Here is a 536,210-nt window from a genome sequence, read left to right as displayed (position 1 = left end):
GTACATGAATTTTTGTGAGACCTAATCCTTTTTTATTTTTTAAAAAGCTTTTATTTTAGGTTCAGGAATACACGTGCAGGTTTTTTATATAGGTAAACTTGTGTCATGAGGGTTTGATGTACAGATTATTTTGACACCCAGGTACTAAGCCTATTACCCAATAGTTATTTTTTCTGGTTCTCTCTCTCCTCCCACTCTCCAGTAGGCCTCAGTGTCTGCTGTTCCCCTCTATGTGTCCATGTGTTCTCATCATTTAGCTCCCACTTATAAGTGAGAACATGCGGTATTTGGTTTTCTGTTCCTGCTTTAGCTTGCTGAGAATAATGGTCTCCAGCTCCCTCCATGTTCCTGCAAAGGACACAATGTCATTCTTTTTTATGGCTGCATAGTATTCCATGGTGTATATGTTCCAGATTTTCTTTATCCAGTCTTCCATTTATGGGCAATCAGGTTGATTCCATGTCTTTGCTATTGTGAATATAGTGCTGCAATGAACATTCGCGTGCATGTGTCTTTATGATGGAATAATTTATATTCCTTTGGGTATGTATGAGTAATAGGATGGCTAGGTTGACTGGTAGCTCTGTTTTTAGCTCTTTGAGGAATTATCGCTCTGCTTTCCACCCTGGTTGAACGAGTTTACACTCCCACCAAAAGTGTATAAGTGTTCCCTTTTCTCTGCAACCTCACCAGCAACTTTTAACTTTTTAGTAATAGCCATTCTGACTGTTGTGAGATGGCGTCTCATTGTGGTTTTGATTTGCATTTCTTTTCATATTCTTATTGGCTGCATGTATGTCTTCTTTTGAAAAGTGTTTGTTCATGTCCTTTGCCCACTTTTTAATGGGGATGGGTTTGTCTATTGCAAATTTGTTTAAGTTCCTTATGGATGCTGGATATTAGACCTTTATCAGATGCATAGTTTGCAAATACTTTTGCCCATTTTGTAGGTTGTCTGTTTACTCTGTTGATGGTTTCTTTTGGTGTGCAGAAGCTCTTTAGATCCCATTTGTCAATTTTTGCTTTTGTTGCAATTGCTTTTGCCATCTTAATCATGAAATCTTTGCCCATTCCTATGTTCAGAATGGCATTGCCTAGGTTGTCTTTCAGGGGTTTCATGGTTTTGGGTTTTACATTTAAGTCTTTAATCCATCTTGAGCTGATTTTTGCATATGGTGTAAGGAACGGGTGCAGTTTCAATTTTCTGCATATGGCTACCCAGTTATCCTAGTACCATTTATTGAATAGACAGTCCTTTCCCCATAGCTTGTTTTTGTCAGCTGTGTCAAAGATCAGATGGTTGTAGGTGTGCAGCCTTACTTCTGGGCTCTCTATTCTGTTCCATTGGTCTATGCGTCTGTTTTTGAACCACTCCTATGCTGTTTTGGTTACTGTAGCCCTGTAGTATAGTTTGAAGTCTGGTAGTGTGCTATCTCCTGCTTTTTTTCATTTTGCTTAGGATTGCCTTGACTATTTGGGCCTTTTTTAAGTTCCATATAATTTTTTTTTTTTTCGAGACAGAGTCTTGTGCTGTTGCCCAGGCTGGAATGCAGTGGCATGATCTCGGCTCACTGCAACTTCCGCCTCCCAGGTTCAAGCAATTCTCCTGTCTCAGCCTCCCAAATAGTTGGGACTGCAGGTGCCTGCCATCACGCCTGGCTAATTTTTTTGTATTTTTAGTAGAGAAGGGGTTTCACCATATTGGTCAGGCTGGTCTCAAACTCCTGACCTTAGGTGATCCACCCACCTTGGCCTCCCAAAGTGCTGGGATTACAGGTGTGAGCCACCACGCCCAGCCGGTCCCATATAAATTTTAAAATAGTTTTTCTAGTTCTGTGAAGAATGTCATTGGTAGTTTGACAGGAACAGCATTGAATCTGTAAATTGCTTTGGGCAGTATGGCAGTTTTAATGATATTGATTCTTCCTATCCATGAGCATGGAATGATTTTCAATATGTTTGTGTCTTCTCTTCTTTGAGCGGTGTTTTGTAGTTCTCATTGTAGAGATATTTCACCTCCCTGATTATTCTCCCTGTATTCCTAGGTATTTTATTCCTTTTGTAGTAACTGTGAATGGAAGTCCATTCCTGATTTGGCCTTCAGTTTGTCTCTTTTCGGTGTATAGGATTGCTAGTAATTTTTGTACATTGATTTTGTATCCTGAAACCTTGCTGAAAATTGTTTATCAGCCTAAGGAGATTTGGGGCTGTGAATATGGGGTTTTCTAGATACAGGATCATGTCATCTGCAAACAGGGATAATTTGACTTCCTCTCTTCCTATTTGGATGCCCTTTATTTCTTTTTCTTGCGACTGCTCTGGCCAGCACTTCTAATACTATGTTGAATAGGAGTGGTGAGAGAGGGCATCCTTGTCTTGCGCTGGTTTTCAAGGGGAATGCTTCCAGCTTTGGCCCATTCAGTATAGTATGATATTGGCTGTGGGTTTATCATAGATGGCTCTTATTATTTTCAGCTATGTTCCTTCAATACCTAGTTTGCTGAGAGTTTTTAACATGAAAGGATGTTGAATTTTATCAAAAGTCTTTTCTGCATCTATTGAGATGATAATGTGGTTTTGTCTTTAGTTCTGTTTATGTGATGAATCATGTTTATTGATTTGCATAACCAACCTTGCATCCCAGGGATAAAGTCTACTTGATTGTGGTGAATTAGCTTTTTGATATGGTGCTGGATTAAGTTTGCTAGTATTTTGTTGAGGATTTTTGCATCAATGTTCATCAAGGATATTGGCCTGTTTTCTTTCATTGTTGTGTCTTTGTCAGGTTTGAGTATCAGGATGATGCTAGCCTCATAGAATGAGTTGGGGAGGAATTCCTCCTCCCCAATTTTTGGAATAGTTTCAGTAGGAATGGTACTAGCTCTTCTTTGTACATTTGGCAAATTCAGCTGTGAATCCATCTGGTCCAAGGCTTTTTTTGGTTGGTAGACTATTACTGTTTCATTTCAAAGCTCGTTATTAGTCTGTTCAGGAATTCAGTTTCTTCCTGGCTCAGTTTTGGGAGAGTGTATGTTTACAGGAATATGTCCATTTCTTCAAAATTTTCTAGTTTGTGTGCATAGAGGTGTTCATAATATTCTCTGATGGTTATTCCTATTTTTGTGGGGTCAGTGGTAATATCCCCTTTGTCATTTCTGATTGCTTATTTGGATCTTCTCTCTTTTCTTCTTTATTAATATAGTTAGTGGTCTAGCTATCTTATTAATTTTTTCAAAAAATCAGCTCCTGGCTTCACTGTTTTGAATGGCTTTTCATGTCTTAATCTCCTTCACTTCAGCTCTGATTTTTGTTATTTCTTGCCTTCTGTTAGCATTGGGGTTGGCTTGCTCTTGCTTCTGTAGTTCTTTTTGATATGATATTAGGTTGTTAATTTGAGATCTTTCTAACTTTTTGATGTGGGCATTTAGTGCTATAAATTTCCTTCTTAATGCTGCATAAGCTGTGTCCCAGAGATTCTGGTTTGTTGTATTTTTGTTCTCACTAGTTTCAAGGAACTTCTTGATTTCTGCCTTAATTTCATTATTTACCCAAAAGTCATTCAGGAGTGGGTTAATTTCCATATAATTTTATGGTTTTGGGCAATTTTCTTAGTCTTGAATTCTATTTTTATTGTGCTGTGGTCCAGGAGAGTGGTTAGTATGATTTCTGTTCTTCTGCATTTGCTGAGGATTGGTTTATGTCCAATTGTGTGGTTGATTTTAGAGTATGTGCCATGTGCACATCAGAAGAATGTATATTCTGTTGCTTCTGGGTGGAGAGTTCTGTAGATATCTACCAGATCCATTTGGTCCAGTGTTGAGTTAGGTCCTGAATATCTTTGTTAATTTTCTGCCTTGATGATCTAGTACTGTCTATGGGGTGTTGAAGTCTCCTACTATTATTGTGTGGGAGTCTAAGTCTCTTTGAAGGTCTCTAAGAATTTGCTTTACGAATCTCAGTGCCCCTCTGTTGGGTGCATATATATTTAGGATAGTTAGGTCTTCTTGCTGAATTGAACCCTTTACCATTATGTAATGCCCTTGTCTTTTTTTTAATCGTTGTTGGTTTAAAGTCTGTTTTGTCTGAAATTAGGATTGCAACCCCTGCTTTTTTGTTTTCCATTTGTTTGGTAGATTTTTCTCCATTCCTTTATTTTGAGCCCATGAGTGTCACTGCATGTGAGATGGGTCTCTTGAAGATAGCATACCATTGGGTCTTGCTTCTTTACCCAGCTTGCCACTCTGTGCCTTTTAATTGGGGTATTTAGCCCATTTACATTCACAGTTAGTATTGATATGTGTGTATTTGATCCAGTCATCATGTTGTTAGCTGTTCATTATGCTGACTTGTTTGTGTGATTGCTTTATAGTGTCATTGGTCTGTATACTTAAGTGTGTTTTTGTAGTGGCTGGTAACAGTCTTTCCTTTCCATATTTAGTGATTCTTTCAGGAGCTCTTGTAAGGCAGGCCTAGTGGTAACAAATTCCCTCAACATTTGCTTGTCTGAAAAGGACTTCATTTCCCCTTTGCCTATGAAGCTTAGTTTGGCTGGATATGAAACTCTTGGTTGAAATTTCTTTTCTTTAAGAATGTTAAACATAGGCCCCCAGTCGCTTCTGGCTGGTAGGGTTTCTGCTGAGAGGTCCACTGTTAGTCTGATGGGCTTCCCTTTGTAGGTGACTTGTCCTTTCTCTCTAGCTGCCTTTAACTTTTTTTTTCATTTTGACCTTGGAGAATCTGAAGATTATGTGTCTTGGGGATTATCTTCTTGTGAAGTATTTTGCAGGGGTTCTCTGCATTTCCTGAATTTGAATGTTGGCCTGTCTAGCTAGATTGGGGAAGTTTTCATGGATGACATCCTGAAATATGTTTTCCAAGTTGCTTCCATTTTCTCCATGTCTTTCAGAGATGCCAATCAATCATAGATTTAGTCTCTATATAATCCCATATTTCTCAGGGGTTTTGTTGGTTCCTTTTCATTCTTTTTTCTTTATTCTTCACTGACTGTCTTATTTCAGAAAGCCAGTCTTAAAGCTCTGAGATTCTTTCCTCAGCTTGGTCTATTCTTCTGTTAATACTTGTGATTGCATTACAAAATTCTTGAGGAGTGTTTTTTAGCTCTATCAGGTCAGTTACATTCTTTTCTATATTGGCTATTTTGTCTGTCAGCTCCTGTATCATCTTATTATGATTCTTAGCTTCCTTAGATTATGTTTCAATGTTCTCCTGAATCTTGATGATCTTCATTCCTACCCATATTCTGAATTCTATGTGTCATTTCAGCCATCTTAGCTCAGTTAAGAATCCTTGCTGGAGAACTAGTGCAGTTATTTGAAGGAAAGAAGAAACTCTGGCTTTTTGAGTTATCAGAGTTCTTGAGCTGGTTCTTTCTCATCTTTGAGGGCTGACGCTCCTTCAGTCTTTGAAGTTGCTGTTGTTTGGATGGGTTGTTTTTTTTTTTAAATCTTATTTGATGACCTTGGGGGTTTGATCATCATATAAGGTGAGTTCAGTCTACTGGCTTTGTTATTAGAAGACTTTAGGGGACCAAGGCTTAGCTAAGGACTTCTGGACTGTGTGCTCTAACTCTGGGGGACTGGTATTAGGCCTTGGCTCTGATTTCTGGCTCCTTGAGGTTAGGAACATGCTGTGCTGGAGAGGCAGAGGTGCTCCCAGATGGCTGGTCACGACACTACAATGGCTGGTGCCAGCCAAAGTACTTCACAGGGCAGTGGCAGCAGGATCTGCCCTCATGTGCATGTGCCAGCAGCAGTGGCAGCAGCAGCACACTGGGTGCATGCTCATCAGCTGCAGCAGGGTGCTAGTGGGTGCTGGGGTGCTGGCCTCTGTGCAGGCATTTGCAGCAGTGATAGTGCTAGTATGGCTCAGGAGGATGGGAGCCCCCGCCAGCAATTGTGTGCACATTTGCACTGATCGTGGTGTTAGCATGGGGACTGAGTGCTGGTGGGCACAGGACTATGTATGCCTTCCGTGCATGTTCACTCTGGTGGCAGTGGCTGCTCAGAGCAGGGATCAGGTCTGCTGTTTTCTGTGCCTAGTTTTGTGCCAGCCTCCCTGGTGCAGGGCTGGGGTGCTGGTGGGCTGGGACTGGTGGATTCCATGCCCACCAATGCTTCCATAACAATGATGATGTGGTGGGGTGCACTCACACCAGCAGCAGTGGCATGGCATGGTGCACGCACACAGGTGCACTGGCAGGTAAGGGAAGGCTAGGTCCATCTGTGCACACACGCACCAGCAAAGCAATATGGTGGGTGGCTGTGTGTGAGTACCTAAAGGCAAAGGTGGCAATGGCAAGGCTGCAGGGGAGGGAGGGTACAGGCAGGTTGCCTGATCATTTTGACTCCTCATCAGCAGCCTGTTCTCACCATTATTAGATTTATCTCTTTTTTTTGTTGGTGATGATTATATGGGATATTTCTTTTTGGTATCTGACATTTTTTATTGATATATAATAATTGTACATATTTATGGGGGCACATGTGATACTTTGATACATGCATATAACGTGCAATGATCAAATTAAGGGAAATTAGTATATCCAACATGTCAAACATTTATCATTTCATGATGTTGGGAACATTCCAAATCTTCTTCTCTAGCTATTTTGAGATATACCAGAAATTATTGTTAATTATAATCACTCTGCTACGCTATTAAACACTATAACTTGTTCCTTCTATTTAATTGTGTTTTTGTACTCACTAACCAACCTCTCTTCATTCCCTCTTGCCCTGTACCATTCCCAGCCTCTGGTAACTGCCATTCTACTCTCTACTTTGATGAGATCAACTTTTTTAGTTTCTACATAAGTGAGAATATGTGACATTTGTCTTTTGGTGTCTGGCTTGTTTCACTTAACATGTCTTCTAGTTCCATCCATGCTGCTACTGCAAATGACAGAATTTCATCACTTTTTATGCCTGAATAATATTTCACTGTGTATAAGCACTGCACTTTCTTTATCCATTCATCTGCTGATGGACACTTAATGTTGATTCCATATCTTGGCTACTTTGAATAATGCTGCAATAAACAAGGGATATCTCTTCCACATAGTGATTTCTTTTCTTTTGAATATATACCCAGTAGTGGGACTGCTGGATCATATGGTAGAGCTATTTTTTTTTCTTCATTTTTTTGAGGAGCCTCCATATTGTTTTCCATAGTGGCCATACTAATTTATATTCCTACTAACAGTATGTTAAAGCAAACTAAATATGGCCTGAGAAGGACTATGTACTTCTATATTTGAGTCCTTGTGGATGAACTGTAATGTAATTTAGCAGGTAGACAAGATTGAAAACCCAACTTAGGAGTATGTGCCTGTAACTTGTAGCTGAGTCCTGGCCAATCCTAGCAGCCATACTTCAACCACTCATATACTGCTCAGTGTTCAAACTGTGTTCAAATAAGACAAACACCAACTGGTAACCAATCGAGCTGTTTCTGTACTTCACTTCTAACTTCTGTACATCATGTTCCTTTTATTGTCTATAAATTTGTTCTGACCATGAGGCATCCCTGGAGTGCCTCTGAATCTGCTGTGATTCTGGGGGCTGCCTGATTTGTAAATCATTTTTTTTCTTGCTCAATTAAACTCTGTTAAATTTGAAGTTTTTTATTTTTTATCAAGTGTATAAGAGTTTCCCTTTCTCCATATCCTCACCGGCATATTTTTTGTCTTTTTGATAATAGCCAGTTTAACTGAAGTGAGATGATATCTCATTGTGGTTTCAGTTTGCATTTGCCTGATGATTAGAGATGAACATTTTTTCCTGTCGCTGTTGGTCATTTGTAGGTCTTCTTGGTGAAGGTCTTCTTGTATTCAGATCATTTGCTCATTTTTTAATCAATTTTTTTTGCTAATGAGTTGAGTTCCCTATATATTCTGGTTATTAATCCCTTATCAGATGAATAGTTTGCAAATATTTTCTCCCATTTTGTAGGTTGTCTCTTCACTCTGCTGATTGTTTCCTTTGCTGTGTAAAAGCTTTGTAACTTGATGTGATGCCATTTGTCTATTTGTACTTTCACACTTTTGTGTTATATTTTATAAGACCTTTTGAAGTCTTAATAAAATATTTGCCCAGACCAATGACCTGAAGTGTTTCTCCAGTGTTTTCTCCTAGTAGTTTCAGGTCTTACATTTAAGTCTTTAATTCACTTTAATTCATTTTTGTATACAGTGAGAGACAGAGGTCTAGTTTCATTCTTCTGCATATGAATATCCAGTTTTCCCAGCACCATTTATTGAAGAGATTGTCTTTTCCCCAGTGTATGTTTTTGGTGTCTTTGTTGAAAATAAGTTGGCTGTAAATGCACAGATTTATTTCTGGGTTCTCTATTCCATTCCATTGTTCTATGTGTCTGTTTTTATGCCAATACCATGCTGTTTTGGTTATTATAGCTTTGTAGTATATCTTGAAGTACAGTATTTTGATGCCCCCGGCTTTGTTATTTTTGCTCGGGATTGTTTTGGCTATTTGGGGTCTTTTGTGGTTCCATACTAATTTTAGAATTGCTTTTTCTAGTTCTGTGAAGAATGTCATTGGTACTTTGATAGAGGTTGCGCTGAATCTGTAGATCACTATGGGTAGTACAGACATTTTAACAATATTAATTTTTCCAATTGATGACCATGAAATATTTTTCCATTTTTTGTGTCCTCTTTAATTTCTTTCATCAGTGTTTTATAGTTTTCATTGTATAAATTTTTCACTTCTTTGGTTAAGTATATTTCTAGTTTTTTTTTTCCCTTTACAAGCTATTATAAATGGGATTGCTTTCTTCATTTCTACTTCAGGTTATTTGCTGTTGGTGTAAAGAAATGCTACTAATTTTTGTATGTTGATTTTGTATCCTGAAACTTTACTGAATTTATCAGATCTAACAGTTTTTTTATGGAGTCTTTAGTTTTTTCTAAATATATGATCATGTCATCTGTGAACAAGGATAATGTGACTTCTTATTTTCCAATTTGGATGCCTTTATTTCTATCTCTTGCATAATTGTTCTAGCTAGAACTTCCAAAAATGTGTCAAATAAAGTTGGTGAAAGTGGGCATCCTTGTGTTGTTCCAGATCTTACAGGAAAGGCTTTCAATTTCTCCCAATTCAGTATGATGTTAGCTGTGAGTTTGTCATATATGACCTCTATTGTTCTGATGTATGTACCTTCTATAGTCAGTTTGTTGCAGAATTTTTTTTATCATAAAGGGATGTTGAATTTTATCAAATGGTTTTTCAGCGTCTATTGAAATGGTCATTTGTTTTTGTTCTTGATTCTGTTAATATGATGTATCATGTTTATTGATTTGTGTATTTGGAACCATCCTTGCATCCCTGGGATGAATCCCACTTGATCACAATGAATGACCTTTTTAATGTGTTGTTGAATTTGACTTGCTAGTATTTTGTTGGGGATTTTTGCATCTATGTTTATCATGGATATAAGCCTGTAGTTTTCTTTGTATGTGTGTGTCCTTGTCTGGTTTTGATACCATAGTAATGCGGGTCTTGTAGAATGAGTTTGGAAGTATTCTCTCCTCTTCAATTTTTTGAGATATTTTGAGTAGAAATGATATTAGTTCTTTAAATGTTTTGGGGAATTCAGCAGTGAAGCTGTCAGATCCTGGGCTTTTCTTTGGTAGGATACATTTTATTACTGTTTCAGTCTTGTTACTTATTATTGGTCTGTTCTGGTTTTCTATTTCTTCATGGTTCAATCTTGGTAGGTTGTATGTGTACAGGAATTTATCTGTTTATTCTAGGCTTGCCAATTTGTTGGCAGGTAATTGTTCAGAATAGTCTCTAGTGATCCTTTGTGTTATCTGTGTTATCAGTTTTAATGTCTCCTTTTTCATCTCTCATTTTATTTATTTGGGCCTTCTCTCTTTTTTTCTTAGTCTTGCTAAAGTTTTGTCAATTTTATTTTTCAAAAAATAACTTTCTTTTAATTGATCTTTTGTATTGTTTTTAGTTTTATTTCTGCTGTAGTTTTTATTATTTCTTTCCTTCTACTACTTTTGGGTTGGGTTTGTTCTTGTTTCTCTAGTTCCTTGAGGTGTATCACTAAGTTGTTTATTTGAGATCTTCCTACTTTTTTGACACAGGCATTTATTTTTATAAAATTCCCTCTTAGAGCTACTTTTGCTGTATCCCATAGGTTTTGGTATATTGTGTTTCCGTTTTCATTTGTTTCAAGGAATTTTTAAATTTCCTTTTAATTTCTCCATTGACCCATTTGTTGTTCAGCAGTATGTTAAGATACCTGATATGATTTCAATTTTTAAAAATTTATTAAGACTTGTTTCATGACATAACATATGGTCTATCCTGGAGACTGTTTTATGTGCTGATGAGAAGAATGTGTATTCTGCAGCTGTTGAATGGAATGTTCTGTAAGCATCTGTTAGGTTCATTTGATCTACGGTGCAGTTTAATGTCTCTTCGTCGATTTTTTGTTTGGATGATCTGTTCATTGTTGAAGGTGGGATGTTAAAGACCCCTTCTATTACTGTATTCCAGACAATATCTCCCTTTAGGTCTGTTAATATTTGCTTTATATATTTGGGTGCTCTGGTGTTGAGTGCATATATATTTACAATTGTTATATCCTTTTTCTGTATTGTCCTCTTTATCATTATACACTTGCCTTCTTTGTCTTTGCAAAACTGTTCTTGACTTAAAGTCCATTTTATGTGATATATGTATAGCTACTCCTGATCTTTTTTGGTTTCTATTTGCATGGGGTATCCTTGTTACATATTTCTGTATTGCCTATCTCTTAACCAATTATATTAGTTACTGTTTTTAATAGTTTTAAGTCCACATACTTAATATATAAATTGTTTACTTACAGTATTAGAGTATTCTGAATTTGCCTATTTTCTTTCTTTTACCAGTGAGTTTAATACCTTCAGATATGTTCTTGTTACATGTTAGCATTCTTTTTTTTCAGATTGATTGAAGAAATCCTTTTAGCATTTCCTTTAATACAGGGCTGGTGTTGATGAATTCTCAGAAGCAGAGTCTATTGCTCCTTCATGTTTAAAGGATTGCTTTGCTGAGTACAGTAATCTTGGCTAGCAGTCCTTTTTTCCTTCAGCACTTTTAATATAGCATCCCATTTTCTCCTGGCCTGCAGGGTTTCCACTGAGAAATCTGTTGAAAGCTGTATTAGGGCTCCATTGAATGTGATATGTTTCTCTTCTCTTGCTGGTTTGAGTATTATTTGTCTTTTATTTTTTGCGAATTTGATTATAATATGTCTTGGAGATTTCCTCTTTGGGTTGAATTTTATTGGTGATCTCTGAGCTTCCTATACCTAAATGGCATCATTTTTCTCCAGATTTAGGAAATTTTCATCCTTCACTTCCTTAAATACGCTTCCTAGGCATTTTTCTCTCTCACTGCCTTCAGAAATTCCTATTAGGTGGACATTAGTTTGCTTGGTAGTGCATCATAATTCTTGTAGGCCTTGTTTACTCTTTTTTATTTGTATTTTTGCTCCTCTGATTGGGTAATAAAGCTCACTAATTCTTTCCTCTGTTTGATCAAGTCTGCTGTTGAAGCTTTCTACTGAGTTTTTCAGTTTAGTTATTGCATTCTTTATTTCTAGGATTTCTATTTGGCTTTTAAATTGTTTCCATTTTGTTGTCAAATTTCTCATTTTGTTCCTGGATTGTTTTGCAAATTTCATTTAGTTTTCTTCTCATATTTGCTTGTGATTCCCTTAACTTCTTTAGGGGATTATTCTGAATTCTCTGACATTTCACAGATCTTCAAATCTTCTGGGTCCATTTGTGGAGCTTTGTTGGTTTCTTTTGGTCATATTTCCCTGAGTTTTCAAAATCTTTCTGTCTTGATGCCTTCAAAATCTTTCTTGATGCCTTCAAAATCTTTCTTGATGCCTGCACATTTGAGAAGACATCCACCTCTTCCAGCTTTTGCAGGTGTTCTTTGGTAGTGTCAGACCTTTCCTAATTAGTATCAGAACTTAAATACCAGCCTGTTGTTTCTTCAGATTCTGGGGAGGACTTATAATGAGCCCCAGAACTAAAACACTGCCCTAGAACTAACCCATTGCCCTGCCATTGTTTCCTGGTCTGAGGAAGACTTACAGTGAATGCCAGAAGTTAAACATTATCCGGGAACTATATTGCTGCCTTGCCATTGTTTCAGTCTGGGGGCAGATGTAAGTGGGCATGAGAAGTTAATCCTCACATTTTAGTTGTTTCCAGGTCAGTGAGAAACTCTACATGAGCACCTGAGCTTTCTGGAAAAATCTGGCCAGCTATTCAAGACTTCCCACAGATTGTACCCCTTGCAGCTCTATGACATCAGCCTATCTCTTCAATGTGGCATCCCTGCTGATCAAAGCACATAGTAGCTGCCAAGATCAATGCCCCAGCCACTGTAGTCAGTGCCCCACTCTGTGTTCCTAATTCACCCCAGGTGGCTCAGCCCTTCTGACACTTCCAATGGTTCCTTCGGAATGAGACCAGAATGGGTTTCCTTTGAAGATTCCCAGACTGATGGGGATAGTGAATGTTCACCTTCAATTCCCTCCTCTTATCTCAGAAACTGTGAGTCTAGGGCAATTATCTGTGAGTGGCACTGTGCCTGTTTGGGGGAGGAGGTGGCACAGTCTGAAATGACTATTTCTCTTGCTGATCATGGTTTCTCTAGATTTTGAAGGCCTAGGGGGTTTCTCTACTTCTCCCCTAAGTTTTGGTGAATTCACAGTGTCATTCTTATCTTTGAATAGTTTCTAATTGTACTTTTGTAAGGGTAATGATGCCAGGAATCTTCTATTCTGCCATCTTGCTACCATTAAAAAAAAACTGCAACAAACGAACAACCCCCCCCCACACACACACACTTCCATCAGTAGTTGTAGCAAAAAAAAAAAAAAAAAAATACAATCCTTTTCTTAAAAAAGAGGAAAATCTACTTTGATGTATTCTGGGAGTTTATTAAATCCAAGTCCTAAAAAGTGGTGACTTTTAAAAACCAATTAAAAAAATAATTGGGGCAGGACTTCCAGAATGAAGTGTGAGGAGCTTGACCATTTCATGGGGGTAGGGAGAGCAGGAAATAAGACAGCTTTTTAGGGTTCCTAGATGTTGGACTTAGAAAACAAAGACTTCAAAGCAGCTATTGAAAATATGTTCAAAGAACTAAACGAAATCATGTTTAAAGAATTTACATAAGGTATGATGATGTCTCATAAAATAAAGAATATCAACAATATGTAGAAGTCGTATTTTTTAAAAAAGAACTAATTGAAAATTCCGGTGTTGAAAAGTACAATAATCACAATGAAAAACTGCTAGAGGGACTCAATGGTAGATTTGAGCTGGCAGAAGAAAGAATCAGCAAACATAAAGAGATCAATAGAGTATGCAATCTGAAGAGTAGGGTGAATAAAGAATGAAGAAAAGTGAGCAGAACCTCAGAGAAATGTGGGACACCATTAATCTCAAAAACATATGTGTAAGGGGACTGTCAAGAAAGGAGAGAAAGAAGAAGCAGAAAATATATCTGAAGAAATAATAGCTGAAAAGTAAAAACTTTGATGGAAAACATTAATCTATATATATCCAATAATGTCAACCAACTACAAGATAAGCACAAAGAGATACATACCCAGACACAACATAGAATATTCAAGCTAAATACAAAAAGAAAAACTTGAAAGAAGCAAAAGAAAAATTACTCATTACATACTCTGATAAGATTAACAGTTGACTCCTAGGCCATTATAGGAAGCCCCAAAAGACTAATGGCTTATTTCTCATCAGAAGTAATGGAGGCCAGAAGGCAGTGAGACGAAAAATTCAAAATGCTGAAAAAAAATCCTGACAAATGAGATTCCCATATCCAGGAAAACTATCTCTCAAAAATGAAAGAGAAATAAATACATTTTAGCTACCCCAAAATGAAGAGAATTTGTTGGTGGCAAACCAGCTTTAAAAGAGCTACTATAGGAAGTTCTTTACCCTGAAAAATTGTGATGCCAGACAGTAATTTAAATCCACACAGAATAACAAAGAGTTCCAGTAAAAGTAATTATGTAAGTAATTAATTACAAAATGTGGTATAACTGTAGAGTCCTTCTCCTTCCTTCTCTGAACTGATTTATAAAGCAATTATATAGAACAATATGTGTATAATTACATTATTCAGTTTATAACATACAGAAATAAAATATATTTGAAAAAACAGTAGTCCCTCCATATCAGAAGGGAGGGGATACATTCCAAGACTACCAGTGGATGCCTGAAATCAGACACAGTACCAAACCACATATACCACATTTTTTTTGATGTGATAACCAAGATGCCTACTAAGTGACTAATGGGTGGGTTGCCTATATAGCATGGATATGCTAGACAAAGGGATGATGTGAGTTTTCATTACACTATTCAGAATGGCATGCAACTTAAAGCTTATGAATTGTTTATTTCTGGAATTTTCCATTTAATATTTTCAGATCGTGTTGGACCATGGGTAACCATGGGTAACTGAAACCACAGAAAGCAAAACTGCAGATATCAAGAGACTACTGTAATATCACAAAGGAGGTGCGTGAGAACAGAACTTCATTGGAATAAGGAAAGAATACTAGTTGGTAATTTGAAGTCAAAAGAAGAAATAAGGAGAATTGAAAATAAAAAATAAGAAGGTTAATTTTTAAAAACCCTCTATAAGACTTGTGCTTTTCTTTTTTCCTTGAGCTTATTTGAAAGACATAAAATTATCAGAAGTAAGCATTATAACTGTGTATTACTGGGTTTGTAATATATAAATACTACATATACACATATATACACAGATGGAAGGGCAAAGAGTTATATGGGGTAACACTTCTATAAGTCATTAGAATTAAGTTAGTAAAAACATGAAGTAGATTCTAATAAGTTAAAATGTATACTGTAAGTCCTAGGGCAATCACTAAGGAAATAACTTTTAAAATATCACATAAAAATTAGGTCAATTAACATGTTAACTAGAAAGTATTCACTTAATGCAAAAAAATACTAAAGGAACAACACAGGGAAAACAAAACATGAGATATACAGAAAACAAAACATTAAATAGCAGAGGTAAATCTAACAATATCAATAATAATATTAAGTGTGAATATAAATAAAAAAATTCAATCAAAAGACAGATAGACTGAATGTGAAAAAGTGATCCAACTATATGCTATCTATTGATAGATTAAAAAATATAATAGATTAGGCCAAGGCAGGTGGCTTACCTGAGGCCAGGAGTTTAAAACCAGCCTGGTCAACATGGCGAAATCCCATCTCTACTAAAAATACAAAAAATTAGCTGGGTGTGGTGGCAGACACCTGTAATCTCAGCTACTCAGGAGGTTGAGGCAGGAGAATTGCTTGAACCCAGGAGGCGGAGGCTGCAGTGAGCTGAGACTGTGACACTGCACTCCAGCCTGGGCAACAAGAGCAAAACTCCATCTCAAAACAAGACAAAACAAAACAAAATATATATAATATATATATATATTCAATCTTATATATATATTATATATATTCAATCTAACATATATATATTAAATTGAAGGCAAAAAGACTGAAAAAATATATTATGTAAACAGCAACCATAAGATAACTTGAATGGCTATAAAGTATCAGACAACATATAAATTAAAACAAAAAATGCTACCAGAGGCAAAGAGAGAAATTTTATAATTATGAAAGAATCAATACATCAGGGAGACATAACAATTATAAACATATATGCACCACCTAACAATGGAGCCCTAAAATACATAAGGCAAAAACTGATGGAGTTGGAGTGAGAAATACACAATTCAATAATAATAGTTGAAGACCAATATTCCACTTTCAATAATGGATAAAACAGTTGGCAGTAGACCAGGAAACACAAAAATATGAATAACACTATAAATCAAGACATAACTGACATCTACAGAACACTCCACACAAAAACAGTTTAGTACACAGTGTTCTCAAGTGCACATGGAAGATTATTCAGGACAGACAAAATGTTGGGCCATGACACAAACCTCAATAGATTTTTAAAAGATTTAAATTGTATAAAGTATGTTCTTTAGCCACAGTGAAAATAAATGAGAAATTGGTAACAGAAGGAAATTTAGGAAATTCAAAACTATGTGAAAATTAAATAAGATTATTTATTGATTACTCCTGAATAATCAATAGGGCAAAGAAGAAATCACAAAGGAAATTAGAAAATGTTTTGAGATAAAGGTAAGAGAAAAACACAACATTAAAATATGTGGTATGCAGCTAAAGCAATACAGGGAATTTTAAAAGTTTATTTAGTAGAGGAAAATTTATAGCTACAGGTATTTAAGTAAAAAAAAATCTTAAATAACATAACATTTCATTTTAAGAAACTGTAAAAAGAAAGAGAAAATTAAATCCAAACAGGAATAACTCCAGTCTACAGCTCCCAGCATGAGCAATGCAGAAGATGGGTGATTTCTGCATTTCCAACTGAGGTACCAGGTTCATCTCACTGGGGAGTGGCAGACAGTGAGTGCAGGACAGTGGGTGCAGTGCACCAAACGTAAGCCAAAGCAGGTCGAGGCATCACCTCACCCAGGAAGTGCAAGGGGTCAGGGAATTCACTTTCCTAGTCAAAGAAAGGGGTGACAGATGGCACCTGGAAAATTGGGTCACTCCCACCCTAACACTGTGCTTTTCCAAGGGTCTGCACACCAGGGGATTATATCCCGTGCCTGGCTGGGAGGGTCCTACGCCCACGGAGCCTCGCTTGTTGCTAGCACAGCAGTCTGAGATCAAACTGCAAGGTGGCAGCGAGGCTGGGGGAGGGGCGCCCGCCATTGCTGAGGCTTGAGTAGGTAAACAAAGTGGTCGGGAAGCTTGAACTGGGTGGAGCCCACCGCAGCTCAAGGAGGCCTGCCTGCCTCTGTAGACTCCACCTCTGGGGGCAGGGCATAGCCAAACAAAAGGCAGCAGAAACCTCTGCAGACTTAAATGTCCCTGTCTGACAGCCTTGAAGAGAGTAGTGGTTCTCCCAGCACGCAGCTTGAGATCTGAGAACGTGCAGACTGCCTCCTCAAGTGGGTCCCTGACCCCCGAGTAGCCTAACTGGGAGGCACCCCCAAGTAGGGGCAGACTGACACCTCCCACAGCCGGGTACTCCTCTGAGACAAAACTTCCAGAGGAATGATCAGGCAGCAACATTTGCTGTTCACGAATATCCGCTGTTCTGCAACCTCTGCTGCTGATACCCAGGCAAACAGGGTCTGGAGTGGACCTCAAGCAAACTCCAACAGACCTGCAGCTGAGGGTCCTGACTGGTAGAAGGAAAACTAACAAACAGAAAGCACATCCACACCAAAACCCCATTTGTACGTCACCATCATCGAAGACCAAAGGTAGATACAACCACAAAGATGGGGAAAAAACAGAGCAGAAAAACTGGAAACTCTAAAAATCAGAGCACCTCTCCTCCTCCAAAGGAACGCAGCTCCTCACCACCAATGGAACAAAGCTGGACTGAGAATGACTTTGACGAGTTGAGAGAAAAAGGCTTCAGACGATCAAACTACTCCGAGATTAAGGAGGAAGTTCGAACCCATGGCAAAGAAGTTAAAACCTTGGAAAAAATTAGACAAATGGTGAACTAGAATAACCAATGCAGAGAAGTTCTTAAAGGACCTGATGGAGCTGAAAACCATGGCACGAGAACTACGTGACGAATGCACAAGCCTCAGTAGCCAATTCGATCAACTGGAAGAAAGGGTATCAGTGATGGAAGATCAAATGAATGAAATGAAGCAAGAAGAGAAGTTTAGAGAAAAAAGAATAAAAAGAAATGAACAAAGCCTCCAAGAAATATGGGACTATGTGAAAAGACCTTATCTATGTCTGATTGGTGTACCTGAAAGTGATGGGGAAAATGGAACCAAGTTGGAAAACACTCTGCGGGATATTATCCAGAACTTCCCCAATCTAGAAAGGCAGGCCAGCATTCAAATTCAGGAAATACAGAGAACGCTACAAAGATACTCCTCGAGAAGAGCAACTCCAAGACACATAATTGTCAGATTCACCAAAGTTGAAATGAAGGGAAAATGTTAAGGGCAGCCAGAGAGAAAGGTCGGGTTACCTACAAGGGGAAGCCCATCAGACTAACAGCTGATCTCTCAGCAGAAACTCTACAAGCCAGAAGACGGTGGGGGCCAATATTCAACATTCTTAAAGAAAAGAATTTTCAACCCAGAATTTCACATCCAGCCAAACTAAGCTTCATAAGTGAAGGAGAAATAAAATACTTTGCAGACAAACAAATGCTGAGAGATTTTGTCACCACCAGGCCTGCCCTAAAAGAGCTCCTGAAGGAAGCACTAAACATGGAAAGGAACAACTGGTACCAGCCACTGCAAAAACATGCCAAATTGTAAAGACCATTGAGGCTAGGAAGAAACCGCATCAACTAACGAGCAAAATAACCAGCTAACATCATAATGACAGGATCAAATTCACACATAACAATATTAACCTTAAATGTAAATGGACTAAATGCTCCAATTAAAAGACACAGACTGGCAAATTTGATAAAGAGTCAAGACCCATCAGTGTGCTGTATTCAGGAAACCCATGTCACATGCAGAGACACGCATAGGCTCAAAATAAAGGGATGGAGAAAGATCTACCAAGCAAATGGAAAACAAAAAAAGGCAGGGGTTGCAATCCTAGTCTCTGATAAAACAGACTTTAACCAACAAAGATCAAAAGAGACAAAGAAGGCCATTACATAATGGTAAAGGGATCAATTCAACAAGAAGAGCTAACTATCCTAAATATATATATGCACCCAATACAGGAGCACCCAGATTCATAAAGCAAGTCCTTAGAGACCTACAAAGAGACTTAGACTCCCACAAAATAATATTGGGAGACTTTAACACCCCACTGTCAACATTAGACAGATCAACAAGACAGAAAGTTAACAAGGATATCCAGGAATTGAACTCAGCTCTGCACCAAGCAGACCTAATTAGACATCTACAGAACTCTTCACTCCAAATCAAGAGAATATACATTCTTTTCAGCACCACACCACACCTATTCCAAAATTGACCACATAGTTGGAAGTAAAGCACTCCTCAGCAAATGTAAAAGAACAGAAATTATAACAAACTGTCTCTCAGACCACAGTGCAATCAAACTAGAACTCAGGATTAAGAAACTCACTCAAAACCGCTCAACTACAGGGAAACTGAACAACCTGCTCCTGAATGACTACTGGGTACATAATGAAATGAAGGCAGAAATAAAGATGTTCTTTGAAACCAATGAGAACAAAGACACAACATACCAGAATCTCTGGGACACATTCAAAGCAGTGTGTACAGGGAAATACATAGAACTAAATGCCCACAAGAGAAAGCAAGAAAGATCTAAAACTGACACCCTAACATCACAATTGAAAGAACTAGAGAAGCAAGAGCAAAGGCATTCAAAAGCTAGCAGAAGGCAAGAAATAACTAAGATTAGAGCGGAAATGAAGGAAATAGAGACACAAAAAACCCTTCAAAAAACCAATGAATCCAGGAGCTGGTTTTTTGAAAAGATCAACAAAATTGATAGACTGCTAGCAAGACTAATAAAGAAGAAAACAGAGAAGAATCAAATAGATGCAATAAGAAGTGATAAAGGGGATATCACCACTGATCCCACAGAAATACAAACTATCATCAGAGAATACTATAAACACCTCTATGCAAATAAACTAGAAAATCTAGAAGAAATGGATAAATTCCTCGACACATACACCCTCCTAAGACTAAACCAGGAAGAAGCTGAATCTCTGAATAGACCAATAACAGGCTCTGAAATTGAGGCAATAATCAATAGCTTACCAACCAAAAGAAGTCCAGGACCAGACGGATTCACAGCCAAATTCTACCAGAGGTACAAGGAGGAGCTGGTACCAGTCCTTCTGAAACTATTCCAATCAATAGAAAAAGAGGGAATCCTCCCTAACTCATTTTATGAGGCCAGCATCATCCTGATACCAAAGGCTGGCAGAGACACAACAAAAAAAGAGAATTTTAGACCAATATCCTTGATGAACATCGATGCAAAAGTCCTCAATAAAATACTGGCAAACCGAATCCAGCAGCACATCAAAAAGCTTATCCACCATGATCAAGTGGGCTTCATCCCTGGGATGCAAGGCTGGTTCAACATATGCAAATCAATAAAACGTAATCCAGCATATAAACAGAACCAACGACAAAAATCACATGATTATCTCAATAGATGCAGAAAAGGCCTTTGACAAAATTCAACAACGCTTCATGCTAAAAACTCTCAATAAATTAGGTATTGATGGGACATATCTCAAAATAATAAGAGCTATCTATGACAAACCCACAGCCAATATCATACTGAATGGGCAAAAACTGGAAGCATTCCCTTTGAAAACTGGCACAAGACAGGGACGCCCTCTCTCACCACTCCTATTCAAAATAGTGTTGGAAGTTCTGGCCAGGGCAATCAGGCAGGAGAAGTAAGTAAAGGGTATTCAATTAGGAAAAGAGGAAGTCAAATTGTCCCTGTTTGCAGATGACATGATTGCATATCTAGAAAACCCCATCGTCTCAGTCCAAAATCTCCTTAAGCTGATAGGCAACTTCAGCAAAGTCTCAGGATACAAAATCAATGTGCAAAAATCACAAGCATTCTTATACACTGATAACAGACAAACAGCCAAATCATGAATGAACTCCCATTCACAATTGCTTCAAAGAGAATAAAATACCTAGGAATCCAACTTACAAGGGATGTGAAGGACCTCTTCAAGGAGAACTACAAACCACTGCTCAATGAAATAAAAGAGGATACAAACAAATGGAAGAACATTCCATGCTCATGGGTAGGAAGAATCAATATCGTGAAAATGGCCATACTGCCCAAGGTAATTTATAGATTCAATGCCATCCCCATCAAGCTACCAGTGACTTTCTTCACAGAATTGGAGAAAACTACTTTAAAGTTCATATGGAACCAAAAAAGAGCCCGCATTGCCAAAGCAATCCTAAGCCAAAAGAACAAAGCTGGAGGCATCATGCTACGTGACTTCAAACTACACTACAAGGCTACAGTAACCAAAACAGCATGGTACTGGTACCAAAACAGAGATATAGACCAATGGAACAGAACAGAGCCCTCAGAAATAATGCCGCATATCTACAAGTATCTGATCTTTGACAAACCTGAGAAAAACAAGCAATGGGGAAAGGATTCCCTATTTAATAAATGGTGCTGCAAAAACTGGCTAGCCATATGTAGAAAGGTGAAACTGGATCCCTTCCTTACACCTTATACAAAAATTAATTCAAGATGGATTAAGGACTTAAATGTTTGACCTAAAACCATAAAAACCTTAGAAGAAAACCTAGGCAATACCGTTCAGGACATAGGCATGGGCAAGGACTTCATGTCTAAAACACCAAAAGCAATGGCAACAAAAGCCAAAATTGACAAATGGGATCTAATTAAACTAAAGAGCTTCTGCATAGCAAAAGAAACTACCTTCAGAGTGAACAGGCAACCAACAGAATGGGAGAATATTTTTGCAATCTACTCATCTGACAAAGGGCTAATATCCAGAATCTACAATGAACTCAAACGAATTTACAAGAAAAAAAAAACAACCCCATCAAAAAGTGGGTGAAGGATATGAACAGACACTTCTCAAAAGAAGACATTTATGCAGCCAAAAGACACATGAAAAAATGCTCATCATCACTGGCCATCAGAGAAATGCAAATCAAAACTACAATGAGATACCATCTCACACCAGTTATAATGGCGATCATTAAAGAGTCAGGAAACAACAGGTGCTGGAGAGGATGTGGAGAAATAGGAACACTTTTACACTGTTGGTGGGACTGTAAACTAGTTCAACCATTGTGGAAGTCAGTGTGGCAATTCCTCAGGGATCTAGAACTAGAAATACCATTTGACCCAGCCATCCCATTACTGGGTATATACCCAAAGGATTATAAAACATGCTGCTATAAAGACACATGCACACGTATGTTTATTGTGGCACTATTCACAATAGCAAAGGCTTGGAACCAACCCAAATGTCCATCAATGATAGACTGGATTAAGAAAATGTCGCACATATACACCATGGAATACTATGCAGCCATAAAAAATGATGAGTTCATGTCCTTTGTAGGGACATGGATGAAGCTGGAAACCATCAATCTCAGCAAACTATCGCAAGGACAAAAAACCAAACACCGCATGTTCTCACTCATAGATGGGAATTGAACAATGAGAACACATGGACACAGGAAGGGGAACATCACACCAGGGCCTGTTGTGGGGTGGGGGGAGGGGGGAGGGATAGCATTAGGAGATACACCTAATGTTAAATGACGAGTTAATGGGTGCAGCACACCAACATGGCACATGTATACATATGCAACAAACCTGCACGTTGTGCACATGTACCCTAAAACTTAAAGTATAATAAAAAAATAAAAATAAAAAAAAGTAATGTCAAAACCGCAAAAAAAAAAGTTACTTGAACTTGTTTTGCACTGTTATTTTATGAGGCCCTGTAAACTTTCTTCTCTTTTGATGTTTATTCCTGTGTGAGATAGCACTGCTTTAAATTTTCACTACCTGCTAACTAAAACAGTCTCAAAATGAAGCTGAAGATGTGATGTACATAGACTCACCCTAGTTTTCTTCTCAAGAATAGTTAAACTGACTTGAACATTTTTGATTCCAGTAGAATCATGAGTGGTTTGAAAGTTGTCCCTTGCCAAGAATCCTTAAAACTAGTATATTAAAAAGCTCAGGATCCTAAACCACCAGAGAATTGTAAGTGACTGTCATTCACCAAAAATACCTCACATATGATATTAATAACACAGTCCAGGTCTTCTGAATATTTTTTCCAGGTGAAGATAATAGTTTAAGATGTAATATTTACAAATCTTCATGTACACCCAAGTCAGTTCGAAATATATTTGCCTAATTTGCTTCATGTACGTATCAGTCTGTGGCTGCTTTTAACTTTTGTGTTTAATGTCAAATATTTAAATTTCTTGAAATGAGTTTGCAGCTTCTAAATCCAAGTGCTTAGAATGGTGCTAAGCACATAGTAAGTTTTCAATATATGCTAACATCCTTATGGTATCATTCCCTTACTTATCCCATAGAGAAATTGAAAAGGACACAAAGAAGACCCATGCCCCTTTTCATTAGTACTTTCTGATATTAAGACTACTTAAGGCCGGGCACAGTGGCTCATGCCTATAATCCCAGCACTTTGGGAGGCTGAGGCAGGTGGATCACTTGAGGTCAGGAGTTTGAGACCAGCCTGGCCAACATGGTGAAACCCCGTCTCTACTAAAAAAACAAAAAATTAGCCGAGCATAGTGGCAGGCACCGGTAATCCCAGCTACTCGAAAGGCTGAGGCAGGAGAATCGCTTGAACCCGGGATGCGGAGGTTGCAGTGAGCTGAGATGGCACCACTGCACTCCAGACTGGGCAATAGAGCAAGAATCAATCTCAAAAAAAAGACTATTTAAATTTCTTAAAATAATTAATTTACCAAGCACAGCAGGGCTGCAAATTCACTACTGTTAAGAATTCTAATATGTCTTAAACGGTATATTTTAAATAAGTTTAAATGTTTATGTGTGCTAAAATATAAATGCCTTCTCTTTATTTTCAGTGGACAGTTGAACACCAGATTTTATTTTATTTTTTTCAACTTAACTTTAGGGGTATATGTGCAGGATGTGTAGGTTGGTTACATAGGTAAACATGTGCCATGGTGATTTACTACACAGGTCATCCCATCACCCAAGTATTAAGCCCAGTGTCCATTGGCTATTCTTCCTGATGCTCTCCCTCCACCCCCAACAGGTGCCCAGTGTGTACTATTCCTCCCCATGTGTCCAAGTATTCTCATCAATCAACTCCCACTTATAAGTGAGAAAATGCAGCGTTTGGTTTTCTGTTCCTGCGTTAGTTTGCTGAAGATAGTGGCTTCCAACTCCATCCATGTCCCTGCAAAGGACAGGATCTCATTTCTTGTTATGGCTGCATAGTATTCTATGGTGTATATGTACCATATTTTCTTTATCCAATCTATCATTGACAGACATTTAGGTTGATTCCTTTAGGTTGATGACTTTGCTATTGTCAATAGTGCTGCAATGAACTTATGCATGCCTGTATCTTTATAACAGACGGATTTATATTCCTTTGAATATATACCCAGTATTGGGATTGCTGGGCCAAATGGTATTTCTGCCTCTAGGTCTCTGAGGAATCACCACACTGTCTTTCACAATGGTTGAACTCATTTACACTCCCACCAGCAGTGTAAAAGTTGAACATCATATTTTTTAAAACCCTCAAATCTCTCACAGTAGAAAAGGCAATGATTTTGAGCAAAATTCTTATATATTAGTATTATCTCTTTACTGTGCTTGTCCATATTTCTTGGCTCAGTACCAAAGCATTTGTTAAGTGAGGGAGGTTTAGCCAGATTGATACTTGTAAGCACAACATGTGAAATATTATTTCCTGAAATGATATCATCATGAATGACATAATGCTGAAACTCAGACATTCTGAGAGGTAAGTCAGACTGTAGTGTGCTGTTTTAATATGGATTGACATTTTCTTCATGGCCCTACTTTTTTAATAGTCTACTCATCATTTCCTTCAATGCATTTTCTTATGGTGGAATGGTTTGGTCTATTATTACTGAATCTGCACTTATTCTTCTGTATAAATTAAATAACTAAATAAATTATACCATGTAATGAACGTGTCCCTCTCAAAATCAGTACCATGCTCTCTCCAGATTGGAAGCATTTTGTTTAACATTTTCAGATACAATCCAGGAGCTTTGAGGTCAACTGAGAAGAATAGGGGAACTGTGTCCCAGTTGAAGCCCAGAATCCTTTGCATTTGCACCTTGTGAACGCGGAGAGTATAAGAGGCTGGTTAGAGGAACCTGAAGAGAGGTTCCCCATGCATATGAGATAAGGAGCTTTTGGAGGACAAAGATGACTAATAATTATAGCTAACAGCAGAAATACATATATAATTATATTCACACACAATGTGTATTTGTATGTACATATATACACACATCTATAAATATACATAAATATTCATTTTTGCTTTAAAGATACAGTATTTAAACTTATTTTTGTTTAGATATTTGCTCATCCTCAAATAGTTAACAGAGGTTAACATTCAAAGGGAAAAATGACCTAGACATTCCAATAGATGACAAGTTAATAAAAGCCAATACAAATGTGACTCCTTAAAAATTAATGCCAAAAAAGTTAATGCTATGGCTTATTAAAGTAGAAGTAAAATGCTCAGTTCAAGAGTGGTTATAACTATGCTATGATCAGTTAATTTCTCTGAAGACAATGGGCTCAAGCTACAATTTTGCCAATTTTGTTGATATTTTGTAAGAACCGACTTTTGATTTTGTTGCTTTTCTCTACTGTTGTTCTGTTCTCTATTTCATTTATTTCCACTGTGATCTATATTAGTTCCTTCATTCTGCTTGCTTTGGATTTAATTTTCTTTTATTATACTTTAAATTTTAGGGTACATGTGCACAGCGTGCAGGTTTGTTGCATATGTATACATGTGCCATGTTGGTGTGCTGCACCCATTAACTCATCATTTAGCATTAGGTATATCTCCTAATGCTATCCCTCCCCCTGCCCCCCACCCCACAACAGGCCCGAGGGTGTGATGTTCCCCTTCCTGTGTCCATGTGTTCTCATTGTTCAATTCCCATCTATGAGTGAGAACATGCAGTGTTTGGTTTTTTGTCCTTGCGATAGTTTGCTGAGAATTATGGTTTTCAGCTTCATCCATGTCCCTACAAAGGACATGAACTCATCATTTTTTATGGCTGCATAGTATTCCATGGTGTGTATATGCCACATTTTCTTAATCCAGCCTATTGTTGTTGGACATTTGGGTTGGTTCCAAGTCTTTGCTATTGTGAATAGTGCCACGATAAACATACGTGTGCATGTGTCTTTATAGCAGCATGTTTTATAATCCTTTGGATATATACCCAGTAATGGGATGGCTGGGTCAAATGGTATTTCTAGTTCTAGATCCCTGAGGAATCGCCACACTGACTTCCACAGTGGTTGAACTAGTTTACAGTCCCACCAACAGTGTAAAAGTGTTCCTATTTCTCCACATCCTCTCCAGCACCTGTTGTTTCCTGACTTTTTAATGATCGCCATTGTAACTGGTGTGAGATGGTATCTCATTGTGGTTTTGATTTGCATTTCTCTGATGGCCAGTGATGATGAGCATTTTTTCATGTGTCTTTTGGCTGCAAAAATCTCTTCTTTTGAGAAGTGTCTGTTCATATCCTTCGCCCACTTGTTGATGGAGTTGTTTGTTTTTTTCTTGTAAATTCGTTTGAGTTCATTGTAGATCCTGGATATTAGCTCTTTGTCAGATGAGTAGATTGCAAAAATGTTCTCCAATTCTGTTGGTTGCCTGTTCACTCTGATGGTAGTTTCTTTTGCTGTGCAGAAGCTCTTTAGTTTAATTAGATCCCATTTGTCAATTTTGGCTTTTGTTGCCATTGCTTTTGGTGTTTTATTTATTTATTTTTTTGTAAGAATTTATTTATTTATTTTTATTGATCATTCTTGGGTGTTTCTCTCAGAGGGGGATTTGGCAGGGTCATAGGACAATAGTGGAGGGAAGGTCAGCAGATAAACAAGTGAACAAAGGTCTCTGGTTTTCCTAGGCAGACGACCCTGCAGCCTTCCGCAGTGTTTGTGTCCCTGGGTACTTGAGATTAGGGAGTGGTGATGACTCTTAACGAGTCTGCTGCCTTCAAGCATCTGTTTAACAAAGCACATCTTGCACCGCCCTTAATCCATTTAACCCTGAATGGACACAGCACATGTTTCAGAGAGCACAGGGTTGGGGGTAAGGTCATAGATCAACAGCATCCCAAGGCAGAAGAATTTTTCTTAGTACAGAACAAAATGAAGTCTCCCATGTCTACTTCTTTTTACACAGACACAGCAACAATCTGATTTCTCTATCTTTTCCCCACCTTTCCCCCTTTGCTATTCCACAAAACCGCCATCGTCATCATGGCCCGTTCTCAATGAGCTGTTGGGTACACCTCCCAGATGGGGTGGTGGCTGGGCAGAGGGGCTCCTCACTTCCCAGAAGGGGCAGCCAGGCAGAGGCACCCCCCACCTTCCAGACGGGGCGGCGGCCAGGTGAGGGCTGCCCCCCACCTCCCTCCCAGATGGGGCGGCTGGCCGGGCGGGGACTGACCCCCCTTCTCCCTCCCAGACGGGGCGGCTGGCCGGGCGGGGGCTGACCCCCCACCTCCCTCCCGGACGGGGTGGCTGGCTGGGCGGGGGCTGCCCCCCACCTCCCTCCTGGACAGGGTGGCTGCCGGGCGGAGATGCTCATCACTTCCCACATGGGGTGGCTGCCGGGCAGAGGGGCTCCTCACTTCTCAGACGGGGCGGCCAGGCAGAGACACTCCTCACCTCCCAGACAGGGTCGTGGCCGGGCAGAGATGCTCCTCACCTCCCAGATGGGATGACGGCTGGGAAGAGGCGCTCCTCACTTCCCAGACCAGGCAGCCGGGCAGAGGGGCTCCTCACATCCCAGACGATGGGCGGCCAGGCAGAGACGCTCCCCACTTCCCAGATGGGGTGGCGGCCGGGCAGAGGCTGCAATCTCGGCACTTTGGGAGGCCAAGACAGGTGGCTGGGAGGTGGAGGTTGTAGCTAGCCGAGATCACGCCACTGCACTCCAGCCTGGGCAACATCGAGCACTGAGTGAACGAGACTCCGTCTGCAATCCCGGCACCTCGGGAGGACGAGGCTGGCAGATCACTTGCGGTTAGGAGCTGGAGACCAGCCCGGCCAACACAGCGAAACTCCGTCTCCACCAAAAAAATACGAAAACCAGTCAGGCATGGCAGTGCGCGCCTGCAATCGCAGGCACTCGGCAGGCTGAGGCAGGACAATCAGGCAGGGAGGTTGCAGTGAGCCGAGATGGCAGCAGTACAGTCCAGCTTTGGCTCGGCATCAGAGGGAGACCGTGGAAAGAGAGGGAGAGGGAGACCGTGGAGAGGGGAGAGGGAGAGGGAGAGGGAGAGGGAGAGGAAGAGGGAGAGGGAGAGGGAGAGGGGTGTCAGGCTGGTCTTGAACTCCCAATCTCGCTTTTGGTGTTTTAGACATGAAGTCCTTGCCCATGCCTATGTCCTGAATGGTATTGCCTAGGTTTTCATCTAAGGTTTTTATGGTTTTAGGTCAAACATGTAAGTCTTTAATCCATCTTGAATTAATTTTTGTATAAGGTGTAAGGAAGGGATCCAGTTTCAGCTTTCTACATATGGCTAGCCAGTTTTTGCAGCACCATTTATTAAATAGGGAATCCTTTCCCCATTGCTTGTTTTTGTCAGGTTTGTCAAAGATCAGATAATTGTAGATATGTGGCATTATTTCTGAGGGCTCTGTTCTGTTCCATTGATCTATATCTCTGTTTTGGTACCAGTACCATGCTTCTTTGGTTACTGTAGCCTTGTAGTATAGTTCGAAGTCACGTAGCATGATGCCTCCAGCTTTGTTCTTTTGGCTTAGGATTGCCTTGGCAATGAGGGCTCTTTTTTCATTCCATATGAACTTTAAAGTAGTTTTCTCCAATTCTGTGAAGAAAGTCACTGGTAGCTTGATGGGGATGGCATTGAATCTATAAATTACCTTGGGCAGTATGGCCATTTTCACGATATTGATTCTTCCTACCCATGAGCATGGAATGTTCTTCCATTTGTTTGTATCGTCTTTTATTTCGTTGAGCAGCGGTTTGTAGTTCTCCTTGAAGAGGTCCTTCACATCCCTTGTAAGTTGGATTCCTAGGTATTTTATTCTCTTTGAAGCAATTGTGAATGGGAGCTCACTCATTATTTGGCTCTCTGTTTGTCTGTTATTGGTGTATAAGAATGCTTGTGATTTTTGCACATTGATTTTGTATCCTGAGACTTTGCTGAAGTTGCCTATCAGCTTAAGGAGATTTGGGGCTGAGACGATGGGGTTTTCTAGATATGCAATCATGTCATCTGCAAACAAGGACAATTTGACTTCCTCTTTTCCTAGTTGAATACCCTTTATTTCCTTCTCCTGCCTGATTACACATAATTGTCAGATCCACCAAAGCTGAAATGAAGGAAAAAATGTTAAGGGCAGCCAGAGAGAAAGGTCGGGTTACCCACAAGGGGAAGCCCATCAGACTAACAGCTGATCTCTCGGCAGAAACTCTACAAGCCAGAAGACAGAAACTCTACAAGCCAATATTCAACATTCTTAAAGAAAAGAATTTTCAACCCAGAATTTCATATCCAGCCAACCTAAGCTTCGTAAGTGAAGGAGAAATAAAATACTTTACAGACAAACAAATGCTGAGGGTTTTGTCACCACCAGGCCTGCCCTAAAAGAGCTCCTGAAGGAAGCACTAAACATGGAAAGGAACAACTGGTACCAGCCACTGCAAAAACATGCCAAATTGTAAAGACCATTGAGGCTAGGAAGAAACTGCATCAACTAACGAGCAAAATAACCAGCTAACATCATAATGACAGGATCAAATTCACACATAACAATATTAACCTTAAATGTAAATGGACTAAATGCTCCAATTAAAAGACACAGACTGGCAAATTGGATAAAGAGTCAAGACCCATCAGTGTGCTGTATTCAGGAGACCCATCTCATGTGCAGAGACACACATAGGCTCAAAATAAAGGGATAGAGGAAGGTCTACCAAGCAAATCGAAAACAAAAAAAGGCAGGAGTTGCAATTCTAGTCTCTGATAAAACAGAGTTTAAACCAACAAAGATCAAAAGAGACAAAGAAGGCCATTAAATAATGGTAAAGGGATCAATTCAACAAGAAGAGCTAACTATCCTAAATATATATATGCACCCAATACAGGAGCACCCAGATTCACAAAGCAAGTCCTTAGAGACCTACAAAGAGACTTAGACTCCTACACAATAATAATGGGAGACTTTAACACCCCACTGTCAACATTAGACAGATCAACAAGACAGAAAGTTAACAAGGATATCCAGGAACTGAACTCAGCCCTGCACCAAGCGGACCTAATAGACATTTACAAAACTCCCCACCCCAAATCAACAGAATATACATTCTTCTCAGCACCACATCATACCTATTCCAAAATTGACCACATAGTTGGAAGTAAAGCACTCCTCAGCAAATGTAAAAGAACAGAAATTATAACAAACTGTCTCTCAGACCACAGTGCAATCAAACTAGAACTCAGGATTAAGAAACTCACTCAAAACCGCTCAACTACATGGAAACTGAACAACCTGCTCCTGAATGACTACTGGGTACATAACAAAATGAAGGCAGAAATAAAGATGTTCTTTGAAACCAACGAGAACAAAGACACAACATACCAGAATCTCTGGGACACATTCAAAGCAGTGTGTAGAGGGAAATTCATAGCACTAAATGCCCACAGGAGAAAGCAAGAAAGATCTAAAACTGACACCCTAACATCACAATCGAAAGAACTAGAGAAGCAAGAGCAAACGCATTCAAAAGCTAGCAGAAGGCAAGAAATAACTAAGATCAGAGCAGAACTGAAGGAAATAGAGACAAAAAAAAAAACCCTTCAAAAAATCAATGAATCCAGGAGCTTTTTTTTTTGAAAAGATCAACAAAATTGATAGACTGCTAGCAAGACTAATAAAGAAGAAAACAGAGAAGAATCAAATAGATGCAATAAGAAAGATAAAGGGCATATCACCACCGATCCCACAGAAATACAAAATATCATCAGAGAATACTATAAACACCTCTACGCAAATAAACTAGAAAATCTAGAAGAAATGCATAAACTCCTCGATACATACACCCTCCTAAGACTAAACCAGGAAGAAGCTGAATCTCTGAACAGACCAATAACAGGCTCTGAAATTGAGGCAATAATTAATAGCTTACCAACCAAAAGAAGTCCAGGACCAGACGGATTCACAGCCAAATTCTACCAGAGGTACAAGGAGGAGATGGTACCAGTCCTTCTGAAACTATTCCAATCAATAGAAAAAGAGGGAATCCTCCCTAACTCATTTTATGAGGCCAGCATCATCCTGATACCAAAGCCTGGCAGAGACACAACAAAAAAAGAGAATTTTAGACCAATATCCCTGATGAACATCGATGCAAAACTCCTCAATAAAATACTGGCAAACCGAATCCAGCAGCACATCAAAAAGCTTATCCACCATGATCAAGTGGGCTTCATCCCTGGGATGCAAGGCTGGTTCAACATATGCAAATCAATAAAACGTAATCCAGCATATAAACAGAACCAACGACAAAAACCACATGATTATCTCAATAGATGCAGAAAAGGCCTTTGACAAAATTCAACAACCTTCATGCTAAAAACTCTCAATAAATTAGGTATTGATGAGACGTATCTCAAAATAATAAGAGCTACTTATGACAAACCCACAGCCAATATCATACTGAATGGGCAAAAACTGGAAGCATTCCCTTTGAAAACTGGTAGAAGACAGGGATGCCCTCTCTCTCACCACTCCTATTCAACACAGTGTTGGAAGTTCAAGTAACTTTTCAAGTAATCTGGATACCTTTCACTCCCAATCAAAACATCAAGCAAACAATGGAGAATTAAAAAAAAAATCTATACTGTTAGAAAATACAAAATTACCATCTTCTTTTTTTTTTTTTTTGAGATGGAGTCTTGTTCTGTCGCCCAGGCTGGAGTGCAGTGGCATGATCTCACCTCACTGCAACCTTCACCTCTTGGGTTCAAGTGATTCTCCTGCCTCAGCCTCCCAAGTAGCTGGGATTACAGGCACCCGCCACCATGCCTGGCTGATTTTTGTATTTTTAGTAGAGATGGGGTTTCACCATGTTGACCAGGCTGGTCTTGAACTCCTGACCTCAAATCCGCCTGCCTGGGGCTCCCGAAGTGCTGGGATTACAGGTGTGAACCACTGCGTCCAGCCCACAAAATAACCACCTTATATCCTTAAAGGGTTGAATTTTATTTTGTAAGAACTAGACCCTATCAATAATGGATTATGATACTACATGGTCAGATTAAACACTAACCTCTAAGACCTAATTCAGAAAATAGCTTGAGTACATGAGGACTGAGCATCTCATGCTCCAATGTTTTTGTCACATGAAGTACTTTATTACTATGGGATCACACCACTCTCAGTGATTTGCTATTTCAGCTAACCTATGATGGTAATATATATTGCCTTATTCAAAAATTTTCACACTTTTTTAGTTAAATTAAAAGAGGAACAACTAAAATTGCATGAATTAAAGTGGTTAGAGCAACAATCACATACAAGGTACTTCATGTTTAGTTGCTATTCAAAATTTTAAGTGCATTAGTGTAGTAAAAAGACTAGGCAACATTGTTTTCTGGAATGCCATGGTTTATAAGACAAAAAATGTGACCTTTTAATTGAAAACAGCTTCATAAATAACAGATATATCATGTAAACATTCTGAGTATCTGTTACTCTGAAGAATTACACCCATACTTGAATAAAATCTTGGTAAATCCAAGAAGCAACAAAGAAGCCTCAAAGTGAAAGTTCTTCAGAAAGCACAAAGAGATGATGAAGATTCATTGCTTACTGGCAAATACTCCAGTTAGTGAAAACACTATGATTGGCAGGCAATGATCATAAAAATCACAGCCAAAGATAAATGAGGCAGAAGAGCAAGGTGGTTAACAGCATGGTCATTGGCATAAGACAGACACATGTGTTCAAAGACCATGACTCAGATACTTATTTGCTTTGTGATTATATACAGGACAATCATATAACTTCTTTGAGATTCCATTCTCCTCTCTTTATACCCATAATATGGAAAAAATCATATCTATGTCACTGGCTGTTTGGGGAACCAATTACTTTCGTTCTCCAAAACTTAGTGATGAACTAAGAATAACTATATTTATTATTAAAGAAGAAAAGTTAAAATAAGAAAGAAGATGGCAGAGTAAAAACAGTGTGATGAAAGGTCATCAGTTTACAACAAAAACAGATCGGCAGTGATATAGCTGATGGGGTGGACCCTGCAGGGACATGATAAACAACATGCAAACAGCCCAATAACCTCACAGATGCCCCTAAACTATGCAAAGGTATAACAATCAAAAGAATGCTCAAGTAGGCTGCATGCCTTATGAAAGAGCAAACCAAGATTCACTCACTTAAGTTGTTTCTGAAGTTACCACCATAGGTAGCACACAAAGGTACATAATTCACTTCAGTAACAGACTAGAAAAGACCATTTACAGTAACGTGTAAAACATAAGGAATGTTACAAAACCAGAAAATAGATGAGTGTATTTGAGGAGCCATCCTATGATCCTAGAGAATCAAAGCAAGCAACATAATAAAAATGCACAAACTCTACGGGGGTGGGGGCGGGGAACAGCTGGGTGCAGTGGCTCACACCTGTAATCCCAGCACTTTGGGAGGCTGAGGTGGGAGGATTGCTTGAACCCAGGAGCTCGTGACCAGCCTGGGTGACATAGTAAGACCCCATCTGTACAAAAAGTTTTTAAAAATTACCTGAGCATGATGGCATGCAACTATGGTCCTCACTACTGACCTGAGGCTGAGGAGGGAAGATAGCTTTATAGCCCCAAAGGTTTGGATTTTATTTTGTAAGAACTAGACCCTATCAATAATGGATTATGATACTATATGGTCAGATTAAACACTAACCTCTAAGATCTAATTCAGAAAATAGATTGAGTACATGAGGACTGAGCATCTCATGCTCGAATGCCATGATTGCACCACTGCACTCCAGCCTGGGTGACACAGCAAGACCCTGCCTCAAAAACATAAAATAAAAATAAATAAAAAAATAATTAGAAAGAACATTTAAATGCATTTGAAAGAGACAAGTATAAAATAATTTGATTGAGTAGTATAATAATCATATATTTAAGTTAGGTCCACAAAACTCAGAAAGGTGATTGGTTAGTCTTCAGAATTGGGTCACAAACTAATACTTATTACACAAGAAATGCAACTTTGAGCATAGCCTTTGGGAAGCTAAGGCGACTGTATTAAAGATGACAGCAAGGATTTATGAGAAAATGAGTAGGAAGACAGAAAAGAGAAAAGTAGCAGATTCTTATGATAGTGTTGTTTTAAAATATTAATATATTTCAAGTATCTGAATTCATAATTTCAAACAATTTTTGAAGCAATAACTATTTAGGAATCATAATTGACTTCAAATCCAGTGGCTTCCACTTATAGTCTTTTTTTCTTCTTTTATTGCTCCAGGGTGAATGACTTATAATCATTGTGGCCAATATTTGTACAGAGTGTCAGCTAGAAATTTTCTTTACATCATTTACACTTTTAGTTGATTCAAATCTAAGCTTTTAGTAGCTGATATTATTATCAGAACATGTTTAATTAATTCATTGTGCCCACTGGTTGCTAAACTGTAATAAGGGAGATGAACTCTAATAGTAATAATATACTAAAGATCAAAAAGATAACACCTGCTCCTTTTGAAACTATAGCTTATGAACTTCAGAATGGAGCCTCGTGTGAATGCCTTGCTCCTACTTCCAACAGAAAGTTGCATGATGTCTCAGATAAACCAAAGAAAAGACAGAGTTCCGGTGGTGCCTGGAATTTCAAAATAGGGTTTATATACAACAAATTTTAGATTTAAATTACTCAGAGGGTTAACAATTCTTTTTTCACAAACACCCTTACTTTAGCAGGAGTAGGTGTTTTATATTGAACATGATATTTGAAAGCTGAGAACTCTTTTTCAGGAGACTTCCTTGTCATCCAAGGAAGAATATGTTTGGTATAGTTTCATATATTGTGTTTACATTAGGCAGTTTCTACCATAGCAACAGGCTATTAAATATTTATATCAAGCAATTAGAATCTCATTTAAAATAACAAATGTTCTTGAATATTACCAAAACAAAAATCTTTTCTTTGGAATTTTAACATAGAATGCAGATGAATTTTCTCCTTCCTTTAGATAATGATGGTCCCTTTATACTTACTATATAATTGTCCCATATAAATGTTCTATAATTAATGGCACAAGGCAAGTAAAGCATACTTTCAAACATGGAAATATTTTCTTACATACTTCATTCCTGCTTCCCTCATGCTCCCTTCCCACATACTGCCCTCCATACATAACATGTATTAAGTGCATATGACAGTAACATTCAGCTCTTTATCAGCTCTTCTAGGTGGATAGATTAAAGTTAATGTGATGATCTAGTGCTAAGGTCATTGAGTCACCCAATAAAGGTGAGTTTTTCATGTTTATCAACATCTTATTTAATAATAGCAAGGACAACTTTTTGCATATTATTTTTAAAAATGCTTATAAAAGGGCATTTTACTTTAAATTATTAATTCTTTAACCAATCTGTAATTAATGTCTTAAACCAGATGACTGAACCCAAAGGTTTTAAAAAAGCAAACCACAGTGAATATGTAGCATGAAATTATAGTAAAATATCAGCATGCTAGTGATTAAACAAAACCTAAATCAGAGCACTTTCCTACATCACTATAGTCATATTGAATAGTAACTACATAAAATGAGAAATTGTCTACATCATATGAATACTATTAATGACAAGCCTTTTTTTATTAAAATGGCAAGAATACAAATAGTTTATATCAGTAAAATACAGTAGCATTCAGGCTCTAATATGAACATTACATCAAAGCCTATGGATAGATAAGGTAAGAGATTTAGGAAATTGGGGGAGGAAGGAAACATCACTTATCTTGTTACTCCAGATTACAGACAGCTGCCACAGACAATAAAGTAAAATGGCAATTAAGTTGATTGCAGTACTTGAAAGAAAACTTATTAAAAATAAAGATTTTTAATAAAATCTTACATTCTTGACAGATATATCATCACCTACCTTTCTAAAAGCAGTAGTAGTAAACACAATTGTAGAATATGTATGTTACTTAGTCTTTGAGTGGTACAATACTATCGGTTTTAAAACCCTGACAACACTCCTACTTTCTGCTGCTTCAATATCAGATTATGGCATGGAATTTATGTAAGGTTGGTTCCAAAATGGAATATCAGATCCCAGACCAGTATCAGTAAGTTGTACCCATTTTGGCACAGATTTTCCAGCCATGAAAACACAAATCACAAAGAAAAAAAATTAACCAACCAATTATTTGAGATACCAAGAAAGGAAAGGAAAGCAGTTTTGTAAAAACACTTTTCCCTGTTTTAATAAGCTTCTTTATTTACTCCAGATAGTGAACATAATAGTGTTCAATAGTGAAGTAAGCAGATTTTACACTCACTATTACTGCATGGATAGAAAGAGCCATATACATTTTTGTTTTCATAAGTCATCTCAGATCACTGCAACATGGCACATTAGAACAGAGATTCAGAGACACAAAGTTAATAAATACATTTAACATTGCCAAGCATTTAAAAGATAAATGCACTCATGTAGCAAAAAAAAAAAAAAAAATCAGTTTGTAACTTTGACCTTTCTCAGGGATGTGAAGAATCATTTCAGGTGTCAGAAATCTCTGTAGCAAAGATTCCTATAAGAGAAAAAATCATGCTGATTAATATTTTTAATTCAACTTTTTCAACATGTGTAACAAATTTATTCTAGTAAGTGTATCACTTCAGCAAAACGTAAGATTTTTTTTCGTTTCTATGAAGGAAAACAAAAAACAATATATTTTTTCACTCAGTTTTCACAAACTGTGGTACATTCATACCATGGAATACTATTCAACAATAAATAGGAATGAACTATTGATACTTACAGCAGCTTGGATGGATCTCACGGGCATTATGCTGAATGAGAAAAGTTAATCTGAAAAGGTTATCTCAAAACGACAGAATTATAGAGATGGAGAAGAAAGTAGTGTTTCCCAGGAGACAGGGAGATGAAGAAGGGCAGGGCTACAACTATAAATAGGCATAATGAGGGAGTGAATTCTTTGGTGCTGATGGAACAACTTTGCATCTTGATCATAGTTGTGCTGTGTGTGGATTGTAAAAAATATATATATACACATACAAACAAATGAGTGCATCTAAAAACTAGTGAAATCTGAATAAGGCCTTTAGACTAGTTAATCACACTGTGCTCATGTCAACATCCCAGTTTGTAAGATACTACATTATAGAAGCTGGGGTAAGGATATGTGGGATTGTCTGTGGTATTTTTGCAACTACTTGTGAGACTATAATCATCTTATTTTTTAATTACTATTTTTTGGAGACAGAGTCTCACTCTGTCACCCAGGCTGAAGTGCAGTGACACAATCTCAGCTTACTGCAACCTCTGCCCCCAGGTTCAAGCAAATCTCATGCCTCAGCCGCCTGAGTAGCTGGGATTACAGACATGCGCCACCATGCCCAGCTAACGTTTGTATTTTTAGTAGAGATGGGGTTTTGCCACGTTGGCCAGGCTGGTCTCAAACTCCTGGCCTCAAATTATCCTCCCACCTCAGCCTCCTAAAGTTCTGGGATTATAGTCAGGAGCCACTGCGTATGGCCAGGACTATAATCATTAAAAAAAAGTACCTGTGGTACATCTATACTATGGAATACTACTCAGCAGTTAAAAGGAATATGTGACAACTACTAATACATGCAACAACCTGGATAAATCTGAAATATATTATGCTGGGTGAAAGTCAACCACTAGAGGCTGCATACTGTATGATTCCATTTACATGACAACCTGGGAAAGGCAAAACTAGAGAAGCAGGAAACAGAGCAGTGGTTAGAGGAAAGTAAATTCAGTGTGATGTCTGTTGTCTAGATAATAGGTGTCAGTCAAAGGACACCATTTGAAACTGAGAGAAAAAGGTTAAGTGAGAAAAAAGGTGATTAAGGGCATTGTTAATCATATTAATAGAAAGGTAACAACTAAAATAAAATAAACTCTTCACAAAAGCCAAAAGAAATTTGTTAAAAAGCAAAGAAGACGATCAAATGAAGAAATACAACAAATATCACATAGTACAGAAAGTAATTATAACTATTGATGTGACATAACAGTCATATCAATAATGTAAAAGATTTTAACTCATCTATTTTATTTATACTGTTCTATTCTATTTTTGAGACAGGGTCTCATTCTGTTGCCCAGGCTAGAATGCAGTGGCATGATTATGGCTTACTGCAGCCATGACCTTCCAGGCTCAGTTGATCCTCTCACCTCAGCCTACCAAGTAACTGGAAATACAGGCACGTGCCACCATATCTGGCTAATTTTTTTTGTGTGTGTATTTTTTGTAGAGATGGGGTTTCACCATTGCCCAGGCTGGTCTGTAACTCCTGGGCTCAAGCAATCCATCTGCCTCAGTCTCCCAAAGTGCTAGGATTACACGTGTGAGCAACCACGCCCAGTGTAACTCACCTATTTTTTAAAAAGATTTTCAAAATGGCAGGGTGTGGTGGCTCATGCCTGTAATCCTAGCACTTTGGGAGGCTGAGGCAAGTGGATTACCTGAGGTCAGGAGTTTGAGACCAGCCTGGTCAATATGGTGAAACCCTGTCTCTACTAAAAATACAAAAACTAGGCCAGGTGTGGTGGCTCGTGCCTGTAATCCCAGCACTTTGGGAGGCCAAGGCAGGTGGATCACCTGAGGTCAGGAGTTCGAGACCACCCTGCCCAACATGGCAAAACCCCGTCTCTACTAAAAAAAAAAATGAGCTGGATGTAGTGATGGACACCTGTAATCTCAGCTACTCAGGGAGGCTGAGGCAGGAGAATCACTTGAACCTGGGAGGTGGAGGTTGCAGGGAGCTGAGATCCTGCCATTGCACTCCAGTCTGGGGGACAAGAGTGAAACTCTGACTTAAAAAAAAAAAAAAAGAAAAAAAAAAAAGGGGGATTGTTCCAAGATGGTCAAATAGGAAGAGCTCCGGTCCACAGCTCCCAGCGTAAGCGACACAGAAGATGGGTGATTTCTGCATTTCCAAGTGAGGTACCAGGTTCATCTCACTGGGACTTGTTGGACAGTGGGTGCAGCCCACAGAGTGTGAACCAAAGCAGGGCAGGGCATCGCCTCACCTGGGAAGCGCAAGGGGTCGGGGAATTCCCTTTCCTAGCGCTCGGGACACTCCCGCTCTACTACTGCGCTTTTCCAGTGGTCTTTGCAAACAGCACACCAGGAGATTATATCCCATGCCTGGCTTGGTGGGTCCCACACCCATGGACCCTGCTCACTGCCAGCACAGCAGTCCGAGATCGAACCGTGAGGCGGCAGCAAGGCTGGGAGAGGGGCGTCCACCATTGCTGAGGCTTGACTTGGTAAACAAGGCAGCCTGGAAGCTCGAACCAGGTGGAGCCCACCGCAGCTCAATGAGGCCTGCCTACCTCTGTAGACTTCACCTCTGGGGACAGGGCATAGCTGAACAAAAGGCAGCAGAAACTTCTGCAGACTTAAACGTCCCTGTCTGACAGCTCTGAAGAGAGCAGTGGTTCTCCCAGCACGGAGTTTGAGATCTGAGAACAGACAGACTGCCTCCTCAAGTGAGTCCCTGACCCCCTAGTAGCCTAACTCAGGGACACCTCCCAGTAGGGGCAAGCTGACACCTCATACAGCCAGGTGCCCCTCTGAGATGAAGCTTCCAGAGGAAGGATCAGGCAGCAATATTTGCTGTTCTGCAGCCTCCGCTGGTGATACCCAGGCAAACAGGATCTGGAGTGGACCTCCAGCAAACTCCAACAGACCTGCAGCTGAGGGTCCTGACTGGTAGAAGGAAAACTAACAAACAGAAAGGAATAGCATCAACATCAACAAAAAGGACACCCACACCAAAACCCCATCTGTAGGTCACCAACATCAAAGACCAAAGGTAGATTAAAACCACAAAGATGGGGAGAAACCAGAGCAGAAAAGCTGAAAATTCCAAAAATCAGAGCATCTCTTCTCCTCCAAAGGAACACAGCTCCCCACCAGCAACAGAACAAAACTGGACAGAGAATGACTTTAACGAGTTGACAGAAGTAGACTTCAGAGGATCAGTAATAACAAACTTCTCCAAGCTAAAGGAGGATGTTTGAACCCATTGGAAAGAAGCTAAAAACCTTGGAAAAAGATTAGACAAATGGCTAACTAGAATAAACAGCATAGAGAAAACCTTAAATGACCTGATGGAGCTAAAAACCATGGCGCGAAAACTACAGGACGCATGCACAAGCTTCAGTAGCCAATTCGATCAAGTGGAAGAAAAGGTATCAGTGATTGAAGATCAAATGAATGAAATGAAGCAAGAAGAGAAGTTTAGAGAAAAAAGCATAAAAAGAAACGAACAAAGCCTCCAAGAAATATGGGACTATGTGAAAAGACCATATCTACATCTGATTGGTGTACCTGAAAGTGACGGGGAGAATGGAACCAAGTTGGAAAACACTCTGCAGGATATTATCCAGGAGAACTTCCCCAATCTAGCAAGGCAGGCCAACATTCAAATTCAGGAAATACAGAGAGCGCTACAAAGATACTCCTCGAGAAGAGCAACTCCAAGACACATAATTGTCAGATTCACCGAAGTTGAAATGAAGGGAAAATGTTAAGGGCAGCCAGAGAGAAAGGTCGGGTTACCCACAAGGGGAAGCCCATCAGACTAACAGCAGATCTCTTAGCAGAAACTCCACAAGCCAGAAGACAGTGGGGGCCAATATTCAACATTCTTAAAGAAAAGAATTTTCAACCCAGAATTTCATATCCAGCCAAACTAAGCTTCGTAAGTGAAGGAGAAATAAAATACTTTACAGACAAACAAATGCTGAGAGATTTTGTCACCACCAGGCCTGCCCTAAAAGAGCTCCTGAAGGAAGCACTAAACATGGAAAGGAACAACTGGTACCAGCCACTGCAAAAACATGCCAAATTGTAAAGACCATCGAGGCTAGGAAGAAACTGCATCAACTAACGAGCAAAATAACCAGCTAACATCATAATGACAGGATCAAATTCACACATAACAATATTAACCTTAAATGTAAATGGGCTAAATACTCCAATTAAAAGACACAGACTGGCAAATTGGATAAAGAGTCAAGACCCATCAGTGTGCTGTATTCAGGAGACCCACCTCACATGCAGAGACACACATAGGCTCAAAATAAAGGGATGGAGGAAGGTCTAACAAGCAAATGGAAAACAACAACAACAAAAAGCAGGGGTTACAATCCTAGTCTCTGAGAAAACAAACTTTTTTTTTTTTTTTTTGAGAAAGAGTCTCACTCTGTCGCCCAGGCTGGAGTGCAGTGGTGCGATCTTGGCTCACTGCAACCTCCACCTCCCAGGTTCAAGCAATTCTCTGCCTCAGCCTTCTGAGTAGCTGAGATTATAGGCAAGTGCCACCATGCCTGGCTAATTTTTGTATTTTTAGTAGAGACAGGGTTTCACCATCTTGGCCAGGCTGGTCTTGAACTCCTGACCTCGTGATCCACCTGCCTCGGCCTCCCAAAGTGCTGGGATTATAGGCGTAAGCTACTGCACCTGGCCTAAAACAGACTTTAAACCAACAAAGATCAAAAGAGACAAAGAAGGCCATTACATAATGGTAAAGGGATCAATTCAACAAGAAGAGCTAACTATCCTAAATATCAATGCACCCAATCAATACAGGAGCACCCAGATTCATAAAGCAAGTCCTTAGAGATGTACAAAGAGACTTAGACTCCCACAAAATAATAATGGGAGACTTTAACACCCCACTGTCAACATTAGACAGATCAACGAGAAAGAAACTTAACAAGGATATCCAGGACTTGAACTCAGCTCTGCACCAAGTGGACCTAATAGACATCTACAGAACTCTCCAACCCAAATAAAAAGAATATACATTCTTCTCAGCACCACATCACACTTATTCCAAAATTGACCACATAGTTGGAAGTAAAGCACTCCTTAGCAAATGTGAAAGAACATAAATTATAACAAACTGTCTCTCTGACCATAGTGCAAACAATCAAATTAGAACTCAGGATTAAGAAACTGACTCAGAACTGCACAACTACATGGAAAGTGAACAACCTGCTCCTGAATGACTGCTGGGTAAATAACGAGATGAAGGCAGAAAGATGATCTTTGAAACTAATGAGAACAAAGACACAACATACCAGAATATCTGGGACACATTTAAAGCAGTGTGTAGAGGGAAATTTATAGCATTAAATGCCCACAAGAGAAAGCAGGAAAGATCTAAAATCGACACTTTAACATCACAATTAAAAGAACTATAGAAGCAAGAGCAAACACATTCAAAAGCTAGCAGAAGACAAGAAATAACTAAGATCAGAGCAGAACTGAAGGAAATAGAGACATAAAAAACCCTTCAAAAAATCAATGAATCCAGGAGCTGGTTTTGTGAAAAGATCAACAAAATTGATAGACCGCTAGCAAGACTAATAAAGAAGAAAAGAGAGAAGAGTCAAATAGATGCAATAAAAAATGATAAAGGGGATATCACCACTGATCCCACGGAAATGCAAACTACCATCAGAGAATACTTTAAACATCTCTATGCAAATAAACTAGAAAATCTAGAAGAAATGGATAAATTCCTGGACACATACACCCTCCCAAGACTAAACCAGGAAGAAGTTGAATCTCTGAATAGACCAATAACAGGCTCTGAAATTGAGGCAATAATTAACAGCTTACCAACCAAAAAAAGTCCAGTACTAGACAGATTCACAGCCGAATTCTACCAGAGGTACAAAGAGGAGCTGGTACCATTCCTTCTGAAACTATTCCAATCAACAGAAAAAGAGGGAATCCAGATGCAATAAAAAATGATAAAGGGGATATCACCACCGATCCCACAGAAATACAAACTACCATCAGAGAATACTACAAACACCTCTACGAAAATAAACTAGAAAATCTAGAAGAAATGGATAAATTCCTCAACACATACACGCTCCCAAGACTAAACGAGGAAGACGTTCAATCTCTGAATAGAGCAATAACAGGCTCTGAAACTGTGGCAATAATCAATAGCTTACCAACCAAAAAAGTCCAGGACCAGATGGATTCACAGCCGAATTCTACCAGAGGTACAAGAAGGAGCTGGTACCATTCCTTCTGAAACTATTCCAATCAATAGAAAAAAGAGGGAATCCTCCCTAACTCATTTTATGAGGCCAGCATCATCCTGATACCAAAGGCTGGCAGAGACACAACAAAAAAAGAGAATTTTAGACCAATATCCTTGATGAACACTGATGCAAAACTCCTCAATAAAATACTGGCAAACCGAATCCAGCAGCACATCAAAAAGCTTATCCACCATGATCAAGTGGGCTTCATCCCTGGGATGCAAGGCTGGTTCAACATATGGAAATCAATAAATGTAATCCAGCATATAAACAGAACCAAAGACAAAAACCACATGATTATCTCAATAGATGCAGAAAAGGCCTTTGACAAAATTCAACAACCCTTCATGCTAAAAACTCTCAATAAATTAGGTATTGATGAGACGTATCTCAAAATAATAAGAGCTATTTATGACAAACCCACAGCCAATATCATACTGAATGGGCAAAAACTGGAAGCATTCCCTTTGAAGACTGGCACAAGACAGGGATGCCCTTTCTCACCACTCCTATTCAACATTCTGTTGGAAGTGCTGACCAGGGCAATTAGGCAGGAGAAAGAAATAAAGGGTATTCAAATAGGAAAAGAGGAAGTCAAATTGGCCCTGTTTGCAGAAGACATGATTGTATATCTAGAAAACCCCATTGTCTCAGCCCAAAATCTCCTTAAGCTGATAGGCAACTTCAGCAAAGTCTCAGGATACAAAATCAATGTGCAAAAATCACAAGCATTCTTATACACCAACAATAGGCAAACAGAGAGCCAAATCATGACTGAACTCCCATTCACAACTGCTTCAAAGAGAATAAAATACCTAGGAATCCAACTTACAAGGGATGTGAAGGACCTCTTCAAGGAGAACTACAAACCACTGCTCAAGGAAATAAAAGAGGATACAAACAAATGGAAGAACATTCCATGCTCATGGGTAGGAAGAATCAATATCGTGAAAATGGCCATACTGCCCAAGGTAATTTATAGATTTAATGCCATCCCCATCAAGCTACCAATGACTTTCTTTACAGAATTGGAAAAAACTACTTTAAAGTTCATATGGAACCAAAAAAGAGCCCGCATTGCCAAGGCAATCCTAAGTCAAAAGAACAAAGCTGGAGGCATCACGTTACCTGACTTCAAACTATACTACAAGGCTACAGTAACCAAAACAGCATGGTACTGGTACCAAAACAGAGATATAGATCAATGGAACAGAACAGAGCCCTCAGAAATAATATCACACATCCACAACCATCTGATCTTTGACAAGCCTGACAAAAACAAGAAATGGGGAAAGGATTCTCAATTTAATAAATGATGCTGGGAAAACTGGCTAGCCATATGTAGAAAGCTGAAACTGGATCCCTTCCTTACACCTTATACAAAAATTAATTCAAGATGGATTAAAGATTTAAATGTTTGACCTAAAACCATAAAAACCCTAGAAGAAAATCTAGGCAATACCATTCAGGACATAGGCATGGGCAAGGACTTCATGTCTAAAACACCAAAAGCAATGGTAACAAAAGCCAAAATTGACAAATAAGATCTAATTAAACTCAAGAGCTTCTGCACAGCAAAAGAAACTACCATCAGAGTGAACAGGCAATCTACAGAATGGGAGATAATTTTTGCAATCTACCCATCTGACAAAGGGCTAATATCCAGAATCTACAAAGAACTTCAACAAATTTACAAGAAAAAAACAAACAACCCCATCAAAAAGTGGGCAAAGGATATGAACAGACACTTCTCAAAAGAAGACATTTATGCAGCCAAAAGACACATGAAAGAATACTCATCATCACTGGCCATTAGAGAAATGCAAATCAAAACCACAATGAGATACCATCTCACACCAGTTAGAATGGCGATAATTAAAAAGTCAGGAAACAACAGGTACTGCAGAGGATGTGGAGAAATAGGGACACTTTTACACTGTTGGTGGGAGTGTAAACTAGTTCAACCATTGTAGAAGACAGTGTGGTGATTCCTCAGGGATCTAGAACTAGAAATACCATTTGACCCAGCCATCCCATTACTAGGCCTATATACCCAAAGGATTATAAATCATGCTATTACAAAGACACATGCACACGTATGTTTATTGTGGCACTATTCACAATAGCAAAGACTTGGAACCAACACAAATGTCCATCAATGATAGACTGGATTAAGAAAACCTGGCACATATACACCATGGAATACTATGCAGCCATAAAAAATGAGCTTATGTCCTTTGTGGGGACATGGATGAAGCTGGAAACCATCATTCTGAGCAAACTATCACAATGACAGAAAACCAAACGCCGCATGTTCTCACTCACAGGTGGGAATTGAACAATGAGAACATTTGGACACAGGAAGGGGAGCATCATACACTGGGGCCTGTTGTGGGGTGGGAGGAGGGGGGAGGGATAGCATTAGGAGGAATACCTAATGTAAATGACGAGTTAATGGGTGCAGCACAGCAACATGGCACATGTATACATATGTAACAAACCTGCACATTGTGCACATGCACCCTAGATCTTAAAGTATAAGAATAAATAATAAAAAAGAGTGTAAATTTCTCAAAAAAATTCACAATGACTCATAAAGCAAAACTCAAATCCATACTGTATATAAGAGATATATTTAAAATGCAGTTACTCAAAAAAGTTAAAAATATTTACCATGTAAATAGAAACAAGAAAATAGGAGTGGCAACACTAATACCAGACGAAGTAGAGTTCAGCAAAAGAAAAAAATCTAAATGCATCAGAAAAGGACACTTTATAAAAGCCACATTCCATGATGAAGAATGACAGTTCGGAATATCAATGCAACAAATAAAACAGCAAACCACCTATATAAAGCGAAATTTAGAGGATATGGAAAAAGCAATTAAAACATACTAATAATAGGAGACTTTAGAACACCACTCTTGATATAAAACAGGTCAGATGAACAAATATTAAACAGTGACATAAAAGATCTGCAAAAAATGAAAAAGTGGAGGTATTTACACCACAGAAATTGGCAAGTGCTACAGATCAGGGCCTCCCCCTCCTCTCCTTTGGAAAGCCAGTTTATCAGCACACCACTGAGCTATCCCTACAGAATTAAAAATACCACATAGCCTCTATAATTAAATAGTGTGGGACTGCACATGAATAGGCAGATCAATGGAATAGAAATAGAAAGTCCAAAAAGAGATCTGAATGACTGGGACAAAGAGTCTTTTAAATCAATGATCTTGCAACTTGATAGTCAGTTGGAAAAAGATAAAATTAGATCCATTTCTCAAACCATACATAAAATAAACTCCAAATGAATCAGATATCTAAATGTAAAAAGTAAAAATATACAAGTACTAAAAGAAAACATTCCTCTACTATCTGGGGAGAGAGAAAGATTTGCTAACTATGAATAGAAATCCAGATGCATTAAAGGAAAAGGTTTAAAATCTGACTACACAAAAATAAAAACTCTTTATAGAGAAAAAGGCAATACAGTAAGATTAAAAGACAAACGACAAAAAAGTGAGAAAATATTTGTAGCATATAACACCAATAAAGAGATAATTTCTGAAATGTACTAAAAATTTTTTTAACAAAAAGATCTAAAGTCCATTAGAAAAATAGGTGAAGAAAGGAATAGCTAATTCCCAAAAAGAGATATAATAATAGCCCTTAAACCTATGAAAAGATATTCAACTTCACTCACAATAAGAGAAATGCAAATTAAAGCTACACTGAAATACCATTTCTCATCCACCACAGTGGCACAAATTCAAAAGCTTGACAGTGTGTTCTATTAGTGACACTGTGGGGAAACAGTACTTTCACACATTGCTGAAGGGACTGCAAAATGGAGGGGAATGTGGCACTGTCTAACAAAACTATATGTGTATTTACCCATTGACCCAGCAATCCCACTTCTAGGAATTTATTCTGAAGATACTGCAACAACATGAAAATACATATGTACAAGATTATTCATTACAGCCTTGTATGTAATTGCAAATTATTGGAAACTACCTAAATGTCCAAGTTTAGGAGGTGGGTTGCATAACTATGGTACATCCATACACTGGAGTAGTGTGCACCTGAAAAAAAGGACTAAGGAGAATCTCTATGAATCAATATGGAGAGATTTCCAGGAGATAGTGTTAAGTGAGAAAAGCAAAGTGCAAAGAAGCATGCTACTTTTTGCATAAACAAAGAAAGATATGTATCTGTGTATCATTAGCACAAAACCACAAAGAAAGGGGGTGGAGGCATGGCTGATGGGATGGAAGGCATAAAGAGAAAGTGACACTTCTCTTAGTATTATTTTTTGCAGAGTGTTGACCTTTAAAAGCATGCTAATCTACATATTCAAAAATAAAATTAAGTTGAGGAAAAAACTAGGAAGTGGAAATATGAAAAATGAAAGCAAATTGAAACAAATGAATCCAATGTTACTTACAATGAATACCATGACCAAAATAAAAGATGGAAAAAAATTAATCCAAGTAAGTTACAAACTCAGTATTTAACTAAATGCTCTCAAGACTTGGGCAAGGTAGCATACAGGCATAAGAAGGAAGAACTGCAAACAGATTCTGAGCTTTTAAAAAGTTGGCCTGTTCAGGAGATCGAGACCATCCTGGCTAACATGGTGAAAACCCCATCTCTACTAAAAATACAAAAAATTAGCCAGGCATTGTGGCAGGTGCTTGTAGTCCCAGCTACTCAGGAGGCTGAGGCAGGAGAATGGCGTGAACCTGGGAGGTGGAGCTTGCAGTGAGCCGAGATCGCGCCACCGCACTCCAGCCTGGGTGACAGAGCGAGACCCTGTCTCAAAAAAAAGTTGGCCTGTTTATTGTGGTGACATCAGTGAAGAAATTTTGAAACTATTGTAGATGCATTCTGGGATTGAGTAAATTAGTAACTACATTGATATTGTTGAGTAAACATGTTAATGTTGAGCCAAGGTTCTCACTGTAGAAGAAAGAACATATATATAAGTAATGGAAGAAAGCAAGGATGAAACCTGTGGGCATGGTTTGGAGTTTTGTTTATATTTTTAAATGAGCCTCTGTGAGTGTGTGTGCAAGTGTGTGTGTCTGTGAAGAAACATGCAAGCATGTGAGCACATGAGCCACCACATGTGTATATAAGAAAACAAATGGGGTAAAATTTTTTAAATAATGAGTATGGGTAAAGGGTTTGGAGATCTAGACCTCCAAACACAAGAAGCTCAAAGAACACCTGGGAAATTCATTGCAAAAAGATCATCACCTAGGCACAAAGTCATCAGGATACCCAAAGTCAAGACAAAGGAAAGAATCTTAAGACCTGTGAGACAAAAGCATCAAGATAAACTATAAAGGAAAACCTATCACATTAACACCAGATTTCTCAGCAGAAACCCTGCAAGCCAGAAGGGATTAGGGTCCCATCTTTAGCCTTATGAAACAGCCAAGAATTTTGTATCCAGCAAAACTAAGCTACATAATGAAGGAAAGATAAAGTCATTTTCAGACATGCTGAGAGAATTTGCCACTACTAAACCAGCACTACAAGAACTGTTTAAAGGAGTTCTAAATCTTGAAACAAAACCTCAAAATACATCAAAATAGAAGCTCCTTATGACATAAATCTCACAGGGCCCATAAAACAATAACACGATGGGGGAAAAAAACACCAAAACAAGGTATTAAGGCAACAACTAATGTGATGAATAGAACAGTACCTAACATCTTAATACTAATGTTGAATGTAAAGAGCCTAAATAGTCCACTTAAAAGATACGGAATGGCAGAATGGATAAAAATTCACTGACTAAGTATCTGCTATCTTCAAGAGACTCACCTAACACATAAGGACTCACATAAACTTAAGGTTAAGGGATGGAAAAAGATATTCCACGCAAACGGAAAGTGAGCAAGAGTAGCTATTCTTATATCAGACAAAACAGACTTTAAAGCAACATCAGTAAAAAAAAAAGAAAAAGAGGGACATTATATAATGATAAAAAGAATAGTCCAAAAGGAAAATATTGCAATTCTAAATGTATATGCACCTAACACTGGAGCTCCCAAATTTAGAAAACAATTACTATTAGACCTAGGAAATGAGATGCACAGCAACACAATAATAGTGGGAGACTTCAATACTACACTGACAGCACTAGACAGGTCATCAATACAGAAAGTCAAAGAAACAATGAACTTAAACTATACCCTAGAACAAACGGACTTAACAGGTATTTACAGAACATTCTACCCAACAACTGCAGAATATAAATTCTTTTCTTTGGCACATGGAACAATCTCCAAGATTGAACATATGATAGGACACAAAGCAAGTCTCAATAAATTTAAGAAAATCAGATTTATATAAAGTATCTTCTTCTTTAACTTATCTTTTGTAATTTTTTTGTCTCATTTTCGTTGAGTTCTGCTCTGATCTTTGTTATTTCTTTTCTTCTGCTGGGTTTAGGTTTGGTTTGTTCTTGTTTCTCTAGTTCCTTCAGGTGTGACCTTAGAGTGTCTATTTGTGCTCTTTCAAACTTTCTGATGTAGGCACTAAATGCTATGAACTTTTCTTAGTACTACTTTTGGTGTATCCCAGAGGTTTTGATAAGTTGTGTTTCACTATTACCTCTCAGTTCAAAGAAGTTTTAAATTTCCATCTTGATTTCATTGTTGACCCAAAGATCATTTAAGATCAGATGATGATGATGATGATGACAATAATAATAATAATTATTAATTTTTTTGAGATGAAATCTTGCTCTGTTGCTCAGGCTGGAGTGCTGTGGCGCAATCTCGGCTCACTGCAAGCTCCACCCACTGGGTTCACACCATTCTCCTGCCTCAGCCTCCCGAGTGGCTGGGACTACAGGTGCCCGCCACCACGCCTGGCTAATTTTTTGTATTTTTAGTAGAGACGGGTTTTACCATGTTAGCCAGGATGGTCTCAATCTCCTGATGTCGTGATCCGCCTGCCTCTGCCCCCCAAAGTGCTGGGATTACAGGCGTGAGCCATCGCGCGCAGCCTGAAGTATCTTCTTAAACCACAGTGGAATACAAGTGGAAATTACCTCCAAAAGGAACCCTCAAAACTATAAAAATACATGGACATTAAATAATCTGCTCTTGATGGTGGGTGCAGGGGCTCATGCCTGTAATCCCAGCATTTTGGGAGGCGAAGACAGGCGGATCACTTGAGGTCAGGAGTTCAAAATCAGCCTGGCCAACATGGAGAAACCCTGTCTCTACTAAAAATACAAAAATTAAGGCTGGGCACAGTGCCTCATGCCTGTAATCCCAGCACTTTGGGAGACTGAGGCAGGCAGATCACCTGAGGCCAGGAGTTCAAGACCAGCCTGGCCAACATGGTGAAACCCTGACTCTACTAAAAACACACAAAAAAATTAGCCAGGCATGGTAGCAGACGTCTGTAATCTCAGCTACTTGGGAGTCTGAGGCACAAGAATCGCTTGAACCTGGGAGATGGAGGTTGCAGTGAGCCGAGATTGTGCCATTGCACTCCAGCCTGGGCAACAGAGCGAGACTCTGTCTCAAAAAAAAAATAAATAAATAAAAATAAAAATAAGCCCGGCATTGTGGCGCATGCCTGTATTCCCAGCTACTTGGGAGGTTGAGGCAGGAGAACTGCTTGAACCTGGGGAGCAGAGGTTGCAGTGAGCTGAGATCATGCCACTGCACTCCAGCCTGAGCAACAGAGCAAGATTCCATCTCAAAAAAATTAATAATTATCATCATCATCATCATCATCTGATCTTGAGTGATCTTTGGGTCAACAATGAAATCAAGATGGAAATTAAAAACTTCTTTGAACTGAGAGATAACAGTGAAAAAACTTATGAAAACCTCTGGGATACACCAAAAGTAGTACTAAGAGAAAAGTTCATAGCATTTAGTGCCTACATCAGAAAGTTTGAAAGAGCACAAATAGACACTCTAAGGTCACACCTGAAGGAACTAGAGAAACAAGAACAAACCAAACCTAAACCCAGCAGAAGAAAAGAAATAACAAAGATCAGAGCAGAATTAAATGAAAATGAGACAAAAAAATTACAAAAGATAAATCAAACAAAAAGCTGGTTCTTTGAAAAGATAAACAAAATTGATAGACCACTAGCGAGATTAACCAAGAAAAGAAGAGAGAAGATCCAAATTAGCTCAATGAGAAATGAAACGGGAGATATTACAACCAATACCACAGAAATACAAAAGATCATTCGAGGCTACTATGAACACCTTTACACACACAAACTAGAAAATCTAGAGGAGATGGATAAATTCCTGGAGATATACAACTCTCCCAGATTAAATCAGGAAGACATAGAAACTCTGAACAGACCAGTAACAAGTAGAGAGATTAAAACAGTAATAAAAAATTGCCAATAAAAAAAGTCCAGGACCAGATGGATTCACAGCTGAATTCCATCAGACAGTCAAAGAAGAATTGGTACCAATCCTATAGAACACTCCTGCACAAGATAGAGAAAGAGGGAATCCTCCCTAAATCATCCTATGAAGCCAGTATCACCCTAATTCCAAAGCTAGGAAAGGACATAACAAAAAGTGAAAACTATAGACCAATATCCCTGATGAACATAGATGCAGAAGTCCTAAACATCAAATTTGCTAACTGAATCCAACAGCATATCAAAAAGATAATACACCATGACCAAGTGAGTTGCATACCAGGTATGCAGCAATGGTTTAACATATGCAAGTCAATAAATGTGACAGATCACATAAACAAACTTAAAAACAGAAATCATGTGATCATCTTAATAGATGCAGAAAAAGCATTTGACAAAATCCAGCATCCCTTTATGGTTAAAACCCTCAGCAAAATTGGTATAGGAGGGACACACACTTCACATAGATAGGTAATAAAAGCTATCTATGACACACACACAGCCAACATTATACTGAATGGGGACAGTTGAAAGCATTCCCCCTGAGAACTGGAACAAGACAAGGATGCCCACTTTCATCGCTTCTATTCAACATAGTATCTGAAGTCCTAGACAGAGCGATCACACAAGAGAAACAAATAAAGGGCACCTACATCAGTAGAGTCAAACTATCACTGTTCACTGACGATATGATCATATACCTAGAAAACCCTACAGACTCATCCAAAAAGCTCCCAGATCTGATAAATGAATTCAGTAAAGTTTCAGGATACAAAATTAATGTGCACAAATCAGTAGCACTGCTATACACCAACAGCAATCAAGCTGAGAAACGAATCAATAACTCAACTCCTTTTACAATGGCAGCAAAAAACAAACAAACAAACAAAAACACCAACTTAGGAATATACCTAATCAAGGTGGTGAAAGAATTCTACAAGGAAAACTACAAAACACTGCTGAAAGAAGTCACTGATGACACAAACAAATGGAAACACATCCCATGCTCGTGGAGAATCAATATTGTAAAAACGACCGTACTGCCAAAAGCAATATGCAAATTCAGTGCAGTTCCAATCAAAGTACCATAATCATTCTTCACAGAACTAGGAAAACAATCCTAAAATTCATATGGAACCTCAAAAGACCCCACATAGCAAGACTAAGCAAAAAGAACAAATCTGGAGGCATCACATTACCTGACTTCAAACTATACTACAAGACTATAGTTATCAAAACAGCATGGTACTGATATAAAAATAGGCACATAGACCAATGAAACAGAATAGAGAACCCAGAAATGAAGCCAAATACTTACAGCCAACTGATTTTTGACAAAGCAAACAAAAACATAAAGTGGGGAAAGGACATCTTATTCAACAAATGGTGCTGGGATAATTGGGAAGCCACATGTAGAGGAATGAAACTGGATCCTCATCTCTCACCTTATAAAAAATCAACTCAAGATGATCAAAGACCTAAATCTAACATCTGAAACCATAAAAATTCTAGAAGATAACATTGGTAAAGGTCTTCTGAACTTTGGCTTAGGCAAAGATTTCATGACCAAGAACCCAAAAGCAAATGAAACAAAAACAAATATAAATAGATGGGACTTAATTAAACTAAAAAGCTTCTGCACAGCAAAAGAAATAATCAGCAGAGTAAACAGACAACCCACAGAGTGGGAGAAAATCTTCCCAAACGTGCATCCAGCAAAGGACTAATATCTGGAATCTACAAGGAAGTCAAACAATCAGCAAGAAAAAACAAAACAAAACATAATCCCATCAAAAAGTGGGCTAAGGACATGAATAAACAATTCTCAAAAGAATATATACAAATGCCCAACAAACATATGAAAAGATGCTCATCAACACTAATTATCAGGGAAATGCAAATTAATACCACAATGAGATACCTACCTTACTCCTTCAAGAATGGCCATAATTAAAAAATCAAAAAGCATAGATGTTGGCATAGATGTGGTGAAAAGGGAATGTTTTCATTTACACTGCTGGTGGAAATGGAAACTAGTACAACCACTAAGGAAAACAGTACAGAGATTCCATTTAGAACTAAAAGTATAACTACCATTTGATCCATCTATCCAACTACTGGGTATCTATTCAGAGGAAAAAAAGTCATTATATGAAAAAGATACTTGCACACGCATGTTTGTAGCAGCATAATTTGCAATTGCAAAAATATGGAACCAGCCTAAATGCCCATTGACCAACAAGTGGATAAAGAAAATGTGGTATAAATACACCAGGGAATACTACTCAGCCATAAAAAGGAACGAAATAATGGCATTCACAGCAACCTGGATGGAGTTGGAGACCATTATTCTAAGGGAAGTAACTCAGGAATGGAAAACCAAATATCATATGTTCTCACTTTAAGTGAGAGTTAAGCTATGAGGGTGAAAGTTATAAGAATGATACATTGGACTTTGGGGATTCAGGGGGAAGGATGGGAGAAGAGTGAGGAATAAAGGAGTACACAATGGGTACAGTGCACACTGTTTGGGTGTTGGATGCACCAAAATCTCAAAAATTACTGCTAAGGAACTTATCCGTGTAACAAAAAACCACCTGTTCCCCCAAAACCATGGAAATAAAAAAATATATAATTTATGCAAACAGATAAAATATTAGACCTTTGACTTTAGTATAATATATATAATTCTAATTTAATTATCAAAATCCTGTATTTTATATCAATATATCTTGGTAATCATGTTTAAATATCACTATTAAAGATAGACTATTGAGTTTCCTTATTACCCCAAATGTTCACTATACTAGATACTGCTATTTGATCTCAAGAGAATGGATCCTTAAACAGACTCACTCTTCTAATGATCGATCTAGGCCTCGGTCAGGAGATCGATGGTGAGCACGTTCTGGTGAATGACATTTTGTATTTGGCTTCATTGTAGAACTCATATGATAAGCATTACTTGAATAATTTTGGCGGCGAAGTTCTTGTACGGCCCTCTCCCTAAAGCAAAATAGTGATGCTTTAAATTTTATATCCAGCAAAATTATTAAAACTATCATAAAACTAGCTCAATTCATACTTGAAAATCTAACCATCATGAAGGAACTAAAACCTCTTGTTACCTAAGAAACAATGCTTTCCATGCTGAAAAGCATTGTTTTTGAGCTTGCATAGAGATAAACTTACCTTTCAAAGCGCTCTGTTCCTAGTTGTCTTTTGGTAATGTCTAAATCAGCTTCCAATTGTGTGACAACATTTCTGAACTGGGCCACATCTCTACTCTGGATGGCCCTGTTTAAAAGAAGATAAGCGTTATAGTTGACTAAACTTAAAATATGGCTATGATTCTGGGGTACATGAAACCATATTGATAGTGGTTTCTCAGCTGGATCCAAATCACATTGTGATTTTCATGGCCAGATTTATTAGTACATCTAAAATACGCCCATATTAGACAAAGTAAGTATGCAGAGTAGCCTACTTGAAAAGCCTAAGCAATCCCAGTCCCATTTAATTAGTTAATCCTTCTCTGTTTCAGCTTCCCTGTGGGAACATATTATACATCATCTGTCTATACTACTTACTATAAATTGTTTTTTATGTAAGTACTTAGAGGTATTCTATAAAGTAGTGGTATGATCAAATAATTAACACCGGAATTCACTAGCTCCATGATTAATATGGTCTGTTTTATATATATCTATTCAACCAAGTGCCTTATAATGAAATTTGACATACACAATCTTCAATTTAATAGAATCTTCCTTAAGGCTAAAAAATGCCTCAAAAAACCTGTAATAAGGCACAATATCATAGGGAAGATAAACATTGATGAATGCCACTCACACAGAACATTCTATCCTCTTCACTTGCTTTCAGGATAGTATCATAGACTGCTGAAATCTAAACTTTAGAGACTAATAACAAACACTTCTCATGCTAATTCTAAGTGTTAGTATTTACCAGCCAGCCTAAAACAGAGTATAGCCCTTAGGGTGGAAGTTTTGGCGTATTTCACGAAGGTAGATTTCCACCTACCATCCTGAGAAAGTGATCCTGCAAAACCTGTTGAAGGAATCATAATAGGCTAGCTACAGTAATGGAAAAGAAGGACTCAGTCACCGCCACTATAACCTGAAAACAGTTTCTGAAGGAAACTGGCCCTGGCTCTGAAGCCCTTGCCTAGTCAGGGGCTCCTAGGAGTGACTGATTGCTGAGACCATGCTTCTTATCCTTCCCCATGTCCTGACCTCAGATGTGAGGACAGAGTGTTACACACTCTGGATGAAAAGTGTTACAGATGGGACAGGTAAGAACAGGGGTTAAGGGTCCCCCATCAGTTTTTATGAGAGGTGATCAAGTTTAATAGAAAAAAAATTCACTATACAGGGAGGCAATTCCACCCAATTCTCCAGCCAAATGTCTTTTAATAAGGTGCTAGGAGTGCTAGAGATCCTAAAAAAAAGAAAAAAAAAAAGAAAAGAAAAAGAAAGAAAAGAAGCCAAAATCAATGTCCTGGGAAGTCTTCTGTATTTTGTGAATGCAGGTGTTCTTCTAGGTATCCAGTACATGCAATAGGTACAAAAGAAAATATGATGTGGCAAATGCAAACACTAGGTTGCAATATATTGGTCTAAATATGAAAATTCTTCTGGTTTCAAACTGGTTAATTTTTTTTCTCATTTTATTATATTTCCTAAAGGCAGTATTTTAGATCAGACATTCTATTATACTCAAAACTCTGTTGGAAAGAATCAGTAGAGATCATTAAACTTAAATTTAGATAAGAAAAACATAATAGAAAAAGTACCACCTATTAGGCAAATCACAGTATTTCTGATCCTTAGGCAAATTATAGAAGGCAAATTCTCTAAATTCTAGCTTAAAAATTCTACTAAAGTACCAAAAAATTAAGATGTATGACTTTACTTTATATTGCTAAACAACTCACATTTTATTTTCTGCCAAACAAAGGTGTTCTTTAAGAAGCTGAATTTCAGATTCTTTTTCTTGAAGTGCTATCTGAGACTGATATTCTTTGTCTCGATTGGCCACCAGCAAAGCTTCTAGATTCTGCATGGAGATTCTCTCATTTGCCATCTGACTCCTCAGGAGTTCAATTTCAGAATGAGCAGAATCTAACTCATTCTCCCTCTGTTCAATAACAAGAAGATATCTACACTTATTCCCATTAATTCACTTAACCATTATATTATCAGGGACTCACAAAATTTTCATAATCTGTTATAAACTGGCAACTACTTTTAATGTGATTTGAAATTGTGTCCCTCCTTCTTACCAAATAAACACACCACACATGTATGTATAGTATCACTTTCTCCATCTCTCTGATCATATCAGAAAATTCATTAATTTAAGAAAAGGCTTATTAATTTCAAACTGCAACCAGTTTCTACTACCAGCTTTGATATTTCTTTATATACTCCTGCAAGACTGACAGGATGATATCTGTGAGCACTGCTTTGTCCTGAGTTAGGTGAGCTACATGCTTATAGAATGTCATTGGACTCCATAATTAAGGAATATAAGGAGTAATCTCTTATATTCTTATATAAAGAGTAATCTCTTATAGTCTCTTAATATAATTAATAATTATATTTAATAATGTAATTAAATATAATTATAATTAATATAAGGAGTAATCTCTTATATTCTCTTGCATAAACTTGTGGAAAGCTTCCTTTTGAAAATTATCTTGAGCCTTAAAATATGCTCAGTGAGACAAATGCTTTTTAAAAAGGAGGAAGAACAGTCACTAGTATTTAGAAAACAATTATTCCTTATCTTGTAATATGCATAACAAATTCTATATGCATTTAAAAGTTAAATTTGAAAAGGTAAGCTTTAAATTCCAGTGAAAAGAAATAAAAATGAAATTACATGGAAGGGAGATAGGTAGGTAGGGAAATTTTCTAAGCTAGATACAATGCAAAAAAAAGTTTCATCACATTAAAAAAATAAACATTTTGATAGTCAATATAAACTTAACCAAAATTTGAAAGGAAGCAACTGGAAGACAAATAAACTTAGTAAATCAAATTAATAGCTTATATCTCTACTAACATAAAGAACGCATATAAACTGATGAGAAATATGAGCTAAATGATAATGATCAGAAAATTTACAAAAGGAGAAATACGAGTAAATTATAAACGTATGGGGAAAATTTTCCCTTACTAGTAATCAAATAAACTAAAACAAGATGCCATTACTAGTTCAGGGCTTCTTACCTCAACATTACTGATGTTTTGGGTTGGATAATTATTTGGAGTGGGGGCAGCACTATGCATTACAGGATGCTTAGCAGTATCCCTGGCCTCTGCCCAATCAACGCCACCAACATTCCCCACTCTAGTCATGACCACCAAAAAGGTCATTACTAAATGCATACTGGGAGCAAACTCTCTTTCAGCTGAACTGGAAAAACTCTACCAAAGACACTGTTCTAGTCTATCTAATTCGCAAATTTGTTAGTTTGTGTTAATGAACATTACATTGGGCAATGGCAATCTCATATACTTTGCTGGCAGGAGTAGAAAATGGGCCATGATTTTTTTGACAATAGCTTTTTTGCAATATAATTCACATGCCATCAATGATTTTTAGCATATTAACACAGTTGTACAATCGTTACCACAATCTAATGTGAGAACTTTTTCATCATCCCAAAAAGAAACTCAAGGTTGGGCATGGTGGCTAACACTTGTAATCCCAGCACTCTGGGAGGCCAAGGTAGGTGGATTGCTTGAGCTCAGGAGTTTGAGACCAGCCTGGGCAACATGGTGAAACTCCATCGCTACAAAAAATTCAAAAACTTAGCCAGGCATGGTGACATAGGCCTGTAGTCCCAGCTACTCAGCAGGCTGAGGTGGGAAATCGCTTGAGCCCAGAAGTCGAGGATACAGTGAGCCAAGATGGCACCACTGCACTCCAGCCTCGGCCACTGAAGGAGACACTGTCTCAAAAAAAAAAAAAAAAAAACACCCAACACAGAACCTTCTCTGGCCCTAGGCAACCCCTAAACTATTTTCTATTATTTGCCTTATGCTGGGTATTCCATATAAACGGAAACAAACAATGTGTATGCGGTCTTTTGTGACTGGCTTCCTTTATTAGCACAATGTTTTTAAGAGTTATCAATGTTTTAGCAGGATCAAAACTTCATCACTTTTATTGCCTAATAATATTCCTTGCATAGATAAACCACAGCTCTATTCATGAGTTAAAAATATTTGACTTATTATACTTTGGGACTATTATAAATAATATTGCCATAAAAATTTGTATACAAGTTTTTGTATGGACATGTTTTCATTTCTCTTGAATAGATAGAAGTGACATTTATGAGCTGTAAGGCAATCTAATTTTTAACATTTTGAGGAACTGCCAAAATGTTTTACAAAGTTGCCTTACTATTTTACATTTCCACCAGCAATGTATGAGGGTTTCACTTTTTCCACATTTTTGTCAACATTTTTTATCTTCTCTCTGATTACAGCCATCCTAGTGGTTGTGAAATAGTATGGTTTTGATTTGCATTTTTCTATTAATGATGTTCAGCATCTTTTCATGTGTTTATTGGCCATTTATATATCTTATGTAGAGAAATGTCTATTAATATCCTTTGCCTAATTTTTTAGTTGCGTTATTAAGTTTTTTGTTTTTTGAGACAAGGTCTCATTCTGTCACCCAGGCTGGAGTGCAGTGGCATGAAGATGGCTCACTGAAGTAAACCTCCCACCTCAGCCTCTCAAGTCTCTGGGAATACAACTGTGCACCACCACACCTGGTTAATTTTTGTATTTTTTGTAGAGATGGGTTTTTGCCATGTTGCCCAGGCTGGTCTTGAACTCCTGGGCTCAAACGATCCTCCTGTCTAGGCCTCCCAAAATGCTAGGATTAGAGGCATGAACCACCACTACATATTTTGAATATGAATCTCTTATCAGATATATGGTTTGCAAATGTTTTCTCACATCTTGTGCATCGTCTTGCCACTTTCTTGATGATATCATTTGCAGCACAGAAGGTTTTTTTTTTTTATTTTGATCAAGTCTACTTAATCTATTTTTTTTTGTTTGTGTTTTTGATGTGTATTTAAGAAACTGCTGCCTAACCCAAGGTCACAAAGATTTACTTCTGTGTTTTCTTCTTAATACAGTTTTGGCTGTTACATATAGCCCTATGATTCATTTTCAGTTAATCTTTGCATGTGATCCAACTTCATTCTTTTCCACATAGATATTAGGTTGTCCCAACGCCACTTGCTAAAAATACTATTCTTTCCTCATTGAATTGTCCTAGCACCTGTATTTTGAAAAATCATTTGGGCACAAATGTATAAACCATTTCTGGACTCTGAATTCTGTTCCATCAACCTCTATGTCTTTCCTTATGCTAGTACCACATTGTCTTGATTACTTCAGTTTTGCAGCCAGTTTTGAAATCAGAAAGTGTGATTCTCCAACTTTCTTTTTCTTTTTCAAGATTGTTTTGGCTATTCACTTGCACTTCCATATGAATTTTAGATCAGTTTGACAATTTCTACAAGACACCTGGGATTCTGATAAGCATTGCATGAAATTTGTGGATCAGTTTTGGGAGTAATGCCATCTTAACAATGATAAGTGTTCTGGCCCATGAACATGGGATGTGTTTCCATTTATTTAGGTCTCCTTTAATTTCTGTTGACAATGTTCTGTAGTTTTGTAAAGTACAAGTATTTGTCTTTTTTTTTTTTAGACAGAGTCTTGCTCTGTCACCAGGCAGAGTGCAGTGGCATAATCTTGGCTCACTGCAACCTCTGACTCCCTGGTTCGAGCGATTCTCCTGCCTCGGCCTCCCAAGTAGCTGGGATTACAGGCACGTGCCACCACACCCAGCTAATTTTTGTATTTTTAGTAGAGATGGGGTTTCACCATGTTAGCCAGGATGGTCTTGATCTCCTGACCTCATGATCTGCCCACCTCGGCCTCCCGAAGTGTTGGGATTACAGGCATAAGCCACCGCGTCTGGCCGTATTTGTCCTTTTTTAATGCTACCCTTTTTGATGCAATTCCGTTTGATATAATTTTTTTTTCAGATTGTTCATTGTTAATGTATAGAAATAAGAAATATGATAACTGGATATTGATCTTGTGTCCTACAACCCTGATGCTCATTAACTCTAATACTTTTTTAGTGGATTCTTAGGATTTTCTATATTTCAGATCATGTCACCTGTGAACAGAGATAGTTTTACTTCTTTTCCAATATAGATGCCTTTTATTTCTTTTTCTTGCCTAACTGCCCTGCCTAGAACCTCTGCTACAGTGTTGAATAGAAAAGGCAAGGTGGGCATTCTTGTCTTGATACTGATCTTAGGGAAAAATCATTCAATCACCACTAAGTACAGTGTTTGCTGTGGCTTTTTCATAGGTGCCCTTTATGAGGTCAAGAAAGTTTCTATTTCTAGTTTATAGAGTGTTTTTATCAGGCAAGAATGTTGGATTTTACCAAATGCTTTTTCTGCATCCATTGAGAAGGCTGTGTGGTTTTCGTTCTTGATTCTGTTGATATGATGATGTATTAATTGATTTTTCAGTTGTTAAACCAACCCAGCATTCATGGAATAAACACTACTAGATGGTGTAAATTTCGTTTTATGTGTTGTTGGATTCAGTGTTATAGTATTTTCTCGAGAATTTTTCATCTGTATTCATAAGAGATAATGGTCTGCAGTTTTATTTTCCTGTGAGGTCTTTGTCTGGCTTTGGCCTCAGGGCAATAATGGCTTCATAGAATGCATTAAGAAGTGTTGTCTTCTACTTTTGGAAGAGTTTGCAAAAATGCTGGATCAATGCATCTTGAATCATTTGGAAGAATTCACAACTGAAGCCATCTGAGCCTCAGTATTACTTTATGGAAGTTTAAAAATTTCTATTTTGACCTCTTTAGGTTACAGGTTTATTCAGATTTTCTACTTTTCCTTAAGTCAGTTTTAATAGTTTGTGTTTTTCTGGAAATTTGTTGATTTCATCTAAGCATTTAATTTCTGGCATTCAGTTGTTTATGATATTCCCCTATGATACTTTTTTTATAAGGTTAGTAGTGATGTCCCTTCTCTTATTCCCGATTTTAGTAATTGGGCTCTGTCACTTTGCTAAAGAGTTGTCAATTTTGTTGGTATTCTGAAAGAACAAGCTTGTGGCTTCTTTGATTCTTGATTGTTTTCACTTAGTTTCTGTTCTAATCTTGATTATTATTTTCATTCTTCTTGCTGTGGGTTTAGTTTGTTCCCTTTTTCCAGTGTTCTAAGTGGAAGGCTAGGTTAGTGACTTAAGAGTTTTCTTCTTTTTTAATATAGATAGGCATTTATAGCTATAAATTTCCCTCTAAGTACTGCTTTAGCTACATCCTATATGTTTTGACACAGTACACATTCATTTTCACTAATCTCAGAGTATTTTCTTTTTTTCCTTTGTGATTTCTTCTTTGACTCACCACTATTTGGGAATGTGCTGCTCAATTTTCATATACTTGTGAATTTACAAAATATTCTTCTTTTATCAATCCCTAACAATTCCATTGTGATGGGAAAACATATTTTGCATAAGTTCAATCCTTTTAAATCTACTGAGGCTTATATTATGGCCTAATGTATGATCTATTCTGGAGGATCTTCCATGTTGAGAAGACTATGTATTCTACTGTTTTTGGAAGAGTGTTTTATATATTTATGTTAATGCCAATTTGGTTTTTGTGTTGTTGAAATCTTATATTTCCTTGTTGATGTTCTGCCTAGCTGCTCTCTTCATTATTGAAAGTGGGGTATTGACATCTGCAACTATTACTGTTGAACTGTTTATTTACAGCTCAATACAGAAATGTTATTCCTACATAGCTGTTTTTCTTCCTTTTCTCACTAGTGATATTAGTCTTACACTTACATCTATATATGTCACAAGCCCAATGATATATTGTTACAATTATTACTTTTAAATGTTATAGCTTTTAAAGAAGTTGATAGAAGAAAGGACAGCAAAAATATACAGTCAGACTTAGTAGCTCTTTTTTTTTTTATTTTTGAGATGGAGTCTCACTCTGCCACCCAGGCTGGAGTGCAGTGGCATGATCTCGGCTCACTGTAAGCTCTGCCTCCCAGGTTCATGCCATTCTCCTGCCTCAGTCTCCCAAGTAGCTGCGACTACAAGCACCTGCCACCACGCCTGGCTAATTTTTTTGTATTTTTTTTAGTAGAGACAGGGTTTCACCGTGTTAGCCAGGATGGTCTCGATCTCCTGACCTCGTGATCTGCCCACCTCGGCCTCCCAAAGTGCTGGGATTATAGGCATGAGCCACCACGCCCAGCCCAAAGCAGCTCTTTTAAATATGTTCAAAGAAATAAAGGAAGTCATACTTAAGGAGGTAAAGTAAGGCCATAAATGGATGAATTGATAAAGAAAACGTGGTATATATACAAAATGGAATACTATACAGCAGCGGTCCCCAACCTTTTTGTCACCAGGAACTGGTTTCATGGAAGACAATTTTTCCATGGACAGCAGTGGGGGTGGGGATGGTTTTGGGATGAAACTGTTCCACCTCAGATCATCAGGCATTAGTTAGATTCTCACAAGGAGTGTGCAACCTAGATCCCTTGCATGCACAGTTCACAATAGGGTACACGCTTTTATGAGAATCTAATGCCACTGCTGATCTGACAAGAGGTGGAGCTCAGGCAGTAATGCTCACTCACCCACCGCTCACCTCCTGCTGTGCAGCTAGGACTGGTATCAGTCTGTGGTAACAGGCTACGGGCCGGTGCAGGTCTGCGGCCCAAGGGTTGGGAACTCCTACTATACGGCCTTTAAAAAGAAAAAAATTCTGTCATTCATGGCAACCTGGGTGGAATTGGAGGACATTATGCTAAGTGAAATAAGCCAGGCAAAGAAAGACAAATACTGTATGATCTTACTTATAAGTAGAATCTAAACAAGCTGACTTTATAGAAACAGAGAGTAGAATGGTGGGAGGAGGAAGGATGGAGAAAGGGGAGATGTTGATTAGAGTCCAAAGTTTTAGTTAGACTGGAGAAATAAGTTTTGGTGATTTATTACACTGCATGGTGACCACAGTTAATAATAATCTACTGTATAATTCAAAATTGCTAAAAGAATAAAATTTTAATGATATCATGCAAAAAATAAGTTGATAAGTTGATTGATATGTTATTAGCTTAATTAAACCTGTCTACCATACATACATCAAATCTGTCTACATACAGAGACCAAAACATCACATTATACTCCATAAATATACATAATTATTATTTGTCAACTAAAAAAAAAGAAAAAAGTAAAAGAAGGCCTAATAACAATGTCTCATCAAATAGAGACTAATAATAAGGAAATAATAAGCTGCTCTAAAAGACAGTTTCTTTTGTTTGCTTTATTTTCCTATGGATGGGCTGCATTTTCCTGGCTTTTTGAGGGTTAAATTTTTGTTGTTGAAAACTAGAAATTTTAAATAATATATTGTAGCATCTCTAAATACTGATCCTCCCCATCTTGGGGCTTGTTATGGTTGGCTTATTTCCTTATTTATTTGTCTGGACTGTTTCTATGATGTCTGTTTCCCTTGCGGTATATAGCCTCTGATGTTGCTCCTCAGGGTATGCACATAGTTACCCCGATCCCCTCCCATGGGCATTTACACAGTCATTCTAGCCCCTCCCACTAAGATGCAATGGATTTAGCCAGGTTCTCTTTGACTGTCTCTCTCTGATCTCCCTGTTAAGTGTCTGGCTGGTCTGTCCCTACTGGTATCAAATCCAACTATTAGCCTCTATTAATTGCTAGCTGACTGTTCTATTTATTTTGATAATCAACTGTGGGTTACCTTGCTTCACAGTCTGATCCAATTACATTTGATCCCTTTGCAGGGATACTACTTCCCAACCCAAGCATTGTTGAGGTACGATTGACAAATAAAAATTATATATACTTAAGGAATATAACATGATGTTTTGATACACACATACATTATAGAATGATTGCCACAATTAAGCTAACTAACATATCCATCACCTCTCTCTCAACTAGTTACTGTTGTATGTGTGTGTTAAGAACACATGAGATCTATTCACAGCAAGTTTCAAGCATACAGTATATTAACTGTAGTTACCATGCTGTACATTAGATCTCCCAAACTTATTCACCTTGTAACTGAAAATTTGCACCCCTTGTCCAACGTCTCCCTTCTTCCCCTACTCCCCTCACCCCCAGCCCCTCATCACCACCATTCTACTCTCTGTCAAACTCACAGAAGGGGTAGTTTTGAGGCAAGTTTTTGAGGCTTGCTCTGATCCCAGAAGGGCTCTTGTTAGCTGCTGCTGTCCATGGTTCTCTATTCAACTTCTAACTGGTCTATTTTTTCCATTTTTGTTTTCGTGATGTTTCCTCTTAATTGTGAAGCAGTGGCTTTTTGAAAGCTCGTTGGCTGTATGTGCCAAAATTTCCACTTGTGGGAATCCATGTTAAGGATATAATGCAAAATGTGATAAAAGTTTTATGTAAAAAAATTTTCCATGTTGTTTTATACAATAAAAATTTTACATTTTTTATACAGAAATGGTAAAAAGTAGAATAATCCATTTAATATATTATTTTGCAACTATGCAAAAGAACACAAAAATCTGGCCAGGAAAAGAAAAGGCCAGAAGGAAATGTAACAAAATGTCTATAGTGGGAGAAAGTACCTTATTCTAGTTTTAGGTTCTGAAATCCATTGTAGCCTAAGGTGATGACTACATTTTTAAAAATCCTTTGCTTCCTTCAAAAACTATATGAGATTCTCCAAAGCACTTCTCATATTATGCCTAAGGAAATCACCCATAACATAAGCATTCATTAAAAGATGTTAAAGGAAGAATATTTGGAATTCATGTTCTCAAAATTCCTTGAGAAGAGTTAGTTAATAGATATGGTATTAATTTAGAGATAGAAAATCAAGACCAGGGTATATTGTATAGTGTGAATTATATATCAACAAATATATCTCAATAAATGTATTTAAAAAAAAAAGAAAAGCAAAGAAAACTAAGACTGAAAAAAAGGTCCAGATAGTGCTTTAAACTATTTTTATAGGAGAATGAAGGTGGCAATATAGATATTTTTGACCCTAACTTCTCTTTTCTTATTTAAAATTACCTGAATGATCTCAGGGATGGAAGGCTAGTTCAATATTCAAAAACAATTAATGTGATCTATCATATTAATAGGCTAAATAAGAAAAATCATTGGATCTTATAATTAGATGCTGAAAAAGCATTTGACAAAATTCAACATCAATCTACGATAAAACCTCTTAGAAATATGGGAATAGAGGGGAAATCCCTCTACTTGATAAAGAACAACTGCAAAATACTACAGATAACACTAGTGGTGAAACACTGAATGCTTTCTGCCTAATATTGGGAAGAAGGTAAGATGTCCACTTTCACCATTCTTAACTGACACCGTGCTTAAGTACGAAACAGTGCAAGAAGGCAAGAAAAGGCAAACAGATCAGAAAATAATAAAACTGTTCTTATTTTCAGATATAGTGGTTGTTTACCTAGAAAACCCCATGGAATCTGCAGGAAAACTCCTAGAACTAGTAAGTGGATTTGGCAAGTTCATAGGACACAAGATAAACATTCAAAAATTAAAATTGTTGGCTGGGCACGGTGGCTCATGCCTGTAATCCCAGCACTTTGGGAGGCGGAGGCAGGCAGATAACTTGAGGTCAGGAGTTCGAGACCAGCCTGGGAAATATGGTGAAACCCCGTCTCTACTAAATACACAAAAATTAGCTGGGTGTGTTGGCACATGCCTGTACTCCCGGCTACTCGGGAGGTTGAGGCAGGAGAATCACTTCAACCTGGGAGGTGGAGGTTGCAGTGAGCCAAGATCATGCCACTGTACTCCAGCCTGGGGGACAAAGCAAGGCTCTGTCTCAAAAAAAATTAAAATTATTGGCTGGGCATGCTGGCTAACACCTGTAATCCCAGCATTTTGGGAGGCTGGGGCAGGAGGATTGCTTAAGGCCAGAAGTTTGAGACCAGCCTGGGCAACATAGCAAGACCCCATCTCTACAAAAATCAAAATATTAGCCAGGCATGGTGACACATGTCTGTAGTGCCACCTAGCTACTTGGGAGGCTGAGGTGAAAGAATTACTTGAGCCCAGGGGTTCAAGACTGCAGTAATCTGTGTGCCACTGCACTCCAGCCTGGGCGACAGAGTGAGACCCAATCTCTAAAACTAAACCAAAAGAAAACAAAAAACAAAAATCAATTGTACTTCTACATACTAGCAAGGAACACGTTGACAATGACATTAACACTAAAATACCACTTACAATAGCTCAAAAAAAGAATACTTCTTTTTATTTTGTAGGTGGAAATCCAAACATGTACAGAACTTGCATGCTGAAAACTACATAGTTAACAAAAGAAATCAAGGAAAATCTAAATAAGACATACCACGTTCATGAATTGGAAGCCTTAGCATAGTAAAGATGTTAATTCTCCCCAAGTTAATGCAATTTTAATGCAATTCCTATCAAAATTCAAGCAGGATTTTTGAAGATATAAAAAGATTATTCTAAAATTTATGTGAAAAATCAAAGAGATTAGAATACCTAAAACAATTTTGAAAAAAAAAAGAATAAAGCAGATGAACCTAAATTAAAGACTTAATATATAACTACAGTAAACAAAATTCTGTGGTATTGGGGGAAAGACAGATACATAGGTAAATGTAAAAGAATAGAAAACCAAGAAATAGACCCACACAAATATACCCAATTGATTTTTCACAAGGGTACAAAATCAATTCAATGGCAGAAAGATAGCTTTTTAAACAAATGGTACAGAAGAAGGTGGATACTCATAGGCCAAAAAAAAAAAAGAACCTCTATGTCAACCTCACACTTTACACAGAATTAACTCAAAATGGGTCACGGAATTAAATGTGAAAAATAAAACTATAAAACATTTAGAATAAGAAGTAGGAAAATCTTTGAGATTTAGAGCTATAGCAAATAATTTTTAGACTTAAAGCCAAAAGCACAATCCATAAAAGGAAAATTTATAAATGCGACTTCATCAAAATTGAAAACTTTTTAATTGAGAAAGACCCTGTTAAAAGGATAAAAACCACAAGCCACATACTTAGTGAAAGAAAATATTTGCAAACCACATGTCTGATAAAGCAGGAGTCCCTAACCCCTGGGCCACAGACTGCTACCAGTCTGTGGTCTGTTAGGAACCAGGCCACACAGCAGGAAGTGAATGGCAGGTGAGCCCGCAAAGCTTCATCTGTATTTACAACTGCTCCCCATTACTCGCATTACTGTCTGAACTCCACCTCCTGTCAGATCTGCAGCAGCATTAGATTCTCATAGGAGTGGAACCCTATTGTGTTCCACAGGCAAGGGATCTCAGTTGTGCACTCTTTAAAGGAATCTAATGCCTGATGATCTTAAGGTGGAGCTGAGGCACTGATGTTAGCTCTGGGGAGCTGCTGCACATATAGATTAACATTAGCAGAGAGGTTTGACTGCACAGAGACCTTAATAAATCAATTGCTTGCAGACTCATATCAAAACCCTATTGCTGAGTGGCAAGTGAAAATTAAGTTGCATCTGGTAGTAGGCTTTATAGTGGCAAGTGAGTTGATGTGCTTCAATTGTACAGTTGCATCTAGTGGCAGGCTTTAAGTCAGAATCTGACACTTATTTTAGTCTGCATGTGGCCTGCCCATTTTTTTATTTACCACTTCCATCCGTGTCTCTTTCCTGCACTGAGTACTTGTCTCAGTCACAGTTTTGGTAAACCCACAAGCTAACCATAGCCAAAATGAGTAAAAAACAAACATCACTAGAGAGCTCCTTTGAAAAGGGCAAAAGACCCAATGATGAGACAGCAGAAGAATCTAAGACTATCAACAAAAGGAAAGCTTCATTTAAAAGAAAATACCAAGTCCCACTTAAATTACGGGTTCATTGCAACAGGCAGATTCACATTCTCCAAGTCTACTTTGTATAATATGTAGTGACCGGCTATCCCGTGAAACCATGAAACCTTCAAAACTGCTTTGCCACTTGGAGACCAAGCACCCTGTATTAAAAGACAAGACTTTGGAGTTTCTCAAAAGAAAAAAAATGTGAACACAAAGAACAGAAGCAATTATTAAAGGCCACCACTTCATCAAATGTGTCTCCACTGAGAGCATCATTCTTAGTGGCTAAACACATTGCTAATGCTAAGAAGCCCTTTGCTATTGGTGGAGAGTTGATCCTGCCTACTGATAAGGATAATGTCATAAAATTTTAGGAGAGGCTGAAGTTCAAAAGGTGGCACGTGTTCCTCTTTTGGCTAGCACCAATAACTAGATGAATTGATGAAATAACAGAGGATATTGTGACACAATTGTTAGAGAGGATTAATGAGTCACCGTGGTATGCAATCCAGGTTGACGAGTCTACGGATGTTGACAGCAAGGCAACAATGCTTGTTTCTGTGTGATATATTTTTCAGGAGCATGTGCATGAAGATATGTTATGTGCGCTTTTGTTGCCAACCAACATCACAGTTGCAGACTACTCAAGTCTTTGAATGACTACACATCAGGAAAACTGAATTGGTCATTTTGTGTCAGTATATGCACAGATGGCAGTGGTTGCCATGGCTGGATAGCTTTCTGATTTCATTACTTGGGTCAAAGAGGTCACTTCTGAATGTGAGTCTACACACTGTGTCATCTATAGAGAAATGCTGGCTATCCAAAAAATGTCACCTGAACTTAACAACGTTTTGCAGGATGTGATTAAAATTATCAGCCACATTAAAGTACACGCCCTTAACTCATGTCTGTTCGCATAGCTCCGTGAAGAGATGGATGCAGAGCAAACACGTCTTCTCTTATATACAGAAGTGAGATGACTTTCTAAAGGTGTATCACTGGCCAGAGTTTTTGAGTTATGAGAGCAACTCCAGAGATTTCTTTCAGAAAATGTCACCACTGGAAGCACATTTTAGTGACAGAGAATGGGTCTCAAAACTTGCTTACTTGTATGACCTATACAGCCTGCTCAACAAACTCCATCTGTCACTTCAGGGGAGAATGACAACTGTGTTCAAGTTGGCAGATAAAGTGGCTACATTCAAAACTAAACTGCTGTAATCCCAGCACTGGGATGCCGAGGTGGGCAGATCACTTGAGGTCAGGAGTTCAAGACCAGCCTGGCCAACATGGTGAAATACAGTCTTACTAAAAATACAAAAATCAGCCAGGTGTGGTGGTGGGCACCTGTAATCCCAGCTACTTGGGAGGCTGAGGCAGGAGAATTGTTTGAACCCGGGAGGCGGAGGCTGCAGTGAGCCAAGATCACGCCACTGCACTCCAGCCTGGGTGACAGAGCGAAACGAAACAAAACAAACAAAAAAAGCCAAACTGGAATTATGGGGGCAACGAGTGAACACTGGGATTTTTGACATTTTTCAAACATTAACAGAGATTTTGAAGGAGGGTGAGCCAGGGCCTTCTTTCTCCCAGTTGGTGTATGATCACCTAGCTCAGCTTTCAAAAGAGTTTGAGCATTACTTCCCAATCACAAAAGACCCCTGAACTTGGAAGGAATGGATCTGCAACCCATTTGTGAATATGCTAGGTGAACTGACTTTGTCCATGCTAGAAGAGGATCAACTGCTTGAGAGTGCAAATGATGGTGGCTTTAAAAGTATGTTTGAGACAACTTCAAATCTCCATACATTCTGGATTAAAGTCGAGGAGTTCAAGACCAGCCTGGCCAACATGGTGAAATACTGTCTTACTAAAAATACAAAAATCAGCCAGGTGTGGTGGCGGGCACCTGTAATCCCAGCTACTCGGGAGGCTGAGGCAGGAGAATCGCTTGAACCAGGGAGTCGGAGGTTGCAGTGAGCCGAGATCATGCCACTGCACTCCAGCCTGGCGACAGAGTGAGACTCCATCTCAAAAATAAAAAAAATAAAGGTTCAGTAGGGTTTGGTAATAACAGAACTTTAAACATGACCAAAATTTTCCACTATTTCAAATACACTATGCATCTTCTATACATACCCCTTTAAAATTCGGGCTCTATCTCTCCAGCCACTTCCTCCCATGCATGCTACACTAGCCATTACAAAGTACTTATTATTCACTCCATACCCTTGTCTGTGTTGTTTTTCCTTCTGAATGGGATGCCTCATTCCTTTAGAGCTCCTGAGTATCTCCTTGTGTACTCCTCCCTGATATTCCTGGGCTGAATAGAAATTTCCTCTATAAAGCTTTTAGTGTCTCTTATTAATATATCATTCATTACAAATTATTTGTATGTCAATGGGAAGTCCCTGAGGACAGGAACCTATATCTTTTGAATATTATACTCCCTGTGGCAAATAGAATGTCAGGCACAAAGTAGATACAATCAACTGAGTTACAGTTAAAAGAACCCGGCCAATTAGTAAATAAATTTAACTTAAAAGAATATCATTAAAGTTACAATTTAGCTAAATAAACCTCAACCTCATGGTTCTTTGCTGATCGCTATGTCAATGGTTTTATGATTCTGCTGGCTAAAAGTAAATGCAAATTACATGCTCAAAGGAAGAGTTTCTGTTACAGTCTTAAGTTGTCTGGAATACAGCTGTCATAAACTAACCTCTTGGATTTTAAAAATAAAATCTAAGTTCAAAGACATGGATTCATGTAATATTACATAAAAAAGAACTTACTTTTCCAAAATTATACTGACTTTACAGTAATAGCAATTTTAAAGATTTTAAAAATATATTACATACCATTTCTATTTCTTGATCTTTAGCAACCAGCTGTCGATTAAGAAGTTCTTTGCTTGAGTCAAGTTTAATACAGAGTTCCCTAGTAGAAGACAAATCTGCAAGAGCGGACACTTTTTCAAACTGAACCTTCTGAAGCTCCTCTTCCATTTTTACAACAGATTTATGTAAGGTAGAAATCTGGGACTTGTAAGACCTTTCTGCATTTAAGTGCTGTAAGAATAAAATTATATATATGTATGTATACATATATATTAAACTGGAAGGAAACTATAACATGGAAAAATGAAGTGGGGCAAATCTAAGAGTAGTGCACTTAGATTGTATGAAGTTTAAATAATACAGGTGGTAACAATATGTACCAACAGTCTAAGATAAATTCAGGTTTTGACTTTTTTTTTTTACATAAAATTCATGAGCAGGGTGGTCAACTGGTCATTCTTTTTAATGTACTTAGGAAAAAAAAAACCTTTCCCACTTAAAAGTCTCCAGCCCCAAAACAAGTTGAGATATATCATTTGACCAACAGTTTTACCTATATTAGCCAGTTTCAATTATTTTATAATACAAATGCTATTGTTGTTGTTAAAAACAAAAATGCTAGCCACTGTTTTATTCACAACATCTGTTTTTGAATTCTTGACTGGCATGTCAATTTCAATCATAATGTCATAAAATGAAAACTGATAACTCTTTAACACTTACTAATACCTCTGAGGGAAAGAGACTAAGGGCAAGTATAAATTAAGTATATATCCACATTATAGGAAATAAGAGTGTGTTTTTAAAACTATGAGATTCAAGTTACATAAATGCTTTCGAATGTTCAAGATAATTCCACCCCCACCCTTTTCTTTCAGAAAAATGTCTTATGTAAGTGCACTGCCACCTACAGAGAAGTATTTGTTTGCTATAATGTGAAGACAAGTAGAACTGAGAGGCAAATAAATTTATGTGTTTTTACAAGTGATTTTACAAGTGTAAAGCACTAGAATTTGCTCCCATTATAAGTTATTTGGCCATAATTCACTCCTACTTTTTCTCTATCTCTTCTCTTCCTTCCTCACTCACTCTTTCTTATTCTCCAAGCCAACTTTTTATCCATCCTTCCATCCACCCACCCATTCATCACACATATATTGAATATACTCTATGTTCCAGTCACTGTGCCTAGGTACATATTTGATTGTATGTGGTATCTGCTCTAATGAAACATCCAGACTACTAGAGAAGTCATATATTAATCAAATAATGATACAAATAACTATATAAATACATACAAAGAAAATATAATTAATACCCTAAGAGAAAAAACAAAATGGAATTATATAACATGCTCGATTAAAACCAGAAAAGGCAGAAGAGCAGCTGAAGACTAAACAAACAAATGAACAGGGCAATAAATTAAAGATACTTATAAATATGGGAAATATTAATCCAACTATAATTACTTTAACTGTGACTAATCTATATACCCCAATTAAGACAAATGGTCAGAGTGGATAAGAAAACAAGATCTACTTATTTAGCTACAATAAATTAATATTAATATTCAAATGTTAATGCTAATAAAAGGAAAGTTGGGGTAGCTACATTAATTTCAGACAAAGCAAATTTCAGAGAAAGGAAAATTATCAGTAATAAAGAGAGGGCATGACATAATGATTATAAAAAGTTAATTTTCAAAGAAGACATAACAATCCTTAATGTGCACATTCCTAACAACAGAGCATGCCAACATATGTAAGTCAAAAAAATTGATAGGATGGCAAGGAGAGATACCCATATCTACTATTCTAGATTACTATTATAGATTATTATTGGAGAATGCAACACCCGTGTATCAGTAACTGACAGATCAAGCAGGCAGAAAGTCAGCAAGGATACAATTCAACTGAACAGCATTATCAATCAATTGGATCTAGATATTTACAGAGTACTTTATCCAAAAACAGCAGAATACACATTCTTTTCAAGCTCACATGCAACATTCACTAAGACAGACTACGTATGCCCTATAAAACACATCTAAACAAACTTAAAAGAGCAAAAATCATACAAAGTATACTCTCAGATCACAATGGAGTTGAACTAGAAATACATTAACAGAAGGATAGTTGGAAAATCCTAAAATATTTAGAAATTTAACAACATACTTCTAAATTTAACACATAGGTCAAAGAAGAAATCACAAAAAAAATTTAGAATATTTTGAATGAAACAAAAATTAAAATATAACTTACCAAAATTTGTGGCATGTAGTTAAAGCAGTACTTACAAGAAATTTATAGCACTGAGTGCATATATTAGAAAAGAAGGAATATCTAAAATCAATAACCTGGCCGGGTGTGGTGGCTCATGTCTGTAATCCTAGCACTTTGGGAGGCCGAGGCAGGTGTATTGCCTGAGGTCAGGAGTTTGAGACCAGCCTGGCCAACATAATGAAACCCTGTCTGTACTAAAAATACAAAAAATTAGCTGGGTGTGGTGGCAGGTGCCTGTAATCCCAGCTACTCAGGAGGCTGAGGCAGAAGAATCACTTGAACCTGGCAGGCAGAGGTTGCAGTGAGCCAAGATCGTGCCATTGCACTCCAGCCTGGGCAACAAGAGTGAAACTCTGTCTCAAAAAAAAAAAAAAAAAAAAAAATCAATAACCTAAGCTTCTACCTTAGGAAACTAGGGGAAAAAAGAACATATTATGTGCCACATTTTCTTAGTCCAGTCTATCATTGTTGGACTTTTGGGTTGGTTCCAAGTCTTTGCTATTGTGAATAGTGCTGCAATAAACATATGTGTGCATGTGTCTTTATAGCAGCATGATTTATAGTCCTTTGGGTATATACCCAGTAATGGGATGGCTGGGTCAAATGGTATTTCTAGTTCTAGATCCCTGAGGAATCGCCACACTGACTTCCACAATGGTTGAACTAGTTTACAGTCCCACCAACAGTGTAAAAGTGTTCCTATTTCTCCACATCCTCTCCAGCACCTGTTGTTTCCTGACTTTTTAATGATTGCCATTCTAACTGGTGTGAGATGAACACCATGGAATACTATGCAGCCATAAAAAAGGATGAGTTCATGTCCTTTGTAGGGACATGGATGAAATTGGAAACCATCCTTCTCAGTAAACTATCGCAAGAACAAAAAACCAAACACCGCATATTCTCACTCATAGGTGGGAATTGAACAATGAGATCACATGGACACAGGAAGGGGAATATCACACTCTGGGGACTGTGGTGGGGAGGGGGGAGGGGGGAGGGATAGCATTGGGAGATATACCTAATGCTAGATGACGAGTTAGTGGGTGCAGCGCACCAGCATGGCACATGTATACATATGTAACTAACCTGCACAATGTGCACGAGTACCCTAAAACTTAAAGTATAATTAAAAAAAAAAAAAAGAACATTTCTAACCCTAAAAAAAAAAAAAAAAGAACATATTAAATCCAAAAAAACCCAGATGTATTGGTGTGTTTTGTGTTGCTATAAAAGAATACCTGAGACTGTGTAATTTATTAAAAAAAAAAAAAAGAGGTCTATTTGGCTCATGGTTTTACTAGCCATACAAGCATGGTGCCAGCATCTGCTTCTGGGGAGGGCCTTGGGAAGCTTTTATTGATGGTGGAAGGCAAGTGGGGAGGAGGTGTGTCACATATCAAAACAGTGAGCAAGGGAGAGAGAAAAGAGGTCTCAGGTACCTTTTTTTTTGAGACAAAGTCTTATTCCATCGCCTAGGCTGGAATGCAGTAGTACAATCTCTGCCGAATACAACCTCTGCCTCCCAGGCTCAAGCAATTCTCATGCCTCAGTCTCCTGAGTAGCTGGGATTACAGGTGTGTGCCATCATGCCCTGTGCATTTTTGTATTTTTAGTAGAGACAGGGTTTCGCTATGCTGGCCAGGCTGGTCTCGTACTCCTGGCCTCAAGTGATCCATCCTCCTAGGCCTCCCAAAGTGCTGGGATTACAGGCGTAAGCCACAAGTCCGGCCCCAGATACCTTTTAACAACCAGATCCCATGTCAACCCATTAGCCTGAGGAGAGGACCAAGCCATTCATGAGAACTGCCTCCATTACCCAAACACCTCCCACTAGGCCCCATCTCCAACATTAGAGATCACATTTCAACATGAAATTTGGAGAGAACAAACATCCAAACTATATACACAGAAGAAAAGAAAAATAAGAGCAGAAATCTATGAAACTGAAAACAGGAAATTAATAGAGTAAATCAAAGAAATCAAAAGTTGGTTCCTTTAAAAGATCAATAAAATGATGCACATATGGGCAGGCTAATCAAGAAAAAATTACTAATACTGAAATAAAAGAGAAGCCATTACTATGGACTATATAGACATAAAAATAATAAGGGAATATTATTAATAACTCCATGCCCACAAATTTGATAACTTAGATCAAATGGACCAATTTCTTGAAAATAGCACAAATGATTTACCCTAATACCAAAATCAGTGGAAGACATTACAAGAAATAAAAATTATAGACTAATATCGCTCAGAAAAATACATGCAAAATCTTCAACAAGATAGTAGGAAATTAAATACAATAAAGTGTAAAAAGACTTATACACCATGACCAAGTGCAATTTATTTTGGATACTCAAAGCTGATTCAACATTCAAAAATCAGTTGATGTAATCCATCACATCAACAGGCTAATGAAATCATATGGTCACATCCATAGATGTAGAAAAAGCATTTGACAAAATCCAATATTCATTCATGACAAAAGCTGTCAACAAAGTAGGAATAGAAGAGAATTCTCAATTTGATAAAGAAAATCTACAAAAAATCTACAGCTAACATCAGACAAGGGTGAGAAACTAGATGTTTTTCCTCTAAGATTGGGAACAACGCAACAATGTCTTCTTTCAACAGTTCTATTCAACATATTTCTAGAAGTCCTAGCTAATTCATATGATTTGGATCTGTGTTCCCACTTAAATCTCATGTCACGTTATAATCCTCAATGTTGGAGGTGGGGCATCATGGGAAGTGATTGAATAATAGGGGTGAATCCTTCATGAATGGTTTATCACCATCCCCTTGGTGCTGTTCTCCTGATGGTGAGTGAGTTCTCATAAGATCTGGTTGTTTAAAAGTATGTAACACCTTCCCTGCCCTCTCTCTTCCTCCTGCTCTGGTCCTGTAATGTGCCTGCTCCCATTCTGGCTTCTGCTATGAGTAAAAGTTTCCTGAGGCCTCCCCAGAAGCATAGCAGAAGCCACTGTGTTTCCTGTAGAGCATGTGGAACCGTGAGCCAATTAAAGCTCTTTTCTTTATAAATTACCCAGCCTCAGGTATTCTTTTTATAAGAATGTGAGAACTAGTACAGAAAACTGGTACTGAGTGGGGCATTGCCATAAAAATACCTGCAAATGTGGCAGCAGCTTTGTAATTGGGTAACTGGCAGAAGTTGGAAGAGTGTAGAGGACTCAGAAGACAGGAAGATGAGGGAAAGTTTGGAACTCCCTAGAGACTTGTAAAATTGTTGTGACCAAAATGCTTATAGTGATATAAGCAGTGAAGTCCAGGCTGAGGAAGTGTCAGATGGAAAATGAGGAACTTATTGGGAACTGAATTGCCAGAAATATCTGAATGACAAATCTCTTAATGGCATTTCCTGCATTGCCAGAAAATGCATTCAGAAGGTAGATTATTAAGCTACTCAAGAAGGCACCAGAAAAAGATGAAAATCAACTTAAAGAAATTTTAAGAAATATAGGATATGGATGACAAAATTTCCAGAGAAATAGATAGCATGAATAAAAAACAATCACAACTTTTGCAAATGAAAGTCAAACTTAGAAAAAGGCAAAAAACACTGGAAAGTTTCAACAATAGACTAGAACAAACAGAAGAAAGAAATTGAGAGCATGAAGACAAGGCTTTTGAATTAACCCATTGCAACAAAGAGAAGGAAAAAAGAATTAAAAAAAATAACACTGGCAAGCTGAGGCAGGAGAATTGCTTGAACCCAGGAGGTGGAGGTTGCAGTGAGCTGAAATTGTGCCATTGCACTCCAGCCTGGGCAACAAAAGTGAAACTCTGTCTCGAAAAAAAAATATTAATAATAACAAACCCTCCAAGAAGTTTAAGATTATGCTAAATCACTAAACCTAAGAGTAATTGGTGTTCCTGAGAAAGAAGAGAAATCTAAAAGTTTGGAAAACTTATTTAAGGGAATAATTGAGGAAAACTTTCCATCCTTGCTAGAGATCTAAACATCCAAATACAAGAAGTCCAAAGAATACCTGTAAATTCATTGCAGAAAGATCATCACCTAGGCACATAGTTATCAGGTTATCTAAAGTCAACACAGGCCAGGTACGGTGGCTCACATCTATAATCCCAGCACTTTGGGAGCCCGGGGCAGGTGGATCACCTGAGGTCAGGAGTTCGAGACCAGCCTGGCCAACATGGTGAAACGCTGTTTCTACTAAAAATACAAAAATTAGCTGGGTGTGGTGGTGGGTGCCTGTAATCCCAGCTACTCTGGAGCCTGAGGCAGAAGAATCATGTGAATTCAGGAGGCAGAGGTTGCAGTGAGCTGGGATCGCGCCATTGCACTCCCCCTGGTCAACAAGAGCGAAATTCCATCTCAAAAATAAATAAATAAATAAATAAACACAAAAGAAAGAATCTTAAGATCTGTGAGGCAAAAGCATCGAGTAACCTATAAAGAAAAACCTATCAGATTAATAGCAGATTTCTTAGCAGAAACCATACAAGCTAGAAGGGATTGGGGTCCTATCTTTTACCTCCTTAAACAAAACAATTATCAGCCAAGATTTTGTCTCCAGTGAAACTAAGCTTCAAAAATGAAAAAAAAAAAAAAAAGTTTTTTTTCAGACAAACGCTGAGAGAAGTTGCCACTACCATGTCAGCACTATGAGAACTGCCGACAGGAGTTCTAAATCTTGAGACAAAACCTTGAAATACACCAAAATAGAATCTCTTTAAAGTATAACTCTCACAAGGCCTATAAAACAATAACACAATTAAAGAAAAACAAAGTATTCAGGCAACAAGTAGCATAATGAATAATAGTACCTCACATCTCAATACTAACATTGAATGTAAATGGTCTAAATGCTCTGCCTAAAAGACACAGAATGGCAGAATTGATAAGAATTCACTAAATAAGTATCTGATGTCTTCAAGAGACTCACCTAACACATAAGGACTCATACAAACTTAAGTAAAGGGGTGGAAAAACATATTCCATACAAAATGAAAACCAAAAGAGAGCAGGAGTAGCTATTCTTATATCAGACAAAGCAAACTTTAAAGCAACAACAGTTAAAAAAGACAAAGAGGGACATTATATAATGATAAAAGGAAGAGTCTAAGAGGAAAATCTCACAGTTCTAAATATTTATGCATCTAACATTGGAGCTCCCAAATTTATAAGCAATTACTACTAGACCTAAAAAATGAGATAGATAGCAACACAATAATAGTGGGGGACTTCAATAGACAGGTCATTAAGACAGAAAGTTTAAAAAGAAACAATGGACTTAAACTATACCCTAGAACAAATGCACTTCACAGATATTTACAGAACATTCTACCGAACAATTGCAGGACATACATTCTATTAATCAGCACAAGGAACATTCTCCAAAACAGACCATATGATAGGCCATAAAACAAGTCTCAATAAATTTTTAAAAATCGAATTTGTATCAAGTATCTTCTCAAACCACAATGGAATAAAACTGGAAATTACCTCCAATAGGAACCCTCAAAACTATAAAAATACATGGACATTAAATAATCTGCTCTTGAATGATCTCTGGTTCAACAATGAAATCGAGATGGAAATTAAAAAATTATTTGAGCTGAACAATAATAGTGCCACAACTTATCAAAACCTCTGGGATACAGCAAAAGTGGTACTAAGAGGAAAGTTCATACTATTAAATGCCTACATCAAAAAGTCTGAAAGAGCACAATCTAAGGTCACACCTCAAGGAACTAGAGAAACAAGAACAAACCAAACTCAAACCCAGCAGAAGAAAAGAAATAACAAAGATCAGAGCAGAACTAAATAAATGGAAACAACCAAAAAAAAAAAAAAAAAAACCACTACAAAAGATAAAAGAAACAAAAAGCTGGTTGAGAAGGTAAACAAAGCTGATAGACTATTAGTGAGATTAACCAAGAAAAGAGCAGAGAAGATCCAAATAAGTCCAGTTAGAAACGAAATGGGAGCTATTACAACCAATACCATGGAAATACAAAAGATCATTCAAGGCTACTATGAACATTGTTACATGCATAAACTAGAAAACCTAGAGGAAATGGATAAATTCCTGGAAATATACAACCCTTCTAGATTACAAGCAGCAAGATTCAAATGGTAAAAAACAAAAAAACAAGAAACAAAAACAAAAAACTGCCTGCCAATGAAGAAAAGTCCAGGACCAGATCAATTCACAGCTGAATTCTGTCATTCAAAGAACTGGTACCAATCCTACTGAAATTATTCCACAAGGCAGAGAAAGAATGCTCCCTAAATCATTCTATGAAGCCAATATCACACTAATACCAAAACTAGGAAAGGACATAACAAAAAAAGAAACTACAGACCAATATCCCTGATGAACATAGCTGCAAAAATCCTCAATAAAATACTAGCTAGCTGAATCCAACAGCATAACAAAAAGATAATACATCATGATCAAATGGGTTTCATATCAGGGATGCAGGGATGGTTTAACATAAGTAAGTCAATAAATATGATAGACCACATAAACAGAATTAAAAACAAAAATCACATGATCATCTCCATAGATGCAGACAAAACATATGACAAACTCCAGTATTCCTTTATCATTAAAACCCTCAGCAAAATCAGCATAGAAGGGACATACCCTAAGGTAATAAAAGCCATCTATGACAAACCCACAGGCAATATTACCGAATGGGGAAAAGTTGAAAGCATTCCCCCTAAGAACTAGAACAAGACAAGAATGCCCACTTTCACTACTTCTATTCAACATAGTACTGGAAGTCTTAGCCAGAGCAATCAGACAACAGAAAGAAATAAAAGGCACCCAAATTGGTAAAGAGGAAGTCAATTGTCACTGTTCGCCAATTATATGATCATATACCTAGAAAACTCTAAAGATTCATCCAAAAGCTCCCAGATCTGATAAATGAATTCAGTATACAAAATCAATGTAATAAATCATCACTGCTATACACCAACAGTGACCAAGTTGAGAATCAAATCAAGAACTCAACTCCTTTTACAATAGCAAAAACAAAAAACAAAAAACAAAAAAACACAACTTAGGAATATACCTAACCAAGGAGGTGAAAGAGCTCTACAAGGAAAACTACAAAACACTGCTGAAAGAAATCATTTATGACACAAACAAATGGAAACACATCCCATGCTCATGGATGGGTAGAATCAATATTGTAAAAATGAGCATACTGCCAAAAACAATATACAAATTCAAGGCAATTCCCATCAAAATACCATCATCATTCTTCACAGAACCAGAAAAAAAAAATCCTAAACATCCTAAAATTCGTATATGACTAAAAAAGAGCCAGCATACTGTAGAAAGTAGAAAAGTTAATCTTCAAAGCTCGTCTTGATTTAAAAATAAAATAATAGACACTAGGAATAACAGTTCCTTACTCTAAAGCCTCCTATCAACTATTAGTTCTTACACTTTAGCCCAGTTAGTTGCTTTGGCTTACTCAGGCATGTCTGGACAGGCCCAGGCAAGTCTTAGCTCATAGCTTATGCCCCTTCCTTATTTGGAAATGTTATTACTTCCTTAAACCTTTCATAAGCAACTTCCTCTTCTTTGTTCTCTCTTGCACTTACCTATTTAGGAAAGTTTTAGGTTATTAGCAAATTGGGTATCAGTTTAAGATTGTGAGGTCCAGCTCCAGCCAATGGATGCAGGACACTGCAGTAAGGATGACCCAAATGCATAAGAGATAAACATGTCTGCTTTTCCTTTGCTCAAGTGTGCTCTCACCATTGTTCCATCTGCAATGGGCACCCTTTCTGCAGAAAGTAAAAATGGCCTTGCTGAGGGAATTAAATTTATGTTCAAGTGCTATTTCTTTGCGACACCAGGGAACAAGCATTTCTAACAATACCCAAAGCAAGACTAAGCAAAAAGAACAAATCTGGAGGCATCACTTACCCAACTTCAAACTATACTACAAGGCTATGTTACCAAAATAGCATGGTACTGGTATAAAAATAGGCACATAGACCAATGGAACAGAATAGAGAACACAGAAATAAAGCTAAAACTTACAGCCAAGTGATCTTCGACAGAGCAAACAAAAACATAAAGTGGGGAAAGAACACCTTATTCAACAAAATGGTGCTGAGATAATTGGCAAGCTATATGTAGAAGAATGAAACTGGATCCTCACCTCTCACCTTATACAAAAATCTACTCAAAATGATCAAAGACTTAAATCTAAGACCTAAAACCATAAAAATTCTAGAACATCAGAAAAACCCTTCTAGACATTGGCTTAGGCAAACCCTTCATTACCAAGAACACAAAAGCAAATACAACACAAAGATAAATAGATGGGACTTAATTAAACTAAAAAACTTCTGCACAGCAAAAGAAATAATCATCAGAGTAAACAGACAGCCCCCAGAGTGGGAGAAAATCTTCACAAACGACGCATCCAATAAAATAATAATATCCAGAATGTACAAGGAACTCAAACAAATCAGCAAGAAAGAAACAAACAATCTGATCAAAAAGTGGGCTATGCACATGAATAGACAATTGCCCCCCCACCTTTTTTTTTTTTTTTTTTTTTTTTGAGACAGGGTCTTACTCTGTTGCCCAGGCTGGAGTGCAGTGGTACTGTCTCGGCTCACTGCAACCTCTCTGGTTGAAAATGACATTTTTATAGATAAACACAAACATTTTGAAGGTTTGAGTCACTCGCTTTGTGAGGCTTGGCCAGTGTTATATTGTTCTCTTCACAGCCTTTGTGAGCCAAGACAGGTCTTTGAGTTGAGATGTGCTGGGGCGCAGGTCTTATGTGGTACCACATTCTAGAACAGAAATGACTGGGTGCATTTTGTTGGCCCTGGGGCATCCTAAAAGGGCCCCTCAGTAGGGAAGAAAGTGCTGTAGACGGGACATGGCCAGCCCATCCAGCAGAGAGGGCCCAGCAGGTAGCACGGAGAAGGCTGGTCAGCTGTCTGGGGCTCTGACCAGACGAGATTTCCCTCACCTCAGTCAGGCTGCTCTTTGGCCACTGTGTAACATGGCTTGAAGCTGGGTACTGCAGTAACTGTCTCTACTGTCAAGCCTAGGAGTGGAACAGGAGCAGATCTCTTACAACATTTGGGGCATAGCTTTCTGAACTTCTGTCTGTGCTATACTGACTATACATACATACGTATATGTGCAAAAGTGCATATTTACCTGAAAGAGGTACTGTCTGCATTGTTTTGTGAGCTTTTTTTTTTTTTTTGAGATGGAGTCTTGCTTTGTGGCCCAGGGTGGAGTGTAGTGGCGTGATCTCAGCTCACTGCAACCTCCACTTCCCAGGTTCAAGTGATTCTCCTGCCTCAGCCTCTCAAGTAGCTGGGATTACAGGCATGCACCATCATGCCCGGCTAATTTTTTTTAGTAGATACAGGGTTTCACCATGTTGGCCAGGCTGGTCTCAAACTCCTGGCCTCAGGTGATCCTCCCGCCTCAGCCTCCCAAAGTGCTGGGATTACAGGGATGAGGCCACCATGCCTGGCCCCATTCTTTATTTTGTAAGATTGAGGAGAACACATTTTCAAGCAACCAGATGTCATATTTAACAAGCAAAACTTCAAAGTAGGCATTAAAAATATGTTCAAGGACCTAATGATGCATGGTTAATGAAGTAAAGGAAGATATGATGACAATGTCTCATCAAATAAAGATTATCAAAAAATATATATAAATCATTTTTTTTAAAAGAACAAAATGGAATGTCTGAAACTTGAAATTATAATAATTGAAATGAAAAGGTTTCCCAGAGGGTCTCAGCAGTGGATTCTGAACTGGCAGAGGAAACAATTAATGAATTTAAAAAAGACTGATGAAGATTATGCAATTTGATGAAGAAAAAAAGCAGAATGAAGAAAAATGAACAAACCTCAGAAAAATATAGGACACTATTAAGCACACCAACCTACATATAATGATAGTACTAGAAGGAGAGGATATAGAAAGGACCAGAAGAAATAATTGAAAAAATAATGGCTGGAAACTTCATAAATTTCAAGGAAATTTTTCATCTTCATATTTAGCATGCTAAATAAGCAAGTAGGATAAAAGCTAAGAGATCTACAATCAGACACATCATTATAAAAATGCGGAAAGCAAGGAAAATATCTTGAAAGCAGCAAGGGAAAAATGGCTTGTCAATTGCACAGGAACTCCAATAATATTAACAACTGACTTCTAAGCAGAAACAATGGAATCCAGAAAGCAGTGATCTAACATATTCAAAGAGCTCAAAAAACAACACAACCCAAAATACCAAGAATTCTTGTCAACCAAGAAGCCTACACCCAGGAGAACTACCTTTCAGAATGAAGGGAAAATCTCTACAGAAATGCTACAAGCCAGAAGAGAGTGGGAGCCAATATTCAACATTCTTAAAGGAAAGAATTCTCAACCCAGAATTTCATATCCAGCCAAACTAAGCTTCATAAGAGAAGGAGAAATAAAATCCTTCACAGACAAGCAAATGCTGGGACATTTTGTCACCACCAGGCCTGCCTTACAAGAGCTCTGAAAAAAGCACTAAAATTGGATAGGAAAAACTGGTACCAGCCACTGCAAAAACATACCAAATTGTAAAGACCATCAACACTATGATGAAACTTCACCAACTAATGGGCAAAATAACCAGGTAGCATCATAATGACAGGATCGAATTCACACATAACAATATTAACCTTAAATGTAACTGGGCTAAATGCCCCAATTAAAAGACACAGACTGGCAAATTGGATAGTCAAGACCCATTGGTGTGATGTATTCAGGAGATCCATCTCACGTACGAAAACATACATAGGCTCAAAATAAAGGGATGGAGGAATATTTACCAAGCAAATGGAAAGCAAAAAAAAAATCAGGAGTTGCAATTTTAATCTCTGATAAAACAGACTTTAAACCAACAAAGATCAAAAGAGACAAAGAAGGGCATAAAATAATGGTAAAAACATCAATGCAACAAGAAAAGCTAACTATCCTAAATATATATGCACCCAATACAGGAACACCCAGATTCATAAAACAAGTTCTTAAAGACCTATGAGAGACTTAGACTCCCACACAATAATAGTGGGAGATTTTAACACCCCAATGTCAATATTAGACAAATCAATGAGACAGAAAATTAACAAAGGTATTCAGGACTTGAACTCAGCTCTGGACCAAGCGGACCAAGCAGACAACAGAACTCTCCACTCCAAATCAACAGAATATACATTCTTCTCAGCACCTCATCACACTTATTCTAAAATTGACCATATAATTGGAAGTAAAACACTCCTCAGCAAATGCAAAATAACGGAAATCATAATAAACAGTTTCTCAGACCACAGTGCAATCAAATTAGAACTCAGGATTAAGAAACTCACTCAAAACCGCACAACTACATGGAAACTGAACAACCTGCTCCTGAATGACTACTGGGTACATAACAAAATGAAGGCAGAAATAAAGATGTTCTTGGAAACCAACAAGAACAAAGACAGAACGTAACAGAATCTCTGGGACACATTTAAAGCAGTGGGTAGAGAGAAATTTATAGCACTAAATGCCCACAAAAGAAAGCAAGAAAAATCTAAAATCGACACCCTAACATCACAATTAAAAGAACTAGAGAAGCAAGAGCAAACAAATTCAAAAGCTAGCAGAAGACAAGAAATAACTAAGATCAGAGCAGAACTGAAGGAGACAGAGACACAAAAAACCCTTCAAAAAATCACTGATGCCACAAAGATACTCCTTGAGAAGGGCAACTCCAAGACACATAATTGTCAGATTCACCAAAGTTGAAATGAAGGAAAAAATGTTAAGGGCAGCCAGAAAGAAAGGTCGGGTTACCCACAAAGGGAAGCCCATCAGACTAACAGAGGATCTCTCGGCAGAAATTCTACAAGCCAGAAGAGAGCAGGGCCAATATTCAACATTCTTAAAGAAAAGAATTTTCAACGCAGAATTTCATATCCAGCCAAACTAAGCTTCAAAAGTGAAGGAGAAATAAAATGCTTTAAAGACAAGCAAATGCTGAGAGATTTTGTCACCACCAGGCCTGCCTTACAAGAGCTCCTGAAGGAAGCACTAAACATGGAAAGGAACAACTGGTACCAGCCACTGCAAAAACATGACAAATTGTAAAGACCATTGATGCTAGGAAGAAACTGCATCAACTAACGAGCAAAATAACCAGCTAACATCATAATGACAGGATCAAATTCACACATGACAATATTAACCTTAAATGTAAATGGGCTAAATGCTCCAATTAAAAGACACAGACTGGCAAATTTGATAAAGAGTCAAGACCCATCAGTGTGCTGTATGCAGGAGACCCATCTCATGTGCAGAGACATACATAGGCTCAAAATAAACGGATGGAGGAAGAGCAAATGGAAAACAAAAAATGGCAGGAGTTGCAATCCTGGTCTCTGATAAAACAGACTTTAAACCAACAAAGATCAAAAGAGACAAAGAAGGCCATTACATAATGGTAAAGGGACCAATTCAACAAGAAGAGCTAACTATCCTAAATATATATGTACCCAATACAGGAGTACCCAGATGAATAAAGCAAGTCCTTAGAGATCTACAAAGAGACTTAGACTCCCACATAATAATAATGGGAGACTTTAACACCCCACTGTCAACATTAGACAGATCAACAAGACAGAAAGTTAACAAGGATACCCAGGAATTGAACTCAGCTCTGCACCAAGCAGACCTAATAGACATCTACAGAACACTCCACCCCAAATCAACAGAATATACATTCTTCTCAGCACCACACCACACTTATTCCAAAATTGACCACATAGTTGGAAGTAAAGCACTCCTCAGCAAATGTAAAAGAACAGAAATTCTAACAAACTGTCTCTCAGACCACAGTGCAATCAACTAAAACTCAGGATGAAGAAGCTCACTCAAAACCACTCAACTACATGGAAACTGAACAACCTGCTCCTGAATGACTACTGAGTACATAACAAAATGAAGGCAGAAATAAAGATGTTCTTTGAAACCAATGAGAACAAAGACACAACATACTAGAATCTCTGGGACACAGCTAAAGCAGTGTGTAGAGGGAAATTTATAGCATTAAATGCCCACAAGAGAAAGCAAGAAAGATCTAAAATTGACAAACTAACATCACAATTAAAAGAACTAGAGAAGCAAGAGCAAACACATTCAAAAGCTAGCAGAAGGCAAGAAATAACTAAGAACAGAGAAGAACTGAAGGATATAGAGACACAAAAAACCCTTCAAAAATTTTTTTTGAAAAGATCAACAAAACTGATAGACCACTATGCAAGACTAATAAAGAAGAAAAGAGAGAAGAATCAAATAGATGCAATACAAAATGAAAAATGGGATATCACCACTGATCCCATAGAGATAGAAACTACCATCAGAGAATACTATAAACACCTCTACACAAATAAACTTGAAAATCTAGAAGAAACGGATAAATTCCTGGACACATACACCCTCCCAAGACTAAATCAGGAAGAAGTTGAATCCCTGAATAGACAAATAACAGGCTCTGAAATTGAGGCAATAATTAATAGCTTACCAACCAAAAAAAGTCCAGGACCAGACGGATTCATAGCTGAATTCTACAAGAGGTACAAGGAGGAGCTGGTACCATTCCTTCTGAAAGTATTCCAATCAACAGAAAAAGAGGGAATCCTCCTTAACTCATTTTATGAGGCCAGCATCATCCTGATACCAAAGACTGGCAGAGATACAACAAAAAAAGGATAATTTTAGACCAATATCCTTGATGAACATCGATGCAAAAATCCTCAATAAAATACTGGCAAACCGAATCCAGCAGTACGTCAGAAAGCTTATCCACCATGATCAAGCGGGCTTCATCCCTGGGATGCAAGGCTGGTTCAACATATGGAAATCAATAAATGTAATCCATCACATAAACAGAACCAAAGACAAAAACCACATGATTATCTCAATAGATGCAGAAAAGGCCTTTGACAAAATTCAGCAGCTCTTCATGCTAAAAACTCTCAATAAACTAGGTATTGATGGGATGTATCTCAAAATAATAAGAGCTATTTATGACAAACCCACAGCCAATATCATAATGAATGTGCAAAAACTGGAAGCATTCCCTTTGAAGACTGGCACAAGAAGGGGATGCCCTCTCTCACCACTCCTATTCAACTGTTGGAAGTTCTGGCCAGGGCAATCAGGCAGGAGAAAGAAATAAAGGGTATTCAAATAGGAAAAGAGGAAGTCAAATTGTCCCTGTTTGAAGATAGCATGATTGTATATTTAGAAAACCCCATTGTCTCAGCCCAAAATCTCCTTAAGCTGATAAGCAACTTCAGCAAAGTCTCAGGATACAAAATCAATGTGCAAAAATCACAAGAATTCTTATACACCAATAATAGACAAACTGAGGGCCAAATCAGGAGTGAACTCCCATTCACAATTGCTTCAAAGAGAATAAAATACCTAGGAATCCAACTTACAAGGGACATGAAGGACCTCTTCAAGGAGAACTACAAACCACTGCTCAAGAAAATAAGAGAGGACACAAACAAACGGAAGAACATTCCATGCTCATGGATAGGAAGAATCAATATCATGAAAATGGCCATACTGCCCAAGGTAATTTATAGATTCAATGCCATCCCGTCAAGCCACCAATGACTTTCTTCACAGAATTGGAAAAAACTACTTTAAAGTTCATATGGAACCAAAAAAGAACCCACATTGCCAAGACAATCCTAAGCAAAAAAAACAAAGCTGGAGGCATCATGTTACCTGACTTCAAACTATATTACAAGGCTACAGTAACCAAAACAGCATGGTACTGGTACCAAAACAGAGACATAGACCAATGGAACAGAACAGAGCCCTCAAAAATAATACCACACATCTACAACCATGATCTAAACCATCATGTTTGACAAACCTGACAAAAACAAGAAATGGGGAAAGGATTCCCTGTTTAATAAATGGTACTGGGAAAACTGGCTAGCCATATGCAGAAAGCTGAAATTGGATCCCTTCCTTACACCTTACACAAAAATTAATTCAAGATGGATTAAAGATTTAAATATTTGACCTAAAACCATGAAAACCCTAGAAGAAAACCTAAGCAATACCATTCAGGACATAGGCATGGGCAAAGACTTCATGTCTAAAACACCAAAAGCAATGGCAACAAAAGCCAAAATTGACAAATGGGATCTAATTAAACTAAAGAGCTTCTGCACAGCAAAAGAAACTACCATCAGAGTGAACAGGCAACCTACAGAATGGGGGAACATTTTTGCAATCTACTCATCTGACAAAGGGCTAATATCCAGAATCTACAAAGAACTCAAACAAATTTACAAGAAAAAAACAAACAACCCCATCAAAAAGTGGGCAAAGGATATGAACAGACACTTCTCAAAAGAAGACATTTATGCAGCCAACAGACACATGAAAAAATGCTCATCAACACTGGCCATCAGAGAAATGCAAATCAAAACCACAATGAGATACCATCTCACATCAGATACAATGGCGATCATTAAAATGACAGGAAACAACAGGTGCTGAAGAGGATGTGGAGAAATAGGAACAATTTTACACTGTTGGTGGGACTGTAAACTACTTCAACCATTGTGGGAGACAGTGTGGCGATTCCTCAAGGATCTAGAACTAGAAATACCATTTGACCCAGCCATCCCATTACTGGGTATATACCCAAAAGATTATAAATCATGCTGCTATAAAGACACATGCACACGTATGTTTATTGCAGCACTATTCACAATAGCAAAGACTTGGAACCAACCCAAATGTCCATCAATGATAGACTGGATTAAGAAAATGTGGCACATATACACCATGGAATACTATGCAGCCATAAAAAAGGATGAGTTCATGTCCTTTGTAGGGACATGGATGAAGCTGGAAACCATCATTCTCAGCAAACTATCACAAGGACAAAGAAACCAAACACTGCATGTTCTCACTCATAGGTGGGAATTGAACAATAAGAACACTTGGACACAGGAAGGGGAACATCACACACCGGGCCCTGTCATGGAGTGGGGGGAGGGGGGAGGGAAAGCAATTAGGAGATATACCTAATGTAAATGATGAGTTAATGGGTGCAGCACAGCAACATGACACATGTATACATATGTAACAAACCTGCACGTTATGCACATGTACCCTAGAACTTAAAGTATAATTTAAAAAAAAAGAAAAAAGAAAAACAAAACAAACAAACAAAATCAATGAATCTAGGAGCTGGTTTTTTGAAAAGATCAACAAAATAGATAAACCCCTAGCCAGACTAATAAAGAAGAAAAGAGAGAACAGTCAAATAGACACTGTAAAAAATGATAAAGGGATATCACCACTGATCCCACAGAAATACAAACTACCATCAAAGCATAATATACACACCTCTACGCAAATAAACTAGAAAATCTAGAAGAAATTGATAAATTCCTGGACACATACACCCTCCCAAGTCTAAACCAGGAAGAAGTCGAATCCCTGAACTGACCAATAACAAGTTCTGAAATTGAGGCAGTAATTTATAGCCTACCAACCAAAAAAAGGTCCAGGACCAGACAGATTCAGAGCTGAATTCTACCAGAGGCACAAGGAGGAGCTGGTACCATTCCTTCTGAAACTATTCCAAACAACAGAAAAAGAGGGACTCCTCCCTAACTCATTTTATGAGGCCAACATCATCCTGATACCAAAATCTGGCAGAGACACAACAACAACAAAAATTTCAGGCCAATATCCCTGATGAACATTGATGTGAAAATTCTCAATAAAATACTAGCAAACCAAATCCAGCAGCACATCAAAAAGCTTATCCACCACGATCAAGTCAGCTTCATCCCTGGGATGCAAGGCTGGTTCAACATACAGAAATCAATAAACGTAATCCATCACATAAAAAGAACCAATGACAAGAACCACATGATTATCTCAATAGCTGCAGAAAAGGCCTTCGGCAAAATTCAACACCCCTTCACGCTAAAAAATCTCAATAAACTAGGTATCAACAGAATGTATCTCAAAATAATAAGAGCTATTTATGACAAACCCACAGCCAATATCATAATGAATGGGCAAAAGCTGGAAGCATTCTCTTTGAAAACTGGCACAAGACAAGGATGCCCTCTCTCACCACTCCTATTTAACATAATATTGGAAGTTCTGGCCAGGGCAATCAGGCAAGAGAAAGAAATAAAGGGTATTCAAATAGGAAGAGAGGAAGTCAAATTGTCTCTGTTTGCAGATGACATGATTGTATATTTAGAAAACCCCATTGTCTCAACCCAAAATCTCCTTAAGCTGATAAGCAACTCCAGCAAAGTCTCAGGGTACAAAATCAATGTGCAAAAATCACAAGCATGCCTATACACCAATAACAGACAAGCAGAGCCAAATCATGAGTGAACTCCCATTCACAATTGCTTCAAAGAGAATAAAATACCTAGGAATCCAGCTTACAAGAGATATGAAGGACCTCTTCAAGGACAACTACAAACCACTGCTCAAGGAAATAAGAGAGGACAGAAACTGAAAAACATTCCATGCTCATAGATAGGAAGAATCAATATCGTGAAAATGGCCATACTGCCCAAAGGGATTTATAGATTCAGTGCTATCCCCATCAAGCTACCATTGACTTTCTTCACAGAATCAGAAAAAAGCTACTTTAAACTTCATATAGAACCAAAAAAGAGCCCATACAGCCAAGACAATCCTAAGGAAAAAGAACAAAGCTGGAGGGATCATGCTACTGGACTTCAAACTATACCACAAGGCTACAGTAACCAAAACAGCATGGTACTGGTACCAAAACATATATATATATATATACACACACACCAATGGAACAGAACAGAGGCCTCAGAAATAACACCACACATCTACAACTATCTGCTCTTTGACAAACCTGACAAAAACAAGAAATGGGGAAAGGATTCCCTATTTCATAAATGGTGTTGGAAAAACTGGCTAGCCATATGCAGAAAACTGAAACTGGACCCCTTCCTTACACCTTATACAAAAATTAACTCAAGATGGATTAAAGACTTAAACGTAAGATCTAAAGCCATAAAAATCCTAGAAGAAAACCTAGGCAATACCATTCAGGACACAGGCATGGGCAAGGACTTCATGACTAAAACACCAAAAGCAATGGCAACAAAAGCCAAAATTGACAAATGGGATCTAATTAAACTAAAGAGCTTCTGCACAGCAAAAGAAACTGTCATCAGTATGAACAGGCAACCTAAAGAATGGGGGAAAATTTTTGCAATCTATTCATCTGACAAAGGGCTAATATCCAGAGTCTACAAAGAACTTAAACAAATTTAGAAGAAAAAAAACAGACGACCCCACCAAAAAGTGGGCAAAGGATATGAACAGGCACTTCTCAAAAGAAGACACTTATGCAGCCAACAAACATGAAAAAAAGCTCATCATCACTGGTCATTAGAGAAATGCAAATCAAATTCACGATGAGATACCCTCTCACACTAGCTAGAATGGCGATCATTAAAATGTCAGGAAACAACAGATGCTGGAGAGGATGTGGAGAAAAAGGAACGCTTTTACACTGTTGGTGGGAGTGTAAATTAGTTTAACCATTGTGGAAGACAGTGTGGTGATTCCTCAAGGATTTAGAACTATAAATACCATTTGACCCAGCAATCCCATTAATGGGTATATACCAAAAGGATTACAAATCATGCTACTATAAAGGCACATGTGCACGTATGTTTATTGCAGCACTATTCACAATAGCAAAGACTTGGAACCAACTCAAATGTCCATCAATGACAGACCGGATAAAGAAAATGTGGCACATATACACTATGGAATATTATGCAGCCATAAAAAAGGATGAGTTCATGTTCTTTACAGGGACATGGATGAAGCTGAAAACTATCATCCTCAGCAAACTAACACAAGAACAGAAAACCAAACACCGCATGTTCTCACTCATAAGTGGGAGTTCAACAATGAGAACACCGGGACACAGGGAGGGGAACATCACACACCAGGGCCTGTCAGGGGGTGGGGGGCTACGGGAGGGATGGCATTAGGAGAAATACCTAATGTAGGTGACAGGTTGATAAGTGCAGCAAACCACCATGACATGTGTACACCTATGTAACAAAGCTGCACATTCTGCACATATACCCCAGAACTTAAAGTATAATTTAAAAAAAAGAAAAAAAGAAGAAAAATACATTCCTAGAGAAACAAAAAGTGAGAGCATGCCTTGTTGGCAGATCCACCATATAAGAAACACTAAAGGAAGTTCTTCAAACTGAAAATAACTGATCACAGATGGTAATTCAAAACCACACACAAAAAGCAAAGAGCAACAATAAAAATAATTATGTAATTATAAAAGACAGTATAGCTGCATCTCTTTTCCATCTGAACTGATTTTAAAATCAATTATATAATATTACATAAGATGATACAAATATAATTGTACTATTGGTCCTATAACAGATAAAATACAATATATTTACCAATAAATGCACAAAGAACGTGGGTGAGAGCAAAGCTTTATTGGACTAAGGAAATGAAAAGAGACTAACTCAAAGCCAAAGTAACAATGAAGACACCCAGAAATGGGAGGGCGAGGGAAGGCTAACATAACAAAAATCTATATAGTTGCCCTCATTTTTCCTCTCAGGTTTTTAAAAAGACACACAATTGTATAAAGTTATAATAGCAACAATGCATTGTTTTGTAGTATACAGAAAATCCAAAATACTCCAAAATCCGAAACTTCTTGAGCACTGACATGACATTCAAAGGAAATGCTCGTTAAAACATTTCAGATTTCAGATTTTCATATGTATTTTGAAAAGCGCAACTAGTAAGTAAAATTCAAATATTCCATAATCAGAAAAAAATCCAAAATCTGAAATATTTCTGGTCCCAAGCATTCTGGATAAGGGATTCTCAACCTGCAATATGTATAACAGTAATAGAAAAAAATGGAGGAAAAGGGAATAGAACTACGTAACAGTAACAGTTCCATATATCATCAGAATTAAGTTAGTATAAACCTGAAGTAGATTCTGGTAAGTTAGATGCATGTAGCAAACACCAATAATTCACAAAATGGAGGGATGAAAATCACAAAAAAATTTTTTAATGTTTTATTAGATAATATACACTTAATGCAAAAGGAAACAGTAAAGGAGGAATAGAGGAACAAAAAGGCATAAGTCATATAGGAAAAAGTGAAATGGCAGATATAAATCCAACTACAGTCATGTGACACATAATAATGTTTTGGTCAATGATGGACCAGCACACATGATGGTGGGCCCATAAGATTATAATATCATATTTTTACTGTGCCTTTTCTATATTTAGATATGTTTATATACACAAATACTATTGTATTACTATTGCCTATGTATTCAGTACAGTAACATGCTGTACAGGTTTATAGCCTAGGCACAACAGGCTATTCCATATAGCCTAGGTGTTAGGAGATTAAACCATCTAGGTTTCCAGAAGTACACTGTATGATGTTCACACAAAGAAACTGCCGAATGGCACATTTCTCAGAATATATTTTCATCATTAAGAGACACATGACTGTATATCAATAATATTAAATGTAAACTGATAAAGCAATTTAATCACAAAAACTGAAAAACTAAGTAAATAAGCAAGGTTCAACTATATGCTGTCTGTAAGGGACACACTTTAGTTTCAAAGTCAAATAGAATGAAACTAAAAAGATAAAAAATATATCATGCAAAGAGCAACATAAGAAAGCTGAAGTGGTTATGATAATATCAGAGAAAACAGACTTTTTAAAAATGTTACTAGAGAGAAAGGAGGACATTTTACAGTGGTAAAGGGTCAAGGCCATCAGAAATGCGTAAGAATATACGTATATATGAACTCAGTAACAAAGCACTAAGTAAATGAACCAAAAAGTGACAGAAATGAAGGGAAAATGATAAAATTCAATGCTCATATTCAGACTTCAATACCGCACTTACAATAATGTTACCATAATAAGGCAGAATATAACAGGTAAATAGAAGACTTAAACAACATTATAAACCAATCAGGCCTAGAAGACATCTATAGATCACTTCATCAAACAAAGTAGAATACATATTTTTTTCAAGTGCACATGAAACATTCTCTAGAATAGACACTACACTGGGCAATACAACAAAATTAAGAAATTTTTTTAAGCTGTAAAAATATAAAGTATGTTTTCCAACCATAATAATAAAATTAAATTAGAAATGAATAACAGAAAAAAAGGGGAAACTAACAAATATGTGGAAATAAAAAATATAGTCCAAAATAACCAATGGGACAAAGAAGAAATCAAAAGGAAAACTGGAAAATACTTTGAGATTACTTAAAATGAACATACAACATACCTAAACTTATGAGATGCCGCTAAAGCAGTGCTTAGAAGAAAATTGATGCAGGTAAGTACCTATCTTTAAAAAGAAAAAAAATCTCAAATCAACAACCTAACTTCTTAAGACACTAAAAAAGAAAGGCAAACAAAATCTAAAGCAAGCAGAAGGAAGAAGAAATAAAAATATAAAGGATTGGAGCAAAAATTATAATAATAAAGACTAGAAAAAATAGTAGAAAATATCAATGAAACTAAGAGTTGATTTCTGAAAAGATAAACAAAACTGAGAAAACTTTAGCCAAACTAAGAAAAAAAGAAGTCTCAAATATACAATTATAAATGAAAGAAGAGACACAACAAGAAATACAAAGAATCATAAGTGACTACTGTGAACAATTATATGCCAACAAATTGGATAACCTAGAGGAAAAGAACAATTCCTAGAAATATACAACCTACAAAGATTGAATCATGAAAAAAAAATTTTTTAAAGCCTGAAGAGACCAAAGCAAGTAAAGAGATTAAATCAGCAATAAAAATAAATCTGTCCCAGCACTTTGGGAGGCCGAAGAGGGCAGATCACGAGGTCAGGAGATTGCGACCATCCTGGCTAACACGGTGAAACCCTGTCTCTACTAAAAATACAAAAAATTAGCCGGGCATGGTGGCAGGCGCCTGTAGTCCCAGCTACTTGGGAGGCTGAGGCAGAAGAATGGCGTGAACCCAGGAGGCGGAGCTTGCAGTGAGCCAAGATCGCGCCACTGCACTCCAGCCTGGGTGACAGAGCGAGACTCCATCTCAATTTAAAAAAAAATTAAAATAAATAAATAAATAAATAAATCTGGCCGGGTGCAGTGGCTCATGCCTATAACCCCAGCACTTTGGAAGGCTGAGGCAGGTGGATCACCTGAGCTCAGGAGTTCAGGACTAGCCTGGGCAACATGCCCATCTCTACCAAAAATACAAAAATTAGCTGAGCATAGTAGCATGCACTTGTAGTCTCAGCTACTTGGGAGGCTGAGGTAGGGGAATAGTTTGAACCCAAGAGACAGATATTGCAGTGAGCCTTGATGGCACCACTGCACTCCAGCCTGAGGGACAGAAGCAGACCCTGTCTCAAAGATTAAATAAATAAATAGTGTATTCCTGATAGTTAAGATTTAAAAAAAAAATCTTACATCAAAAAAAAGCTCAAGACCAGATGGCTTCATGGGTGAATTCTACTAAGCATTTAAAGAACTACCACCAATCCTCAAATTCTTCCAAAAAATTGAAAAGAAGGGAAGACTTCCAAATTCATTTTAGTGGTCAGCATTATCATGATACCAGAGCAAGACAATGTTTTCTACAAATTTTCTACAAGGAAACTACATGCCAATATTCTTCCTAAATACAAATTCAAAAACTTGCAAAAAAAAAAATACTAGCAAACAAAATTGGATAACATGTTAAAAGGATCATACACCATAATCAAGTAGCATTTATCCCTGAGATGCAAGGATGGTTCAACATATACAAATCAATCCATGTGAAAGGCCATGTTAACAGAATGAAGGATAAAAATCATATGATAATCTCAACACATGTAGAAAATGCATTCGGCAAACTTCAACGTCCTTTCATAATAAACATAAAAAAGCTCTAAAGAAACTAGGTATAGAAGGTATGTACCTCAACACAATAAAGGCTATATATGACAAGCCCACAGTTAACATCATACTCAGTGGTGAAAAGCTCCAACAAAAAATGGTTAGAAGTAATAAATTCAGTAAATTTTAGGATACAAAATCAACATACAAAGATCAGTAGCATTTCTATACACTGACAGAATGGAAATCAATAAAATCAATAAAACAATCCCATTTATAATAGCATAAGAAAAAAGATGCTATATGTTCACCGAAAACTATAAAACACTGATGAAAGAAATTGAAGAAGACACAAATAAATGGAAAGATATCCCATGTTTACAGATCAGAAGAATTAATAATGTTAATGTTCATACTACCCAAAGCAATCTACAGATTCAGTGTAATCCCTATCAAAATTCCAAGAGCATTTTTACAGAAATAGAAAAAAAATCCTAAAATTCATATGGAACCACAATACACCCTTTAGACAAAGCAATCTTGAGCAAAAAGAACAAAGTTGGAGGCATCACACTACCTGATTTCAAAATACTACAAAACAACAGTAATCAAAACAGAATGGTAGTGCCATAAAAAGCAGACATAGAGACCAATGGAACAGAATAGACAGCCCAGAAATAAATCCATTCATTTACAGTCAATTGACCTTTGACAAAGGTGTCAAGAAGATGCAGTGGAGAAAGGACGATCTCTGCAAATGATAACGGGAACACTGCCTATGGAGAAGAATGAGATTGGACCCTTATTTCAACATACACAAAAATCAACTCTTAATGGATTAAAGACTTAAATATAAGACCTGAAACGGTAAAACTGCTAGAAGAAAATGGAGAGGAAATGCTTCTTGACATTGACCAGGGTAGTGATTGTTTTGGATATAATTCCAAAAGCATAGGCTTCAAAAGAGAAAATAGAGAAATGGGGTTGGATCAAAGTAAAAAACTTCTGCATAACAAAGAAAAGTGTGAAGAGAAAATCTACAAAATGGGAAAAAATTTGTAAACCACACAGCTGATAAGGGCTTAATATTCAAAATATACAAGGAATTCAATAGGAAGAAAACAAATAACCCAATTTAAAAATGGGCAAAGAGCCTGAATAGACATTTCTCAAAAGAAGTCATACAACTGGCCAACAGGTATGTTAAAAAACACTCGACATTGGTAATCATTAGGGCAACATTGCTAATTATTAAAGAAATGCAAAGTAAAAACCACCTCACACCTGTTGGAATGGCTATTACAAGAAAGACGAAAGATAAATGTTGGTGAGGATATGGAGAAAAGGAACCCCTTGTACACCATTGGTGGGAATGTAAATTAGTATAGCCATTATGGGAAACAGTATAAAAGTGTCTTTAAAAATTTAAAACAGAACTACTATATAATCCAGCAATCCCACTTCTGGATATACATCCAAAGGAAATGAAATCAGTATGTCAAAAAGATATCTGCATTCCCATATGCTCTGAATTATTTACAATAGCCAAGATATGGAATCAACCTAAGTGTCCATCAGTGGCTGAATGGATAGCAAACTTGTGGTATATAGATATACAATGAAATACTATTCAGCCTTAAAAACAAAGAAATCCTGCCATTTGTGACCACATGGATGACCCTAGAGGTTCATTATGCTAAGTGAGATAAGCCAGGCACAGTAAGACAAACACTGATCTCGTTTATATGTGGAATCTAAAAAAGTTGAGCTCATAGAAGCAGAGAGTAGAATGGTGGTTACCTGGAGCTGATAGGGCAGGGTGAGGTGAGAGAAAGTTTCAGTTAGACAGAAAGAATAAGTTTTGGGGACAATAGTTAATAATAATGTACTGTATGTTTGAAAATTACTAAGAGGGTAGATCTTAAATGTTCTCACCACAAAAAAAAAAATGGCAAGCATATGAGGTGCTGGATATGTTAATTAGCTTGATTTAATCATTTTACAATTTATACATATATTAAAATATCACATTGTACACTGTAAACAATACAATTTTTTATTTGGTAGATTATACCTTAATAAAACTGGTGGGGGTATAAAGCCAGGCAGAGTTCCTACTGCCAGAAAGAGAGAGGGAGAGAGAGAGAAAGAAAGAAATTAACAAAACAGCCAGGCAGAGTAGCTCACACCTGTAATTCCAACACTTTGGAAGGCTGAGGTGGGAAGATCTTGAGCCCAGGAGGTCAAGGCTGCAGTGAGCCGTGATTGCACCACTGCATTCCAGCCTGGGCAACAAAGCAAGACCCTGTATCCAATTAACAAAAAAAAAAAAAAAAAAAGGAAGAAAAGAAATTACTGAAATAAAGAAAATAACAATAGTCGGCCAGGCGCGGTGGCTCACGCCTGTAATCCCAGCACTTTGGGAGGCTGAGGAGGGTGAATCACGAGGTCAGGAGATGGAGATCATCCTGGCTAATACGGTGAAACCCCGTCTGTACTAAAAATACAAAAAAATTAGCCAGGCGTGGTGGCGGGCACCTGTAGTCCCAGGTACTCGCGAGGCTGAGGCAGGAATATAGCGTGAACCCGGGAGGCAGCGCTTGCAGTGAGCCGAGATCACGCCACTGCACTCCAGCCTGGGTGACAGAGCAAGACTTCGTCTCAAAAAAAAAAAGAAAATAACAATAGTCAACACAACCAAGTAACCAAGTTAGTTTCTGAAAAGATCAACTAAATTGACAAGTCTGTAGCTAGATTGATCTAGAAAAAAAGACTCAATTAATAGAATCAGAAATGAAATAATGTAGTAACGCAATCCTTACATACTGCATTAGTAGTAATGTGACCTTACTGAAATGAAATAGATTATAAAAATACACTATAAACAACTGTATGCCAATAAATTAAATATCTTGGATGAAATGAACAAATTCCTAGAAAACACAAACTAGCAAAACTGTCTCATGAAAAATAGACTATCTGTATAGATCTATAACAACAAAGAAATTGATTAGCAATTTTAATACTGCCCATAAAGAAGTAATTTTAAAACTTCCCATAAAACTTCTCTACCAGATGGCTTTACTGGTAAATTTTTACCAAACCTTTAAAGAAGAATCAATGCCAATTCCATACAAGCTGTTTTGAAATACAGAAGAGGAGGAAACATTTTCTAACTCATTCTATGAGGCCAGTCTCACTCTGATATTAAAAACAGACAACACATTACAAGAAAAGAAAATTACAGACGCTCCTAGAAATACACAAAATCCTTCAAAAAAAAAAAAAACTAGAAAGCCAAATCCAGCAACATAAAAAATAATTACATACCATGACCAAGTGGGATTTATCTAAAAATGCAAAGTTGGCTTAGCATACGAAAGTCAATTAATGTAATATACTATATCTATAAAATAAAGAAAAACTACATGATCATCTCAATAGACACAGAAAAAGCATTTGACAAAATCCAACACCCTTTTTGATAAATACACTCTTCAAAGTAGGAATAAAAGGGAATTTCTTCAGTGTCATAAAGGTTTTCTATAAAAAACCAACAGCTAACATCATACTTGATGGTAAAAGATGAAATGCTTTCCCCCTAAAATCAGGAACAAGATAAGGATGCCCCTTCTGGACCCTTCTATTCAACACTGTACTAGAAGTTCTAGCCAGGGTAGTTAGGCAAGAAAATAAAATAAAAGGCATCCAGATTGGAAAGGAAAAAGTAAAAACTATCTCTATTCACAGATGACATGATCTTTGATATAGAAAATCCACCAGCCCAGGTGACAGATATAGAAAATCCTAAGGCATTCACTAAAAACTTTTAGACTTAATAAGTTCAGCAAGGTTGCAGGATACAAGATCGATATACAAAAATCATTGTATTTTTATACACTTGCGATGGAGAATCTGAAAATAAAAATAAGAAGACAATTCTATTTACAGTTGCATTCAAAATAATAAAATACTTAAGAATAAAATTAACACAAGAAGACCTAACTTATACTCTGAAAACAACAAAATATTGTTGAAAGAAATTAAAGATCTAATAAACGAAACTACACCTTGTGTTCATGGATCAGAAAACTTAATATTGTTAAGACAGCCATATTCCCCAAATTGATCTACCAGCTCAGCATAGTCTCTATCAGAATCCCAGGTGGTTTCTTTGTAGAAATTGACAAGCTGATCCTAAAATTTATATGAAAATTCAAAAGTCTCAGAATAGCCAAACAATCTTGAAAAAATGAAAACAAAGCAGGAGGACTTTCACTTTTCCATTTCAAAAGCTACTACAAAGCAATAGTAATTATGCCAGTGTGGTACTGACATAAGGATAGACATACAGATCAATGAAATAGAATTAAGAGTCTAGAAGAAGCCCATGTGTCTATGATCTATTGATTTTTGATAGAGGTGCCAAGACCATTCAAATGGTGGGGGGAGGGGAGAAATAGTCTTTTCAACAAATGTTACTAAGATAACTAGATGGACACATGCAAAAGAATGAATTTGGACCCTTAGTTCACACCATGTGAAAAAAAATGAACTAAAAATGCATCAAAGACCTAATGGAGGGTTTGGTGGTGATAAAGGGTACAGTGATTCTTTTCAAAGTGATGAAAATGTTCTAAAATTGATTGTGGTGATCATTACACAACTCTACGAACGTCTAAGCACTATTAAATTGTATACTTTAAGTGGATAAACTATATGGCATGTTAATTATTCTCAATAAAGCTGTTACAAAAAATAGCAACACAAAAATATGTAGAATACAGCTAAAGCACTGTGTAGGGGAAAATACATACCTTAAATGCTTAGAAAAGAAGAATGGGCTAAAACCAATGACCTAAGCACCTACATTAAAATACGAAGAGAAAAATTAAACATATATTATTTAGAAGGAAAGAAATAATAAAGAGAAGAAATCAATGAAATAGAAAACTAGTTCATTAATAGAGAAAAATCAATGAAATTAATACTCCTTCTTTGGAAAGATAAACATAAATGATAAACTTCTGGCTAGACTGATGAAGAGAATAGAGAAATGCTACAAATTACCAATAACAAGAATGCAAAAAGGAATATAACTACAAAGTAAGAACAAATTTGCCTACAAATTTGACAACTTAGATGAAATAGGCAAATCCTAGCAAAACACAAATTACCAAAATGACCTAAGAAATCAGAAATCCTGGCTGGGCGCGGTGGCTCACGCCTGAAATCCCAGCACTTTGGGAGGCTGAGGTGGGTGAATTATGAGGTCAGGAGTTCGAGACCAGCCTGACCAACATGGTGAAACCCTGTCTCTACTAAAAATACAAAAAATTTGCTGGGCATAGTGGTGGGCACCTGTAATCCCAGCTACTCAGGAGGCTGAGGCAGGAGAATTGCTTGACTCAGGAGATGGAGGTTGCAGCAAGCTGAGATCACACCAGTGTGCTCCAGTCTGGGCAACAGAGTGAGACTCTGTCTCAAAAAAAAAAAAAAATATATATATATATATATATTTATATATATATTTATATATATATATATTTATATATTTATATATATTTATATATTTATATATATTTATATATTTATATATATATTTATATATTTATATATATTTATATATTTATATATATATATTTATATATTTATATATATATATATGCAATCTAATAATGTATGTTTAAAAATACATCATGACCTTGCACCACGAGTGCAGCCTGGGTGACAGAGTTAGACCATGTCTCAACAAAAAACAAAACCACCATGACCTACTATCCAGGAATTATTTTTTAAAGCAATGTATTAGCCAGTTTAACAAACTAAAAAATTAAAGTGATATGACCATCTCAATAGCTGCAGAAAAAGCATTTGATAAAATTTTATACCCATTCATGATACAAACTCTAAGTAAACTTAGGCCAGGCATGGTGGCTCATGCCTGTAATCCCAGCACTTTCGGAAGCCGACGTGGGCAGGTCACCTGAGGTCAGGAGTTTGAGACCAGTCTGGCCAACATGTCAAAACCCTATCTCTATTAAAAATACAAAAAAAATTAGCCAGGCATAGTGGCAGGCACCTGTAATACCAGCTACTCGGGAGGCTGAGGCAGGAGAATTGCTTGAACCTGGGAGGCAGAAGTTGCAGTGAGCCGAAATCACGCCACTGCACACCAGCCTGGGCGACAGAGCAAGACTCAGTCTTGGGGGAAACACACACACACACACACACATACACACACACACACAACTTTAAGTAAACTTGTAAGAAAAGGGAATGTTTTCAACTTGACAAAATGCTTCTACAAGCCCGGCCAACATGGTGAAACCCCATTTCTACAAAAAAATGCAAAAATTAGCCAGGCATGGTGGCACACTCCTGTATTCCCAGCTACTCAGGAGGCTGAAGTGGGAGAATCCTTTGAACCCAGGAGGCGAAGGCTGCAGTGAGCCAAGACTGCGCCACTGCACTCCAGCCTGGGGGACAGAGCGAGACCCCATCTCAAAAAAAAAAAAAAAAAAAGCTTCTACAAAAAACCTGCAGCTAATATCATATTCAAAGATGAAACACTGAGTCCTATTTCCTTATGGCTATATATGAGGCAAAAAATATCCACTCTCACCACTTTTATTCAATACTGATATTTGAAGTACTAGGCAGAAGAAAAAGGCGTTCTGAGAAGAGTAAAAGAGAAGAAGTAAAACTATCTTTATACATTTAGGTCATAATTGCATATGTAGAAAATCCTTTTAAAATCTACAAAAACCTACTAGGACTAAAACATTGAATTTAAACAATGTTACAGAATAAAAGGTCACAAAATTCTATTCTACTTTTGTGTATAGGCTATCAAAACCTGGAACATAAAATTCAAGAATAAAATATCATTTTTACAATGGCATTGTAAAGACTCATGAGATATTCTATAAGAGCCATAAAAAACCCCATGAGATAATATGGGATACATTTAACAAAATATATTTAATACCTATACACTGAAAAGTACAAAACATTGTTGAGAGAAATAAAAGACCTGCCCAAATAAATAAATGAGTGGATACACCATGTTTATGGATTGGAAGACTCAATATTGTTAAAATCTCAACTCTTCCCATACTGATATGTATATTCAAAATAACGCTAATCAAACCCCAAGTAGGTTTTTTTCCTGTAGAAAATGATATGCTCATTCTAAATTTATGTGGAAATGCAGAGGACCCATAGTAGCCAAACATTTGAGGAAAGAACACATTTGGAGGATTTAACTAACTCATTTCAAGATCTACCATAAAGATATATTAATCAAGTCACTGGGTTACTGGCTAAGGATAGATGTATACCCAGAAGAGAGTATAGAAACAGATCCACACATTTATGATCATTTGATTTTTGTGAAAAATTTGTAGATAATTCAATGATGAAATAAGTCTTTTCCATAAGTGGTGCTGGATACCTTCATATCCGTATGAGAAAAAATGAACCTTGACCCTTATCTTACATCATACACAAGTATTAATTCAATTGTAGCATAGATCTAAATATAAAATCTAAAAATATAAAATTCCTAAAAGAAAGTCTATGCACCTTGGTGCACGCAAAGATTTATCAGGACATAGAAGTACAAAGTATAAAAAGAAAATTGGTAAACTGGACTTCATCAAAAATGTAAAACTTCTGCTCTTAGAATGATTTTATTAAGAAAACAGAAAGGCAAGCCAATGACTGGGAGAAAATATCCAAAATCTAAAGTGTTCAAAAAATATCTACAATTTAATAACAAGAAGATAAACATGCCAATAAAAAGATGGGCAATAGATTTGAACAGCTACTTCACAAAAGAAGATAGACTCATGACCAGTAAGCATGTGAAAAGCTGTTCAACATCATTTGTCGTGAGGAAAAGGTAAACTAAAATATGAATGTGATAACCTTACTCATCTATTAACAATACCAAGTGTGGGAGAAGATTTAGAGCAACTATCACACAGTGCAAGTGGGAGTGTAAACTGATACAACCACTTTGTTTTTTGTTTCCATCTCCTCCAGCATTTATCCTTTGTGTTACAAATAATGCAATTAGACTCTTTTAGTTATTTTTAAATGTACAATAAATTACTGTTGACTATAGTCACCCTGTTGTACTATCAAATACTAGATATTATTTATTCAATTTGTCAGGTTTTTACAAAGTTAAGCATACTTACCATATAATCCAGCAATTCCACTCCTAGTTATTTATCCAAGAAAAATGAAAACTTACATGAATGCAAAGATTTGAACACAATGTTCACAGAAATCATATTCCTCATGGCCAAAAACTAGAAACAACCTGTTATGGACAAAACTGTGTCCCCTCCAAATTCATACGTTGAACCCTAACCCCCTAGTGTGACTATATTTGGAGATAGGACCTTTAAAGAGGTAATCAAGGTTAAATGGGGTTATAAGGATAGGATCCTAATCCAACATGACTGGTGTCCTTATAAGAATAGGGAGAGACACCAAGGATGTGCATGCACAGAAGAAAGGCCATGTGAGAATGTAGCAAGAAGGCAGACATTTGCAGACCAAGGAGAGAAGCCCCAGAAGAAACCAAACCTTCCGGCACTGTGATCTTAGACTTCCAGTCTCCAGAACTGTGAGAAAATCATTCAGAGGGAAATAAACAAATCCACAGTTACAGAGGAAGATCTTAACATGTCTTTCAGTATTTGAGAGATCAAGAATACAAATATAGTAAGGATTTATAAGACTTGACTGACACTATCAACAAGCCTAATCTGTAAATATATGTAACATACATATATGCGTCCACCAAGAAGTGAGCACAGATGTTTTTCAAGGTCATGTAGAATATTATCAAATATTGATTACATAATCTGCCACTAAGCAATTCTTAGCAGATAACAAAGAATTAATTATCATAAGCCATTTTATCTGATCACAATATTAGAAACATTAGACAATAAGATATTAGACACAACAAAGTAAAAATAGACTAATAACCTCAAGTCCCCCGCACATTGGAAAGTTTTTTAAAACTTCAGGTCAAGTGTGGTGGCTCATGCCTCCAATCCTAGCACTTTGGGAGGTTGAGGTGGGAGGATCACTTGAGGCCAGGAGATCAAGACCAGCTTGGGCAATATAGTAAGACTCCATTGCTACAAAAAAATTAAAAATTAGCTGGGTGTGGTGACTCACACTTGTAGTGTTAGCCACTTGGAGGCTGAGACAGATGGATCACCTGTGCCCAGGAATTGGAGGCTGCGGTGAGCTATGATTGTACCACTGCACTCCAGCCTAGGAACAGAGTGAGACTCTGTCTCAAACAAACAGACAAACTTTAGTAATTAAAAATAAATCATAATGAAATGAGATGATATTAAAAACTGAATGGCAATGAAAGGATTATCTCAAAACTTGTGGGCTGCAGGTGGCTGCACCCAAAAAAATAGAAATTTCCAGTCTTCAATGCATAGAAAAGAAATAAAATCATGAAATGTGATACATTTATTCTAAAATTCATCTGAGACAGGTTAATAAGGACCAAGTACAGTCCAGATAATTTGAGGGAACATTAATTCTGCCAGATATCAAGACTCAACATAAAATTATAATAGCTACAAGAGTGTATTATTGACAAGGGGATAAATTGACCAATGGAGCAGAATGTATGGGAACTTATTTTTATGACAAAGTAGACTTGACTTATATTTCAGAGAAGAAAGGACAACGGATATCTATTCACAAAAATAAAAATTATATGTCTACTTCGAACTGCACAAAATCAATCTCAAGTAGGTTAAAGTCCTAAATGTAAATGGCAAAATTTCACATACTTTCAAACATTTAGAAGAACTTTTAAATGAAAATATAGGAAAATATCTCTCTGGCCTTGGGATTGTACAGGATTTCTTAAAGAAGACATAAAATATAAACTATATAGGAAAATATTGATAATAATTCTGAGTATATCAGAACTGAACATGTCTGTTTATACTGCAAGGAAGGTGAAAAGACAAGCCACAGACAAGGACAAGATAATTGTAATATCTTTAAAAGGATTATTATCAAGAATACATAGAGAATTCCGTTAAAAATCAATATGAAGGCAGGGTGTGGTGGCTCAGGCCTGTGATCCCAGCACTTTGGGAGGCCGAGGTGGGTGGATCATGAGGTCAAGAGATCGAGAACAGCCTGGCCAACATGGTGAAACCCCATCTCTACTAAATACAAAAAAAAAACTAGCTGGCCAGGGTGGTGGGCACCTGTAGTCCCAGCTACTTGGGAGGTTGAGGCAGGAGAATCACTTGAATCTGGAAAGCGGAGGTTGCAGTGAGCCAAGATCACGCCACTGCACTCCAGCCTGGCGACAGAGAGAGACTCCATCTCAAAAAAATATATATATATGAAAAAGATAAGCTATGCAATAGAAAAATGGCCAAAGTTTACAAAAATTTCATTCAAGAGAAATTCAAGAAAACGTTCATAGAGGAAGAATCCTAAATGGCAAAGAAACATGAAAAGGTCCTCAATTTCACTTGCAATCAAGGAAGCACAAGACAAAAAGTATGGAAAAAATTGTCTGACAATATCAAGTATTGATTCACATTTGAGAAAATAACTCATGATTTCTTATGGCAGAATGACACTTTACAGAGCAATTTGACAAAAACTTAGAAGAGCTGAAATTGCACATATCTTGGATCTACTCCAGGCATATAGCTTTTTAAAATTCACTTCCAGGCATAAATATAGGGAAACATGTAGTCAAGGAGAAATGTAAAAGGTTTGTTGCAGTGTTTTATCACAGAAAAAAGTGAAAAAAAATTAACTTTCCTTCAATATGGGAATGAATTTTAAAAAGGGAATATTTATACAATGAATATATGCAACTGTTTGAGGAAAGCAGTACACTATATATATATCAAAATAGATGTGTCAAAATTATAATATTGAGCAAAGAGGGCAAGTTGCAAATGAATATCTCCAACTGTGTTTGTTTTCACTTAAATAAAAACCAAAACATACCAAATAACATTATACATTATTTGTGGGTGTAAGATTGTAGAAAAAGTATAAACATATGCAAAGGAGTTAGACACACTGACAGGAAAGTTATGCACACCAGCAACTAGGGAGGTAGGAGGGAAAAGGATGAGAGAAGTTTTATCTGTAATGTTTTATTTCTTTAAACAAGGAGACATTTGAAGCAAACATGGCAAAATGTTAGTATCCTTACATGTGGGAGCTGGGGATATGTTTATCTGTTTTGTTACTTTTGCACTTTTATGGTATGTTTGAAATAGTTTCTAATTTTAACAAATGCTAATGATTGTTCTGGATGTAGGGTAGATAAGAGACTGTAGAAGAATCAAAGTATAAGGAGAATGGTTAGCATGCTACAATTCACAGTACATTTAAATAATTTACGTGTTTCTTCATACATTTAATTTATGGAAGGCCAAACAAAACTCTTTTAAATATGATGCAGGATGTATTATAAGCATATTTTTCCAAACTTACTTGCTCAACCTCTCTGTTGAGGGAATCTACTTTTTCTTTTAATCTGTTACCCTCTGCCTCAGCAGTGATAAGTTCCAGTTTGAGGGTATTGTTATCTGCCTCTGATTGATGGGCTTTATTTTCCCAGTTTTCAGCATCTTCATTGGCTTTTCGAAGTTGTTCCATCATTTGCCGGTTCTCAGATTCCTGAAAAGCAAACTTTAGCTATTACTTTAAAATGTTCAACATATGATAAAAATTAAACATTATTATCCAAGTCATTGGGAATTCACTTGCCATGAGAAGCATTTATAATAGAACCCTGAGGAAATGTATCTATACTCTTAGTTTAGAAAACAGGTCATCCTGTAATTAACAAAGAGTGCAATCAGCATCTGCCCTGGCTCCTGAGTAACACTCAGTGAACACTAGTAAATAGTAAATTTAGGTAAATTACTCTTTTCTTCAAGACCTGAATGAATTTGTTCTTATATTTCCTTTTGTTCGAAGTCCTCCACAGCCTGCTTTTCCCATGTCTGCTTACTGACTACTTGCTGGTCTGGATTCTGAGCCTCTGACCTTTCGTACTGGTGTATTCCCTTGTTCTTGACCAATTTACAGGGCTGTGCTGGCTACAGAGCTTCCGAGTACTTGCATATTTTAAATGTCAACTTCTGATAATTTCCTTTCTGGTGTCTGCCTTTTATTCATAGCCCCAGCCTTAATTATCTTCATCATGAACTGTTGTTCTATGATTATCTTTTACCTGCTAGTCTAGTAACTTTCCCTGCCAGTCTAGTAACTTTCCTGAAATTGCTCAGAAGTAAACTATCAAACCTATGCCAATAAACACTAGTTGTAAATATGCATTCATGTATAAATTGAGCATACAATAAGAACCAGATTTTTTAAACTTTCAAAATTCTATCATGAGCAGAGTAACTGAAGTAGGGTCTGATTTCTAGTAGGGAAATAAGGAGGGAAAAAAATTCAGCTCCACAAACAATATAATAGACCAAGTAATCATTATTAGGCTATTTAAAAAAATATTTTATTATGGTTTGGTGAATTCATTCTAAAAAATTAGTTGTAATTTTGGTAATTTTTTTAAAAGGCACTAGATCTCTTTCTCTCCTGTTAATAAATAGTGCACATCCCTATCAGAAATCCTGGGCTAAATAAAATGACCAAATTGCAATAAATAATGTCTAATACTCCTTTCAAATCAGATAAGCCATCTCCTGATTATGTTTACTGGTGGAAATTCAGCTAATATTGCCACCTTGTGGCCTCTAATGTGAAAGATCTTTGCCAAGTCTGTGTTAGTCAACAATATACTAAACTACCTTATTGGCTTTCAAGATTCAGATACTCCAACTGTGTCAGCAGGAACCTGATATGTGTTTTCCATGATTGTACTAACAATCATAGTTGTGTACAGAGTATGTACTTGGAGGGTGCTTGTACAATATACTTAAACGAATTGTATTCACATTGATCTTTACCCTCTTTAACTTTGTGCAGTACTTACTGTCTATGTCATTCACTTAAAACTGCCTTACAGCTTTGTGTTGTTAGGTGTGGATGTAAAGCCTCCCTGATAACACCTTGTATTTCTCTAAAGCAGGAACCATTTTTATATTAAATTTAGTTCTGTGACCAGGTAGTACATTATTCAAAGTGAAAAGGGATTCCATAGAATGTCTCTCCTGTCTTCCAACCACCCAGTGCTCCCTCCTTCTTGGCAAGCAGAAAGCATATTTTACCCTTTTTCATATCCTCCCATAGAGGCCAGAGCAGTGTTGAGCATGAGAGGCAACACTATAAAGAAAATGAAACTGTTCTTTGGTATTCTCTATTTCCTGCTTTCAGGATCTCTTTACTTCTATATGGTGCCTCCCCTGTATCCACAGCTCCCTCTGGCCACCCACAAGTCTCACTGCAACACTCCATAGGCCTCAGCTGGAATCCTTTGCATTTCTTGCCTAGATTATGGTTACAACCTCTTCTAACTGCTCTCTCCACTTCTGATTTTGTTACCCTTCTGGTTTATTCTTGACGTTTCCAAAATAAACTTCCTAAAAGGCAATCCTTAAATAACTTATATGTTTTAGTTCTAACAATAGCTTCTGAAAATAGGGTTCAAAGAAGGTCTTTCTTACCTCTATCATCCACTTGTACACACTACTCTACCTACAGGACCTACTTTTTCCCCTACACCTTTGCTCATGTTGTTCCCACTGCCTGGCAGTCATTCTGTTTACTCTCCGTTTTTCATCTCTGGCACTCCAGCACCTAGCACGCTGCATGAATGAGTGAATGAATGAAGTACTCCACACTTCTTGACGGTCTATCCCTATCAAAATGGATCCGTGGTTCATTCTCTCCGGGCCTGCATCCATCCAGTGTTATGCAATCTCATAAACAAATTCATACTAGGATGCTAAAATCCCCAGCACTTCGGAAGGCCGAGGTGGGAGGATCACTTGAGCCTAAGAAGCTTCATGTGTGATGTCTGAAAATATAATTCTAGAATCTAAAAGTTCTAATCCCTAATGGTGGAATTTCAGGTAATGTTACTAACAGACAAGGGAGATAAAGGGAAGTGTTTAACACTGGCTGAAAGCTTACTATGTTAAATGTTGCTCTGGGGTGAGTGCGGTGGCTAATGCCTGTAATCCCAGCACTTTGGGAGGCCGAGACAGGTGGATCACTTCAGGTCAGAAGTTCGAGACCAGACTGGCTAACATGGCGAAATCCCCGTCTCTACTAAAAATACAAAAATTAGCCGGGCATGGTTGCATGCACCTGTAATCCCACCTACTCAGGAGGCAGGAGAATCGCTTGAACATGGGAGGCAAAGGTTGCAGTGAGCCACGATTGCACCACTGCACTCCAGCCTGGCAATACAGTGAGCCTGTCTCAAAAAAAAAAAAAAAGTGTTGCTCTGGATATTCATTTATTTATTTCTGACCTATTCTAGAATAGATTCAGATGGCTCACTGTGCTAGGTGTTTTAAATTATCTCACTTACTTGGGTGTTCTTCCCGATTACAGATGGGAAGAATCAGAGAGGCTGAGTAGCCTGCATAAATAAAAAGCCTTTTGTTCATTTATGGTATTACATTGCTGGAACCTTAAAATCAGGAAGTGTAGGAAACCACGTGCTTTTCCTACACAGGCTGCTTGCTGCCTGAAAGCAAGGATTGCAATTTAGAAATCCTTAGAATCTCTTCTGTCTCAAAGCCCTTAACAGTACTATGCATACCATAAATAAATGTTCAAGATATGTTTGTGGACTGACATGAAATGATAAAATAGTATAGGTGGATTGATTATTATAATAGGTATAGTGTTACCTACATACCACTCAAACCATTAATGGGGACATCCTCCCTCAATTTTAGATAATATTTTACCTAATAGACATATCTAAAATCCTCAGTAAAGCTGCCTGTTTATTCCTGAGTTGCCACACATGCACCACACTTATTGGAGTCATCTGATGTCATGTACATGTGCCTGGTCAAATGATTGCTAACAGAGAAGTGTGAGGAGAACCATCTGCCTTGTGGTCCTAAAAAAAATAGATGGCCCCATAACAGGGTAACCAATTCTGATCTGCTACATAATCAGGTGGAACCTCTTTTGTCAGAGGTTTATAACTGGAAACCCCACCACTTTCAATTAATTATAAGCGAGGTCAAATTGATTTTAGCCCTTTGTCCATCATCCAGTTAGGAAGATTCTGCTTGTCTAGAGTGGCAGAGTTGCAAAACAAAAGGGGCATATTCTCCAGGCATCTTTCTGAACATTCTAAATATGTAGTTAACCCACCATTGTCAAAACTAAAATATACTATGTATTAAAGAAAGCTTTGATTCACCTGTCGTTCTGAGTATACCAACTTCTAAATTAACTCTAGTGAAAACTAAGTATCATGAGCAAAAAGAAAAAAAAATACATACTTCAGACTTTAATATATTCTTCAGCTTGTTAACCTCCAAATTAGTATCTTGAACCTTCTGTTTTATGTCATTAAGTTCATTATGAGTGTCATTCAATTTTTTGGACAGTGCCTACGAAAAAAGATAGGTATATTTGACTATGAAAAATAAAAAATTTCTATATCTCAAAAATACCATAAACAAATTTTTAAACACTTGGAACAAATAAAATTAACATACCTAATATATAAACTCATATAAAAAAAGAAAACACATAAGCCCAATAGCAAGTGGGCAAATGACCCAAATAAGCAATTCAAAAAAGGAAGCATAAGTAGGTAAGACCTGAAAAAAACTCTACTAGCAACTGAAGATATGCTAATTAAAACAACAAATTACTATTCTGCTTTTCAAATTAATAAAGATTTAAAGCTATTCAGCTATGGTAAAGAATGGGCATTTCCATGTACTACTGGAGTAAATGTAGATTTGCAGAAAGCAAATCTGTGATCAGGTATCTGGTGATGTAACAAGAGACAATTTTTAAATGCTCATAAAAACAAGAAAGACAAAAATGTTGATTATTTTTGAAGGTGGGAAATGGCACATGGGGATTCATTATATTTGAAAATGTCTATTTACATTTTTTTAATTTAAAAAAGAAACCTCAGCTGGGTGTTTTTCCTGTAATCCTGGCACTTTGGGAGGATCACTTGAGCCTAAGAGTTTGAGACCAGCCTGAACAACATAGTGGGAACCCAACTCTACAATAAATAAATAAATAAATAAATAAATAATAATTAAAAAGAAACCTGATAATCTGTGATTCAGTCTGAAATGAAATCTAATAAAATTTAATGAGATGCTGTCATTAAGGCATTTGTTACAGTGACAATATTTATTCACATTAAGTGAATCATGCAGTAAATAATAGTATATCTACATAGTGGCATAACCACATAACGGAATATTATATACCTGTGAGAAATGTTTGGAATGATTTTTAATAATACAGGGAAATATTTGCCTATGTTAAGTGAAAAAAAATCGTGCTAAAACACAAAAATACCTCATTATCCCAATTTGTTAAAAATTGTGGTATCAAGGATAAAATTTTTTAAAGTTTCCACTTTCTAGTCTTCTGCAATACTGGTTCTTAACCTGTGGTCCACAGAAAGAGACCTCTCTTCTACCTTGGGCCTATGACCATAACGAAGAAAAAACTACTTTTGAGCATATGTAAATTGTTATGACAACAGTTTTCTTCTGATTATAAAAAATGTTTACAAAGTTTGAACAAGGCAGGAAAATGCTTACAATATTATAGTAAGCTAATAATAGCTATAAAATATTTATTGAGTGATATACTGGACAGTACAGTAAGTGCTTTCCAGGTATAGTCTCACTTATTAACCATTTTTACAGATGCTATAGAGACTCAGAGAAGTTGGTTTATATGATCACACACGCAGAGAGCAAGATTCAACCCATGTGAATCTTACTCGACTCTACTGCCTCTTCATGTAGAAAAAAGCATGATATAAAGTGATAGGTGATTTTATCCCACTACATTAGAAAATGTGTATAAAAATAGTGTTAAAATTTTTAAGTGCACTGTATAGCAATTAAAAAAATATGTCAAATATAACAGTAACTGAGTATTAAAAACATGGGGGCTTTTCTAAACTCTTAACTTTTTGTTTAGAAAAAAGACTTTCTATAATAAGCTTCTATTTCTAAACCAATCAAAAAAATAGAAACTAAATTTCTAGGTTTTCATAAATAAGATAAATCCACCTTTAGCCCATATGCTCTAGCTGTAAAGAGTACACAAAGGCAAACCTTACAAATTCCCATGTTTTGGTTTTTATTGCTATTCATTAATTTTTTAAATAAACTTTTAGAATAGTTTTAGATTTACAGAAAAGTTGTGAAGACATTATAAAGGGCACCTCTATTGTTAACATTTTACATTAGTATGGTGCATACGTCACAATTAATAAGCCAATATTGATACATTATTATCTGAAGTCCATACTTTATTCAGATTTCTTTCCTTTTTTACATAATGTCCTTTTTCTGTTCCAGGATCCCATTATTCATTTACTTTTAAACAAAATACTTTAACATCTCAGATAATTTTTTATGATTAACAAAGTATTACAGCTTTATAGCTGTTTAAGTAAATTAATAATCTTCAACAGTTAAAGAACACAGACTTTCAGGATGCAAACTAAACACACTGAAAGTGATACAAAGTGGGGAAAACCATTTGGTCTTAAAAATTTTGAGAAGGGAAGAAATTTTCCAAATAGGATTTTTAAATGTTCACGTTAAAATAAATGTTATTGGAAATGAGAACTGCAGATTAGACTTAAATATATTGCCTTAGGGAGAAAGAGTAATTATAAGAGGAACTTTCCTAAAAAGAATCACAGTGCTAATGAGAACCAAAAAACAAGGCACAGTCCATACATTCATACTTAAAACAGAATAATATGTAGTCCATTTAAAAAAAAAAAAAAACCTATTCTTTTCTTTAAGGTTTCTCAAGGTTTTTATTCTCATTTTTTGATTATTCAAATATTTATCCTTCAGCAAGGAAGTACTAAGCTTTAATACAAATATAGCCCTATTTTCTTTAATATTTAACCCTTTGTGTCTGAGAATTCCATTTAAAAATTATGTGGCCTATTTTGTTATTTAAAAAAAAAAGAAAAGGCTAGTTCCAGTGTCTGAGCTCTTCTATAAAATAAAATGAGGGCTGTTCCTCACAAGAAATTCATTTTTTTTTTCTTGGAGAAAATGATTCTAGGAACAAGTGTACCTGGTTTTCTTGTTTAGCTTTAGCAAACTGTTCCTGGAGATTGTCATTGTCATGAGCCAAGATATCTCTTTCCCTGGCGATCTGGGCCAGCTCATCATTTGTCTCATCCAATTGCCGACGCATTCTGGAAACGTCTTGTTCACACACCATTAGGGCCTCAGTACACTGTCTATTCCACAAATCAAAGAGTACATAAGAAGAGACATTTTACTGAAACAGAGCAACAAATTCTCACAAGACAGAAGATGGACAGTTAGTATGAAAACATTTGAAGAGATTTTAAACACGTTTGAATTTATAGGAATAAATACTGCAAAGACAGTGCATTAGAGTTTCTCAATGTTGCCATCATTTCGCTATGAAAAGGATACTAAGTATACATAATAGTCAATGATTTGCCAAATATTTCAAAACTTCTTACATCAAGTATTAGGAAGGCTTTCATCCTACTTCTGTTATGGCTTAGTCTCCTTTACAGATTCCTCTTCCTCTGCCCACTTAAAACTTAATGCTTTTCAGGGCTCAAGCCCTAGCCTCCCAATTATTCTCACTCTAACCCTTCTCTCAGACAAACTCTATTCATATCCATGGTTCCCAACCCCATCTATATCCAATGATTCCAAAATAATTATCTCCAGTTTTAGCCCCTCTGTTGTACCCCAGACTTATATTTAACTGCTTACTAGACATGTCTACAATAAGGTCCCAAAGGTTCTTCAAATTCAGAGGCAAAATCATTTTTTCTCCTCATACTTTCTTCATGTTCAGTATTTGTCCCTGGCCAGAAACTTGGCATTTTCCTGGTGTCTCTCCTTCATACAAAAGCATTTCACTCCTTCTGTCCTACAACTCCTAAACCCCAATTTATCACCACCTCTTCTGCTTAGGTATCTAACACAAAAATCTCCTCAGAATTCTTTAATGATTTCTTATTGCCCAAAGGATATAACCAATACTCATTTGTCTATAACACAAGCCTCTGCCTGCCTATTTAGCCTCCTCCTTTCACTTCTCCCCTTACACTCTAGGTTTCAACAACACTCACCCACTTGTAGGTCAAGAGGCTTGTCAACATGATCTGTGGTTCTTTGCTATTCTTTCTACTTTAAATGCCCTTCCCTTCCCCTTATTTTACTTGGCAAACACCATCCCCTCTTTTAGTTCCTTAGACAGACTTAGGCCTCTTTTGATGAGAGAGTTAGCACCTTACACGTATCACTAAGCCCCTTGTTTCTTACTATCTTTGTACCTAATATGGTACTTGGCCCCCCAGTAAGAGCTCAAATATTTGTTGCATGACTGATTTACCTTGATGCCTGTTCCATCTCAGCAATGATATTCTTCATGCCTGAAATGGTCTTTTCCTTGAAAAATAATATAAGTATTAAATAAAAAAATCTTAAGCTGTTATTTCTGTTAAAATTGAATGAACAAAAAGAAAATTTCCCTTTCCCTTTAGGTTTCCATTTGGTTTTAAAAACATGTATGTCCTATTCTTTTCCACACTTTAAAGCCTAGTATATCAATGTGAATATTTGCACTGGGTAAAAATAGATTATGTTCATTAAAGTAAAGGCTATACTTAGGTGTAATTATGAGATCAGTATATCAAATTCTTTGTCAAAAGATATTTTGTGCAGTCACCCAGCAACACAAGAACCCTATAACCACCTGTTTTTGGAGGCAAACCAATGGTTTGGCATTGGAGTATTGGCATTTTATACTGGGATTTAGAACTGGTTCTCTTGCTCACATTCTTTATGTTATAAAACCCAGAGAAGCCAATCATGTATACCTAAATTTAGTTTTTAAGAATAATTTTTATTAAGTGTATTATTTATATTAGCCAGCAACAAAATCTTCAAAAAGCTGTTCCAATCCAATTACTTATAGAAGTATACTACTGATATTTAGGTGAGAGCTAATAAGAAGGTAAGCATTAGGCCTCGAGCAAAGGTAAGAAAAATAAACTATTTATATTTTCCTTTTTCAAAGGCGTGATGAGGGAGTAGAAGTAGTGGAGTCAGTCAAGGCAGAAATGGGTTTGAATATCTTAATGCCTTTAATACCATTCCCACACCTCTTTTTAAAACTTCCATTGACCCTGAACTAGTCCAACTATAAACAGATACTTAGAGCTAACATTAGCCCTAAAAAAGTAAGAAAGTTATTTCACTAAGTAATAACTAGATTTCACCTTGCCATTTGAATTTTCAAATTTTAAGTAACTAAGTAAAAAGATTTTTAAAAACCCAAACCTATATTTTCCAACCAATTCTGTTCCTGTTTCTTTTCTTTTCTTTTCTTTTCTTTTGAGATGGAGTTTTGCTCTTGATGCCCAGGCTGGAGTGCTAGGGCGCGATCTCGGCTCACTGCAACCTCCGCCTCCCAGGTTCAAGCGATTCTCCTGCCTCAGCCTCCCAAGTAGCTGGGACTACAGGCATGTGCCACCATGCCCAGCTAATTTTTTGTATACTTAGTAGAGACGGGGTTTCACTATGTTGGCCAGGCTGGTCTCAAACTCCTGACTTCAAGTGATCCACCCGCCTCGGCCTCCCAAAGTGCTGGGATTACAGGCGTAAGCCACTGCGCCCGGCCGTTCCTATTTCTTTAGCGTTAGTTTTACACATATTTCCGTGTGTATGTGTGTGTGTGTGTGCTATCTTCCTTTATTCATGTGCTCTTCTCCAGGGTATTTTTAGCTACAGTTTCCCATTCTGCTTTCTCATGGAATGGTACAGATTCCACATCTGGCAGTAATAGATACTGGTGTGTTGTTAAAATATGCATTAAAAAAAAAGTTAACCCCCTTCAAGAAGGACAAGCCAACGAAGGAAAAACTAAAAGACAAAATACTCCATAAAATGGAATGTTTACACATTTTTTGAAATATAATTTAATACATTTCTAAGCAAATTATGAAAAGCTAGTTGAACTAGTGCTTTTGAAAGTCCTAACTTGAGGCCAAATGCAGTGGCTTATGCCTGTAATCCCAGCACTTTGAGAGGGTGAGGCAGGCGGAACACGAGGTCAGGAGTTTGAGACCAGCCTGACCAACATGGTGAAACCCCATCTCTAATGAAAATACAAAAATTAGCCGGGTGCAGTGGTGGGCGCCTATAATCCCAGCTACTCAGGAGACTGAGGCAGGGAATCACTTGAACTCGGGTGGCGAGGGTTGCAGTGGGCTGAGATTGTGTCACTGCACTCCAACCTGGGTGACAGAGACTCCGTCTCAAAAAAAAAAAAAAGTCCTTTCTTGATTAACCTTAAAATATGTTTGATAAGCCTAAAAAGGGCTTCACTTTATCAATATAAGTGCATCTTAAAAAAAAATTCTCTAGAAACATTGTAAAGTATCCAGGGCAACAAAATTTCTGGGTTGAATCCAATAACATATACTCTTAGCCTATTTTTCTCTTAATATGACCCTAATACCACCATTTCTCAAATGTGCCATCATTCCTTGTACAACCTCAGTATGTTCTAAGATGTATTCCTTGTACAACTTCAAGGTTTAACAATTTTTTAAAATAATATTTAATATTTCTTATTCAACCTCATATGTTGTCCAACTAGGGATGTAGATTCATGTTAACTGTCAAAATTCAGTCTGGACAGGATGGTGCTAAGTATATTTAGAAAAAATAAACTATAACTTTATTCAAATAATTCTGGCTTTTCTTACCCAAAAATCTATGAAGTTGCCATTGAGTTTTCTAATTTTAATTGGTAGCAAGTAGTAAAACATCTTTTTAAACCATGGATACTAGAAAAAAATCACTTTATTCACTATAATGTAGACTTTTCCATGCTAATTTATTTCTGTAATCTCTATATGAACAGTATTAGTTTTCACTGAGTAGCCTTTGTTAGTTCAGCTCTGAGGTATCATTGTAGAGAACATTTCCTCTTTTGATTGCCTAATGGTACCTTACAAGTTATTTTCCCTACAGAGGATGGATGTGTTTACTTTCATAAAATCTTATACAAAGTTCTTGATTTTGAAGTAGACTTGTAACTCAATATTGCTTGTGAAGGAAATATAACATTGGTGCGGTTCACAGAATGGAAGAAATGTGAAATATTAGATATAGCACAAGAAAATGAGATTTTGAAAGATGTGAAGAATTTTGCTTCTAAATGTTAGTGTTGTGAAAGGAAATCATGCTTAAATATTCAAAAATGTTTTGAATATAATGAGAAGCAAAATTCCACCTAAAAAACCTAAAATTTCAAAACAATGAGTCAGCCTTTTCCACAAGTATTTACCATCTCATGCCCTTTGATGACCTCAATTATGTTCATGATTCCCAAATCTATTAACTTTAATTAAATTTTCCTCCAAACCTAAAAGTCCAAGAGCCTTTAAATATTTCAATATTTCACCTACATAACCCAAAGACAATTCAAACTCAACATGTCAATAACTTTCCTTTCTAAGCCTGTTCTAGTTCCTGTTTCTTCCTTCATACATAGGAACTATCCATGTGATTCTTAAGCCAGAAACCATACCTTGTCAATTTTACTTCCTTAAGAGACCTATTTCTCTCACTGATACTCCTACTATTCTAATATAGCTCTCAACACTGTTTTCTTAACTAGTGTCCCTGTCACCACTCTCATTTCCCTATAATCCATCTTTTATATGAATTTACAAATGCCAGAATATTTGTTATAAAATAAAGACCTAATTGTAACATTTCATTATCATTATTTCAGTGACCCTCTATATCCATGATGATAGATCTCACACTCAACATCACATGTACTTTTATGATTTTTTTGCTTAACTATCCCATCTCTTCATATATCCCATAGAGATATAGATATATGAAGAGATGGGTTATATACATATATACACACACACACATACACACACTGTAAGCTTGCAATGAGCATCACAGCAGAGAAGGGACTGTATGCCTATCCCATCTTTTCTTTGCCCTCCCATATCTATCTCTCTACAACCTGTTCTCTGGCCATGCTAAACTATCAGGAAGTCTCATGAAATTCTCATGAAAGCCACTGGACTCTCACTTAAGCTGTTCAACCTGTCTGGATCACCCTTTCTCATTGTCTTCTTTCCCTGACTACTATCTAGTCATTCAATGACTACTATCTAGTCATTCAAATATTCTCCTGACTACTATCTAGTCATTTTTCAGGGTAGTCCAGGCACCATCACTTAATGGAATCAGGTGTGTTTTTGCCCAATTCCAACAACACATTGTGCATATGTCATTATGGCACTTAATATATTCTATCATAACAGTATCTTTATCTCTCTCCGTATTACACTAGAGGCTTTGAGAAGGCGGATCATTCACCTTTTTTTTTTTTTTTTTTTGAGACAGAGTCTTACTCTGTCATGCAGGCTGGAGCAGGATGGCACAAACTAGGCTCACTGCAACCTCCACCTCCCAGGCTCAGGTGATACTCCTGCCTCAGCCTCCCAAGTAGCTGGGACTACAGGCGTGTGCCACCATGCCCCTGCCTCACCCTCAGTTTCTAACATAACATCTGGTACATGTCAACAAATGTTTGTTGAAAGAATGAATGGATGGATGGAAACATAAATTAATGAATTAGTTACCTTAGTAATAAAGTAAACTAATAAAGCCCTTATTCCAGTGATGCTGCTTTTGCTTAAGATATTTGTGAAAACAGCTTAGGAACTGCTTTCAGAATCAGTTTATAAGCTAGAAAATAATATCAGCATCTCTGCCTTGTTGGCAACACCTTTTATTTATTTTATTTATTTATTTTTGAGACAGAGTCTCGCACTGTCGCCCAGGCTGGGGTGCAATGGCCCAATCTCGGCTCACCGCAAGCTCCGCCTCCGGGGTTCAAGCGAGTCTCTTGACTCAGCCTCCTGAGGAGCTGTGATTACAGGTGCCCGCCACCACGCCCAGCTAATTTTTTGTATTTTTAATAGAGACGGGGGTTTCACTATGTTGGCCAGGCTGGTCTCGAACTCCTGACCTCATGATCCGCCCTCCTCGGCCTCCCAAAGTGCTGGGATTACAGGCGTGAGCCACCGCACCTGGCCTGCACGCGGCCGGCAACATCTTTTTTCAACAACAAAAATGTGGAATGGAGGTTATCATCCAGCTTTATTCACCAGCCCTATATGATCTATTCTCAAAGCCTGAGGATGATGTAAAAATGTGCTCCTAGGGCAGGGTGCAGCGGCTTACGCCTGTAATCCCAGCACTTTGGGAGGCTGAGGTGGGCGGATCACGAGGTCAGGAGATTGAGACCATCCTGACTAACATGGTGAAACCCTGCCTCTACTAAAAATACAAAAAATTAGCCAGGCGTGGTGGCGGGTACCCGTAGTCCCAGCTACTCGGGAGGCTGAGGCAGGAGAATTGCTTGAACCCGGGAGGCGGAGCTTGCAGTAAGCCGAGATCACGCTACTGCACTCCAGCCTGGGCAAGGGAGGAAGACTCCCGTCTGAAAAAAAGAAAAAAAGAAAAGTGTTCCTAGTTCTAAACACAATTACAAAGGGTAACTACCTGAAAATATGCTTTTAAGAAGAAATCAGTCTCACTACTTTATTGTCATGCTTTATATTTTGATATCTGAATTAGTTCTTGTCAGTTGATATTAATTACTAATTCATGATAGAAAAATCAACTTAAAATATTAGCTACTAGATTTGTACACATGCTTCCTAAGACTATCTTAAAATATTTCAAAGTCAGATTTTGAAGTTCCAGCTTCTAGAAAAACATTTGAGAAAATTCGAATATTTTATTCAGATTCTAGTTCTTTTAAACCATAGTTTAACATTTAACATTTCATTTAAACGTTTCTTATAAACCACAGTTCTCAGAACATACTTTCATTGCCAAACTCTCTCCAAGGGATGCAATATTCTCAGATTTTTTATCCAAACATGCTTGCAGGCATTCCTTTTCTTTAGCCAGATCATTGAGGGTTCCACCAAGAATGCTGATTTCTTCTCGCTGTGCAATATTTTGCCTTGTAAAGTTATCTATATATGCAATCATAAAAGTGTTGTTTTAATCAAAATAAAATCTTTTTTCTATTTCAAGCATATTATCGTACTTTTTGAACTTCTCCTTACTTCTAATGTATATTATATTCAATTACTAACAATGAGTACTATATCCCAAATTAAAAAATTTTTTTTGGTTAAAAACTACAGTGAATCACAAAACTCTAAATGATGCATAAACACAAAAGCACAATAACAATGAATTAGAATAGTGAAGGAAAGCTCTACATCGCAAGCTGTCAAAGTAGACTTAATGTATGATGGGAAAAGAGAGAGTGGGTGGATGAAGTAAGTGGAATATCAAAACAATCTGCGGCATTTCTCTCCTGCAGTTTCCCCTCCCCTCCCTCTAGCCTAGAGTCACTGTTGTATATAAAGTTGGTAAGTAACAAATCTTAATAAAATATTCAATTAAGTCATCTTTAAAGTAAAATGTCTTCTAATATTCTGGTATTTCTAAAGTAGTGTTACAAAAATTCCTAGGAAAAAAAATCATCCCAGGAAGTATGATTCAATCTGTGAGAACTCTTGCAAGCCAATGTCAACGTTGAAGGCCTGAATGATTGGTACAGAAGAATAGTTTTCAAACTGTGGTTTCTCAACCAGCACCATCAGCATCACCTGGGAAATGTACATTCTTATGCCTCCACTCCAGACCTACTGAATCAGAAATTCTGGGGGAGGGCACAGCAATTTATGTTTTAAAAACTCCTTCTTTCCCCAGTGATTCTAATGTATAATGAGGATTGAGAACCACTCGTCTAGAGTAGTTTACCTACTCTAGGTATTAGATTTACCTACAGAAACTGTTAGAGACACAAAAGCTCTGGTTCTAGCCTACTTCAAGGAGGCTGGCTCCAATGATCTTTATTAGCTCTCAAGGTGATTCTGACACAGATGAAAGTTTGAGAACCACTGGTCTAGAGCTCTACAAGAGAAGCTCTGTTAGACAGACTTCTAGGTTAATCCCTACTAGGTTAATACCTGTGAGGGCCATCCAGGAGCAGTGCTAAGGGAAGTAATACCATATTGTCATATGCCAAAAGCTTGATCTATATAGTACTGGAGAATACACCATGTCTCTTTTTGCAGGCAGTATTGCCTTTAAGACAACCCACATGTTTTATGTGTCCTGATATCTGAGTTCATTCCCACTGGCAATCAAACAATCAATACATCTCTAAAATAGCTCTAGTATCTCCTAGCTTAAAAAAATTATCAACCTAACAGCCCACTCAAACTATTACCTTATTTTCTTGCTACCCTTTAATAGCCAAACTTCTTGAGAGACTTCTATTCTTTTCTGTCCTGACTTCACTTCCCATTTATTCCTCAACCCACTCTATCTTCTACATCCAACACTCCATTCAAACTTTTTTTTGGTGTTACCAAATCTTCCAATGTGCCAAATCCAATCAATATTTTTCTTTAGCCTCACTTATTTCACTTCTCAAAAGTATCTGACAATTGATCATATCCTCCCCTTTTAAAAACACTTTGCTTTCTGGTCTTCCAAAATAACACTCACTTCTGGGTCTTCTTCCTACTTCTTTGGCTTCTTGTTACTCAGTCCTGGATCCTCTTCTCCTCATTCTCTATATTTCCCTAGGTAATTTCATGGTTTTAAAATATCATTTATATGCTGATGTGTCCCAAATATGTATCTTTCTCTTCTGAGACACAAACTTAAATATTCAGCTGCTTACCTTAGATCTTTATTGGGACTTAAAATACCCAAATGTGAGTTCTCCTTCAATATTATCTTTTATATTTCTGTTTTAATATTTCCTGGTTTGATAAATAGTATCTCCATCTACCTAGTTGGTTATACCAGACATTCTTGAACTATATAATAGCAAGTGTTAACAATATTTCCTCTGCTTTAAAATAGGCTCTTCTACAGCCCTGACCAAAATTTTACCCTGTAAGATTAAGTTATGACCATATTTTCATACTGATCACTAACAAGAAACATAAATAAGAAACTTTTAAAAAGTAACTTTCTCTATAAACCCCAGTAATATCATAGACATAACTAACACTATCCCCTTGGTGATAAGTGAGTTCTCGCTAGACATAACTAAACATATGTACACTTTCCACCAAAAGTAATATATAGGTACTGTTTCATTACAGCAGCTATGGACAAGCTACAATATTACACAAAAAATTCAAATTTAAGTTATCATCGTAAGTTTACAAACTGTTGCTGCTGAGTTTAGCTATTACTTCATTACTTCATTGATAAATTTTAACTTATCACTAAGTACTTATGGTGCTAAATCTAAAAAATTTTGCTGTCAAAGAAAAATGAATTTTTCTACTATTTTTTATTCATAAACTTAGTTAAGGGTTTGCTTCCAAGTTTTTCTATGTTATACTGAAGAGAAGAAAATACATCTTTGCTACCAAACTTAAGAAAAACTAAAAGTAATATTAAGAGAAAAAAACTCACCAATTTTTTCATCCAAGCACATAATTTTCTCCTGAGTAAGCTGTAGCTCATATTTTTTCTTAGCAAGGTGTCGCTGAGTATCAGAAAGATCTTTTTCTGTGTTTTCATACAAAAGTCTGCAAATATTTTAATAATAAAACTAATTCTGAAATTTTTGTTTTGTCATCTTGTAGTGTGTTTAAATCTAAAAACTTTTAAGGACACTAATATATTTATTTCCTCTTATTATTTTTATACAGTTTTAATATTTTCATTATAAAACCAGGAAGTTTAAAAAATAAAGGGTAAGATGGGATCTTCAATCCACCACTCCAACATAAGCTACTATTAGCATTTTGGTCATAATACCTTCCTTAGGTCCCTTAATGCCAAATCAGAGCAATCAGATTAGGAACTACTATGTTAGCTCTGGTTGGGGTTTGTCTGTCTCAATAGCCTAGGGTTTTATGTTTTAATTCAGAAACAAGATGAGGCCATAGAGATGTCTGCAACACAGGAAATAGAACTAAGGTGTCCCATGTAAATATGGAGAGATATACCATTAGTGAGAAGGTCAGACTAGAGAAAAACACCTTGTCAACTGCTGCTAGGCTCAGGAAAATAATAACTGTAATGCCTAACCTTGTTTTTACTAACTCTATTTTTAAATTTTCCCTTTTTGTCTCCTTAACTACCTAGCCTTGTTTCCCATATAAATAAGACTCTCCCTTAGCTGGGAAAGCCGGACAAACTCCATTTGGCCCCTTGATTTACAAGACATTAAGGGCTCCTTACCCGACCCCCTTCCTCAAGGAGTTAACCTGTGTAAGCAGATCCTCAGCATTTCAAAGGAGCCCAATTAACTGATAAGGTACTGGAACAATGTGTGAAGTTCCCGGGATTTTGCTCAAAAAGATAACAACATAAAGCCTTGAGTCTGTGTCCAGCATAGCATCCATATCTAACTCTAACAAAGGATTTAGAGCCCCGCACCTGGTTCCGTTGCTTTTTTTGTAACCATTTGCCTTTTAAATTGTTAATCTCTCTGTAACCATTTGTTTTTTTGATTCTTGCATGTTTTTACTTCTGTAGAATTATTGCATTTGAGCTCCCCTCCCCTTCCTAAACTAAGGTATAAAGTTAATCAAGCCCCTTCCACGAGGCTGAGAGAATTTTGAGCGTTAGCCATCTCTTTGGCCACCGGCTTAATAAAGGACTCTTAATTCGTCTCAAAGTGTGGCGTTTTCTCTAACTCGCTTGGGTATAACACAACAAAGAGTCTTAATCTCAATCTAAGCATCAAAATAAAATTTGGTTCCTGATTGGTCATATAATCAGGAACCCCTCGCAAAACTCTGGAGGCATGCTCTCAACCCAAGCACAGAACTAACCCCAGACAAAGGCCTATGGAAAATGATCTCATAATTCAAAATTTAAAAATACATCAAGAAACAATCCAACCTTAGTGGGAGTCAAAAGACACACAAACTAAATTAGATCCCTAAGAACTTCAGACTACAGCACTATCAAATAGAAACTTAGAAATACATGTGTTTAAATACAAACACATAAAATAAGTAATAGGATATATAAAGAAAAAAATAATCAACAAATTTGGAAAAGAACCAAACAGAACTTCACAAAATTAAACTAACATCAAAATTTTAAAGATTACAAAACTCAGTGGACAAGTTAAAAATACAGAATAGACACTGTGAAAGAGATAACTGGTAAACTGGGAAAAAAAACAGATCAGAGGTCCTATATTAGAGCACAAATAAAACAATGAAAAAATACAAAATAGAGGTTAACAGACATAAAAGACAGAATAAGAAGGTCCAATATTTACCAAATCAAAATCCCAGTAGGGAAGAATAAAGACAATATTCAACAAAATAATACCTAATAAAAGATGAAATCCAAGACTAAAGAGGTATTAACCTGTATCTATTAAGACAATTATAAATGGGGGAGGATAAAAGGACTTAAAAGGAGACAAGATTTCTATACTTTATGCAAACTGATAAAATGTGACACCAGTGGATCGTGATAAGTAAGTACAATTCACAGAGCAACCACTGAAAAATCTATAGACACTCAAAAATACTACAGATATCAAAAATGGGATTCTAAAAAATGTCAAGTAATCCATGAAAAGGCAGGAAAACAAAAACAGAGACATGAGAAACAGAGGAAAGAAACAAATGAAAAACACCCCCCAAAAATAACATGGAGAATTGAGCCCTACCAATAATTATATTAAATGCATATGGTCTACCTTATTTTTAACAGCCGAAACCTGGAAAAAATCAAAATGTCCCTCACCAGGTGAAAAGCTGAGCAAATTATGGTACATTCATACTATGGAATGTTACTCAGCAATATTAAAAAGTAGCAAAATTTAATACTTGGCTGGATCTCAATGGCATTATTCTGAGTTTTCAAGCGAATCTTGAAAATCATGGCTGTATGACTCTTTCTGTAACATTCTTGAAATGACAAAATTACAGAGTTGGACAACAGATTAGTGTCAGATATTAGGGATCATGGTGGGGGAAGAGGAGATGTGACTGTAAAGGAGTAGCATGAGGGATATTTTTGCGGTAATAGACTTTCCGTGTCTTGAATGTGGTAGTAGTTACATGAAACTACATATGTGATAAAATGACAGAACTATGCACACACATTGTACCAATGTCAATTTTCTGGCTTTGATATTGTACTATAGTGATATAAAATGTAATCATTGTGGGAAAGTGGGTGACAGGAATACATCGACTTATCTATATATTTTTGTAACTTCCTACAAATTATGAAATTATTTTAAAGCAGCAAAACAAAAAAAAAGTCCTAGAGTTAGGCTGCACAATTATGCCAATTAAATTAAAATCTCTGGGAATGAGAATCAACATCACTATTGTTTTTTAAAGCTCCTCATTTGATTCTAATATGCAGCCAAGGCTGTTAAGGAATGCATCTGATATGGTTTGGATGTTTGTCCGCTCCAAATCTCATGTTGAAATGTGATTTCCAATGTTGGAAGTGGGGCCTGGGGAGAGATGACTGGATCACGGGGGCAGGTCCCTCATGCATGGTTTAACACTATCCCCTTGGTGATAAGTGAGATCTCGCTAGTTAGTTCACATGAGATCTGGCTGTTCAAAGAAATCTGGGACCTCCCCTTTTCTCTTGCTCCTGCCCTTGTCATGTGATGCACTGGCTCCCCCCTTGCTTTCCACCAAGATGGCAAGCTGTCTCGTGCCCTCACCAGAAGCAAATGCCAGCACCATGCTTCCTGTACAGCCTGCAGAACCATAAGCTAAAATAAATCTCCTTTCTTTTAAAATGACCCACACTCAGGTATTTCTTTATGGCAACACAAGAATAGACTAATAGAGCCTCCTGATGTCTCTTCATCTAGGGTAGCAAAGGGTGAAAAACTGACAAAACAGGTGTATATGAGGCAGAAAGTGATAGTGGTTTTATGGCATCAGCGTCTCTCCCATCCCACCATACCATGAACTCAAAGAGGCTGACATTGTTAGTCACCCACAAGCATTGTTTTACACAATAACTTATATCTCCATGGGAAAATGTGTTCCAGGGCCAAAATTATAAGACATTTGAGATGCCCACTTAAAAACGAAACAAAACAAAACACACTGATTACAAAATCAAGCAGAAGCTGGTATATTAGAATAAATGCATCCAGGCCAGGAGCGGTGGCTCATGTCTGTAATCCCAGCACTTTGGGAGGCCAAGGTGGGTGGATCATGAAGTCAGGAGTTTGAGAACAGCCTGAACATGGTGAAACCCTGTCTCTACTAAAAATACAAAAATTAGCCGGGCACAGTGGCATGCACCTGCAATCCTAGCTACTCAGGAGGCTGAGGCAGGAGAATTGCTTGAACCCAGGAGGCGGAGGTTGCAGTGAGCTGAGATCGCACCACTGCACTCCAGCCTGGGTGACAGAGTAAGACTCCATCTCAAAATTAATTAATTAATTAATTTTAAAAATGCATCCAAAAAATTGATTAGCACAAAAAAATTTAAAAGAAAGGAGAAGCCAGGCATGATGGCTCATGCCTATAGTCCTAGCACTTTGGGAGGCCAATGTGGGAGGATCACTTGAGGCTGGGAGATCAAGACCAGCCTGGGCAACATAGGAAGACCCCCGTCTCTATAAGAAATTTTTAAAAAATTAGTCAGGCACGGCGGCACATGTCTGTGGTCCCAGCTACTTGGGAGGCTGAGGCAAGAGAATCACTTGTGCCTGAGAGGTCAAGGCTGCAGTGAGCTGTGATTGTGCCACTATACTCCAGCCTGGGCAACAGAGGTCGATTCTGTCTTTAAAAAAAAAAAAAAAGTTGTTTTTTTGGAGGTTCTAGAAAAATTTAAAAAACTAAATAAAAGACACTGCTAGATATTATCAATATGAAAAAAGACAAGGAAAAAAGGTACAAATAACAGTTATAAGAAATGTAGTAGATGAAGTTAAAAAAATACATGGTGTAAATAGTAGAATGGATACACTTGATAAATGAATTAGCACACTGACAACAAATTGAAGAAATTTCAGTAGAAGGATAAACAAATAGAAAACAAGAAATAAATGTAGAAGACTTACCAAAGCTGACTTTGAGACTTATTACAGTATTCAAGATGGTATGGCATTAGTCTACGGATCAACAGACTAATAAAGCAGAATACAGAGCACAGAAATAGACCACAGATATATGGTCAATCGATTTTCAATAAATACACCAAAGCAATCCAATGGGGAAAGGAAACAATTGGTGCTAAAACAACTGCATTGCCCTGAGTGATGAAATATTCTGTACAACAAACACCCATGACAGGGGTTTACCTACATAACAAACCTATACATGTACCCCTCAACTTAAAAGTTGAAAAGTAAAATAAAATGAACAAAAACAAACCAAAAAACACAATTGTATTCTTTTGTGGAAAAAAAAGAACTCTGACCACTACATGACACCATACACAAAAAACCTAACCATAAAATGTAAAATTACAATGCTTTTGGAGAAAGCATAAACATGTATGTTAAAAGTTTTAACCAATCCTGGTAATCAAATCCAACCAAATCAGAATCTACTATGACCAAGTGGGGTTTACCCAGGCATGCCAGGTTGGTTTACAATTTGAAAATTAAAAATTAATCAATAATAACTCATCATATTAACAGACTGATAAATAATTATGATCATATCAACAGATGCAGAATAAGCATTTGACAAAATCCAATATCCATTCTTACTAAGAACACTCAGCAAATTACAAATAGAAGACACTTTTTCCAATCTCATAATAGGCATCTATGAAAAGCTTATTGCTGACATTACAAAGATGAAAGGCTGAATTGCTTTCCTTCCAAAACCAGGAGCAAAACAAGGATGACTGTTCTCATTCTTCTGTTGAACACTGTACCAGAGGTTCTACCAAGTAAATAAGGAAAGAAAAAGAAACACAAGGCATTAAGATTAGAAAAGAAGCAAAACTCTTAATTCACAGGTGACATGATAATCTACATAGGAAATCCTATAAAATCTACCAAAAAACTGAGGCTAGATGTTCAAGACCACCCTGGACAACAGCAAGACCCTGTGTCTAAAAAAAAAAAAATTGGGGGGCCGGGCGCAGTGTCTCATGCCTCTAATCCCAGCACTTTGGGAGGCCGAGGAGGGCGAATCACGAGGTCAGGAGACTGAGACCATCCTGGCTAACACAGTGAAACCCCGTCTCTACTAAAAATACAAAAAATTAGCCGGGTGCGGTGGTGGGCACCCGTAGTCCCAGCTACTGGGGAGGCTGAGGCAAGAGAATGGCGTGAACCTGGGAGGCAGAGCTTGCAGTGAGCCAAGATCATGCCACTGCACTCCAGCCTGGTCAACAATGCAAGACTCCGTCTCAAAAAAAAAAAAAATTTTTTTTACGCCAGGCACAGTAGCTAATGCCTGTAATCCCGTCACTTTGGGAGGTCGAGGCAGGCAGATCACCTGCGGTCAGGAGTTCAAAACCAGCCTGACCAACGTGGAGAAACCCTGTCACTACTAAAAATACAAAATTAGCCGGGTGTAGTGGCGCATGCCTGTAATCCCAGCTACTTGGGGGGCTGAGGCAGGAGAATCGTTTGAACCCGGGAGGCGGAGGTCGCAGTGAGCCGAGATGGCACCACTGCACTCCAGCCTCGGCAACAAAAGTAAAACGCCGTCTGAACAAAAAATAAAAAAAAAATTTTTTTTTAAATTGGCCAGGCATGGTAGCGCATACCTTTACTCTCAGCTACCTAGGAGGCTGAGGCAGTAGAATCACTGGAGCCTAGGAGTTTGAGGCTACAGTGAGCTGTCATCGCACCACTACTGTCCAGCCTGAGTGACAGAATAAGACAGTGTCTCTAGAAAAAGAAATACTAAAATTTTTTGTTCATCAAAAACAAAGCAATTACAAGCAAAAAACAAGCCACAGACTAGTTTAAAAAAATCATACATTTCAGATAAACAGCTTCTAGCTACAATAATGCCTACAAATACACAATAAAAACCACCAAGCAAAAAAATGAGCAATAGAATTGAACAGACACTTAACAAAAGAAGATATATAAATGGCACACAAACAGGCACTCAACATCATTAGGAATCAAGAAAATACAGATTAAAACCACACAATTATACCTCTTCACATCCAGTAAAACGGCTAAAATTAGAAACTGAAAACACTAAATGTTGCTAAGGATATGGATGGAACAAATTAAACTCTTATACAACCTTTCTCACATGGGGTTCTGTGGGAGAAAGAACTAGATAAAATTAATTCAGTGACTATTTTCTCAATTCTCTCAAGGATAGCCCAAAGCTAGTACAATTCTAGATTCCTATGAATCTAAGAGATGATAATTCGGTGTAGTAGTCCCCTCTTATCTGTGGTTTCTCTTTCTGTGGTTTCAGTTACCCACAGTCAACTGAAAACAGAGAGACCACATTCACATGACTTTTACAATATGTGGTTATAATTAGTTATTGTTGTTATATTTTATTATTAGTTATTGTTGTTAATCTCTTACTGCACCTAATTTATAAATTAAACATTATCATAGGTATGTATATTTAGGAAAAAACACATAGTACATATAGGATTCAGTATTAATATCTGTGGTTTCAGGCATCCACTGAGGGTCTTGGGACATATCCCCCCTCGATAAGAGGGGACTACTATACATACAATAGGTATCTTAGCAAATTAGAACTCAGTTCTCATTCTCTCTGAGAGGCCTGATTTAAAAGGGCTGCATTATAAATTGTTACTGGGACTGTAAAATCACACAATCACGTGGAAAACTGATCATTCCTTATGAAATTAAATGCATGCTTACCATGTAACCCAATAATTCCACTCTTATTTATTCAAGAGAATAAAAACATATGCCCATAAAAGGCATATGCAAAAATTTTACAGCAGTCTTACTCATGAATTACAGCTAAAAGTGGGTGACTAATCCAAATATCTATCAACAAAGTATTAATAAAAGCATGTGGTTTATCTATACTATGGACTACTACTTCACAATTTTAAAAAAGGATTGTGGTGGGGAAAATGGCAGATAGGAGGCAGGACTAATTTGAAGCTCTCACTCAGACGAACAAAGCAGTGTGTGGAGACTCGCATTGTGAACTTTTGCTCCAAGAACTACAGCAGGAACATACTAGGAAAGCCGAGAGAATCCACAGACCCTTTGAAGGAAGAGGATTGCTCCTGCAGGACCTGAGAGACAGCCCAAATAATTTGAGTGCCCAAAGTGGGAAAGTGGGAAAAGGGGATCATCCACCACTGAACACACACCTTCACTGGGGAAACTGAAGGTCCAGATCACGGGAGAAGGATTTGACCTTACCTGGAGCTGAGACACTTTAGAGAGCCAAGCGAAATACAGGAGTAGAGTAAGCAGCGGGAAGAGCCCTATGGGCTCTCAGTCCCCAGGGAAGCCATCTCTGACATTGTCTCACAGGGGTCCTTGGGGAGGGCTGCCAGAGGAACTGGGAAAAGACCACAGGGAGAAGGAAACTTCCAACTGAATTTTGTAACAATTCAACCAAATGTGAACTTTCTTGGACAGAACTCAGGGAAAGAGGTGAAGCTCAAGTGCAGATGCGGGCAGGAGGGGTGGCACAAAACCTGAAAGCCCTGCTTGCTTTCTCAGCTGGGAGGCTGGTAGCCTGGGGCAAGTTCTCAGCCCTGCTTGCCCACTGCCTGGAAACAAACTTGGTGTTGTTGGTGGGGAGGGCACAGTGGGAGTGAGATTGGCCTTTTGGGTTGCATGGGAGCTGGGTGAGGCCTGTAATTGCTGGCTTTCTCCCACTTCCCTAGTGACCTGCATGACACAGGAGAGGCAGCCATAATCCTCCTGGGAGCATAACTCCGTTGACCTGGGAACCACACTCCCATCCCCCAGAGCAGTGGTAGCAAGCCCCACCCAAGGAGAATCTAAGCTCTGACATGACTAACCCTGCCCCACCTGAGGGTCTTCCTCTATCCACCTGGTAGCTGAAGACAAAGGTCATATTCTCTTGGGAGTTCTGGGGCCCCACTCACCACCTGATCCTCCCTATACTACCATAGCTGATGCTCTCTTGAAAGTGCCACCTCCTGGCAGGAGGCCAACCAGCACAAAACCAGTGCAATAAACAACAATAATACAACCAAGGACCCTCACAGAGTCCATTTCACTCCCCTGCCACCTCCACCAGAGCAGGTGCTGCTATCCATGGCTGAGAGACCAGAAGATGGTTCATATCACAGGACTCTGTACAAACACCCCCCAGTACCAGCCCAGAACCTGGTAGACCCACTGGGTGGCTAGATACAGAAGAGAAATAACAATCACACAGCTTGGCTATCAGGAAGCCACATCCCTCTAGGAAGAGAGGGAGAATACTACATCAAGGGAGTACCCCATGGGACAAAAGAATCTGAACAGCAGCCCCTGAGCCCCAGATCTTCCCTCTGACATAGCCTACCCAAATGAGAAGGAACAAGAAAAACAATTCTGGTAATATGACAAAACAAGGTTCTTTAACACCCTCAAAAAATCACACTAGCTCACCAGCAATGGATCCAAACCAAGAAGAAATCCCTGATTTGCCAGAAAAAGAATTCAGAAGGTCAGTTATTAAGCTAATCAAGGAGGCACCAGAAAAGGGCAAAGTGTAATTTAATGAAATAAAAAAATGATACAAGATATGAGGGAAGAAATCTTCAGTGAAATAGGTAGTATAAATAAAAAACAATCACAACTTCTGGAAATCAAGGGCACACAGAAATGCAAAATGCACTGGAAAGTCTCAGCAATAGAACTGAACAAACAGAATAAAAAACTTTAGAGCTTGAAGACAAGATTTTCAAAATAACCCAATCCAACAAAGACAAAGAAAAAAGAATTTTAAAAAAATGAACAAAGCCTCCAAGAAGTTTTGGATTATGTTAAACAACCAAACCTAAAAATAACTGGCATCCTGTGGAAGAAGAGAAATCTAAAAGTATGGAAAACGTATTTGGGGGAATAATTGAGGAAAACTTCCCTAGCCTTGCTAGAGACCTAGACATCCAAATACAAGAAGCTCAAAGAACACCTGGGAAATTCATCACAAAAAGATCATCACCTAGGCACATAGTCATCAGGATATCTAAAGGCAAGACAAAGAAAAGAATATTAAGAGCTATGAGGCAAAAGCATGAGCTAACCTATAAAGGAAAACCTTTCAGATTAACAGCAAATTTCTCAGCAGAAACCCTACTAGCTAGAAGGAATTGTTGTCCTATCTTCAGCCTCCTTAAACAAAACAACTGTCAGCCATTAATTTTGTATCCAGTGAAACTAAGCTTCATACATGAAGGAAAGAGTCTTTTTCAGACAAACAAATGCAGAGAGAATATACCACTACCAAGCCAGCACTACAAAGAACTGCAAAACGAGCTCTAAATCTTGAAACAAATCCTCGATATACATCAAACAGAACCTCCTTAAAGCATAAATCTCACAGGACCTATAAAACAACACAGTAAGTAAATACATACATGCATGCATGCATACATACATACATAAATACCAAGGTATTCAGGCAGTAAATAGCACAATGAATAGAATAGTATGTCACATCTCAATAGAAACATTGAATGTAAATGGCCTAAATGCTCCACTTAAAAGATACAGAATGGCAGAATTGATAATTCACTGAACAAGTATCTGCTGCTTTCAAGAGACTCACCTAACACATAAGAATTCACATAAACTTAAGGTAAAGGGGTGGAAAAAGACATTCCATGCTAATGGACACCAAAAGCAAGCAAGAGTAGCTATTCTTATATCAGACAAACAAATTTGAAAACAACAGCAGTTGAAAAAGACAAAGAGGGACATTATATAATGATAAAAGGCCTTGTCCAACAGGAAGGTATCACAATCTTAAATATAGAACAATTACTCCTAAACCTAATAATTGACATAGACAGAAGCACAATAATAGTGGGGGACTTCAATACTCCACTGACAGCACTTGACAGGTCATCAAGAAAGAAAGTCAACAAAGAAACAATGGATTTAAACTATACCCTAGTACAGGACTATACCCAAATGGACTTAACAGGTATTTACAGAATATTCCACCCAACAACCACAGAATATACATTCTATTCATTAGCACATGGAATGTTCTTCAAGATAGACCATATCGTAGGCCACCAAACAAGTCTCAATAAATTTAAGAAAATTTAAATTATATCAAGTACTGTCTCTGACCACAGTTGAATAAAATTGGAAATCAACTCCAAAAGGAACCTTCAAAACCATGCAAATACATGGAAATTAAATAACCTGCTCCTGAATGATCACTGGGTCAACCATGAAATCAAGATGGAAATTTAAAAATTATTTGAAGTGAACAATAATAGTGACACAACCTATCATAACCTTTGGGATACAGCAAAGGCAGTGCTAAAAGAAAAGTTCATAGCTTTAAATGCCTACATCAAAAAGTCTGAAAGAGCACAAACAGACAATCTAAGGTCACACCTCAAGAAACTAGAGAAACAAGAACAAACCAAACCCAAACTCAGCAGAAGAAAAGAAATAATAAATATCAGAGCAAAATGAAATGAAATTGCAACAAAAAACACAAAAAAATTCATCAAAAAGCCAGTTCTTTGAAAAGATAAGTAAAATTGATAGACCATTAGCGAGATTTAACTAAGAAAAGAAGACAGAAGATACAAATAAGCTCAATTAGAAATGAAATGGGAGATATTACAACTGACATCACAGAAATACAAAAGATCATTTAAGGCTACTACAAACACCTTCACACGCATAAACTAGAAAACCTAGAGGAGGTGGATAAATTCCTGGAAATATACAACCCTCCTAGCTTAAACCAGGAAGAATTACAAACCCTGAACTGACCAATAACAGGGGGATTCAAATAGTAATTTAAAAATTGCCCACAAAAACAGTCAAAGACCAGCTGAATTCTATCAGACATTCAAAGAAGAATTGGTACCAATTCTACTAAAACTATTCTACAAGATAAAGAGGGAATTTTCCCTAAATCATTCTATGAAGCCAGCATCACCCTAAATACCAAAACCAGGAAAGGACATAACAAAAAATGAAACTATAGACCAATATATCTGATGAATACAGATGCAAAAATCCTTAACAAAATACTAGCTAACCAAATCCAACAGCATATCAAAAAGATAATCCACCATGATCAAGTGGGTTTCAAACCAGGGAGGCAGGGAAGGTTTAACATACAAAAGTCAATAAATGTGACAGACCACATAAACAGAATAAAAAACAAAAATCACATGATCATCTCAATAGATGGAGAAAAGGCATCTGACAAAATCCAGCATCCCTTTATGATTAAATCCCTCAGCAAAATCAGCATAAAAGGGACATACCTTAATGTAATAAAAGCTGTCTATGGACATACCCACAGCCAATATAATACGGAACAGGGAAACACTGAAAGCACTCCTGCTAAGAACTGGAAAAAGAAAAGGATGCCCACTCTCTCCACTTCTATTCAACATAGTACTGGAAGTCTTAGCCAGAGCAATCAGACAAGAGAAGTAAAGGGCATCCAAATCAGCAAAGAGGAATTCAAACTGTCGCTGTTTGCTGATGATATGATCGTAGACCTAGAAAATCCTAAAGACTCCTCCTAAAAGCTCCTAGAACTGATAAATGAATTCAGAAAAGTTTCAGGATACAAAATCAATGTACACAAATCAGTAGCACTGCTATACACCAACAGCAATCATGCAGAAAATCAAATCAAGAACTCAATACCTTTTTTAATAGCTGCAAAGAAAAAAAAAACAACTTGGGAATATACCTAACCAAGGAGGTGAAAGATCTCTACAAGGAAAACTATAAAACACTGCTGAAAGACATCACAGATGACACAAACAAATGGAAACATGTCCCGTGCTTATGGATGAGTACAATCAAAAATGTGAAAATGAACCTACTGCCAAAAGCAATATACAAATTCAATGCAATTCCCATCAAAATAACACCATCTTTCTTCACAGAACTAGAAAAGACAATCCCAAAATTCATATGGAACCAAAAAAGAGCCCACATAGCCAAGGCAAGACTAAGCAAAAAGAACAAACCTGGAGGCACTGCATTATCCAACTTCAAACTATACTACAAAGCTACAGTTATCAAAAAAGCATGGTACTGATACAAAAATAGGCACTTAGATGAATGCAACAGAATAAGAACGCAGAAATAAGGCCAAATGCTTAAAGCCAACTGATCTTCGACAAAGCAAACAAAAATATGAAATAGGGGAAAGGACACCTTATTCAACAAATGGTGCTGGGACAATTGGCAAGCCACATGTAGAAGAATGAAACTGGATCCTCATCTCTCACCTTATACAAAAATCAACTCAAGATGGATCAAGCACTTAAATCTAAGACCTGAAACCATAAAAATTATAGAAGATAACATTGAAAAAACCCTTCTAGACATTGGCTTAGGCAGTGACTTTATGACCAAGAACCCAAAAGCAAATGGAACAAAAACAATAAGTAGGTAGGACTTAATTAAACAAAAAAGTCTCTGCACAGCAAAAGAAACACTCAGCAGAGTAAACAGAAAACACAAACAGTGGGAGAAAATCTTCACAATCCATATATCTGACAAAGGACTAATATCCAGAATCTACACGGAACTCAAACAAATTAGCAATTAAAAAACAAACAATCCCATCAAAAAGTGGGCTAAGGACATGAATAGATAATTTTCAAAAGAAGATATACAAATGGCCAACAAACAAATTAAAAAATGCTCAACATCACTAATGATCAGGGAAATGCAAATCAAAGACAAAATGTGATACCACCTTACTCCTGCAAGAATTGGCCATAATCAAAAAAATTAAAAACCAACAGATGTTGGTGGGGATGCAGTGAAAGGGACCACTTTTACACTGCTGGTGGGAATGTAAACTAGTACAACCACTATGGAAAACAGTGTGGAGATTCCTTAAAGAACTAAATGTAAAACCATTTGATCCAGTAATCCAAATACTGAGTGTCTACCCAGAGGAAAAGAAGTCATTATACAAAAAAGATACTTGTACACACGTTTATAGCAGCACAATTAGCAATTTCAAAAATATGGAACCAGCCCAAATGTCCATCAATCAATAAATGGATAAAGAAATTGCGGTATATATATACCATGGAATACAATCCAGTCATAAAAAGGAATGAAATAATCACATTCGCAGCAACCTGGATGGAACTGGAGACCATTATTCTAAGGGAAGTAACTCAGGAATGGAAAACCAAACATCTTATGTTCTCACTCATAAGTGGGAGCTAAGCTATGAGGATGCAAAGGCATAAGGATGATACAATGGACTTTGGGGATTTAGGGGAAAGGATGGGAGGTGGGGTGAGGGATAAAAGACTATAAATTGGGTACAGTGTATACTGCTTGGGCTATGGGTGCACCAAGATCTCACAAATCACTTAAGAATGTACTCATGTAACCAAACACCATCTGTTCCCCAAAAACCTATGGAAATTAAACAAATAAAATAAAATAAAAAAGAAAAGGTTCATATTAGAAATATTAAAGATTGTACTATTAATACTTTCATAAGTGATGATTCTTTAAAAAATTCTATTGAAAGAAACAAGCCAGATACAAAAAAGTATATACTTTATACTTAAAAACGTATATACTTTAGTGAGATTTAACTAAGAAAAGAAGACAGAAGATACAAATAAGCTCAATTAGAAATGAAATGGGAGATATTACAACTGACATCACAGAAATACAAAAGATCAGACAGAGTCTCGCTCTGTCACCAGGCTGTAGTACAGTGGTGCAATCTCGGCTCACTGCAACTTCTGACTCCCTAGTTCAAGCAATTCTCCTGCCTCAGCCTCCCCAGTAGCTGGGATTACAGGCACACGCCACCACGCCCAGCTAATTTTTGTATTTTTAGTAGAGACGGGGTTTCACCATTTTGGCCAGGCTGGTCTCAATCTCCTGACCTCGTGATTCGCCAGCCTCGCCCTCCCAAAGTGCTGGGATTACAGGCATGAGCCACTATGCCTAGCCAAAAAAAAGTATATTGTATCAGTATATATGTAGGCAGCCCCAACTTTGACAGCCATGCAGGACCACAAAAATGACTGTACAAGCTGTCCAGGCAAAGTAATCTTTAATAATCAATGAGAAAAATAATTTTTCCATAACTTTTAAATTTTAAGTCAAAATATAACTTTATTACTGTCATTTATAAGTGTATAGCAAAATTTTAAAAACTAGTATTTATTGAGTACATTGTAAATTAAAACATTAGGTACATTGAGAATTAACATGTTTTATTCTTTATAAAAAGTTTATCAAGAGTAGTTTGAACAGTGCTTGCCACCTCTTATCAAAACAAAATACAGAGCAAGCATGTTTTTTATGTCTTGGCAAGTTGTTATACACATTTCTAAGTTTGGATCAGCTTCCGTGTTTTACCCTTTATGCTTTCAATGGCATGAAACATCTCGGAGAGTTCTTTTAATGTGATGGCTTTTGCCAATGTCACGTCTACTGGGCTGCCTTCATCCTTTTTGTCACAATCACTTTCTTCAATTATGTTGATAAGGTTGCCTTTATTAGTTTCCCTGGCTGCATATCTAGAATCTCTTTAATGGCAGCAGTGTCAACATTTCCATGACAGCTATTTCTTCCTTAATTCCCTTTACATTTGACTCAAATTTTGCTTCCAGTGTTGTAACTCTTGGTTTCTTTGTAGCATTTTCATCTTTGATGGCCAATTCCCCCCTTTCAACTATCCATTTTATAAAATGTCACATGTTTATCACTGGGAAACGAGGAGGCAACAGAAAACAGACTTTGCTATCTAAGCATAAACTGATTAACATGTCACTGATCAATCACCCACACACTTTAAAAGAAGTGATGTGATTGGTCACTGGTCATGATTTATATCTGTTATTTTCTTAGGGATTTGTAGATTAAAGAGCTAGCACTAAGTTTGTACTTCATGCAATTACTCACAGTAATTACTCTGGTAACTGAAACTGTGTTGGTAGAGAACTGATATTACTAAACTAAACCCTACTAACCAAATTAATGCATATAGAAACCATGCAAAGTGGGGACTCCCTCTAAGAAACCCAGATACAGGCAAAATTTACCTATGGTAATAAGTGTCAGGCAATGGGGAGGAGGAGAACTGACTGGAAAGGAGAATAAGGAAACTATCTGGAGGGAAGGAAACGCTCTGTATCTTTTTTAAAGTATGGTTACACAGTTATATACAATTGTGTACATTCATCAAACTGACCATATGTTATTGCATATTAATGACCTGAATCTGAAAATATATATATAGGACCCCAAAACTTAAATTCAGACAAAATTCTAAAATAAATTCTAAAGGATATTTTTCTAAAAGAAAATAAAGGACCCCAGATCACTCAAAGGCAACAAAAAGAATGAAGGGCAATGAAAAGAATAAATGTACAGGTAAATCTAAACAAATATTGACTGAGCAAACAACAGTAAGTATTTTATTCAGTTTATATATATAGTTATACACACATGTATGTATATGTGTTATTAAAATATTTGGCTAAAAATGGTACAGAAGTTAAGATGGGTAAATGGAGTTACTGTTCTAAGGTTCTTGCAATTCTCAGGTAATCACTAAAAGAATAATAAATGAGTTTATGACTTCTAGAATGATTTCTAAGCTGACAGAAAACAATAAAAGGATTTTTTAAATACCCCATCAATCCAAAAGAAGGCAAGAAAAGAATCATACAATTGATAATAACAGAAAGCATACAAGACATTAGATTTAAACCCAAAGATATAAGTAAATAAAATACAAATGGACCAAATGATCCAGTTAAAATATAAAAGATGTCAGATTAAATTTTAAAAACTTAACACATGCTATTTGTGAAAGATGTCTAAAACATAAGGACACTGAAAGGTTGACAGCAAAAGAAAATATTTTTCATGAAAATGAATACTGAAAGAAAATTGATATAGCTATGTTAATATCACACAAAGAGGTAAGAAACATGAGTAGAGATAAAGAAAGTCACTTAGTAATAGAAAAATTGTAAACGTATATGCACCTAATAACATACCATCAAAATATATAATGAAAAAATTGACAGGTCTCCAAGGACAAAAAATTTTTATACAGAAAATAGTAAATATCAAAACCTTTAGAATATACCTAAAGAAGTATTTTGAGGATAATTTAAAGCTTTACATGTTTCTATTAGAAAAAAAGGCCTAGCCGGGCACAGTGGCTCACACCTGTAATCCCAGGACTTTGGGAGGCCGAGGTGGGCGGATCACGAGGTCAGGAGTTTGAGACCAACCTGGCTAACGCGATGAAACCCCGTCTCTACTAAAAATACAAGAAAAATTAGCCAGGCGTGGTGGCGGGCGCCTGTAGTCCCAGTTACTTGGGAGGCTGAGGCAGGAGAATGGCGTGAACTTGGAAGGTGGAGCATGCAGTGAGCCGAGATCGCACCACTGCACTCCAACCTGGGTGACAGACACAGACTCTGCCTCAAAAAAAAAAAAAAAAAAAGAAAAGAAAAGAAAAAAGAAAAAAAGGCCTAAAAAGTAAAAATGTAAACATTCATCTGAAGAAAATTCAAGAAAAAAAGAAATCTAAAAAAAATAGAGGAAAGGAAATAATAAGAACAAAAGTAATGAAATAATAAAAACAAAAAACAAACAATAGAGAGGATCAAAACCAAAGCAAAATGTTGGTCTTTGGAAAAAACTAATAATAACCACCAACTGCAGAATAGAAAAACAGGAAATAACTACAGACTCTATGTACATTCAAATGTTCACAGGATATTATAAATAACATTATACTAAACATCCTTTTAAATTTAGACAAAATGAAAACTGCTTACATATATATACTAACTCGCGTAAGAAGGAAATTCTAATTATTTCCCTAATAAATAAATGAAATAAAACCTTCCCTTAAAGAAGAGATCCAAATGACTTTATTGGTAAGTTCTACAACTCCAATCTTCTACAAACTGTTCCACAAAATGACAGAAGAAAAAATGAATTGAAAAGAGTATTATAGTATGAGTTTACATTACCTTGCTATCAAAATCTGATTTTAAAAAGCCATAAGAGACAGCTGGGCGTGATGGCTCACACCTGTAATCCCAGCACTTTGGGAGGCCAAGGCAGGTGGATCACCTGAGGTCGGGAGTTCAAGACCAGCCTGACCAACATGGAGAAACCACATCTCTACTAAAAATACAAAATTAGCTGGGGGTAGTGGCGCATGCCTGTAATCCCAGCTACTCGGGAGGCTGAGGCAGGAGAATCACTTGATCCTGGGAGGCGGAGGTTGCGGTGAGCCAAGATCGCGCCATTGCACTCCAGCCTGGGCAACAAGAGTGAAACTCCGTCTCAAAAATAATAAAAAATAAAATAAAGCCATAAGAAAGGTAAATTATCAGCCAATCTAAATTACAAAAATAGACGTAAATATACAAAACAAAGTATTAGTTAACATAGACCAAGAATAAGTAACAAGCATAATATAGTGTGACCAATCTATATTTATTTTACCCTGTAAAGTTGGTTTAGTATTACAAAATTAATCAGTGTAAGTTCACATTTTAACAGAATAAGGGAGAAAAATAATGTGACCATCTAAATACATGAATAAAAATTATCAGATCAATTTCAACATTCATGTATGATTTTTTAGTATCTGGGCAAAATAAAAATAGGAGAAAATTTTCTTAAATCTAATATTACATAGTTATCAAAGAACCTACAAGAAATATATTTAATAGTTAATTAGAAGTAATTCACATATAACAAGGCAAGAAAAATAAAATGTATAAGAATTAGAGAGGCAGGAAAAGAATACTTGTGGATAACATGATTTTATGTACACAAACGAAAAAAACTTCTGTAGGTGGGTTATTAAAATTAATGAAAAGTTAGCAGGACTGTTGGATACCACACCAAAATACAAAAATCAATTTTATTTTTACATAACAGCCACAATTTTTAAAAACAGTTAAAATCATCTCAAAATACTGAGTACCTACGAATTCAACAAAATAAATGTAAGACCTCTCTACACACAAAAAATAGGAAACATTATAGAGCAAAACTGAAAAATATAGAGAGATATACAATGTTTATGGTGGCCCAGAAGACTCAAATAACATAAAAATAAATGATTTCAAAATTAATCTATGATTCAACTCAATGCCATTAAAATCTTAATAGTGTTTTTCTTTTTCGGGGTGGACTTTGACCAGCTCACTCTAAAATTTATATGAAAATTGAAAATGCAAATGGCCGGCAATAGTCAAGACTTTCTTGATGAATAACAAGGTAGATTTGTTCTTATAGGTTTAACACTTTTACAGTTATAGTAATTAGGAAAGTTTTGTAATGGTACAAGAACCATGTAAAAGACAAATGGAACAGATTATTGACCCTAGAAATACACACATACATAGATATTTATTTTTAAGAAAAACATCTCTGCAGAGCGGTAAAGGACAATCTTTTCAACAAATATTACTGGGAAAATTGAGTAATCATGTATTAAAAAGCAAACTAAAACAAAACTTGACCACTGCCTCACAACATACACAAAAATACACTCCTGGTAGGGCCGGGTGCGGTGGCTCACGCCTGTAATCCCAGCACTTTGGGAGGCCGAGGCGGGCAGATCACGAGGTCAGGAGATCGAGACCATCCTGGCTAACACGGTGAAACCCCATCTCTACTAAAAATACAAAAAAATTAGCCAGGCTTGGTGGCGGGCGCCTGTAGTCCCAGCTGCTCAGGAGGCTGAGGCAGGAGAATGGCGTGAACCCTGGAGGCAGAGCTTGCAGTGAGCCGAGATTGTGCCACTGCACTCCAGCCTGGGCAACAGAGCGAGACGCCGTCTCAAAAAAAAAAAAAAAATACACTCCTGGTAAATTACAGATATAAATATGAAGATAATATAGGAACATACCTTCATGATCTTAAGGTACAAAAATATTTTCTCAGTTAAAAAAAAAAGCATAAATTAGGCTGGGCGCGGTGGCTCACGCCTGTAATCCCAGCACTTTGGAAGGCCAAGGTGGGCGAATCACGAGGTCAGGAGATTGAGACCATCCTGGCTAACACCGTGAAACCCCATCTCTACTAAAAATACAAAAAAAATCAGCCGGGCGTGGTGGCGGGCACCTGCTGAGGCAGGAGAATGGCGTGAACCCGGGAAGGCGGAGCTTGCAGTGAGCCGAGATTGCATGACTGCACTCCAGCCTGGGCGACAGAGTGAGACTCTGTCTCAAAAAAAAAAAAAGCATAAATCAAATGGGAAAGATGAATAAATCTGACTACATAAATAACGTCTGTTAATAAAAAGATACTTTCATTTTTGTAGAGACAAGGTCTTGCTATGTTGCCTAGGCTTATTTCAAAGTCCTGGCCTCAAGTAATCCTCCTCCCTTGGCCCCTCAAAGTGCTGGGATTACAGGCATGAGCCACTGTCCCCAGCCCAAGACACACTTTCTTGGAGAACATCAACAGTAGACTAGATGAAGTAGAAAAAAATAATTTGTAAACTTGAAGGCAGGTCATTAGAAAATACCCAGAGGATAAAAAAGAAAAAAGAGTAAAAAGAAATGAAGAAAGCCTATGGGATATATGGGACACTATCAAGAGAGCTAACATTAACAAAGAATTATAAAAACAAAAGGAGAGAGAGAGAAAGGAACAAAAAGATAAAGAACTAAAGATTCAGCCTCAAGAAAGGAGGAAATTCTGTCATATGCTACAACGTGGACAAACACTGAAATTATGCTAAGTGAAATAAGACAACCAGAGAAATACTACTCAATACTCCACTTACAAGATGTCTCTAAATAGTTAAACTCAGAAACAGAAAGTAAAATGGTAGTTACCAGGGATTGACTGGAGGGGGAAATAGGGAGTGCTGTTCAAAGGATACAGAGGTTCAGTTATGCAATATGAAAAACTCTAGAGATCTGCTTTACCATACTGTTCTTACATTTAACAATACCAGATTATACACTTAAAATTTTGTTAACAGAATTAAAGAAGTACAGCCATGTTAACAAAAAGGCTTTGGATCAGTTTGTAAATTTCTCCGAGCAGAAAGAAAAGTTAATAAAGTGACAAGAAGAGTTAGATAGGGGTTACAAATCGATCATGGAGCTGATGAATATACTTGAACTTCGGAAATACGAAGCTATTCAGTTAACTTTCAAACAGGTATCCAAGAACTTCAGTGAAGTATTCCAGAAGTTAGTACCTGGTGGCAAAGCTACTTTGGTGATGAAGAAAGGAGATGTGGAGGGCAGTCAGTCTCAAGATGAAGGAGAAGGGAGTGGTGAGAGTGAGAGGGGTTCTGGCTCACAAAGCAGTGTCCCATCAGTTGACCAGTTTACTGGAGTTGGAATTAGGGTGTCATTTACAGGAAAACAAGGTGAAATGAGAGAAATGCAACAGCTTTCAGGTGGACAGAAATCCTTGGTAGCCCTTGCTCTGATTTTTGCCATTCAGAAATGTGACCTGGCTCCATTTTACTTGTTTGATGAGATTGACCAGGCTCTGGATGCTCAACACAGAAAGGCTGTGTCAGATATGATTATGGAACTTGCTGTACATGCTCAGTTTATTACAACTACTTTTAGGCCTGAACTGCTTGAGTCAGCTGACAAATTCTATGGTGTAAAGTTCAGAAATAAGGTTAGTCATATTGATGTGATCACAGCGGAGATGGCCAAAGACTTTGTAGAAGATGATACCACACATGGTTAATTGGAAAATACTACCTACTGGTTTGGGAGATGTGTATAGTAATATGATTCTCATACCCAGGAACTGTAAATATAAACCTAAATATTTGGCCAATAGTTTTCAGACTTAAAGCATCATAGTCCTTTTATATTTGTCTTTGTATTTTATAAGATACTCTGTAATGTCATGTTTGTACTTACAGTTTTAGAATTTAATTTCCTGTACAACTTTTTGTAAAATGTTCTGCTCCTATTTTAAATGTTTTGAAACATGCTACATATTCTTTCCTAATTATTTTATCACTTATACTGCCTTTTTTATAGCTTCAATTAAATAATCAGTTTTACGACTTAAAAAAAAAAAAAAAAATTTTGTTAAGAAAGGCCAGGCCCAGTGGCTCATGCCTGTAATCTCGGCATTAATAGGAGTGTGAACTACTATTTTTCTTTCTTAAGTTCCGGGGTACATGTGCAGAACATGCAGGTGTGTTACATAGGTAAACATGTGCCACGGTGGTTTGCCGCACAGATCAACCCATCACCTAGATATTAAGCTATTACTATTTTTCAATGTTCATAGATGCAATGAAATTCAACCTTACTGAATCTGTAGAACCTCTGTTTCTCACAGCAACAGATACTAAAAGTAAAACCACTCATGTAGAGGTCTTCAAAAACTCATTCTCCCAAGCTTATTGCTGTAGCCTGCTTTAATTGGTACATCTTCGGCAACCATGCCAGTACACAGGAAAGGCTAAGTATAGTACTTGCATTCAATTAATAGAAGTTCCATCACGTGCTCCTATTTCTCTGTTATGGCTTTTCATTATATTCTAAATCACCCTTTTTCTAAGCAACTGCCAAACCTGTGCTTTGTGTTTTCTTATACTGTTCATATTCCTAAACAGAATTTAAAGTTATAAAGGTAAATTAAACAATCAAAGTCAAATATATTCTGTACTCAGAAGAGCTTTGTGAAAGCTATTTCAGTTAAAAGTTGAAGTTTTTTACAAATGTAAAGTAAGATTACTAGAAGTGTGATTCCTAGTTAAGTGTGGCATTACCAGCCTGTGATTGAGCTCAGGAAAATTGTTCACTGTATGCCAAGGGTTCCTACAACTGCTTTTCAATAATCCTCTCAGAAACTGAACTCAACAAATAATTTTCATTATAAAATACACTATAAAAAGCAGAGCTATAGTTATAGTAAACTGTTGGTTGTTTAAAGGTGATTTAGTTTACCTCAAAGAATTATTCTCTGCTTTTTGTCTGCCAAGTTCACTTTCGGTATCCATTGCCTTTCTTGCTAGTGATTTCATTTCTTTTTCCACAGTGCTTATGGTTTCCTTCATCAAAGTCATATTTGACATTTGCTCCATACGTTCATCATCAAGCTATACAAGTAGAATGACAAGGTTACTGCCATCACTAAAAACACCTTAGTAATCTTCCTGAAGGGCATACTCCCTCTGTACAAACTGGTTTATGGCAAGACTGACATGATGAGATTATCAGGTTAGACCTGACTGCTGTAGAAGGTTTTACAGATAAGGTGTTGTGAAGTAGGACCAAGAAAAACCCACTGCAAAGTAAAGCTTATCACAGTATATCAGTCTATATTTTTCAATCTGGTTCAATTTGACTATAGTATAAATATGCTGTTTGCAAAAGAATTTATTTGTTGCCCAACATTAATAAATTACACATATAATGTAGAATTATGAAAACAAAAATTATTTTCTCCTGTCTAGTAATTTTTTTTTTTTTTTGAGACAGAGTCTCGCTCCATCGCCCAGGTTGAAGTGCAGTGGCGCGATCTCGGCTCACTGCAATCTCCACCTCCCGGGTGCAAGCAATTCTCCTGTCTCAGCCTCCCAAGTAGCTGGGACTACAGGCGCATGCCACCACACCTGGCAAATTTTCATATTTTTAGTAGAGACAGGGTTTCACCATATTGGTCAGGCTGGTCTCAAACTCCTGACCTTAGGTGATCCACCCGCCTTGGCCTCCCAAAGTGCTGGGATTACAGGCATGAGCCACCGTGCCCAGCCCCTATCTCATATTTGTAACTCATTACAATAAAACAGTACAGATGAACTTATAAATATATTCAATTATATTTGGTAATAGAAAGTTAAATTCTCTTATGTTTATATAGTGACAATATCATCAATATATATTCGTAGCAATATCAAATCTGATTAGGAAAAAGGTGATGTTTCACATTTAAATTTAGTTTAAATAAACTTTGCTTATAATTTTTATTTCATCATAATTTTCTCTCCTTATCCACTCTTTAGGTAGAATAAACCATTTTCTTTACATCTGGCAATATTATCTTTAACAAAATATGGAGATGAGAAAGTAGATAAGATCCCTGAAAATGAATGCCTAATGATTTTTTTAAAGTACGTACTTTGCAACCTAACACCAAAAAACATTTACTCACATTTTTAGAAGGAAATAAACAAATGAAAAAGTGACAATTTACACTATAAAATACCTTAAGTATTTTAGGACTATAAACACTATCTTAGAAAAATAAAATAACTTCTCTGAATACAGAAAAAGGAGAAAGGGGAAAGCCATTGAGTGTTTATAGCCAAAAGAGACTTTTCTTTTTTTTTTTTACATTATGAACTGTACACTCCAGCTCCTCTATCCTTTGTTCCAGGTGAGCCTTCTCATTAAATGCTGTCTCTTGAGCAATCTGATTAAAAAGCAAAAACAAAATAAAGTGATTTCAATATCCCTGAATTTGTGTTTCACATATATTCACGTAAATAAAATCCTTTCCAACCTTTAGCCTCTCCCTTAGACTATCTCGTTCTGTGGTCATTCTTCGTAAATCAGTGAAGGCTACATCTCTTTCAGTCTCCACTCGCCGGAGAATAGCATGTGCCGTTGTTGATTTAGGACTCTTACAGCTTTTCATCATTTCTCGTCGAAGTCGGGTAATTTCTTCCTGTGCCTATTATTTAAATCATAGACTTTGGTTTAACAAGCTTTAGAACACATAAACATAAAAAATTTTATGTATCTAGCCAGTTAAAATGCAAACCTACATCAACATGCATGCAGCAGGGTAATGGTATCACTTTTATTTTAAAATAAGCTTATACAAATAAATGAAAATGAATATATTTAAATAGAAGTTCATGTTACAACATCTTTGCCAAAAGTCTAAAATAAAATTAATTTGGAGGAAGTCATTGCAACAGAGAATGTTTTGCAAAGAAATATATTTGGTATACTCCATTTATTCATTTTGTAGTGTAAATTTAAATTCAGCACAATTTAGACAGACTACCGGTTTAATGAATATTATCACAGTGTTTCAGTCTTCCTAAATATAAATGCATATGCCATTCCTATGTCTTGGCTACTTCTGCCCTGACAGAAAGGCCCACCAATCCTTACTGATAACCCAACAGAGTCTCTGCACGTCTGTTCAACCATCCTTGGGTCCCAAATCTATTCCAAACCTGCAGATTATTTAATATCATAGTTCGCTGCACAGGTCTCTTTTCCTCTTGATTTTGATCACTGTCTATTCAGATAGTCTCCAAGCCCCAAAGGAAAATATATAACTTCCCAATTTCCACAGCTAAGCCTTCACCAGAACCCCAAACCTCATCTCCTAAAGTGTCTTCTAAGATCTCCCTGACTCAATTATAATTATTTCTTCTCATCTTGAATAGTACCCTCTCCACTGGCACTTTCTCCCCTGCCTTCAGTCATGTACAGTGCTCCCTTATCTTGAAAACCTGTCACTTGATCCTGCTGACCAATTTACCATCCTATGTCTTCTTCCTGCGACACATTAAAAAAAAAAAAGTCCCATGGTCTATAACTATTGCCAATGGTTCCTTACCATCCATTCTATCACCCCAGAATAACCCGGCTCCCACCCTCCCACCCTCTGTGGAATTTCAACTAAAGACCTAACCAAATACAATGGTCTTTTCTCAGTTCCTGTTCTCCTTGATATTTCAGTGGTCTGTTGCTGTTCACAACATCCTTCTTCTTGAGATTCCTTCCTCCCTTATAACATCGTTCCTCCCTAGCTGTCTGTCATCTTTGTCTCTTTCAAAGGTTCCCTTCTGCATCTTGAATATTATAACTTAACTTTTCTGCTCCTCTATGTACAGTTTTCTCATTCAGAGACTTCATCCACTCTGAAGGCTCGAAGCTCACCTCTAAGCAGATGACTTCCAAAGCTAACTATTTAACTCTTGCCTCTCTCTACTCCAGTCCCACATTTCTTACAGTCTGATGGCAATTACAACCTGAGTGTGCTATCATCATCTTACTCTGTCTAAAAACAAACTCACATCTTTTTCCTCAAACCACCAATGACTCTCCTATTTCTTATTTTATTAACACATTGCTGAGTCATTCAAGACAGAATTTTAGTCACTGTCATGCAACCCTCCTTCTTCCTAAAATCAAATCATGTCAAATCTTCCTTCACAGGGTCTTTTGCATCTGTCCCTATATTTATCTCCATTGAAACACCCTTGCTTAGTCCCTTAATGCCTTATATGTGCACTACTGTAACAGCCTTCTAAGGAGGAGTCCATGGTCTCTCCCTCCATCAATTCTCTCAAAGGAGAAATTGTTAAATAAGAAGACAAAATAGAAAGATTATGTGAGAAATAAAAATTTGCCATAAGGTTAAAATTGTAAAATTGTAAAAATGATACTTTGTTCATATTTTGCCTGCCTTAAAAAAAAAAAGATTGTTTGTTGCTTATAAAGCAAAATATAAACCCCATATAAGGCCCATTGAACAGCCTGTACCATTTAGTCCAGAAGTCAGCAAACTATATATAACTCACAGGCCACATCTAGCCTGCTTCCTGTAGGTCTGTAAGTGGAGAAATATTTTTGCATTTTTAAATGGTTGGGGAAAATATCAAAAGAGTATTTTAAAACAAGTAAAAATGATGTGAAATTCAAATTTCAGTATCCATAAAGTTTTACTGTAATACAGCCAAAGTTATTCATTTATGTATTGTCCAAAGCTGCTTTCACCCTACAACAATAGGGCTGATTAGTTACAACAGAGACCACATGGCTTGCAAAGCAGAAGATATTTTTTGTCTGGGCCTTACAGAAAAAGTATATTGATTCCTGCTCTAGTGCAATCTTACCTTTCAAGTCTTAGCTCTCTCCCTTCTCCACTGACACATACCCTCTATTTTAGTCTTAAACCAATTTATTTATCTGCTGATTTTCCTACCTTTATCCTTTGCCTCATACCATTCCTTTAGTTTGGATTGTTCCTTCTAGCCCCTTTCAGGGTAATAGAAACTCCATTCATTTTTCAGGGCTCACACTTTGTATCTTTTAATAAAGATTTCCTTGATCACCATATCTAAAAATGCCCACTTCTTTTGTTTCTTATAATATCTTCTAGACCACTTAATAAAAATCAATAAATACAATATACTTTATCTCCCTAACTAGACTGTAAATTTATAGGAAAACATGGTCAGCATCTTATCATTTTTCTATCCCTTAGAGTAGTGAACCTAGAACCCTGTGTATAGTAGCTATAATTTGTTAAAAAATTGTGATACTTTTAAAAGAAGTTATATGGGTGATTTATAGGACTTAATACTTGTTGGGTAAAGAAGGTATTTGATTAATAAAAGCTATGCAATTCTAAGCTAGAAAGCAGAGATAAACTACACACTTCTTTTATTCTCTAAAATTAAGCAAATTATATAAAAGTTCCTAAAGTGATGTGATAAGGTGTGGCAAGTTCAAGGTAAAAAGGTCAGGATTTGATCTTTTTACCTTGAACTCATAACAACTTATCATTTAATGGTTTCTTCATATCTTATTCCAAAAATAAGACTATTTTTATACATGTATATGATTTTTGGCTATGGGGATAACATACGTGTGTACTCACATACCTACTGTATTGGAAATGTATTACATTTCATTAAGAATATCTTAAAAACATATGTAATCCCCAAATGTTAGATTAACTTGATTTGCAGGTTTAAGCAGTCTCATAGATCTCAAAGAAGAATTTCATACCTCTAGAACTCAATGTTATTACTTACATAATTTGTTTTTTGTAAGTTTACCTGTTCATAAAGAAGGAAGATCTTGTCTCTCTCAGATTTAAGAACCTTGACATTACCCTGAATTTCTGCCAAATGGCGCTCATATTTTTCCAGCATGCATTTAAGTTCTTCACGGTCTCTTGTTGTTGTCTTCAAAAGTTCTACATCACAGTTTGCAACCTATAATTATATAAGGAATTTGAAATTCTTCTTTGATATATAGTACTGATAGAAAGGTGCTACTGATGGTAGTGCCCAATTTCTATTTAAGAAAATAAGACTATATAATGAAAGGAAATTATAAAAAATAAGTTTAAAAACCACGTCTTTTTAAAACAGCTTCATTCCAAATTATTCCACATTTGCCTGATTACCTCCCAAGCGCTACTTATGCTGAGGATAAAGAACCAATATCAGTAGTCTACTGTGCCATCAAAGAGACCTCTGTCTCTCAACCCCTTTGAAACAGCAATTCACAGCAAATCAAAACAAATTATTTTCAAATTAGGTAAAACAAAGAATAAAAGCCAGTGTCTGGGCAACAAACTCCAAAATATTTATAAGTTTATAAAACCTACCCGGGCAGTTGGTGATGGGCGTCTTGGACTTTTAGACCTACTTCTCATCATCTTTCTCAAATGTTGAGCTTCACTCTTATAGTGATCTTTGTCTGCTTCCAAAGTCTTGACAAAGGAATCAAGTCTAGAAGGAGATTTATTTTGTGCTTTTTCAGTATCTAAAATTATCTTGCCAAGGAGGAAAAAATTAGGCTATTATTTCAAGCTAAACTATAGCATCATTTTCTAAGTGAAATTGAAAACAAACAGGATCCTTAAAAACATTTAATTTGGTATTTTTTAAATACAACATTAAAAAAATTATATATCAGTAATTTTTAAAAAGCAGTTAGATATCTTTCTTTTCCAGGATTTCTGGGTATGCTATATTTTAACTGAAAGATAATTTTGGAGAAAAAATGGTAAAGAAATTTTAGAGAGGCCAGAAATGTCCACAAATCTAGCACACATCCTAGAAATGGCATGGATTTGCTTTAGAAAAACATATGCTACTAGGCTGGGCATGGTGGCTCATGCCTGTAATCCCAGCACATTGGGAGGCCGAGGTGGGCGGATCATGAGGTCAGGAGTTCAAGACCAGCCTGGCCAACATGGTGAAACCCCGTCTCTACTAAAAATACAAAAAAATTAGCTGGGCATGGTGGCGTGCACCTGTAGTCCCAGCTATTTGGGAGGTTGAGGCAGGAGAATCATTTGAACCCAGGAGGTGGAGGTTGTGGTGAGCCGAGAATGCGCCATTGCACTCCAGCCTGGGCAACAAAGCAAGACTCCATCTCAAAAGAAGAAAAACATATGCTACTACTAAAGCAACTGTTATAGCATCTAAGTTTTGTCCAATATTGTTCAATGAGTGCATAAATTAACTGAATGCTGGATATTCCATACTTGTAAGCATTCCCACAAATTTGCATTCACTTTCATATATTTAGAAACACTTCTTTGACAACATTTATTTAACAATACTTTATTGGGAGAAAATTATAGATATACTTTCAGATAGAGGGTTTTAAATATTTTAAATAACACTAAAATGTTTAAACAGAACAGTTTTCATTTCACATTGTTAGATAAATAAAACATTGTTTGGAATTATGTAACAAAATTTATGGCTTAAAAGTATTTACTATTAAGGGGGATAAAAGTTAATGTGTAAACAAACTTCATATTTTGAGAATTATTCAGTCATCATTTTAAATCAATTAACAGATAAGGACATTAATAAAACCAACCAAAAGTTGTTCTTTGCCTCTAGGAAACAAAGGAATAGTGATGAAAGCAGCAAAAAAAAGTTACTCTTACAGATGGGGGTTCCCCTGTGTCCCTAGCAGTTGGTGCAGATTTTAGAAAACAAACATATTTTATTCCTCACAAAACGCGTGAGAGCCAAAGATATAATTTTTTATAGCTTGCTGACCAAATAAAAATGATTCCGTAACACATATTTATGAAAAATGTACTTACAGATTTAAGCCTTTTTATTGTATCTTCCAATACTATAATATTATTTTGCTGGCAAATGAGTTCAATCTGAAGAAAAAGTAAAAAAAAAAAATATTTCTATTAAAGATGTTTAAACTAATTGGAAAAAGAACATCAAAAAAAAGGAAGCCACTTAAAATAAAAACATGAAGGCAGTGAATATTTTAAAGAAGAAATAACCTGTTTAGCGACCTTTGATGATAAAAGATAAAAGATGATTTACCCAGGATGAAATAACAATTCTCTTAAATTCAATCTTTTGTATAAAATGTTAATTGATTGTATTTTACCAAATTATTCCCCATAAACTAGAATAAAATGTTAGTACTAATTACAATTCTGAAGATAATAGGAAAGCAATAAAAGAATGACTAGAATAAAATAAGTTGACCCAAATTACCCCATTCAGAAAAGATTGCTTTCTCTTCTGAACTCAACTGCTTAGTTCAATTCAACCCACAAAATACTTTTTGTATCAATTTATGACAGTGAACATACCCAGTCTTATAAGATAGGTACCTATAGTCATATATTTAGCATATGACTACATTATATGTTCCTACAGGACAGTGACTAAGTTTTTATGCAAAGCAGTAAAGTTCTTTGCTAATAGCATATTCACTTAATGTATTTTGCAATTCATCAACCTTTCCCTCATTATTCTAAACTGCATCCTGATCTTGCCTACTACATTTTGAATTTGAATTCTCTGGAATTATTGTACTTCATTTGTCCTTTAGACCAACGTTCTCTACGATTTTTCTGGCAGTCATATTTTAAGTTTATGAAATATTAAGGGGTGCTATTATTTGGAACGTTTTTCTCACAAGTGAAGTACTTAGAAATAGAACATAATTACATAAAGTTTGGATAACCTTATGTATAGCCTTGAATAGACAATTTTCAATGTTTTAATGTATACTACTAAGTAGACACTAAAAAGATACAGGTCTACTTTGAATGTGTTAAGATTTCCACATTAAGTATAAAAATTCACTCTGCAAAACAGAGTATCTGGTATGACACATTCTCATAAAAAATAAATTTATACGCAGACATCCTACAGATAAACATAACCAAATAAACTGAAGATTATGTCTAGGTATAACAAGGTATGATTATGGTAGATGTTATTTTCTTCATTTACTTTTCTATACGGACTAAAATTTTGTATAATAAATATGCATTAATTTTACAGTGATTTAAAAAAATGTTGATTCCACTCTGAAAAACAAAATAACTGGCCCAAATGAAAAACTGCTAACTCAGTGTTTTCACTTACTTAACAATTAATGAATGCCTACTACCTGCCTGCCATTGTGTTATGTGCTGGGTAAAGAAATGAATAAAAAAGGCAAAAATCTCTGCCCTCATGGAGTATATATTCTAGCCAAAAAAAGAAAAACAAAAGATAATAGTCAAAATATGTTAGTGATTGCATCCCTCAAAAAATAATACAAGGAGCGCTCACGTTCTAGGCACTTGAGTTAAGTAAACAAGACAGACAAAGATTTCTGCCTTTGTGGATTCTACATTCCAGCTAGAATAGACAATAATAAACCTGACAAATAATTATATAGTATACTAGAAAAAGAAGAGCAGAGTTAAGGATACTGGGAATATTTATGGAGGAACTGGTTGGAATTTTAAATAGGGTGGTCAGGAAGTCCTCACTGAAAGGTGACCTTTGACCAAAAACTTCAGAGGAAAGGAAGTCAATCATGTGAAAATCTGGGCAAAAACATTGCAGGCAAAAGTTACAGCTCTAACAAAGGTCCTAAGGCAAAAGAACGTCTGGTTGGTTTTAAGTATGGAGACCGGCATGGCTGGAGCATGGTGAGGGAAGGGGAAAGGAACAGCAAAGTGCTGCAGGGAAAAATAAAGCGAGGGAGAAAGACAGGGAGTGTGTGCAGGGAATGTGGGGATGGGTATTTCAGAGCCTGCTGTGTGGAAGACATTGTGTAAAGTCTTTGTTGTCCCCCACCCCACCCTTTGTTTGTGGGGGACAAACAAAGACTTTACACAATGTCTTCCACACAGCGGGCTCTGAAACACTTTTTATTGAATCACACACAAAAGTAACAATAATGATAAGGACTATCAGAGATCCAGTCCAATAACATAGCCCCTAGGTCAATTAAAAATATAAATTATAGGAAGAAATAATGGTAAAATTTTAATTCTGCTTCACATTTCATAGTGTCATATTCAATTATCTGGGAAATGCCATGTTAACACATGAATGATAAACAACTCAAGATGAGAGAATAAACGAAGGCATATAGTTGAGGTGGTTTTAATGTATGTCCACAAATTCTAATACTCCTTCCTTCAATAGCTGGAGCTTAATTTCCCTCCCCTAGAGTGTGGGTTATACTTAGTGACTCACTTTTAAAGATTAGAATATGGAGGAAGTGATGAGATATAACTTTTGAGACTGGGTCATGCTAAGCCCTGCAGATCCTCCTTATTATCTCTTGGATTGTTGGCTGGGGGAGAGGGGAAGGTGGAGGGAGAATAAACTTCCACAAAGAATACATGAAGCAACCCTAGAGAGAGGTCCACCTAGCAAGGAACAGACCTCCTGCCAATAGCCAAAAGCCATCTGAGTGAGCCATCTTAGAAGTAGATCCTCCAGTAGCAGTCAAGCCATGACTGTGGCAATCACCTTTTTTGTTGTTGTTTTTTGAGATCGAGTCTCTCTTTGTCATCCAGGCTGGAGCGCAGTGGCGTGATCTCGGCTCACTGCAACCTCTGCCTCCCGGGATCAAGCAATTCTCTGGCCTCAGCCTCCCGAGTAGCTGGGATTACAGGTGCCCACCACCATGCCCAGCTAGTTTTTTGTATTTTTAGTAGAGACAGGGTTTCATCATACTGGTCAGGCTGGTCTTGAATTCCTGACCTGAAGTGATCTGCCTGCCTTGGCCTCCCAAAGTGTTGGAATTACAGGTGTAAACCACCAGCCCTGGCCATCATCTTGATAACAATTTCCTGAGAAACAGTGAACCAGAACAACCCAGCTAAGCCACTCTTGAATTCCCAACCCAAGAACCTGTGAGGTATCAATATTTGTTGTTTGAAGGCATTAAGGTTTCAAAGTAATTACATAGCAATAGCCAATAGTTAATACTGAAAATATTTTAATGAAGTAAATCATGGAAGAAGTTACTGTTGACCTTTAAAAATAAGACTAAAAGTAAATACTTCCCAGTGAATACATTTAATACTATCTCAATTCCAGACAAACTAACAGTAGCTTTAGCCTCAGACTCTACCTCCGCATACCCAGAGTATAATCTTAAACACTAGAAACCCAAACATTTTTTCTCAGCAATCGAATTAGAAATCTTGTTTCAAGTGCCACCCCACAAATTAGGCAAGGAATCTCTCCCCCATAAATATAAACCTAAAATGCATATCTAATGTCTTAGGATGATGACAACACACACTGGAGTTCATATCCCCAGTGTTGGTTTTGCATCTTTCTAATCCCCATTCTACTTGGGGACATTCACTTAACTGAGGTTGGTGATTCCCTCATTTCAGGGCATTCTACCAACCCAAAGGCCTATTTCCATTTTGTTCTCTCTTTATTAAGTTTCTGATGTTTTTCCTGTGTCAGCAATGGTGTCTCTACTCCAAGACTGCTGCTTACCTCTTTTTCACCCAATAGCTTTCCAATCCTCAAATACACCCAACATTCCACATTTATGGAGATCTATTTCCTAGAAATACTCTTTGCCAAACCAGGCAAAATTCCACCTGTAAATTTAATACTTACAGTTTTAGGTAAATCCTAGCTCTTATATTTTAGATGTTTTCCATTCCAAAAATGCTTCCTTTTGATAGCAGAGAATTTACCCTGACATAGTACTTACTCTCTCTAGAACATAAACCCTAACAACCCTTTAAAAGTGATGACTTCTAAACAGGGCATTCTCATTGTTGGAATTCAGTCAACTTGGTTTCCCGCAGTCTGGGAAGGAGTGCAGTTAATTTTTAATTTGAAAACAAAAACAAGGAAGACATACTAAAACTCTTCAATATTGATATATATATATATATATTTTTAGATAGAGTCTCACTCTTTTGCTCAGGCTAGAGTGTGACATGATTTTGGCTCACTGCAACCTCTGCCTCTCAGGCTCAAGCTATTCTTGTGCCTCAGCCTCCCAAGTAGCTGGGATTACAGGCGTATGGCAACATGCCTGGCTATTTTTTTGCATTTTAGTAGAAATGGGGTTTCATCATGTTCACCAGGCTGGTCTCAAACTCCTGGCCTCAAGCGATCCACCTGCCTCGGCCTCCCAAAGTGCTGGGATTACAGGCATAAGCCACCACGCTTGGCCCAATTTTGATAATTTTTATAATTAAGACAGATGGAAATCAATTTACCATTAAACTGTGAATGTTACTTTAAAAAAAGTAACAATACATTCCACCTGAAGTGGCATTAACAAATTAAGTTAAAAAAATTTTTAAAGTAACAATACAAACAAAAGTGTATTGAAAAATGTTTAAAATATTCAAGCTACTTTTAAATATCCTTCAAATACTTTAACAGCATCCATTTGAAGATAAATAATTCAAAAGTTAAAAACAAATCATTCTTATCTAGTATTTCAAGCAGTTCTAAGGACCTGTTCCAGACAACATGGTTAGAGAAGACTGTATCCTTAAAGTAATAACTCGTGTATTTAAATATTGCACTATTATGGCCAGGTGTGGCGGCTCATGCCTGTAATCCCAGCACTTTGGGAGGCCAAGGTGGGCGGATCACTTCAGGTCAGGAGTTCAATACCAGCCTGGCCAACAGGATGAAACCCTATTTCTACTAAAAATATGAAAATTAGATGGGTGTGGTGGTGGGTGCCTGTAATCCCAGCTACTCGGGAGACTGAGGCAGGAAATCACTTGAACCCGGGAGGTGGAGGTTGCAGTGAGCCGAGATCGCGCCACTGCACTCCAGCCTGGGTGACAGACGGAAACTCTGTCTCAACAACAACAAAAAAGTTGTATTATTTGACTTTCCACTAATTTAAACTCATCCATTAAGCAGTCTCAATGAGGTTACTGCATAAAAATACATACAATCCTAGAGGTCATCAATTGGACTCATATTTCAAATTACTTTAACAGTGACTTCAATAACGTTTCACCTGATAATTTAATTGCTTTATTATTTGCTATGAGTCCTGTTACATTAAAAGAATGTTTAAGAAATAACATGTAATAACAATTAGCTTTGGGAAATTACTCTGTTACAGACACAATTTACTAATTTGGTGATTAATAAAATCAAGACAAATAAGCATGTTCACACGCTATCATTTAAAAATTCAACAGGTTGTTTTTTGGCCTTCAAATATGCTCTATCTTGCTTATCAGCCATTAGGCAGCAATGGAGAAGTGAAACTGTCATTTTATAATTACGTTTAATCTCTAGTTTCTAAATTTCATGGCAAAGTACTCAATCAAGAAATAAAATGTTGATCAAAATATCATAAAGCTACAGTAACTAAAACAATGTGATGGTGGCACAGAAAAAGGCAAATGAAATCACTGAAAACAAATAGTCCAGAAAGTCACAGGTATCTGAGAATTTAGTATCTGTTAAAATGATATGTCAAGTCAGTGGAGAAAGGACTAGGCAACCCTACCTCATATTAGAACAAAAAGAAACTAGCAGTATCAACAGAAGGAAAACTATTAAAAAGTATTAAAAGAAAACTTTAGTAAGTATATCTGTAGTTCTTGAGGTGAAAAAAAAACCTTCCTGAACAAGAACCAAATCTCAGACATCAGTAAGAAAAAAAAAAGATTGGCAAATTTTTAAATGTTAGTTAAAAAAAAGTTTTAAATTGACTTTTTATTGATACATAGTAATGGTACATGTTTATGGGGTACATGTGATATTTTAATACATGCATCAACGTATACTGATCAAATCAGGGTAATGGGGATATCCATCACCTTAAAAATTATTTCTTTGTTCTGGGAATACTCCAAATCTTCTCTTTCAGCTATTTTTAAATATGCAATAAATTGTTAATGATAGTCACCCTGCTGTGCCATCAAACACTAGAATTTATATCTTCTCTATAACTGTATTTTTGTACCAATTAACCAGCCTCTTTTCATCCTCTCCTCCCCGCTATCCTTTTAGCCTCTGGTAACCATCAATCTATGCTCTATCTCCATGAGATTGATTTCTTCAGATTCCACATGAGTGAGAACATGCAATATTTGTCTTTCTCTGCCTGGCTTATTTCATTTTACATGATGTCCTCCAGGCTCATTAATGTTGCTGCAAATGACAGAGTTCTTTTCTTCTTTATGGTTGAATGACATTCTATTGTGTATATGTACATTTTCTTTATCCACTTATCTGTTAATGGACACCTAGATTGATTCCATATCTTGGCTATTGTGAATAGTGCTGCCATAAACACGGAAGTGCAGATACCTCTGTGACATACTGATTTCCTTTCTTTTGGATGTATACCCGGCTGCGGTGTTGCTGGATCACATGGCAGTTCTATTTTTAGTTTGGTAAAAATCTTTTTTAATGGGTATTGAAATCAATTACATGTGTGAAAATAGACGAAAATAAATGTATCTATTAGTTTGTAGATATCTCTGCAGAGGAGAGAGGAATTGGGAAGTGGGAGCAACATTTAGTTCACGGAACATTCCTGTTGCTTTGAAATTTTTTACAATGACTGCATATTACTTAGGAAATGTTTTGAGTAGAATTTGTTAAAAGAAGTAAAATGTGAGAAACAATTTAATCCTTAGAACAGACATTTAAATATACTGTCAAATCTAAAAAGCTTCCAAATTATACAAATGAGAATGCTACTTTTTCCATTGCATTTAAAAATTACATGATGTTTAAAGTAAAATTAAAATCCGTATCCGTGGTAAATCTGGTACCTTGGCTTCTTCAAGTTCCTTGTTGGCGGAATCCACCACAAAATTTTTCTCTTTTTCAAGTCGCTCTGCTAGTTGGTCAATCTTAATCAATTCTTTACAAAGATGCTCATTGTGGCTGGTTAAATCATCTACTTGACTGCTTACCACCTCCTTACTATCCAAGAGTTTCCTAACATATTCTTCCAAGCCATGATTTGTCTGTTTGAGATCTTCAATCTGTTATTATCAGAAAAAAAATCACATTAAAATAATTCCTTAGCTTTTTTCTGGGGTGCAACTGTGTGACTGCAATCAGGAAGGGAGATTTGCTTCCCTGGCAAAGAAACTTAACTCTATACCTTTTTGTGCCTTCTGAATTTTGTACCATGTGAATGTATTACCTATTTGAAAAAATATATTAAATAAAAATTTTAAATTTTATAGCAATATCTTTCAAGACAATTTATAGTTTATTTTAAAAAGAACTTAATTACTATTGATTTTTAGCCAACCTATTAGAAAAATGGCCAAATATTTATATCTGCAATAAAGAAACTTCAATAGCTTTGAAATTAATTTTAATACCATTAAGAGTTCTTTTAATTAAATTTCTAATTATTGTTATTAAAATATATTAACTCTTTTAGGCCAGGCATGGTGACTCACACTTGTAATCCCAGCACTTTGGGAGGCTGAGGCGGGCAGATCACCTGAGGTCAGGAGTTTGAGACCAGCCTCGCCAACATGGTGAAACCCCATCTCTACTAAAAATACAAAAATCAGCCGGGCATGGTGGCGAGTGCCTGTAGTCCCAGCTACTTGGGAGGCTGAGGTACAAGAATTGCTTGAACCTGGGAGGCAGAGATTGCACTGAGCCCAGATCCTGCCACTGCACTCCAGCCTGGGTGACACAGCAAGACTCTATCTCAAAAAAAAAAAAAAAAGTATATATACGTATATATATATATATACGTATATATGTATATTATTAACTCTTTTTTAAAAAGTCCTTTTGAAAGTATCAGTAACTTACTTGACTAAGCTAAATATCAAATCAATCAAGTATTTGCTGCCTAATGTGGAGGAACACAGCTTTCCTTCCCAGCCCACTATCAAACCATCAGTGGATGAAGAAAAGGGCCTTTTCTATCACAAAGGTATCCAAATGCCTTTAAAGGAAAAAAAAAAATTAGACCCATTGAACAATGATTATGTCAGGAACTATATTAAATTCCAAAAATACAAAGATAGGTTAGATACCTGCCCTCAGGGAACTTTTTGTTTACTTGAGGAAATACAAAGACAATATGTTAAGTGCAATAACAAAAATAACTACGAGGTAAAGTCATGGTACAAATTCTTTTCCATAGTACTTGTCTCTCATTGTGTATTTAACAAATATTTATTGAGCACCTATTGTGTCTAAGATACTGTGTTAGTACCCTGTAAAAGATGCATTAAAAACAACAACAAAAAACACTCGCACACAGAAGTTTCAGTCTGTAAGGAGCATCTGAAATTGCTAAATACCTGACCTCTTAGTTCTAGCATTATTCTTGCCCTGAGATTGCCCTTTTCAAACAGCTATAGAGTTATCGTCTTCCAAACCATTAAAAACAAAGTTGTCTTCAAAAAAACTTTATAAGTTGTCACCACATAAAAATATCCTAAAAGTCATAAATTATTTTTAACTAAATATGCTACAATGCCATTTATTGTACCCAGTAAATAGCCCACCAAGAGGCATAATTAAAGTCATTATTTTAATCCAGTGTCTCCTACTCTCTTCTCTTTTGGCCTTCTCCCATCTGCTCTCAAAAATTCTTCGAAAATGCAAATTTGAGGTCATTCCTATAACCTTATGTTGCCTCATGACACTGAGAATAAAATTTTAAAATGCCATTTATGATCCAACTCGACTTACCTGTCCAACCTAACTTCCTACCACCAGACACACTATAAAAACAATCTCATTAAATTCATTAAAAAACTTCTTTTAGGGGAGTTATTGAAATATACACACTTGAAATTGAAGTGTTATCACAGAACCCTCCTTATGAGAATCCTCAAGGAAAACCCTACTTAGGCTTCAATTTCAGGAAAATATGTGCCTTTTTTGGAAACCTGGTTTGTTCTTACCCTAACAATCATTAATTATGTAACTAATATTTCTATTTGCCTTTGCCTCTAGAAATTTTAAAGCTTAATCCAAAGCCCACCTCTAGCAACATGCACAGAAACTAGGTACAATGATCTGTTCGTTATTGTCATCCCAGGCTTTCACTGTTTACTTATTTTACCCTACCCTTATTATTTCAGCTACTTTCTTTTAAAACAAACAGACAAACTACAGGATGTGAAGCAGATAAACTTCAAGTTGTGTTTTTCATCTTTGTTCGTGGCTTTTCCTATGCCATGTTTCTCAGCAACAAGAGCACACTAAAAATGTCTGTTAACTTCCCACTGCACCAGGAGATGTTAAATGCTTCTCCTTTCCAGTATGTGTGCCCATAAAGCCTCTTATATAAGTTTATCTCAATATTTTATAAGATGCATTAAAATCATTTATTTCCCTGTCCCTTCTACTAGATTCTAAACAACTTAAAAGACTGTATTGTCTCATTTCTGTATCAACACATCACTTGTTTCTGCATCATTTATTACGTATCTCACATATAATCCTCAAATTATTAAGTAAGCAAATAAAACAAATTATTAGTAATATAAATGAACACTCCCCTCCCTTCTCTCATGAACTTTACTTTTACTCAATTCCAAGACAAAAGTACTTTAGAAGAGGCAGTCTGGAGTAACACAAAGGATATGGGCTTTGGACTTCGGCAGAGTTAGGTTTAAATCCTGTTGTAGTTCTTTACCAGTTATGTAATTGGGGAATTTACCATATTTTCTTGATCCTAGAAGATGCACCTGACTTAAGAAAAAAAATAAATGAGAGTCTCTTTTCTTCTGTTAAAGGGACAGAATGCCTAGAATTTGTAGAATTGTCATTAGACATTATATAAGAGCTCAAGTAAAATTTCCAGTATTATAGGCACTCAAGTAGTTTTGTTAAAAATTTTTATTTTTAAATAAGATTCACAGGAAGCAAATGTAGTACAGAGAAGTCTCATACGCCCTTTACTCAGTTTCCGCTGATAGTTGTGTCATAAACAACATAGTATATCATACCCAGATACACCATGTGCATGGTGTTCTATATGATTTTTCTCACATGTGCAGATCTCTGTAACTACCACCTCAAGATATAGAACTGTTCCATTACAAGACCATTCTTCTGCTGCCCCTTTATATTCTCCTTCCCCGCCCTCAATTCTTCCCACCAATGTGTACAATTTTGTCATTTTGAGAATGTTACATAAATAAAATCATAGAGCATGTGATCTTTTGAGATTGCTTTCTTTCACTCAGCACAGCATCCTTTAGATCCACGCAAGTTGTTATTTGAACCAAATAGGATCATTCCTATTTATTGCTGAATAATATTCCATGGTATGGAATACCACAGTTTAACCATTCACCAATTAAGGAAAACTGGTTGTTTCCAGTTTGGGAATAGAACAAAGCCGCTATGAACAACTGAGTAGGATATAAGTTTTGAGTAGATATAAGTTTTCCTTTCTCTGGAACAAATGCCCAGGAGTACAACTGCTGGGTTGTATGGTAAATGTATGTTTAGTCTTACCAAAAACTGCCAAATTATTTTCCAGAGTGGCTGTACCATTTCATATTCTTACCAGGAATGGATGAGTGATCCAGTTTCTCCTCATCCTTGCCAGCATTTGGTATTGTCACTATTTTTTATTTTAGTTACTGTATTGTTATTTCATCATGGCCTTAATTTGCATTCCCCTGATGTTTACAGAGGCTGAACATCTTTTTCTAGTATACCAGACATCCTTCTGTGAAGTATCTCTTCATGTGTTTTGCTCATTTTCTAACTGAATTGTTTGCTTTTCACTATTCAACTTTAAGAGTTCTTCATTTGATACAATAGGTATGAGTCCTTTAGCAAATATGTGGCTTGTAGTTAGTCTTTTCATCATCTTAGCGGGTCTTCTGCAAAGTAAAAGACTAACTACAAACCACATATTTTCTAAAGGACTCATACCTATTGCATCAAATGAAGAACTCTTAAAATTGAATAGTGAAAAGCAAACAATTCAGTTAGAAAATGAGCAAAAGACATGAAGAGATACTTCACAGAAGTATATATATTCATATATATATGTGTGTATATATATTCATATATATATATGTGTGTGTATATATTTGAGACAGAATCTCATTCTCACCCAGGCTGGAGTACAGTGGTACAATCTCAGCTCACTGCAACCTGCCTCCTGGGTTCAAGTGATCCTCCCACCTCAGCCTCTCAAGTAGCTGGGACTACAGGCATGCACCACCATGCCTAGATAATTTGTGTAATTTTTAGTAGAGATGGGGTTTTGCCATGTTGGCCAGGCCGGTCTTGAACTCCTGGCCTCAAGTGATCCATCCACCTGCCAAAGTGCAGGGATTATAGCCACGAGCCACCACACCCGGCCAAAAACTTCAATTTTGATTAAGTCCATATTACCAATTTTTCCTTTTATGAGTCATGCTTTTGGTATCATATCTAAGAACTTTCCATCCAAGCCTAACTTCCTGCACATTTTCTCCTATGTTACCTCCTAAAAGTCTCATAGTTTTATGTTTTACATTTACATCTATGGTCCATTTAATTTTTTATGAAGTGTGAGATTTAAGTGGAGGGTAACTGTTTTCCCTATATCTAAATGCTCCAACACCACTTGTTGAAAAGACTATCTTCCACTGAACTGCATCTGCATCTCTGTCAAAAAATCGTTTGGCTGTACTTGTATAGGACTATCTCTAGATTCTCTGTTCTGTACCATTCATGTATGTATCTATCCCTCACCAATATCACAGTCTTGATTACTGTAGTTATAAGTGTTGAAATCATGAAGAGTTTTGCTTTTGGTGCCTTCCTGTGGATTATCTCAACATTTTTTAGAATTCTACGTTGATTTATTTATAGTGTTTCTGAGCATAACTCTTGTTTGATCTTTTTCTACCAGTTGTTCTAGGCATTACATTATATATACAGAACTTATCATAGCCTACATTTTAACAGTTCAAGTGAAAGTACAGAAACCTTACCTCCTGTTAGCTCCCTTTACTCTCCCCTATTAATAAAATAATTGTCTTAAATATTTCCTGTACATGCATTTAAAACCACATTCGACAGTTAAATACAATTTCGTAAAATTAAAAAAAAAATTTGGCTCGGAGTAGTGGCTCACATCTGTAATCCCAGGACTTTGGGAGGCTGAGGCAGTGGATCACTTAAGAATGGGAGTTCAAGACAAGCCTGGGAAACATGGCAAAACTCCATCTCTACCAAAAAAAAAAAAAAAAAAAAAAAATCAGCCAGGCATGGTGGTGCATGCCTGCAGTCCCAATTACTTGAACGGCTGAGGTAGGAGGATTGCTTGAGCCCAGGAGGCCAAGGCTGCAGTAAGCAGAGATGATGCCACTGCACTATAGCCTGGATGACAGAGCAAGACCCTGTCTCCAAAAAAAAAAAAGAAAGAAAGAAATTCTATTTCATTTACCCATATTTTTTGCTCTATATATTGTTCTTCCTTCCTACTGCTCCAAGATTACTTCTTTTATCACTTCCTTTCTGGTTAGAGAAATACTTTTAGCTATTCTTTTAGGGTAGCTCTGCTGGCACAAATTATCTTAATTTGTCTTTATCTGAGAATGTCTTTACTTTCCCTCAACCTTCAAGGATACTTTCTCTGGATATAAAATTCTGAGTTGACAGGTTTGCTTTTTTCTAGCACTTGAAAAATATTGTGCCACTTCCTTCTTACCTCCAATTTTTCAGATGAAAAATATTTGCTGTCACTTGAATTGGTGTTCTTCTATAGATAATGCATGGTTTCTCTCTGGTTACTTTCAGGATTTTTTTAGTGTCTTGGCATGCATTTCTTTGGGTGACTCCTGTTAGGTATTCCGTCACCTTCTTTCATCTGTTTTATGTCTTTGTGTCAAATTTGTGGGAAATTCAGCCATTATCTCTTCAAATTTTTTTAGCACCACTTTCTCTCACTTTTTTGTCGAACATAGTTTTACCTGTCTCTGAGGCTCTATTCAAATTTTTTTCCATCTATTTTCTCTCTGACGTTCACATTAGGTAATTATTTTTCTAGTCTCGTGTTCACTGATTCATTCCTCTCCTCCATTCTATTGAGAACATTGAGCTTTTATTTTCAGTTACTTTATTTTTAAAGCATGTTTTATTGTCACAAATATATATACATAATTTTCATTTTAACATTTTTAAAGTATATAATTCAGTGGCATTAAGTATATTCACAATGTTGTACAACCATCACCACTACCTATTTCCAGAATTTTTTTATTCCCCTCCCCCAAAAAACTCTGTACCCATTAAACAACAATTCTATCTCCATAATTTGCCTATTCTAGGCAGAGGTGGAATCAAGCATTATTTGTCTTCCTATGTCTGGCTTATTGTACTTAGTATGTTTTTGAGGTTCATTCATTTTGCAGCATGTATCAGAATGTCATTCCTTTTTGAATCTGAGTTATATTCCATTGTAAGCACATGCCATATTTTGTTTATCCATTCATTTGTTGACATTTGGGTTTTTTCTACCTCTTGGCTACTGTGAATAATGCTGCTATGAGCATTTGTATATACGTATCTACTGGAGTCTGTGTTTTCAACTCTTTAGGATATATACCTAGGAGTGGAATAGCTGGATCATATTATTAGTCTGTCTTTAAAATTTTGAGAAACCATCAAATGATTTTCACCATGGTGGCTCCATTTTACATTCCCATCAGCAATGCAAGCGTTCCAATTTCTTCACATCCTCACCAACACTTGTTATTTTCCATTATAACAACCATCCTAATGGGTATGAAGTGGTATCTCATGGTTTTGATTTGCATTTCTTTAATGGTTGATGATGTTGAGCATCTTTTTCATGTATTTATTGACATTTGTATATCTTCTTTGGAGAAATGTCTGTTCAAGTCCTTTGCCCATTTTTGAATTAGATTTTTCTGGGGGGAAAGGGGCTAATTGTAGGAGTCCTTTGTATATTCTAGATATTAAGCCCTTTTCACATATGTAATTTGGAAATATTTTCTCTCATGTAGTTAACAGACTAAGTTTTTGGAGTAGTTTTAGGTTTACAAAAAATTGATTAGGAAGTACAAAGAGTTCCCACACACTCTTCTCTCTCTTCCTCAACGCAGTTTCCTCTATTATTTACATTTTGCATTAATGTGGTATATTTGTTACAATTGATGAAATAATACTGTTACATTATATTTTTTTTTTTTTTTTGAGACAGAATCTCGGTCTGTCGCCCAGGCTGGAGTGCAGCGGCATGATCTTGTCTCACTGCAACCTCTGCCTCCCGGGTTCACACAATTCTCCTGCCTCGGCCTCCTGAGTAGCTGGGACTACAGGCACCCACCACCATGCCCGGCTAATTTTTTTCTATTTTTAGTAGAGACGGGGTTTCACCGTGTTAGCCAGGATGGTCTCGATCTCCTGACCTCATGATCCGCCCGCCTCGGCATCCCAAAGTGCTGGGATTACAGATGTGAGCCACTGTGCCCGGCCTACTGTTACATTATTAATAACTAGTATCTATAATTTACCTTAGGGTTCACTCTTGGCGTTATTCATTCTGTGAGTTTTGACACACATAGGATGACATGTATCCACTATTAGTATATCATACAGAATAGTTTCACTCCCCTAAAAATCCTGTGCTCCACCTATTCATCCCCTCTCCCTCCAATTCCTGGTAACTACTGCTCTTTTTATGGTTTCTATAGTTTTATCATCTCCATATAGTTGGAATCATACATTTCGTAGCCTTTTCAGCTTTGTAACATGCTTTCAAGGTTCACTCTGTGTCTTTTCATAGCTACGTAGCTCATTTTTAAAATACACTGAATACTATTCCACTGTATAGGTGTACAACAGTTTGCTTATCCATTCATCTATTGAAAGATATCTTGGTTGCTTCCAAGTTTTTGGCAATTATAATAATGCTGCTATAAACATTCATAGGCTGATTTTTGTGTGGACCAGTTACTTTATTTTCTAGTTCCAAAATGTCCATTTGGTTCTTCTTTATATCTCTTATTTTTTCCTGAGACAACTTTTCTTCATTCGTTTCCAGCATGTTCATAATTGCTTGCTGAAGCATTTATATGACTGCTTTAAAGTCCTTGCCAGATAATTGTAACATCCGTTCCATTTCAGTGTTGGCTTCTCTTGTCTTTTCTCAAATCTTCCTGATTCTTTGGATTACAATGCCTTTTTTAAAAATTGAGACCTAGCATTATAAGACTCTGGATCTTATGTTTTAGCAGGCCTCCTGTGACAATGCTCCAACTAAAAAGAAGGGACATCGCCTTATTTCTGCTAGATCAAAGTAGAAGTCCAGTTCCTCTACTTGGCATCTGTTGATATCTGGAAAGGGTGGTGTTCCTAGATACTGCTAGGCAAGAGTGGGAGTTCAGGCTCCCCACTAGGCCTCTGCCATTACCACCAGCCTGGGAAGAATCCCAGAGGTGCCTCATTACTGTTCCCCACGTGTCCCCCACTGACACCATGGATGGGTGGCCTTTACTGCTGATAGGTGGTAGAAGTTCAGGTCTCCACCACAGCAAGAAGGAGTGCCTCTTACTATAAAGTAGGAGTAGATGGCTTGGCTCCTCATGTTGTCTCTGCTGACATCATGGGGTTCAGGGCCTCCTTATCCCCTGGTGAGGATAAAAGTCCTAGTTTCCCACTTAGCCTTCTCTGATATCACCCTGGTGTGGGAGGAGTGGGTAGAGAAAGAATGTAGGTGAGGCACAAGTGGGGCTCCTTGTTATAGTCTGGCAAGCATGGAAAGTGTAGGCTCTTTACTTGGCCTGAGCTGGCAGGAATGGGGCTGTAGTTTTTTCTGTGGTATTTGCTTGGAGTGGATAGTTACTGTCTTAAAAGTTGTCTGCCTTGATAGGCTGCTCCTTTCCTGGTCCTTTTCTTCGGTCTTTCTTTTGTGCCTATCGTTATTTCTAGTTGCCAGTTTTTCTAGCAGCTGTCTGGGACATACGGAGAAAAAGAAACCCAGGAACAAACATGTTGTTCTTTGTGTCTTGAGATCCTTAGCCAATGTTCCTTCTCCTCTCCACCTTTCAAAGTCTTAAATTCTTTTATACATAATGTTCAGAGTTTTTAGCTGTACTTAGCAGGAGGAATAAAAAAAAGTAAGTCTACTCTATCTTCCTGGAAAAAGAAATCTCTTTTAATAGCCTTTATTAATAGCTATATTACATGTCAAGCATCAGGAGAACAGGAACAATACTGAACTTGAAGTTCAGAGAATTGAGTTCAAATCCGGGCTAACACGGGAGTTTGGATAAATCGTAGTTCTGTCACTTGTTACTCAAGTGTCATAATTATTTAACCTCTTAGAACTCCAGCTTCCACATCTATAAATGGAAATGGCATCACTTTTTCGCAAGTTGGGGATGATTAAGTAAAAACTGTATACCTGAAAACATCTGACACAACACTTGACATGTAGTTTGCTGTCTCTGACTGTGACTCTATGTTTATCAAAATGGTTAAGATAAAAATTGAATGATTTTAGACCCATAACATTTAAATGAGCTCTGAATTAGTAGTTATTTATTCTCTATCTTCTTGTTTCAAAATAGGCTCCCACCCCAAATTAAGTCAGGAAAATATGTTGTAACTAAACGCAACCTGTAATTTCAGTGTCGAGATGAATCTATCTTGGTTTCTCACTTCTTGTTCTAGCTGGAGAGTATTCTGGTAGTTTTCAGCTTCAGAAACTGGAGCCCCTAGACCAAAATCATATTCTTTGGTGGTAACCTAGTACAAAGAATGGGAAATAATACAGAGGCATTCAGTTTAAAACAGCTCTGTGATTTCTTACATCAATACATTTTGAAAATTGATAATATTCTTAGATTTTTTTTAACCATTTCCCACCAGCTAAGAGGATTTCATCAAACTTTACCTTCTTAAAATTTATAAAACTTTTTCTGTGTGTTGTCCAAATGGTACTGAACATGCTTTTCAAAGACATTCCCTACACTATCCTTTTGGTAATCATGGTTCTACAGAAATATGGATCAGTAGCAAATTAAAGAGTCTACCTCTAGACTTGTGTTGTCCAAAATAGCTATTAGCGAGCTACGTTTGCTGTTGCTACTCTATACAAGAAAAAAAGTTTGCAATTAATATCACAAAGAGTGAACTTCCTGAATATAGAAATAATCCCTAGAAATAAAAAAGATTAAAAAAATACTCTAATAGAAAAATTGGCAAAGAATGTGAACATTTACAGAAACGGCTCCTAAATATTAAGATGTTCAATCTCAACCTTTAGTGACACAAATTAAAACAACACTGAGATACCCCCTTTTAACCATCACATGGCAAAGATCAGTAACATGGATATAGCGTCCTTATATATCACCGGTGGGAGTGTAAACTGATACAATATTTATGGAGAACAATGGTATAAAATCTATCAACATGACAAATGCACATAGCTTCTGTTCAAATAATTTCATTTCTAGAAATTTATACTACAGCTATATATATGTACACTTATGCAAAATAACAAATGTTAGAGATTTTTCACTTTAGCATACTATACATACTATTCTGCATCACGCTATTTTACTTGACAACATATCTTAGAGATTGTGTAACTTAGGAAAACAATTTTTTCTTTCCTTGAATCAAGGCTACCATTGTGTTAAAAAAGAATTTGTTATGAGCATCTTAGATCTTTCCTCAAAACACAGCTGCTGTTCTCCAAAATCCTACCTAGGGAATTACAGAATCAGGATCTCCCCAGTCACTGACCTTATGATGCACTCTGTGTAACCCAGCACTTAGACAGGCTGGCAGATTTATTTCCCTTTTTTCTCTTCTCTAAACAAGACACAACTCTTCTTCATTGCAACAGTTACTGCCCCACCTGGAACCTCAACATTAGATCTCACAGAATATTTCAAATTATGAAGCATTCAAACCCCCAGGGGCTGGACTGAACTCCTAACTACCATTTCTTACATGGTTTCTGTTGAAAAATGTATTGCTAGTTATAAACATGATTTAGAATAACAGAATGAAACGACTCCTCACTAGAGCAGTACTGTTCAATTTTTATTGAATTTAAGAATAATCTGGGAATGTTGTGTGAATGCAGATTCTTATTTACAGGCTGAGATTTGACATTTCTATAAATCTGCTTGGAGATCCCTATTTGGTTGGTACAGAGACCACATGTTGAATCATGCTGTGCTCTAATTTCTGATTTATTTGAATAGCAAGGATCTATTTAAGTCTAAACCCATCCAATATTCAGAGTACTTCTGTAATTTTGTCCCTTCCTACTTCTCCAAATTTACCTCCTACTTGATACCTCCAAGAATACCTCTATGAAAGACAAACTATGCAACACTTAAGGGTCTCACCCTGTCACCCAGGTTGGCATGATCACGGCTCACTGCAGCCTCGAACCCCAGGCCCAAGCAATCTTCTCAGCCTAGCCTCCCAAATAGCTGGGAACACAGGCATGTGCCACCACAATTGGCTAATTGTTTTAAATTTTGTAGAGTCAGGGTCTCCCTATGCTGCACTGGCTGGTCTTGAACTCCTGGGCTCAAGAGATCCTCCCGCCTAGGTCTCCCTGGGATTACAGGCATGAGCCACTGCACCCAGCCAACACATTCTTAATACATATATTCAAAAGTATTTTATCATCTGTTCAATGAGCCTTGCCCTCACTCTTTTCTCCATTTAACTTAAGACATTTCTAAGGCTCAGCTAGAATTCCATATTCTCCAGGTTTTCTCTGTCTTCTCCACTGCATAATGATCATCTCTTAATTGATATTTATATATAGATTATAGAAGAATTTATGTTCTAAATTTTTCTGGATGTCTCCCTCACACATTTATTAGACTCTTAAGAACAAGCAATGTCCAAAAACTCTCTCTATCCCCATTAACCTGCACAGTTATTTACGTAATAAAAAAGTGTTAAAAAATTTGTTGAGGTTGATAATGAAGCAGTGTGATAAAGCATACAAAATTAAACTTTCTTCCTCCTCTTTGGTAAACCGAATAAAGTGGGGCTTTTGCAAAATTACCTATCAGGCCCAGCTAGGAATTAAAAATAGCAAGAGACCACAAGTCCACCTGACAATCCTAACCAATCATGCTGGAGTTGCTATCCTCCCTCCACCAGCTTTGGGGGCAATATCACTAGAGGAAAGACACATCAGTGTATCTGAAATTCCCATGCCTGGTCTGCCAGCTTCCCTACCTCAGGCCACATAAATATCCTCAACCTTGCTGCAATCTCATCATTAGAATGGAACTTGTGCTCCTGTACCGTTCTCAGAGAAGGCAAGTGAAACAATGTTCCTTCTTAAAAGAAATTATTTTTTCTTTTTTATGCTATCCCTCCCCTAGGCCCCCACTCCCCGACAGGCCCTGGTATATGATGTTCCCCTCCCTGTGTCCATGAGTTCTCACTGTTTAACTCCCACTTATGAGTAAGAACATGCTGTGTTTGGTTTTCTGTTCTTGTGTTAGTTTGCTGAGAATGATGGTTTCCAGCTTCATCCATGTCCCTGCAAAGGACATGAACTCATCCTTTTTAATGGCTGCACAGTATCCATGGTGTATATGTGCCACATTTTCTTTATCTAGTCTATCATTGGTGGGCATTTAGGTTGGTTCCAAGTCTTTACTATTATGAACAGTGCTGCAATAAACATACATGTGAACATGTCTTTAGAGTGACTTATAATCCTTTGGGTATATACCCAGTAATGGGATTGCTGTGTCAAATGGTATTTCTGATTCTAGATCCCTGAGGAATTGCCACACTGTCTTCCACAAATTAGTTGAATTTACACTCCCACCAACAGTGTAAAAGCGTTCCTATTTCTCCACAACTTCTCCAGCATCTGCTGTTTCCCGACTTTTTAATGATCGCCATTCAAACTGGTATGAGATGGTATCTCATTGTGGTTTTGATTTGCATTTCTCTAATGACCAATGATGAGCTTTTTTTCATGTTTGTTCGCTGCATAAATGTCTTCTTTTGAGAAGTGTCTGTTCATATCCTTTGCCCACTTTTTGATGGGGTCGTCTGTTTTTTTCTTGTAAATTTGTTTAAGTTCCTTATAGATTCTAGATATTAACCTTTTGTCAGATGGGTAGATTGCAAATATTTTCTCCCATTCTGTGTTTCCTGTTCACTCTGATGATAGTTTCTTTTGCTGTACAGAAGCTCTTTAGTTTAATTAGATCCATTTGTCAATTTTGGCTTTTCTTGCCATTGCTTTTGGTGTTTTAGTCATGAAGTCTTTGCCCATGCCTATGTCCTAAATGGTATTGCCTAGGTTTTCTTCTAGAGTTGTTATGGTCTTATGTTTTATGTTTAAGTCTTTAATACATCTTGAGTTAATTTTTGTATAAGGTGTAAGGAAGGGGTCTAGTTTCAGTTTTCTGCATATGGCTAGCCAGTTTTCCCAACATCATTTATGAAATAGAGAATCCTTTCCCCATTGCTTGCTTTTGTCAGGTTTGTCAAAGATCAGATGGTTGTAGATGTGTGGCATTATTTCTGAGACCTCTGTTCTGTTCCATTGGTATATACATATTGGTATATATCTGTTTTGGTACCAGTACCATGCTGTTTTGATTACTGTAGCCTTGTAGTATAGTTTGAAGTCAGGTAGCATGATCCCTCCAGCTTTGTTCTTTTTGCTTAGGATTGTCTTGGCTATATGGGGTCTTTTTTGGTTCCATGTGAAATTTAAAGAAGTTTTTTCTAATTTTGTGAAGAAAGTAGATGGGGACAGCATTGAATCTATAAAATACTGTGGGCAGTATGGCCATTTTCACAATATTGATTCTTCTGATCCATGAGCATGGAATGTTTTTCCATTTGTTTGTGTCCTCTCTTATTTCTTTGAGCAGTGGTTTGTAGTTCTCCTTGAAGAGGTCCTTCCCATCACTTGTAAGTTGTATTCCTAGGTATGTTATTATCTTTGTAGCAATTGTGAATGGGAGGTCACTCATGATTTGGCTGTTTGTCTATTACTGGTGTATAGGAATGCTTCTGATTTCTGCACATTGATTTTGCATCCTGAGACTTTGCTGAAGTTGCTTATCAGCTTAAGGAGATTTTGGGCTAAGACAGTGGGGTTTTCTAAATATACAATCATGTCATCTGCAAACAGAGACAATTTGACTCCTCTCTTCCTATTTGAATACCCCTTATTTCTTTCTCTTGCCTGATTGCCCTGGCCAGAACTTCCAATACTATATTGAATAGGAGTGGTGAGAGAGGGCATCCTTGTCTTATGCTGGTTTTCAAAGGGAATGCTTCCAGGTTTTGTCCATTCAGTATGATATTGGCTGTGGGTTTGTCATAAATAGCTCTTATTATTTTGAGATACATTCCATCGATACCTAGTTTACTGAGAGTTTTTAGAATGAAGGGGTGTTGAATTTTATCAAAGGCCTTTTCTCCATCTATTGAGATAATCGTGGTTTTTGTCATTGGTTCTGTTTATGTGATGGATTATGTTTATTGATTTGCGTATGTTGAACCATACAACTTCATCCCAGGGATGAAGCCGACTTGATCATGGTGAATAAGCTTTCTGATGTGCTGCTGGATTTGGTTTGCCAGTATTTTATTGAGGATTTTCACATCGATGTTCATCAGAAATATTGGCCTGAAATTTTTTGTTGTTGTTGTTTCCCTGCCAGGTTTTGGTATCAGGGTGATGCTGGACTCATAAAATTAGTTAGGGAGGATTCCCTCTTTTTTCTATTGTTTGGAATAGTTTCAGAAGGAATGGTACCAGCTCCTCTTTGTACCTCTGGTAGAATTCAGCTATGAATCCATCTAATCCTGGGCTTTTTTTTTTGGTTGGTAGGCTATTAATTACTGCCTCAATTTCAGAACTTGTTATTGGTCTATTCAGGGATTCAACTTCTTCCTGGTTTAGTCCTGGAAGGGTATATACCCTTCCAGGAATTTGTCCATTTCTTCTAGATTTTCTAGTTTATTTGTGTAGAGATGTTTATAGTATTCTCTGATGGTAGTTTGTATTTCTGTGGGATCAGTGGTAGTATCTCCTTTATCATTTTTTATTGTGTCTATTTGATTCTTATTAGTCTGGCTAGCGGTCTATTTTGTTTATCTTTTCAAAAAACCAGCTCCTGGATTCATTGATTTTTTGAAGGGCTTTTCGTGTCTCTATCTCTTTCAGTTCTGCTCTGATCTTAGTTACTTCTTATCTTCTGCTAGCTTTTGAATTTGTTTGCTCTTGCTTCTCTAGTTCTTTTAATTATGATGTTAGGGTGTTGATTTTAGATCTTTCCTGCTTTCTCCTGTGGGCATTCAGTGCTATAAATTTCCCTCTACACACTGCTTTAGCTGTGTCCCAGAGATTCTGGTATGTTGTGTCTTTGTTCTCATTGGTTTCAAAGAACTTAATTCTGCCTTAATTTCGTTATGTACCCATTATCATTCAGGAGCAGTTTCCATACAGTTGTGTGATTTTGAGTGATTTCTTAATCCTGAGTTCTAATTTGATTGCACTGTGGTCTGCGAGACTGTTATCATTTCCATTCTTTTGCATTTGCTGGGGAGTGTTTTACTTCAATTATGCGGTCAATTTTAGAATAAGTGTGATGTGTTGCTGAGAAGAATGCATATTCTGTTGAGTTGGGGAAGAGAGTTCTGTAGATGTCTATTAGGTCCAGTTGGTCCAGTGCTGAGTTCAAGTCCTGAATATCCTTGTTAATTTTCTGTCTAGTTGATCTAATATTGCCAGTGGGGTGTTAAAGTCTCCCACTATTATTCTGTAGGAGTCTAAGTCTCTTTGTAGGTCTCTAAGAACTTGCTTTATGAATGAGGGTGCCCTGTATTGGGTGCATATATATTTAGGATAATTAGCTCTTCTTGTTGCATTGATCCCTTAACCATTATGTAATGCCCTTCTTTGTCTTGTTTTGATCTTTGTTGGTTTAAAGTCTGTTTTATCAGAGACTAGAACTGCAACGCCTGCTTTTTTTTGCTTTCCATTTGCTTGGTAAATACTCCTCCATCCCTTTATTTTGAGCCTATGTGTGTCTTTGCATATGAGATGGGTCTCCTGAATACAACACAACAATGGGTCTTGACTCTTTATCCAATTTGCCAGTCTGTGTCTTTTAGTTGGGGCATTTAGCCCATTTACATTTAAGGTTAATATTGTTATGTTTGAATTTGATCCTGTCATTATGATGCTAGCTGGTTATTTTGCCCATTAGTTGATGCAGTTTCTTCATAGTGTTGATGGTCTTTACAATTTGGTATGTTTTTGCAGTGGCTGGTATGTTTTTCATTTCCATGTTTAGTGCTTCCTTCAGGAGCTCTTGTAAGCCAGGTCTGGTGGTGACAAAATATCTCAGCATTTGCTTATCTGTAAAAGATTTTATTTCTCCTTTGTTTATGAAGCTTAGTTTGGCTGGATATGAAATTCTGGGTTGAAAATTCTTTTCTTTAAGAACGTTGAATACTGACCCCCACTCTCTTCTGGCTTGTAGGGTTTCTGCAGAGAGACCCACTGTTAGTCTGATAGGCTTCCCTTTGTGGGTAACCCAACCTTTCTCTCTGCCTGCCCTTAACATTTTCTCTTTCATTTCAGCCTTGGTGAATCTGACGATTGTGTGTCTTGGGGTTGCTCTTCTCGAGGAGTATCTTTGTGGTGTTTTCTGTATTTCCTGAATTGGAATGTTGGCCTGTCTTGCTTGGTTGGGGAAGTCCTCCTGGATAATATCCTGAAGAGTGTTTTCCAACTTGGTTCCATTCTCGTCACTTTCAGGGTACACCAATCAAAGGTAGGTCTGGTCTTTTCACATAGTCCCATATTTCTTGGAGGCTTTGTTTGTTTCTTCTCAACCTTTTTTCTCTAATCTTGTCTTCATGCTTTATTTCATTAAGTTGATCTTCAATCTCATAGCCTTTTTTCCACTTGATTGATTCAGCTATTAATACTTGTGTATGCTTCACCAAGTTCTCACGCTGTTTTTTTCAGCTCCAACAAGTCATTTATGTTCTTCTCTAAACTGGTTATTCTAGTTAGCAATTCCTCTAACCTTTTTAAAGGTTCTTAGCTTCCTTGCATTGGGTTAGAACATGCTCCTATAGCTCAGAGGAGCTTGTTATTACCCACCTTCTGAAGCCTACTTCTGTCAATTTGTCAAACTCATTCTCTGTCCAGTTTTGCTCCTTTGCTGGCGAGCAGTTGTAATCCTTTAGAGGACAAGAGGCGTTCTGGTTTTTGAAATGTTCAGCCTTTTTGTGCTGGTTTTTCCTCATCTTCATGGATTTATCTACCTTTGGTGTTTGATGTTGGTGACCTGCAGATGGGGTTTCTGGGGTTTCTGTGTGGAAGTCATTTTTGTTGATATTGATGCTATTCCTTTTGTTAGTTTTCCTTCTAACAGTCAGGCCCCTCTGCTGCAGGTCTGCTGGAGTTTGCTGGAGGTCCACTCCAGACCCTGTTTGCCTGAGTATCACCAGCAAACAGCAGAAGCTGCAGAACAGCAAAGATTGCTGCCTGTTTCTTCCTCTGAAAGCTTCGTCCCAGAGGGGCGCCCACCAGATGCCAGCCAGGGCTCTCCTATATGAGATGTCTGTTGACCCCTGCTGGGAGATGTCTCCCAGTCAGGAGGCATGGGGGTCAGGGACCCACTTGAGGCAGCAGTCTGTCCCTTAGCAGAGCTTGGGCACTCTGCTGCTCTCTTCGGAGCCAGCAGGCAGGAACATTCAAGTCTGCTGAAGCTGCACCCACAGCCACCCCTTCCCCCAGGTGCTCTGTCCCAGGGAGATAGGAGTTTTATCTATAAGCCCCTGACTGGGGCTGCTGCCTTTCTTTCAGAGATGCCCTGCCCAGAGAGGAGGAATCTAGAGAGGCAGTCTGGCTACAGCAGCTTAGCCAAGCTGTGGTGAGCTCCACCCAGTTCGAACTTCCCACCAGCTTTGTTTACACTCATTTGGAAATGCAGAAATCACCTGCCTTCTGCATTCATCTCACTGGGAGCTGCAGACAGAATAGAACAGTTCCTATTTGGTCATCTTGCCAGCCACTAAAAAATTATTTTTAATTTATTCTTTATTTTTTTCAATGTGAAGTCTAAAATAAGGAAGAACTTTTATTCTCAATTAGGAAGTCACACAGCAGAGTGGTTAATATCATGTATTTTGGTATCAGCCTGCCTACATTCATTATCCTAGTTCTGCCACATCTTAGCTGTGTGATCTTGGGCGACCTGGTTACTTCTCTGACTATAGCTTCCTCATTTATAAAATAGGGATGATAATAAGAGTATCTGCATTGGCTGGGTGCACTGGCTCACGCCTGTAATCCCAGCACTTTGGGAGGCTGAGGCGGGCGGATCACCTGAGGTCAGGAGTTTGAGACCCACCTGGCCAACATGGTGAAAACCCATCTCTACTAAAAATACACAAATTAGCTGGGTGTGGTGGCAGGCACCTATAATCCCAGCTACTCGGGAGGCTGAGGCAGGAGAATCACTTGAACCTGAGAGGTGGAGGTTGCAGTGAGCCGAGATTGCACCATTGCACTCCAGCCTGGGGGACAAGAGCGAGACTTTGTACCAAAAACAAAAAAAAAAAGGATCTGCATCATAGAGTTGTGTGAGGAGTAAATGAATTAATATATGTTTTAACTTTAGCACTTAGAATAGTGCCTGGCACATGATAAGCACTATATATATTATTTACTATTATTACTAATTCCTCTCATTGAGTCAACTTATTTAATTGGCTATCAAGTCCTACTGCTCTTTTCACTAAAAATTATCTCAGTTACATTTCTTCCATCCCTACTATCACTGTTTTAGTTCATGCTTTCAGACTGTAGCAGTCACATGTGTGGGGAAAAGCAAGAGAGATCAGATTGTTACTGTGTCTATGTAGAAAGAAGTAGACATAGGAGACTCCATTTTGTTCTGTACTAAGAAAAATTCTTCTGCCTTGAGATTCTGTTAATCTATAACCTTACCCCCAACCCCGTGCTCTCTGAAACGTGTGCTGTGTCAACTCAGAGTTAAATGGATTAAGGGCGGTGCAAGATGTGCTTTGTTAAACAGATGCTTGAAGGCAGCATGCTCCTTAAGAGTCATCACCACTCCCTAATCTCAAGTACCCAGGGACACAAAAACTGCGGAAGGCCGCAGGGACCTCTGCCTAGGAAAGCCAGGTATTGTCCAAGGTTTCTCCCCATGTGATAGTCTGAAATATGGCCTCGTGGGAAGGGAAAGACCTGACCGTCCCCCAGCCCGACACCCGTAAAGGGTCTGTGCTGAGGAGGATTAGTAAAAGAGGAAGGAATGCCTCTTGCAGTTGAGACAAGAGGAAGGCATCTGTCTCCTGCCCGTCCCTGGGCAATGGAATGTCTCGGTATAAAACCCGATTGTATGCTCCATCTACTGAGATAGGGAAAAACCGCCTTAGGGCTGGAGGTGGGACCTGCAGGCAGCAATACTGCTCTTTAAGGCATTGAGATGTTTATGTGTATGCATATCTAAAGCACAGCACTTAATCCTTTACCTTGTCTATGATGCAAAGACCTTTCTTCACGTGTTTGTCTGCTGACCCTCTCCCCACAATTGTCTTGTAACCCTGACACATCCCCCTCTTGGAGAAACACCCACAAATGATCAATAAATACTAAGGGAACTCAGAGGCTGGTGGGATCCTCCATAGGGGATCCTCCATATGGGATCCTCCATATGCTGAACGCTGGTTCCCCGGGTCCCCTTATTTCTTTCTCTATACTTTGTCTCTGTGTCTTTTTCTTTCCTAAGTCTCTCGTTCCACCTTACGAGAAACACCCACAGGTGTGTAGGGGCAACCCACCCCTACACACATGTATTTACTTGATATGTAAACTTATAAATAGCTAGAATAAGAATGAACCAGAAATATGTTTCTGGGGATAAAAAGATGTAAAACAAATAGAATCTTACAATTTCAACCCTAAATGAATCTAGGAAAGTCCAGAACAAATAAATCAGAAATTACAGCACAGCATGATTACTGCTACATCAGAGTAATGCACATAGATGCTAAGGTAACACTGAGAAAGAAGCTACAAAAAAAGTATTTCTGACTTCTACTTCTTCAAAAAAGACTTAGGATCTACTCTTCATTCCAAAAGAAATATGAACATATCCCTTCTGGAGCACTTAATGCATTATATTACTTTTATGGGATGTCCACAGCCATGGCTACTTTAACGTGTCTAAAACAGACTTCCTTTTTTTTTTTTTTTTTTTGAGACAGTCGTGCTCTGTCACCCAGGCTGGAGTGCAGTGGCATGATCTCGGCTCACTGGAACCTCCACCTCCCAGGTTCAAGCAATTCCCTGCCTCAGCCTCCCAAGTAGCTGGGATTACAGGCACCTGCCACCATGCCCAGCTAACTTTGTATTTTTAGTAGAGACGGGGTTTCACCATCTTGGCCAGGCTGGTGTTAAACTCCTGACCTCATGATCCACCCGCCTCAGCCTCCCAAACTGTTGGGATTACAGGCGTGAGCCACTGCACCCGGCCAAGACTCTGCCTCTTAATGTGATCACCTTAGGGGTTAGAATTTCAACCTAAAAATTTTGTGAGGACACAGACATTCAGACTGAAGCCACACATTAGAGGAACAGAAAGAAAAAGCTATTGGGCGAACAAAGAAGGGAGTACTAGATCTTGTAAGTGAAGACAAGGGCCAAATCATGTAAGGTCTTACAAAGTTTGGATTTTATTTTTAATTGCAGTGGGAAGCCATTGGTGTATTTTTGAGCCAGGATCATCTTATTATAATTTTCTTTTTCGTTTTTTTTTTTCCCTCTCCCTTCTCCCCTCCTACAGGATCTCATTATTTTGAAGTGATTGATATGATATCAGTGTGGAGAATAGGTTGTAGGGAGCAACAGTGGAAGCAGAAAGATAGCAGGGAATGGTTGCAGTATTTTAGGTGGGAGATGATGGTGACTTGGACCAGGGAGGTGGTAACAAAAATATAGAGAAGTGGATGGATTTAGGATATATATTTGAAGGCAGAACCAACAACATTTGCTAATAAATTAGAAGGGATTTATTGCAGTGAGCCGAGATCGTGTCACTGCACTCCAGCCTGGGCAATAGAGTGAGACTCCATGTCAAAAAAAAAAAAAAAAGGCACAGCCATGATGAGTTGCCTGTATATAATAGGCCCCAGAGAGCTCCCTTGCCCATTCTAACATATGAGGACACAGTCTGAAGGTACCATCTATGAACCAAAAAACCTCAGACATTGATTCTGCTGGCAACTTGGATCTTAGAATTCCCAGTCTCCAGAACTGTAAGAATTAAATTTCTGTTGCTTATATGTTATTTCATTATAGCAGCCTGAGTGGACTAAGATATTTGCCAGTAACATTTGACTTCAGGTCCTCTGCTCTTGCTTTTCCTCTCTCAGGAACACTTTCTAACCAGCCTTTCACATGGCTATCTTCTCACCCTCAGCTCCTTGGCTGAAATGTCAGAGGGTCTTCCCTGACTTCTTACCTAAAGTAGCCTCTCTCCTAGTCACTCTCTCAAATAAGTGATAAGCTATTTGCACTTATCACTACTTGAAATTATATCATTTATTTGCTGACTTGTTTACTATCTCCCCATACTAGAATATAAAATTCAAGAGCTCCAGGCTTTTATCTTGTCTCTGTTTTATCCCTAATGCCTTAAAAGTGCCCAGCACAAAGGTGAAACGCAATAAAACATTTTCAAAATAAGAAAATTTAATGATTCGAACAAAGCAGTTTCAATGGTGGGTGAAAACAAGTCTGAAGGGGACTAATGAATGAATAGTAAAGAAAAAGAAATGGAAAATGTAAACTTCTTTTAGGAAGCATGATTGTGAGAGGAAGAGAGGTAGAACAAAGGTGGAAGACGACCAAGGTTGTGGAAACGTCATTATGGGAAGAGAAAAACTTGTTCCTTAATTCTCTTTACATAAGGATCCTCTTTCAGAATTAAAAGTCCTGCATCCTCTCCTCAGAAAAATGCAAATACACCTTCACAAACAATTTCAGGGGATTTAAGACTCTATAAGGTCCTTGGACTCCAGGTGAAGAAGCCCTACAGTACAGAAACAATGAAGATTCCTAAGGCATGAGTTAATGTTAATTGATGGAGAAAGACAGCTGAGGTAATAAGAGGAAACCCAGATAAAGATGTATTGCCCCGACACAAGAAAGACAAAAGCAAGGACAGGTGAAGATTTAGACACTTGTAATCCCAATAATCCCAACACTTTGGGAGGCCAAGGCCAGAGGATCACTTGAGCCCAGGAATGTGAGACCAGCCTGGACAACATAGTGAGTTCCTGTATCTACAAAAATTAAAAAATAAATTAGCCAGGAATAGTGGCATCCACCTGTGGTCCCAGCTACTTGGGAGGCTGAGATAGGAGAATCACTTGAGCCTGGGAGGTCAAGGCTGCAATGAGTCATGATCGCACCACTGCACTCCAGCCTGAGCGACAGTGAGATCATGTCTCAAAAAAAAAAGGTAAGTGTCATGGAAATCTGAGGAAGTTTCTGTCTGGTTGAATTTTAATTTTTCAGTGAAACAGGAGCTAAGATTATATAATAAAAAGTATCATCGGTGTTGAGCAAAATATGAAGCACATAATATGTATTCAACAAATTATTGATTTTTTGATAGAATGGAAAATACTGGAGTACTTCAATGGAATTTTGAAATCTGGTTCCACAAAAGCTTACTACAGTTGAGGTGGGTTTTTCTTTTTAAAAATATTGTCTCCAAAAGTGTAGACTTATAGACATTGAAGTAGAAAGGAACAGCCTCACTAACAGAAGGATGTGGAAAACCATACAAGATTTATGAATAATTCTGAGAGAGTATTTTATATAATAAAAATAAGTGGATAAATATTTTGGGAAACAATCAGCAAACTAAATACTGCGAGCAACAATAAAGATTAATCTTAAAAAAAATGTTGAGTAAAGAAGCAAGATGTAAATGAATACTTAGTACAATTCCATTTATACGAAGTCCAAAAACAAGCCAAACTGTAATGTGCATGTTCACATACAATGATGTGAAACATTATGGAAAATCAAGGAAGTGGCTATCTTAGAAGTCAGGAGAGTGGCTATCTCTGGGGAGGGAAAGGAATATGTAATCTGAAAAGGTGATAAATAGTAATACCTCTAACTGCCTCTGTGTATGGAGGACTTCAAAACCAAATCGTCCTAAACAAACTAGTCTAAGCAACTCAAAAAGAAGACAGAAAAGATCTCCCAGAGAATCTCTATACCTGATTATATTCTGGGCTACAAGCAGTGATTTTTCTTCAGAAGGTAAACAGTACGCGAGATATTTTGGAAGCTGCCATTAAATAATGCCAAAGTTTAGGATTTAAAATTAATATTTAATTAATGTACCGTCCTAGTTATTTCCCACTAATTAAGACTGAAGAGTTTGGCTCATTAATCAATTAAAATACAAACAAGAATCTGTCTTATCCTGGAAGCAGATTCGAATGCGACATCCTACTTCTATAACTAACCTGTTTTTTTCTACTTACAAACCTATTGTTATTCTACTTATGTCCTTACACGTAAACAAAGTATACTTGAAATGCTGAACACCAGTACAGAAAATTTTAAACAAGGAAATCTCCTAGGATATAAGGTCCTGGAATGGAAGAAGGAAAACGTTGGGACACTGTAATCTATGCAAACTTTCCTGAAGCCGCGAAAAAAAAAAAGTGAAAAAAACCATATTTCTGTGAGTTTTTAGGTATCAAGTCCATGATCACCTAGTTATTCAATTTAAGTCTCAAATAGTTTTTCAACAAAAGCCAGCTTTCCCTGCCTTTACTGTGTATAATTTTTACTAAAATTATCTGAGATTTTCATGCAAATGCCTATGTAATCTCAGCCTTTCACCACCCCAAGTCTAGAAAGACGCTCAGAAATGAGCGATCGGGAGTCAGGCTGAACTCCCAAATCTGTGACTTCCAAATTCCTCGGCTCCACCAGAGCTTCCAGAGCGTTTCTAAACTGAACAGTCTCCCCAACAACCAAGCGGAGAGCTGCGGGAGGACGCGAAGCAGTGACCATAGGAACTGGGCTCAAACCTAACCTCCCAAGAAACAGGGGCAACGCGTACTGCCGAGCTTCCGACCGGCAGCTGTGCCCGCCGCTGCCCCTCACAGCGGCTCCCGCGGCTAGCGCCCACCTCCGCCCGCCACGGGCCCGCACCCGCCACTCCTGCCCGCTTGCAGCCGCCTTCTCAGAGACCTTCCAGCCCAGTAGCAGCACTCTCCCCACCCCGCGCACCTCGGCAGCTTCTACCTGGAGCTCCGGGTCCCTCCCCGGGCTCCTCGGCCCGCCGTCCTGCCCAGAGCTCATCCCCGCGACTGTCAGCTCTCGGCCTCAGCGGGGGATACAAGAACCGCCCACTCTCCATCCTCCGCCCCTTTCTCCTCCCTTCCCACCCCCAAATCGTCCTGGCCCCGCCCCGGCGGATCGGAAGAAGGACGGAGCCCGCGGGAAGGAGGCGGGGGCGGTTAGCGCCAGCCAGTGCCGCCGTGGCCCCGCCCTCACGCTCTGTACCGGAGTGGGCTCGTCTTCCACCTCCCCGGCGCCCCAGCTTTGCTTCCGTCCCGCTCGCCCCCAGGCCCGGTGCGCACGCGTACCTGGCTCGACCTTCCTTCTCGCGGGGTCTACAAGCCGTGCGCGCGCTCCTACGCACGGAGCGACGCGTACGTCTACCTGCCTGCCTTACAGGGCACCTAGGAGGGACCCTTTCCGGGCCCATCCGCGCCGCGCAGGCGCACGCCCACGCAGCGCCTAGACACCCGACCCGAGCGTCCCGTCTCCTAGTAACCAGCCGCTAGCCCCCTTTTCCACGACTCATTTCTTAATCTCTGCCTGAGGCTGCCGCACCTGGATGGAACGCGCATGCGCAAGGCTGTCTCTCGCAGCCCCCGCCTTCCCTCAGCTTGAAACACCTGCTGCTTCGCGGCGGTGGCTTTGTGCCACTTTTCCCAGGGCTTGGGCATCATTCTGGACCCATGTTCGGTGAACCGGTTACTCTCAGAGCTGCTTTCGGGCGCAGCTCCTGCTGCAGCCAGGGCCCGTTTTAAGAGAGGCTTCCAGGTCCAGCCCTCCCGCTGCAGCCTGCAGGGAGCGAGCCAGCCTGTCCCGGTGAGCGTGGGCGGCCTGGAGTCAGGGGAGCCTGGGGACCACGGCCTTGGTCAGCTCTGCACGATCAGGGCTGAATCAGGAAGTGGCAGATCTAGCAACAAAGTCCAGATTCCTGACCGATATTCCTTCTCCACATGCCAGTCATTTTCCAAATCCCCTCACCGTAAAGTGACAAATGAGCTTTTTAGTGAAAAAGAATGAGCGCTGCATTCTTCTACCAATTTTTTGGAGCCCAGAATGGGGGGGAAAAAAGTCTTCTTAATTTTTCTTAATACCTACCATGTCCCTTCTTAAATAACTCAAGAGCTTCTGGATGATAATGGTGACTTTATCTCCTTTTCCTGCAGATGACATAGACACTAGGTTTTTACAGCAATTCTCTGATGACCTTGATATGGTAGAACGCTGTATATTTCAAGAGTAAGCTCTCGTTTGAGGAGACTAACAATTCCTGTTTTCGCCAGGTGAGTACTCATTTTTTCCCCCACAAGATATCATTGGCAGGGATAAACAACTTTTGTGTTAGAACAAATTTAGTCATAAAAATACATTTAATATAAATGCCATGTTTTTCCAATGTCTTTTCATCGTGTTATTACATGGTCTCATATTTTGTCGCATTTATTTTCAGATATCATATACTTTGTAAGTATAATTAGATACCAAAAAAATTAAGTGTCCCTGTTATTTTAGATTAAGAGGTTAGAGGACACAAGGAGCACATATCCTCGGAAATGTAATTTTTTAAATGCACAAAATAACAAACTGAGAAGTTATGTTAGAGGGAATAATGTATAATCTCATTTCCTCCTCAGATACTAAGATTATTTTGAATACATTATCTAGCATTATTAAAAACAAATAGGAAAGAATGTTCTAAGTTTAAAACTATCAGCTGGAGTTGAAGACTTCGGGGGTGGGGAGATTATTAATATAGGAAGTAGGAAAGTACTTCCCTTATAGAAAGAATAAGAAAAGTTTAAGCACTTATGTATGCCACCTAGACGGTACTGAAGATTATTTGGAAAGAATATAAGGAAATGATCATTTTAAGGCCAAAAGAGGGTGAAAAGATTTTCCTTTTTTTTCCTATCAAGAACTGTTGACTTTCTCCCCTAACCTGAGAAAGTAAAAATTTCCTTCCCTCTGTGGAAATCCAAGGGGTAGTGAGTGTCCCACCCTGCCCCAACTAAACCTTTTTTTTTTTTTTTTTTTTTTTTTTTTACAGAGTCTCACTCTGTCGCCCAGGCTGGAGTGCAGTGGCACGATCTCGGCTCACTGCAACCTCCGCCTCCCGGGTTCACGCCATTCTCCTGCCTCAGCCTCCCAAGTAGCTAGGACTACAGGCGCCTACTACTACGCCCAGCTTTTTTTTTGTTTGTTTTTTGTTTTCTGTATTTTTAGTAGAGACAGGGTTTCACTGTGTTAGCCAGGATGGTCTTGATCTCCTGACCTCGTGATCCGCCCGCTTCAGCCTCCCAAAGTGCTGGGATTACAGGCGTGAGCCACTGCTCCCAGACTTTTTTTTTTTCTTTTTTTTAAGACAGAGTCTCACTCTGTTGCCCTATACCCAGGCTGGAGTGCGTTGGCATGATCTCAGCTCACTGCACCCTCCACCTTTCAGGTTGAAGCAGTTCTCCTGCCTTAGCCCCTTGAGTAGCTGGGACCACAGGTATGTGCCACCATGCCCAGCTAATTTTTGTATGTTTTTGTAGAGATGCGGTTTCACCATGTTGCCCAGGCTGGTCTTGAACTCCTGGACTCAAGTGATCCACCCACCTCAGCATCCCAAGTGCTGGGATTATATGCATGAGCCACTGTGCCTGGCCCAGGCTAAGCCTTATATAGTACCCTGTGCTTGCTCTCTTGTGACAGACACCTTCTAAGGTCTTGGTTTTCTAGTCCCTTAATTTTTCCATCATTTCAAAAGCTTCACTACAAAAACCTCTGTTATTACTATTTTTTGTTTTGTTTTCACTGTCCTCTTCCTGATCCCCTCAAAAAAAAATCTGGGACTCCAATTCCATATGTGTTAAGCCACTTGATCTTGTTCCACAGCTCACTGATGCTGTGTTCCTTTTGTTTGTTTGTTTTTTTGAGATGGAGTCTCGCTTTGTCTCCCAGGCTGGAGTGCAGTGGCGCGATCTCCGCTCACTGGAAGCTCTGCCTCGCGGCTTCACGCCATTCTCCTGCCTCAGCCTCCCAAGCAGCTGGGACTACGGGCGCCCGCCACCACGCCCGGCTAATTTTTTTGTATTTTTAGTAGAGATGGGGTTTCACTGTGTTAGCCAGGATGATCTCGATCTCCTGACCTCATGATCTGCCCGCCTCGGCCTCCCAAAGTGCTGGGATTACAGGCATGAGCCACCGCGCCCGGCCTGTGTTCCTTTTTTTAAATCAGAGAGTTTCCTCCTTATGCCGAGGCCTGAAAGTTCCAGGCAATGTCCATTCATAGGGCTTACTTTATTTCCTGTTTCTCAAGGATCACTCTCCCGAACTGCCTATTGTCCAATATCTAAAAGCCATTGCTTCATGTGTTTTGTGTTTTGATGCTGAAAGCAGGCGGGGCACGGTGGCTCATGCCTGTAATCCCAGCACTTTGGGAGGCCGAGGCAGTTGGATCACCTGAGGTCGGGAGTTCGAGACCAACCTGACCAACATGGAGAAACTCTGTCTCTACTAAAAATACAAAATTAGTCAGTTGTGGTGGCACATGCCTGTAATCCCAGCTACTCGGGAGGCTGAGGCAGGAGACTTGCTTGAACCCGGGAGGCAGAGGTTGCGGTAAGCCAAGATCGTGCCATCGCCCTCCAGCCTGGGGGACAAGAACAAAACTCCGTCTCAAAAAAAAAAAAAAAAAAAAAAAGATGCTGAAAGCATGAGGGTAAGTCTGGTCTCTGTTACTCCATCATGACTAGCAGCAGAAGTCTGCCATTCTTCACAGTTCCAGGCCCCATGTCACTAACTATCCTCAAAGGATGTGGTTTGCAATGCAAAAATTGCTTCAGGCTGGGGGAACTGAAGGCAAAGGTCCTGAAGCAGGAGAAGGTTTGGCATAGAATATGCTTGAGGAACAGCAATGGGGTGATAGGTCTGGGGTTGAATAAGGCAAAGAGACAGGAGAGAGTGCTTGCTAGTAGAGTTGTTTGCTACGCCTGCTGCAACAATTTACCACACACTTGGTGTCTTTAAGCAACACAAATTTATTATCACACGGTTCTGGAGATTTACAAGTTCAAATTGGGTCTCACTGGGCTAAAATCAAGATGTCAGGCAGGTCTACATTCCTTCTGGAGGCTCTAGGGGAAAATCCCCTTTCTTGCCTTTCCAGCTTCTACTGGCAGCCCATGTTCCTTGGCTTGTGATCCCAGTCTATATTCAACGCCAAAAATGGCCAGTCAAGTCCTCCTCACATTGCATCATGGCTAACACATTCTACCTCCCTCTTTCACTTCTAAAGACTCTTGTGTGGCAGGCGCGGTGACTCACACCTATAATCCCAGCATTTTGGGAGGCCAAGGCAGGTGGATCACTTGAGGTCAGGAGTTCAAGACCAGCCTGTTCAACATGGCAAAACCCTGTCTCTCCCCAAAAATACAAAAATTAACTGATCGTGGTGGCGGTCACCTGTAATCCCAGCTACTTGGGAGCTGAGGCACGAGAATCACTTGAACCCAGGAGGTGGAGGCTGCAGTCACCCTAGATCACACCACTGCACTCCAACCTGGGCAACAGAGTGAGACTCTGTCCCAAAAAGAAAAAAAAAAAAAAAGACCCTTGTGATTACATTAGTACCACCCAATTAATCCAGGAGAATTTTCCCACCCTCAGAGTCAGCTGATTAGCAACCTTAATTCCCCCTTGCCACATAACATAACATAGTCACAGCTTCTGGGGATTAGGACAAAGACATCTTTGAAGACTATTATTCTGCCTACCACAGCTGGGGACCAGATATGTAGAGAATTTTTTTCTCTGATATGGGAAGCAACTAGAGTGTGTTGAGCAGAGGACTGCTGTGATCTGGGTTTTGTTATAAAAGGTTCAAACCAGTCCAGGCATGGTGGCTTACGCCAGTAATCCCAGCACTTTGGGAAGTGGGAGAATTGCTTGAGTACAGGCGTTCGAGACCAGCCTGGGCAACACAGTGACACCCTGTCTCTACAAAAAAAAATGAATTTTAAAAATTAGCCAGATGTGGCCAGGTACGGTGGCTCATGCTGTAATCCAAGCACTTTAGGAGGCCAAGGAGGGCAGATCACTTGAGGTCAGGAATTCGAGACCAGCCTGGCCAACATGGCGAAACATCATCTCTACTAAAAATACAAAAATTAGCCGGGCATGGTGGCAGGTGCCTGTAATCCCAGCTACTCGGGAGGCCTCAGCAGGAGAATCATGTGAACCCAGAAAGGCGGAAGTTGCAATTTCTTTGCAACTTGAATTTCTCTGATTCCTAGTTAAGTTTGAATATCTCTTTATGTACTCTCATTATCTGTTTGGGATTCCTCAATCTGTGAATTATGTTTTTATATCCTTTGCCCATTTTTCTATCGGGTTTTCTTTTTCCTTGCTAATTTCTAGGTGTTCTCTTTTTATTCCAGCCATTAAATACCATCAGCTTTGGACACAGAAAATATCTCCTTCCAGTCTCTTATCTTTTTGTTTATATTTTTTTCATTGAATAGAAATTCTCAATTATGAGTAATCAAACTCACCTGTTTTCCTCCCTTATTGTTTAAGCTTTTTAGTCTTGTTTAAGAAATCTTTCTTCACTCCAAGGTAACAGATATTTTCTTCTATTGCATTTACAGTTCTGCCATTCACATTTAGGTCTTTAATGCATTTGCACTCCACTTTTTTTTCTTTTTGAGACAGAGTCTTGCTCTGTCACCCAGGCTGGAGTGCAATGGTATGATCTCAGCTCACTGCAACCTCCACCCCCTGGGTTCAAGCGATTCTCCTGCCTCAGCCTCCTGAGTAGCTGGAATTACACGCACCCGCCACCACACCCGGCTAATTTTTGTATTTTTAGTAGAGACAGAGTTTCACCATGTTGATCAGGCTGGTCTCGAACTCCTGACCTCGTGATCCACCCACCTCAGCCTCCCAAAGGGCTAGGATTACAGGCGTGAGCCACCGCGCCCAGCCTACTTCTGTGTTTAAGATCCTGCTTATGTCCACATAGTGAGCCAATGTTCACAATACCATCATACTAAACTTAGTCTGTTCTATCTCCTTTGTCTTATAGTGCCACCTGTAATATATGTGAAGTTCCTGAAATACCTAAGTCCAAGTTACAGCTCTGTCATATTCTACTGATTATTTGTTCCTGTACCTGTACAAGGTTATTTTTATTACTTTCACTTTGTGGCATATCTTTTTGTTTTTTTTAATTTTTTTCTGATAGGGATGAGGTCTCCCTATGTTGCCCAGGCTGGTCTCAAACTGCTGGACTCAAGAGATCTTTCCACCTTGGCCTCCCAAAGTGCTGGAATTACAGGCGTGAGCCATTGTGCCCAGCCGTGTAGCCTATCTTAATATCTAGTAAAGAAAGCCACTTTGTTCTTTTTCTCCAGATTGATTTATCTCTTTATGTACCTTTATTCTTACATATATATTCCAGATTTCTTCTTGAATGGCAACCTAAATGCCAGTCCAAAGAGGCCCCCAATAGACTTGTTCACCCTTCATGTCCTCAACTCTGGGGAAGTTAAGGTAAGACTCACAGGGCCAAGTCTACCCTATTATATTTGGTTCCTCTCAGTCCTTTTATTAGATTGAAGTTTAATGTGCAAATTGATAATTATATGTTACCATTCTTTTACGTTTGTTGATTTCAAATGCCATGTTTTATAGAGTTTTGTGTTTTTTAAAACGTTTTTTCAATTTTGTATTTTGAAAAAGTTTTAAACCTACAGAAATGTAATAATAATAATATGTAGAACAACTTTTTAAGCTTTACCTCCTAGATTTAACAGTTGTTAGCATTTTGCATATTTTACTGTCTTTCTGTATCTATGTATCTATCTATTGCTAAACAATTTGAGGGCAAGTTGCAGATACGATTCTTCACCCCTAACTATTTCAGTATGTATTTCCTAAGAACAAGGACATTGACTTATATAACCACAATACAATTATCATATTCATGGCATTTATCACATTGATCCAATATTATTATCTAATATTGTCCCATATCCAAATGTTCCAGTTATCTAAGTAATGATCTTTGTAGTACATTCCATCCCCTTCCCAATTCAAGAGCATTGGTTGCATTTGAAATAATGTATCTTTAGCCTCCTTTAATCTGAAATAGTTCCTCAGCCTCTCTGTGTCTTTCATAACATTGACATTTTTAGGTAGAAGCTATTTGTTTCATAGAAGATACCTCTGTTTGGGTTTATCTGATTGTTTCCTCATGTTTAGATTCAAGTTATGCATTTGACAGGAGTATTTCCTTTCTAAGAAAAAGAGAAACCAAATACAATAAACTCAATTTTATTCATTTGAAGGCAGTATTAGATATTCCTTTGATGAGGAAGAAAAATTCATCTTCAAGTTCCAAATCTAAAAATCAAATATACCCATATTTCAGAATTTCATCAGAGATATTAAAAAATTTAGCTAAGTTGTATTTGATTCCCAGAAAGCCAAATATATACTATTTACCTAATTGTTATATTAATATTTGAGTAAGTACTATATTTAGGCTACTACAGTAGACCCAGGACTCTGTTTTGTTATAAACACTGATATTCAGTCACAAATATGGATAAACAGGGTTTCAAGATGATTCTTTAGAAATGTTCAGTCAGTAATTATAGCTTGATGAGTATGAAATTGTAAACTATCAACGATACCACAGTAGCTAAATATTAAAGACATAATACATTCTAAAAAGTGGGTGAGGCTGAGCGCAGTGGCTCATGCTTGTAATCCTAGCACTTTGGGAGCTGAGGTGGGTGGATCACCTGAGGTCAGGAGTTCAAGACCAGCCTGGTCAACATGGGGAAACCCCATCTCTACTAAAAATACAAACGTTAGAGTTTCTGTTTGGGATGATTAAAAGTTCTGGAGATGGATGACCATGATGTTTGCACAAAAATGTAAATGTACTCAATGTCATTGAATTGTACACTTAAAAGTGTTTAAAATGATAAATGTTATATATATTTTACCACAATAAATAAAATATAGACTGGAAAAAAAATAAATAAAAATAAAAATAAAAATACAAACATTAGCTGGGCCTGGTGGCGGGCACCTGTAATCCCAGCTACTCAGGAGGCTGAGGCAGGAAAATCACTTTAACCTGCCGGGTGGAGGTCCAGTGAGCCGAGATCGCACCACTTCACTCCAGCCTGGGTGAAAGGGCGAAACTCCATCTCAAAAAAAAAAAAAAAAAAAAATGGGTGAGGGATTTCGATCGAAGCTGTGGAATCTGCTCCAGATCTCAGGTTGCTACTATAGCATCTTGGGTAGATCACTCTTCTCCAGTAAGCCCTGGGCTTTCTCAAACCTTTTCTGTACAGGAAGCCTGTCCCTTCTGCCATCCTGGTCAACTCTGCCTACCAAATTCCTGCCCATCTTTGAAAGCGAAACCCTAACCTAGGCTCCCATCCTTTGGGAAACTTCCCAAGGCCTCCCTCCATGCTATATGATCATCTCTTTTTTTTTTTTTTTTTTTTTTTTTTTTTAAGACGGAGTCTCGCTCTGTCGCCCAGGCTGGAGTGCAGTGGCGCGATCTCGGCTCACTGCAACCTCAGCCTCCCGGGTTCACACCATTCTCCTGCCTCAGCCTCCCGAGTAGCTGGGACTACAGGTACCCGCCACCACGCCCGGCTAATTCTTGGTATTTTTAATACAGATGGGGTTTCACCATATTAGCCAGGATGGTCTCGATCTCCTGATCTCATGATCCGCCCACCTCAGCCTCCCAAAGTGCTGGGATTACAGGTGTGAGCCACTGCGCTCGGCCGATCATCTCTCTTTACAGACTAGACATCCTTAATCACAAGTATCTTTTTTTTTTTTTTTTTTTTAAGACAGAGTCTCGCTCTTGTCGCCCAGGCTGGAGTGCAGTGGCGTAATCTCGGCTCACTGCAACCTCCGTCTTCCGGGTTCAAGCTATTCTCTTGCCTCAGCCTCCTGAATAGCTGGGATTTCAGGTGCACGCCACCACACCCAGCTAATTTTTGTATTTTTAGCAGAGATGGGGTTTCACCATGTTAGCCAGGCTGGTCTCTAAATCCTAACCTTTGGTGATCCACCCGCCTCAGCCCCCAAAGTGCTGGGATTACAGGCGTGGGCCACCGCACCCAGCCAATCACAAGTATCTTTATAGGACATCTTTATTTTTTGCAGAAAATAAAGTACTAGCAGAGTACTTGGCCTTCAGTCGTTATTTCTTTAGCCCATTAGTAATGAATAAAGAGGTTTCGCTAGCAAGAATGAAAGAAAGGACTAAGAGAAGCTCTACTATTTTCTGAAAGGTGATAAAACATATAATCAGATAAATTTCCTTTTAAAAAGACTTTCAAATAAATCTTTAGAACCTGCAAACCCTCCCACAAAGAAAATGTAAACACTGAAAGGTAGGAGGCAATTTTACTTTATATTTCTAGTATCACCACAGCTTTTCATTCAAACAAACATTGCCATGAAGTTAGGGAAATTCCTGCTGCATTCACTTGTTACTTTTTTTTTTTTTTTTTTCAGTAATCAAGTTGAAGAAACACTTCCACTACTTAAAAAGGTACCTCCAAATTACTTTCATATTTGTTCAGCTATCCTAATGGGATTTTCACTTAGTAAATCTGCTACTCAGGTATCTGCTATACATATGGATTCAAAAGTGGATGATCACTTAATACGAGGGACTGAAAAAAGCAGGTTGGAACCAGCGACTCAGTTATTTCAAAACACCAAGAAAATAAGATTAGAAGACACAAATCAAGAAAACTTTACAAGGATTGAAGGGACTGGCACAGGATCTCTTTCTGAGAAAGCCTTGGGTTCAGTGGTATACGTCAAAGAAAGTGATGGACTAGAAATGACAGATGTGGAATGAAGCAATTTGTACGTATTACCAAAGAAACCAAAAACTGCCTTTGACTGAGGGGGGTGTTGAAAGAGAACTTAACCTTATTAGGAAACCCTGACAAAATGACAGAAGACTATTGCCTTATTTTGCACTATTTGTGAATCATCTTACACTGCATTTTTTTATGATGCTTATTCAAAAGGCAGTTGCTTTAGGGTGAAAAAGCCTTCCAAAATTCAAAGCAGATTTCTCTGCTATTATATTATATCCTTCTTAAAAACCAGAGTTTTTAAGTAACAGTATTTGAATGGCACCAAAACATTTTCATTTTAATGTATTTCTTTAACAAGTGGTTAAAAAAAGTGTCCAAGCAGCCGGGCGCAGTGGCTCACGCCTGTAATCCCAGCACTTTGGGAGGCCGAGGCGGGTCGATCACCTGAGGTCAGGAGTTCGCGACCAGCCTGGCCAATATGGTGAGACCCCATCTCTACTAAAAATGCAAAAAATTAGCCAGGCGTGGTGGTGGGCGCCTGTGATCTCAGCTACCTGGGAGGCTGAGGAAGGAGAATCGCTTGAACCCTGGAGGCGGAGGCTGCAGTGAGCTGAGATCATGCCATTGTACTCCAGCCTGGGCAACAAGAGCAAAACTCCGCCTCAAAAAAAAAAAAAAAAAAAAAAAAAGTCCAAGCAATGTGACATCAGTATTTCACACTATTTCTGGTGTATCAGTTTTGTATGTTACATTTCCATTTTGGGATTCTGCTTTAGGATACTTTACTTTCTTACATTTTGCATTTTTGTTCTGTAAAAGATCACTGCCAATAAACTGCAAAAGACCAATAAATTGCATATCTTCAGAAGGATTTCACATTTTAAATCGTGCCTTTAAAACTGCTTTTTCCCCCCACATAGAATCCATTTTAGAGTTAGAAAAGTGTTCTTTCCAAGTGTTAATAGTTTGTCTTGCAGATGGTACCATTTTATGTCACCAATATTTAATATGAGAAAAACAACCTGGTGTTTAAAAACCTTGTTTTGTATATCAGTTATGAAAATATCTGGTAGTTGGAAATCTCTTTAATATTCATTTTAAAAGAGGAAAGGGCATCTTTTCCGAGGGGGAAGCTATATTTTATTAATCAGAAAAATACTAAACAAATGTGTTTGTAGGGAATATTGAGAGTGAAAAACAATTGTTGAATGGGACATAAGCCAAAAAGACAATGCTTTTTATTATTTACAGAACGTAATTCTTTAGAAGAGAAAAAAATACATAAATCATTCATTTGTTCACCTAGCCTGGCACTGTGCTTGGTGCTGGAGATACAGTAGTGAATAAAATAGCCAGTGCCTTGTAGAGTTTTGTGCCTGTCTACTAGGAAAGACAGGAGATTATACAGTAATTATATAAGATGCAAATTGTGATATGCCATGAAGAAACGTATAGCATTCAGAGAGACATAACACAACACAAGACATACCACATAAAGCTGATTTTTTTTAAGATGGTCTCACTCTGTTGCCCAGGCTGGAGTGCAGTGGAGCGATCATAGCTCAGTGCAGTGTCGAATTCTGTTCTTAAGCGATCTTCCTGCCTCAGCCTCCTAGTAGCTAGGATTACAGGCATGTGCCACCATACCCAGCATGTTTTTGTATTTTTTTAGAGACAGAGTCTTACAATGTTACCCAGACTGGTCTCAAACTCCTGGCCTCAGGTGATCCTCCCACTGGGCCATAAACTTGATTTTAACTGTGGGAAATGGGAAAGCGTATCTCAGGACATTTTTGAAAGCAAGTTGATTAAGAAAGTAAAGAAACAGAATGGCTACTCCATAGAGCAGCCTCTGAGGACATTTATAGCTTTTGCAGTGACATGGTTGTCTAAGTGAATGATGGTGATGGTCATAAAAGTGGAGAGAAGGGGATAGAGTCCAGGTGAAGTCTGACAGGATGTAGTCATGGTTTGGAAGCGGAAAGTGAGGAAGAAGAAAGGGCTTCTGGCAAAAAAGGCTAGATGCATGCAGGATCCCTGGGGGAAAAGAGTGAGTTCAGGAGCATGGCTTTTAGACTTACCAGGTTTACAAGGCAGTTGTATCTATGGAACTAAAAAATATAAATTTTGAAGTTGTATACAGAAATGGTACTTAGAGCCATAAAATGAATGAAATTGCTTAAGGAAAATGTAGTGTGAGATAAAGATCTGAGGAACTCCAACATTTAGGGCTGACTAGAGCAGGGTAGCTGGCAAAGGGGACTGTGGAGTTGGCAGTGAGGCTGGAGGAAAACCTGGCAAAAGGGACAGAGGAGTTGATAGGGTAATGTCAAAGTTGTCCACAGGAATCTCCAGGTTGAGGTAGTCAAATGAACACTTAGATGAAGACTGAAAAGTCCACTGGATCTAGCAATATGAATGTCACCCGTGACCTTAGCAAAAGCACTTTTGCTGGAATAATGGGGAAAAGCCATTTTGGAGTACGTTGAAACAATGAATGGGAAGTGAGAAAGTAGATACTGGATGTATAGCAGTTTTTCCAAGAAGCTTGGCTCAGAAGGGCAGCAGACAGGATGACAAGTGGAAAGAGAAGTGAGGTCACTGGAGGATTGTTAAAGAGTACAGCATGTTTGAGTGTCACTTGAAAGGTTCCAGTGGAGAAGCTGAAGAAGTAGGTAAAGGTAAGAATAACCAAGGGACAGAAGTCCTGGAGCAGGGAGGAGGGAATGGGATTCTTTAAAACCTCTTCATCAAGAAACTAGGGGGAAAAAAAAACCAAAGCTGTACCATCTCAGATTTCAGAGAAAGGGAATTTAGAAGGAAGTAATATAAGCAAAGAGCAACAATATTCTGTGACTGTTTTTAATAATAACTAGGAAAATTCCTAGTGCAGTTAACTCTGAACAAAATTCATTCCCACCTGCATAATACAAGATAGACTTACTCAGAGTGACCTTGGTAAAAGGTGTGATAATAAAGAAAGGAGGTGTCATTATGTCTTCATTGTAGCTTTATATGAAGCCCTGGTCATTTACCGTATCAGCATCAGCAAACTGAACACTGAATGATTCTTACTCCAAGAGGCAAGTCTTAGTGGTTTCTATTTTAACTGAAGGAGAGATTAATTTCTGTGCAAGATTGAAAAAGGTGACCACAAATTCTTTGGGCTTCTTTCATCAAGAGGTGAAGTCCATTACCCCACGCCTTAACTCTGGGCTGGCTTTGTTGTTATTTTGGCCAATAGAATATGGCTGAGGCGCTGCTTCCAAGATTAGGCCTGAATTGAGATGCCCTAGCAGCCAGGCAGCACCTGCCAGAGCATGAATAAGGCTATCTTGGACCGCCCAGCGTAGCCAACCCGTGCTGAATGAAGCCACATGAATATGCCCAGGAGAAACTAGCAGAGGAATCACCCACCTTGCCCACGTTAGAGATATAAACCACTATTTGAGGCAGTTTGTTATGCAGCAAAACTTAGCCGAAACTATTACCTTGCTACCTTGAGTGCTGGTGTAATTTCCCATCTCATGGAGTCACAGAGTTTTCTTGCCAACTGCAGTGAGTTGGCAAATGGGAATGATCACTAGCCTCAGTGTGTTTTCTGATCCACTCCATCCTGTATTATCATCTGCGAATACCGTTTTTCCTTTAAATGCAATGTGTCTTTCAAAGCTGACTTGAATTTCTCACCTTTCGAGTTACCTGCCATTTGGACTCACTTATTTGGAGGAGATATGTAAAGACCCAGCGTAATACCTGTATGCTCAGTAAAAAGTATTTGCTGGTACTCCTTCCTGCCCGTCGTGTGACCTGACTGCTCTGGGCTTCTGGGGGCTCCCCCTAAACTCGCTCCACGAAATGACCCCTCCAACCTGGCACGCCCGCTCTCCTACCTTCGCCCAGGGCTGGCCGTTATCTCTGTGCTGTCACGCGGGGAAGTCCCATCTGAACTGGGGCCTTATGACCTTCGGTAATTTTATTCGAACGTAGCCTGCGTCCCTGCCTCGAATCTGGTTCCTGCCCTGAAGGACCCTTACTTAGCACTCCTGCGGGCTGCCGGGACCCCACGGCCCCGCAGGCGGAGAGACTAGGCGCGATCCCTGCGCGCCCCTCCTTCTCTGGAGCTTCAGGGGGCCGGCCCTCAGGGGGCGGGGCAGCATCGCGCGCAAGGCCTGCCGGTTGCTCGGGGTCGTACGACGCACTTTTCCAGCTCGAGCCCTCACAAGGCCGTGGGTACGACCGGAAGCCGCAGGTGGGTGAAGCGGAAGCGCTTCAAACCGGGATGTTGCGGGCCGTAGCGCGTGGGCGGCCGTGGGGCCTTTGGCGCGCGCGGGGTCTCTGGCGGTGGGTCAGGACCTGCGGGTCGCCTCCGCCGGTGTTGAAGCCTCCTGTGTGCACACTTTCTCCTCAGCACTTGGGACGACCTAATTTCACTGTTAGGAACGGTTGATCCCGAACACAGGAGGGAGGGTAAATATCGTAAAACATGTTGGACGCTAGCTGTGTGCACGCCCCCTGGGAGCCAAAAGGGCGAAGTAAAACATCCACACGACCGTAATGAGATTCTGAGTAAGTTGTATATCATTAGAGAGGGGACAAAATAATAGGGTCTTGGCAAAGTCTTATGAAGAAGCTGCGCCTGCCTAGAAAGATAGATGGGACTGTGCTGTTTTCGCTTTCAGTTCAGTGATGGGGAGCCGTGTTTGGCAGTGCAGAGGTAGCGAAGTGTCCCAAGAACATGGAAGGTAAGGAAGTCTTCCGAGGAAAAACGTCATAAAATTAGTCATTGAAGGGTGAGAGTAGAAAGATTCAAAGTGATTTTGAAGGAACAAAATTTAACCAGACCTTCAAAGGCTTGACACTATCCCAACGACTATGAAATATCCTGAAATACCGTGCATTACTCAGTCGGGGTCTGATCCGCTACTGGAGCATAGAATAAAAAAAGAGGGGCACACCTGTGCCAGATGAATCCACGCCTTCTCTAGGGCAGAGAGGGTATCCCGGCTTAAGAGCAGGGGCTCTCCTGAGTTAAGGAAGTGTCTTCCCCAGAGCCCATTCCGTCAGACGTTCATATCATGTAACTCAGTCCTTTTCTGATTATGTATTCACCAAGCAAACTTAAGAGTTGGCTTGTCACTAGTCCTACAGTGAATAATTGCACAGGCTCATCTGAATATCTGATAGATGGTCTGTAGTTCTCTTTGTAAATCAATAAGCTGGCAGTCAGGGATTTTTGGACATCCCTTTGTTTTCACTTTTTCTCACTCTGTGATTTTTTCTTATCTTTCGGGGTTCAATTGAAATGTCACATCCTCACTGAGGTCTGTTTATTGGTTTATGTGTTCAGGTGCTTAGAACAGCTTCTTGCATCTTTTCTCACATGATGCCTTTTCAATGAGGCTTAGCCTAACAACCCTATTTAAAATTGCAATGTAAGTTTTCTCACATACACAGTTACAATCCTCCCTTTATCAGCTCTACATTTTTTTTTAATAGACTGAATCTCGCTCTGTTGCCCAGCTCATCTCGGCCCACTGAAACCTCCACCTCCCGGGTTCAAGCGATTCTCCTGCCTCAGCCTCCCGAGTAGCTGAGATTACAGGCGCCCGCCACCACACCCAGGTAATTTTTGTATTTTTGGTAGAGACGGGGTTTCACCATGTTGGCCAGGCTGGTCTCAAACTCCTGACCTCAGGTGATCTGTCCACCTTGGCCTCCCAAAGTGCTGGGATTACAGGTGTGAACCACCTCGCCCGGCCATCTACTTTTTTTAATAGCCCTCCTTATCACCTTTATTCATTTGACTCACTGATGAATCCCAAGTGCTAAGAACAATGCCTGTCATGTAATTGATGAGAACTTTGTTGAATTAATACCTTTGTTGTGTTTTATTCACACTGTATATACAATACCTGGATGAAGAGAGATATTTTGAGCACTATTAAAATACATGCATTGGCTCAATACATGAATTGGATCAATTCTGGAACCCTAACAAGATCACATTTTTGACCAAAGTCAATATCTTGGACTATAGTTAATTTATCAAGGTAAATGCCACTTTGATGTGTCTTGGTTAGGAATCTTTGTTCACTTGAGGGAATACATGGTATATGATAGGAACAGTAAGCACAGAATAGAGATGGGAAAGGGAGAACCCTGTCATAACAGTTAACATTTCGTATTTGCCAAACATGAATGGCTTATGCATATTAACACATTTAATTCTCTCAACCATTTTATGACGTCTGAGGCCACTGAAGCAGCTAGAGGTTAAACCACTTCCCTAAAGTCATTAGTAAGTGGCAGAGCCAGGATTAAAAATTTAAGTCCTTAACTACTTTGCCATCCTGCCACACTCTGCACATACAGACAAGAGTAAGAGCCTTAATCTTAGGAAAAGATATTTCACAAGATCTTTGACAATCTCCATATCCACAGACACCATCCAGCTTATTAGTGACCACCACTCCTATTTGTTACTTTCTCCTTTAAGGCTGCCCCTACCTCAACTCTGGATCCCAGTACCATCACTTTCTCAAGGACCTCCCTTCTCCAGTGTTGCCCTCTCTTGACTCCCCTACCAGCATCTAAACATGCTCAGATCTATTGCATCTTAAGTCCTCTCCTAACTCCACATTCCTTTCTACCTACTGCCCTAGCTTTTCCACTTCACAACTAGAATACCCTCATTGTATCCACCTTGGGCCTCCTATTTACTCAGTACATCTGGTTCTTACCAAGATCACTGATAACCTTCTTGATACTGTTTAATAGATCCTTTTCAACCCTCATCTTATTTGCTCAATCTTCGGCATTTGGCACTGTTGACCATCTTGTCTCCTTGAAGCTTCCATAATAGCATATTTAAAATTTTTCTGCCTTTTCTTCTATCCTCAGCTTCCTTTGGGAGCTCTCCCTCCTTCTTCTGTATCTCCGTTAAATGTTGCTGCTCTTCAGTCTTATGTCGCAGGCCCTTAAATCTTCTCACTGAACCACCTTCCTGTGGCCTCAGTTACCATCCATTGAGCTCTGTGCCGTTGGCTGCTAGTTCAACACAGTCAAAATGAACCAATGATCTTAACCCCATACTTCCTCTTCCTATAAAATCTGTCCTAGGAAATTTCACCTCTTTGCCAGGCCAGAAATCAGGGCATAATATTAATAAAATAGCACATATTGTGTACTTTCTTCAATGCCAGGCACTCTTCTAACCACTTTATATGTGTTAGCTCATCAGACTCAGCCTGATAATATGAGATGAGTCCTGTCATTATCCACATATTAGATAACAAATCTGAGGCATAGAAAAGTAATCTGCCTTAGGTCATTCAACTGATAAAGGATAGAGTTGGCATTTGAATGAGGGCAGTCTGGTTTGAGCTTGTAATCATTATATCATAAAGGACATGATGCTTGACTTCTCTCTCACCCTAATTCAACCTATTGCCAAGTATTGTACATTCTCCATGCTTAAAATCTCTAGGCGGTGTCCCTGAAGTATAAATCCAAAGCCTTCATGCCTGTAATCCGAGTGCTTTAGGAGGCCAAGGCAGGAGGACTGCTTGAGCCCAGGAGTTTGAGACCAGCCTGGACAACAAAGTGAGATTTCATCTCTACAAAAAAAAAAAAAAAAAAAATAGCCAGGCGTGGTGGCACATGCTGGCTAAAGGGGGAGGGAGGATTGCTTGAGCCCAGGAGGTCGGGGCTGCAGTGAGCCGTGATCACACCACTGCACTCCATCCTGGGCAATAAAGTTCAAGCATTTCACTTGGATTTAAGGTTCTTTATAATCTAACATCTACTTCTCTTGCCTTATTAACTCCCCATTCTTGTATTCCTAATAACCAGCCAGTAGAATTAAATTATTTGCATGGGTCCTATCTCCTTTTCCACTAAGCTGTTGCACATTGTTAGAATTCTTTTCTTTATCCCTTTTATGTCTCAGCTTCAATGTCACATCCACTAATTAGAGCATTAGATGGCCCTCTACTGTACTTAACACCTATCACAGCATTTAGGACACTGTATTTTAATTATTGCCTTACTTGTTTTTTAGTATCTCCCACTAGATTGTGGAGGTACTTGTTTCTTGAAGGCAAGGACAGGTTCACCTTCTTTTCTTTTTTTTTTTTTTTTAGACGGAGTCTTGCTCTGTCGCCCAGGCTGGAGTGTAGTGGCCCGATCTCGGCTCACTGCAAGCTCCGCCTCCCGGGTTCACACCACTCTTCTGCCTCAGCCTCCAGAGCTGCTGGGACTACAGGCACCCGCCACCATGCCCGGCTAATTTTTTGTATTTTTAGTAGAGACGGGGTTTCACTGTGTTAGCCAGGATGGTCTCGATCTCCTGACCTCGTGATCCGCCTGCCTCGGCCTCCCAGAGTGCTGGGATTACAGGCATGAGCCACTGCGCCCGGCCAGTTCACCTTCTTAATGTCACTCATATCCATCCCCTTCTCTCTCTCTCTCTCTCTCCTGCCGTACTTTAGGCCCTTATTATCTCTAGCGTGGACAACTGCCTTAGTCCATTAACTGTTCCCCCTGTTCCTAGTCCATCCTTTATTTAATCCATACTCAACCCTGCAGAGGCAGATTCGCATAACAGCTGAGTTAACACTTCCTGTTTAAAACTTTGGTGGATCTTAGCTGCCTTTTAAAAAGTCCAAATATTTTGGTTCATTACATGAATTTATCTCCTCCCATTTTCTATCTCCTTATTACCTTGTACCTAGTAGGCACTCCATAAATACTTGTTGAATGAATATGGTACTGTGTCAAAGTCAGTCAAGCAGAACCAAGAACAAAGAGGTTAACCAAAGCAATGCAGTCTCGGTTGCGAGGCTTCCTAGGACAGTATAGCCATAGGCTTAAGTGGAAGTCGAAGACTAGTAGTGTAACTCTTTCTCTTAGGAGGGAATCCCCAAACATACCTTACTATTAGATGACTCTTTGTCTTTGCATATGCCTGGACTATGCTCCTCGACCTGGCAAACTTATCAGATTTGGTGACTCAGTTCAAGTATTCCTTCCTCTATTAAACCTCTCCACACCTTTCTAGACAGAATGTAAACTGATTCAACTTTTTGTAGGTTAGTTTATAAACTATAACAAGAGTGATGAAAATATGAAGACTCTTTAATCTAGAATTGTACTTCTAAGATATTACTTAACTAAATGATTTGGGGCCAGGTGTAGTGGCCCATGCCTATAATCCCAGCACTTTGGGAGGCTGAGGCAGGAGGATCACTGAAGCCCAGGAGTTCAAGATCAACCTGGGCAACATAGGGAGACCCCCATCTCTACAAAAAATTTAAAAATTAGCCAGGCATGGTGGCGCATACCTGTAGTCCCAGCTGCTTCAGAGGCTGAGATGTGGAGATTGCTTGAGCCCAGGAGGTCGAGGCTGCAGTGAGACAATTACAGAGTGACACCCTGTCTTAAAAATAAAAAATTAAAAAGCCTAGCTACCTAGTTATGAACTTTATTTCTTTATTTAGAACCAAACTCTTAACCTCAAGTTATACACTTTAATAATCCATTCTATTCCCAGTTCTTCAACCTGAAGGAGAATTATATTCTAAGAAATAGAATTGGAATAGAATGATTTAAGACCATAAGTAATCAAAATACTTCATTTTCATAGCTAGTATTTTCAACCTTTTGCTGCCTAATATTTGATTAGCAATGGTAACATGAATAATGTGGAAAGCATCCAAACATAATGAATTTATTCTTAGCCTTTGTATATAAACCTGCATACTCCCAGTTGCCTCTCTCTCTGACCTCAAGGGTTCATCCTAAGTTAATATTGATCTAAATAAAAGTTATGCTGCCAGTAAATCATATATCCCAAAGTCAAACAGGAAATTATTTTTAAAGTGTTATAAAGACATAATGAAAGCTTTCCACAGAAATGTTCATGAACACATTGTTGATAACCAGAAAAACTAGAAGCCACCTAAAATTACAGACTAAGAGACTGAGTAAACTTGTTAACAATGGAATATTTAACAGTCATTAAAGCTGATGCAAAATAGATTTAATGGGCCAACGCAGTGGCTCATGCCTGTAATCCCAGCACTTTGGGAGGCTGAGGCGGGCAGATCACCTGAGGTCAGGAGTTCCAAGACCAGCATGGCCAACATGGTGAAACCCCATGCCTACTAAAAATACAAAATTTAGCCACACAAGGTGGCAGGCATCTGTTATCCCAGTGAGGCAGGAGAATCGCCTGAACCTGGGAGGCGGAGGTTGCGGTGAGCCAAGATCACGCCACAGCATTCCAGCCTGGGTGACAGGGCGAGACTCCGTCTCAAAAAAAAAAAAAAAAAAAATATATATATATATATATAGATTGAATGCCAAATGAAATAATAGTATGGGGAGGGAAATGTGTGTGCGTATACATGCTTAGAAATAAAATGGGTTTACACCAAAATGTTAATTGTGATTAGGACTATCAATGCTTTTATTTTTTTCTTCTTGCTTGTCTGTATTTTCTCATTTTTCTCGATGAACATTTGTTACTTGTGAATTCTACATAATTTGGCTTTTAGATATAGGTAATGTGGCTGAGTGCAGTGGCTCGTGCCTGTAATCCCAGCACTTTGGGAGGCCAAGGCGGGAGGATTGCTTGAGCCCAGGAGTTTGAGACCAGCCTAGGCAACATGGTGAAATCCTGTCTGTAAGAGAAAAAAAAAAGATATATTACATAATGTATTTGCAGCAGACTTATTGTTTGAAAACTGTGAAATTATTTCAACTGAAATTATTTGAAATTTGTCTTCATTTATTTCTTTTGAATACTTGGTTATAGCATTGCTAAAGACTAATTGTAAAGCTAAAAGCCAAAAGCAACTTCACTGGATACTTAAGAGATAAGTTTGGATTAAATAACCGATAATTGATAGTTAGAAAATAGAATTTAATGTTCCTTTTCTCGATGAATTAATTTGTTTGTCTTCCATTTTTAAAAGCATGCTGATCCCATTTTCAATGAAGAATTGCTTCCAGTTACTTTGTAACTGCCAGGTCCCAGCAGCTGGCTTTAAAAAAACAGTAAAAAATGGGCTCATTTTACAGTCAGTTTCCAATGATGTCTATCAAAATCTGGCTGTGGAAGACTGGATCCATGACCATATGAATCTAGAAGGCAAACCAATTCTATTCTTTTGGCGGAATTCTCCCTCTGTTGTAATTGGTAGGCATCAAAATCCTTGGCAGGAATGTAACCTGAATCTAATGAGAGGAGAAGGTATAAAACTGGCTCGGAGAAGAAGTGGAGGAGGAACAGTCTACCATGATATGGGTAATATCAATTTGACTTTCTTTACAACCAAAAAAAAGTATGATAGAATGGAAAATCTGAAATTAATTGTGAGAGCTCTGAATGCTGTCCAACCCCAGCTGGATGTGCAGGCTACCAAAAGATTTGACCTTTTACTTGATGGACAGTTTAAAATCTCAGGAACAGCTTCTAAGATCGGCCGGACTACTGCCTATCACCATTGCACTTTATTATGTAGTACTGATGGGACGTTCTTGTCTTCTTTGCTAAAGAGCCCTTACCAAGGGATCAGGAGCAATGCCACTGCTAGCATACCTTCCTTAGTGAAAAATCTTTTGGAAAAGGATCCCACTCTGACCTGTGAAGTACTAATGAATGCTGTCGCTACAGAGTATGCTGCTTATCATCAAATTGATAATCACATTCACCTAATAAACCCAATGGATGAGACACTGTTTCCTGGAATAAATAGCAAAGCCAAAGAACTGCAAACTTGGGAGTGGATATATGGCAAAACTCCAAAGTTTAGTATAAATACTTCCTTTCATGTGTTATATGAACAGTCACACTTGGAAATTAAAGTATTCATAGACATAAAGAATGGAAGAATTGAAATTTGTAATATTGAAGCACCTGATCATTGGTTGCCATTGGAAATACGTGACAAATTAAATTCAAGTCTTATTGGCAGTAAGTTTTGCCCAACTGAAACTACCATGCTAACAAATATATTACTTAGAACATGTCCACAAGACCACAAACTAAACAGTAAATGGAATATTCTCTGTGAAAAAATTAAGGGAATAATGTGATTCCAAGTAAATGTCTTAATACAGTTTCAATTAGAAAATAAAATGTCTCATACTTGCACATTGTATGTCAAAAAAACCTAGTCTCTTTTAGTAACTTCAAAAAAACAAAACAAAACAAAACACAACAACCTAGTCTCTTTCAGTAACTTCTCCCCATCTGAAATTATTTATCACCTATCCCTATCTGTGTATTTCTTCTGACCTCTAGGATCCTCTTTCTTCTCTTTCTTCCTTCATTGATTTTATTTTATTTATTTCATTTATTTATTTTGAGACAGAGACTCACTCTCACCCAGGCTGGAGTGCCGTGGTGCGATCTTGGCCCACTGCAACCTTTACCTCCTGAGTTCAAGTGATCCTCATGCCTCAGCCTCCCGAGTAGTGGGACTACAGGCTTTTGTCACCATGCCCAGCTAATTTTTTCTATTTTTAGTAGAGACAGGGTTTCACTGTGTTGGCCAGGCTGGTCTCGAACTCCTGGCCTCAAGTGATCCACTGGCCTCAGCCTCCCAAAGTGCTGGGATTACAGGTGTGAGCCACCATGCCCTGTCTGTTCATTGATTTTAATACCTGGCATGTATTTATATTTCAGCTGCTGCTGCTTTTACTCTCTTGGGGCTATATATAATATTGGACACTCTGACCTCAGACTTAGTTCTCTGTTTTTCTTACCTCTCAGAGATATAACCCAGATTTCTTGCCACCTCTCCTCATATCTCAAACTCTAAAATTCTCCCTTTTAGTTATATTTTCTTATCTTTCTACTCTCCCACTAAAAATCAAGGCTGTTGCACTTTTCTAAGCTCTTAACCCTTCCCTAATCTCTCCTTGCATCATTTCCCTTCTATCCCAGCCTGAAATTTACTTTATGCTTTACTTTCTTACCAGTATTCTCATTTGCTTCTCTCCTTTGACCTTCTACCATAGCCACTTTTAAATTTTAGTCTAAACAATTGATTTTCTACTCCTTTTGGCAGGTGATGCTGGGGGGAAAGATCATATAATCATTGAAGATTAGCCCAATTTGATATTTATAATTTTCAACTTATGTATCTTTCTGCTGGTGTCAGATTTAATTCATCTCTGGTTGAGTTCCCCTCATTCTTAAGGGAAATGTTTCCACTCTTCTCAAGCTCAGAATTTCACTACTCTTACCTTGTCACAAACCTTGATTCATAATTTGGTGAGAGTTGAGGCCTTCAGAAATGAGTCCCTCCAGCCCCCATGGCCCCCCTCCTCCCCTCTCCACTCCCTTTCTCTTCTTTCAAGACAGGGTCTTACCCTCGCCCAGGCTGGAGTGCAGTGGCATCCTCATAGGTCACTACAGCCTTGAACTGGGCTCAAGTGATCCTGTTGCCTCAGGTTCTGGAGTAGCTGGAACTACAGGTGCTCAACACCATGCCCAGCTCCCTCTTTGTTTATGAGTTATTTTCTTTTAATATATATCAGTAGTTCCAGGCCCCATCCTTTTTTTATTTTTAGGAAGAGCAGGCATGGACACAGGGTTTTGCCTACAATTGATTATCTCAGAGTGGGGGTAGGGTGAGTGATTTTATTTTTCAAGGTGTTCTTGGGACAAACATGATTGGCAGTTTAGCAGGTTTAATGGGCAGGTCCTTTTGTTATTTAAAAGCAATATTAAATACCAAGTAAACACAACTTTGAAGAGATTACTCATGAGCATTTCACACTTGTTACCACCTATGAAAATTATTTTTTGAGAAAGGTTAAAAATCCTGATATAATGTGCTTTGGTGCAGTAATACCATGTTTCTCCAGAGAGAGGATATCATCAGGCAAAGGGTGTTAAGGGCTTCGAGTTCCAAATTGGAAATTTGACCAAGTAACCCCTGAAACATATGGACTCAAGGTATGTTTTGCAGTGGTTTCCCCAGAACTTTCTGAATGTTTGCATATGGGGATGAGAGAGGAGTCAAAATGGCGCCTATATATATATAGTCTTATTTTTTTGAGACAGAGTCTCATTCTGTCACCTAAGCTGGAATACAGAGGTATGATCTCAGCTCACTGCAACCGCTGCCTAGTGGGTTCAAGTGATCTTCCTGTCTCAGCCTCCCAAGTAGTTGGAACTACAGGCTTGCACCACCACGCCTGGCTAATTTTTGTATTTTGAGTGCAGACAGGTTTCACTATGTTGGCCAGGCTGTTCTTGAACTCCTGACCTCAGGTGATCTGCCTGCCTCAGCCTCCCAGAGTCCTGAGATTACAGGTGTGAGCCACTGCACCTGGCCTTTACTCCTAGATTTCTTATGAGATTGGATGGATGGGAGTATACATGGGGAGTAGGGGAGTGTATATCAAAAGTTTGGTTGGGGTGTATTATATTTGAAATGTTTGTGTGCTTCTGAGATGTCATACAGGCAGTTGAATAACTCCAACAAGACGTCTTGGCTTAATTTATAAATTTGAGGGCTGACCGCATATAAATAGTATTTTAAGTCATGAGAATGAATAATTTTAGACTTTTACAATTCATCTAAAGTTTAAATTTTAAACTATTAAATATTCAGCATCTGGGTCCCCTTATATGTTTGCGGACTTCTCCACCTGGTAGGAGGTAGAGCCTACTCCTTCTATGGAAACAAAAGTTTACTATACTCTTTGCTGGCCTTCCTTGAAGCTCAGACGTGGGCACATGACTTAAGCTGTGCCAATCAGATGCAACTGCTCCATATTTTGAATTAGACACTAGTGATGCAGAACATCTGGAATGATGAGAACCCTTCTCTGGAAGTAGCGACAGGGGCCTGAATTTCTGGGGTAATGAAGGCAGTGAGGCTAGCGTGATAGTTTCCAAGCCAGTGATATCAGTGGTGTAGGCTACTGCATCCAGCCCTTGCATCAGTGTCAGCAGGGGTGTCATCTGATTAGTTCTGGGTAGTGATTTTAGATGTGATTTTTCACTCCAAAACCTCTGTGTCTCAGTCTATAGCTCAACTACCTACTATTATTATAATAAACCCCTTTTTTGCTTATATCAGGTAGGAGCAGTTTTTGTTGTTTTTTACTAAGAACACTTAACCATGTAATCACTTAGCTAAAGAGTGTGAATTAAAAAAAAAAAAAAAGTTACTACCTAGTACCTAGCTTGGGAGAACTTCGGTATTTAAAATGTAAGAAGAATGGAGGAAGAGAGTGTGTTTCATGAAAGTCAAGAGTTTCAAGAAGGGAGTAGCCGACTGGGTCAAATGCTTCTGAAAGTTCACATAATACGAGAGTTTAAAAGTGCCCATTGAATATGGTGGTACAGAGATCACTGTTGACCTTAGCAAAAACTATTTCAGTGGAGTAACTGGGGCAGTAGCCAGACTGAAGTGAGTTAAAGCAAATAGGTGGTGAGAAAATAAGAAAAAAAAAAAAAACATACAGAGAACACTCTTTGAAGAAATTTTTCATGAAGAATGAAAAAATAGGGTGGCATCTGGCTCGAGATGTGTGTACTAATAGGAATGATGCAGTACAGCAGGAGAGATTGCTCTAAGGCCCAAGTCCTTGTGGAGGCTAAAGGAGCTCAGGTCAAGGTCACTGCTAAAAATCTGGCCATCATCCTTATATATTAGGAATACTGACTCTAATTTTATAAATTTGATCTCTCATTTTTTTAACTTAGTTTATGTTTCCTTTTACTCAAGTTTTGTATATTTACATGACCAAGTCTTTTGCTCTTAAGAGTTCTGGGGCTTTCTGTTATACTCAGTTCATTAAGTGGGGTTTTAAATATATATATATATAAATTTTTCATTAATTAGCTCTGTAATACATTTAGATTTCTTTATATGGTGTCAACATCATTACAGAAAAATTTCTTTATGCGGAGTAAGACAGAGGCCTTAATGTTATTTTTTCCAACCATTTGTTGAGCTCTTTCTCCACTAACTTAAAATGTCACCTTTATTACATATTAAATACTCATTCATACACAATTTCTCTCTTTCAAATGTGTTTCTGGACTCTTTTATTCTATCCCACTGATTTATTTGCCCATGCCTATGCCCATACATTTTTAAGAAAATTATTGTAGCTATGTCTTTATAGCTGGTCAAGCAAGTCTCCTGGTGTTACTCTCTTTTGTCATTTAATTTATAAATTAAGTTAGCGAGTACTGACATTAAGTCTTCCCATTCAGGAATACAATTTGTCTTTCTAGTTACCCTAATTTTCTTTTATGTCCCTCCATAAAGCTTATAGTTGTTCATATAGTTCTTAACACATTTCTTGATATATTTAAGCTGTACCTGGTAGGCTTCTGGTGCTCTAATTAGATCTGGGGATAGAACTCCAAATATCTAGAATGGATAGCATGTCTATAGACTCTTTTCTTTAAATATCACTATGTCTTAGCCAGGATTTTTATAGAAGTTGGATAAAAGTTAATTGCACAGGGTTGTGGATTGCTAATTCTCCATAGTAACAGATTCATATGCTTTAGAAATCAGAATTGTTATTTTAACATGAAGGTAAAGAGGCCTAACACATGTTCTTACCTTAATTAAGAGCATGTTCTTACCTTAATTAAGAGCCACTCCATTTCCACGTGGCATCGGGTACTGGGCAAGATAAGCAAAGATACTCTGCAGAAAGGAACTTCGGATCAGGCCAACACTTGTTCAAGTGTTTTCCTGAGACCCTGAATTTCCATATGATACAGCTTAGCAAATTAGTTTGAGTCTAAAATTTTTCAGATTCAATATTATCAGCACCTGAACCTGAAAAGATTTAAAAAAAAAAATCAGGAACTGTTCTGGAAGCCCTTCCTGGCCTTTTATGCCAGCTCCATCTTGTACCTACCAGCTGGCCCACAAAAGGAAAACAGTGTCCAAGGCTTGCCCAAGACCACTCTATCCAACCTTGTTCCCATGGTCTCTACCTTTGGTCCTCTACACTGTTTTAACTCTGTTGAATAGTCCTCAGATGTCACATTTATATGTGCACTCTCCAATACTGAACACTGGTACTATAGTTTTCCTCTTACATATGTTAGCTTAGCTGGGTTTTTTTATTTGTTTCTTTTTTTATTTTGAGATGGAGTGTTACTCTTGTTGCCCAGGCTGGAGTGCAATGGCATGATCTCCACTCACCGCAGCCTCCACCTCCAGGGTTCAAGCAATTCTCCTGCCTCAGCCTCCCAAGTAGCTGGAATTACAGGCATGCGCCACCACGGCCGGCTAATTTTGTATTTTTAATAAAGACGGGGTTTCTCCATGTTGGCCACGCTGGTCTCAAACTCCTGACCTCAGGTGATCCGCCTGCCTTTGCCTCCCAAAGTGCTGGGATTACAGGCGTGAGCCACTGTGCCCAGCCAGCATGTTCTTTGAGCTGTGGACCGCCCACTACCTCTAGCATACAACCCCTCTTCCAGCCTGTCTGCATGGAATCTATTCTGTCTCCAACCACACAACTGGCATCTGGATGAAAAGCTTACCCAGAACAGTTGATTCTAAGCTGCAAGGCTTTACAAATGTGCCAGCCAAAGTGAATGAGCTGCAAAATGCATTTGGATAACTGAATGGGTTGATTTGCCTTCATGGAGTTAGGTAATACTGCACAACTGCATGATGGTAAATGTTTACCAAAGACAGTTATCTTAATTGTAACAAAATTAACATTTTACTTTCCTGTTTATTAGACCCCAAGCCCATCTGTCTCTTTTTTTTCTTTTTTTTTCTTTTTTTGAGACAGGGTCTGGCTCTGTCACCCAGGCTAGAGTGCAGTGGTGCAGTCTCAGCTCACTGCAGCCTCAACCTCCTAGGCTCAAGTGATCCTTCCACCTCAGCCTCTCAAGTAGCTAGGACTATAGGCACATGCCACCATGCCCGGCTAATTTTTTTTTTTTTTTTTCTGATACAGGTTGCCCAAGCTCCATCTGTCTCTTTAAAAGCACTCTAATCCATGGTGTCTTTCCCTCCTGGACTTAAAACTCCCACAGACAAAATTAAGATCTAATTCATCTTCCTAATAGATGCTTATTATTTGTTGACATGCTCCTGCAGCCAAGTAACAGAGAAGCTGGTAAAATGTTTAAATTAGCTGTATTACTTGAAAGAAACATTGTAAATCTGCTGAGTAATATATTTACAAAAATATTTAGGATTGTTCCCACAACTGAATGATGGATCCATAAATTAGTAGAAATATAAAAGTTTATTGTTATACATTATAAAAGTGATCTTTTAAAAAAATCCAATATTCACTTAAAGTAGACATAATACAAATTAGGCTACCACCCATCATATATTTTTTGTATGCTTCTTATGAAAAATGTCCACTGTTGTTTCATGACATGGTCTTAAATCAAAATCACAATATCCAAGGGAAAAACGACTCTAAGAAGAGAAGAAAAGAGTATCATTAAAAATGATACAAAAACAGTGCTACACATTATTCATAAGATTATATCATACCTGTGGTTTCTTAAAATAATCAAGTCCCCTTCCAATCTTAATCATCCATCCATTGTTGAACCTGTTGAAATTAGTATATAGTATTATATTCAAGACATTTAAGTCAGACTATTAATAAAGCTGTAGTGTATTAAGTGTCAGCAAAATTTCCCCCTAACAAAGCAAACCACTTCCTCCAGTGGCATGAGTTGAATCATACCTGGGGTTCATTATGAGCTGTGTCCACAATGAAAACAGTCATAGAATCAGTTGATTTAATTATCTGATAGTTTAATCTTGAATTTCAGCTTATTGATAAAACTTTTTCGTGTTCTCCTAACAAGTGGTGGCAAAGTGTATTCAGGGAAACTGGTGGTGTTTCAAGAGTTCCCCTACCTAGAGATGGGGAATGTGCAGGAGGAGCCCTGGACCCTGACCTCTGCTTTAACTACAGCAGCTGCATTTTCATCTGTTTTGCATATTTAGTTTGTGATTAAGTTTTTATTAAAACTGAGTGCCCTTGCTATAAACATAACCACTGTGCTAAACAAAAGGAAGATATCACTAAAATAACTGCATATTCTGTTTTCTTATAGACTCAGCAAATTGTTATGCCTACTAGAATATTTAATAATCCATAAGAAGTAAAGCCACATTAAGTAAATATTAAGTTCACTAGAAAATAAATTATCCTAATATCATAACACTATATATACAGTTGAGTAGACAGAAAAGTATTCTCTTTTTCTATATGACACAGAACATGTAAATATTATTCCATTAGGAAATATTAAACTCACACACAAAACACTTGGCTTACTTTGTAAAAAAGAAAGCCAAGTGTTTTTTTTCTTCTCAAAAGTGAAAAAGTACTAAATGGAGTTTTATTTGAATTTTAAATATTTATAAATTATTAAATATATGCAATTATATAAAACATTTACAAAAATTTTAAGTATATATCAACTGCATAAAAATTAAAACATTATTGTAGACTAACCTAATTTCTCGGTCATGTATTGAAGAAGAGTATTGAATTTCCAACAGCACTCCATGACTCCTGAGTGACTCTTCTATTTCTTGCAGCCCTCTACTTTGCTGCACTTGCTCAATGCCCTGTTAATAGCAAAAATACGATTATCTGCCGCAGTTATTATTACTATCTTAAATTATCTCTAAGCTATACAATCTATATCACAGGTGGATTAAGATGGAAATGTTCTATACTAGTTTCAATGTCTATTATCTCAAAAAAACAACCAAACAATGTGAGGTAGTTTAAAGAGCAATTGTTTTTATCAAAATCATCTTTTTTTCTAATGTGAACATAACTCCATCCTGTCTCCTTAAATGTAGTTTAGAATAGTTTTAGTCATCCAGGTGGAGCTGACTGCTTTTGAAATCAATCGTAGAAATCATAATTATTTAGAAGCATTCCTATTTTAAGTCAAAACCAAGATAGAGATGCCCACTACCATATCATATCATGCTACCATCCCCCAGATATAATAATTGGTAAAGAAACAAAATTGTCCATAGTGCAGACAGTGTGATTGCCCCCCAGAATATCCAAGAGACTAAACTAACAAACTATTTGAATAAGCGCATTTAGCAAAGTGGCCAAATACAAAATCAGCATCCTAAAATCAATAACTTTTTTTATGACATGTTATGCATACTGTTAGATAATAAGTTAATTCCCAAGGAAACAAATCTAGCTGAAGCACTGCATCTGTGTTCTCCTTGACTGGACTACATCTTGTAACTGAATAAAGTTAATAAGAAAGAGTAAGTGCTTTCAGGTACCTACTTCATCCAGAGAGGTGAGAAGATGAATAGTTTTTACTTTACATGGTCTCTTAATAAGCATCTCACAAAATCGAAGAAAGTTATACAGCTAAAAGACATTAGAATGGATTATTACTAATTTAGTACATTGAATATGATATTTCATTATATTTTAGTATGTTCACATACCTGATGAGTATGTCTAATATAAGGATCTTCTATCCAAACTTCTGTAACTGTCTCATTAAGGTATTCGCGAAAAAGTGACTCATAACTGAAACCTGTTGCATTCTCTTCTATTTTAATTTGCTTGTGATATTTTCCATCTATAAAACACAGGCTTCAACAGTAAAACCAGTGACCATTTTTTTTTAACACATTTTGTATTTTATATAGAGTGATTAATCAGCATCAGATACATATTAATTTTTTTAACTTATTCAGCAAATACTTATTGAATGCCTACTAAATATCATATACATTGCAGGATGTTACACGTACAAAGGTATTTAAGGCAAACCACTCCATTAGTGATTTCTGCCTTCACAGAGGCTAGGCAAGGGGGAAAATCTAGAGGTTTCCTGGAACAGGTCCTTGAGCCAGATCCTATAGACCAGGCAGTTTGTTGAAGGGAGTAGTGTATATATAAAGGTATCCAATAACTTCCTGTCACCATGGGTAGCACCACATACTAAAACTCAGTGGCTATCTGGTCCTCCTCTTCAGACTTGTCTTTTTATGTCTTGCAATCTAATAACTAAAGTGAGTATTAAACATGAATGCAGGGCAGAGCGCGGTGGCTCATGCCTGTAATCCCAGCATTTTGGGAGGCCAAGGTAGGTAGATCATTTGAGGTCAGGAGTTCGAGACCAGCCTGGCCAACATGGTGAAACCCCAGCTCTACTAAAAATATAAAAAGTAGCCAGGCATGATGTCAGGTGCCTGTAGTCCCAACTACCTGGGGGGCTGAGGCAGGAGAATCACTTGAACCCAGGTGGATGTTGCAGTGAGCTGAGATCATGCCACCGCACTCCAGCCTGGGCAACAGAGCAAGACTCTGCCTCAAAAAAAAAGAAAAAACATTAATGCAGTATAATATGAAGCTTCAAAGTCTTTCTTGGCACGTGTAGAGTTTTAAACAGAAATTTATAGTACTTCTTAATAAGCTAAAGACTGGGATGTCACAGGATCAATAGGATAGATCTATTGCTTTTGTTCATTCAAAATGAACATTGAAAAAGTTATCAGAAACCTTTAAGGTTTTAAAAAAATATGACCCCTGGCTGCGCGTGGTGGCTCACACTTGTAATCCCAGCACTTTGGGAGGCTGAGGCGGGAGGATCACCTGAGGTCAGGAGTTAGAGACCAGCCTGACCAATATGGCAAAACCTCAACTCTACTAAAAATACAAAAATGAGCCAGGCTTGGTGGCAGGTGCCTGTAGTCCCAGCTACTCAGGAGGCTGAGACAGAAGAATTGCTTGAACCCAGGAGGCAGAGGTTGCAGTAAGCAGAGATCGCGCCACTGCACTCCAGCCTGGGCAACACAGCGAGACTCCGTCTAAAAAAAAAAAAAAAAAACCCTAATGGTAGCCCCTAAATTATACTTTACACTTTGTTTAAAAATCAGTAGTTTGGATTCTGTTCCAAATATTTCCACATAGATAACGTTGGCAACTATGCCTTATTTTTTAAGCCAAGATAGCCGCATAGAGGTTAATTTAATTCCATGTACTCAAAACCACAATGCTGAAGGTACTATATTTCATCAATGTTTTGGAGTAAAATTTCATTCTAAATTTCATATCGGGGCTAAGGAAACATAACTTTATTCCCACTGAACAAAGGAGCTCAGTGGGGGGTCCCCAGGGTATGTACTGATACAGGATAGTAGGAAGAGATGGGGAAAGGGCTGTAGAAAGTATAGAGAGGAAGAAAAGCTGGGGCCTGGGGGCACTGGCTTTTGAGGGCAGCAGTACCTTTGGCTATAGAAAGCAGCAAGTATGCACTCAGGTAAGGGTGGAAATGGCCATTTACAGACATTTGTAAACTGGATGCTTAGGAGTAGGGAACTAATAATAGGGAACAATACCTACCTGACCTCTAATCATTAGGAACGCTTAACTCCTGAGGTGTTTTGATTCACAACAAAATCTGAGAGAAATCCCAGGAGTTTCTTTAGCTTCTTTCATGATTTTGGTCATTTCATAAAGGGAAATATAAATAAAATACACAATTTACATTCAGCATTCCCTGTAGTATTTCTTAACATAGGGTCCACACATAAGCTTCATAGGGATTTGTGAACCCCTTAAAAATGGCATGGAACATTCTCCAGTAAGTATAGCTTTCATGAGATGTTCAAAGGGGTGTCTGATATTCCCACCCCCAACTAAAAACAAAAGCCAAAACAAACAAACAAAAAATTAAGAACAACTCCTGTATGGGAGTGGAAATACAGATTAAATCCGGTAAGCTCCCAGGGACAACTGGTCCAGACCACACAGAGCTCCAAAGGGCAGGAGCCAGAAACATTGGGTGAATGCATGGTCACAGTTGTTTATGGATGCGTTTTCTAAAACAACCTCTTTACCTTCTTTTTCTTGGTCCAAGTACTTCTTTATGTTTTCCGCTCTGTCCATGTATTTGGAAATTTTTTCTCTGAGATTACATCTCTTAGTATTATCTTTGGTACCTACAAATTTAAAAATATATATTATCAAGTATCAAAATAGTTTTTCTATTTAATTTGGGCATTATTTTCAGTTTCTCAAGTTTTCTACAAATTTCCTATCCTCTAGTATGGCTTGCCTCAGTCCTCAAACACACACAATAAACTCAAATTTGGCTTGAACATACAAGACCTTCATATTTACACGAAGCGTGATGCAGCTTGGTTTAGGAGTGGGAGCTCTTGACACTATGTCTCATCTCTGGGACATCAAATCTGGTGGGATGAAAGGTGGCTCATTACATGTCAAACTCATGTCTGAGCACTATTTTATCCTAACTACCCACAAGTTTGAAATTTTTGCATAATTAAAAGATAGCAAAAAATATTTATCTTCCACAAAACCAGCTACTCTTCCAGACCTCCCCATTATAGTTAATGCACATTTTTCCAGCTACCACAAAAATGTTATTTTTGAATATACATGATCATAAAGTTTTACCCAACCACCCCTCCTCCCAAATCAGTCAACAAATCACTTCTTGTTCCTTCCCTTTTTTCCTTTCAACATCGCTTATATTTTCCATAATAATCTCATTTTTTGTTTGTTTGTTTTGAGACGGAGTCTCGCTCTGTCGCCCAGGCTGGAGTGCAGTGGCATGATCTCGGCTCTCTGCAACCTCCACCTCCCGGGTTCAAGCAATTCTCCTGTCTTAGCCTCCTGAGTAGCTGGGACTACAGGCGCCCACCACCATGCCTGGCTAGTTTTTGTATTTTTAGTAGAGACTGGTTTTCACCATGTTGGTCAGGCTGGTCTCGAACTCCTGACCTCAAGTGATCCTCCTGCCTCGGCCTCCCAAAGTGCTGGGATTACAGGCGTGAGCCACCGTGCCCGGCCCATTTTTGTATTTTTAGTAGAGACGGGGTTTCACCATATTGGTCAGGCTGGTCTCCGACTCCTGATCTCAGGTGATTCGCCCACCTCGGCCTCCCAAAGTGCTGGGATTACAGGCGTGAGCCACAGTGCCCAGCCAATAATTTCATTTTAATCTCTCATTTTAAAAAACATTTTGAGTTAATTTTTTATATTTACAGAAAAGTTGCAAAAATGGTACAGATAACCTCCTTCACCTAGATTCTCTTAATGTTAACATATTACAAACCATACTACAAGTATCAGAGCTAGGAAATTAACACGGAAACAATACTATGCACTTATCTACAAACCTTATTTGAATTTCACCAATTTTCCCACTAATGAAAGTTTGCTTTCTGGTCCAGGATCCCATATTGCATTTAGTTATGTGTCCTTAGTCTCCTCCAATCTGTGTTAGTTCCTTAATCTTTCTTTTTTTTTTTTTTTTTATTGATCATTCTTGGGTGTTTCTCACAGAGGGGGATTTGGCAGGGTCATAGGACACTAGTGGAGGGAAGGTCAGCAGACAAACAAGTGAACAAAGGTCTCTGGTTTTCCTAGGCAGAGTGTTTGTGTCCCTGGGTACTTGAGATTAGGGAGTGGTGATGACTCTTAACGAGCATGCTGCCTTCAAGAATCTGTTTAACAAAGCACATCTTGCACCGCCCTTAATCCATTTAACCCTGAGTGGACACAGCACATGTTTCAGAGAGCACAGGGTTGGGGGTAAGGTCATAGATCAACAGGATCCCAAGGCAGAAGAATTTTTCTTAGTACAGAACAAAATGAAAAGTCTCCCATGTCTACTTATTTCTACACAGACACGGCAACCATCCGATTTCTCAATCTTTTCCCCACCTTGCCCCCCTTTCTACTCCAGAAAACCGCCATCGTCATCATGGCCCATTCTCAATGAGCTGTTGGGTACACCTCCCAGACGGGGTGGTGGCCGGACAGAGGGGCTCCTCACTTCCCAGTAGGGGCGGCCGGGCAGAGGCGTCCCTCAGCTCCCAGACCGGGTGGCTGGCCAGGCAGGGGGCTGACCCCCCCATCTCCCTCCCGGACGGGGCGGCTGGCTGGGCGTGGGGCTGAGTCCCCCACCTCCCTCCCGGATGGGGCGGCTGGCCGGGCGGGGGGCTGACCCCCCCACCTCCCTCCCGGACGGGGTGGCTGGCCGGGAGGGGGCGCTGACACCCCCCCACCTCCCTCCCGGACGGAGCGGCTGGCCGGGCGGGGGGCTGAGCCCCCCACCTCCCTCCCAGATGGGGCGGCTGGCCGGGTGGGGGGCTGACCCCCCCACCTCCCTCCTGGACGGGACGGCTGGCCGGGTGGGGGGCTGACCCCCCCACCTCCCTCCCGGATGGGGCGGCTGGCTGGGCAGAGGGGCTCCTGGCTGGGCAGAGGGGCTCCTCACTTCCCAGTAGGGGCGGCCGGGCAGAGGCACCCCTCACCTCCCGGACGGGGCGGCTGGCCGGGCGGGGGGCTGAGCCCCCCACCTCCCTCCCAGATGGGGCGGCTGGCCGGGTGGGGGGCTGACCCCCACCTCCCTCCCAGATGGGGCGGCTGGCCGGGTGGGGGGCTGACCCCCACCTCCCTCCCGGACGGGGTGGCTGCCGGGCGGAGACGCTCCTCACTTCCCAGACGGGGTGGCAGCCAGGCGGAGGGGCTCCTCACTTCTCAGACGGGGCGGTTGCCAGGCGGAGGGTCTCCTCACTTCTCAGACGGGGCGGCCGGGCAGAGACGCTCCTCACCTCCCAGACGGGGTCGCGGCCCGGCCGAGGCGCTCCTCACATCCCAGACGGGGCGGCGGGGCAGAGGCGCTCCCCACATCTCAGACGATGGGCTGCCAGGCAGAGATGCTCCTCACTTCCTAGATGGGATGGCGGCCGGGACGAGGCGCTCCTCACTTCCCAGGTGGGATGGCGGCCGGGCAGAGACGCTCCTCACTTTCCAGACTGGGCAGCCAGGCAGAGGGGCTCCTCACATCCCAGACGATGGGCAGCCAGGCAGAGACGCTCCTCACTTCCCAGACGGGGTGGCGGCCGAGCAGAGGCTGCAATCTCGGCACTTTGGGGGGCCAAGGCAGGCGGCTGGGAGGTGGAGGCCGTAGCGAGCCAAGATCACGCCACTGCACTGCAGCCTGGGCACCATTGAGCACTGAGTGAATGAGACTCCGTCTGCAATCCCGGCACCTCGGGAGGCCGAGGCTGGCGGATCACTCGCGGCTAGGCGCTGGAGACCAGTCCGGCCAACACAGCGAAACCCCATCCCCATCAAAAAAACACGAAAACCAGTCAGGCGTGGCGGCGCGCGCCTGCAATCGCAGGCACTCGGCAGGCTGAGGCAGGAGAATCAGGCAGGGAGGCTGCAGCGAGCCGAGATGGCAGCAGTACAGTCCACCTTTGGCCCGGCATGAGAGGGAGACCGTGGAAAGGAGAGGGAGAGGGAGACGGGAGAGGGAGAGGGAGACGGGAGAGGGAGAGGGAGACGGGAGAGGGAGAGGGAGAGGGAGACGGGAGAGGGAGAGGGAGAGGGAGACGGGAGACGGAGAGGGAGAGGGAGACGGGAGAGGGAGAGGGAGACGGGAGAGGGAGAGGGAGAGGGAGAGGGAGACGGGAGAGGGAGAGGGAGACGGGAGAGGGAGAGGGAGAGGGAGACGGGAGAGGGAGAGGGAGACGGGAGAGGGAGAGGGAGACGGGAGAGGGAGAGGGAGACGGGAGAGGGAGAGGGAGACGGGAGAGGGAGAGGGAGACGGGAGAGGGAGAGGGAGACGGGAGAGGGAGAGGGAGACGGGAGAGGGAGAGGGAGACGGGAGAGGGAGACGGGAGAGGGAGACGGGAGAGGGAGAGGGAGACGGGAGAGGGAGAGGGAGACGGGAGAGGGAGAGGGAGAGGGAGACGGGAGAGGGAGACGGGAGACGGGAGAGGGAGACGGGAGAGGGAGAGGCTAGTTCCTTAATCTTTCTCTGCCTTCTATGACCTTGACATTTAGGAATAATATTGGTCAGTTATTTTTGCAGAATGTCTCTCATTTTGGACAGTCTGATGTTTCTCATCATTAGACTTGGTTTATGCATTTTTGGCAAGAAAATCACAGAAGTGATGTGCCTTGCTCAGTGGGTACATGATGTTGATGTGTCTTACTACTGATGATATTAACTGACCATTTGGTAAAGGTGTAGTTCAGATTTCTCCACTGTAAAATCACTATTTTCTCTTTTGTAATTTGTAAGTACCTTATGGAAAGATATCCTGCTTCCCATCACTCTTTCTCCCACTAATTTTAGCATCTGTTGATGGTCCTTGCCTGCAACAACTATGACTGTGATGTTTGCAAAATGGTGGTTTTCTATTTCCGTCATTCCTTCCCAATCTATTTATTCGATTAAATAGTATGGGCTCAGGGATATTTATTTTACTCTATGAGTTATAATCCAATACTATCATTTTCCTGCTCAAATTTTATCAGCTTTGGCTTTGACATCTCCTTCATGTTAGTTCCTGTGTCCTTTTGTCAAGCCCCCATTGCTATTATGTCCTTACATTTTGATTCAGGATTTTTTTGTTTCATTTTGTTTCGCTGAGACACAGTCTGGCTCTGTCGCCCAGGCTGGAGTGCAGTGACATGATCTCGGCTCACTGCAACCTCTGCCTCCCAGGCACAAGGAATCCTCCCACCTCAGCCTCCCAAGTAGCTGAGACTACAGGCACACATTACTATGCCTGGCTAGTTTTTGTATTTCTTTTCTATTTTCTGTAGAGATGGGGTATCACCATGTTGCCCAGGCTAGTCTCGAACTCCTGGGCTCAGGCAATCCGCCTGCCTTGGCCTTCCAAAGTGCTGGGATTACAGGCATGAGCCACCATGCACAGCCACAAGATGTTTTAAACCAAATTTGTCCAACTCTTGCATGTGGCCCAGGACAGCTCTGAATGAGGCCCAACACAAATTCATAAACTTTTTTTTTTTTTTTTTCTGAGACGGAGTCTCGCTGTGTTGCCCAGGCTGGAGGTGCAATCTCGGCTTACTGCAACCTCCGCCTCCGAGGTTCAAGCGATTCTCCTGCCTCAGCCTCCGGAGTAGCTGGGATTATAGGTGCCTGCCACCACACCCGGCTAATTTTTTGTATTTTTAGTAGAGACAGGGTTTCGCCATGTTGGTCAGGCTGGTCTTGAATTCCTGACCTCAAGCAATCCACCCGCCTAGGGCTCCCAAAGTGCAGCGATTACAGGCGTGAGCCACCACACCTGGCCATTCGTAAACTTTCTTAAAACATTATGAGGCGTGTGTGTATGTGTGTGTGTGTGTGTGTGTGCGTGTGTGTGTGTTTTAGCTCATCAGCTGTCGTGTTAGTGTATTTTACATGTAGCCCAAGACAATTATTTTTCCAATGTGGCCCAGGGAAGCCAAAAGATTTGTTAAAACTCATCTTGTTTATTTTTTGCCCCAGCCCTGAAATACACTTTTCCAAGGAGCCTCGGTCACTTTTATTGAAGAATGGCATTGAGAAACCAAATTCTGGGTGCTAGCTGTGTTCATTGCTGCTGGGGGAGTCCCACCACTACTTCTAGACCCTCTCAGTCAATACAGCTAGGAGGTATATGTAGGCTTACTAACACATACATCTATATATACATACATCTATATGTATTTGTTTCTGTCCATCTATATAAATATTAAAAACCATGAGTTCATGCTGATAATTTTGATTCCACAGAGCTCATTCTAGCTTTCCCCCATCCCTCTCCTGCCCAAATAAAAGCAAAACACAACCTTTCCTCAACCTTGCTAGACTTTAAATTATGTAGTAGTTCAGTCTTAGTCATTGTCCTTGATCAGCTGGCAGTGTCTCACACATAGACCCATCCTTCAATCATTACGCTACAGTTTCTCAGGCTTGGACCCTTACAGCCATCTTTGATTCCCATTAACCTTACTCCCATATCTAATCATGTGCCAGTGCCCCCTCCTTATCTTAATACTGGTATCATCTCCCTGGTCCATTCAGGCCCTTGTCATGTCTCATCTTTTTAAAAAGGTTTTATTAATTTTAATTGGCACATAATAATTATACATATTAATGGGGTACAATGTGATGTTTTGATACATGTATACATTGTGTAATGATCAAATCAGGGTAATTAGCATATCTGTCATCTCAAATATTTATTGTTTCTTTGTGGTAAGAACATTGAAAATCCTTCATTCTAGCTATGTTGAAACATACAACACATTATTAACTCTAGTCACCCTATTGTGTAATAAGACACCAGAATTTATTCCTCTTATTTAACTGTAATTTTTTTTTTCTTTAAGAGAGGGTTTCACCATGTTGGCCAGGCTGGTCTCGAACTCCTGACCTCAAGTGATCCACCCACCTCAGCCTCCCAAAGTACTGGGATTGCAGGCATGAGCCACTGCACCTGGCATCTAACTGTAATTTTGTACCCTTTGACCAACCTCTCCCCATTCCTCCTACCCACTGCCCTTCCCAGCTTCTGGTAACCACTATTCTACTCTCTACTTCTATGATATTAACTTTTTTAGATTCCACATATGAGTTAGATCATGTGGTATTTGTCTTTCTGTGTCTGGCTTATTTCACTTAACAATTTCCTACAAGTTTGTCCATGTCACAAATGACAGGATTTCATTTTTTATGGCTGAACAGTACTCTACTGTATATATGTACCATATTTTCTTTATTCATCTGCTGATAGACACTTGGGTTGATTCCCTATCTTAGCTATTATGAATAGTGCTGCAGTAAGCTTGGGAGTACAAATATCTCTTCAACATAATGATTTCATTTCCTTTGGATATATACCCAGTAATGGGATCAATGGATCATATGGTAGTTCTCTTTTTAATTTTTTGAGGAATCTCCATACTGTTTTCTATAATGGCTATACTCACCTCTTATTTTGATTCCAGCAGGAGCTCCTTAATTGGTCTGCTTAACTTCAGTCTCTACAGGTTAATGTCTACTTTACATCCTTGCCATATTCAGTCCTTTATTCAAGAAATATTTATTGAGAACAACATGCCCAGCACTGTTCTAAGTGCTGTGGATACAGCAGTTCATAAAACAGACAAAATTCTCTTCTATTGTTCAAGTAGGAAGAGAACAATAAAAATAAATTGGCAAAACATGTATATTAGATTGAGGTAAGTGCTATTAAATAAAATAATGAAGGAGGACAGGGAGTGCTGGGATGGGGTTATAATTTTACACTGGAGGTCTGGGAAAGCCTCAGAAAGAAGGTGGTATTTGTGTAAAGGCCTGAAATAGGAGAGAGAGTATGCCATGCAAATAAATATCTGTGAGAAAAGAGCACATTCCTGAAAGAGACAAGCCCTGAAATGCAACTCCAATTATGTTACTCCTTTGTAAAAACCTTAAATGGTTTCTCCTTGCCTGTGGAATAAGTTAAAATCTCCTGGTAGTCAAGGCCATCCACAATGTGATCCAAGCCTCTATCTACCTTTAAACTTTACTTCTCACTCTTCCTCTTCAGACACATGCTCAACCAAACTACTTATTTCGTAAGACAGCACAGGAATTTGAAGACTCTTAGATGAATTTCTGACTTCTGAAATTCTTTTTCCTCCAAAGCCCCAATCAAACTCCACCTCTGCCTTTCCACCCTCACATGACCTTTAACTGTTTAAATCCTCATTGCGTTTATCTATAGATATCTCTCTCCTGGCACTTATTCCCTGTATTAGCGCTATTTGCATTTTGGTCTTAACCCATCTATGTGACATCACTGTCTCTGTAACCTCTACGGGATCGGTGAAGCACCCTAGAGCAGAACTGTGATTCTCCTGCTTCAGATTCCTAGTGCAGCCAAAACTTGAGCAGTGTTCCACCTGACCAACACAGTACACCATCTCTCTTTTGGGATTCAGTATACCAGAGTCGTTGGGGCCTTGGGCTCCGACTGTGACTCTACCACCTCCTAGTGGCAGAACTTGAAAGCGAACAATACTTTTTATGCTGTAAAACGAGAATACCATCAACTCCTACTTGATAGGGCAATTGGTACGGATGAAACGAGATCATGCTTTTAATGTTTTCTGCAATGCCTGGCACTCAGCACTGAAACGTGATAGCTATGCTTATTGCTGTTGTCACTGTCATCATTATCATCAAATAATGCCCCAGGCAAGGTAGAGTTTACAGTTAATTTTTCTTTTTTTTGAGACGGAGTCTCGCTCTATTGGCAGACTGGAGTGCAGTGGCGCGATCTCGGCTCACTGCAACCTCCGCCTCCCGGATTCAAGCAATTCTCCTGCCTCAGCCTCCCAAGTAGCTGGGACTACAGGTGCGTGCCACCATGCCCGGCTAATTTTTGTATTTTCAGTAGAGACGGGGTTTCACCATGTTGGCCAGGATGGTCTCGATCTCTTGACCTCATGATCCACCCGCCTTGGCCTCCCAAAGTGCTGGGATTACAGGAGTGAGCCACCGCGCCCGGCCGGTAGAGTTTGTAGTTCTGACCAAAGCACCAAACCATAAAGGGCTCCCCTCTGCTGCCTCAAAGCTTCTGTAACACTTTAATTATAAGAAGCTTAAACTAGAAAGAACAGAGGGAGCTTAGTCCAGACCGGGAGTGTCGGGGGTTGGGGAGCAGGAGCTGATCTTATCAATTTAATACATACATATTGAGTGTCTACTGTGAACCAGGGTTGTGCTGGGTGTTAAGGAATATTTGGGTATTTCTCAACATTGAATAATACGAAAAGTCTCACTTGTTTCCTCCACAACCCTGCGCATTTCTCACACCGAACTTCATCCGTTTAAGAAAAACTTTTCTTCTTCTACCGCTACATAATTTTACTTTGGCTTGCTTTAAATGCAAATGTTTAAACAGAAAATTAAAAATAATCGTATAATAAACACCCTTATTACCCATCACCGAAATTTTTTAAATTAGCATTTTTGCTCAAATAGAGCTTCGATTTTTAAGAAATTTTTGCTTAAGGAAAATTAACTAAAGACATCATAGCATCTCTTTCTAAAACACTTTGGTCTGCATCTCTAAAAATTAAGGAAAGTTTTGGAAAAAAATCATATTGCCTAAGAAAATAATTTTAATGTCCCCCAATCTATATTCAAACTTTTCTAATAGATCCAAAAATGTCTTTTAAAGTTCGTACAAATCCAGGTCCTATCAAAGCTTATATATTACATTGCGTTATATCTTATATCTCTTAAGTCTTTTAAAATCTAGACTAGTAGCCTCCCCACCTTTTCTAGATGACATCAATCTATTAAAGATCTAAAAGAAAGCGGCCCAGTTGTCCTGTAGAATATCCCACCTTCTGTATTTAACTGCTTCTTCGTGGTGTGCAAAAATCATTTTTAACTCATTCACTTCACCCCAGACACAGCAGGAACCAGCTCCTTTTCCTCAGGTCCTCCCCGCCTTGGCTCATTGCTCACCTTTCAGAACCTGCAGGAGCAGATCAATCCCCTCTTGGTAACACACCAGAGCCTGCGGATACCGCGACTCCGAATCTAGTTCTACGGCCCGCTTTAGCACAGTGGCTGCAGCTGTGCTCTGCGGGTCCTGCCTCAGCCCGGACTCCGCCATAATTCTGGAAGTTCTACTCCGCCTCAACCCAGGATGAAGTTGAGCGGGTCTGCTGCGCTTCCGGGAAGTGGTCATGTGATACCCAGGCGCCTGCGCTCTCTTTCTAGGGACTTTCCTGAGTGGGAGGGATTTCGCCGGAACAAAAATGCCTCAGTTTGGAGGTCGCGCTCACTGCGACGGCAGGCTTTGAGTGTAGCACTTAGTAGTTCTTCCTCTGCTCTGCTTCCCTTCGGAGGAAAAGTTCAGGCTGAAGGTTTAGCGGGTGCCGGTGAGTGGGGAGTGAGTGGCGGAGAGTGCGGCATTCTTCGCAAGGTGTATCCGGGAACCCTCTGCAGATCCTAATTGATTTTCCCTATTGCGTTCTGAGTTGGCCGGTTACGGCAACCTAAATGGGTCTGCGCCTGATCCCGTCACATTGGCTCCCGTAAGGCCATTGGCCTGCAGGATCCCCCAGTTTCCCAATTTGCAGGATCCAGGGCCACGCGGCTTTTTGTGCCCAGACTCTTGGAGCTCAAGAACGGAGCCGCCGAGGCTGGACAGCTTGGGAAAGGGAACCCAAGCAACATTTTCTGTGCTGCTGCTTTATTCATAACTTAGGGTTGCCACTGGGTATTAAGGTTGCTTTTTTTTTTTTAATGAAGACAGAAAATTGCCTTTATCTTTGTATTGCTTCATTTTATAATGCAAACATCCAAGAGTTGGCAGTTAGAATATTTGCCATTTTATTAAAACTGTGATTTGTTACCATTTTGATCGAGACCTACCAAAAGCTGTTTGTTCTGCCCTTTTTGCCAAGAGGCCGTAATGAGGGCTGCCTACTGCTTGTTAGGCACTAGGAGTTCAGAGAAGAGACAAGCTTCCAGCTTTCAGAGATCTCTGGTATCTCTGCAAGAGTGATTCCATGTTTTGCATTTCAGAAGTGTTTTTCCCCCTTTAATAATTATATACATTGTCGGTTTAGAAAAAGAAATCGATTTTTAACATTCCTGTTGCATGCATGCTTATTGTAAAAAGACAAAAGAACTATCGGTCGGTGGGGGGGAGAAGGGGGAGGAAAAACGCCTTTTTTCATACCCCCAGGGGTATGTTAACGTTTTTCTGACAACCTTCCAGAGTTTTTCTGTGATTACACACGTTCACAGACATTTAAAAAATAGAAATGGGATCATACTTCTCCTGTGATGCCTGATATTTTCCTATTTTACAGAAGACAGCATAATTGTTTCAGGGTCCAGGAGTTACGTGCCTAATTATTAACAGTAACTTTTACTTTATTAAAACGTATTCCTTGCCGGGCGCGGTGGCTCACGCCTGTAATCTCAGCACTTTCGGAGGCCGAGGCGGGAGGATCACGAGGTCAGGAGATCCAGACCATCCTGGCTAACACGGTGAAACCCCGTCTCTACTAAAAATACAAAAAATTAGCCGGGCGTCGGGGCGGGCGCCTGTAGTCCCAGCTACTGGGGAGGCCGAGGCAGGAGAATGGCGTGAACCCGGGAGGCGGAGCTTGCAGTGAGCCCAGATCGTGCCACTGCACTCCAGCCTGGGCGACAGAGCGAGACTCTGTCTCAAAAAAATAAATAAGATAAAATAAACGTATTCTTTGAGTCAAACGTGGTGACACACACCTAGCTCCAATTACTGGGAAAATTGAGGATTGCTTGAGGCTGAGTTCAATACCAGAAACATAGCAAGACTGTCTCTAAAAACTTGTAACTTTTGACTGTCACACCTTCAGAAGTCTGTAAATATTTAAACTTCAGTTATTCTGCAAAAATATATTATGTGTCTGCTATAGGGCAGATACCGCTTTACACAGATGTTTGGGATACTTCTATGAATATAACAGACCCAAAACAACAAAATCTAAAAACCCTTTTCCTATGGAATTAGCGTGTTATTGAATGTACATGCACTAAACAACAAAACCTAACAGATAATTAAGTTACGTTAGAAGATAAGCACGATAGAAAGCAGTGAAGAGGAACTGGGAGTCTTGACAGTTGGGGTATGGGTGAAAATGTTAAATGATGTGATCTGGGTTGACCTCATTGAAAAGGTGAGATTTGAGCCAAAAATTGAAAAAGATAAGGAAATTAGCCATGTAAATATCAGGATCATTCCAGGAGAGGGAATGGTCAGTCAAAGGGAGCATGCCTGCTTGACTAGTTCTAGATCAAACAAGGGGGGCAGCGTGTCTGGTGATTGAGCAAGAGAGTAATTGGAGATGGAGTCCTGGAGGTGGGGAAGGTTGGTAGTGCTCTACTACAAAGACGTGAGAGGGTGAGGGTTAAGAATTAGAGCCGGGGGTAGTGGCCCATGCTTGTAACCCCAGCACTTTGGGAGCCCAGGCGGGCGGATCACCTGAGGCCAGGAGTTCAAGAGCAGCCTAGCCAACATGGTGAAACCCCGTCTCCACTAAAAATACAAAAATTAGCTGGACGTGGTGGTGCGTGCCTCTGATCCCAGCTACTCAGCAGGCTGAGGCAGGATAATCGGTTGAACCCAGGAGGCGGAGGTTGCAGTGAGCCAAGATTGGGCCACTGCACTCCAGCCTGGGTGACAAAGCGAGACTCTGTCTCAAAAAAAAAAAAAAAAAAAAAAAAAAATTTGATTTTCACTGTGATCAAAATGGACAAGCATTGGAGGTTTTAATTTTTTCATAAACTTTATTTTTGAATAGTTTTAGATTTTCAAAGAAGTTGTGAAGATGGTACAGAGTTTCTGTATATGCTACACTGTTTCCCCCTTTCATGTTTGGTATACCTGTGTACAGTTGATGAACCAATATTGATACGTTATTAAAGTCCATACTTTATTTAGATTTACTTAGTTTTTGCCAAATGTCCTTTTGCTATTCCAGGATCCCATCCAGGATACCACATTACATTTAATGGTCATGACTTCTTCCTTAGGCTCCTCTTAACTGTGACAGTTTCTCAGACTTTCCTTGTTTTTGATATTATTGACAGTTTTGAGGCAGTTAGGTGTTTGGGAAGATACTGGGAGAGAGCACCTACATAAATTATTTGGAATTCTTCTGAATGGGATATTTGTTCTTTCTCATTAACTTATTCACCTATTTATATTAGGATGAATTTAGGGTTGTTTATTTATTTATTTATTTTGGTTTGGATTATAAGCCAGTAATACTTTGTTACTTATTTTGTTGCTGAAATTGTTCCAGCTTTGGGTACAGTTGACTGCAGTGTCCCTTTGACATACCCCATCGTTATGTTTTTTCCAGCAGTTCCTTTCTAGCATTACAAAGTGCTCCAGACATAATCAGCCATTTCTCAAAGGAGCACTGGTTCCTTTTATTAAAGAATGCAGCCAAGATCTGGGCACTGGGTGTGCTCCTTGCCACTGAGTGCTATTGCTTTAAGTCCTCTCAGCTAGCAGAGCTAGCCCATGTATATATGCATATCTATAATTACTTCTATATCCCTCAATAGCTATATTAAGCTAAACATGAGTTCCATTTCCAATCTAGTATAGAAGGATCATTGTAGCCTTCCCCTCTTGCTTATGTGTAACCTCCCACTTCAACAGTGAGAATCCTGGCTCTCTGGAAGATTTTTGAGCAGAGTGACATGATCTAAGATTTAATGAGATGATTTATTGCTGATATACAAAAAAGATATTAGGGGAATTTGAATGGAAGCAGAAGTCCAGTTAGGATTTTGTTGAGATCTAAGTGATCAGAAAGATTTTTTAAAGTGTGAAGCTAAGTATGTTGGATTAAGTACCTAACCTTGATACGAGGAAGTCTGGTAAAATAATTTAGCATTAGATAGGTTCAGTTGCTGAGGAATGTTTCTGAGGTCTGGCTGTCTTCAGGAGATGTCTTGCGTTGATTCTCACAGTTCCATTGCTTTATCCACATCACAGGAAAGACTTGCAGAACTTGAATGAGCTAGAATCTGCGGGACACTGAATTACAACACTTAACCTATTTTAGTGTGTTAGAGCAGAAGTCTCCAAACCCCAGGCCTTAGACCCAGACCATTTGCTGGCCCATTAGGAACCAGGTGGCACAGCAGGAGGTGAGCTGTGGTTGAGTGAGCATTACCACCTGAGCTCCACCGCCTGTCAGAGCAGTCCAACATTAGATTCTCATAGGAGCGTGAACGCTACTGTGAACTGTGCATGCAAGGGATCTAGATTGCATGCTCCTTATAAGAATCTAACGCCTGATGATCTGAGGTGAACAGTTTCATCCGGAAACCTTCCCTTCCACCCCTCCCTATCTGTGGAAAAATTGTCTTCCATGAAACTGGTCCAGTGTCAGAAAGGTTGGAGACTGCAGTTTTAAGAGTATTCTTATTAGCTTTGTAATAATTTAATAATAATAAAAGCTACCATTTATTGAGGGCTTCCCACATGCCAGGTACTGTTTTAGGTGCTTTGTAGAATAACTCATTTGCAAGACAGGTATTTTCTTTCTTTTCTGGGGGAAAAATTGTAACGCACAAATTAAGTAACCTGTCCGAGATATACATGTAGTTCATGAACTTAATCTTTCTGCTGTCAGTATAAGTCAGTATAGTAGGCTACAGTTGTTTTGTGTCTAATTAAATAAATATGACCTTTTTAGGTTATAGAAGCAATGCGTGTGCATTGAGAATAGTTTAAAAAGTACAAACAAGCAAAAAAAATTCTACTTTTTAACAGAAAGGTGTTATGATTTAGTGAAAATGCACTTGCCTAGGAATTAGGAGAATGGGGTTCCAGACCACAAACTTTATTGATAGCTGGATGCACTTGGATAAGTTATTGAACTTTCTGGAATTCGTGATCCTCATTCATAAAGTAAGGATGTGGGCAGTCAGTTCTAATTATAGGAGTTGGAATTTCTTCAGTCCCTTCTAGCTCTTTAATTTTCTGTGATTCTATGGCAAAGCATTCTTTATCTGCCTTCATTGTTGAAGAAGACACTTTAAATGATAGTAATTTTGTGGAATCAATCTAGGACTGACTCATTTGATGAAAGTGGGATGTGGTTAATGTGTATAATTACTACCTGTGGTTGAATAAAACATTTATAAATTAATTTGTGCCCTTATTGTATTAAAATAACCAATAATTTTACCGTTAAAGTTTACAATTAATTTGCTGCTTAGTTTTTTAATACTAGAGAAGGGGAAACCTGTTCATTTCCAAGACATAGTTGACTGATGGGTCTACTTCCTACTTCCCACAGCCTCTAAAGAGAGCAATCACTACACTTATGGCTGGGATTTTGCGCTTAGTAGTTCAATGGCCCCCAGGCAGACTACAGGTAAGTGTTTCTTTTCAAGAATTTGTCTTTTCTACCCCTTATGAATTTTTTTTTTAATCATTACAAGGCAAGCTAAGTTCTTTTTTTTATTTTTTTGAGACGGAGTCTCTCTCTGTCACCCAGGCTGGAGTGCAGTGGCACAATCTGGGCTCACTGTAGTCTCCGCCTCCCTGATTCAAGCAATTCTCCGGCCTCAGCCTCCTGAGTAGCTGGGACTACAGGTGTCTGCCACTATGCCTGGCTAATTTTTGTATTTTTCATATACTCGGGGGTTTCACCATATTGGCCAGGCTGGTCTCCAACTCCTGACCTTGTGATCCACCTGCCCCAGCCACCCAAAATTAAGTTATTTCACCAGTTCCTTTTCGAAATTGTTTAGATATTGAGAGTTAATCTTGTTTATATATGGTTTTTCTGCTGTTTTATCCCTAAAGATCTAGAATCAAAAAAGATATTTTTCTGGAAAACATGCCAATAAAAAATGGCTGTCATTGATTCCCCTTGGTCTGTCTTAATCTTAAAGTTTTAGGTTGTTTTTCCCCTTAGATTACGGAAGGAGTGCATTTTCAATAATAAAATATTAGAAAAATATAGAAAATCAGAAGGAAGAGAAATAATCTCTAAGAGACCCTCAGTGTTAGTATTTTCATGTATCTCCTTCTAGGCTTGCTTTTAGAAAGTGCAGTGGTGCTGCCCAATCTGCTCATAAGGGCCAGAGCCTAGATGAGCCTATTGACCTGCTCCTGGCTGCAGATGACAGCAATGTAAGGGGCTTTGTATATATTACCTTAACCTCAGATTAATCCTGTGAGGTCAATATGAGTTCCTTTTTAGAGCTGAGGAAACTGACCCTCTGAGAGAGTAAGTGTCTCATGTCTCACAGCTGGTAGGCAGCAGAACTCAGCCCAGTGCCTGTCTTCTAGTGGTTTATGCCATCTCTGCAATGCAGGAAATGCTGGGAGGGAATGATGGGAATGACTGTTGCCCATTCCCACAGCAGTATCCTGGTATGAAAGGTTGGCAGTGAATCCTTTTTCTTCAGCAGCCTGAGAGAAATGGGATTGGAGGAATGTAGAGCAGGAACAAGAAGTAGGAACTAGGAGTGATGACATTGTTAGAACTAGGAGGGAAACTAGAAACTCATTTTGGATTTCTTTTGTATTGTCTTGTTAAATGTGAGTTATTGCACATTGTCTAGAGCAAGAGTTGATAAACTATGGCCTTTAGGCCAAATTCAGCCTGCCACCTATTTTTGTAAATAACAGTTTTATTGAAAAATAGCCACACCCGGCTGGGCACGGTGGCTCACGCTTGTAATCCCAGCACGTTGGGAGGCCAAGGTGGACGGATCACGAGGTCAGGAGATCGAGATCATCCTGGCTAACACGGTGAAACCCTATCTCTACTAAAAATACAAAAAAAAAATTAGCTGGACATGGTGGTGGGCGCCTGTAGTCCCAGCTATTCAGAAGGCTGAGGCAAGAGAATGGCGTGAACCCAGGAGGCAGAGGTTGCAGTGAGCCGAGATTGCGCCAGTGCAGTCCAGCCTGGGTGACAGAGCGAGACTCTGTCTCAAAAAAAAAAAAAGAAAAGTTTGCATATTGTCTGACTGCTTTTACCCTGTGATGGCCAAGCTGAGTTTTGGCAATGGAGACTACATAGCTCTAGAGCTGGAAATGTTTACTATCTGGTCCTTTACAGAAAACGGTTACCAATCCGTGGTCTAAAAGTATATTTATATGCTTTTAGCTTTATATTATGTTAGTGCTTAGATGGGATGCATTCACTCAGCTAGGGAGCTAAGATATACCTTTAATAATTATAGGGTAGGTTGGAACAGACTTCTGTTACCTAAAGATTGGTGGGTATGGATTTCTGTACTGACAGAATTCTAAAAAACAAATGATTTATATCATATTTTAGACCATGACAAAAGGTGTGGAGTCTCTTATTTGTACAGATTGGATTCGTCACAAATTCACCAGATCAAGAATTCCAGAAAAAGTAAGAACAAAGTTTGATTTTTTTTTAAATGTTAGTGTTGTTTTAAAAAATGTTTTAAGTGGTACCCGTTTTTGTAATATTGAAAGATTTTATGTTAAATTATATGTGGATGTAGGTGGTGGTACAGAGTTTAAAGCATAGTGGGATTTATGTGAATGGTGATCATAAAAATAAAACTGTTCTATCACTTGTGTCACTGGCCTTCACAGTAATGGGTTTTTATTATTTCAGTCTACTTATTCCTGCTTGTGGTTTGTACATGTGTGTTGGTATCACCATTGTCCTGAGAAAGCAGTGGGTCTTCCTACTCAGGCTCTCACTGTGTCACTCTTCATTTTCACTTTCCGTATCGATCATTGTTACTTTGGATCTTTCAGCTTTTTCTATTTCATTTCTGTGTACCTATCATTCTTTTAGATAATATTGACTAAGCCCGCCATTGATTTTTGTTTAAAATTTTTTTTTAAAGAGAGTTTTGCTTTGTTGCCCAGGCTGGAGTGCAGTGGTGCAATCTCAGCTCACTGCAACCTCCGTCTCCCGGGTTCAAACAGTTTTTGTGCCTCAGCCTCCAGAGTATCTGGGACCACAGGCCCGTGCCACCACACCCGGCTAATTTTTATATTTTTAGTAGAGATGGGGTTTCATCATGTTGCCCAGGCTGGTCTTGCACTCCTGATCTCAAGTGATCCACCCGCCTTGGCCTCCCAAAGTGCTGGGATTACAGGCGCCCGGCCTGTTTTTATTTGTTTTTTAATTAATAGTCTTTATTTCTTAAAGCAGTTTTAGGTTTGCGGAAACATTGATTGGGAAGTATGGAGAGTTCCTATGTGCTCCCTCCGCCCAGCATATACAGTGTCCCCCACAACTGATGAACCAACGGGACACAGTATTATTAACTAAATACCATAGTTTACACTAGTGTTCAGTCTTCATGTTGTGAAGTTCTATGGGTTTTGACAAATGCATAATGTCATGTATCCACTATTACAGTATTATACAGAATAGTTTCACTGCCCTAAGTATCACCTGTGGTTCACCTATTTATCCTTCCCAACTCCTAACCCCTGGCAAGCACTGATCTTTTTATTATCTCCATAGTTTTGCCTTTTCTAGAATGTAATATAGCTGAAATCATATGGTATATAGCCCTTTCAAACTGGCTTCTTTCTCTTAGCAATATACCTGTAAGGTTCCTCCATGTCTTTTTGTGGCTTGCTTGCTTATTTTTTATTGCTGAATAATATCCCATTGCATAGACATACACAGTTTATGTGTGCATTCACCTATGGAAAAACATCTTGGTTGCTTCTAGTTTTGGACAGTAATGAACAAAGCTGCTATAAACATTCATGTATAGATTTTTGTGTGGACATAAATTTCCAACTCATGAGTTAAATACCTGGAGCATAATTGCTGGATTGTATGGTAAAGACTACATTTAGCTTTGTAAAGCCTGGGTTTTTTGTTTATTTGTTTTGGGTGGGGGGTTCCTAATATTTTTTATTGTGGTAAAATACACATATAACATTTACCATCTTAACCACTTTTAAGTGTGCTATTCAATGGCATTAAGTACGTTGACACTGTTGTGCAACTATTACAACCATCTATCTCCAGAACTCTTTTCATCTTGCAAAACTGAAACTCTATATCCACTAAATAATAACTGCCAACCTAGGCAACATAAGGAGACCCAGTCTCTACCAAAAAAAAAAAAAAAAAAATTAGATGGGTGTTGTGGTACACACCTGTAGTCCTAGCTACTCAGGAGGTTAAGGCTGCAGTGACCTATAATTGTGCCACTGCACTCCAGCCTGGGCAACAGAGCAAGATCCTGTCTCAAAAATTAATAATAATAGTAACTCCCCATTTTCCCCTCTCCCTAGCTTCTGGTGACTACCATTCTCCATTGATTTTCTTAAAAGATAAAACAGTATTACCATTGACTACTTTGATACCTTTAATGTGCTTGGTGTTCTTTTATCAGAAATCTCATCCAGGTACAATGGTTCACACCTATATTCCTAGCATTTTGGGAGGCTGAGGCAGGAGGATCTCTTGAGTCCAGGAATTCAAGACCAGCCTGGGCAACATAGTGAGACTCTGTATCTACAAAAAATTTAAAAATTAGCTAGGTGTGGTGGTGCATGCCTGTAGGCCCAACTGCTCAGGAGGCTGAGATGAGAGGATCACTTTAGCAAGAGGTCAACGGTGTAGTGAGCCATGATCGGATCAGTGCACTCCAGCCTGGGCAACAGAGTGAGACCTTGTCTCAAAACAAAATAAAGAAATCTTTTTTATTTTTCAAGTCATTGTCTTTCCACTGCTATTCTTTCCACAACTATATTGTCTTATATCTTTCCATGTTTCTTACTCTGTATTTCTGGAAGGATAGATACAAATGTTGGCATTCATTTAAAATATGCAAGGCTAGACACAGGCAGGAGAATAACACACACTGGGGCCTGTAGGGGGCGAGTGGAGGGAGACCACCAGGAAAAATAGCTAATGCATGCTGGGCTTCATACCTAGGTGATGGGTTGATAAGTGTAGCAAATAGTGCAGCAGATTGCCATGGCACATGTTTACCTATGTAACAAACTTGCACATCCTATATTTGTGCCCTGGAACTTTAAATAAAATAAATGTGCAAGGCAGTGGTTTTGATCATCAACTGTGATAAATATGAAAACCTTTAAACCTCATGAAAATAGCCCCTGACTATCTTTTTTTTTTTTTTTTTTTTTGGAGACGGAGTCTCGCTCTGTCTCCAGGCTGGAGTGTGGTGGCGTGGTCTCGGCTCACTGCAACCTCCATCTCCCGGGTTCAAGCGATTCTCCTGCCTCAGCCTCCCAAGTAGCTGGGATTACAGGCATGTGCCACCACACCCAGCTAATTTTTGTATTTTTAGTAGAGACGGGGTTTCACCATGTTGGCCAGGATGGTCTTGATCTCCTGACCTCGTGATCCACCCCCCTTGGCCTCCCAAAGTGCTGGAATTATAGGCGTGAGCAACCACGCCTGGCCCCTGCCTATCGTCTGAACTTATTCCTGTATTCTCCTGTATTCTCAACTGGTTTCTAGACATTGCTACTTGGATAACTTATAGGTATTTCAAGTTCATATCCAAAATTCAACTCATCTTACTTTCCCTCCAAACAACCAAATAAAAAAGAGGGTGCGTCTCTTGTATTAGTTATGTCAGTTAATGCTACCATCCTCTATCTAATTTCCCAGACTAGAGACATCTGAATCAAGCTCAGCCTCCCTCTTCACCCAACACAAATCCATCTATATTACTGCCCAGAGTTCCCATATCAGTCCTTTTTCTGTTACAGCTACTGTAGTTCAGGCTCTTAAACCATGGTCATAAGTGCCTCCTAACTGGGTTTCCTTGTATCAGTCTCTATCCCCAGTTGGTTTTATTCTTAGGTAAGAGTTTTCTTTGCAAATCTCTTAGAAACATGGTCCCATTGGTTCTAACCTTCATTAACTCTGTATCCCCAGCGGTAATTTCTAAAGGCTCAACATAATCGCGCATAGTTTAACTTCATCCCCTGCATTACTTTTCATGCTTTTTTCTATATTAGCCACCCTGAACCACTTGCCTTTCCAAAATATTTTGTGCTCCTTCATACTGTTCCTTTAAATATTCTCACCTTTCTTTAGTGCACCTACCCGTTCCTCTGATCTCCACCATCCTTCTCATCCTAATCTCTTCAAAATCTCTAGAAAAATATAAACAAGCAAAACTCACCAAAAAATACTCTTAATCTTACCCACCCCGAGATAACTGCTGCCAACTCCTTCCACATCCTTCTTTGTTGTATGTTTTATTTTTTTCTTTTAGACTAGTCAAGTGCAGTAATGAGGAGGAAAGAGTAGAATAAGGAGTTCAATCTGTGTTGTGTGTTTTAAGATGTGATTCATCTCATATGAATCAATGCTTCTCTAGCTGCTCTCTCTGTTTAGTAATATAATATGAACCTCTCACTGTATACATTTTTTTTTAAGTTCCGGTATACACGTGCAGATTTGTCACATAGGTATACATGGGCCATGGTGGTTTGCTGTACCTATCAACCCGTCATCTAGGTTTTAAGCCCTACATGGATTAGGTGTTTGTCCTAATGGTCTCCCTTTGCCCCCAACTCCCCGTGTGTTCTCATTGCTCAACTCCCACTTATGAGTGAGAACATGCGGTGTTTGGTTTTCTGTTCCTGTATTAGTTTGCTGAGGATGATGGCATCCAGCTTCATCCATGTCCCTGCAAAGGACATGATCTCATTCCTTTTTATGGCTGCATAGTATTCCATGGTGTATATGTACCACATTTTCTTTATCCAGTCTATCATTGATGGGCATTTGGGTTGGTTCCATGTCTTTGCTATTGTAAGTACTGCTTCAATAAACATACATGTGCATGTGTCTTTATAGTAGAATGATTTATATTCCTTTGGGTGTATACCCAGTAATGGGATTGCTGAGTCCAATGGTATTTCTGGTTCTAGATCCTTGAGGAATCACCACACTGTCTTCCACAATGGTTGAACTAATTTACATTCCCACCAATAGTGCAAAACCATAAAAACCTCAGAAGAAAACCTAGGCAATACCATTCAGGACATAGGCATGGGCAAAGCCTTCATGACTAAAACACCAAAAGCAATTGCAACAAAAGCCAAAATTGACAAATGGGATCTAATTAAACTAAAGAGCTTCTGCACAGCAAAAGAAACTCGCATCAGAGTGAGCAGGCAACCTACAGAATGGGAGAAAAATTTTGCAATCTACCCATCTGACAAAGGTCTAATATCCAGAATCTACAAGGAACTTAAATTTACAAGAAAAAAACAAACAATCCCATCAAAAAGTGGGCAAAGGAAATGAACAGACACTTCTCAAAAGAAGATATTTATGTGGCCAAGAAACATATGAAAAAAAGCTCATCATCACTGATCATTAGAGAAATGCAAATCAAAACCACAATGAGATACTACCTCATGCCAGTCAGAGTGACGATTATTAAAAAGTCAAGAAACAATAGATGCTGGCAAGGCTGTGGAGAAATAAGAACACTTTTACACTGTTTACATTTATACAAAACTGTTTTTAATCATGAATGATATTCTTTTTTATTAAAATACCATCTTTTTGGGGGTCAATTTTTTTTCTAAATCTGCTTCCCCAGAAGTATGACTCTTGATCTAATGTCTTTGAGACCTTTATATATATTTTATATGAGTCTTAGAAACAGTATTTATAGAATATATCACATATGCACACTCATGTATTTGGTACAGATGATGCACATAACAGCTTACAACACATAATTGTGTGGACATTTCTTTTTGGTTTTGGGCTCAAGAATATATTATGGCCATCATTCAATGTGAAGACCTGCAAAGATAGTAAACCTCATTCATTTTAATGGTAGTATTGTATCCTATAGGATACATCAGAATTTGTGTATTTGCGCCAGGCGTGGTGGTTCACGCCTGTAATCCTAGCACTTTGGGAGGCCAAGGCAGGCGGATCACAAGGTCAGGAGTTCGAGACCAGCCTGGCCAACATGGTGAGACCCCCATCTCTACCAAAAATAGAAAAATTAGCTGGGCATGGTGGTGTGCGCCTGTAATCCCAGCTACTCGTGAGGCTGAAGCAAGAGAATCGCTTGAACCTTGGGGGCAGAGGTTGCAGTGAGCCAAGATCGTGCCATTGCACTCCAGCCTGGGCGACAGAGCAAGACTCCATCTCAAAAAAAAAAAAAAAAGAATTTGTGTATTTGTATCATTTTACTTAGTTTTATTATTTATCATTTTATTTAGAATGGATGCATCATAATGTAGTTATCATAGTGAGGAACACGGGTTGCCTTTAAATTTTTCAGTGTTACAAATAGTGTTAGAATACACATCCTTATTCGGTATATTTTGTATACTTAGAGGAGTGTTTCTGTGGGATAGTTTCTTAGCACCTTTTGATTCTTAGATAATTAATTCAAATATTAGCTCTGTGGAGCTGTTTCTGATCCCTCATAGGCAGAGTTCATTAGTCATTTGCCTGTATTCTCATAATACTTTGTAGATTCTTTTTATAATACTTATGTTTTATTTTCATTTTTAATTTACATGTTTGTTTTCCCACTTGATAGTCAGCTCTTCACCTGAGAATAGGGAGGGAAGAGGATGCAGCCCAGTGCCCAGCTCATAGCAGTGCTTACAGATTCTCCTGACATTTAAATTATTTAGTGTTGTCTGGTTGCTCCTGCTTTGTTCTACAGGTTAAACTCCATCTATCTGCATAATCAGATTGATAGAAATGTTCAATCTGAGGTTGAGGATTACATGATGATTAAGGATGAGGTAATTATGTAGTTGTGTATGTGTGTGTGTCTTTTAAGAAAAAATGGGAGGTACACAGAAACTGTGTAAGTTAGAAATTTACCATTTATAATTCTTTCCTTTCTAGGTGTTTCAGGCCTCACCTGAAGATCATGAAAAATATGGTGGGGATCCACAGAACCCTCATAAACTGCATATTGTTACCAGAATAAAAAGTACAAGAAGACGTCCATATTGGGAAAAAGATATAATAAAGATGCTTGGATTAGAAAAAGTATGCAATTATTTTAATCATCTTTAGTGTTGTTTACATTTGCTTTAAATTTTATACTTTTAAAACTTTGCAGTATACATTTATTATTTATTTTGTATTACTTAGGGTAATTTATTTATAAATTTGGCTTAGAATGAACCTTCAATTTAACATTTTACTGAAACATGGAACTATCTGCTTTTCAGATTGATAACATTGCTTTGTTGTTGTTGTTCACAGGCACATACCCCTCAAGTTCACAAGAATATCCCTTCAGTGAATGCAAAATTGAAAGTAGTTAAGCATTTGATAAGGTTTGTTGTTTCTTCTCAGCTCTTTTTAAAAGGTATTGCCTAGTGTAATTCTAAATGCATTTTTCTTTTTTCGTTAATGTTCTGAAAAAAACTTTTTAAAAAACTAAAATTTTATTTTGTTTTTTTTTAATTGACACATAATAATTGTACATATTTATGGGGTACATAGTGACGTTTCAATATATATAAAGTATAGTGATCCGATCAGGGTAATTGGCATATCCATCATCTCAGACATTTATCATTTCTTCATGTTGGGAACATTCATCATCCTCCTCCTAGCTATTTGAAACTATGTGTTATTGTTAACTGTAGTTATCCTGCGGGGATATAGAACGCTAGAACGTATTCCTCCTATCTAAACGTATTTTCTTGTGTCACAGAATCAAGCCCTTGAAGTTGCCACAAGGACTTCCAACAGAGGAGAACATGTCTAACACGTGCCTCAAAAGCACTGGGGAGTTAGTAGTGCAGTGGCATCTGAAACCTGTGGAGCAGAAAGCACATGAGTCCTAATGCCCCAGCAGCTTCCGATTGGAAAATGCAAATTGTTTTTATTTAAAGATGGTGAGAAAGTGTTTTCATTAAAATATGTTTTCAAAACCATTTTCAGGCCGGGCACGGTGGCTCACCTGTAATCCCAGCACTTTGGGAGGCCAAGGCGGGCAGATCACCTGAGGTCAAGAGTTCGAGACCAGCCTGACCAACATGGAGAAACCCCCATCTCTACTGAAAATACAGCATTAGCCAGGCATGGTGGCACATGCCTGTAACCCAGCTACTCGGGAGGCTGAAGCAGGAGAATCGCTTGAACCCGGGAGGCAGAGGTTGCAGTGAGCTGAGATGATGCCACTGTACTCCAGCCTGGGTGATAGGGTGAGACTCCATCTCAGGGGAAAAAAAAAAAATTTTTTTTTCACTGACTAAACCTGCTGCAGCTCCCTTTTACTACAGACTTGGAGATTTTAGTTTAATTTGGTTTAATTCTCTGTCCTTTCCCTTTCACTGTTTCACTCCAAAACGTGTAAGAATGGCAATGTTTGAACATCTGCAAGCCTCATTAACCATTTTATAAAAATTGCGTTAGTATTGTTGTTGTTGTTTTTGAGACAGGGTCTTGCTCTGTCACCCAAGCTGGAATACAGTGGCATGATTTCAGTTCACTGCAGCCTCGACCTCCCAGGCTCAAGTGATCCTCCCACCTCAGCCTCCAGAGTAGCTAGGACTACAGGCAGTGTGCCACCACATCCAGCTAATTTTTAAAAGTTTTTTCATAGAGACAGGGACTCACTATGTTGTCCAAGCTGGTCTCAAACTCCTGGGTTCAAGCCATCCTCCCGCCTCAGCCTCCCAAAATGCTGGGATTACAGGCATGAGCCACTGTACCCAGCCAAAATTGTTTTCTTTTTTAAGTGAATTCAACAATTTCTGTGAGTGGCTCTTTGCATGAACACTGTGCAAGGTGTTAGAGAAATCCAAAGCTGACCAAAACATGGTCCCCACCTTTTGGAGCTTACAGTCTGTTCTGGGGAACAGAGATTCAGCCAAAGTCAAGAAACACTGGATGCCAGCTAGATTATCTGTTTTGTGCTTTGGTGTCTATAAGTACATATGTGGATATGGGTTCATTTTATCCCTAAACTTAGTACCAAACCAGCATTTAATATCTAATTATAAATCTAATTTGGCCTAAACTTTATTATTGCATACTGCCTGAACAAAACATATTTGTCTCTATGTAAATTTTTTCCTCATGGAACAAGGGTGTGAAATGAAAATATTTTAGGATTTATTCAAAAACAGACTATTCTGTTTTCAGCTTCAGAATTGTTCTTTGAATCCTAAGGAACCTCTGTCAACAGTTGAGGTTGCTGTTGAAAAGAAAGAAGAAGGAGGCAGAAATCTCTCAGGGAGAATTATTTCCTTTTTTTTCTATTTCAGATACCTGGAGGGGTGGGGAGAAGTAAGAATTGTAAGGGAGGTTCAATAGTGGGGAATTCTGTGACAGCTGATTGAAGATGATGATGAAGAACCTCTGCATTCTAGTTACCCTTTGCTTCCCTTCGCCTCTTGTAAAATTTGGCTTGGCAACAATGACATTGTCATGCTTATTGTCCCAATATCCATCCTGTCGTAGATCTTAATGTTTTTGATCCTTGCGTTAAAGTGGAAGTGCCACCCAGAGTGAAACCAGATCCCATTAATAAATAAGCTTAAAGGCAACTACAGTTTTAATTCCATAGTTATTGAATATCCAGTGTGTGTAAGGCCTGGAGGGGAGCCAAAGGACACTAACTTCTAAGAGCTCCGTCTAGTTGGAGAGAAACCTGTGTGCCACAACATACAGTGTCCTTGCTTATGTGGGGTCGAAGACATCTGTGAAAATAAAAGCAGCCTCTGCTAATTTAGCGCCATCTCTTTTACTGTGCTAATTTTTTTTTCTTTAGAGACAGGGTCTCACTCTGTCGCCCAGCCTGGAGGGCAGTGGTGTGATCATAGCTCACTATTACCTCCAACTCTTGGGCTCAAGTGATCCTCCCACCTCAGCCTCCTGAGTAGCTAGGACTACAGATACATGCCACCGCTCCCGGCTAGTATTTTTCAAAATTTTTTGTAGAGCCAAGGTGTTGCTATGTTGTCCACACTGATCTGGAGCTTCTAATCTCAAATGATTCTCCTGCCTCAGCCTCCCAAAGTGCTGGGAATACAGGTGTGAGCCACCATACCTGGCCTTACTGTACTAATATTAATATTGTGTAAATAGGGGAAAATACCATGGTTAATTTTTACTCAAACAGTAAGAAAGTTTGAGTAACTAATTTTAATCTCAACAGCCCATAGCTAGAAGAGGGGATCTAAATGTTAAGTTGAATATTTAGAAATAAAAGTGTCTACAAGAAGAAAAGTCTTTAGTGAAAATATGGGCATAGGCCAGCAGCATTAGCTTTCTATTGCTGCAGAACAAATTACCACAAACTTAGCTGCTTAAAACAACACACACTTATTGTCTCACAATGTTTGTGGGTCGGAAGTCTAGGCGTGGCTTAGCTGGGTAGTCTGTTTAGGATCTCAATGCTGGAAAAACGTGTCTGGCCAGGTGCTCATTGTAGCTTTGACAGGGAAGGGATCTGCTCCCAAGCACTCTGAGGTTGTTGGCAGAATTTGTTTCCTTATGGCTGTAGGATTCATGGCAAGTTGCTTCTTCCAAAACCAGCATTGGAGACAGACTAGCAAGATGGGCACTACACTCTTAGATAATCAAATAAATGCAATCATGTGCCTCGTGTCACCTTTTTTGCATTCCATTCATTAAGAACAAGTTGCAGTTCCTACCTACACTCAAGGAAGGGAGGAATTACACAGAAGTGTGACCACAAGGAGGCAGGGCTCATGGAGGCCTCCTTAAAGTCCCCCAGCCAAACCTGAAAAGTCAATCCTGGACCTTATCATAGTGGCTGTGTAGTTTAGAAGGGTTCTTCAGATTGGCATTCCTTTGCCTCATATCATCACTTCAAAACCCTATAAGGGTTTATTCCTCGGTCTTGACTTTGTGTCTTTGAGGATTGCTTTGTTTAGTGTCACCTGCCTTCTTTCAGGAGGTTTTGCCTGACATCTGGTGGTGACCGTGGCCACCAGGTCAACCCAAACACTACCTTTAAGGACGACTGCAGTTCTCTTAGGGTCTCCTCAATCTAAAATTGTACCTCTTTCAGGCCAAACACCTATTTTCTTCATTTTTTTTTTTCTCATAAGAATGCTAGCTAGTATGCCTATTATCTAACTGGCACAGTTTCACCAAGGACAGTTTGGAACTACACAGGCCATTTTAGGGAGATTTTGACATGAACAAGATTGCTTCTTTGGGAGGTACCTTAAAATGAAAAGCAAAGAAACTTCCATGCGGAGATTGTCTTGTTTTTCTCAAAATGAGATAATTTTGCTTAACATAAGTAGTATCCCTTCCTTCCTTTCCATACTTTGAGGATTAATAAGGACTAGCTTTTTGATCACACAGCTTGATAAAATTTTCAAGGGTCCAAATTACTGTCTAAACCATTTGCCACTCTTTGTGTATATTTGTCAAAATCTGCTTTTCTATATCAAAACTTTTCTTTCAAGACCTGAGGGAATTAATTAATAAGGAATCCTTGGAACACTGGAAATTCTAAAATAAGAGTCAGATACAAAACACTGGTCACTAAAATTCTTACCTTTATGTATTAGAATGGCAATCAATTAACAAACTGAAAATGTCTTTGGATATTATTTCTGTTTATTTTTTGCCTCAAAATTATTAAATGACATGAAATAAGTGCTCAAGAAGAAAAATGAACAATTCTTCATTTCCTGTTCTGTAGTTTTCCGTATTACCTGGAAAAAAGAAAATTTGTTGGTCACTTTAAAGATAATATAAACAGCTGAACATGGTGCACACCCCGACTCCCCACCCCACTCCCATGCCTGTAATCCTAGCGCTTTGGGATGTCAAGATGGATCACTTGAGTCTAGGAGTTTGAGGCTGTGATGAACTATGATTGCACCACTGCACTCCAGCCTAGGCAACAGGGCGAGATCCTGTCTCAAAAAAGAAAAAAGAAAAACAGAGCGGTACAATTACTGTCTCCCAAAAGATTATTTCCATTATTCTAGATTCACCAGTCCTCCATACCTCTTTTCTTTTTATTATAAAGCTGAACAGGCACTAGGGTACTGATTGAACTAAGTGGAAATCACCAGGGGTCCATTGCTTATTTCGTAAGATCCAGTAGCCAAGACATATTCACCCCATCTGAGAACTATAGCAGTAGCAATAAAAGTGAAAACTTCAGTTGATTTAGTTCAAGGGTTTCCACTAAACTTGACAGCTTCCCATGCTGTGCTATACAGGGTCTTCTACTGACAGTAAACTCGCAGGATTTTTCAGCTACTTACCTAGTCTCCCATGAATTTTGTTGCTTTGCTTTTACACATCACTGGCCTGTATTACAACACTCTAAACTCAGCCACTTCCTTCACCCAAAAAAGCAACCACCCATAATTGCTTACCCCTCTTAGGGAACGATCCATACCCTGCACAGACTTGGAGATTCCCTTGGAGAACTGATTTAATTGTGGTTTTAGATTATTCACACTTAAAAAGTGAAACTAAAAATTGCCAAGTACAGTCAGGCATGGTGGCTCATGCCTGTAATCCCAGCAACTTGGGAGGCTGAGGTGGGGGGATGGCTTGAGTCCAGGAGTTTGAGACCAGCCTGGGCAACATAGTGAGACCCCATGTCTAAAACAAAACAAAACAAAAAATTTTAACTTAGCTGGGTGTGGTAGCACATGCCTGTAGTCCCAGCTGCTGAGGAGACTGAGGTGGGAGGATTGCTTCAGCCTGGGATTTCAAGGCTGCAGTGAGCTATGATTGTGCCACTGCACTACAGCCTGGGCGACAGACTCCCCTGGGGTGGGGCGGGGGGGGGGGCGGGAATGCTATGTAGACTATATCATCATAGTCAAAGCTTTTCTCAGAAATCATATTCATTTAGTTTGGCTAAATTAATTGCCCCCTCCCAGATCTGCCAAGTTACAAAAGTAAATATTTATATTGATACAATAGGAGGTATTTGATGTGGGGGTAGTGTATGACTTTGCAATGCTTTAGAAACAACAACAAAAATCACCTGACCACTACAGGAACCCCTGTAGAATTGACAATGAATTAAAGAGCTTTGACACGCTTTGCTGTTATGGAAGGAGATGGCCATAAGAAAAATGGAAATTAGCAAAACTATTTTGTGATATTACCCACAATAGCAGAGAAGAATTGGCAAAAGTATTGAACCAAGATTGATAGGGTAATTTAAGCATATTGCTGAGGATGTTTCAAATGTGTGTCCCACCTGCCAGTGACATAATCCTGACAAGATCGTTATAATAGGACCTAGGAATCTTGAGGCCCATTGAACACCTTGATTTTCTATCAGCTAGCCAAGGAGGACTTGATACTATCACAAACATTTCTTGCTGTACTTACACACTACAGGGCAAGCAAAACAGAAAATATTAGGATAAACAAAAAAGCCACCTGACTCCCTAAAAGACCCATCTGGATTCTGGGACATGTTTCTTCACCTGGGTTTTATAATCTGGTATCCCAGCATTAAGACCCGTTATAAGACTCATCATCCTTTTGTTTCTGGTAATGGCCTGTTACAGTTGGTTGATGTACACTGTCCAAAATCTGGAATGCTGCTCTGTACCCACTGTCAAGTCAAAGGTCTCAACAGCTCATCCTGCAACAGGAGAAGGGATTAGCTCTAGCCCAACTACAGACCATGCTTCCGGGACATCCTTCTGGTCTTGACAGTGGTGAAAATCTGGATGTCATGAATTCTGTGGCCTGACTTCACCTGCCCTTGACTAAAGAGGGGGATTGAGGAAAAGAAAAAGCAACTTCTGACAGCCAGGAACTGGCCTGGAACTCTCAGGCCTTGGTGTTTCCAGGAGCTGGCCTGGCCTCACAGGTGGTGTTCTTCTGTTGAACATAAGGAATTTCACAGAACATCAACATCAGATAAAGCTGCACTGAATGTAATGGATCAAGGCAAAAACAAGACCACTCTAGAGTCATGTCTGAGCACAGACCAAAACATGAATGTGATTCAAGTCACAAAAATAACCAAGCATCCACCTATTCTGGCTAATGTGGGTCACTGCAGCTTTGCCAATCACAGCTTGAGCTTCATTTCATTTCTCCCTCCTTCTAGGTAACATTGATTAAGATACCAATCACAGAATTATCTTTCTCCTGACAGCATCCAATCCAGAGCAAAACCTACTTTTTGAAACACTCACCAAAATAACCTGATAAAAGCCCAGATCCTTTCCAAACCCCTCTTCCTGGACTGCTCCACATGGGGACATGGGGTGGTTCTCCTCACTGCAGTGAGCACAGGCCTTCACTTCTCAGTGGACCCGACCAGGCCTGTTTGTCACATCCCTGCTGGAGTGCCTCATGCAGGTCTGTTTGCCCACTCTGTCCCCTGTCTAGGCTCCCAGCAATTATCCATCATGGTCTCCTCCTGATTAATGGGCCCTGCCCCACCACACTTTTTCCACCCCATCCCTGGCTTTCCTTCTGCCAGCACAGCCTTCTCTACTGTTGCCCCAGCTGTTCTCAGACGTTTTCTCACTCCCACCGTGGTGGTAAGCCTTACCACCTCTGCTCCAGAGTCTCAGGCCACTGTGTCCTCTTCACCATCCATCCGACCCCTACCATGTGCTTCCTCATCTTGGCCACCAGGGTCTTCTCGGTCATCAGACCCTACTTCTTTTTTTATTATTATTTTTAATTATTATGGATACATAATAGCTGTATAAATGTATGGGATACATGTGATGTTTTGATACAGGCACATAGTGTGTAATAATTGTATCCAGGTAATTGGTGTATTCACCACCTCGAGCATTTATTATTTCTGTTAGAAACATTCCAATTCAATTTTCAGTTATTTTTAATTATACAAGAAAAATTTGGGAGGCTGAGGTGGCAGGATCACTTGAGGCCAGGTGTTCAAAACCAGCCTGGGCAACATAGCAAGACCCCATCTTTACAAAAAAAATTTTAAAAATGAGCTGGGTGAGGTGGTGCACACCTGTAGTCCTAGCTACTCAGGAGACTGAGGCAGGAAGATCACCTGAGCTCAGAATTTGAGGCTGCAGTGAGCTATGATTGTGCCACTGCACTCTGGCATGAGCAACAGAGTAAGACACTATCTCTAAAAAATAAAATAAAAAATATGTATATAATAAATTATTGTTGACTATGGTCACCCTGTTATGCTAATACTAGATCTTATTCACTCTATATTTTTGCACTCATTAACCATCTATACTTTTTCCCCCATCCCCACTACCCTTCCCAGTCTCTGGTAACCATTATTCTACTATCTCTATGATCTCAATTGTTTTAATTTTTGCATATGAGTGAGAACAAGCAAAATTTGTCTTTTTGTGCCTGGGTTATTTCACTTAACCTAATATCTTACAGTTCCATCTATATTGTTGCAAAAGTTGGGATTCCATTTTTATGGCTCAATAATATTCCATTGTACATATGTACCACATTTTCTTTATCCATTCATCCACTGATAGACACTCAAGTTGATTCCAAATCTTGGCTATTGTGCAGTGTAAATGTAAATCTGCACTCCATGCAATAAACATGGAGTGCAGATATCTCTTCAATATACTGGTCTTTCTTTTGGATATATACTTAACAATGGCATTACTGGATCATATGGTAGCTCTATTTTTAGTTTTTTGAGGAACCTCCATAATGTTCTGCATAGTGGCTGTACTAATTTACATTCCCACCAACAGTGTACAAGGGTTTCCCTTTCTCCACATCTTTGGCAGCATTCGTTATTGTCTGTCTTTTGGATAAAAGCCATTTTAACTGGAGTTAGATATTATCTCATTGTAGTTTTAATTTGCATTTCTCTGATGATTAATGATGTTGAACATTTTCTCACCTACCTGTTAGCCATTTGTATGTCTTCATCTTTTTTTTTTTTTTTTGAGAAATGTCTAATCAGATATTTTGCCCATTTTAAAATTGGATTATTTGATTTTTTCCTATTGAGTTGTTTAACCTCCTTATATATTCTGGTTATTAATCTCTTGTCAGATGGGTAGTTTGAAAATATTTTCTCCCATTCTGTCGGTTGTCTCTTCACTTTGTCGATTATTTCTTTTGCTGTGCAGAAGCTTTTTAGCTTGAAGTGATCCCTGTTATCCATATTTGCTTTAGTTGCTTGTGCTTTTGAGGTATTACTCAAGGAGTCTTTGCCCAGATCAATGTCTTGGAGCATTTCCTTAATGTCCTTCTCTTCTCTTCTCTTCTCTTCTCTTCTCTTCTCTTCTCCTCTTTTCTCTTCCTTTTTCCTTTATTTATTTATTTCTCTTTTCTTCTCTTTCTTTCAACAAGGTCTCACTCTGTCTCCCAGGCTGGAGTACAGTGGTGCATTCATAGCTCACTGCAACCTTGGACTCCTGGGCTCAAGTGATTCCCCGATCTCAGCCACCTGAGTAGCTGGGACTATAGGTGTTAGCCACCACACCTGGCTATTTTTATTTTATTTCTGTAGAGACAAGGTCTTACTATGTTGCCAAGGCTGGTCTTGAATTCCCAATGTTCTCTTTTAGTAGTTTCATAGTTTCAGGTGTCAGATTTAAGTCTTTAAGCCACTTTGATTTGATTTTTTTGTATGGTGAGAGATAGGGGTCTAGTTCATTATTCTGCATATAGACATCTAGTTTTCCCAGCACCATTTATTGAAAAGACTGTTCTTTCCCCAATGTATGTTCTTGGCAGCTTTGTCAAAAATGAGTTCATTGTAGATGTGTGGATTCATTTCTGAATTCTCTACTGTTACATTGGTCTATGTGTCTGTTTTTATACCAGTACCATGCTGTTTCGGGTCTCTAGTTCTGCAATAACCTTCAAAGTCAGGCAATGTATTTTTCTGGTTTTGTTCTTTTTGTTCAGGATGGATTTGGCTATTCTGGATCTTTTGTGGTTCCATATAAATTTTAGGATAATTTTTTCTATTTCTGTGAAGAATGTTATTGGTATTTTGATAGGGATTGCACTGAATCTGTAGATTGGGTAATATGAACATTTTAACAACATTGATGTTTTTCAATCAATGAACATGGAATATCTTTCTTTTTTTTTTTTTTTTTTTTTTTGAGACAAAGTTTCACTCTTGTTTCCCAGGCTGGAGTGTAATGGCACAATTTTGGTTCACCGCAACCTCCGCCTCCTGGGTTCAAATGATTCTCCTGCCTCAGCCTTCGGAGTAGCTGGGATTACAGGCATGCGCCACCATGCCCGGCTAATATTTTGTATTTTTACTAGAGATGGGGTTTCACCATGTTAGTCAGGCTGGTCTCGAACTCCTGACCTCAGGTGATCTGTTGCAGGAAGTCAGGGACCCTGAACGGAGGGATCTGCCGAAGCCATGACAGAAGGACATAAATTGTGAAGATTTCATGGACATTTATCACTTCCCCAATCAATACTCTTATAATTTCCTATGCCTGTCTTTACTTTAATCTCTTAATCCTATCATCTTCATAAGCTGAGGATGTATGTCGCCTCAGGACCCTGTGATGATTGCATTAACTGCACAAATTGTTCATAAAGCATGTGTGTTTGAACAATGTGAAATCTGGGCACCTTAAGAACAGGATAACAGTGATTTTCAGGGAACAAGGGAGATAACCTTAAAGTCTGGCTGCCTGTGGGCTGGGCTGGACAGAGCCATATTTCTCTTATTACCCAAAATGGGTAAGAGAAATATCGCTGAATTCTTTCCCCAGTAAGGAATATTAATAATTAACAGCCCTGGGAAAAGAATGCATTCCCAGGGAGAGCCTCTAAAATGGCTGCTCTGGGGGTGTCTGTCTTGTGCAGTTGAAGATAAGGGATGAAACACTCCCTGGCCTCCTGCAGCACCCCCAGGCTTGCTAGGATTAGGAAATTCCAGCCTGGCGAATTCTAGTCAGACCAGTTCTCTGCCCTCGAACCTGTTAAGATGTTTACAATGACAATGCGTGCACAGCGGGACATGGAACTTCATTAGTAACTCTAGTTTTGCCCTGACCTTGTGATCTCACCCTCACCTTCTGCCTTGTGATCTTTTGTCGCCCTTGAAGCATGTGATCTCTGTGACCCACACCCTGTTCATACACTCCCTCCTCTTTGAAAATTGCTAATAAAAATTTGCTGGTTTTACGTCTCAGGGGGCATCACAGAACCTGCCAACATGTGATGTCTGCCCCGGACACCCAGCTTTAAAATTTCTCTCTTTTGTACTCTTTCCCTTTATTTCTCAGACTGGCCGACTCTTAGGGAAAATAGAAAAGAACCTATGATGAAATATTGGGGGTGGTTCCCCCAATAGTGGTCCACCCACCTCAGCCTTCTAAAGTGCTGGGATTACAGGCATGAGCCACCACGCCTGGCCTATCTTTCCATTTTTTGTGTGTCCTCTTCCATTCTTTCATATGTGTTTTATAGTTTTTATTGTAGAAATATTTCACATGGTGAGCCACCCTGGCATCCCAGGGATGAATTTCACTTGGTTATGATGAATGACCACTTTCATGTGTTGTTGAATTCAGTTTGCTTGTATTTTATTGAGATTTTTTGCATCTATGTTCATCAGAGGTATTGCCCTGTAGTTTTCTTTTTTGGTATGTCTTTGTCTGTTTTTGATATCAGAGTAATACTGGCCTTATAGAATTCATTTGGAAGTATTCCCTCCCTGATTTTTTTGTAATAGTTTGAGTAGGATTCATTTTAGTTCTTCTTTAAATGTTTGGTAGATTTCAGCAGTAAAGGAATCAGATCCAGGGCTTTTCTTTGCTGGAAAACCTTTTTTTTTTTTTTTTCAGACGGAGTCTTGCTCTGTCTCCCAGGATGGAGTGTAATGCCACGGTTTCAGCTTACTGCAATCTCTCTGCCTCCTGGCTTCAAGCATTTCTCCTGCCTCAGCCTCCCGAGTAGCTGGGACCACAGGTGCGTGCCACCATGGCTGGCTAATTTTTGTACTTTTAGTAGAGATGGGGTTTCACCATGTTGACCAGGCTGGTCTTGAACTTCTGACCTCAAATGATCCACCTGCTTCGGCCTCCCAAAGTGCTGGGATTACAGGCGTGAGCCACTGTGCCCAGCCTGGAAAACTTTTTACTATCTCTTTGATCTTGTTACTTGTTATTGGTCTATTCCGGTTTTGGATTACTTCATGTTTCAATCTTGTATGTATCTAGGAATTTATCCATTTCTTCTAGGTTTTCCAATTTATCGGCATATAGTTGCTCATAGTGCTTTCTAGTGATCCTTTGAATTTCTGTGGTATCAGTTGTAACATCTCTTTTTAAAATATCTGATTTCATTTATTTTAGTTTTCTCCCTTTTTTCTTAGCAGGATAAAAGTTTCTCAGTTTGTTTATCTTTTCAAAAAAAATCAGTTTTTCATTTCATTTATTTGTTCATTTATTCTTTTTTTTTTTTTTTTTTTTTTTGAGACAGAGACTTGCTCTGTCTCTGTCACCCAAGCTGGAGTGCAATGGCACAATCTCAGCTCACTCTAACCTCTGCCTTCGGGGTTCAAGTGATTCTCATGCCTCTGCCTCTTAAATAACTGGGATTACAGGTGCACATCACCATGCCCAGCTAATTTTTGTGTTTTTAGTAGAGATTGTGTTTCACCATATTGGCCAGGCTGGTCTCAAACTCCCGAGCTGAAGTGATCAGCCCTCATCGGCCTCCCAAAGTGCTAGGATTACAGGCATAAGCCACCATGCCCAGCCTGTATTTTTTTTTTTTTTTTTAGTTTCACTTTTGTTTATTTATGCTCTGATCTTTATTTTTTTTCTACTAATTTTGGATTTGGTTTGCTCTTGCTTTTCTAATTATTTAAGATGTATTGTTAATGTATTAGTTTGTTCTCACACTGCTATAAATATACTACCTGAGACTGAGTAATTTATAAGCAAAAGAGGTTTAATTGACTCACAGTTCCACATGGCTGTGGAAGCCTCAAGAAACTTACAATCAGGGCGGAAGGTGAAGGGAAAGCAAGGCACGTCTTACATAGAAGCAGGTGAGAGAGAGAGAGAGTGTGTGCAGGGGAAGAGCCACACACTTATCAAACAACCAGTTCTCATGAGAATTCTATCACAAGAACAGCAAGCGGTAAGACCACCTCCATGATTCAGTCACCTCCAACCAGGCCACTCCTCTAACATGTGGGGATTACAATTCAAGACAAGATTTGGGTGAGGACACAGAGCCAAACCATATCATTTAGGTTGTTTGATGTGAAGTTTTCCTACCTTTTTTGATGTAGGTGCTTATTGCTATAAACTTTCCTCTTAGTGCTGCTTTTCTTGTATCCTGTATGGGTATGTTGTGTTTCCATTTTCATTTGTTTCAAGAGACTTTTAAATTTCCTTCTTGATTTCTTCATTGACCTGCCGGTCATTCTGGAGCATACTGTTTAATTTCCATGTATTTGTATAGTTTCCAGAGTTCTTTCTATTGATTTCTAGTTTTATTCCATTATGATCTAAGAAGATACTTGATATTATTTCAATTAAAAAAAATTTTAAGACTTTGTTTTGTGGCCTAACATATGTTCTATTCTTTAGAATGATCCATGTGCTGAGAAGAATGTGTATTCTGTAGCCATTGGATGAAATGTAAATATCTGTTGTGTCCATTTGGTGTATAGTGCAGATTAATCTGATGTTTCTTTGTTGAGTTTCTGTTTGGATGGTCTGTCCAATGCTGAAAGTGGGTGTTGAGGTCTCTAGCTAATATTGTATTGAAATCTCTCTCTCTCTTTAGCTCTGATAATATTTGCTTTATAAATCTGGGTGCTCCAGTGTTGGGTACATATATATTTACAGTTGTTATATCCTCTTGCTCCCTTTATCACTATATAATGACCTTTTTTGTCTTTTTTTATAATTTTTGTCTTGAAATATATTTTTTCTGATGTAAGTGTAGCTATTCTTGCTCTTTTTTTGGTTTCCATTTGCATGTAATATCTTTTTTCAACCCTTTGTTTTCAGTCTGTGTGTATCTTTATAGGTAAAGTGAGTTTCTTGTAGCCAGCATATAGTTGGGTCTTTTTTCTTAATTCCTTTAGCCACTCTATGTCTTTTAATTAGAAAGTTCAGACCATTTACATTCTATGTTATTGATAGGTAAGGACTTAAACTGTTGCCATTTTGTTATTTGTTTCTAGTTGTTTTTTCAGCCTCTCTTCCCTCCTTCCTTTGGTCTTTCTTTGTGTAAAAGTGATTTTCCCTGATAGTATGTTTTAATTTCTTGATTTTTATTTTTCATGTATCTCTGTAGGTTTTTTGATTTGAGGTTACTATGCAGCTTGCAAATAACATCTTATAACCTATTATTTTATTTTATTTTTATTTATTTATTTATTTATTTTAGATGGAGTCTTGCTCTGTTGTCCAGGCTGGAGTGCAGTGGCACGATCTCAGCTCACTGCAAGCTCCGCCTCCTGGGTTCACGCCATTCTCCTGCCTCAGCCTCCCAAGTAGCTGGGACTACAGGCGCCTGCCACCACGCCCAGCTAATAACCTGTTATTTTAAACTGATAACAACTTAATTCTGATCACAAAAAAACAACAAACAAGCAAAGAGAAAATAAAAACTATCCTTTATCCCCATTTTAAAACTTCTTGTTGTTTCTATTTATATATTTTCATACTATCTCTTGAAAGTCATCATAGTTATTATTTTTGATATGTTTGTCTTTTAGTCTTCCTATTCAATATATGAGTATGTAACCAATATATGTGTCTTATACATCACAATTACAGTGTTGGGGGTGTTGGGGTATTCTATATGTGTCTGTGTACCCTCTGTTATCAGTGAATTTTAGATGATTGCTTATTGCTTTTTAACATTCTTTTCTTTCCGGTTGAAGAACTCCCTTTGACATTTCCTGTAGGACAGGTCTGATATTGACAAGCTCTTCCCTCAGCTTTTATTTGTGTGGAAGAGTCTTAATCTCTCCTTCATATTTGAAGGGTATTTTTGCTGGATACAATATTCTGAAATAAAAGTTTTATTCTTTCAGCACTTTGCATATGTCGTACCACTCTCTCCTGACCTTTAAGGTTTCCACTAAGAAGTCAGCTGCCGGTTGTATTAGAACTCCTTTATATGTTGTTTGTTTCTTTTCTCTTGCTACTTTTAGGACCCTTTCTTTATCCTTGGACTTTGGGAATTTGATGATTAAATGCCTTAAGGTCTTATTTGAGTTAAATCTGCTTGGTGTTGTATAACCTTCTTGTACTTGGATATTTTCTCTAGGTTTGAAAAATTCCATTTCTATTTCTTTGAATAAACTTTCTACCTTCACCTCGCTCTCTACCTCCTATTTTAAGGCCAATAATGCTTAGATTTGCCTATTGAGGCTATTTTCTAGATCTTGTAGGGTTACTTCATTCTTTTTTATTCTCTTTTTATTTTTTCTCTTCTGACTGTATTTTCATATAGCTTGTCTTCAAGCTCACTAATTCTTTCTTCTGCTTAATCAAGTCTGCTATTGAGAGACTCTGATGCATTTTTCAGTTTGTCAATTGAATTTTTCATCTCTAAAATTTCTGCTTGATTCTTTTAAATTATTCTAATCTCCTTGTTAAATTTCTCTGATAGGGTTTTGAATTTCTTCTCTGTGTTCTCTTGAAGTTCACTGAGCTTCCTCCAAGCAGCTATTTTGAATTCTGTGTCTGAAAGGTCACATATCTTTGTCACTCTGGGATTGGTTACTGGTTCTTTGTTTAGTTCATTTGCTGAACTAATATTTTCCTGGATGCTCTTGATGCTTGTGAATGTTCATTAATATCTAGGCATTGATGAGTGTGTTAGTCTGTTCTCACACTGCTGTAAATAAATACCTGAGACTTGGTAATTTATTAAGAAAAGGGGTTTAATTGGCTCACAGTTCTGCAAGCTATACAGGGAGCATGTCTGGGAAGGCCTCAGGAAACTTACAATAATGGTGGAAGGGCAAAGGAGAAGCAAGCACGTCTTCACGGTGGCAGAAAGAGAGAGAGAGAGTGAAGGAGGATGTGCCACACACTTTTAAACCATCAGATCTCATGAGAACTCACTCACTATCATGAGAGCAGCAAGGGGGAAATCCACTCCCATGATCCAATCACCTCCCACCAGGTCCCTCCCCTAACAGTGGGAATCACAATCCAACATGAGATTTGGGTGGGGACACAGAGCCAAACCATATCAATGAGTTAGGTGTTTATTCTAATCTTTGCAGTCTGGGCTTGTTTGTACCTGTCCTTGTTAAGAAGGCTTTTCAGATTCAAAGGGAATTGAGTGCTGTGATCTAAGTCTTTGGTCACTGCAGTCTTATCTGTACTAGAAGGTATCCCAAGCCCTCTATCTGTACATGGAATGGGTGGATGGATGGATAGTATGAGTCTCTTGAAGACTCATAGAGGTACCGCCTTGGTGGACTTGGGTGAGATCTGGAAGAATTCCCTGGATTACCAGGCAGAATCTCTCATTATCTTCCCTCATTTTCCCTAAAAGGAGTCTCTTTCTCTGTGCTGGGCTGTCTAGAGTTGGAGAATGGGTGATGTAAGCACTACTATGGCCACCATAGGTAGGACTGCACTGGGTCACACCCAAATTCAGCACAGTACTGGGTCTCATCCAAGGCCCTTGGCAACTACTGCCTGGCTACTGCTGATGCTTATTCAAGACCCAAAGGCTCTTTCCTCAGCAGGTGGTGAATTTTGCCAAGACTAGGTCCTTCTCTTTAGGGCAGCATGTTTTCTTCTAGCCTAGGGTGAGTCTAGAAATGCCATCCAGAAGCTAGGGCCTGAATTCAGGGGCTTCAGGAATCTGCTAAGTGCCTTATTTTACTGTGGCTGTGCTAGTACCCAAGTTGCAGGACAAAGTCCTCTTTACCCTTCCCTCTCTTTTTTGCAAGTGGATGGACTCTCTCCCAGAGCTGCACTGCCTGGAATTTGGGGAGGGGTGATGCAAGCACTCCCTTGGCCAGTACAACTGGTGTCTCACTGGGTCACATGTACCCCAAGTTCACAGGCTCTGAGCCCATTGCAGTACCAGGACTTGCCCAGGGACTGCAGTCCTTGTGGCTAAGACTGCCTTTCAAATATATTTAGGACCCCAGTCCACTTAAGTCAGCAGGCAGCAAAGCTGGCCGGAACTCAGTTTCCTATTGCTAGGGCAGACGATTCCTCTCTGGCCAAAACTGATCTAAATGCTCCCTCCATGGGCATTAGCCGAATTCATCTCTGTGTTGCTTTTGGCTGTGACAGGGCAGCAGGGAGTTCCAGTGCAGAATCCCATGATCACTTCATTCTCCCTCCCCTGAGCACACAAATTCTCTTTTGGCACATGACACTGCCAGGGGATGGGGAAGGGATGGTTAGGCCAGTGGTCCCCTGCCTTTTTGGCATCAGGAACCAGTTTCATGGAACACAATTTTTCCACGGACCAATATGGAGGGGATGGGGATGGTTTCATGGTGATTCAAGTGTATTATATTTATTGTGTAGTTTATTTATATTATTATTACATTGTAATATATAATGAAATAATTATACAATTCACCATAATGTAGAATCAGAGGGAGCCCTGGGCTTGTCCTCCTGCAACTAGACAGTCCTATCTGAGGGTGATGGGAGACAGTGATAGATAATCAGGCATTAGATTCTCATAAGGAGCATACAATGTAGATACCTTGCATGCACGGCTCACAATAGGGTTCACATTCCTATGAAAACCAAATGCCGCTGCTGATCTGACAGGATGCACAGCTCACGTGGTAATGCTCACTAGTCCACCGCTATGTGGCCCAGTTCCTAACAGGTCATGGCCCAGTACTATCTTTTTTTTTTTTTTTTTTTGTGGAGTTGTGGGGGGTAATTATTTTATTTTACTTTTTAAATTTAAATTGTTTAATATTAAATGAACATGGCCACATTATAAACATTGAAATCTAAAGGAAACAAAGGTACTAAATGCTAACATAACTATTTCTACTTTAATATATCTCTTTTTACATAATGTATATTCAAATATATACTGTATATGCAGTGTTATAACTCAACAATGTATTATAAGCATTTATGTGTTATCACAAAGCCTTCATAACCACTGTTTCAATAGCTGCATCATATTCTGTTGGTTAAACATAGCAAAACTTATTTAAATAGTCTCCTATGGAATACATAGGTATGTGGTCTAAGGGTTGGGGACCCCTGGTTTGGGCAATGCAAGACTGTCTTTCCTGCCCTCTTCAGTGCCTTTTTCCTTGATATGATATTAAACCCAGTACTGTGATTGCTCACCTGATTTTGAGTTCTTATGAAGGGACTTTCTTGAATAGATAGTTGTTGAATTTGGTGTTCCTCCAGAGGGATGATCACTGGAGTGTTTTATGCAGCCATCTTGCCCTGCCTCCTCCCAGCTTCAAAAAATCCCTACCTCTTCTCAACTTCTCCCTTGGTCACCATCAATTCTAGGCTTCTTTCTGTTACCTGAGCCCTATTTGCCCCTAGATCCTACAGTCTTAATGGACCACCTCCCAACCCCCACCCCCACCAGAGCACACTCAGATAATGAATCTGGTTTCTCAACTAGACCCCCACCTCGTCTCTAGACTGATCCTCCTCACCAGATCCCACCCTCACCCAGGAAATCAACCTTTCACCCAACTTGATTCCCCCATGAATTCTACTGAATCATTTGCCTGGCAACCCACCCCCACCAATCCTCTTGCTATGGTTTGGCTGTGTCCTCACCCAAATCTCATCTTGAATTCCCACATGTTGTGCGAGGGGCCCAGTGGGAGGTAATTGAATCACCAGGGCAGGTCTTTCCCATGCTGTTCTCATGATAGTGAATAAGTCTCATGAGATCTGATGGTATTATAAGGGGGAGTTCCCTGCACAAGCGCTCTGTTTGCCTGCCACCATCCACATAAAATGTGACTTGATCCTCCTTGCCTTCTACCATGATGGTGAGGCCTCCCCAGCCATGTGGAACTGTAAGTTCATTAAACCTCTTTCTTTTGTAAATTGCCCAGTCTCAGGTATCTCTTTATCAGCAGCGTGAAAACGGACTAATATACCTGTCTACTGCATGACTATCAGACACCTGCATAACTCTGACTCAATCTGACTTAATTCCTGTCCAACTCTATATTGTCCTAGAGAACTCATGTCCACATAACACCTGTTGGTTGGCCTCTTCTGTCCCCACAATCTCAGGCTTCAACCACTCAATTCTGCCCAGTTCATTCTTCTTCTGGTAACAGGCATCTGCCCAGGACTTGTTCCTCCCCACCTGATCACACTGATTTCTAGCAAGAGCTTCTTTTCTTCCATCCATAAGAGGCTTCTCTCTGAGGAAATCCTGAAATAGTTGTGTGGAGACCAGTAGCTTCTTTCTCCCCAGCCATGAAAGCCAGGAGCTCCTGGAGACACAAGTCACAAAGACAGAGTAGTTCACAACATCCACTAATAGTAATAGCAACTGACTATCAGAATATGTCAAAGCTCAATGAACTTTTTTGACTCACCCATTACAAATGATGTGATCATTTATGTAAGTAGTTTTTTTTGAGAGAGGGTCTCACTCTGTCACCCAGGCTGGAGTGCAGTGGTGTGGTCACAGCTCGCTGCAGCCTTGACCTCCCCAGGCTCAGGTAATCCTCCTGCCTCAGCCTTCCAAGTAGCTGGGACTACAAGTGCATGCCACCACACCTGGCTAATTTTTTAAATATTTTGTAGAGACGGGGTGTATTAGTACATTTTCATGCTGCTGATAAAGACATACTGAGACTGGGTAACTTATAAAGAAAAAGAGGTTTAATGGACTCACAGTTCCATGTGATTGGGGAGGCCTCACAATCATGGTAGAAGGTGAAAGGCACGTCTTACATGGCAGCAAGCAAGAGAGAAAGATGAGAGCCAAGTGAAAAGGGAAACCCCTTATAAAACCATCAGATCTTGTGACACTTATTCACTACCAATAGAACAGTATGGAAGAATCCACCCCCATCATTCAATTATCTCCCACCAGCTCCCTCCAACAACATGTGGGAATTATGGGAGCTACAATTCAAGATGAGATTTGGGTGGGGACACAGCCAAACCATATCATGGGGTTTCACCATGTTGCCCAGGCTGGTCTCCTGATCTCAAGCTATCTGCCCATCTTGGCCTTCCAAAGTGCTGGGATTACAGGCATGAGCCACTTGCAGCCAGCCTACGAAAGCATTTTTTAAGTTAGAAGAGAAACTCTTGCACCCCGATAAAAGCGGGAGCATTTGAGGAAATATGGTTGGGACTTCTGGGGCTCTCCATCCTCATAGCTGGGGACTGAATCCCAGGCTTGGGATAAAAGACTCCTTCCCAAAGAGATGACTCTGGCAGCAGCAATGTTTTCTCCTCCCCTCTGCTGTCCAGCTCAGCCTGGGGCCTGAGGTCGAGCTTGTGAGACTAGCCTTTACCCACTGGCAAGGAGAAATACAGCCCTGTTGGGTAGGGGTCCCCCAGCTCCATCCAGCTCAGCCCACTCTCCACAGGCTTCAAAGCAGGTAAACTTCTATCCTGGAGCAGGTGAAATGGACAGAAAACAGGAGCAAGAGATTATTATTATATATTACATTGCAGGACACCTTTTCTGAACTTAGGATTTCAGGCTGTCTGCTTACCACCTGTTCTGGCTAATGTGCTGTTTAAATAAATGGATGAATGGATGGATGAACAGATAGATGGATGGGTGGATGCAGAGATGGATGGGTGGATGGATAGATGGATGGATGGATAGATGAGTGGGTGGGTAGGTAGATAAATGGGTGGGTGGATGGGTGGATGGATGGATGGATGGATGGATGGATGGATGGATGGTGTGATATACTTTTTAAGTGCTGTCCGGAGCCAGCTTTGAGGCCAGGACTAGGGGCCAGTAAGTTCTTTTCTTGAGCAGGTGATTAAGTCCACACTCCCAACAACCTCCCTTGTTGGGGTCTCATACTTGGGGCCATTATCCACCTGTGCTAATCAGTCCATGGCCAGGTACCACACAACCAGGGATAGTCCTATACCCAGAGCCCACTGAACTTATTCAAATGAGCCAATCTTAAGCCTGCTTACCCTGCTTCTCCCACTCCTTTCTGCAGAAACCACAACAAAGGTGCTTGCCCATGGGTCCTCGCTTCCCTCTGCCTCATGACTGATGCCAATTACTCCCCTTGTGGCCCCCTGTGGTGTGACATGTACTCCCTCTCCGGGGATCCGTGAGTATAGAAAATTATCGTTTCATTGGCAGTCATCTCCTAATCTGTTGGCCTTACCCTACCTAAATAATAATAAAAGCTACTCAAACAAATGGATAGCTTGATGGATGGATGGATGGATAGATAGATAGATAGATAGATAGATAGATAGATAGATAGATAACAGATGGATGGATGGATAGATAGATAGATAGATAGATAGATAGATAGATAGATAGATAGATACATGAGAGAATAAACACTTAAGTAAGGAAACAAGCAGCTATAGTGACTGCTCCTGTAACACAGTATGGCCCTAACAGCAGCCACAGGGCACACCCCTCTTCCCAATGCACCTATATCCTTATCACCCCAGCACTTCACCCTCATGCTGGGGCTCTGGCCCAGACTCACTGGGATGTGGGAACAAAATGGTAGGTTCTTACAAAAGGAACTTTTTCCTCCTGAAATGAATGCCTCCCTAGGCTCAGTCAGAGCAGGACTTGCAGGAAGGGAGGTAAAGAGCAGCTGGGGCTTCTCACCTGACTCAGGGCCCTGCAGGAAGACAGGAGCACAACACACCTCTCAGCTTTTGTTTTGTCCACTTCGGAAATTTCTAGCTGGTGTGTTTAACCTAATCAATCAGAATCTTGGTGCCTTGATAAATATGTTTCTCATGGTTCAATGTTCCCATGGGTTTTTGGCATCATATTCAACCTCAGAAATATAGATCTGGGCATGGTGGCTCACACCTGTACTCTCAGCACTTTGGGAGGCCAAGGCAGGCAGATCACTTGAGGTCAGGAGTTCAAGATCAGACTGGGCAACATGGTGAAACCCTGTCTCTACTAAAAATACAAAAATTAGCTGAATGTGATGACAGGTGCCTGTAGTCCCAGCTATTTGGGAGGCAGAGGCATGAGAATTGCTTGAACCTGGGAGGCAGAGGTTGCAGTGAGCCGAGATAGTGCCACTGTACTCCAGCCTAGGTGACAGAGCAAGACTCTGTCTAAAAAAAAAAAGAAATTCAGACAAGAGGGTCAATAATTTCTCAGGGAGAATTCAACCCTTCTAAAAGAGTAGACCCTAAATTCCAGGTTCCTGTTGGGATGTTAAAGTATTTATTTTACACTGTACCTCATTAAGTTCTCCCTCTTTAGTCTGCAGTCATGCTCACTGAACTTTTTTTTTTTTGAAAGTTAAATTCTGTTTGTCTTGCTCAGTCAGTCTCCTGCTTTGAAGAGTTCTTACTTTTGGTTACAGTTGTCCCCAAACTGTCAGTTTGTCACTTATACTCACATCTCATTTATTGCTTTCTCACACCCTCTGGTTCAGAAATTTGGGGGGCCACTGGCAGGGGGTGTTGCTTTTATTAAGTCATTTTCTATATTTACAATCTTAATTTGGTAAAATCTGTCTGAATGTAGAGCCTTGACTTAGCACAATTGCAAGAAACTGCCTTCTCAAGATGACAGTATAGAATAGAACTTGGAAAGGGCCCTTGCCCAAAACATCTCCCTATCACTCTGCCAAGGGGTGACATTCCACAATCAGAAGTATAGTTATTTAAATAAGTTTTTTGAGATCTATTGTACAGCATGGTGGCAATAGCTAATAATAATGTAATATATATTTCAAAATTGCTAAGAGAGCAGATTTTAAATGTTCATAGTATGAAAGAGTGATAAGTATATAAGGTGATGGATATGTTAATTAGCCTGATTTAATCATTCCATAATATACATATGTCATCATTCCATAATATACAATATACATATGTCACATTGTACCACATAAGTAGATACATTTACTATTTGTCAATTAAAAATAAAATAAGTTAAGGCTTTGAGTCTTTAAAATCCCCTAGGAAGGGGCAACTCTTCAGAAAAGAGCGAGGTCTGAGCCACTAACTATCCGAGATGCTGAGGCCAACATTTCAGTCTGATGGGGTTGGGGAAGGAAGTGGGAGTGTGGGGTCCTTGCAAAGCAGCAGCCTAGAGGAGCACAGAGGAGATCCACCAGGGAGGAAGCCCCAGTTGGGTGTATGAGGGCTAGAGGTGCAGGGCAGATGGGACCTAGAAGGGCACATTCTGCCTGACTTAAGGCAGAGTATGAGTTAGGATCATTTTCGTGCTATAAGATAAGCAGTCCCTGAATCTCTTCTCATGGTTTATAGCCAGAATTCACTGGCTAACTGAGCCAGCCTTCACCACTCTGCTGTCACAGCCCAAATCCATTTCCTGTACCTCCCCAATCATTTCAGAGAATTGCAGTCAGCCACAAGATAATAGCTGCACACAGCAATGGCATTTATACCTACAATAAACTATAAGATAAGACTTCCTTTACAAGTCCATACTAGGCTTATTCCTGACTTGATTTTAGGGAGAAACTATTGAGTAGTTCAACATAAACAAGACGTTAGCTGACATTTTTGTTGGTGTCCTTTATCAGATAGAGAGGTTTTTTTCTCTTTCTGGATTGCTAAGAAGTTTTCTTTCTTTTTTTTTTTTTTAATCATGGATGCATATTAGATATCGCCAAATGCTTTTTCTGCATTCTGAATTTTAAGTCAACCTTAAATTACTGGAGTAAACTCCACTCGGTATTGAATAATTATCTTTCTTATATATTGCTAGATTTAGCTTGCTAAGATTTTGTTAAGAATTCTGATGGATATTGGTCTTTGACTATCTTTTCTGTTTTTCTTTTCTTGCAATTTAGCCGCATCCCACTAATTTGGGTATATTATGTTTTCATTATTATACAATTTGTATAATAATTGTATAATGAATAATTTCATTTTTATACAATTTGAAATATTTTCGGCCAGGCATGGTGGCTCACGTCTGTAATCCTAGCACAGGAAACGGAGGTGGGTGCATCACATGAGGTCAGGAGTTCAAGACCAGCCTGGCCAACATGGTGAAGCCTCATCTCTACTAAAAAAACAAATTACAAAAATTAGCCAGGCATGATGGCGGGTGCCTGTAATCCCAGCTACTCGGGAGGCTGAGGTGGGAGAATCGCTTGAACCTGGTAGGCGGAGGTTGCAGTTAGCCAAGATCGTGCCACTGCACTCCAGTCTGGGTAACAGAGCAAGACTCCATCTCCAAAAAAAAAAAAAAAAAAAAAGAAGAAGAAGAAGAAGAAATATTTTCTACTTTGCTTTGTGATTCCTTCTCTGACTCATGGGTTGTTTCAAAGTATGTTGTTTTGTTTTCAGATATTTAGGGATTTTATAGATATTTTAACATTTTTACTCTCTCTTTTTTTTTTTTTTTTTCGGGCAGTGTCTCACTCTGTTGCCCAGGCTGGAGTGCAGTGGCATAATCCTAGCTCGCTGCAACCTGAAATTCCTGGGCTCAAGCAATCCTCCTGCTTTAGCCTCCCAAGAATCTAAAACTACAGGCCCACCACCAGGCCGGCTACTGAAAAAAAATTTTTTGTAGAGATGGGGTCTCATTATGTTGCTCAAGCTGGTCTTAAATTCCCAGCCTCAAGCAATCCTCCTGCCTCAGCCTCCCAAAGGGCTGAGATTACAGACATGAGCCAATGAGCCTGGCCATTTGCTCTTAAATTTAATACTCTTGTGGTTACAGAACATCTCTTGTAAGATTTTAATCTTTGAAATTTATTGAGACTTGTTTGATGGCACAGATTTGGTCTATCTGAGGGAACTTTCCATGTATTCATGCACAGAATGCCTATTTTTTTGTTATTTACTTGAATGTCTATAAATGTCAATTAGGTCAACATGCTTGACAGTGTCTTACAGGTCTTCTAGATCAGCGCTGTCCAAAAGAAATGTAATGTCAGCCACATGTGTAATTTTAAATTTTCTAGTAGCCATAATCAGTGAAGAAAAAAGAAACAGGTGAAATTAATTGTAATAATACGTTTTATTTAAGCCCAAATATCCAAATAGCATTTTAACATGTAATCAACATAAAATTACTTATTTTATTTTATTTTTTTGGAAACAGAGTCTCGTTCTGTCACCCAGGCTGGAGTGCAGTGGTGCGATCTTGGCTCACTGCAACCTCTGCCTCCTGGGTTCAAGCAATTCTCGTGCCTCAGCCTCCCGAGTAGCTGGAATTAAAGGTGTGAACCACCATGCCCAGCTAATTTTTTGTATTTTTAGTAGAGACAGGGTTTCGCCATGTTGCCCAGGCTGGTCTCGAACTCCTGAGCTCAGGCAGTCCACCCTCCTTGGCCTCCCAAAGTGCTAGGATTACAGGTGTGAGCCACCATGCCCAGCCTGTAATCAACATAAAATTATGAATAAAATATTTTACATTATTGTTTTCATTTTAACTCTTTGAAAATCAGTGTGAACTTTTCATCTCCCAGCAAACCTCACTTTAGACTAATCATGTTTCAAGAGCACAATAGCCGCTTGTGGCTCTAGTGGCTATCATATCAACAGCAGAGTTCTAGATCCTCACCAATTTTTTTCCTTTTATTTTATTCCATCAAGTGCTTAAAGAGGGATGTTAAAATCTTCAACTATGATTGTGGATTTGCCTATTTATCCCTTTATTTTTGTCAGTTTTGCCTCATTTATTTGGTACATATGCGATCAAGTAGGCTTCATCCCTGGAATGCAACGTCAGTTCAACAGACACAAATCAATAAATGGGATTCATCATGTAACAGAACTAAAGACAAAAACCACATGATTATCTCAATAGATGCAGAAAATGCTTTCAATAAAATTACACATCCATTCATGATAAAACTCTCAATAAACTAGGTATTGGGGAACATACCTCAAAATAATAAGAGCCATCAATGGCAAACCCACAGCCAACATCATACTGACTGGGCAAAAGCCAGAAGCATTCCCCTTGAAAACTGACACAAGACAAGGATACCCTCTCTCACTACTCCTATTCAACATGGTATTGGAAGTTCTGGCCAGGGTAATTAGGCAAGAGAAAGAAATAAAGAGCATCTAAATAAAAAGAGAGGAAGTCAAACTATCCCTGTTTGTAGATGACATGATCCTATTTTACAAAGCCCCGTAATCTCAGCCCAAAAGCTTCTTAAGCCAATTAACAACTTCACCAAAGTCTCAGGATACAAAATCAATGTGCAAAAATCACTGCTTGATCATGGTGAATAGGCGTTTTGATGTGCTGCTGGATTTGGTTTGCCAGAATTTTGCTGAGGATTTTTGCATCAATGTTCTTCAAGGATATTGGCCTGAAGTTTTCTTATTTTGTTGTATCTCTGCCAGGTTTTGTATCAAAATGATGTTAGCCTCATAGAATTAGTTAGGGAGGAGTCCCTCCTCCTCATTTACATTCACATATGGCACAGGAGAACCAAGATATGCTCTAGTGGATCTTCTGAGCCCCAGACATAGTTATCCATGCCTCCATTAGTAAAAAGAACTCTTGTCTTCTGGAATCTTCTCTAAAGGGTTACTAGAATAAGATCTCGTCTTTGCCTGCTATTCCAACAGCACAAGAGCCCCCAAATAATCAGATGGCAGCCATAGTTTAGGTTCAGTGAGTTACTGGGTCCCTTGGTAGATATGTTCTCTACTATCATCCTCCATGCCTCTGCCCCTAGAAGCCAGATCCTTCAGACCAACCCAACTTAGTGTTACAGAGACTGGAAACACAAATATCTCTAGTGGCTCACTGGGAGTGATGCTGAGAGATGTCCCAACTATTTCCAATACTTCATTTCTAGAACCATATACTCTACCTATTGAGGACCTACCATAAAATGGCCGTTGGTTCCAAGTTGTGGAAACAAACAACGACCCCTTGTTCGAGAAGCAGGAAAAAGGTGCCTTTAAAAGTATGAAAGGTGTGGTGGCTCATACCTGTAATCCCAGCACTTTGGGAGGCCAAGGCAGGTGGGTCACTTGAGGTCAGGAGTTCAAGACCAGCCTGGCCAACATGGTGAAACCCCATCTCTACTAAAAATACAACAATTACCTGGGCATGGTGGCAAGTGTCTGTAATTCCAGCTACTCGGGAGGCTGAGGCAGGAGAATTGCTGGAACCCAGGAGGCAGAGGTTGCAGTGAGCCGAGATCACATCACTGTACTCCAGCCTGAATGACACAGCTAGACTCTATCTCAAAATAAATAAATGAATAAATAAATAGATAAATTTTTAAAAATACAATAAATAAATAAATCTTATTGGAATTTGTTGGCTTGAGGTCCCTGGAAGCATTTTGGGTCTCTGGCCAGAAACCAACCAATTCAGCAATTGTGGTATGTCTGGTGCCCCAGTGTCAGGAGAACAGAGAGAGTAAAAGAACAATGGGGTTTGGTTCCATTCTCTTAGAGCTGCAGCTGCACAAAATTAAAAGGGAATTCCCCTACTCCAGTGGTTTGGCTTTTGCTGCTGCCATCACCCCTGCCAAAGGGTTTTTTATGGACCAGAGCATGAGAGAATGGAGAAAAAGTAGAACAAAAATATGTGGGATTTTTGTCTGTGGCATTTTTCTATTTGGCCCCTTAATTCAGAACTAGAAAGTTTTCCTCAATGTTTCTCTGTCTCTACTCAGTTCTCACTTCTGGGTTTGAGATGCTTAGAGTTCATGCAGGGGAATACTAGAGGGAAAAATAAGGGTAAATTCATCGCCAGTTTGGTGGTATTCTCATATCAAATTCTGATGTTTTTCCCTGATAATCCTGCTGATATTTATTTGTTGGAGTTTTTAAACAGCTGCCCATGCATTTGTCCAGATTTTATAGTTGTATTTAGTGTAAGAGAAAAGTAGTCATGTGTTTGCTCCATGTTATCCAGAACTAGAACCCTTCCCTTAATATCATAACTTCAAAATATAGAAAGCAAAGCTTACCAGAACTAAAAGGGAGAATAGAAACTTTTAAAATTATAGTTAGAAACCTTAATACCCTCCTCTCAACAAGTGTTAGACAAACATTTAGTAAAAATAAAAGATGGAGATGATATAATTAGTTGGCCATCCTATTTTTACTTACACAGGGCACTACATCCAGCAACCACAGAATGCACATTCATTTCAAGTGCACACGCAAGATAAAAAGCAAATTCCAGGCTGAGAAAAGATAGTTACGAAGTATGTATCAGATAGGGAATTCATATCCAGAATATATAAAGTAATCCTAAAAAGCAATTGGGAGGCTGAGGTGGGCGGATCACCTGAGGTCAGGAGTTCGAGACCAACCAGACCAACATGGAGAAACCCCACCTCTACTAAAAATACAAAAATAGCCAAGCATGGTCACACATGCCTCTAATCCCAGCTACTCGGGAGGCTGAGGCAGGAGAATCGCTTGAACCTGGGAGGCGGAGGTTGCAGTGAGCTGAGATCGCGCCATTGCACTCCAGCCTGGGCGACAAAAGCAAAAACTCCATCTCAAAAAAAAAAAAAAAAAAAGAAAAAGAAAAAGAAACCACTAAAAATTGGTAAGAGATTTTAAAGGCACAAAGCAAAAGAAGATATCCAAATGGCCAATAACTAAAACTAAGACTAATAACTAAATAAATAAAACTAATAACTAAAACTAAGACTGACAATAGCAACTGTTGGAGAAGTATGAAGTAACTGGAACTCTTCATACTTTGTTAGTAAGAGTGTAAACTGGTAAGACCACATGGGAACACTTTTTGGTAGTTTATTTTTTTAAAATTTTTATTTATTTATTTTTAATTAGGTTTTTTTTTTTTTGAGACAGAGTTGCACTCTTGTTGCCCAGGCTGGAGTGCAATGGCATGATCTCGGCTCACTGCAACCTCCACCTCCCAGGTTCAAGCGATTCTCCTGCTTCAGCCTCCCAAGTCACTGGGATTACAGGCATGTGCTACCACGCTCGGCTAATTTTTGTATTATTAGTAGAGACGGGGTTTCACCATGTTGGCCAGGCTGGTCTCGAACTCCTGACCTCGTGATCCGCCTGCCTCAGCCTCCCAAATTGCTGAGATTACAGGCATGAGCCACCACCATGCTGGCCTTTTAAAAATTTTTTTGAGATGGACCTTGTCCTGTCACCCAGGCTGGAGTGCAGCGGCATGATCTCAGCTCACTGCAACCTCCACCTCCCAGGTTCAAGCAATTCTCCTGCCTCAGCCTCCCGAGTAGCTGGGATTACAGGCGTGCACCACCATGTATGGCTAATTTTTGTATTTGTATTTTTAGTAGAGACGGGATTTCACCATGTTGGCCAGGCTGGTCTCGAACTCCTGACCTCAGGTGATCTCCCCACCTTGGCCTTCAACTAAAGTGCTGGGAATACAGGCATGAGCCACTGTGCCCGGCCTGGTAGTTTCTTATGAAATTAAACAGACATCTACCCTATGACCCAACAACTCTATTCATGAGAATTTACTCAAGAGAAATAAAAGCATGTATCTACAAAAAGACTTGTAACAAAAATGTTCATAGTGGCTTTATTTTTAAAAACCAAAAAATGTCTGTCAACCTAAGGGATAAACAAATTGTAGTGTGTTCATACGATGGAATACTACTCAATCATAAAATGAACCAACCACTGATCCATGCAACAGCGTGCATCTCACAGGCATTATGTTAAACAAAAAAAGCCAGGCCAAAACAGTATAAACTGTATGACTGTATTTATATAACAGGCAAAACTAATCTATGGTAATACATGTTGGAATATTGGTTACTTTTGAGTGGAGGGCCACATTGCCTGGGAAGCGGCATGAGGCAACCTTCTATAGTTATGGAAATGTTTTTTATTTCATTACAGATATTGTATTTTTTAGTTCTGGAATTGCCACTTGATTGCCATCTCTATTTCTATGTTGAGATTTTACTGCCTTTTCATTCATTAGAAGTTTAATTTCCTTTATTTCTTGAGCATACTAACATACTTATAATATTTAAAGTCCTTGCCTGCCATTTCTAACATCTGGGTCATCTTGGGGTTGGTCCCTCCTTGTTGATTTCTCTCTTGATCATGGGTCACATTTTCCTGCTTCTTATATGTAAGTAATTTGGGATTGTAGCTTGGACATTGTGAAGGTTATATTATAAATACTTTGGATTCTGTTAAATTTATCTGAAAGTTATTGATTTGTTTGTTGTAGCAAACAATTGATCTGGGAAGGAAGGAAGGAAGGAAGGAAGGGAGAGAAAGAGAGAGTGAGAAAGAAAGAAAGAAAGAGCCAAACTGAACTTCTAGAATTTAAAAATTCACTGCAGGAATATCAAAATACAGTTGGAAGCCTTAAGAACAGACTAAACCAAGCTGAGGAAAGAATTTTAGAGGTCAAAGACTGGTCCTTTGAATTAATCCAGTCTTATAAAAATAAAGAAAAAAGAATTTTTTAAAAATGAACCAGACCTCCAAGAGATAAGGGATTAAAAAAGACCAAACCTACACTTCATTGGCATTCCCGAGAGACAGTAAGCAACTTAGAAAATGTATTTGAGGATATAGCCTGTGAAAATTTCCCCAGTCTTGCTAGAGAGGTCAACATGCAAATTCAAGAAATTTGGAGAACTCCTGTGAGATACTACACAAGATGACCATTCCCAAGACACAAAATCATTAGACTTTCCAAGTTCAATGTGAAAGAAAAATCTTAAAGACAGCTAGAGATAAGGGTGAGATCTCTTACAAAGGGAACCCCATTGGGTTATCAGCAGACTTTTCAGCAGAAATCTTACAAGCCAGAATTTGGGGCCTGTTTTCAGTATCCCTAAAGAAAATAAATTCCAATAAAGAATTTAGATATACAATCATGTCATCTGCAAACAGGGACAATTTGACTTCCTCTTTTCCTAATTGAATACCCTTTATTTCCTTCTCCTGCCTGATTGCCCTGGCCAGAACTTCCAACACTATGTTGAATAGGAGTGGTGAGAGAGGGCATCCCTGTCTTGTGCCCGTTTTCAAAGGGAATACTTCCAGTTTTTGCCCATTCAGTATGATATTGGCTGTGGGATTGTCATAGATAGCTCTTATTATTTTGAGATATGTCCCATCAATACCTAATTTATTGAGAGTTTTTAGTATGAAGGGTTCTTGAATTTTGTCAAAGGCCTTTTCTGCATCTATTGAGATAATCATGTGGTTTTTGTCTTTGGTTCTGTTTATATGCTGGATTACATTTATTGATTTGCGTATGTTGAACCAGCCTTGCATCCCAGGGATGAAGCCCACTTGATCATGGTGGATAAGCTTTTTGATGTGCTGCTGGATTCGGTTTGCCAGTATTTTATTGAGGATTTTTGCATCGATGTTCATCAAGGATATTGGTCTAAAATTCTCTTTCTTTGTTGTGTCTCTGCCAGGCTTTGGTATCAGGATGATGCTGGCCTCATAAAATGAGTTAGGCAGGATTCCCTCTTTTTCTATTGATTGGAATAGTTTCAGAAGGAATGGTACCAGCTCCTCTTTGTACCTCTGGTAGAATTCGGCTGTGAATCTATCTGGTCCTGCACTTTTTTTGGTTGGTAAGCTATTGATTATTGCCACAATTTCAGAGCCTGTTATTGGTCTATTCAGAGATTCAACTTCTTCCTGGTTTAGTCTTGGGAGGATGTATGTGTCGAGGAATTTATCCATTTCTTCTAGATTTTCTAGTTTATTTGTGTAGAGGTGTTTATAGTATTCTCTGATGGTAGTTTGTATTTCTGTGGGATCAGTGGTGATATCCCCTTTTTCATTTTGTATTGCGTCTATTTGATTCTTCTCTCTTTTCTTCTTTATTAGTCTTGCTAGCGGTCTATCAATTTCATTGATCTTTTCAAAAAACCAGCTCCTGGATTCATTAATTTTTTGAAGGGTTTTTTGTGTGTCTATTTCCTTCAGTTCTGCTCTGATCTTAGTTATTTCTTGCCTTCTGCTAGCTTTTGAATGTGTTTGCTCTTGCTTTTCTAGTTCTTTTAATTGTGATGTTAGGGTGTCAATTTTAGATCTTTCCTGCTTTCTGTTGTGGGCATTTAGTGCTATAAATTTCCCTCTATACACTGCTTTGAATGTGTCCCAGAGATTCTGGTATGTTGTGTCTTTGTTCTCGTTGGTTTCAAAGAACATCTTTATTTCTGCCTTCATTTCATTATTTACCCTGTAGTCACTCAGGAGCAGGTTGTTCAGTTTCCATGTAGTTGAGTGGTTTTGAGTGAGTTTCTTAATCCTGAGTTCTAGTTTGATTGCACTGTGGTCTGAGAGACAGTTTGTTAGAATTTCTGTTCTTTTACATTTGCTGAGGAGTGCTTTACTTCCAACTATGTGGTCAATTTTGGAGTAGGTGTGGTGCTGAAAAGAATGTATATTCTGTTGATTTGGGGTGGAGAGTTCTGTAGATGTCTATTAGGTCCGCTTGGTGCAGAGCTGAGTTCAATTCCTGGGTATCCTTGTTAACTTTCTGTCTCGTTGATCTGTCTAATGTTGACAGTGGGGTGTTAAAGTCTCCCATTATTATTGTGTGGGAGTCTAAGTCTCTTTGTAGGTCACTCAGGACTTGCTTTATGAATCTGGGTGCTCCTGTATTGGGTGCATATATATTTAGGATAGTTAGCTCTTCTTGTTGAATTGATCCCTTCACCAAACCCCATCGTCTCAGCCAAAAATCTCCTCAAGCTGATAAGCAGCTTCAGCGAAGTCTCAGGATACAAAATCAGTGTACAAAAATCACAAGCATTCTTATACACCAATAACAGACAAACAGAGAGCCAAATCATGAGTGAACTCCCATTCACAATTGCTTCAAAGAGAATAAAATACCTAGGAATCCAACTTACAAGGGACGTGAAGGACCTCTTCAAGGAGAACTACAAACCACTGCTCAATGAAATAAAAGAGGATACAAACAAATGGAAGAACATTCCATGCTCATGGGTAGGAAGAATCAATATCGTGAAAATGGCCATACTGCCCAAGGTAATTTATAGATTCAATGCCATCCCCATCAAGCTACCAATGACTTTCTTCACAGAATTGGAAAAAACTACTTTAAAGTTCATATGGAACCAAAAAAGTGCCTGCATTGCCAAGTCAATCCTAAGCCAAAAGAACAAAGCTGGAGGCATCACGCTACCTGACTTCAAACTATACTGCAAGGCTACAGTAACCAAAACAGCATGGTACTGGTACCAAAACAGAGATATAGATCAATGAAACAGAACAGAGCCCTCAGAAATAATGCTGCATATCTACAACCATCTGATCTTTGACAAACCTGACAAAACAAGAAATGGGGAAACAATTCCCTATTTAATAAACGGTGCTGGGAAAACTGGCTAGCCATATGTAGAAAGCTGAAACTGGATCCCTTCCTTACACCTTACACAAAAATTAATTCAAGATGGATTAAAGACTTAAATGTTTGACCTAAAACCATAAAAACTCTAGAAGAAAACCTAGGCAATACCATTCAGGACATAGGCATGGGCAAGGACTTCATGTCTAAAACACCAAAAGCAATGGCAACAAAAGCCAAAATTGACAAATGGGATCTAATTAAACTAAAGAGCTTCTGCACAGCAAAAGAAACTACCATCAGAGTGAACAGGCAATCTACAGAATGGGAGAAAATTTTTGCAATCTACCCATCTGACAAAGGGCTAATATCCAGGATCTACAATGAACTCAAACAAATTTACAAGAAAAAAAAAAACCCCATCAAAAAGTGGGTGAAGGATATGAACAGACACTTCTTAAAAGAAGACATTTATGCAGCCAAAAGACACACACAAAAATGCTCATCATCACTGGCCATCAGAGAAATGCAAATCAAAACCACAATGAGATACCATCTCACACCAGTAAGAATGGCAATCATTAAAAAGTCAGGAAACAACAGGTGCTGGAGAGGATGTGGAGAAATAGGAACACTTTTACACTGTTGGTGGGACTGTAAACTAGTTCAACCATTGTGGAAGTCAGTGTGTCGATTCCTCAGGGATCTAGAACTAGAAATGCCATTTGATCCAGCCATCCCATTACTGGGTATATACCCAAAGGACTATAAATCATGCTGCTATAAAGACACATGCACACGTATGTTTATAGCGGCACTATTCACAATAGCAAAGACTTGGAACCAACCTAAATGTCCAACAACGATAGACTGGATTAAGAAGATGGCACATATACACCATGGAATACTATGCAGCCATAAAAAATGATGAGTTCATGTCCTTTGTAGGGACATGGATGAAGCTGGAAACCATCATTCTCAGCAAACTATCGCAAGGACAAAAAACCAAACACCGCATGTTCTCGCTCATAGGTGGGAATTGAACAATGAGAACACCTGGACACAGGAAGGGGAACATCACACACCGGGGACTGTTGTGGGGTGGGGGGAGGGGGGAGGGGGGAGGGATAGCATTAGGAGATATACCTAATGCTAAATGACAAGTTAATGGGTGCAGCACACCAACATGGCACATGTATACATATGTAACTAACCTGCACATTGTGCACATGTACCCTAAAACTTAAAGTATAATAATAATAAAATTAAAAAATGAAAATAAAAATAAAATTAAAAAAACAAGTAAAAACCTCACAGCAGCTTATGTTAATTTTTCAAACAAAAAATCATTTATTCACAAGTTACACAAAATACTTTTTTTTACTGTTTACCTGACATCTAAAGTAAAAGCAGAATAAAATAAACTTCTCACCAATAGTTAAAAAAAAAAAAAGAATATTCTGCCAAACTAAACTTCGTATATGAAGGAGAAATGAAATCTTTTTCAGATAAGCAAATGCTAAAGAAATTTGTTACTTCTAGACCAGCCTTACACGAGGTCCTTAAGGGAGTTCTAAACATGGAAACAAAGGAATGATACCTGCCAGCACAAAAACACAGTTAAGCCCAGAAACATACGTAGCCTAGAGATCCTCTAACAACTACATAATTGAGGCTACAAAGCAATCAGCTAAGAGCATCATGACAAGATCAAACCTCACATATCAATATTAACCTTTTGTTAATTGTCTAAAATGCCCCACTTAAAAGGCACAGAGTGGCAAGTTGGATAAGTAAACAAAACCCAACAGTCTACTGTCTTCAAGAGACTCATCTCATATGTAACAACACCCATAGGCTCAAAATAAAGGAATGGAAAAAGGTCTATCACACAAATGGAAAACTAAAAAGAGCAGGAGTCTTTATATATTCTGTTATATCAGATAGAACAGACTTTAAACCAACAACAGTAAGAAAGGACAAAGAAGGAAATTACATAATGATAAAGGATTCAATTCCACAAGAAGACCTAACTATTCTAAATATATTTGCACTCAACATTGGAGCACCTAGATTCATTAAAAAGTACTTCTAGACCTACAAAAAGACTTAGAGAGCCAGACAATAATAGTAGGGTACTTCAACTCCCCCGCTGATAGCATTAAACAAATCACCAAGGCAGAAAACTAGCAAAGAAATTCTGGACTTTAAACTACACTTGACCAATTGGACCTAACATCAATCTAGAGAATACTCTGTCCAAAATCACAGAATACACATTTTTCTTGTTTGCACACAGAACATACTCTTAAGACCAACCACATCAGCCATAAAGCAAGCCTCATAAAATTAAAAAAGAATCAAAATCTGTCCAGGTGCGGTGGCTTACACCTGTAATCCCAGCACTTTGGGAGGCTGAGGTGGGTGGATCACATGAGGCCAGGAGTTTGAGAACAGTCTGGCCAACATGGCAAAACCCCATCTCTACTAAAAATACAAATATTAGCCAGGTGTGGTGGCACATGCCTGGAGCCCCCGCTACTTGGGAGGCTGAGGCACAAGAATCACTTGAACCCAGGAGGTGGAGGTTGCAGTGAGCCAAGATTGCACCACTGCACTCCAGCCGGGGTTATAGAGTCTTCAAAAAAAAAAAGAATCAAAATCATATGAAGCATACTCTCAGACCACAGTGGAATAAAAATGAAATCAATACCAAGAAGATCTCAAAAGCACACCATTACATGGAAATTAAATAACTGCTCCTGAATGACTTTTGGGCAGATAATGAAATTAAGGCAGAAATAAAACAAATTATTTGAAATTAATGAAAACAGAGATACAACATACCAAAATCTCTAGGATGCAGCAAAAGCAGTTTAAGAGGAAAAATTGTAGTGCTAAGTGCCTACATTAAGAAGTTAGAAAGATCTCAAATTAATAATCTAACATCATACCTAGAGGAACTAGAGATACAAGAACAAACAAACCCCAAAGCTAGCAGAAGAAATCACTAAAGCCAGAGCAGAATGGAATGAAATTGAGACCAAAAATCCATAAAAAAAGATCGACAAAAGCTTGAAAGCTTGAAACCTTGAAAGGAAACGTTGGTTCCTTGAAAGGATAAACATGACTGATAAACTTCAAAAGGTAACCTTGGTTCCTTCAAAGGATAAACATGATTGATGAACCACTAGCTAGATTAACAAAGAGAAAAAAAAGATCCAAATAAGCACAATTAGAAATGACAAAGGTGACATTACAACTGATCCCACAGAAATACAAAAGATACTCAGAGACCATTATGAACAAATCTATGCACATCAATTAGAACATCTAGAGGAAATAGATAAATTCCTGGAAACACACAACCTCCCAAGATTGAATTGGAAATAAAATGAAACCCTGAACAGACCGATAATGAGTTCTGAAATTGAATTAGTAATAAAAGAAAAAAAAAACATAACAACCAAAAAATTCCCTGGCCCAGATGGATTCACAATCAAATTCTACCAGACATACAAATCCTCAACAAACTAGGCATTGAAGGAACATACCTCAAAATACTAAGAGCCATCACTGATGAACTCACAGCCAACATCATACTGAATAGGCAAAAGTGGGAAGCATTCCCCTTGAGAACTGGATCAAGACAAGTGTGCCCACTCTCACCACTCCTACTCAACATAGTACCAGAAGTCCTAGCCAGAGCAATCAGGCAAGATAAATAAATAAAAGGCACTCAAATAGGAAAAGAAGAGGCCAAACTATCTCTCTTCATGGATGATATGATTCTGTATCTAGGAAACCCTAAACTGGAAGACAGCTAGAACTCATAAACAACTTCATTAAAGTTTCAAGATACAAAATCAATGTACAAAAGTCAGTAGCATTTCTATACACCAATAACGTTCAAACTGAGAGCCAAATCAGGAATACAATCCCAACTATAATAGCCACAAAAATATTTTAAAATCTAGGAATACACTTAGTAAAGGAGGTGAAAGATCTCTACAAGGAGAAATACAAAACACTGCTGAAAGAAATCATAGATGATACAAACAAATGGAAAAACATCCATGCTTTTGGATTGGAAGAATCAATATTGTTAAAGCAGTCTACAGATTTAACACTATTCCTATCAAACTACCAACATCATTTTTCACATAATTAGGAAAAAAAAACTATTGTAACCCAAACGGAGGCTGAATAGCCAAAGTAATCCTAAGCCAAAAGAACAAAGCCAGAGGCATCACATTACCTGATTTCAAACTATATTACAAGGCTACAGTAATCAAAACAACATGGTACTGGTATTAAAACAGATACATAGACCAATAGAACAGAACAGAGAACCTAGAAATAAAGCCACACATCTGCAATCATCTGATCTTTGACAGGTGACAAAAATAAGCAATGGGGAAAGGACTCCCTATTCAATAATTGGTGCTGGGATAAATGGCTAGCCTATGCAGAAGAATGAAACTGGACCCCTACATTTCACCATATACAAAAATGAACTCAAGATGAACTAAGAACTTAAATGTAAGACCTCAAACTATAGAAATCCTAGAAGAAAACCTGGGAAATACCCTTCTTGATGATGGCTTTGGGAAAGAATTTATGGTTAAGTCCTCAAAAGCAATTACAACAAAAACAAAACTCGGCAAATGGGACCTAATTAAACTAAAGAGCTTCTGCACAGTGAAAGAAACTATTAACAGAGTAAACAGACAACAGAATGGGAGAAAGTATTCACAAACTGTGCATCTGGCAAAGGTCTAATATCCAGGATCTATAAGGAAGTTAAGCAAACCAACAAATAAAACACAAATAACCCTATTAAAAAGTGGGCAAAGGACATGAACAGACACTTCTCAAAAGAAGATTTACAAGCAACTAACAAACATATGAAAAAATGCTCATCATCACTAATCATCAGAGAAATGCAAATCAAAACCACAGTAAGATACCATCTCACACTATGGCTATTTAAAACTTTTAAAAATAAATGCTGGCAAGGCTGTGGAGAAAAGGGAATGCTTATACACTGTTGGTGGGAATGTAAATTAGCTCAGTCACTAGGGAAAGCAGTTTGGAGATTTCGCAAAGAACCAAAAATAGAACTACCATTCAACCCAGCAGTCCCATTACTGGATATACACCCAAAGGAAAATAAATCATTCTGCCAAAAAGACACATGCACCGATATGTTCATCACAGCACTTTTCACAATAGCAAAGACATGGAATCAATCTAGGTGCCCATTAATTGTGGACTGGATAAGTAAAATGTGGCACATCATCAAAAAGCTTATCCACCACGATCAAGTCGGCTTCATACCTGGGATGCAAGGCTGGTTCAACATACGCAAATCAATAAACATAATCCATCATATAAACAGAACCAACAACAAAAGCCACATGATTATCTCAATAGATGCAGGAAAGACCTTCGACAAAATTCAACAGCCTTTCATGGTAAAAACTCTCAATAAACTAGGTATTGATGGAACGTATCTCAATATAATAAGAGCTATTTTTGACAAACCCACAGACAATATCATACTGAATGGCTAAAAACTGGAAGCATTCCCTTTGAAAACCGGCACAAGACAAGGATGCCCTGTCTCACTACTCCTATTCAACATCGTATTGGAAGTTCTGGCCAGGGCAATCAGGCAAGAGAAAGAAATAAAGGTATTCATATAGGAAGAGAGGAAGTCAAATTGTCTCTGTTTGCAGATGACATGATTGTATATTTAGAAAACCCCATCATCTCAGCCCAAAATCTCCTTAAGCTGATAAGCAATTTCAGCAGTCTCGGGATACAAAATCAATGTGCAAAAATCACAAGCATTCCTATACACCAATAACAGACAAACAGAGAGCCAAATCATGAGTGAACTCCCATTCACAGTTGCTACTAAGAGAATAAAATACCTAGGAATCCAACTTACAAGGGATGTGAAGGACCTCTTCAAGGAGAACTACAAACCACTGCTCAAGGAAATAAGAGAGGACATAAACAAATGGGAAAACATTCCATACTCATGGATAGGACGAATCAATATTGTGAAAATGGCCTTAGTGCCCAAAATATTTTATAGATTCAATGCTATCCCCATCAAGCTACCAATGACTTTCTTCACAGAATTAGAAAAAACTTCTTTACATTTCATATGGAACCAAAAAAGAGCCCGCATAGCCAAGACAATCCTGGGCAAGAAGAACAAAGCTGGAGGCATCATGTTACCTGACTTCAAACTTTACTACAAGTCTACAGTAACCAAAACAGCATGGTACTGGTACCGAAACAGAGATATAGACCAATGGAACAGAACGGAGGCCTCAGAAATAACACCACACATCTACCACAATCTGATCTCTGACAAACCTGACAAAAACAAGAAATAGGGAAAGGATTCCCTGTTTAATAAATGGTGTTGGGAAAACTGGCTAGCTATATCCAGAAAACTGAAACTGGACCCCTTCCTTACACCTTATACAAAAATCAACTCAAGATGGATCAAAGACTTAAATGTAAGACCTAGGACCATAAAAAATCCTAGAAGAAAACCTAGGCAATACCATTCAGGACATAGGCATGGGCAAAGCCTTCATGACTAAAACACCAAAAGCAATGGCAACGAAAGCCAAAATTGACAAATAGGATCTAATTAAACTAAAGAGCTTCTGAACAGCAAAAGAAACTATCATCAGAGTGGACAGGCAACCTACAGAATGGGAGAAAACTTTTGCAATCTATCCATCTGACAAAGGGCTAATATCCAGAATCTACAAAGAGCTTAAACAAATTTACAAGAAAAAAGCAAACAACCCCATCAAAAAATGTGCAAAGGATATGAACAGACACTTCTCAAAAGAAGACATTTACGCAGTCAACAGACATATGAAAAAATGCTCATCATCACTGGTCATTAGAGAAATGCAAATCAAAACCACAGTGAGATACCATCTCATGCCAATTAGAATGGCAATCATTAAAAAGTCAGGAAACAACAGATGCTGGAGAGGTTGTGGAAAAATAGGAATGCTTTTACACTGTTGGTGGGACTGTAAACTAGTTCAACCATTGTGGAAGACAGTGTGGCGATTCCTCAGGGATCTAGAACTAGAAATACCATTTGACCCAGCAATCCCATTACTAGGCCTATATACCCAAAGGATTATAAATCATTCTACGATAAAGACACATGCACACGTATGTTTATTGCGGCACTATTCACAATAGCAAAGACTTGGAACCAACCCAAATGTCCATCAATGATAGACTAGATTAAGAAAATGTGGCATATAGCTGGGCATGGTGGCTCACACCTGTAATCCAGCATATTGGGAGGCTGAGGTGGGCGGATCACGAGGTCAGGAGATCAAGACCATCCTGGCTAACATGGTGGAACCCTGTCTCTACTCAAAATACAAAAAATTAGCCGGGCGTGGTGGTGGGTGCCTGTAGTCCCAGCTATGTTGGGAGGCTGAGGCAGGAGAATGGCATGAACCCGGGAGGCGGAGCTTGCGGTGAGCTGAGATCGAGCCACTGCACTCCAGCCTGGGCGACAGAATGAGACTCCATCTCAAAAAAAAAAAGAAAATGTGGCATATATACACCATGGAATACTATGCAGCCATAAAAAAGGATGAGTTCATGTCCTTTGTGGGAACACGCATGAAGCTGAAAACCATCATTCTCAGCAAACTATCACAAGATCAGAAAACCAAACACTGCATGTTTTCACTTATTAAGTGGGAGTTGAACAATGAGAACACATGGACACAGGGAGGGGAACATCACACACCGGGGCCTGTAGGGGGTGGGGGGCTAGGGGAGGGATAACATTAGGAGGAATACCTAATGTAGGTGACAGGTTGATGGGTGCAGCAAACCACCGTGGCACGTGTATACCTATGTAACAAAACTGCACATTCTGCACATGTAACCCATAACTTAAAGTATAATATGAAAAAAAGAAAGAAAATATGGTGCATATACACCATGGAATACTATGCAGCTATAAAAAAAGAACAAAATCATGTCCTTTGCTGCAACATGGATGCAGCTGGAGGCCATAATTCTAAGAGAACTAATGCAGAAAGAGAAAACCAAATACTGCATGTTCTCACTTATAAGTAAGAGCTAAATATTGGGTACACATAGACATAAAGATGGGAACAAGAGACAGATTATAAGTGGGGTGAAGTAGGGAGGAGCGCAAGGGTTGAAAAACTACCTATTGAGTACTATGCTCACTACCTAGATGATGGGTTCAATTGTACTCCAAACCTCAGCATCATGCAATGTACCCTTGTACAAGTCTGCACAAGTACCCACTGAATCTAAAATAAAAGTTGAAAAAAAAAACACATTAGGTTAATTAAGAAGAGAATGGAGAAAGGCAGAGGGCAGGTCTTAGCATGGTAGAAAATTTTAAACAGCAATTAAGAAATAAGGTGCTTGGCCAGGTGCAGTGGCTCACGCCTGTAATCCCAGCACTTTGGGAGGCCGAGGTGAGCAGATCACCTGAGGTCAGGAGTTCGAGACCAGCCTGGCCAACATGGTGAAACCCCATCTCTACTAAAAATACAAAAAAAAAAAAAAAGAAAGAAAAAGAAAACATCTGGGCGTGGTGGTGGCACATGCCTATAGTCCTGGCTACCTGGGAGGCTGAGGCAGGAGAATCACTTGAACCTGGGAGATGGAGGTTGAAGTGAACCGAGATCACGCCATTGGACTCCAGCCTGGGCAACAAGAGTGAAATTCCGTCTCAAAAAAAAAAAAAAAAGAAGAAGAAGAAAGAAAGAAAGAAGGTATGTAAAGCAAATATTGACAGAAGCAAAAAAAGAAGAAAAAGAAAGAGGAGTCATGGGACTTGTCCCAGCAGGGTGGAAAGCTTTAGATGGTTATTAAGAAGTGGGGTGAATAAAATGGATATTGATGGATTAAAACAAAGGATTTAACACAGCACTACCAAAGGTTGAGCAGGCCCAAGGGAACCCCTGCTGGTCCCTTAACATTAAAGGGTTCCAAATAAGCCTGCTCTATTTACTCCAGTTTGGAGAAATTTAAAAAGCCAAAGGCAAAGTTTATCATGAGAAACCTGACCAGCAATCACTGTGACAGTTGTTAGCAGGTTCATCAAGATGAAGATTGACAAAAGGGTCACAGTCCCTTGGCTCTACCCCTTCTCAGTGGAGACCCAAAGCCTTATGCACATCAGTAGGTAAAATGGTCAGCGGTGGGGGCAGTGTGGAGAAAAGATTACTGGGACTCAATACAGGAGCCCCCAGCACTGTGGTACCAAAACCCATTGATGAAGCCCTGAGGCAGGCTGCAGTTAGAATGAGGGAACCGTAAAAGGTAAGGGTTGATAGGATCATGAAAGGTGGAATGTTTAAACAGACTTTAGGTAAAGCTGTGTGTCCTTTACCTGAATGTTTTATGGGAATGGATATTACATCCGGCTGGGGAACACTTTTTTTTTTTTTTGAGATGGAGTCTCGCCCTGTTGCCCAGGCTGGAGTGCAGTTGCACGATCTCGGCTCACTGCAACATCTGCTTCCCGGGTTCAAATGATTCTCCTGCCTCAGCCTCCCCAGTAGCTGGGATTACAGGTGTGCACCACCACGCCCAGCTAATTTTTGTATTTTTAGTAGAGACGGGGTTTCACCATATTGGCCAGGCTAATCTCAAACTATTGACCTCAGGTGATCCACCCACCGCAACCTCCCAAAGTGCTGGGATTACAGGCGTGAGCCACGAAGTCCGGCCTAACACTTCTTAATACCTAGTATTGTAACACCAAAACCTGTTAATTAAGTCCTAATGGAGGCCGCAGTTAGGGATGTAGTGGTTGATGGAATTAAAGTCTGTAGGCGAATTGGTGTTTTTCAGCAGGCTTCGTGAGAAGTGCTTGCGTGCGTCTCTTACCTGATTGTATTATGGGAATGGACATTGTGTCTGCGTGGGGAATGTTTCCCCTACCTAGCATTGTAAAACAGAAGCGCGCAGCACTTCAATCATCAGTGTGGAGAGCGTTCTTAGAGGTCACCGGTGTGGAAGCTGAGGCTTCCTCACCTTGCTTCTCCTGCACCACACTGCAGAGGCCAACACCTATTTCTTATTAGGTCACAGTTCTCTCAGCAGGTGAGGCATTAATGGCCAAGAAAAAGAAAGGATGAGAATACAATCATGAATAAGTCTAGCAAGGGAAATATTTTTAGGTGTTTTTATTATTTTTTATTTTTTTGCTCTGGAAACTGTTAGTCCAAACTGCACCATTTTGTAACCCCCCCAGCCATTTCGCAGACCTTGGTCAAAGTGAAACATTCCACAGGGGTTTGGGCTGTGACAAACAGCCTGCCCAACCGCTTGACTCTCTTATTATATTCTGCTGGAAGAAAGTGTAAGGAACCTCACACTGCACCGGAACAGGCACCAAACTGCCTAATCATGGGAACATGTTATCAACATTTTCCCAGGCAGCAAGCCATGCCCCCTGTTCCAGACCCCTCCCACCCAGCCTATAATTGCCCCAGCCTGTAAGTGGCGATGGCCATTGGCATTAAGCTGCAGGTCTTATGCTGGATACAAAGCTGGCATTTGCTGTAAAGCCACCACTCTCTCTCTTTGTGTCTTTCTTTAACCCTAGCCTTCCCTTCAAAACCCAATAAAAACTATTTATAAGACAATTTTTCTTCATCCTCCAGTAAGAACCTAATTTTTTGTTTGTTTGTTTTGGTTTGGTTTTGGAGTTTTTTGTTTGTTTGAGACAAGGTTTTACTTTGTTGTCCCGGCTGAAGTGAAGTGGTGCAATCATGACTCACTGCAGCCTCGATCTCCCCGGGCTCAGGTGATTCTCCCCCCTCAACCTCCTAAGTAGCTGGGATTGCAGGCGTGTGCTACCATGCCTGGGTAATTTTTGTATTTTTTGTAGAGATAGGGTTTTGCCATGTTGCCCAGACTGATCTTGAACTCCTGGGCTCAAGCAATCCTCCTGTGTTGGCCTCCCAAAGTGCTGTGATTACAGGCGTGAGCCACCATGCCTGGCCTAAGAACCTAGTTTTTGGACAACTATAAAAGTGCTGTTTTACATAATAGGATGTAGACATGTAATAATTCATAACACCTGAAGGGGGCACAGGCAAAAAATATAAAGAAAATTGAGAATGACTGGATATCATATCTAATGGTGCCACATTTGTGTCTAACATCTTTGACATTGTTCTCAGCAAATCCCTGGGAATCAGCTGCTGAGCTAGATGGAGATGGGAAGAGGATAAAGACTGAGATAGATGGCTGGGCACGGTGGCTCACGCCTGTAATCCCAGCACTTTGGGAGGCCAAGGAGGATGGATCACCTGAGGTCAGGAGTTCGAGAACAGCCTGACCAACATGGAGAAACCCTGTCTCTACTAAAAATACAAACAAACAAACAAACAAAAATTAGCCGGGCGTGGTGGTGCATGCCTGTAATCCCAGCTACTTGGGATGCTGAGGCAGGAGAATCGCTTGAACCCGGGAGGCAGAGGTTGTGGTGAGCCAAGTTTGCGCCATTGCACTCCAGCCTAGGCAACAAGAGCGAAATTCCATCAAAAAAAAAAAAAAAAAAAAGACTTGGATAGTTGTATTACATCTGTTAATTCTAACAGGTTGTGGAGAAGCTTGGCATGAAAATCATGAAGCATAATGAAGTTTGTGTGTTATTTCCAGATTGTTCTTACCATGTTGTTAAGTCATAGATGAAAACAAGCAGTGTTTGAAGGATAGTCCCAACCTCCAGGTGTACCTAATCCTGATGAAGCCGATGCTGTTAGCACCCTCCCATATCCCTGGGCCTTTTAGAATTTTCAATTGATTTCCAACTGTCAGTATTTGTACCTCTGTACCTGCAGCCCCTTTTCCTTGGAAATATGTGTTGCTTATTTGCAAGGCAAACCAGAGTAGCAAAGAATTAACACCTCCCAAAGCCCTACAGGCAGATCCCTCAACCAACGGCTCTCAGGAGTTGATGTATAAATGCCCCAGCTCCTTGTACCTTGGGCAGAATAATTCTGTGGTGTGGGTTTTGCACCATTCCTAGAAGTTTTCCTGCAAGGTTGAGCTCAGGTGCCCACTGTGGTAGCTGGCTCGGTGACACGTTTTATTGGCTGTCCTACTGTCCCTGTATCATCCAGCCGCCTCATACGAGCGTTCCAAAATAAACTACCCACACTGGAAACCTTGCCTCAAGTTCTGCTTCTGGGGAACCAAACTAAGACAACTTGAATGTGAGGTCTCCCATGGGACATCTCTTGCATCCTAGTCATAAAGAGAACACTGGGGGAATACATTCAGGGAACATGTGAGCGTACTATTTCTTGTTTTTCAAATTACCTGAAAGTGATCTCATCTAGATGTACTTTATTGTTGAAGTAGTGACATTGAAGGGGCTAGTGATTAGATGATATTCATGCATGTGAGGGAAAGCCCAAAATAAATCATTCCTGAGCAAAGTGAACATCTGAAGAGCATCCTGGATGGCCCACATGCAGGGAGGATAATAAAAATATTTAACACCTGGTACAGCATGGGCCTCAACCAGTCATAGAAGCTGCTGGCCTACCTGCTAAGGGCCTGCCACACAAACTGACCATTGGCCCTGCCCAGTGAAACAAGGATTCCTGGTGCTGCCTGGGTCAAATATTCAGGCTGGGTTGAGAGGTCAGTGGGCAAAGAAGGATTTACTTGGCTTTCTCCAAGAGGGCTCAGAGGCAGGTGTGTATGATTTTGATTCCTTCTCAGAAACAGAAGTGATGGACTGAAACATTCATTGAACATCTCCAAAGGGAGTTAAAGGCCCAGCAGGGCCACAGTGTCACACGTCCACTTTACACTCCAACATGTTATCACTTGTGTCCTCTCCTGACTATGGAAGTAAAGGCCACAAACCGCACACAGTTTCCTTCCAGAGAGTTGTCTCTTCTCCATTGTGGGTAGTGTGAGCAAGACCAAGGTAGCAAAATAGCCAAGGGGTAGGTTTGTATGTGACCCAAGATAAATAGCTCCGAACCTCTCCTGGCACTATGAAAGTGACGCAGAATGAAGACATAATCAGAAACAGGTGTTTGGAGTACATATATGAGGATACTGGTGAGGGTGCTAATTCATTTGCTTACTATGGATGCTGTAAAGTATGGTTAACCCATTCCTGCTACCCAGACCCCAGAGTTGCCTGGTGTCTCTTCATCTCCTTGACCTTCTTAGTTTGTTCTGTTAGCCTTCCAGTAATTTCTTTTTAATGCTTAAAATTTCTATAAGTGGTTACTTTTGCTTGCAACCAAAGAACCATAATTGATTTGGGTCCTACATGCTTATCTTCAGCCATGTTTTGTGAGGGATGGACCCCGTGAAAGAAAGCGTGTGGCAGCAACTGCTGAAAGTAAGAAAAGCCAGTCCCTGGATCTTCACAGACAAAAGAAAACACAGGAGGCTGCTGTGGGTTTGAAGGACTTGGTGTATCTAACTTGAATGACAGCTTCACCTCAGTTGGCTCTCAGTTTCCCATGAAGCTAGAATTCCATCCCTGTTTCTTCCATTGTCCCATGGATTGGCTGGCTTACGAGTCAGGAACTTCTCATAAGCAAAGCCTGAGGGCTCTGGGCAGATACTGGAAAAAAGACAAAGGCTCGGGTAAGGCTTACTTAACTTGTTAGCAATTCTGGTAGACAGGGAGTAGGTGGGCATTGGAATCACAGGCTAAAATGAAGCCTGGCTGGAATACCTAGGGACCATTTGCCATGATATTCACATTTACTACAAAGTAATTATATATATGTCTATGTCCGTTTCCTAGGAACCATATTGTGAACTGGATGGATTTCTTTTATTTTTCTTTCCTTTTTTCAATGCTTATTTTCATTCAGAAAATTGGGAAATGAATTTTCTATCATGATTTTAATCATTTCTTTGCCAGTGTTGTATACAACACATTCACATAAAACTCTCAAAGGCGGCCATCTGAGCACTCTGCCAACCTGGCCCACCCACAGAGCTTTGCCTAGAAGCTTTGTCTTTTATAGAACTTAGCTCGAGCAATGATATCATTGACAAAGTCATTGTCTATGTCCGATGGGGTGGCAATCGCTTCAATTCCTGACTTAAAAGCTGAGAGACCACCTGAAATGAAACACAGAGAGTTAGGCTCAAATATTAACTTTCAACAGAAATAAGCAAGGAGCATTGCCAAGATGTTAGCTTTCCAGGCAAATCTTCCAAAGCAGGCAGTCCCAAATCCTCCTCCCTCTCTCTCCCTTTCTGAAAGGACGTGCTATCCCAAGAATCACTGGGAAAATTCCAGATTGCTTTCTTTCTCTTTTTCCAAAGTCTTTGGTTTTTCTTGTTGCAAAAATCAGATTTGCTTTTTTATGTAATCCAGGCCTGGCAGAACTAGACTCCCAGTACATCCTCTGCTGAAAATGCTTGTAACATTCTCTCATTTATTCAATAATTCACTCATCTATTCACTCACTCATTTATTCATCCAGGAAATGTTTTCAAGCACCTACTATGTGCCAGGAGAGGTGCCACACTGACTGCAAGGTACCCAAGACACACTTATTTCTTTGGGTATGTGTACATATGCATGTGTGTGCTATTTTACCCTAGAATTTTATCTCTAGTAGTTATGTATGTGTTTAACATAATTGTGCTCTGCTCTGATATCCAGAGAGAAAGATGCCTGGTCCTGATCCCTGCCTTCAAGGACCTTGAAGTAGAGACTAAAAACTGTTCTGATTGAGGCCGTTAGAGTGTGGAGGACATAACATTAGCCAATAGGAGGTAAACCTAATAGGAACTGATGTGGTTGGGTGTGAAGAGAGAAGGAACCAGAGAGCCTAAGAAAGCAATCTGGTTTTCAGGCTGGGATGACTGGCTGTATTATGGTGCCTCCAAGACACGTAAAATGCAGAAGAAAGAGCAAATTTATAGTGGGAAGTTAGTGAGTTAATTCCATCTGGGAGATGCTGAACTTGAGGGAGCCTGTGGTCAGCCAAGCAGAGATTTCCACTTGGATATATAGCACCTGAAGTCCCGAAAATACTCACAGAGTAACATTGTTCAGACAATTTGGAAAGTTGTTGACAGTTTCTTATAACAGGAAAAAACCTATGAGAGGTAGGCAAACAGATAGATAGATAGATAGATAGATAGACAAATTTTTTTTTGAGAGATGGGGTCTCACTCTGTCTCCCAGGCTGGAGTGCAGTGATGTAATCAATGCTCACTGCAGCCTCAACCTCCCAGGCACAAGCAATCCTCCTGGCTTAGCCTCCTGAGTAGCTGGGACTGTGTGTCACCATGCCCAGATTTTTTTTTTTTTGTAGAGACAGGGTCTCACTATGTTTCAAGGTATCACTCAATAGCTCAGTAAGCAATGAATAAGAACCCCAACATTCTGCAGAAGAGGAAATGGAGGTTGAGGATGGAGGACCTCTCAAAGTAACTCAGTGGTTCAGGGAATGCAAATGCAGCCTCTAGACAGCTCCTCCCAGGGCCACTGCTGACCCCGTGGAAATGCTCCCAGGGAGTCTCGGGTCACACTGGCCTTCAGTGGTCTCATTCATTGCTCATTTAAATAAAGTACTCAGAATACAGCCTACCTTTGAGGTGCTGAGCAACACTCCACGTGGGGAATTTTTTCTGGATTGCCTTAATTCTCTCTGTTAGAATCCCAGTAGCCTGTGAAAGGTGCTCTTTACTGTCCCAGGCACCGACAGGGTGGTACGTTTGTTTATCAAGCTAGAAAATTCAGATAATGAAGTCAGCATCTGGATGAGGTAACACATTTTTCTGCCATTCCTAATTTCCTCTCCTGGTATTCAAGTCATAGATACCGGCCTTTATCCCCAAAGAGTCAATTCTATTGTTCTTTCTTTCATAGAGATGAGAGTCAGAGAAACAAAGTAAGGTTTGGGAGAAATGGACATGGTATAGTTTTAGCTAAACATTCTAATATACAAAAAAAAAATTTAAGTTGTTTTGAAACAAATAACACCCAAAGTCTACACATTTATAGTAATAAATAATTATCCAGCTAATTCAGATAAAAATTTGTTTCTAACTGGGAAGGCCAGAAGTCTGTATTTCTACAGACAATTTAAAATCGAGCCTGGAAGCAAATATCCAGATAATTTGGATCCCCTTCCTCCAGTTTACCCAAAGGAACAAGTTGTTTCAAGTAGGGCACAATTATACCATGTTTTGATCCACATGGATGAAATTTACTACTTCATGAACCCCAAGAGGACACCTGTAACAATAATGCTGTTTATAATATTTTCTCAGTTTTAGTGTATTACATATTATTTATTGCAGAATGGTAGTTATGAAACTCCTAAAATACTTTAAAAAATATATCTAATAATGAATAAGCCTTGAATAAAATAAAAAGATGTGTTACAGAAATCCCAGATCAAATTATGCTGGAGTGGCCGGGCACAGTGGCTCAAGCTTGTAATCCTAGCACTTTGGGAGACTGAGGTGGGTGGATCACCTGAGGTCAGGAGTTCAAGACGAGCCTGGCCAACAAGGCGAAATCCCGTCTCTACTAAAAATACAAAAAATTAGCTGGGCATGGTGGCGTGTGCCTGTAATCCCAACTACTCAGGAGGCTGAGGGAGGAGAATCACTTGAACCCGGAAGTGGAGGTTGCAGTGAGCCGAGATCACACCATTGCACTCCAGCCTGGGCAACAAGAGTGAAACTCCATCTCAAAAAAAAAAAAATATTATGCTGGAGTACCTGTGGCCAGATGCCAGGGTATTTTGGGGCTTGGAAGCACTGCAAATGGATTTCTAGTTCAGGTTGAGCTTCTGTGAGGAGGGATGCAGTGGGGCTGATAGAAAGTTTCTAGCTAAATACCTGCATCAAGCCAAATTTAAGTCCCCTGTGGTCCCAGCCGTCTTGCAGGACAGATCCGCCATGGCTTTCCCTGGAGATGATGGCTGCGATGACAGCAGGGTCCACGCAATGTCTCTGCCCGACTTCTTTGATCAGAGTCTGGTAAGGTTTTATGGCCCTCAAATCCATCTCAGCAAACATTTCAGAACCACGGATCCCTACATCAATAGAAAAGAAACTGTTTTTCCGGGCATGGTAGTGTGTGCCTGAAGTCAGTCCCTGCTACACAGGAGGCTGAAACAGGAGGATTGCTTGAACCCAGGAGGAGTTCGAAACCAGCCTGGGCATCATAGTGAGAGCCCATCTCTAATTAAAAAAAAAAAAAAAAGAATTTAAAGTTAAAAAAAGAAAAGAAACTGTTTCTTCTACTTCAGAAGAAAACCATTTTTAAAAATTTGCTAAGTTAGCCACAGCCTCTGATCACTGCTAATGACTTGGGACAACCATTCTAAGACATCCTTTTGATCTCTGACTGCAGAAACAAACAGATCCACAACCCCCAACAGGTGCCGCTTCTGCTCTGTTTCTCCTTCAAATTGCTCATGCCTGTAATCCCCGCACTTTGGGAGGCCGAGGTGGACAGATCACCTGAGGTCAGGAGTTCAAGACTAGCCTGGCCAACATGGTGAAACCCCATCTCTACTAAAAATACAAAAATTAGCTGGACTTGTTGGCAGGCACCTGTAACCCCAGCTACTCAGGAGACTGAGGCAGGAGAATCACTTGAATCTGGGAGGTGGAGGTTGTAGTGAGCCGAGATCGTGCCATCGCACTCCAGCCTGGGTGACAAAGCAAGACTCTGTTACACACACACAAAAAATTCTGCCACACTAGTGCACCGGGAAGCCTGTTGTACTAGGAGTTAGCCAATGTATGTTTTAGCCTGGCTCCGCCACTAGTTGGTTCTGTTCTATTGGGAAGTATTCCCCTCCTTGCTGAGTCTTTGGGCTCTGATTTGTAAATTTGAGGGGTTGGGGTCTGATGTGACCTTGTGGTTGCTGCCAGCTCCGACACTGTAAAACCAGGATAACGTGATGAAGACGACTTTGGAACAGTATTGCTTCAAATTGTCATGTGTAACATGAAGCAAACACAGCAGCACTACCCAAAAAACAAAGCCAGAGTCTAACATTTATTCAAGCAGTAGTTTCAATACGTGGAAATAAACACAGCTGGACAAAGTTTGGAAAGAATGGGGGTGGAAAATGAAAAGAAGCTGGTTGTTAGATTGGTCAGGATTGTGGTTTTTGCTCATTTTTAATTTTGATACTATTGTCATAATGATGATTATACCTTTTCAAAATTAAGTGACTTCCTAAGAAAGAATCTGAAAACGATGAAAGGGGGAAGCCAGTCGTTTGCTCTGCTTTTCACTTACCGCAGTTCATCACACTGTTTGCATCACAAGTGGCCCCAGAGGTCTTCATGGTCATGATGTCCCCGTAGCAGCCATGGTACAGGCGTGGATGTAGGTGAGGCTTCATTGAGTGAGTGAAGGGGTACGAGCCCCTGGAAGTGCCTAGGAGGCAGAAGTGTAACTCACATGAATCCTCTGAGAAGATATTACTTGGGTTGCTGCAATAAACATCACTAAACCAAAGGCAGAAGGCCACAGACAGAACTCCCCAACTCTCTTGTTGCCATTATTTGTTCATCAGACAGAAGTTCCCCATGCCCACTCTGCTCCGATCTTTTGTTTTGTTTTGTATTAACACAGGACTTAATCTGAAAACACTATGCAAAATATTATGAAATTCATCTCTTATAGATCCTAAATACATGTGCAGTCTTTTTTTTTTCCTTTTTTTAAGAGACAAGGTCTTGCTCTGTTGTCCAGGCTGGAGTGCAGTGGCATGATCATAGCTCGCTGCAGGCACCAACACCTGGGCTCAAACTGTCCTCCCACCCCAGCCTCCTGAGTAGCTGGAACCACAGGTGCATATCACCAGGACTCGCTTATTTTCTCTTTTTGTAGAGATGGGGTTTTGCTATGTTGCCCAAGCTAGTCTCAAACTCCTGTGCTCAAGCGATCCTCCCTCCTTGGCCTCCCAAAGTGCTGGGATTACAGGCACTGTAGTCATACCATGCTGTATGTCAGAATTAAAACTGACAGGTTTTTAAGCAGGAAACTTGAGAGGTTTTTGGTTTTTTTTTTTAAGATTCAGGGGGTACATGTGCAGGTTTGTTACATGGGCATATTGTGTGATGCTGAGGACTGGCCTTCTACTGATCCTTCACCCAAATAGTGAACACAGTACCTGATGTGTAGTTTTCAACCCTTGCCTCCCTACCTTCCTCCCTCCCTCCTTCCTTTTACAGTCCCCAGTGTCTATTGTTTTGAGAGGAATTTTAAAACATTTCTGACACAAATGCCTCTGGGGATGTGAACATCTAGATTAACAATTTGCCTTTCTTAAGCCAAAATTGACAAATGGGGTCTAATTAAACTAAAGAGCTTCTGCACAGCAAAAGAAACTACCATCAGAGTGAACAGGCAACCTACAAAATGGGAGAAAATTTTTGCAACCTACTCATCTGACAAAGGGCTAATATCCAGAATCTACAATGAACTCAAACAAATTTACAAGAAAAAAACAAACAACCCCATCAAAAAGTGGGCGAAGTACATGAACAGACACTTCTCAAAAGAAGACATTTATGCAGCCAAAAAACACATGAAAAAATGCTCACCATCACTGGCTATCAGAAAAATGCAAATCAAAACCACAATGAGATACCATCTCACACCAGTTAGAATGGCAATCATTAAAAAGTCAGGCAACAACAGGTGCTGGAGAGGATGTGGAGAAATAGGAACACTTTTACACTGTTGGTGGGACTGTAAACTAGTTCAACCATCGTGGAAGTCAGTGTGGCGATTCCTCAGGGATCTAGAACTAGAAATACCATTTGACCCAGCCATCCCATTACTGGGTATATACCCAAAGGACTATAAATCATGCTGCTATAAAGACACATACACACGTATGTTTATTGTGGCACTATTCACAATAGCAAAAACTTGGAACCAACCCAAATGTCCAACAATGATAGACTGGATTAAGAAAATGTGGCACATATACACCATGGAATACTATGCAGCCATAAAAAATGATGAGTTCATGTCCTTTGTAGGGACATGGATGAAATTGGAAATCATCATTCTCAGTAAACTATCGCCAAGGACAAAAAAACAAACACCACATGTTCTCACTCATAGGTGGGAATTGAACAATGAGAACACATGGACACAGGAAGGGGAACATCACACTCTGGGGACTGTTGTGGGGTGGAGGGAGGGGGGAGGGATAGCATTAGGAGATATACCTAATGCTAAATGACGAGTTAATGGGTGCAGCACACCAGCATGGCACATGTATACATATGTAACTAACCTGCACATTGTGCACATGTACCCTAAAACTTAAAGTATAATAATAATAAAATAAAATAAAATAAAAATAAATAAATAAAATTCAAAAAAAAACCAATTTGCCTTTGTTTAGAAAGATAAGAAAGAAGGGCACCATAACAATTTAAATATATTCTTATTTTATATCATTTACTGTGAAGTTGAGTTCCTATGTATATTTAATAAAATTAGAAGTAAAAATTGAATTTGCCAAAATAATTTAAGTCAAATCTATTCTTGTCTTTTTGTTCTGTCATTAAAAAGTGAATTTCTGTCCAAGTCTACCTGTTACAGGAGAGGCAGAGCTTTTGCTAAAGGAGATACAAAGTTATTTTCTGTAATGTTGAAAAGTTTGTTCTAATGGTTTCAAGGACTGTTAACTTACCTTAAGAGTCCAAATATTTGTTATAAGACAGTACTTAGGGCTGGATGTTGTGGCTTATGCCTAGAATCCCAGCACTTTGAGAGGCTGAGGCAGGACGATTGCTTGAGCCTAGGAGTTTGAGACCAGCCTATGCAACATGGCAAAACTGATTTCTACAAAAAATACAAAAATTAGCCTGGTGTAGTGGCACATGCCTGTAGTCCCAGTTGCATGGGAGACTGAGACAGGAAGATTGATTGAACCCAGGAGGTCGAGGCTGCAGTGAGCTTTGATGGTGCCACTGCACTCCAGCCTGGGCAACAGAACAAGACCCTGTCTCAAATCTCAAAAAAAAAAAAAAAAAAAAAAAAAAGGATTTTGTTAAAATGTTTGATGTAAAAAAAATAGAATCTGGTTGGGCGTGGTGGCTCACACCTGTAATCCCAGCACTTTGGGAGGCCAAGGCAGGCGGATCACCTGAGGTCGGGAGTTCAAGACCAGTCTGACCAACACGGAGAAACCCATCTCTACTAAAAATACAAAATTAGCCAGGCATGGTGGTGCATGCCTGTAATCCCAGCTACTCGGGAGGCTGAGGCAGAAGAATCGCTTGAACCCAGGAGGAGGAGGATGCAGTGAGCCGAGATTGTGCCATTGCACTCCAGCCTGGGCAAAAAGAGCGAAACTCTGTCTCAAAAAAAAAAAAAAAAAAAAAGAATCTAACCACTTCTCCCACCTCTGCTGCTGCCATAGTCCCAGCCAGCATCATTGCTCATCTGGACTCTCCTAACAGCCTTCTAACTGACCTCCCTGATTCACTCTTGCAGCCCATCCTCTACTTAGTAGACGGAGTGGCCCTGTGGGAATATGCATGGGCTACTATCAGTCTTCTCTCTTAACCTTCCAGTGACTTTCTCCTCCTTTAGGGGAATAGCCAAGTCCATCCTGCAGCCTCCAAGACCTACTAGATGTGGCCCTCTGCTCCTGTTCCTACTTCTCTTTCCCTTTGCTCACTCTCCTCCAGCCACATTCTTCTTTGTGCTTATCCTTCAACATGCCAGGCAGGTTTCTGCCTCAAAGCCTGTATGTTTGTGGTCCCTTTTGCCTAGAATGCTATTCCTCCTGGTATCTACATGATCATGCCTTCAGGTCTCTGTCCAAATATCACCTTATCAGCAGAATATATAGCGAGTTTATAGACAAAAAAAGAAAATAGTCCTTAAACATATAAAAGACGTTAAACCACACTCAAAAGAAGAGAAAGGCCACATTAAAACATCATTATAACAGCATTTTCCAACTCTTTTTTTTTTTTTTTTTTTTTTTTTTTGAGACAGAGTCTTGCTCTGTCGCCCAGGCTGCAGTACAGTGGTGCGATCATGGCTCACTGCAAGCTCCGCCTCCCGGGTTCATGCCATTCTCCTGCCTCAGCCTCCCCAGCAGCTGGGACTACAGGCGCCTGCCATCACACCCGGCTAATTTTTTGTATTTTTAGTAGAGGCGGGGTTTCAGCATGTTAGCCAGGATGGTCTCGATCTGCTGACCTTGTGATCCGCCCACCTTGGCCTCCCAAAGTGCTGGGATTACAGGCGTGAGCCACCGCGCCCGGCTGCATTTTCCAACTCTTTAGTTGGCAAGAGCCCAAAGGTTTGGCAATACCCTCTGTGGGAGAGGTTGTGAGGAAATAGGCTGTCACACACATTGCTGTGGAACACAGTTTTGTGATAGGCTGTTCATTCCAGCACTGTTTGTAAGAGCAAAGGACTGCAAACAACACAAATGTCATTAATTTAGGGACTGGTTGAGTAAGTGATGCTACGTCCACAGTGGAGCACTATGCAGCTGCAAAAGGAAAGAATAAGACCTGTATATACTCCTGTAAAATTCTCTCCAGGGACAAAATAGTATTTATAGAATTGTACTCTTTGTGTAAGAAAGGTAAGAAAATACAATCGTATATTTTGTGTGATTTGCTCATATTTTCAAAAGAAACAATACAAGGATGAATGAAAAACTGATAAAAATTGTTAGTTATGGAGAGAGTAAGAGGAAGGTAAAGGGAACAGGGATAGGGGATAGACTAACTATCTTTTTTAAAGTTTTTATTTTGGAACCATGTAAATGTTATCATAAATTTTAAAATTAAATCAAATAGGGAAAAATGGAATCATAAAAAAGAAAAAATGAACATAACTCTATAACAAATTGAAAGATTAATAAACACATAGAGGAGAATTATCTTAAGTGACTTTAAAATATACCCATATAAGTCTATACCACTACATAGGAATCCATCCTGTGAACATAAATAATCACAAGAAAATCTTAAATTATATTTACTGTCTCATTGTTGGTTGGTAATACTGTCATACTTATTTTGACACTATTGTATGTAAATAAGTAATAATGCTAATGTCATTAGAACTAGGATTTTTAGTGTAAGATAGCAGAGGTACAAATATAAAACTGATGTAAAATGCTTGCATTCTTAAATATAAATGTGAAATATCTGAATGCATAGTTGTTTTTCTTTTAAAAATATATATTTTCTAGTTCCTGCCACTGAAAACACCTGAAATAAATGACAGCTCCATAGCAATGGAGCACTTTTACTTCCCACACTGTGGTCTCTAAATACCATTTCCTGCTAAGAGGAACCAGCACTCCTCAGAATAATGGCTGATTGCTAGCCTGGGGCAGAAAATGTTCAAGATGAACCAGGAACATCTTTTTGTGCCAGAGCTGGTCCTTATATGTTAGAGACACATTAAAAAAAAAAATTTTTTTTTTCCAGATGGAGTCTCACTCTGTCGCCCAGGCTGGAGTGCAGTGGCACGATCTCGGCTCACTGCAAGCTCCGCCTCCCAAGTTCATGCCATTCTCCTGCCTCAGCCTCCCAAGTAGCTGGGACTATAGGTGCCTGCCACCACACCTGGCTAATTTTTTGTATTTTTAGTAGAGATGGTGTATCACTGTGTTAGCCAGGATGGTCTCGATCTCCTGACCTCTTGATCCACCTGCCTCGGCCTCCCAAAGTGCAGGGATTACAGGTGTGAGCCACCATGCCCGGCCCAAAAATTTTTACAGGTGAAATGTTTTTATCTCCCTCCCTTCCTCTCACTCTTTCCCTCTCTCTTCCTTTTTTCCTCTCACTCTCTTTCTGTTCGTTCCTCTCACTAGAAGATAAATTTCATTAGGTCAGATACTAGATGTTTTTCTCTGCTATATCCTCCTCAGCACCTGGAACAATGCTTGGCACAAAGTAGACATTTAATAAACATTTGCTGAATGGAAGAATGGATAGTTGGATGGATGAAGGAATGAGACAGAAAGGGATTGTTTAAATTATCTGGATCAAGTGTCCTTATATTGACAGGTTCAGTATCCTTTCACTGGGAGGCAGTCTTTGCCAGGCTCACTGTGTGGCCCACAGACCACAGGCATCAAAGTTACCCAGGAAGCTTATTAAAAATGCTTATCACTGGGCCGGGCATGGTGGCTCACACCTATAATCCCAGCACTTTGGGAGGCCAAGGCGGGCGGATCACGAGGTCAGGAGATCAAGACCATCCTGGGTAACACAGTGAAACCCTGTCTCTACTAAAAATACAAAAAAAAATAGCTGGGCATGATGGTGGGCGCCTGTAGTCCCAGCTACTTGGGAGGCTGAGGCAGAAGAATGGTATGAACCCAGGAGGCAGAGCTTGCAGTGAGCTGAGATCGCACCACTGCACTCTCCAGCCTGGGCGACAGAACGAGACTCTGTCTCAAAAAAAAAAAAAAAAAAGGCTTATCACTGGGCTTTTCACACCAGATCTACTGCACCAAAATCTTGCAGTATAAGGTGAAAGAAGCTGCCTTTTACCCAGCATTCCCAGTTGACTCTTACACATGTTTATGAACCACTGCTTTAAGGGAACTGGAATATGACCATGGACCCTACGCTGCCTGTGTAGGCCTTATAAACACACAAGCCCTTTTTAAATTAAGAGTCACCTTTCAGCTATACACAGCTAATATGGTAGCTCATAATTAATCTACTGGCTATTTAACTCTGCTCTCACCTGGCAATCTAAAAAGAGTAAAAATTTAAAACTATGTTGCCCTGTTTTGACCATAAGTAACTGGAAATTACTTTTGGGTAGCCTTGTTTTTCCAAATTTAGAATTAAACATTTTAGAAACACTTTCCTTTCAGTCACCATTCTATAATTAAAGACGACTTGAACATTGCTCATAATGGCTTTTCATTTTGCTTAGGTCAAAGTTTTCACATTCTCTTATTCAAGATCCCTTACCAACTTACCAACCTATCTTTCCAGCCTTCCCCCCAGAAACCCCCTCGTCTGTCCAGACCACACTGACCCAAAGACTTTTCATTCATTTCTGCCTCTGCTTTTTTACTGAAATCTTTCTTCCCATCCAGCAGGCTCTTCCCTTTTCTTATTAAATCGCCAAGCATCCTTCAATTGACATGTCCCCCCCAAAAGCCTTTCACATCTGAGCATTCTAGTTGGATGTGAGCTCTTCCTCCCAAACCTTTCCCAGACTAGTGCTTTTTTCCCACCTATACACATTGAACTCTCATGCACTGCTTGGCATTGATAATTGTCTCTTCATGTGTTTTGCTTCCAAGGCACTGTTCCATATACCTCTCGGTAAGATATCCAGCCTGACAGGTGCATTGTCAGACAGGAAGTAAGCAGATCAATAAATATTAGATTATTTGAAATTCCCATAGATCCTGTTTTTCACCTGCTTAGCAAGCAGAACACACTGTTAATTATATAAATAATAGTTGATTAATGGCCAAGCTGGTCAGAATGAGAGCCCACTCTTCCATTACAGGTAATCATTGCTCTTTCTGATTCATGATTGTGCTGGAGGTTTTTGTGGACACCCTGTGAACAATGCTAAATCTCAGCCAGTGACTTACCAATGAGGGCAATTAGTCCCCAAAACACCATGGAGGATAACATGGCAGGGAATCTTATCTTCCAGGACCTGCTCTGATTTGAAATAGAAACTGGTTAATTTTAAAACCTGAAAATTTCCTAAAGAAAAATTTGCTTTGATATTTTAAAAAGTTTAGAGTTATTTCCAATTCACTACTCATTTCCCTGTTTCAAGATAGTATTCTCACAGGCTCAGTACATAGTTTGTTGGCACACTCTCTTTCTTAAGCATAAACTCCTAATCTCACTTCAATCCAATTTCATATTGGCATGAGTCATGCATATCTTACATATGTAACTAAATATACACTCCCATCCCACCTCTAAGCTTGGTAACCCCACAATTTTGTTCCCTTTCTTTTTAAAAAAAAATACTGATCCTTTCATTCTAGTTATTCACCCTACCCCTGGCTTCAAGGATCAGTTTTGGTCTTTCATTCATTTATTTAGAAATGGGATCTTGCTCTGTCACCCAGGCTGGAGTGCAGTGGCATAATCATAGCTCACTGTGGCCTCAAACTCCTGGGCTCAAGCGATCCTCCCACCTCAGCCTCCTGAGTAGCTGGGGCGACATATGCGTGCCACCATGCCTGGGTGTTTCCATTCTTATACCAGGGTCTCCGTAGGGAAAACAAAATAAAACAAAATACCAACAGGAGCATGAGAACGTGACTTAGAAGAGGTTTCCTCTGCTCCATTTCTTCCTCAATCAACTCTATTCTTGGTTTCATTCAAATGGTAGCTTATAAGTTTTACAAGACATAAGAAGGCCAGCACTAACCTTGTTTGCAACCTTACAGAGAAAATCTCCCCTCTCTGTTTGCAAAGGTCTTCTGTACTCAGCAGCAAACTGCACTTCAAGCTTTTACAAAGCGACGGCCTTTGTCCTGTAACATAGGCTTAACAATTGGAGAATCCATTAGTCAGTAGATCACTGCGCACCTGGCTTCAACAGAGTAGACATCAGTGTGGCTCTGCTGCTGTGGAGGAAACTTTTAAACACCAGCATGAAGACTCACCTGGCTTTTCTTACCTTCGTCCTGTACCAACGATCATTACAGGAGCTTTATATATGGTTTAAAACCCTCTCTTTAAACCATTGACCTCATTAGGCCTGGTTATAATAGTACTTAGGACTTAGGTGACCCAATTAATAAGAGGATTTCAAAGGGTTTATTAACCACTATTAATTAATTAATCTAATGAACCCCCAAGTTGCTCAGGAGGCATATTTTGATAGATTGTTTCTAGATATCTAAAATTGTGCCAAACAGCTTCTAAATTTGCGAATAAGAAACAGATAATTCACTTTAAAAAGATAACAGGAAATACTAGCAATTTTTATTCTTGGATTGGTTATTTACCTGAAATATTGGGTCTCCTGCTTTTTGTTCCCATTCCAATGTCATATGATCCCTGTACCAGTATGTCACATGATCTCAAACCACTATGTCACATGATCATGATAGGTGAACTTGGCTCTTTACTCCAATCCCACTTCTGAGAAAAAGGTGCAAGTGTGGCCACCTGCTCTAGGAGATCAATGCAAAACCAGGGAGTAGCAACGTGAGTGCTCATTTGCCCATACTTGCTAAGGATATGGGAAAAAAGTTATAGCCAGGGATGAAAACTTCTTCAAGAAGAGAGTATCTTTCTTCAGGCTTATGTCCAAAGGAAGAGAGGAAGCATATTGTGCAGCCCCAGGAACAGGAAATGGAAGGGACGTTCTTGAAACAGGCAAAGCACATTGCGCTGAGGGGAGGAAGAAGTCTGGTCTGGGTCCTTCCACAAGCGTGTCCGGTTTCTCAGACTGCACACAGTCCTCCCCCACATCCACTGAATGAAGAAAGGTGGAAGGCAGCTGTACGGGGAACAGGAAGACAAAACCACAGGCAACTTCCCAGCTCCCTGGCAATAAAACCACCTCCACTCCCAGGAGAACATGCCCTCCCCAAGCTGAGGTCTGCACAGTCCACTGGCATTCACTTCTGCCCTGCCTGCCTTCCTGCTTGTAGAACAGACGTCTCTGGCATGGCCTCTAGCCTTCCATCCCTGGAAGAGTGGCAGGGTTGTTCTGAGCCAATGGATGATTCCTACCTGACTCTCAGGAAAGTGACCCATGGAGGGTCTGCTCCACCACCATCAACACTGCAGTCAGGACCACTCTTGAATAAGGGATATTGCAGGAGTCTAACTGCCCTGAGGCAGGCCTTAGAAACCCATAGTCTATCACCAGCGACATTGTGCCCGTGACCCACTTCACTGCAGGGTGAGTAGAGCCACTTACCTGAGGCTTCCAGGCTAAGTGCAATGAGAAAGCTCAAGAAAGGGAGATTAAGAAGTTACGAATGATAAGTTAGGTAAAAGAGAGTAGGTGGAGGCTGGGGCTCTCCCTACATGCACTGGAAGAAGACATTGTTAATAAAACATTTAAAGCACTGTTGAATGTGAAGAATACTTATCTTTCTGCTCTCAGTTAGTGGGGCTACGAGTCCTTCTAGGTATGAGGTCCTTAATGTCCAGGCTTCTGCAACTCAACCAAAATTGTTTTCAAACTGATGTGGATTGTTCTGTTCACTCAAGCTGTGAGAGAACAATTGAACATTTATTTGATACCCAACATTAGTCAGGTTCCTATGGATATTATATGACTCAATCTTCCACTGGCCCTGTGAGGCAGGTATTATCCCTTATTTTAGAGATGAGGAAACTGTGACTCAGAGAAGCTAAGTAACTTGTCAAAGATGGCACAGTTAGCATGTGACAGAGCCAGGATTTGAATCTAGGCCTGTAAGATTCCAAAATCCATGCTCTTCCACTGTATCGAATTGCCAGCACGATGGACAAATGCCTCTGCAGAGCAATCATTGCAACAGGTCCAAATCAATCTGGATACAAAGCATTGTCCGTGGTCTGGAAAAATAACACCACTCACAGATTTTTATACCACTATCTGTCAAATGTTTGTAGGTGCTGTTGTAATTTCTAAAATGCAAATTAATATAAGTTAACTAAGTCCAAAGTGGTTTTTTGTCACTTTATATTTTCTCCACCAGTAATAATAATGTAGTTAATACGCACTGACCTTGTATGGTATGACTGGTAGAATAATAGGAAGGGGCATGACCTAAGTTTGTTACATTCTGAAGCCTAACTCTTAACTGCAGTACCCTACTGACCCAGTGGATGGTTAAGTGTGGGTACTATTGTATAACGACCTTAGAAATTTCTTGTCACTAAGAAGAAATATACTGAATAATTCTCCATCTCTTCCCAGGGATACCAAGAATGACTACATGTAAGTTGTACTGATATTTCCAGGAGGGGCTTGAAGGGAACTTGGCACCTGTCATAATCTCCATCAGTCCCCAAAATAAAAACACAATCTATATGCAAGCAATTTCTGTGCTATACAAATAAAACTCTATGGCCTGGTCCCCTGCCCCTCAAATCAGTTGCCTGCTCCTAAGACTCTTCAGTGCAGCAATTCTCTGGCAGCTTCTGGGGAGTCCTAACAGATTTGGGGTTCCTGGCTTCAGTGGTGGAGACTCCAGTCATCCCTAATGACTAAATGGCCTCAGCAATTGGAAAACTTCAATGGGAAAGTTTAAGCAGTACTGTCCTAGTTAGGAGGAGAGGAATGATTATGAAAACTGAGGTACTCTGTATAGCCAGGGAAGTAGATTCTGGTAGGAGTTCCTGGCAAGACTTCTCAATTCATACCACACAAAGACCTGCCCTTGTGCCCTGAGCTACCCTAGGTTAGCACTTTTGGGAGTTAAAGGAATCCAGCACCTCAGGCTCCCTTGGTCCCCTCGCCCTCTGCGTCCCCACCTGCCTCCCTCCCAACACTAGTCTGTGCTAATAGAGACTGGGTTGTCTCCGCCATGTCATTATTTGTGAATCCCAGGCACAGCTTTCCCTTCTCAGGAACAACAGCCAAGGAGGATGACCATAGCCAACTCATTTAACCTCCCTGAGCCTTAATTTTCCTCATCTGTAAAATGGAGATGATAATAATGCCCCATGACTTTGTTTTGAAGACAAAAATAAATTTTATATGTAAAAACATGTTATAAACTACAGTGCTTCATAGAGATGCCAGTTACTATCATGATGGGTTTGCACTCAAGTCCTGATGGCTTAGCTTCTTGTTGATTTATTCATTTGTTTGTTTATCCATGCACTCAGGAAAAATAAACAGCTGAATTATGGGACAGGAAGTAGGAGGTGAAGTCTCTCTTCAGCCGTGAAGAAAACTTGGCAGGACAAGCAAGAGCTATTCATTGTCAGGACTCTGTAGCCTGCCTGGTAGGAGTGGAGGAAGGATAAGTTCAGAAACAGCCACACAAGCAGCTGCAGCCCAAGCATCTGTTTCACAGCTCTGAAACCTATAAAATGGGGGAGCTGCCCAAGAATATGTGGCAAAGGTACTTTGGCGCCAATGGCTGGTAAGAAGGCAGAAGGGGAGCCCTTCCATAAAATTTCACTAAAACATTCAACTTAACCCCAGGATATATCAATGTCAAGCTTTAACTGCTGTGTGCTTTTCTTGTCTTGGTTTTAATCTACTATATGATAGGTAAAATGCAGGGTATGCCCTGTTGAAGAAGCCACTTATATGGTTGCATTATTGGTCTTCCAATGTCAAACATTTGACCAACATTTCAGGAAAGAAGATATACAAATGGCCAATAAAGCTCATGAAAAATTGGTAAACATCTTTACACATCAGGGAAATGCAAAATAAAACCAAAATGAGACAGTATTTCACACTCTCTAAAAAGGCTAAAACCAAAGACTAGCTATATCACATATTGGTGAGAATATGAAACAAAACAGAACTCTCATACATTGCTGGTTGGAGTATAAAATGGTATGATTGCTTTGTAGTACTGTTCAGCAGTTTCTAACAAAGTAAACAACTATGAGCCTCAGGAGTTTTATTTCTAGTCATTTACCCAAGAGCAATGAAAAAAAAAATGTCTCCCAAAAGACTTGTATGAGAATCTTCACAGATTGTAAGTTCTGCAAAGAAAAAAGAAAAAAAAAAGAATTTTTACAGTGCTTTATTCATAATAGCTCAAAACTGGAAACACTCCAAAAAATTCATCAACAGAAGAATGGACTAACAGTTGCAGTATAACGATATAATGGAAAAATACACAAGTTAAAAAAAAAATCCAGGAAAAAATTCCAGTGAACCTGGGCTGGGTCAGGTGCCCACCTCTGGATCATTCAACCATGTCTAGGAATATAATTGTTTGAAAAAGGGACTCCCTGTGGTTTGGAAAGGAGAAGGGAGAAGTCTGAAACAAAATTTTAAAGTAACATTTTCATTTTGAAATAGTTTAAATTTCACAAGAAGCTTCAAAAATAGTACCAAGAGTTCTCATGTACCCTTCACCCAGCTTCCCCCAATGGCAATGTCTTACATAACTATAGTACATGTCAAATCCAGAACATTACCATTAGTATTATACAATACTGTAAACTTAGGTACAGACCTTATTTGGATTTCCCCAGTTTGTTTTTACATGCTCTTTTAAAAAATATATTTATTTATATTTCAGAAGCGTATAGTACTGTGAACGTTTATCCCACAGGTAGATGCAAGTAACCATCACCATAATCAGGATACAGAACTGACCCATCACCATAAAAAGACTGCCTCATGATATCCCCTAACTATGTCTTTCATTGTGCCAAAAGTAAACTTTTTTTTTTTTTTTTTGATGGAGTCTCACTGTTGTCAGCCTGGGCTGGAGGGCAGTGGCGTGATCTCGGCTCACTGCAACTTCCACCTTCCAGGTTCCAGCAATTCTCCTGCCTCAACCTCCTGAGTAGCTGAGATTACAGGTGCCCACCACCACACCTGGCTAATTTTTGTATTTTTTAGTAGAGATGGGGTTTCACCATGTTGGCCAGGCTGGTCTCAAACTCCTGGCCTCAGGTGATCCATCTGCCTCAGCCTGCCAAAGTGCTGGGACTACAGGCATGAGCCACCGTGCCCGGCCAAGTAAGCTATTTTTTAAAAACAGCTTGATTTGAGGTATAATTCACATATCATAGCCTTCACTCATTTAAAGTGTGCAATTCAATGGTTTTTAGTATGTTGACAAGAGTTTTGCAACCATCAGCATAATCAATTTTAGAGTATTTTCATTATCCATGGAAGAATCTCCACAACCATTAGCAGTCATTCCCAGTTTCTCTCCTCTCCCTCTTCTCTCCTGTTCACCCTCTGACCCCAGGCAGTCACTTACCTAGAAGTCTGGATGATTTTGTAAAAAACTGTTCTATAGTTGTTCACTATACCTGTGATGGAGAGAAGAGCCGGAGCAGTATCTGGAGAAGGACTTGTGTCAAAGACAGTCCTTTTGTCACGGTTTAACCTGGGAGTGACCTGAATATAATCAAATGCTGTAGAAAATGAGGATACAAAAAACAATAGGATTATTTGATCAGGTAATGATGTTGAAGACGCTAGTTCAAAAGCTTAAGCGTGGAAATTGCCTGAGGCAGGAATGGGACTGCCTCTTCCATTGTAACAGAAAGAAAAGAGAAAAAAATCACATAGCAATGCAGTTCAGTGTATAGAGTTGATAGGAGAAAACTGAGGGAGTTATCTAATGATTTTTAAGTCCTTTGTGAAACAGGAGGTCAAATAATGTGCTGAGAGTAAAAACTACGTGGACTTAGAAAACGGAGAGCGTGTGGAAAAGCTACCCGGTAGAATTGGAGAGACAGCTGAAAGAGCCAAAAAGATGAGTGGGGTTTACATATGGACTAGTTGAGATTGGAGTCCATAAAAGTTCATTTGGAGGTATTGAAATGCTGGGGTCTGACACGGCAACCTAAGTACAGACAAGGAGAAAACAGAGGGCTGGAGTGGTCCGGGGCTGAGGTGCAGCTCTGCGGGGGCCATGCAAGGAGGATACAGGGACAAGTGAGATGGAGTTTGGCAAAGGAATGGCTTAAGTAATGGCAAGTGGATTGGAAATGAAGGGAAGAAAGTAAGGGGCTATCATGGGGCCAGTGGGAAGATTTAAGCTTAAGGTTTTGGAGGTGGAGTGTATCGGCCATCCTTTTCTCCCAGCTTACTTCTCTTACCTTACCTCTAACTCCACCCGCAGTTACAACAAACAGTAGCATACAAGCTTCAGCCTGCTTTGCTGAGGCCCTTTCCCAAGTGCTTGCTCACTCCCTCGTGCCTGCTTCCTGCAGTCTTGATTTCTAGGAGAACTGGAATCCCCTGTGGACCTCTCCAACTCATTCTCCTTAGTAACCTGACCAAAATCAAGGGCAGAAGGATGAGGGGGTGGATGGTGAGAGGAATAAATCAGGCATGCAGGGGCTTGGGCTATCGCATATCCCCACAGACAGTGGAGGAGCAGGCAGGTGTGGGTGATTCTGGGCTGTGTGTGCAAAGATTCTGGTGACCTTTTATCAGGCCAGAGGCCCTCACAGTGCAAAGAGAGGAAGCAGGGGTTAGGAGCCTCAGCTGGAGCCTTCTTAATAATAAGTTTTCTTGTTTAACAACAGAAGGATGTTCATACTGTTAAGCTCTTTACTTAAGCAGGTTATTAAATGGTATTAATGAATGTTTCCAATTTTGTTTTAAGTGTGTGTATATGCAGGCATGGAAATTAAGCTGAATTGCATCTTCAACTATACCAGATGTTACAAAATTCTTCTTCAAAGCAGCTGTACCACATTTACCCCTCTAAAGCAGGATATAAGTGTTTCCATGCTCCATATCTCCACCGAGGTTTGCTATAATTAGACTTAAATTGGGTGAGAAAAGTCAGTTTCCTGATTGAGGTTGGGCATCTTTTCATATATGCTCATTGGCAGTGTCAGTTTTACCTGCTCTGAACTGCCCGTTTGTATTCTTTGATCACTTTTCACTGGGTTGTTTGCCTTTTTCACATTTTATTTATTTGGCTTTAAAAATTTTTTATATCACAAGATATCATCAACTTTTTCTCATTTTTTAAAATAGAAGTCCTCATATACTATAGTCTGGGTCCTAGTCTTTTTTTTTTTTTTTTTTTTGAGACGGAGTCTCGCTCTGTTGCCCAGGCTGGAGTGCAGTGGCACGATCTCGGCTCACTGCAAGCTCCGCCTCCCAGGTTCACGCCATTCTCCTGCCTCAGCCTCCCAAGTAGCTGGGACTACAGGCGCCTGCCACCACACCCAGCTAATATTTGTATTTTTACTAGAGACGGGGTTTCACTGTGTTAGCCAGGATGGTCTCGATCTCCTGACCTCATGATCTGTCCACCTTGGCATCCCAAAAGTACTGGGACTACAAGCATGAGCCACCGTGCCCAGCCCTAGTCCTTTGATAATCATATGCCAAAAAAAAAAAAAAAAAAAGGAAGAAGAAGAAAAAAAAAAAAGAAAGAAATTTTACAAAAAATTACATAATTAAAAGGGATATAATCAGTACCTTGCAGTAATTTTCAAGTGTTCTACAAGGAACTTGTATTAATTGTCAGAAAGACATGCTATATTAAAACTCTTTAGCCATGTCTGATCCCACAGATGATTGCTGTGGAGGGCTACCCCTTAGATGGCCTTCGACCCCGGGTTTTATGAGAACTGCAAGGGCGTCTTCTAGAGTTCTGGCCATGTGGTGACTGGGATGGTGAGTGTCTTAGTCTGCTATTTTTGCTGCTATAACAGCATACCACAGACTGGGTAATTTATGATAAACAAAAATTTATTGGGCCCATGGTTCTGGAGGCCAGGAAATCCAAGAGCATGGTGCTGGCATCTGACAAGGGTCATCCATGGTGGAATGGCAGAAGGTGGAGGTGAACACACAAGACGGAGAGCAAATGGGGCTGAGCTGATCCTGCAGAAATAAAGCCCCCCCTGAGAGAACAGCATTATTCCATTCATGAGGGCGAAGCCTCATGACCTCATTATCTTTTTTTTTTTTTTTTTGAGACAGGGTCTCCCTCTGTTGTCCACGCTGGAGCGCAGTGGTGCAATCACAGCTCACTGCAGCCTCAACCTCTCTAGGCTCAGGTGAACCTCTTACCTCGACTCTCGAATAGCTGGGACTACAGGTGTGTGCCACCACTCCCCACTAATTTGTATGTGTTTTTTTTTTTAGAGACAGGATCTTACCATGTTGCCCAGGCTGATCTCAAACTCCTGTGCTCAAGTGATCCTCTTGCCTCAGCCTCCCAAAGTCCTGGGATTACAGGCGTGAGCCACTGCACCCTGGCCCTTATCATCTATTAAAGTTTCCATCTTCCAATACCATTACATATGGTAATTAAATTTCGACATGAGTTTTGATGAGGACGTTTGAACCAATTTTTCACACTTCTCAGGGTTAAATTCAGGGGTGAAGGGATATGCAATGAATTTCAGTTCCAGATGTGTACAGCAATAGAGAGGCCTAGGAAATTGTTGGCCTCTCTGAGGCCTCACCCAGGACAAGCAATGGAGAGAGGATGGCTCAGGAATCACCATTGTCAGCAGTTACTCCCAAGATTTGACCCAGGCTCAGTGGGTTTTCCTGAGGCTGGAATAGGAGTGAGAATGTCTCAGCCATGTTCCCCAGCTCCTCCTGGCTCCTGACAATCCTGGGGCCAGAGAATTGACTATTCAAGACAAATGGGTTAATGGCCCAGCGGGTCATGACACACAGGTAACAACAGAGAGCAACCTGTACTGCATTTCCTTGAAAAGAGTCAATTAAAGAAGGTGCTGACCCTGGCAGAGTGAGTGGCTCAGCCAAAACATCATTCTACAGCTCATTTTGTTCTATCTTATTCATCTCAGTCTGATTTAACTAATTTTGCCAGATTCTAGTACTCATCTAAATTTTTCTTAAGGGGTTATAACTGTGATAGAAAAAATAAGTAAAAATATATAAGAAGAAAATGGGAGCTACAGGTTTTATCTTTGCCTCCTCTCTCTTCTCTGTGTAGACATAAGCACAAACACACTAATAATATTTTCACTGCCAAAGTATCTCTGTATTAATTACTCACCTTGAAAATTACCAACTGTCTGTAGAACTGGGCTGAGCCAGGATTGTAAAATAGGCAACATCTATTTAATATCTCATATTGTTGCAGTACTTTGGAATTTTGAGTGGGCTTTCAAATAAGTTAAAATAATAGAAATAACCTTCCAGGAAAGATCAAGCAGATTTTATGTCCCCCATTAGACATATAAGAAAAGAGACTGACTTGCCCAAGACGTCCTATCTAATAAATGATGGAGCTGAGACTGGAACCAAAACATTCAGATTCCGAGTCCAGGGCATTTCTTTCCATCATTTATTGGGTCAGATGATGATTTCTAAAGCATTTTACACCCTGAAACTTCAGGATTCCATGATTTATTTTGTCATTTCCAACAGTCAGGCATTCATGCTCTCACTTGCCATCTGGCTGCACAAAGACTGCCCTTCACTGCCACCTACGCCCACCCTGATTTTAACACTGCCCAGCACCTATGCACTTCCCCCAAAGCACCCACCCCCAGTCCCAGTGGAAAATATACTTATTCGGTGTTTTATGTTCAGAGACCTTCTCCACCCGTGCTGTCCAATAGAAACAAAATGTGAGCTGCACATTTAATTTAAACTTTTTTGTCAGCCACATTGAAAGAAGTGAGATTAATTTTAATGCTACATTTTGTTTAGCCCAATATACTCAAAATATTATTTCAAAATCAATATAAAAGTTGGGATATTTTATAATCTTTTTTGTACTAAATGTGTGTATTTTAGGCTTACAGCACATTGCAGTTCTAACTAGCTACATTTCAAGTACTCAATAGCCACTAGTGGCCACCATATTTGACTGAAGAGTTTTTTTTTCTATTTTTATTTATTTTTAATCTTTTACCACATCTTTTTAAATTTATTTTTTATTTCAATAGTTTTTAGGGAACAGGTGGTATTTGGTTACATGGATAAGCTCTGTAGTGGTGATTTCTAAGATTTTGCCATGCCCATCACCTGAGCAGTGTATATTGTACCCAATGTGTAGTCTTTTATTCCTCACCCCCATCTCACCCTTCTCCCCAAGTCCCCAGAGTCTATTGTATGATTCTTAAGGCTTTGCATCCTCATAGCTTAACTCCCGCTTGTAAGTGAGAACCTACAAGGTTTGGTTTTCCACTCCTGAGTTACTTCACTTAGAATAATGGTCTCCGATGCCATCCAGGTTGCTGCAAATGCCATTATTTTGTTCCCTTTTATGGCTGAGTAGTATTCCATGGTGTGTATGCGTGTATGTATATATATATAAATCTATCTATCTATATATATATATACATCACATTTGCTTTATCCACTCATTGGTTGATGAGCATTTAGGCTGGTTCCATATTTTTGCAATTGCAGATTGTGCTGCTATAAACATGGGTGTACAAGTGTCTTTTTCATATAAAGACTTCTTTCCCTCTGGGTAGATACCCAGTAGTGGGATTGCTGGATCAAATGGTAGTTCTACTTTTAGTTCTTTAAGGAGTCTCCATACTGTTTTCCATAGTGGTTGTATTAGTTTACATTCCCACCAGCAGTGTAAAAGTGTTCCCTTTTCACCATATCCCTGCCAACATCTATAATTTTAAAAATTTTTTTAATTATGGCCATTCTTGCAGGAGTAAGGTGGTATCACATTGTGGTTTTGATTTGCATTCCCCTGATCATTAGTGATGTTGAGCATTTTTTCATATGTTTGTTGGCCATTTGTATATCTTCTTATGAGAATTGTCTATTCATGTCCTTAACCCACTTTTTGATGGGATTACTTCTTTTTTCCTTGCTGATTTGTTTGAGTTCCTTGTAGATCCCAGATATTAGTCCTTTGTTGGATGCATAGTTTGTGGAGATTTTCTCCCACTCTGTGGGTTGTCTGCTCTGCTATTTCTTTTGCTGTGCAGAAGCTTTTTAGTTTCATTAAGTCTCATCTATTTATCTTTGTTTTTGTTGCATTTACTTTTGGGTTCCTGGTCATGAACTCTTTGCCTAAGCCAATGCCTGGAAGAGTTTTTCCGGTGTTGTCTTGTTTTGGTCCTCTTTAGAAGGTGGTTTCATAATCAGCTATAAAACTCCAACAGGTACTCTTAAATGCAGGTTTCTGATAACTGTGGAGATTGTGACATCAGAATAGAAGAAAACTTTTAGGACTCACGGAGTACTGAAATGTTCATGAATATGAAGCAGAACAGGAATTAACTGCATGGACTAAACTAATAGAAGTCTGAAATAATCTTTTTAAATTTTGCTTAAAATGCTGCTGATCCTTTGTTTTGTTTTTCAGAGTCAATACCACTTTTAAGTTATTTACAGCTTTTAACAGTTGAGTAAAGTATATTCCTATGAACAAAATTTGGAGCATGTTCATTTCTAACTGATTTCTCCAGAACTTGGAAATTATTTGTGGGTATTTTTAACTTATGACAATATGTTATTTGCATAAGTGCAATAATAATCTGTTTTCCGTAACAGGACACAGTTGGAGAAACTGGTATTTTACCAAGGCTTTGACAGGGATGGCATGCTTTCCTTTAAGGAATCAAACTTGACTTATGGAGTCACTAAAAGCCCCTTGGAAAAACTGACCTCATACCTTTGTCTACACAGTCCCTGTATAGGGTTCCTGACCTGTGGCAAGTAAAGAATGTCACCTTCTGACAGGCCCAGGAGCCCCAGGTTTATCTCACTTCCTCCCCTTATTTTCTCTTCAAAGGACATGAGATTTCACAACCTTTTAAAAATGAGCTTTCCTAATAACTCAGGACCTACCCATCTAGGAATAAACCATCCCAACCAGGAGAGATCAGATGAAACCTGAGACCACAGACTTATTTTCTTCTAAAATGCTTTCTCCAAAAGATTTTTAATAAGAAAAGCAGGGAAATATGAAAGGAAAATTTCTTGGGCCCCCAAAATCACTAAGCTAAAGAGAAAAGTCAAGCTGGGAACTGCTTAGGGCAAACCTGCCTCCCATTCTATTCAAAGTTACCCCTCTGCTCACTGAGATAAATGCATATCTGATTGCCTCCTTTGGAGAAGCTAATCAGAAACTCAAAAGAATGCAACCATTTTTCTCTTATCTACATATGACCTGGAAGCCCCCTCCCCATTTTGAGTTGTCCCACCTTTGCTTCGAGTTGTCCCGCCTTTCCAGACCAAACCAATGTTCATCTTACATATGTTGATTGATGTCTCATGAAACCAAACTGTGCTCTGACCACCCTGGGCACATGTCATCAGGACCTCCTGAGGCTGTATCACGGGCACATGTCCTCAACCTTGGCCAAATAAACTTTCTAAATTAACTGAAACCTGTCTCAGATTTTCAGGGTTCACATAATCAACCTTCTGAATTCTTTATCTGGCAATTCAGAGATTTCTTTTTGGTTTCGATCCATTGCTGGAGAGCTAATGTGATCTTTTGGGGTTGCTATAGAAACTTGTTTTGTCATATTACCAGAATTACTTTTCTGGCTCCTTCTCATTTGGGTAGACTATTTCAGTGGAAAGATCTAGAACTCAAGGGCTGCTGTTCAGATTATTTTGTCCCATGGGGTGATCCCTTGATGTGGTGTTCTCCCCTTCCCCTAAGGATGGGCTTCCTGAGAGCTGAACTGCAGTGATTGTTATTTCCCTTCTGGGACTAGCCATCCATCGGGGCTACCAGGCTCTGGGATGGTGGTAGGGAATGTCTGCAAAGAGCCTGGGATATGATCTGTCTTCAGGTCTCCCAGCCAAGGATACCAGCACCTGCTTGGACCAGAGAGTTTTAAATAGTGACTGTAATGTGAGCTTTTGATGTCCTAAGGAAAAGATGTGGCCTAACATAGTTTTTTTTTTTTTTCCTGTCTATGGAGGGAATATTTTGGACTATGTGAAACTGTGCTATACCACGTCATATCAGCTCCAAGCTCCCTTGAAGCATTTGTCTTAAGTCTCAATTCAAACCTGGCTCTGCCCATAACTGGTTGTTTGACCCTGAGCAACTGACTTAACATCTCTGGGCCTCTATTTCCTCACCTACCAAACCAGAATACTATGACATATTTTCAGTACTTTTGTGTGAGTTAAATTTAATATTCTGTATAGGGACCTATCACTGTGCCTGTCCTATATATCCACACTTCAACAACAGCAACTCTTGATTGCCCTCTCCTCCCTCTATGCTGTTCAGTCATGCTCCACCTTCTATGACTAGATCAGCCTGGTACGTAGCCACCACTTGAGGAGGAGAAAAGGAATTGACCTCCTCAGTCACCCCTGGACATCCATGCACCAGCATACCTGTGACCACCTGTGCTGGGTTGAATAGAGTCATCCTGAAATTCATATCCACCAGAAAACTGAATGAATGTGGCCTTATTTGGAAACAGGGTCTTTGCAGATGTAATCAAGATGAGGTCCAACCAGATTAGGGTGGGGCCTAGATCCAACAATTAGCATCCTTAAAGGGAGGCCAAGTGAAGACACAGGGGAATACATAACGAAGGCTGTGTGGTGTTGGAGGCAGAGATTGGAGAGATGTGTTTACCACCCAAGGAGTGCCAAGGATTGCTGGCAACACCAGAAGGTAGGAAGAGCTGAGGGGTGATTCTTCCCTAGAGCTTTCAGGAGTATGGCCTTTCTGGCACCTTGATTTTTAATTTCTAACCTCCAAAACTGAAAGATAATACATTTCCATTGTTTTAACCCATCCAGTTTGCAGCAATGTGTGATGACAGTCCTAGGAAATGAATACAGCATCATACTTTTTTCTAGGTGGCTTTGCCAATAGATTGTCAATTCATGTTCTGTCATATTCAGTTTTATGTCCCCTGTTCTTAGCATAGCAGTTGGCCTACCCGGGTGCTCTTAAATGACTGTGGGCTGAAAATGAAGCGAGAAAACACATGGGGAAAACCAAGTTGGATAAACATGGAAGGGTGTCAGTTTAACCCTGATACAGCTCGAAGAATGGCTTACATGGGCCAGGGGAAGGGGCAAGTTTGGAACATTCTGTGGGTGATTGTGCCAGAAAGTGATCTAAGAATCTCTGATTGGAGAGTTTGAATGTAAGACACAGAGAAGGACATGTGCAGTAAAGGAGCCCAAAGCAGAAAGACCTCTGAGAGGAGACAGTAAGCAGAAGCCTTGAGGCAGGAGAAGCCATGAGTGCACACCCACAGGAGACCAGAGAGTACTCAGAAAGTCACTTGGCTGTTAGAAGTGGTCATTATCAATACAGAATGGAGACTTCCCAAGTCTCAGGAAAGGCCACCAAGAGCTGCCCCTAGGCCACTAGGAGGTCTCCTGGAGAACATTCTAGGTCCTCATGCCACCTACTCACCCTCTGCTGAGGTGGCTTCCAATGCTTTCTCACTCACTTCCCTTATGAATCTTTACAGCTAATCACCATCCTCTGAGGTAACCTGAGTATTTTTCTCAACTGCAGGCCTAAATGTAGTTTGATTTAATTTGACTGCTTCTAGGTAGTTTTATTTTTACTTTATAGAAAAGGAAACTGCAACTCGTATTAGCCCACTGGTGCGTTTAAGCGCTCTCTCTCTTTCTGTCTCTCTCTCTCTTTCTCTTCCTTTGTCTCTCACTATTTTTCCCTCTTAGGTTAGTTAGAGAGTGGGCATGTGACACAGAGAAGACAGCAGCAGGAAAGGTACATTTTGATGGGACAAGGAAGGTGTTGTGTGAGAAATCACTGGGTGCTCACGGGTTCTGCCGAGACCTGCTTGGTCGTGGAGACCCTAACCCAGTGGCGCTAGACGAATTAAAGACACACACACAGAAATATAGAGTGTGGAATGGGAAGCCAGGGGGCTGACAGCCTTCAGAGCTGAGAGCCACGAACAGAGTTTTACCCATATGCTTATTGAGAACAAGCCAGTAATAAGCACTATTTCTATAGATTATAGGTTAACTAAAATGGGAAACAAAGGGATGGGCTCTGGCTAGTTATCTGCAGCAGGAACATGTCCTTAAGGCACAGATCGCTCATGCTATTGTTTGTGGTTCAGGAATGTGTTAAGCAGTTTTCCACCCTGGGTGGGCCAGGTGTTCCTTGCCCTCATTCTGGTAAACCAACAACCTTCAGCATGGGCATCATAGCCATCACGAGCATCTCACAGAGCTGCAGAGATTTTGTTTATGGCCAGTTTTGGGGCCTGTTTATGGCCAGATTTGGGGGCCTGTTCCCCACATGTCCCCCTTTTTGTTTTTGCAAGACGATAAAAGCAAAGGTGGCTTTGTCACGGTGAGCTACTTCTCACAGGAGCTGGGATCTGCATCTGCAGACTATACAAAGACAAACAACACAGACTAATAACACAATCATCATTGAAATCACAGAGCATCCAAGTGTTTTTATCCATTTTAATGGGTTGATAGCTGCTAATCCATCTGCAGCTCCTTCAAGCACTCCAGTTCCTGGCATTAAGGTCAGGTGTGCCTGGGATACTTTAAATATTTGTTCTTTTAATTTTGGAATATCCGACGACAAGTTTGTAGAGTGTCCTTCTGGACGCTTTTTTATTCTTTCCCAAATTTTGATCTTATTAAGAGCCATTAATAGTTTCCACAAATCCTGATGTTTAGCTCCTAGAATGGGCCATATCATTTGAGTTTGAGGTGCCACTGTACCACCATGTTTCCAGATAATAGGAACTCTTGCCATACTTCTTACCATTTCTACCATCTGACCATTTTGTTCAGACCAGCTGAACATAGTATGGCCATGGCATGCAGACTGAGAGGTGCAATTCAAACTAAACATCCTCTTAGGGAACCAATCAGTAATGATTCCATGGGAATCGTTGTGCAGCCTCCCTGCCTGTTCTGCAATGCAATCTTTCCAAACAAGTACGTTCATTTTTTCTGACCAGGTCCAATCCTGTTTACAAATAGGTTTTTGAGGGCGGTATTCCTCAAGTATAGAAGCAGATTTATAATGGCAAATACTGAGACCAGAAAGCATGTGTAAGTGTGTCATAGAGTGATTACATCCGGTCATTATTGCCAGTCAAGATTTGATAGCGAGGGGGTAGGCAACTAGTGGCCTTTCCCAAACAGATAGGCGGATGTTCAAATCCTAAAGAAATATTCATAACAGTTCCTTCCTCATGTGGGTGAGATGGGCCTCTATCATCTGTAGGACCGAGCATCCAAGAGTTATCATTAGTGTATACCTCCAATGGGGGGTCCAGCCAAGTTACAGGCTGTAGAAGTGGTGGAAAAGGTAAATATGCCCAATAAGTATAATCGTTCTCTGTGTCAGCCCTTGCTAAAGGAATACTCATGGCAATGGTGATCACCGCTATCATGGCTATCATTAAATTACTCATTGTGACTGGTTGTCCCGCTTTCCTCAGGTTTTCTTCTGCCATCTGTGACAGCTTCTTGATCTGTCCCCAGGTAGGTGGCTGTGTTCAACGGGTGTTGGTCGTGACAGTTGGGGTCCTCCTTAGCATCAACTTGGACAACACTGCCACCGATAGGTCTTTGGGATCCTCCCAAAACCTCTTCCTGGGTATCTGGCTCATAGTGATGCTTTAGAGGTCTCGATGGTACCCAAATAGGCTGTTGATTCAGTCCTGGAGAAACACAAGCATAACCTCTACCCCAAGTTATTATTTGACCTATTTCCCAACTTTTTGTTATCGGATCTCTCCACTAAACCAGTTGTTCTGCTTGTCTTTGCAGCTGGTTTCTGTAAATGCTGTTCAGCCACTGTTGTAACTGCTGAACAGATGCTGTTCAGATGCTGTTCATCTGGTCTTTAGGCACACTCAAAAAATTTAAACTCAATAATGCTAGATTCAATTGCATGTATGGTGTCCTGTAGTCTCTGTTTCCACCCTTTTGCTTTTGCAACTGCTGTTTCAGGGAGAGATTGATTCTTTCCACTATGGCTTGTCCTTGAGAATTATATGGGATACCAATAATGTGTTTAATATTCCATATAGAGAAAAATGTAGCTAGAGTTTGGCTAGTATAGCCTGGGGCATTGTCTGTTTTAATAGAAGCTGGAATGCCCAACACTGCAAAACACTGCAAAAGGTGATGTTTAACACAGGCAGAAGACTCTCCTGATTGGCATGTATCCCAGACAAAGTGAGAAAAGGTGTCCACACATACATGTACATAAGCTAGTCTCCCAAACAAGGGAACATGGGTAACATCCATTTGCCAAAGAGAATTAGGTTCCAATCCTCAAGGATTAACTCCTCCTGTAAAAGATGAGAAATGCACCATTTGGCAAGTTGGGCATCGCTGGATAATAGCTTTAGCTTCTTTCCAGGTAATGCTGTATCTGCGTTTGAGACCAGAGGCATTAACATGGGTTAAATTGTGAAAGTGTCTGGCATTAGATATTGCAGTAGCAACTAGGTGATCAGCCATTTGATTACCTGCAGTCAAAGGTCTTGGAAGAGGTGTATGAGCCCTAATGTGAGTGATGTGAAAAGGGTGCATTCTACTCCTGACTGCTGTTTGCAATTGGGTAAATAAAGTCATCAGTTGTTCATCTGTATGAAATCATAACTGAGCATTTTCAATTAATTGTGTGGAATGAACCACATATGAAGAATCAGAAATCATATTAATAGGCATATGAAAAGCAGTCAATACCTCAGTTAGAGCTACAAGCTCTGCCTTTTGAGCTGAAGTATAGGATGTCTGTAAAACTTTACCTTTAGAGCTAGAATAAGAAGTTTTACCATTACTAGACCCATCTGTGAAGATATTTTCAGCACCTTCAATTGGTTTAAATTTAGTTATTTTAGGGAGAATCCAATTGGTTAATTTCAAAAACGGAAACAGTTTTGTTTCAGGAAAATGATTATCAAGAATACCCACAAAGTCAGCTAAATGGGTTTGCCAAGTAAGACTATTTATAAAAGCTTGCTGTATTTGCACCTTCGTGAGAGGGACAATAATTTTTCCAGGATCATATCCATGTAATTTAACAATCTGAGTTCTCCCATTTCTTTTCATAGTAGCAATTTGATCCAAATAAGGAGTTAGAGTCTGTGAATTAGTATATGGAAGAAAAAGCCACTGTAGAAGATCTTCCTCTTGAACAATAACTCCAGTAGGTGAATGCTGAGTTGAAAAAATTAGCAAATCTGGAGTCTTTTCTTGATCTATTCTATTTATTTGAGCCTTATGCACTCGCTTCTCAATTAGCTGTAACTCTCCCTCAGCCTCCTTTGTTAATTGCCAAGGGCTAGTGAGACTAGAATCTCCTCTAAGGTTAGAAAATAGATTATTCATGGCCTAGGTAGGAATGCCTAGAGCAGGTCATATCCAGTTAATGTCCCCTAGTAATTTTTGAAAGTCATTTAATGTTTTCAATTGATCCCTACATATGTTTACTTTCTGTGACACTATTGTAGTGTCATTTACTAAGGTCTCTAAATAGGAGTAAGGAGCAGTAGTCTGAATTTTATCAGGAGCTATAATTAAACCAGCGTGAGAAATCGAATTTTGCAAGTGATCATAACATTGGAGTAATATTTCTCAAGTGGGGGCAACACAAAGTATATCATCCATATAATGAATAATGCAATACTGTTAAAATTTTTTACAAGTAGGTTCAAATTCTTACCCTACATAAGTCTGGCAAATTGTTGGACTGTTTAACATGCTTTGTGGCAACACTTTCCAATGAAAACACTTAGCAGGCTGCAGGTTGTTTACTGCAGGAATTGTAAATGCAAACCGTTCACAGTCTTGCTCAGCTAAGGGGATAGTAAAGAAATAGTCTTTTAAATCTATGACTATTGAAGGCCAATTTTTCGGAATCATAGCAGGAGAAGGCAATCCTGGCTGTAATGCCCCCATAGGTTGTATAACTGAATTAATGGCTCTAAGATCTGTCAACATTCTCCATTTACCTGATTTTTTCTTAATAATAAAGACCAGAGAATTCCAGGGGGAAAATGTTGGAGCTATGTGTCCTTTTTCTAATTGTTCAGTAACTAAGTCCTCTAAAGCCTCCAGTTTCTCTTTACTTAGTGGCCACTGTTCTATCTAAATTGGCTTATCTGTTAACCATTTTAAAGGTATAGGTTCTGGAAGCTGAACAATGGCCACCATCAAAAATGATATCCTAAACCTTGGCAGAAACTTTGTCTTTCCACTTGAAGCAGTTCTTTCAAACCTTGCAAATTTTTTCCTAGTCCCATACCAGGGACATACCCCATTTCATGCATCATATATTGACTTTGAGGGCTATGTAATTGCTTTGGAATTAGAACTTGTGATCCCCATTGTTGTAATAAATCTCTTCCCCCTAAATTTATAGGTACAGAAGTTACAATTGGTTGAATAGTCCCAGGTTGTCCATCAGGCCCTTCACAATGCAAAATATAACTACTTTGATATACTTCAGGGGCATTACCAACTCCAACTATGATAATTGAGCAGGTTGAATTGGCCACGCAGATGGCCAGTGCTGTAGAGAAATGATTGAAATGTCTGCTCCTGTATCTACCAAACCTTTAAATTTCTTTCCCTGAATAGTTATTTCACAGGTGGGATGTCTATCAGTAATTTGATTCACCCAATAAGCTGCTTTGCCTTGTTTACTTGTGCTTCCAAATCCTCCTGTTTGTTTAGTTTCACTTTTCTCCATTTCCACATATGGCACAATCAGGAGCTGTGCTGTACACTCTCCTGGCTCTGCTTTCCAGGGAACAGAAGTAGATACAACAATTTGAACTTCCCCATTGTAATCTGAATCAATGACTCTTGTATGTACTTGCACTTCTTTTAAATTTAAACTAGATCTACCTAGAAGTAATCCTACCGTCCCCACTGGCAAGGGTCCACAGACTCCTGTTGGCACTTTTTGTGGGGATCTCCAGGTAGAAGGCTCACAGCTTCTGTGCAACATAAATCTACTGCGGCACTACTGGCTGTGGCAGGGGACAGGCATTGTTCAGGAGTGAAGGAATGGCCTGAGCCAGAAATGCCCCGGTTTGGAACAGGGCCCGGGACGGGCCCCTCATGGCATTTCCTGAAATTGGGTTTCCATCGTTATCAAATTTAGAATGACACTGATTGGCCCAGTGTTTTCCTTTTTTGCATTTTGGACATATTCCAGGCTCAGCAGTTTTCTTTTTTCCCTCAACTGGCTGCATGACTTGCTGATTTTTTCTACATTCTTTTTTAGTATGACCATGCTTCCCACAGTTAAAACAAGCTCCAGGAGATGGAGTATTTCCTTTACCCATTTTCAGTCCTGCCATGGCTTGTGCCAACAAAGTAGCTTTATGCAGATTACCTCCGATACCATCACAGGCCTTGATATAATCAACTAAATGCACTTTCCCTCTAATAGGTCACACAGCAGCCTGGCACTCAGGATTGGCATTGTCGAAAGCTAGTAATTGCAACACTATATCCTAAGCAGCCGAATCTGCAATCATCTTTTTAAGAGACTCCTGTAACCGAGCTATAAAATCTGCATACAGAAACAACAGGTGCTGGAGAGGATGTGGAGAAATAGGAATGCTTTTACAGTGTTGGTGGGAGTGTAAACTAGTTCAACCATTGTGGAAGACAGTGTGGCAATTCCTCAAGGATCTAGAACTAGAAATACCATTTGACCCAGCCATCCCATTACTGGGTATGTACCCAAAGGATTATAAATCATGCTGCTTTAAAGACACATGCACACATATGTTTATTGCGGCATTATTCACAATAGCAAAGACTTGGAACCAACCCAAATGTCCATCAATGATAGACTGGATTAAGAAAATGTGGCACATATACACCATGGAATACTATGCAGCCATAAAAAAAGATGAGTTCATGTCCTTTGTAGTGATATGGATGAAGCTGGAAACCATCATTCTGAGCAAACTGTCACAAGGACAGAAAGCCAAACACCGCATGTTCTCACTCATAGGTGGGAACTGACAATGAGAACACTTGGACAAAGGGTGGGGAATATCACACACCGGGGCCTGTCATGGGATGTGGGGATGGGGGAGGGATTGCATTAGGAGAAATATCTAATGTAAATGACGAGTTAATGGGTGCAGCAAACCAACATGGCACATGTATACATATGTAACAAACCTGCATGTTGTACACATGTACCCTAGAACTTAAAGTATAATTTTAAAAAAATCTGCATACAGTTCTTTTGGTTCCTGTTTTACAGCACTAAAGGAACGGTATTGTTCTCCTCCTGAAGTGATTTTTTCCCAAGCTCTGATGCACACTCCTCTAAGCTATTCTATGGCATCATCCTGCATGACCACTTGTGCATCTAAACCAGCCCAGCCGCTGACCCCCAAAAGATGGTCTGCAGTTATATTAATTTGAGGTTGGGCCTGGGCGTTGCAAGCAGCCTGAATGGAAGCTTCATCTGCCCACCAAGTTTTAAATTGTAAGAACTGAGCAGGAGTTAGATAAGCTTGAGTAAGAGCATCCCAGTCAGTAGGAATCATCCAACTGGAGACAGCAACATTCTTTAACAGTCCCATTACAAAAGGAGAACTTGGTCCATACTGATTTATAGCTTGTTTAAATTCTTTGAGTAATTTAAAAGGAAAAGGCTCAAATGTAGCTATAATATTTCCCTGTTGATCTGGGGGGGTGTATTCTAACAGGGAACTGCCAAGCCTCTATATTACCCTCTCATCTAGCTTGCTGAATTCCTGCCTAAATACAACTGAGAGTGGTAGCTCAAGGTGCTGCTCGAACAGTCACTGGGGCAACTACTTTTTGCCCAGTGTCCTCTGGAAAAGAAAGATCTGGAGGGTCAGGCCAATCTTTTTCTTCAAAATAATGAAGGGGTGCAGAAAGGTAGGGACAAACCTCTCCCTCCTTTGCCGCTTTAGCTTTAGCTGGCAAACAAATCTGCTCTGTCACCTCTTCTGTTACTTCATTATACTCTCCTTCCTCCTCATCATCAGTGTGAAAAGGTTCCAAGGTGGAACCAACCAGAGCCCACACTTGTCCCATTGTTACCTTGATGCTTCTGAGCTCCCCTTCTTACTCACCATGGGGATTGTTTAAGAGTACTTGAGTGTCCTCCAGCATAGTTCCATGTTCTCCAACCATCGCTCTGGTGACCCTTCGACCCGGGTTCGAGCCACACATATGGGTGCCACTTGCTGAGACCAGCTCGGTTGTGGAGACCCAAACCCAGCGGTGCTAGAGGAATTAAAGACACATACACACAGAAATATAAAGTGTAGAGTGGGAAATCAGGGGGCTAACAGACTTCAGAGCTGAGAGCCACGAACAGAGTTTTACCCACATATTTATTGACAGCAAGCCAGTGATAAGCAGTGTTTCTATAGATTATAGATTAACTAAAACGGGAAACAAAGGGATGGGCTTGGCTAGTTATCTGCAGCAGGAACATGTCCTTAAGGCACAGATCACTCATTCTATTGTTTGTGGTTCAGGAATGCCTTAAGCAGTTTTCTGCCCTGGGTGGGCCAGCTGTTCCTTGCCCTCATTCTGGTAAACCAACAACCTTCAGCATGGGCATCATAGCCATCATGAGCATGTCACAGTGCTGCAGAGATTTTGTTTATGGCCAGTTTTGGGGCCTGTTTATGGCCAAATTTGGGGGCCTGTTCCCAACAGGTTCTTGGTTGGAGACATCAGGGCAACACGTCACCAACAGGAAAAAAACACTGAGGGGAGCTTCCCATTGGTGCTTAGGAATGAACAAAAAATTATCAACTGTAAACTGTTTCCCTCAGAGAAAACAGTGTCACAAAAATATTTTTTAAATGCTTGGGTGTTTTCTGTATTGTGTTTTCACTTAGCTTAGAAAGGACAATGCCTGCCAGGCTGTAATCAATGTTGTTACATCAGGCTCTAAGGACAGTTATGAACAGTCTTCTCTCCTGAGATGTTTCAAATAACACATCCCGATGCAACTTTATCAAATAAGGCAGCTGCAGACTCTCCAAGGCCACATAATACTGTGTTTTCCTAAGGATTAGGTTGCATAATTCCAGAGATATCTGTGGTTTGAAGCAAATGAATTATCATCAGAAGAGTCATATGTCAATGAGCGAAATGGAAAAACAAGGTAGAGGCAGTCTTTCATCTGAGGAGAAATGCAGGGTCTCCCTTCAGGATGAACAGATGGTTCACCCATCTTCCCCAGGAAAATGAAACCACAGCTGTGGGTCTGAGTGCCGATGCTGGATGAAAGTTGGAAGTTGTCTCTGGAAAGCAGGCTTCCCCAAGGCTGGATGAGTCAGGCCAGGGTGCTGCTCTTCTGGTAAAGTCAGAATTCCACTAAGCAAGTAATAAGCCCATTGGTGTGAAGTGTCAACATGTATGTAACAAAGAAAAGATTTTACAATCTTCTAAAGCAGTTATGTCCAACCTGGGCCTCATGCAGTCCAAGACAGCTTTGAATGTGACCCAACACAAATTAGTAAACTTTCTTTTCTATTTTTTTATTTTTATTTATTTTATTTATTTATGTATGTATTTAGTTATTTATTTATTTATTTTGAGATTGGGTTTTGCTCTTGTTGCCCAGGCTGGAGTGCAACAGTGCAATCTCAGCTCACCGCAACCTCCGCCTCCTGGGTTCAAGCAATTCTCCTGCCTCAGCCTCCCGAGTAGCTGGGATTACAGGCATGTGCCACCACGCCTGGCTAATTTTGTATTTTTAGTAGAGACGGGGTTTCTCCATGTTGGCCAGGCTGGTCTCAAACTCCCAACTCCAGGTTATCCATCCACCTTGGCCTCCCAAAGTGCTGGGATTACAGGTGTGAGCCACTGTGTCTGGCCTGTAAACTTTCTTAAAACATTATGAGGTGTTTTGTTTTTTTTTTAGCTTATCAGCTATCATTAGTGTTACCATATTTTATGTGTGGCCCAAGACAATTCTTCTTCCAGTGTGGCCAGGGAAGGCAAAAGATTGGACACCACTGTTCTACAGAGAAGAAAGAGAAATATAGAGAGAGGATTAAAATCAAAATGATTTCAGTCTTCTCAAGAGTAACCCTAAAAGCCCAAAGACCAACAGAGCAATGCTTTAAAAACTCCAAAGGAAAATTATTTCCAAACTAGAATTCTGTTCCAGGACAAATTCACTAATTCATGTGATAATAGAAAGAAAGATATTTTGGATCTAGAAAGTCTCAAAAAACGTATCTCCCATGCACTTTTCTCAGAAAGCTGCTAGAGGATGTGCTCCATTAAAACAAAAGAGTAAGCTCAGAAAGGATGTAAAAAATGAAAGGTGCAACATAGGACAGCTACAAAGGAATATGGGGAAGGGGATCCCAGGATGTTTGCAGGGCTTTCTGACTTACCTGAGACAGGAGCAGGTCAGAAGTTTCCAGGAAAGAGTTCTTCATGAAAAATAATTGATAGACTCTCTGATAAGAACTACCAATTAAGAAGATATTTAGGGTTGAATTAATGATAAGTACAGACAGAACTAGGGCAGCAAGCAATGGATAATTATTAACTCCATTATTATTCATGAAAGTAAAGTAATCTTGGGTGATTACACAACTCAGCTGTAAACAGTGTTTGCATAGTATCTGATCTGAGACCAAACCATTTTTTGTGATGTAATTCACAGTCTCTAGGAAGAAATCTCTGGCATCCTGATAGAAAAATCTTGTACTTAAAAACAAACAAATAACAACTTTAATGTGATTAAGACTTACACTGAGACACCAGTCCCCTACACACCCAGCTGACTGTCAGCCCAGAGTTTAGTGATCTTTAACCAAATATTCTTTCCTTTTTGTATTGTTGGGAAATTTAAAATGTCTACAAAACATCAAGAAGAAACCAGAGTACCATGGACAAAGGCTCATCATCTGCAAAGATATTTTATATGCAGAGAGAAATTCCACCCTACTTAGGCAGCCAAGAAGTAACAATCCTTTTTTCTTTCTTTCTTTTCATTCTCAAAGGAGTTGAGAAGTTACATTCCTTTTCTACTGCCCTATTTTTAGCCATTACATACATATGTTCTCTATTAACAGTAACCTGTCCTCCTATGAGAAGAATTAACAGAGCCATTTGCTGTACATTCTTTCACAGTTTAGCCTAAATTCACCTTTATCAAAAGGAATAATAATGGCATGGGCAACATGGTCAGACCTCATATCTAAAAACAATTTAAAAGTTACCAAGGCGTGGTGGCACATACTTGTGTTCCCAGCTACTTAGGAGACTGAAGTGGGTGGATCACTTGAGCCCAGGAGGTGGAGGCTGCAGTGAGCTGTGATTGTGCTGCTGCACTCCAGCCTGGGTGACAGAGCAGGCTGTCTCAAAAAAAAAAAAAAAAAAAAAAAAAAGGAAGGAATAATAAAATTTATCTCTGCGACAAGCAGGTGAAGATAGAGACAGAAAGGTGCTCAGAGGTTAAACTTTCACAGTGAATGGAACATAGAGACATTATTTTCCTAGGTGTTTATTTACATTTCAAAAAGATGGCTCTCAGATTTCTGAAAAAAACAATCTGGGTTGTAAAGTGACAAAAGGCTAACTCAGGAAGATATAAAAATAAAATTTTATATACTTTTCACTGGGTGGGACCATCCCGCCCAGTGCAAACTGCAAAATACTTAGCAGTCTTTGCCCAGCCCCTTCCCAATATACCAGTAATGTCTAACCCCAACCCCCTACCCCGGGCATTGTAGCAATAACAAAAGAAAGAGAATGAGGAGAAGGGAGGGAGGGAAGAAAACTGCCCTCACATATTTTCAAATACCTCCTGGAAAAGGAAGGCCAAGCTAGAATGACCAACTCATCCCAATTTGCCTGGGACTTTTCAAGTTTAATTTTACCAGTTTTGGCGCTAAAATCCTCATGTCCCAGAAAATCCACTAGTTCCAGGCAAACCAGGACAGTTGGTCAACTGAACACCCCATGACATATGCACACATGCACATGTGTGTGTCAACCATCTAATTATGTGTGCCACTTAGGAAAAAATTAAAACTTAAAATAAAAAGATAGGCTTTAACATTGAAGACATCTGGGTTTGTATTATGGTCCTGTCCCTCACCAGTTTTGTGACCTAGGGCAAATTTCTGTTGATGAATTACAATCATCCCTCGGTATCCTGAGGGACTGGGTCCAGGAGCTACCCCCCATACCCAAATCCACGGATGCTCAAGTCCCTGATACAAGATGATGTAGGGTTTGCATATAACCTATGCACAACTTCATGTATACTTTAAATCATCTCTGGATGACTTATAATACCTAATACAATGTAAATGATATGTTAATAGTTGTACTGTTTAGGGAATAATGACAAGAAAAAAAAGTCTGTGCTTTTTCAGTACACATAAGTTTTTTTTTCTTTTTAAGACAAGGTTTCACTGTGTTGCCTAGGCTAGAGTGTTGTGGTGCATAGCTCACTGTGGCTTCAAACTCCTGGGCTCTAGCTATCTTCCTGCCTCAGCCTCCCAAGATGCAATTTTTTTCCCAAATATTTTCAATTCACATTCAATCCACCAATGCAGAAACCATGGCTATGGAGGGCCAACTATACTATCAACAACTCTGGTTGCCACTTCTCTTGTCTGTTCTAGGGAATTAAAATGATGCAACCTGTCAGGGTTGGTGTGAGAGCAATCCCTAATAAATGGCTTTGCCTCTTTCTTGCGTGAATTTGGGCCTCAGTTCTCCAAAATTCACCTATTGACACACCCTCGATATTTTTTATTTCTTTTTTCTGAGACAGAGTCTTGCTCTGTAGCCCAGGCTGGAGTGCAGTGGCACCATCTCGGCTCACTGCATGCTCCGCCTCCCGGGTTCACACCATTCTCCTGCCTCAGCCTCCCGAGTAGCTGGGACTACAGGAGCCCACCACCATGCCCGGCTAATTTTTTGTATTTTTAGTAGAGATGGGGTTTCACCGTGTTAGCCAGGATAGTCTCGATCTCCTTACCTCCTGATCCACCCGCCTCGGCCTCCCAAAGTGCTGGGATTACAGGCGTAAGCCACCGCGCCCGGCTGATATTTTTTATTTCTTCTTTAGCGAAATTAGCTTATTGTGTTCTTAACTAATTGTCTGTATCTGAATTAGAAAAGGAGCTGATATGGTTTGGCTGTGTCCCTGCCCAAGTCTCATCTTGAATTGTAGTTCCCATAATCCCCACATTCCCATTACCTCCATGCTGCTGTTCTACGATAGTGAGTGAGTTCTCACAAGATCTGATGGTTTCATAAGGGGCTTTTCCCTCTTTGCTTGGCACTTCTCCTTCCTGCCATCATATGAAGAGGATGTGTTTGCTTCCCCTTCTGCCATGATTGTAAGTTTGCTGAGGCCTCCCCAGCCATGCGGAACTGCGAGTCAATTAAACCTCTTCCTTTACAAATTACCAAGTCTCAGGCAGTTTTTTATAGCAGTGTGATAATGGACTAATACAGGAGCCTTTGTGAACAAGGACAATGTCTTTGCATCCTGGTTTTATAGTTCTTAATGCAGTGGCTGCAGATAGAGGATTCAGTAGGATTTGTTAGTTGCTATATCATCTTTCTCAATCTGTAAAGTGCTGATATTGTACAGATAATAGAATGGGACATGAATAACTTTTATAGAATATAAATCTTCAAATTCAGTAATTTACTAGTACGGTGCACAGCCAATGTGCTTGGGGGCAGCTCCGGCTGATGAATTACCTCCCATGGCCTGGCTCTCTTGGTGACTTAAGTGCCCCCAAACTAGGGAATAGTTTAGCTGAGTTAGAGACAATTTGGGCAGGAAAATTAGGGAGTTTGGGTATAGGAGAAGGTTCAGTTGTCCAGGAAAGGAAAGGAGACAATAACTTTCATGACAGAGAGACAATTCTAGGGTTAAGATGATGCCAGAAAGTTAGCAAGTGACTTTCCTAAAGCCATTTCATACAGTGTATGGGGCTGGCTGCCATCTTACCCTTTTTCTCATCAAAATTTTTCAATTAAAATGTGAAACACTGACTTTTATCAAAGAAGTTAATGTTAGGGTTGCCAGATAAAATATAGGAAGCCCAGATAATTTTGAATTTTAAATAAACAGTTAATAATTTGTTAGTGTAAATGTGTTCTAAATATTGTGTGGGACTTATACTAAAAAATTATTTGTCATTTATCTGGAATTCAAATTTAACCTGGGCTTCCTACATTTTGTTTGCTAAATCTGGCAACGCCAGTCAGTGAAAAATAAAATTCACTTCACAGAAAACCCACAGCATGGCTAATGTCCATGAGAATACCTTTAAAGAAACACGGCCCTTGATCCACACAGACATACACTACATATTATAAATGCAGGTCAAAATTCTTCCTTTAATGTGATTCATGTTATTTTAATGACTTTTAGGTCAAACTCAGATTCCCAGTTACAGGTGCCCTTGGCTAGTTTTATCTGTGTAACATTTGAGGCTGCATATGTGATCATGGTCTTGGGTTTCATCTGAGATGTTAGAAGCCGTGTCTCTTGAGGTACTTGGCTCGTGCAAGGACATCATTGCAGAAGTCACAGCTCAGGTCCTGGCTGCTTCGGACATAGCCAGCACCCCCACTGTAGGCACAGAGTCCACCTGAAATGCATGAGATAGGTTAATGCTGACCTAGGGTACTCAGCAGTTAACTCTGATTCTCTTTACTAACTACCTAACAGGAGGCAGCTGGAGTTTCGGGGAATCTGGTGCAATGTATTATATTTGTCCCTATTAATTCTGTGCTTGAGACAACTGACTGATAGCATTACACGTACCTCTCAGGTACTGGTCAGGGGTCCAGGTTGGAAACCTCCTCTGGATTTCTTTGATTCTAGTAGTCAGAACTTCAGTCGTCTGGGAAACCTGAGACTCACTAATCCAGGATGTGGGAGCTTGAGAGCCAGGGTCCTGCAGGGAAGGAGGCAGAGAAGAAGCCACGTAAGCTGGGTGGGAGGGTGATCCGGCTTACTGGGCTCAATGGCACTGGTTCATTTCCTGTCTCTTGTTCTCCTTTCACCTTTGATGGAACCAATGCCACCGTCAGTCTCCTGTGAGGTAGGTTAGATAGGGTGGTCATAGCCTCCCTTATGGGGAACAAATTTGCCAGACAGGTGGAGAAAACAAACCACTGACAGTGCACAAACTACATTTCGGACTCATGGTCAGAATATCCTACAGTGCCAGACACGGTGGCTCATGCCTGTGATCCCAGCACTTTGGGAGGCCAAGGTAGGTGGATCACTTAAGCTCAGGAGTTCGAGACGAGCCTCAGCAACATGGGAAAACTTCATCTCAACAAAAAATACAAAAATTAGCTGGGCGTGGTGGTGTGTGCCTGTAATCCCAGCTACTTGGGAGGCTGAGGTGGGAGGATCACCTGAGCCTAAGAGGATCAATTGAGCCTGGGAGGCAGAGGTTGCAGTGAGCCATGATTGCACCACTGCATTCCATCCTGGGTGACAGAGTGAGACCCTGTCTTAAAAAAAAAAAAAAATTTGCAGTAAGGAGACAAAGAACAGAAGGGAAAATTCCCAAATCCATGCAAGCACAGAAACCCATGATTAGTGTCCTTGGGCTGACCTATGCTCATTGTAAGAATGAAAAAAAAAGCACACTCCTGGGTGGAGAATTAAAATGCTGAGACACGCGATGTATGTGCTAGCATGCACAACAATAGCGCATGTGCATCCCGGAGACCCCGAAACATGCTTAACAGCAATAACCATCCCCTCTGTCTTATGAATAATCATATAAGCTTTCCATGAAGGGATTTTCCCAATGTCACATGAGGCTGTCTCATTCTCCACCCAGCTACCAGAGTGTAGTTTTGCTTTGCAATAAACTTCTTCGCCTACTTTTAATTTGGACTCGTGCCCAAATTCTTCTGTGCGGCAAAGTCAAGAACTTGAACTGGCCCTCCAACAACACCTGGAGATCAGACAGTAAAGCCATTTATACCTGTTAGAATAGCTACTGTCAAAAATGCAAAAGACAGGTGCTATAATTTGAATGCTTGTCCCTTGTGAAATTCATGTTGAAACTTAATCCCCGATGTGGCAGTATTGAGAGGTGGGGCTTTTAAGAGGTGATTAGATTAATCTATGAATAGATTAATGGATTAGTGGGTTAATGGTTATCACAGGAGTGAGGCTGGTGGCTTTATAAGAAGAGGAAGAGAGACTAAGCCAGCACACTCAGCCTCTCACCATGTGAGGCCCTGAGCCACCCTGGGACTCTGCAAAGAGTCCCCACCAGCAAGAAGGCTCTACCAGATGTGTCCCCTTGACCTTGGGGTCCCCAGCCTCCAGAACTGTAAGTAATAAATTTTATTTTTCATAAATTACCCATATTTAAGTATTCTGTAATAAGTAACAGAAAACAGACTAAGACAACTAGGGTTGGTGAGGATGTAGAGAAACTGGAATCATTGTACATTGTTGATGGCAATGCAAAATGGTGCAGCTACCATGGAAAACTGTACTGTGGTTTCTCAAAAAATTAAAATTAGAACTACCATATGGTCTGGGTGCAGTGGCTCACCTGTAATCCCAGCACTATGGGAGGCCAAGGCAGGTGGGCTCACCAGGCAGGAGTTTGAGACCTGCCTGGCCAAAATGGTGAAACCCCATCTCTACTAAAAATACAAAAATTAGCCAGGTGTGGTGGTGGGCGCCTGTAATCCCAGCTACTCAGGAGGCTGGGACAGGAGAATTGCTTGAACCCAGGAGGTGGAGGTTGCAGTGAGCTAAGATAATGCCATTATACTCCAGCCTGGGCAACAAGAGTGAGACTGTCTCAAAAAATAAAAAAAATTAAAGTAAAAATTAATACCATATGATTTAGTAATCCCCTTTCTGGGTATTCATCCAAAAGAATTGGAATCAGGATCTCAAAGAGATATCTGAGCTCCCACATTCATTGCAAAGCTATTCCCAATAGCCAAGAGGTAGAAACAACCTAAATGTACCTGACAGATGAATGAATAAAGAAAATGTGGTATACACATATCATGGAATATTATTCAACCTTAAAAAGAAGGAAATCCTGCATTATATGACAACATAGATGAATCTTGAGGACATTATGTAAGTGAAATAAGCCAGTCACAGGACAAATACTGCATGATTTCACTTATATGAGGTATCTAAAATAGTTAAGTTCATAGAAGCAAAGAATAGAATGATGGTTGCCAGGGGCTGATGGGGAGAGGGAAACTGGGAGTTGCTAATTAATGGGTATAAAATTTTAGTCATGCAAGACAAGTAAGTTCTAGAGATCTGATGTATGACATTGTGCCTATAATTAACAACACTGTATTCTATGTTTACACATCTGTAGCCAGCATTATCCTTAGCAAACTAACACAGGAACAGAAAACCAAATACCACATGTTCTCACTTGTAAGTGGGAGCTAGATGATGAGAACACATGAACACATACAGGGGAACAACACGCACGGGGGCCTATTGGAGGGTGGAGTGTGGGAGGAGGGAGAGGATCAGGAAAAATAACTAAAGGGTACAGGCTTAATACCTGGGTGATGAAATAATCTGTACAACAAACCCCCATGACACACGTTTACCTATGGAACAAACGGGCACATAAACCCCTGAACTTAAAGGTTGGAAAAAAGGCTTTCTTTTTTTTTAATATTAGGTTTGTGACTGTAAATCTCCCTTAAAGCATTTTTACCATATCTCATAGTTTCTAATATCTAGTGTTTCTCTATCATCCTGTTTTAGTTATTTTTAAGTTTCACTATGATTTGTTTCTTTAACCTAAGAGTCACTTAGTGTTGTGTATGTGTGTGTGCATGTATTTTACACTTCCATATGATCAGAGATATTTTTAATTTTTAAAATTATCTTCTAGCATAATTGTATTATTGTGAGATCTGAAGTTTTTGAGGATTTCTTTAATAGATGATATATGATCAACTTTTGTAAAATGTTCCTCATGTGCATGAAACAATTGTATATATCCTAATGGATATGTAAATAATTATATCCCCCTCATTTTTCTTTCCTGCTCTCCCTCCCTCCCCAATTAACAATCAAGCCTCTTAATTGTGTTCTTGTTACATGTGTTAATTGTTTTACTTGTTTTTCTTCTATATCTTTGCTGGTTTGTTTATTGTATAACCTGTAAATAATCAAGAGAGATGTGTTGGAATTTCCCATTATGATAGCAGGTTTATTATTACAGTAATAATAATTTATGCTGCATACATTTTGAGGCTATTTTACTGGCGTCTACTTGTTTTAAATTGCTATATGTCCTGGATAAATTCAATCTTTTTTGTTATGTCATGATTCTCTCCATACCAAATATTTTTTCTTCTAAACTGTATTTTATTTAATATATCATAGTTATCAACATTATTTTGATTATTGTATTCCTGATAGGTCTTCTTTTTACCATACTTTTACTTCAAACTTTTGCATATTCAAATGCTTTAAGTGTTTCTCACATAAACCATGTAAATCTGGATTTGGGCTTTTAATCTCGTTCATACATCTGTGTCTTCAAACCAGTAGGTTTCCTCTATTTATATTTATTGCAATTATTAATATCTTGTTGCTACTATCATCTTAATTTGTTATTTCAATGTGTCCCTCTTTTTCTACATTCCTTTTTACTCTTGTCTTAACTATTATTATTATTAATATTATTAGAGGTAGGGTCCCACTCTCTCGCCCAGACTGGAGTGCAGTGGCGTGATTTCAGCTCACCGCAACCTCCGCCTCCCAGGCTCCAGCGATTCTCCTGCCTCAGCCTCCTGCGTAGCTGGGATTACAGGCACCTGCCACTACTGCCTGACTGATTTTTGTATTTTTAGTAAAGACAGGATTTCACCTTGTTGGCCAGGCTGGTTTCAAACTCCTGACCTCAAATGATCCATCCGCCTCAGCCTCCCAAAGTGCTGGGATTTTAAAGACGTGAGCCACTGTGCCCAGCCTATTTTGTAACCGAAACTATGTCTCACCCTAAATAAGGCAAGGACTCTCTGATCCTTTGTCTCCCCACCACTGCTTCCAGCACCCATCATTTTGACCAAACCTATACCCTGGGTTTTACTTAAAATGTGGTCTGGGAACCAGCAACATCAGCAACAACTGAGAACTTATTTATTAGAATTGCAGAACTTTGGGCCCCATTTCAGACCTACTGAATCAGAATTCTCATGTAAACAAGAGCTCCAGGTGTTCATATGCACAATAAGCTTCGAGAGTCAGTAAACTAGACTTAAAAAACAAAAATCTGTGGCCGGGTAAAGTGGCTCACACCTGTAATCCCAGCACTTTGGGAGGCTGAGGCAGGCAGACCACTTGAGTCCAGGAGTTCGAGACCAGCCTGGGCAACATGATGAAACCCCATCTCTACAAAAAATACAAAAATTAGCCAGGCATGGTGGCGCATGCTTGTAGTCCCAGCTACTTGGGAGGCTGAGGAGGATCGTGTGAGCCCAGGAGAGAGGTTGCAGTGAGCTAAGATCATGCCACTATACTCCAGCCTGGGTGACAGAGCCAGACCCTGTCTTAAAAAAAAAAAAAAAAAAATCTGTTAAGATGATAGATCTCATGTTAATGTTAAGTGGTGTTCTTGCCAAAGAAAAAAGATAGTCAAGTTACAAGGTTTGGGCTAAGGAAGGGACGAGCAGACCTTTCACTGCTGCTTCAGCTTAAGGGTGTAACTCAGTTAATGACTGAGTTAGTGTAGATAGCAGTGTGATGCCCTCCTTCAATGCTGCCAGTGCAAACCCTCCAAACAGGCCAGAAAGGGATTTTTCTGTCTGAACTTGTAATTCTTTTTCCAGATGGTCTGAACATCTAAAGGGACTTCTAACCCTTCTTATACACCTTTGATTATCACTTCCATGTAGGTTTCATCATATTTGGGAGAAATGTCCAAATCTAGAGAATTCTCTTGTTTGTTGTTGATGTTGTTGTTGTTTGAGATGGAGTCTCGCTCTCTTGCCCAGGCTGGAGTGTAGTGGCATGATCTCAGCTCACTGCAACCTCCACCCCCCAGGTTCAAGCAATCCTCTCACCTCAGCCTCCCAAGTAGCTAGAATTACAGGCATGCACCACCATGCCCAGCTAATTTTTGAATTTTAGTAGAGATGGGGTTTCATCATGTTGGCTGGGCTGGTCTCGCACTCCTGACCTCATGTAATCCACCCTCCTCGTCCTCCCAAAGGACGAGATTATAGGCATGAGCCACTGCACCTGACCCAAATCTAGGGAATTCTTATTCATCTTCAAAGGAAATGGACTCATCCTTTCCTCAAAAGCCAGATTTTACAAAGGAGACAGAACAGCGCAGCAGAAATGATGCCAGCCCTAACATCACAAGATATTCTCAGTCCCAGTTCTGCCTCTTGCAGCCGCCATGTGACTTTGTAGCAGCAACTCCTTCCTTGTGATTCTATTTCCTCACTTGTCAAGGATGGATTACGTGTCCCTCACCTCATCTTATCAGATTATTGGATGGGTCTCCAAATCGAAGTAAAATAAAGTATTTGAAAGTACTTTAAAAGTATCATACAAAAAAGTCAAGGGAAGCAAATTTGGAGAGATCATTGAGAAATAAATTTTTCTAAAATCTTTAAAAAAAGACTGCAATACTCACAGGTTCCTCAACAACAACCACAAAAGCAGTGTGAGATCAATGGAAAAAATCAAGCCTCATTCTCACCCTTGCCATCACTGATTCCCTGGCGCAGAGTTAATTCAACAGTGGATTAGTGACCATTCCCCAGAAGTCTCTATCTGGCAAGTGATACCAGACGGAATTCATGCAAAAATAAAACTCAATCTTCAGAACTAAGAATTGTATAGAAAAAAGATAAAGGAAAATAAATTTAACATTTTTTGAGAATCCAACAGATATCAGGTACTTTTTTGCATTGTTTCATGGAATCTTCATAATAATGCTGTAAGAATGGCATTTTATAGGTAGAGAAACTAAGGCCCAGTGAGATTAAATGACTTATTCAAGGCCATGTGGCTACAAAGTAATTGAGGAAAGATTTAATCTGTGATCTTTCTCTTGGACCACTTAGGTCCAGAAATCCAGAATAGGGTGGCCTGGATGATATTCTGGAAACACGGCATTATTTACTGTGAAAAGAAATTGTGGTTCAACATGAAACAGAAATGTTGCTGCTCATATCTCTCAGGCAGAACTGTCACTGTCACAGCTCTAGAGACCTTCATTCATGCTGTGTTCTGTGAAGCTTTGCCATCATCCAAAAAACAAAGCAGTGGTGCCACATAGCAGAATGGCCACATGTGTCAACGGATGAAGAGTTACCTGCACCATGCTAGTCCTATCGCCCATGTTGACCAGAATTTTGTCACCGGGAGACTTCCTGGACAAGACACCAGCGATCACGGCAGGATCCACGCAGTACTTTTGGCCAATGGTTTGCATCATGGGTTGATATTTCAGGAGGTATGGCATGTCTATTTCAGCCAGCCTTTCAGAAGCACGAACTCCTAAACCAAACGCAAAAGGAATGATGCAGCTTGTTGTGACTTATGCTGCAACAGGAGCTCAAGGGGAGAGAGAAAGAACAGTCCAAGGATCTGAGTAATGGTCGAGGACTGAGAATCCCAGATTTTGGTCTTAAATCTTTAGTAGTGGCCACTCCCTGACCTGAGGTTAGGGCTCTCCTCCTGTGAGCTTGAGTCAGCATCCCCTGAGCCAGGGTCCCCTGTGGCTGTCAGTGCCCTTCGGCTGGGCTCTCAGGGGCTGCTCTGGCCCACCCAGGACAATTCCATGGCCATAGGAACCATTGGTCCCATTCTAAGCACCCCAATAAAATGAAATGTGCCTGCCTATCAGCTGCAACCTGACATGAAGGAGAAATTTTGCCAAACCCTTCAATAAGTCTTTAGATAGTGTTCCTCAACAAGTTTGTTCACAATTGCACAGTTTTCCACTCCTAAACGATACCAAGAAATCACGCAAGCTTAAACCTTTCTGAAATAATAAGAATGCTGGGCAAAAGGAAAGCCAATATTAATCTACTTAGCTAGCCTTACCTTCTAGGTGCTTTTATGGTTTAAAAAGCACCCTCGGCCGGGTGCAGTGGCTCACACCTGTAATCCCAGCACTTTGGGAGGCCAAAGAGGGAGGATCACCTGAGGTCAGGAGTTCGAGACCAGCCTGACCAACATGGTGAAATCCCATCTCTACTAAAAATACAAAATTAGCCAGGCATGGTGGCACATGCCTGTAACCCAGCTACTCTGGAGGCTGAGGCAGGAGAATCGCTTAAACCGGGGAGGTGGAGGTTGCAGTGACCCGAGATTGCACCATTGCACTCCAACCTGGGCAACAAGACAGAAACTTATCTCAAAAAAAAAAAATAAAAATAAAAAATAAAAAGCACCCTTGTCCACATTGTGTCAATCAGAGCTCACAACAACACTGTAAATACCGTACTGCTAGCCGCCTTGCCACGGATGCAGGGGCAGCTAAGTGACTTGTTCAAGAAGCAGAGCTTTGGGACCCCATACCCGGAACTCTTTCCAACACTCAGTAGCGTGAGGCATGGGAAACAGTGAAAGCCGGGGGATAGGTTGAGAGGGCGAAAGCTCATAGCTACCACAGTAGTTCAGGCCGTGACGTCTTCCAATCCCACAAGATGCTCCAGGGGTGTCCAGGCTTTGGATGTTTCCATAGCATCCCCAGTTGCTGCTTTCAGACAAGTCTACAAGTTGAGAAAAGTTCAGCCTAAGGCACAGAACTAGTTCTCATCATTCTTCTGTCCATGAATAAAATTACATTAATAAAAGTAACAATAATAAAATCCATTACATCACCTTCACTCTGCAATTGAAACTCTTGAAATTTAAATGAGAAATATCCCATAAATGATCACAAAAATTTCCTCAATACCAAATTCTCACCTGCTCCCCTGCAGACATGAGTAACTACTGGAGCTATTGAAGCAGTTACACTCTTTGTAAAGCTCTGGTGCCCTTTGATGTTGTCAGGTGGTATCTTGGAACACAAAGGAGAGGATTTGTTCCCTGTAAAGTAGACCTCATCTTACTTTTTTTTTCTTTTTTTTTTTTTTTTGAGATGGAGTCTGGCTCTGTCGCCTAGTCTGGAGTGCAGTGGCGCGATCTCGACTCTCTGCAACCTCTGCCTTCTGGGTTCAAGTGATTCTCCTGCTTCAGCCTCCCAAGTAGCTGGGATTACAGGTGCATGCCACCACGCCCAGCTAATTTTTGTATTTTTAGTAGAGACGAGGTTTCACCATGTTGGCCAGGCTGGTCTCGAACTCTTGACCTCAAGTGATCCGCCCGCCTCAGCCTCCCAAAGTGCTGGGATCACAGGCGTGAGCCACCGCGCCCAGCCTCTTCTTTCATCTTATATGAACTCTGAGCACTTCTCCGTCAAATACTCCTAACTTGTTGCTCTGATGAAATATTTATGTTTGCTCTGGAGAAACAAGTATAAAACCTGGATCTCTCTGGGATATCAACCCAGATCCAAAGTAAGGCACTGCTCATAAATGAGGATTTGAGGCTGGCTACACTTTCTCTCAGGTACACTTCTAGATAAGAGCCTAAGGCTGCAGAAGGGAGTGAAGGAGAGAGGCATGGGACCAGTCTCCACATGGGATCACCCACTTTCCACTTCTTCCCTTTATCTCTTTCTCCTTTCCATCTCTCTCTACCTCTGTCATTCCAGTCATCACTGAAGGGGAGGAGTGGTTTCAGACACTCAGGATTTCACAAAGGCCATTGAAGAGGAGAATGTTCTTTCTCTTCACACCAGGAGGAGAGTGCATGAGTATTTAGATCTACAATTCACACAAGGTGGGTGCACAAGTATTTATAATATATCTACAATTCACACCAGAATGGGGGCACATGAGTCAGTACTAAGATACCTACAGTAGGCAGGAAATTGCTCCTTTTGAGAATCATCTCACCATTATAAGGCTGTAAGAATGTCTCATTAGATTACTCTTTAATTAATTAATTAATTAATTTATCTATAGACAGGGTCTCACTGTCACCCAGGCTGGAGTGTAGTGGCATGATCATGGCTCACCACAGCCTCAACCTCCCAGGTTCAAGCTATCCTGCCACCTCAGCCTCTCAAGTAGCTGGGACCACAGGCACAAGCCAACACACCTGTGTAATTTTTTGAAGAGATGGGGTTTTGCCTTGTTGCCCAGGCTGGTCTCAAACTCCTGAGCTCAAGCAATTTGCCCGCCTCGACCTCCCAAAGTTCTGGGATTACAGGCATGAGCCACCGTATACACCCGGTTTACTCTGTTTAATCTATTTGATCCTTTGACTAAAGTAGATTAGATTATCAAACCTTAATGATTTGCAGATCTTTGGAGATATATCTATTGCCTATAATCATATGTGTCCTGTGTGTTTACATAAATGCATTTTCAGGTTCTATTTTCTTAGAACTTTATGGGGTTGATAAATACTCGTCTTTTGGAGTAAATACTTCTACTTTACAAACTTGTGATAAGTAACCTAAGAAAAATGTGGAAATGAAAAGACTAGATCTTTTATGAATATACTAAAAATTAAACCAGCTGACATGTTCTTTTTTATTTTTTAATCAGTGCACTTTTATCTTTATGACTGGTGACAAATACCCTTAGTACTGCAGTTGGTTTTATCACTCCTTGGTTCCTGCCTTGTGGACCTCTCCCTAGCCACACTCTATGATCCTCAAAGTTCTTTGTATTCCCAATGCTTAGCACCTTGTAGGCATTTTTAAATATTTGTTGAATGAATGGGTCAATAACTAAATGAATGACTATGAGACCTCATCTAAGAAATCTATTGAATTTAGAGTCAGGAAAATTTAGCTTCTCCTGAGGAACTTTGCTTCCTCCTTTTATTTATTAAAAAACAAGTAGGCCGGGCGCAGTGGATCACCCTGTAATCCCAGCACTTTGGGAGGCCAGATCACGAGGTCAAGAGTTTGAGACCAATCTGGCCAACATGGTGAAACCCTGTCTCTACTAAAAATACAAAAATTAGCCGGGTGTAGTGGCAGGCGCCTGTAATCCCAGCTACTTGGGAGGCTGAGGCAGGAGAATCGCTTGAAACCAGAAGGCAGATATTCCAGTGAGCTGAGATTGCACCACTGCACTCCAGCCTGGGTGAAAGAGCAAAATTCCATCTCAAAAAAAACAAAAACAAAAGCAAACCGACAAAAACAAGTACTTTCCCTTTTTCCTCCAGCTGCAAAGCTGAAGTTCAATCACAGCAACTAAATCAGCCTCAGTGATTAGCTTAGTCACATGTACTCGGTTGCCTTCATTCTGGTTTTCTATTTGAATTAGTCTTATTCATTAGTCTTATTCTGGCAACCACCTCAATTGTTCTATGGAAATAAATGCTTTAGGAATAAATTCAATTTGGCATTTTTTATAGTGGACAATGAGCAGCTGTTGATGGTGTATATTTAAAGTCTGGCTTCAAGCAGTGCTGTTTTAAGCCCACCTTGCATTCCAGAGAACCCCAATCTTTTGTGGGACATTTGGGGAGAGGCTGATTGTTGGTGGCTGTTCCTAACTTCAGGATTTGTTGGACAGTTTAGGGAAAAAATAATCTTTTTTGTTGCATTTTCAAGTATTAGAAGTGCCATTGTGTTCCTGTGCTTATCCTTCCCATCTCCAAAGTCATTTGGAAAAATCAGCCACACTCACCCATCAGGGCAAGGAGGCCCAGCAGCAGCCACAATGCAGACATGATGACGATCTGGCTCTACGACTCCTGAAACACTTTTAAAACAAAAATTAGCTTGAGAATACAAAAATATCAGTCATCATCATAACAACATGTAATATTTCTACAGAAGCAGGGGTGAAAAGAACAAATTTCCCCATATCTGACCTAAGAAAATGAATTATTTGAATCATAGTGAAAAAAAGCAAAAGTAGGACAAGTAAGTGCTCCATTCATCCTTTCAATTAATCTAAAAATGAGAAGACTCTTACTCAGCCCACAGGAACTCAACATACAGTCAAGTTACCAACTACTTTATTTCAAGAAGGCAAGACACTTTGAATCTCAACCACCGAGAAACATACTGACCTGGCTCCAGACCCTGAAAAGCAAATTTCTGATGCCCATACCTCATCCCAAGAGCCTCTTTATTATCTCCATTATCAAAAGGAGAATTTTGTATTGGTGACTTCTTGGAATTTAGGTCCCTTCTTCTTCAGGTTTGAGGAAAGACCACGCTTTCCTCAGTGCCCTGGAATGTACACTGGTTGGAAGACGTTTCCCACTGCTCTAACCCCAGCCTGGAATCACAGACCCCCTTTATCACCTTGAGCCATGTTCCCCATTCCCCCTCTGTAAAACCCCAATGCGGCAACAAACGTGGACCAGAGCCCAGGGAGAATGGAGCTACCTCCACCAGCAAATCCCCAAGAAGCTGGCTCATGGGCAGCGGTCCCAGGATTGAACTCATGAGGTGCTCACAAGACTGGAGAATGAACACGTGGCCAACGTGGAGCACCTGCTCATGTGCTCTCTCTCTCTCTTATCCCAACCATTCCCCTAATCACCTTCCATGAGTACAAACAGCCCTGGTTTTCCTACTGGCTACCAAACCAATACACAAATACTACCCAGGATAGTTTGCTGTTAACCTCAGGGAATGGTAGAGTTTCTGGACCTTTGCCTCCAAAGCGCCTCCCACCAAGCCCTGCCACTCCAGGGTGTATGTCATCATTGCCCCAGTCAGCAGAGCCTGGCAGCCTAGCATTTTGAATTATTACTGTCATTACATGTAGGAATGTGCATATAAACAAGGCACTTGGTACTTTCATGATGCTTTTCTCATCTCTTTTGTTTTGAGGTTAACCTTATGGGTTGTTTCTTTCAAACACCCAGGAAGAGATCACATCTCAAGATGGAGAGGCTTTAAGGAAGTCATTTGAAGCCAGGTGTGGTGGCATACACCTGTAGTCCTAGCTACTTGGGAGGCTGAGGCAGGAGGATTGCTTGAGCCCAGAGGGTCAAGGGTGCAGTGAGCTATGATCACACCACTGCACTCCATCCTGGGAAACAGAGCAAGAGCCTGTCTCAAAAAAGAAAAAGGAAGTTATTTGATTTCTGTCTTCTTAAACTGAGGGGGCATATGCCCTTCAGATACAGTCATGCTTTTTGTTATTCTCTCTACAACATTGAGATGGTCTGTCCGATTTTGCTTAGTTGAGCACAAAATGTCATGCTCAGTCCCAACACCAAAAAGATTCAGGGACCTGGAATCTTAGCTGGGTCTGCAGGAACTCTCAGATTTAATCACCCAACAGGAGTCATTTATTCAGCATCCTGAGCCTCCAGCAGTAAACAAGAGAGGACAACCAATCCCAGGAGAAAAGAATGGACAAAGAGCTGCTTGGGTATAGGAAAAGCTCATGGTCTCATGAAAGTGCATCACTGGCTTTATGGAAGGACCCTTCAGGAAAAAGCACTGCTCACATTCAAATGCTCCACCCAGGGTATTTCACTCTTTTTGCTGCTTTTCCAGGAAAGAAAAAATACTTCCTCTTGGAAACCCAAGTGGAAGGACTCAGCTTTTATTGTAACAGGAGAGCTACCTTATTTTCCATGCTTGGAACTAAATATCTGTGTTGAGAAGTCACTTTAATGAAAGAGTCTATGTAAATACATGTGCCACTTAATGGGAACACAGAATTACTTTCTAGTTGCTCCTGGGACCAGGTCATCAAGGTAAAGTTTTTCAATTTCATCAGAGAAGAGCAAGAAGTGACAATGGAATTTTTCTTTTTTTTTCTTAGAGCCAGAGTTTCACTCTGTCACCCAGGCTGGAGTGCAATGGCACGATCATGGCTCACTGCAGCCTTGACCTCCTGGGCTCAAGTGATACTCCCACCTTAGCCTCCCAAGTAGCTGGGGCTAGAGGTATATGCCACCATGCCCAGATAATTTTTTAGTTTTTATGTAGAAATGGGTCTCACTATGTTGCCCAGGCTGGTCTTGAACTCCAGGCCTCAAGTGATCCTTCCACCTCAGCTTCCTGAGTAGGTAGGATTACAGGCTCAAGCCACCACACCTAGCTTGGAATTCTTAAATGGATGAACAATGTCATTTTGTCCATAAATACAGCATATTGAAGCAACCCAAACTCTATGGCCCAACTTTACAAGTGACGAAAAGTACTCTGTGTTTAGAAGAGATTGTTGAGACATCACTTGGGTGTGATCAAAGAGTGTCTGTCAGTTCCCTACGACTCATTTGTTAATTCCCCTGTGGCTCCCTGCTTAAAACCATTATGAAGATGTCAGACCAAGGCAGCACAGTGGTCATGATGTCAAGCACAATGTTTATGGTAGCATCCCTCTTCTCCCTTCCCAGAGAGCAAAATAGTAACAAACAGCAAGGGGGTGTCAACAAGCTGGGGCAACAGGCCTGCCAGGCACACTGGAAACTGACAACCAGAGCATCCCTCAGGAGCTACCTCATGTTCCTGGTGGCTTGGATGGGGACATCTTCCTCTACTCACCCTCTCTCCACTGAGTACTTTGGAATTCCCAAAGCACTGTGTAAGTTTGTAAGGCATAATGGACCATGTTTTATTCAATTCATCAATTTTTCTAGAAAAGGTAGAAACAGGTATCTTTGGTCTTATGGTTTTCTCACCTTAGAACCTTTTCCATGAATGCTCTCAATCTTTACCTTAAACAGTATCATTGCAGGTCATTGGGGCCCTCCATCTAGCCCAGAAATGTGACGTATTAACACCTCAACGTGCCCAATGAAGGTGCCCCTGCCCCATTGTGGTGTCCCCATCTAATCCTGAGAGAACTGAGAACTCCTGTATGCATCCACATTAGGCATGGTCTCCTGCTCTAAGCTGTGTCGTCACCCTTTTTTATTGCTAACATGTCTCTGTGTCTACCTACTCATTGTGTGCCGATAGGCCTTTCTTTTTTTAATTTTTAATTTTAATTTTAATTACTTTTTGTTTTGTTGGGTTTTGCTTTGTTTTGTTTGAGACAAAGTCTCACTCTGTCGCCCAGGGTGGAGTGAAGTGGTGCGATCTCAGCTCACTGCAACCTCCGCCTCTTGAATTCAAGTGATTATCTTGCCTCAGCCTCCTGAGTAGCTGAGACTACAGGCACACACCTCCACGCCCAGCTAATTTTTGTATTTTCAGTAGAGATGGGGTTTCACCATGTTGGCCAGGCTGGTTGAGAACTCCTGACCTCAGGTGATCCACCCACCTCAGCCTCCCAAAGTGCTGGGATTATAGGCATGAGCCACCACGCCCAGCCCCTGGGTTTTTTTCTTTTCCTTTTCTTTTTGTTTTTTCTTTTTCTTTTTTTAATCGAGACAAGGTCTCACTCTGTCTCCCAGGTGGGAGTGCAGTGGCCCAAAATTGTGGAATCATCTCACCATTATAAGCCTGTAAGAATGTCTCATTAGATTATTCTTTAATTTTTAAAATTGTTTTAATTTTTTTTTTTCAAAACATAGTCTCACTGTCACCTAGGCTGGAGTGAAGTGATGTGATCTCGGCTCACTGCACCCTCGACCTGCCTGAGCTCAGGTGATTCTCCTGCCTCAGCCTCCTGAGTAGCTGGGATTACAGCCCTGTGCCACCACGCCCAGCGAATTTTTGTATTTTTAGTAAAGACGGGGTTTTGCCATGTTGGCCAGGCTGGTCTCAAACTCCAGGACTCAAGCAATCTGCCTGCCTCAGCTTCCCAAAGTGCTGGGAACCACCAACACCTGGCCTGTTTTAAAATTATTTTTAATTTTTTATTATTTTTACTTTTTAATTTTTTTAATTTTTGTTTTTTTAATTTTTAAATATTTATTTTATTCCATTTTTAAAATGTTTAAGTTTTTAAATTTCTTAAAGGCCTTTCCAGTAGCATCACGTCGTACTCATCCTCTTCTTGCTATTCTAATCTTCTCCCTCCCTACATACACACACACATACACACACGCACGTACAGCAACACTGCAGCCCATTGCCTCACAGATTGCTATGCACCAACAGGCCTAAAATTAAAATAGTAATAGCAATGTAGTCACAAATATAAAATAATATAAAATTATTCTACCACTAAGATCATGTTTTCTTGAGAAAAATACAACTTTTTAGAGCAAAAATATAGGGCAGCAACAGGAAGGCTCATTTTAAGCTGTTACGCTGTGTAGAGCTGCACCTTCACATGGCCTGTGAAAATACCTATTCACTGAATTTGGATTGTAATCAATAATTACCAGCCTAGAAGACCTCTGAAAGTTGGATCATTCTCTTCCCTCTGGGCAGGCAAATCTTTTCCCTGCAGAGAGAGGCCGTGAGCTGGAAGGGAGTTCCTTCTCTCAGTGCGTCCTCTGTGCCTGCTTTTCCCATTTGCGTTTTTGAGAGTTCAGAACTCCAGGAAGGATCATCCTATGCTGGAGATTTCCCCATGAATGTTTCCTTCTGCACAAAGAGCAAATCAGAGAGACTTGGCCCCTCTGTTCCGTCTATGGACTCTAGAGGCGTATCTGTCTTTTTAGTCTGTTAGCCGAGGCTGTTAGACATGTTGGCCTTAGTTCTTACACAGCTTGCAGAGAAAATAAGACTGTTATAGAACCAATACTTATGGTCTATGGGTTAATGTAGCATTGGCAAGACTGCCCATGAGGGCAGGCAAGGGATTTACCATCTGGCAAAATACAAACACCTTAGTCTTTTGGCTTTCAGTTAACAAATATGACATCACATTTGGCCCTATTACAGCTACAGTTAAGTGCGCACACATTTCTTTTCTCCCATTATTCGATTTGCACATGCTCACAAATCCAAAAGTAATGACATACTTGCATTAAAAGATATCTACATTTTGATGAGTGTTGTAATGAACAGGAAAAATTATTCTATCATCTACAAATCTTTTCAAACTTGGGTTTTCTTTGCAAGGTCCTTAAGTTTCGCCTGAGTCCAATATTTCTTATGCAGCAGAGACACAATCATTGCCAACTGATCACATACACTGGATTTTCATCCTCAATAAGCCCAAGTGTAAGATCCATGCCTCTGCTTCACACTCACCTGTCTTCAGTCAGTGCTCCTCCTTAGAGGTGGTGAGCCCACAGCGATTTATATAGAGTCCTGTTCTCTTGTTAAAAGTGTTGATCTCATCCTATTTTGGAGAGATTTATGACATCTCATGAATTATAATAATAATCATAATAATTATAAATACTTTGAACTTATATAGGGCCTTTTATTCAAGAATGTCCTGGCATTTTGCAAACATTAACCAATTCGTTTCTTGCCATACCTCAGAAGGCAGATCCTAGTTGTAGTTTAACTTTGACACATTGAGGTCCAACACTTGTTTTTATTCACATCATTTTCTGGGAATGTGGGTTAGGTAAGAAAACAAGGAAGGAAGAGAGAGAGAAAGAGAGAGTGAGAAGGAGAGAGTGAGAAGGGGAAGGGAGGAAGGGAAGAGGAAGGGAGGAAGGGAAGGAAGAAAGAAAAGGAAAAAGGAAGGAAGGAAGGGAGGGAGGGAATTGAACTTGGTGTGTCAGAAACTCATTATTGGTTTGTATTTCAGGTAAGCAGAGCGCCTAGACCAGGGATTGGCAGCTTTTTCTTACAGGCGCAGACAGGTTTTTGGGCTACGTGGTCTTTGTCATAATTACTCGCCTCTGCTATTGTAGCACGAGAGCAGTCATAGATAATATTTAAATGAATGGCCAAGACTGTGTTCCAAAAAAAAAAACTTTCTTTACTACACAGGCGGTGGCCCTAGAGCCGTAGGTTGCTGGCCCCTGTTCTGAACCACTGAGAGATACCAATCCACATGTCCTCAGTTCAGCAATGTGGGGAGGGATGACCGGCTGGATGATGCTATTTTATAGACACCCAGGACCTACAGCGTGTTCCAAATGTCTACATCGATAAGTACTTTGAGAGGGTTCATATGAAGTTTCCAGGAAGGATTCTTTCCCAAGTTGTGGAAAGGGTGCATTTCATGACTGAAAGAGGGAGCCCCCTCCCTCACCACACCCTGTGCCCCAGCTCAGCTGAACAGCTTGATTTTCCCCAAACACAGCGCCATTCTTTGCACTAGGCCTTCCTACAGGCTCTTTCCTTTTTATCTAAACCCTCAGGGACCGGGGCTGTGTCTCATTTGTCTTTATAATACCAGCATGCAACACTCTGCATGATACATATTAGACACTCAGTAAAACACGTGGAATCAATGGCTTGCTTATTGGCTGACTGGTATACAGTCTGTTTCTTCTGCATCCCCTGCCTTAGCTCCCTCCCCATACCACAACTCAAACACAAGCTCCGTGAGAGCTGTGAATCTGGCTACTTCATTTATAAGACTGAGTCTTCAGTGCCCAGATAACAGCCTGGCACACTGTAAGTGTTCAGTAAATCTTTGTTGAATCAGTCAATGACTGAAGAATTCCTACAACCTCACCCAGCAAGATTTGGACTGGGCTTCCAATGCTGGGCCCCAGGTTAGACGTGTGTTCCTTGTGTTTCAAGCAACATGTGGATATTTCTACCATAGCACCTACAGCACTTTGGTTTGTTGTTGTCTTGAGAACAAAAACAAAGGCTTTTTTCTCCTGTATTCCTTATGGCACATAAGGGGTATTCAGTACATGTTTATGGAATGAGTAAATGAATGATTTAAAGCGTATTTATGACTTTTTGGAAGTCACTCACTCTGCATCCCCAGTGCAGACATTGAGGGTTAAGATTTTGTTATTCTCAGCCGGGCACAGAGCCTCACGCCTGTAATCCCAGCGCTTTGGGAGGCCGAGGCAGGCGGATCACTTGAGGTCAGGAGTTCGGACCAGCCTGGCCAACATGGCGAAACCCCATCTCTACTAAAAATACAAAAATTAGCCAGGCATGGTGGCACACACCAGTAATCCCAACTACTCGGGAGGCTGAGGCAGGAGAATCAGTTGAACCAAGAGGGAGAGGTTGCAGTAAGCCAAGATCATGCCAGTGTACTCCAGCCTGGGCCACAGAGCAAGCCTCCATCTGAAAAAAAAAAGAATATTTTGTTTTTCTCTACTTGTGACTGAGATGGTGAGACCACAAGGCAGGGCACTGTGAGCAAGGATCCAGATTTGGACACCCAGGGAGTTCCTGAACTTTAACTCTGGGAGGGGAGTGTGAGAACACTGGGTTCCTCTCAGTTGTTGGCAGAGTTGGGGTAAAAAGAGAACTAATGCACCCATTAAAAACTCTATCCTGACCCCCAAAATGGAACTCATCCATTTTATTTTTTCCACCAAGCTCTAGCACATACCAACAATTAAAAGGTATTACAGTGTGGGGAAATCTGGGGATGCCCAGCTCCACCTACAAAAGCACCCTGTCATCAGCCCAGAGGGCCACGTTAGCATCCTGAGAGGTTCTCCTGGGCAGCAGCCAGCATGTTGCCTGGCAAAGGCTCCACAGAGACGAAATGGCTTCTCACAAACCCTGCCTCTCTATGATGACTTCCAACTCCTCACCTGCTGCACCTGGGTCCCCACCCTAAGAATCCTAGAAGCTGAGGAGGTCGTTCTCCATCCAGCCTCCGGGACACTCCGCAGGCACATGACGGTCAGATTTATGTTTTAAAAAGTGTCCCCTGGCTGCTGATTGCATTGGAGGTGAGCCAGAGTGACTCAGGAGACTTCACAGAAGACCAGACGAGAGATGATGGTTGGACTAGAGTGACGGGGCTATGGCTTGGCTGTGTCTCCACTGAAATCTCATCTCAAATTGTAGCTTCCATAATTCCCTTGCGTTATGGGAGGGACACAGTGGGAGACAATTGAATCATGGAGGCAGTTTCCCCCATACTGCTCTCCTGGTAGTGAATAAGTCTCACGAGATCTGATGATTTTATAAGAAGAAACCCCGGCCGGGCACGGTGGCTCACGCCTGTAATCCCAGCACTTTGGGAGGCCCAGGCGGGCGGATCACGAGCTCAAGAGATAGAGACCATCCTGGCTAACACGGTGAAACCCCATCTCCACTAAAATTACAAAAAATTAGCCAGGCGTGGTGGGGGCGCCTGAGACTTCAGGGGATTGTTGGGAAGGCATGATTGGTTTTGAAATGTGAGGACATGAGATTTGGGAGGGGTCAGAAGTGGAATGATATGATTTGGCTGTGTCCCCACCAAAATCTCATCTCAAATTGTAGCTTGCATAATTGCCTTGTGTTGTGGGAGGGACCCAGTGGGAGACAATTGAATCATGGAGGCAGTTTCCCCCATACTGTTCTCATGGTAGTGTATAAGTCTCATGAGATCTGATGATTTTATAAGAGGAAACCCCTTTCACTTGGCTCTCACTCTTCTCTTGTCTGCTGCCATGTGAGACATGCCTTTCACCTTCTGCCATGATTGTGAGGCCTCCCCAGACACGTGGAACTGTGAATCTACTAAACCTCTTTCTTTTGTAGATTGCTTAGTCTCAGGTATGTCTTTATCAGCAGCATGAAAGTGGCTAAGAGAAAAAGGAAAGATATTACAGATCTATTTTAGAGGTGGAATTGACAGGACTCAGTTTGGGACAAGACGCCAAGGATGAGAGCAAAGAAGAGGACATAAGTGCCTGGGAGGATGGTACTAAGTCTGGAATGCTGAAGATGAAAGCACATTTACCAAAGAAGATGAAGTTTTAGGCTGGGTGGAGTGGCTCACGTCTGTGGTTCCAACACTTTAGGAGGTCAAGGCACTTCAAGACCAGCCTGGGCAACATAGCAAGATCCTGTCTCAATTTATGAAAAAGAAAAAGAAAGGATTATGTTTTAACTCCCATGTAACAAACCTACACGTGTACACCTCAATCTAAAAATGTTTTTAAAGAGAAAAAATAACAAATTCTGGTGTAGACATGGAGAAAGGGAGCCCTTATACACTCTAGGTGGGTATATACACGAATCTAGCCATTATGGAAAACAGTATGGAGGTGCCTCAAAAAATTAAAAGTAGAAGTGGCATATGACCCAGAAATCTCACTGCTGGGTATGTATCCAAAGAAAATGAATATGTCAAAGGGAAATATGCACTCCCATGTTGACTGCAGCATTATTTATAATAGCCAAGACACAGAATCATCCTAAGTGTCCATCAACACATGAGTGGATAAAGAAAATGCAGTATATACACATAATGGAATAATATTTTGTCATTAAAAAGCATGAAACCCTGTCATTTGCAGCAACACGATGAACCTAAAGGACATTAAGTGAAATAAGGCACAGAAAGACAAAATCACCCATTTGTGAAATCTAAAAAAGTTGATCATGTGTAATGGCCAGGTGTGGTGGCTCACGCCTGTAATCCCAGCACTTTGGGAGGCTGAGGCAGGCAGATTACCTGAGTTGGGAGTTCGAGACCAGCCTGGCCAACATGGTAAAACCCCGTCTTTACTAAAAGTACAAAAATTAGCCAGACATGGTGGTGGGCACCTGTAATCCCAGCTACTCAGGAGGCTGAGGCAGGAGAATTGCTTGAACCTGGAAGGTGGAGGTTGCAGTAAGCCGAGATCCCGCCACTGCACTGGGAGACAGAGCAAGACTCCATCTCAAGAAAAAAAAAAGGCGATCTCATAGAAGTACAGAGCAGAATAGTGGCTACTAGAGGCTGGGGAGGAATGGGGAGAGATTGGTTGCGTGCAAAATTACAGCTAGATAGGAGGAGTAAGTTCTGGTGTCCTATTGCACACTGCAGTGACTATATTTAACAATATTGTAGTGTATATTACAAAATATCTAAAAGGGAAGCTATTTAGTATTCTCATCAATTTGAGGTGATGGATATGCTAAATACCCTGATTTGATCATTACACAACTTATCCCATAAATCTATGCAATTCTTATGTATAAATTAAAAATAAAACTTTTACAAAATATATAATATCTTTTTATTTTGAGACGGAGTCTCGCTCTGTCACCCAGGTGGAGTGAGCGTGATCTCAGCTCACTGCAACCTCTGCCTCCTGGGTTCACACCATTCTCCTGCCTCAGCCTCCCGAGTAGCTGGGACTACAGTAGCCTGCCACCATGCCCGGCTAATTTTTTGTATTTCTAGTAGAGACGGGGTTTCACCGTGTTAGCCAGGATGGTCTCGATCTACTGACCTCATGATCCGCCGGCCTCAGCCTCCCAAAGTGCTGGGATTACAGGCATGAGCCACCACGCCCTGCCTCATGATTTCTTATAAGTAAAAAACACACAAAAAAGGAGAGGCCAGAGAATTGAATCCAGCCATCTAAATGGACATTGAACCCACTCAGCATGACAGTCAAGAATAAGACTTTGAGACAAGTGTGAACGTTTTCTTGAAAAAGAGAGGATCCAGGAGGTCTGAAAGGACAAGCCAGGGACATGGTGGCTCATAGCACAAGTTTCTGAGACACAGCCCCTGTCCCTGAGGGGTTAGATAAAAAGCAAACAGCCTGTAGGAATGCCTAATGCAAAGAATGGCGCTGTGTTTGGGGAAAATCAAGCTGCTTAGTTGAGCTGGGGCACAGGGTGTGGTGAGGGAGGGGGCTCCCTCTTTCAGTCATGAAATGCACCCTTTCCACAACTTGGGAAAGAATCCTTCCTGGAAACTTCATATGAACCCTCTCAAAGTACTTATCGATGTAGACATTTGGAACATGCTGTAGGTCCTGGGTGTCTATAAAATAGCATCATCCAGCCGATCATCTCTCCCCACATTGCTGAACTGAGGACATGTGAACTGGTATCTCTCGGTGGTTCAGAACAGGGGCCAGCAACCTACGGCCCTAGGGCCACCACCTGTGTAGTAAAGAAAGTTTTTTTGGAACACAGTCTTGGCCATTCATTTAAATATTATCTATGATCACTCTCATGCTACAATGTCAGAGGCATTATAAAGACCACGTAGCCCAAAAACCTGTCTGGGCCTGTAAGAAAAAGCTGCCAACCCCTGGTCTAGGCGCTCTGCTTACCTGAAATACAAACCAATAATGAGTTTCTGACACACCAAGTTCAATTCCCTCCCTCCCTTCCTTCCTTCCTTTTTCCTTTTCTTCCTTCCCTTCCTCCCTTCCTCTTCCCTTCCTCCCTTCCCCTTCTCACTCTCTCTCTCCTTCTCACTCTCTCTTTCTCTCTCTCTTCCTTCCTTGTTTTCTTACCTAACCCACATTCCCAGAAAATGATGTGAATAAAGACAAGTGTTGGACCTCAATGTGTCAAAGTTAAACTACAACTAGGATCTGCCTTCTGAGGTATGGCAAGAAATGAATTGGTTAATGTTTGCAAAATGCCAGGACATTCTTGAATAAAAGGCCCTATATAAGTTCAAAGTATTTATAATTATTATGATTATTATTATAATTCATGAGCTGTCATAAATCTCTCCAAAATAGGATGAGATCAACACTTTTAACAAGAGAACAGGACTCTATATAAATCGCTGTGGGCTCACCACCTCTAAGGAGGAGCACTGACTGAAGACAGGTGAGTGTGAAGCAGAGGCATGGATCTTACACTTGGGCTTATTGAGGATGAAAATCCAGTGTATGTGATCAGTTGGCAATGATTGTGTCTCTGCTGCATAAGAAATATTGGACTCAGGCGAAACTTAAGGACCTTGCAAAGAAAACCCAAGTTTGAAAAGATTTGTAGATGATAGAATAATTTTTCCTGTTCATTACAACACTCATCAAAATGTAGATATCTTTTAATGCAAGTATGTCATTACTTTTGGATTTGTGAGCATGTGCAAATCGAATAATGGGAGAAAAGAAATGTGTGCGCACTTAACTGTAGCTGTAATAGGGCCAAATGTGATGTCATATTTGTTAACTGAAAGCCAAAAGACTAAGGTGTTTGTATTTTGCCAGACGGTAAATCCCTTGCCTGCCCTCATGGGCAGTCTTGCCAATGCTACATTAATCCATAGACCATGAGTATTGGTTCTATAACAGTCTTATTTTCTCTGCAAGCTGTGTAAGAACTAAGGCCAACATGTCTAACAGCCTCGGCTAACAGACTAAAAAGACAGATACGCCTCTAGAGTCCATAGACGGAACAGAGGGGCCAAGTCTCTCTGATTTGCTCTTTGTGCAGAAGGAAACATTCATGGGGAAATCTCCAGCATAGGATGATCCTTCCTGGAGTTCTGAACTCTCAAAAACGCAAATGGGAAAAGCAGGCACAGAGGACGCACTGAGAGAAGGAACTCCCTTCCAGCTCACAGTGTCTCTACGCAGGGAAGATTTGCCTGCCCAGAGGGAAGAAAATGATCCAACTTTCAGAGGTCTTCTAGGCTGGTAATTATTGATTACAATCCAAATTCAGTGAATAGGTATTTTCACAGGCCATGTAAAGGTGCAGCTCTACACAGCGTAACAGCTTAAAATGAGCCTTCCTGTTGCTGCCCTATATTTTTGCTCTAAAAAGTTGTATTTTTCTCAAGAAAACATGATCTTAGTGGCAGAATAATTTTATATTATTTTATATTTGTGACTACACTGCTATTACGATTTTAATTTTAGGCCTGTTGGTGCATAGCAATCTGTGAGGCAATGGGCTGGAATGTTGCTGTACATGCATGTGTGTGTGTGTGTGTACATGTGTGTGTGTATGTAGGGAGGGAGAAGATTAGAATAACAAGAGGAGGATGAGTACGATGTGATGCAACTGGAAAGGCCTTTAACAAATTTAAAAATTTAAACATTTTTAAAATAAAATAATTTTTTTTTTTTTGAGGTGGAGTTTTGCTCTGTCGCCCAGGCTGGAGTGCAGTGGTGCAATCTCGGCTCACTGCAAGCTCCGCCTCCCAGGTTCATGCCATTCTCCTGCCTCAGCCTCCCAAGTAGCTGGGACTACAGGTGCCCGCCACCACGCCTGGCTAATTTTTAGTGGAGACGGGGTTTCACCATGTTAGCCAGGATGGTCTCGATCTCCTGACCTCGTGATCTGCCCGCCTCGGCCTCCCATAGTGCTGGGATTACAGGCGTAAGCAGCCGTGCCTGGCCAAAATAAAATAAATATTTAAAAAATTTAAAAACATTAAAACAAAAATTTTAAAAAATTAAAATTACAAATAATAAAAAATTAAAAATAGCTTTAAAATAGGCCTGGTGCTGGTGGTTCCCAGCACTTTGGGAGGCTGAGGCAGGTGGATTGCTTGAGCCCTAGAGTTTGAGACCAGCCTGGCCAGCATGGCGAAACCCCGTCTTTACTAAAAATACAAAAATTAGCCGGGCGTGGTGGCACACGAAGCTGAGGCAGGAGGATCACCTGAGCTCAGGCAGGTCGAGGGTGGAGTGAACCGAGATCATGTCACTTCACTCCAGTCTGGGTGACAGTGAGACCCTGTCTCAAAAAAAAAATTAAAACAATTTTAAAAATTAAAGAGTAATCTAATGAGACATTCTTACAGGCTTATAATGGTGAGATGATTCCCCAATTTTGGGCCTCTGCACTCCAGCCTAGGAGACAGAGTGAGACCTTGTTTCAATTAAAAAAAAATAAAAGAAAAGAAAAAGCAAAAAACCCAGGGGCTGGACATGGTGGCTCATGCCTGTAATCCCAGCACTTTGGGAGGCTGAGGTGGGTGGATCACCTGAGGTCAGGAATTCGAGACCAGCCTGGCTGACATGGTTTATCTTCATGGCCTCAGGCACATTTCTTTTTTCTTTTTGCTTTTTTTTTGAGACAGAGTCTCACTCTATTGCTCAGGCTGAAGTTGCAGTGGCAGAATCTCAGCTCACTGCAACTTCTACCTCCCAGGTTCAAGCGATTCTCTTGCCTCAGCCTCCTGAGTAGTGAGATTACAGGCATGCACCACCACGCCCAGCTAATTTTTGTATTTTTAGTAGAGACGGGGTTTCACCATGTTGATCAAGCTGGTTTGAACTCCTGACCTTAGGTGATCCACCTGCCTCAGCTTCCTAAAGCGCTGGGATTACAGGCGTGAGCCACTGCACCCAGCCTTCTCGGGCAAATTTCTGAGTCGGCTTTGTCGTCTGTAAAATGGGAATAAAAAGAGTACCTACTTCACAGGGTTGTTGTGATGATTACTCAAAATAAAATATTTGTGAAAGATCATGACAATAGTAGCACAACTAACTCATCACAATGCCTGGCATGTAAATGTTAGTTGTTAACTAAAAATAAATAGGTCTTTGGGAAGGTTAAATGGGACGTACAGAATAAACACATCCATGGCAGTGCCAGGTACATGTGTAGAAATAGAATATATGATCTCTTTGGAGCAGAAGATTTTGGGGTTTTCTTTTTTTGAGTCAGAGTCTCACTCTGTTGTACAGGCTGGAATGCAGTGGCCCAATCACGGCAGCTCACTGTAGCCTCCAACTCCTGGGCTCAGGTAATCCTTCTGCCTCAGCCTCCCAAGTAGCTGGATCCTTGGCCTCGCAAAGTGCTGGGATTACAGGCATGAGACACCACTCCCGGCCAGAGCGGTGGTTTTCAATGGCTGCTCATTAGAATGATTGGAATCACTAATGTGATTCCAGCCTACTCCCTGGAACCTATGTACATGTTGAGTTACATGGCAGAGGAGACTCCAGTTAGTAGATGGAATTAAGGTTCCTCATCATCTGACCTTAAAAGAGATAGGATATCCTGAATTATCAAGGTGGGCCCTTAAATGTGGAAGATGGAGGCAGAAGAATCAGTTTCACAGAGATGGAACCAGCTCTTGCTGCCTTTGAAGATAGAGGGAAGGGGCCAGGCGCTAGGGACTCTTGTCTCTAAAAATAAATAAATTAAAAAAAAAAACTTACATTGTTTTAAGCCACCAACGTTGTGGTAATTTTTACAGCAGCAGTGGGCAACGCAGCCACGTTTGTGAACCACTGCAGGAGGGGTTCTGCTGCCTCTTGGCCATCATTTGCCAGAATCTTTTCTCCGTTCCTTCCTGAGAGGCAAAGGCTAGTCCCAGCTGTTTCCAGTCTTCTTGATCAGAATTTTTCCCTTTACTTAAGAGATTCACCCTGCTTTAGTTGTATTTGTGTCTTTTTTTTTTAAGAGACAGGATCTCCCTCTGTTGTTCAGGCTGGAGTGCAGTGGCACAATCATAGTTCACTGTAACCTCAAACTCCTGGGCTCCAGTGAACCTCCCATCTCAGTCTCCCCAGTAGCTGGGACTACAGGTGTGTGCCACCACACTGGGCTAATGTTTAAATTTTGTTTTTCAACTGGTCTTCTGACACAGGAGAATTTTTTTTTTTTTTTTTTTTTTTGAGACGGAGTCTCGCTCTGTCGCCCGGGCTGGAGTGCAGTGGCGTGATCTCGGCTCACTGCAAGCTCCGCCTCCCGGGTTCACGCCATTCTCCTGCCTCAGCCTCCCGAGTAGCTGGGACTACAGGCGCCCGCCACCAGGCCCGGCTAATTTTTTGTATTTTTAGTAGAGACGGGGTTTCACCGTGTTAGCCAGGATGGTCTCGATCTCCTGACCTCGTGATCCGCCCGCCTCGGCCTCCCAAAGTGCTGGGATTACAGGCGTGAGCCACTGCGCCCGGCAGGAGAATTTTTTTATCTTTTGTGGAGATGGGGTCTTCCTATGTGGCCCAGGCTGGTCCCCCCGCCTCCTTTTTTTTGAGGCAGGGTCTCTCTCTGTCCTCCAGACTGGTTTGCAATGGTGTGATCACAGCTCACTGCAGCCACAAACTCCTGGGATCAAGTGATCCTCCCACCTCAGCCTCTCAACTAACTAGAATTGCCCGGTTAATTTTTAAATATTTTGTAGAGATGTTGGTGGGGGAGGGGTCTCACCATGTTGCCCAGGCTGGTCTCGAACTCCTGGGCTGAAGTGATCCTCAGCTTTGACCTCCCAAAGACGAGATTACAGGCATGAACCACCACACCCAGCCCTCAGGCTGGTCTTGAACTCCTGGCCTCAAACCATCCTCTATCCTTGGCCTTCCAACACCCTGGGATTACAGGCATGAGCCACCATGCCCAGCCCTCAGGCTGGTCTCGAACTCCTGGCCTCAAGCCATCCTCTGTCCTTGACTTCCCAATCCCCTGGGATTGCAGGCATGAGCCACCATGCCCAGCCTGATTTTTGTCTTTATGATCAGATCCTTATTGTTGCTATGCAATTTAAAACTTAGAAAACCATAGTTTTAAGTAACAAAGTTTTATTACATTAGCCCAAGGATGCTAATGACAAGCTCAAAATTATTTGTCAGTTGGTTTAAAAATACATGAAAAGAGTTAAGCATTTATATCCTGTATAATAAAAAAGGAAAAATAATAATAATACACATTTAATCAGACAGTTTTATGAAGGCCATAAGTTGTTTGTTTGGATGAACCTGGGAGGCTGAGGGGGCTCAGGCCCCTCAGAGAAGGGGCAGAAAGTAGGGATGGAAGACCCTGGCAGTCATCTCTAAGGGAAGGGAAGCCCCTAAAGGGGCCAGCACTAGCAAAGAAATAGCAGGAAGAGCCTTGGTTCCCTCTCACCTCTTCAACCACTCTCCACTGGCCAAGCCCACACCCCTTATTCTGTGGACATTTTCCCACTAAAATATTTCACTTGGCACTTTGGGAGGCTGAGGTGAGTGAGTTACTTGAGGTCAGGAGTTCAAGACCAGCTTGGCAAATATGGTGAAACCCCGTCCCTACTAAAAATACGAAAAATTAGCTGGGCGTGATGGTACATGCTTGTACTCCCAGCTACTGGGGAGGCTGAGGCAGGATAATTGCTCGAACCCGGGAGGTGGAGGTTGCAGTGAGCCAAAATCGCACCACTGCACTACAGCCTGGGCAACAGAACGAGACTCCGTCTCAAAAAAAAAAAAAAAAAAGAAAAATATTTTCATATGTACCATCTGCACAATAGAACACTTTGCATTAATTAAAGAGAGAGGTGGCACTACTGTGATGACATAAGAAAATGTGCTGGCTGTACAGGTAAATGGGAAAAAAACAAGTTGCAAAATAAAATGTACTCAGTGACCCCATTTTAACAAAGACAAACGTTAGTGTATGTCTAGAAAATAAAAATTTGGGAGAAATGCATCAAATCTTGAAAGAAGTTATCTGTGGAGATGAGACTAGAGAACATGCTTATTTTACATATTTCATATTTCCTTAATGATTGACATTGTATGCCTTATTGCTTTCATAATCAGAAAAAATAATTGTATAATTAATGGTAAAAACTGCCAACCGAGGCTGGGCACGGTGGCTCATGCCTGTAATCCCAGCACTTTGGGAGGCCGAGGCAGGAGGATCACCTGAGGTCAGGAGTTTGAGACCAGCCTGACCAACATGGAGAAACCCCATCTCTATTAAAAACACAAAATTAGCCGGGTGTGGTGACGCATGCCTGTAATGACAGCTACTCGGGAGGCTGAGGCAGGTGAATTGCTTCAACCCAGGAGGCGGAGGTTACATTGAGCTGAGATGGCACCATTGCACTCCAGCCTGGACAACAAGAGCGAAACTCTGTCTCAAAAAAACAAACAACAACAACAACAACAACAATAAAACAAACAAAACTGCCAACCAAGTCTTTTTTCTTCTTCTATTTTTTAATTGAAATAGATTCAGAGTCTTGCTTCGTTGGCCAGGTTGGTCTTGAACTCTCGGCCTCAAGTAATCCTCTCACCTTGGCCTCCCAAAGTGCTAAGATTACTGGTAATCACGCCTGGCCTAATCCAGTCTTTCCCCCTACTTTTCCCTAGACATTTAGAATATGGTGATATATAGTGATAGGGTTATAAAAGTCAGTCATTTTAAATTGTATCCCTAAATAAATGCCTGTAATCAAGACCATCTTGTGCTGGGTGCAGTGGTACATGCCTGTAGTCCTAGCTACTCAGGAAGCTGAGGTGGGAGGATCACTTAAGCCCAGGAGTTTGAGGTTATGGTGAGCTATGACCACAACTGCACTCCAGCTTGGGCAACAGAGTAAGACCTGTCTCTTAAAAAAAATCTTCTCTCAGCAGATCAGCCATCAAAATTATTGTTAGCCTGATGAAATATAGGTGGGCATACAATGTTAGAAGCCACCCTGACCTCTGCAGGGACTCCAAGTCCTCATAAGCACAAACAGTTCTAGCCTGCCATTGACAGTTTAAAGAGGGTGTCCTTTTGTCCCTCCTACATTTCTCTGTTTATTCATATCCTTCACATTTTTCTTTCTTTTGACCTATTTCATTCCTAAAATATTCTAACATCTGACTTCTCTCCCAATTACAATAGTAACAATACATCATGGGTTTTCCAGTGTAGTTACTTTTTAGTATATATTTTTTCAATAATGGCTATTCATTAAATATATATGATTTGTTTTGGGGCCACTGAAAGACTTCATATAGGTAAGTTCATATCATATTGTGATAAAGTTTTTGGTTTTTGGTAATGAAAACATGGATTTTGCACTGATTGCTCTGCAGAATTTCTCTCTGGATGACGCTTGATGACCTTCACATGGCCTCTTAGTCTTTTTTTCAATTTACCTCCTTTGCAGCCTTTAAAACTGCGAATCAAGTCTTCCTATTTCAAATCTCCTTCCTTAGTTTTCATGAATCTACACTGTCCTTCCTCTGTAAATGCTTCTTTGGCCCTCCATATCCTTGGGTTCTGCATCTGTGGATTCAACCAACAGCAGATGGAAAATATTCCAGAAAAGGAAAAATATCTGGCTTTGTCTGTACCTATTAGGTGTAGACTTTTTTTGTTGTCATTATTGTCTAATCAATACAGTATAACAACTATTTATATAGCATTTACAATGTATTAGGTATTATACATAATCTGGAGAGGTTTTAAAGTGTACAGGAGGCTATGTGGCAGGTTATATGCAAATACTACACCTTTTTTTTTTTTTTTTTTTTGAGACAGAGTCTCACTCTGTCACCCAGGCTGGAGTGCAGTGGCGCGATCTTGGCTCACTGCAACCTCCACCTCCTGGGTTCATGCAACTCTCCCATCTCAGCCTCCTGAGTAGCTGGTACTACAGGCGCGTGCCACCACGCCCAGCTAATTTTTGTGTTTTTACTAGAGACGGGGTTTCACCATGTTGTCTGCCTGCTTTATTATAATCATCCTGGCTGGTGCAAAGCGGGATGTCATTGTGGTTTGGATTTACATTTCCCTGATAGTTAATGATTTGAGCATCTTTTCATGTACTTACTGCCCAACTGTCCGTTTCTTTTGGGAAGACGTACAGATCCTTTACTTTTTTTTTTTTTTTTTTTTTTTTTGAGACTGACTCTCACTCTGTCGCCCAGGCTGCAGTGCAGTGGCATGATCTCGGCTCACTGCAAGCTCCGCCTCCTGGGTTCACGCCATTCTCCTGCCTCAGCCTCCCGAGTAGCTGGGACTATAGGCGCCCACCACCACGCCTGGTTAATTTTTTTTTTTTTTTTTTTTGAGATGGAGTCTCACTCTGTCACCCAGGCTGGAGTGCAGTGGCGCGATCTTGGCTCACTGCAAGCTCTGCCTCCTGGGTTCACGCCATTCTCCTGCCTCAGTCTCCTGAGTAGCTGGGACTACAGGCGCCCGCCACCATACCCGGCTAATTTGTTTTTTTTATTTTTAGTAGAGACGGGGTTTCACCGTGTTAGCCAGGATGGTCTCGATCTCCTGACCTCGTGATCTGCCCGCCTCGGCCTCCCAAAGTGCTGGAATTACAGGCACGAGCCACCGCGCCCGGCCCCTTTACTCATTTTTAAAATTGGGTATTTGTATTCTTTTTATTGGGTTGAAAGAATTCTCTACACATTCCGGATACATTTTATCAGATATATGATTTGCAAATATTTTTCCAATTCTGAGTTGTTATTCTAATCTGATGGTATCAATTGCAGCAAAAGTGTTTTTATATTTGGTGTTCATCTATTTTTCTTTTGTGACTTGTCACATCAACAAGGCTTTGTGTAACCCAAAGTCGTGAAGATTTACCCTTAGATATTCCTCTTAGAGTTTTATAGTTTTAATTCTTATATTTAGGTGTTTGTTACATTTCGAGTTTAACTTTTGTATATCACATAAAGGAGGGGTCAATATTTACTTGTCCCAAAACCATTTGTTGAAGAGACTATTCTTTCCCATTTGAATTGTCTTGGAACTTTTGCCAAACATCAATTGACTACAAAACACAAGGGTTTATTTCTGGACTTTTATTTCGCTTATCTTTATGCCTGTCTTATAATTGTAGTTTTGCCCTAAGTTTTGATATCCGAGTGAGTACTCCAAATATGTTATTTATCAAGATTATTTTGGCTACTCTGGGTCCACATAAATTTTAAGATCAACTTGTCAATTTTTGCAAAAAGGTATCTGGGAGTGGAGGTTTTTGTTTTTTTGAATTTGTTGAATTTGCAGATTAACTTGGCAGGGGCAGTATTACAATCTTAAGACTTAATATCAAGTCCTCTGACTCATAAAATAAAGCTTTGCATTTCTTTTTCTTTTTTTTTTTTTAAACTTAAGAACACTGAAAAATGAAAAAACAAAAACAAAAACAAAAAACAAAATAGAGACAAGGTCTTGTTCTGTTGCCCATGCTGGAGTATAGTGGTGAATCATAGCTCACTGTAGCCTCAAACTCCTGGGCTCAAGTGATCCTCTTGCCTCAGCCTCTCAAGTAGTTATGAGGTGGATGCCACCACACCTGGCTAATTTTTAAAAATTTTTTGTAGAGATGGGGTCTCACTATATTGCCCAGGCTGGTTTTGAACTCCTGGCCTCAAGCACTCCTGCCTCAAGCTCCAAAGCGCTGGGATTACAGGAGTGAGCCACAGCATTGGGCCAATGGGTTTTCTTATACACAATGAGTAGTTTTTTTTTCTGTTTTCAAGATTTTTTTCTTTCATTGTTTTCACTATAGTTTTGGTATGCATCTTTCTATCTTACAACTTGATCTTGGATTAATGTTTTCATCAAATATTTGATTTTCAGGCATCATTTCTTCCAATAATTTGCTGATTCTTTCTACTGTGAACACAATCTACTGTAGAGCTCCTCTAATGAATTTTTCATTACAGTTACTTTACTTTTGAACTCTAGAATTTCTATTTGGCCCTTTTATTTATTTTATTTTATATATTTTTTGAGATGGAGTCTCACTCTGTCGCCCAGGCTGGAGTGCAGTGGCGCAATCTCGGCTCACTGCAAGCTCCGCCTCCCAGGTTCACGCCATTCTCCTGCCTCAGCCTCCCCAGTAGGTGGGACTACAGGCACCCGCCACCACGCCCGGCTAATTTTTTGTATTTTTAGTAGAGACGGGGTTTCACGGTGTTAGCCAGGACGGTCTCGATCTCCTGACCTTGTGATCCGCCCGCCTTGGCCTCCCAAAGTGCTGGGATTACAGGTGTGAGCCACCGCGCCCAGCCTATTTGGCCCTTTTAAATTCCTTTCTTTGTTGATATTCTGTTTGATGGAATATTGTAAGCATACCTTCCTTTACTTCCAGCAGTTTCCTTTAGTTTTTTTGGAACACACTTATCTGCTTCCAACCTATTGACCCTCTCAGTTTCCTTTGATTGCTTTTTCGCTCCTTGTATGGATTAGTTTCCTGTTCTTCTGTATGTCTTGTAATTTGTTGTTGAGGACTGGATATTTTAGACACTGTGTCACAGCAGCTCTGGATACTAATTTCCCTCCAACCCCTACCCCCTACCCTCCAGCGCATTTCTTCTTGTTTAGTTTCTTGGCTGGATGATTTCAGTTAAGTCCACTTACCCTGAAGTATGCAGGCTCTGATGTCCCTCCTCAGAGTACAGTCTGGTCGTGTGCAGTCACCATGACTACTCCCTCTAGCCCCAAGGACAGTGGTTTTGATAGGACTCTCTTTTACCTTTTCCTGATCTTTCGGGAAAGGTTCTAGTTAGTTAGAACCTCTTTTGTTATCACATCCTACTATTAGCACCCACTAATTTACTAGCTAACCACTCATTTTTTTTTTCATTTTTTATAGAGACAGGGTCTCACTATGTTGCCGAGGCTGGTCTTGTACTCCTGGCTTCAAGTGGTCCTCCCGCCTCTGCATCCCAAAGTACTGGTATTACAGGCATGAGCCACCACACCTGGCCACTCTATTGTTTCTGACAATGCTCTGGGGCACAAGTCGCCACAGTTTAATCCAGTTAAATTCAGGCCCCTGTAGAGTATCTTTGAGGCTTGTTTTAACCCTAGGACTAATAACAGCTGCCTCTATTTTTTTGAGACAGGGCCTCACTCTGTCACCCAGGCTGGGGTGGAGTGGTGTGATCTTGGCCCACTACAACCTCTGCCTCTCGCGTTCAAGCGATTCCCATGACTCAGCCTCCTGAATAGCTGGAATTACAGGCACGTGCCATGATGCCTGGCTAATTTTTAAACTTTTAGTAGAGACAGGGTTTCAGCATGTTGGCCAGGCTGGTCTTGAACTCCTAACCTCAAGTGATCTGCCCGCCTTGGCCTCCCCAAGTGCTGGGATTACAGGTGTGAGCCACCGTGCCAGGCTCTTTCTGTTGAGCTTGTTGGCATTCCCTTTTGCTTGTTGCCATCAGGGAGCTGTCAATACACTCTTAATTGCTCCCCTCCCCAGATCCAACGTATTTGGTGGCACCTTTACACTTCAGCATCTTCCCTCATTCTATTCTAGTCAGTCCCTTTATTAAATATTTTTAGTAGAGACGGGGTTTCACCAAGTTAGTGAGAATGGTCTTGATCTCTTGACCTTGTGATCCACCCACCTCGGCCTCCCAAAGTGCTGGGATTATAGGCGTGAGCCACCGTGCCCGGCCCAGAGCTGTTTTTGACTTGCCATTTCCACTGGACAGAACCTCTGTTCTGCTGCTCCAGAGCTAGGGGTGGGGACAGTGGCCTGCTTTTCTAGGAGTTAGACTCACAGTCTACAAGGGGGAAAGGGGTGATATAACCCCTGGTCTCCTCCAAGTGCATCTCCTTGCATGGAACCTTCACTCTACGTACGAGTAAAGAGCCTTCATCCTATGAGTAAGCTGGGGCAAAAGCAACTAAGGCCCAGTATTCTCAGTCTGATATTCCTGGGTTAGAGTTTCTGTGCTGTAAGTGGGGACTAGGTGGAGGAAGGAGTGCCAAACCTCTTGGCTACTCTTGCTTGCAAAAGGGCTTCTGCAACACAGAGCTTCAGGGAACGAGGCATGCTAATAATCTACTCTTCCAGAGGAGAAACTGTAGTCCAGGATTGGGAACTGGAGAGAGGGAATGGGGTCATGGCTCCAATGCCACAGACTCCCTATTCTAAAAGATTGACTTTCTTGAAAAAATGTTTTTGTTGGATGTATGCTTTTATGACAATTTCCACATAAACTTCCAGTTACAGGTATTTTATTGAGCAGAGACAGTGAAGTTCCTTATGCTGTTATTTCAAAAGTGTTTCCTGGTTTCTTTTTAATGAATGTCTTAAAATACAAGCAATCAGGACCCTTTAAATAAGGCAGTATGTTCACAAATCAAAATAGCTTTCTGCTGGCATCAGTTGATTCAACATCAACATGCAGTGTCCAGAATGAATAAGCAGTTCTTTAATGGTTATTTAAATATATTCCAGAAGAGCGTTTATAATTCATTTACAAGTGCAGTATTGCGCTAGTAAATGTTACTTGACCTCTTGTATAAATAATGCCGATTAAGAATTAATCCTGGAATAGTTTTTGAATTTCTAACTCTGTAGATCTAAAACACAATTGTAAATGGTATAAAGATGTAAGAATCATATTGTGATAAAGTCAATCTCAAAAATAGAGAATCCAGACCCTTCCCAGATAATTTAAGAACTGAGTTTTCCTCAACTTAAACATGATGGCCACACAGAAAACAGTAAAGACACTTTTCGATGTGATACAACTGTATAAAACTCGAGAATATGAGTATTTAGGTGACCAATGTATAGACATTAATAGAATTTTAAAAACACATTTAAATCTGAAGCAGAAAAAAAAGACAATTTACAAAGAATTATTGAGCTCTAATCATCATCAGAGTCTGAATCATATTTCTTTCCTCGGATAGTTTTCTTTTCCAGCTTTGTGAAGTTTGTTCCAAATTTCTTTTGGTTCTGAAATGGTGGCTCCATTAAATTTCCACTTAAAAAAAAAAAAAAGCATTTTATTCTTTATGATTTAGTACTAGTATACTAAACTGCACAAAAATCTATCTTTGTTTTCTTCCTGTAACATAGAATAAAATTTCTTTAAAATGCTGGTGTCAGGGAAGAGGTATAATGCTTATATTGATATTGATGGTTAATAGCCTTAAACCTTATTGTGTACTACTGAATGTTTTAGATCAATTTTATTTTCCTTTCTTTTTGAGACAGGGTCTCACTCTGTGGCCCAGGCTGATGTGCAGTGGTGTGATCACAGCTCACTGCAACCTCCAGTTCCTGGGCTCAAGCGATCCTCCCACCTCAGCCTCCCGAGTAGCTTGGACTACAGGCGTGTGCCACCATGCTCAGTTAATTTTTACATTATTTGTAGTGATGACATCTCACTACATTGCCCAGGCTGGTCTTGAACTCTTAGGCTCAAGCAATCCTCCTGCTTTGGCATCCCAAAGTGCTGGGATTATAGGTATGAGCCACTGCACCAGACCTATTTTCCTTTTTATCATTAATTATGGATTAACATTTGGTTAACACAGTGCTCAGTTGTCACCGGAAATGAGAGAAACCATCACACACCTCCCGATATGATGCATCACTTCCATAATATGCCCGTCAAAAATCGATAATCTGAATCTAATCTTGAGGAAATTTAAGACAAACCCAAACTGGGAGATGTTCTCCAAAATAAACAGTTTGTACTCTTCAAAAACATCAGTCTTAAGAACCAAAGAATAACAATGGTAACTAAAGACGTAATAACTAAATGTGCTGCATTTTTGGTATGAAGGACAATTATTGGGACAAAGAGAAAACTTGAAATAAGAGCGGTAAATTACACAATAATTCCTGTTTTAATAATTGTACTGTCGCTACGTAAGAAAATGTTCTTGTTCTTAGAAAATATATATGGAAGTCTTTAGGAGTAAAGGGACACTGTATTCACAACTTCCACTCAAATGGTTCCCAAAATACTTCATAGTATCTATAAAGACAATGATAAAACAAATATAAAACGTTTAAAATTGGGTAATATGGGCAAAGGGTCAATGAGGATTCGTTGTACTAGTCTGCAGGGGGTTGTTTCTACTAGTTTTTTGTAGAGACGAGGTCTCATCTCACTATATGTGGCCCAAATTGGTCTCAAACTCCTGGCCTCAACTGATTCTCCCACCTCAGCCTCTCAAAGTCTGTAATCTTCTGAGATTACACAAGTGCCCCACCCGGCTGCAATTTGTTTAAGGCTTAAAATTACTTCAAAATATATAACTTTATTTAATAAATATTAATATTTTATGTTAATATTAAGGAAATGAAACCAATTTCTACAACATAGGAATGATTTCGGCATGTCTAGGAGAGTCAGAGAAAAGACGGGAGGGAAATGGGGGAGAAAGAAAAACGTGAGAGAACCTTCTACTTCCTGAAAGGCACCATGACTCTGGAATGGTAATTGCACAATTTTACCTGTTACTTTTGCAAATCAAGAAAAGGCAAAAAAGACAAGATGATATGCTCTGATTTGTGGAATTAGATAAATTATTTGTCTGAAGAAGTGGACAAAGAAATGGAAGTTGGATTTTAGATTGTTTTCAAACTATAACTGTTCTTCATAGCAAGCAATATAAGCTAGGCATAGAAACCTTTTTCTATTCATCAGCCTCTATAAGTAAAACAGAAATATCCATGTTAAAAATCTAGTATTTTAAAATATAACTTTCTTTGCAAGAGTCTGCTTTTAATTTTTATTTTATCAAAGAGAATCACTTAAGTCAGAATCCATTTGAGCAATCTGGCTTAAATTGGGGAATAGTCAACACTGGATTGCCATTTTAAGTTTCCAGATTAATACAAAATTAGTGTCAATAGTATACGTTAAGCTGAAAACTTTTATAGTCAGGAGTACGGTGAGACTCAGTTTTACCTATTAAATCAGTTTAATCTGTAAATCTGATTTTGCTGTAAAATCACGCTAATATTACACACTTCAAAAAACATGCTTTTCCTTTGAGAAACTTTCTACATCTCAGCCAAAATGCCTTAATTTCATAAAATAAATGTTACAATACAAAAATCTTTTGTAAAAATATCAACTATATATGAATTAAAATCAATCTCTTCTTTTGTTAAAAGTTACCTGTAATTAAGAATGTCAGAAGAACCGAGCCTCCATTCTAAAGTTTCTGTGGTGAAGTCATCTGTATTTCCTAGGTCAGTAAACCCAACAACATAATCTTGTGTTTTCCCATCTTTTAGCAGTGCTAGTGTGGGAATGACTTTGATACGCAGTCTCTCACAAAGGAAAGGTGCTTTTTCCACATTCAGCTTCAAAAATTTGGTCTCGAGGTGTTTCTTGGACAATATTGCCAGATGTCTGTCTAGTATTTTACACCTGTAAGTAACCACACATAGAAAATTATAAGCTAAAACCACAGATCGCTTTTTTCAAAATAAATATCATCAAGGGAAATCTAATTATGTAGTTTTTCTGTTGACTCTCATAACATGGCAGCCAACTTAAACTTGTGTCAGATGACCTCACTTCCAGATCAGAGGTTAGCTGCCTGATTACGAGATGGGAAAACAGCCTATAAGATTCTAGAAAGTCAGATTTGCATTAATGATATTCTCTTTTAAAATATTAAATATATGCTTTAAGTCATAAAGGAAGTTGTCCTATCTCCTACACAGGAAACTTGAAGAGGAACAAACTGAAACTTGACAAAACTCAGAAGAGACTTACAAGAATCAGAAATGCACACATGGTGCCATATTTGGAAGTCATGAAGAAAAACTGAACAGCATTACCGAGGAAAAACTTCTTACTCCTAAATATGCAACACTGTCAGTAAGAAGCACATTAAGGCTAAGGGTTACTAATAATATTTAAATAAATGTGGCCATTATGCTTCTAGGGAATTAAAAAATACCAGTAGTAACTTTTTTATTTTTTATTTTTTTGGAGGTGGCGTATTGCCGTGTCCCCCAGGCTGGAGTGCACTGGCACGAGCTCGGCTCACTGCAAGCTCCGCCTCCCTGGTTCATGCCATTCTCCTGCCTCAGCCTCCCAAGTAGCTGGGACTACAGGCGCCTGCCACCATGCCCGGCTAATATTTTGTATTTTTAGTAGAGACGGGGTTTCACCGTGTCAGCCAGGATGGTCTTGATCTCCTGACCTTGTGATCCGCCTGCCTCGGCCTCCCGAAGTGCTAGGATTACAAGCGTGAGCCACTGCGCCCAGCCTACCAGTAGTAACTTTTATTAAGCCATCTTCCAATGAAGACAGAAACAGAAGTGAGATTTTCTTGGCCAGGTGCGGTGGCTCACATCTGTAATCTTGGCACTTTGGGAGGCTGAGGCAGGCGGATCACCTGAAGTCAGTAGTTTGAGACCAGCTTAGCCAACACGGTGAAACGCTGTCTCTACTAAAAATACAAAAATTAGCTGGGTGTGGTGGTGCATGCCTGTAGTCCCAGCTACTTGGGAGGCTGAGGCAGGAGAATCACTTGAACCTGGGAGGTGGAGGCTGCAGTGAGCCGAAACTGTGCCGTTGTACTCCAACCTGGGCAACATAGTGAGACTCCATCTCAACAAACAAACAAAAAACAAACAGAAAAAGTGACATCTTCTTTACATTAAAATTTATTTTCTGGCCTGATGCAGTGGCTCACGCCTATAATCCCAACACTTTGGGAGGCTGAGGCGGGCAGATCACTTGAGGCCAAGAGTTCAAGACCAGCCTGGTCAATATGGTGAAACCCCATCTCTACTAAAAATACAAAAATTAGCTGGGTGTCATGATGGGCACCTGAAATCCCAGCTACACAGGAGGCTGAGGCACGAGAATCACTTGAACCTGGGAGGTGGGGGTTACAGTGAGCTAAGATTACACCACTGCACTCCAGGCTAGGCGACAGAGTAAGACTCTGTCTCAAAAAATTCATTTTTGACTGGCCAATTCATGAGTGTTTCTAAAACAGACTATTGTAACAATCTTTTAGACCGGTGGTTCTTAACCCCAGGTGTTCATTATGATCAACTTTTATTTATTCATCTTTTTTGAGTTGGACTCTCACTCTGTCACCCAGGCTGCAGTGCAGTGGCGCGATCTCGGCTCACTGTAATCTCTGCCTCCTGGGTTCAATCGATTCTCCTTCCTCAGCCTCCCGAGTAGCTGGGATTACAGGCACCTGCCACCACGCCCGGCTAATTTTTGTATTTTTAGTAGCGATGGGGTTTCACCATGTTGACTAGGCTGGTCTTGAACTGCTGACCTCAAGCAATCCACCTGCCTCAGCCTCCCAAAGTGCTGGGATTAGAGGTGTGAGCTACCACACCCAGCCTGCCGTCAACTTTTAAAATATCCAGATGAATCAAAATTCTCTGGCAGTGGAGTTGGGAAACATACAGCTGTTCTTATGCTCAAATAAAGCTTGAGAACTACCTCTAGATGACTCACACACAAAATACTTCATGGTTATTTTTACCAGTAAACTTTTTGTGCACTTGATGTAGTTTTTCCTGAACTAAGTTTGGCTCTAACATAAGTTATGTGTAACCTTGGTGCCTCATCACTTTTTCCCCGGATATGTTTTTTCATATGTTACTCATGTAGTTCAGTAACGAGATTTCAATGAAAAATGGTAAGAGAGAACAAATTAATAAATGGTTTTTTAAAAAAAGCTCAAAACAAATGATAAATCAACCTTTATATGAGAAATATGTTCCTGAAAATTTGTAAATAAATCAACTCCATACTTTAACTGCAGTAAGGAACGTATTTTTTTTTTGAGATGGAGTCTCGCTCTGTCGCCCAGGCTAGAGTGCAGTGGCACGACCTCTGCTCACTGCAACCTCCACCTCCTGGGTTCAAGCAATTCTCCTGGCTCAGCCTCCTAAGAAGCTAGGATTACAGGCACCCGCACCATTGCCTGGCTAATTTTAATTTGTATTTAAAGAGCAAGACAGAGTGTCTTGCTCTGTTGCCAGGCTGGAGTGCAGTGGCACGATCTCAGCTCAATGCAACCTCCGCCTCCCAGGTTCAAGCAATTCCCCTGCCTCAGCCTCCTGCGCAACTGGGACTACAGGCACGCGCCACCATGCCCGGCTAACTTTTTGTATTTTAGTAGAGATGGGTTTTCACCATGTTGGCCAGGATGGCCTTGATCTCCTGACCTCATGATCCACCTGCCTCGGCCTCCCAAAGTACTGGGATTACAGGCATGAGCCATGGCGCCCAACCCGTCAATCAATTTTTAAAAATCCAAAACAACAGTCATGGTATAAATAGCTATAGGCCTTTACGTATGTTTAAAAATAACTAAAAGAGCATAATTAGATTGTTTATAACACAAAGGATAAAAGCTTGAGGTGATGGATATTCCATTTACCCTGATGTGATTATTAAACATTGCATGCCTGTGTTAAAATATCTCATGTACCCCATATTTACCTACTACTACCCACAAAAGTTAAAAATTAAAAAAATAGCAATAGGCTTAAAACATGGGTTCCAATCTCTCTTTTTTTTTTTTATCATTTAGTATCTGAGTGATACTAGGTGAGTCAATTTCTCCAAATCTTGGTTTCCATACATGAAATACAGGAATAATAATAAGTGCCTCTGAAGATTATTGTGAATGTTCTAGGGATAATATACATGAAAGCATCCTGCCTACTATGTGCTAGGAACTTTGCTAATATATAAAGTTCACTGGATGATTTTGATTTTTCAGTTCTGTTTGAAGGTGAGTACTCCTGGTGATGCACTGTTTATACACCATCAAATGTATTTATTGACCACCTACTATGCGTCAGGCAGTTGGTTTAGGGCTATGATCCCAGAGAACAGTAGGTCACAATACAGGCAAATGCGCTGCCTCTACAAAACGAACAATCTAGTTGGGAAAGACATAAAAAAAACAAGTGAGGCCGCGTGCTGTGGCTCATACTTGTAATCCCAACACTTTGGGAGGCCAAGGTGGGTGGTTCACCTGAGGTCAAGAGTTTGAGACCAGCCTGGTCAATCTGGAGAAACCCTGTCTCTACTAAAAAGACAAAAGTTAGCCGGGTGTAGTGGTGGGTGCCTGTAGCCCTGGCTACTCGGGAGGCTGAGGCAGGAGAATCACTTGAACCCGGGAGGTGGAGGTTGGAGTGAGCCAAGATCCTGCCATTGCACTCTAGCCTGGGTGACAGTGTAAGACTCTGTCTCAAAAACAAAAAAAAAAACAAAAAAAAAACAAGTGGACAAATAATATTTTACATACTAGTATATTTATATATCACCTCATCATATTTGTCAGAGGTTGGCAACTTGAGGAATGTGTGCCAATGCGAGATGGTTGTGTACCATAAGGGCAGAGGTTTCTCTGATACCTTTCTACCTGCCTAATCCCTTCTCTCACTGTTCCTCACAAGGGATTTCACCATCTCAATATTTTGTTTCATTTTTATTCTCTTAGTCAATGAATACCAGGCAATCAATTCTTGAAAGGTGTTAACTAACAACGAAGCTGTTGGGTTGTGAGATCAAGATAAAGGGGCAAGAAGGCCACAGAAATGAGAAAGACAGCAGGGCTGAAACCACAGTGAGTGCCAGAGACTCCAGAGCACAGTGCTTGTCTGTCCCGGGTAGGCAGGTGCCAGTCAGCAGATGACTGCCATTATAGTTCCAGCTATGCTATTAGCAAGTTTTCTGATTTTTTAAAGAAAAATTCTAAGTGTGGATATTTTCAAAAGGAGTTATCTCTCGATTTTTAAGTGTTGGCAACTAATCAAATCTGTGCACAAAAAACCACAAAGGTTTGGGTCCTTTGGTTTAAGATATGACCTCTTCTGAGGAGGTATTAACATTTTATAAGAGATCTGCTTCCTTAGAGAAATTTGGAGACCTAGGGTGGTCTAAGAAAAATCACTCCTTCTAGCCAAGACTGGCAGTCCCAACTCTGCTCTGGTGAAAGGTTTGGCCAAGCCACCATCTCCCCACCACAGTTGCTAGTTCCTTCAAGGAGGAACTGAAGGAACACTGACTCTCAACAGCTGTTGCCCGTTCCCAATATCATGGCTACATCACAATACTAGAGGGAAATAATTACTGTCATGGTGATAAGAATTTTAAGTATACATTTCTAAGATGTTTTTAGTTAGCTAGTGAAAATACAATTCAAAAATATAAGCCATTTATATGGGAATATTGACTTTCAGTAATATTCATTTATACTTTTGCATGTAACTGTTCTTTAAGTTACTCTTTAAAATAACAATTAACTTTTTTTTTTCTTTCTTTTTTGAGATGGAGTCTCACTCTATCGCTCGAGCTGAAGTGCAGTGTCGCGATCTCCGCTCACTGCAACCTCTGTCTCCTGGGTTCAAGCAATTCTCCCACCTCAGCCTCCCCAGTAGCTGAGACTACAGGTACCTGCCACCACACCCGGCTAATTTTGTAGTTTTAGTAGAGGCAGGGTTTCGCCATGTTGGCCAGGCTGGTCTTGAACTCCTGACCTCAAGTGATCCACCCCCCACTTGGCCTCCCAAAGTGCTGAGATTGCAGGCTTGAGTCACTGGGCCCCTGCCTGCTTAACTTAATACTAAATAACATATGAGAGAGTACAATGAAACAACTTAGGAAGTTTTTTCTTTTAGTTTTCTTCATTTCTCTAGTAAGCCAGTATATCTCCAGCCAAACAATTCACTGTGTTTTTTTAGAAAAAGTCACAGATGGAAACAAAGTTACCTGAATGTGGAGTCTCTGTAGAAATGGCAAACCACATTTTCACTCTCCTTGACTTCTTGAAAAAAGTCTCTTTCACTAGGGATTTCTCTGTATTCCCCATGTCCTTTAGAAAGCCATTCCTAATTTGGAGAGAGGCAAAACATTACACATGTGAGATATCTCTTTCAGAACCACTTGACATTTTAAGTGTCCAAATCACCATCGTATTTTGTAATGAAGTCAATTAAAAAAAAAAGTTTTTTTTTTGTTTGTTTTTGTTTTTTTTTGAGACGGAGTCTTGCTCTGTCACCAGGCTGGAGGGCAGTGGCGTGATCTTGGCTCACTGCAACCTCCGCCTCCTGGGTTCAAGCAATTCTCCTGCTTCAGCCTCCCGAGTAGCTGGGACTACAGGCGGGCACCAGTATGTCCAGCTACTTTTTGTATTTTTAGCAGAGATGGGTTTTCACCATGTTGGCCAGGATGGTCTCGATCTCTTGACCTTGTGATCCGCCTGCCTCGGCTTCCCAAAGTGCTGGGATTATAGGTGTGAGCCACCGCGCCCGGCCCAAAAGTGTTATTTATTTATTTATTTTTTTGAGAATGGGTCTTGCTAAAGTTGCCCAGGATGGAGTGTGGTGGCATGATCATAGCTCACTGCAGCCTCAAACCTCCTGGGCTCAAGAGATCCTCCTACGTCAGTCTCCCAAGGAGTTGGGACCACTGGCGCATGCCACACCATGCCTGGCATTTTTTTTTTTTTTTTGGTAGAGACGGGGTTTTACTATATCGCCCAGGCTGGTGTCAAACTCCTCGGTTCAAGCAATCCTCCCACCTTGTCCTCCAAAAGTGCTGGGGTTATAGGCATGAGCCACTGTGCCTGGCTGAAGTCAAAGAAAAATGAATGTCTTTTAGCAATTTACTTTCCTGTTTCTACTGTCAATGCAAAACTAGTCTACGGACAGTGAACGTCTCCACAGCATGGCCTGGGTTCAAGACAATTACCTGTCTTTGTAGCTTAAAACATCTATTTTCTCAGAACTTTCAAAATAAAAATTTAGACTTGAGAGACTCAGAATGTAAATATCCACTTAACTCTATCCATATACTCTTAAACTACTAAAACCAGAAGCATTTGATCCAAGTTACTACAAGTCTTTTAAAAATAATGCTCGTGAGGCTGGGTGCAGTGGCTGATGCCTGTAATCCCAGCACCTTGGGAGGCTGAGGCGGCTGGATCACCTGAGGTCAGGAGTTCCAGACTAGCCTCGCCAACATGGTGAAACCCCGTCTCTACTTAAAAAAAAAAAAAAATACAAGAAATTACCTAGCTGTGGTGGTAGGCGCCTGTAATCCCAGCTACTTGGGAGGCTGAGGCAGGAGAATTGCTTGAACCCAGGAGGCAGAGGTTGCAGTGAGCTGAGATCACGCCACTGCCTGGGCAACAGAGTGAGACTCTGTCTCAAAAATAAATAAAAATAAAAATAATGCTTATGAGATAAACCCAATTCGTCTTGGGGAGAAAAGGAGGATACTGCAGCTCTGAAGCTCAAGAGCCCTGTCTGCTTTTGATAACCACTTTATAAATGCTTAAAAAGTCTCTATACCTGCACTAATTGTTAGAAAGGTCATCTCACACTGAACTGCAATATATCCATAATTCTGGTCTGTGGATTCCAGCTTGGACAAAGATTAATGTTTTAATCTCTCTCCCACGTGGGCCCTTCAAACATCATATATTGCCTAAGTTTTCCCTTCTCCACACTGAACACTTCCAGTTCCTTTTAACTGTTCTCATATGAAAAGATTTCTAGAGTTCCTACTCTTCCAGGATATCAACTAAACACACTCTAATTCACCAATGTCTTCTTAAAATGTGACAGAGGTCTGAATCCAGCCTCCAGAAGGGGTCCAACCAAAGAGCCAGGAGGGCCATCTCCCTTCCTCCTCTGGACGTCAGTGAACATGGCCCAGACTATATTGATGACTGCGGTGTCAAAATCACATCCATTTACATCGAGCTGACACTTGCAGGATACCCTGATATTTTCTTATGTGAAATTTCTACACACAGTTTAACTCTCAAATACAATTCCCTAATGACATATGACGTTTCATGACTGCTTTCACAACTTACCAATGATATGTGCCCTTAAAAAGTATTTGTTAGGCTGGACGCAGTGGCTCACACCTGTAATCTCAGCACTTTGGGAGGCTGAGGCAGGTGGATCACTTGAGGACAGGAGTTTGAGAACAGCCTGGGCAACACGGCGAAACCCTGTCTCTACAAAAAATATGAAAATTAGCCAGGTGTGTTGGCACACACCTGTAATCCCAGCTCCTCGGGGGCTGAGGCACAATAATTGCTTGAACTCCAAAGGCGGAGGTTGCAGTGAGCCAAGATCACACCACTGCACTCCAGCCTGGGTGACAGAGCAAGACCCTGTCCCAAAAAAAAAAGTATTTGTCTTTTAAAAAGCTGCTATTTCTAGGCCGGGCGCAGTGGCTCACGCCTGTAATACTAGAACTTTGGGAGGCTGAGGTGGGCGGATCACCTGAGGTCAGGAGTTCAAGACCAGCCTGGCCAACATGGCGAAACCCCACCTCTACTAAAAATACAAAAATTAGCCAGGCATGGTGGCAGGTGTCTGTAATCCCAGCTACTTGGGAGGCTGAGGCAGAAGAATTGCTTGATCCTGGGAGGTGGAGGTTGCAGTGAGCCGAGATTGTGCCACTGCACTCCAGCCGGGGCAACAGAGCAAGACTCTATCTCAAAAAAAAAAAAAAAAAAAAAAAGCTGCTATTTCTTTTCATTATTTATTCTCAGGTATTTAACCAAGAGGCTGAAGACCCGAACCTGTCCTGGCTCCTTTGAGGGAGGATGTGCCCATTCCAAACCTCTACCAATGCTCAGGGCCTCTCCTGACACATTCACTACACCCCTGTGCTCTTAGCATAGCCCCTTTTGGACAGCATGTGCTCCTAAGGTATCTGCAGAACAGAATCAAGCAGGATGGGCCTACCTGAGGCATGGCAGCTGGGCAGCACCTGGCTGTCAGTGGCTGTCACCCAAGCCTCTGCTTAACTCCTATTTCTTACCTTATCCCTCTATTCTGCTCCCTACCTAAGTGTGCCAGCTCTAGTTAACAGTAGGAGGGTGCTTGGCTGACAGAAGAATATAGATTCACCTAGGCCTATTAAGTGCCGACTGTAAGTCAATGCATACAATGATCTCCCCAATACCCTCGTGGATCAGAAAATCAAAATTACTGTATAATCTAATTACTGTATAATCTCTTATAAAAAGAATATCTATACAAATCACTAGGTTTCTTGACTATTTCCAGGAAATATTTTAATAAAAGACCTACTAAAATGCAGTGAAAGTTCTAAAATAAGACCCTCTGAATTACTCGATGACAAATTCATTTTAAATTGATTTATACATTAATAATAAAAAAGGCTTATAGCCAGTCTGCCTTAGTTGGTTTTAATTATATTCAGACCACTGTTTTGAACTGCCAAAAAGTTCCTTTAAGACATTATTTAATGTATGTTCATCACTGCAAATGAGGTGAATTCAGTCTCTCTACAAAAATATCCTAGTTACAAATAATTATTTTTAGTTGCACATTAGCAATTAGTACTTAAATGTGACTATGAAATATGAGTTTGTGGCAGAACCTAAACATACATTACCTTAAATTCCAATAATCCGTCCTTTGCATACTAATTATCAGCCCTATACTATGAAAAGAAGCCAATTGGGCCTGGTGTGGGGTGGCTCACACCTGTAATCCCAGCACTTTGGGAGGCTGAGGCAGGCGGATCATTTGAGGTCAGAGTTTGAGACCAGCCTGACCAACATGATGAAACCCCATCTCTACTAAAATACAAAAATCAGCTGGGCATGGTGGCAGGCACCTGTAATCCCAGCTACTTGAGAGGTCAAGGCAGGATGGGCAACAGAGTGAGACTCCCTCTCAAAAAAAAAAAAAAAAAGAAAGGAAAAAGAAAAGCAGTCTATTTTCTAAAATAGGGTAGGGTACAGGTAAAAGCCATATAACGTACTCTATTTTAGAAACTCAAAATATAAAAATTTGGACTCACTTATAAAAGATTATTTTCTTTTATAGTAACTCTTCTAAACATGAGGGTGTAAACACATCAAAGTGATGCTACAGCAATACAAACAAAACTCCTTCTCTTTTTTTGTGGGGGAACTGGGTCTCGCTCTATCATCCAGGCTGGAGTGCAGTAGCACAATCTCGACTCACGGCAACCTCCACCTCCCGGGTTCAAGAGATTCTCCTGCCTCAGCCTCCTGAGTAGCTGGGACTACAGGTGTGCACCACCACACCTGGCTAATTTTTGTATTTTTTGTAGAGACAGGGTTTCACCATGTTGGCCAGGCTGGTATTGAACTCCCGACCTCAGGTTGTCCGCTCACCTTGGACTCCCAAAGTGTTGGGATTACAGACGTGAACCACCATGCCCGGTCAAAACTCCCTATTTCTTCAGAAAAGTTAAGCCTCATGTTTAAGTCACAGTCAACTGAAAAGGAACCAGAGTTGGTGATAAAGTATTTCCATGTAACCCAATGGAAAAAATGTTTTAATCAAAATTCAATTTGGCCAGGTGCGGTAGCTCACGCTTGTAATCCCATCACTTTGGCAGGCTAAGGTGGGCGGATCACTTGAGGTCAGAAGTTCAAGGGCAGCCTAGCCAACATGACGAAACCCCATCTCTACTAAAAATACAAAACTTAGCCAGGCATGGTGGTGTGCGCCTGTAGTCCCAGCTACTTGGGTGGCTGAGGCAGAATAATTGCTTGAACCCGGGAAGCGGAGGTTGCAGTGAGTTGAGATGACACCACTGTACTCCAGCCAGGGTGTCACAGCGAGACTCCATCTCAAAAAGCAGAAAAAAAAAATTTCAATTTACAGAATTTAATCCATTGGTTTCAGTCAGAGTTTACAACTCTGCATTTATTCTACACAAACATTCTAAGAGGCAACAACGATAGAGCTGTGGCCACCTTTGTTACAAAGCATGCATTCTTTTGAATATGCCACATAATTATTTCATTGGAAATGCCTGAAATACATTTTTCAACATAAATTGACTTAATTGCTCTTATCTCATCTGTCTTATCTCGTTTGCTTTGAAAATAGCTAAATCGGCTTTAATATTACCTGAAATGGAAACCAATGACTCCCTAGCCCTCCATTCAACCAAACAAATCCAAGCTCAGAAAAACGATCTTGGGCAGATCTTTCTTTTACTCGACTGTGGATTAATATAGAGATTGGGCTAATTTTGAATGTCTTTAAAACATATTTTTTTCTGGGCAAATTTTTAACAGTAATAGGTATTCTGAATTCTAAAAACCCTAAACACAAAGAACGAAATGTAACTACTACAGCACATGTATATATAAGTTGTTAGGCGCATACTGTTATAGCAATTTCAGAAAGCAGGGCAGAGAGGTTACTTGTTTCTGCTGTTGAGCTTTCCTTAGTGCCTGGAGTCTCTTTTCTTTAAGGCGTTCCAATTCATCCTCATCCATCTGATCCAGTTTTTGAATTTCAGAATCCAAATGTTCTTCCACCAGTTTGGTAGTCTGAAGCAGCTGATGCTCCAGGACTTTGGAAAACATGTCAACAGATGCATCAGCTTCCATTCTTCCAAATGGTACAGAGTGCAGCCTGGGTGCTGGGGAGAAGATTTACAAAATACATTTTAAAAAATGCAAACAATAAGCAAGCTTTTCTCTACCATTTTCAAAAATTCTGGCAAGTGTATAATGTGTACTCTATGGAGTATTCTAACAACATCCAAGCACTTGATGCTGGGCTTAACAATTTTTATGTGTTTTTAAATTTAATTCTCAGTAGGTTCTAGTCACACCACTCAAAAACTACTTATAGCAAATTTAGGGTGCTTCTGATTTAGCATATGTTTTACTATACTAAAGCCAAGACAAGTCTTTAAGACCATCACCAAACCACAGAGAAATGAGTTGTGAAGTTATACCTAGTGATATATACTGACAATCAGTGTTCTTTACCAATGGGAAAGAGAAATCAGAAACAACTGTGAACAATAGGAAGGTATACCTACTGAGGTTTTACACATAAATATATATATTAAACTTTACTTAAACACAGAGTACAGTTGAGCAAAACACAGATTTTTTTCATGGCTGCTGCCCAAATGAGTTTCATTTAACTCCTAAGACGTCTCATTACCATTTATGTAAAGAAGAGTGCCTGGTGTTCCCTGAGCATTAATGTCCATTCCTGTTCTCCCATTACCTAACAAAAAAGTCTATGAGGTCACAAAAATTAATACTGGTTTCCATTTACTGACAGTGTTAACTTTGATGTAAAACACTCCAAATACTTTTCTAAATTTTGGGTTTTTTTCCAACATCACTCCTCTGTGTAAAATCAGAGTTTCAAAATAGAACTAATTCAGATTAGAAAGGAAGACCTATCTCAATTAGTCATGCATCACTTAACAATGGGAATATATTCTAGGCTGGGTGCTATGGCTCACGCCCGTAATCCCAGCACTTTGGGAGGCCAAGGTGGGCAGATCACTTGAGTTCAGGTGTTTGAGACCAGCCTGGGAAACATGATGGAACCCTGTCTCTACTAAAAATAGAAAAATTGGCCAGGCCCGGTGGTGTGTGCCTGTAGTCCCCGCTACTAGGGAGGCTGATGTGGGAGGAGAATACCTTGAGCCCAGGAGGCAGAGGTTGCAGTGGGCTGAGAACGCACCACTTGCACCCCACCCTGGGCGACAGAGCCAGACCCTGTCTCAAAAACCAAAAACCAAAAACCCACAAAACAATGAGAATACATTCTGAGAAATGCATCATTAGGTGATTTTGATATTGTTTCAAACATTATAGACTATTTACACAAACCCAGATGGTACAGCCTGCTACACACCTAGGCTATACCATACAGCCTATTACTCCTAGGCTACAAATCTGTACAGCATGTTACTGTACTGAATACTGCAGACAACTGTAACATAATGGCATTTGCATATCTAAACATAGAAAAGGTACGATAAATACAGTATTACAATCTCATAAAACTGAAATGTCCTTATGTGGCACATGACTATATATTTTAAAAGAAATGGAGTATTTTGTACTAGCAATTAGTACAAAATTTTACTTTTTTTTTGAGACGGAGTCTCGCTCTGTCGCCCAGGCTGGAGTGCAGTGGCGCATCTCCGCTCACTGCTAGCTCCGCCTCCTGGGTTCAAGCCATTCTCCTGCCTCAGCCTCCCGAATAGCCGGGACTACAGGCGCCCACCACCACGCCCGGCTAATTTCTTTTTGTATTTTTAGTACAGACGGGGTTTCACCGTGTTAGCCAGGATGGCTACGATCTCCTGACCTCGTGATCCGCCCGCCTCGGCCTCCCAAAGTGCTGAGATTACAGGCGTGAGCCAGCCGCGCCCGGCCAAAATTTTACTTCTTTTCAAAGAAATGGAGTATTTTGTACGAGAAATTTTATACCAACAATTAGAGGGCAAGTTTATGTGTATCTCAGGGTTATTACTGCAGAAATGATTTATAATTTGCCTATCAAAGCAGGAGGCTGTTGCATATCAATAAACTATGATACATTTGCAAATAATACTGAAGCACCCCAAACTTCACAACAAACTGTGAATTCATTCACTCAGCTTCTGACACAGATTCTGACCCACACAGGCCCTCTATAAACGTTGAGCTGAAGAGAAATATTCTTGCAAACTTCAATTCTGATTCCTTTTTCTTTACAGGAAAAGCATTTGAAAAGCATACTTGATTTCATCTTTGTATCTCCATAGAACACAGCAGGTACTCAATAAACATGTATTTAACGTTGAATGAACACGTGCCTAACTTCTGTTCAAATTACTACACTGTTAAGTTTCAAAAGTATTTGAGTCTAAAAAACCAAATTGTAAGCTCCTCGTGAGTGCTATAAAATTGGAAAGGTGCTGTATTTCAAACACAGCAAAGATTTCCACGCTCCCTATCGCCCAAGAAAAATGTCAGTAGGACTGTGACCCTCAGTGAGGGGGTTGGAAGGAGAAGATAATAAGATACTGAATTGAACGTTGGAAGCTGTGCTCCAGGGATAAGCACAGAGAATGCTTACCCTGGAACTTTATAGAATGAGCCCAGAATTTAATTATGGGATAACTGGAAAAAGATGCGATTAAGAAGAGCTATTCTGGGTGTAGGTGTTGGTGGTCAGAGCATTGAGAATGGGGTAAAGAGACGATGCAACCCCTCGTTAGCTTTTCATTCTTCAAACCACAGCCTCTGATTCTTCCTTTTTACAGCTCCGCTGGAAGGGTGGGACGGGACACAGCGCGTCCTCAAATTCCCTAGTCATTTCCTGGACACCCTTACAGGTATCCGCCAAAACAATCAAGGGGCCTGGTCCTTAACTGAACCCCAGGTACCTCCCCAATGGCAAGCCGGCCACTCCCTGCGCCCGGGGAAACAGAGGAAAGCACAGTCCCGGTGGCCCCAACTTCGACGCCTCCTGGTGCGCTTGCGCAAGAGCCTCTGCCAAGACACCGACACCGGTGCTGGGGCCGCGCCCCTCCTCCGCTACGGATGTGGAGCAGCAGAATGTTCACCAGCACCCGGACGTGGTGGTCGGATTTTTCTCACTACCCTCTGCCTCACCTGAGCTCTCGGTGACGCCTGAGAAGTGAAAGAGCAGCAGTTTCAAAAGACACGTCCACTCCGGCTTTTGCCTTGCAGTAGCTGCCGGCGGCTGCAAACGGGCCGTCACATCCGCCTCCTTATTGGCTGCGAACCTCGCGCGATATCACCTTGGACGCCAGAGGAAGGGGCGGGCGGTCGGGTGGCGAACAGTTCTGCGCGTGCGCCTCCCGCCCAGCAGCCCGGAACCCAAGGTGTCCGACCCTTGCTTTCCTCCGGGTACACGGCCGAACTGGAAGGCCGCAAAGCATTGTGGGAGTTGCAGTTTCTTAGTGCGCAGGGTGTCGTGGCCGGACTTTCTCAGGAGCGTGCTTCAGTATTCACGGTCCAGTGCGCCAGACTGGAAATGAGACAGCTGTGCTCTCGCTCAGCCGTGACGCTTGAACTGCGTTTCCATTCTGTTAGTGTTGAATGAACATTTTTCTTTTTTTTGTTTTCTTTTGTTAACATTTTTCCTAAAGTCGAGGCATAAACATATACAGCACAATTAACTTTTGCATAGTTAAAACCCAAAATATCACCGGCCAGATCCAGATATAGAACATTTTCCACCACCCCTGTAGGTTCCCTCTTGACTCTTCTAAACACAGGAATTTTTAGAACTCGCCCTCGCTTTGAGGGTGAAGATGAAGACCTATGTTAGGGAATTGATCGGCTGTGTCCTGTTCTGTTTTATTCAGTGACTGTACATAATGCATAATGCATGGATGTTACTGAGAGGTCCCTATTTTGTCCTGGATTTATCTCTCTCGCAAACCCCCAGAGGACTCTATTGGTTCGTTGTGGTTCTTTACTGAACTTCGTGCGGCTGAGAATACAAAGATATAAAGGGAAGCCCAAAGCCCACTCCTGAACCGAAGCGTGCGTTCCCCTTTGGGAAAGGGGTGAGGTGGGGAAATTGACAGCTTCATTGTCCAACTCCGGGTTCTAGAACGTGGAAAACCCGCGGGTGTCGGCTCGTGGCGGACGCTTGAGGGCAGGGGGCGCTCGGGCTCCTGCCTGGCCGGCCGGTCAACCGGAGACGCTCTACCCGAAGCGCAGCTCTCGATGAGCCGCGCCCTGCGTCGTCACGCCGAGGCGGCTGGGCGATGCGCTTGCGCACTGAGAACTCACACCATATGTGCCCTGTTCCAGTGCGCGGGTCTGTGGAGAGCCGGGTGCGAGCGGCGGCAGCACGGGGGGAAAAGAGCTGAGCAGAGACCAAAGTCAGCCGGGAGACAGTGGGTCTGTGAGAGACCGAATAGAGGGGCTGGGGCCACGAGCGCCATTGACAAGCAATGGGGAAGAAACAGAAAAACAAGAGCGAAGACAGGTAGATAGGGGTTGGGTCCGTACGGCGGCGGCCGCCGTGGCTCAGTGGAGTGTGCGGGTCTCGCCGGACGCGGCGTCGGACCGGGGTCTGGGCTCGCGACGAGCTTCGCGGGGTACCAGGCCTGGGCCCAGAGTGTGCGGAGCGGGCCCAAGCCCCCGGGCCGGGTGGGCACGTAGGGCCTCGACGGCGGGCGGGTCCTCCCAGTCGAGCCTCGCTCCCCCGGCTACCCCTTCCCCGCCCTGAGGAGCGGGGTAGTCATTTGAGGGTTCCTGGTCGCGCGGGGAGGGTCAGGCGGCTTCGCCAGCGTGGCCCAGGCCAGTGTGAGTTTTTTTCCGCGCTACTCTTGGCGAGGGTGGGGAAGTTCTTTTTATGCCTCTTACACCTGTGAGTACTTGGGAGGGAAGGGAGCTTGAATGTGATGTACGGCCGGGTTTCTCTACTCGCGGTTTCAGGTAAGTTAGAGTTATGGGGAGGTGTTTAGCAGTTAGCTGTCTCTCAACTTAATCTGATTTGGATACAGTTTTCATTTATTTAAGGGCTGATTGTCCAGCCCTCATGCTTTTCGCTTTCCTTCTTCCGGCCTGTTTTTTGGTCGTTTCTTTGCTCTCTAGCCTTCCCCTAAGAAAGGAAGGGAAGAAGAAGAAACCAACCAACCGGGGTCGCTCCTTTCTAACCACCTGAAATGCTTTGGGGAGGGAGGATAAAGGTATATGCGAGTTACTTACCTAGAGATTTTTGAGACATTTCTGTGTGTCACATTCGATTGAGTTCTGTTACTCATGATGGAAAGAGTTGACTTCCTGGGAGTGAACAACATCTGTTACATTACACGTTCGTACACTACCCACCAAACTTAAATACGAGGCGGAGAGTAAGGTAAATTAAAAAAACTAGTGCTAGTTCATCAGTCTGACTCAAAACAGATATGTTGTCTTGAAGTTAAAATAAGTTTACTAATTATAAATTGGAAGCCTGGATCGTTTTCTCACCTAGCGTTTGACTAGCTTATGAGTAGAATTAAAAGACAACAAAGAGTCTTGTATTTCAGTTTTAGGTCTATTGGAGGAAGTTAATTGGTTTGGAGAATTGAATTATTGTTAAGCCAGATGAATGAGAAAAAATAAGGATTATGGGTGATGTAGGGGAACACAAATTTCTGTACTTTTGACAGGAATTTTTGATGTATAGGGTACTTTTTTCCTTGCTAATGTTCAGCTGTCTCTAGAAAATAGAGAACTGAGTATAATGAACCTTTATGTATTAATTACCTGCCTTCAACCATTGTTAGCACATGACCTACTTGGTTTCATCCCACCTACTAGAAGTATATATATATATATATATATATATATACACACAAATTATATATATATATACACAAATTATATATATATACACAAATTATATATATATATACACAAATTATATATATATATATATATACATTTTTTTTTTTTTTTGAGACGGAGTTTCCCTCTTGTTGCCCAGACAACAAGAAACTTAGGGCAATGGCGCGATCTTGGCTCACTGCAACCTCCACCTCCCTGGTTCAAGCGATTCTCCTGCCTCAGCCTCCGAGTAGCTAGGATTACAGGCATGCACCACCACATCCGGCTAGTTGTGTATTTTTAGTAGAGACGGGGTTACTCCATGTTGGTCAGGCTGGTCTCGAACTCCCGACCTCAGGTGATCCGCCCGCCTCGGCCTCCCAAAGTGCTGGGATTACAGGCGTGATCCATCGCCCCTGGCCCCCACCTACTAGATATTTTAAAGCAAATCTCGTTAGCTTTTCATCTGTAAATCCACCAAGTGTATCTGTAAGAAATATTAATAGTGATTCTTAAACATTAGCAAATATTCGGTCAGTTTGCTGATTTCCCTGATTGTCTTATTACAGTTTTTTTTTCAATTCGTTCATTTGGTTTAGGATTACACAAATGTGTTCTTTAGATTAAAATTACATATATATGTGTTTTTGTTTTGTTTTGTTTTTTGGAGATGGAGGGGCAGTCTCACTATGTTGCCCAGTCAGGTCTTGAACTCCTGGCCAGTGATCCTCCCACCTCAGCCTTCCTAGTAGCTAGGACTACAGGCGCGATCCGGCTTATATGTTTCCCTACTTACACTTTTTACTTTCCAGGCTCTTCCACAATAGAAAAAAGCCATTGGGAGACAAGATGTTTATTCTTGTCTGTGTCTTTTTAGGGAAAAGTGAGTGTCTCATTGATTTATAAAGATTTTCAGGGATGCTGTAAAGTTTAAATTGCACACTAGACCCTGTTGTTAAATGATTGGTTTGGTTGTGTAGAAGAAATGCTGTTTTTTTTTCCCCCTCTCAACCTAATCTGTGTGTTGTTGTTGTTGTTTTGGTTTGTTTGTTTTTGGCTCATGTTGAAGGGAAAGTGGTGGCAATATAATTTTAAAACATTTATTTTCTCATATACCAATATATGAAATTGTTAACATTTTGTGAGTGTGTGTGCGTATAAATGCCTCATGGACTCCTTTTTATGAATGGCTTTCAGATTGTGTTTAAGAAATCCTGAGCTTTAGCAGAGTTCCCTTTGACTGGAACTGCTTGGGTTTTTATTTTGGTCTTCCACATGAGATATTGGGAGATGGGGAATGGGAAGTTCCACTGCTTTGTGAGTCAGCTTTTTACCTTTATTTTAATATTTCTTTCCTTTCTTCAGGGATATTTTGAATATTTGTAAATGGGACAAAAACACAGACTGGAAAGAAAATCTAGAGGGAGAAAGTCCAATTTTAGGATTAGTATTCTTGTTTGTGTAAAATGAGATAGAGATCCGGTTTTATTCTCCTGGGTGAACGTCCACACTTTAAAGATTTTACTGTCATTCCACCTCCCCTCCTTGGCTATGTCAGGCATGTTTCTGGCAAGGTGTGAACTGGGTGAGAAATGCACAACTGCTTATTTAGTTATCAAGAGAAGGCATGGAGCCACTTTTCAGTTCTTGGACAGAACATACAATACTCACTGTCCTTAATTCTTATATTTAATTAATCCTTATTTTAACTTATTAGCCACTCAGTATTCATTTAAAATTAGATTTTAACTTACCTAATTTTATTTGTACAGCATGTATCAGTGATCAAGATATTTATTCTTGTCTGTGTATTTTTAGAATTCTAGAATTTTGCTTAAAGACCAAGTTCTAGAATTCTGTTCCAGTTTGTGAAAAATCTTCTTCTTTTTTTTTTTTTTTTGAGATGGAGTCTTGCTCTGTCACCCCGGGTGGAGTACAGTGGCGCGATCTCCGCTCACTGCAACCTCCGCCTCCTGGGCTCAAGCGATTCTCCTGCCTCAGCCTCCCAAGTAGCTGGGATGACAGGCGCCCAACACCTGGCTAATTTTTGTGTTTTTAGTAGGGACAGGGTTTCACCATGTTGGCTGCCTGATTTCAAACTCCTGACCTCAAGTGATCCTCCCACCCTGGCCTCCCAAAGGCCTGGAATTACAGGTGTGATTCACCACGCTCAGCCCCAGTTTGTGTAATTCTAAGAATGAGATTTTGATGTGGTGTTTGTTCAGCAAGTTTTCCTGACCTTTTTCAGTTGAGTCGGGAAACTTGTTGAGACAAAGGCTAGGATTCAATATCCACATATCAAACAAATATAATACACATAGCCTAGGTTTAATAAAGGAATTCATTTCTTACTTGCATATATTTGAATGAAACTCTTGTCTGCATAAATTACATCAAAAAAAGATGCATAATCAGAATTCTTTTGGTCTAGCCTGTTCCTATCCTGACGCTTTAGGAAGTGGTAGGGAAAGAAGTCCTAGTTTGCTATAAATTAATAAGAAAACAGATTATAGATTTTTGTTGATAGTAACCTCTCTAGCCTTCCATGCTGTCCCTGTGGGGAACTCATTCAGCTACTTTTAATGTTATTTGCTCATTTGTTGTGCTTTATTTATGCTTCTAAGTTTATTCCAGTATTGCAGTTGATCTATAAGGTGGGCAGAGTGTTGTTTTACCAAGGAACTGAGTGTCAGTGGTTAGGTTAGAATAGCAATTCTCAAACTCTGGTCCTAGACTCCTTTACACTCTTAAATTCCTAAGGAACACAAAAGGCTTCTGTGTATGTGGGTTATATCTACCAGTTACAGGTATTACAAACTAAAACTGAAAAGTTCTTCAAATATTTAATTTAAAAATAAAAATAAACTTACATTATTATACATAACATTATTAAATAACCATATTTTCAAAAATAGAAGAGCTAAGCGTTTTTGCAAACATCTTCACTATTATATGACTTAATAAAAGATAGATCCTCACATTTGCTTATGCATTTGATCTGCAGCATCATCACACATCATTTAGCTTCTGAAAAACTCCCTTGTACAGTTGTGAGAAAATGAGAATGAAAAAGGCTAGTGTCCTCTTAGTATTATTTTGAAAATAGTTTTGACCCCCTAAAATAGTTTAGATTCCCTAAAGAGATCTTGGGAATGAATTTGAGGACTGCTGGCCTAGGGATTTCTAAACTAGATTTAGGCATTTGTGGGACATTTCTCAAGCTGTTTGACCATCATTCATGTATGTCTTACAGGTGCTGAGAATGCTTGAGAATCACTTAAAGGCAACTGAAGACATCTGTGGGCATGTTAATGTTCTTGATATTTTAACAATTTGAGAGTTTTCCTTTTTTTTTTTAAATGTAATACTTGCCAAGGTAAATATCAGTTGAGATTGATTTCAATTGGGAGTCCATTAAGTTTATAGATTATTTGTGACACTTGACATCTTTATGGTGTTGAATCATTCCATTCAAGAAATATATTGAGATTTAAGCACTTGAGTGCCAGATATTTTTCTGGATGCTAGAAATATATTTGTGAACAAATAAGTAATATGATTTGCCTCTCCATTTAGTTGGTTAATTTAATTCTATAACAGTAAAATATTATTATTTTCTTCATTTTAATCTTTAGGATTTGGCTTTTTCCCATGTATCACAGAATTTTTGTTGCTGTTAATGTAATCATTCCTCCCCCTCCTTTTTTTTTGGTAAATTGAAAAATTTTGTCTTTTTTGTCTCCTTTTCTCCTTCCTTTCTGTTGAGAGACGGAATCTCACTCTGTCACCCAGGCTAGAGTGCAATGGTGTGATCATCGCTCCCTGTAACCTTGAACTCACGGACTCAAGCAGTCCTCCCTCCTCAGCCTCCCCAGTAGCTAGGACTGCAGGCGTACACCACTGTACTCAGCTAATTTTTAAACATTTTTTGTAGAGATGGGGTCTCGCTTTGTTACCTAGGCTGGTCTTCAGCTCCTGGCCTCAAGTGATCCTCCCATCTCAGCCTCTCAAAGTGTTGGGATTACAGGTGTGAGCCACTGTGCCTGGCCTGGGTTGTCTTCTTTCTTTCTTTCTTTCTTTCTTTTTTTTTTTTTGAGACCGGGTCTTACTCTGTTGGCCAGGCTGGAGTGCAGTGGCATGATATTGGCTCACTGCAACCTCTGCCTCCTGGATTCAAGCGATTCTCATGCCTCAGCCTCCCAAGTGGCTGGGACTACAGTGCCACCATGCCCAGCTAATTTTTGTATTTTTAGTAGAGATGCGGTTTCACCATGTTGGCCAGGCTGGTCTTGAAATCCTCACCTCAGGTGATTCATCCGCCTTGGCTTCCCAAAATGCTGGGATTATAGGTGTGAGCCACCGCACCCAGCCTGGGTTGTATTTTTATTGTTGGGTTGTAAGAGGTCTTGATATAGTCTGGATACTAGATCCTTATCAGATATATGATTTGCAGATACTTTCTCTGATTTCTGTAGTTTGTTTTTTCCACTGTCTTTTAAAGTTTCTTTTTCACAAAAGTTAAATTTTGTTGAAGTCCAGTTTATTTTTGTTGTTGTTGTTGCTTGCATTTTGGTGTTGTATCTAAGATAATCTGTTGCCAAATCCATGGTCGTGAAGATTTACCTGTATGTTTTCTTAAGAGTTTTATTGCTGGCCGGGCACGGTGGCTCACGCCTGTAATCCCAGCACTTTGGGAGGCCGAGGCGGGTGGATCCCCTGAGGTCAGGAGTTCGAGACCAGCCTGGCCAACATGGTAAAACCTACTACTAAAAATACAAAAATTAGTCGGGTGTGGTAGCACGCGCCTGTAGTCCCAGCTACTCGGGAGGCTGAGGCAGAAGAATTGCTTGAACCTGGAAGGCGGAGGTTGCAGTGAGCCAAGATTGCACCACTGCACGCCAGCCTGGGTGACAGAGTGAGACTCCATCTCTAAAAATAATTTAAAAAAAAAACTTTTATTGCCTTATCTCTTGCATTTTGGTCTTTGTTCCAGTTTGAATTAATTGTTGTATGTGATATGATGTAGGGGTTCATCTGCATTCTTTTTTTTTTTTGAGACGGAGTCTCGCTCTGTCGCCCAGGCTGGAGTGCAGTGGCGCAATCTCAGCTCACTGCAAGCTCCGCCTCCCGGGTTCACGCCATTCTCCTGCCTCAGCCTCCCGAGTAGCTGGGACCACAGGCACCTGCTACCACGCCTGGCTAGTTTTTTGTATTTTTAGTAGAGACGGGGTTTCACCATGTTAGCCAGGATGGGTCTCGATCTCCTGACCTCGTTATCCGCCCGCCTCGGCCTCCTGAAGTGCTGGGATTATAGGCGTGAGCCACCGCACCCGGCCTGCATTCTTTCATATATGGACATCTAGTTGTCCTAATACCATTTGTTGAAGAGAAGATTTCTTTCCCTATTGAAAGGTTCTGGCACCCTTGTCAGATCATTAGATGCTAGATATATGGATTTATTTCTGGACTTTAAGTTTTATTTCTTTGGTCTGTATGTCTGTGTCAGTGTTGCCACCACAGTTTGTTGTTGTTGTTGTTGTTGTTGTTGTTTTTGTTTCTGGGTTTTTTTTTTTTTTTGAGACGAAGTCTCACTCTGTCACCCAGGCTGGAGTACAGTGGTGTGATCTCTGCTCACTGCAACCTCCGTCTCCTGGGTTCAAGGGATTCTTCTGCCTCAGCCTCCGGAGTAGCTGGGATTTTAGGTGTGTGCCACCAGGCCTGGCTAATATTTGTGTTTCTAGTAGAGACAGGGTCTCACCATGTTGGCCAGGCTGGTCTCAAACTCTTGACCTCAAATGATCCACCTGCTTCAGCTTCCCAAAGTACTGGGATTATAGATGTGAGCCATTGCATCCAGCCGGCACCACAGTTTTGATTACTGTGGTGTGAATTTCCTTAGATGAAAAATTTCAAACACATACAAAAGTAGAATAGTCTAATGTACAAACATGTGTCCATCACCCAGGTTCAAATTCATTCATAAATCTCATTTCATATGTATTCTGCCCCCTCCTTTCTTTTCTCCATTATCTTGATACAACCTCAGACATTTGTAAATATTTCAAGAAATTATATAATGTATTATAAGAAACATTTATATCTTAAATATAAATTTTTAGAAGTGGTACATTTCATTCATTTGGAAAATTCACATACAATGGAATCCTTGTCTGTGTTGTCAGATAAATGAAATGTCATTGTACTTTTTCAGAGGCATTTAAACTAGCGTTTCAATTTATTGCTTCAGAAAATTCCATTTGGAAGTTTTATGATCAAAAGTACAGTAATTATTATAGTGTTAGATGTGTTTTTTATTAAACTGCTGTGTTGAAACTGGTTAGCCTTGCCTGTTGTATGAGAGTTGTGATTGCCACTCCAGAATAGGACTTTTTCCTTATTTATTAGTGCCTATTTGAAACGTCTAACATGCGACCGGGCATGGTGGTGGCTCGTGCTTGTAATTGCAGAAGTTTGGGAGGCCATGGCGGGTGGATCAGTTGAGCGTAGGAGTTGGAGACCAGCCTGGCCAACATAGCAAAACCCCGTCTCTACTAAAAATACAAAAAATTAGCCAGGTGTGGTGGTGCATGCCTATAATCCCAGCTACTTGGGAGGCTGAGGCATAAGAATTGCTTGAACCCGGGAGGTGGAGGTTGCAGTGAGCCAGGATTGCACCACTGCGCTCCAGCCTGGGCAATGGAGTGAGACTGTCTCAAAAAAAAAAAAAAAAAAAAAATGGAATGTCTAACATGCCTTTCTGGTTGCCACTTGTAGAACATAGGTAGGTGGGCGGAGTGCGGTGGCTCATGTCTGTAATCCCAGCACTTTGGGAGGCTGAAGCAGAAGGATTGCTTGAGGCCAGGAGTTTAAGACCAGCCCGTGCAACGTGGGGAGACCCCGTCTCTACCCCCTAAAAAAAATAGCTGAGTGTGGTGGTGTGTGCGTGTGGTCTCAGCTACTCAGGAGGCTGAGGTGGGAGGATTGCTGGAGCCTTGGGAGGTCAAGGCTGCAGTGAGCCATGTTTGTGCCACTGCACTTCAGCCTGGGTGACAGAGCTAGACCCTGTCTCAAAAAAAAAAAAAAAATGCGGTGAATTGGGAATACAAAACGGAGTTTTCTGTTCTCAAAGGGAGTTACATTTTAACATAGCAAATAGGCATATGCACAGATAATACAGAGTGAAGTGCTGAAGGGAGAAAATGGAGTATGAGAGTACCACCCTCGAGATTTCACATTTGCCTCTTAAAGTTATTGTTTATGCATCTTTAAAATCCTTTTCTAATTAAGTTTGCCATCAAGACAGCGTGCAGATTGGAAGGAATGGGAGTATGCTGTGTGTTTCTGTGTCTCTAGAGTACCAAGGGTGACCATGAGGAATATTTGAGATCTTCAGTTGCTCCTGTATTGCCAAGAATTTTGTACACAGGTGCAGCCAGACCATTCTAATGATGGTGTTCACCAAATTGGTTATTCAGAAATCTGGTCTTGAGAGTGGTTGTCTACATAAAAATTTTTGTTAAAATTTATTAGTAATTATTAGTTTGTTAATATTAATGATTTATTAATATTAGAGTGCCAGGCACTATACAAGTTAGGTGGGGAAAATCCTTTAACAGTGATTAAGGATCAGAGTTAACTTCTATGGAGTACAGAGACTGAGTTTGCTTTGAGCACTTACCATGTGATTAGTTATTTTAGAACATAAGATGTATCTCTTTTTTTTTTTTTTTTTTTTTTGAGAAGGTGTCTCAAGCAATCTCAGCTCACTGCAAGCTCCACCTCCCGGGTTGATGCCATTCTCCTGCCTCAGCCTCTCGAGTAGCTGGGACTACAGGCACCCGCCACCACGCCCAGATAATTTTTTGTATTTTTAGTAGAGACGGGGTTTCATCGCGTTAGCCAGGATGGTCTCAATCTCCTGACCTTGTGATCCACCCGCCTCGGCCTCCCAAAGTGCTGGGATTACAGGTGTGAGCCACTGCGCCTGGCCCATATAAGTTGTATCTTAAGGTGTTTATTGAGAATGTGGATCTGAATTTTTATCAATATTATATATATCTGCAGACGTAATCCTAAATATAAACTTGTATCTCTGTAATTATGAAACCCAAAATATTCTTTTTTAATTATTATTTTATTTTATTGAGACAGAATCCCACCCTGTCGCCCAGGCTGGAGTGCAGTGGTCTGATCATAGCTCAGTGCAGCCTTGATCTCCTGGGCTTAAGTGACCCTCTCACCTCAGCCTCCTGAGTATCTGGGACTACAGATGCATGCCACCACACCCAGCTAATTTTTTTGATTTTTAGTAGAGATGAGGTCTTGGTTTATTGCCCAGGCTGGTTTTGAACTCCTGAACTCAAGCGATGTTCCTGCCTTGGCCTCCCAAAGTGTTGGGATTACAGGCATGAGCCACTGTGCCAGGCCCCCAAATAGTCTTATATCAAATAGTAACAAATATAAAATTTTGTAAAGTTCCAATCTGCAGTATTGATTTGAAAGATGATGCCACGTTGTTGAATCTAAATCAGGGCTTCTCAAACTTTGTTCACCTGGGGATCTTGTTAGAATGGAGATTTTGATTCAGTAGATCTGGGGTGAGGGTCTGAGATTCTGCATTTTTCAGTTTTTTTTTTTTTTTTAAACAGGCCTGAGATTTTGCATTTTCAATAAGGTGATGATACTGATAATGCTTGTCCTATAACTATACTTTGAGTAGTAGGATCTAAATGACCATTTTCATTGTGAATGTATTGCCTCTTATAATGGATTTCTTTTGAGTTCAGCATGCCTGAACTAGCAAGAGCTCAATTCTTCTGATACTTTTTTTTAATTTGAACTAGTGATTTTGAGCTTTACATGACAGATTCTTCTCTGGACAAAAAGGCTTAATTTACCTAGTAAGTGTGCATCTGATCTTTTTCATCAACCGGAAACAATTTTGGGGGGTAGGGGTTGTAAACAAAACCTTGGGTTGCTGTTCTATGACAGTATACTGTGATAAGGTGGCTGTCTGTATTCATCTTAAATCTTTATTATCAAATTAAAATTTAAAACAGGTAAAACAGAAGTTGCTAGAGAGAATTTTGAAGCTTCTGAAATCCCTGCAACTCTGTGTTCCTCCCCACTTAATCCAGTTTGTAAAAGCTGTACTGATCTGATAGTTAGACATACTGGAATCTATAATACAATGAACTTAGGGTATGTGTATCGGGGGGGTCTACAAGATTTGTATTCTTATCAAATTAATGTATCAGATATTTAGAAAATAAAGGGTTAGGCTGAATTTTGTAGAAGGTGATAAGATACACATACCCTTTGCATTGCATTGTATAATATAGTAGCAGTATGGTTTCATATCCCTTTTAAAGGAGTCATGACTTCATAAGGACATCGTAAGCTGGGAGGGTTTTCTTTTGAGACATAGCTAGTTCTCAGCTTATTGATTGTAGTACTTGAGCCATAACTTCATTAAGAGAGTTGAGAGTGAAAACTGTTAAGATTTGTGGTTATAAGTGGTGGGGGCCACTGAGGAGCAATGACTGCTGGGCTTTCCCTTCTTTTGTCTTGTTTTTCCTCTTTTTGTATGTAACTGTTGATGATCAAGGATGTTCTGGGTAAGAAGATGAAGACTGGGGAAATGAGATGTCAGAAGGTAACCTGTAGAGAAGGTGGGACTGAATTTCCCGGTTTCTCTTATTGCAGCTGTTACTGCTGAGATAGAGTTAAGAATAAAGAGAAGGATTCCCTCTTATGCTCTTCTTGTTTACTATTATTAAGAGTTTTGGCGGGGAGGGGCAGAAGCCAAAGTAAGTGAAAAAGGGCAGCAACAATGTTATATGTGACTTATCCTTCCTTTAATACTTTGAGGTTTTGGACAATTTGTCCATCAACTTGGGGATGGGGACGGAGGAAGGAGTGGTGTAGTTTGGATTTTACACTTCTACCAACATGCTGTCCATTACTATAGGTCCTGGTATTGATTAGGAATAGGAAGAAATATGGGGGTGCTTCGGTTATTATTGTATCATAACAAGTCATCCCAAACAGTGGCTTAAAACAAGAAAACTTGTGATTATCTTTCATGGTTCTGGAGGTTGACTGGGCTTAATCAGCTGGAGTTGTCAGCTGGAGCATCTCTATTTGATCTCTCCTCCTGACCTGGACATCCCCATTAGCTTGGCAGTGAGCATTCCAAGAGACAGGAAGCTGCCAGGTTAAGGCCTAGGCCTAGAAACTATAACAAAAGTTGCATCCTTCTATTTAGCAAGCAGTCATACAACTCCCACATTAAAGGAGATAGACCTCCACCTCTCAAACAGTGTCAGAGATATTTTGGGCCAGGTTTTAAAACCTCTGCAGTGGGTAAAGAGGCATTGGAGAAGAGAGGTTGGTAAAAAGGAGTCTTAGTCATCTTGGAGATTTTGAAGTGTGGAATAATTTGGAAAGGAGTTGAATTTCCTGTGTTTCTTGTCTAACTTTACATTCATTACACAAGTTTTCAGTGGAAAATACCTGTCATTATCAAATGAAATTTGCTAAGTTTGGAATTGAGAGGAGATTTGTATGTGAGGTTAATTTTCGTTTTACTTTGCAGTGAACAATTTTTTGTAATATGTGTCTTTAAAAGGCTTTCTACTACATTGGTCTCAAGATGAAGTATTTGTCTTACTTTTTATTTTTATGTATGATTTTTATTTAATTCCAAAAGCCAAACTCCAAAGTTGAGTACATGTCTGCACACACAATAAAGAAATACTGTTTTTATACAACTGGAAAAATACAAGTTGTATTTTGTTCTTGACACATAATAATTGTACATATTTATAGGGTATAATGTGATATTTTGGTATCTGTATACAGGATGATTAGCATATCTATCACGTCAAACACTTGTCATTTCTTTGTGATAAGAACATTCCAAATTCTCTTTTCTAGCTGTTTGAAGTATAATACATTATTGTTAACTATAGTCATCCTACTGTGAAGTAGAACACCAGAACTTATTCTCCTAATTGTAACTTTGTACCTGTTGACCAACCTCTCCTCATTCTCTCTCCTTCCTACTCTTCCCAGCATCTGGTAACCACTATTCTACTCTTTACTTTTATGAAATCAACTTTTTTTGATTCCACATATGAATGAGATCATGCAGTATTTGTCTTTCCATATATGGCATCTTGCACTTAACATAATTACATCCAAGTTCATATGTGTTGTCACAAAATGACAGGATTTCATTCTTTTTTGTGGATGAATAGTATTCACACTGTGTAGACGTACATTTTCTTTATCCATTCATCTGTTGATGGACATTTAGGTTGACTGCATATCTTGGCTATTGTAAACAGTGCTGCAGTAAATGTGGGAGTGTAAATATTCTTCAACATAGCAATTTCATTTCCTTTGGCTATATAGACCCAATGGTGGAATTGTTAGATTATATGATAGTTCTGTTTTTTTTGAGGAACTTCTATACTGTTGTCTCTAATGGCTGTACTAATTTCCATTTCCCCCCACAGTATATAATAGTTCTCCTTTCTCCATATTCTCACCATATTATTTTTTGTCTTTTTGTAAAAGCTAGTCTAAGGTGTGATATCTCATTGTGGTTTTGATTTGCATTTCCCTGATGTTTTTTTCATATACCTGGTGCCCATTTTTATGTCTTCCTTTGAGAAATGTGTATTCTGATCTTTTGCCCATTGTTTAGTTGGATTATTTGCTTTTTTGCTATTGTTGTTTTGAGTTCCATATGTATTCTGGATATTAACCCCTTGTTAGAGATATAGTTTGTGAATATTTTCTCCCGTTCTATAGGCTGTCTCTTCACTCTGTTGGTTGTTTCCTTTATTGTATTTGTCAGTTTATGCTTTTGTTGCTTGAGCTTTTGAGGTCTTAAACAACGTCATGAAGTGTCTCTCCTGTTTTTTTCTAATAGTTTCATAGTTTTGGATTTTATATTTAAGTAATTCATTTTGAGTTGATTTTTGTGAAGTGGTGAGATGAGAATGAAGAAATAAAGAATAAAATGTTTTTAAAAGACTCCTTCATTAAATATCATTTTAACTCCACATTACTGTGTTTAATAGAAATTAAGATACTAGAAAAAGATTATAGATTTGTTCTTATTTTTGTAACTTATAAAAATGGATAAAAGGGCCAGGCATGGTGGCTCACACCGTAATCCCAGCACTTTGGGAGGCCAAGGCAGGTGGATCACTTGAGCCCAGTAGTCACTGTAGTTTTCATGTTTTATTTTTGGTCACTGTAGTTTTGCCTTTTCTAGAAATTCATATAAGTAGAATGATAGACTACATAGTCCTTTTTGGCTGACTGGGTTTCACTTAGTACAGTATACTTTTGAGATTCATCTATGTTAGTGCTTGTAGCATTAGTACTTCCCTTTTGTTAGCCAGTAGTAGTATTCCATTGCCTGGATATATGACAATTTGTTTATATATTATCTGGTAGATGGATATTTGGGTTGTTTCCAGCTTTTCCTGATTTTGAGTAAAGCTGCAATGAACATTTGAGTATAAGTCTTTGTGTGGACATATATTTTCATTTCTCTTAGGTAAATACCTAGGAGTGGGATTAGGAGTGGGATTGCTGGGTCGTATGGTAAGTGTATATTTAACAAGAAGCTGTCAAACTCTCTTCCAAAGTGACTGTGCCATTTTTGCATTCCCTCTAGGGATGTATGTGCTCCAGTTACTCCATATCCTGTCTCAACACTTGGTATTATTACCAATCTTTAATTTTAGGATTTCTAGTGGCTGTGTAGTGACATATCATTGTGGTTTTTGTTTGTTTGTTTGTTTGTTTTTGAGACGAAGTCTCACTCTGTTACCCAGGCTGGAGTGCAGTGGCGTGATCTTGGCTAACTGCAACCTTTGTTTCCCAGGTTCAAGCAATTCTCTTGCCTCAGCCTCCTGAGTACCTAGGATTACAGGCACGAGCCACCATGCCCAGCTACTTTTTTTGTATTTTTAGTAGGGACGGGATTTCACCTTGTTGGCCAGGCTGGTCTTGAACTCCTGACCTCATGTGATCCGCCCACCTCGGCCTCCCAAAGTGTTGGAATTACAGGTGTGAGCCACCACACCCTGCCTTTATTGTAGTTTTAATTTATGCTTCCTTATTAGTGATAACATCTTGTCATGTGTTTGTCATTCTTTCATCTCATTGGTTATGTGTCTGTTCAATCATTTTCCCATTTAAAAAATTGTGTTGTTTCTTCGTAGGCAAATCCTTTATGAGATATATGTATTGCATATATTTTCTCTCACTCTTTGTCATGGCTTTTCTTTTCTTCATTTTTTTTGAGACAGAGTTTCGCTCTTGTTGCTCAGGCTGGAGTGCAATGGTATGATCTCAGCTTACTGCAACCTCCGCCTCCTGGGTTCAAGCAATTCTCCTGCCTCAGCCTCCTCAGTAGCTGGGATTACAGGCATGTGCCACCATGCCTGGCTAATTTTGTATTTTTGGTAGAGATGGAGTTTTGCCATGTTGGTCAGGCTGGTATCCAACTCCCAACCTCAGGTGATCCACCCGCTTTGGCTTCCCAAAGTGCTGGGATTACAGGTGTGAGCCACCGTTCCCAGCCTGTCTTGCCTTTTCATTTTGCTAATTGTGTCTTTTTTTTTTTTTTTTTTTTTTTTTTGACAGAGTTTTGCTCTGTTGCTCAGGCTGGAGCACAGTGATGCTTGTGCCTTAGCTTCCTGAGTAGCTGGGATTACAGGCATGTGCCACCATGCCTGGCTAATTTTTTTTCTATTTTTTAGTAGAAACAGGATTTCACCATATTGGCCAGGGTGGTCTCAAACTCCTGGCCTCAAGTGATCCACCCACCTCCCAAAGCGCTAAGATTACAGGCATGAGCTACTGTGCCTGGCCTATTTTGTTAACAGTGTCTTTTTTAAAGTTAAACTTTTATTTCAAGATTATTATAGATTCATATAGTTGAGACAGGGTCTCACTCTGTCGTTCAAATTGGAGTGCAGTGGCACAATCATGGCTCATCATAGCCTCCCTCTCCTGGGCTGTCAATCCTCTCACCCTAGCCATTGGAGTAGCTGAAAGTACAGGCACACGCCACTATGCCTGGCTAATTTTTTCTTCTTCTTTTTTTTTTTTTTTTTTTTTTTGAGACGGAGTCTCACTCTGTTGCCCAGGCTGGAGTGCAGTGGCGTGATCTCAGCTCACTGCATCCTCCACCTCCTGGGTTCAGGCAATTCTTCTGCCTCAGCCTCCTGAGTAGCTGGGACTACAGGCACACACCACCTCACCTGGCTAATTTTTGTATTTTTAGTAAAGACGGGGTTTCACCATATTGGCCAGGCTGGTCTCAAACTCCTGACCTTGTGATCCGCCAGCCTCGGCCTCCCAAAGTGCTGGGATTACAGGCGTGAGCCACCGCGTCTGGCCTGCCTGGCTAATTTCTTTGTAGTTTTTGTAGAGTCAGGGTTTCGCCATGTTGCCCAGTCTGATCTAGAACTCCTGGGCTCAAGCAATCCACCCACCTCGGCTTCCCAAAGTGCTGGGATTACAGGCGTGAGCCACTGTGCCCAGCCATTACACAGATAATGACATTGATACAATCCACTGATTATATTCAGGTTTGCCCAGTTTCATTTGTACTCTTTGTGTTTGTGTGTGTGTGTTTATATATTTAGTTTTGTACAATATTATTACATGTGTAGGTTTGTATATCCATTACACAGTCAAGATGCAGAATATCAGTGCAAAAATCCCTCATGTTGTACATTTGTAACCATCTCCTTCCTGTCCTCCCTACCCACCTCCCCAACCCCTCACCTGTCTCTAACCTCAGGTGTCTTGTATGTTTCTAAACTTTTGTCTTTCAAAAATGTTGTATTAATGGAATTAAGTATATATGTGACCTTTTGAGGTTGGCTTCTTTCTACTCAGCCTAATTCTCTTGGGATCTATCGAAGTTCTTGCATGTATCAATGGTTCATTCCATTTTATTGATGAATAATATTTCATGGAATGGAAATGAACCACTGTCTATTCAACCATTCACCTATTAAAGGACATGTGGGTTGTTTCCAGTTTTTGGCTATTGAAAATAGAATTGCTATGAACTTCTGTCTACAAATTTCTCCATGAACATAAATTTTTGTTATTTAGGTATAAATGTGCAAGAATGCAGTTGCTGGGTTATGTGGTAAGTACATTTTTAGTTTTGCAAGAAACTGATAGACTGTTTTCCAGAGTGGCATTGCCATTTTATATTTCTACCAGCAGTGTATGGATTTTCCAGTTCCTTTCTATCCTTACCAGTATTGGTTATTATCACTGTTATGGCGGAGGAGGGCATTCTCATTGGTATGTAGTGATTCGTATGTAGTGATATCCCATTGTGGTTTTAATTTGCATTTCCCAAATAGCTAATGATGTGAACATTTATTTGCCATCTGTATATCTTCAGTGGAATGTCTTTTTATGCCTTTTGCCCATTTTTTAATTGGATTGTTTGGATTTATTTTACTGTTGAGTTTTGAGAGTTTTGGGTATATTCTAGTTGTTAATCCTTGTGATTTGGAAATATTTTTTCCCATTTTGTAGCTTGTTCTTCATTCCCTTCACATAGTCTTTCACAGCAAAAGTTTTTGATGAGTTCCACTTCTTTTGGATTGTGCTTTTAGTTTCAAGTCTTAACTCTTAACTCTTTGCTTAGTGCTAGATCTGAAAGATATTTTACTCTTTTCCTAAAAGTTTATGCTTTTATTTATTTTTTTTAAGTACATCATATATCTTGGGTTCACTCTTGGATAAGGACTGAGGGTGAGGTTCATTTTTGTGTAATAGGTGTCCATTTGCTGTAGCACTGTTTGTTAAAGAGGCTACCCTCTGCTTTTGCACCTTTGTCAAAAATTAATTGGTTGTACTTTTTTTTTTTTTTTTTTTGAGACAGTGTCTCCGTCTGTCACCCAGGCCGTAGTGCAGTGGTGCTATCTCAGCTCACTGCAACTTCTGCCTCCTGGGTTCAAGAGATTCTCCTGCTTCAGCCTCCTGAGTAGCTGGGATTACAGGCACCTGCCGCCACACCCAGCTACTTTTTATATTTTTTAGTAGAGACGGAGTTTTACCATGTTGGCCAGGCCAGTCTTGAACTCTGACCTCAAGTGATCCACCTGCCTCGGCCTCCCAAAGTGTTGGGATTACAGGTGTGAGTCACTGCGCCTGGGCCTAAATGGTTATACTTCTGTGGGACTGTTTTTGGGTTCTCTCTCTTCTCGTCTTGATCTGTCTATTCCTTTGCCAGTACCAAGAGCTTTGCTTAAGTCTTGAAATCTGGTAGTATGATTCCTCACATTTTAGTCTTTTTTCAAAATTGGTTTAGCTATTCTAGTTTCTTTGCCTTTTCATATAAATATTAGAATAACCTTGTCTCTATTGGTTATGTCCTAAAAATCTTGCTGAGATTTTTATTGGAATTGCATTAAACCTGTATATCATTTTAGGGCTGATTGTCATCTTTACTGTGTTGAGTCTTATAGCCCATGAACATGGCATGTCTCTTCACGTAGTCAAGTCTTGGATTTCTTTCATAAGCATTTTGTAATTTTCCACATATAAGTACTTTACGTATTTTGTTAGATTTAAGTATGTTACTTTCTTTGGAATAACTATAAGTAATATGATTGTTTTTTCCCCCTCAGTTTTTCTGTTTGTTTGTTTTTTTGTTTTTTGGGTTTTTTTTTTTTTTTTTTTGAGACAGAGTCTCACTGTGTCGCCCAGGCTGGAGTGCAGTGGTGTGACCTCAGCTCTCTGCAACCTCCGTCTCCCAGGTTCACGCAATTCTCCTGCCCCAGTCTCCCGAGTAGCTGGGATTACAGGCATGTGCCACCACGTCCAGCTAATTTTTGTATTTTTAGTAGAGACAGGGTTTCACCATGTTGGCCAGGCTGGTCTCGAACTTCTGACCTCAGATGATCCACTTGCCTGGGCCTTCCAAAGTACTGGGATTACAGGCGTGAGGCACTGCACCCAGCCTCCCTGCTCAGTTTTTAAAAAATAAACTTTAATTTTAGAAGTTTTAGATTGTGAAGATAATACAGAGTCTCCATATGCCCCATACCTAGTTTCTTCTGTTATTACTATATTAGCATGGTACACTTGTTTCAGTCAACGAATCAATATTATTAAGCGAAGTGCATACTTTGTGTAGATTTCTTTAGTTTTTCTCTACTGTCCTGTATCTGTTCCAGGGTCCTATACAGGATACCACATTACATTTAGTCATCATTTATCCTTAGGTTTGTCTTATCTGTGATAGTTTCTCAGATTTCATTATATCACTGATGTCGATGTTGATCACTTGGCTGAGGCTGTGTTTGTCAGATTTCTACATTATAATGTTACTTTTTTCTTCCTCTTTCTATATTGTACTCTTTGGAATGAAATCACTGTACACAGCTCATAGTTTAGGAGTGGAAAATTATGTTCCACCTCCTTGAGGATGGGATTCTGCATATTTAGCTTTCTTCTGCACACGTTTGTCTCTTCCCCATTTATTTACTTAATCATTTCTCTCTAATAGTATGACTAGTGGAATTATTTCATACTTTAGCTTATAATTTAATATTATTATTTAATTTGTTCTTCTAATTAATTAACATATTAATTTGTTGCTCCCATTGCCCATTGGGAGCTCTTTCAGTTGGCTCATGTGTCCCTTTGTCATAGACTCAACATTGTGTGTGTGTGTTTTCGTGTGTTTTGGCATTTTCTTGTTTGTGTGTTTGTTTTTTGTTTTTAAATCATTTCCTTACTTCCTACCATTACACAGTGCTCCAGGCTTGTTTTGTCTATGTCCAGCCCCTGCCCCAGAATCAGCCATTTTGCTTTCTTACCGGGAATTGGTATTGTCAGTTTCTTGGATTTTAGCAACTCTGATAGGTATATACCACTATCTCTTTGTTTTAATTTGCATTTCCCCAGTGACAAATGATGATGAACATTTTTCATCTACTCCCCCTGCCCCTAATTTGACAAGGTGACTGCCCACATTTTAATTGGGTTGTTATTGTTGAGTTTTAAGAGTTCTCTGTGTATTTGGGATACAGGTCTTTCAGCTAGTAGTGCTTTGCAAATATCTCTTTCAGTCTGTGGTTAGTGTTTTCATTTTAATACTAGTATCCTCAGAGCTCTATTTCTGGGCTGCCTGGTCTGTTGCCTTGATCTGTGTGTCTCTTCTTTCACCAGTACTACACTGTCTTGATAGTAATTTTATAGTAAATCTTAAAATTGAGTAATGAGGCTTGCAGCTTTGTTCTTCAGTATTATGTTGACTTATGCTAAGTCTTTTGCCTTTCTATGTAAACTGTAGGAATTTCATAGCTATGTTTGAATTTTTCAAGCAAGTAAAAAACTAGATCATTTCCCATTTTCTAGGAAGGCAGTAGAACCTGGTGTTAAAATTTGGGCTTGAATTCCTGGTATGCTACTTTGTAGCTGGTGGCCTTTAAAAAATTACCATCTTTAAGAATAATTTTATGTAATTGTTATGAATATTAAGTGACAGTGTATATATTATGTCTAGGCATTGGTCAGCACAATGCCTGAATATAAGCATATTAAAAAACTGTTCATCTTATATTGTTAGTCACAAAAAGCCTTTCAGACTTAATAATGTACAAATGTAGTCCTATACTCTGTTATCCTAGAGATGTTTATTGATGAATTCTCCAGAAATATAGCTAATCACAAGAAGATTCTTGAAGCTATTTTGATGAGGTGAATATAGTTTGGGTGAGGGCCGATAAATTTTTGGAAATGAGATGCCAAACTTCAGACTTCTCTTCTCATGCAGTTGTCAGAAGCTGCTGTAGTGTGAAATGTTGCCAGAGATGCCTTTGGGGATACTCCTGGGAGATGCTAGGGCAGACTTAGGTTCTTGTTACCTGAAGAGACCTGAGAATTGTCCTTGATTCTTCCTTACTCCTTTCTATATTCATCCTGTTGACCATTTAAGTGTTGTTGATTCTATTCCCTTAATATTTATCTAACTCATTTACATCTTGCCTGCCACTGGTGCAAGTCAGGTGCTCATTGTTTCTCATTACAGTTACTACAAAAGCTTCCTAACTGGTCTCCTTGCTTCCTGACTAGTCAGGATTCAGCCCTGCCACTCATCGTACCAGATGTAGCATTCTAAAATGCTTTTATATATATATATATACAGGGTTTTACTCAGTGGCCCAATTCTAGCTTACTGCAGCCTCAACCTCCTGGGCTCAGGTGATTCAGGTAATCTTCCCACCATAGCCTTCCAAGTAGCTGGGACAAGAGGCATGCGCCACCATGCCTGGCTAATTTTTTTATATTTTTTAGAGACGGGGTTTCATAGTGTTGGCCAGGCAGGTCTGAACTCCTGGGCTCAAGTGATTTGCCTGCCTCAGCCTCCCAAAGCGCTGGGATTACAGGTGTGAGACACTGCATCCAGGCCTAAAATGCAAATTGGATTATGTCAGCAGAAGTAAGACATCTGGCTATGGAATCAGACTTCCTGGATTCAAATCCCATATCTCTGACTCGTGTGATCCTGGGCAGATTCTCTGTGCCTCAGTTAGTAGTTACTTCATCTGTAAAGGAAGAAGAATGACAGTGTTCAGATCTGGTGCACAATCACCTGGAAATATTGTTGCTAAAAATATACTGCCTGGCTCCCCCCTCAGTTTCTGGTTCCCTCTATCTTGGGTGGGGTCAATAAATACATAATGCTCAAACATTTCTTGGGTGGTTCAGATGCCTTTTGTGAGCCCTCTTGAGGCATAACACACCTTGTTGCCTTTAGGCTTTTGTACTTACTGTGTCTGGTATGTGTACCCCTTTTACTAAGAATAAGGTGCCTCTGACTTTCCCATTCTGGATTTGGTACTGTAGGAAGTCACCACCACTGCAGCAGATCAGTGTCAAATTATCTAAAATGTAGGAAGAAAAGGAGCACATTTCAGTTCTGGCCAACTATTTATAAAAGCATTAAGTTCTTTTACTTCAAGGCATTTAACATTTTGCAATTTGGGGTTTACTGGTTTGCTGTCTTCCCTATTAAGCTCCTTAAGGCTAAATTCTATATCCTCAATGTCTTGTCATATAATCTTTTAATTGTATTTATAATATGGTTGAAAGTTACTTCTCTTTAGAAATTTTCTTTACTGAGGCCGGGCGCAGTGGCTCACGCCTGTAATCCCAGCACTTTGGGAGGCCGAGGGTGGCAGATCACAAGGTCAGGAGTTTGAGACCAGCCTGGCCAATATGGTGAAACCCCGTCTCTACTTAAAATACAAAAAAAAAAAAAAAATTAACCGGGCATGGTGGCGGGCTCCTGTAGTCCCAGCTACTCGGGAGGCTGAGGCAGGAGAATCGCTTGAACCCAGGAGGTGGAGGTTGCAGTGAGCCAAGATCACGCCACTGCACTCCAGCCTAGGCGACAGAGTGAGAGTCCATCTCAAAAAAAGGAAAAAAAAAAAGAAATTTTCTTTACTGAACTAAAGCATCTCTTACAAGGTGTCCATTATAAAGGCCACGTTACATGAGTTGTTTTCTTACTGTGCCATTCATTTGGATTCATCTGCCTTTGCTACTTGGACATTTTAGACTGGACCGCCTTCATTTTCTGTAGGTTTTAGCTGGAACTTAATTTGGTTTACTCCAAGTAAGTTGGTAGGTGACGACATTGTTGGATGGATCCAGAAATGAAACCAGGAGCAAGCAGGTTTAGTTCTGGATTTTTGGTTAAGTATTTTATTTAGTGAATCATTCCTAATTCATTTAGATTTGAATGTGTGGTTATGTTTTTCTCAGGACATTCAGTCCTTGTGCATTTTACTTTTCCCATTGGTAAAATGAGATAATAGGCTAGGTGACTGATCTCTAAACTTCCTTCCAACTCTGAAATTTCTGCTATTCCAAGTAAAAATGTACAGGGATCCAAATATTTAGGTGTTGTTATTGATCGTCGAGAAATAAGACTTGTTTTATGTTTTAAGATCTCCCATTTTATAAATAACTTCATTCAGATGCACAAAAAACCTTCGGTATCTGTAAAAGTTAATTTCCTTTTCTTGATTACCCTGATTTTTTTCTGGAGCTTTTCATTATCTGTCCCTTATTTGAGTGTAATCCAGAAACTTCACTGAAGCAGATGTAGGGAGGCTGATAAGTAGATGTAACTTGTGTTGTGATGAAAGAACTTGCCAAATGATTTTTCTCATTGTGCTGCTAATGCATGAAAAAGGTTAAAATGATAAAATCTATATAAATGAATGATTATTTTGCTTTTGAGTAGCATTTAGGATGTTTTTGTTTTCATTTAAGCACCAAGGATGACATTGATCTTGATGCCTTGGCTGCAGAAATAGAAGGAGCTGGTGCTGCCAAAGAACAGGAGCCTCAAAAGTCAAAAGGGAAAAAGAAAAAAGAGAAAAAAAAGCAGGACTTTGAGTAAGTATATTTTAAATATATTTGATTTTTATTTGTTTTGGTACTGGATTCACTTAATAAAAACTATACCAGTGCTTCACAATGTATTTTAATCCTTTTCTAGTGAAGATGATATCCTGAAAGAACTGGAAGAATTGTCTTTGGAAGCTCAAGGCATCAAAGCTGACAGAGAAACTGTTGCAGTGAAGGTGAAAGACAGACCTTTGTTACCTATTTGTATTTCGTATTCTTGCTTCTTAATGTTGGTTTGGGGAGCTACATTTGGAAACTTTTGAGCAGTGTACAATATGTTATTTAAAAGCTTCTATGAAATCTGATGTCAAAGGGAAAAATAGGAATGTAAAGGTATTTTGTGGTATGTTGATTGTCCATAAAATTGGTACATTTGGAGATATGATGTAATCACTCGTTCCATCTTCAGTTTTCTCTGTTGTTTCTTTTTCATCCTTCGAATTTGGATAAGCCTCAGAGTAATGGGAAAATCATAGATATTTTTTCTTCTTTCAACTTGTCCCTTAGGCTTTGTAAAGTTAGTAAATGGGTGGTGACTAGTGCCTGTTTCAAGAGCCCCTGGATTCTGCAATTTACAATGATGCGAGATGTGTCTGAGGCCAAGGCCAACCTCTCTTGCTTGTTTGAATTTTATATTCCTGTGAAAAAGACTTTGAAAAAGATTTTGAAATCATTTTGAGATTTTTAAAAAATGTTTACTTAATGAAGCACATGACTCTGGTCTCAATTATAATTCTGTTAAGTTTTTCTAACAATGGAAATTTTTTAGCCAACAGAAAACAATGAAGAGGAATTCACCTCAAAAGATAAAAAAAAGAAAGGACAGAAGGGCAAAAAACAGAGTTTTGATGATAATGATAGCGAAGAATTGGAAGATAAAGATTCAAAATCAAAAAAGACTGCAAAACCGAAAGTGGAAATGTACTCTGGGAGTGATGATGATGATGATTTTAACAAACTTCCTAAAAAAGCTAAAGGGAAAGCTCAAAAATCAAATAAGAAGTGGGATGGGTCAGAGGAGGATGAGGATAACAGTAAAAAAATTAAAGAGCGTTCAAGAGTAAATTCTTCTGGTGAAAGTGGTGATGAATCAGATGAATTTTTGCAATCTAGAAAAGGACAGAAAAAAAATCAGAAAAACAAGCCAGGTCCTAACATAGAAAGTGGGAATGAAGATGATGACGCCTCCTTCAAAATTAAGACAGTGGCCCAAAAGAAGGCAGAAAAGAAGGAGCGCGAGAGAAAAAAGCGAGATGAAGAAAAAGCGAAACTGCGGAAGCTGAAAGAAAAAGAAGAGTTAGAAACAGGTAAAAAGGATCAGAGTAAACAAAAGGAATCTCAAAGGAAATCTGAAGAAGAAACTGTAAAATCCAAAGTGACTGTTGATACTGGAGTAATTCCTGCCTCTGAAGAGAAAGCAGAGACTCCCACAGCTGCAGAAGGTTGGTTAATACTTTAGAGGAAAGAGCAAAAGGCTTTTGATTCACAGTATAAGTTGTAATCATTATGCCCCAAGGTCATTTTGTTATTTGTCCATGGGTATAAAGACACTTGATTGTAAGGAGCCATCTAAAAAATTACATCTAAGTATTTGACTTGATTTGCATTGTTAATTCTTTACATATATAGTATAAATATCTTTCAGATTATTTATGTACAGACTGGAATTTTTATAGAATTGCATTATGAAAACTATTTTTTTTGCTGTTGATAAAGGCTATAGAAGTTACTTAATGAAAAATTTATTCTTCCTTTCTGATAACTCAGTGTCAGATAATATTTGAATTCTTTCCTGTCTTTAAAAACCTAGTTCAATTTATGAAATTCACAAAGAAATGTTTTCATGAAGTTGCTAATATTTTCTGCTTCACTTAAAACTCAACATGCTAAAATTAGTGTCTTTTAAGCAATAATGAGCCATTTTTTTAACAACCAATTATAAAATAAAAGTTCTAGCTAATTTCTTCCTCTTATTTAGAATGAAATTAGCTAAAGATCAGATGGTTTGCATGGCCATACTATATTCTTAAAACAGTAGTTTTTGGGCTGGGCGCGGTGGTTCACGCCTGTAATCCCAGCACTTTGGGAGGCTGAGGCAGATCACGAGGTCAGGAGATTTAGACCATCCTGGCTAACATGGTGAAACCCCATCTCTACTAAAAATACAATAATTAGCCGGGCATGGTGGCGGGCACCTGTAGTCCCAGCTACTCGGGAGGCTGAGGCAGGAGAATGGCGTGAACCCAGGAGGCGGAGCTTGCAGTGAGCGGAGATCGCACCACTGCACTCCAGCCTGGGCGACAGAGTGAGACTCTGTCTCAAAAAACCAACAAAAGCAGTAGTTTTTCTTTTGACTGGAAAACTTTTAATGGGAAAATTGACACAACTTTTTTTTTTGAGACGGAATTTCACTCTTGTTGCCTAGGCTGGAGTGCAATGACACGATCTCAGCTCACTGCAACCTCCTCTTTACAGGTTCGAGTGATTCTCCTGTCTCAGCCTCCCAAGTAGCTGGGATTACAGGAGCCTGCCACCATGCCCGGCTAATTTTTGTATTTTTAGTAGAGATGGGGTTTCGTCATGTTCGCCAGGCTGGTCTCGAACTCCTGACCTCAGATGATCCATGCACCTCAGCCTCCCAAAGTGTTGGGATTACAGGCGTGAGCCACCGTGCCCAGCAACTTTTTTAAATGCTAGCATTTTTATTATCTGGATATATTTGAGGAGGAACACCATGAAAGTACCTTCATAGCTTTTAATTCTTTAGAGTTCTTGGAGTATAACTACCTATATTTTTGTATTTTATCCTACTAATACCCCCTAAAGTGGACATCATTCTCATTAACTCCATCTTGTAGAAGTGAAATTAGCTACAGAACTTACGTGGGTGTTAGTTCATTCTGATTGTTAGAACTTCATATAGGCATCTGTTGGATACCAGCCACTCAGGTACCATGGATTTAGAGATACATTAGGTACAGGATTGCCCTTTTGCTGCTGACAGTATCCTTCTGTCTTACTGTATTCCTCAGGACATCTGAGACCAACATCAGTATTGCAGACTTCTCAGGAGGCCATCTGTGAGTTATTCTGAGCTATTCTAGTTACCAAAGTGCTCAGGATGCCTTGATGCCTGTAGAACTTAGCCTGCTGCTGGCATCGGCCTTGGCCCATTATGGTCCTTGAATTCTGGTTGGGTTTTGCTCGTCATCACCACAGGGAATTGTTTTTTCATTTCAATGCTTTGCCTTTATTCTTTTTGGTAGATGACAATGAAGGAGACAAAAAGAAGAAAGATAAGAAGAAAAAGAAAGGAGAAAAGGAAGAAAAAGAGAAAGAGAAGAAAAAAGGACCTAGCAAAGCCACTGTTAAAGCTATGCAAGAAGCTCTGGCTAAGCTTAAAGAGGAAGAAGAAAGACAGAAGAGAGAAGAGGAAGAACGTATAAAACGGCTTGAAGAATTAGAAGCCAAGCGTAAAGAAGAGGTATGTTTTCATGAAGTTGGTAACATTGATATTGTGTTTAACTTAAAATCTGTTCTCTGTAAAATATCTTTAATCTTCTAATTCTGAAAATTTCATAGTTGCATGGTAATTCAGTTATATTATTGTTCCGATACAAATAATAAGATGAAGAGGTACAGCACATCTTATCTTTATTTTCTCAAGAACAGATTGCTCGATACATAAGTTGCTTATGTATCATTGCCAATAATCTGATGTGATATTAATTAATAATCATGTATAACATTTAAAATACTTTGATTTGGAATCTCCTAACATAATACTTTGCATGTGTCTCGAGATTTATTTGAAGTCTGGATTGTTTACATTTGAATTTTATAGTTCATTAAATGAATACAGGTTTTGTCTGACATGTACTCTTTTATAGGAACGATTGGAACAAGAAAAAAGAGAAAGGAAAAAGCAAAAAGAAAAAGAAAGAAAAGAACGCTTGAAAAAAGAAGGGAAACTTTTAACTAAATCCCAGAGAGAAGCCAGAGCCAGAGCCGAAGCTACTCTTAAACTCCTACAAGCTCAGGGTGAGTGGTACTCTTCATTAACTGAATGGTCAGAGAGCTCTGCACATGCAGTTATATCCCTTAATGTTCAGAAGGAGAATGGAATTTGCATCAGGACAGTTCCTATGAAAAATCTGTGAAAAAGTTCAGTAAAACGTAAGGAATAGATGATGTCATTTCATTGTTTAGGAAGATGACATCTACATGAGGATAAAAATTTATATGTAAATGATAGTATGTCTAAATAAGTTATCCTCCCACAAACAAGAATAGTGATAATAATAGAATGAGTCCCTGTGTACCTATCAGCCAGCTTCAACAATTAGGACCATTTGACATTCTTGTTTTGTACCTCTCCATCTACTTTTTATCCTAGCGTGTTTTAAAGTGAATCCCAAAAAATAAAAAAGAAATACAGTGATTCCCAGACAGCATATTAGTTTGCCCACATGACCACGGTGAAAAAGTACTCATGACCATTGTTTTTAACCCTTTCCTTACTTTCTGATGCAACAAGATATCCCAGGTTCATCTTGCATGGGCTGAGACCTGGAATTGGTTGTTTATCCAAAGAGCTTTTGTTCCTTTTAGAGGGTAATAGTGTTTAGAGATCACAACTGGGCATATAATTTATTACTTTTTTGAAAGGTAAGGTGATTTAAAATAGTGTCTTTGCTCCAATGAGAAGAATATATTGGGACCTCTCTTAAATTTCCTGTTCCTATATTCCCTAGATTTTTATATTACAGTCATTTTGGTGTTTATGCTATAATTACAGTAATAGCTACCATTTATTGTGTGCTTAGTGTGTAACTGATGCTACAATGTCTTTGACATTGTCTATTTTTCCCTCATAAAAAAATCTTATAGCTATTTTTACTTCCATCATATAGATGAAGAAATGGTGGTTCAGAGTGTAAACAGCTTACCCAAGGCCACAGAGCTGAAATTTAAGCTGGTCTGTGCAACTTTTTCTTACGCATATGTTCAGCTAGGAGCATTAGATGTGAAGAAACCCAGTACTTAGATTTTAGAAAGTTTTATTCTTAATGGAGAATATAGCTTTTGTAAAATTTTAAATGAAATTAGGTACAAACTTGAATATAGTTAGCATTCATACATCAGATTTCATTGGTGACTATTGGAGAGGCTAAAAGCACCCATGAAGAAATTCAGATGGGACCAAGCAGGGAGTAATTTGCCAGTCTCAAAGATGCTGTTTTAAGGAGCAGTTAGACTTGTAGTTATGGAAATTACAGTGTAGAATGGTGGACTTTTAGCATCAGTCTTTAGCATTAGGCTTGTAAGAGATGATCTCTCAAGTGGCATCCCTGACGCTGGTCTCTTACTCTTCATAGTGTTGTCCAGTGTTTACCATCTTATTAGTTCCCTATTGTCTACTAATAAGAATCCAAATTCCTTAGCTTGACATTAAAGGTTCCCCCCCACCCACAGCCCACTCATGTGAGTCATCTCATTAAAAGATCCTACAGTGTTGTTTCATCGTATGTTTGAAAGACAGCTGCTTGCCACATTTATTACCTAGAATATTGTAAAACTTATTCATTGAGCTAAAAATGTACTCTCAGAGAGTGTAGGCATCTGCAGGTGTTTTCATATAATTACTCTGAAATGTGCAGCAGGTTAACTTTTCAGTCATCCTTTAGCCTGTGACTACTAAGCATATATACACACACACACATATATGAGTACTTTATCAATAATTTGTAATAAACTCATTTCAGGCAAAGAGCTTCTTCAAGAACTTGATTGTTATGTCTCAGTTTGCAAAGTGAATGGAATGTCTAAACACTACAAGTCTTGGTGTTGATTCCAAGTACAGCAGCTTATTTGAGAGTCTGAGACTAGAGCAGTAGTCAGTTGATTAAGTCTAGGGTGTTATTGGGACCACCCTTCAGGTAATCCAGCCTACAGTTTCCCCTCAGGCCCATGCTTTTCATCTTAGTAGGTGTAGGCTGCTAGGCAAGGAAAACTTTAATCAAAGTGATGATCTCTGCATTCTCAGCTGGCTTTATCCTCTTTCTTTGGTTTGTTTAATGTATTCGTCTTACCAGTCATAGCTATGGTTTTACCATTCTAGCCATTCTTCAGTACATGCATAACACACATCCATATACATTCCTACTTTAGAGATAACATTTTTAGTCATTTTCCTTTATTAGTGACTTCATTCAAAATCCCATGGTATACAATTTCTGTTGTCTTTATTCTAAGGCTTCTGCCCATAGTGAGAGACTGGGTCAGTAATCCAGTAATCTGTAGATTCAGTTCAATCCCAGTCAAAATCACAGCATGGTATTTTGTAGCTATCTGTCAACTAGTTCTAAAATGGATATGAAGAGACCAGAGAGTTAGAATGGCCAAAATATGTTTGAAAAAGGAGAACAAACTTAGAATACCTGATTTCAAGACTTAGTATAAAGCTATAGGAATTAATACAGTGTGATATTGCCAGAAAGATAGACAAACAGATAAATAGTCTATACATGGTTAGTATATAGGTGAAAGGTAATTCAGTGGATAAAATACAGTATTTGTAGCAAGTGGTACTAGAACAATTGGACATCTGTATGCAGAAAAACCCAAAACCAGTTTTAATCCCCACTGTATAAAAATTGACCCAAATGGGTATCATATGTAAATGTAAAATATACAATAATACTTTCAGAGGAAAACATAGGAGGATATCTTGTGTTAGGCAGAGTGCTTAGATAGGACTCTAAACCATAAAAGGAAAAAAGATACATTTTGAGAAAGACCAGTTCAGAACTTTTCTCTGCAAAAGACACTGTCAAGAGAATTCCAAGACAGTACCTCCAAGTCAGATATCTGAGAAAGAATTAACATCCAAAATATATAAAGACCTCTCAAAATTCAACTATAAGAAAACCAATAAGTTCATTTAAAAATGGGCAAAAGGTATCAACAGACACTTTCACCAGAAAGCTATACGCATCTGAAAAGAATGTTCTAAAAAAAGAGAAACCTTTACCACTTTCAGAGCAGTTGAAACTCTTTTTTTTTTTTCTCTCTTTTTTTGAGACAGAGTTTCGCTATTGTCCAGACTGGATTGCAGTGGCGCAATCTCAGCCCACTGCAACCTCTGCCTCCCAGGTTCAAGTGATTCTCCTGCCTCAGCCTCCTGAGTAGCTGGGATTATAGGCACCCACCACCACAATATATATTTTTTTTAGATAATACAATTTTTTGTATTTTTAGTAGAGATGGGGTTTCACCATGTTGGCCAGGATGGTCCTGGACTCCTGACCTCAGGTGATCCACCCACCTCGGCTTCCCAAAGTGCTGGGATTACAGGCGTGAGCCATTGCGCCTGGCCAAAACTCTTCTGCATTATTGGTGGGAATGCAAGATAGTATAGCCACTTTGGAAAACAACTGGCTGTGTCTTTATAAAAATTAAGGTCATATTTACCTTATGTTTCATCATTCACACTACAAAATATTTGCCCAAGAGAAATGTTCACACAGAAACCTGTCTGAAAATGTTCATACCTGCTTTATTCATAATTGCAAAAAACCAGAAACAACTCAAATGTCCTTCAGCTGTTGAATGGATAAGCAAACTGATATATCCATACAATGGAATGCTGCCCAACAATGAAAATAAACGAAGTATTGACATGTGCAGCAGAGTGAGTGACTCTCAAATCCATTATGATGATAGAGGCCAGACTGTGAGATTCCATTTATGTGACATTTTAGAAAAAGCAAATCTTTTGGTTGGAGAACAGATCAGTGGTTACCAGAGGCTAAGAAGGTAAGGAGGGTTTGATTACATGGAGCAGCACAGGGTGATGGAGTGATGGAGCTTTTCTGCATCTTCATTGTGATGGTGATACACGTATCAAAACTCTCACTGTATGTGAAACGAGGATTTTTACTGTATGTAAATTTTAAAATACCTTATATGTAAAAGATACAAGTTTTTCCATGAATATCCTTTCATATTTTAGGGTATGTGTCTCTGTGGTGAATGAAATGCTATCCTTTAAATAGTACTTCTCAGGTGACATGCAAGTAGTATAAGCCTGAAGTTTTTCATTTTTATCCCTCAGGTGTTGAAGTGCCATCAAAAGACTCTTTGCCAAAGAAGAGGCCAATTTATGAAGATAAAAAGAGGAAAAAAATACCACAGCAGCTAGAAAGTAAAGAAGGTTTGTATACAAAATAGCCTCTAATTTAGGAAATATTTTGTTTGCCTTTCCCCCACAATCTTCAAAACAGTGTCTGTAAAGAAGAAAGGAAAAAATCCAAAATGCATATTGAAACTTATTTTCTAAACTTATTTCTTATTAATGCCATTATTCTCACTTGATTCAAATGACAAGCTAATGGAAAAAGTATTTTACTTTGAAAAATCTGGGTTCTACCCTATGAATATTGTAACTGTTGTTAACTCTGAGAAGTAAAACTACCATTCTTATCTTTTCTTGGTTTCCTTCTTAGCCTTCTGTGATTTTTGTATTTTATTTATTGAGCAGAAAGAGTAGTTTCCTGTGAAACATGTGCCTATATTTAAACATTTTCTAAACTTGAAGAAATAGGTTTGCACAGGCTGGGTACAGTGGCTCACGCCTGTAATCCCAGCACGCTGGGAGGCTGAGGCGGGCGGATCACCTGAGGTCAGGAGTCCAAGACCAGCCTGGCCAACATGATGAAACCCTGCCTCTACTGAAAATAAGAAAATTAGCCTGTCATAGTGGCAGGCGCCTGTAATCCCAGCTACTTGGCAGGCTGAGGCAGGGAGAATTGCTTGAACCCGGGAGGTGGAGGTTGCAGTGAGCTGAGATTGTACCACTGCACTCCAGCCTGGGTGACAGAGCGAGACTCTATCTCAAAAAAAAAATAAATAAATAGGTTTACACTACTGTTTTTTATTCAGTACTTAATGGAGTATCTTAACAGAAATTATACACCAAAAAAAATATTATCTTGGTTTCTGCCCCTTTTTCAGTGTCTGAATCAATGGAATTATGTGCTGCTGTAGAAGTTACGGAACAAGGAGTACCAGAAAAGGAAGAGACACCACCTCCTGTTGAACCAGGCGGGTAGTGTTATCTGATTATTTAATTAGTGAATTCTTATTAAATAGTGTTGGTGTGTCATAAGTTGTCTTAGTTATTATAAATAGTTGGGGAGAACCAAATAAGTATCTGGCTGGATGGGCCCTCTTTCTTCATAGTTCTTTCTTTTCTATTTCTTTTCATTTCTACTTTGAATAAGTATCCAAGTGAGACTTGAATCAGTTGTGTTCTTTTCAGCAGTGTTAGAAAATGTTTTGTAGAAAGGATACACTTTGGGAGGGTGAGGCAGATGGATCATGAGATCAGAAGATCAAGACCATCCTGGCTAACACGGTGAAACTCCATCTCTACTAAAAATACAAAAAATTAGCCGGGCGTGGTGGTGGGTGCCTGTAATCCCAGCTACTTGGGAGGCTGAGGCAGGAGAATTGCTTGAACCTGGGAGGCGGAGGTTGCAGGGAGATTTCAGTGAGCCTAGGTTGCGCCATTGCACTCCAGCCTGGGCGACAGAGCAAGAGTCCATCTCAAAAAAAAAGGAAGAAAGGATAGTAGGTTTTGGATTTTCTCTGATGCTTTTATTTATGAGTCAGAAATCTCAAAAAAAGATCTGAAGGTCTTCATTTAATGCTTCAGAAGCAAATTGGAAGGATTTTTAACTAGAACTTTTTAAGAACCACAAAAATTGGCATTTTTAGACCTTCCTAAAGGTCGGCTTCTATTTACAATAATCAGAGAATTCAACTTACTCATTGTGGGGTATCTGTGTATATGTTGAGGAGTTGGGGAAAAATCTCTCTGGTTTTAAAAAAAAACATTGTTCTAACTCTTAAGACTAGATATTGATGGGAGAGCTGGGGCCGCCTAAATGTATGTTTGGTATTCAAGAGAATCCCCAGCGATTAAAGATAGGATCAGGAATGGGAAAAGCCTTTAGAGAATACTAAGCCTGATTTACATTGGTGAATTATATTATTGATAGTTCCTTTCCTTCCTTTTTCTCTTTTCTCTTCTGAGCGAATAGGATCATCTCACCTGGGTAGACCTCAGCCTAGCACTGATATGACGAGATTAGAGAAATTTAGATTGATATGCTTAATAGCAGTCCACTATTTTAGATCGTATTTTTAGCACCAGAAAGAATTGCTAATTTAGATGGATGTTTTGGGTACCTGAGTCTCATTTCCTCCTCAAGATAACTTATGCAGGCTTGTTAGTAAATAATGATTATTTCAGGGAAGCAGGTACCACATGTCCTACCCGTCATCTTACTTTCATTTAAGAATAGTTGTGCCTGGTTAGATTTCAGTAAAGAAAAGCATTCTTGTTAAGAAGAGTATTAGGTCTTTAATGTCTAAATAATATTCAGAATTTTAGCTTTCTGGCTGTTTTGGGGTTATGAGCACAGCATTGACCCAGAGTGATGGTGGTAGTTTTGTACCTTCAACTTCAGAATTTAAGTATATTTAAATACCTGTAAAGGTTAAAAGCAAAATAATAAATTCCTTGCATAAAGTATGAGTTGGATGATCAAAAAGAAGATATATATGAAATTTCATTTGTTTTCAAGAACTGAGTATATTCATGTAGCTTTTTCAAGATCTAAAGAAACATTTAAATTAATTAAATTAATGAAACAATTAGCTTGAATGTAAAATTGATTAAGTTTAATATGTTGACAGTAGTAGGAAATGGAAGCATTTAAGTAATAGTAAATTATAACATGCTAGCTATATTAAAAAGATAGTTCTGGCTGGGCGCGGTGGCTCAAGCCTGTAATCCCAGCACTTTGGGAGGCCGAGGCGGGCGGATCACAAGGTCAGCAGATCGAGACCATCCTGGCTAACACGGTGAAACCCCGTCTCTACTAAAAATACAAAAAATTAGCTGGGCACGGTGGCGGGCATCTGTAGTCCCAGCTACTTGGGAGGCTGAGGCAGGAGAATGGCGTGAACCCGGGAGGCAGAGCTTGCAGTGAGCCGAGATCACGCCACCGCACTCCAGCCTGGGCGACAGAGCAAGACTCCGTCTCAAAAAAAAAAAAAAAAGATAGTTCTAAAGATAATAGCTGCATACATATTTTTTTACATAATTAAAACATTCTTTTTTTATGTCAGAGCGTAATTTTTTACTTTTTTCTAAAAGACCTTCATATTTCTAAATAATTTTTGTGTCTTAAATGCAAATTTTTACTTACAGAAGAAGAAGAAGATACTGAGGATGCTGGATTGGATGATTGGGAAGCTATGGCCAGTGATGAGGAGACAGAAAAAGGTGAATACCTCATAAGCACACACTGATACATCCAGTGGTTATTAGAAATGAATGATATATATTTAAATGAATAGTCTTTTGATTATGAAAGCCATATGAACATTTCTGGGGATAGGGATAAGTCTCTTGTTCTCTCCTTTGCCATGGTTTCTAAGTCCTCAAGTGGATCTTCATTTTATGAATGAGTGGTTCCTCAGAATGTTATTTGTAAGATAGCTGCCTAAGGTTTAGAATGCATTTTTTCAGAGTGATGATGTTACAAATAGGGTTGTTACTAAAGCTGACCTACAAAAAGCACTGTTAACTTAAAAGGTAATGAGATAAATACTATAGTTCCTGATAAGTATGAATAGAAAGTAAACGTTTTTGTCATTGTTTCCCCTTCTTTATTACTGAAATCTCTACTTCGAGATTTAATTTCCTGTTAATTTTACTAACTTACTGATAATGATATCTGGCTCTTTGATTTTTTTCAGCCTCCCCCCATCTTTGTTTTTAAAGCTATACCTTTTTCTTTAAGCATGGCTTTAGTCAAATTCTGTAAGTTCTGATATGTTGATATTTTCTCATTTTCATTTTGATGTATTAAGTTTTACAAGATTTATTTAGTGTATTTCTTTTTTTTGAGATGGAGTTTCACACTTGTTGCCCAGGCTGGAGTGCAGTGGCGCAATCTCGGCTCACAACAACCTCCACCTCCCGGGTTCAAGCCATTCTCTTGCCTCAGCCTCCGGAGTAACTGGGATTACAGGCATGCGCCACCACGCCCAGCTAATTTTGTATTTTTAGTAGAGATGGGGTTTCTCCATGTTGGTCAGGCTGGTCTCGAACTCCCGACCTCAGGTGATCCGCCCGCCTTGGCCTCCCAAAGTCCTGGGATTATAGGTGTGAGCCACCACACCCCGCCTAGTGTATTTCTTAATTTACAAAAATGGGCATTTTCGAATTGTCTTTTGTTACTTCATTGTGATCAGAGAACATACATGATTCTATCCTTTGAAATATGTTGATTATTGCTATACAACCTAGCATGGTCAGTTATTGTAAGTGTTTCATGTTTGGAAAGAATTTATATTCTGCAGTAGTTGGATGCCTTGCTTTCTATATTTAGGTCAAGTTTGCTAATCATTTTGTTCAAGTCTTTTGTAGCGTTCTGAGGGTTTTTTTGTTTTTGCTTTTGTTTTTTTTCTGATCTGTTTTTTCTCTCTGTTACTGGGACCAATGCCTTAAAATCTCCCATCATGATTGTAGATTGTCTATTTCTCCTGAGTTCTGTTAATTTTTGCTTTATGTATTTTTATGCTGTGTCATTAGGTAAACACAATCTTGTATCTTTCTAATGAATTGACTTTTATCATTGATATATATATTTCTAACAATGCCTTTTGATATAAAAGTCTACCTAAAATTCATATAGGTACACGAGCTTTGATTTACATGATCTTTTTCTATCTTTATGACTCTTTTTGTATCCGTAAATAGCATTATCTTAGTCCATTTGTTCTGCTGTAACAAAATACCACAGACTCAGTAGTACTAAAGAACAGAAATGTGTTTCTCACAGTTCTGGAGGCTGGGAAGTCCAAGATCAAGGCACCAGCATTGGTGTCTGGTAAAGGCTGCTGTCTGCTTCCAAGATGGCACCTTGGTGCTACATCCTCCAGAGGGAAGGATGGCTGTGTCTTCACATGATGGAAGGGAGGGAAGGGCAAGAGGAGCAAACTCTCTTTGAAGGCACTTTTCTGCGGGCGTGAATCTATTTATGAGAGTGACTTAATCACTCCCCGAAACCTTCCCCACCACCCTCCTACCTCCTACCAGCAAAATGGGGATTATGTTTTAAACATGAATTTTAGAGGGGACACCATTTACAAATCACAGCTAGGATCTAGTTGAGATTTTTTCAATCCAGTTTGTCAATCTTTATATTTTACCTAGAGTACTTAGCCTGTTCATTAAATGTAACATTTGGTGTAATTAATGAAGTATATTGATTTTAAACATTTCATCTTACTAAGTCGTTTTTTGTTCTGCCTGGTTCTTTTTCTCTCCTTTCTAATCATCTTTTGGTTACTGGGTTTTTAAAATTTTATTTTTTTTTCCTTTCATGAGCTTAGCAGTTGTATACTTTTCAAACAACTTTTTAGTGATTAAGAAAATTTTTAGCAAGTACCTTTGAACTAACAATGTCTGATGTTATCCTCTAACAATGCAGGGACTTTAGAGTACTTGAATGACATTTACCCAATACTCTATTTAGATATCATTGCTCTCGGCTGGGCATGGCGGCTCACACCTGCAATCCCAGCACTCTGGGAGGCTGAGGTGGGCGGATCACTTGAGATCAGGAGTTTGAGATTAGCCTGGCCAATGTGGCAAAACCCCACCTCTACTAAAACTAGAAAATTTAGCTGGGCATGGTGGCGTGCGCCTGTAATCCTAGCTACTCAGGTGACTGAGGCATGAGAATCGCTTGACCCCGGGAAGCAGAGGTTGCAGTGAGCTGAGATTGCGCCACTGCATTCCAGCCTGGGCGACAGAGCGAGACTCTTACCTTAAAAAAAAAAAAAAAAAAGATATAATTTTTCTCATTTCTTTTCATTATCTATTTAAAACCTCAATTAGCTTATATTTTATATAGTCAATACTTATTATTTATAAGTTTACCCACATTCTTAACATTTTGTTGCGCTTCGTTTCCTGCATCTTGTACCTTCCATTTGAGATCATTTCTTCCTATCTGAAGAACACTTTAGAGTTTTTTTTAGTATGGATCAGTTAATAAGACATTCTATTTTGCTTTCTGAAAACGTCTTTATTGCATCTTCATTCTTTAGTTTTATATGTTTACTGAGCGAGGAATTATTGGTTGAAGTTTAACACTTTGAAGTTATTATTCCCTTGCCCTGGCTTTCATTGTTCCTGTTGAGAAGTCAGGTATCAGCCTAAATTTTTCATATGGTCTTGCTTTTCAGCAGTTTTATCATGACGTACCCAGAATAGGCTTTTTAAAAATATATTCTACTTGTTGAGCTATATTAATATATGGTTTTATGTTTTTATCAGTTTTATGTTAGGAGTCATTTTCTCCCTCAGAATTCCAATGATGTCTCTGATAGGCCCTCTTATTGTATCATTGTTTCCTATTTTCTTTTCTGTATTTTCCACCTAGTGAGTCTCTGTGGTTCATTCTGGATTGCTTCTCTTGACTCTCTTCTAGGTCACTGATTTTCTCCTTGGCTCTTTCTATTCTGAGGTTAGATCCATCTTTTGAGTTCTCAATTTCATTTGTTATATTTTTCAGTTTTAGTATTTCCATTTAACTTTTTTTTATAGTTTTAATTCACCTTCTAAAATTTTAACTTTGTCTTTTGCTTCTGACTGAATGTTAGAAGCACAGTCATTTTAAAATTTTGATTTTATGACTTTATTAAAGTCCTTTTGGTGTTTTATATGTTGGTTCTTCTCACGTAAATTGTTTTCTCATGTGCCTTGCTATTTTTATAGCTGGATATTTTGCTTGGAGAAGTAATTTGAGGTCAAGGATGATGTTTTCTTTTCTCCAGAGCTAATTTATGTGTTACTTCCACAAGGTACCTGAGTGAACTAGCAATATGGAATAATCTTATTCTAGATTTAGAATCCAGAGGATCTGAAGGTGATCTGCCAATAATGGGGAGATCCTGTTTATTTCTTATTCATCCTTATTCCTAGGGTACAGCTCTTCATGATTGTACCCCACAGTAAGGGTGTAACCCAATGTCTGCTCACTGCACCCCACTGAATTCTTAGTATTTTGGTAGGTCTGGACTCCCAGTGCAGCTTAGCCTTTCATCTGCCTCTTCCCGAATCAACAAATGACCATAAGGGGAAAGTGGTACTAAAGACTGTTCCACCTCCTTGAGTTTTGTTCTCCCATGGATTCTGTCTTACTAATGCTGACTTCAGTATGGATTACTGCCTCAAGGTTTTACTGTTAAGTGACAGACTTCGTTTTAGCATATAGACAAACACCTTGCATTTATGATGTATGAAAACACCATGTTACTGCCTTAAATATAAGTTGAGCCTCTGAAATTCAAAAATCTGAAATCTGAAATGCTCCAAAATCAAGTTTGAGCACCACTACGTGACGCTCAAAGGATATGCTCATTGGAGCATTTCATATTTCAGGTTTTTCCGATTTCAGATGCAAATATTCCAAATTAAAAAAAATATGAAGTAAGTATAGAATGCACATATTCCAAATTTTAAAAAATCTGAAACAGTTCTGGTCCAGGCATTATCTCCTTCCCTTACTTTAAAGCAGGCTTGTCCAATCTGCAGCCTGTGGGCCACATGCAGCCCAGGATGGCTTTCAGTGTGGCCCAGCACAAATGTGTAAACTTTCTTAAAACGTGAGACTTTTTTTTGTGATTTTTATTTTTAAGCTGATCAGCTATTGTTAGTGTTAGTGTGTTAGTGTATTTTATGTGTGGCCCAAGACAGTTCTTCTTGTAATGTGGCTCAGGGAAGCCGAAAGATTGGACACCCCTGCTTTAAAGTCTCTTATCTTGATATAAATCTATCATATTAATGTTTATTTATTTAAAAATATATTTGCTTTCGTAGTAGAAGGAAACACAGTTCATATAGAAGTAAAAGAAAACCCTGAAGAGGAGGAGGAGGAGGAAGAAGAGGAAGAAGAAGATGAAGAAAGTGAAGAAGAGGAGGAAGAGGAGGGAGAAAGTGAAGGCAGTGAAGGTGATGAGGAAGATGAAAAGGTGTCAGATGAGAAGGATTCAGGGAAGACATTAGATAAAAAGCCAAGTAAAGAAATGAGCTCAGATTCTGAATATGACTCTGATGATGATCGGACTAAAGAAGAAAGGGCTTATGACAAAGCAAAACGGAGGATTGAGGTATTTATTTTACCGTTTCTCTCTACTTTTCTTCCCACTCCTCTGTGATGATTAAAACAGTACTCTACAACTAAAGGCTTTGAACAGCACTTTATGTATTCTCAAGAATAGAACACCGTTCGGTTTTTGTAATGTTGAAATATTATTGGCCTTCGATACTGGTCTTACTCAAGGACCCCCTCTCCCCGCTCTTACCTAAGATAGAATGGTGTGACTACTTCATTTTTTTCTTGTTTTCTCCAAATTTTAATGTACTCTTTGAGTGATAGTTTATAAGTATGCAGAGGTATTCTGAGCATATGCCCTCTGCTTATAAACATCAGTTATGTGTTTGCCTCACATATTTAGGTTAGTCACCATGAGGCATCTGATCACTATAGTTATATAAATCTGGTGGGTTGATGAGGCTTCTATTTAGTAAAGTCCGATACCTGATAGACTTTCTGTATTTTTCCTACTTAATGCAGTAGATTTCAGTAGGCTTCAAGAGAAAGTTTTCTTTAGTTCTGTCAGCTTAATGTAAATAATACATTAAAATCTAGTTTGCTTGAGGATATTAAACTATTTTAAAGCTAAAAACTATTTTAGCTTTCCTTTTTGTGTATTATTAATTTTTTAATTTTTTGTTTTACTACCTATATATCAACATTTGCTTTTTCTCCTGTAAAGTCGAGGTATGGATAAATTGTCTAAATTTCTAAAGGACTAAGAGGATTTGTTATTCTAAATTAGGGTTTCTCAGCCCTGGCACTATTAAAATTTGGGGGCCAGATAATTCTTTGTTTTTGGGGACAGGGACTGTTCTCTTCCTTGTATGATACCAAACAACATCTTGGCCTTTGCCTACTAGATGCCTGTAGCATTCTTCCCCACCTGGCACCTCAGTTATGACTGTCTTTTCCCGTAGCACCTACTCCCACCAGCTCCCTTGCCATATACCCATGTTCGAGAGAGTGATGGAATATCTGTACTGTGCTTGCTGATTAACAAACAAAATAAGTATAAAGCAGAAGAGTTTCTCAATTATCCTGCTCCCTAGATTAGTTAATGGTAGTGTGTATGAGCTTCATGTTTTTAAAAATAAAGGCCCTAGCCCCCAATATAGTCATATGAGGGGTTAGGGCTTCAAGGTAGGAAGTTTGGGGAAATGTTCAGTCCATAACAAACTTCATGGATCCATAAACCTTGCTACATATTATGATTTTCTGAAATTCACTCCATTCCTGGGTCAGAATCTCCATTGTGGAATGGGGTTTGTATTCTTGTCCTGTCATTGCTTCAGTATACTTAGAATTTCTGAGTCAGTTTGTAACTCATTGCCCTCCAAAAATTTTTAATACTTCACTAAGTGTGGGAGAGAGAGGCAGTTTTCAGCCATATCAAATAAAGTCATGATGTTTGAATTTGAGTTGTATGTACTGTGAGGTTGTCGGGTACTACTCTTTGCTAGTGATTAAGTCCTACTTTGTGCTCATCCCTGGCATCTAACTTTTGGTATTTTAAAAAGTTTTTCAGTTTCAGTTTCTACCAAAAAATCTAATGTCTAGTACTAGAAATGCAAGTAAAGGGTTCTTACAGAAATGGTTTTTAGATGAAAAATAGTTTTGTAAATGACATTACTTCATAGTTTTTGCTTCAAGTTTATCTAATTTGAATGCCAACTTTACTGTATTTGAGAGGTCATTTCAAAGAAAACTTTCTCCTATTGCTGGCATGTGTTTTTGGTCCTCAGAAAGCTGAAGCATTTAGGTAAATGCAACGGAGAAGCACGTTGTGGTTCAAGGAAAAGCTTTCTCGCTCTTACTGGTGTTCATAAAGTGGTAGAGCCTTGGAAAGTCAGGACATGTTATACTTATTTAAGCTGAAGCTTAAATAAACAGTCTCCTCCTTGAAAGGTTTTATAGCGTTTGTATATTGGATAAAAGTGTGAAATAAATTGCCTTTAAAAATGTTTAAAATTCTTAGGTTCCAGTGAATTTTTTAAAATGTACAAGTTCACCTGTTTTTATATAAATCCTCACACAAATTCAGGATTGCACTATATAGTCAGTATGATGGGAAGATTGATTCCTTTTCTAGTCATTATATTCCATTAAAGTAACTGTGTACAAAAGTATTCAAAAATTTTGAAATGACACTTTACAATATTCCTATTCGTATTCAGCAGTGCTGCTGTGAAATCTAAACAGGTTTTTCCTTATCCAGAGGTGCTGTGATGGGAATTCGATTGTAAAGTTCACATTATAAATTCCAATTATGTGTAGTCAAATCAACAAAGAACTTGGATGCAGGTTGTAGCATTCTTTTGCCAAGGCAAAATAGAAAATAAGGATAGTGAGGATTTGAAATAATATTTAATTTTTGATTTTTTTTTTTTAATTTCTAGAAACGGCGACTTGAACATAGTAAAAATGTAAATACCGAAAAGCTAAGAGCCCCTATTATCTGCGTACTTGGGCATGTGGACACAGGGAAGACAAAAATTCTAGATAAGGTAAGAAAGTATTAAATGTATTGATAGAACTTTGAAAATAAGTGAATGGTACCTTATAAAAAAAAAACTTTAGAGACCAATAGGACATATAAGCAATTCTGCTTACAATAAATAAGTTGCTAATTTCTTATTATTTTTGCTGCTATCTTTTCCATGTTCAAATACCAATCTGTATTTGCTGTCTTCTCATAGCTCCGTCACACACATGTACAAGACGGTGAAGCAGGTGGTATCACACAACAAATTGGGGCCACCAATGTTCCTCTTGAAGCTATTAATGAACAGACTAAGATGATTAAAAATGTAAGTACATTGTATTTCATATATTTTAATCTCTGACAAAAATTAAGATATGAACTATTTCAAACATAGAAAAAGGACAGAGACTAGGATAACAGCTCCATATACTCACCATTCAGAATTAACATGTACTATTTTGCCTATTTTGCTTTAGATCATTCTTTTTAAAGAATAAAACACTACATATTATAGGAGCTCTCACATTCCATTTCCTTCCCTCCCTCTCCCAGAGGCAGCCACTATTCCAAAGTTAGTTTGTCATTTGCCTCCATGCTTTAACACTGATACCATTTATCCCCATAATTTAAAATTTTGTTTCCTTCTCAACTCTTTTTCCCTTCTAATCTAATCAATTTCTTTTCTTTTTCTCCCATATTTTTCTACTTGTTTGGAGGTATTCAGTTTATGTATGTTAAATGTAACACAGTAAGATAAATGTAAAGCTTAAAGAATCAGTATAATACACACCACCCTTCAAGTGTCACCTTTGTTGAGCAATATAACCTTGCAAGCTGCTTCAGAAGCCCTCCAGGTGTAGCTTTCCAATCAAAGATCTCTTCTCCAGCCACAACTTTTTAAGATAATCTCTACCTTTTAATGTGTTAGGAGTTGCAAAATGTTGATACTCGAACTCCATCAGTCATTATTGGATTACTTCTATAGAGAAACGTTACCTAATCTACTATTTGATTATTCAGTGATGGCTTATTTAGGAAAGGCAGAATTAATGCTTGATCCTTTACCTTCTTTTAACCAGCTTTTAAAATAAAAAGTGGCCAATATGATTTTTTTTTTTTCTTTTGTTTGCCCTTCATAGAGACAGGGTCTCCCTATGTTGCCCAGGCTGGTCTTGAACTCCTGTGCTCAAGTGATCCTCCCACCTCAGCCTCCCAAAGTGCTGGGATTACAGATGTGAGCCACTGTGCCCAGCCTGATTCTGTTTTGTATTATTATGAACTCATGGATTTAAACATATTTACTGTGCATTAGTCCATTTCAGTTATTATTGTGCTGAGATAGTCCCATCTTTGCCCAGTGGTTGGCTCTTGAATCTTTCTCATACAATTCTGGTTGTCCTAGTTTTGGTTGCATTCATGCTGTCTGATATAGCAGGATGTTCCAGGCTCATGTAATATAGAAACTACCCAGACTGAGAACTGGGCCTTGTTAATAATTCCTCAGTTTCATTATCACAGAGCAGGTGAAAGTGGTAGCTTTGGAACTGAGAAGCAGTAAGTTGAAAAACAAACAGAGCATATGTTATTATATGCTAATGTCTCCTTTTATTCCTTATTGAGTCTTAGTTCTGCATGTAAAAAGAGTCTATGAGTTTGTCTCTCCAGTTTTTGTTTTGTTTCTTTGTGACTGGGTTTTATGAAGCGTGTCTTCTAGTCAATTCCTAAGGAAGGAATTAGAAGAATTAACATTCCTTGAATTTTTGAATATTGAAGAGTTATTTTGTGGCCTTTATACTGGAAAGTCATTGGCCACATATAAAATCCTTGGTTGACATTTTCATTCCTTAAGTATCTTGTGTCCCATTTATTCTCGCATAAAGTATTGCTGTTAAGTTTGATCATCAGCTGAATTTCGTCTTTTTATAAGGCCTATGATCGTTTTACATCTTGATGTTGCTTCTGAGTTTTCCAGTTATGTGGTGTTCTATTATAATATGTAGTAGTGAATTTTTATTTTAGAACAGTTTTCTTGAATTATAGCTTTTCAAATTTATAATTTATTTTCATCCTATTTTAAACAGTATTTCTATGTTTTAGTCACTAGAGGAGAGGGTTCATAACACCTTATTCCACCAGTTGCCGGAACTTGAACTCTTGTTGTTATTTTAGAACGTAAGGAACAAGATTATTATTAGGCCTGTATTAAAGTTCTTGGGATAACCTTTATATGACAATTGTAATTACTTACTGTTAGTATGTAAGACACTAAAGTGGAAATAATTATGGTGCTCAGTGAACCAGAATGCGGATCTGAAATGTTTTACGTTGCATTATTTTGATGTAGATCAGGATACCAAATTTTGGAAGATGATTTGAAGATTAGCAAAAAGAAAATGTAAATAAGCATAATACAAAAAGGGGGTGTGTGTGTGTGTGTGTGTGTGTGTGAAATTAGTTGGTCAGTGTTACTTTTTAGATTAAAAGGGAATGTCCAGATTAGATCTGTTGTAATGTTACTTCCATTCATTTATGTCCTTTTGTCCAGAAAGTCAAGCATTTATGACGTTATTTGAATACAACAGGGTATGCATATTTACTCTTTAACACTTTTGATCAATGTGGTAAATTTACTTTAAAATGTACTTTTGGGATATATTTGAAGTCAGAATTGCTTTAAAATTGGACCAGATAAATTTTCCCAATGCTGAGAACCACCTCTTGCATGTCAGATTTCTATAGAATATTTCAGATGACTGCCCTGCGATTTGTATCACCACTTACTCAATAATCTGCTCAAACTTGGACTACAGTCATAGTTGTAAGACCTTAAGAAAGGAGATATTTTCTCATTTATTTATTTTTTTGTTAAAATGCCTTTGGATTTTAATGAAAATACTGACAACTGTACTTTGCTGGTTAACTCACTGTTTCTAAAGCCATTTATATGGAAAAGGGAGTAGTGATACTTTCAGAGTTTTATGGCAAAAGGATTGTTTTGTAAAGAAGCTTTCATGTCTGACTTTCTTAAACTTTGAACTTTTCCCCATTGTTTCTAGTTTGATAGAGAGAATGTACGGATTCCAGGAATGCTAATTATTGATACTCCTGGGCATGAATCTTTCAGGTAAGAGCAATTTGAGTCTTTTCTCATCAAGCAATCTACTTGAAACCATTAAGTCTAAAAGTTCAGCGGAGTCATTAACCTTTGAGTAGTAATTTGATCTCTATAACTACCACTCCACCTTTGTACCTCATTGATTTAGTAATGTTTTCTTTGAATACTTGTTTTTTATAGAGGGAAGTCTTTACTGCTTTAAAAGAGCACCCCCTTAATGTGGAATGCAGAAAACATGCTAATACATGCCAGGCCTATCTCCTGTAAAACCCGTTACAAGTGGAATATTATGCTGTTGTCTCTTGTCCATATTCTTTAACACAGAAAACTTGGTCAGTAAAATTATTAGAAATATTAGTTGGTTCTAAAACTAGCTCATTCCACTTGAGGTCAATTCAAGTGATTGGTAGATGAGCATTTGGCAAGTTAAGGGCTAATAGTATTTGAACAATTTAATACATATACTCTATTTTGTTTGGGTTTTACAAAGAAGTTTAAAAGTTTAAGAAAAGTATTAATTTCAAGATTTTCTACTTATAGATCTTTTCCTTCTTTTCAACAGTAATCTGAGAAATAGAGGAAGCTCTCTTTGTGACATTGCCATTTTAGTTGTTGATATTATGCATGGTTTGGAGCCCCAGACAATTGAGTCTATCAACCTTCTCAAATCTAAAAAATGTCCCTTCATTGTTGCACTCAATAAGGTATGTGCGCCTTCTGAAAAATTAACCTAGGAAAACATGTTTCTTAATTTTTTGTGATTAAAAAAAGTAGTATAATTAACTTACAAGCATAGCTCATTTTATTGTGCTTCACAGATATTGTGTGTGTGTGTGTATTTGTGTATAGTTTTTTTTTTTTAAATACAAATTGTAAGTTTGTAGCAGCCTTGCATCAAGCAAGAGTATTAAGTCTGTTGGTGCCATTTTTCCAACAGCATGTGTTCACTTCTTGTCACATTTTGTTAATTTGCAATATTTCAAACTTTTTCATTATTACATTTGTTAGGTTATCTGGGATAAATGATCTTTGTTATTTTAATTGATTTGGGGTGCCACAAACCACACCCCTATAAGATGGCACATTTAGTCAATACATGTTGTGAGTGTTCTGACTGCTCCAGCAACCAGCTGTTCCCTTGTCTCTTTCTCTCTCCTTGGGCCTGTTTCCTGAGACAGTATTGAAGTTAGGCCAATTAATAAGATTACAATGACCTGTAAGTGTTCAAGTGAAAGGAGGAGTCACACATAGAATATCAGTCCAGCCACAACACTCCCTTAAGCCAAAGCCTAATCTAAAGCAAGGCCCTCTCTTCAATTCTGTGAAAGTTGAGGAAGGTGAGGAAGCTGTCGAAGAAAAGTTTGAAACCAGTAGAGGTTGGTTCATGAGGTTTAAGGAAAGAAGCTGTTTCTGTAACCTAAAGTTACAAGTTGAAGCAGCAAGTACTGATACAGAAGCTGCAACAAGTTATCCAGAAGCTCTAGCTGAGATGATTGATGAAGATGGCTACACTAAACAACAGATTTTCAATGTAGACAAAAAAGCCTTCTATTGGCAAAAGATGCCATCTTGGACTTTCATAGCTAGAGAGAAATCACTGCCTGGCTTCAAAGCTTCAAAGGTCAGGCTGACTCTCTAGTTAGGGTCTAATGTGGTTGGTGACTTTAAGTTGAAGCCAGTGCTCATTGACCATTCTGAAAATCCTAGGGCCCTTAAGAATTATGCCAAATCCATTGTGTGCTTTATAAATGGAAATTTAAAACCTGGATGATAGCACGTCTATTCATAGCATGGTTTGCTGAATATTTTAAGCCCATTGTTGAGACCAACTGCTCAGAGAAAAAGATTGCTTTCAATATATTACTGCTTGCTAACAGTGCACCTGATTACCCAAGCTCTGATGGAGACACACAAGGAGATTAATGTTGTTTTCGTGCCTGCTAATACAGCATCCATTCTGCAGCTCATGGATCAAGGAGTGTTTTCAACTTTCAAGTATTGTTACTTAAGAAATACATTTTATACGGCTATAGCTGCCATAGATCGAGATTCCTCTGATGGATTTGGGCAAAAGTTGAAAACCTTTTGGAAAGGATTCACCCTTCTGGATGTTATGAAGAACGTTCATGATCCATAAGAGGACAAAATATAAACATTGATAGGAGTTTGGAAGAAGCTGATTTCAACTCTCATGTATGACTTTGAGGAATTCAAGATTTCAGTAGAGGAAGTCACTGCGGATGTGGTAGAAAAATAGCAAGAGAACTGGAATTAGAAGTGGAACCAGAAGATGTAACTGAATTGCTGCAATCTTAAGTAAAACTTGAACAGATGAGAAGCTGCTTCTTATGGGTGGGCAAAGAAAGTGGTTTCTTGAGGTGGAGTCTCCTTCTGGTGAGGGTATTGTGAACATTGTTGAAATGACAAAAAAGAATTTAGGATAGCAATCAACTTAATTGATAAAGCAGTGGCAGGGTTTGAGAGGATTGACTCCAATTTTGAAAGAAGCTCTATTCTGGGTAGAATGCTGTAAGCAGCATTACATGCTACAGATAAATTTCTTTTTTTTTTTGAGACAGAGTTTCGCTCTTGTTGCCCAGGCTGGAGTGCAGTGCTGCAATCTCAGCTCACCGCAACCTCTGCCTTCCGGGTTCAAGCGATTCTCCTGCCTCAGCCTCCCGAGTAGCTGGGATTACAGGCATGCGCCACCACTCCCAGCTAATTTTTTATTTTTGGTAGAGATGGGGTTTCTCCATGTTGGTCAGGCTGGTCTTGAACTTCCGAGCTCAGGTGATCTGCCTGCCTCGGCCTGCCAAAGTGCTGGGATTACAGGCGTGAGCCACTGCGCCCAGCCAATGAATCTTTCATAAAAGGAAGAATCAGTTAATTGATGGGACAGACTTCTTTGCTGTCTCTTTTAAGAAATTGCTACAGCCACCCCAGCCTTTATCAGCTACCATCCTGATGAGTCAGTAGCCATCAACATCGAGGCAAGACCCTCTACCAGCAAAAAGATTATGACTTGTTGAAGAATCAGGTGTTCGTTAGCATTTTTAGCAATATTTTAAAATTAAGGTGTATACATTGCTTTTTTTAAGAAGATATAATGCTATCACACACTTAATAGACTACAATATAGTATAAGCATCTCTTTTAGAAGCACTACTAGGAAACCCCAAAAATTGTGTGGCTTGCTTTATTGTAGTATTAGCTTTACTGCAGTTGTCTGAAACCAAACCTGCAGTATCTGTGAGTTACGCATGTATAAGAAAATGCACCCCATGCTAAGTGTTTATTTTAATTTGTTTTGACAAATTTACAACCACTGTCATTCAGAACATAGACCATCTCCATATTTCCAGAAAAGTTCTCTCATGTTACTTTGCAGTCATTCTGCTGCCCTCCCTAAACTCAAGCTAGTATTGATCTTTCTGTGTCATATGGACTAGTTTTGCCTGTTTTATGATTTCATATAAATGGAATCATATAGTATGTAATTTTTTAAGTTTGGCATTTTTTGTTACTCATGTTATTATGCTTTATTCATGTTGTCATTACATGTATAAAGGGTTTTTCCTTTTTATTTTTGAATAGTAGTCCATTATCTGAATAATACTGCACTTTATCCATTTATCTGTTGAGAATTCTAGTTCCTGCATATCTTTGCGAATACTCGCCCTACCTCCAGCATTCTAGTAGGTGTGTAGTTGAGTGCAAAATTATTGTGGTCTAGTTTGTTTCCACAGTGACTAATGGCTTTATGCATCTTTTCATGTACTTATGCTTAGAGAGATGACCATATCTGTTTCTTTGAAAAATATGTTCAAAATCCTTTGTTCTTTATTAGATTGTTTTATTGTTGAGTTTTAAGAGTTCTTTATACTTCTGGTTCTATGTATATAATTCCTTTTTCACTTGTATGTACTGCTGATGTATTCTTATGGTCTGGGACTTGGTTTTTCATTTTCTTTGTTTTGCATGTGTGTGTGTGTGTGTGTGTTGGAGACTGTCTCTTGCTATGTGTGTGTGTGTGTTTTTTTTTTTTTTTTGGAGACCGTCTCTTGCTGTTGCCCAGGCTGGAGTGCAGTGTGGCGCACTCTTGGTTAACTACAACGTCCGCCTCCCAGGCTCAAGCGATTCTTGTGCCTAAGCCACAGGTAGCTGGGATTACAGGCATGCACCACCACACCCGGTTAGGGTTGGTTTTTTTTGGGGGGCGGGGGGGCGGTGTGTGTGTGTGTTTTAGTAAAGATGGCCAGGCTGGTCTCAAACTCCTGGCCTCAAGTGATCCACCGCTTTGGCCACCCAAAGTGCTGGGATTACAGGCGTGAGCCACCACGCCCAGCCTCCTTTTCTTAATAGTGTGTTTTGAAGAGAAGAAATTTCTGATTTTGGTGAAATCCAACTAATTTTTATATTTTATTTATTTTTGGGACAGGGCCTTGCTCTGTCACCCAGGCTGGAGTACAGTGGCATTATCTCAGCTCACTGCAGCTCTACCTCCTGGGTTTAAGTGATTCTTGTTCCTCAGCCTCCCAAGTAGCTGGAATTACAGGTACATGCCACCACACCTGGCTGATTTGTATTTTTAGTAGAGACGGGGTTTCACCATGTTGGTCAGGCTGGTCTTGAGCTCCTGACATCAAGTGATCCGCCAGCCTTGGCCTCCCAAAGCCCTGGGATTTCAGGCATGAGCCACCGTGCCTGGCCCCAATTAATTTTTTTACGATTTGTGTTCTATGTAAGTAATCTTTTCCTATCCCAAGTTCATTAAATTTTTCTCCGGTGTTTCCAGATGTTTAATAGTTGGAGCTTTTTTTACATTGAGATCAGTGATCTTTTTTTTATATAGCGTGAGGTCAGGGTTTACTTTTTTTCCATAGAAATATTTTGTTATTTAAAGACTCTTTGCTGAAAAAATTATTTTTTTCCCCATGGAATTAGTTTGGAATCTTTGTCAATAATTAATTGACCATATATGTCTGTTCCTAGAATTTATCTTTTGTTCCATTGCTCTATATACTTTCCTATGCCACTACTACCCTGTCTCATTATAGCTTCATAGTAAAGTTTTGAAAGCTGGTAGTGGTAAATCCTTCAACTTAGTTTTCTTTATATTGTTTTGGCTATTTTAGGTCCTTGGATTTCAATATAAAGTTTTCAGTCAGCTTGTTCGTTTCCACAAAAAGCCTTTTAGGATTTTGATTGGGATTGCGTTTCAATCTGTAGATAAATTTTGAGAGAATTGGCTCTTTTAGCAATATTGCATCTTTTTTGATCAGTGAGCATGGTATCTCTGTACATTTACTTAGTCCTCTTTACCATTTTTAAAAATTATTTTTCATTTTATTTATTTTTTTAAATAGAGACGAGGTCTGTGTTACCCAGGCTGGTCTCGAACACCTGGGCTGAAGCAATCTGCCCACGTTAGCCTCCCAAAGTGCTAAGATTTAAGACGTGAGCCACCATGCCTGGCCAGGCCTTCTTTACTTTCTCTTGGCAATATTTTGTAGTTTTATTGTCCACATGTTGGACATATTTTTCTGAATTTATCCCTAAGTATTTCATGGTTTAATGCTATTGTAAATAGCATGAAAACTTTTTAAATTTCCAGCTGTTTATCACATTTACACTCAGTTTGTATCTTGTGACCTTGATTAGGCCTAGTATCTTCTTTTGTAAATAATGTGAGTTTTTCTAAGTATGTTGTTATGTTATCTGCTTATAAATGCAGTTATGTTTGTTTCCCCTTACCTATATGCTTTCTACATCTTTTTCTTCTTTATTGTACTAACTAGACCTTCTAAATAATGTTGAATAGAAGGAATGACAGTAGACATCATCCTTTCCTTATTCCTGATATTAAGGGAAAGTGCTCAGTCTTTCACCCTTAAGTATGATGTCAGCTGCAGGGTTTTTGTTTTTTTGGTTTTTTTTGTCAATGCCCTTTATTAAGTTTGAGGAAGTTTCCTTCTATTCTAGGTGGTTTAGAGTGCTTTGTGTTTTTATTTCTTTAATCATGAATGGTTGTTGATTGTGTCAAATTCTTTTCCTGCATATGTAGAGATGTTCATGTGGATTTTCTCCTTCGTTCTGTTAACAACATAATTACTGTTGAATTTTTAGAATGTTAAACCAACTTTACATTATTAAAATAAACCCTAGTTGGTTGTCATTTGTTATCCTTTTGATATATTGCTAGATTTGATTTGTAATGTTTCATTGTTGTTTTGTGTCTATGTTCATGAGTGATATGAGTATGTAGTTTTCTTGTAATGTCTTTTATCTGGTTTTCATATCAGAGTAATGTTGGCCTCCTAAGACGAGTTGAGAAGTGTTTCCTCCTCTGTTTTCTGAAAGAATGTGCAGGAATTGGATTATTTCAAAGAATTAGCTTTTGGTTTTATTGATATTCTTTTCTAATATAAGCATTTAAAAGTGTTAATTTCTAATTACTAGTTAGACATGTTTTTATTATTTAGCTTTACAAGCTTCAGGCTTTTCCTTTAAAGGTGTTGAGCATGTTTATAAATATTCTAAGGACCTCATATGCTAATTTTAACATCTTCGTCATTTCCTACTGATTTGTCTCCTTAGTAGCATTCAGATTCGTCTGATTCTTTATTTTGTCACCCTAGACTCAGTCCCCAGACAGATTATGCTTTTGATTGTTTGTTTGGCTAGCAAGTATTTTTCATTTCTTCTATGCTCATTTATCTCTCATGTTGAAAAGTGAGGGAAAATAGATTCTGTCATTAACAAAACAGATTTAATCCTAATTTGAGCAATAAAATAATTAAAATAGGCTGTTCCCTTAGAAAATATATATTTTTTAATTTTTTGGTATATAATTTTATAGTGATGGTACTTGCTGGGATTGATTGATTTGTTACAAAAACTGTTTTGGAATTCCAACAATATACATTAATAGTCTTAGGATAATTCTAGGATATTATCTTTTGCAAACAAATGGCAGCCACTTAGGAACTCATGGAGGCTGACAGGGGCAGCATGGCACCACAGCAGTTTCTAATTTAAGAGCAGGTGCCGATAAGCAGTCTGAAAGGAGCTTTTGGTACAGTAAAGTGTATGAGTAAGTAAGTCACACTGTTCTGTATATATGAGACATACATGAGGAATTTTCTGGAGCTATTAATACAGTTCTTGAATGTTCTGAATTTTTTAGAGATCTTTCTCATGAAAAAACTTTTTCAGATTGATAGGTTATATGATTGGAAAAAGAGTCCTGACTCTGATGTGGCTGCTACTTTAAAGAAGCAGAAAAAGAATACAAAAGATGAATTTGAGGAGCGAGCAAAGGCTATTATTGTAGAATTTGCACAGCAGGTAAGAAGGCCTTCCTTCTTTCTGAAGAGCCTATCTCAGAATATGTATTATATTATCTTTATAATGAAGTCAGCATTTCCATTAATACTGGTTCTTTTCCTCTGTTGACAGCAATTACTTTTTTTAAATTCTTCTTCCCTTTTCTACTTTTTCTTTGCAGTCTGAATACTTTAATTTAGAAAACTGAGTTGACTTAGAACTACTTTGCTATAATACAGTTAATGCTTATAGGATATACATGATCATTTTTAGTGTTTATGAGGAGTTTCAAAATGATGAGCCATTTGCTCATCCGGCTTCTAGTTAGTCACACCTATTCCAGATACGTTTTCTTTACAGCCTGGCATTTTGGATGATTTTTGCTCCTAGGGTTTGAATGCTGCTTTGTTTTATGAGAATAAAGATCCCCGCACTTTTGTGTCTTTGGTACCTACCTCTGCACATACTGGTGATGGCATGGGAAGTCTGATCTACCTTCTTGTAGAGTTAACTCAGACCATGTTGAGCAAGAGACTTGCACACTGTGAAGAGCTGAGAGCACAGGTGATGGAGGTAATGATCAACTTTTCAGTTTATTGTTTTTTTTTTTAAAAAAAAATAGCAAGTTCCTTGAGTGGAGGATATTTACTGCTTTTAGATTTAATGAACATGGTGCATTGTATGTATGTCTTTCTCTTTGCATTAATGCCTTTTAGGTTAAAGCTCTCCCGGGGATGGGCACCACTATAGATGTCATCTTGATCAATGGGCGTTTGAAGGAAGGAGATACAATCATTGTTCCTGGAGTAGAAGGGCCCATTGTAACTCAGATTCGAGGCCTCCTGTTACCTCCTCCTATGAAGGAATTACGAGTGAAGGTACGCTGAGGTGGGAAGCGTTGACACGTGGGGACTTGTACAGTGTTTAGAAGTTCTGCTGAGATGGTTTCCTCACTTTGAAAGCTGTTTGACTTAATACAGAACACATACATCCCTCGCTCTCCCTTTTATTTTAGATGTCATCATACAGGAAGGCCTGTCTGTCAGAGTAGAGATGTGTGAAAGTACCTGCTTACTAGACTGGGCCTTTGCCAGATTCTAAACTACACTGTTTTGGTTCTACACTGCTAACTACAGTTGACTCTTGAACAACATGAGGGCTGGGGCACTGACTCCCTGGCCAGTTGAAAATCCACATATATTTTTTGACTCCCCAAAAACTTAACTCCTAATAGCCTACCATTGACCAGAAGCCTTACCAATCACATAAACAGTCAACTAACATGTTTTGTATGTTTTATATATTACATACTGCATTCTTACAGTAAAACAAGCTAGAGAAAAGAAAACGTGATTAAGAAAATCATAAGGAAAATAGATTTACTATTGGTTAAGTGGAAGTGGATCATCATAATGGTCCTCATTCTCATCTTCATGTTGAGTAAGCTGAGAGGGAAGAAGGAGAGGGGTAGGCCTTGCTGTGTTTGGTGGCAGAGGCAGAAGAAAATCTGAGTATAAGTGGACATTTGCAGTTCAAGCCCATTTTGTTCAAGGGTCAGCTGTAGTTTTTTAACATTTTTAATTGTGAAATAAAACATTGCTCCTGAAAAGTACACAAAACATAAAAGAAAAGTTTAACACATTTTTGGGAAGCAACCAGATGGAGAATCAGAACGCTGCTGGCACCCAGAAGCTTCCTGTGTGCTTCTTCCTGATCAACTCCCCCGCCTTCCCCTCCTACCCCCTGACCTTTCATAGAGTTAACCATGGTTGCATTTTATGACAGTAACAAATATCCTTGCTTTGCTTTGTTTTTGTGTCTAAGAGTACTTCCCTTAGAAGTGTCTGTAGACTTTATGTAGAAATGGAGTTATTCTCAGTGTGTACTTTTATAGCTGGCTCTTTTTTTTTTTTTTTTTTTTTTTTTTTTGGTGATAGGCTCTCACTGTCACCCAGGCTGGAATGCAGTGGTGCAGTCACAGTTCACTGCAGCCTCAACCTCCCCGGGGTTCAGGTGATCCTCCCACCTCACTCAGCCTCCTGAATAGTTGGGACTATAGGTACGCACCACCACACCTGGCTAATTTGTTTACAGATGGGACTTTGTCATGTTGCCCAGGCTGGTCTTGAACTCCTGGGCTCAAGCAATCCACCCACCTTGATCTCCCCAAAGTGCTGGGATTATAGGCATGAGCCACCATGCCTGGCCTATATCTGGCTTCCTTTAGTGAAAAAAAAAAAGTATATAATTTTAAGATTTCTATTCCATTGTGTGACTATATCACAACATATCTATCTGTTCTGTTGATGGGAAATGTAGGTGATCTCCAGTTTTTTATGTTTATTTTATTTTATTTTATTTTGAGATGGAGTCTCAGTCTGTCATCCAGGCTGGGATTACAGGTGCACGCCACCACACCCGGCTAATTTTTGTATTTTTAGTAGAGGTGGGGTTTTGCCGTGTTGTCCAGGCTAGTCTCGAACTCCTGACCTCAGCCTCCCTAAGTGAGCCACCGCACCCGGCCCAGTTTTTGATTTTTGTTGTTACTAATAATGCTGCTGCTGTGAACTTTTGTGTATATCTCTTGATGTGTTTGTGCCAGTTTCCCAGGGTATGTATACCTAGGAGTGAAGGCCACACTTGTCTACAGTGGGTGTAACAAATTATATTCTCAACTGCAGTATTTTAGTTTCATTGTTTTACATCTTCATCAGTTCTTGGATGTTAGATTTTAAATTTTTTTTGCCATTCTGCTAAGTGTGTAGCTCATTGCCGTTTCAGTGTGCATTTGCCTAATTGTTAACTGGTTGGTCATTTAAAAATGTTTATTGGCCATTTATTTCCTCCTTCGTGAGATGTACATTTTTCTTCTGCATTATCTTTCTTACAGATTTATATGCGCTTATATATTCAGGATACCGGTTTGTTAGTTGGTGTGTTTTGCAATATCTTCTACTCTTGTGACTTTTTTTTTCCTGTGGTATTTTGAGAAATGGAAATATTTAATTTTAATGTTAAATTTATCAGTCTTGCGATTATTGCTTTTTGTGCCTCGTTTAAGAAACCTCTCTCTAATATCATGATGAGATTCTCTTTATATCATCTCCTACTGCTAACCACTTTTAAAGTACATTTGGTAACAAATGTTTTTATCTCTGTAGAACCAGTATGAAAAGCATAAAGAAGTAGAAGCAGCTCAGGGGGTAAAGATTCTTGGAAAAGACCTGGAGAAAACATTGGCTGGTTTACCCCTCCTTGTGGCTTATAAAGAAGATGAAATCCCTGTTCTTAAAGTAAGTTCATTTAAAATTTTTTTTCCTTAAAAGCTATTTGAGTTCTGGCATGTGTCAGCATTGCACATGCTAGGGATGGTGACCAAAACTGGCTTTGTCTTTGTGAAGCCTGCCATTTCTTGGCCTCTTAGCAAACTTGATGCTTTTGAATTACTTCAGTTTGTACATAGAAATTGGTATAATTTTTATATGTACTAGAATTATAAAAATAATGCATTTTATTCAAATAAAAAAATGAGTCAAAAGCTAGAAGTCAGCTGGGCATGGTGAATGCACACCTGTAGTCCCAGCTACTTGGGAGGCTGAGGCAGGAGAATCACTTGAACCTGGGAGGCAGAGGCTGCAGTGAGCCAAGATCGTGCCACTGCACTCCAACCTGGGTGACAGCAGGACCCTGTCTAAAAAAAAAAAAAGCTAGAAATTGTATATTATTTTTGGCCCATGTCCATTGTAGTTTCATAAAAGTGGACTTTGAGCCATAGTTTGTTCATTTGCCAAAGAGAAAATACAACTGTTCCCAGCACATGGCTCTTGTGTCCTGGGGCCGTGTTTATTATTTAGGCAGCATCAAGTCATGCTGTTGGGAATAAGCTATCTTAGGGCCAGTGAGAGAATAGGGCAGGCCTGTCTCTTCACTCAGTCCTGAGTATGGAGTGGACTTAAGTCTCTTCAGTGGCATTGATAAACTTGTTTTACTTATTTCTGGTTAAAAATCTCTTCTTCCATTTCCCGACAAGCAGTGATGGAGGAAGGAGCTGCTGAGATCATGAGATTATGGTATTTCCTAGTTAACACAGTCAAGCTGAACTTTTGGGCTATCATAACACATTATGTTTATGTGGTGCTTTTTTAACTTTAAAAAAATTTTTCTTCTCTACTGTTTAATTCTGCCCACCCATCTACTGTATTTGCCAAGTGGAGCGGAGATTAAACATATTTCAAAGTTAGTAAACCTAAGACAAAGGTGAAGCGAAATACAGTTAGGGTATGGCCCCCAAATCTCCTCCTTCATTCCAGCACAGGTTCTGTGATGCCTTGCTCTATCTAAGCCTTAGTTTCATATTTGCAGATGAGTACTTAACCAAAGAGAGAAACACAATTTAATTCTAGACTGCTGAGGATAGAGGTGTGTTGACAACCTTATCAAATCTGATTTCTTTTCAAGGATGAATTGATCCATGAGTTAAAGCAGACACTAAATGCTATCAAATTAGAAGAAAAAGGAGTCTATGTCCAGGCATCTACACTGGGTTCTTTGGAAGCTCTACTGGAATTTCTGAAAACATCAGAAGTGCCCGTAAGTAACTACACCTCGCTCCACAAGTGAATGGTGGTTGGTCGTGGTTTTTGGTGCCATCGCCATTACCTGATACATACGGATAAACATGGAAACTCCCATTTTTTCAGTATGCAGGAATTAACATTGGCCCAGTGCATAAAAAAGATGTTATGAAGGCTTCAGTGATGTTGGAACATGACCCTCAGTAAGTAATTTCTCTTGCTATGAAGGCTTTCATGTTACGTAGCTATCTTAAAACTGTCCTATCTTAAAAAACTGTCCTCTGTGACATACTCTGTTTTTCACTGAATGGTCTTTGATGTGTTTTAACCTTTTAGGTATGCAGTAATTTTGGCCTTCGATGTGAGAATTGAACGAGATGCACAAGAAATGGCTGATAGTTTAGGAGTTAGAATTTTTAGTGCAGAAATTATTTATCATTTATTTGATGCCTTTACAAAATATAGACAAGACTACAAGAAACAGAAACAAGAAGAATTTAAGTAAGTTACTGTTTTTATTTGAGTCTTTGTTAATGAACATGATTGAGAATTACTGAATTCCAGAAAGGGCTGTAAACAGCAAAATCATGGCATTTACTCATCTACCAGAGGCTGCATCCTGAAATGGTGTGTTACAAACCAGAAACCCAACATACTGGGGACATTCCAGCAGTATGCAAACAAGTCTTGTCTGTGACTTCAGTTTAATAATCTTGGCAGACTTGGGTCTTGTTAATGGGTTCGTAGTTATTAAATGTAGGGACTTTATCTTGCTCATCTGGGATTATATAGATTGGAAGTAACAAAACTTGAGTGAGGAAAACTGGGAAATAAGAGATTCTGTGGGAGAGAAGTCCATTCCTGTACCAAACTTTCACTCAAGCACTCACAGTACCTACATTGCTGCAGTGGTAGAGGAGGGAGGCATCAGCAGAGAACCAGGCCAGCCTCCCTCCTCCTTTCCCTTTGAGACAGGGTCTCGTTCTGTCACCCATGCTGCAGTACAGTGGCATGATCATGGGTCACCCCAACCTCTGCCTACTGGGCTCAAGTGATCCTCCCACCTTGGCCTCCCGAGTAGTTGAGACTACAGGCTCGCACCACTATGCCTGGCTAATTTTTTGTATTTTTGGTAGAGAGAGGGTTTCGCCATGTTGGCCAGGCTGGTCTTGAACTCCTGAGCTCAAGTGATCCACCTGCCTCTGCCTCCCAAAGTGCTGGGATTATAGGTGTAAGCCACTGTGCCTGGTCTGGGACATGCTCTTATTGCAGGACAATTGACACATGTTGAGAAGTGCTGAAAAACCAAATAAAGCAGGGAAGGGCCTAGATAAGGAGAGGAGGGACTGTGATTAATGATGTGGTTTGGGAAGGCATCTCACCTCTTCAGACAGAGTAAGCCACACAGGCACATGGGGAGTGTCCAGAGAGAACAGCAGTGCGAGGCAGAGTGACCAGAAGGGACAGTGATAAATGAGGTCAGAGAGGGTGGCAGGACCTGTATCGTCAAGGATCTTACAGGCCATGGGAAGGATTGAGCTTCTCTGAGTTTTGCAAGAAGCCATTGCCAAGGCTGTGTGTTCACAATCAGACTGGTTAACTGGGTTGTTATGTGGATCTTGGGTTGTTAGGAAGTCAGTGGCAAGAGCCTGTCAGGAGGCTCCCATAGTCCAAGCAAGAGGTCTAGGTGATTCAGACCACAGTGATGATAGGAGTGATGGCGTAGTTTGGGATACATTTTTAAGTGGAGCTTACTAGCAAATATTAGGATTTAGACTGGTATATGCTCACTTTAGATCATGAAACCTGAAGTGAGAAGAATTCTACTTAACAAGACTGCTGGAAACTTTTAAAGCATTTTAAGCGTGTGCTCAATAAGCAGGGTAATTATGTAGTGAGCCTTTTGGATCAATGGTTTGAGAACGTGGTGGAGAAAAGGAGGGTGATAATATGGTCTGATGCCTATGTGATCCCCCAGTAGCCTACATATGTGCCAAACGAAGACCTGCCTGTCACCAGGTACTGCCTAGGTTCTAAGCCCCAGACTGTGGCTGACATCTTCAGCAGCCAAGCTCAGTGTTTTAGACTAGGAACAGAATGCTCCTAGACTAGGAACAGAATGCTCCTGTGATGCAGCTTCTTTTGGAGGTAGGGCTTTAAAAGAGAAGAAAGCAGACTTGGGAAGCAACAGAATGGGGAGGAGGAGGTTAAGAACAAGGAAGAAGCGCCCTGGGCATGGGGTGGCCCTGGGCTGCAGCACCCTGCCTGCCCCTCTCCTGTGGCCGCTGGGGAAAGCTGCTTTCCTCTAATGGGAGAAGCCTGATGTTCAGCTGCAGTTTTTCTTTTTATGTTTAAGTGATTCTGTAAGCTTAAAATTCTTTTCTTTTTTCCTTTCAGGCACATAGCAGTATTTCCCTGCAAGATAAAAATCCTCCCTCAGTACATTTTTAATTCTCGAGATCCGATAGTGATGGGGGTGACGGTGGAAGCAGGTCAGGTGAAACAGGGGACACCCATGTGTGTCCCAAGCAAAAATGTAAGTTCTAGTTGTACATTCTGTGGGTCATTTCTTAAAGCACTAAATGAGTGTCCAAGAGTCGTACCAACACAGCTTTGTGCCTGTAGTTCACAGTACTGTGCTGTGTATTTAGTGTGGTCTCCACCTTCTTAACAAATGTTTCAGTGTTTTTACCTCAGTAGGAAGAAAATGTGGTAACTTTAAAACAAGCAGAGCCTGTCACCTTCTGTTGTGCTTCAGTATTGGTAAATATCAGTGCTCCATAGTCAGTGTTGACTCAGTGCTGATCTCAGTGCTTCAGTTAATTGGGGCTCCAAGGCACTTTACATTATTGCCTTTTATTTTATTTTGAAAGGTTTCAAGCCTGTGGAAAAGTTTAAAAACTAGTATAATGAACACTCATGTTTACCTTCCCTTTCTGTCAGCATACCTAAGAAAAATTAATAATATTTCAACAATATCCTATAATTTGCAGCCCTCAACATTATTTCACCAGTTATTCCAAAGATGTTTTGGTAACTCTCCCCACCAGTCTGGCCCAGTGCCCTGCAAGCTGCATTGCACTGGGGCTTGTTTTGTGGCTGAGCCTCAGTCAAGAACAGTCCTCCATTCTTTTTGAAGTGTCCCTGTTGTTTTGCAAATTCCTCCTCCATTTGGATTTATCTGTTTCTCTCCCTCCCAACTAGACACAGGTTAGAATTACTGGAAAGACACTCATGCAGTTTCCCTGTGTGCCTGCCTCTTGCATGACCCAGCCTGTCTGACCGCTGCTGATGCTCTGATTTCCTGGGGAAAGTGCTAGACGCCAACCATCTCCATTAGAAACTTGCCCCTTTGTAATTACTCTGTAATCTGTCTGGTACCTGGAGTTCCTAATGGATATCCTGTTTCTCAACAGCCTTTATCCCAGTGCCTTTAGTACCCACTGGCAAGCGTTGCCTAAGTCAACTATTACGTAGATGGTTGCAAAATTGTGGATATACCTGTCCCCCCATTTCTTACAAAGAACCTCTTCCCACTGACCTTTTTATTGAGTCATAGACTCAGTGGGTTTTTTTTTTTTAAATATAATCCATTACCTTTATTCTTTTGATACTCAGATTTTCTAGTGTGGTCAGTAGGAGCTCAACTGGCTCCTGTATCCTTGACACACAGCAGTCTGAGCATCATCTTCCTTTCTGGTTGAGATGTTCCAGCCTCATCTAGTACTTTCCCTGGCCCAAACCTGGTTCTTGTAATGGGCAATGGCACTTAGAAGTTGTCATTGCTTTTCTACCATTTCAGTGGACTAAGCCTGGACATTTATTTGTGTTACTTTCTATGTGGCTTTGGCCTCCTAAACCAACCAGAGCTCTCCGTGTTTTCACTCTTACTCTCCTGAATCTTTTTCTCCACAGAGGAGTCAGGGTTTTTTGCCCCAAACTCTGAGATCACATCACTCATCTGCTCACAGGCCGTCATTCTTAAAATTTCAGGATTGGTCCTCACTCTGACTTCATTCCCATCAGCCACTTCAAGCTCATTCCTGACTCACACCCTTTGTGCCTGCTGATCCCTCCTATTACGGCACCTGTCACGTGAAATGGTAGAGCAAAAATAGGAAATGACATTGGGTCAACAGGGCACTTGGAATGTTTTGCAAAGCACATTATCTCCTGTCATTCTTACAACCATCATGAAGGGAATAGGGTGTTGGTGGTGCCAGCCTAGTTTACCAAAATGTTACACCATGAGACCTTAAGTGACGAAAGGATTGCACTGCCATGACTTTTAAAACAGGCTTTTGCTCTAGTTCTTACTTCAGCTATCCAGCCATGGCGCCTGTGATTGGCATGAATTCTTCTGCATGCATTTTAATTTGTTCTTATTTTATAGTTTGTTGACATCGGAATAGTAACAAGTATTGAAATAAACCATAAACAAGTGGATGTTGCAAAAAAAGGACAAGAAGTCTGTGTAAAAATAGAACCTATCCCTGGTGAGTCACCCAAAATGTTTGGAAGACATTTTGAAGCTACAGACATTCTTGTTAGTAAGGTAAGTATTTCAGCAAAAGTGGCACACTTTAAGCAACAGGGAATCACTCTTCTTGGGTCACCTGTACCTAGTAGCCCCTTGGGCTTCAGTTTGATTGTAGAATCTGATGGGACTGGATCCCCCATTAGGGCTTGACCTCTAGCTGGGCCTTGTCTGTTGAGGAAGTTGCTCTATCAGGAAAGCAGCACCAACAGAGAAAGCTAGGACTTTTAGGTCCCCTTGTGCCTGACATGCAAACCAGATGTGATTTTGGAATTCTACTCCCTTAGGCAGGCAAGCCCTGTTTTTTATTTCTGCTTAAGCTTTTTAGTACAGTGAGAGCGGGCATCTGGGGCCACAGCTTTCTTTGGCACGTTTGTTATGTTCTGTTTACCCTGTTTGTGCCTCGGGCATTGCAGATCAGCCGGCAGTCCATTGATGCACTCAAAGACTGGTTCAGAGATGAAATGCAGAAGAGTGACTGGCAGCTTATTGTGGAGCTGAAGAAAGTATTTGAAATCATCTAATTTTTTCACATGGAGCAGGAACTGGAGTAAATGCAATACTGTGTTGTAATATCCCAACAAAAATCAGACAAAAAATGGAACAGACGTATTTGGACACTGATGGACTTAAGTATGGAAGGAAGAAAAATAGGTGTATAAAATGTTTTCCATGAGAAACCAAGAAACTTACACTGGTTTGACAGTGGTCAGTTACATGTCCCCACAGTTCCAATGTGCCTGTTCACTCACCTCTCCCTTCCCCAACCCTTCTCTACTTGGCTGCTGTTTTAAAGTTTGCCCTTCCCCAAATTTGGATTTTTATTACAGATCTAAAGCTCTTTCGATTTTATACTGATTAAATCAGTACTGCAGTATTTGATTAACCAAGCTTCTGCAGATTTTGTGATTCTTGGGACTTTTTTGATGTAAGAAATACTTCTTTATTTATGCATATTCTTCCCACAGTGATTTTTCCAGCATTCTTCTGCCATATGCCTTTAGGGCTTTTATAAAATAGAAAATTAGGCATTCTGATATTTATCTGCTTTGTGTGAAACCATGGTGTAAAAGCACAGCTGGCTGCTTTTTACTGCTTGTGTAGTCACGAGTCCATTGTAATCATCACAATTCTAAACCAAACTACCAATAAAGAAAACAGACATCCACCAGTAAGCAAGCTCTGTTAGGCTTCCATATTAGTGTAGCTTCTCTCCCACAAGTTGTCCTCCTAGGACAAGAATTAATTATCTTACAAACTAAACTATCACACTACCTTGTATGCCAGCACCTGGTAACAGTAGAGATTTTTATACATTAATCTTGATCTGTTTTAATCTTGATGTTTTGTCCTAGAAAATTCCATCATACACACATTTCCTGATATTTGGGCTTAGTGCTTCTAAATTGTTGCAGACACAAAACTTAATGATTCATTCGTAGTAGTAATCTGTAGCTAGTTTTAGGGTTTTGCTGAAGTCAGTGTGGGGGTGTTTGTTTGAGGAAAAAGTTCCAAATATCCACTAGCATAGAATTTTAAACTATTTTTATTTTAAAGTTATGGCATAACATATAACATAAAAATATTTTATAATATTTTATATACGTTTGAAAAATCTATACTGTTCTTTTTTATCATCAAAGTTTCTCAATGGCCAGTAGAAGCAAAAAGACACCACCACCTCTGATCTACGGGACATAATGTTCCCAGGAAAAAAATCTTTCTTCAAGTGGTTGTGAGGGTGTTTCTAATTCAAACTATGTAGATTTCTCCGCATGGAAGAAGTAGTAAAGATTTTCTTAACATGCTCCTGTGTTCATGCTTGGAGACAAGAATAAGATGGTTTAGAAGCTTTACCCTTTCTTGGAACAAGTAGAATCCCGGTCTGAGACCTCTCAGGAATTTCAGAGCTTAGCAGTCTGGCCTGGAGGTTTTTCAGCCTTTTAGTATAATAAACAGTAGTTGCTTCCTAGAGTTGAGTTTTTAAGGATTCACAAAAAGGAGCCTGTACAAAATATACATACAGTTCTTTATTAAACAACTGTAAACACTTCACTGTAAAAATCCATAAAACTTTATAAACAAACATTTTGTAAATAGAATCTATGCTACAGTAAAATAATTAACACAATTATTTACATGCAATACTGACAAATTTGGCACTTTTTGAAAAGAAATGTACAAAACACTTGCTTTAAAAGAAATTTAAAATTATAAAAACTCCGAGCATTACTATCATGCAGTTTGCAAATACCTCACAAGCACTTATGGCACAGCTATCAGAGAGCATCAGGCTCTCTGGTAATATTTATGTAACTTTTAATGTGCTTCCATAAGTTTGTTGTAAAACCACCTGAACATTGTCAAGAATAAAGTCAAATGCCATATTCCAAACCGATTCCACCGATTGCTGCATCAGCCTAAAGGTGGGGAGAGAAGAAATGTCATTAGGAATTAGGAAAGGTCCTTAAGACTAATTATTCCTTTTTATATATAAAAATTGACTTTGGCAAAAAAAAAAGTCCTGGCCAGGTGCGGTGGCTCATGCCTGTAATGCCAGCACTTTGGGAGGCCGAGGAGGGCGGATCACCTGAGGTCGGGAGTTTGAGACCAGCCTGGCCAACATGGTAAAACCCCGTCTCTACAAAAAATAGAAAAATTAGGTGGGCATGGTGGCACATGCCTATAATCCCAGCTACCCGGGAGGCTGAGGCAGGAGAGTCACTGGAACCCAGGAGGCAGAGGCTGCAGTAAGCCAAGATCCTGCCACTGCACTCCAGCCTGGGCGACAGAGTGAGACTCCATCTCAAAAAAAATAAAATCCTAGAACACTCAAATTTTTTTTTATTTTGTTTTGAGACAAGCTGTCAATCAGGCTGGAGCCATGCAGTGGTGCAATCATGGTTCACTGCAGCCTCCACCTCCCAAGTAACTGGGACCACAGGTGGGCACCACCCCCCCCCCCAGATTATTTATTTTTTGTATTTTTCAGTAGAGATGGGGTTATGCCATTTTGGCCAGGCTGGTCTCAAACGATCCGCCCACCCCAGCCTCCCGAAGTGAAGTACAGGCGTGAGCCACTGTGCCCAGCCCACTTCCTATGGTTTTTTAATCACATGTAAGACCTTGAGGGCAACATATTTGGAACCTTATTTACTACTTAGTCAACATGGCAAAATAAAGGATATCACTTTCTCATTAACCCTAATGAGTACAGTTTCCCAGAAAGTTTAAAACAACTCAGTACACCCTCAGCCATTGTGACATGCCATTTTTTCCCATTTGATAAAAAAAAGTGATGAATTACTACCTTTTCATGTATTTTATAACTAGATCCAGTTTTTCCAAATCTTTTTCTTCTATTAGATCAGTACAGTATTTCACAACTTGGAGAATGTCTTCTTCCATTGGATCTAGGAAGGGGGAAAAACTTCAAATGAGGACCAGTCTTTTTGACTGGTCAGAGATCTGCATGGATAAAGGAAAACTGCATTTCTACAACTATGTCGCTAACAGCTATCAAAGGAATGGGCTTTGTTACTTTTCAAAGCAAGTCCCAGAATTTAAAAGATTTGGGGGTAGCTGCTTTAAGCTTATCAGAGTTAGAGAAATGGGTTAAATCTACATAGTTTAGTCTGTTTATGTTCTCAAATCATGAGACGACTACATCTCAGCCTTGGGCCATCTAACACAGGCCAAGCCAACCTGAAATTGTAGTTATCCATTCTCTGAGCAAGGTCTTCACATCATTGAATTCAACAGCTCCAGCTAGATTGGGTGCTGGAGGTCTCACACAGCCAGCTGGGTCAGACTGCAAACTAGAAAGGCCTGGCACACCTGAAGTAGAAGCAGAGAGTTCTTCCTGTTAAGAAAACAAAGGATAAAATTGCTATATTCACACATTATCCAGGTATATTAAGATCTCATAAAGGTCAAAGTTAAGGAATTACCAGGGGTTTCTCTGCAGGAGGTCCTTCATGTTTTAGAAACCCATCAATTAACTTCTGGGGACTGCCACAGGCCCCTGGCAGAGTTTTTGCAGGACTGTTAAGCAGCTTGTTATTCAAAGGACTCTGAATCCTTTTTGGTGAACCGATGGTTTTTTTCTTCTTGTTTCTTTTCTTTTCTTTCACTGCTGCCTTTAGATGAAGTAAAGGATTCTTTGGCACTAAGAGAAGATGGATATAAGATCCTCAACAAAATGACAGTATGGATAGTCTGGATGATAGTACATTGGGTTCTCTTTTCTCCTCCCAAATACAACAGGCTCCCTAGCCTACACCTCCCCTCCTGCCCCAAGTGAGAGGCAGTGAATGGCAATGGCCCAAAGTACAGGCTCTCCAATTCTCTCTTTGCTTTGCCACTTACTAATTTGACCTTTGGCATGTTGCTCATCTATGATGGGTAGTACTAAATGTGGGTTTGATGTTTGTGATGCATTTTGAACCAACATCCTTTAATGTATTCATCTCAAAGGACAACTAGCTGAACAAGTATTTAAGACATTTGTGGTAATGTCCTATTCCAACTTTTTAAAAAGTAAAAAGTGGTGTGTTTAAATCCTGGAAGTACAGACACAAATCCAACTAGAAATATGATGATATTTACTCATACTGTATACTTCAGATATTATCCCAATATGAAGAGCTCTTAATGCAACAGCTTAGACTTTGCCCATTATATACTGCAATAATTAGACAACAGTGACTCCATTACTCTTTGTCTTCATTTTTGTTACATGCCACTTCCAAGGCTCACCAGATGCGCTGGCTGACTGCTGGTGAGTGCTGTTCTCGCCCTGCCTTTGTCTTTGATCATAGGCTGCTTTCAGCTCCCTTTGAAGTTCAGCAGGAAGGGCAGCAAATACCTCAGGGTCCACCTAGTGGAAAAGACGAGGTCAAAGTCAAACCTGAACTAATTGTAGATGGTAGCTGGTTTCTCTTTTTCACAAAACAGACTTTGTTTTCAAGTCTCACTTTTCTGATCTGTACGAATTCTTAACAGTTCCCCAATATCAAAGCTGATTACATCTTCAAAATGGTTAGAGCAAGAATAAGGAATTAAGAGCAAGAATAAGGAATTAAGAGTACTAACTTAAAGAAACCCACTACAACAGCAGAACCTGGGCAAAATGCACTAGTAGAAAATGGGAAGCAAAACATTGAAACAGGGACTCAGGTTGTTAGTGTCCCCCATGCAGGATTATACATCTCCGCTCTGTTGTATTCAAGTGTGGCCATTGATGTGTTTGCGCCAGATCAGTGTGTTTCTGTCTTAGCATGCCCTCCCCCATCTCTTCCCTGCTGCTTCAGCGGGAGGCTGCTCTGTGTCTACATCCTGCAGATGCAGGAGATGGAGACAAGCCCACTCTCCCCTCCCCTCCCCTCCCCAGTGGATGTGGTGTCAGATACAGAGGAGAAAGGGAAGTGAGACAGGTCCTAAGTTGGAGCAGGGGGGTGAGAATATTGAAACTACAGCAGAGGGTTCCCATATTTAACTTACCTGTGAAAATGCTGGAAGGGCTATTAAATTTATTCCTGTGTCACTGTTCGATTCTTGAGGTTCTGGTATTTGCAACAAGACTGTCCCAACTGGTTGTGGCAAAATTCCTGTATTACAGCCATTTACTGGTTCTTTCTTTTTGTTGCCATGTGACTCTGCTTGCTGGACAGCACAGACTTGCTCTACTTGTTCCCGGAGATCAGGTGGAAGTGCTTCTAAAACAGACTGATCCAGCTATAAAATGCCAAACATATGAGTAGGAAGTTAAAGCATGCTCAGAGATGAGGTGTTTGGGAGTTAACACGCCACTTTAAATTTCAATTTGAATACTGTGGATAATCAATGTAAGGTACAGACCATCAAGCTAGGAAAGCCACCTCCAAATCAGCACATTTTTGGAACGTCTTGGCCTTTTGTCATTGAAGCCTGAAGTACTATGTGTAGTCTGGAAGGAAGTGTATATACACTACCAGCCACTATCACATGACCAGGTAAGTCCAAATATACTCACAGAATGTCCTGCAATTGGGGCCAACAGATATGAATAGCCTTGGTGAAGCTCAAATTAGATCCCACCCCGGGGAGGGGTGAAGGCCTGAGGCACATGTTAAAATTCTGGACAGGTAACAGTCCTGGGTCAAAAGTTCACCTTTCAGATGAGAGACTGCCCAAAAATACAAATAATTCTACTCTGAGAGCAGCACACTGGAAGAAAGGGTTTCTAGAAGCTGAATTTTCTCTTAATTTACAGGACAGAATCCACTGTTCCTTTGGCCAGGGCCTACCTGTGCATCCACATCTGGCCCTTTGGAAACATGCAATCCCATCAACTGGGTGGACCAATCTTATCTTGCCAGGAGTAACTAATTGTGGGTATCTGTCGCCATACAAGCATATCAGCATTGCCCTTTCCCCTAGTTTTGCAGCCAGTATTTAACATCTCCTTCCGCCTCCTTCCATGCAGGGGGAGCAGAGGCACAAATAAACTTGCCCAATATAGCTTAAGGTGCTACCTTACTTTCAAGGACCAAGGGATGCCAGCAGTATATCACATGTACAGCCCACACAAGCTGAATTAAACCATCCAAATCTCCAGAGACCTGTTTGCAAATACTGCAAAAACCCTTCGACATAAGGCCTCTACTTCACCACTAATCACCAAAGCTGCCTTGCTGAATACAGTAAGTCTGCATGATGACCACTGTCACAGACAATGGCAGTCCACAGGAGGACTGCCTTTCAGCTATGCTTTACAACTTGCAAGAGTGGCAAATCTTTGCAAAAGCACTTTCACTCAACCCAATTATTGCTTATTTAGAATCCAACATCATGATCTACCCAAACAAGTGGCCCGTTCTCCCTTTCTTGGTTAAACGGATGAAGAAATAAAAATGCCATTTTCATTTGTAAACTTGTATTTTTGTATTTATATTTAGGAGTATAAAATGTACTTATATTTAGGACTATAAAAATGTACCTGGGAAGGTGACGGGACCTCTATACTCAGGTTAAGTCTTGACTGCACACTGACAGGAGAATGTAGACCATTCCATTTCCCTGAAGACTCAGCCTTGTTAGTATCAGGACTGGTCGGCAGATGTGCAGGAAAAGGTGGCAAGAAAGTGCAAGTTCTAGAAGCAGATGATATTTCCAGATCCACAGCAGCCCGAAATACTACAAAAAGAAAATATATAAAATAGCCTCTTCAGATCATCGGGCAGGGCCTTTAATCCTCTGTCCATTACAAATAAAAAAACTTTATTACTGATTCATCATAATGAAGAATATAAATTTTTAAAATCACATAAAGCTGTGTCCATTTTAAAACCAACTGCCGTCTTTCCAAGGACATAAGCAGCACCTAAAAAAGAACCACATTGATGACCACCAACCTTCTTTGTGCTCCTCTTCGGTGGATTTCTTAGCTTTCTGAACTTGGAAGACATCACGGACAGAGTATGACCCACTAGGAAAGTGGCGTGACTGAACTGATGGGCGACTGGGACATGTGGAAGGGTTCAGATTAGTTGGAACCAACTGATTGACGTGAATCCCAACCTAGAACCCAGAATAAAGAGTATGCTTCTAGGAAAACTAAAGTGAAAATATGAATTCAGCTAAGCAAAATCCTCAGCAAATCCTTTTCACTATCTCCTAGATCCTGTTTCTAGAATAAAGGTAAATGAAAGTATTCAAACAGCATTCTATATGACTTATTACAAAAACAATTTCTAAACTAGCTAGTGAGTGGTCATTCATCTCAAACTTCAGAGTATCCAATTCTCCCAAAATATACCAAAAGATCTTTAAAATCAGAAAATCCAAACAACTGGAATACTGTATTCCACTGATGTTCTCGTCAACTAAGGTTTTAAATTAGGATAAAAAAAAATTAAGAGAGGACAGTCTACTTGGGAACTTCACTATTTTTATCTTTTTTAAATGAAATACTTCTCAAAAAATATTGGTGGGAGTGATGAACAGCGGGTACACTGCAGACCCCTCCATAAAGTGCCATTATAACAGTATTTCAGGGAGAAATCACAATTACAGCTGGCTTAGTGACTAATCCTTCAACAAAGCCCACATCAAGCCAGAACAACCCTTTACTTACATATGCACACATAAAACTAAACCTACAAAGGTTCTTTTTTTTTTTTCTTTTTTTGAGACAGAGCCTCACTATGTCACTCAGGCTGGAGTGCGGTGGCACGATCTTGGCTCATGCAAGCTCTGCCTCTTGGGTTCAAGTGATTCTCCTGCCTCAGCCTCCCGAGTAGCTGGGACTATGAGGCATGCACCACCACACCCGGCTAATTTTTGTATTTTTAGTAGAGATGGGGGCAAGGCGCAGTGGCTCATGCCTGTAATCCCAGCACTTTGAGAGGCTGAGGTGGGTGGATCACCTGAGGTCAGGAGTTTGAAACCAGCCTGGCCAACATGGTGAAACCTCATCTCTACCAAAAATACAAAAAATTAGCTGGGCGTGGTAGCGGGTGCCTGTACCCCCAGCTACTCGGGAGGCTGAAGAAGGAGAATTGCTTGAACCCAGGAGGTGGAAGTTGCAGTGAGCCGATACAACGCCATTGCACTCCAGCCTGGGCAACAGGGCAAAAACTGTCTCAAAAAAAAAACAAACCCACACAAAAATCTATGGTTTTGACATTTTGATGCCTCTTGCCTGTTTCAAAGGCATCTTGATGTGCCTGTGGTTTCACTCCCTTCTAGGTCATCATACAGCAGACAGCAGAGTATGTTTCTGATTAAAAAGGAACTTAAAGGTACAAAATTTATGTATTCATATTCCTCACAGTCATATCTACTTCTAGGAAACAAGAACAGGGAAGACATGTATATTAGCCCCTGGTTAATTAGGGGTACCTTGGAAAAGTACAGTAAGAATCTAAGAAAATTATTCTAAAATGAAGGAGGTCAAAATGGAGGAAGTCAAGAATTTTTGTTTCTCTTTTCCTTGTATTACAAAGCAGCTAAAGACCTACATATATAAGTCCCTATACACCAGCAATAACCCTTTTGAGAGCAAGCCTCAAAAATGAGAGATACATTACACAAAGTCAGAATTTACAATGTTACTATACACTTACCCCTCTCATATCTGATATATTTAGTTTCATTGTATGAAACATGTTTAGCATCGCCTTTCCAATTATTTTTGCATTATCTGTTGCCTGGTCAAGAGTTACAGTCCTGTAAGTGATAGAATTAAAAAACAAAAGCTTCATTCCATATGTATTCACTAGTACTAAAGTAGTATGGAACTGTTTAAAAGAGTTATAGAAAAGTTGTAAACAGTTACAGAGAAGATTATAAAAGTGAATGCCATAGTCTCCCTTCAAGGAAGCCAGAAATACCAAATTAGTTACATTGGCAACCAAGGGGGAAAGAAAAATTATGGAACACTGGAACTTTAAGTTAAAAACCGTAATGGACACTCAGGTCAACTAAAAATAAGTTGAGAAATTTAGAAAAAGGTAGATTTTAGCTAACATATGCACAAATAAATACATATTTTCCAGCTAAAGCACAAATGAATGGTAAACACAATGTTCCTGATTCCAAGAGAAGTTTTAGGTTCCAAGATTATGTATGCTGAGGTATAGCAAATTTTCAGAAGAGAAAGATAAATTCTCTGTATGTTGTTTCTTGACTCTCCTTTCATTGTGTTTACAGTACAGCCAATAAGCAATTCTTAGATCTTTAAGAACTCTTGAAGGAGGACCAAATGGTCCATCAGCATTATTAGGTCTCAAAGATGTGCTGACCTCACCCACCATTTCCTTCAGAGCCTTTTGAGCTTCTCTGGCATGAGCGGGCTGTCCCATTGCAAACAGAATTACTAACTCAGTAACAGATTAACAAATTACTACCAGTTCTCTTTCCAAAGGAAAGTTATTTCGTGTTTTGGATGATCCTTTCCATGTATAATGAACAAATGAAGTTCCAGGCCTTTAAACAAGAAATATTCCCAGAAAAAATTATTATAAATTGAATTTGATTTTCCCATAGAAATGTTTAAGAAGATAATCACATTACTTCATCTGCTTATAGAAATAACCACTAAAAGCTGGGCACAGTGGCTCACACCTGTAATCCCAAAACGCTGGGAGGTCAAGGCAAAAGGATTGTTCAAGGCCAGCCTGGGCAACAGAGTGAGATCCTGTCTCTACATAAATAAGTTTTTTAAGTAAATAAATGACCACTATTTACTATTTGAGATACATGTGTATCATAACAGGTAGGTAAATATAATTCAAGATAACCAACAGATAAAAAATGTATTTTATAAATTATGTTGTCTAATTGTAATTTATAATTCCTGCTTTCATGGTAACTTGGGAGTTTCTCTGTTTAAGAGCAGTCATCTCACGACTTAGCAATATCATCATATACATGAATGCACCATGTATGGTTGGCATGAGCTAATCTTTAATGAAACTATACTTCATATTATAAGTAGCTTTCAGTGTCAAAAGTCTCAAAATTTTGGTTTCACAGATGAAATACAGTGCAATATAAAATGACATGTAAAACCATGCATCTTCATATTGGTCACGAATCTTACATGAAGTTTAATATTAAGTAGTTGGCCCTGACATAAAAGACGAGTGTTTCAGACCGGGCACATTGGCTCATGCCTGTAATCCCAACACTATGGGAGGCTGCGGTGGGCGGATCATTTGAAGTCAGGAGTTCAAGATCAGCCTTGCCAACATAGTGAAACCCTATCTCTACTGAAAATACAAAAATTCGCTGGGCATGGTGGCATGCCCCATAATCACAGCTACCCAACAGGCTGAGACAGGAGGATTGCTTGAACCCAGGAGGTAGAAGTTGCAATGAGCCGAGATCGCACCACTGCCCTCAGGCCTGGGTGACAGAGCCAGACTCTGTCTCAAAACAAACAACCCCCCCCCCAAAAAAAAAACAGCGTTTTTAAATGCTTTTACCAGTTTTCAGACATTACAGTGATTCATTCATCTTTTTACCAATTAAATTTATACACCTATGTAAATGAAGTTGCTCTCCTTCACCATCATTTTTCTAGCTACTATAGTCTGCCTTTGTGTATCATTTTTTTGAGACAGAATGTTGCTCTGTTGCCCAGGCAGGAGTGCACTGGCGCGATCTCGGCTCACTGCAACCTCTGCCTCCTGGGTTCAAGCAATCCTCCTGCCCCAGCCTCCTGAGTAGCTGGGACTACAGGCGAATGCCACCATGTCCGGATAATTTTTGTACTTTTAGTGGAAATGGAGTTTCACCATGTTGGCCAGGCTGGTCTCAAACTCCTGGCCTCAAGTGATCCAGCTGCCTCAGCCTCCCAAAGTGCTGGGATTACAGGTATGAGCCACCACACCTGGCCTGTATCATTGTTTTTAAGAACTACATTGAAATTTTCCTCAGGAAAAAAGTTTCACCAAGTCCCGAAACTATAGCAGTCCCTTTGGTCTGCAGCCTTGCCCTTTCTTTCTGTCCATGCAGTAAAGTTAACAGCCCAAAGATGCCAAGCAAAGGCTGCCAAGGTCAGCAATGCTGTCAAACCAACCTCCTGTGTGTGGGCCTCGCTGAAACCAAGTGCATTAACCTAAGCTGAATGCCTTGGGCTGATGCCTGCTTCTACAGAATACCAGATTAACGGGTTTACAGGTCTTTATTCAAACTCCTCCTTGGTTTTCTTCATTTTCTATTACTTACAACAACCTGTACTGAAATATAATTACCAATATCATTTCTGAGGTGAGCTTACCTGGCAATGTTATCACAAATTCCATGGCCTCCAAATTTTGCAGTTTCTACAGGAGCCCCAGGCTTTCGTACCATGATTTTGAGAGTTAGACGTTTACCCTTCATGCCAGTGGCTTCTAGTCTTCTTTGAATTTCTTCTGAAAGACTCAGAAGAAAAGCTTCTGCCTCTTTTGGCTATGGAAAGACAAACGTGGAGAAACTTCCATTCCACTTTCCTATATACCTAATAATTGTTCTCAAGTATTTTAACTTTGAATATTAAACATGTTGGTTACTCACTATCATGCTCAGCATCTATTAAAAAGAAACGTGGCCAGGCGCGGTGGCTCACACCTGTAATCCCAGCACTTTGAGAGGCCGAGGCTGGTGGATTCGTCTGAGGTCAGGAGTTCGAGACCAGCCTGGCCAACGTGGTGAAACCTCATCTCTACTAAAAATGCAAAAATTAGCCTGGCGTGGTGGCGGGTGCCTGTAATCGCAGCTACTCAGGAGGCTGAGGTAGGAGAATCGCTTGAACCCAGGAGACGGAGGTTGCAGTGAGCTGAGATCATGCCACTGCATTCCAGCCTGGGCGACAGAGGGAGACTCCGTCTCAAAAAAGTAAAACTACAACAACAAAAACTGTTTGGTATACCCTCAACTATTAAATACAAATACCCACCTTCCCAACAAAGTGAAAGTAATGAGTACTTTTAAAAGATATTTTTCCTTTCTTTCATTTTTTTTTTTTTTGAGACAGTCTCATTCTTGTCCCCCAGGCTGAAGTGCAATAGCATGATCTCGGCTCACTGCAACCTCTGCCTCCCAGGTTCAAGTGATTCTCCTTCTTCAGCCTCCCGAGTAGCTAGGATTGCAGGCGCCTGCCACAATGTCTGGCTAATTTTTTTGTATTTTTAGTAGAGACGGGGTTTCACCATGTTGGCCAGGCTGGTCTCCAACTCCTGACCTCAGGTGATCGGCCTGCCTCGGCCTCCCAAAGTGCTGGGATTACAGGTGTGAGCCACCGCATAGGGCCCCTTTCTTTCTTTTCTATGCCATCACTGACTTGTTGAAAATTCTTTTGTAATTATGTTAATAAGTTCTGCTAATAAAATGTGTGTTCCAACACTGTGCTTACAGCCCAAACATCATCTATCTCCATGCGTAAGGAAACAAAACTCCTGAGGTCCACAGTGTAGGCACAGAGGTAATTAGCTCATCACATTTCAAATCCTTATGATATGGTGTTGTTTGTACATACAAATTCAAGACATATCCAGCCGGGCGCAGTGGCTCACATCTGTAATCCCAGCACTTTGGGAGGCTGAGGCAGGCGGATCACAAGGTCAGGAGTTTGAGACCAGCCTGGCCAACACGGTGAAACCACGTCTCTACTAAAAATACAAAAAATTAGCCGGGCGTGGTGGCGGGTGCCTGTAATCCCAGCTACTTGGGAGGCTGAGGCAGGAGAATCTCTTGAATCTGGGAAACGGAGGTTGCAGTGAGCCGAGACTGCGCCACTGCACTCCACCCTGGGCAACAAAGTGAGACTCCATCTCAAAAAAAAAAAAAAAACATATCCAAATCCATAATCTGAAGGAAAATGGAAACTACTCAGCCATCTGTGCTGCAGCTTTCCAAAAGCTTGCATAAGGAGGGGTTTGCTGAAACTTAATTTTAACTACAGCTTAAAAAATATTTCAACATTAAAAATATTTTTCTCATCTTTTTTATTTTTTCACTGTTAATTAGAATAATTATAATCTCAAGTTCTCTAATAACTGGCCTCCAAAGCATAATCTTTTAGTATATTTCCCCAAGAGCTAAGTTTCCTCGGTCTCAGTCTTATCTGGGGCTACACCTTACCACACAGTGCCTTAAAAGGCCTTCTTGAGGCTCTGGAGATACAACAGTTTTAAGACTTAATTTCAAGCATCGAGGGTCTAATGGTTTAGTTGTAGAGGTAGGACTATGTAAAAATATAAAGAGCAACAGATGGTAAAATCTGTTCAATGATCAGTACCTGAGTAAACCTTATTCCATAGTTGATCTCAGCTGAAACAGATTTTCTTTCCTTTTCAGTTCGAACTGGTCTATCATCCAAGCCACGGCAGAACCTATAAAGCATCTGACCTGTTTTGGGACCAAATTCTTTTTGGAGTTTTGCCATGGTCATATACTGCAAGTCTCCACAAGTTTTAATTCCCAAAGATGCCAACTTAGATTCCATTGAATGTCCAACTCCTAGGAAAGGGAATATAGTTAAGTATGCAGAATAAGCTACTAATAACAAGTTTATTAACACAAAATACCCACCATTTATGCACAAAACAACTAGTTTAAAATAATCTTTAAAGTCTTTAGGCAACATAACTGAAGCATCCACAGGCTGAAGAATTTTTTGGTGCAAAATCATGCTAGTAGATGTATTTCTAGACTCTACTTCTCAATTTGGACTCCACATATAGATGAACCAGAAACTTTTAAAATATGTATAACTCAAGTTATCAAAAATGTCACTTTCTTTATTAGTGAATAATACCAAGATATGTATCTTAGTCACAAAATCAACTAAGGAATCAACTGTCATTTAAACAAGTCTATAGTGTGACTTACAGACATACTAGCCAACTCACGAAATGTAAGGGATCTATTATGATTTCGGTCATCACCAAATCTCACAGTGGTATCAGCCACATTTTTTCAGTGAAAAACAGAACAAGAATTCACAAAATGGGCCCAAGTCCAGAAATGTTACATGCTATCACACATACCACTGACCTGAGGATGAAGGACCCTAACCAAACCAACTGGTGGTGGGGGTAGAAGACAGACTTTTTTTTTAATCAAAAGGATGATCTCTCTGAAGAGATATGAACTCTCCTACAGCTGGGCCAGCAGGCAACAGTCCCTATGTCCTATTCTGCAAGATGTAACGTTTGAGCCCCACCTAAAGGATACTGATTAATTCTGTTGCTCTAAGTTGGAGTCTTGGTTTTCTTCAATTTGCCCTAAATGCTTTAAAAAGGTCCACAAATTTGGGAAAGAGGTTTGGAGTAACTGAGGGAAACTATAATGCTTATTAAAATGGTTCCACACCATCAAGTAAAAATTTTCCATCAATGAGGAAAAGACAGCGTTGTGTTTCTGGTCTTCTGTAGGAACTTATCAAAAGAGAACTCAGGCTGGGTGTGGTGGCTCACACCTGTAATCCCAATACTTTGGGAGGCCAAGGCAGGAGGATTGCTGGAGGCCAACAGTCTGAGTTTGAGGACAACGTGGGCAACTGAGGTAGACCGTCTCTATAAAATAGAAAAAAGAATTAGCTGGGTGTGGTGGTGCGCTCCTGTAGTCCCAGCTACTTGGGAGGCTGAGTTGGAAAGATCCCTTGAGCCCGAGAGTTTGAGGCTGTAGTAAGCTATGAACCTGCCATTCCATTCCAGCCTAGGTGACAGAACAAGACCCTGTGTTTAAAAAAGAGAGCTCAGAGTGATGTCTGCTAACTTCTGTTCATAGCTCCCATCCTCCTGAGTGGTCTTCAGTAGCAGAAAAACTATCTAGTCCAAGTTCTGCCAGGAAAACCTCTGGAACCAGTATACAACACAAGGTTAGGAAGTCATCAATGTGGGTCAGACAAGTTTAAACCCAGACACTTTATTCCTTAATGGAAGTGAGATGAAGGCGTTAAGGGTGCTCGTTCACAATTGTGCCATTTTAAAGTCCAAGCCAGAACAAAGGGCAAGTAAATACCAAAGACCCCGAGTTAACAATTAAAAAAAAAAAAAAATCCTCCAGAGAAGTACCATTCACCAAAAGGTAAAATTTTAAGTGAAACCTAAGTGCTTTTCAAAATGGGGAGGAGAAACACAAGGGAATAGACAAATTACATACTTGGTTTGTCAAAGGTAGACACTTTGCACAGCTATTTGCTTTTAAGAAAGGCTTTTTTCTTCAATTTGCTCTTTTTGTTATTTCTTTTTTGTCATAAGACTTCTTAACATCAGGGAAGACTTTGTGTCTTTTGTCCCTCCCATTGTTGCCTCACTTCCCACTCCCATAATCTGACCATGATCTTTCCCTTACAGTTCTGGGGAACAAATCTGTTCTCAGGGACTTCCAAGATTAGCAAGAGACAATCATCATCCTGGGTTGTGTTAGTGTGTGCATGTGTTGGGGTGGATGGGCATGGGGAGAAACCCATAGTTTAAAATTTTAGAGTATCTTGAGTATACTAGAACAAATTATGCACTACAGGTGCAAAGGAAAGGCTATATTAAACATCACCAAGTTAACCGTAATCCATCTAATCTAAGTGGACATCCCTCTATGAAAGAAGCACACTTCTTCTCCATGCAGGCTCATCTGATGGAATGAAATGGCCTGAACCGGAGGTGGGGGAGGGAGGCAGGGGGTGTGGTGTACCTCCAACTCCTATTGAGTGGGGGTGGGAAAATTAAACTTGGAGCCAGGGCCAAAACCTTGAAGAGGGCTGCTAGTTTTAACTAAATACGTCAATTAAGTAGGTGTTTGTAAGGGAAAGATGGCAACTCTATGGACAAAGTAAGGGGGGCTCCGGGCCCAAAGAGTGCAGCCACCTATTAAGGAAAAGGTGAAGGAAAATATGCTCTTTTAGAACCAAATCTCAACGAAGAGAGAGTCAAGGAGGCTCCTGGTCAAGCAACTGGGACAAAGACTTGGCATCTGTCCTTGAAGGGGAACTATTACCCTAGGTTAAAAGTGGCCAATAATGTCCCCTCCTTGGCATCCAGAACTTGGCTATCCAATACAGATATAGAGGAGTAAACTTCAAAGAATAAAGTTTTCACCATCTACAGGAGTGCTGTTCAACTGAACTTTCTGCAGTGATGGAAATGTTCTCGTCTGCTATCCAATACAGGAGAACCTTGCTCCATGTGACCACTGAGCACTTGCAATGTGGCCAGGGCAGTGAGGAACTGAATTGGTAGTTTTATTTAACTTTAATTTAACTCAAATTGTACTAGCTTCACTTGGCTACGTAGCTACTGTATTAGTGCAGACTTTATGAATGCCTACGTGATCATGGTGGTTCTCTGAAAATGGGATAGAGAGGGAATCCATATGCTAGATGCACAAACCTAGCAAAGGCTGAATGAGGTGCAGAGGGCCCTTCATTGAAGAGTGCATGCACAGGTAAAAAGCCCTGCAAAGATCCAAAGAAAAAGTAGAAATGGTTCTTCAAACTGTAATAGTCATTGGGGTCAATCCTTTCTTTCATTAGGTAACCAGATCATATTAAGAAACGTATTTATTAGTGTAATACACAATTATTATTCTGTGGAGTCTCCTAAAGCAAAAACTTACTATTGTGTTTTTCCTTCTTATGTAGCTATTCTAATTATTACTGTGCGCAGCACGTATGTGGTCACTAAACATTTATGGGTACAAGGGACTAAAGAGGTTGGAGATGGGGCAAGTTACCACTGAATTTCTCCTGGTTATTGGTTAGAGAACCAAGTTCCTCCAAAGCATGTTCCACAAGATATAAATAGGTACTGTATATTTATCACCAAATATCTTTGAGAAATTACTAGTCTTTAACAAAGATAAATAGGTTTCTTTTCTAAAATAATCCCCAGGACTTTCACTGTACAAACCCCTCCACCAGAGAAGGTTCCCTCTCCTATATGAAACCCCTTTTTAAAGGAACAGCTTATAATTTGTGGAACACACTTCAGGACAGGAGTAACAATGGAGAAGGGAGATATTTTATAGACCTGAAATGTTCTATAACAGTCAGGTTAAGGATTTGGGTATTTTATGAAAACCACATGAACCACTGTGAGCAATACAGAACCTGGCTCTGAAGAAGAGAAGGCCAACTCTGCTGCCCTATCTTTCAAATCTCCCTTAGGAAATTCAAGGCTGTGCCTCAGCTTGGCCAGGACACGTAACTTCACACTTGCCCTTCAAGAAATAAAGTCTTTCACTGGGCACGGTGGCTCACGCCTATAATCCCAGCACTTTGGGAGGCCGAGGCGGGCGGATCATGAGGTCAGGAGACCGAGACAGAGGTGAAACTCCATCTCTACTAAAAATACAAAAAATTAGCCGGGTGTGTGGTGGGTGCCCGTAGTCCCAGCTACTCGGGAGGCTGAGGCAGGAGAATGGCGTGAACCCAGAAGGCGGAGCTTGCAGTGAGCCGAGATCGCACCATTGCACTCTAGCCTGGGCAACAGAGCGAGACTCCATCCCCCCAAAAAAAAAAAAAGAAATAAAGTCTTTCCAGCCAGGAAGCAAATGAAGGTGAATGGTAGGATTACTAGGTCAAGTAGCTAAAACGTCCCTATTTCTATTAAAACAAACAAAAACACAAAGAAAACTACAAAAAGGGTTCGATTTAAAGATGGTGTTTTGGACTAAACTGTGTCTTCCCCAAATTTATATGCTGAAGTCCTGACCCCAGTACTTCACCATGTGACTGTATTTGTTTTTGTTTTTTTTCAACACAGTCTCACTCTGTCACCCATGCTGGAGTGCAGTGGTGCGATCTTGGCTCGCTGCAACCTCTGCCTCTCGGGCTCAAGCGATTCTTGTGCCTCAGCCTCCTGAGTAGCTGGGACTACAGGCATGTGCCACCTACCCCCAGCTAATTTTTTTTGTAGTTCTAGTAGAGACAGGGTTTCGCCATGTTGGCCAGGCTGGTCTTGAACTCCTGGCCTCAAATGATCCATCTGCCTCGGCCTCCCACAGTGCTGGGATTACAGGTGTGAGTCACCATGCCCGGCCACAGTGTGATTGTATTTGGACACAGAATCTTTAAAGGGTAATTAAGATAAAACAAGGTCATATTGATGAGCCTAATCCAACCTGACTGGTATCCTCACAAGAAGAGATCAGGACGGAGACATGCATATGGGGAAGGCCATGTGAAGACACAGGGAGAGGAGGGTCACCTACAAGCCAAGCAGAGGCTTCAGTTCAGAAAGAGCCAACCCTGCTGACACCTTGATCTTGAACTTCCAGCCTCCAGAACTGTGAGACAACGCATTTCTGTTGTTTATGCACCCCAGTCTGTGGTACTTTGTTATGGCACCCCTAGAAAACTAATAGAGATGGCTAGTGTAATAAACTTAAAACTCAAATTTTACATGCAGCTTTAAATATACCAGTTCCTTCTTATATAAAACTGCAGTAAGACTTCTTATTAAAAATGTTTAAACTGTGTTGTCTACTACAGTAATTTGCTAGTTTGATTTTATAAAGTATTCTCAAATTAAATGTGAAACTAACCATCAAAAATGTCATATTACACATTTCTGACACTAATACATCGTTTTAAGTTATATACTACGGGGGTCAGGAAGCTTTAAAACTAACCTACCATAAAATGCCATTTCTGTCGTTTAATATTTATGGCCTGTTAACAGAAACTTCTAAGTTAGTTCAGACATACTTTTATTAGGCTTAAAAATAGGCATCTAAAAATGCCACTAAATCTACTTTTAACAAATGAATTTTAAAACTTTCACTATAAATGAAGATAAAGACTTTACAAAGCTGACAGAGGCACTTTATAATAAATAGGTAACTACACAAAAATATGAAATAACTGAACATCCTGCCCCTTAGGTGAGAAAGGTTAAGATGGAAGGTTTTCTTCCATGAGTGGAGTTAATTGAAAACACAATCCTTCTTTACGTTTCCTTTTTCCTAATACAGCCCACACACATTTATACTTTTAAAACTACTTGTTTAATAAACTCAGAAAACTGTCGCTAGTCCTGCAGCATGACATAGGAGAATCGAAGCTCAAAGCTTTTATCTTTAGCCCAGGAGTAAACTATTTCAATAATCATTTATTTAAAGGACTGAAAGTCAATTTCATCATCCTCCCTTTTAACATTGTTTCTTAGAATCTTGCTACTTGAGAAATAGCTAAAGTAAAACTGAATAGAAGCAAAACAAAAATGTAACATTAAGGTCCTGACAAATCATTTGAGGGGATATTTAATGCAGAATTCCAAATTTTGTTTTTCATGACACTCAATAAGACTTAAAAATTTTTATATTCATGTCTGGGCAAAAAGAAGTCTCACAGTTCTATATTATAGATATGAAAAGTACTTATAATGCCTGTAATAAAAGTATTGTTAAAATATTTATATTTACCTGGTAGATTAGTAACTAGCTGACCTCTGATAAAATCATCTACTTCTTCTGGTTTTAGGTGGTACTGCCCATCTGGTTTTGCTTTTCTAGTTGCCATTCTAGCCAGGAGAATATTAGAACCTATTAAAAAAAAAAGTCATCCAAGAAATAGTCACAATTATTTTTTAAATTTCTCAACAAAGATCTCTTCATACAGGTTATCTATCAAGTTTCTAAAAATAATAAAAATAAATTTTGATTATTTCAAATAAGGTGTAGAATTTTGCTAAGTATTTAGATTATAACCAACAGAGTACCTGGAAGGAGGTTTCTCTTTGCTCTAACGCAAGTGCCATTTCAGCATCTAACCAGAAGCAGGAATAGAGAAAGCAGTCCTGATCCTTTTTTTTTTTTTTTTTTCTTTTTTTGGGATGGAGGCTCACTCTGTCGCCCAGGCTGGAGTGTAGTGGTTGTGATCTCAGCTCACTGCAAGTTCTGCCTCCTGGGCTCCAGCCATTCTCCTGCCTCAGTCTCCCGAGTAGCTGGGACTACAGGCGCCCACCACCATGCCCAGCTAATTTTTCTGTATTTTTACAGACGGGGTTTCACCATGTTAGCCAGGATGGTCTCGATCTCCTGACCTCATGATCCACCCGCCTCAGCCTCCCAAAGTGCTGGGACTACAGGCATGAGCCACCGTGCCCAATCAGCAGTCCTGATCTTCAGAGTGGGTGTTTGTAGGAATTGAAGGCCATGATCAAAGAGTAGTTCATGTTCCCAACCACAGGAGACAGAAGAGGTAGGGAAATGACAATAAAAAGAGCGCTACTGGACTGGGGAAACCAGAAAGCCCAAAGCAGCAGCGGGAACTGAGGGTAGAAGAGTCCTCAAAACGCAGAGACAGGCAGTGAGGTTCACGGTGTAGGTGTGGGCAGGGGCCACAGAAGCAGTGGAGGAAAAGGGCACCAAGCCCTGAGAAGGGGCAGGGATCTGCAGAGCTCAGCTGCTAGGTGGGCTTCTCCGTGAATACTAAAATCTCCAAAGGGAAGACTTATATTGAGGACATATCTTGGTTTTATAGAAGACTTATATAAACAGAGATTCACGAACAGGGAAAGTTCTGGGAAGTCACACCAAAATGATAAAAGTAGTGAGTTCAGGGGAGGGGAAAGGCACTGAGGAGTGGAAATATAAAGTGGGACTTTGGCATTACATATGCTTAAACTTAAAAGAACGGATTCATATGATCACTTATAAATGAAAATTAAGGACAATTAAAAACAAAAAAGTAAAATTGTGCCTGACAATGGAATATAGAATTCCTAAGTGAAATGTTACCAACATCTGTGGGCCAACATCAGGGGGTAAAAGGTAGGCTAGCCAGTAGCTGTAGGAATGCTGGGAATGTATTAATCATACTTTTTATTTTCTGTATCTTGCAGTGTTTTGAAATCTTAAAAATCCTGCTGGCTGGGGAGAGACTGCCCTCCCAGAGCTGGCTAATTCCTAAAGACAGTAAACCTCTTACCTGGAAGCACACTTGTCATATGCAACCTAACCACCTCCTGCCCTAAATTGTCCCAGGGCCAGCTACCAGGCAACTAGGGACCACCCCTATAGCCCAGAGCCCACCAGAATTACTCAAACTAGCCACTCCCAAAGTGTTTCCTCAGCCCTGCCTTGCCTTTCTGAAAAAAAACCCTAACAAAGGCTCTGGAGCCTAGGCTTTCCGTCTGCCACTCCTTCAGCTTCTGTCTCCTAACCACCCTGGTGCTTCCCCAGTAGTGCTGTGTAGCACGGTGTGCCCCCTCCTCTCGGGAAATGGAAGTAACAAATTCTTCTTTCAATGGCATTAGCCTCTCTGCATCACCACTCAGTCATTAGTAAATTTCATGGGTACAAAGGAGACAGGGAACTTTGGAGGAAGAAGGGTTTTTGGATGAAGATGGAGGAATAATGGTTGAAAGTGACAATGGCAAGCTAAGACAGTTAACTTTACCTTCCAAGCCTGTGGTATACTGAGTATGGCAGGGACAAACTGGCTCTAGTAACAGAATGGCAAGAAAAGGGGTATCTTGCCAGAAGGTAATGAGTGGGTTAAGAAAGGAAGAGGTGACTCAGGGAAGCTTAAGTATGAAAGAGTTCCAGAGGACACGGCTGGAAGAATCAACAAAAGCAGGGTAAGTGCTGGGAGCAGCTGTGGAAACAAAGTACAAGGTTTAAAGACAGCATGGATGGAGATGGAGGAGAGACTGGACAGTTACTGAGAGCACTTGGAGTCAGGGTGACTTCTAGAACTGAGTGAAGACAGGAATAGCTCCATGTGCCGGGAGGCTGAAGTGCAGAGAGTAACAAGACTCAGACTTAACACGCAACTCTAAACCCATACCACCACCTAGCTTTAAATACGGTTTCCATTCACTTTTGGGAAAAAAAAAAAAAAAACTGTTTACAAATGTTGAATGAAACCTTTCCAATTTTTTAAGAATAAGTAAGAAATATTCTAACTTATTTATTGCAAAGATGATCAACCATTTACTTATATTTCCAGCACTTATCTCGTGTGTCACACAATTGTAAGCAATGCTAAAAACGGTTTTACAAGTGAGAGGAAGCTAATAAAAAGAAAAACTCCATAAAATTAACTGATATTCAAGAATCTCAAAGCAACTCTTTTGAGTACAAGATAAGCTAGATACTAACCAATTCCAACAGAGGCAGCACATTTCGTCTGGTCTTTGATTTCCATACGAACAGCATTTGCAAATTCATCAGGAGTAAGTTTGGTCTCTGCAAGGATTTCGGTAATGTCTACCAGCGCTTCATCACAACTGACAGCTTCAATGTTATGAGTGTAGCTATCAACACAGAGCAAAGGCAACGAATCACAGCCACAGCCACCATCTGGTAGACCCAATGTTGCAAAATAGTCTTCTTATCCTCTCTTTTTTCTATTTCCTCACAAGGCATTTTAAATGAATTGGCTGAAGTACCATTTTAGTCACCCAACTTTTAACTGCAAAGTTAATTAGTGTGTTCTCTTTCTCCTTATTAACTATCAAAATACAGCATATTGGATAGGAAAATGTTTGAGGAGTAAAATAACCAACAAAAAAAATTTAAACACAAAAAAACAAAAACACAGCATAAATTATTATTTCAGTTTCTCTATACTGACAATACTTCTATAAACCTTTGAAGAGTTGAAAACCGGTGGGTGAATTTGAACTGTCAAAACATTTAATCTAATGGTTTATGAGAATCCTTTAAGGAACAGAAAAATTAGACAAATCAGTAATTGCTACTCTCCTAAAACCAAAATATCACAGTTAAATTCCACTCACTGTAGCAGGCCTAGAATACAGAAGGAAAAAGTGGCCAGTCATCCCAACTGCTTGTCTGAGAATAGTTATCTACACTCTCTGCATGTGGACATACTTTTTAAAAAATCATCTCATAGGATCTATCCACAAAAAGGATTTGTTTTAATTAGAGAAAAGAAAAAGGAAGACAAGAGTTGCTATGTGGCCCCCATGGTAATACGAGGACTAAGAAATCACAAAATAGAACTGGACCGGAAATGGGAGGAAACTTTCCCAAGAGGCCTCAGGATCAAAACTGTCTTTCATAATCCACTTGGTAATGTATACTAGGAGGGCGGTCCTCATCTCTCACCTACACCTTACTGTAGGTAGGTTACAATCAGATTAAGATCTCTATTAAAGAAATAAGTATGTTTTGTTTAGGCTTAAAGTATGACATTTTTAAGAACAGAAGGGTATATCTGGTATGAGGTATTTTGCTTCAGAGTGAAAGTTGCCCTGAGGCAGGGAGAATATGAAGCTGAGATAGGATTTCCCAAGGGTGGTAGAAGAACACTACTGTGGATATTTTTCCCCTAAGAATAGAAACATGCCACTGAAACTGTCTCCAGCCTTCTACCGGGACCGTGTGCATGTGACTGTGTAGGAGTATAGGTCACAGCTCTCTCTCTCACATCCTCATAACCTCAGGCACAGGCTGATGCTTGCTCTAGGGCTTCAATACCCAGGACACAAGAGCACCACAGTACTGACCTCAGTCACCCATCCCTATCTAGCCCTCGTTTGGATGCTACCACCGACTTCCTCCTTTCAAAGAGGATTTGAAGCACGTTCCACTTGACAATACCAACATTCCTGTATTTGGGATTTATTTATTTAGTTACCCAACTTATAACTGGAAAGTTAATTAGTGTGTTCTCTTTGTGTTAATAGAATAGCTATAATAAGTGGCTTATCATTCAGCACTCACTCCTACATAATGACGCCAGGAAATAATCAGTTCCTTCACATTTTCTCTCTCTCTCCTACTAAAGCAAGCTCCCACAAGGGCAAGGATTAGATATTCCTTTCTGGACTAGCAGCATCTAGCAGTCACCTGTACTTAGCAGATACTGGTGTTCAAATTAACGCATAAAAAGGAAGAGGCAGAGGTGAAAACAGAGGCAAGAAGTCTATCTCTTGGAACATTAATACTGCCCAGGAGTTGACAAACCTTGGCCTAACATCCAGTAAATGCATTTTTACTGGAACTACACCAAGCCCATTCATATACATTCCCCGTGGCTGCTTTCCATTCACAACGCAGAACTGAGAACTTCTGTTGAGTGACAGAAACGTTATCTGGCTCCCTTCAGAAAACTGTGCTGACCCCTGGTTTACAGCATACATAGGCTGGTTATACTTTTAACAAATTTGAGTCCTGAGTTAATATGGAATATATCTACACTTTTAAATATTTTTAAATACACCTACAATTTTAAATATTTTTAAAATTAGTCACCTTTTCTCAAGCCAACTCATCAACCATTTTGAAACTATTATTAAAGACCCACTTTTATGAAAACTAACTTTTGGCATATCCAATGATTTTAAGAAGATAAAGGTTTTAAAGCGTCTCCACTTGTTATCAACCCATCAGTTCTAATTTTGAACAAAACTATAATTAAAATGAAATAAAAGAGAATAACCAGGTTAAAAAATTCCATCCTTCATCTATCTGGCTCCATGGGAAGAAAACCAGAACCACAGACTAGAAGTAATATAAGCCAATAATCAGATCTTACATCAACCAAGGAAGCACATGAACAATTTTGGCAATACAAAACTATCCTTTGAGATTGAGCTACCTGGAAATTGCCCAAAGAAAGGTCTCAAACCGGGATGCTGAGGAGTGGTTCCTGGAAGATAAAATTCTAACAAAAGTGATCCTGACAATCCTAAAGAAAACTTGAACTGTCTTTACTATTAGCTAAAAGAAGGAAAACACAGACACAAAATGACGGTTTGATACACTGTACCTTGCCAATGTTTCATACAATGTTTGTGCGACTTCCTTATATGCATGAAAATCGTATGGAACAGCTTGAAGATTAGGACATAGTTGTTTAGCATGCCCAAAAAACATTCCGTTCTTAATGCCAAGTTGCCTAGAGCGAGAACAAAACACAATGGAGGTTATTCTAGGAAGTTTTAAACTCAAATATTTATCAAATATGTTGATATCTCCCCATGCCACTAATTTATAATTTCCACTTAACTCCATTCTCATTAGGGATTAAAGATAGGCATTAAAATTTACAGCCTTGTTTTCCCCCAAAAGTCACAACTGTCTGAATAGTGTAAATGACACATGTAGATGTGCCAACTATGTCATTAAAATACCAGGTTTGGCTCTTGTATCTGAAGCTTTCTCCTAAAACTCATACCTCTGGCCCCTTTGCAGAGATGCCAGCATGCCATATGCTGGTGATATCACAACCACCACAGAGCAGGAATATGCTGTCAAAAAGAGGTTTTCTTCCCCTAATACAAGGCACAGTTTGGCCAGGGTTCATCTCCCAAAGACAAAGAATATAAACAAAAGAACTACACAAAACAGTGCTATGTGACAAACAGACAAAATGTACTCATCCTATTACCACCCAATTCCCAATTGACCAATTCCATGCTCCTGAAGTGGCTCCACAGTGGTTGAGATGCCAACAGCATTGTACATGGTAGGACATCACTCTGGGCAGGAGCCAGGGTTCCAGAACTTTGAGGGACCTAATTGAAAATGGTAAATTTTAAATCTGTGTGTCTCAATGCCCCACATTACCTTTGACATTTGGAGCATTCACCACAAAACTATAATTATGGAATTATACATAATTAGTAAAATTCTATTTTATCACTCTGTAAAGAATCAAGAAAAAAAATTATAGTAAAAACAAGCAAAATAATAAAGCAATGTTTCACTAAATTACATATTATATAATAGGATAATAGTTATTCTATATATCTGTTCAATAAATATTTACTACACAGCATGGAGACGTGCCCTGTTTTAAGAAACATATATACAAAGTTGCCAGTTACTCATAGGCCTCTGGCACCCTCCCAACATCCAGACCACGAAAGCCAAGAAGAAAGAGTCCTCCAAGTTACTCAGCAGTAGATGCAAAATCACATGCATTTTTATGTTTATAAAAATAGTAATATTATAAATGGTCTCAGTGCTAAGTCCCTAGTAGATAAGAAATACCTAAGAGGAAGGAAAATGACAGAGTTGTAAAGAAAACAATTCTTGATGTGTCGAGGACTTAGCGAGGTGCTGGGTATAGGATGGCAAATAAAGCAAACTCCATGACCTCCATGGGGACAACCTTGCACTTGCCTAGAAAAGGATGACCTATGGTCAACAGGCTTTGTCCACTAACGAAGAAAGTAGATACCTAACAGTTTAGACATATATGTAGAAACATAAAATAGTTTAGAAACGTTATCAGAAAGCAGAAAAAAGGTCTGGTGTTGAAAAGGGTAAATTTCACGTAATAATTATGCCAGATATATAGATTCAGCATGTAAAAGCTGAGTTTACAAATTAAAGATAACTCATTTTTTAAAAATGTGTTTATAAGGCCGGGCACAGTGGCTCATGCCTGTAATCCCAGCACTTTGGGAGGCCGAGGCAGGCAGATCACCTGAGAGGGGGAGTTCGAGACCACCCTGACCAACATGGAGAAACCCCGTCTCTACTAAAAGTTAAAAATTAGCGAGAAGTGGTGGCGCATGCCTGTAATCCCAGCTACTCGGGAGGCTGAGGCAGGATAATCGCTTGAACCTGGAGGGTGGAGGTTGCTGTGAGCCGAGATCGTGCCATTACACTCCAGCCTGGGCAACAAGAGCGAAACTCCATCTCAAAAAAAAAAAAACCCAAATACGTTTATAGTCCAGGCGCGGTGGTACACATCTGTAATCCCAGCACTTTGGGAGGCCGAGGTGGATGGATCACCTGAGGTCAGGAGTTGAGACCAGCCTGGCCAACATGGTGAAACCCTGTCTCTACTAAAACTACAAAAAAATTAGCCAGGCATTGTGGCACACTCCTGCAATCCCAGCTACTCGGGAGGCTGAGGCAGGAGAATCGCTTGAACCTGGGAGGTGGAGGTTGCAGCGAGCCAAGATCGTGCCATTGCACCTCAGCCTGGGCAACAAGAGCAAAATTCTATCTCAAAAAAAAAAAAATGTGTTTATAATCCCTGTAAATATCATGTTCTTATATTTACAATATTTTCATTTTCAAAACATTAATTTACAGAAAAATTTTCCGAAGCACATTACTTTGTAAAATATAGTACATCTACTTATGTACTCATGTAAAATGTACCCAGAGAAAACTGTTTAAGAGCCATTAGACACTATAAGGAAGTTACAAACAAAAAAGGAAAACCTTTTTCCTTTGGTTTGCCTTAGGTTTGCCATACTAGGGAAGCCAAATACCTTGAGTTGATGGCTGGGAAATGAGCTTTGTTCCATAGAAAATAAATGAGTAAACACAATTACAAAAAAGTCCAAAGTGTCTCTTAATTACCGTGACTCATCTATTACAACTAAAATCCCATACAGGATAAATTACCAAAACTTCGTTAAGTGTATGCTGCAAAAACAGTTTATTCCTACATTTAAAGCACAGAGGACATATTCTGTCTGGCAATATGCTTTGTTCAGACAGTTGTATTTGGTGTTGGATTCAACAATATTAAAAAATTGCTGGCCGGGTGTGGTGGCTTACTCCTGTAATCCCAGCACTTTGGGAGGCCAAGGCGAGCGGGTCACGAGGTCAGGAGTTCAAGACCAGCCTGGCCAACATGGTGAAACCCCATCTCTACTAAAAATACAAAAATTAGCCAGGCGTGGTGGCGGGAGCAGTAATCCCAGCTACTCGGGAGGCTGAGGCAGGAGAACGGCTTCAACCTGGGAGGCAGGGGTTGCAGTGAGCCGAGATAGCACCACTGCACTCCAGCCTGGGCAAAAGAGCAAGACTTCATCTCTGGGGGAAAAAAATTGCCGTCAAACCACTGTCACTGTCCATTCTACATACTAAAATACATCCATAAAGTAAGAAAGGTAGTGGGTCCTTACAAAAACACAAGAAAACGGGGTTTAGAAATTATTTGACTTTAAAGATCTGTGATTCTAGGATATCTGTGTATCATTACCTATTCATGTACAATCTACCTTCTCACTGATTCCATATAAAGTTTGCTCTCTACTGTAAGTATAGGCCAACTACTAACAGCAGTGCAAACTGTGACCCACATATACACATTCTACTTTGTATTTCTACCATTTCATATTCACATTCTATCCTTTGCTGGCCCCATTATTAAGCTATGTATAGTGAAAACTCACCAGTGCATCAAACTGAGCAGATCATCCCCACAATCTAGTCCCCACTCCAAACTCAGAAACATTTCTCTTATGTAAATTGTTAAAAAAATTTTCCTCAGATAAGGAAAACATAACCTGTTGGATGGCCACAAAACAAGTATCCAGAAACTATTTTCTAGAAACTTTCACTAGGAATAGCCTTCTAGAAAACAGAAAATCACAATTAAGGGACAAAAATCTTACAGCTGCATTTTTTTTTTCTTCAAGTTAAATTCATTTTCATCACTTTATGTATCTTCTTAAACATCTGCACTTAAGTGGCACTTGAATGGCTCACTATATAGTATTCTGTCCTCATATAGTCACCCCAATTATTTTGCAAGGCATGAAGCCTGACCAAATTTATAAAGGTAAATTTATATTTACCGTGGGTAAATATAAATGCACCATCCAAACACCCAACAGAAGCCTAGTGCCTACACACAATTGTGGCTCCTGGAGTCCAAAGCCACCAGAGCTGGTGACACTTTCACCTGGAGGCAGCCCTGCTCCCCAGCCAGCATTCATCTTGGTGGGGACTGGGTATGAAGGTATAAAGGGAGACCCTGCAGAGGCAGCCTAGCAAGGGTAAACAGAGCTCGCATTTTACCAACTAGCGAAATTCAAGGACTGGGAATATTTCTGGGCTTCATCACACCCTCCAGATACTGCACATAACTGTCTAGCCATCTGAAGTCCAGGCCACCATTCATTAACTTAGTAGGGAAAAAGAGACTAGCCTACTGAGCACAACATAAACTCAGCTCTAGAGTGCCTGTGCTCATAAAAAGCAGTATAACAATTCAAAACGTATTTGTATTTGACTTAATTATCATTTAAAGTAAGTTCCAATTCCTTGGCCACAGCATCAAGTGACAATGAAAACCATTAAAACATAATTCTGTTAATGAGAAAGGCAAAGTTAGCCGGGGAGGAAAAGTTTGGCATGTCATGAATGGAAAACAGTTTAAAATATAAGCATGCACATTTGAACTTAATGCTTTTTAACTTAAATATACTTTAAATAAAATAATTAGCAAATTAAAAAAAAACTATTATGATTAGACGATGCTGAGCTCAAATATTTTTTCTTCAGATTAGATGCCTGAATAGCCACAACTCTGAATCAAGACTAAAAAGATGTAACTAGGCCAGGCGCAGTGGCTCACGCCTGTAATCCCAGCACTTTGGGAGGCTGAGGCGGATGGATCACGAGGTCAGTTAGCCATCCTGGCTAACACGGTGAAACCCTGCCTCTACTAAAAAAATACAAAAAAATTAGCCGGGTGTGGTGGCGAGTGCCTGTAGTCCCAGCTACTTGGGAGGCTGAGGCAGGAGAATGGCGTGAACCCGGGAGGTGGAGCTTGCAGTGAGCCAAGATGGTGCCACTGCACTCCAGCCTGGGCAACAGAGCGAAACTCCGTCTCAAAAAAAAAAGAAAAAAAAAAAGATGTAACTGATCTAAGACTCTGTTTCGTTTTGAAATTATTGAATACTTTAACACTTGCCAGCAATGTGTAAGGGCTTGCTGTGTGATATAGGTAAAAATGTCTGTGTTTGGTTGACAAGGAAAAAAAAAAATGAAGACTTCTCTTTTTAATTATTACTCCCTCTACTTTTACAACTATTCCAATTATTTCAAAACGATTTTTTAAATTATGAGGAATATACATATATATGTGTGTGTGTGTTTCTTCCTATACTGAAACAGCCAATTATAATTATGGTTTCAGATCACTATAAGACGAAGACCTATACAAAAAGTTGGTGCTAACAAGTTGACAACACTCTTACCACTTTTAAGTGAAGAGATATTAAGAATGCCAATAATTCAATTATTTACTTATAATTGAATAGGCAAATGGGTTTTAACACTAAAAAAACTGAGTATCAGGAAGTATGGATTACAAGATATTTTTCTTAGCAATAAAAACAAAAGATTAGAGGAAATAAATATTGAAGTCCTCTTCCATTAAAAAAAAATCTAGTTCTTTTATTTCACTCTTCAAAAGACAGTAAAAATGATGATCCCCAATTTCTTTTGGTTCCTACTACATGACCTATTGGTTCTCATCAGGGAACTAGTAAGCTGTTTGTTTAAAGTCATCTAGCACTGGTGGGGGGTTGTGGGGGGCATAAATGAAATGATTAAGGCTAAAACCTCATAACACGTCTGTAACATTTAAATCACTGGCCTGACTGGCAGGTCTGAATCCACTTCAAAAGATTATAGTTCAAAAAATTATATAAAAATAATTAACCAAATTATTCATTAAGAATTATAACACACAACTTCTACATACCTGGCCTCATAACTACAAGATGCAATTTCAGCCCTTGACAAAACAGAATCAATTCCATTTGCTTGTGCAGAATCTGGATTCTCCCACAATGATGAATCTGGTATATCTGCTTTAAAAATAAAAAAAAATTAATGGTTATACGTTATAAACTGATTTTCCCTAACTTTTTCAAGAAATTTGTTTTCCATTACTTTCATATAAAAATGTTTAGTAAATTCCAAATACAGTTATCTCTATTGGTATTATCTCCTTATCTAATAAAAGAAAACTCTAAAATGGTTCGCTTCCATTATATTCTTCATCAGCAGATAAAAACTTATAATAAATTCAAAGTGTCCTGGGAGGTTGTTTTTTTTTTTTAAATACACCAGAAGATAAATATAAAATATCCTATAACACACAGTCCCTGGAGGTGGACATGGATGAGAAGTGATCAGGGAGATGAACTCCCTCCTATAACCTTAAAAGGACTGTACAGCTCTCGGTAGTGGGGAAAAGTTAATGAAAAATATAAATTTCTCTGAATATTCTTTGCTGTTTCCTAAAAGAACTATCTGTAAAACTTAAAGCTAACTAACGGGTACAACAAACATGAAATTCCTACCATCTATCTGATCAAACAATAATTTAGTAGGTCACAAACCATGAAGAGGTTTCATCCTAAATTCAAGCTTTTTCTTTTGTACACATGTCACATTATCCCCCGCTACAGGTAATTGTATTTTGGTTTAATAATGCATGTTCAATTAAAAACATTCAAGTGTGATCAGAGTATCGATGCTTTAGAGAACACAACTGGAGCCTAGTGTGGCTTACCAACATCTCTTAATATCCAAACCAAATTTACAACTTTACACAAGAAAACAAAACCACACATTCTGGAGAGCCTACTGGCTGCATGCCACTTTACTTCCTTTGCCACCTTTAGCTTCACTAGTAATTGAGAAATAAATTAAAACACAACTTCATCATAGGTCTCTTGGGATACTACTATTAGGTTCCAGGAAGAGTATGCTGTAAAAAAAAAAAAATCACATTCTAAAACCACAACCTCAGCCACATCTCTACTATTATAAACAAAAGTACCATTAGTAAAACAAACCCAAAATATATCACTTCAGCTATTCCAGACAAATCTATTTTGAGTGCACTGTAACAATACATAACTAAGAAACCCAGCATTTCTCTTTTGTTTATTTCAGACTTACTGTTCTGTGAAGTCAGCCACGTTAATGCACCACCAGGAAAACTGGCAAAGTCTCTGGCTTCATGGGCTTAAACAACTCTTCCTGGTTTGACCAGTAAGCATCAGCATCTTTCATCTAACTATGCAACCCATACAAGCATTTCTGGATTTCGGCAACCATATATACACAGCACAAACGCAAATCAAACTGACTGACATCTCAGTGGGGTCAAATCCTACTTGCTTCAAAACAGCAGAGTGTGTAATGTGAGCTATAGTTTCTGACATATGAATAACGTATGCTAGCTATACTATTACAAATTAAAGACAGAATCCCAAGCAGATTACCCAGTGTTTCTGGAGGGTTTTAAAAGGCTAAATATAAATTTTAATAGTCCATTCATCTAAGCTGAAAAACTGTAAGAATTTCAGGACTGTCAGTATCACACTTCAACAGAGGGTGCTACTAGACCCCAAAAAAAGGAGTGCTGAAGCTTGAACAGCCACAACCAACTGTCTTTCCAAGGTGTAACCATGAGTTATGCCTTACAAGTTGGAGAATTACCTGACTTTGGTATCTGAAGGGCTAGTTATCTAAGATATTGTCTTGAAAATAACAGAAAACTTATGCTTGAGGAGAGAACAGTCTCTGTGGTCCATGCGCCCCCAGTGCCCTGGCCTGAGAGGCAGCACCATCGTGTTCCTCTCCATTGGGCTGGCTGACCTGTTCCACAGTGCAGCAGAGTGCGTGGGTCCCTCCACGAGCGGAGTGAGTTGCTTCATGTGAGATTCAGGGAAATGCAGGGACACACTGTCCTCACTGGAGGGCAAAGTAGAGAACTGCTCATCAAAACTTGACAAACTAGACGGGCACATGGAGAATGTGGAGGAACGGTTGGAGAAATCAGAGGCCAGGACCCAAGTCTGTGAAAAAGAAATCGCTGAGAATAAATCTATGACTAATACGATTTTTAAAACTGTTGTTCTTTAGAATGAAAACTGAAGTTGTCGATGGGATAGAAAACATCTGTATCCTGGAAATCCAGGAAGGGGTAAAAGGCCCCAACCATGAAATCTGGAGCATAAATTGTTCCAAACAATGAGATCATCAATGAGAAGTGTGACTACTGAGTACTGCTCAGGAAGCAGCCTCCAAAAGAAGTCATGGATGGATGAGATACCCTGGTTGCACGGGGCTAATTAAAGAGTTTTTGGATATGACAACTAAGAAACTAAAGTTTCAAAAAGGACTAAGGATGCTATTTGTCCTAATACTTTGTCTAGACATATAAGCCAAACATTAGAACTGATCTTTTGTTTTTCAAAGCTAGTGCACAGAAGCCAAAGATTCAAATTCCTAAACCGATCCTCAATATTTTTATATTTGGTGCCATGTCTGATAATGACCCAGAGAAAGAAAGATCAGGGAATAACAAGCAAAGAGGAACAAAAGCACTGAAAAAAGTTCTGAGCACAAGCTTAGTTGTAATCAAACTTTATAATAAAGGATAATCTATTCATTTTATATGTAGCAAATATTCTGGTGAGCTCCTAATACGTGAAAAGGCTTAGGATATAAAAGTAAATGACATCAAGTTAAAGTAAGAGTATAAAATACAAACTGTCATATAATCTTTTTCTAGTGACGGGACAATCTCCTTTTGACAATTTTCAATGGCAAGTGAAATTTAAATATTTCTCCTAATATTACCTTCTGGTTTACCACCCACATTTAGATGTGAAGGGGATGTGATTATAGAAGGTCATTAAAATGTTATAAAAATTAGGTGACTAAACTGATGAAGACAAGTAACCAATGACAGTACTGTGTTAATAAACCATTTATAGTAAGATTGTAACAGAAGAAAAGACAAAAGAGGACTAGCTCTCTGCTACTCCTAAGGAATGTGAGCTTGTCAAGGTCAAAATTTTAAATGTAGGCTGCCGATAAAAGGACGTGTGTAACAAGACTACCTACCAGAGAGACTCTGAGCACTGAAGATGCTACTGCAAGTATATACATGGTGGTTTTTCTTCTTTCAGCATTCTTTAGTATTTCATAAATGCCTAATATATGACAAGTATTGTGTACTTCCTTAAGCTATTTCTTATTTTCTAGAACTTAAGATTTCATCGTTTAATAGCACACAGAAAATACAAAAAGAAAAACCAACCTACCACAAAAACCATACTACCAATACCTAAGAAACTACCTATACCATAATACAACTAAATCTCAACAAGTTCAGTAACAGCTACTCCACATCTACTCATGACACACAAAATTCTAGAATCTCAAAAATCTCTGAAAAGATTTAAAGACCAAGAAAACCTTTATAAAACTTGGAAATAAGTGTACACGCAAAGCATAAATATGTATCTGCAATTATGTTATTTCATACTTAAGACCACATAAACAGATGATCAAAACCAACAAAAAGACTATAATCCCAAAAAAGTCCTCAGAGATGTTCGCTGGCTTTCCTTTTGCCTTAATTTCATTGGAGTCATTGTGACAAGCCCAAAGTTTTATAACTGACAAGGGCACTGAAATAACTGCAATAAAACTAAACTGCATGCTTTCCATTTCACTGTATATCTAACTTCTGACTACTTTCTGGGTAATATATTTCTGAGACACTAATTTAAAAAATTCTCTTCGGCTTTGCAAAACAACCATGAGAAAACTAATCAGTTATCAAAAAAAATTTAATTTCTAAGAAAACATTTCTCAGTGAATTTACTCAGGGGAAAAAAGCAATAGACACATGAAAATCTTAATAAGTATTATGACTAGTACAACTTATGATTTTGCTTATTAATATCCAAAATTAAAAAGTCAAGAGAGGCAACAAGGTTATTTCTCGTAACAAATAGGTTCACTAAAGCATATGGAGAATGATTACTGGTGTTTACTTTTAATTCCAATAAATTAAAAGTTCTACTGTTTGTTATTCTACTTCCTCATACAAATCTTGAGCAACACAAACTTTAACATTCTTACTGTGATACAATAACCAAATGACCAGTAATTAACTCTCACAATAGAAAGAGGCTTCTTTAAATTCTGCCCATGATTTTTATCCCCAATCTAAATTTATACAAAGCAAATTAATCATATCTTGTAAAACATTCTTCACTCTCTACTTCAGGAAACTATCACCCTCCAATTCAACAAAACCTAACAGTGACATCCTTAAAACCCCTGAATGAAAAAGCTAACTGCTACAACTCTGCTCTCATTTCTATAACAACCATGCCAATAGCAAAATCCAGAAGCCATCCACAGGAGCACTAAGACTTCAAAGAGAGCTCATTTGTACCTGCTTTGCCTTTCAGGATTTTATTCTGGTAATACTGCCACTCCAGCTGGGGGTTAGCGCCAGGACGTAAAGGTGCCCTTCCTGTGCCTCTGTTACTTGTAACAGCCACTGGTTTTCCTGTGAGGAAAATATTAAATTATTTCTGCATGTGGTACAGGAATGTTAACAACATGTAAGCAAAAATTTTTCAAAGGATTTTAAAAACATGCCTTTTTTTCTTTAGCTTTACTTAGACATTAATCCTTAAAGAAGCTAACACTTTAAAGATTATCAATCACCATGTAAATGTCATTTAAGTTTCTTAGCACCTCCAGAAAAGCCAATTATTTGTGACCATTTTGATACATTTATTCAACCTGAAAGCAGCAGTCAACTCAGCCTTCCCTGGTTTTTGTTTGATTTCGTACTGTAGGAAACAGGCAACTCAAGAGTCTAGATTCAGACTTAAGTAGTGGGGAAAGAAAAACTAAATATTTTTTTTTTGTATTTCTAGAGTTAACATCTATACTTATCTCTCAATTTTACAGCAACAGAAACTAAATACATATGCATAGGAATCACAATCTGACCTACCACATTATCAAACATGAGCATACAGCCCCTCAATTTTTGCTTTAGTATAAACTTACTTTCCTGTATCATTTCCTTTTGTATGCATGTTAAGTTACAAGATTACTATAAATTTGTAAAGCAATAGCAGGGATAAATATATATTTACTTAATGCATTATTTTGAGGACCAAGAAATAAAATCAACAAAGGCATTAAGAAGTTACTCTATGAAAATCAATTATTTAACATTCTAAAAACTCCTTTCAGAGCTGAGGAACTACTACCCATGACAAAAATAAAGTCCTGGTTTTAACACAGCAGCTTCTGTGCCATAGTGATTCCTTATTTAAGGGAAGAATTGATTCTCAGAAGAAAACACTAAGTTATCTCTTTCAGACAGAGGTAAACACTGAAAAACCCAGAATGTATGCTTTTTAAAATACTGACTAGTTCACAAATATCTGCAATTTCACTAAGACAAAGACTGTCCAGACGACTTAACACATTTTAGCAATATTCAATAATGCAAAACTATCCTACAATCAAAAAGTTGGGATGTTCATGGGCATCAGGACAGTTAATCAAGTTATTTGCTCAAGAGAAAGCATAGTGACCCAAGTCTCAAAGACAAGAGCCACCATAAAATTTCCATTCATTAACAAGGAATAAATACAGATAAAAATTTAGAAAATGCCCAATACAGATCCTGCCTACATTAGTCTTCAATGACATATCCTTCAGCTGAAGATGAATATTCTTCCCTGAAGATCCCTATAGGGAGAAAGAAAAACTCTAATTTCCCTATACCTTCCCTGATAATCGAATATAGAAAATTTGGAAGAACCGATTTTCCCAAGGAAAATCAGAATTTTTTAAAAAAAGATTTTGTAATCTCTTTGAATATATATTTATAACAATATATCAGTTTTCTTAAAACATAAGCAAGAATACAGACCTTTGAGATCTGGTCTATTTCGTATACCCACTGATACAAAGAAGCAATCCATATCAACATGCATTATACAGCTCTGATGTCTGGGAGAATTCAATACTGACATATCTCCTAGAAGGAAAAAGACAGCATTCAAACCCCAAGCTAATTTTTACTATTTAAAACATCAGGTCTAGTTAATTTTAGAAATTATATTTAAAACATGCTTACACCCAGAATGGAGTCTTTTTAAAAAACCAGAATTGAGTACAAATTATTTCTATCACCTCAAGAGAAGCCAAATTTAATTAAGTCTCTAATTAGTTTGTCAAAAAGTGCATCTTAAAATTATTTCATTGTGCTGATTATTTTATAAAAATACAAAGGTGTTGGCATACATTTAGTTACATGAAGCTAAGTAAAACTTTTTTTGATGATCACTATTCCATGCAATCTACAAACGCGCCTGGATAAAATAACAACAATAAAAGTGACTACTATTATCCAGTGCTTGGTAGGTGTCAGGCACTGCTGTTAAGAGGTTTATGTGTATGTATTTATTTAAATTCTCACAACTATGAGGTAGGTAATCGTATCATCTCCATCTTGTAGACTAAAAGTTTAAGTCACATAGCCTATTATTAAATGGTTGAGCTGTGATTCTGTCTCAAGCAGTCTGATTTCAGAGCCTTTAAACTACCATGTTGCTGTTCTAAGTACTTGAAAAACAGTCTATAAAATGTAAATTTGTACATTTTTATCCTTATGCCATTAAATACTATTAAAGATCAGAGCTGAATGACATATACCACATTTAAGGAGATAAAGGTGAGTGTCCTCACCTAAGGACAAAAGCTTCTAATCATCCTGAGCTACAAAGAGATTCATCAGGGTCATTTTAACCCTAATCCAGGCACAAGCAGAGCTTTCCTCTATTATCAGTCTCATCCTTAGCCTGTTCGTCTGGTCCTCTAAGATACACAAATCCTGGAAAAAGAACCCTGGGCTTGTAAAAAGTTCTGATCTCATAAAGGAGTTTTTCTCAGGCTTAAAAATATTAGTACTGAGGGACAGTCTTTATAATAGGCTTCCAAAAACAGATATCCCCTAACAGTTTTGGACCACTCCATTTACCAAACTGTGACTGTGATAGCATGTACCTAATTCTCCCCCAACTTTTTGTGTTTTTTTTTGAGATAGGGTCTCACTCTGCTGCCCAGTCTGGAGTGCAGTGGTGCGATCTGCAACCTCAACCCCTAGGGCTCAAACAATCCTCCCGCCTCAGCCTCCCAAGTAGCTGAGACCGCAGGTGCGTGCCACCACGCCCAGCTAATTTTTTTTTTCTTTTTGGTAGAGACACGGTCTCACTGTGTTGCCCAGGTTGGTCTTGCACTCCTGGGCTCAAGCAATCCTCCCGCCTCGGCCTCCAAAAGTGTGCGAATTACAGGCATGAGCCACTGTGCCCAGCCTGCTCATGTATTCTTAAGCTCACAACCCCATGAGGCAAACATCATGGACTATCTATCACTTCTATTCACAAAGAAAACTAAGACTCAGAGAGGTGAACTAACTTGCCCATAGTCCTGCAGCATAAGAGTGGCAGAGTAAGGATTTAGATTCATGCTAAACTATCTAACTCCAAAGCCAGATACTTCCTTACTACCCTCTATATTATCTCAAGAAATGATTCATAAAATAATCTTAATCACAATTCTGCTGTATAAAAGTATTTTTCAAAATATCATATAAACATAATGCAAACAACTCAAAATAACGCTTTTAAACATTCAAGTAGTACAGAATGCATAAGCCAGTATCTACCAAATGCTTTCATACAATAACAAAATTTCTCATTTTATTCCCATTCACAGAACTAATTAATCATAGTTCTTAGAAGCATTAAGAATTAAATAACCTTCAGGTAACAAGGCCAAGACATGATGTAAGGATAATCTAGTATCTATATTATTCTGAAATATTTCATAAGTACCAAAAAGCATTTTTTGACTAAAAGCACATAGAAATACATCAAACTCAGTAAAACATAATAGAAAACACCCCACATAGAGTCTCTATCCCTTTCTAGGACAGAACCATGAGCTTCTCTCTATACCTCAGTTTCCACAGCTGTAAATTATAGTATTAATCTCTGAGGTCTCTCCCCATAAAAAAATCCTATAATCTGTAAAAGGAACTAAAATTTCAAACCAGATACTAATTTATAATGACTGGCCCAGAAAAACAGTCTGCTACTGTGTGTGCATTTGTTTTTGATGACAAGAAAAGTATTAAAAAACAAAATACAACGAACCAATGTACTTAGATGTGAAATAATCTCACTGAAAGTTTACCACTGTTAATTACAACAGCTCTATGTCAAAATTAATTAAAAAATCATTATGATGCAAGCTTCTAGAAATTAACAATTACTCTTATCAAACCAATTTCATTCTTACAGGAGTTTAAGCACTGGATAGATGTTATATTAACACAGTTCAAAACTTCACCAACTGATAAGGTCTACGTGAGGAATGAATGCTCAGAATCCCAACCATCTTACTGTTTAAATTCTCTGAAAATTTTCAGTCAGCCACAATTATATCTAATTGTTTTAAAAATATTTTAATAAATTAGCTTTCTATGTTATGCTTACTGTAACTTACATGATTTGACATACTTAGAGACTTTTATGATAACTTCATATTGACCAGAAATACCAATAATAGCATAAGAGCAAAATGATCAAGCATGACTGTTTCTTAAGAAGACAATTTTAATAAGTATCTACCTGTGTCAGTTACAACAAGTGCAGACCTGCCTGTTTTCATTTTTTTTAACTTTTCCCTTCCTGGAAAGATACCATTACTTTGTCTTTGTAGGGTATTGACAAACTCAGTCAATTCACACTTCCACATTGATATGTGATGCAGTCTTGAATGAGAATAGAAGTTTGAAATAAAATTGCAGTCTGAAGGTTTGGATGGCACTGAAGGTGCTGCCTTGCTAAAAGTAGACACTGAAGAAGTGCTTTTTGTGCTTGAAGGCCCCTGAACAGTGGAGTGGTGAGCACCATTGATTTTAGTGTTACTGTGCAAAGGTGATAATGAGAAAGAATTAGTTCTGTGTGGATTCCGCAAAGCATCTGTGTTTCTGGTGCTTTGCTGCAACTGCTGCAGAGTGCAGTCTCTGAAATCAGTGCTGCTCTTCTCAGCCTTATCCTCCTCCTGGGAAGAGGCTGGAGAAAGCCTGCTGGCAACACTGTTGACCATGGGCACCAAGCAATCCTGTGTCTTTAAGGCACCATTAGAGCTAGGAGTGTGTCCATTAAAAATGGCAGTGCTCCCTCCGGGATGCGGAATTCCATTCTGTTTCCTTCCCGGAGAGGTCTGCTCCAGATCCACAAAACTAAAATCATTATTTTCATCTTCTTCATTCCAACTGTTCATGCCATTGACTTTGACTTCATTTTCCGTTTCAATCTTCTTAACGATGTGATTTCTAAAGCAGGAAAAAATTTTTGAGTTAATAATATCTGACTTTTAGGTTAAAACAATTTTTTCATTTCATCATTTTCTTAGTGGTACACAGTTTGGTATTTCCCCCTTTAAAAACAGAAAATTATTATATTGAATATTGACAATGAAAAAAAAAAAACCCTGAAACTTAAACCACAAACTTTATATTCTGATTTGACAAAAGATCATTCTTTGCAAAAGTAGCAAGATAACTAGAAAAATTCTAGAATATTAACAGCCCTTTAGGTGTTTTTTGTTTGTTTTTTATTTTCACTTCAGATAGTCCCAAAGAAGAAATAAAATAGAACATTTCTCATGGCTGAAGAAAAACCCAAAAAACTTTTCAGTTATTTTTCCCATAAAAAATTAATTGGAATCTATAAGCTCTAAATACCCAGTTCTGAAGCACAGTGCTTGGCATTTACTACATGGTCAATAAATATCTGCTGAATTAATATACTACAAATAACTTTCATAAAAATGGATTTAAAAACCTTACTTGAATTCTTATTCCTAGTTTTAGTTTTTATGAAAGGTACTATTCAACACATTAAATCTAATACGAAACCAGATGGTTTCAGTAGGAAAAAAACTGACTATATTGATTAACCTATTAATGAGCTAATTGTTGCACAAATAGACAAAAAGTAAAGCCATGTCAATGTGTGGGGGTAATTCAGTAAAATTTACACCTAGAAAAATAAGGACGCTTGCCTTACTGACAAGGGAAATTGCACTTCATTTCTAAGAAATGCATTATTTAGATGCCAGGGTGGTACAAGGCAATCTGGACCAAGTTTCCTGATGACAGCTTTATAAATGCAGAACCTATGACAAATGTTATGCTAAAGTCACATCCTGGCTCCTCTAGACGTTTGTTTAAAAATGCATTCACGAGAATCATCTAAGTAACAAAAACAAAAACCTGAATTACAAAGCAGTAATTCATTCTACTTAGGAATGTCCAAATGTCCATAGCATTAATTCAATTACAGCGCAGGCTCCAGATGAAGGGCTGCCCTACAGAGTAGTAAGCCACAGGTGAAATTACCACAGTATTATCAGGTTCCACCTAAAGCCCCTCACCCTAATACCAACTTGGTTTATTAGTAATGAGAGCCTGACTACACAGAAAAGTCCCACAAGCTGGATGATCACCCATTTCTGGGTTAGCTCAGGCTCTGGCTAAACATCATATGAAATGTGACAGGCAACTCTGAGTAGATGCCATGCTCACAGATGATCACGCCAGTGATGGGGAAAAAGACAAAGTAGATATGATTAGAAGAAGAAAAAAAGAAAACCTAATTTGTCACATGCAGAGAAAGTTCAGCCTCTTGAGATAAACAGAATGCAAGGGAGCAAGAAGTCACAGATGAGCATTTCAAAGAAATGTACAAAATGTACTGAATATACCCCCCCAAAAAACCCCAGAAAACAACAAAAGTGATGTACGTCAGAAAGTCTTACATCTAGTTTTGTGTCAAAAACATTCAGACCCTTTACATGCATTATAGCAACACATGCAACAGAAAGCCATATATTGGCAGGAAAATACATTGTTAACATACATTCTTGCTGTACTATAGTTTCTCAGCCTAGACAAATGGACATTTGCAAAGTAGCTGTACTGGAAATATCACGGGTAGAGATACATTTTTTAGGCAATGGCATAAATGTATTAAGAAGTAAAATCTAAAAGGTAATTTCTTCCTAAAGTGTCACAAAGAAGATTTTGAAAAAACATATCTATTTTCTACTTTTATTAATGTGGGTAAGAAAAGAAAGCTAAAGCTATGTATTCTGTGAAAAGGTTTTCTGGTATTATTTGCTATATACCTTGATAGCACATTAAAAAAAATTAAAAGCTACAGGTAACATGAAAAATATTTGAATATGCTTGTGAGTACAAGTTAAATTAACAAATGGCAACAAAAATTACAGAAGGCAGTGATACTGGATCCTCTCAGATTAATTAGACTCCTGGTGTTTCCGGAAAAAAATATATCCAACTCCCAAAGCAAGCAATTTAATAAATAAAGAGAAGGCTAACCATAATGAACCACCTGATATACAAGGTAAGGCAACCCACCAATTAATTGTGAAACCAATTTATCCAGGGTTGCAATTAAAAGCTTAAATCAATATTAAAAAAAAAAAAGCAGCCACATGGAATAAAGTCTAGATTCACTTTCAATTCTATAACCAAGGGTCACCAACTAAACTTCCATTTATATATTTACATATTTAGAATGTTATGAATTTTGAATTTTTCAAAAATAACCCAGAAATATTAACATTTTCATTGTCTTTCTATGCATGGAACACAACAAAAATATAGCTGGTGCAGTTAGTTCCATTTTTGAGAAAGCAATACAGCAAATTACTTGTGAGGAAATAATTACTTTCATGAAAATCCATGAAAAAAGTTATTAACAATTAAGATCCACTAGTTTAAGGTGAGAAACCAGTATGATTGTAAAAACTTACTTACATTTATGAAATTATCATCATAAAAATAATTCATTTTTAGATAAGACACTCATACACACATATTTCAACATGTTTATTATAAGTGAATGGCCAGGGTTTGTATCTGCTTCTGTCTGACTGTAACAGAGCAGGGGCCATGCTCACTGCTAAAAACCAGCTTTGTGGCCAGGCGTGGTGGCTCATGCCTGTAACCCCAGCACTTTGGGAGGCCAAGGAAGGTAGATCACAAGGCCAGGAGTTCGAGACCAGCCTGGCCAAGATGGTGAAACCCCGTCTCTACTAAAAATACAAAAATTAGCCAGGCGTGGTGGCACACGCCTGTAAGCCTAGCTACTCGGGAGGCTGAGGCAGGAGAATCACTTGAACCTGGGAGGCAGAGGTTGCAATGAGCCGAGATCATACCATTGCACTCCAGCCTCGGCAACAAGAGCAAAACTCCATCTTAAAAAAACAAAAAAAACAAAAAAAACCAACCAGCTTTGCAGTAATCCCCAACTAGACAAACTTACACCCTGTTGTTGAGCTGTTTGGCTATATTGCTTGGACCTGGCAGAGGATCCTCAGGTCTGCATACAGGATTAAAGCTGAGACCTTTCTGCACACTGGACTGCTTGGTGTACAGCTGATATGGAATGTAGGAGAGGAGTCGTCCAGCTTTGATGCTGAAACAAAAAGCAACACCAATTTAGAGTTCCATACTTGGTGACAATGAGCTTCATGAAAAATAATCAATGTCCTTAAAGATACAATATTTCACCAACAACAGGTCATCTGTTTTCCTAGTTTATTCCTTCTTGCTCGGTTTTAGTGGTCCTAATACAATATGATCTTAGAGTGGGGAAAAACTGCAAGCACAGAGCTGAACTAGTCAATATTTTAAACCTCATGACTTTAGTATTTACCACCCTGTCAACAGTTAACAGAGAATCATCAAGACTTCATCAAAATCTCATCTATTAAGGTTTTCCAGGATAAATAAACTGAATAAGGATGCTCAATTTCCAAATTCATGTCAGAAACTGTAAAATAAAAATATAGGACAAAATAAAGAATCTCAACTTCAAGAGTAATAATTTATACTATTTTTATGTATACAAGAATGGTTAAGAGCCAAGACCATTTGAAGATATGAACTCTACAAGGGCCAAAACTACCATGTACATCCTCACAGCATATCACACAACACCACTCAAATCCAGGGGAACACCAGTGTTATAACGCTAGGTGGTACTAGCACTGTAACTGAAGTTCCCAAATGTCTGCTTCCTTTTGTACTTCAGAACTAAAACTAATTTGATTGCAGTATCTAAAACTGACATTTTCTTGCTAATAAACTGAGTTATATATGGCTACTCTACCTTTAAAATTATCATTTCACTTCAAATTTAAAAATAACCAATCAATATACTTATGCTATCATCCAAATTTCAAAACAAGCTCCTTTAATATTAGAAAATATTTCAAAACAACCTCTGGATTTTAAACCTAAAATATATACCAAGGAATCATCCCTCAGTTATTTAGAAAAAGACTGATAAATAACATGATAAAAATATGTTTCTTATTGTCTCATAAATCCAAGACTTGACATTTTCATTTTCTTAAATGGTGTCACACAAAACTTTTTAAAAAACAATCATTTAAGAAATGACTGAATTGGCTTACAGAATACTAATTAAAAATAACTGAGTCAACAACTTGGAATACAGGAAAACATACTAACAGAATCTAAAAACGGAACTATATATGATACAGAGTATGTCCTTTATATAATTGTGTCAATATATATTTAACAATTCTACCTAAAGTACCTTAACCTATATCAAATGCTATAACTATTAAATTATGATGGTAAAGAACATACTATACTAGTCGCAAGACATGTAACCAAATGGATTTATGACCAGGCTAAATGTTTTACCAAAATTCAGGTTACATTAAAAATGCATTCAAAATTTCAGGTTACATTCAAATATTAGAATCGAAACCCTAAAATTCGACTATTTTTTACTTTATTCTTCCTCAAACCAACTTTTCTTCCTTTTTTTTTTTTTGAGACGGAGTCTCGCTCTGTCACCCAGGCTGGAGTGCAGTGGCGCGACCTTGGCTTCACGCCATTCTCCTGCCTCAGCTTCCCGAGTAGCTGGGACTACAGGCGCCTGCCACCACGCCCGGCTAATTTTTTGTATTTTTTTTAGTAGAGACGGGGTTTCACCGTGTTAGCCAGGATGGTCTCGATCTCCTGACCTCGTGATCCACCCGCCTCTGCCTCCCAAAGTGCTGGGATTACAGGCGTGAGCCACCGCGCCCAGCCCTTTTCTTCCTTTAATAGTTCGTCTCAATTGCCTAACTATAAATCTTTGTTCTGTGGTATTATGTATATCAAACTCACTTGCTTCCCCCACCAAAAGAAGTACAGCTACTTAATACCTGAAATAAAATCCTAACCTTAGCTTTCCATCCTTTATCATAGATAGCTATAACTAAGAGACAAGTAGAGAGTGAAACTACACCCACTGTGCCAGCTGCACATCTCAGGTAAAACCAAAAGTGCAAGGAACAAAATGCCCTATGATCATTCTCGCTTTTCCTGCCCTACTGACAGCATGCTGGAGTGATGCAGACTCTACAGGTACTCTCTATGGTCAGCACTGATCATATACAAGGGTGTCAGGCCTTATCCAGCTCCTAACAAGAGCCATGTGGCCACCCACAGAATTCTTAGGCTTACATAAGTCAGTCCATGGAGACTGCTACAAAATTAGACAGCCAATTTAAATACTGCAAGTCTCAAATCAGATATCCTCAGAGATACTCAATAAAAAGAATTAAAGCCCAATGCACTACAGTAATGTTAGTGAAGTAATGTCAGTTATAATTTGAAGCCTAAACCACTATCTATCAGTTGTATACTCCTAATTACCCCTGCTTACCCATTTATCTATCTATAGATATATAGACAGAAACATTATCTGAAAGCATATTTGTATAAGACCTTTTTAAAAATCTCTCTGGGATTAATTTCTCACATTTACTAATTTCCCCTCTTGTTCTAAGCGCAAAGGAACTGTACTGACATTTTCTACTATTCTTTCAAAACCAAAAGGAAAGGATAATAAAAAAATCCATCTTTATCCAAAAGATAATACTACACGGTTTCCTTATACACTGAGTTTTTTCATGTACATTGAAACTATATTCTGATATATATATGAAAGAGTTTACATTCTATACAACGAATCAAAACACAGTCATAGCAAGTGAAATATTCATCTATTTTGGGAAGTCTTACTCTTGCTTTGTCCTACAGCCTCTGCGTTTAGGCAGAACAAAAAAAAAAAAAACACAAGGAATGGCAAAAAAAACTCATGAGAGATAAAATTGCAATCAACTTTTATTTAAATGAGTTGCATAAGCACTCTAATATTAACACTGAATGTAATTAGAAACCAAAGTTTTGACTCATATGTAAGCACATGACAAACGTATATGGTTTGGGAGTTTAGAAAGAAAAGATAAACTGAAAGTCCTACTAGTAGATCCCATTGAGCTGGCATGAACCAGAACAATAAATTATTCTGTCTCAACTCCCAACAGATCTATGTGACCATCTAATCACGGGATATACAAATATAAAAAACCCACGCTACAAGGTTCTCAATCTACAAGGATCAACACAAAATCAAGAACAACAAAAACAAGAACAATCTGTAGCAACTTAGGACAATATTTTTAAATTATGCTCCATGACACTCCTCAGGTTTGGTGGGCCAGTGGGGTACGTCATAGCAGCTTCTCATCTATTCCACATTTCAAATTTCAAGGTAAAATTGTCTCAAGACAAAGACTGTGACAAAAATTTTTTAAACCATTACTTTTAATACACTATGTACAAGTGTGAGATTTACAAAACAAAGGTTTTAGTAAAATAATTTCACACTTTAATGTACACAGGCTCCTCATGAAAGGATTCCCTTGCCTCTTCAAAGTCAGGGCCCTATAACCATGCCTACATTAACTCAGATCTACTGACATACAGACATCAGGGAACTGAAATTAAAGCAACACCCCACATACTTACAAGTGGCAGTTCCTTTTCAAACTGCTCGAATAAAAACAAAAACTAATTATTCAGAAGAGTATGTAACGTTTATTAAATAGCTAATACCTGTTAAAATTTTTAAGTATAATAAAATCTCATTAAAACACAGCTAAGAAGACATCAACCAGGGATTAGAGTGTGAATAAAAACAGTGCCATGATTTAACCAAAAGGATTCCCTGTTACAATGACATAATGGACTCCTGGCATTTAAGATATATGCCAACACTGATCCATTTCCACATGGGCCATCTATAAAAAGCTTAATTAAATGGTAAAAAGAGGACACAAACAGGATTCAGAACACCTGGACTCTAAAACCTACTCTGTTCTTGGGCAAGTCAGTGAGCCCCACTGGCCCTGTCTCCTCAAATACAAAATGAGGCCCATAGGATATATAATCATGCTGTCCAAAATCACTCTTAATTATTTAAAGACAAATGATTAAACCTCAGTCCAGACTAAGATAAAATCCATTAAAGTGAATTTTAACTATCTAAGTTGCTTTTTCTATCTTATGATCTCCCTAGGCGCATCTGGCAAAAAGAACACGTGCAAAACAAGCAACTGTAATGGAAAATAGCATTTTCTTTTCTTTTTCTTTTTTTTGAGACAGTCTCGCTCTACCACCCAGGCTGGAGTGTAGTGGCGTGATCTCGGCTCACTGCAACCTCCACCTCCCAGGTTCAAGCAATTCTCCTGCCTCAGCCTCCTGAGTAGCTGGGATTACAGGCACCCAACACCATGCCTGGCTAATTTTTGTATTTTTAGTAGAGACAGGCTTTCCCCATATTGGCCAGGCTGGTCTTGAACTCCTGACCTCGTGATCCACCCACCTTGGCCTCCCAAAGTGGGGGGATTACATGCATGAGCTATCGCACCCGGCCGGAAAACACCATTTTCTAAGTAAATCAATTCCCCCCAGCAAGATCCCTTTCCCCTCAACTCTCCTCCTGTCCACAGAAATTCCCCATTCCCTCCAAAGCCTAACTATTGCCCCCAGATAAAAACTCTAGCTCTAGTGACAACACAGCTCAACTCTGAGTGATCCAACTTCATATACTAAGACCAAGTCCTTTGAAGAGACACATACCTAAAAGCCATTTTAATCAATACTATATCATTGATAGACAGTGGTTAGGTCATGAGACCACAGTGCAAAGGAAGGAATCAGTGGGATGTTATAGGGACGAGCCTTTGACTTTATCCCTCCAGGTTTAAAAAATCCTTAATATGTAAAATGTTATTTATTTGACTTTTTTTTTTTTTTTAGACAGAGTCTCACTTTGTCGCCAGGCTGGAGTGCAGTGGCGCGATCTCAGCTCATTGTAACCTTTGGCTACTGCAACATCTGCCTCCCAGGTTCAAGCAATTCTCCTGCCTCAGCCTCCCGGGTAGCTGGGACTACAGGCGCACGCCACCACGCCCAGCTAATTTTGTATTTTTAGCAGAGACAGGGTTTCACCAAGTTGGCCAGGATGGTCTCGATCTCTTGACCTCGTGATCTGCCTGCCTTGGCCTCCCAAAGTGCTGGGATTACAGGCGTGAGCCACCGCATCCAGCCAATATATTTGACTTTCTAGAGATAGTAATGTACTTTTGAATTTTTGGAATTTTCTAATAATTGCTAATGTTACAGAATAAAAATAAAATAGTAACAGTAGCTTCTTATATATTACACCTCTACAACATGCTAGGCACTGTGCCAGGTTGTATGGACAAATGATTTTTATTTCTCACATAACCACAGCAGGCAGATATTGGCCTTCTTTCACAAATGAGGAAACAAGGTCCTGAGTGACTGCATAAAGCTTTTATTTTTTTTCTTTTTCCTGAGACGGAGTCTTTCTCTGTTGCCCAGGCTGGTGCAGTGGCGCCATCTCAGCTCACTGGAGCCTCCCATCTCCTGGGTTCAAGCGATTCTCCTGCCTCAGCCTCCCAAGTAACCGGGATTACAGGCGCAAGCCACCACTCCCAGCTAATTGTATTTTTAGTACAGACAGGGTTTCACCATGTTGGCCAAGCTGGTCTCTGCCCACCTCGGCCTCCCAAAGTGCTGGGATTACAGGCATGAGCCACCATGCCCGGCCAAGCATAAAGTTTCTAAAATTATACCAGGTTATATGGATACTGAACTGCCGAGTTTGGAAGTTCTGAAGCCAAGTATGTCTCCAGAGCCCAGGCGCAGCCTTTTCCACCACGCTGCTTCTCCGTGAATTTATGCGGCTAAATACACTATACAAAGGAACTGAGTTAATACTTAATTTGTGGAACAGTTAATGGAGGGTGTTATAACTAGTAAAAGCAAGAACTAGAAAAAAAATTCAGCAACTGACTTAAAAAGATACGCAATCTCTCATACACTGATTATAATCTATCCATACATAAAATTACTACTTTAATATTTTACTTCTTTTATAAATCAGTAATTGCTCATATGTATTACATACCTCATGTCATTTAAAAATATAAACCACTTAAGTTTTAGCTCATCTCCAAGGTTTCAGATGACATATTTAAACTTAGGAAGTCAATATGAATGGTCACCACTGATTTACAACTTATCATTTCCAAACCAACAGCAGAGAAACCACGATATAATCATTAAAAAACAGTAAATAATACTGTGACTGTACTCCCTCCTTTCCCCCTACTCCTAGCATTCTAGGTCCACATTATCTTGATGTATTACCATGCTAAAAACCTATGTGATAGACAACATGGTATAATGTACTCATACATTACTCATTCTTTCTCTCCCAACAGAATATAAACTCCATGAGGTAGTGAAGGGATCTTTGCTTTGTTCATTGTTATTTCCCAAGAACACAGAACACTGCCTAGTCTTTAAGAGGTGCACATATATTTGTTGAATAACACGCTTGCTCCACCTTCTCCCATAACTGCTTCCTGACACTTTCCTGAGTCATCACCCCTAATTCCTGGCAAACACATTAACATGCTACTTTTATTAGGATGCCAAATCCTAGGCTATAGTATTATCAACATGAGCTTAAACAGTAGTGTTGTTTAAGACATTATTTTTCACCCTGTCAATCAGGAGGCAATATATTAGTTACAATTTTATAAAAGAAATAGAAAGGCCATGCGCAGTGGTTGTAGTCCCAGCACTTTGGGAGGCCAAGGCTGGAGGACTGTTTGAGTTTGAGACCAGTCTCGGCAACATGGTGAAACCCATCTCTACAAAAAATCAGCCAGGTGTGGTGGCGCATGCCTGTAGTCCCAGCTACTCTGGAAGCTGAGATGGGAGGGCTGCTTGAGCCTGGGAGGTTGAGGCTGCAGTGAGCCATGATCATGCCACTGCACTCTAGCCTGGGTGACAAAGCGAGACCCTATCTCAAAAAAATAAATAAATAAAAAGTATTCTAACTTTAAAAATTTATTAATTAAATTTAATAAATTAAACTTACCTTTCCACAATCCATTCTGGTCGAATTACTTTTTCCCCCTTTAATTCTTTAATTTTGGCATTGGGAAGATTTGTGGCAATAATATGTGTTGTTTTAGATCTGGAATAATATACATGGTATTGACCTCCATGCAACATCATTAGTTTTCTCAATTCCTCAGCGGAAGGATCTGCAAAATTTATATTAAAATATATTAAGAGTCTTATGTGTAAGAAGTAGAACCCTAATGAATAACTCCTTAAATAGGTCAACTTTAAGAATGTCATTGGTTCACCTTCTCCTTGGCTGTGTTGCCAGTAAACAAAGCTGGGAGGTAAATCACAAAGTGAGAAAGCTATGTTGCTTTAGTACATCCTCCTTCCCTGGCTGCCAGACAACCAACTAACACAAAAACATCTGAGAAGTGCCTAGCAGAGCAAATAGGGACCTCAAGTAATGAATCAAATACTAATAACAGTACAAATATTTTTACATTTTTTACTATACTTAGCATATGACCTTGATATTGTGTTTTTAAAAATTAACAACTATAAACCCATTTATGAATCATTTTACAAAGACTAATCCTTCCACTCCTCCAGAGTATACAAGAGGAGTCAGATAAATAATAGTTACTCATATTTACTATAAATGAGACTTACTGTAGTGCTTATTAGTAGATTTTACTTCTAGAAAGCTTTATAATTTTTATTTTTATTTAAGAAAATATCTTAAAACTTAATCAAATAGTAAATATTATCCAGCTCCCTAATATGAAATTTCATTAAGGCCAAAAAATAAAGTCCAGCAAAACAAAAAAGACTGCAAACCAAGAAACACCAATTTTTTTCAATTTTGTTTCAAATGATTTATTCTTAATAAAACTACAGAAAATATCTTATATGTCTTAAATATGGGAAATATTTTAAGAAAATATCTTAAAGACACAATGTGACTTATGCTTCCCCCTAAGAAGAAATGTCTGATTCACTAAAGTCGTATTATGGCCTGCATTACTAGCATCACATTAATCATCACTGTTCTCTTTCTTTCACCTATCATCCTAATGAATGCTCTAACTCACACCTCCCCTAACAACAGCTGTACCCAGGGGGAGTTTCCACATGTGGCTTATCGCAAGCTTAATCCCAAGCAATATAGGTCCAAGTATTTAAATAAACATTTTCATTATGACAATAATTAGGTGAGCTTTAGTTTCTAGAAGATAAAAAACTAACAGCACATACAGACATACCAGGTTTGTCTAAATTTTACAGCACAAAATTTGACATTACTGATTACAAATATCAGCACTATTCAGTAGAAAATATTATGCAAGCCACATAAATAATAATTTTCTAGTAACCTCATTAAAAACAGTAAAAAGGTGAAATTAATTTTATTTAACCCAATATATCCAAAATATTATTTCAACATGTAATCAACAGAAAAAATCTGAGATATTTACTTTCTTTTTTCTTCTTAAATCTCTGGAATCCAGTGGGTATTTTACATTTACAACGCATCTCAATTTAGAATAGCCATATTTCAAGTGCTTAACACATGTTACTAGCAGCTACCAAACTGGGCAGTGTCATACAAAGAGATTTAAAAGCATCCTTTTAAACAAAATGAATTCAAAATTAATAATGGAAGTTTTCAGGGTTAAGGTTAAGTTAAAAACTGAACTACAGCATCAGAGTGATTTAATGTGAAACAGTAGAAATTAAACAGCTAGCCAGTCAGGAATCTACAGTTCAGTTTCTTTCTCTAACATTAAAGAACCTGGCTGATCTTATAAAATAACAGTGAGAAGTATCAAATTAAAGGCTACATTACAATGCATTAATATGGGCACCAAATCCAATGAAATCACAGAAATCTAAAAAATTAATTTGCAAGTTAATCTGTAACTTTCCTAAACTAATTCTATTTAATGACTTAAATAGAAAATGGCTGTCCTTTACCGAATAAAAAGACACGTCAAGAACACATTAACTTTCCATATACATACTCATAAAGTACTCACCCGTCTACTAGCTGCTCTTTGAAAACTAATTACTCCAGAAATTTGGAACTGGAAAATACATTGCCCTTCTACTGGATGAAGTTAAGAGGGCTCTTTGAAGTTCACTTCTGAAAGCTCTTACATATTCTTCAGTGTGAAGTGAAGCATGAAAACCAATCTAGTTAAAAGGCAAGATCACATAAACTATGGAATAAGACCGATCTGAGTTTAATCTTAGCTTTCACACTCCTGAGTTGTGTGACTTTGGAGAAGTTGTTTAACTTCTTTAGGCTTTCTCCTCTTTCTCCATAAACAAAGCTGTTACAATGAAATTAGTCTGGCATGTAGAGGTCACTCAATATGAAAACTGCTATTATTATAAACTATGATCACACTAGAACTCCTTTCGAGTAATGTATATGACCTCAGGATCCTGCCCTAGACTCTACGAAAAAAAAAATGACAGAAGACAATATACATAGGCTGACACATGGTGACCCAAAGTTTCAACAAAAACAGACCTGCCAATAGTGCACTATGGACAGCAGCCAGGGACCACTTTGTCAGGTCCAACAGGCTGGCATGCTAACTCTTGGCATGCATGGTCGCTGGAAGCTACCCTATTTTGAATTTTTTTTTTTTAATTTTTACAGCAGTATTCCTCCCTGGTTCTATTTCTTCAATACTAGAACATACTCCCTTATTACAAGTCCAAAAGAACATACACGATAACTGCAGATTTGCATAATAAATTCATTTTTGTATTTAACACTCTCCTTTAATTCAGCAGATGTGGGGTTAATTAGAAAAAAAATTGGGAGCCAAGCACAGTGGCTCACACCTGTAATTCCAGCACTTTGGGAAGCCAAGGTGGGCAGACTGCTTGAGCTCAGGAATTCAAGACCAGCCTGGACAACAAAGTGAGACCCTGTCTCTACAAAATATGGAAAAAAATTAACCAGGTGTGGTGGTGTGTGCCTGCAGTCCCAGCTACTAGGGAGTCTGAAGTGGTTACCTTGAGCCAGAGAGGCAGAGTTTGTAGTAAGCTGAGGTTGCACCACTGCACTCCAGCCTGGTTGACAGAGCCAGAGCCTGTCTAAAAAAAAAAAAAAAAAAAGGAAAAGAAAAAAAAAGGGGGAGATAATATCCAACATCATGAAAGCTATATGACATTAAACATTGTATGACACACTGCCTACAGAACCCATCTCTGCAATGTACTGTAACAGTTAACTTTCTCCATAGCACTGATAATCTGAAATTACCACGTCTGTTTGTTTACTTGTTTACTGTCAGATTCCCCCCTGGAACATATGCTCTTTGAAGGCAGGAACCTTGTCTGTCAAGCACTTTCATATCCCTGACATAAAGCAGGTGCTCAGTGAGTATTTGCTAAATTCATTAACATCCTCAATGCATCACAGACTCCTGCCTAGAATCCACCCTCCAGCAAAAGTGGAGTACAAGTGGTATAAATACTTAAAATCTCAAAACACTTATTCACTCACTCACAAATTAGAGACGCCATATAATGTATTAAGAGGACAGACTCCAAAGCAGGAATGACTAAGGTCAAATCCTGGCTCCATCATTTGCTAGTTACGTGGATTTCAGGCAAGTTATTTAACTTCTCAGAACCTCAGTTTCCTCACATGTAAACTGGGGATAATAATAGTGTCTCAAAGGACTTCTGTGGGAATTAAGAGCTAAAAATTATAAATTACTGAGAAAAGTAACTTGCATATAGTAAAAATTATGTGGCCAGGTGCAGTGGCTCACACCTGTAATCCCAGCACTCTGGGAGGCCGAGGGGGAGGGATCACGAGATCAAGAGATCGAGACCATCCTGGCCAACATGGTGAAACCCCGTCTCTACTAAAAATACAAAAATTAGCTGGGCGTGGTGGCACGTGCCTGTAGTCCCAGCTACTCAGGAGGCTGAGGCAGCAGAATCGCTTGAACCCAGGAGGTAGAGGTTGCAATGAGCTGAGATTGTGCCACTGCACTCCAGCCTGGCAACAGAGCAAGACCATCTCAAAAAAAAAAAAAAAAAAAAGAATTATGTGTCAGCTCTTAATAATATTATCAGTATTATTTTTACCATTTCTTACCCCAAACCGGGAAGCAAGAAGGAGCTCTAGAGCTAAAGCTGCTCTCTATTCACACAAAACATTAAATTTTGCAATTCATAATCCCTCCTACAAATCCTTCTCTTGTTGCCCACCCTTCAGTATATACTCCTTCAAGAATGTCCTTGATGTACTAGCAAAGAATAAACAGAAAATAAAAAATCAAAACAGGCCAGGCATGGCGGCTCACACCTATAATCCTAACACTGTGGGAGGCCGAGGCAGGCGGATCACAAGGTCAGGAGTTCGAGACCAGCCTGGCCAACATGATGAAACCCCGTCCCTACTAAAAATACAAAAATCAGCTGGGCGTGGTAACACGCGCCTATAGTCCCAGCTACTCAGGAGGCTGAGGCAGGAGAATCCCTTGAACCTGGGAGGCGGAGGTTGCAGTGAGCCAAGATCACGCCACTGCACTCCAGCCTGGGTGACAGAGTGAGGCTCTGTCTCAAAAAAAAAAAAAAAAAATCAAAACAAAACAAAACTAGATTCAGGGAAATTCTATCCTCCAAATTTTTACAATCGATGTCACTGTTTTGAAATGTCAGAGTGAGTGCTTTTCTCCTCATTGTTCTTTGCCTTTTTATTTTTTATTTAGAGACAGGGTCTGGCTCTGTCACCCAGGCTAGACTGCAATGGCTCTATCATAGCTCACTGTAACCTCGACCTCCTGGTTCATGCTTGTAATTTGAAAGATTTGGGAGGCTGAGGCAGGAGGATCATTTGAGGCCATGAGTTTGAGACCAACCTAGGCAACACAGCAAGATCCGTCTTTAAAAAAAAAAATCCACAACAAAACAAAAACAAAAACAAACAGAAAAGGCTGGGCACGGTGGGTCACACCTGTAATCCCAGCACTTTGGTAGGCCACAGCGGGTGGATCCTCTGAGGTCAGGAGTTCAAGACCAAGTCTGACCAACATGGAGAAACCCCGTCACTACTAAAAATACAAAATTATCTGGATGTGGTGGCATGCGCCTGTAACTCCAGCTACTTGGGAGGCTGAGGCAGGAGAACCACTGGAACCCAGGTGGCAGAGGTTGCAGTGAGCCAAGATCCCGCCATTGCACTCCAGCCTGGGCAACAAGAGTGAAACTCCAGCTCAAAAAAAAAAAAAAAAACCAAAAATTACGTGTGGTGGCACACACCTCTAGTCCCAGCTACTCAGGAGACTGAGGCAGGAAGATCCGTTGAGCTCAGGAGTTTGGGGCTGCAGTGAGCTATGATCAGTCCACTGCACTCTAGCCTGGGCAACAGAGCTTATCTTAAATAAACAAATAAATAAAATTCCACAAGACTCCTACTATTAGTTTTATTTTGCAGAACATTCTATATGCAACTAAATTTGAGGTTTAACTAAAACCAGACATAGTGACAGACAATTGAAAGCACAGTAAAAGTAAAAGCCATATACAAGGACCACAATTTTGCCCACGTTTAGACCTAAAGCCCTACAAGTAAAATGTCACAAGAGCAAATGCCACCATATAACATCAAAACAGCCATATGAAGACCACTTTCACGTCTGTAGGCCCAGCTTATAGAAAGTTTTGCTCATCTGGTTAAAACAAATTCTATAAACAAAATTTTTAAATCTTGCACAAAAGCTTTCCTAGCTAGATCTCTATTGAGAAAACATTTACTATATGCACCATTTCATCCTGCATATCCAAAGAACTTAATTAATTGTTGACTGTGCTATATAAATCACAGAAAGAAGTGAGGTGAATGGCTGCTTATACCTCCTTTGCTCCTACCATGGCAACATCTTCATTATTTCATTTGAGTTTCACAATCTTATGAATTAGAAAAGATAACTTATTGATGAGGCAACAGAGAAAACTTACTGTGCATATCCTTCTGTCTTTGGACTCCTGTCCCTCAGTTTCTGCAGCAGCAATACTACTCTCTTGACTCTTCTCACCCCTAACTACCTCAGACTTACCAACAGAGTCACCACAATCAACTAAAAGCCACAGATACACTCAACCAAACAAAAACTGAAGAAAAGTTTCAAACGCTTAGGGAACAAATTTTTGAGTACCAACTAGGTGCAAATTTCACATCAGGTACTAGCAAAATTACAGGAGGTGGCATAAATTAATATGGTAAGTCTTCTATGTCAGAGGTTCAATTCCTCCATCTCTTATCTACAAGATCAGAGTCTCACAGGAAATGGAAGGAGAGATATTATATATCCATACAAAATAATATCTGGGAGGCATTTATTTCCAAAAAATTAGACTTGTCAACATTAAAGAGAATCCTCTCCTAAAACACCACATTTGTATGTTTAGAAAACATCAATGTAAGCTGTCAGCTTTCAAACAAATCCTTATTTGAAATATAAGTCTGTTACACTTGCATATTCCCCCTTGTTTCATTTTGTGAATTGTGCTAAAGTACTTGTCCGGGCCCCCCTCCACCTGCTTTTTCACAAACTTCAGCAGTGCCAAAATCAAAAGACCTGGTCTTTTACCCATGTACTAAAGGAAGTAGAAAATAACCTGAACACCTCTTTCCATATGAACTGTCCCAATCTCACACCACTAAAGTGCAACCACTGTCCACTAAGTCTGAAGCACTGACTCCCCCTGGGCAGCTTTCACAAAAATAAACATGCCCAGAGCCTACCTCCCAGATTACAATGCAGGCCTCAAATGTGGCCCATTCCTTAAGACTGAGTTGATTTAGCATCTGAGTGAAAATATTTTAACATTCTGATGTACAAATACAAAACCTGTTATTTATTTATTCATTCAACTAATACTTATTGAGTATCTACAATGTGCCAGGCAAGGTTCTAGGCACTGGAGATATGGCAATGAACAAGACTCAAGTCTGTGACCCGTGATAGCACTTGTATTCCACTGAGGAGACAAAAATAAGTCATGCAAGTAATACCATTTTAGGTGCAAATAAATGAAGAGGAAGGTGGATAAGGGGTTAGAGAGCGACTGGAGGGCAAAGTACACCTGTTTTAGATAGGCGAAGTCAGGGAAGGTCTCCGTAAAAAGGTAACATTTGAGCAGAGATCTGAATGATGAAGACCTGAGGAAGCAGAAGGAACTGCAAATTTAAGGCCCTGAGGTGTTATCTCTAATCCATGTTTGGCAAGGGATTACTATACATAAAACAGGCTTCCTAACGCCAAAGAACTTAATATAGAATTAAGACCTAACAATACAAGACAAAACCCAGGTGTCAAAATAAATGTTTCTAGCAATAATGCTATGAATTATATATCTCTCTATATAAAATACTACTACTATGGACTGGCTTAGACAGGGAAGGAGGCAAAACCTAACTATATCTGGATCTTAATGAATGAATATACTTCCAGTTCACAGAAGTGAGGAGGGAAGGAGTTTTTCCTCAGAGGCAAAAGAACAAACAGAAACACAGAACTGTAAAAGTAAAAAGACAAATCTAGAATATCAGGGTAATCTTGTTGAGCAAAATTTAAGAACATGAGGTTGAAAATGTAGGTCAGAATTAGGACTAGAATGTCTTTCTCCATTTTCATTTGGAAAATGCCTATTTATCTAAGACCAAGCTAAACATTTCGATTCCTTTATGAAGTATTCACTCCCACTCCCAAAGGCAATTGTTTCCTCTTCTGTGTTGGCACTCACCCTCTTCTGTTCATGTCTAAGGCTTAGAGATTACTTTTTCATCACAAAATCCACATTCTCCATCAACTGCTATCTCTTTTCAAACATAGTTCCTAACCCACAAGCAGCATCCAAAATATATCTGTTCAATCAACTAAAGAAAAATAAAATGGGATATAAGGTCTGCAAACTAGAAAACTCAACATAGTAAAGATGTCAATTCTCCCCGAACTGATCTACAGGTTTAATGTAATTCCTATCAAAATCCCAGCAAGGTATTTTGTGGATAAATGACTTATTTTAACATGTATATAGGTCAGGTGCACTGGCTCACACCTGTAATCCCAGCACTCTGGGGGGCCGAGGCAGGCAAATCACCTAAGGTCAGGAGTTCGAGACCAGCCTGGCCAACATGGCGAAACCCCATCTCTACTAAAAACACACAAAAAATGAGCTGGGCATCATGGCATGTGCCTGTAATCCCAGCTACTCGGGTAGCTGAGGCACAAGAATCGCTTGAGCCAGGGAGGCAGAGGGTGCGGTAAGCTGAGATCATACCACTGTACTCCAGCCTGGGTGATAAAGTGAGACCCTGTCTCAAGAAAAAAAAAAAAAAAAGAGAGAGAGAGGCGTAGGTCCTAGAATACCCAGAATTATCTTGACAAAGAAGAAACAAGTGAAAGCAATCACTCTACCTGATATCAAGGCTTACCACATAGGTACAGTATTTGATATAGTGTGGTACTGGTGAAGGAACAGACACAAACATCAGTGGAAGAGAACAGAGAACCCAGAAACAGATCCACCAAAATATGCCCAACTGACTGTGTTGGAACAACTGGAAATCCACAAATTAAAAAAAAAAAATTATAAAACCTCAAAATGAAACATTAACTTCAATGTAAAACATAAAACTATAAAATCTAAAAATATAGAAGAAAATATTTGGGATCTAGCACCAAAGTGACAAGTTCTTAGACTTGCAAGCACAATCCATAAAAGGAAAGATCGACATATCAGATCTCATCAAAATTAAAAACGTTCTGCAAAAGACCATTTCAAGAGGATGAAAAACTACAGACTGGGAGAAAATACCTGCAAACCACTTTTATGACAAAGCAGTAGTCTCTAGAATATATAATGAAATATCAAAACTAAACAGTAAAAAATACTAAATCCAATTAGAAAATGAGGAAAAAAACATGAACAAATGTTTCACCAATGATGATGTAAAGATAAGAAATAAACACATGAAAGAATGTTCAACATTATTAGCCACGAGGCAAATGCAAATTAAAATCACAAAGAGACACAACACCATCTATTAAAATGGATAAAATGAAAACCACTGAATGCTGGCAAGGATGCAAAGAAAGTTGATTCCTCATACAAGGCTAGTGGGAGTATAAAATACTACAACCACTTTGGGTAACAGTTTGGCAGTTTCTTACAAAAACTAAAGATGTAACTATTACGGGAACCAACAACTGTACTCTTCTTATACTCATACAAAACTCATACACAAATGTTCATAGCCTACCAGATGAAATGTTCATGTCCCTAACAGATGAAAGGTTAACAAACTGGTACATCCACACTATGAAATATAACTGAACAATAAAAAGGCAACAATTTTGATGACCTGACAGATAATTTATGCTCAGTGAAAAAAGCCAGCCCCAAAAGGTTATATACTGTATGTTTTATTTATATAACATTCTTGAAATGACAAAATTATAAAAATGGAGACCAGATTAGTGGTTGCCAGGAGTTAAGGAAAGGCAGAGAACAGAAGTGGGTGTGACTATAAAAGAGTAACATGAAAGATCTTTGTAGTGTGGACGCCGGGCACAGTGGCTCACACCTGTAATCCCAGCACTTTGGGAGGCCAAGGTGGGCAGATCACGAGGTCAGGAGATCGAGACCATACTGGCTAACACGGTGAAACCCCGTCTCCACTAAAAATACAAAAAATTAGCCAGGCGTGGTGGTGGCCACCTGTAGTCCCAGCTACTCGGGAGGCTGAGGCAGGAGAATGGTGTGAACCCGGGAGGCGGAGCTTGCAGTGAGCCGAGATCGCGCCACTGCACTCCCACCTGGGTGACAGAGTGAGACTCTGTCTCAAAAAAAAAAAAAAGAAAGATCTTTGTAGTGTGGAAATGTTCTGTATATTAACTGTATCAGTATCAATTTCCCAGTTGTGACACTGTTTGCAAGTTTATTACATATTACCATTTGGGGAAACTGGGTAAAGGGTTCACAGTATCACTATGTGCTATGTCAGAAGAATCGCTTGAGCCTAGGAGTTTCAGATCAGCCTGGGAAACACAGCAAGACCTCATCTATACAAAAAATTAAAAAATCAGCTGGACATGGTGGTACACACTTGAGGTCCTAGCTACTTGGGAGCCTGAGGAGAGAGGATGGCTTGAACCTGGGATGCTGAAGCTGCAGTGAGCCATGATAGTGCCACTGCACTACAGCCTGGGTGACAGAGGGAGACCCTATCTCAAAACAAAGAAACAAACAAAACAAACAAAAAGGATAGAAGGCAAAGAAGTCAATCTTAACAAGCAAAAAACATTTTTGGGGCCAGGTGAAGGGAAGAATAGGTTGACAGGTGAACTATTAGAGGGTCTTCCCTCCAAGTTCAAGTTCAATGTTAACTGGGTTGGAAGGTATAGGGACTACGAAATCATGAGAGGCTCAAATGGCTGAACTGGGAGCTTTAAAGGAATCAAGAACACTTGGATTATTACAGTTTGTGGGGAGCATGATTAAGAATCAACAAGAAGGGACACCACAGCTTCTTTTACAGTGAAAACTGCATCTCCCAGGTTTGCAAACTGTTCACTGGAACGAAGTCTCTTTCCTCCAAATTCCTTTTCAGAGAACTTTCTATTTTCTTTTTTTCACTCTATCGCCAGGCTGGAGTGCAGTGGCGTGATCTCGGCTCACTTCAACCTCCGCCTCCCAGGTTCAAGTGATTCTCCTGCCTCAGCCTCCCGAGTAGCTGGGACTACAGGCGCACGTCACCACGCCCAGCCCAGCTAATTTTTGTATTTTTAGTAGAGACAGGGTTTCACCATGTTGGCCAGGATGGTCTCGATCTCTTGACCTTGTGATCTGCCCGCCTCGGCCTCCCAAAGTGCTGGGATTGCAGGCGTGAGCCACCGTGCCTGGCCTGAAAACTTTCTTTCACAATAGCAATGAGCAAAACTGACAAAGTCTGCACCTTTGGTGCTTACATGCTAATGGAGAAGAAAGATGATACCAAAATATATATATAGGCATTTTACAAAATAGCTGACCAGTACACCTCAAGACTGTGAAATAAAGCTTATTTTTTTAAATCAAAAACAAAATAGCACCTCCTACTTGTCTTATTACATCTAAAGAGTTATTTTTACTTGCTAATTGTTAATGCTGTTTTATCTATAAAGTTGTAAAGTATTCACTAAAACTTAATTTTTCTAAAAATAAAGTTATTTTACAGCACCACAGTTTGGATATCTTGGTGAAATTCAGCATAATGGAACTTTATTTGTACAGTTATAATGAAATCTTAATAACAAGAGCAAAAATATTAGCATCTCTATCCTGCAGAAAAGGATAGAGATAATAACAGATCCAAACAGAAAATGTTTTACACACAAAAATTAGTGATAAAAGCAGATTTAGAATTCCAGATTCTCAATCGAAAAAGTGATTACTGCAATATTCATTTTTCTTCCCTCACACAAAGAATCTCTTTTTCTTCCTCCTATGTGAATAAGGGTGCTCTCTTGAACTGGAGACTTCCATGACTGGCTAATGTAAGAAGCAATGCCTATCTGTTTTCATTAACGTTTTAATTTTTCATAGAGCATCTCAGGAAGTCCACAGAGCTTGAATTTGTCAGGATACCTTCCTACACAGAAAAGTTACAAGCTTTCTGCATGTGAACTTCCCAATGCTGCACCAGCATTTATTTTGAGATGACATTCTTGGACTAAATTCATCATCAATGATGCCTAATAAAACACTTAATTACAAGCAACACACTCTTCTCTTACTAAACCAGATAAATGTACCAGTTAATTAATACTTAACTCCAATTCAACAAATATGTCCTGAATGATTGTGTCCAGTCACTGTAGAGGCACCAAGGATATAGTGATGAAAATGTAGCTCCAGCTCTTGTCCAGTAAACAGACAACTATGGAAAGGTCTAAAGAATTCTAAGATGCAGATTCATTCAGGGAGCCATAGCTCCAGAAGAGCACAAGAAGTCACCTAAATCAGTATGAAGACAGTCAAACTATCAAGGGAAAGCGAGGCACGGAGACCTGAAAGATAGCAGGTATCAGCCAGTTGAGAAGGGGACAGGGGAATATGTAACAGACTGACACAAATATTTACAGCCATTCACTTCAAAAAATACAATGAAATGATAATAAGAAGAATCCCCAAGAAAATAGAGAAAAATTTAGGCAGAAAACCTGGTAACTAACAGGCAAGTGCTAACCGACTTTACAGTTCAGCGAAAGATAAAACTGAAGCTGGCCATATGGAAGCTTGGAAAGAAGCTGCTTGTTACCAGTAAAACAAAGAGAAAGTCATGAAATAAACACACAGGCACCTTCAAAAGTGGATGTGTGGATAAATTCATCCTTGAAACTGTGCAACAGGCAAACAAGAATTTGCACATTTCTTTCCTTTCACCAAGAATAAAGACTACACTACCCCTTCCAGATACCGGACTCAATGACAATAGGCACAGCTGGTGGGGAGGAGGTAGGAATGAGAAAATGAATAGAGAGACTAAGTGAAATTTTACTTCCTAAACTGTGAGAATTCAGGTCCTTTCCTTCCCTGCTTGGCGACCCAAATGCTGGCAGTTTACACTCTTCTACAGACAAGAGAGTAAAAGATTCTTCTCTAAGAAATCTGACACTGACACACTCCCACACACCACCCCACCCTAAAGGACCTATGGATAATGACATCTAGAGATTTACCAATGAAATGGACCTACAGTGAAGCTCACAGTTTACAAGTCCTACTACCCATGTGTGGTAATTTCCCGTTTTTCATTTTAAACCTCATGTGACTTTTTGAAACTATGTACTTTGATAAAAGTTAAAGACAATGGCAGGTAAAAGCAACATGGAAAGGAAAAAGAAGTATCTAAGCAGATGATTTATTTCTTCTCATCTTACAATCATTTGTCTATAATAAATGAGTAAAAATAGAATTTTAAAACAAATCATTCTCAATCCTAATAAAAATACATGCCAAAATAGGGTTAAGTAAAAAGTACTCAACCTGTGTATCCATTAACATAGATGGCAACTCCACTAAAAATTGTAGATGAAGTCCCATCCTTCTGCATAGCAGCATCTGATCGAAACTGTTCCTCCAATTTCTGGACCTTGGCAGCCATATACCCACCCTAGAAGTAAAGAAAAGGTAAACCAATCACAAAGGTTACATTTTCTCCCCCCTTTTTTGAAAAAAAAATTATATTTTAAAAACTAAATAAATAAATGGACCTTATTCTGTGCTAGTGACCAGAACATAATGATGACCTCATAAACATAAACCATAAGGCAAGGCAATAAATAAAACAGGAAAGTTGGGCCGGGCACAGTGGCTCACACCTGTAATCCCAGCACTTTGGGAAGCTGAGGCAGGCGGATCACCTGAGATCAGGAGTTTGAGACCAGCTTGGCCAACATGGTGAAACCCCGTCTCTACTAAAAATACAAAAATTAACCGGGAGCAGTGCCAAGTGCCTGTAATCCCAGCTACTCGGGAGGCTGAGGCAGGAGAATTGCCTGAACCCAGGAGGTGGAGGTTGCAGTGAGGTGAGATGGCGCCACTGCACTCCAGCCTGGGTGACAGAGCAAGACTCCATCTCAAAAAAAAATTATAATAAATAAATATAAATAAATAAAACACATAGGTCAAAGAAGAATTTTCCCTCTATCAACTCAAGTTTTAATTTTATTACATTCTTATGATTATAAAAGTTACTTTTAAAAAAAGCTAAATCAATAATAATAATACTGGCTGGGCACAGTGGCTCACACCTGTGATCCCAGCACTTTGGGAGGCCGAGGTGGGCAGATCACCTGAGGTCAGGAGTTCGAGATCAGCCTGACCAACATGGTGAAACCTCGTCTCTACTAAAAATACAAAATTAGCCGGGCGTGGTGGTGCATGCCTGTAATCCCAGCTACTCAGGAGGCTGAGGCAGGAGAATCGCTTGAACCCAGAAGGTGGAGGTTGCAAACGAGCTGAGATCATGCTATTGCACCCCAGCCTGGACAACAAGAGCAAAACTGCATATCAAAACATAGTAATATCACAAAATATTGTTCGTATGTACACAATTGAGCAAGCTACACCAAAGTTTAAACCAATTACAAATTTGACAAGTGGTCTCAGAGCATATTTTATTTTATTTTTTTGACAGGGTCTTGCTGTTGTCGCCCAGGCTGGAGTGCAGTGGCACGATCTCAGCTCACTGCGAACTCCGCCTCCCAGGTTCAAGCAATTCTCCTGCCTCAGTTCCCAAGTAGCTGGGATTATAGGTGCTCACCACTATGCCCAGCTAATTTTTGTATTTTTAATAGAGACGGGATTTCACCATGTTGGCCAGGATGGTTTCCAACTCCTGACCTCAGGTGATCCACCTGCCTGAGCCTCCCAAAGTGCTGGGATTACAGGTGTGAGCCACCACGCCCAACCTCAGAGCATATTTTAGACTGGCTTCCACTATCTCCCACATACAGAGGGCTTAAAATGAATTATTTCAGGTAAAAATGAGGCAACTGGATAAACCAGTGTAGTCCTCCCTACACATGGAAAAGAATACGATGAATGCTCCAGTGGCTAAATTCTGGATCTAATCAATCTATTTGATAGTAATATTAACTTTCATTAGATAACATCCACCTCACAATAAATATTAAAAAATAATTTTTTTTGCTAAACATCTTGACAGATGTAGGGATTCAACTATACTTTTCCTGAACTTTGATATAATTAAGCTTGATTTCAATTATTAGGTCTTTAAATTAAAGGTGTAGGTGGCTAGAAGTACATGATGTTTTTTTCCCAAAATGGAAATGACTGCATTATTTTTGCTGATTATTAAAATATTATATGCTCACTATGAAGTTTCTTTTCAGAAAATACAGGAAATATGGGGAAGAAAATTAAAACTGGTATAATCCTATTCATTAAAACTTTGGGGTGTTGTTTTCAAAGCTTATTTCCATAACTCAGAGCACAGAGGTTTTACAAACATATAATCATACAAAATATTTCTTTGTAACACATTGTTTTAGTCAAGGTTATCCTTCCAGGTTGAGATATATAAAGCTGAATAATGACTGTACAGTGCTCCACTATACACAGATAACTTATTTGACCAATCCCTTATTATTGGATATTTATGTGTTTTCCTGTTTTTCAGTATTATTAGCAATGCTGCAATAAAATCATCATATAGTAAATTATTGTGCACTAGGCGTATTTATTTCCTCAGGGTAAAATTCCTGAGAGTAAAGTTTAGGGGATAAAGTTTATAAACATCATAAGGCTTTCAATACACTGTGAAAACTCAAAGATTTGGTGTCTAAAGTAATTTACAATTTAGAAAACAACTTAAACCACATTATAATAGAAGAATGAAAAATAACTAGACAGTTCGATATAATTATTTTTACTCTTTTAAAACACACCCATGTTTCCCAGCCATCATTTTCAGCTCGCTTCCTCCATCCACCTCGCCTCATGGTGGAGCTTCTGTATTGGGGAGGAAAAAAAAATGTCAATTTTATAACATCATGTATTCCTAAATGATATTTTATTTCAATATCAAGAAAATGAGAAATTAAATTCAAATGTCCAACTGATGAAAGTCAAGAATACAATATTAAGTAAACTTTTTCTGAAGTTCTCCATTCTCCAGCTTTACAAGTGAAATTTGTCTATAAAACACCCTCCTACACATGTTTAAATTGTAACTCTTATATTTAAAATTCAATAGAAAAATATCTTTATGCATTCCTGAGCACCAATCCTAACATTCACTTACATAAAACACCAAATCCAACTAACATGGCCATGCTTACTTTACTTGTTACCATTATATAAGACAATCTAACAAAATATTTCCCTTCATGAGTTGTCCTATAGTGTGGCTTTTAAACTCTGTCTTTGCTATTAATAATACTGGACACTTAAGAGTTCAGTCATAGCCTGATTCACATATTCTGCCAAAGCCCTAGAAGAAGTCAATTAAAAATGATGCAGAAAAGATTATCATTGATAATAAACTATAATAGTAAATCTGTCATTCTCCTTAAGGCAACACTTACTTAACTAACTATACTACAAAACCACCAGGATGACCAAATGATGGCTCACATTAAGTGGCAGCTGGCTCAGTGGCTAGCAAAATATATAATTCATAAAAAGAGGCTAAATGAAACCCCTTGTAAAGTCAAAGCCTTTTAACACAAACAGCTACATTTTGGGCTATGACTACATTTATTCTTAACAAAATTAATATGACTTCTATTAAGATAATTTTCTTCTAGTAACTATATACATGTGTATCAAATGGTTACCATATGAAGCCTTATATATTATCCACGTCAAATCAGCTGATATGATCTATGAGAATTTTTTACTTAACAACACCTTAAACCATGACACTTTACCCCACACACATTAGTAGATAATTTCTTTCTTTTTATTTATTATTTTTTTTGAGACGGAGTCTCGCTCTGTTGCCCAGGCTGGAGTGCAGTGGCGCAATCTCGGCTCATTGCAAGCTCCGCCTCCCGGGTTCACACCATTCTCCTGCCTCAGACTCCTGAGTAGCTGGGACTACAGGTGCCTGCCACCACGCCCGGCTATTTTTTTTTTTTTTTTTTTTGTATTTTTAGTAGAGACGGCATTTCACCATGTTAGCCAGGATGGTCTCCATCTCCTGACCTCGTGATCCGCCCGCCTCTGCCTCCCAAAGTGCTGGGATTACAGGCGTAAGCCACCGCGCCCGGCCTCTTTTTTTTGAGACAAAGTCTTGCTCTGTCACCCAGGCTGAAGTGCAGTGGCACGATCTCGGCTCACAACCACCTCCGCCTCCCGGGTTCAAGTGATTCTCCTGCCTCAGCCTCCTGAGTACCTGGCTATTTTTGTATTTTTAGTAGAGATGGGGTTTCACCATGTTGGCCAGGCTGGTCTTGAACCTCTGACCTCAGGTGATCTGCCCGCCTATGCCTCCCAAAGTGCTAGGATTACAGGCATGAGCCACCATGCCTGGCCAGCAGATATTTTCTTATGAATATTTTTATTCTTAGCATACTGCAGGATTTGGTTTTTGTTTGTTGGCATTTATAACAATTTGAATTTTTACTGTCACCCTTAAAAGATGCCTAAAAGACATGCAGAAGTGTTGTCAAAAGGTTAAGTCCCAACAGAGAGACAAGATAATACAAACGTTTTAGGGGCATGTGCAAGGTGCTCCGAGAAAAGGTGGTAAACTGATTAACCCTGAGGAGAGATTTCTTTTTTAAGTCTGATGAAGGTAGGAGGAGCATGAATACCCAATGTGCTCATTATCAAGTCCCAGAAGTACCACATGCTCTGTTAAATATTTCTCCTGTTTTCAAGAGGCTCACTTTGTCCAGTCCCAACAGACTTCAGCCCTTAAAGGAAATCTGGGAGATACATTAACACACAGCACTGGACTACATGTAAACTGAATCCATACACCTGCTGGAACAAGTAAAGAGTTTGGGAGTTCTGGCCATTATACACTAAAAACACATACCCCGATAATTAAAGGCAGCTATTAAACTGTTAAATAAAGGTAAATAAAGGAGTAAAGTGTATTTTAATACATTTGGTGGCCCAATCATTTAAGAGATCCAGTTGCGTAACGTCTGTTGTATACCTACTGCACAAGGCCAATAAGAAAATTCCTTAATGATGGTTTAATGAGGCTAGAAGCATGAAACACAGTTATAATACAAAAACAAAAATTAAAAAAAAAAAACAGCTATTAAGGGTTCTTTCCCCCAACTCCAAAGTAACAAAACTATTCCAGACAAATGTTTAAAACTTTAAAAGGAAAAGGAAAGAATGAAGGACTGAAAATTTTAGCTTCGTCATTTCCAATAACTTGACTCATGAACAACAAACTCCTATTGATCCAGAAATCAAACAGTCAAAAATTACTAGCCAACATTCCAAAGAGGACAAAAATCTTCAGAGATCTGCCACCCCACCTCTCTTCCCCAAACCAGATTATTTTTCCCTCTGAGAACATCTGGCAATCCTAGAAGAGTGGCTGGGAGACTGGGCAAAGTTTCTGACAAACAGTGCTAGGAGAGAAAAAGTAGAGTCCAAGGGTCTTCCAAGGATACAGCTTGCCGCAATTGCTATCAGAACCCTATGAGTAACAAGAAACTGGAAGTAGACAGACCAAACTTTGCAGAAACTGTATTCATTATTTCAATCTCTGAAAACAGATTAAGGTGATCATGGGCCAGGCGTGGGGGCTCACCCCTGTAATCCCAGCACTTTGGGAGGCCGAGGTGGGTGGATCACCTGAAGACAGGAGTTGGAGACCAGTCTGGCCAACATGGTGAAATCCTGTGTCTATTAAAAATACAAAAAGATTGCTGGGCACGATGGCTCACGCCTATAATCCCAGCACTTTGGGAGGCCGAGGTGGACAGATCATGTGAGGCGGGGAGTTCGAGACCAGCCTGACCAACATGGAGAAACCCTGTCTCTACTAAAAATAAAAAATTAGCCGGGCATGGTGGCGCATGCCTGTAATCCCAGCTACTCGGAAGGCTGAGGCAGGAGAATCGCTTGAACCTGGGAGGCGGAGGTTGCGGTGAGCCGAGATTGCACCATTGGACTCCAGCCTGGGCAACAAGAGCGAAACTCCATCTCAAAAAAAAAAAAGAAAGAAAGAAAAATTAGCCAGGCATGGGGGCTGTTTCTGCTAATCAGCAGGGATCTTCGAAAAAGAGACTCCGCCAATGCCTCTGTAATCACATCCAGGGAAAAGTTCTCCACACTAAGATGACTGATTTGCTTCTTTAAATAGGACTTTCCCTAGAACGGAGGAGGGCATTTAATCAGGATACCACTACTTGACAGAAATATCCTTCAGAAATAACACACTCCCTCTGTTTTTATCCTGTTCCAAGCAACCTCCTGAATTACAATGTGTCCTCTTGACTAAACCTACTCACTAAGAAGTGACTGCCCTGTATTGACAAACCATCCAATTATCAAGCTAGACTTGTAAACAAAAATTGCCTTCTAGTTTTCAGAGGAACTCTTGCAGACCAGGCTCCCAATTTAATTCCACATAACTTGATGACCTTGAGGAATGTGATAACAGTTTCTGAAACTGTGATTCACAACCTAAAATAACCTGCCAATCTCTCCTTATCCAGTAACTTTAACAGGGCAGCCAATTACTGTGTTTCAAAAAATTAGTTTAAAAAACGGATGAAGAGTGAATACATGAATGCAAAAGTACCCTTACCCTTAACAGTTAGGGTACACCTTCAATAAACATTAACTACTGTTATAGTAATCTACTCTGCCAGTCTACAGAGTGAAAATCGAGTGAGACTACACATGTGGAAACCCTTTGAAAACTATAACACAGAGAACATCATTATTTTAAGTCAGTTATCCATGGTCTACAACATAATGATAACAGTAGACTAGATACGGACTCAAATCCCAATTCTACGACTGCCTAACAATGTGATTTGGAGTGAGTCTAACAGCACTGAGCCTAACATTTCTTCATCTATAAAACAAGAAAGTTCGACTGCAGAATAATCTTTGTGGGGCCATGACTGGATGAAGGGTGGATATGGTGGGGAGAAGAAAAAAGTTGGGGGTAAAAACAGCAAGCAAGCAAGGTTCCAGTCTCTAAACCCACCTTCAATTTTAGCAGCCATGCTTTTTTTTCCCCCGTAAGTTTTAGGTTTAGGGTCTGAACAAGATTGTTCTTGAAGAAAAAGCACGACAACTTGAAAAAGACTGATAACTAAGAGTAATGAACTAAAAACTAAGTACAAAATTTCTTGGTTCTTTTCTGTTTCCATATGTGACTCTGTAAGACAGTCACATGTGGAAATCTCCCAACCCTCGAAAGGTTCACAAGCTAAAACTCACCTACGAGCTAAAACTCAAGTAATCAAATTATAAAGACCAACTGAATTACAGGCTGTCAATACAGCCATGTCCAGTCCCCAGTGCTAACATGCAGTAACAACTAGCCAGGTGAGGTAAGGTTAAGGCAAATGGGAGAGCAGCTCTGTCTATGAGGAGCCCAGGGATCCTGAATGCCTACACAAGACTTCCTCTTTCCATTCTCTCAATAGGGATGTTCAAAACTCTATCAAGAGTCTCATCAAGGACATGCTTATTTAAAAATATAACAAGACTACTTATGCATGCATTTTTCCTAATGTTTTATCTTTTGCTGGAACACACTACTATCAGTTCATTCTAAACTTTATTCTGCTTTCTTTTTACTATAGTTATTGGTAGATTTTACTATCTACCCCGAGAATTATGTTTATCACCAGGAACATTCATTTTCATGTAAAAATGATATTTCCTAGCACTTTGGGGGGCCGAGGCGGGCAGATCACGAGGTCAGGAGATCGAGACCATACTGGCTAAAACGGTGAAACCCCGTCTCTACTAAAAATACAAAAAATTAGCCAGGCATGGTGGCGGGCGCCTGTAGTCCCAGCTACGCGGGAGGCTGAGGCAGGAGAATGGCGTGAACCCGGGAGGTGGAGCTTGCAGTGAGCCGAGATCGGGCCACTGTACTCCAGCCAGGGCAACAGAGCAAGACTCCATCTCAAAAAAAAAAAAAAAAAAAGATATTTCATCTATTTACAAAATAATTACTAACATTACAAGGTTCTAAACAGTTCATCACACACTAGAAAAACTTCCACTACATATCCACAAAATGTTCAAATGTTCAGTGTTAATCTGATGGTTACATATCTGTAACTCTAAAGTCTGTTGATTAACTAATGAAATTCATTTTGAGTGGCTTTTAATCCGTCTTTATTAATACAGTCATATATAAATGTATACATTTGTAAAAAGCAAAGTAGAGGTTCCTCTTCAGACTTTCCTCCCCGTGTAATTAGGAATAAATAGTAACTTCTCTTAGAAGCAAAATTTATTCAAAGACCCGTGCTAACATTCTTAAACATCTGCTAGCCGTAATAAAGAAATCAATGTACTTTATGTTCTTAGCTCCCACAATTTAGCCTAAATATTTGCCCTGGCAAGCTTATACTGGTCCAAGCAAGCCTTAGGTCATAGCCTGTTCCTCTTCCTTATTTGAAGGTGTTTTTACCTTTCTCTACATTCCACAAGTTACTTCCTCCTTCCTTTGTTCTCCTCTGCCTTTGCCTCTTTTAAAAAAAGACTGGCTAAGTTGCTAGCCAATCAGAACAAATACAGAATGTGAGGTCCTGTTCCAGCCAATGGAAACCGGGCATAGCAGCAGGGTGGACGCATCAGGTTATAAATGACCCTGTCTCCTTTGTTCGGTGTACTCTCATGGCAAAACTGCTGGCGAGTGTACCTTTTCTGCAGAAAGTATAAAAATGGCCTTGCTGAGGAAATTAAATTTATGTTCAAGTGCTACTTCTTTACAGCACCAGGGAACAAGCATTCCAAAGAGGTTTATCCTATCTTTATGTAATAGTTATCTAAGAAATATTTACTGAATGTAGTTACGAATTGACATGCAAAGAATATGCAATGAATGAATGTGCACATTATAGTAGCATAACATAATTCATGAATATGACACAAATGCAAAGAAAGCAGCCTGTGGCCACCCCTTATCTAGGCAAGGTTGAAACACAATTTGCCTTTGGTGCCCTGCCATATCTCTACTCAACACCTCTCTGTTTTCAGTGCCTCTTTATCTTACTTAGCTGTCAATTCTCTGCTAAGGCATTTATTGACAACTAAGGAACTGGTTAATAAAGGGCTTAAGGTATGATCCAACCCAGGGTCATCTGTGTTTAAAAGAACCTCTTCATGACCATTCAATGAGGAAAGGACAATCTTTTCAACAAATGGTGATAGGAAAACTGGATATCACATGCAAAAGAAGTTGGACCTTTACACCATGTTAAAAAAAAAACTCAAAGTGTACAAAAGACATAAATATAAGAGCTAAAACTATCAAACTCTTAGGAGAAAACATAAAAGCTTCATAACACTGGATTTTGCAATGACTTTTTGGGGAAAATGTAACAAAAGAAAAAAACAGATAAACTGGACTACATCAAAATTTAAAACTTCTGTGAATCACAGGGCAAAAAAGGGTTAAAAGGCAATCCACAGAATGGGAGAAAATATCTGCAAATCATATCTGATAAGGGGTTCATACACTTACCAATATAAAGAACTCCTACCATAAACTGTAATAATAAACACACAACGCCACTAAGAAATAAAAAAAGGATCTGAACAGACACTTCTCTAAAGAAGATAGACAAATGGCCAATAAGCACACAAAAAAAGTTCAGTATCATTAATCACTATGGAAATGCAAATAGAAACCACAATGAGATACCACCTCACACCCAGCAGGATAGCTACTATTAAAAAAACAAAAAACAAAAAACAAGTGTTGATAAGGATGGGAAGAAATTGGGCCCCCGAGCCCTGTTGGTGGGAATATAAAATGGTGCAGCTGATATGAGAAACAGTATGGCAGTTACTCAAAAAATCTGAAATAGAATTATCATGTAATTCCACTTGTGAGTATATATCCAAAGGAACTGAAACCTGAGACACAAAGAGATATTTATTTGTACATTCATATTAATAAGCATTATTCACAATAGCCAAAAGGTGGAAGCAACCCAAGTGTCCATCCACAGATGAATGAGTAAACAAAATGTGGTATATACATACAACGAAATACTATTCAGCCTTAAAAGGAAGGAAATTCCAAAGCGTGCTACAACTTGCATGAACCTTGAAGGCATTATGGTAAGTGAAATAAACCATTCACAAAAAGACAAATACTGTAAGATTCTACCTATATGAAGTATTTAAAGTAGTTAAATTCAGAGACAGAAAGCGGAATGGTGGTTGCGGGTAGAGTTACTGTTTAACAGGTAGAGTCTCAGGCAAGGTGAAGAGTTCTGGAGATGGATAGCGGTGATGGTTGCACAACAATGTGAATGTACTTAATGTGACTGAACAGTTAAAATGGTAAACTTTTATATGTATCGTACCACAATTAAGAAGAAAAGAGTTTTTTAAAAAAGTAGTTCTGAAGCTGGAAACACTGCATAGGCACCTGCAAGCTGCAGTGGACAGGATCTTCAGGTGGGGTGCAAAGCTGGGAAAAAGGCTACTTCAAGAAATCTGTACAGCAGTACCTGGGTGTTTTGTTTGTTTTTTACTTTGAATTGGCAGTAGTGGGAGGCCATTTGTAGAATTTACAAGAACCAGGTATTGCCTTTATGAGTGACTAAGTACATAAAGTGCTAGCACGCATGCCCTAAAAAAAGTTTGGTAACAGTCTGCTCCAATGTGCTCTTATTCTGTCCTTTAATGGTAAAAGTTTTAACAGCACAAACAGCTTTTTATGTAACATTTAGATATAAAAATACAGCTGTCTGTGGGTTTTGTTTTGATTCAACCTTACAGACCATCATTGTCTATGGCTACAGTTTTCAAACAATTGCTGAAGTTGTACGGGCACTACAGACATGCACATCCCACAAACTGGTCAGGTTTTGATCTTGAAGGGACTCTCACCAAGGTATATAAAACAAAACAAAAGGCCGGGCCTGGTGGCTCATGCCTGTAATCCCAGTACTTTGGGAGGCTGAGGTGGGCAGATCATTTGAGGTCAGGAGTTTGAGACCAGCTTGACCAATATGATGAAACCCTGTCTCCAAAAATCCAAAAAAAATATTAGCTGGGAGTGGTGGCGCATGCCTGTAGTCCCAGCTACTCAGGAGGCTGAGGCAGGAGAGTCACTTGAACCCAGGAGACAGAGGTTGCAGTGAGCCAAGATCGTGCCACTGCACTCCAGCCTGGGCGACAGAGCGAGACTGTCTCAAAAAAAAAAAAAAAGAAAAGAAAAGAAAAGAAAAGAAAAGAAAAAAGAAAAAAATTCAGACACCTAGGTGAAGGGCACAATTTCCCAGAAGTACAAGTACTGGCTCTGGAAACCTGTACTTGCTTTTAGTGACTGACTCTAAACCAAGCCAACAGTTCACATTCTAAGCATAGTGCTGCGTGTCTTTCATGTATTTAAGATATCTTTTAAAAATATACAAGTCTAAGATATTTAGATCAGGCTTTATTCCTAACCTAATAAAACCCATTTTTGCCACTTTATGTGGTTTTTTTACACCTTCAGCATACTGAAACATTTTCCTGTTGCTAATTTTTTCTGCTGCAATAAAACAATTTCTGTACCAGATGAGATACTATCTTGATAAACACAGATTTCAAAGAACTTCAATCTATCAAAGTGGCACACAGCACTCTCCACAGAAAAAATTACAGGTTTTGGTACATAAGCCTTTTCTTGAAGTAAGTATGATCTTTCCATCTTTTCTTGGGACATTCTCTATTATTCCTTCATCACTGACTTGTGTTTATACACTGCTTTGTAATGCTAAGTACAGTATGCAATCCTGCTAGGTGTTCCTTTTCAAAAATAGTTTTTCTTGCTGTATTTATAAAAGCAATTCGTGTTTATTGCAGAAAATTGGAAAATACAGAAAACAGAAAAGGAAAGAATTACCCAAATTCCTACCACCTAAAAAAATTCACCTATTAACTGACACTTTATATTTCCTTCCTTTTAGTGTTCCTTTAATTTTTAACATTCAAATTTAATTTATTTACATTTCACATTACTAGTAATACCTTTCACTTCTGAAGTGTCCTTAGTTTTCCAAGACCCCTTTACATCTACCATTTATCTTTACAACTCATCCATAGAGTGAGTCAGCCAAGTACTATTTATTTTGCACACAATAGTTGACTTCTAGGGTAGAGAAGCTAAAAAGTTCTATAAGGCTGCACTGCTGGCTTGTGGTACAAAATTATACTCATCTTCTACAAAATTATGTTCCCAAATCTTCAATGGAAAAAATAATAATGGTATCAATATGAACTGCTAAAAAGTTAAGAATACTCCTATTGAACTGAAGTAACCTAACACAATTCAACAAAACAGATGCTTCTTCACCAGGTAATCTAGCAACAGTCTGGATCATAATAGAGCCATATATGTAACAAAACTAAGGAAGAAAACAGGTCCTACAATTAAGCTCCATCTAGACCCCAACTAGTCCATATTGATAAGCAGAAGTCGGGCGCGATGGCTCACGCCTGTAATCCCAGCACTTTGGGAGGCTGAGGCAGGCGAATCACATGAGATCAGAAGTTTGAGACCAGCCTGACCAACATGGTGAAACCCTGTCTCTATTGAAAAGAAAAAAATCAGCCGGGCATGGTAGCAGGAACCTGTAATCCCAGCTACTTGGGGGACTGAGGCACGACAATCACTTGAACGCGGTAGGCAGAGGTTGCAATGAGCCGAGATTGTGCCACTACACTCCAGCCTGGGCAACAGAGTGAGACTCCGTTTCAAAAAAGAAAAAAAAAAAAAAAGAAGTAGAGATTCAAAGACAGCATCAACTTTGTTGCTAACCGGTTCTCTGAACTTAAGCAAGTCATAATCAGTCATATTTTAGTTCCTCCGTATGTGGAAAGAGTTGGACCTGTTTGAAATGCTTGTTCCCCGGTGCCATAAAGAAACAGCACTTGAACATAAATTTAATTTATTTAGTAAGGCCATTTTTATTTCCTGCAGAAAAGGTACACTCGCCAGCAGTTTTGCCACGAGAGTACAACGAACAAAGGAGACAGGGTCATTTATAACCTGATGCGTCCATCATACTGCTGTGTCCGGTTTCCATTGGCTGGAACGGGACCTCACATTCTGTATTTGTTCCGATTGGCTAGCAACTTAGAACTTTTTAAAAGAGGCAAAGGTGGAGGAGAACAAAGGAAGGAGGAAGTAACTTGTGGAATGCTGAGAAGGATAAAAACACTTTTAAATAAGGAAGAGAACAAGATATGACCTAATGCTTGCTTGGACCAGTATAAGCATGCCAGGGCAAATATTTAGGAGCACAGGTCTTTGAATAAATTTTGCTTCTAAGAGAAGTTACTATTTATTTCTAATCAGATGGGGAGGAAAGTCTTTGAAGAGGTACATCTACTTTTACTTTTTACAGACCTGACAAATTCTAGAGTCTTTTGCAATTTTTTAAATGTACATGATTCTGCGCTTGAACCCAGGAGGCAGAGATTGCAGTGAGCCGAGATTGCGCCACTGTACTACAGCCTGGGTGACAAAGCAACACTCTGTCTCAAAAAAAAATAAATAGGCCAGGCACAGTGGCTCACGCCTGTACTCCCAGCACTTTGGGAGGCCGAGGTGGGTGGATAACAAGGTCAGGAGTTCAAGACCAGCCTGGTCAACATGGTGAAACCCCATCTCTACTAAAAAATACAAAAATTAGTCAGGCGTGGTGGTGGGAGCCTATAATCCCAGCTACTCCGGAGGCTGAGGCAGAGAACTGCTTGAACCTAAGAGGCGGAGGTTGCAGCAAGCTGAGATCATGCCACTGCACTCCAGCCTGGGTGACAGAGTGAGACTTCGTCTCAAAAAAATAAATAAATGAAAATAAATAAACAAATAAATGTGTATGACTCTACACATCTAGTTTTAAAAACGCTTTCAACAAACACATACATATTATGCAACTTTACGTAACTTTTTCTATGCTTGCCAAAAAACAACAAGATGTACCTATCCACAGATGTGGCTGTGCATTAAGAATCCTAACCCAAACAGATGTTTGGCCTTTGCCCTTGGTTCCTGGGAGGTAATCCTTTCTTTTCCCCCCCTTCACATGGTCCAAGATGAGACTGGGAGGTAACCTCTAAGCCCTTAGAACGTCCACCTTATGGGAGCAGTGACTCACGCCTGTAATCCCAACACTTTAGGAGGCTGAGGCGGGCAGATCACAAGGTTAGGAGTTCGAGACCAGCCTGGCCAACATGGTGAAACCCCATCTCTACTAAAAATACAAAAATTAGCCGGGCATGGTGGCACACGCCGGTAATCCCAGCTACTCAGGAAGCTGAGGCAGAAGAATTGCTTGAACCCGGGAGGCGGAGGTTGCAGTGAGCCCAGATTGCGCCATTGCACTCCAGGCTGGGTGACAGAGCAAGAATCTGTCAAAAATAATAATAATAATAATAATAATAATGTCCACCCTGTTAAGTGCTTTTGTTTACCTGGGGGCTTTGAGCCACTCCAGATAGTTTTGCACTGTGATTTAAGGTGAAGGGCTTTGAGCCATGTATTATCAACCTCCTGAAGGGCTGAAAACTAAAGGTCAACCATGCCAACAGTCAATCATATCTAAGTGACCAAGTCCCAGTACAAATGCTGGACACCAAGGCTTGGGTGAGCTTCCCTGATTGGCAATCTCCATGAGTAGTGTCACACATCAGTGCCAGAAGTTGGCACTGTCCATAACTTCGCTGGCAGAGGATAACTGGAAGTTTCATAAGTGGACTCTTCTGTGTGCCCCATGCACCTCTTCCCTTGGCTGATTTTATTCTGTATCTTTTCACTGTAATAAATCCAACCATAAGTAAAAGCCCTTTCAGGAGTTCTTTGAACCGTTCTAGCCAATTATTTAACCTAAGGATGGTGTGGATCCCCAAACTTGCAGTTGATCTCATAAGTGAGGGTGGTCTTGGGACCCCCAACTCCACGATGGCAAAACGGCACTGTCCTCCAGTATTCATTCTTCTTTCTTACTTTTAGTAATGGAACACCTCTCCCGCCCCTCTTAGCAGGAGGCAGAGTGGGCAACCAGAGACTACATTTCCCATGCTCCTCTCAAAATCGGGGGTGGCCATGTGACTAGGTTCTGGCCAAGGAGGTATGAGCAGAGTGATGTGTACAAAAATATGAGCCATATTCCTCAAGAAAGCTGTTTACTTCTTTTTCTGGGATGCAGTTGTGAGGTAACCCAGCTTCAACCATGGGAATAAGGACAATACCCTATGGAAGGGCTAAGCACACAGAGAAATGTGAAACCCCTAAAACACTGAGGTGCTTACCTACTACGGACTGCCTATCTACCTCTGGACTATTACAGGAGAAAGAAAAACTTAAAAATTGTTTGTCCCATTGTATTCTGAAGTCCCCGTTACAGCAGCTTAGCCTGTACCCTAATGCATAAGTACATCTGAGCATTTTAATATGATTTTGATTCAATATCTATATAAATTAAAAATAGAGAGACAATAAGATGTACTGTATAAAAAATATTTGGATATATTAAACCTGAAAATGTATAACAAACATTTGTATGTCCCAGTTTGAGGCTGATCTGATTAAAAGGAAAGCGTCTATTCCAAACAATTCAATATAACAAACAGTTTTCTCTTATTCTTCTTGTTATTCATAACTACCAAAAAAAGATGCTTGACTTAACAAAATCAATAGTTAATACAAACTGAAGGGGGCTTCCTGAAACAACGACTAGTGCTTTTCTTCCCTTCAATTACAGATTTCCATAGAAAGGGAAAGAAGTAGAGACACTGTTTTAATAAACTACCTAGGAGGCTAGGCACAGTGGCTCATGCCTGTAATCCCAAGACTTTGGGAGGCCAAGGCAGGTGGATCACCTAAGGTCAGGAGTTCGAGACCAGCCTGGCCAAAATGGCAAAATCCCATCTTTATAAAAATACAAAAATTAGCCGAGCATGGTGGTGCACACCTGTAGGTAGTCCCAGCTACTCGGGAGGCTGAGGCAGGAGGATCACTTAAACCTGGGAGGCGGAGGTTGTAGTGAAACTGAGATCACACCACTGCACTGGCCGACACTGAGACTCTGTCTCAAAAAAATAAAAAATAGAAAGTACCAAAGAGAACTGCCTTCTCTAGTTTTCCAGAGTGCAGCCAAATCACCCACTTTCCAAACACCTTCCCCTCAATTTTCCTGCTTTCCTGTGTTCCAAACCACATGGCCCAATTGCATTTATTAAGCATCTCCACTAGGATGTTCTACACATCTCAAAGTCAGCATGTCCACAAGCAGGATCAAGCTACGAAGGAACACGAAAGAATGTTCTAGAGATGACATGATAAAAATTAAGAGTCTAGAGGAAGGAGGAAGAAGCCACTGATCTTCACTAAGGAGAAGTGGTATAATCTCACAGGAAAGCCAAATGATTATTTGTAGAAAAGTTCAAGGTTGCAATAAATCAGGGATTCCAAAGGCCACAGCAGAAGAGCTAGTAACAGGAACAGAACTTAGCTGAAGAATAAAGGAAGTAATATCAAAGAAGAGGGAAATGTATCTAAAGCAGTAATTCTCACACGTGAGCATGCATCAGAATCACTAGCACAGGGCCTGTTAAAACACAAGATGCTGGGCCCCAACTCCAGCGTTTCTGATTCAGTGAGTCTAGGGCAGGGCTGGAAATTTGCATTTCCAGCTGGACTGCGGCACACACTTTGAGAACCACTGGTTTCGCCTGTACCTAAAAATGTATCTATAGTGGTGATAATAGAGAAAAGGACAGTTCAGTGGTAACGACAAAGGTTATATACAGTAGAGAGAATGATGCTACAACGTGTCCTAAGTAGAATGAATTTCACATCAGGAGTAATGCGATTCACCAGGTGAAGGTTTTAATTAGATTGCAGGCGACAGGCTGGGCACGGTTGCTCATACCTCTAATCCCAGCACTTTAGGAGACCGAGGTGGGCGGATCACGAGGTCAGGAGATCGAGACCACACTGGCCAACATGGTGAAATCCCGTCTCTACTAAAAATAAAAAAATTAGCCGGGTGTGGTGGCACTCCCCTGTAGTTCCAGCTACTTGGGGGCTGAGGCAGAAGAACTGCTTGAACCAGGGAGTCAGAGGCTGCAGTCAGCCGAGATTACGCCACTGCACTCCAGCCTGGGTGACAGAGCGAGACTCTGTCTCAAAAAAAAAAAAAAAAACGAAAAGATTACAGGTGACAAAATCTCGCCTGTCCTGCCCCCTACTTCCCCTTACCCCAAATTCCAGGTCTGAGCTAATGGTTTTTCTCCATTCACTTAGAATTTACTATAATCTATAGTTTTCAAGGTGAGTAAAATGAGAATAAACCACAATCCAAGGTTATCAGAGATTTGCATATAACTATAATATGAGATCTGTAATCCCAGCATTTTTGGAGGCCAAGGTGGGAAGATCTCTTGCGTGAGACCAGCCTGAGCAACACAGCAAGACCTCATCTCTACAAAAAAAATAAAAATAATAAAAAGAGCCAGGCATGGTGGCACACACCTCAGGAGGCTGAGGTGGGAGGATCGCTTGAGCCTGGAAGGTCAAGGCTGCAGTGAACCACTGCACTTGGCCTGGGAGACAGAACAAGACCAAAAAAGTAAAAATAATAATAATAATACAAGATCCTGCATTATAGGCACTAATGGAATGCAATAAATGCACAGAGAAAACAGCCATAAATCTCATGTTCGAGAAGACACCCAAGAAAGCATCACTGAGAGGTAGATCTGAACTAAGAACAATCAGTAGGATTTTACAGGATAGAAGGTAGGATAGAAGGTAGGTGGGAAGGGGTGACATGAAGGCAAAGATTTCAGGAAGAAGAAAAATTCATAATTAAAAACATAAGAGGGCCGAGTGCAGTGGCTCACACCTGTATCTCAGCACTTTGCGGGGTTACGGCAGGAGGACTGCTCAAGCCCAGGAATTCGAGATCAGCCTGGGCAATGAAGTGAGACCCTTGTCTCCACAAAAAATTTGTTTTTAATTAGCCAGTCATGGTGGTGCACGCCCATGGTCACAGCTACTTGGGAGAGTGGGATGGGAGAACTGCTTGAGCCTGGGAGGTTAAGACTGTAGTGAGCCATCATCACGTCACTGCACTCAGGCCTAGACTACAGAGCAAGACTCTGCCTCATAAAAAATACAAAAAGATGTTTAGGACAACATTCGAGAACTTACCAGTATGTAGGAACATGGCCAGATGTAGAGGTAGACAAACTAAGGTAGGTGGAGAAATATAACAGAAGGCCTTGAATATATCATACTAAGAAGTTTAAACCTTACTTTGTAAGTTTTAAGCAAGTGTAAATTGGGTGGGAGAGTTTCTGGCTCCTGAGCCTAGCCTACACCATAACATATAAATCTTAGCAGAAGTCCTCACCTTGTGCATTCCACCCATACAAGTCATTAGATCTCTGAACTCACAAGGTAACTGGCATAAACAATGACACATAACTAAAAACAAACCCCTCAGAGCAACTGCAATTCAAAAATATAGTCAAACTCTTTTTTTCTGGACCTGCTATCAGTTCCAGCATTCACAAATCCCTTTTCTCACAAATGCTTCTATTAAATGTAATTCCAAATAAACATAAAGGAAGCAGAAGTTGTCACTGCTTCTGGAATTTTCCCTTGCTTACACCAAGAATATATTTAAAATTATATACTTTTAAAAAAACAAAAACAAAACATTACAACATGCTACATTCTTCAAGACACCAGAAGTCTTATTCAATGTAACAATTTAGCACACTATAATCTCTGAGAAACAGTGAGTTCCAAGATAATTCAATATAATCTTCAAGTGACAATCTGAAATAAGATTAGGCATAAATAATATGCAAAAGAATATTAACCTCCAACACAGTAAACTTGAAGTGTTAGTAACTTTGACTCAAGTGCTAAAATTCAAATCAGCAATTAAGTTACTGAAACATTTTACAATCCTAACACAAATAGATTGTCAACGCCTCCACCCTACCCATAAATATCTCACTTCATAATTTCTTCTTCCAAATAACTAATGAATAATTACGTACATCTAAAAGTACAAATTCAAGACCAATACCAAAATTCAGATTTTTTACAGCCAATTATTAAGCTTTAAAGTATCAAGTATACAGTTTATAACCCAAGCTACAAAATTTATGTAATTAAAACATTTAACTCAAGTGAATAACCCAAGTTTTAAATTATATTGTATCAATAAAAAAAAGTTATGTAGTAATTCTCAACAGAAGGCAATCCTTCTATACATATTCAAATGCAACCTGTTCCAATTTTTAATACAACAGAGGTAATTGGGTTACTATCACTACTACTAGTTTTAGCTGTCATAAACTGAGCAAGTGTCTGTTCTCACTTCTTTAGCCAGCATTGTGTAATAAAGAATTTGGGGCCCAGGCACAGTGGCACATGCCTGTATACCAGCACTCTGGGAAGCCAAGGCAGGAGGATCACTTGAGGCCAGGAGTCTGAAACCAGCCTGGGCAACATGGGGAGATCCCTACACACACACACACACACACAAATTTAAATTAGCCAGGTGCGGTGGTGCGTGCCTGTAGTCCTAGCTACTGGGGAGGCTGAGGCAGGAGGATCACTTTGGCCTGAAAGCTGGAGGCTACAGTGAGCTATGATAGCACCACTGTGACACAGTGAGACCCTGTCCCTAAAAAAACAAAAACAAAAAAATTTGACTGGCCATTGTCTGATTCCTGGAAAACTCTACTCTTGGAGTCTCCCAACTGATAGGAGTGTCTTTGTTATCCATGAATCCATAATGGGTCCTCCTTGGCCCACAGCTGAGTTTCTATTAACAGGGTGACTCCCAGTAGGCCCCTAGTTTCAGGATGGGGCCTGGCCATGCTGGAAATGCCAACCATGTGAATAGTGGGTTGGGCTTTGAGCAACCTGACATCAGCCTAACAACTTGACCTCCAGGGAGAAGGGGACTGGGGACTGAGTTCAATCATACCTATGTAATAAAAGTCCCATAAAAACTCCAGATGCTGTAGAGTAAGTGAGGTTTCCTGGCTGGCAATCATTCACTGCTGTACTGGAAGGATGACACGTCCTGAGGACATGGAAGCTTCATGTTTGGGACCCTCCCAGATCTTGTTCTATGTGTCTCTTTAATTGGCTGGTCCTGATTTGTATCATAACTGTAATTCCAAGAACAGCACTTTCCTGAGGTCTGCGAGTCATTCTACCAAATTATCAAACGTGAGGTGTAGTGGGAACTCCGAAAGTTGTAGCCAGTTGGTCAGAGTGTGGATAACCTGCAGGTCCTGGAGTTTGTAGCTAATATAAGAAGTGAGGAGAGTCTTGCAGACTGTACCCTTAACTTACGATGCCTTACCTAACTCTGGGTAGCAGGTGCCCAAATTACACTACAGCTATAAAATAGGATATGCTGCCTTACTTCTCTTCCCAGGACTCTTAAGAGAATTAAATGAGAAAAAAGTTAGGTAAAAGCACTCTTTAAGATATAAAACGTTGTGTTTACTTCGGCTGCACATACACTAAAATTGGAATGACACAGAGAAGATTATCATGAGAAAAAATTCTGTATTAAAAAATTTACACTTTGGGAGGCCGAGGCAGGCGGGATCGCCTGAGGTCAGGAGTTCGAGACCAGCCTGGCCAACATGGTGAAACCCCGTCTCTACTAAAAATACAAAACTCAGCTGGGCGTGGAGGCAGGTGCCTGTAATCTCAACCACTCGGGAGGCTGAGGCAGGACCATCGCTTGAACCTGGGAGGAGGAGGTTGCAGTGAACCAAGATCATGCCATAGCACTCCAGCCTGGGCCACAAGGGCAAAACTCCGTTCCAAAAAAAAAAATTTTTTTTTTTTGTTACGCTCTTTAAGATATTGAAGAAGAAATTGTTAAAACATTTGTAAAGTTCAGAACTGTCCAGGTCAAATGCTTTAAAAAAAAAAGGCTTAAAATAAAAAGCTAAGGAGTCATCAAGAAATTGAATTTATTATGAGTAAAATACAGAACTTAATGAAAACCATTTAAAAGAGCAAAAAATCTAAGTAGTTTCAACTACATAACTCAGACCAGTGCCTAAAAGATAAAAATGCATTAAGTCCATTCCTAGAAATAGCAAACGTAGAAATGATGGAGCTTAGAGAATGTAAGATGCAGCCATTATTTTGTAACTAAACCTCCAAAAAGTTCATTTTAGCCTTGGGTATGATCAGGAATGACTGAGGTCAGTAAGCAACACTTTGCTTAATAGGCTATGAGTCTGAATACAAACTACTCACATCACAACCAACTTTTTTTGCCCATCACTACCTAATATTTTAATTCAAGCACAAAGCCATGGGACCCGACTAGTCTTTAAAAGGTTTCTCAAAGCATCTTATGTGGATAAGGCAGTCTCCTGCCTATATGAGAAAGTATCATTTTCAACTGCATTATAATAGAGGAGAAAATTTTTTTCTATTACGTTCCAATGATAAAATCAAGACTTTAAATCATAATTTTACAAGAACATATCGTTTTATTTTCCACCCTCTTGAATATGAGATACTAAGTGTTGCTGGTCTTTCCCTCAGTAATGCAGGGAACAGTTTAGTGTAGCAGGGGGAAAAAATGGCCTTGGGGGGAAAACCTAGGCTCTCATCTTATTTCTCCTCTTTAGCAGGCAAATGACTCTTGGGGTCTCACTTTCCTCCAGTAAGATATAATGGCATTGCCTCTGGAATCTGTAAGATTCTTCCTACCCCTGACATTCTGAGGTGTTGAGAAGCCAATAACTCATAATTTAGATATTCTTACAAATTAAAAAGCCTTGCAAGGAAATGTCAGAAACCATTAAAATTTATGTAAAAACATCCCACCTATGTGTTCCTCCTTATTGAAGGAGATCCAGGTAAAGATCTCCTATGTAGGCTATTATCCTTAGCAAACTAACACACGAACAGAACACCAAACACCACATGTTCTCACTTGCAAGTGGCAGCCAAATGATGAGAACTCATGAACGCAAAGAAGGGAGCAATAGACACTGAGTCTACTTAAGCGTGGAGGGTGGGAGGAGGGAAACGAGCAGAAAAAGTAACTATTGTGTATCAGGCTTAATACCTGAGTGATGAAACAATCTGTACAACAAACCCCCATGACACTAGTTTATCTATATAACAAACATTCATATGTACCCCAGAACCTAAGATAGAAGTTTAAAAAAAAAATTGCCCCATAGTCAGCAGGAAACACATCACTAGTAACTTTTACTAAATATATACTTGCTACCTCCAATTTAGCCCTGAGCAAACTTAAGACATTTATGTTTTCTTAAATCTAATGTATTATATGCAAAACCTTTTCAAGCTATTTACAAAGCTGAAGCACCAAGACACATGATTCTTTGACTTATTTTTAATGACTTTTAAATATAATGAGAAAAACATTAATTACGATGCAAGTCATCATCCTATTAAAACATTTCACTTATAATACAAGCATTTAAGTATAGTAGTAGTAGTTAAATCTAAAAAAAAAAACAAAAAATTAGCCATAAATAATGATGAAGCTGCCAGTAGTTAACAACACACACTCACAAATAATGTGATAAATTTAACGGCAAGCTTCCAAACAAAAACCTTGGCATTTTAAGGTGTCCCACAGCAGACCGGTTATGACCTCGGGAACTGGCCTGAAATCTTGCCTCCTTTCTTGTGTAACCAGCCAAGTAACAACACCTCTCTAAATCTGTTTCTTTATAATGGTGCCAACCTTATACGGTAGCTGTAGATATTAATTAAGACACTGCACCTAGGAAAGAGCCTAGCACACAGTAAATAATAACTCACAATTATTAAATTTTGGAAGAAATGTTACACAAAGCAGCAGCCCTTTGACTTTAAAAAAAAAAATTTAGGCCTAGGGTTTAGGATCCTATTACTTGTTAAAGTTCAGACTGAGAAATGAAATAACAATCCTACAAAGAAGCATTTTACTAAGGACAAGTGAATTTAAAATAACTGGTATTATGCAAGTTCAATTACCACAGGCAGAATCTTAGTTTATGAGAATAATTCAAGTTGTATTAGCTGAAAGTATCTATTATTACAAAGTCACTGTCTCCATCAATTCTTTCTTCTCCTATTTCTGTATCTGCTAAAGAAAAATAAATCATTATGAAAAGAACAGAAGGATACAAAGCACAGCTGGGTTACTTTAAGTTCCAATTAATAACCAAATATAATCCGAGGGGAAAAACCCAGTGAAAGAAGGGAGAAACTGAACACAACTAAAGATGATAAAAATTTCCTTCCCAAATACTACAAGACTCATATTTCAACTGGATCTTCAAGGACTTTCCTGTCTGAAGACACGAAGCCTCTAGCAAGTCCTTTCATCACCACAATCAGATCTCCAGCTGAACTTCAAAGGGAACTCTATAAAAGCCACTCTGGTGGGCGGTTGTTGAGATAATCACTCTTAGCATCTTCTACAGATTGAAGAATAAAAAACCTGACTTACACATTAAGACCAAACACCAGTCACCATTCTCAACAGTTTATTTTTTAATTTGCTCTAGACATCCACAAAATGTATTTTTTAAAGGCGTTCCATAAATACAATTTTGGTAGCTAACAAAAATTCAGCACCAAAGTAATAAATATAAAATTTAGCCAGACACAGTGGCTCACACTTGTAATCCCACCATTTTGGGAGGATGAGGCAGGAGGATGAGGCAGGAGACTGTAGCCCAAGAGTCTGAGACCAGCCTGGGCAAAACAGTAGGACCCCATCTTTACAAAACATTAAAAGACTAGCCAGGCATGGTGGCACATGCCTGTAGTGCAGGCTACTCGAGCGCCTGAGGCGGGAGGCTGGCTTGAGCCCAGGAGGTTGAGGCTGCAGTGAGCCGTGATCACACCACTGCATTCCAGCTTGGGCAACAGAGCAAGACCCTGTCTCAAAAAATGTTAAAAAAGAAAAAAATTCAAATAACCCACCTTTATCTCATGCCAAAATACAAAATCCTAAGTGAACAAGCTAATTTCAAATAGTTCCTAGAAGGTTTAAAATTTCCCTGTTCTGGGCTGGGAGCGGTGGCTCACGCCTGTAATCCCAGCACTTTGGGAGGCTGAGGCGGGCGGATCACGAGGTCAGGAGACCGAGACCATCCTGGATAACACGGTGAAACCCCGTCTCTACTAAAAATACAAAAAATTAGCCGGGCGTGGTGGCAGGTGCCTGCAGTCCCAGCTACTCGGGAGGCTGAGGCAGAAGAATGGCGTGAACCCAGGAGGTGGAGCTTGCAGTGAGCCGAGATGGTGCCACTGCACTCCAGCGTGGGCGACAGAGCAAGACTCTATCACCAAAAAAAAAAAAAAAATTACCCTGTTCTAAGCACTTTACATACATTAACTCAATTATTACTCACCATAATCCTGTGAGGTAGGTATTATTACAGTCATCCTACAGATGAGCAGAACTGAGGCACCACCAAGTTATTAACTTGCCCACAGTCTCAATCAGCAAATGGTGGGAGCCAGAGAATTCTGACCCCAGCTGTCTGATTCCAGAGCCAATATTTAAATCAACTATACTATTCATTTACTCAACAAGCTTTACTGACAGCCTACTATGTACCAGGCACAGTTCTAAGCACTGGGGATAAAGCTGTGTACAAGTCAGACAAGACCTCTGCTCTCTTGTTGAGAAGAGGGCTGGCAGCAAACAAGTCTAAGGGGGGAAATAAATAAGTGGGGAAAAAAAACAGTGTATCTTCACCTAGTAATAAATGCTATGGAGAAAAAGAGAATAAAGAATAAAAGATTATAAAGGAAGGGGCTGGTTCCTATTTTAGAATTAGAAAAGGCCTGAGGCGATGACATTTGAGCAGAAACACAAAACAAGACATGAAGAGCCTTGACCACTTAGAGGAAGGGGTGGTCCAGTAAAAGAATAGTAAGTATAACATCCTAAGGAAGAAACACTTTGTTCAAGAACCGGCAAAATGACTATGGGACTGGGGTAGGTTGCTGAAAGTCAGTCACCTAGTAAGAGGTAACGTTAGCAGCTGGCAGCTGCCAAATCATGCTATGCCCTGATGGGATGTGCTAAGCGACTAAGATTCAAATGTAAGTGGTTCACAGGATGCTTTTGGAGGACACTAAGCAAGAAAGTGACAATCTGATTTACATTTTTAAAAAGATCCCTCTGGTTGTCAAGGTGAATCCCTAGGGAACAGTCAGGGAGCAAGAGAAATAAACCAGTGAAGGCACTATGGCAACACTCCAACCAAGAGATAATGGAACTTAGACTAGGATTCATGTACTGTTTATAAGTAGATGCTAACAGAAGAGCCTGCAACCTAATTGCCTCTAAAGAGCCTTTTTAATATCCCTTTTCCCGTCTCGTCTCCTGACTTGCCTTTGGAAAAAAATAAGATTATTTTTTAATGTCCATGTTAACGCTTCAGTTGGTGCTATTATAGTAAAAAAAAAAAACCTTTTCATTTTTAAATGTTCTGTTTAATATACTCTATGATCAGTAATACGCCACATATACACACCCATACATTCTTGAAAAGCAGAAAGAGCCACAATGCTCTTTAGTGTAGGACTTGTTCATTTATTTGGAGACGAGAGGTACCTGTCACCTCTTCTGATTACCTTTCCTCTCACGCTTTGTCTCTAGCACATCCTGGCTCATTCTAGATTGTGAACTGCAATAAACAGGTATACCAAAGGGAATATGTATTTACTGAGCACCTCCTGAGTACCATGGTGTCACTAGATGTCTCACGTTTAAGAACTGATTTAATCCTCAGCTACCCAAGGTGGGAAATGGTATCTTCATTCTACAAACGAGAAAAAATCAGAGATACTAGTAACTTAACTTGTCCACAGTCACCAGCTAACAATTTGTAGGGCCAGAAATCTAACCTCCATGTAACTGTGAAGTTCCTGTCTTTCCACTACAGCAGCTATCAAAGAAAGTGCTTTCAAATATATATTATATGTAGTCACTGCAACTTCTTATGAATAATGACCAGTTTGTTGCTGGTGAGGACAACGTTTCTTTAATGCTCTTATGTAGAATCAGAGTTTTGAAGTTGCGAGTCGGAAGTTGGAAATGTAGTGATCTTATATATTCAAGCACATTATTTTTTTAAAATTATGTTCTACTTGAGACCTCATAGAAATTATTCTAAAAGAGCAATTCCCATCTTTACAAAAAAAAATTAAATATGTACGGTTTACCGTAAAATAGCGGTTAAGGTTCTACAACAAAAGATAGGAGTTTGGTACAGACTCTACCCTCAAAGGTCCTACACAGTAAGAGAAGACAGGGCTAAAAAGATAAACGCAACACAGGAAAAAGCGCAAATAGCCTAAGAATTGAATGGAAGAGAGCCTTGTATACTGGAGAATGATTCCTGGAAGAGGAACTTTAGGTGAGCTCTTAAGTGTCCAGTACAGGAAGGCAGGGAACAATACGCAGCACTGGTGCCTGCACGGGCAAACCCAAGAATATGTGTGAAAGGTTGGTGGACAGACAGATGGTTCCCACAGGCTGATGTGCTACATACAGAACTCCATAGAAAGAACCAAGGTTATGGTTGGTCCTACCCTGCCTAAACAGGAAATGGCTTATTCTCGGAGACTAAAGTGCCAAGTCCAGAAAGACCAGACAGATACACAGAATTACGGACTGTTACATAAAGTCCTTAATAGTTACAAGCCCTTGTTGTGCTATGTGCTAGTCTGCATTATTTTCACCTAAATGAAACCATTTCTACTTAGTACATGGCGTGAGAAGACGTGGAGATAAAGAGAATTAGCAGACGTATATTATCTGCAATTTATCTTACGGAGGAGTACATTAAGGAGTATTATGTGAGATTATTTCTTTACAAACTGGGAATAGGTAGGAAGAGCAGCGAAACACAGCGCGGCTCGGTGCGCCCAGAGCGGCGTCACTGTAACAGTACAGAAGTGGGCAAGGGGCTCTCGGAAGGACCGTTGGGGAACGGCGCCCAGCGTATTTAGCGAACGGACAAGCAGCAAGGAAAAACAAGGGAGCAACAACCGCCTTCGGACATTCCGACCGGTTCTGGGATGCACCGGGGACGTCGAAGGCGGGGTTTGGAAAAACGCTGTGGCTGGAGTGCGGGTGGGAGCGGCGGCTCGGCCGGGTCGACATTCTACAAACGCTTGTGGAACGAACGCCCGAACGCGCGCGTGAATGAATGGCGCGGAACTGAATGGCCGGCCGAGGCGCCGGCGCAGGAGGAAGGAGTTTGCGGCGCGGTCTGACCGGGCCGGCGAGATGCGGCCGGGCGCGGAGGGAAGGGCCGCTGCGCCAGGGGTCGGCGCGGGGCGGCCACGGGGCTGACGGCGGCGCGGGACCGGCCGCGCCGTGACGGAAGGGAAGGGGAGGGGAGGTCACACATTACATAACCCGGCGGCTGCGAGCGCCAGGGGAAGGCGCCGCGGACAGCCCAGGCCGCGACAGGACGGCCGCGGGCCGGGGCGACGCACCCCTCCCCCGCGCCACCTCAGGCCGACCGCGCTCTGGCCGCTGCCGGGCGGGTCTGCGGCGCCTCCGGGCGACGCGTGTCCGATCCCGCCCCTCCCCCACCCCGCCGCCGGCCCGGGGGTCGCTCACCTTACGCGTTGCCCCAGACCACCATGCCCGGGCCCGGCCGCCTTCTCTGGCCTTGCGGACCCCGGCCCCGCCGCCGCCAGTGCCCTCGCCAGGGACCAGGGAGGAGGGCCGGGGGAAGGCAGCCCCACCGCCGAGCAGCGCCGCGGCCCACGCTCCCCCACGCTCGCGGCAACCAACCCCGCGCTCGCTCCGCGGTGGCTCTCCGCCCCTCCCCCTCCGGTTAGCGCGCGCGCCGCAGCCACGCCCCCTAGCGTTCCGCGCGCGCTCCCCGGCCCCGCCCACGCCCCCTCCGCGGCCCCGCTCGCGCTCACAGCCGCGCGGCGCACGCGCTCTGCTCCCCCCGGCCCGGGGCGACCCCAGCCTCGGGCGTAGCACCGAGGCGCCCGGCGTCGGCCTCCGTGTTCCTCCCCTCCCCGGCCCCGCCCTCTTGTTCTGCAGCCGCCCGCAAGGGGCAGCGCCTGGGCTGCACGTGACCGTCTCGCTAGCTGGGCGG

The 536,210-nt window shown here is 39.5% G+C and overlaps 11 protein-coding genes across 36 annotated transcripts; 5 read left to right on the top strand and 6 right to left on the bottom strand.

The window, feature by feature from the left end:
• Positions 1-34,410: 34,410 nt before the first annotated feature.
• TSGA10 (testis specific 10) lies at positions 34,411-186,025 on the bottom strand. 3 transcript variants are annotated; one of them, XM_014343887.3, is made up of 20 exons: positions 185,942-186,025; positions 170,950-171,078; positions 161,136-161,351; positions 154,182-154,247; positions 152,721-152,888; positions 152,164-152,322; positions 148,860-149,030; positions 148,692-148,769; positions 147,302-147,453; positions 124,676-124,791; positions 122,042-122,196; positions 116,502-116,557; positions 115,194-115,362; positions 112,388-112,498; positions 108,441-108,626; positions 71,612-71,821; positions 56,694-56,896; positions 54,929-55,033; positions 54,593-54,742; positions 34,411-36,772 (listed from the first exon to the last, which is right to left on the bottom strand). In XM_014343887.3, exons 5-20 carry the CDS (start codon positions 152,769-152,771, stop codon positions 36,748-36,750), a joined length of 2,097 nt encoding a protein of 698 aa, XP_014199373.1. In that variant the 5' UTR covers positions 152,772-152,888; positions 154,182-154,247; positions 161,136-161,351; positions 170,950-171,078; positions 185,942-186,025; the 3' UTR covers positions 34,411-36,747. The 3 variants fall into 3 exon arrangements, with proteins under 3 accessions (XP_014199373.1, XP_014199371.1, XP_008969231.2); XM_014343885.3 differs by having other exon boundaries at positions 185,681-186,022; XM_008970983.4 differs by having other exon boundaries at positions 185,666-185,997.
• Positions 140,721-147,294, top strand: LOC106634478 (structural maintenance of chromosomes protein 3-like). The gene has a single exon (XM_034953685.3). It carries the CDS (start codon positions 145,470-145,472, stop codon positions 146,079-146,081), a length of 612 nt encoding a protein of 203 aa, XP_034809576.1. The 5' UTR covers positions 140,721-145,469; the 3' UTR covers positions 146,082-147,294.
• A 19-nt stretch (positions 186,026-186,044) lies between the features above and the next one.
• C12H2orf15 (chromosome 12 C2orf15 homolog) lies at positions 186,045-196,455 on the top strand. The gene is made up of 4 exons (XM_008971029.4): positions 186,045-186,535; positions 186,883-186,999; positions 192,159-192,250; positions 195,254-196,455. The coding sequence occupies exons 3-4, from the start codon at positions 192,225-192,227 to the stop codon at positions 195,603-195,605; spliced, it is 378 nt and encodes a 125-aa protein (XP_008969277.1). The 5' UTR covers positions 186,045-186,535; positions 186,883-186,999; positions 192,159-192,224; the 3' UTR covers positions 195,606-196,455.
• Positions 196,456-199,467: 3,012 nt separating this feature from the next.
• Positions 199,468-212,719, top strand: LIPT1 (lipoyltransferase 1). 8 transcript variants are annotated; one of them, XM_034953681.3, is made up of 3 exons: positions 199,468-199,822; positions 201,070-201,195; positions 206,550-212,719. In XM_034953681.3, exon 3 carries the CDS (start codon positions 206,551-206,553, stop codon positions 207,670-207,672), a length of 1,122 nt encoding a protein of 373 aa, XP_034809572.1. In that variant the 5' UTR covers positions 199,468-199,822; positions 201,070-201,195; position 206,550; the 3' UTR covers positions 207,673-212,719. The 8 variants fall into 8 exon arrangements, with proteins under 8 accessions (XP_034809572.1, XP_014199381.2, XP_034809569.1 ...); XM_034953678.3 differs by lacking the exon at positions 199,468-199,822 and adding an exon at positions 199,831-200,139; XM_034953676.3 differs by lacking the exons at positions 199,468-199,822; positions 201,070-201,195 and adding exons at positions 199,831-200,139; positions 200,253-200,315.
• A 1,096-nt stretch (positions 212,720-213,815) lies between these two features.
• Positions 213,816-228,142, bottom strand: MITD1 (microtubule interacting and trafficking domain containing 1). Of its 2 annotated transcripts, none has more exons than XM_003805404.5 (7): positions 227,897-228,142; positions 218,454-218,555; positions 216,051-216,187; positions 215,884-215,970; positions 215,074-215,189; positions 214,095-214,155; positions 213,816-214,016 (listed from the first exon to the last, which is right to left on the bottom strand). In XM_003805404.5, the coding sequence occupies exons 1-7, from the start codon at positions 228,120-228,122 to the stop codon at positions 213,921-213,923; spliced, it is 825 nt and encodes a 274-aa protein (XP_003805452.2). In that variant the 5' UTR covers positions 228,123-228,142; the 3' UTR covers positions 213,816-213,920. The 2 variants fall into 2 exon arrangements, with proteins under 2 accessions (XP_003805452.2, XP_034809561.1); XM_034953670.3 differs by lacking the exon at positions 227,897-228,142 and adding an exon at positions 227,773-227,860.
• Positions 228,143-228,176: 34 nt separating this feature from the next.
• Positions 228,177-270,521, top strand: MRPL30 (mitochondrial ribosomal protein L30). Of its 5 annotated transcripts, none has more exons than XR_008624310.3 (8): positions 228,177-228,315; positions 233,251-233,328; positions 235,252-235,332; positions 241,804-241,950; positions 242,170-242,243; positions 242,627-242,810; positions 253,695-253,818; positions 263,018-270,521. XR_008624310.3 is itself a non-coding variant. In XM_008970971.4 (6 exons), exons 2-6 carry the CDS (start codon positions 233,278-233,280, stop codon positions 242,757-242,759), a joined length of 486 nt encoding a protein of 161 aa, XP_008969219.1. In that variant the 5' UTR covers positions 228,177-228,315; positions 233,251-233,277; the 3' UTR covers positions 242,760-244,657. The 5 variants fall into 5 exon arrangements, 1 of the variants encoding a protein (XP_008969219.1); XR_008624311.2 differs by lacking the exon at positions 263,018-270,521 and adding an exon at positions 256,261-256,498; XR_010109246.1 differs by lacking the exon at positions 253,695-253,818.
• An 18,687-nt stretch (positions 270,522-289,208) lies between these two features.
• On the bottom strand, positions 289,209-323,971 carry LYG2 (lysozyme g2). The gene is made up of 9 exons (XM_055108374.2): positions 323,901-323,971; positions 321,801-322,010; positions 319,619-319,688; positions 307,251-307,390; positions 302,472-302,575; positions 293,633-293,887; positions 292,216-292,412; positions 290,955-291,093; positions 289,209-289,470 (listed from the first exon to the last, which is right to left on the bottom strand). Exons 1-9 carry the CDS (start codon positions 323,969-323,971, stop codon positions 289,352-289,354), a joined length of 1,305 nt encoding a protein of 434 aa, XP_054964349.1. The 3' UTR covers positions 289,209-289,351.
• LYG1 (lysozyme g1) lies at positions 320,861-368,313 on the bottom strand. 4 transcript variants are annotated; one of them, XM_055107611.2, is made up of 8 exons: positions 350,612-353,353; positions 348,667-348,990; positions 347,026-347,116; positions 341,648-341,722; positions 338,558-338,662; positions 337,258-337,442; positions 330,717-330,849; positions 320,861-330,540 (listed from the first exon to the last, which is right to left on the bottom strand). In XM_055107611.2, the coding sequence occupies exons 4-8, from the start codon at positions 341,688-341,690 to the stop codon at positions 330,422-330,424; spliced, it is 585 nt and encodes a 194-aa protein (XP_054963586.1). In that variant the 5' UTR covers positions 341,691-341,722; positions 347,026-347,116; positions 348,667-348,990; positions 350,612-353,353; the 3' UTR covers positions 320,861-330,421. The 4 variants fall into 4 exon arrangements, with proteins under 4 accessions (XP_054963586.1, XP_063450844.1, XP_063450845.1 ...); XM_063594774.1 differs by having other exon boundaries at positions 348,667-353,353; XM_063594775.1 differs by lacking the exon at positions 348,667-348,990.
• On the bottom strand, positions 365,246-383,325 carry TXNDC9 (thioredoxin domain containing 9). The gene is made up of 5 exons (XM_003805406.4): positions 382,456-383,325; positions 379,240-379,460; positions 373,770-373,888; positions 368,175-368,429; positions 365,246-366,020 (listed from the first exon to the last, which is right to left on the bottom strand). The coding sequence occupies exons 2-5, from the start codon at positions 379,426-379,428 to the stop codon at positions 365,903-365,905; spliced, it is 681 nt and encodes a 226-aa protein (XP_003805454.1). The 5' UTR covers positions 379,429-379,460; positions 382,456-383,325; the 3' UTR covers positions 365,246-365,902.
• Positions 383,326-383,597: 272 nt separating this feature from the next.
• Positions 383,598-445,790, top strand: EIF5B (eukaryotic translation initiation factor 5B). 2 transcript variants are annotated; one of them, XM_003805399.6, is made up of 24 exons: positions 383,598-383,806; positions 406,486-406,611; positions 406,715-406,799; positions 407,393-408,065; positions 409,890-410,107; positions 410,514-410,664; positions 414,740-414,838; positions 415,639-415,728; positions 417,905-417,979; positions 422,591-422,880; positions 425,267-425,374; positions 425,567-425,677; positions 428,409-428,476; positions 429,030-429,171; positions 435,683-435,814; positions 436,184-436,366; positions 436,510-436,671; positions 438,955-439,086; positions 440,252-440,383; positions 440,494-440,570; positions 440,704-440,868; positions 442,765-442,903; positions 444,761-444,922; positions 445,321-445,790. In XM_003805399.6, the coding sequence occupies exons 1-24, from the start codon at positions 383,772-383,774 to the stop codon at positions 445,426-445,428; spliced, it is 3,663 nt and encodes a 1,220-aa protein (XP_003805447.3). In that variant the 5' UTR covers positions 383,598-383,771; the 3' UTR covers positions 445,429-445,790. The 2 variants fall into 2 exon arrangements, with proteins under 2 accessions (XP_003805447.3, XP_063450843.1); XM_063594773.1 differs by having other exon boundaries at positions 444,761-445,790.
• Positions 445,791-446,434: 644 nt separating this feature from the next.
• On the bottom strand, positions 446,435-535,936 carry REV1 (REV1 DNA directed polymerase). 8 transcript variants are annotated; one of them, XM_003805400.4, is made up of 23 exons: positions 535,718-535,936; positions 510,812-510,875; positions 508,386-508,512; positions 495,349-495,517; positions 488,326-488,478; positions 484,597-485,306; positions 481,833-481,940; positions 480,327-480,443; positions 475,818-475,926; positions 470,121-470,249; positions 467,483-467,637; positions 464,801-464,920; positions 458,673-458,893; positions 456,672-456,844; positions 454,012-454,114; positions 452,299-452,464; positions 451,884-452,080; positions 450,407-450,640; positions 449,663-449,783; positions 448,855-449,072; positions 448,610-448,766; positions 448,215-448,317; positions 446,435-447,324 (listed from the first exon to the last, which is right to left on the bottom strand). In XM_003805400.4, exons 2-23 carry the CDS (start codon positions 510,863-510,865, stop codon positions 447,213-447,215), a joined length of 3,756 nt encoding a protein of 1,251 aa, XP_003805448.1. In that variant the 5' UTR covers positions 510,866-510,875; positions 535,718-535,936; the 3' UTR covers positions 446,435-447,212. The 8 variants fall into 8 exon arrangements, with proteins under 8 accessions (XP_003805448.1, XP_008969160.1, XP_034809556.1 ...); XM_008970912.4 differs by having other exon boundaries at positions 475,818-475,923; positions 535,718-535,927; XM_034953665.3 differs by lacking the exon at positions 535,718-535,936 and adding an exon at positions 470,761-470,868.
• Positions 535,937-536,210: the final 274 nt, after the last annotated feature.

Source organism: Pan paniscus, chromosome 12 (genome assembly GCF_029289425.2).
Source record: "Pan paniscus chromosome 12, NHGRI_mPanPan1-v2.0_pri, whole genome shotgun sequence".
Classification (NCBI taxonomy): domain Eukaryota; kingdom Metazoa; phylum Chordata; class Mammalia; order Primates; family Hominidae; genus Pan; species Pan paniscus.
Note: the sequence above shows the minus strand (reverse complement) of the source record. Positions and strands in the feature narration are given on the sequence as shown.

Bases quoted from the DNA above. Each gene is read 5' to 3' on its own strand.
- LOC106634478 (XM_034953685.3), top strand. From the start codon at position 145,470: ATGGAGCTGATGAATATACTTGAACTTCGGAAATACGAAGCTATTCAG.
- TSGA10 (XM_008970983.4), bottom strand. From the start codon at position 185,737: ATGAGCTCTGGGCAGGACGGCGGGCCGAGGAGCCCGGGGAGGGACCCG. The intron at 161,352-170,949 runs GTTGCGTTTAGT...TGATAATAACAG, and splicing joins TCTCGACACTGAAATTACAG to ATTGAAGATCTCAAACAGAC. The intron at 115,363-116,501 runs GTAAATCAGTCA...TTTGTGGAATAG, and splicing joins GAGATGGAACAGGCATCAAG to ACAGTGTACTGAGGCCCTAA.
- C12H2orf15 (XM_008971029.4), top strand. From the start codon at position 192,225: ATGTCCTCAACTCTGGGGAAGTTAAG. The intron at 192,251-195,253 runs GTAAGACTCACA...TTTTTTTTTCAG, and splicing joins TCAACTCTGGGGAAGTTAAG to TAATCAAGTTGAAGAAACAC.
- LIPT1 (XM_034953676.3), top strand. From the start codon at position 200,260: ATGGGGAGCCGTGTTTGGCAGTGCAGAGGTAGCGAAGTGTCCCAAGAA. The intron at 200,316-206,549 runs GTAAGGAAGTCT...CATTTTTAAAAG, and splicing joins GTGTCCCAAGAACATGGAAG to CATGCTGATCCCATTTTCAA.
- MITD1 (XM_003805404.5), bottom strand. From the start codon at position 228,122: ATGACCACTTCCCGGAAGCGCAGCAGACCCGCTCAACTTCATCCTGGG. The intron at 214,156-215,073 runs GTTAGTCTACAA...TAATTTCAACAG, and splicing joins ATACATGACCGAGAAATTAG to GTTCAACAATGGATGGATGA. The intron at 214,017-214,094 runs GTATGATATAAT...TTCTCTTCTTAG, and splicing joins ATTATTTTAAGAAACCACAG to AGTCGTTTTTCCCTTGGATA.
- MRPL30 (XM_008970971.4), top strand. From the start codon at position 233,278: ATGGCTGGGATTTTGCGCTTAGTAGTTCAATGGCCCCCAGGCAGACTA. The intron at 233,329-235,251 runs GTAAGTGTTTCT...ATCATATTTTAG, and splicing joins GGCCCCCAGGCAGACTACAG to ACCATGACAAAAGGTGTGGA. The intron at 242,244-242,626 runs GTTTGTTGTTTC...CTTGTGTCACAG, and splicing joins GTAGTTAAGCATTTGATAAG to AATCAAGCCCTTGAAGTTGC.
- LYG2 (XM_055108374.2), bottom strand. From the start codon at position 323,971: ATGGGACAAGTGTGGGCTCTGGTTGGTTCCACCTTGGAACCTTTTCAC. The intron at 322,011-323,900 runs GTATAATGAAGT...ACCCAATTTCAG, and splicing joins GATGATGAGGAGGAAGGAGA to GAAATGCCATGAGGGGCCCG. The intron at 289,471-290,954 runs GTAGGCTGTATT...GTTTCATTTCAG, and splicing joins TGTTGCTCAGCACCTCAAAG to GTGGTCTCTCAGCTTTTAAG.
- LYG1 (XM_055107612.2), bottom strand. From the start codon at position 341,690: ATGTCTGCATTGTGGCTGCTGCTGGGCCTCCTTGCCCTGATGG. The intron at 337,443-338,557 runs GTAGCTATGAGC...CGTTTGGTTTAG, and splicing joins TCACGGCCTGAACTACTGTG to GAGTTCGTGCTTCTGAAAGG. The intron at 330,850-337,257 runs GTAACTCTTCAT...CCTTCCCTGCAG, and splicing joins ATAGGACTAGCATGGTGCAG to GACCCTGGCTCTCAAGCTCC.
- TXNDC9 (XM_003805406.4), bottom strand. From the start codon at position 379,428: ATGGAAGCTGATGCATCTGTTGACATGTTTTCCAAAGTCCTGGAGCAT. The intron at 373,889-379,239 runs GTAACCTCTCTG...TCTCCAAATTAG, and splicing joins AAGCTCAACAGCAGAAACAA to GAATGGCTTTCTAAAGGACA. The intron at 366,021-368,174 runs GTAACTTTTAAC...TTTTTTTTTAAG, and splicing joins TCTGACATTCTTAATTACAG to TGGAAATTTAATGGAGCCAC.
- EIF5B (XM_063594773.1), top strand. From the start codon at position 383,772: ATGGGGAAGAAACAGAAAAACAAGAGCGAAGACAG. The intron at 429,172-435,682 runs GTATGTGCGCCT...AAACTTTTTCAG, and splicing joins TCATTGTTGCACTCAATAAG to ATTGATAGGTTATATGATTG. The intron at 439,087-440,251 runs GTAAGTTCATTT...TTTCTTTTCAAG, and splicing joins ATGAAATCCCTGTTCTTAAA to GATGAATTGATCCATGAGTT.
- REV1 (XM_034953665.3), bottom strand. From the start codon at position 510,865: ATGAGGCGAGGTGGATGGAGGAAGCGAGCTGAAAATGATGGCTGGGAA. The intron at 488,479-495,348 runs GTAAGTTTAATT...TTTTTGTTTCAG, and splicing joins CCAGAATGGATTGTGGAAAG to CATCAAAGCTGGACGACTCC. The intron at 447,325-448,214 runs GTAGTAATTCAT...CCCCACCTTTAG, and splicing joins GTTATAAAATACATGAAAAG to GCTGATGCAGCAATCGGTGG.